Genomic DNA, 576,716 nt, shown 5'->3' on the forward strand with positions numbered 1-576,716 from the left:
AGTCTATCACCACTTTAAAATAGAAGGTATTCATCTCTTTAGAGATATTCTTCAGACAGGAGATTGGATGGTCAGGTTGGATATCAAAGATGCTTAACTCACCATTCCTATCTCCTTCCTCATCTGAGATTTCTCCAGTTTTTATGGAAGGATTAGGTGTACGAATTTCTAGCTCTCCCCTTCGGTGTATCCTCAGGACCATGGTGTCTTACCAAACTCCTAAGAGGTAGTGGAGTTTCTACGTACAAGGAAAGCCTCAATAATCATCTTTTTAGATGACATTCTTCTGATGGACCAATCCCCTCAACATCTCAAATGCAACTTGAACATGAGTATTGCTCTCCTCCAGGACCTAGGTTTTATCATCAACCAATAGAAATCAGAACTCATTCCAACTCAACAAATTACTTTCCTGGGATTCCTGATAGACTCTCTGAAAGCTTCCATGAGTCTTCTTCCATCAAAGGTCACAAAGATTCAGAAAGAACTCCAGACAGTCCTTCGGCAAGACGGAATATAATTATATCAACTGGTCAGGATAGTGGGCCTTCTCTCATCCTCCATTCTAGCCATCTTACCGGGAACCCTACACTATTGGGCTCTTTAAAGGCTAAAGGCCACTCCTTTACACAAGGGTCTAACTTACAACTGATCTTGTTGAACTGAGAAGCCAGGACGGAACTCCCCTGGTGGATAAACCATATGGAAGCCGTGAATACGAGAGCGATCTTTGGGACAACCCTGGATATAATCATAGAATCAGATGCCAGTCGCCTGGGCTGGGGTGCCAGATGTGGGAGCATTTTCATGGGAGGCAGATGGTCGACGGAGGAATTGCAACTTCATATAAATTGCCTAGAATTCTTAGCAGGGTCTTTTGCAATAAAATCTCTCACCAAGGACAAGGTGTCATGCTGTATCCTGTTGGGATGGACAACATATCGGCAGTCCAATACATCAATCGCCTGGGAGGAACTCAATCAAAAATATTAGCAGACCTAGCCAAGGATTTCTGGCATTATTGTCTTCAGAGACATATTCAGTGGAATATCTTCCATGAACCCAGAACACAATAGCAGACTGGAACTCCAGGAACTTCTTGGACGGTAGTGACTGGAAATTGAACAGCTCTGTTTTCCAAGCCATCATGGAGAGATGGGGTTCTTGCAATCTGGACCTCTTTGCCTCTTGCTTGAACCATCAACTCCCTCAATATGTGCGATGGGGGACCAGACCCGAATGCAGCAGCAGTGAATGCTTTCCTTTAGGATTGGTCGAAAAATCATCTATATGCCTTCTCACCCTTTCTAATGATTCCTAATGTGGCAGCACAGGTCAAACGTCAAGCTGGATCTCTAGTACTAATAATGCCGATCTAGAAATCGCAAGCTTGGTTCCCGGCACTGATGGAACTCTCCTGGGATCTCCCGATAAACCTGACCTTATTCACTTCCATTCTTCAGAATCGCCTGGGTTACTTACACCTGATGATACTTCAAGGTCTTCTTTGCCTCATGGTATGGAAGATTTCTTGAGTCGCTGAAAAAACAAACAACTTTCAACAGAAGCAGCTTACTTCATACAACAAGCTTGGGCTTCGGACACCTCCAAGAGATATCAATCGGCTTGGAGAAGATGGAAGATTTGGTGTGTGGAAAAACATCTGGATCCCTTGGGGGCCAAAGTTGCTCACCTTATTAATTTCTTAGCGGAATTAGCACAATCTAGATTAGCCTATGGTACTATAAACTTTCAGATCAGATATTTCTTCAGGACACATGCCGGTTGACAGAAGGCCTATTAATGAGAGGAATTCAACTCTCTAGACCTCCTGAAATAAGATTTTCCGATTTATGGGGTGTTAATATCATATTACACTTTTTATTAATTTGGCAAGATAATCAATATTTATCTCGAAAGGAACTATCGGCTAAATTAGCCATCTTAATTTGTATGATATCATGTAAAAGTGTCTCTCATATACAGGCATTAGACATTTCAGCCAGGATTTTCACTCCTGAAGAGGTCACATTCACTATATCCAGAAGGACTAAGACTAATATCATGTCAGTATCCTATCCATTTTTTCGTGATCAACCTAAACTATGTGTGGTAAGATGTATTAAAGCATATGAAGACATGACAATGAGGTAGACCTCCAGGAGAAAAACAATTACTGATTGCTTTTCAGAAACCATTTAAGGCAGTTTCTTCACCTTCGATTGCCAGGTGAGTATGACGGATTATAGCAGAAGCTGGCGTAGATATTCATAAGTTAGGTGCTCACTCCACTAGGGGATGCAGCAGATTGGTCATCAGAGTCAACATTTAAAAAAATGTATATTTTAAACCTATCTCAAAGGCTGCATCTCTAGTGGTGAGTAAGCTTTGAACATGCATAATCCTCACCTCCGGTCCTGACTTAGAATGAAAAATTTCCTAGCTAACGAGAAGGAAAGTTTCAATTCCATTAACGACGAGGAGGCGAGGATTATCCCATTCAAACATCAAACTTGATTCCCTGACTCTCCCTATAACTTCGTATTCAGCAAGTACAATTTTTTTAATTAATGTTTTTTATTTCTTGCAAGATATACTGCTTTATTAGTTTTCTATATTCATAAATATAGTAATGTGACATACTTTGCTTGGTTCCACAATAATTGTTATTCTACTATAACTTTATAACATGCATTATTTTATTTATTGTATAGGAAATGATCAAAGTTTTGATGGTCACTAAAGGCTGATCTTTCTCCAGTGAACAAGAGAATCAAAATCAGGAATTCTTGTATAATATTTCCATTGTTCATCTTAAACAAACCTGACTGCGATCTTCATTCCAGCGTGGGACATCACCTGCATCTTTCAGGAACATGACTCCAACTCCAGGGCTGCAGTGCTGACTTTCCTTCCTCACTCTCGACCAACTCCTGCATCTTCAGCTTGGTGGGTAGGGGCTCCTGCCCCCCGGACTCTGCTGTTTCTTCTGGACTTAGGGGGTTATTACAACTTTGGAGGAGGTGTTAATCCGTCCCAAAAGTGACGGTCAAGTGACGGATATACCACCAGCCGTATTACGAGTTCCATAGGATATAATGGACTCGTAATACAGCTGGTGGTATATCCGTCACTTTACCGTCACTTTTGGGACGGATTAACACTTCCTCCAAAGTTGTAATAACCCCCTTAGTCTCCTCTTTCCACGGGTCTTCCTCTTCAGGAATCCACTGTTGGTTTCTTGCACTCGCCTCTGGGTTTTGCAATTCTCTTCTTTTCTTCTTGGTGGGTGTTTTGGGGAAATTATAGTGATTTACTCCTGATTTTCTAGTTGCTGGGGGGTTGTTGTGGTACTTACCTTTGTGCTTCCTGATACCTCCAGCACCTCTCTACACACTTCACTTACCTAGATGGGGCTCCAACTTTAGCATTCTGATTTTTTAGTATATGGTTTGTGCTCCCCCTAGGGTCACTATTCTCTATTGTGTTTTACACTGTTTGCACTGTTTTCTAACTATCCTTATGCCTATTTATGACAACTAGTGTTAATATCTTGTGTATTACTTACCTCATAAGGGAGTATTGAGTCTATAGTATTTTTGATGGTAAGTTACCATAATAAAGAAACCTTTATTTTTGTTACACTGAATGTATTCTTTAATGTGTATAAGTGTTGTGTTACTACAGTGGTATTGTATGAGGTTTGCATGTCTCCTAGATAAGCCTTGGCTGCTCATCCACAGCTACCGCTAGAGAGCCTGGCTTCTAGACAATGCCTACACTACACTAATAGGGGATACCTAGAACTGGAATAAGGTGTAAGTACCTTAGGTACCCCCCACACACCAAGTTAGCTTCCTACATTGTGTGACTCTAGCATCTTTTGTGACTGGAGAGTTACATGATGATTTTTTTTGGGGGGGGTCTTTCCAACGCCTCTGGGTGTCCTTTGGCCCCGGTGGTCAGGCACCCTAAGGGATATTTACCTCCAACCTTTGGATATGCAATTTTGTTTTCCACAGTGCAAATCATTTGAGTCACAACTGACTCAAGAGTTTCAACATGGCCAAAAGATAAATAGGAGCCCTTATCTAGCCAATCACATTTCTTAAACAATAGAGAATGTAATTGATAGAAACAGGAGTTTGTTTTAAAAACAAAAACAATGGGCATCAAACCGAAGAGTTTTCTTTCAGGTTGTATCAGTGATTTTTATTTTTAAGTTTTTTTTTTAGGTTCATAAGGTTTTTCTGGCAATCCAGAACTGTAAAATGCCTCAGAATATGCACCCTAGGGGTGCTCTGCCGGCATAAAATATGGCGGTTTGCCCAACTCGAAATAAAGTGGGCAGACTGTGAGTTTGGCAGACTGGGTATTTCGCAACCTTAGTGGGAGAGTTGTTTGTCTACAAACTCTACAAATATCCTCCATTAACTTTTTTACGTACTATACCATGCACGTTGTGCATTCCTGATTACACAGTGTATGGATCTGGAGAAATGCATCTTAAAAATGAACAATTCATAGTTCCTGAAAAATTTAACTCTCATTCTACCATTGGTTTGTTTCAACTTCGTAATTAGTATTTGGGATTGAATTACATGTTAGCATACATCGTCCAAAGGGCAATCAAATGGAAACTCTTTTAACATTACCTACTACCATGGATGTAGAACAGTTTTACTCTTAAACTGCGAGTTCATCATGATTCATAAAAAGCTGTTGCTGAATCATGCTAACAAGCAAAGACATTTTACAAAGCAATGAGTCAAAAAAGTATGACATGTTTATATTATGGAACATTTGTTCTCTAGACTTTGGAGGAATAGGTCTCATGTGTGCAAATAATTGTTCCTATCACATATGGATAATATAATAAAACTTAGATTCCTAACTTTTCGATGCAAACCTCAGAACCATTTTTAATGCACTTTGGGACAGATGTATCAAGCTCCCGGTCTGCATTTCTTAAATAGCGAATTTTAAGAAATCACTATTTTAGAAATGCAAAATGGGATGTATCAAAATTGAGAGTTGGTATTTGTGATTTCTTAAAATTTCCAAACGCAATTTGCTATTAGCAAATACGGAATCGCAAATCATTTGCGATTCGGTATCTGAAAATTGCAAATTGCGAAAACGGCAACCCGGAACAACCTGATGTCATCACAACCAGGAAGTGAGTCAGCCCATGCTGTTTCCAGGAGCCACACCCACAGGTGCAGGCACGGAGACACAGCACAGCACCAGGGAGTCAGCCTTGTGATCCAACCAGGACCAAATGGCAACATGGCCACTGATGGGAAGTTAAAGGACAAGGGAGACAGGAAGCGCAAGCTCAAATTCAGTGAGCAAGAATTGGAGGTGCTCACTGAAGAGGTTTTCAGGAACCATGACAAACTCTTTGGGAAGAACTCACTACAGGTCCCTGAAAGTGAGAAAAGTAAACTGCGGTTGGAAATCCAGACAAAAATATGTGCATTGGGTGTTGCGCAGCACTCTGTGGAGGAAATACGCAAGAGATGGTATGGTTCCCGTGCCAAAGAAAGGGTAGCCAGCAGGCTAAAGTAGGCAAGGAGCACCGGAGGAGGACCACCCACCCAAACACCGTCCACACCAATGGAAGACATGGTAGAGTCCTAACTGCTTCCAGAAGCCGTCAGTGGTATCACCTCAGGGACACCCATCACCAGCAAACGTGAGGGGAGTAATGATGTGTATCCCCGTATGTGCATGTACAAATGTCCCCTAGAAATAGCCATTAGCTTGATGCAGCGTGATAAGAAGTCCATGCCACATCTTACATACAATGCAACAATGCCTTATGGGAGTGAAAGTCCACAATTCTAAGGTCAATAAACCACATTAAAAACAACTTGGTGTTCAGCCACATAGAGAAACAAAACACACAAGTCACAGTGATACGATGTCAGAGTACAAAATTTACTAATGTGCTACTTATTGTGACATATAAACAAATGACATGCCGCACATTGTTGTTGCAGATATCCTGGGCCCTGCTGCAGCAGAAGGTGGAAATGTGGGGGATGTTGAAACACAGCCACAGTCCAACTCCAACACAAGTGAGTCCCTCAGTATTGCACCAACCAGATGCAGGGCAAGGGTATTACCTCTCCCAGAGTACAACCTGGACTCAGATGAGATGCCAGATGAACTCCCCACACCACTTCCAGAGGATAGATCCACAGGAACACAGCAGTCCCTGCCTCAGCGTCAGTCAACTCCCCTCAGGAGGTGTCACAATGCAGGCAGACAGTGCACAGAGGAAGGAGAGGGCCCATCAATCTTTGTCAGCCTTGAAGCTTCCATGCTGAAAGTGCAGCGCCTGCAATGCAAACACATGAGTTCAATGCACAGGCAGTTGGTGTCATTCAATCAGGACATGGGCACAATGATCAAGCAGGTGGAGTCACTGAAAACAGCAGCCGAAAACACAAAGGACCTGACAAATGCATTAAGGGACCTCTGCACTGAGAGATTCAGCAGGAGTGTGTCAGCCACCATAGGCGCCATCACCAATTTATGAGAAGGTTTGATGGTTTCTGCAGATCGGTCAATCGGCTTGCTAGCTCAGCTGCAGGTGGAGATGGCACACTGCAGTCAGGACGTTGCACAGGGCTTGGTGCAAATAACCAATATCCTAGATGCAATGCAGACAGCACGCAGTGCTGCAAACAGTGAAGTGGGTGGTGGAGATAGTGACGAGTTCTCGAGCATCAGCAGTCTTACAGCCCCTCTGATGGATCCTAGGCATCGCAGTAACAGACACAGTACTGCAAGTGAACCCGCTATAAGAGGTGCCAGTGAGGCCACTGAGCACTCAAGTGGAGTGTGTGGACGTAAGAAGTAATTTTAAGGCCTACACAGGACTAACGTAACATGTAGCTGTACAGTTATACTATGATGCTAATAGTGTGACACTGTTATTTGCACATGGTAGCCTATGGTTCCTGGCTATGTCCTATTGACACATACGTTACCTGAAGTCAATGTAATAAAGTTGCCAGCTACAGAAAGACATTAAATTGCAGTGGTGTTGTCATTACTTACATCAGAAATGGTTGTGCGTGATGTCAGCATGTCTTTGCCTGCCCTCTGCTGCACTGGTCCTGCCTACTGGGTGATGGGGTGGTAAGAGATCACCATCTTCATCTGAGTCTGGCTCCATTGGTTCAACAGCTATGCCCCTTCTCATTGCACATGTAGCCACAATTTTGCAGTTCGTCTCTGGGCTGTACTGCAGTACCCCACCACTCTTATGGATGCACCTGAAGCGGCTCTTCGGGAGACCGAAAGTCCGCTCCACCACACTGCGGGTTGCCCTGTGTGCAGCATTGTACCTCCTCTCTGCAGGCGTTGAAGGGTTCAGGTAGGGCGTCTGTATATAGATGCACACTGTCTCCTGGAATGAACAGAGGGTAAAATGAGTAATGTTGGAATCTGCAGTCAATATAACTTCAATGTCACATAGTCATCTATTACTTTACCCAGTAGGTATCCTTCTCCAAACTCCCCAGCTAGCAGTCTTGTGTGAATCCCGCTGTGGCGAAAGATGTACGAGTCATGTGTGCTACATGGGTATCTGGCCACAAGATCGGTAATGATGTTAGAGGCATTGCTAATCACCTGTATGTTCATGGAATTATGTTTTTTACGGTTGCGATAAACATACTCGGTGGCCGATGGTGGACAGATACATGTGTCCCATCAATGGCACCTATGACATGTGGGAATTGTGCAATCTGATAAAAATTTATTTTCGTTTGTTGTAATTCCCGTGGGGTGTTGGGGAATCTTATGTGCTCTTGTATTTTGCTCAGCATGGCATTTAGAAATGCTTTGAAGAATCGTGAGAGCACTCTGTGAGACCCCTCCTGCTGCTGCTATGACCCCTTGATAGCTCCCTGAGGCTAATAGGTGCAGGGAGCATATACCTGCACATGGGTGGGTATGCTATTGGTCCTGTGTGTGGTGGGCTGCAGTAGGGGTTAAAGATCTGCTATCAGGTCAAGTATCGTGGCTGAGCATAACCTGTACTTCTCATAGATTTCCTCCTCTGTCTGGTCAAAAAGGGTTATGCGCACTCTGAAAATGGGCTTCTGTCTCCTCCTCCCTCTACTCAAACCTGCCAAGATCCTCATTCGCCATCACGTAGAGTGCAGCCATTGTGGGAGAGCGGATGAGTCATTCTGGGCCTCTTTATATAGTTTGCACCTGGTTACCACCTGATTTCAATTCATGGTAAATTGCATGTGCAAAAGGCCATTCTGCGTGTTTTCACAAATTGCAAATTATTGATGCATCCCATTGCGACATGGTTTTGCATGTCGCAATCTGCATATCGCAAATTGCGCCAGGATTTTGCTGATCGCTATCCGCGATTTGCTAAACTGTGTCGCAGTTTGCATCTCGCAAATATTGATTCAGTATTTCATGTCCCTGTTTGCGATACGCTGATTGAGACACGCAAAACCATGTCATTTTCGCTACAAATCGCAATTTCTGAGATTCCGTATTTTCACATGGCGAATGCCTTTCATACATCGCAGGGACCATTTTTTCATTCACAAATGGCCGATTTTTGCAATTTGCACCGTTTGCGAATGCAGAAAAGTTTGATACATCTAGCCCTTTAAGTAGAAGGCTGAATCACAAAGCATTTCTTCTGAGACTAATGCGAGTATTCTTAAAAAATGTGACCTCAGGTGTCCCAGCTACGTATGCCACAGTTTGCTAGAAAAATCTATTTGCACAAGAATATTACACTGACACCTTATCTGGTACAGACAATATCTAGTTGAGAATTCCTTACCTTAGAATTTCCCCCAGATATCAGTCTGGATCTGGAGATTTGGCACCATGTCCGTCAGCAGCGCCGGATATGACATCACGCGTCCTACATAGGCACCACCCCAGCGTGCTGATGTTTCTTTTTACAAATTTCCACACCAGAAGTGCAGAGCCATAAAGAAACTGACAACTGATGCTTCAAAACTTAGGCGTTGAAAGGATAGTCCTTGGGCCTGATTTATACATTTTGCTGCAAAACTGAGAAAACTCAGTTTTGCAGCAAAAAGTATAGTGCTGGCTTGCGCCATTCCAGAGCGCCAGCCGGGTGCCATATTAAAGGAATGGCGCAAGCCTGCGCTAAACTTGGGCTAGAGTCTTCAAAAAAGATGCTTGCCAGGTGGAGGCTGGGGGTAGGGAAGGAGGGGTTTGTGCGTCCAAAAATGAAGCTAGCCTGGTTAGAGGCAAAAAGAAATGCCTCTAACCAGACTAGCACCATTTCCTGGCACACAACCAGCAAAAACATGACTCCTGTCTTAGGAAAGACAGGAGTCATGCCCACCAACCCAATGTCTAGCTCAGGGGACAAGTGTCCCCTGGGCATGGTTGTGCACCCTGTGCCATGTAGGGGGACCCACGTTTGGGCCCCCAATGCCACTTTAGAAAAAAGTTAAAAAATACTTACCAATACTTACTCTACTTACCTGGGACGGGGTCCCCCATCCTCTGGTGTCCCTCTAGTGTAGGTGGGGGTGTTCCTGGCACTTGGGGAGAGCACCTGTGCACCAATCCCATGGTGTTTAACCATGGAAATGGGTCCACAGGTCTGACCCAGGGGTCAAATAATGGTGCAAAGCAAGCTTTGCACCATTACTTAACCCCTCCTCCCACCTGTGCATCATTTTAGCACGTTGGGATAAATATGGGGCTATCGGGATAGCACCATTTGTTAGATGGGAACACCTACCTTGCATCTTATTGACGCAAGGTAGGTGCACACATCCATAAAATGGTGCAAATGCCTACATTTTAACGTTAGACATGTCTAACGTCAAAATATGAATATGGAGTTAGGTTTGCGCCAAATGTGCATTAAAAAAAGATGCAAACAGAGTATAAATATGCCCCCTTGTCCCTAGAAATCAATTTGCTGAGTGCGGAGGATGGGTAGGTAAGGGATCTGCAACTAGATAACCTCTCTTCCAGATAAGGTGTTTCCGAAGCTAAGTAACTTGTCCACCTGATAGAGAAATCTAGTTACAGATTCCTTACCTTAGAATAGAAACCCAAGCAATACCATCCCTGGAGGTGGGTCTGCAATCTAAGATCCGACTAGGAAGTCCTGCAGGACCGAACGGGCAAAGTACCCGTCCCTACAGACCTGAATGTTCAGGCAGTAGTTTTTGGTAAATGTGTGCAGAGATGCCCACTTTTCCTCGAGATAGATATCAAGGACTGAAACTCTGCGTGCTAACGCAGTGGTTGTAGTTGTAGCTCTAGTACAATGGACATGCAAACCTTCAGGTGGTTGCCTCTTGGCCAGTGCATAGCAGATTTTAATGCAGAGAACGACCCTTCAGGAGATGGTCCGCTTCTGCACAGCTCGACATTTCTTCCCACCCACATAACCAACAAAGAGTTGATCACCCATCTTTTGTACGATCAAGGTAGAAGCCCAGTGCTCTTTTTGGGTCCAGACAGTGGAGTCTCTCCTCTTCCTAGAAGGATGTAGGTATGCTTGAAAAGTAGGCAAGGAGATGGGTTGGCCTATATGAAAGGGCGTAACCACTTTTGGCAAAAAGGAAGCCTTAGTGCTAAGCACCACATTGTCAGGCTAGATGGCAAGGCTTAGATGACAATGCTTGCAGCTCGCTCACCGTGCGGGCAGATGTAATGGCCACAAGGAAGGCTGTTTTCAAAGTGAGAAGCCTGAGAGGACAGTTGTGGACAGGCTCGAACGGAGGGCACATTAGGAATGTCAGAACCAAATTCAAATCCCATTGGGGTATAATGAATGGGGATTGCGGAAACATATAAGACCCTTAAGGAAACTAGTAAGAATAGGTGACTTAAACAAAGAAGCTTGATGAGGCACCTCAAAAATGCAGAAATAGCAGATAACCTTTGAGGGTGCCCATAGCAGAGCCCTGCTGGGCCAGAGAAAGGATAAACAATAGGACCTCAGAGAGAGGGGCCAACAGACTTGTCTGTGCATCATGCCACAAATTTATTCCAACGACAGGAGTAAACCAATTTACCATTACAGCATCAACTAACCGCTCAATCTCCATGCAAGAAGGTGGAGGCTGGACAAGTTTGAGTGGAGAAGCCTCCTCCGGTGCTGCGACAGAATATTCTCCTGAAGTGGCAGTCTGATTGGAGGATCGATTGCTATGCACAGTAGTCCGTTATACCAATATCTCAATATCTCAATGCCAAGTCCAGAGCCACAAGAAGGACTTGGGCATAGTCGTTCTTGATCTTCTTGAGAATTCTGGGCAGAAGTGGTATGGGCAGAAAGGGGCACAGGAGGCCTGAGTTCCACTCAAGACAAAAGTGTCGCTTCAGACGCATGGGCCGACACTCGGAACATGACTTCAGGTCATGGTCACGCTCCAAACACCAAAGGCACATGAGGTACGGATCCATCACAGTCATCATCCGATGTCAGGACCTACAATGTGTGCAAAATGCGGTTGGTGCAGCACTACAAAGGAGGGTCCCACGCCGCCGGAGATCAACTCAGAGAGTTGAGCATCGCAGGATAGAGTGCTGGGGAACTGGGCCAGGCTGAGCATGATGGAATTTTGTTAATAGTGCACAAAGGCCTCAGGAGGGTAAAAAGACACAGTGCACAGAGGTACTGTAGTTCTCGGGGAAGGCAAGGTCTTACCTCCTCCAAATTGGGACAGCAGGACCTCAGGTCCAAGTAACACGCTCGTCGCCAAGAGAAGAGTCCAAGAGAACCGGTCGTCAACTTAGAAGGTGCCTGCTTGAGCAGGGTAGTGACTCCGACACTCCATGAGAGATTTCTTTGGTCCTTCTGGTGCAGGGTGCAGAAAGGGAGTCCCCAGAGCATGCACACTGTGGAAACGGTTGCAGTGGCTGGCTGGAGCTGAAGTAGCAGAGGAAAAGTAGCCCTTCTGGATACTTTGTTGCTGTTACAGCGGTTGCTGGACCAGTCTGCGGTTGATCCGAGGATGAAGTAGTAGTTGCCTGCTGGAAACTTTCTATAAGAATCTGAAGAGAACCCACAGGAGAGACTCTAAATAGCCCTGAGAGCGTGGTTGGCTACCTTATCAATTATGGACCTATCGGGAGATCTCTGATGTCACTTGCTGGCACTGGCCACTCAGAGGCCTCCAGAGTGTCCTCACACCTTGGAAAACAAGATAGCTGAAGTCTGGGACACACTGGAGGAGCTCTGGGCACCACCTCTGGGGTGGTGATGGACAGGGGAGTGGTCACTCCCCTATCCTTTGTCCAGTTTGACACCAGAGCAGGGGAGAAGGGGTCCCTGAACCGGTGTAGACTGGTTTATGCAAGGAGGGCACCATCTGTGTGCCCTTAAAAGCATTTCCAGAGGCTGGGGAGGCTACCCTCCCCCTGTCTCTTACACCTATTTCCAAAGAGAGAGGGTGTAACACCATCCTCTAAGAGGAAATGCTTTGTTCTGCCTTCCTGGGACTGGGCTGCCCAGACCCCGGGAGGGCAGAACCCTGTCTGTGAGGTGGGAGCAGCTGTAGCTTCAGTGCAAGCCTCAGAGAGCTGGTTTGCCACTACTGGGGGTCCATGGTGGAGCCCCCAGGAAGCATGGAATTAGCTCCCCAATACCAGATTTGGAATGGGGGGGACAATTCCATGATCTTAGACATGTTACATGGCCATATTCAGAGTTACCATTGTGAAGCTACATATAGGTTTTGACCTATAAGTAGTGCACGCGTGTAATGGCGTCACTGCACTCACGAAGTCCCGGGAAATGGCCCTGAACTATGTGGGGGCACCTTTGCTAGTGCAAGGGTGCCCTCACACTTAGTAACTTTGCACCTAACCTTCAGCATGTGAAGGTTAGACATATAGGTGACTTATAAGTTACTTAAGTGCAGTGAAAATGGCTGTGAAATAGTGTGTGCGTTATTTCGATCATGCTGCAATGACAGGCCTGTGCAAGGGTTTGTCTGAGCTCCCTATGGGTGTAAAAAGAAATGCTGCAGCCCATATGGATCTCCTGGAGCCCCAATACCCTGGGTACCTAGGTACCCTATACTAGGAATTTATTAGGGGTGTCCAGTGTGCCAATTGAAATTGGTAAATTAAGTCACTAGCCTATAGTGGCAAATTTAAAAGCAGAAAGGGGACAAGCACTGAGGTTCTGTTTAGCAGAGCCTCAGTGACACAGTCAAGCACTATAGACACACACACATTAGGCCATAAACTATGAGCACTGGGGCACTGACCAGCAGGATCCCAGTGAGACAGGCAAAAACATACTGACATACAGGTAAAAATGGGGGTAACATTCCAAGGAAGATGGTACTTTCCTACAGTAGGGATCACACACAAGTAGGGCTTCCTTCACACCTAAAGGCCAGGTAACTAGGGTGAATCAAGTTAGGGAAAGATATGCCTCTGCCAATTCCAATATCACTTCTGTCTCAGAGGTGTCACACACATCTAACCTTGAGGACCAGTCCCTAGATAGGGAACTCAGAAAGCTGAGATTAGAGGAGGCCAGACTGAGGCTACAACAGCAACAGTTGGCCCTAAACAGTGAATCCTAGCTGTGGAAAGGGAAAGGCAGGAGTTGGTGTTAATTCCCCAAGGTGGCCGCAGCAGTAATTTCAGGAACTCCAGTGTTAGGGAACCTACATTTGATTCCAGACATCTGCACAAGGTTGTTCCCCCTTACAAGGATGGGGATGACATTTATAAGTGGTTTGCTGCACTTGAGAGGACCTGTACATTTCAGAGGGTTCCTCAAGCAAAGTGGGCTGCTATCCTGTGGTTGTCTTTCACTGGCAAGAGGAGAGACAGACTCCTTATTGTCAGGGAGGATGACTCAGACAACTACCACATTCTCAAAAGTGCACGGACATGTATTGTGTAGGCTTAACCACTGAGCAATATAGAATCAAGTTCAGAGAGACCAGAAAGGAGTCTTCACAGGATTGGATAGACTTTGTAGACTGTTCAGTGAAGGCCCTTGATGGTTGGTAAAATGGCAGCAAGGTGACTGACTATGAAAGCCTGCATAACTTAATTCTAAGAAAGCATATTTGGAACAAATCTGCGTCTGATTTGTTGCACCAATATCTTGTGGACTCAGATCTGACCTCTCCCAAGAATTGGGAAAGAAAGAAGACAAAGGAAGGCTCATACAGGGGGTAACAATGACAGCAAAAAGAAAGATGGTGAAAAATCTCAGGACAAGCATGTGGATAAAAGTAAGCACAAAGATCCTTCTTCAGGCCCAAAACACTCCTCTGGGGGTGGGGATAAAGCATCTTCTTCTCACTCTACACACACTAAAATGACTTGGTGCTGTGTGTGCAGATGTAAAGGCCATTGGCCAGGGGATAAGTCCTGCCCAGGTAAAGCCCCTGAGACTACCACCACTAATATATCCAAGTGTAGTGCCCCTAGCAGTAGTGGTAATAGTGGCAGAACTACTGGTAATGGTCAAACTAAGGGTGTAGTTGGGTTCACTTTTGGGTCCATCATAGAAACTGGGGTAGACAGTCCTAAGACAGTTTCTGTCACACCTGTGGTATCGGCTGCTTGTCCCAGTAACATGGATAAGTACAGGCAGTCAATTTTAATAAACGGTGTTGAGGCCCAGCCCTACAGTGACACATGTGCCAGTATCACTTTGGGGACCCAAAACTTGGTGTCATATGCACAACACCTCCTTGGACAGAAGTACCAAGTTAAGTTATGTCAATAAATCCACTCAGTCTCTCCCCTTAGCTGTAGTTCAACTTAGTCGGGGTGGAATTACTGGCCCAAAGCAGGTTTTGGTATCACCTAGCTTACCTGTAGATTGTCTCTTAGGGAATGGCCTAGAGGCCTAAGGTTGGGCTGAGGTAGAGTTTAGGACCCATGCACCCATGCTGGGTATCCCTGAGGAATGGTTTCCTCTAATTTTTGGTGAAATGAAAAAGCAAAGGGGAGAAAAAGGCCTGAAATCTCAGGATCCCTCTCCACCAACAGATAAAAGGGGTATCAAAGTATCCCTTCCCCACCCTGCCACTAAGGATACCATTCCTGTGGTGGGAGAAACCTCTCCTGGGGTGGAACCTGTACCAAGGAAGCCCTCAGCTACCACATCTGGACTCCCAGAGGTAAAAGTACCTCTCTGTGGAACTACTAATCCAGATATGCAAAATTCAACCATTTTAGGAAATATGGAGCAACCCTCTAGCCCTCCCAGAGAAACGTTAGTGCAGCAGCCCTGCACTACCTCTGAACACTTAGGACAGCAGCCCTGTCCTAGTGTGGAGCTTATAGGGCAACAGCCCTGCCCTGCTCCAACTCAAGAGAAACAGCAACCCTGTGCTCTCTTTCAGCCATATGGAAAAAGTTTTTGCCCAGCTATGGCTTTATTGAAACAACATCCTTGTCTAGCATTCTCATCATTTGACTTAGGCCCAGAGGACCAATATCACTGCCCAACTTTGAAAACATACTAAAAGGAAACTCTGGGAATTTACACTCACACTGTTGGTTAGGTAAAAATCTCGAAACAGAGTGGTTTACATCCCCACATAGAAGTGACCATACAATGGATGATAAAGGGAGTAACCACTCTATTGCAGATCTACTCACCACTTATCACCACTTAGACAACAAAGTCTCAACTGGCCAGTGTTAGCCTTATTGTCCTTCGTTGGGGTGGGTCATGTGAGAAAATAGCCTCTTTCTAGCATGGTTACCCCTACCTTTGGCCTGTTTGTGAGTGTGTGTCAGTGTGTTTTTACAGTCTCACTGTAGGAGGCTGACCTGGTTTGTAGTGGGTACCTTGGGTACTTACACCTTATACCAGGTCCAGTCATCCCTTATTAGTGAAGTAGTAGTGTTCTAGCAGCTTAGGCTGATAGAGGTAGCTATAGCAGAGCAGTTAGGCTGAACTAGGAGACACGCAAAGCTCATGCAATACCACATATAGTTACACAGTACTTATTCACAAGTAAAGACAATGCTCAGTGTTACCAAAAATAAAGGTATTTATTTGGGTGGCTCAGTACCAAAAATATCTTAGAGACAATACTCCTTCTGGAGTTAAGTATTATACACAATATATACATTAGACTCCAAAATTAGACAAGTAATTAGTCATAGGATAGTGCAAACAATAGGAAATGCTATAGAATGCAACAGGAGAAAATAGGTCTAGGGGCAACACAAACCATATACTAAAACAGTGGAATGCGAATCACAAATTACCCCCTAGACAAGTGTAGTGTGTGCAGAATCGCTGGGAGAGTAAGAATACAGTAAAGGTAAGTAAATTACCCCCTTCCCCCAGAGCCCAGAAAAGCAGGAGTAAAGTACTGCAAGTTTCCTTAGGACACACTACACCTCGTGATATGGATTATTGCAGTAACCAACTAAGGTGGTCATTCTGACCGCGGCGGTCGGCGGTCGCCGCCCGCCAAGCGGTTCCCGCCGAAAGACCGCTCCGCGGTCAAAAGACCGCGGCGGCCATTCCGGCTTTCCCGCTGGGCCAGCGGGTGACTGCCAGAAGACCGCCGGCCGGCCCAGCGGGAAAGCCCCTTCAACAATGAAGCCGGCTCCGAATGGAGCCGGCGGAGTTGCAGGGGTGCGACGGGTGCAGTGGCACCCGTCGCGATTTTCACTGTCTGCAAAGCAGACAGTGAAAATCTTTGTGAGGCCCTGTTAGGGGGCCCCTGCACTGCCCATGCCAGTGGCATGGGCAGTGCAGGGGCCCCCAGGGGCCCCACGGCACCCGTTCCCGCCATCCTGGTTCTGGCGGTGGACACCGCGAGAAACAGGCTGGCGGGAAGGGGGTCGGAATCCCCATGGCGGTGCTGCAAGCAGCGCCGCCATGGCGGATTCCCTGGGCCAGCGGGAAACCGGCGGGAAACTGCCGGCTCCCCTTTTCTGACCACGGCTTTACCGCCGCGGTCAGAATCGCCCAGGAAGCACCGCCAGCCTGTTGGCGGTGCTTCCGCTGCCCTCCGCCATGGCGGTCATGGACCGCCAGGGTCAGAATGACCCCCTAAGTCTGCAAACAACAACTGTTGGATTCCTGGACCTGAAGACATGCAAAAGAAGGGGACCAAGTCCAGAAGTTGAAATAAGTTCCAGGAAGGACAGGAGCCTCTGCCAACCCAGAAGAGGGTGCAAAAGAAGAGTCCCTGGTTGGACAAAGACTGCCGAAAAGCGCCCTAGGAAGATGCCAGCGGGTTCCTGCATGATGCAAAAGATGTCCCACAACATGAAGATGGAGGCAGACATGATTTTGTGTTGGAAGTCGCCAACAAGCCTTGGTTACGACAAATGTGCGTTTTGCATCAAAATGACGCTGGCTGGTCCCAGGAGGGACCTGGGGCCCTCAACTCTATGTGAGGAGGAAGAGGAGCCTCTTAGCACTTTAGAGAGCCCTCAGGATGCCAGGCAGCACCCATGGGAGTCCCAGGACATGGGGACAAAGGAGGTGCAAAACGCAGTTGGTGCAGCACCACAAGGAAGGGTCCCACGCCACCAGAGTCAACTCAGCGAGTTGAGCATAGCAGGATATAGTGCTGGGGACTGGGGCCAGGCTGTGCATGAAGGAATTTTACAACTCGTGCACAGAGGCCTCAGTAGGTAAAGAAGACAAAGTGCACAGGGGTACTGTCGCTCTCAGGGAAGGAGAGGTCTTACCTCCTCCAAATTGCGTCAGTAGGACCTCAGGACAGTCTATGTCGATGAAGTCCACCCAATGTGTTTCTAGGAGCATGCTTGTCACTGTGGGAGGAGTCCAGGAGTACCAGTCGTCAACTTGGAAGGTGCCTGTGTGAGCAGGGGAGTCACTCCGTCATCCCATGGGAGATTTCTTTGGTCCTTCTTGTGCAGGGTGAAGACAGGAAGTCCCCAGAGCATGCACACCGTGGAAACTGTTGCAGTTGCTGGCTGGAGCTGAAGTTGCAGAAGGAAAGTAGCCCTTGTGGATACTTTGTTGCTCTTACAGCGGTTCCTGGAGCAGGCTGCGGTTGATCTGAGGTCAGAGTATGAAGTAATAGTTCAGAGGAATCCTAAAGGAAACTTGCAAGCAGAATCTGAAGTGAACTCACAGGAGAGACCCTAAATAGGACTGAGAGGGGGATTGGCTACCTTATCAGGTATGGACCTATCAGGAGGGATCTCTGATGTCACCTGCTGGCACTGGCCACTCAGAGCCCTCCAGAGTGCACCCACACCTTGCAAAGTAAGATGAGTGAAGTCTGGGACACACTGGAGGAGCTCTGGGCACCACCTCTAGGGTGGTGATGGACAGGGGAGTGGTCACTCCCCTTTCCTTTGTCCAGTTTCCCGCCGGAGCAGGGGACAAGAGGTTCCTGAACCGGTGTAGACTGGCTTATGCAATGAGGGCACCATCTTTGCCCTTCAAAGAATTTCCGGAGGCTGGGGGAGGCTACCCCTCCCCAGCCTATAACACCTATTTCCAAAGGGAGAGGGTGCAACACCCTGCTCTCAGAGGAAATGCTTTGTTTTGCCTTACTGGGACTGAGCTGCTCAGACCCCAGGAGGGAAGAACCCTGTCTGTGAGGTGGCAGCAGGTGTAGCTGCAGTGCAAGCCTCAGAGTGCTGGTTTGGCAGTACTGGGGGTCCATGGTGGAGCCCCCAGGATGCATGGAATTGGCTCCCCAATACCAGATTTGGAATGGGGGGAAAATTCCATGATCTTAGACACCTTACATGGCCATATTCAGGGTCACCATTGTGAAGCTACATATAGGTATTGACCTTTATGTAGTGCACGTGTGTGATGGCGTCCCCGCACTCACAAAGTCCCGGGAAATGGCCCTGAACTATGTGGGGGCACCTTTGCTAGTGCAACGGTGCCCTCACACTTAGTAACTTTGCACCTAACCTTCAGAAAGTGAAAGTTAGGCATATCAGTGACTTATAAGTTACTTAAGTGCAGGTAAAATGGTTGTGAAATAGTGTGTGCACTATTTCACACAGGCTGCAATGGCAGGCCTGTGAAAGGGTTTGTCTGAGCTTCTTATGGGTGGCAAAAGAAATGCGGCAGCCCATAAGGACCTCCTGGAACCCCAATGCCCTGGGTACCTAGGTGCCATACACTAGGGACTTATAAGTGGGGTCCAGTGTGCCAACTGAAGTTGGTAAATGAAGCCACTAGCCTACAGTGACAAATTTTAAAGCAGAGAGAGCATAAGCACTGAGGTTCTGCTTAGCAGAGCCTCAGTGACACAGTCAAGCACTACTGACAATACACACATACGCCACAAACTATGAGCACTGGGGTCCTGGCTAGCAGAATCCCAGTGAGACAGGCAAAACACACTGACATATAGGCCCATATTTATACTTCTTTAGCGCCGCATTTATGTCATTTTTGTTACGCAAAAGTGGCAAAAACTTGCAAAATACAATTGTATTTTGTAAGTTTGCGCAGTTTTTTGCGTCAAAAAGTGGCGCAAATGCGGCGCTAATAAAGTATAAATATAGGCCACAGTTTTTTTTTATCTAAAAGCACTGTGGTCCTGGCTAGCAGGATCCCAGTGACACAGTAAAAACACACTGACACACACTCACAAACAGGCCAAAAGTGGGGTAACCATGCTAGAAAGAGGCTACTTTCTCACATAATCCCCCACCCCAAATGAAGGACAATAACGCTAACCTTGACCAGCTGAGGTTTTATTGTCTAAGTGGTGATAAGTGGAGTGTACATCTGCAATAGAGTGGTTACTCCCTTTATCATCCACTATATGGTTACTTCCCTGTGGGGATGTAATCCACCCTGTTTGTAGATTTTGACCTAGCCAACAGTGTGAGTGTGTATATTCTCAGAGTTCCTATGAGTATGTTTTAAAGTTGATTAGTCCACTGGGCCTATGTCAAATGCAGGAAATGCTAGGCAGGGATGGTGTCTCAGTAAAGCCATAGCTGGGCAAAACCTTTGTCCATATGGCTGTAAGAGAGAACAGGGTTGCTGTTTCTCTTGAGTTGGAGCAGTGCAGGGGTGTCCCATAAGTTCCACACAGGACAGGGCTGCTGTCCTAAGTGTTTAGAGGCAGTGCAGGGCTGGAAACTAAAGTTTCCTTGTGAGGGCTGGAGGGATGCTCCATATTTACACAAATTGTGCAGTAGTTCCCAAAGAGGTACTTTTACCTCTGGGAGTCCAGCTGTGGTAGCTGATGGCTCTTTCGGTACAGTTTCCACCACAGGAGAGGTTTCTCCCACCACAGGAATGGTATCCTTAGTGGCAGGTTGGGGAAGGGATACTTTGATACCTTTCTTACCTGTTGATGGAGAGGGATTCTGAGATTTCAGCCCTTTTTCTCTCCTTTGCTTTTTCATTTCACCAGAAATGAGAGGAAGCAATTCCTCAGGGAAACCTAGCATGGATGCATGAGTACTAAACTCTACCTCAGCCCAACCTGAGGCTTCTAGGTCATTCCCTAAGAGACAATCTATAGGTAAGCTTAGTGATACCACCACCTGCTTAGGGCCAGTAACTCCAGCCCAACTAAGTTGAACTACAGCTAAGGGGAGAGACTGAGTGGAATTATTGACATCAGTAACTTCGCACTTCTGTCCAAGAATCCAAGGAGGTGTTGTGCGGGTGATATTAGGTTTTCAGTCACCAAAGTGAAACTGGCACCTGTGTCCCTGTACTTATCTATGTTAAGGGGACAAGCAGCCAAGGTGGCAAGGCCACTGCCACCTGGTGTGACAGAAACTGTCTTGGGACTGTCTACCCCAGTTTCTAGTATGGTCCCAAAAGTGAACGCAACTACACCTTCAGTTTGACTAATGCCAGTAGCCCCACCACTAGTACCACTAGTGCTAGGGGCACTAGAGTAGTGGTGGTAGGCTCAGGGGCTTTACCTGAGCAGGACTTATCCCCTGGCCAATGGCCTTTACCTCTGCACACATAGCACCAAGGCTTTTTCTGATTGTGTGAAGAGTGAGAAGAAGATGAAGACATTTTAAACTGGACATGACTTCACAAGTCAGCACCGACAGTGCTTTCTGCTTCCACACTCTGAAGATGCTGATGAAGACCTTCAAATGGCTTCCTAACCACACCAGGAAAAATATCACTCACGCCCTCAGCAACCAGTTGGACTACTGGAACATGTTCTGCACTGGTGTTATGCCATTAATTGTGTTTGACCAATGACTTTGTGTTTCACCACTGTGCATATTAGTTGTTCAATGTTCATCAGTAGCACATTACATTCTATATTCAGTTTAGCTGCCTATTGGCTTTAACGTGGCATTAGACATTACATTTGGTATTTAGGATAGCTGCCTATTGGCTTTAACATGGCATTAGACATTACATTTTGTATTCAGTTTAGCTGCCTATTGGCTTTAACGTGGAGTTCAACATTGCAGTTGAGACATTTCAGATGAGATGTGTTTTTCCACATGGTAGACCAAGGTGTTTTTTTCATGATAAGAGAGAGTATATTTTGTGTTTACCTCTCTATCCAGCCTGGGAACGAGCGAGCTTGGAGACTTGGCCACTCTCCAGCTGGTTCTTTTACGGCTGTGATTGGAGGAAAGGGCCTGTTAGCAGGCTTTTTACGGTGTCCCTGGGCAGCAGCAAGGGGGAATTTCCCAGGACTTCAGTCAGGAGCGGACGTCAGCTGCCTGACCTCCCGTTTGGGTGGAAAATCTCTTTCTCGCAGTTGAACAGGAGTCATCAACTTGCAGGCATGAGAAGGATGATGAGCAGTGATAGGCCCTACGGTGATGAATTTTGACTTTTATTCTTTGCTTTGAAGTTATGCTATAATATAATCACATGTATTTGCTGTGTACATTGCAATTGAGAAGTACTTTGATATATTTAGCTTTCATTGCTGTGACTACTTTTAAACGTGTGCTTCCAACCTACTAATCTCATCTCTCAGGAACCTCATGGTGAAGTAATAACAAAATGTCTTCTTTAAACCAAGAAGTGCATTCCAGAGAAGTTTTGTCAGCTCGGTCATAAGATAAGGAAAGTAAAACATGTTGGCGTTAGTCGTCAGTCTGGGAGTCGAATTAGAGATTGGAGGTGCACGATGATTTAAAAGTGTAATTGTTTTTTGTTGTTTAGAGAATTAAAGAAGCACGGCAGACCATGTTTGAAAATGCATGTGAAGTTAAACTTCCTTATGGTGCTGTGAGAAACATGTTTTCTTGTTTATCAGGACTTTGTGAGTCTTGGGATGAGTGCTTGGATAAAGCAAAAGTGTTTTCATATTTAGAAAATGTGCTTTTTGAAAGAAATGATGTCCCTTTTGTTCTTGACAGAAGGGTTTGGATAATTTTGTCTGCTTACAGAAAAATGCATGCAAGATGTAGGCAGTTAGAACATGAGAATAAGAATTTACGTGAGCAAATTAGCCAGAACAAATTGTTGCAAGATAAAACTGAAATCTATAAAGCTGTTGCAGGAGAATCTGGCTTTTCTCATTCCAGTAATGAGGTTAAAAAAGGTGGGGGACAGTGTGAGCCTCTTGAGCAGAGCGTAGATCTCCGTGTGCAGAGCAGCCCATGGTTGTTGGCAGTTGCAGTACATTCCTTAAAAGATTACACTGAGCACGAAGTTGAGAATGTTATATTCAGACCGCTTTTGCAAAGTACAATGTGTAAAATTAATTCAGACAAGGCAGAGGTACTGTCCCAAAATGTGCAGTTTCTGGGAATTCAGTGGAATCCAGAAAATAGGCAGATGTTGTCACAGGTAAAACAAAAGATTTTAGAGTTTCTTACTATTTGCACTAAGCAAGACACAAGTTTCACAAGCTTGTTTGATTTTTGGAAACAGTATAGCCCTCATCTGAGTAAAATCTTAACACTTTGGTACAAAGTAACTATGAAAAAACATGAGTTTGAAGGGAGTGAGAAGCAGCTGCGGGCTTTTGATTTGACAAATGAAATAATTCAACAGACTTTAGATTTGTGCGCAGTGCAAGAGGGAAACACTGATTTACATGTAAATCAGGAACGGGGAGGACAAGGGTGCCCCTGGAACTTTGGAGTAGAAAACTATCTGACTTTGTGGAGCGCTGTAATGCTTTTGAAAAACAGCTTTTGACTTGTTATTGGGCTCTAGTGAATACTGAGCAAATGACATTAAATGATAATGTAATTCTGAAACCTGAACTATCAATCATGCAGTTGGTGATGAGTTCACCTAAATCTCACAGTATAAGACAGGCACAAGAGGCTAGTATCATACTTTGGATCTGGTACATACACAATGGGACTCGAGTCACTGCAGCCCTACATGAACAGGTGTCACAAGCCCCTTTACAGGATGAGGAGAGGGTGCAGGGAGTACCACAGGTAAAAGAGTCACCAGTGAAATTGAGTACACCATTTGAATTCTTGTCCCGTAGCATAGAAAGCATGTTTGTTTGACCAATGATTCATTGAAATGCATGAGTACTAAAAGACAATGGAAAGCAGTGTCATACAATCCAGTTACTGAAAAGTTGTTGCCTACTACAGGAGAATGAAAAAGTAACCAATATGCAGAGTTGTACAATGTGTGTCAGACTTTAAAGCAAGAGCTGCTTGAGATGTGTCATTTTTACACTGATTCTTGGTTCACTGCCAATGGATTAGCCGTTGGTTTTCCACATGGCTTGTACATAACTGGTTCAATTCCCTTGCAGATGTTAAAGCCAAAATTTCAGAGACAGAAGTGTCAACCCAGAATTATGACTTGGTGGGGATGACTAAGTGGGCGCACCAGAAATGTGGACATCTGGGAGAAAAAGCCACTTACGGGTGGGCAGAGATTAGAGAGATGCACATTCCCTTAGATTTGATAAAAACTGTGATTGTGCAATGTCCTATTTGTCAGGACACACAACAGAAATCTGTCCCACAAACAGTCAAAGATCAGTTGGGGAGGGGAAAGTTACCAGGACAGATATGGCAAATTGATCAGGTTTTAGGCAGAGTGATTGCTGCAGATTACCAAGTCGAAATCAAAGTTATTCTGATAACTAGAAGAGAATCTGATTCATTCATACAGATTGGAGACAGAATTGCCCAACTCGTTATAAGTGCAGTGAATGGAGGTTTGGTAAAGAAGGAGTCTGCCCCAGCCCTTCTAACAGTGCAAGGAAAGGGAAGCTGTGGTGTAGCAGATAAAAACCTCAGTGCTAAAGTGTGGGTTGAATCCCCAAATGACCCTCCAGAACCTGCATAAATTATAGCAAAGGGCCCCAATAACGTCCTGCTGATTATAAAACAAGGACAAAAGGAAGAAGAAGGGCATATTCCAGATGACAAATGTTATTTGCAAGAAAAGTCATACTTTTTTCTTTTGTAGATCCTACCACGACTCGCCACTGACCATGAGTGTGCTGTGTGGTCTCCCTTCGGGTGTTTGCATGTGGGGTCGGGGGAGGGACCGCACCCCAACCTGAACCTGATTGATTAAAGTACAAACCCCATGGATCCATTTTGCGCAACTGGCGCCTTCAGTTCAAGTTCTACCTGGAATCAATATAAAGTTTGTCAACTTGTTTGATTACATTCTTCCACTGGAACTAAGCAACATTGGCAGTTAACTGTCTGTGTTTTTTCGTGTGGAAACCTGACTTTCACTTACATTCCAGCAAACCTTTCAGGTGGACCGTGTACCTTTACATGAGTAGAACTCATGCTACATCAACTTGCTATTTTAGAGACACTATTCAATCAGTTATTATCCCAATCAGAGTATATAAGCTCCAGTCTTTTCATTGTAGATGTATCTGATTTGAAAGGTTATGAGATCAATATGTTAATCCACTTCCATTGCTTTACAGTGATTGCTTTTATCATTCAAATCTGATTTGCTTATAATGTTTTTGTTTTTTTGTTTTTGATTGAAATAAGAGCAGTGTAAACTAAAGTCGTTGGTCATAGGGTGGAGATGTTATGCTATTAATTGTGTTTGACCAATGACTTTGTGTTTCCATTTACCATTTATTTATTTAATTGTTATTAGCCTATCCGGCCTTAACAATAATCACACAATAGATATCAATCCCTCGAACTCAATAAAAATCACATTAAATAAAACATCTCAATAAAAGGAACTATGCTTGAATTTGATTTAACATGTGCCAAAATGTATCCAATTTACCATGCATTATCGTAAAACCTGATTTGACCATAATTTACATAAAAGCTTAACTTATTCTAGAAAAACATAATGAGTCTAATATTTAAAATGTCTTATTATGGGACGAGTCATTTGGGGCCTTGCGTTGCCTTCCAGCCATTTAATAAAAGCCCGAGGCCTAACCCAGTTTACACTACCCTGCACCGATTTCCCAAGCTAAATAGGTACGGGATAACATAGGCTATTGTGCCTGTGCCAACTGTAGGTGCATTGATAGACGTAATTTCCATGCTTCCAAGATATAGGTTGAGACCTTTGTCACAATGTATTTCTCATCTGAACGCATACATAGCGCTTCCGCCTCCTTGCACTTCCTAACTCCGGAAGTTCTGAAAAGTGGGCGAAGGTACAATTTACGGAGTCTGAGCGTAAAGTGGCATAGTAAAAGGAAGTGGGAAAGTGTTTCCGGACCACCATGAAGGCATGGACAACATTCTAAACTACTCGGAGGAGCGGATTGCCATCTGTTGACCACCGCTGTCACTGGTAGTGTGCCCATACGGAATTTAAAGTAGAGAGCCCTTTTTTCCTCCGGATAAATACTGTCTATGAATGATGCTGGTTTAAGCTCTTGGTTAAACAAAATATACCGCTTGAATAAAGGGCTAAATGACTCGCACATAATCTCTGTCTTTCGCTCCCAATATGCCTTTTTTATGACAGCTAGACTAGGCCTTCCGATTTTTTCTGGATGGAGCCAAAAGTCATCCTGGCCGATAGCAGCCAGGATAGTTGAGATATGTTTGAACCAGGGCAGTTTCCAATGGTTTTGCAGCTTCATGATATCCTTAAGTACATCTCTGAATGGTTTAAGAGCCTCTTTTGTCCAAATACGGATCCAGTATCTTACTGGAGCCAGAGCGATGTAGTCCTCAACCTTTCTCATCTGTAGCTCAATTCTTATTGCGTTCATTGGTGTAGCATTACCTAGACAAAGTAATTGGCGTAAAAATTTGTTCTCGGTTACTTGTATTGATGGAATCTTTCTGAATCCCCAGATCTCTGCGCTGTAAAGTGCTGCGGCTCTTGCTTTTGTTTTGTATGCAAGCAGTGCAGAGCTCACGGAGTGATTGCCTGTAGCCTTGGCAAATCTGAGTACTGCTCCGGCTTGTTGGGCCAAGGAAATTCTGCTTTTGTAGATTTGTGGTTTCCATGTCTGTTTTTCATCTAATCTGCAGCCCAGGTAATCATAGGTGGCCACTCGGGCCAGAGGCTTATTATTTACCCTAAAAGTCGATTGCAACGTCTGTTTTTGGTTGAGAATCATAAACTTTGTTTTCCCCTCATTGATTACCATGCTCCTTGAGGTACAGAAAGATTCAAAGCCCCTAAGTAGACCATGCATTGCTATCTCTGTTCTTGCCAGTAATACGGCGTCATCAGCAAAGAGCAAGATAGGTATACTTTCATTGGCTAGTTTTGGCACGTCCAGATTTAATTCCTTCAAAACTTGACTTACTTTATTTATATAACAATTGAATAAGGTTGGGGCCAAAACACAGCCTTGTTTTACACCTCGCTCAATTGGAATTTTGGCCGTATAATCATTTCTCGTAGAGTATCTGACCCTGGCAGTGTTTCCTGTATGCAATAGAATTAACAGCCTTAAGATTTTTCCCTGTATGCCCATGTCCGACAATAGCTGCCATAATGTTTGGCGATTTACGCTGTCGAAGGCTGTTTGGAGATCCACAAAGACCAGGTATAATGGACTGTTTTTAAGGGTGGTGTATTTAGCACAGATCATGTTTAGCTTAAAAAGTTGATCTGTTGTACTTTGGCCTCTCCTAAAACCAGCTTGGTGTGTTGATATTAAATCTCCGTCCTCTAGCCATTGGTCTAGACGCGACTGAATCAATTTGGCAAAGATCTTTCCAACACTATCAAGCAGTGAGATAGGTCTATAATTGCTCACCATGTCCCGAGGCCCTTTTTTGTGAATTGGAACGATTATTGATTCCTTCCAAGAAGGAGGGATTGCCTCATAATGCCAAACACTGTTGAATAGACGGGCTAGAGCAGGTAACCATAACGTTAGCTGGTTACGGTAAGCATCTGAAGGGATGCCATCTGGGCCTGCAGCCTTATGCGGCGTTTGAAGGAGGATGACTTGTTTAATCTCTTTTTCACTGAATTCCGGTATTAACTTCATTGCACGTGGAATGACGTGGGCTACTTGCGTGGAATTTGTGCTGGAAAATTCGTTAGAGACTAGTGCATTCTGGATTCCGTTTACCGATCTAAAAAGACAATTTGAAGATGCTGCGTGGGTCTTTTGAAGAGGAAATACTTTGCTTAATCTTTGATTTCTGCCTCCCAGCCCTTGAGTGAGGATGTTTGGGTTAGTGGCCATCCCTGGTTCTGTCTTGGCCACTTCCTGATACAAGGCAGTAAAGTGCTTTACCCAAAGTTGAGGGTTAATATTCAGTTCTAGGTTTTTCGGGGGGCCTTCGCATCCCCACCTGACTATCTCCCAAAACTTTTTGGGGTTCCCTGCCGTTATTGCTTGCAGTAAAGTTTTCCAAAGTTTATGTGGAAATATCTTCCTTTTTTATCTTAACAATTTTTTGTACTGTTGCCTACATCCATGAAAATGTTGCTCGTTGGAATCATTCAAGTGCCGGTTCTTCAGTGCTTGTGATAAGGTCTTTTTTAGCTTTAAACACTCTTCATCGAACCAGCCCTCCATCATTTTAGGATTGATTTGAGGATGCTTGATCTTTTCCTTTTTTGTTTGCAGTAGCAGATTATTAAAGTTATGCAGGAGGGGTATAGCGTCATTATCTGATGGGTTTAAGAACGTGCTAAGTAATGACAACCAGGTTTGGCTGGGAACACTCATATAAGGTTCATCCTCATTTGACCTTAATATGTTTTTCCTGTTTGGTCTCATAGTTATTGTTAGGCTATTTCCGTTGAATGGAGACTCCGCCTTCCCTGGGCTCGCGTCCGGATGGACTATCTCCATTAGCAGTGGGTCGTGATCACTCTCGATTCTGTCCCTTATTTCCATATCGATGACATAATGCCAGGCTTCGATGTTTATTGCCATATAGTCAATTATGCTTTGCCTTTTTCCAGTTCGAAAGGTAGATTTAAAGGTTTTATCTGACTTTGTTCTCCCATTTAATGTGCAAAGTCCTCCTTCTATTAATGCTTCAAAGATTAATTCTCCTTTCTTGGAGTCATTACAGCATTGGATAAGAGGCGTTGGGATATTCCAAGCATAATCTTCCTCTGCTACTTGTTCGTCCCAGAGGATAGAATGAGGTTTAGTGTTGAAGTCACCACATATCAATAAAAAGGTTTTACAAGGTTGGAGAGAGCGATTGTTCGTGTGGCCTGGTACTGGGTTCCTCCGATCCATGGTTCTTTTGTTTAGGATATGTTCTTTAAGGAGCCGCACCCCTGGCATAACTTGAGCCCGGCTGATAGGTGGGAAGTACACATTTACTATTTCGAGTGACCATTCCTCGTATTTGACTGCGAGCGTCTGGATTCCCTTGCTTTGTACGGTGTGAGTTACTACGGAGTTCCTCAGTAATGAAGTTCTAATCCAAATACTCAGACCTCCCGAGGGTCTTCCTTTTTTTTGCTTGATTGCAGGTGAGTGGAAGGTGACGAACCCGTCTAGGTCAATAGCATGAGTAGACCAAGTTTCTTGGAAGCAGCTGATGTCTTGTTTTTTAATAAATTCAACCCAGTCTTTATCTTCCATTTTGTTTTTTAAACCTGCTATGTTCCAGCTTAGAATTTTTAATATGGGACTGATTTTATTTTTTATGTTCGAGTTATCCATTTTTTGCTACGAGCTTTTAAATGATTGCTCTTTGCAATTCTGTAACTGTGGGGGATTACCCCTACTGTTTCTAGGGGAATTAGCTACCAGGCGGAACCTCATATTACTCAAGTTTGTTCGTTCAGGGAGTTGTTGTTTGGAGCTGATTGCTCCCTGAAGTATCGAGCCAGAATTGCCTTTTGCCTCTTGCCTACGCATCATGTTTCGGTCTGTAGCTTTTTCAAGAAGTATTGTTGGATATGGTTCTATTTGCGGAGTAGCAATGGATATTCCCCAGGTCTTCATCGTGTTTGAACATTTGTGTTTCACCACTGCACATATTAGTTGTTCAATGTTCATCAGTAGCACATTACGGCCCGTATTTATACTTTTTTTGCGCCGCATTTGCGTCGTTTTTTGACGCAAAAACGGCGCAAACTTGCAAAATACCATTGTATTTTGTAGGTTTGCGCCGTTTTGCGTCAAAAAGCGGCGCAAATGCGGCGCTAAAAAAAGTGTAAATACGGGCCTACATTCTGTATTCAGTTTAGCTGCCTATTGGCTTTAACGTGGCATTAGACACTACATTTGGTATTTAGGTTAGCTGCCTATTGGCTTTAACATGGCATTAGACATTACATTTTGTATTCAGTTTAGCTGCCTATTGGCTTTAACGTGGAGTTCGACATTGCAGTTGAGACATTGCAGATGAGCTGTGTTTTTCCACATGATAGACCAAGCTGTGTTTTTCGTGCTAAGAGAGCGTATATGTTGTGTTTACCTCTCTATCCAGCCTGGGAACGAGCGAGCTTGGAGACTTGGCCACTCTCCAGTTTGTTCTTTTCTGGCTGTGATTGGAGGAAAGGGCCTGTTAGCAAGCTTTTTACTGTGTCCCTGGGCAGCAGCAAGGGGGAATTTTCCAGGACTTCAGTCAGAAGCGGACATCAGCTGCCTGACCTCCCGTTTGGGTGGAAAATCTCTTTCTCGCTGTTGAACAGTAGTCACCAACTTGCAGGCATGAGAAGGATGACGAGCAGTGATAGGCGCTACGGTGATGAATTTTGACTTTTATTCTTTGCTTTGAAGTTATGCTATAACATAATCACATGTATTTGCTGTGTACATTGCAATTGAGAAGTACTTTGATATCATTTGCTTTCATTGCTGTGACTACTATTAAACGTGTGCTTCCAACCTACTAATCTCGTCTCTCAGGAACCTCATGGTGAAGTAATAATAAATGTCTTCTTTAAACTAAGAAGTGCATTCCAGAGAAGTTTTGTCAGCTCGGTCATAAGATAAGGAAAGCAACACAACTGGTATCACAAAGCAACTCACCAGAAGCCTAAAAAACATCAGGAACTCAGCAGTTAGACTTATTCTCAACCTCTCATGCAGAACCCATGTCATTCCACACCTAAGGAAGCCCCATTAGCTCCTAATACACAAACAAACTCATTTCCAACTCTCACCCATACGTTCAAGGCACTACACAACTAAGGTGGCACTTACTTTAACAATCGCAGTTCCTTTCACGAGCCACCCAGACACCTCCACTCCACAGGTCTACTACTTATTCACATTGCACATACGCAGAGAACCAGATCAGGAGGACAAGCTTTCATACATCACTCCTAAATTATGGAATGACTGCCCACTTTCCATAAGAGCCTCCTCCTCTCTTTAATTCTGCAAGAAGCTGGAGACCTGGATTTTCGATTAACCACCGGGCCCTAGGCTGGACCAAGTACACACACCTGCTCAGGACTAGGATATCCTCGAAGATATTAAAGAATTAAAGATTATCAAACAAGGCAACTGGGAGCAAAACTCAAAGATGAGCAGATTAGAAAAACAAGAAGAGGGAAGAGAGGAGGGAAAAAGCGAAGTATATGTGGGTATGAGAACCAGATCAAGGAATCAAAAGACTCAGAATCCTTAGAAGATATTGTCGATAATGTGGTTAACCTGTCAGATAAGATACTGTCTTCAGATATGATCAATCTTCTTAATAAAGGTTTGGGATTCTGTCCATCTTCGGTTGGAGACATTTGTAAGTCTAAAATTGACTTGTATAAATTTATTAGGAAACTTAAACTAAAAAAATATTTTGAAATGCGTACTAAAGATGTGGAGGTAGTCTCTCACAACAAACCATTACTTAGTGGTTTATCTATTCAGGATGTACATGATACAGTGGCGCTAATGACTATTACGGACTATGAAGAATACCCGACAACTATTTCTACTGTTTTGCAAGACTTAAATCTACCTTCAAATGTGCATACTACCAGCGGACTGAAACAGAGATCTACATGGATGCCGAATCTTACAACGGACAATAACATAGAAATGTTTTATAAAATGGTATGGGAAGACCTCAACAAATTAGAAACTAAGAAGACACAACTAAGAACATCAAATCTAAGTCATCAGGAGTACACAGCATTAGAATCCCTCAAAAAGGATGAAGATTTGATTATTAAAAGAGCTGATAAGGGTGGTAATATTGTGATTATGAACCGGAAAGACTATGAACAAGAAATATACACACAATTAAATGATGAGACCTGTTATGAGAAGCTTTCTTTTAATCCAATCAATATTTTGACCAGAAAGATTAATATTCTTTTAAAGAATTGGCGGGAAAGGGAGTTGTTGGATGAGAATGAATATTCATATCTTCAAGTATATCGCCCCAAATTTCCATGTATCTATACACTGCCTAAGATCCATAAGCAGTTAATATTTCCACCGGGGAGACCTATTGTATCTGGAATAGGCGGTCCTACAGAAAGATTGTCAGAATTTGTTGATACCTTTTTACAACCATTTGTTAGTAATTTGCCCTCCTATATTAGGGATACAAAACATATCCTTAGTATACTTTCAGATATCTATTGGGACACAGGAATGATTATGGTCACATTAGATGTGGTAGCATTATATACAAGCATCCAACATGATATAGGTTTGAAAGCCATAGAACATATTTTATTTAGGAGGTCAGTTAGTTTGATGGAACATACGCAGATGATCATTAATATGATCGATCTTATTCTGAATAACAACTACTTTCTTTTTAAAAAAGAATGGTATAAGCAAAAACAGGGCGTAGCAATGGGCTCTAAATTTTCGCCATCCTATGCGAATTTGTTCATGGGGTGGTTTGAGGAAACTTGGATTTGGGGCTCTGGTGCAGCAGATTGGCACACTCATATATTGTACTGGGGACGGTACATAGATGACTGTTTCATGATATGGACAGGAGATGTGTATGAACTGGAGAAATTTTGTAAATATTTAAATGGGAACACGGTGAACATTAAATTCACACATAAATATAGTGAAATTAAATTAGAATTTCTTGATGTGGAACTGTTTGTAGAAAATCATAAAATAGAAAGCAGACTATATCGCAAACCAACCTCATGTAATACTATATTGCACGCTACAAGTGCCCATCCACAACATCAGATAGAGGCAATACCACTTGGAGAAATGATCAGAGCTAGGAGGAATTGTAGTTTGAATAGAGAATTTTTAGAAGAGATTGAAAATATGGGACAGAGATTTCGAGCTAGAGGTTACTCAGACTCTCTGATTAATAAATCATTACGGAAAGCTAAAAATATCTCACGCAAACGTTTATTAGGTCTGGATATACATAAGAGGGATACTAATGCTATAGTTAAGGAACAAAGGATCAGAATTATATTGGACTACACAGAGAAGTCCAAAATACTTATTAGGAGTATGAAGAAACACTGGTCTTTACTAATTCAGGATCATGCACTCAACAAATTTATAGGAAACAAACCAGATGTAGTATTTAGAAGGGGAAACACCCTAAGCAATATACTTAGTCCCAGTTACCCATTGGAGAAGACAAAGCCAGACTGGTTGAATCAGCGGAACCAAGGTTTTTTTAAATGTGGTTCATGTGCGGTCTGTAAATGGGCTTGGCAGCCTCTGAAAGAGTATGATTATGATAGAGACAAAAGAATAATAATTAAATCACATATAGATTGTAACACTAGATATGTGGTCTATATGATTATATGTAAATGTAATAAAATCTATATAGGCAGTACAATACGCCCACTAAAGGTTAGAATTTCAGAACATTGGAGGGCAATAAATCAACAAGATGAGCGCTATCCTATAGCATGTCATATGAAATCATGCAGCGCACAGACAATTTATAAGACATTCAAATTTTTCGGTTTTGACTACTGCGAAGTTAATCCCCGTGGTGGTAATAGGGAATTAGCCCTTAGAAGAATGGAATCGCGATGGATTTTGAAATTAGGAGCCGTAGAAAGGGGTTTGAATACAGATTACGAACTAGAGTACTTTTTAGGTGATTAATAATTAATTTGTGGGGATAGTTTTAGGGAAGTCTCCAATACATGTTAAATTTTGAAATATAGATATAGGAACATTGAATACTTTTGTTAACAATATTATATATTTATTATATCTTTAGGAATAGTCTCCATATAGTAGAATGTAGAAATTCTTTCAATTTTAAGTGAAGGGTTAATTTAGAAACACTTAATCTAGCTTTAGTTTAGAATTACAAGAATCTCGTAGGTCTGTAGTGTTATCAATAGTGTCCGTTTTCTATATTTACCGCGTGTATGGACGAGGTTAGCATAGTCCTATTTCTATTTTGTTGAAGGTAGCTGCATAAAGCGTCTGCAGCTCCGCAGTGTCGGCTTTGACACACGCTATCGCGTACTCGCTAAGCGTCGCTATGGTTTATTGAAGAATCGGGTAAGTGACTACACGAGGTCTTTATATCTTTGAATCACTTTAATTTTTAAATATTCCTCACAAATTCCATTCATATTTATTGTAGGTAACAATACCAACGAAGTTCGACTATATATGTAATAAAAGGAGACACTATATAGGGTAAGATGCACAGATATATAACTAGTATTCACAGGTGGAGGCAGGTAGGGTATGTGGTATAGATATAACCTACACTGAGATGCTTTAGGCTATTATTTGGAATATTTGTTAGGGTATCACGCATATTGAGATTTGGAATATATATATATTGATCAATTTGAGTGAATATAATTCTTAATTCTTGTTTACATGATGATGTTATGACATTTTGTAGTAGGAATAACTAAGTTAAGATTTACAGAATATTTCAGTAATTGTAATTATATATGGTTTCCAATGCATACATTATGCATTTAATAATGATATAATTGTGGAATTGTATCTTAAATCTGTGGTAATTTATATAATGTTATTTTTTTGATAACATTATTGTAGGAGGTCCTGATGAAATCCAGGGGCACCCCCCGGATGAAACACGTGTTGACTGACTACAGGACGGACATATTGTGTGTGGATAATTTTGAATCGGATTGAACCATATTGATTATATTTTGGGATCTTGGAACTTTGGATACACATCTGGAATAGGGAAACAACATGGACTCATAGAATTGGATATGCACCTATGTCTAATGAATTTACTATTGAATTTACGATACACTGAAATAATATGGATTCAAATATTTGGATATGAATTTATGTTGAATGAATTTGTTATTGAATTTATGTTATACTGACTCTATATAATTTGTGCATAATTATAATACATAAAATTTACTAACTGGTTTGTTAGTCTTCTTGAAATTCTAAAATTCAATTTGAAGTTGCTATTGCTAAGTACAACTATTGTGATCGGTTTTAAATATATGTTAACCGTATGAGACATAGCACGTGAGCCATTACTTTGTTTATATATCCTCGAAGAAGAGCGTGCACTTTACAAATACACATAACCTATATTATTACACAAACCAGTACACAACCAAGGTAACTGCTAACACACAAATCAAATAAAAATAAAATTGCCATCTACACAAAACTACAGGCACAACGAACACACAAAGTGACCCAAACAACTATAATTTTATAAACGTTTCTAAACATAAACCTCTCAGAACTGTCAAAATGACCTCTAAACGGTGTCATAAATTTACAAATGTATGGAACAAATGAACGAGTTACTTACCTTCGGTAACGACTTTTCTGGTGGATACATTAGCTACCTGTGGATTCCTCACCTCATGAATACTCCCATGGCGCCAGCATTCTACGGAAATCTTCTTACTAGTCTCTGCACGTCGACGAGGACGTCACTGTCTCGCACGCGACGCCGTCTGACGTCATACAGGCAATAAGAGGTCCTCGACGACGTGCGGACGTCAGTACCAATCATTTTTTACGTGCATGAGAACAACCAGGCAATGCAATGAAAGAACAAAGCAACATCCATTATAATGTAAAAATACACCACATTGTATGAATAACTGTAAATCTTTTTATGTACATATATATATATATATATATATAAAACTCTCTCTTTTAAAATATATACACACACCAAGTATATACATAAAGATATATAGACATATACCTACATATATATAAATATATTATATATATACATCTATTGCACCCTCAAAGACCAAGAGGAGCACACTCAAGGATTACTTGGCAAGACCATAAAGGCAACGGGGAGGCGGGTGGGACCGTGAGGAATCCACAGGTAGCTAATGTATCCACCAGAAAAGTCGTTACCGAAGGTAAGTAACTCGTTCTTCTGATGGATACAACTACCTGTGGATTCCTCACCTCATGAATAGAGTCCCAAAGCAGTACCACGCCCGGCGGTGGGTGCCTAAATGGTCAAACCAAGAAATCCTGCAGCACTGACCGTGCAAAATGGCCGTCCCTTCTAACCTCAGAATCTAAACAGTAATGTTTTGCAAAAGTGTGAAGGGACGACCAAGTTGCGGCCTTGCAGATGTCGACCACAGGAACACCTCTGGCTAAGGCCGAAGTGGCCGACTTAGCTCTGGTGGAATGAGCTCTAATGCCCTCAGGAGGATCCTTCTTTGCCAAAGAGTAACATATTTTAATGCAAAGAACAACCCACCTGGATAGTGTTCTCTTGTGGACTGCCTTTCCTCTCCTCTTGCCCACGTATCCAATAAACAGCTGATCCTCCAGCCTGAAATCCTTTGTTCTATCGATAAAGAAGCTCAACGCTCTCTTTGGGTCCAGACGGTGCAGTCTTTCTTCCTCTTTGGAAGGATGAGGCGGAGGATAGAACGTGGACAAAGTAATTGCCTGAGCCAAATGGAAGGGTGAAACAACCTTCGGGAGGAAAGCAGCCTTGGTCCTCAACACCACCTTATCCCCATAAAAAGTTGTATAAGGGGGTTTTACTGATAAGGCCTGCAACTCACTCACTCTCCTTGCTGATGTTATAGCTATCAGGAAGACTGTTTTTAAAACCAAATACCTCAAGGGGCAAGAATGCATAGGTTCAAAAGGGGACCCCATAAGGAAAGTCAGGACTAAGGACAAATCCCATTGCGGCATAACGAATGGCTTTGGAGGATATTGATTTAGAAGACCTTTCAAGAATCTGATAACAATAGGGGATTTAAATAAAGATGGTTGGTCTGGAAGACATATGAAGGCTGACAAGGCCGATAAATAACCTTTAATGGTAGCCACTGCACAGCCTTTCTGCGCCAGAGATAGAGCAAAAGACAAAACGTCCGATAGATGAGCATGTAAAGGATCAATCTGCCTCTCTCCACACCACGCAACAAATTTAGACCACCTATTAGCGTAGATAGATTTAGTGGAGTGTCGCCTGGCCGCTAATATAACATCCACTACCTCAGGCGGGAGAGAGAAGGAACTCAGGTTGCCCCGTTCAATCTCCAGGCATGTAGGTGCAGACTCTGGAGGTTGGGGTGTAGAACCTGCCCCTGCGACTGTGAGAGGAGGTCTGCCCTGAAAGGGAGACGGAGCGGCGGGCACGTTGAGAGTTGGAGAAGGTCGGAGTACCACACCCTCCTTGGCCAATCCGGAGCTATTAAGATTACTAGAGCCCGGTCTTGGCGAATCTTCCTCAATACTCGAGGAATCAAGGGTATGGGAGGAAACGCGTAAAGCAACTGGCCGCACCAGGTCATTTGAAACGCGTCCCCCAACGCTTCCTGCATCGGATACTGAAGGCTGCAGAACAACGGACAATGCGCGTTCTCTCGAGTGGCGAACAGATCTACCCGAGGAAACCCCCACTTGTGGAAGATTAAACGGACTTGATCTGGATGGAGACGCCACTCGTGGTCTGCCGAGAAGTGGCGACTGAGACTGTCCGCACGCACGTTCAAGACTCCGGCCAGATGGTTTGCTATCAAGCAAATCCGATGGTCCTTTGCCCAGGACCATAGTCGAAGAGCTTCTCTGCAGAGAAGGTACGACCCCACTCCTCCCTGCTTGTTTATGTACCACATCGTGGTAGTATTGTCCGTTAGGACCTGTACCGACTGACCACGAAGGGAAGGGAGGAAGGCCTTGAGAGCCAGACGTACAGCCCGTAACTCTAACAGATTGATGTGAAAAATCTGTTCCTCTGGAGACCAAAGACCTTTGATCTCCAGATCCCCCAGATGAGCTCCCCACCCTAGAGTGGAAGCATCCGTTATGACTGTGGCCACTGGTGGCGACTGCTGGAACGGCTTTCCTTGTGAAAGATTGTTGCTTGCAATCCACCACTTCAAATCCACAGCAGCATCTCTGGAGATCTTGACAGTACCCTCTAGATCCCCTCTGTGTTGAGACCACTGCCTTCGGAGGCACCACTGAAGAGCCCTCATGTGCCAGCGAGCATGCATGACCAACAGAATGCAGGAGGCAAAAAGACCGAGCAGACGAAGGACCTTGAGGACTGGAACTACCGCTCCATTTCGAAACATTGGAACCAAATCCTGAATATCTTGAATCCGCTGAGGCGGAGGAAAGGCCCGACCCAATGTTGTATCCAGTACTGCCCCTATGAACAGGAGGCGCTGAGAGGGCTCCAGGTGAGATTTGGGCTCGTTCACCGAAAAGCCCAGGTCGAACAACAACTGGGTTGTTGACTGCAGATGACGCAACACAAGCTCCGGGGACTTGGCTTTGATCAACCAATCGTCCAAGTAAGGGAATACTGCTATCCCCTTCCTTCTGAGCTCTGCCGCAACCACCGACATCACCTTCGTGAAGACTCGAGGTGCTGAAGTAAGACCAAACGGAAGGACCGCAAACTGGTAGTGTTGCGATCCCACCACAAACCGGAGATACTTCCTGTGTGACTTGAGTATCGGGATATGAAAGTAAGCATCCTGCAAGTCGACAGACACCATCCAGTCTTCCATGTTCAACGCCAAAAGCACCTGTGCTAGGGTCAGCATCTTGAACTTTTCCTGCTTGAGGAACCAATTCAAGATCCTCAGGTCCAGAATTGGTCTCAAACGACCATCCTTCTTGGGAATCAGGAAATACCTTGAGTAAACTCCTTGACCCCTTTCCTGCTCCGGGACCAACTCCACCGCGCCCTTTAAAAGGAGGACTTCTACCTCCTGTTCTAGCAACAGGAGGTGTTCTTGTGAACAATACGAAGGGCGGGGCGGGATGAGGGGCGGAAACTCCCGAAAGGGAAGGGTGTAGCCTTTTCCCACAACACTGAGAACCCAAGTGTCCGACGTAACAGTCTCCCATTTGGTGAGAAAATGCTGTAATCTTCCCCCTACAGGAGAGGAGTGAGTGGGAAATGGTGGAAGCCTAAGGCTGCTTCCCCTGCTGCACCCCGCCAGAGGATGAGGAAGAGGCAGAGTGCTGCTGAGAGGCTCCCCTGGTGCGGCCCCCACCTTCCCCCTAAAAGATCTATAGGGGTGGGAAGAGGCAGGTTGCTGATATCTTCCCCGAAAGGAAGAGGAGGAAGAGCCACGCCCAAATCCACGAAACCTCCTGAAGAATCTGGAAGAGGCCGTGGAAGAAGGAGCTTGGAGTCCCAACGACTTAGCCGTGGCCCTGCTCTCCTTAAACCGTTCCAAGGCCGAATCAGCCTTAGCCCCAAACAGTTTGTCCCCATCAAACGGGAGATCCAACAATGTGGACTGTACATCTGGCGAAAAGCCCGAGTTACGGAGCCAGGCCTGTCTCCTTTCCACCACAGTTGTGCCCATTGCTCTGGCTACCGAGTCGGTGGTATCCAGTCCCGTCTGGATAATTTGGGTCGCAGCAGCCTGGGCATCAGAGACAAGATCCAAAAGACCCTGGGGAAGCTCTGTAAACGAAGAGGAGATGTCATCCATCAGAGCATGAATATACCTCCCCAGGATACAGGTCGCATTAGTGGCCTTTAACGCCAGACTGCAGGACGAAAAAATCTTCTTCGACTGCGCCTCTAGCTTTTTTGAGTCTCTGTCCCCAGGCACCGTCGGGAAAGAACCAGGCGCTGACTTGGACGAACAGGAGGCCTGCACTACCAAGCTCTCCGGCGTAGGGTGCCTAGATAGGAAACCAGGATCAGTTGGAGCCGTCCGATACCTCCTGGCCACGGCTCTGTGAACTGCTGGGGAAGATGCCGGCCTCTTCCACACCTCTAAAACCGGATCCAGCAGAGCGTCATTAAAAGGTAACAGAGGCTCCGCCGCGGCTGAGGCCGGATGCAACACCTCCGTCAAAAGGTTTTGTTTTGCCTCCACCACCGGCAAAGGCAGGTCCAAAAAACTAGCTGCCTTCCGTACCACTGTATGAAAGGAAGCAGCTTCCTCAGTATATTCCCCCGGGGACGAAAGGTCCCACTCAGGGGAAGTGTCCAGCCCACTGGCCGACTCCAGTCCACGCAGCCCATCACCCGAGTCCTCTAGCTCTCCTTCCTCTAGGGCTCGTTGGTACTCCTGCTCTTCTAGTACCCGGAGAGCACGTCTCCTCGAATGAAGTCGTTGTTCAATACGCGGAGTCGACAATGCCTCCGCCGAAGTCGAAGATCGGCGCCGATCTTCGGAAGCCACCGACGCCGCGTCCGGCGCCACATGTAACTTCGGCGCCGACGAAAGAGCAGCTGAAGCAGATGGACCCACCGGAGTCACAGGCCGAAATCCCGACGTCGACGGGATGGAAATCCCCGGGGCCAATCCTTCTGAAGCCACCGGAGCGGCCACCGGCGCCGACACTGGCGCCGAGCCCACGTTCCCAAACGGGAGAAAGGGCATAAAGGGTGCCGGCCGAAGAGGCGCAGGATCACCCAAAGAAAAGGCCAAAGGCCCAGCCGGAGCACCCCCTGGAGCCATCTGTTGGAAGATGGCATACATCGCATTCAAGAATGCGGAACTATCGGCTCCAGGGGTGGGAAAAGCCGGATACTGGGGTGCCTGTCTCGGAGGCGACCCCGACTCCGGCCTCGGCGTCTGCGCCGGAGAAAACACTTGAGGCTCCAATACCTCAATCACCGACGCCTGTCCAGGCGAAGTTGGTGACGCCGGAGAGGGCAACGGCGTCGAAGGATGCGGCGTCACCGTGGGGCTGACCTCCCATGTCTTTCGGCGCCGATCCGGAGACCTGGAACGAGCCTCCCTTGAATGACGCCGAGATTCTCTACGGCGCCGGGAGTCTCGATGACGCCGATGTTTTGGAGAAGACTTCTTGTGATGCTTCTCCTTTGACTTGGCCATAAACAGCTTCGCCTCACGTTCTTTAAGGGCCTTCGGATTCATGTGCTGACATGAATCACAAGTCGAGACGTCGTGGTCGGAGCTCAAACACCAAAGGCAATCGGAATGAGGATCCGTCACCGACATCTTGCCTCCACACTCACGACAAGGCTTAAATCCAGACTTTCTCTGCGACATTATTTCCACGGAGAAAGAGTACGCAGCAAGATATACACTGTAACCGCAAGAGTAACAGTTGCTCCCTCGAAGATAACCGTTTCGAATGCACGGAAAAAAGGGAACTGACGTCCGCACGTCGTCGAGGACCTCTTATTGCCTGTATGACGTCAGACGGCGTCGCGTGCGAGACAGTGACGTCCTCGTCGACGTGCAGAGACTAGTAAGAAGATTTCCGTAGAATGCTGGCGCCATGGGAGTATTCATGAGGTGAGGAATCCACAGGTAGTTGTATCCATCAGAAGTATTAAGTTTAACACAAGACAAACAGTTATGATGCCTTCATATATTTAATAAAGATTTCTCAAATTCATAGACATGGTTCCGTCCATTATGAAATGGAGCTTGAAAAAAAGAAACATGATAAAATCTTAAAATGCAAACAAGCGAAAGTACTGGAAGGATTTATGACTGTGTTGACAGAAAATGAGACATAAAAAGAAATCTGAATGCATCATTGAACAAATTTTAAAACAGCGCTGAACGTATTTTGGTGACCTATCATGATGCAACATTATAGAGTCAGAAGGCCATCCCTATAAAAATTACATTTGTACCAGCTGGCCTGCCACTATTTTTCAGATCAAAAATAGAATATAATCATGTACTGCATGCAATACTGTATAAGAACAAATAAGTAATTTAAGTAGCAAGTACTTGCCAAGAAACATACCTTTCAGTACATTTTTGTCTTCCTTTTTGCAAATCACAGTTGCCAAATCTGTCCCCAATTGTGTTTACAGCTTTAAAGCAATCCATTGAGCCAACCTTTGCATCTGTACAATAAAAACAGAGTATAAAATGACACTTATTTTTTTACGATGTTGACTGCTTGTGCTCCCAAACCAGCCTTCAAAACCAATCAAAATGAAACTGTAAACATTTCAGCCACAAGAACATCAGTGGGGAAAATTATACTGCTTATAACTTCCATATGGATATTTTGATGTACCAGACCTTGCAAACCATGCACCCATTTTGACAAATGCCAAACACCAGAAATAGATCAGTAGATTTTCAGATTTTTTTGAAGTAATTTTCAAGACTTGAGTGTAGTGAAAATGGTTTAAGATGTGCACCCTGGCGCTCCTGTCGATAGAAAACCCAAAACATGTATTTGCAATGCAATGGGTCCCGGGTTTGCTTGAGTTAAAGCTATTAGCATTGCGAGCTCGTAACCGGACTTTTCTTGCCACATTAACTGAAAAAGAAAAGTAAATCAGTTTCACATAAGCGAACGTATTGGCAAAAGAACAATTGTCTAAGTAATGGTCAAAAGAGCAACTATCCATGTAACCGGCAAAAGTGCAAATATCCATGCAACAGTGTCGATGTCATGCAAAGCACTCGACTACTGCCCAGTGAGATCGCGTTGCTTATGAAATAAAAAGAAAAAGTACTCCAGAAACCATAAAAAAACATGGAGCCTTGTATGTTTTCAGTAGTTGTCTGGTGCGCTCGAGGAGGGCTAAACACCGGAAAAGGCATGACGTATGCATGCCTTTCCCTAGTCAAATCAAGGGAATTTTTAAAGGCAAGCCCACGAGCCAACCAAACTGATGGGCGTGACATGGGCGCTGTTAAAATCCCACATAAAGATTACACCAGGAACAGAGTGCTTCGTGCACTCAACCCAAGAAAGAGATCCTGCTTTAAATCTCCCGCTCGGCCCCTGGATGGAATGGGGCCTGAGGTGGCACTGAGTGAAATAAGGAGCCTCAAAGTCGAACACAGCCACCAGACGCCACTGCAGCAAGCTGGAGATGAAACCAGGTGAGCCTAAAACGGCAGCCAGCGTGCCCTGAACTGGAAGCATCTTTCACGCACAGGCGGCCGGAGAGGTGCGTAGTGAGACTCAGAGGTAGGGGAGTTGGAACAAAGGAGATAGGAGCTGAGGGCCCTGCCCTGGGATGTTCTACACGGGAAGACAGAGTGAGGGAGGCAGACCCTCTTTTAGTGGCAAGGACATCAAGAAGGTCAGAGACGGCAGAGCAGACTGCTGGAAAACTCTGATGCTGGAGAACATCGATGCAACAACCAGCGGATGACTCCTGGGCTGGTGGGAAGACTCAAGTGTTGCTCTGCCTGTCCTCGCCCCCGTGAGGATAAAGTAAATCATGGGCAGAGACATTCTGAATGCCCTATGGCCCACGATAAGCAATAAGGCCAAGGAGCTGTGGGTTGAGACGACTAGCGACCCCTCTAGACTCCGGGAAAGAGTACCTGGGGTGGGTGACCAGGTCAGACCTAGTGCCCCTCTGCCTCTGCCCTCAAAATGGGCTAAAAGTGCATGGGCAGGAACAATTGTGCAGCTGTTCCCGCAACCTTAAGGGCGACTGTCTTCTCCAGCTGAGAGCCAGGGGTGACTGCTGCCGTACCCGGGAGACAGTTAGAGATACCCCTCGAATACCAGGAAGGGGACATACTGGTTCATACGGTGAAGGGGGCTGCTGTAGAGCCTGGGAAGTGAAGGACTGGGCCAGAGGCAGAGATAGTGGAGAAAATGGTGCAAGCAAAAGCCAATGGAGAAGCCCTGACTAGACAAGGTACAACCGCAAGATCCACCAGTAGTGGATGACTATGACGAATCTATGGCAGTGAACGGTTGAGGTACGTCACTGGAGGCCCACACGGCAACGATTATGGCAGGGATAAAGGATACCACAGTAATGCTAGAGGTCCAAATACTGGCTGCGGTCAATGAGGTGGGGATGCAGAGGGATGACCACAAGCAACTTGTTGTGCAAGTGAAGGATACCAAAATAAAACTCCAGGCTGTAAACTCAACAGTGAAGGACTTAACTCAGAAATGCACCACTATGGCCAAGGAGCTAAAGAGCCTAACAGACTGCTTGGAAGATGCAGAAGGGCGATCAAGAAGACATAATGTGAGGTTGGTTGGGGTCCTGGAAAAGGCTGAGGGCCCTAACACGAACTATTTGTGGAAGACTGGCTGGCAGAGACAGTGCTGTAGGGGAAGTCCTCAAGCTTTTTATCAGTGGAAAAAGCACACAGAATACTCTGGCTGGCACCTGCACTAGAGGCAGGCCCCTGACCAATCAGAGCTCAGCTAATGAACTTTAGGGATTGTGACAATATTCTGCAAATGGCATGAAAACATGGTGCAGAAGCAAAGATGGTCCTTCATGCCAGTAAAAAAAGTGCTAAGAAAATGGAATATGAACTGTGCGCTATTCTTCCCTGCCAAGCTGCAGAATATACCTAAAGATTAAGCTCACTTCTTCAGGTTGGCTCCAGAGGCATTGAACTGGTTTGAACAATAGAGACTATGTAGAACTGCAGACCAGATCATAGAAGTATGTGAAAAGGACCAAGACCTCACCCAGGAGGAAGAGAAACAAGCATGTCTCCTCACCAACCAAGGCACAAGTGCGGGCAGACAACACCACAAAGCCCTTTACAATAATAAATGGAAACCTCCAGCAACAGACAATGAGGGTAGTTGGTCTGAGCTCTTGGGAACAGGGCCCAATACCAAGGAGGAGCATTGCCAGGACGTCACCCCGATGATGGCGGTGAACATTATCGGACAGAATAGAAATCAGCTGTTAAACATAGACATAATGACCCACACACGTGGTGGGGGGGCGCAGCACGTCAGGGTGCAAGCTGCTCAACACAAACTTTGGGATGCTGGCTGGGAGGTGAGCAAGGAGGCTCACAGAGATGAGCCTTAGTAAGAACAGTACTGGAATCGACCCTCGCTGCATTAGGGGCTTTGCACTGTTAAATAATGTTGATGTTTTGGGAACACACATGCAATGAAATGGTTGGTCAGTTCAAGGATCACAGCACCATAAGGTTGGGAGGGGGTGGAGGGAGGGGTAGTTTCATACACATGCAGACTCTGGGATCCCACCACACCGAAAGGGAGAAGGTTCACCTACAAGGGAACAGGGTCAGAGTGGAAAGCAGACAGACCCGATGACACAGTGACAAGGTTTCACACTGCTGACATGAAATGTCAATGGTTTGGGAAACAAGATCAAAAGAGGGCTTGTCTCCAGGGCGCTTACCAGGCACAAAGAGGAAATAGTCTTCCTCTAGGAAACACACATGGTGGACAATCAACACAGCTGTCTAAGAAGGAGTAAATATAAAGTGGACAGCATCTCACAATACGCGTCAGCCTCCAGGGGTGTAATCCTGGTAAAAAAAGTACTACCATTACATGTCACCCCTACGTGGGCAGATGTGGCAGGCTGTTAAACAGTGACACAGGGAGCATGGAAGGGTGAACTTATGATTCTGATTATTATATATGCCTTACCAGGGCTTCAAACAGTGATGTGACAAAACATAAGCAGGTTGCTGACGAAAACACTGTAGGAGGCTGGCCTGATATGTGGTGGGTACCTATGGTACTTACAACTTATACCAGGTCCAAGTATCCCTTATTAATGTATTGTAATCAGTGTCTAGAAGCCAGGCTCTCTTGAGGTAGCTGTGGATGAGCAGCCAAGGCTTATCTAAGAGACATGCAAAGCTCATGCAATACTACTGTAGTCACACTTAGGGCCATATGTACGAAAGCTTTTTCCCATAGACATAGAATGGGTAAAATCCTTTCGTACATCTGGCCCTTAGTACTTACATACCTGAAAGAAAACACTTACCCCGATATTTATACTTGCTTTGCACCAAATTTGTGCCATTTTTCATATGCAAATCCTGCACAAACCGAACTCCAAATTTATACCTTGGCGATAGACCCGTCTAGCGCCAAAGTTTTGGAGTTAACAGCATTTTTTGCTTGCAGTAAACTACCTTGAGTCAACGAAATGCAAGGTAGGCGTTCCGGTGCAAAAAATTATTATATGGCCTTAGCGCCATATTTATCGCCCATGCTAAAATGATGCAGGGGGGAAGGGGGCCTTAAATAATGGTGCTAAGCTTGCTTAGCACCATTATTTAACACCTGGGTGAGGGCAGATGTTTGGGGACCTGTGGGCCTATTTCCAGGGTCAGAGACCATGGAATGAGCCCACAGGTCCCCTTCCCTAGCCCCAGAGTCACCCCCACCCACACCAGAGGGACGTCAGAGGATGGGGGACCCCATCCCAGGTAAGTAAGGTAAGTTCAGGTAAGTATTTTAATTTTTTTTCAAAGTGTCATGGGGGCCTAACTTGGGTGTCCCTACATGGCACTGGGCCCAATGGCCATGCCCAGGGGACAAATGTCCCCTGGGCATGGCCATTGGGGTGGTGGGCATGACTCCTGTCTTTATTTAGGCAGGAGTCATGTCCATGGGTGTTGTGCACTTTTATGCCTCTAACCAGACTAGCATCATCCTTCGACACACAAGCTCATGTGCCCCCTATGCCTCCCTCATCCGGCTATCGTCCGTTTTCATGAAGCTAGCCATGCCTTACCGCCGGCTACCATCATTCCATAAATATGACTCCCAGCCAGAGTCTTGGAATGGCGCTAGCTGGTGGTATACTTTTTCACGCAAAACTGCGTTAGTGCAGTTTTGCGTGAAAAGTATAAATATGCCGTCAGTATTACAAAAAATAAAGGTACTTTATTTTAAAGACACAAATACCAAAAATACCATATAGACTATCCTCCTTTAGGAGGTAAGTAATACACAACTTATATACACTAGTTTGCAGAAATAGGCATAAAAACTGTTAGAAAACAGTGCAATTCTGGAAAAGCACAATAGGAAGAAATTGGCTGAGTACCACAACCCACCCCAGCAACCGGGAAAACAGGAGTAAATCACAATAAGTTTCCCAGAACACACACAGAGAAGTAAAGAAGAATATTGCGAAACCCAGAAGACGCTGCAAGACACCAACAGTGGATTCCTGGATAAGAAGACCTGTGGAAGAAGGTGACCAAGTCCAAGGAGCACAGCAGAGTCCAGAAAGGGCAGGAGCCCCTATCCACCAGGAGGAAGGTGCAAAAGGTGAACCACCAGTGAAGCAGAAGAGTCAGCACTGCACCCAAGAAGATGAATTTTGGGTTCCTGGAGGATGCAGGTGATGTCCCATGCCAGAAGGAGGATTGTAGTTGGGTTTGCGTCTTCGGGTTCTGCCAACAAACCTTGGTACACGCAAAACTTGCAGTTAATGGAAAGTGTAGCTGCCGGGCACCAGGAGGGGGAGTGAGAGGGGGTCCTCATCAACACAGAGAGCCCACAGAAGCTCAGGAAGCACCAACAGGACGGGGACTGGAGAGTCACAGAAGAGGCCCACACAGCACTACGAGAAAGGCTCCCATACCGCCGGAGAATGACTCAGGGAGCTGTGCATCACAAGAACGGGTGCTGGGGGCTGGAGCTTCATGATGCCTGAAGATCTTGGAGGAAGAATGCCAACAAGCCTTGGCAGCTGCAAAGGGTGCAGTGCATGGGGGTACTGTCCTGGGTGGGCAGGCAGGGGCTTACCTTCACCCAAGTTGGACAGTTGGAAGAGAGGACCATCGGGACGACTTCAGTCCACCACCCGTGATGCAAGATCCACACAACTCAGCAAGGGAGGGGATCCACGCAGCCGGTCATTGTTGCAGTTGGTACCTGCAGAAGCAGGGAAGTGACTCCTTCAATCCAAGGGAGATTCCTTCTTTCTTCTGATGCAGGCTGAAGACAGGATGTCCTCAGAGGATGCATGACCGGGGAAATGTTGCAGTTTTTGGAAGGAGAAGGATATACAATGTTGCAGAAGGCGTCTTGCTTCTTTGTTGCAGCTTGTGGGGTCCTGAAGAGTCCAGACGCAGATTCTCTGGTCAGAAGTCGAAGTGGAGGGTGCAGAGGATTCCTACTGGAGTCTTGCAATGCAAATCTGAGGAACCACCCAAAGGAGAGACCCTAAATAGCCCTGAAAGGGGGGTTGGTCACCTAGCTGGGTGACCACCTATCAGTAGGGGGCTCAGATGTCACCTGCTCACACGGGCCCCTCAGATGCTCCCAGAGGTCCCTGCCAACCTTGAATCCAAGATGGCGCAACCCAGGGTCCCTCTGAAGGAGATCTGGGCACCACCGGTGGTGATGGACAGGGGAGTGGTCACTCCCATTTCCTTTGTCCAGTTTCGTGCCAGAGCAGGGACTGGGAGTCCCTGAACCGGTGTAGACTGATTTATGCAAGGAGGGCACCAAATGTGCCCTTCAAAGCATTTCCAGTGGTTTGGGGAGGCTACCCCTCCCAAGCCTGTAACACCTACTTCCAAAGGGAGAAGGTATAAACCTCTCTCCTAAAGGAAATTATTTGTTCTGCCTTCCTGGGCTCGAGCTTCTCAAGCAACAGGAGGGCAGAAACCTGTCTGGGAGGTGGCAGCAGCTTGGGCTGCCTGGAAACCCTCAGAAGGCTGTAATGGCAATACTGAGGGTCCTTGAAAGAGCCCTCAGAGTGCATGGAATCATACAACCAATGCTTGAGATATGATTCCAACATGTTTGATACCAAACATGCCTAAGTTCGGAGCTACCATTATGTAGCTGGACATAGGTATTGCGTAAAATGGCGTTCCTGTACTCATGAAGTCTGGAAAAATGGGCCTGAAGTTCATGGGGGCACCTCTGCTAGTGCAGGGGTTCCCTCACACAAAGGTACGTGACACCCTGCCCATAGGGGTGACTTATAAGTGACCTGGTGTAGTGAAAAGTGTCAGTGAAAGGGTGCTTGTACCTTTTCACGCAGGCTGCAATGGCAGTACTGCAGAACCCTTTGCTTAGGCTCCCTAGGGTGGCAAAATATGTGCTGCAGCCCATACCGATCCCCTGGAACGCCAATGCCCTGGGTACTTAGGTACCATATTCTAGGGACTTATAATGGGGCACCAGGGTGCCAATTGTGGGTGAAATACAGACTTTTGGGAGAGAGAGCAACATCACTGGGGTCCTGGTTAGCAGGATCCCAGTGCACACAGTCAGACACACTAACATCAGGCAGAAAAAGGGGGGTAACCATACCAAGAAAGAGGGTACTTTCATACAAATGCCCCCAGCTATAGCAGAACTGGGAGGCAATTTCAACCTCATGTTGAACTCCCAGCTGTAGGAGGCTGGCCTGGCTTGTAGTGGGTACCAAAGGTACTTACACCCTGTGCCTGGTCCAGTTATCCTTTATTAGTAGAATAGAGGTGTTTCTAGCAGCTTAGGCTGATAGAAGGTAGCTATGGCAAAGCAGCTTAGGCTGAACTAGGAGACATGCAAAGCACCTACTATACCACTTATATGATATGCACAATATCACAAGAAACCACAATACATGCTGTGATGAACCATGTTGCCAACATGTATGTGTGAAATAGGTGTGGTCCTCTGCTATTGCCCTTCAAAGGTGAAATGTACAGGATATATGTCATTTACAGTGTGTGTGTGTATGTGACTGTTGTATGATACGCATCACAATTGCTCAGGAAACTTCTGTGTCCTGATCGGTTTATCAGCAATGCTCCATGAGGCTACACTCTTACTCTGATAGTTAGAGATAAAGGTGAGCAAAAATGATGAGCCAGACCATGATATGGTGATTATTATCGGTGTTTATTTACATTAGTTAATACAGTGGTGATGGTGATTAGTTTTAAAAGAAATTGTTCACTATATGTTGGCGCCTATAAAATCCAGCAGCCGTGTTTTGTTGTTCCCCCTTATGTTGCAGGCCAGCATCCTCCTCTTCTTCCTCTTCAGGCATGTGTGGCTCTGGTTCTAAGAGGGGAATGTTCCTTCGTATGCAAATGTTGTGCAGGATGACTCATGTTAGAATGATATTACAGACCATTTCTGGGGAATATAGGAGGCTGCCACAAGTGATGTCGAGGCACCAGAATCTCAACTTGAGGATGCCGAAGGTCCTCTCGACTATGCTGCGTGTCCTCCTATGTGCGTCATTGTAGGCACACTCTGCTGCAGTGCAGGGGTTGCCAAATGGTGTCATTATCCATGGCTGGATCCCATACCCCTGAGCATCTGAAAAAGAAAATGAATGGGATCATGTTGATGTAGCTTGCTCCATTGAAATCACCTTGCATGACAGTAGTTGTCTTGTGTTGTCTGTGACTCTTTTGTATTATTGTGTTCCTTCCCAGGCTTGTAGGATGTACCATCTGCATTGGGTTGTTTCCTTGGCTGAACAAGTGTTTGCCTGCTGACCGGTTGTCAGCAGTATGTTTTGGGATTTGCAGTACATTGTGCACTCCCTAGCATTGTGACTTGTGATACAGGTGTTCCTGTGTCTTCACTGGGGGGGAGATGATATTTCCATAAACAGATTCATTTTGACAGTGGTGGTAACACGTTAGCATCAATGTACCCTGGACATCCCAATCCTTTAGACTTATGCAATATATTAATTTAAACATCAGTGAGACGCTTACATTTTGCAAGGTGACAAATAGGCAAACCTCTCCAAACGTTGTGATCATTGACGTCTTTACATTAGACTGTACACTAATTTCAGATGTGTGACATGTTCGATGCTGACCTATGACACATGGCTAGCAATGTCACGACCTCAGTGTGTTCCTGTCCACATGTTGCTGTTGTGGTGTATGTGTTGTGCGTCCTAGAGGGTTGCTGTGCAGTGTGTATATAAGTAGGTTTTTGTACTTACTAACAAGTTGTCCATTTCCATACCATCCATCCTGGAAGTGCTGATTGATGGTAGAATGACGGAAGATGAATGAGTCATGGACACTCCCAGGATATTTTGCCACGATGTTGGTGATCAGTCCTTGGTGATCGACAATGGCCTGCACATTGATGGAATGTGTGTGCTTCCTGTTGCGGTAGAGGTGTTCAGTTGCAACAGGTGGCACAAGGCGTACATGTGTGCAGTCGATGGCACCAAGGACGTGTGTGAAGCTACTAATGAGGTAAAACTCCTGTTTTGTCTCCTGCTGCTTCTGCAGTGTGTTTGGGAAGCAGATGTGGCGGGTGTGAGTCCAATGATGGCATCCAGTACTTTGGGCAAGAAGGCAGAGAATGATGGCTGTGATATTCCAGCAACCAGGGCACCAGTTGTTTGAAAAAAGCCACTTGCCAACATGTGAAGTACAGCTAGCAGCTTGGTTTCTGTTGGGATGGTGCAGGGTGTCAGCAAGGTGGGTGCCAACTGTGGCTCTATGTTTTGCAGCAGCTGCTGAATGGCCTGCCAGTTCAACCTATATTTCTGGATGATGTCAAGCTCCCTGAGGCCATGAAGGGTTGTTCTGGTGTAGAATATCCTCTCATGCCTTCTGTGCTGCCTTTGGGGTCCCTGCTGGTGTTGTGGTAGCTGCTGTTGTTGTTGCTGGGCTCTGCGTCTGCATGCACGCTGCATGAGAAGCACCTCCATGTCTCCCTTTTGCTGCTCTGCTGTTGCTTCTGTGTGTTCTGATTAAATACAAGTGTGTTTGCCCCATTTTAACTCCTGCCTTGTCCCAGGCGTTAATTTTTTACGCTAATCGGGCTGTGCGTCATTTTCCAACTCCGCCCCCCGGCCTTGCGGCATTTTTGGCCGGAAGCATAAATACGACACACGGCCATTTAAGTCATTTTTTTGGACGGGAACGCCTACCTTGCATATGATTAACACAAGGTGGGTTCCCGCATCCAAAAAATTATGCAGACAGTGGGATTTTGCCGTCCGTGGGCTAGGGAGTCAAAGTTTAAATATGGTGCAAGGTTTGCGCTGAATGTGCGTCAAATTTTTTGACACACATTCGGTGCAGACAGAGTATAAATATGCCCCTTTGTACTCCCACGTTTACACATTACAGAAGACACTGAAGCTGAATTTGCTAATTGTTTGACAAGTCAAAATAAACCTTTTTAGTGAAAAATGCAGCTTAACTATGACGTTGTCATATTTAAAATTATGTGTTCTACAATAAGTATGAGTTCTAAAAGACATTTTCCACCCTTTGGCGTCTTTCACTGATGTGTATGTTTGAATCATTCTCCCTCATTGAGGCAGAAGTCCCACAGAAAACTGGCAACTGAAGAATAGAATATAACAACCAAAATGGCTTTTACAGCCGTATGGTGAACAGAGTCACAATAGGTCTCACGTTCGAGAGGTATTGGCTTTGTCAATGTTTTTAGCCATGTTTGTCCCTGTTATACAGCTGCGAGCCTGAGGTGAGATAAGACTGAAAGTTAAAACAAGAATTTGCAATGCAATAAGTCCCACATTTGCTTGAGTTAGAGTTAGCTGCATTGTAAATTCATAACTGGACTTTTCTTGCCACATAGGTTGGTCAACTCTGCCTCATAATTTCGTCTTTTCTTGCCACATAATTCCAGTGGCCCTGCACATAACTAAAGTACTTCAGTTTACCTTCTGCCTCTATCTGCATAGCATCCTAATATAAATCTGCCATACAAATTCCAATAGAATACCACTTTCACCAGTCCACCATCAGAGTTGCTGACTGGCTAACTGGCCAGCGGCTGCACTTGTCACATAGTCCATCATTTTCTGAATAATTTGCAAACAAAACAAAGTTTATAAACATTTTTTATATCTCAAATTGATTACAAATTACTAAAAACGCTAACACACTTGTTTCAGCAGCACAGTGGCACACACTTTGCTAGCAGTTGCAGGTCAGCTTTTAACTACTGATTGCTGTATTCAAGTGTTACACTAATACTAATGGGGTAGAGTTAACCATGCATAAACATGACAAAGAAAGGTATAATATTGCTACAAGATGTGCTGTACTACACCAATAATTTGTCTTTTCTGGACACAAAATATATTGTCAACCATGCCACACAATTTGGTCCTCTCTTGGTACATAATTCTGGTAGCTCTGATTATAGGTAGAGCGAGGAAAATATCTACAAGGGGACAGTGGGAATACCTGGGATAAGGTTTAATAAGAGGAGGCCATCCAATGTGGGTTATTAAGAGGTAGAAAGAGGGTCAGTGAGGGGCAAGTGGCCTAATGGGAAGAATCAAAATGTTCTAAAACTAGAGGCAGTGGCAATGTGGGCGCGTTGAAGCGTGGGGCACTAGAAGTTGTTCTTCCACTACTTACCGTTTGTGAGTACTCTTGTGTAGGTGTAGTTTGTCAATGTATGTACACTGAACATTTAACTTGTATCACCAAACTTGACAAGCATGTAAATCAAACACAGTTAATAGAAGTTTACTAGTCAGCTTAACGACTGTTGGTAGTGTCAAGAATACGTGATCTGACCTTGAGATCTCAAGGTTAACATCTCAGAGTTGCATGGTCAGACACTAAAGCATGTGTGGAGGAGGTATTGAGGCGATGTGAAGTGTGCATATTCTTTCAAGTGCCCAAAATCAGTAATAACGGAAGGTGTGCAAATAATGCAGTTTAGTAACATGTTATTGGAGTAGCCAGGGCTCACACACTTTTTCCTGACATGTTTTATTCCTCTTCCGATAAATAAACATCTCTTTTATGGATGAGGCTGTGGTTGTTGCTTCTGAAATGCCAAAGTTTTTCCCAAAACTAACTCCAAAATGTTGGTGCAGGTTTATGCAAAGACATTTGCGAATTGACACTCAGTGTGAGCACAAACTGCATTGTTTTGAAGCCACATATGTATATTTCGCCCCCTGGTGTGTGTACAAAGGAACAATAAAGTCTCCTGGGCTGCATACACACTCAGGCTCTTGGAGCGTGCACAGGAGGGAGGGACCACATCTATTCACACTCCACCTCTGCCGGGCAGCACTTTCACAGAGCACAATCTGAATATGCATGGGAGTGGTTTCCATACCAGGGATGAGAATGGGCGATATCTGCATATTCACCGGACACTCAGAATATCTGCCTGGCTGGAAGTCAGGAAAAAAAATGAAAACAGAGATAAGGGGCCAGATGTAGCAAAGGTTTGCGAGTCGCATCCGCTGCGACCCCATTTTGCGACCCGCAAATACCAAGTCGCAATTTGCGAGTGGCAAACCTTATGCAATTGCAACTCGCAAATTGCGACTAGTCGCAAAAAGGCCATTTTGCATGTCCCATTTACCACTAACTCAGAGCAGGTGGTAACCATTACCAAAGTATAAAAGGAGACCCAGAAGGCATCTGGGTTACACAAGATTGCGGAGATATACCTGATAGCAGTGAGAAGGAGAGTCCACGCAGCCCAGCAGAGGAGGAGGAGGGGCCACAGACAGGAGAAGATATATAGAACAAGGCAGACTCTTTTTCAGCAAACTGAGGATGAGATCTATGACAAATACCTCCTTAGCAGCGCAGCCATCCTAGAATTAATAGATTTACTCAAACCACAGCTAGAGCACCAAACTCTGCGTGGCTGCGCCATCCCTACGCATGTGCAAGTGCTATGCTCACTGCACCTCTTGGCCTCAGGGAGCTATCAGGGGGTCATTGCTGTAGCAGGTGGGGTATCCCAAAGTGCAGTATCAAGGTTCCTCAGGGCCTTCCTAGATGCCTTAGTCACGCACATGTCCCACTTCATATGCTTACCAAGGAATGAGGCAGAAATGAACAGCACCAAGCTGGACTTTTACCGCATTGCCCACTTTCCCCATGTCATAGGGTGTGTAGATGGGACACACATTCAAATATGCCCCCCTGCTAATCTAGAACACATTTTCCGCAACAGAAAGTGTACCCACTCACTCAATATTCAGGTCGTTTGTGACGCCCATTATGTCATCACTGACATTGTAGCTAAGTTTCCAGGCAGTACCCATGACTCATACATTTTTAGGCATACTGGGATACATCAACGCCTGGAACGTGGGGAATTCGGAGACGGTTACCTCCTAGGTAGAGCCACAGACACTTGCAGACATACACACAGGTCACTGTGCACGACAATCTGGACTTCCTAACAGTGTACTCTTGTGCCCAACAGGTGACAGTGCATATGCTCTCAGGCCTTGGATCATGACTCAGTTTTTAACACCCAGCAATGATTCAGAGAGGCAATACAACAGTGCACATAAGAGGACCAGGAACCTCATTGAGCGCACCTTCGGACTCCTGAAGGCAAGATTCAGCTGCCTCCACCGCAGTGGAGGTGCCCTCCAATACACCCCCATTACCGCATTTAAAATTGTGGTCGCATGCGCCATCCTCCACAACATAGCCACCCGACGTGGGCTACCTCTCACCCCTGCAGACCCAGATCCTGATGATGAAGAGCAAGCACAACCACATCGCCATCATGGGGATAGGAGTTTGGCAAATCAAGGCAGACTGAGACGGGAACACATTGCAACACAATATTTTGGACGGTACTTGTCAACTCCAACCATACTCACCTATTAACCAAAAACTCCATTTGTTAAGTGGCAAAAAAATAACTGTTTTTTTAGTGTATTAAATAAACTATTCACAAGTGAAGATTGTCCATGGGCAGTAAAATGCCAACCAGGCATGTGGCACATTAACGTCATGTGCCACATTTAATGGTCCAGGGTGATCTCTAAGACCTTCTGCCCCTCCTGCCAGCCTGGCTGGTCCCTGCTGCTTCCGTGGTGCTCTGCCTGCCACTCCTGAGCACCCTGCTGTCAGTGACAGAGACACTGCTCACTGTTGAGCCCTCCTAACTGTCCTGGGGTGTTTCCCCTGTGGCCCTCGACATTTCCCGTGTCTCCATCAGTTCGATAATGTGGGTGAGACGTCCCAGGCCCCTTGCCACATCCCCAGCAAAATGGCCCATCTCCATTTGCAGCCCAACTGTCCTCCTCGACAGGCCTGTGGTATTCATGGCGAGCCTGCCGATGGATGTGGCCATCCTGTCTAGTCTGTGCATGATCTGCCGATCCCTGCGCCGCCCACCCTCTGCCTGGGCCAGTAGTCCTCCCGCCAGTTCCCTCATGGCATGGGGAAAGTTCCCCAGTGTTACTGCAGATCATGTCCATCCGTGTGTTGAGGTGCTGCATGCTGGCATGGTTGTGGCGCACAAAGCGGTGCAGCACACCACTAATTCTGCCCAAAATTCTGTTCTGCAGGCGCTGACCATGCAGCAGATGTGCCTCACTGGTGGTTGGAGGAAGTAGCCCGGATGCAGACTGCAGCCCAGATGGTATTGACCTGCGACGCCTGCGCAGCGGTGGCTGCCCTGTGCTTCCACCTGTCTCCTCCCTGCCTGTTGCTGGGGCAGCCTCTTGCGGAATTGTTGCAGCAGGTGTGGCTACTGCAGGGATGCTGCTGACCGTGCAGGTGGGGGTGCTGGGGGGTCCTGGGGTGTCCTCATGGGCCTGGGTGCTTGGAGTGTTGGTGGTGTCTTGCTGGAGACCTGTGGGACATGGGGAACAGACTGTCAGTGTCTACTATCTATTGCACACTTCCTAATAAACATTTGCCTATGAACTGCCTACTTGACTACATTTCCCATAATGCATAATTCTGGCATTTGCTACCCTGAAATGGAGCTATTTTGGTTGTGCATGCCCCCGAGTACATGGTGGGTGGGGGTATGGCATTGATAGGGGTACAGGCATATCACATGGTACTCACCGGTTGATGTGCTGGGCTCTGAGGTGTCCAGGTCCCCAAATCCAGATACTGCCTCCTGCTCCAAGGTTTCTTCCACCCTTTCTTCCAGGGGTGTGGGTGGTGGCACAGACGATGGTCCCCCTCCTGTGCCTCTCATCTCCCGGAGCCTTTCAGCCACCCTCTCCTTGGTCCGGGAGCGGAGGTCATACCACCTCTTCTTGATGTCGTCGATGGTCCTATGGCTCCGCCCCCAGGGAATTGATCTTGTCCTGGATGTCCTGCCACAGTTGTTTTTATGTGGCCTCAGGAACATAGAGGGCTGCTCTCCCAAACAAGTCATCATAGTGCTGACAGCATTCCTCTGTCAGCACCTCCAGGTCCCTCTCAGAAAATTTGAGCTTCCTCTTTCTTGGGGTTCCCTCCATGGCAGCTGCTGTTAGTCCTGTGTGAAATTCAGCAGTTATAAAAGGGTGTGGTCCTCCCTCCTCAAAGGTGTATTTGTAAACTTCCTGGCTGTGATGTCATCATCATGTGCCAGGAAGTGTTTCCAGAGTGTTCTGGTGTGGTTTCTGGAGTGTTCTGCTGCACCTGTAAGCAATTTTCAAGGTAATCGCAATTTGCGACACCTACTCGCTAATTGCGAGTTCGTTTTTTCCACACTCGCAAAAAGCGACCTCGCAATCTGCGGACTCGCACACTGCGTTGCGAGTCCGGGTGCGAGTCGCTATTTCGGGACGTTTTTTTTCCTTGCATTACAAATTGCGACTCGCATTTTGCGAGTCGCATAAACTCGCAAAATGCGAGTCGCAATTTTTTCTTTTGCTACATCTGGCCCCTAGTTCTGTAATCCAGCAGTGAAGAGTGTGTTCCATAGGACATGAGAGCGAAACAAACAGCCTGAGAAGATTTATGACCCTGATGATCAGTTATGGGCAGCATGTGCATGTTGTGAGGACTGGCAAGAAGGGGCCCCTGGTGAGAGAGACTCCAGATGAGAGGCTCTGCAAGTCTTAAGTGAATGTGATTGTCCCGCGCTGGCGCCTGTTTTTGGAAAAGTTTTACACTGTGCATTCAGGTTATAAGGGAGGGGAGAAAAGTAATATGCTGGCTGAGAAAAAATAATAGTAACAACATTCTAGAAAAAGCAAACATTCATAGAGAAAGTTAGCTGAGAGCAAGAATGCTCTGCAAATGAAAAAGGAAGCCTCCCTGAACGCAACCAGAAATGAAGAACAAAAAGTCCCCTAAAAACTAGAAAAACAGGACAAAACATAATTATACAGTAGTTGGGCCCTGCTCCCAAAGAGAACAAGGAGGAATTAACAGGCATGACTGACCACTAGCAAGAAAGGATTTTTCAATGACACTGAAACGAGCAAATGAAATTGCTTTAAGCCCACTGAAGTATACTTAAAATGTATACAGGAGGCTGTATGCTTACGCTTGATCTAAAGAAAGTGCTCTGACACAGCAGCACTCCATGCCTCCATACAACATGATTGAAATGCTTTTACGGACAGCTAGTGGCATTGTCAAAGTTTTTCAACAATGTTGTACAAGAGCCTGGCTGCTGGGCAACATGGCTAAAAGTTTTTTAAAAAGCGCTATGATGCTAGTGTTTTTTTTAAATGCTCATCCATGCTGCATAGGACCTGCATTGCTCTACAAAATGATTTTAAAAATGTGGCTTTGCCTATGCCGTTTTTTGGTAATACTTGAATACATTGAGAAGCATTAACTCGGTCTTCCATTATCCCGAGCTCAATAAAAAGGGTAGCCCTGGGGGGCATGATAACAACCTACGCCTCCTATTTACACTGCCATTAAATGTGATAAATTCGGTAACAAGACTTGTAAAACTACATGTTAAGTTTTCATCAGTGGCTTAAAGAAACTTGATGACCCCAATGCAAAAAACATGGAGGGCACACCCTACGCTCTGGACCCAGACAGGAGCTCTCATGCAGGGCCCAGCCGTCCATGCACAGTGCCGGAGGGGGTTCCTGGAGCTCGGAGACCCACCTGCACGGAGGGGAGGTCAGCAAGGGCAATCATTACACCTCTGATTTCCATGTAAAACAGCATGCAGAGTCACCACGTGATGGAGACAATCCAACAGCACCACTTACAACTCAAAGAACCACTTTAACATTCTTACTTTTACAGAAGTGCATGGCAGTTTATACGTTTGTGTTTATTGAATAAGGCAGAAAAAACTCAACAAAAGTTGACCACGTCATTCAGTGTAAGAAATAAATTGCAGTCTGTCTACTTTGATAGTGATCATACCTCTGTGAATTTAATATGGCTATATTGTCAACAAGATATACAATTATAGATGGATAACAGTGAATAATGGGGATGTTTCTCACCGAGGGGTTCTGAGTGACATCAAATTAAAGACAGCAAAGCTTGTGTTGTCACTCAGAACACAGTGGTGTAAAACATCCCCGTAATTCACTTTTACCCATCTGTAAATCACAGGGGCTCCAGGCCCTCCCAGACAGGTTTATCTCTAGATTGTGGTGTTGAGCTAGGGGTGTGTGGTTTGTCCAGTGTGACCCAATAAATATTAAAATTGTCCATGTCCAATTAAAGCAGCAGCTGCATGTACTACAATATCCTTGTCCCCACACTGCACCTTTTGTTTTATAAATATCTGGATTTTACAAGTGCTGGTCAAAACGTGGGACTCTGGTTCCGTGCTAAAGGTGGAAGGAGCTTGCTGTTGAAATTCTCCAAAAACGTGAATTCTTGAGCCAAACAAACTGAAGTTGAGACCCTCTTTGTGACCACACAAAGTAGCACAGAGCAGATCACCAGAGAAACCCTGAAGCTGTATGTTTCCATAAGTATACAAAATAATAAAGCACCCTGATTTGATCCATGTCCTCAATTCAAGATTGTAAACAACTGAAGCACTAATGCATTCAGGGGCGGCTCCTTCACAATGGCAAAAGAGTGTCGCCCCCCTAGTTAAGCCAGGAGCTAAAAGATAAAACAATATTTCATTATTGTTTTATCTTTCAGCTCCTGGCTCAGCCTGCAGCATGTTCAGGGAGGGGAGGGGGGAGGGGAGGGGCTGGGCCATGGGAGGGGAGAGAGTAGAGGAGGAGGAGGAGAGTGTGCGCACCTAAGTGCACATGTGTGTTTGGCTGGCTGTCTCAGGCCAGCCAAGCACACATGTGCATTTAGGTTTTTCAAACCTGGTTGTGTTGAGCAGCCAGGCAAGAGAAACTGCACAGACCCCAATGTTATGTCTGAGTGGCAGTCCAAGCTGCTCAGACCAATCCTGACGCTGCTTTCATGCTAGCTATAGCATGAAAGCAGTGCCAGGATTGCTGGGGAGCTTGGGCTGGTGTCCCAGTGAATGCTGGGACACCAGAAGAGGATCGAGGGTGCAGGAGTCGGTGGCGGCGACGGGAAAAGGTAAGTTCTTTTTTATTTAATTTTTTTTATTCCCCCCTGCCGTCCCCATCCCTCCCCCTGCAAACCCCTCCCCTTGAGATTTGCAGCCACCGCAGCTGAATGCTTTCACTTACAGTTTTCTTTCAGAATATACTTTATGAGGTCAGCAGGATGTCATCTATATACCTTGAAAACTTGTCAACAATTTTATACAAGTCCACAATCGATGGGTGATTCAGCCACCTTGCTCAGTTCACTTGGACACACTCTAAAATGTTTCCAAAATTATTGTTTTAATGTGTTTTAATGTGTTTTTATTTCTTTCATCATTACAGAGTGTAGTATCCTGCTAGACGGGTAATGATGCAGCCCCTTCCCAGGGGCTATGCTAACACCCACACCCCACCCATCCAACACAGGAGTCACCAGGGCTGGGTTCACGTGCCCTGGGATAGTTATGCACCCACTACACTAGTGCTTGTGTCATTATTTTAGTTAGTATATGGGACTCGGACCACTACTTTACAATGGCGACAAGGTAGGTGACCTCTGTGTCATCCCTGACTGAAGCTGCGGCCCTCCTTACATCGGGACACTAGGCTTTACTCCTGGTAAGGAGAGAGGGGAGGGCCAACAATGAAGATACAGCAAAGAGAGTAACCAGGCTCTGCAAGAAGAGGATAGTGCTGCATTCTGTGCAGCCTCACTGTCAAGGGGGGGCTGCTGCACAATCACTACTCCCCATCCATCCAATAGAGGTGTCACCAATTAGGTGACCCTGCTAATTAAAGGGGCCCGGCTCACATGCCCTGGGCCAGTTATGCATCCACCACACTGGTGTCATTATTTTACACTGGCAACAAGGTAGGCGACCTCTGTGTCATTCAGGCCATGGTCATCCCTGACTGCAGCTGTGGCCCTCCTTACATTGAGACACCTCACTTTTCTCCTCATGGGGAGGGAGAAGAGGGCCGACAGTATAGATACAGCACAGATAGTGACCGGGTTCTACAAGAAGAGGATAGCGCCACATGCTGTGCAGCCCTGCCATTAAGGTATAGCTGCTGCACCATCACTAACCACCCCTCCAACACAGGCGTCACCAGTCAGGTGACCCTGCTAATAAAAGGGGCTGGGCTCACATGCCCTGGACCAGTTATGCACCCACCACACTAGTGTTCATGATCAAACATCATTGCACATAAGAATAATGATTAAAACAAACTTGACATCAACATCATGGCCATATCATCCATAAGACGTTGATAATGATTCATTTACAGTGTCTGATTAACTTGCAGTCGCAGATGGCCGGCAGAAACCCCCCCAAGCAATTGTTGCTCCAATACGCCGAAAAACGCTGACAGGCAATGTTGAAATCATTCGCACTCTAAACAGACTTGGTCATGGGACTTCATACTCACAACTGGAAGAAAATGATAGTGCCTTGTGTCTTCAGAAACTTGCTGCTACCTTAAATGAGCAAATTGTTCTTCCAGCGGACATTCAGCCTCATGTCTTCACTAACTTAGCATGGGATAACATTGATAGGCTGGAAGAGACTCTTACTGGTATGTGGACAACTCATCAAGTCAGCGGTAGAGCTGTACAGCCCAAGTTGTTTGGCCCATAATCTCTTAAAGCTCCTATCCCAATCATTGAGAAACCAAAGCAAATAACATTGACCACCACAAATACTGAAGCATTATTCATGTTTGTTTCTGGTGAACAAGTTGGGCCTCAGCCACTGATGGCAAATACTGGTCATTCCAGAACGTGTTGCACAATTGAAGCTTTCACAAAATTAGAACATGATCTGGGTTGTTACAAGACAACAAGCAACCCTCAAACAGATACTACCAAGTTGGAGAGGATTTACCATCAGTACTAGAGACCTACATCACAGGATTCTGTTGGCTACTTGTGCACCATTAATGTCCCTGTAATTGAGTTGACAACTGTTTCTGAAATTATGAAACAGAGCTGATGAGGGAATCACTGCATTTGCCGAAGATTGCAGTGGTCATGGATCAAGCTCTCTATGTACAAGCAACTCAGATTGTGTGGAAGCATAAAGCAACGTAAAACAGAATAATTCTTTGAATGGGCACCTTTCACTCAATTTGCAATGTCATGTCCATTCTTTGAAAACACTATCAAGACGCTGGTCTTCGCAACCTGTGCATTGAAGCAGACATGATAGCAGAAGGATCAATATCATCAGTACTAGAAGGTCGTATGTACAGCCCTGCAGTTCAAATACACAAGTGCGTGCATGAAGCTATGTTGAGATTGGCTTTGTTGGAATTTATCACTTGGGTGGATAAGAATTATGAAGAGAACATTCAGATAGTCAACTCTTTCATTGAGGATTTTAATGACTTTTTTTTTACAAAAAAGGCCTACGCCTACAGCGATTAGAAGATCTCTTGCAGAATGCTGTCTTTGCTGCAGTAAAACATCTTTGGAATGTATTCCTGGAACATCTTTGCAATGACAGTGAACATCTCTCTGCATTTTGGATGTCATGTGGATATTGTTGAAAATATCTTGCTGGCCCTGCTGCAAGCTGCTTGAGAAGGAAATTGGCATTTACATCTTACTGCTATACATTCTATGAGCCCATGGAGATTTTTGGTATGACAGGGTGAACTACGCCAGATATCTTCATGTATACTACGCGGAAATTACATTATTTGCAATGAAACATCCAGAAATACACCACAACAGAGGTAACAGTTAACAAAGACACACAGACTCAGGGTGGTATGACAAGGTTCAACCTCAAGCCGAGTGCTGTGAAAAGATATTCTGTAATAGATGAACACAGAAGCACCTTTTTGGATCAGAAATGGTTTGTAACAACAGATCAGATCTTAATCATGCAAACCTACATAAGTCATGAATTGAAAAAGATGAAGATACTATTATAAGACCTGTTAGTCTGGTTCAAAGCTGGATAAGCCCATTTGTTGGGCCACATGATCTCATTAGTCTCTCCACAGCAAAAAAGGCATCTCAAGACATAGGTGGTCATTACGAGTTTGGCGGTAATTACCACAACTGCGGTTCAGTCTGTCGTGAAAAGACCAGCGTCAACGCAGGAATCTTACCGCCATAATACGACCCCAAAGGCAAAATCCTCCAGAAAAGAGCGAGGTATCTGACCCCGCCCGGCCAAACAACGGCAGGAAACAGACTGCAAAGAATCTGCAACCGCAATGGCAAAAACTAAACCGCCCTCCCAAATACGATTCAGAAATAAGCACAGCGGTCGTGCAATGGCAGAACGCCATTGAAGGTACGGACTGCGGCAGTCACAAAATGAACCCACCAACAACAACACTCCACATTGGACAATTTGAAAACTACACACCTGAGACAAATATATACACTTCACACACCCACACACCCCACTATAAAACACACACCCACAGTCCTGAGCTATTACTACCTGCTGCCACAGAACTACCGGCCAACTGGAAAGGGACACCACGAACTCAAGTCACATTTTTGCACATCTCACCCCACATAAAACTCATAAACACACAACCATGCATCCCACAACTGCACCTTCATTTTTCACCATACCTGCCACCAACTCACTCACACACTGCACAACCCCAAACAACACCGCCCTATCACAGCACACATCTCCCCACACAACCCACTATGGCACCCCCTAAGAACCTCTGTTTCACTGACAGGGAGTAGCAGACCATTGTGGAAGAAATAATCCGGGTGGAATCACACCTGTTCCGTGTACACGTCCAGCAGACATCCAAAGCCAGGAAGATGGAGCTATGGCAGAGGATTGTCAAAAGGGTGAATGCAGTGGGAAACCATCCACGCACAAGGGACGACATCAGAAAGAGGTGGAACAACATCCAGGGGAAGCTGCGGGCAATGGCATCACGACACCGGATTGCCAGGAAGAGGATTGGAGGTGGTCCCACACCACCTTCTCCCGAGTTGACCGAGTGGGAGGAGAAGATCATGGCTATCCTTCATCCTGAGTGCCTCACTGGAGGACTAGACTCTAGTAAGTCAATGACACACCCCTCTCACCACCTGTACCTGAAAGGCATGTCACCCTCTCCCTCTGTACTGAACCCAAGGCACCCTATCCCATATCCATCCCACCCCATCAACCACCCACAATCATCCCCTGCATGCCCACGCACCCCACTAACACCTACCCAACCATTGTGCACACAACTACCAGTCTCTGCATGTAATTCTTGAAACACAACAGGTCCCACAATGCATCACCCATCTGTAGGAGGCTGGTCTGGTTTGTAGTGGGTACCTTGGGTACTTACACCTTACAGCAGGTCCAGTTATCCCTTATTAGTGAAATGAAGTAGTGTTCTAGAAGCTTAGGCTGATAGAGGTTGCTGTAGCAGAGCAGCTTAGGCTGAAATGGGAGACATTCAAAGCTCCTGCAATACCACTTATAGTTACACAGTACTTATACACAAGTAAAGACAATACTCTGTGTTACCAAAAATAAAGGTAGTTTATTTGGGTTACACAAGGCCCAAAATATCTTGGAGGCAATACTCATTCTGGAGGTAAGTATTATACACTATATATACACTAGACACCAAAATAAGATAAGTAATTAGACATAGGATATTGCAAACAATAGGAAATGCTATGGAATGCAATGGGAGAAAATAGATCTAGGGGCAACACAAACAATATACTAAGAAAGTGGAATGCAAATCACGAATTCCCCCTAGACAAGTGTAGTGTGTAGGGAATCGCTGGAAGAGTAAGAATACAGTAAAGGTAAATAAATTACCCCAACCCAGAGACCAGAAAAGCAGGAGTAAAGTACTGCATCTTTCCTTAGGACACACTACAAGTCGTGATTAGAGTTATTGCAAGAACAAAGCAAGACTGCAAACAACAAATGGTGGATTCCTGGACCTGAAGACGTGCAAAGGAAGGAGACCAGGTCCAGAAGTCAAAACAAGTTCCAGGAAGGACAGGAGCCCCTGCCAACCCAGAACAGGGTGCAAAAGAAGAGTACCCAGTTGGACAAAGACTGCAGAAATGCACCCAAGGAAGATGTCAGCGGGTTCCTGCATGATGCACTGGATGTCCCACGAAGAGAAGTTGGAAGCAGGCGAGTTTTGGCACTGGATTCCTCCAACAAGCCTTGGTTATGGGAAAGTTGCGCTTTGTGCCAATTTGGCGCTATCTGGACACAGGAGGTACCTGGGGGCCTCAACTCTGTGTGAGGAGGAAGAGGGGGTTCTCAGCACTTTAGAGAGACCTCAGAACACCAGATAGCACTCACGGGAGCCTCAGGACACGGGGACAAAGGAGGTGCAAAATCCAGTTGGTACAGCACTACTAAGGAAGGTCCCACGCCGCCGGAGAACAACTCAGTGAGTTGAGCGTCACAGGATAGAGTGCTGGGGACCTGGGTCAGGCTGTGCACAAAGGAATTTTGCAAATAGTGCACAGAGGCCTCAGCAGGTGAAGAAGACGCAGTGCAAAGGGGTACTGTCGTTCTCGGGGAAGGCAAGCTCTTACCTCCTCCAAATTGGGACAGCAGGACCTCAGGACAATCTGTGTCAATGGGGTCCATGGAGCATGCTCGTCGCCAGGAGAGGAGTCCAAGAAAACCGGTCGTCAACTTAGAAGGTGCCTGATTGAGCAGGAAAGTGACTCCGTCACTCCACGGGAGATTTCTTCGGTCCCTCTGGTGCAGGATGAAGACAGGGAGTCCCCAGAGCATGCACACCATGGAAAATGTTGCAGTTGCTGACTTGGAGCTGAGGTTGCTGAAGAAAAGTGTCTCTTGTAGACACTTTGTTACAGTTACAGCGTTTCTTGGAGCAGGCTGCGGTTAATCTGAGGTCAGAAGAGTCTGAAGTTGTTGCAGAGGATTCCTGAAGGAAACTTGAAGTAGAATCTGAAGAGAACCCACAGGGGAGACCCTAAATAGCCCTGAGAGGGGGATTGGCTACCTTTTCCGGTATGGACCAAACAGGACGGGTCTCTGATGTCACCTGCTGGCACTGGCCACTCAGAGGCCTCCAGAGTGTCCCCATACCTTGCAAAGCAATATGGCTGAAGTCTGGGACATACTGGAGGAGCTCTGGGCATCACACCTAGGGTGGTGATGGACAAGGGAGTGGTCACTCCCCTTGCCTTTGTTCATTTTCACACCAGAGCAGGGAAAAGGGGTCCCTGAACCGGTGTAGACTGGCTTATGCAAGGAGGGCACCATCTGTGCCCTTCAAAGCATTTCCAGAGGCTGCGGGAGGGTACCCCTCCTCAGCCTGTAACACCTATTTCCAAAGGGAGAGGGTGTAACACCCTGCTCCCAAAGGAAATGCTTTGTTCTGCCTTCCTGTAACTGAGCTGCTCAGACCCCAGGAGGGCAGAACCCTGTCTGTGTGGTGGCAGCAGCTGTAGCTGCATTGCAAGCATCAGAGAGCTGGTTTTGGCAGTACTGGGGGTCCATGGTGGAGCCCCCAGGATGCATGGAATTGGCTCCCCAATACCGGATTTGGAATGGGGGGACAATTCCATGATCTTAGACACCTTACATGGCCATATTCGGGGTTACCATTGTGAAGCTACATATAGGTATTCACCTATATGTAGTGCACGTGTGTAATGGTGTCCCTGCACTCACAAAGTCCCGGGAATTGGCCCTGGACCATGTGGGGGAACCCTTGCTAGTGCAAGTGTGCCCTATCACTTAGTAACTTTGCACCTTACCTTCATTAAATGAAGGTTAGACATATAGGTGACTTATAAGTTACTTAAGTGCAGTGAAAATGGTTGTGAAATAATGTGTGCACTATTTCACGCAGGCTACACTGGCAGTCCTGTGAAAGGGTTTGTCTGAGCTCCTCATAGATGTCAAAAGAAATGCTGCAGCCCATAAGGATCTCCTGGAACCCCAATGCCCTGGGTACCTAGGTACCATATACCAGGGACTTATAACAGGGGTCCAGTGTGCCAATTGAAATTGGTAAAGGAAGTCAATAGCCTTTAGTGACAAATTGTAAAAGCAGAGAGAGCATAAGCACTGAGGTTCTGGTTAGCAGAGCCTCAGTGACACAGTTAAGCACTATACACACACACACACATTAGGAAATAAACTATGAGCACTGGGGTCTTGACCAGCAGGATCGCAGTGAGACGGGCACAAACATACTGACATACAGGCACAAATGAGGGTAACATGCTAGGAAAGATGGTACTTTCCTATACAACCACCCCTCCCAAACGAGGGACAATAAGAATAACCTTGCCCAGATGAATCTTCATAGTCTAAGTGGAAATATCTGGAGAGTCCATCTGCATTGGAGTGGATACTCCCAGGTCTATGTTCAACTGTAAAGTCCATACCCCGTAGAGAAATGGACCACCTCAACAACTTAGGGTTTTCACCTTTCATTTGTTTAAGCCATAATAGAGGTTTGTTGTCAGTTTCAACAATGAAGTGAGTCCCAAACAAGTAGGGTCTCAGCTTCTTCAAGGCCCAGACCACAGCAAAGGCCTCCCTCTCTATGGCAGACCAACGCTTTTCTCCAAGGGTTAACCTCCTGCTGATAAAAGCAGCAGGTTGATCCTGGCCCTCTGAGTTAAGTTGGGATAGTACATCCCCTACCCCTAATTCAGAAGCATCTGTTTGGACAATGAATTGTTTGGAGTAGTTTGGACTCTTCAAGACAGGTGCAGAGCACATTGCCTGCTTAAGCTCCTCAAAAGCTTTCTGACAGCTAGCTGTCCATAATACCTTTTTAGGCATTTTCTTACTTGTGAGGTCACTAAGAAGGGCAACAATGGAGCCATGGTTCTTAATGAACCTCCTATAATACCCAGTGAGACCTAAGAAGGCTCTGACCTGGGTCTGTGTAGTAGGGGGAGCCCAGTCCACAATGGTCTGAAACTTCCCCTGTAGTGTTTCAATCTGTTCTCCACCTACCAGGTGGCCCAGATAAACCACTTTCCCCTGCCCTATGTGGCACCTTGAAGCCTTGATAGTTAAGCCTGCCTTTTGCAGGGCCTCCAAAACTTTCCAGAGGAGGACCTGGTGGTCATCCCAGGTGGAGCTAAATACAGCAATATCATTTAAGTATGCTGCACCGAAAGCTTCCAAACATTGGAGGACTGTAGTCACCAGCCTCTGAAAAGTGGCAGGTGCATTTTTCAAACAAAAGGGCATAACAGTGAATTGATAATGACCTCCTATGGTAGAAAATGCAGTTTTTGCTTTAGCATCCTCTGACAATTTGATCAGCCAATACCCTGCAGTCAAATAAAAGTTGCTTAGATACTTAGCAAAAGCCAGTGTATCTGTTAGCCCATCTGCCCTGGGTATAGGGTGAGCATCAGTTTTGGTTACTGTATTAAGACCCCTATAGTCCACACAAAACAGCATTTCTTTCTCTCCGTCTTTGCTATGCAGTTTGGGGACAAGCACCACTGGTCCGGTCCAGGGGTTATCAGAAGCCTCAATAACTCCTAGGTCCAACATTTTCTGAACCTCTGTTTTAATGCAATCTCTGACATGGTCAGGCTGCATGTACATTTTACTTTTGACAGGTAAACTGTCTCCAGTGTCAATTGTATGTTCACACCAGGTAGTTGTACCAGGTATGAGAGAAGAGAGGTCAGAAAACTGTTCTAGGAGATTTTTGCAGTCCTCCTTCTGCTCAGCAGTGAGGCAGTCTGCAAGAACCACTCCTTCCAGTAAGCCATCAGCTTCAGTGTTGGAGAAGAGGTCAGGGAGAGGGTCACTCTCTTCCTCCTGCCCCTCATCTGTGGCCATGGGCAGGGTTAAGTCAGCCCTGTCATAGTAAGGTTTCAGGCGATTGTCATGAAGCACCCAAAGGGGGCTTCTGGCAGTGCCCAGGTCCACCAGATAGGTGACCTTACATTTCTTTTCCACAATGAGATGGGGTCTACTCCATTTGTCCTGAAGTGCTCTTGGGGCCACAGGCTCCAATACCCACACCTTCTGTCCTGTGTGGTACTCTGTCAAGACACCCTTCTGGTCATGCCATTGGTTTTGGAGCTCTTGACTGGCCTGAAGGTTTTTAGTGGCCTTTTTCATGTACTCGGCCATTCTAGATCTTAGGCCAAGTACACAGTCCACAATCTTTTACTTTGGAGGTTTTAAAGGTTGTTCCCAACCCTCCTTAACAAGAGCAAGGGGACCCCTAACAGGGTGACCAAATAGGAATTTAAAGGGGCTGTAGACCACTCCTTTTGGGGTACCTCCCTGTAGGCAAAAAGTAGGCATGGCAAGAGGACATCCCATCTCCTTCTGAGTTTCTCAGAGAGTCCCATGATTATGCCTTTGAGAGTATTATTAAACCTCTCAACCAATCCATTTGTTTGTGGATGAAAAGGGGTGGTGAACACCACACTCCTTCCACATTGCTTTGAGGTGTGCAGACATGAAGTTACTACCTCTGTCTGATGCAACTTCCTTAGGGAAACCCACCCTGGAAAAGATTCCCAGGAGGGCTTTTGCCACTGCAGGTGCTGTTGTGGTCCTTAAGGGGATAGCTTCTGGATACCTTGTGGCATGGTCCACTACCACAAGGATTAATCTATTGCCAGAAGCTATAGGGGGTCAAGGGGAGCAACAATATCGACCCCTACCCTTTTAAAGGGCATCCCAACCACTGGCAGTGGGATTAAGAGGGCCATTGAGGTGCCACCAGTCTTGCCACTTGCTTGCAACTCCTTTGTGTCTTCTGACATATAGGGCCAGTAAAAATGTGGAACAAGTCTGTCCCATGTTTTACTCTGGCCTAAATGCCCAGCCAAGGGAATGTCATGAGCTAGAGTTAGGAGGAATTCCTTGTACTGAACGGGGATGACCAGTCTCCTGGCGGCACCAGGTTTAGGGTCCCTTGCTGCAGTATAGAGATTATTCTCCCAGTAAACTCTGTGGCTGTCATTGACATCCCCATTCTGCTGTTTGACAGCTTGGTGTCTGAGACCCTCTAATGTGGGACAGGTCTGCTGTGCCACACTCAGGCCCTCATTATGACATTGGCAGTAAATCCCACTTACCGCCATGCTGACTGCCTTCAACATACCGCCGCTGCTGCGGATATCCGTTCAGCATATTGTGGCACACACACACCAATCCATCACTATACAGCCACACACACAAGTCTGCCAGACCAAAGGTCGGTGATAAACTGCCGGTATCAAAACCCACACCGTTACGCCAACAGAATAACGCCCACAACATTATGACCCACGAATCACCATGGCAGACATTCAATGGCTGTAAACCATTGGCGGTACATACTGCTGCGCCCAAAATACACACACTCAAACAAAACAATACCACATTGGACAATTCAAACTACACACACCTGACACCCATACACACACCACATCCACACCACTATAAAAACAAACACACACATTACCCACAACCCTTTACAACTACAAACCGTTGCCACCAGAGAGAGACAGCAAGAGCACTCACACAACCAGAGGCACATACCACCATCACCTATACACCTCTCACGCACCTTACATCACACAACCCAACACATCACCCTACATACCCTCACCCACACCACTCCCACTACACCCATGGCACCACAACAACACCCCAGATTCTCTGAGGAGAAGCTAAGGGTCATGGTGGAGGAAATCATCTGGGTAGAGCCACAGCTATTTGAAGCACAGTTGCAGCAAATATCCTTTGCTGGGAAGATGGAACAATGGCGAGGATCGTGGACAGGGTCAACGCCGTGGGACAGCACCCAAGAACAAGGGATGACATGAGGAAAAGCTTGAACGACCTATGGGGGAAGGTGCATTCCATTGCAGCAAGACACCAGATCGCAGTACAGAGGACTGGCGGTGGACCCCCACCTCCTCCCCCACAACTAACAACATGGGAGGAGCATGTCTTGGCAATCATGCATCCTGAGGGCTTGTCAGGAGTAGCAGGAGGACTGGACTTTGGTAAGTCAACTCTCTATTACTATCACCCTCCTAACTGCATGCCATCACATACTCCCACCCCACTCTCACTCCCATCACTCCACCACCTCCCACACACACCGCCATCACAACCCACTCATCCCAAAGCCAAGACCAGGATGAACCACCAATGCAAGCATGCACACTAGAGGATCACCTAGCCCACCACATAACAACTCACACAAGGAAAAGCTGCCAGGGCAATGACAACCATAGAGGATAACCCACCCATGCACAATATGTCACACACAGAAAAAATAACACTGCATATACATCCCCACGGGTATCCAAGCTAATGTCACCAGAGAAGAGGTGCCAGCAACATCCAGTCCCCCCACAGAAGAGGCCCACAGTGATGACAGCGACTCTGCTCGCCTGGAACTGGATGACCAACCTGGCCCATCAGGGACCTCTGGACAGAAGGTTACCCAGGCACAGTCCCACACCACCACAGAGCCTCCCCCCACAGGAAACACCACCACAGGACCCACCCAGCATACCCATGCCTCTGTCCCCATGACAGGTCAATCAGCAGTGTGTCCACCTCAACAGGGACCCCAGGGCACCCCCATACCCAAGACAATCATGGGCCTGGGGTCAGTGGCAGTGGGCACACCGTTCAGCGACAGAGGCACAGGACAACAGGGAAGCTGGGGGGACTGCTGTGTGCCGGGGGAGGACAGGCCCAGGGAGCCAACTCTCCAGGAGGCACTCACTGCGATCCTGGGGGCATACCAACATTCCCAGGATACGCTGCGCCAGATCATGGCCAAGTTGCAGGAGAACATGCGGCTGCAGGAGGGACAGTACCAGGGGATCAGGGAGGACTTGAAGTCCATTAACACCACCCTGGTCTCCATTGCAGAGGTGCTGGCAGACATGGCCAACATTATGAGGGAGGCAGTGTCACACCAGCGGGCCCCTGACACTAGCCAGACTACTGAACAGCCCTCCAACTCCACTGCCGCTAGTGGACAGGAGGCCCTGCCACAGGACCAACAGGTCACCAGCACCCCTCCCCCTGCAGAAGAACCACCCCGAAAATGTTCCCTGCGATCCAGGCAGAAGCCACAGACTATTGCTGAGACCCCTCCAGGAAATAAGACTCTCCTAAATGCCACCCTTGTGTCCCACTCTGTCACCCTGTCCACCTTGAACTGCCATTGCTCCCCTTCCTATGCCCCCTTGGACAATGCACCTCTGCTACCAATAGACTGGACTATACCCTGGACTTTTCTTCATCATCATACAGGTCCATTGCACTTCCCACTTTTCTTCAGAGCACTGCAATAAACACAAAAATGGAGTATGTCAAATGATTTAAGTATGTATTCATTTATCCAGGTTTAAACATTGCAATTCAACTGTACAGTAATGTATACATAGGAAAGACCTGCAGTTAGCTGCAGTGAGCACACCAGGAGCGATAGTGGGGCACCAACATCTGCAAAAAGAGTTGCCAAAGGGTACAGTGAGTGGGCATAAAAGTGGGAAATAACAGCCTGCCAGTGACAATGTCAAACACAAAACTGTCAATGATATGTGAAGTTACACTGTCTTATCTATGTGTCATTGGAAGTACTAACGTATCACTGCAGTTCTGTTGTCCTCATCCTCTGATTCCTCATCTTCACTGTCACAGGGTCCACAGCTGCCACACGGCCATCTCCAGCCTCCTCCTCCTGCAGAAACGCACATGGTGTCTCAAGGCAAGTTTGTGCAACATGCAGCATGCTTGATTATCTGGCAGACCTTCTTGGGTGAGTAGCACAGGGATCCACCTGTTAGATGGAGGCACCGAAACCTGCCCTTCAAGAAGCTGAAGGTACGTTCTATTATCCTTCTTGTTCACCCATGTGCCTTATTGTAACGTTCCTCTGACCTTGTCATGGGATTCCTCACAGGGGTCAGTAGCCATGAGAGGTTGGGGTAACCAGTCACCTGCAAATATCGAGGGACAACTGTTAGCCACACACTATGCCATATGGCCCACACCATACCCATACACCAACATCCACTGGGTGGGAACCAGGGCACACCTATTAGCCGCACCCTGTGCCTCTGTAGTTGTGCCATCACATTTGGGATGCTGCTATTCCTCAGGATAAAAGCATCATGCACAGAGCCTGGATACCTAGCATTAACATGGGAGATGTACTGGTCCGCCAAACACACCATCTGCATATTCATCGAGTGAAAACTTTTACGATTTCTGAAGACCTGCTCCTTCTGGCGGGGGGGACAAATGCAATATGTGTTCCATCAATCGCCCCAATGATGTTGGGGATATGTCCCATTGCATAGAAGTCAGTCACTGTGGCCAAATCCTCCAATTGGGGGAAAACAATGTAGCTGCACATGTGTTTAATCAGGGCAGGCAATACTCTGGTCAGCACTATTGAGAACATTGGCTGTGACATTCCTGCTGCCAAACCCACTGTCACTTGGAAAGAACCAGTTGCCAAGAAATGGAGCACTACTAGCACTTGCATAAGAGGTGGGATCCCAGTGGGGTGAGGTATAGCAGAAATCAGGTCAGGCTCCAATTGGGCACACAGCTCTGTGATTGTGGCCCTGTCAAGTCTGTAGGTGAGGATAATGTCCCTGTCCTCCATTGTTGCCAAGTCCACCAGGGGTCTGTACATGGGGGGATGTCTCCATCTCCTATTAACCCGCAGCGGTTGCAATCTATGGGGCAAAAGAGTGAGGAGCTGGTCATAATCTGTGCATTGTAGCCACTATAGTTCAATGCATGATGTGATTTTTTTCATGTATTAGTGGCATATGTCTTGAATGTACAATTGTGATCTGTGATGCAGTTAGGATCCATGGTCTATCCCCCCTTTGAAAAGGAGTCTGCCTGTCCTGTATGGAGGGATAGATGGAAGTAAGGTAATTCCGCTGATGTTGTGCGCCGTTGCGGGAGGTGGTTGGGAACCGCCGTTCAACTCCACAATGGTTATTATTGTGGACCTATGGGGTACGGTGGGCAATGGGGATACGTACGCCAGGGTGACGGTATGCACCGCCACGGACGTGACCGCCATTTTCCATCATATTCCTCACTTGTTTCCTGACCTTCCATAGGAGAGGATCTACACTGCATGTGCTGCTGTGACCTGTGTCTGGAACCTACCATGGCCAGTGTGACTGGGGAAAGGGCCCCTGCCTTCACCTCAGCAGAGTTGGAGCAACTGGTGGATGGGGTCCTACCCTAGTACGGACTGCTGCATGGGCCTCCAGACCAAAAGGTGAGTACACTGTGAGCACAATGTATGGGGCATGAATGCATGTAGTGGTGTGTGTGAAGGGCTTGTATGGGGGGGTTGGTGGATGGGCCCTGGGCAGCGTGCAGCATGTATGCTGGGCCATGTCTGTGCATAAGGGGATGGGAGGGCTATGGTGGGACATGAGTGTAACACGCAGGACGGTCTAAATAATAACTTTTCCTGTGTGTATTTCCTCTGCAGGTCAGTGCCCATCAAAAGAAGGGTATATGGTGTGCCATTGCCAAGTAGGTACGGATCCTGGGGGTCTACGGCAGGCGGAGCACCCACTGTCACAAATGGTGGGATGACCTGATTCGCTGGGCACAGAAGACAGCTGAGACCCAGCTGGGGATGGTCTCCCAACGAGGAAGGGGTGCCCGTTGAACCCTGACCCCCGTGATGGCCTGCATACTGGCAGTGGCCTATCCGGAGCTGGATGGGCTGTTGGGGCATCACAGCAGCAACAAGGGCGTGAGTACAATGGCCATCATTACTACTTACGCCTGGTGGGGTGGTATCCGGGTAGGGGAAGTGTGCCTGTGGGTGCCCCTAGGCCAGGGCTGACACTGCAGTGTAGGTCCCATGTTGGGCAGGTTTCTGATGTGATATTCTTCCAACCTAGCTAGTAGGCATCCACTACTGGGCAGGGGTGTGTGGGTCCTAGGTATGCTGCAGTGGGTGGTATGTGTCCCTTCCCATGCCCTTGTGACTAGCATTGTTACTGGTAGTGCCATGCATAGTGCGTAGGGCTCTTACCTGTGTGTGAGGGTGCTGTGTACGCCAACGGTGGTGTTGGTGCAGCCATTGACCAAATTTATCCTTTGTCTCTGTCCCCTGTTTCTTGTTTTGTCATCCTGTCCTTATGTGCATTAGCATCATCTGGCGGAGGAGCAGAGGCACCGGCAACGGAGGGAGCTGCATCCCACAGGGCCCAGGAGGCAGAGACCACCGAAGGTGAGGGCACCAGTGGGAAAGAGGGCGAGGGGAGCACCACAGCGGAGACTGGAGGGGATAGTTCGGACAAGGATGCCTCCTCCGATGGAAGCTACCTGGTGGTGGCGGACTCCTCTGTGCCCACCCCAGCTACAGGAACAGCCGCTTCCCCATACCAGCACCCCCCTCCCAGCAGCCCCTCAGCGTGCAGCCCATGCCCGCTCACCCAGGAGGGTGGACATCTTCGCCCCTGGCACCTCAGGCCCTGCCCCAGTTAGCCCTGCTGCCCTGAGTAAGGAGGCTATTGACCTCCTAAGATCCATCTCTGTTGGGCAGTCAACCATTGTGAATGCCATCCAGGGGTTGGCAGCCCAAATGCAACAGTCCAATGTATTTCTGGAGGGCATTCACACTGGCTTGACAGCCCAACAGAGATCAATCCAGGCTCTGGCCTCCTCTCTGATGGCAGCCGTTGTCCCTGTTTCCACCCTCCCCGATCAACTTCCTCTTCTCCTCAACCCCAACCTATCCCAAGCACCCAGGCAGATGAGCATGTACACAAGACAACACACAAGAGTGGCAGAGGCAAACACAGGCACCACACATCATCCCACAGGCACTCACACAACCACCATTCAGGTGCAGACATACCAACATCCACTGCCTCCACTGTGGTCCCCTCCTCCTCCCCCTCCCTCCCAGTTGCATCTACACTCACACCTGCATGCACTACATCCTCATCCACTACCTCCATCACCAGCAAACCTATCAGAACACACACCTCACTGGCAGTCACCACCCCAACAGCCTTGCACAAGTCCCCTGTGTCCTCTCCCACTATGTCTGTACCCCCTCCTCCCAAAGTACACAAACGCAAGCACTCAGACACCCAACAGCCATCCACCTCACAACAGCATCCTGCACCCAAACACAGCAGACAGACACCTCCTACAACCACTCCCTCTTCCTCCACTTTCAGACCTTCCCCCTCTTCCAGTCCCAATGTCCCTAAGAAGCTTTTCCTCTCCAGCATTGACCTCTTCCCTACCCCTACCCCTCGTCCTTCACGTCTGGCCAGGGTGTGTAAAACGCAGGCAAGCAGCTCAGCCACCCAGTCCACAGGCCCAGTAGTGTCAACAGAAACTTGTGGTGGGAATCGATCCCGGGCACCAAGCAGCCTCACGGAAAGAGTGCCTGCCCCAAGTGCTGCAAGGAAGGTCAAGGTGCCACCCCTAGCTGCTACAGTGAAGCTAAAAGTGCCCCCCTAGCTGCTGCTGGGAGTCGGAGCAAGGAGCTATCCCCAGCGCTGCCAAGAGGAGCAAGGAGCCATCCCCAGCTGCTGCCAAGAGGAGCAAGGAGCCATCCCCAGCTGCTGCCTAGAGGAGCAAGGAGCCATCCCCAGCGCTGCCAAGAGGAGCAAGGAGCCATTCCCAGCTACTGCCAAGAGGAGCAAGAAGCCATCACCAGATGCTGCCAGGAAGGGCAAGGGGCATGCACCCACAGGCAGAAAGGACAAGGGGCCTGGTGCTTTAACTCAGTCAGAGCCCCCGCCACCAACTATGGTGGTGCAGCCATCTGAGGCTGCAGGGGATGGGCTGGAGCCTCTCCCCACCACCACCAGCACCACCACCAGCAGTGGGCAGCTATCAGAGGCTGCAGGGGATGGGCAGGAGCTTCCCACACAACCACCACCAGCAGCAGCAGCACCAGCACAACCACCAGCAGTGGTCAGCCGTTCAAGGCTGCAGGGGATGGGCAGGAGCTTCCCCCCAAAACCACTACCACCAGCAGCAGCACCAGCATAACAACCAGCGTTGGGCAGCCGTCCGAGGCTGCAGGGTATGGGCAGGAACTTCCCCCCACAACCACCACCAGCAGCAGCAGCACCAGTGGGCAGCCGTCCGAGGCTGCAAATCACCCACCTGAGACACCCACCTGAGAGACTGTGACCTTGAACTCCCCAAGACCTGCATCACAGGACACAATGCCCCCTCCAGAACCAGTGGAGAAGCCATCCACTCACCCCATCCTCCCCAGGATGAAGATCACAGGGCATGATGCCCCCTCCAGAACCAGTGGAGAAGCCAACCACCCACCCCATCCTCCCCAGGATGAAGATCACAGGGCACAATGCCCCCTCCAGAACAAGTGGGTAAGTCACCCACTTGAGACACTGTGGCCTTGCACTTCCCAGAACAAGTCAGTGGGCAAGTCACCCTCTTGAAAGACTGTGGCCTTGTACTCCCCAGGACTAAGCACAGGGCATGTTGCCCCCTCCAGGACCAGTGGTGTTGTTCCATCTGCCGGCTGAGGTGCCCCCCGTTCCCCGTCCCCCTGTGGTGCTTTCTTATTTTCTGACTGATGCCCCTGCAGTGTTCTCCCCGCGTTGTTGCAGGAGTCAAGGGGGCCTTGGACTTTGTGATATGGCCCTGTGGCCCACAAACATTGAGGACTGGGCAGTGTCTCTTGATTTGTAATATGTATATACTTTTAGATTGGATGCAAGTATTACTACTTAATTTATCTGATTACACTCACTTTTATCTATTTGTGTTGTCCTTGCATTTTTCCACACGGGAATGGGGTGTATATGTTTTCTTACTGCATCTGGTTGTGACTATGGTGTGTGTGTGTGTGGGGTATGTGTTGTGCGTGTGTGTCACAATCTTTTTGTTCCCCCCCACCCATGTGTGCTCGGTGGCTGTACTCACCGTGGCCGTCTTTGCCGTCGTTGGTGTTAGTGGTGGAGCAGGACGTAGAACAGCATTGGGAATATTTGCAGTTGAGGCTCCATGGTGGCGTGGTTCGTCCCCGAGTCTCTACATGTGAGTTGTTTCCCTTCTGTGCAGTGTTTCTGCCAAACTTTTGATGTCATTGGCACCGCCCCGGAAAAGGTGGTGGATTGAAGGGTCTTAATATGGTGGGCACAACATTGACTTCTGCCTGGCTGTAGGTGGCTACCACCGTGGAGCCTGTTGTTTCTGCCCTGGCGGTCGGTTGTGTTAAAGTACCCATCTGTCTGAGCGCTTTCCGCCATGGTCATAATTTGGCGGTATTTCCCGCCAACCTGTTGGCAGTATTAACGCCACTTTATCACCGACCACCAAGGTTGTAATGAGGGCCTCAGTTCCACCCTGGCAGGCCCCCATGCACCCAAAAGCTCAGCTGTATCAGCTTCCAGCTCCTTTGGTGTAGGTTCTGCACAGGGAGAGGATTCCTCTTCCTCAAAAGGGGAATCATTTGGAGAGGGAGGGATAGTGGACAAAGGTTTTCCCTTCCTACCCCTAGTTTTTGCGAGCAATTGGTCCATTCTTCCAGGATTCAAGTTTCCATGTCCTCTTTGCTTCTTGGCCTGAGCCCTAGTAAGAACAAAGATAGGCCCAGAAATACCCAGCATTGCTGCATGAGCCTCCAACTCCACCTCAGCCCAAGCTGAAGTCACTAAATAATTGCCTAGCAGACATTTTACAGTTAAGTTAGTGGCTACCACAACTTTCTTTGGACCAGTAACCCCCCCAGTTGAGATTCACAACAGCCATGGGGTGGCTAACAGTGTTGCTATGGTAGTCTGTTACTTGGTACTGATGACCAAGTAGGTGCTGCTCAGGGGAAACCAGATTCTCCATCACCATTGTGACAATGGCACCTGTGTCCCTGTAGGCCTCAACCTGAACACCATTAATCAGGGGTAGTTACTGGTACTTATCCATATTAAGGGTACAAGCAACTGAGGTGGCGAAGTCAATACCACCATCAGAGACTAAAACAGCCTCAGTGATCTCCCTAACTAGACCAACCCACACTACATTACCAATGGTGAGCCCAGCTACACCCTTTGAATGGCTATTAGTAGTGCTGTTACTAGGGGCACTAATGGAAGCAGTAAGGGTTGTGGTGGTGGGACGTTTGGTGTTCCTTCTTGACAAGTAGGATCACTTGCCCAATGACCTTTGGCTTTACAGAGATAACAACATGGCTTTTTATTATTGTGAGAAGAGGATTTGTGCCCACCACCCCCAGAGGATTTTTGTGGACCTGATGAAGACTCAGAAGATTTTTATCTTTGGGCCAGATGTACGAAAGTTTTGCAAGTCGCAAATGGGTTGCAGCGCTATTTGCGACCTCGCAAAAAGCGAAATGGTATGTACCAATGCCATTTCGGAGTTCCAAATAGCGATGCGACCTATTACCGACTCGCAATTACAAAGTCGCAAATTGCGAGTCGCAAACCGATTGCACAAGGTAGTGGCAAATTGCGACTAGTCGCAAAAAGCCCGTTTTGCACACCCAGATTAGCACTGATTCTGAATAGGTGGTAACCAGAACCAAAGTATAAAAGTAGACCCAGAAGGCATCTGGCTTTCTCAAAATGGCTGCACTATATGTGATTGCATGGAGGAGGAGAGTCCAGGCTGCTCAGCAGGGGAGGAGGAGGTAGAGACAGGAGAGGATGTACTGAACCAGGCAGACACTATTTCAACAAACTGAGGATGAGATTTATGATAAATACAGACTGAGCAGTGCAGTTATCCTAGAGATCATTGAACTGCTGAAACCTCAGCTTGAACGTCAGACAATGCGTGGCTGCTCCATCCCCACACATGTGCAAGTGCTCTCCTCACTGCACCTCTTGGCCTCGGGTAGCTATCATGGGGTGATTGCTGTGGCAGGTGGGGTAGCCCAAAGAGCCCTCTCACAATTCTTCAGACGTTTCCTAGATGCCATACTCGCACACATGTCCAGATATATATTCCATCCCAGGAATGAGGCGGAAATTAACAGCACCAAGTTGGACTTCTACAGTTTTGTCAACTTCCCCCATGTAATAGGGTGTGTGAACGGGACACATATACCAATTTGCCCACCAGCAAATCTGGAATATGTGTTCCGCAATAGGAAATGTACCCACTCACTAAACATCCAGGTGGTATGTGATGCCCATAATGTCATTACTGACATTGTGGCTAAATATCCAGGGAGTACACATGATGCAAACATATTCAGGCACAGTGGGATACACCAATGCCTAGAACATGGGGAGTTTGGCGAAGGATATTTATTAGGTACTGTCGAGTACACTCTGATGCCTTAAATACATGTCACTGCGTAACCCTGTGATGCCCTGCTAATTTTGGCTCTTTTGTCACACAGGTGACAGTGCATATGCCCTGAGACCATGGATACTCACCCCATACCTAACACCTGCCAATCAGAATGAGAGGTGATACAACATAGGACATCGGCGGACCAGAGCTGTCATTGAGAGGACGTTTGGCTTGTTGAAGTCGCGTTTCCGATGCCTGCACAAAAGTGGAGTTCCCCAGAAACTGCATGCAAGATCGTTGCAACTTGTGCCATCCTCCACAACATTGCCACCAGACGTGGGTTATATCTCACCCTCGAAGACACAGATTCGGGAGATGAGGAGCAAGAGCTACCACACTGCAAGCCTGGGAATGGGAGCATCGCAATGGAGGGCAGACAGAGACGGAACCACATTGCAACTCACTACTTTGGCAGGTGCGTGGCAACCGTGACAACACTCACAAATGTAAGGCACACATAGCCCAGTCGTGTAGTACAACAAATTATCCATTTAATTTTAGGAATATAAAGCAGAAAATATTGTCAACTCAACTGCACAAAAAAAGCAAAACCTAATGTCTGACACATTAAGTTCATGTGCCTCAGTCAAAACACAGATTGGTAGTTCACAGCCTCCTGCAACTACGGCCACCATGGCCCAGTCCAGGTTGGTCCCCTGATCCTTGCCGGGCACTTCTACTCCGCAGGATACGTGCATCAGAGGCAGATACACTTCTGACGCTGGAGATCTCCTCGCTATCCTGAGGGGGGTATTGCCAATGCCCCTTGCTGCCTGGCTGGTCTCTATCAGGTACACTGCATGGCTGATGCGCCCTGGTCCTCTTGCCACATCACCAGCTAAATGGCCAAGTTACACCTGCAGCTTCACTGTGTGCCTTGACAGGCAGGTAGTTGTGGTTGCAAGGCGCCCAATTGATAGACTCAGTCGGTCCAAATGGGCAGCAGTGTTGCACGCTCTGCGCCTTGCATGTGCCCTATATGCCACCATTTCCCTGACTAAGTCGTTTATGGAGCTTGTAAGGTTTGCCATGTTTGTGTTCATGGCAGTGAATTGGTTGTCCACATTGGCAAAACCCTGGGAGAGTGTCTGCTGCAGTCTGTTCAGGTTACCAGTCATAACCCACATGTGTTTGTTTTGCAGCCGGTGACTTTGCAGTAAGGATGCCTCCAGTCCCAAAAGTTGTTTGGCGGTGACATCCTCCTCACCGGCTGACTGCATTGGGCGTTGCCGTCTCCGCACAGACACAGCTGACCTATGTGGGTGACTCTCACTCATCAGTGGCCCCGGTGTTAGGTTGCCTGCCTCAAGATCCAGATCAGTCTCATCGATGTTCTCTAGTGCATGTTGGACGGGTGGTGTAGTCATGCACTCCCCAGCAGTTACAGTGGCTGCCTCCTCTGTTGTGTTTGTGGCTGGTTCATCTCCCTGCACGGTAGGGTTGTTGGTGGGTCCTTGTGGAAGACCTGTGGGACACAGGGGATACACTGTCAATGTCTCACATTTGTTTGATGTCTCAGAATAAATATTTCTCAAAAGTTGGACTACTGTACTACATTGCCCATAATGCATTGTTCTATAGGTTGCAATATAGGCATGGAGCAAATCTGGAGAATGCATGCTCATGTGTACTGTGGTTGTGTGCATATGGTGCATTGAGTGGTGTCAATAAGTGAATTTTGGTACTTACTTTTGGATGTTCCCGGAGCAGAACTGTCAAGGTCTCCAATTCCGATTACAGCCTCTGGCTCCAGAGTGGTCTCCACCATGGACTCTATGATTGTAGATGGTCCTCCTCCAGTGCCATGCATCTCCCTCATCCGCTCGGCCACCCTTTCCTTGGTCCTGGACCGGAGGTCGTACCACCTTTTGCGGACCTCATTTATTGTGCGATGGCTGACTCCAATAGCATTTATCTTGGTAGGTGCGCCAAAGGTAAGCCCGTCTGCGCCCGTCCGCGCCTGGACCGCGCCCAGCGCCAGACCCCCTGGTCCTCGCCCTCGCCAGCACACCCTGCACAGCTACGATGCCAGAACCCTCCACGCACTCAACGCCGGCCGAAACACCGCCTGCTACCGAGCCACCCCGAGACGCACCCACGGACCCTTCACCTGCCTGACCTGCCGCTTCACCAGCCTACGACCCAACACTGCACCTACTAAACCGAGCCCCAGCAACAAACACCTGATGTGCATCCTGCTCAACACCCGCTCCGTTCACAGGCATGCCGTTGAACTCTGGAACCTCCTCGACTCGACAGCACCAGACATCGCCTTCCTGACAGAAACCTGGATGAACGCCTCCTCAGCACCCGACGTCGCCATCGCCGTCCCAGAAGGCTACAAAATCACCAGGAGGGACCGCGTCAACCAGACAGGAGGAGGCATCGCCATCATCCACAAGAACACCATCCGCATCACGACCAACTCTGATGACACCTTCACCTCCGCCGAACACCTCCACTTCCAGATACACACCAACCCCAAGACCACGCTCAGAGGCACCCTCATCTACAGACCACCGGGACCACGCACACAGTTCAGCGAAGACATCACAGACTTCGTCAGCCCCCACGCCATCAATTCCACCGACTACATCCTCCTGGGGGACCTCAACTTCCACCTGGAGGACGACAAGGACCGCAACACCACTGCTCTACTGGACAACCTGGCCAACCTCGGACTCAAGCAACTGGTAACCACCCCTACACACCACGCCGGCCACACGCTTGACCCAGTCTTCTCATCCAGCAAATATGTCACCTTCAGCCACTCCACCAATCTCCAGTGGACTGACCACAGCTGCGTCCACTTCAGCTTCAGTAAAACGACGACCCACCACCACCCCCAACAAACCCCCCGCAGGAGCTGGAACAAGATCACCGGCGACCAGCTCACCACCTTCCTCAGCCAGAACCCCCCCACCAGCTCAACGGACCCCAACGAAGCCGCCAACAACCTCACACAGTGGATCACCAACTGCGCAGACGCCCTCGCACCACTGAAGAAGAACCCCCCCAGCAGACGCAGCAGCAAGAAAGCCTCCTGGTTCACCGACGAGCTCATCACCTCCAAGAAGAACTGCCGCTCCCTGGAGAACACCTGGCGCACCAACCAGACCACAGACAACATGACGGCCCTCAAACACGCCACCCGCAAACACCACCAACTGATCCGCGCCACAAAGGAGACAGCCTTCAAGGAACGACTGGACAACAACACCCACAACAGCAAGGAACTCTTCAGCATCGTCAAAGAGCTCTCCAACCCCGACGCCGGAAACAATGACATCACTCCCTCGCAAGACCTCTGCGACTCCCTCGCAGCCTTCTTCCACGACAAGATCGCCAACATTCACAACAGCTTCGGCCCACCAACCACAAACCCCACCACCGAACCGATGCCCCCCACCGCCACCCTCCGCACCTGGACCCCAGTCAGCACCGAAGACACAACACGCACAATGAACACCATCCACTCCGGATCCCCTACGGACCCCTGCCCACACCACATCTTCAACACGGCTGACCACATCATCGCACCCCACCTCCGTGACATCGTCAACGCCTCCTTCCACACCGCCACCTTCCCGGAGTGCTGGAAACACGCCGAGATCAGTGCCCTGCTGAAGAAACCAACTGCAGACCCCTCCGACCTCAAGAACTACCGCCCCATCTCGCTCCTCCCGTTTCCTGCCAAAGTCATCGAGAAGACCGTCAACAGACAGCTAGCTGCCTTCCTCGAGACCAACGGATCCCTCGACCACTCGCAATCCGGCTTCCGAGCCAACCACAGCACGGAGACCGCCCTCATCGCAGCCACAGACGACATCAGATCCCTAATGGACAATGGGGAAACTGCGGCCCTCATCCTCCTGGACCTCTCCGCAGCGTTCGACACTGTCTGCCACCGCACCCTGGTACAGCGCCTGAACAACACCGGCATCCAGGGGAAGGCCCTGGAGTGGATCGCCTCATTCCTCGCCGGAAGAACCCAGAGAGTCCGCCTCCCCCCGTTCCGGTCAGCGGCCACCGAAGTCATCTGCGGAGTTCCACAAGGGTCATCGCTCAGCCCCACCCTCTTCAACGTCTATATGAGCCCCCTCGCAACCATCGCACGTCAACACAACCTCAAGATCATCACCTACGCCGACGACACCCAGCTGATCCTCTCCCTCACCAGCGACCCGGACGCCGCCAGAGCCAGCCTACACGAAGGGATGAAAGACGTCGCCGAATGGATGAAGAACAGCCGCCTGAAACTGAACTCAGACAAGACGGAGGTCCTCATCCTGGGATCATCACCATCCGCCTGGGACGACTCCTGGTGGCCCCCCGCCCTGGGAGCCACCCCAAGCCAACGGACCACGCTCGCAACCTAGGCTTCATCCTGGACTCCTCCCTCTCGATGACCAGACAAGTCAACGCCGTCTCATCTTCATGCTTCAACACCCTGCGCATGCTTCGAAAGATCTTCCGGTGGATCCCCACCGAGACCAGGAAGACGGTCACCCAGGCCCTCGTCACCAGTCGGCTGGACTACGGGAACGCCCTCTACGCCGGCACCGCCGCCAAACTCCAGAAGAAACTCCAACGGATCCAGAACGCCTCAGCACGACTCATCCTGGACATCCCCCGACACAGCCACATCTCCGAACACCTGAGAGACCTGCACTGGCTCCCCGTCAACAAAAGAATCACGTTCCGACTCCTCACCCACGCACACAAGGCCCTCCACGACCTGGGCCCCAAGTTCCTCAACAGCCGCCTGACCTTCCACAAGCCCACCCGCCAGCTCCGCTCCGCCAGCCTCGCTCTCGCCACCGTCCCCCGCATCCGCAGAGCCACCGCCGGAGGAAGATCCTTCTCCTACCTGGCAGCCAAGACATGGAACTCCCTCCCCATCCACCTCCGGACAACGCAAGACCATCTCGCCTTCAGGAAGCAACTCAAGACCTGGCTGTTCGAGCAGTAGCGTTTCCCCCCCCCCCCCCCAGCGCCTTGAGACCCTCCGGGTGAGCAGTGCGCTATACAAATGCCTTTGTTTGATTGATTGATTGGTAAGGATGTCCTGCCAGATTTTCTTCTTTTGGGTGTCAGGGACACTCATTGCTGCCTTACCAAACAAGACATCATGGTACAGGCAGCACTCCTCTGTTAGGACCTCCAGCTCTCTTTTCAGAAAACTTCAGTTTCCTTTTCCTCCCAGCACTGGGTGTCTCCATGTCCTGAGCTGACATGGTTGTAGTAGTTCCTCTCAGCTGGGTGTGACTCTGCTGTTTGTGTTGGGTAGGCTCCTCCCTGTTCCATGGGGGTACTTCCTGGTTCTGATGTCATCACTCAGAACCAGGAAGTGTGTTTTTAACTATTTTTTTTTGCACCTGCATGCAATTTGCGACTCCGGACCACACCCTTGTGCAATTTGCGACCTCGCAAATTGAGAACTCACAAATAGCGATTTCGCAAATTGCAAGTTCGCAAATTGCGGTGCGACTCACCGAATCGCAATTTGGTTTTGCGATATTTTCATGCATCTCGTCTTGCGAGTCGGAAAAAGCGATTCGCAAGGAGTCGCTATTTCCAACTTGCAATTATTTTTCTTCCTACATCTTGCCCTTTGTCCCCACCCTTGTCATGAGACTTACCATCCTTCTTCTTGCTATCCTTGTCACCCCCTGTATGAACCTTTCTGTTCACCCTTGTTCTGACCCATTTGGTTGTCTTCTTTCCCAATGCTTGGGGAGAGGTCAGATCTGAGTCCATAAGATACTGATGCAACAAGTCAGACACACAATTATTCAATATATGCTCTCAGAAATAACTTATTTAGGCTTTCATAGTCAGTACCTTACTGCCATTTAACCAACATTCAGGGCCTTCACTGAACAGGCTGTCCAATCCTGCGATGACTCCTTTCTGGTCTTTCTGAACTTTATCCTGTATTGTTCAGTTGTTAAGCCCAGACCATCTAAGAGTGCACATTTAGGAATGTGGTAGTTATCTGCATCCTCTCTGACAATAAGGAATCTGTCTCTCCCCTTGCCAGAGACGGATAGCCACAGAATAGCAGCCCACTGAACATGAGAGACCCTCTGAACTTTACAGACACTCTCAAGTGCAGCAAACCACTTGTATATATGTCATCTCCATCCTTGTAAGGAGGGGCAACTTTATGCAGATTCCTAGAGTGAGTCAAATGAGGGTCCCCTAACATTTGAATTTCTGAAACTGCTGCTGCCACCATGGGGGAACTAACCCCAAACCCTTCCTTTCCTTTTCCACAGCTAGGGATTCCCTGTCTAAGGCCAACTGTTGCTGCTGTAGCCTCAGTCTGGCCTCCCCTAACCTCAGCTTTCTGAGTTCCCTATCTAGGGACTGGTCCTTAGGGTTAGAATTGTGGGATACTTCTGAGACAGAAGTAACATGGGAATGTGCAGAGGCTGATCTTTCTCTAACTGGAGTCACTCTAGTGACCTGGCCTCTAGGGGTGAAGGGAGCCCTGCTAATGTGTGAACCCTTCCCACTCCCAGTTATACGAGGGGGGCTGTTAACAGAAAGAACAGTGGAAGGACCCTCCCCAGGATTATGAGTGTGCTCCTCTGAGCCTACCTGGTTGGAATCTTCTTCGACACCCCCCGTCTGATCTGGACCAGTGCTGAGTCCCTGGTAATTTTGGAGGAGAACATTTAAGAGGAACTCCTTATTAGGGTTCTTCCCAAACCCTAAACTTCTTTCAATACAGAGACCCCTCGAGCTTTTAAAGTTTAAATTATCACAGGTAGTTTTTACAACTCTAGGGGTAGCTTCTACAGAAGACAAATTGAAAGCGAAAAAGTCTAGGAAAGTGAGCAAAAAGTTAGTAGACTAACAGAGCTAACTTTTTAGAGAAAAGAAGAAAACCTTTCAGAAAATTTGTAAAATCTTTGCAAAGTTTAAATAACTTTTTAGAAAGCTAAAAAAATACTTCTAGATATATATTATGTATGCTCAAAGTATTGGAGCAAGCTTTTCTTGTGAAAAGCACTAATAACAAAGTGGTAAAGCAATTGCAAGTACTTATCCCACTGCTGCACCACCAATGTAGGAGGCTGGCCTGGTTTGTAGTGGGTACCATGGGTACTTACACCTTACACCAGGTCCAGTTATCCCTCTAAAGTGAAATGTAGTAGTGTTCTAGCACCTTCGGCTGATAGAGGTAGCTATAGAAGAGCAGCTTAGGCTGAACTAGGAGACATGCAAAGATCCTACTATACCAGTTATATCATACAGGTACTATATCATAAGAAACACAATACTCAGGGTTACTAAAAATAAAGGTACTTTATTTTAGTGTCAATGTGCCAAAGATATCTCAGAGGATATACTCCTTTAGGAGGTAAGTAAAATACACAAAATATACACTCAAACCAAAATCAGGTAAGTAAACAGTTAGAAAACAGTTAGAAAATAGTGTAGAATACAATAGGATACAATAGGCCTTATGGGTCTTAAGGATCTTATGCATGATCTTATGCATGAAGTCTGCTCTAGCAATTAGCCCTGCCACCAGAAACACTAGTGGCCAAGAACAGGGCCTGGGGACACCACGAACAGACAAGCATTGCATAATGCAAACCAGAGACACTGTCAAAAGGAGACAGTAACATGCTGGTGAAAGACAGCCAGGCCACAGTAATGAATCAGAGTGGGAAAGTCTGTGGCGCCATCCCAGCGAAGAGCCAGCGGCAGCGGGTGGCCTCAGAGACACGCAGGTTCTGTCTGACAAGCCTGAAGGAGAAGCTGCTACGTCTCCAGATAAGGAACTCAGAACACAAGGCATGATTTACCATTACCACCCATTCAAGAGAATGGGAATCCCAAAGACACCACACCATTGCCCAAGCCTGTCAGATGGACCCAGACAGTAGAAGGTCCAAAGAAAATGAGGCTGAACCAGAGGGTGGACAGAAGTACACAATACTGTGATGGTAGTCGACGCCAGGTTCACATCATCCTACACCCTCAAGGCACACTGAGCCACACCCTACCAATCATGCCTGGAGGCAGTGGCCCCTCAAGGAGCTTTATGAAGGTCCCTAAGGAGGGAATGTGTGAGATGCACTATGATGCCACATTGACCCAGAGAAGAAGAGGGTCAGGTAGCGAAGACCCTCAAGGCAGAGGGCCAGCCACACATATCTACCCACAGAGTAGGAGCTCCAAGAAAGTCCCTGAAGGGGAACACATGACACGTGGCCGGACGCCACACTGAACTCAAGAGGAAAAGGAGAATGAGAACAGTGACTGCCCTGATCATCACAATGCTGAAACCCAACACCAAAGCAGGATTACGAGACAGTCGACCACCGCAAGGCCCTGTTAGCTGACCCTGGAAAAGGTGCATACCGCTGCACCTGGAAGAAGAAACTCAAGCAACTAGAAGCAACCGCTTCATTGGAAAGAAGGTGCATGCTGAAGCACCAAGGAGAAATACGAGGAGGAAGTGTAAGTGGGACTTGCTGGGTCACAATGGGAACCCTGACGATCAGCCAAGCCCAGGAGGGAATCCAGAGAGGCCAAGACTGAAAGGCAAGCTCAAGAAGACTCAAACAGCTGTTGGAGTGCATCTAGGTACACAAGCAGCTAGCCACAGAGGTGAAACGAGGATGACCTGGTGACAGCACAACTGGAGAACCAAAAGTAAGCTGCAAGCATGCGCGAACCAAATCTCTCTTACACTTCCCAGCGTATCTGTCCAGACACAGTCACTGACAGTGCAGTACCCCAAAACATTCAGCTATTTGGATGCAGATGCCTCCACAAAAAAAGTATGGTAACACCTGGCCACCATTGCTCCCATTGGTCGATGACCCAAAAAAGAAGGCCTGTGACCATCAAGTGAAGTAATCGCCACCAATCATACAGGTTCACCCCACGAATGGCAACCCCATCATGCCAGCCCCTGTCCAGTGCATCATCACTACAACCCATGGAGCATCAAACACCCAGACTTGAGTCCTACACTGTTGCTATACCAACAGACAAGAAGCACCAGTGACACTCTGAGGAACCAATAACTACCTGCTCACCCTGCCTGCTTCCTGACCCCAGTGGCAAGAGTGTATCTTGACGAGGACCCAGGTACCGCTGTGGTAGCACGAGCGACTAGGCAGTAGCTCCTCGGGTCTTGGAATGGCCCAGACAGGGTAGCCCACAGTAGTCCTGTGACACCTCAACCAAAGGCCCTCCCCAAGAGTGAGAGATGGATTCGACATTGCCCACCAACAGATTCCAGGAGGTAGCAGGGCCTTGTAACGAAGACTTCAGCAGGTCACAGCACGCCAAGACTGTCTTCAGAGGATTAAACAACACCATTGTTAAACCTCGCAATGGGCTCCGACTACGCCCCTGATGCACCCTTTTTTTTAAAACTATTGACACCAACCATGATTCATTATAAGCATCAGCAGAGTGGACCAACTCCATACGAGTGGCATGGTTCCACCTAGTATGCTGTCAGAATGTCCCTGGCGTATCCGAGCCAGCAGTCATGACCCTAACCACTCATGGAAACTAGGAAGGCATGAGGAGATGCTCTGGGGCAGCCAGCATCATCAGTCCTTGTACTCACTGCTATCCTGCTGACTGTAGAAATTGATGGACTCTGGTATCCAGTTTGTTTTGTTTTTCACAGTTTGGGATTGTGGTATTCTCATTTGGATTGTGGGAGGGATGTGGTGTCCTGCTGGACACGTAATGATGAAGCCCCTTCCCAGGGACAGTGGTAACACTTGCCCCTATCCCATCCAACACAGGCGTCACTTGTCAATAAAAGGGACTGGGCTCACGTGCCTTGGGCAAGTTATGCACCCACCACATTAGTGTCCGTGTCATTATTTTAGTTAGTATGTGGGCAAAGGGCCAACTACTTTACACCAAGTTGGTTGGTCCTTGTACCAGCGCTGTCAAACATGAAAAATCCAACACCTTTGTGCTGCTAAATCTAGTGTGTAGTCTTAAAAATAACAGTGTTTGACACATGAATATTTAAACTTTGACAGGTTCCTGTAGATACTAACAAACGCAAGTCATCCAATATTCTACATGTAGGTCGGTGCTATACACAGAGTACATGTTCTGCCATCTTTCTTGTTCTGAAATGTTTTTCTTCTAATTAGCGCAGGTATCGTGTTAAACATCAGCCAAACTCATTGTTTACAAGTCATCAATAATTATAGCAGTACAAAACAGGCAGACATTCCAGTTAGTCCTATTTTCAGTCACTTTAATATGTCCCTTTGTTTACTTTCTCTTAACAGATAGCATAATACACTTTAATTCCAGAGTAACGTTTGAGTGCCCCAAATGTAAACAACATTTGTTTTTAGGCATCAGATGACATGAAAACACATAACAAGACAACGGATGTTAGCCAGCCCACGGCCATGTTAAATGGAAGCAGCGCAATCTTAAAACAAGCATTGACAAAGCCAATGGTTCGCGTCTGTATGAGAGCTACTGGCTTTGCCAATGCCTTTTAGCCATGTTGTATAGAACTGTGGCTGTGCAGCATGACTAAAAGTAAAATTGGTCTAAAAGAGCTATGGTGCAGGCACCGTTGGTGCAGCTTCACAGTACTTTTTTTGTGGGTGGGACAGGGAGGTCAGGACAGACAAGGAAGGACTGGGCAAAGGGATGAGGGTATGGGAAAGCAAAAATGGCTGGGGGAAGGGGACCACAACACAGAGAATTAGTAAGAGGGAGGGGAAAGCAGCAAAACAGAAAAATTGGTACCATAATCACCGCGCAAGAAATCAATCTGTGCTTGGTCCATGCATCAGAGAAGAAACCGGATGTAACGCCTGGCATGCACGGGACAATTAAGACACTGGAAAGAAGAGTCACACTAAAGCCCACAAATGGTAATCAACGGGTGAGCTCCAAGCCCTTAATTGTACACAACAGTGTCTCACAAGTGAGTGCGCAAATGCTAGCGCATGGCTCACACAGGTTCGACCCTAAAAAAGGCCTACAGTCCAGCCAAGAAATTAAAGTGTCCTGAACTCCACAGATTTCAGATGCTATCTTACTTTAGGTTCCTGGCACAAGCATGAAAACCGCAAATAACTGAATGTGAGCTTCCATTCAGGGACAAGGGAGGGCAGCATGTGAAACTATGAAACAGACATTGACGAAATAAAAGTTACTTACATTTGGGAAGGAGACTAAGGCCAGATTAATACTTTTTGTTGCAAAACTGCACTAACACAGTTTTGCATCAAAAATGTTAGTGCTGGCTAGCATCATTCTTAACGCCACCCGTGCATCAAATTTATACGTTGACCCTGGGTGGCGCTAAGAACAGGTTAGAGTCATTTTTCCTGATGCTAACCATTGCACCTTGTCGAAGGCAAAATGACGTTAACGTAGGAAAATTGACTCTAATCCCGTTTGCGACATGGAAAAATGTCGCAAAATGGATATGCGCTGTGTTTCAACGCAATAGCGTAAAAAAGAGACGCAAACGCAGCGAACAGTGCTAATGAGCCCCAAAATGGATCCCAGAAGCCAGGAGAGACCCCAGGGAGACCCCACACAACCAGGAACCAGCCAGGAGGACACAGACAAGACCCAGGGGAGAGACAAGAAGAAGAGGAAGTGTCACTTCAGTGCAGAGTAGCATGAAATTCTGGTCAGACAGGTGAAGGGGCACCAGCACCAACTCTTCATCAACTCTAAATTGCCAATTGGGAGGAGACAGGCAATTTGGGAACAGATTGTGGACAAGATTGACAGTGTGGCAGAGGTCAGGACAACTGTCACAGTGCAAGAAACACTGGCATGACTTCAAGCGCAGGACAAAGGAGAAAATGGCAAGGAACAGGAAGACAGCACTTCAGACCAGAGGTGGGAGTCCAGCACCGCAAGAGGAACTGGACGAGATGAAGGAGATGGTTGCAGCCCTCATCCCGGAGGAAATCGTCACTGGTATCGCAGGACACCACAGCTATCAGGACTATCAGGAAACAACACTTAGTTGAATGGGGAACAAAAATGCCTAAATGTCAAGTGCAAGAAGGGGGGGGCACATACCTACTACACAATGCATGTCAGCCCTGAAAATCAGGCAGTGGAAAGGGCAAAAGGGCACACCACAGGACTCCCTGCACTGCCCATGCCAAGTGCATGGGCTGTGCAGAGGCATCCAGGCACACAGCACAACACAACACCAACAAACATTGCAAGGGGGTACACCGCCATGTCAAGGCTGCTGGAAATGCTGAAGCAGACCAGGAGGGTAGGGTAGGGTGAAAAACTGGTCTGCTGCCACAGGACAGTTGGTATTGTCAGAATGTAAACTAGAGGACAATGCTCAGTCTCAGGCCATTGGTTCAAGCGGCATTTACCATTGACAACACTTGCCACTACTACCTGTGCTGTGTGTGCTGGTCAATTAGGAAAAGGCAGTTAGGTGCCCATGGAACAAACACACTCAAAATGAGGGTTCAGTATAACTACGTGATCAATCCCCATCAATCCCATACAAGTGAACTCCTGTCAACTGCTCATGTCCATAGACTCAATAACCATCAGGCACGTCACATGCATTTTGATGTACACAGCAGTCATCTCATACCTATGCTGCCCATTCCAGGATTTACCCCTGTGCCTGTGTCACAGTAGCTGCAATGCCACCATGCAACATTGCAGGTGTCATAGTGCTAAGACAACAAACAGCATTGAGGGGAGGACATATGTGTGTAGCTAGGCAAACACACCCGCACAGTCATAAGAGGAAATGGAACTCTGCCAGGCCCATCAGTGCAATGCAATGTAGCACACATGCAAACATCAACATGAGAAACTACCAATGGTGACCCCTGTATCGTTTAGTGGGAATGCAATACATGGTATGGTGCTAGGTCTCAGCACCACATAGGGTATGTGAAAAATGATAGACTGGGACAGGGCCATATTGTTATGTGTGGTGCATGTGGCATCAGCACAACAACAATCATTGCAAGGCCTAACTATGCTAATGGAAGCAGAGGGAGGGTTGATGAGGACAAGAAGGTGACAAGCCACAATTTGAACAGAACCCACACCTAGATGTTATGCAGACAATTCCCCAAACTGCCCACACTACATGTGACATGCAGGTGAGGCAGAGGGGTTGAGAGACTGCAAACATTAATGACAGGAACAATGCATGGGAACCAAGATAACAATGTACCACCAATAGGAAGTCAGTGACGTCACATTACAACTGGCACAACACAGATAAACTAAATGTACAATATCTCATTGCAGAGGATGGTGGCTCTCCTGTGGATCTGTTTGTCCTGGACTACCGTGATGACCTGGGTGACCAGCTGACAACCATCAGCCAGGAAACCCTCAAAGATGTCCTGGGAACCCTCCAGACACCACCTCCAGTCGCAAGGAGGAGCACACATGTACCCCCTAAACCCACTAAAACTGGATGAGGAATGAGGAGGGAGACAACTGAATTAGGGGGGAGGGGAGGCAGGAGTTCAAAGGTTTGCCTTCTTCAGTGTCTTTCTTATAGATTTGAGTCTCTGGGTATTTTTGACCACGCCCCAATGTAGAGTGTAAAGCTTTCTCAAAACTTTTCTCAAGTCATATTGGAGCTCGGAAATGCCATCCATGTCCAATGCATTCGATGTGGTGGTCTATGTTGCAGAGGTTGTTGCTCGTGCAGGTGTGGTGGTCGGTGGTGCTGACGTGGAAGGTGCAGCAGATGTGGGGGTTGGTGGTCCCGAGCAGTGCAGCAGGTGGGGCTAATGAGATGGTGGCCGCTGTGCTACTGGGCGCAGTTGTGGTGGTGGCTCCAACAGTTGTGGCCAATGCCGGTCCCCATTGGCTGAAAGCCTGCCATTCTCCTGTGGCTCTCCCTCTCTGATAGCGTCTTGTCATCCTCTGGTACCTAGACTCAACATCCAATAAGTGGCTGTACCTCACTGCCCGCTTCTGGAAATCCCTGATCTCCGCTAAATTCATGTTGGCAGCTGTAAAAATTAGACAGGCAACCATCAGTGTTATCGTTGTGTGATGCATGTACAGATGATAATCTAACACTCTCCCTCAATTTGCACATGCACTCCAAATCACAGTACAGATGATATAATGTCCCTGACAAATGAAATGGCAACGCTACCTACCCATCAAGTATTTAACAGCACACCAAAGCACAACAAGAGGTGTAACAAAGTGATCTGTGCATTGATGTAGTGCAATGTGTCACAATGCAGATGCAGCAAGTACTTCACATGGGCCAGGCCAACTAATCTTTATTATCTGAGTCAACGTCAAGGCACCCAAGACCAGTGATTTGTAGATGTAATTGGCAGGATGGTATGCATTTGCTAATCATAAGGGGTCAGTGTTGTTTGGGACACATGCATGCTTGAATGAGATGACTGTCATCTACACTGTGACCATCACATCTACCTACATATATGTTCTTCCACTACCCCTGTGCCGCAGGTGGGATGGGCATGTAATACATCATCACAACTGTCGAGGACAACCACGAAGCCATGTCCACTTGTAGATGGATTTAGTGAGTGGAACACGTGAGGAGGGCTGCCACCTAGGAATGAGGTATCCATAGTTCAATCACATCTACGTTCATGTGTCCAGTTGTGGACAACCATGAACACCTGATCAGCCAACACAATTACAAAATCACCCATATTGATGCCGGCACACGTCTGGCCTTGACCTGCATGCACACCTATTACATACCACATAATTGTGATGTAAATGGAGTACAATGTATGGGGCTAGATACTGGGGGACAGTTACCCTACAGTCCTACATGTACATTACAATGCAGGGATGTGCAATTTTGTGCGGAAAAAAACTGATACATCACTGTCTTGTGAAAACGAGGGTATGACTCGGTGACAATATTCTGACAGTGGAGCACTTCCAAGTCACAAGTGGGCCTACATGTGGCTACTAATCACCTTGTTCACATGTTGCTGCCTATTGCGCAGCACAAGACTCCCAAGATACGAATCTCTGCGTGTGAATGTTGACCCTTGCATGGAACACTATGCCAACATCCAGTTAAGTAATATATCAGATCACATGCCAGCTCATCATATCTTGAAAAGAGTGCAACACACAAGAGTCACTCACACAACAGCTGCAATCATTACAAAGGACCAACATTATCACACTTATTGGATACTTCTGGGTCCTGAAATCGAGCCACTTCCCCGATGGTATAGAGGGCCGGTCCACCTGTAAGACAGGGAAAGGAAATATATGCTCAATGTCAGATCACTGTACAAACGTGTGGACAACATATCACAGTGTGTAACATTTTATGAGTGAACTGCTGATCCTGCATGTAGACACTCCAACAGACATACCACTGCAAACTCACATTAACACTGACACTCTAGTGAGTGCTAGACACACATCTGCACAAATGCACTGGGCCTAACAATCATGTGGTGCTAAACCTGACTACAAACATTTGTGGCTAATCCATTTCAGATGGTACTCCATGTCATGATTTGTAATTGGGTGAAAATTTCAATGGCACTTCCCTGCTGCACTGCAATACAAGTGACTCAGGTATTGTGGTTTGTGCATCAAGGGAAACTGAGTTACTGTGTGATGGAAATGTGGCTCAATATTCAGTCAGCAATTATCATGCATTCAGTGGTCCATAACAGATGTGGCAAAGTTGTATGTAGGTCACAAATGCCCCATTGGCAGTGTCCCCTAGGCCATATATGCCCCCTTTGCCAACATAATGGCAGGGATCATGTTTGTGTAATGATGACAATGTAGCACCAAACAAGGATTGCCCCCTTTGGTGTCCCAAAACAGTGAAATGTGGCATGCTAACAATGTCTTACCTGATCATCATTGACAGAATGCAAGGGCAAAGGTGTTGTCATTGCACCTGAACTGTGTTACTAAGAGCCACATGTACCAAGATCAGGTTTTGTGAGTCACACATTGTGAGACTTAGCAACTCACAATTGGCAAGTAGGATGATCTGAGGTACAACACTGTCAATTACACTATTTGCAAATCACAAATGGGGTAGCAAATGACCTACCTCATGAATTTTGATGAGGTAGGTCTCATTTTGCAAACCCCTTGGGAATGGCGGCACTCACAGGGATGCTGGCCTACTGGGCTCAGCACACCTCCATGTCTGTGACTGCTTTCAAATAGAGATGTATATTTTCATTTAAATGAAGCCTTATTTCACCAGGGGTAAACAGAAAGTATTTTAAAAAACAATATTATGACTCTAATAATTGTTTGAAGCAGTCAGTGGTCCGTGGGACAACTTCCTGCTCAGAAACAATTGTTTGCCATGCATTCACAAAGGGAAAGGGATCCCATGGGGACCCCTTCCTTTTTGGAAATGGGTTAGCACCAACTTGAAACAGCTGGTAACTGCAATTGTTTAGTGCCAGCATTTGCGGTCACCAAATAATCAATCAACGGACTGCGACTCACTAATAGGAAAGGAACGCCCCTTCCTAAATGACACTAGCAAACCCTGTTTTGTGATTGGGCAATGTGATAGCAGAATGACAAAATTGGGGGGGTCCATTTGAATAAACATTTTTTCCTGATGTAAACACACAAAATCTGAAAACTAGGCAGATTGTGAGAATTAAAAATAGCTTGGTACATGTGGCCCTAAGTAATAGTCGGACATGACTCAAAAAAGCTCAGGACTGCATTGTTAACATGTATAGACATGTGGAATACAGCTCAGTCCTATGACACTAACAGTTTGTTCTACTTGCATTCAAAATGGCCAAAAACATTGCACTGCTACTGCCACTCAGGAACATTGTACTGTACACATTTGTCAATGTGATAATCACCAACAGAACCACTGATCACCACACCCAGGTGGTCCAGCAGGTCTTGTTCTCTTGGCACCAGGTCAGCCCAGTGATGCTTCAGCTGGTGCTCATTTCTTGTTGTGTTGAATACACGTTTGAGGTGGTAGAGCACCTTGCCCCACCGCAGCCGCCTTGCCTCTGTGTGATACCCCTATATCACACGCCCTCCCATCTCCAGCATCAACGGCAGAAAGTGGCACACAGCCACACAACGCCCCCAAGCTCCTCCTCCCCCATGAGGGTCAGCCTCACCCTTCCCGACATCTCCTTGCACAACAATGCAAAACAGAAACAGGGAAAAAGGAAGAAAAATAAATGTGAAAAAAGGAAGCTTACAGCCCAAACTAGGAACCCCAACTAACCCAACTAATATAACCCCAAAAAGACACCCGACAGTACAAATACAATCTGAAAAACACTAAACTACACAGAAGCACTTAAACAGGTACAATATAAAAATAGAATACACAAAAGAGACACCACAAGATACAAGAAATGCAATCCAGACACGAGCACCACCAAGACACAGCCACACAGTCAAGAAAAAGCACAGACTGTAAAGTGAAAGTGAAAGTGCACCCACAGTACATGTCGGTAAACAGGATTTCCTATTACATCACTTCTTGTCTCCTTTGATGCCCGTTTTCCGTCTTGCGTGTATTTTTTTGACGCCTACAATGTTTGCGTGCATATTTTCGATGCATAACCTACATGTGCGGCAAAATACCACACATTACTGGGAAACTTCTACTTTAATGGATATCCGAATGCGTGTGGTGTGCTGGTGGAATGAACGCTAAGGGCCCATGTTTGTTTAGTTAGCGTTTGTGTTGTTTTGCGACGTATTTGCATCATAAATTGTGACTCAAACTGTGTTTGCGTGATTTTATCATATTTAACATGCATGCACCCGGTATCAAGATGGAGATAGGATGGTATGGCCTGCAGTGTGTTGTATAGTGGTTGGCCCAGATTTATACTTTTTTTGCGCTGCATTACCTTCCTTTTCTGATTCAAAAGTGGCTCAAACATACAAAATACAATAGCATGTTGTACGTTTGCGCCGCTTTCGCGTCAATATATGACGGCAATGTGGCGCAACAAAAGTATGAATCATGGCCTGTGTGTCTTGGTGTGAATGAGCTATAACAACAATATGTGTGCTTCTGAAAGAACGGCATGCGATACATTTGACGTAATGCTCATGTATGAATTTGTTACAAATGGGTATCTAAATCAGATGGCAATCGGTGATGTACAACAGTCATGATATGTGTGTAATATGTGTTGAGTCATTTGATGTGAGTAGTTGTTTGACTTTAGGGACATTGCATTTCACACGACAAACAAAACTCAGGGTTGATTGAGGATGGCTGATGAGTGCTAGGTCGGATATGTTACCCCTCATATGTCATTAATTTTTGGCTATGACTTCATGGTGACTTGTGTGTACTACCCATATGTCGTTCATGTGTACATGTTTGGTACGTACGGTGTTTGAGACACTGTGCCTTAATTCCACCCATAAAAATGTTATGTACACGTCAGTTTGACTCATGAAAATTACCTGTGTTACTCATGTTGCTGTGGTGGACCTGCTGCCCTGGCTGTATGTATTCACATATTTTCAGTGTGTGGGCATGTGTACCCTGTGTCAGGACTTGGCTCCATGGTGTTACGGTTTCGTGCAGGTTTAGTCAGGAGTCTGTTAGGGGCAACACTCGAGTTCACAGAGTATCTTGCAAGGAAGAAGTGTACCAAAGCAGAAGAGCAGCTAAAGGCATACACGGGGATAGGGCAGCTATGGTAAGGCAGAAAAAAACAGAAAAGTGAAGATAGAGCAACCTTAGTGTTGACAAATATGGAACAGGTCAGTAATGGACAAACATGCAGGACTTATCGCTAAGATTGTACACAGGGTAGGGGTCAGAACTTCCCACAGCAACAGGGAACGTCAGTGCCTCTGTGCAGATTAATCTTACAGCTAGTCACCTCGCAAGCCCCATAGAAAGGTGACAGCAGAAGCCAAGAGGAAACAGAAAGTGAGGGAGTCAACTAGGAGGCAAAGCTAGGTACAGGGAACAGGCTCAGGTTGACGCAAAGGCTGGAACAGGTCTGGGTAACAGAAAGAAGGCTCTGGCAGAAACAAACATGAACAAGGCTGAGAAACAGGGAGAAGACTCTGACTGGAACAAGCAGGAACAGGACTGTGTAAATAGAGAGCAGGTTCATGCGTAATCAGGACTGTAACACAATCCACTAACGGGTCTGGAACACAAAGGAATAGTACTCCAACGCATGATGAGGAGCTTCAGGGAATGGCAGTGTATAAGCAGTTCCAGGCAGCAGCAAGGCCAGACAGAGTCACATGGCTGGGCTGCACAAGAGAGGTCATAGGCATGTGCAGCTGCAGTCTCTCACATGTCCTGGAGGAGAGAATCCAGTATAAAGGGACAACTGGACTTTTCCCATAGTAAGCAATGGACAGAAGATTACAGGTCTTACCGACTACTAGGTAGTGCATTATGGGACCTGAAGACCATGCAGGCTAATGTAGTTATTCTATAGCATGTCATATGGAAAAGGGAAGCAAACAGGAGTCAGAAAGGGGCTCTGGGTGAGTGTTAATGACGATTCCCAGGGTACAGATAGTCCATTAACTGCGCCCCCTAGAGATGGGAGGGCAAAGACTTAACACATGGCAGTGGCAGGACTTATTTCCGGGGCATGTGTTGTGAACATTGCATGTCATACATGGGACACTCATGCTATCCATTTTCAGAAATGATGACCCTCTTGTCACACAAGCTCCTTGCAGAGATTGCAAATGTCACACTTACTAATGTCATGGGTCTGTTCATACATTCCTGTTTCCACTGATATTTCACATCCACTGCCTCATGTATGGTGTGCTTATTTACCTTATGTTTGGAGATGTCATAGTTGTGTGTCATGTGCTACAGTAGGCCATGTTGGCAACGTGGATGTGTGTCATATGCTGTGGTCCATTGATTTTGTCCTTCATATGTGAAATTCAAAAGATGAGTATTTTTTATATGGTGTGATGTTTGCTGTACAATTATACGCATCACATGTGATGTTGCATCAGAAGTAGTCAGATTTGTCTTTCTGACATGCTCCCTGAGGTAATACTCACATTCCTAAAGAACATGTGATGGAGAAAAAAGTAACCAGAGCAGGATTGTGTGATCAAGTAAGGTGTTTAATTACATATCCTAACAAGGGGTGTAGAGTGACTATTGGTTAAAAAAGTTTTGAACAATCTGCTTTCTGGGGTGCATTCTTGCAGCTGTGTTTTGATGTTCCCCTTCATTTTCCCTGGCACCATCCTCCTCCTCTTACTACTCAGGCAGTTCTTATATATAGGGGGATGTTCCTCCTCACACAAATGTTGTGCAGGAGAGCACAAGTAAGTATGATTTTTCAAACAATGTGTGGGGCATATAGGAGGCTGCCTCCTGTGATGTCCAGGCACCTGAATCTGGATTCAGGATGCCAAAGGTCCTTTCTACAATGTCAATGTAGGCACGCTCTGCTGCTGTGCTTGGGTTGGGGAATGGGGTCATGATCCATAGCTGGATCCCGTAACCCTGATCAGCTGAAAAAGAAAATAGGAGTGAGTATTTTGTTATTGCTTGCAACAGGAATGTCATGTAGCATGGCAGTTGATATCTTGTGTTGTCTGTGATTCATGTTTGTTGTATTGTGTGATATCCTGGGCTTCCGTGTGTTTTTTTCTGCAGGACCTCAGGACAGTCTATATTGATGATTTCCAACCTCTGTGTCCTTAGGAGCACGCTCGTCATTATGAAATGAGTCCCAGGGTACCGTTTGTCGTCTTGGAAGGTGCCTGCTTGGAGCAGGGGAGTGACTACGTCACTCCACAGGAGATTTCTTCAGTTCTTCTGGCGCAGGATGAAGACAGGGAGTACCCAGAGCATGCACCCCATGGAAACTGTTGCAGTTGCTGAAGAAAAGTGTCTCTTGAAGACACTTTGTTGCAGTTACAGCATTTCTTGGAGCAGGCTGCGGTTGATCCGAGGTCAAAAGAGTCTGAAGTTGTTGCAGAGGATTCCTGAAGGAAAATTGCAAGCAGAATCTGAAGAGAACCCACAAGAGAGACCCTAAATAGTCCTGAGAGGGGGGTGGTCTACCTTATCAGGTATGGACCTATAAGGAGGGGTCTCTGACGTCAGCTTCTGGCACTGGCCACTAAGATGCCTCCAGAGTGCCCCCACACCTTGCAAAGCAAGATGGCTGAAGTCTGGGCCACACTGGAGGAGCTCTGAGCACCACCCCTGGGGTGGTAATAGACAGGGGAGTGGTCACTCCCCTTTCCTTTGTCCAGTTTCCCACGAGAGCAGGGGAGAAGGGGTCCCTGAACTGGTGTAGACTGGTTTATGCAAGGAGGGCACCATCTGTGCCCTTCAAAGCATTTCCAGAGGCTTGGGGAGGCTACCCCTCACCAGCCTGTAACACCTATTTCCAAAGGGAGAGGGTGTAACACCCTGATCTCAGAGGAAATGCTTTGTTCTGCCTTCCTGGGACTGGGCTGCCCAGACCCCAGGAGGGAAGAACCCTGTCTTTTGATGTGGCAGCAGATGTTTCTGCCGTGCAAGCCTCAGAGAGCTGTTTTGGCAGTACTGGAGGTCCATGGTGGAGCCCCCAGGATGCATGGAATTGGCTCCCCAATACCAGATTTGGAATGGGAGGACAATTCCATGATCTTAGACATGTTACATGGCCATATTCGGAGTTACCATTGTGATGCTACATATAGGTATTGACCTATATGTAGTGCACACATGTAATGGTGTCCCGCACTCACAGAGTGCTGGGGTATTGGCCCTGAACTATGTGGGGGCACCTTTGCTAGTGCAAGGGTGCCCTCACACTTAGTAACTTTGCACTTAACCTTCAGCAAGTGAAGGTTAGACATAAAGGTGACTTATGAGTTACTTAACTGCAGTGAAAATGGCTGTGAAATAGTGTGTGCACTATTTCACGCAGGCTGCAATTGCAGTCCTGTGGGGTTTGTCTGAGCTCCCTATGGGTGGCAAAAGAAATACTGCAGCCCATATGGATGTCTTGGGACGCTAATGCCCGGGGTACCTAGGTACCATATACTAGGGACTTATAAGCGGGGTCCAGTATGCCAATTAAAATTGGTAAATGAAGTCACTGGCATACAGTGACAAATCTAAAAGCAGAGAGAGCATAAGCACTGAGGTTCTGATGAGAAGAGGCTCAGTGACACAGTTAGGCACTACACAGGTATACACATTAGGCCACAAACTATGAGCATTGGGGTCCTGGCAAGCAGGAACCCAGTGAGACAGGCAAAACATACTGACATATAGGGGCATATTTATACTCTGTCTGCGCCGAACGTGCGTCAAAATGTTTGACGCACATTTGGCGCAAACCTTGCACCTTATTTATATTATGGCGCCCGACCCTGCGAACACCAAAATTCAACCATGTGCGTCATTTTCTGGATGTGGGAAACCGCCTTGCGTTAATGACATGCAAGGTATGCAATTACTTAAACACCTGTGCGTCATATTTATGCTACCGCGCAAAAATCCCGCACGGCTGGGAGGCGGAGTCGGAAAATGACGCACAGCCCGATTTGCATAAAAAAATAACGCCTGGATTAGGGCAGGCATTAAAAGGGGGCAAACCCATCACTACTTAAGGAAAACACAAAGAAGCAACAGCAGAGCTCCAAAAGGAGGACATGGAGGTGCTTTTCATCCAGCATGCACGAAGACGCAGAGCACAGGACCAACACCAGCAGCTTCCACAACACCAGCAGGGACCGCAAAGGCAACGCAGAAGGCAGGAGAGGATATTCCGGACCAGGACAACCCTTCTGGGACTCCGGCAACAAAACATCATCCAGAGGTACAGACTCAACTGGCAAGCCATTCAACAGCTGCTGCGCAACGTGGAGCCACAGTTGGCACCCAGCTTGCAGACACCCCACATCATTCCACCAGAGACCAAGCTGATAGCTGTCCTCCACATGTTGGCAAGTGGCTCGCTTCAAACCACTGGTGCCCTGGTTGCCAGGATCTCACAGCCCTCATTCTCTGCCTTCCTCCCCAGGGTATTAGATGCCATCAGCACCCTCACACCCTGCCACATCAGTTTCCCCAACACACAGCTGAAGCAGCAGGAGACAAAACAGGACTTCTACCAAATCAACAGCTTCCCACACATGCTTGGTGCCATTGACTGCACACATGTATGCATTGTGCCACCTGCTGCAACCGAACATCTATATCGCAATGGGAAGCAAACACACTCCATCAATGTGCAAGCCATTGTCGATCACCGGGGATTGATCACCAACACTGTGGCAAAGTATCCTGGGAGTGTACATGATTCATTCATCTTCTGCCACTGCACCATCAATCAACACTTCCAGGATGGGCGATATGGAAATGGCCTACTTGTTGGTAAGTACAGAAACCTACTTATATACACACAGCACAGCAACCCTGTAGGACACACAACACATACACCACTACATTGACACATGGCCAGGAAGACACTAAGGTTGTGACACTGCTAGTCATGTGTGATATCCTGACCCATTTGGATACACACCTATGGACAAATGACAGATCCAAATAACAACAGATGACACTCCAGAGACACAAGGGACCAATTTAAAACAACACAATGACAATGACATGGCCTTAACTTGCAGTACACCTTGGAAGATGAATCTTTCAACATCACATCAATAACACTCAATCAAACACCCTTCCAAGCAATAAGTACTGTGTAAGGGGTGTGTAATGTGTTTCGCTGCAGGTCAAACAATATGAGACACATAGAATGATGATGATGATTCTAATGAAGGTGACATGGAATTATTGAGGCAGTACCAATATCTCACATCACTACTGCTCTGACATTGCCCACTACCAATAAACAAGTGGACTGTGCTAAGAACACATATTGATGTGACAATATTGAAAGTGCACATATTCTCACATATGGTTTGAGACAATTACACATATACACAACAGATGTACAGGCATATGGACCTTCTGACACTCAAACCGTCAACCTCACAACCAAGTTAGCCAGCTGAAGTGTACCAGGTACAGTAGTATAGGTACACATTTGAGTCCATTCGGCAAGGGCAGAAAAATAGGTCTGCAGAGAACTTATCACACATGGGATATTTGTGCATTGTCAATTGTCAACACGTCAGTGCTGACAACTTATGGAGATGTGTTGTACATTGTCACCTAGCCAAATCAAAGGCCCTCACTGATGTTGAACAAATTCTATTGCATATGTTAAATTGGATGGGATGTCCAGGCCATATTGATACAACCGTGTTACCACCACTGTGGAATTGATTCTGTGTATGGAAGTATCATGTCACCCCCAGCTAAGACACATGGACACCTCTTTCACATGACATAATGCAAAGGAGTACACAATGTACTGCAAGTCTACAAAAATACCGCTGACATCCGGTCAATCGGCCAAACATCAGTTCAGATAATGAAACAGCCTAATGCTGATGATACATCCTAGAAGCCTAGGATTCCACACAATAAGACAAACACAGATTAGTCACAGACAACACAAGAGAACAACTGCCATTCAAAGTGATAATCATGGTGCAAGCAACATCAAAATGTTCTCACTCATTTTCTCTTTCAGCTGATCAGGGGTATGGGATCCAGCCATGGATCATGACCCCATTTGCAAACCCAAGGACAGCATCAGAGCATGCCTATAATGAGGCACATCGGAGGACACACACCATAGTCGAGAGTACTTTTGGCATCCTGAAGTCAAGATTCAGGTGCCTGGACATCACCGGAGGCAGCCTCCTATACTCACCAGAAATGGTCTGCAAGATCATTTTGACCTGTGCCATTCTGCACAAGATTTGTGTAAGGAGGAACATTCCCCTCTATGAACCGGACCCTCAAATGGCTGAAGAGGAGGCACAGGAGGACTCTGTCCATCAACATGAGGGGGACCATCTAAACACTGCAGCAGGATTGCGTCGGAGACAAAACATTGTCCAAAACTTTTTTAAACTATAGTCACCATCACCACTGTCTTACCATGTGTCATTAAACACCTATTCTGAACACTATATCATGGTCTGAGTAATAATTTATGCATCACATTATCCCTAAGATTCATAATCAGAGTGTAGCCTCATGGAGCATTGCAGAAATACAGATTAGGATCCTGAAAAATCCACATCACATTTGATGGGTATGAATGTACACCCAACTTCAGACACACTGTAAATGACATATATCCTGTCCATTTCACATTTGAAGGGCAATATCAGAGGACCACAGCTATTTCACACATACATGTTGGCAACATGGTTCATTGCAGCATATGGCATACAACAAAGACACCATCATTCAATAAGGAAAGAAAATGCCTCCTACATGAGGCAGTGGATGTGCTATTGCATTGGTAACAGGAATGTATGACCAGACCCTTGACAGCAGTAAGTGTGACATCAGCTATCTTTCCAAGGAGTATGTGTGACAAGAAATCCATGTAAACTGCAAATGGACAGCATGAGTGCCCCAGGTATGACTAGCATTGCTCACAAGACATCCCCTGCACATTCCATCTCAGGTCATAAGTCCTGCCACTGCCATGTTTTCTGTCTCTCCCCACCCTTCTTTAGGGGGGCCTGAAATGGACAACTGGTACCCAGATAATCCTTCATCTACACACACCCAGACTCACATTCTGACTCCAGTGTGCTTACCTCTTTAGTATGGTATGCCATAGTCATAGTTCATCTGTCTGCATGGACTTCTGGTCAGATAATGCACTGCCTCGTAGTCTGTAGGACCCGTAATCACCTGTCCATTGCTTCCCATGTGAAAGATACTGTTGGCCCTTTGAACTTGATTCTCACCTACATGACTTGTGAGAGACGTGAGCTGCACACACCTGTGAGAACTTCCATGCAGACCAGCCATTTGAACATGCACTGCCCTTGCCGATGCCTGGAACGGCATAGAAATTACCATTATATGTATATCCCTGTTATGCATTGCCGTATAAATCACTTGTGTAACACAGGCCTTGGGTTATTATGTAACATTGCAGCACACAGGTCTAATACAGTTTACATTTCCCACAGTGTTGTTCCAGCTTTGACCAGTCTCAGTCTGCTCACTGTGTATTTGCCTTGTTCATTTTTGTTCCTGACTGACCCTGCATCCTGTTAGCTTGACTGGTTCATGTCTTTGCATTACCATAATGGTTCCCTGTGGCTACATTTGTCTCATAGTTGCTTTCCATGCCCTCACTTTCCTCCTGGGGTATTGTGTCAGGTAGGTCTACAATGAATACTCAAATACATTGTATAGCGTAATCAGTTTACTTTTTGTATCATGTGGTGGGACATGTCTTCAAATAGCCTAATCACGGCCCATCCCTTGTCTGGGTTTTATGTATGCATGAGTGACAAATAGTGACCGTGTACCATGGCTGTGTGTATGGATTGGGTATGGTGCCTCCAGCACAACAAGCAACGTTTGATAATGTGCATGAAATGTCAACACATGCTTTTACACTGACGGTCCACACACTGATTCACATCGGCCCCAACATATTGATGGGGCTTGCGAGGTGAATAGCTGTGAGATTAATCTGCATAGAGGCACTGACGTTCCCGGCTACAGTGGGAATTTTAGAGGCCACCCTGTGTACAAATGTTGTGAGGAAACCTGCAGGTTTAAAATGACTGATCCATTAACTTTGTGAGAACACCAAGGTTGCCCTGTTGTCAGACTCATCAGACTCATGACTAGACCTGTACGTAACTGTGACAACAGGGACCCCAGTAATGACACAGGCTACACATGGGCCCACACACTTGAACTAGACACCTTTGTGCAATTAACCACTGGAAATATGTGAACACATGCTGCTTGGTCTGCTGGTTCTCCACTGCCACAAGAGAAACATAGGTCATTTATATGACTCAAATTATAGAGTGACATTACATTAGTGGATTGGTTTTGGGACTCGGTGTCACAAACACCGTATCCACATAGCATTTTTAAATGCCTGACTCGTGGGTAGTATTGAAACAAGTGACCAGGAAGTGGTATCCAACATTCCAAGACATGTGATGGCTTAGTCTTGGAACATTGCCATGATCAACCGTCCTCTATCTATCCTGTGCATGGTTTGTCATGGGAGATGCTTTTATCCCAAAAATCTGGGAAGTTCACACAGCATTTGTTGCTACGTGTATGACAAACAACTTTCCTTACTCATTTTCACACTGAATAGCATCTGCTGGTTGTCCACATTGACAACACATGCATACAAGCACATTTATGAAAACACGTCTTATGATGTTCACACAGTGGGACAACTAAAATTGTAATAGCCAATTCACACACATTGACACACAGGCAATGAGTTACTGTATTAAGTTGCGTAGCCTTGCTATCCTCTATTGATGCACAACCTGCTCAAACTGGATAATACCAATTTGTATTCCAAAAGTTTGGGGATCTATTGCATCAGTGAAGAGTGCAAATCCGGTACAACAACTAGAGGATCATGGTCCACAGTAGTGTGATCTGCCACATGTGCCCATACACTGGAATGCACAATGTAAGTGCAAACAGCCTATCTCTGTATAGTGACAGCTGTCATGTACTATAAAATTGTGAGAAATGAACCAAACCCAGTAAAAAAAATTTTTTTAGCCGCATACGCATCATAAAAGACGCACATGCGTCAAAAAAAGCTGCACATGAGTAGAAAAATGACGCTCACTGCCATGATGCATTCATTGGCCCTGAGCGGTAATTCCCACACTGTACCCCATGAAATTGGTTAGCAATGAAAAATATTTGAAAATATGCATGCATGGTAATTTCTAAGCATGTGCCTCAAAAAAAACATGACGCACAGACTGTAAGCGTTATAATATTTTGACGCATCATAATAAAAACGCACCGCATTTTAGGCAGGAAATGATGTAATAGGATATCCTGTTTACAGAATTGGTACAGTGGGTGTACTTTTACTTTCACTTTACAGTCTGTGATTTTTCTTGACTGTGTGGCTGGGTTTGGACTTGTCTCTCTGTGAATATTGTGAATTTGTCTCCTGTGTGCTCTTTATATTGTCTTTTGGTGTTTTCTAAGTGTCTGTGGTATCCTGTGTAAGTGTATTTTTGTCATTTCTGGTGCCTCATTTTGTCTTTGTACTGTTGGGAGTCTGTTGTGGGTAGTGTTAGTTTGGGGATAGTTGGACTGTTTTAGGGTTATTTACTTTTCATTTCCCTCCCTCTCCTCCTTTCCCTTCATTATCCTATGTACCCCTTAATTCCTTTATTATTTCAAGCATGTTGGGTAGGCTACATCTCAGTGGAATGGGTGAGGAGGAGCTGGGGGGATTCATTTGGCGGGTGTGCCACTTCCTCCCATTGATGATAGAAGCAGGTGGCAGGGTGATACAGGGGTATCACACAGAGGCAAGGAGGCTCCGGTGGTCAAAGGCCTGTACCATCTGCAACGCGTATACAACACACTGTGCAACGACCACCAATTAAAGCACTGCTGGGCTGACCTTGTTGCCAGGGAGCAAGACCTGCTGGACCATCTGGGGATTGGGATTGGTGGCCCTGTTGGTGAGTACAATTCAGAGTAATGTGCACATTTAAATGCTCTGTAGTGACAGTAGCAGATTTGTTCATATGCTGCAGGCAATGTATTTGGACATGTGGAATGCAAGTTAAACATACAGTATCCCTGAATTATACAATAATTGCTACACATTACCATCATTTGTTGATGCAACAGCTGCACTGAGTTAAAAAAAAAAACTGGAGCCTGAAAATTAGTGCTGCCTTCACTTCAATAGATGATGCAAATGTGGCTCTAACATATGTTTTAGGCATGCTATGTGAGTGTACCAGGAAGGACATGTTTTTCACCAGATATTCTCAAGATTGAATGTGTCCCCCAATTATTTCTGATACATGTCTGAACTGGATTCTGACCCATACGTACCAAGTTCTTTCTAACCTCAGGTAACATCTTAGGTTGATAGTTTGACTTGGTTGTGCCGCAATTAAATTAGGGATGGATGCCAAAAGTAATGCACACAGGTTCATTCTAAATGTTTGGTGCTACTTTCCATAGCTGTGGCACATAAAATGAAGCAAATGATACAAATTGAGGGATAACAACTATCCATGGCCCTCTGTTCATTGTTACATTGGTCTTGGGCATAATAGCTGGAACAGAGCTAATGCATTTGCCATCTGTTTTACTCTATAGCCATGAACTTCTCATAAGTTATGGGATCATCATGGAATACCTGACATTGGGGAATGCATGGCCACAATGTATTACGTGCATGATGTCGTGCAAGGGACCCCTGACCAATTCCATCATACATATAAAGTTCCCTAATACTTTGCTAGTTTTGTTTGGCACACCCCTGCTGATCTAGGGCAGCATATGTTTAATAACTAACTTCCAAGTATGGAGGCTATCACAGACATGGGTGTATGCTAAGATCAGAAGACCAGCATTCCTGTGACTGCTGCTATTCCGAAGGTACATACAAATTGAAACCACAGTGGTACATTTGCTAAACCATGTGTTAATAATATGACAGTTTCAGTTTTCTGTATAGCCGCTGATCAACCAACTTGGCAAATGTAAGATGATGAATGTGGCTCACTGTGATTTCCAAAACCCATAATGGGTACACAGGGCAATGAGTGACACGTTTCAGGTGCAATGACTACACCTGTGCGCATGCAGTCTGTCATGGATGACTACAATATACACTGTCAACATATATCTCCTTGTTGTATCCAAATATTAAAACTGGTCAATCCATGGCTAGCCTCAAACTGTCACCAAATAATGCACAGGATGCCTGCCATTCTGGTGTCATAGGGGGCATATGTGGCTCAGGGTACACTGTTAATGTAGCATATGTAACCTACACACAACACAGGCCCTACATGTAAGGGACCATAGAAAGCATTATAAATCATGACCTTAAATCAACCCACAGGTGCGTCACACAGGAAATGATTGTCCCTTGATGCACAAGTTACATTACCTGAGTGACTGGTATTGCAGTGCTCCAGGAAAGTGGCTTTGCATGTCTCTCATTACTACAAATGATGAGAGGAGTACACTCTATAAATGAGTCTGCAAACAATTGATGGAGCATGTTTGTCACCACATGATAGTTAGGACCACTGCATGTGTGCAGATATGTGTGTATCACTCACTGGAGTGACCGGGTCTGTACATGTTTGCAGTGGTATGTCTGTTGCAGTATCATCATGCCTGAGAGGCTGGACTTTCAGATTTAGGGGGTCATTCTGACCCTGGCGGTCATGGACCGCCAGGGCCAACGACCGCGGGAGCACCGCCAACAGGCTGGCGGTGCTCCCATGGGCATTCTGACCGCGGCGGTACAGCCGCGGTCAGAAACGGGAAACCGGCGGTGTCCCGCCGGTTTCCCGCTGCCCAAGGGAATCCTCCATGGCGGCGCTGCAAGCAGCGCCGCCATGGGGATTCCGACCCCCTTACCGCCAGCCTGGTTCTGGCGGTTTTGACCGCCAGAACCTGGCTGGCGGTAACAGGTGTCGTGGGGCCCCTGGGGGCCCCTGCAGTGCCCATGCCAATGGCATGGGCACTGCAGGGGCCCCCTAACAGGGCCCCACCAAGATTTTCAGTGTCTGCCAAGCAGACACTGAAAATCGCGACGGGTGCAACTGCATCCGTCGCACCCCTTCCACTCCGCCGGCTCCATTCGGAGCCGGCATCCTCATGGAAGGGGGTTTCCCGCTGGGCTGGCGGGCGGCCTTCTGGCGGTCGCCCGCCAGCCCAGTGGGTAACTCAGAAAAACCGCGGCGGTCTTTTGGCCGCGCAGCGGTATTCTGACGGTTCCCGCTTGGCGGGCGGCTCCCGCCGCCCGCCAAGCTCAGAATGACCCCCTTAATGTTACACACAGTAATTTTATTTGGAAGTGTTGTACAGTGCACAGACATTGAGCACATTTCTCCCTTCCATGCTTTACAGGTGGACCTGGCCCCTACACAATCGGAGAAGTGGCTCGATTTGCAGACCCAGACACATCCAGTAAGGATTATATGACGGAACACCGAATTAAAAACAGCTACTAACCTTAACAACGAGGTCGGAACACCGACCTCGTCCTTACTACTAATGATTTTACCACAAATGCCTTAACAACGATATTTTGTTGTAAAGACATTCCTGATAAAATCATTAGCAATAGGCACCATTCACCCTACATCCCTCACCCCACCCCCACAACCCCACCCCAAAACCTAAAACCCCCTGACCCCACCCACTCCCCAAAACCAAAAACGCACCACCCCCCCAACCCCACCCCAAAACCTAAAACCCCCTGACCCCCCACCCACTCCCCAAAACCAAAAACGCCCCACCCCCCAACCCCACTCTAAACCCCCCTGACCCCCACCCACTCCCCAAAACCAAAAACGCCCCACCCCCCCAACCCCACCCCAAAACCTAAAACCCCCTGACCCCCCACCCACTCCCCAAAACCAAAAACGTCCCACCCACCCAACCCCACCCCAAAACCTAAACCCACCACTTACCTTCGCCAACTCCCTTCATTGTACCTTAACCACGCATGTTCGTTGTTCAGAACATACGCAGTTAAGGCACAAAAATACGAAGTCGTGGTTAAAAAAAGCGTTGTTACGCTTTCGTTAACCACGACTTTCGTAATAAAAAAGTCGTAAAAAAGGATGTTTCCCTCCAGTAAGTGTTGATATTTCAGTTCTGTGTTGTGTTTGCAGCTGTTGTGTGATTGACTCCTGTGTGTTGGACACATAGCAAGGTATGATTTGCTGGTAAATGTTATGTGGATATGTTACTTGAGTGAAGTATCACTTTTTTCCATCTTTGAGTTGGACAATCAGTAGCATATAGTCATAATTTGGGATTGTAGTACAGCCCTGTAGGCATGGCCATGTGAAGTGGGTTACATTTGTTTTTGAAATCTTTATAAAGAAAAATTTGCAGAGGCCCATATTCATGATTTAGTCGGCAAGTCAGACCCTGAAACTCACAGAATAAGGATGCCAAAGTCTTACCCACAGACTTGAGCCTCCCTGTTCATTAATGAACATGGTCAACTGTATGTTTGACTTCCTAGCAGCATGTAGCTCCACATGTTGTGCTACATGTATGTGGCACTTGAGTACAATGTCATAGGTGTGCATGCAGCTCATGGCCAGATGTGTGCTTGCATCTATCTGCTTGTTGTAAGACAGGTATTAGTGGTATTAAATGATGTTGACAATTGTCTGCATTTACAAACATAAATGTGGATGGGATTGTTCAAGTTTTGGGTGTATCCTAGTTGGACATCCTCTTTACCTGTGGTGGACTGCCCAAACCCATGTACAGCTGTCCAAAGCTTCTTGGGTTTCCTTGATGTTTGAATGTATGTGTTGCTTGTTCATCCTCACTGACCCACAGACTTAGGGTTATGAAATGTGTACTTAGGTGTGATGATCCAAGTTTAGTACACAGACATGTAAATCTGTAAATCATTTGTTCAAACCTACGGTACCCACTCATGATTAGCAACTGCATTCCATCCTGGCAATTCCATTTACAAATCACAGATCTTGTGGCCCTTGATTGTCATCCAGAAGATAGTCATTAGTTGGCCTGTCACATGTGGAGGACTTGCAGCATTTTTTACGTGACTAATGGCTGAACAATGATGCATAGGTCATTTAAGTTGTTACACATCTTTTAGAGCATTGCTGTGCTGTTAAATAGGACATGTGTAGGCTGCGTTGGCATGTGCTTCCTCAGGGAGAATCTGTAATCTGTATGGTGATATGGCCTGTTTCAGCTACAATAGATGTTTTGTATGATTTTCATCAGTAGCTATATCACACAATGAATTACCTAATGTGTGGCTTTATCTTTTTTAACAGCAGCCAATATGAATGCAATCCAGATTTGTGAGTTTCAGCGCGGGGTGATGCGTTACCGCCACATTCTGGATGTGGAGTCTGGGTTCCGCCACATGGCACGGTGTTATGAAAGAGCCTCAGGAGTGTGGAAGGCATTTGCCCAATGGGGCCCTTCGGTCTCCACAACAGCCGCCACCACCAGCACCACCACTACCACCCAGGTGGCACCAAGCATATCAGGCACCACTGCAGGACCATCGACTTCCACTGCTCCTGGACCGCAGACAGCAGCACCTGCACCCCCCCCCTACAAGCATGGCACCACCAACCGGACACACATCTACAACTGGCACTCAGACCACCCATGCTGCAGTCATTGACCTTGCAGATTTCAGACAGATGCAACGTGACATTCAACGTATGTTGCGGAGAATGAATAGGCTGCAGCAGGAGGTGCCACAAATTAATAAGAGGGTGCGTGCAATCAAGCAGACCCTGCAGAGGGCGAACTTGTAACAATTATACCCTCTGCCATGATTCCCTCCCATCCCTCCTCTTTCCTGGTTCTTTTAATTAGTGGGTTAAGGGGGCTTAGTGTTAGGTTAGAATAGGCTGTTAGTTTAGTTAGTAGTAGTGGGTTGGGGGGTGGGGGTATGGTATTTTGCAGTGTTATTTTATTATGTGTGTTTGATGAGGTTGGGGTTTTGATGTTTAAAAATATATGTACATATATATATAAATATAAAAATACAAGCAAATATATATTTGTTTAGTATAAGATAGTATGTGTATAGGTTAGTATATGTTGTCCTCCATGTGTCCCATCATATAAGGGGGGTGGGGGGTTGATGTTTAGAGTGTTTAGTTAAATGTGATAAGTAAGTTTAGCTTCGGTTAGTTAGGGCCAATTGTGGGTAATGTGTACTTAGTATAGGTTAGGTTAGTTAATGTGTTTCCCCAGGTTGTATTATCCTTTTTTACTGTTAAATAAATATTTAGGCACTCCTTTACAGTATGTGTCATATGCTTGGGGATCAGGGCCTTGGCATGGGTGAACAGTGTCTCTTTAGTATTTGCATGTGTGTCCCATCCTGCAACCAAATCCCAATTGAGCTGTTACTTTGGCAGCTACACCAGAGCTACTTTGCTAAGAATCTGCCATCCATTGCACCCACCACTCAAGGTTACTATGGATCCCAATGTGTTGTTAATTTTTTATGTATGGTTTTAATCTCACATACTTTGGGGCCAGATTTGGTATTGAGGACACTGTGTTACGTCTGCCTGCAGCTTGATGTTCAAGTGAAGCCTTATAAGGTGAGTGGTGGTATAAGCTTATGTAGTATAGTATACATAACTCACACCTATCATTTGCTACATTGCTCCGCCAGGTTACTTGTCCTTCTCTATGGTATGGGTGAGGGAAAAGTTGGGTCAAATGTCACATACGTAAAGATTGTCTGGAAGAATAATTTGATGATAATAATTTTTGGCTTAGATATCCCTTGAAGAAGACTTATTCTGTCCAACACAGCACCATACTGTATAGTTTCTATTTACCTCAGAATTAACTCTCAGGAAGGACAGATGATGGTACAGTCCAGACCAAAGTGCATAGTTATCAGCCCACATTCTTTCAGGACAATTGTATTGACATTCTATGATCATTGACATGAGGCAAACATCACTGATCTCACTCAAGGTTGATGTGTCACATCACACAGAAACAAAGTGGTTGTGTAAGTGCTATTTATTATAAAGTGCTGTAGTGCTATATTTACATTGTCCATGATTGTGAGTCCATTAGTGTGACACCTTCCATTGTGATCCTACACAAGTGCAAAAGGACATGTCATTGGACATGCTGGGGTGAAGTGTCAAACTGTGCAGAGGGACATGATTTGCCAATGAGTTAGTGAGAGACAATCACAGGGCAGAGTGACAAGATAAACAGTGGGCTGGAGAACAGTACTTGGGAGCAGCTGTTGCAAGACTGGCATGTTACATCGCACAGGACCTTGGTTATAAGTGGCCAGGTGGCAGGGACTAGTGCTACCGGGTACTCTTAAGGGTGAAGGTGATCTGTTCCACATCTTCATTTTCTGATGTGTGTGTTGTCTCCTCTGCCCTTGGTGGTGGTGGGTGTGAAGGCTCAACACACACCTCAGTATTTGAAAACGTGGAGTTAGACATCCCGGTAGCTGCCAACTGTGGGGCTTTTAAGGGCAGTACTGCAGCAAGGAGGAGCTGCTGGTTCTTAAGAACTGCAGCCACATCACTGTGGTAGGCAGCCAGGTCGGCCCTGAGGGGGTCAATATTGCATTCGTGCACGCGTTGAAAGGTTTGTTGTTGGAGGTGTTGTGTCAACTCTCTTACAGCTGTGCTGATTTCCTTCACACTTTTTTAAGTTCTTGCATGCCTGCTGCCTGTTCTGCGTTTGACCTCATGCATGAACGCACCCCCTCTAGGCTGGCTGCCATATTGTGCATCCCCACCCGCACCTCCTTGGCCAGCTCCCACTGTACTCCAACTACAGCTCTCTGAAAGCTGGTGCCAGTGTCGTCAGAGTCCTCAGCTGGGTTGGGGCTGGCAGGTCATACAATTGGGGTGGGGGGTGGGTCCTCTGTGATGGGTACTGTCTTATCCAGGTGATTGGTTGACACCTGTTCGGTATAAGTCAATAAGGACGCTCAATGAAGGACCACACGCCAATTATGAATACAATTTAGCTTTACTGGAATTTCAGGGAAATGTATGAATTTAGCATTTCCACAATGGCAGAATAAAATTAGCAATAAAGAGCATCTATATATATATATATATATGAGTGCACTACAAAGAGCATCTAGGTATATATATGAGCAAAGAGTTCATTGACAGATATAAGCTTGGAATAACTGTATACCAAAATGTGTTACACTACGATGTTCAGTAAGTAAAATATAAACAAGTTGAATACTTCAGACAACCTTTGATTTGCTGCACACCAAAATGCATGTTTCAATTACTGCAGCAGGCTCACACTACGATGTTCAGAAAGCAAAATATAAACTAGCTGAATTCTTCAGATTAGCTTTGCTGGCTTAACTGCATACCAAAATATATGTTTCAATTACTGCAGCAGGCTCACACTACGATATTCAGAAAGCAAAATATAAACAACCTGAAGACTTCAGATTATAAACACAGTGCAAGCATAATAATCAATCATAATAATAGAGCAGAGAAACAAAAGCCTTTCAACCCTGGGTGGAACTTAACTTAGTCCACGAAATGCTGGGAAGCCCTCTACCGCCCGCTTGGACCTCTCTCCCCCTTGAGCGTCACGGTCTCTGAACAGCACAACAGGGAGGCAGCGCTGGGTCTGAAGATGACAGTTTTCACAACTCCATCTGCAAGCTTCAATTCCCTCACCCGCCTTTCAGTGCTTAAATAACCTGAAGCTCGGATTCTATCCCCTTCCAGCATTTTCTAGCTATGTTATCAGCACATGTCTCTTGGCTGCTCTGCCATTCCCTGGCCATTGTTTTCATTCCATCTTTTACTGTGGTCTCGTTCTCAAGGTTGAGACTGAATCTCCTTTACAACCTGTTTCTTACACATGCAGCTGTGAATAAGTTTATCTACGGAATGTCATTAAAAAAAACAAGCTTGAAAGCGAACATCGTGAACTTTTCCACGTTGCTCTGGCTTCAGCAGGCATCACGCTCATCTACACTGTTCAAGCTAATTAACCCTTTGCGTCACAATGTCTTCCGCACCTTTCCCTATACTGATCAGGTACTGTATCTGTGTTCCTCCTTGCGACTGAAGGTGGGGTCTAGAGGGTTCCAAGGACATCTTGGAGGGTCTGCTGGCTGATGTTTGTCAGCTCGTCATCCATGTCATCAGGGAAGTCCAGGACAGGCATATCCCCAGGAGAGCCATCGTACTCTGCAATGAGATATTGTACAATTAGTGTGTCTGTGTTGTGGCATTTGTAATGTGACGTGCCTGCCTTCCTATTTGTTGCACATTGTGATATAGGTTCCTGTTCATTGTTCCTGTCTATAGTATTAGCATTCTCCCAGGCCTATGCCCCACCTGCATGTCACATGTAGTGTGGTCAGTTTGGGGACTTGTCTGAATCACATTCTCTAGGTGTTGGTTCTGGCCAAATTGTATATTGCCCCCTTCTTGTCCTACTCAACCCTCCGTCTACTTCCATTCTCATGGTGAGGCCTTGCACTGGCTGTGGGTGTTCTGATGGTACTTGCACCACACTTAACAATCTGTAACTGAGCCAGTCTCAGATAGTTCACATCCAGCTATATGTTGCTGAGAACTAGCATAACTATGTATAGCACTGGCATGCAACACTACACATGTCAGCATTGGTAGTGTGTAATGTTGATGTTGCGGAATGTTTGCTACATTGAATTACACTGATGGTCCTAGCAGTGTTCCATTTCCTCTTCTGACTGTGAGGGTGAATTTCACTAGCCGGTGACATATGTCCTCCCCCTCAATGCTGTTGTCTGAGCAGTATGACATTTGGGATGTAGCATGGTGTTATTGGAGCTATTGTGACCCAGGCACAGGGTGGACCCTGACATATGCAGCATGTGTATGACATTAGTGCTGTGTACTTCATAATGTTTATGACAATGGCTGATTTTTGTAGCAACTATGGACATTCACATTTGACAGGATTAGAACATTTGTATTGATTTCAGGGGATTGATAACGTTGTCATCCTGAACCCTCTAATTTGGGTGTGTTTGATCCATGGGGACGTTACTGCCATTAGATACTTGACCTGCACACACAGCAGAGGTGGTAGTGGCAACTGTTGTCAGTATTACATTCCACTTGCAGGTATGGCATGAGACTGTTAATTGAGCCCTAGTTCATGTAAGAAGAATACCAGCTGTCGTGTGACAACAGGCCACTTTTACGTTGTACCCTACCCTCCTGGACTGGCTTTACCTTTCCAACATCCTTGGCATGGCAGCATACCCACATGCAAAAGTTGTTGGTGTAGTGTAGTACTAGGCCCCAGGTTTCCTCTAAACAGCCCATGCCCCGTGCCGTGCCCCTTTACCCATGCCACACCCTGAATATCATGACTTATATGCATTGTGTAGTAGGTATGTCCACCCCCCCTGCTTACAGTTAAAATTTGTGCATTTTAATTCCCCATGCGACTTACCTTGCATCTGTGTTGTCTCCTGGTAGTCTGTGCCGTCCTGTCCTTGAATCCCTGTGACGATCTCCTCAGGGATGACGGCTGCTACCATCTCCTTATGTGGGCCAGGGCCTCCTGCGGTGCTGGAGTCCCACCTCCAGTCCGCAGTGCTGCCTTCCTGTTACTGGCCATCTTTTCCTTGGTCCTGCGCTTGCAGTCATGCCAGTGTTTCTTGCACTCGATGACTGTTCTCCATACTTCTGCCACACTGTATATCTTGTCAACAATTTGTTGCCATATTGCCTCTCTCCTACTAATTGGCAATTTTGAAGTGACAAAATGTTGGTGCTTGTGTTCCGTCACCTCTTTCACTCCTCAGCACTGAAGCAACACTTTCTTTTCTTCACCCTCTCCTGGGTCTTGTGTGGGTCCTTCCGGCTGGATCCTGGTCTGTTGTCATCTTTATGGGGTCTGTCCAAGCATCTGGGATCCATTTTGGCTCTTCTTAGCACATTTTGCAGTGTTTGCACCGCTTTTCGACCCTATTGCATCAAAAAAGGCGCACATCCGGTTTGCAATGTCGTAAACCGGCTCACAGTCATTTTCGCCGCGTTACCGTTGTTTTTCTTTACGACGTGATGGATTGGTTTGAGTAAAAAAAAATTAATCACACCTGTGGTTTGGGCCGCCATGCGTCGAAGTATAAATTTGATGCCCGCATGGGACAAATAAATGGCGTTAGCCGGTGGTAAATTTTTTGAAGCAAAACTGCGTTGGCGCAGTTTTGCGTCAAAAAGTATAGATATGGCCCATAGGTTTTTATCTATGAGCCCTGGGGTCCTGGCTAGCAGGACCCAGTGACACAGTAAAAACACACTGACACACTCACAAACAGGCCAAAATTGGGGGTAACCATGCAAGAAAGAGGCTACTTTCCTACACAACCCCCCCCCCCCTTCCCCAAACGAAGGACCACAAGGCTAACCTGGCCAGTTGAGACTTTATTGTCTAAGTGGTGATAAGTGGAGAATAGATCTGCAATAGAGTGGTTACTCCCTTTATCATCCACTATATGGTTGCTTCCCTGTGGTGATGTAAACCACCCTGTTTGGAGATTTTTACCTAACCAACAGTGTGAGTGTAAGTTCTCAGAGTTCTTATTAGTATGTATTAAAGTTGGGCAGTGGGATTTGTCCACTGGGCCTATGTCAAATGTAGGAAATGCTAGACAGGGATGCTGTCTCAATAAAGCCATAGCTGGGCAAACTCTTTGTTCATACGGCTGTAAGAGAGAACAGGGTTGTTGTTTCTCTTGAGTGGGAGCAGGGCAGGGCTGCTGTCCTATAAGCTCCTCACCAGGACAGGGCTGCTGTCCTAAGTGTTTAGAGGCAGTGTAGGGCTGCTGCACTAAAGGTTCTCTGGGAGGGTTGGAGGGATGTTCCATATTTACTACAATGGTGCAGTTTTGCACATCTGGATTAGTAGTTCCACAAAGAGGTACTTTTACCTCCAGGAGTCCAGCTGTGGTAGCTGATGGCTTCTTTGGTACAGGTTCCACCCCAGGAGTGGTTTCTCCCACCACAGGAATGGTATCCTTAGTGGGAGGGTGGGGAAGGGATACTTTGATACCCTTTGTACCTGTTGGTGGAGAGGGATCCTGAGATTTCAGGCCTTTTTCTCTCCTTTGCTTTTTCATTTCACCAGAAATGAGAGGAAGCAATTCCTCAGGGATACCCAGCATGGATGCATGGGTACTAAACTCTACCTCAGCCCAACCTGAGGCCTCTAGGTCATTCCTCGAGAGACAATCTACAGGTAAGCTAGATGATACAACCACCTGCTTAGGGCCAGTAACTCCACCCCAACTAAGTTGTACTACAGCTAAGGGGAGAGACTGAGTGGAGTTATTGACATCAGTAACTTGGTACTTCTGTCCAAGGAGTTGTTGTGCAGGTGACACCAGGTTTTCAGACACCAAAGTGATACTGGCACCTGTGTCCCTGTAGGGCTGGGCATCAACACCATTTATTAAGATTGACTGCCTGTACTTATCCATGTTAAGGGGACAAGCAGCCAAGGTGGCAAGGCCAATGCCACCAGGTGTGACAGAAACTGTCTTGGGACTGTCTACCCCAGTTTCTAGTATGGTCCCAAAAGTGAACCCAACTACAACTTTAGTTTGACTATTGCCATTAGTCCCACCACTATTACCACTACTGCTAGGGGCACTATAGTCTGATGTCTTAGTGGTAGTAGGCTCAGGGGCTTTATCTGTGCAGGACTTATCCCCTGGCCAATGGCCTTTATTTCTACACACATAACACCAAGGCTTTTTCTGATTGTGTGAAGAGTTTGAATAAGATGAAGACGTTAATTCCCCACCCCAGAGGAGTGTTTTGGACCTGAAGAAGGATCCTTATATTTTATCCCCATGCTTGTCCTGAGATTTTTCACCATCTTTCTTCTTAGCATCCTTTTCACCCCCTGTATCAGCTTTTCAGCTTACCCTTGTTCTGACCCATTTGTCTGCATTCTTTTCCAATTCTTGGGGAGAGGTCAGATCTGAGTCCACAAGATATTGATGTAACAAGCCAGACACACAATTATTCAAGATATGCTCTCTTAGAATCAAGTTATAAATGCTTTCATAATCAGTCACCTTACTGCCATGTAACCAACCTTATAGGGCCTTCACAGAACAGTCCACAAAGTCTGTCCAGTCCTGTGATCACTCCTTTCTGGTCTCTCTGAATGTAAGTCTGTACTGTTCATTGGTTAAGCCCAGACGATCCAATAGTGCATTTTTAAGAACCTGGTGATTATCTGCATCATCTTCTCTGACAATAAGAAGTCTGTCTCTACCTTTGATAGAGAAGGATAACCAAAGGAAAGCAGCCCACTGTACATGAGGGACCCTCTGAACTTTACAGTCGCTCTCAAGTGCAGCAAACCACTTGTTGATGTCATCACCATCCTTGTAAGGAGGGATAACATTGTACAGATTCCTAGAATCAAATGAGAGTTCCCTAACATTTGTATTCCTAAAACTGCTGCTGCCACCATGGGGAACTAGCCCCAAACCCTGCATCTCTTTCTCCACAGCCAGGGATTCCCTGTCTAAGGCCAACTGCTGCTGCATTAGCTTCAGTCTGGCCTCCTCTAACCTCAGCTTTCTGAGTTCCCTATCTAGGGACTGGTCCTCAGGGTTAGAATTATGTGAAGCTTCTGAAACAGAGGTAAGATGAGAGTGTGCAGAGGCAGATCTATCTCTAACAGAGACCACTCTAGTGACCTGGCCTCTGGGGGTGAAGGGAGTCCTACTTGTGTGTGAACCCTTCCCACTACCAGTTATGCTAGGGGGCTTGTTGACAGATAGGTCTGTGGAAGGACCCTCCCCAGGGTTGTCATCTTGTTCCTCTGAGCTTTCCTGGTTGTAGTTATCCTCTACCTCTTCCCCTGTCTGATCTGGGCCAGTGCTGAGTCCCTGGTCATCTTGGAGGAGAAGATTTAAGAGGAACTCCTTATTGGGGCTCTTCCCAATCCCTAAACTTCTTTCACTACAGAGACCCCTAAAACGTTTAAAGTTAAGATTCATATAGGTAGTCTTGACAACTCTAGGGGTAGCTTCTACAGAAGACATATTGAAAGAAAAAAGTTTAGGAAAGTGAGTAAAACGTTAGTAGAATAACAGAGCTAACTTTTTAGAGAAAAGAAGAAAACTTTTCAGAACTTTGTAAAAAGTTTTGCAAAGTTTAAAGAACTTTTCAGAATGTTAGAAAATTATTTCTAGGTATATACTATATATGCTCTAAGTATTGGAGCAAGCTTTTCTTGTGAAAAGCACAGGTAACAAAGTGGTAAAGAAATTGCAAGTACTTATCCCACCGCTGCACCACCAATGTAGGAGGCTGGCCTGGTTTGTACTGGGTACCTTGGGTACTTACACCTTACACCAGCACCAGTTATCCCTTATTAGTGAAGTAGTAGTGTTCTATCAGCTTAGGCTGATAGAGGTAGCTATAGCAGAGCAGCTTAGGCTGAACTAGGAGACATGCAAAGCTCTTGCAATACCACTTATAGTTACACAGTACTTATACACAAGTGAAGACAATACTCAGTGTTACCAAAAATAAAGGTATTTATTTGGGTGACACAGTACAAAAACTATCTTAGAGACAATACTCCTTCTGGAGGTAAGTATTATACACAATATATACACTAGACACCAAAATTAGACAAGTAAATATTCATAGAACAATGCAAACAGTAGGAAATCCTATAGAATGGGATGGGAGAAAATAGGTCTAGGGGCAACACAAACCATATACTAAGAAAGTGGAATGTGAATCACGAATTCCACCCTAGACAAGTGTACTGTGTGCAGAATCGCTGGGAGAGTAAGAATACAGTAAAGGTAAGTAAATTATCCAACCCCAGAGCCCGGAAAAGCAGGAGTAAAGTACTGCAAGTTTCCTTAGGACACACAGCACCTCGTTTTTGGGAATTTTGCAGCAGCCAACCAAGTCTGCAAAGAACAACTGCTGGATTATTGGACCTGAAGAGCTGCAAAGGAAGGAGACCAAGTCCAGAAGTCGAAAGAAGTTCCAGGAAGGACAGGAGCCCCTGCCAACCCAGAAGAGGTTGCAAAAGAAGAGTCCACAGTTAGTTGAAAACTGCAGCATTGCACCCTAGGAAGATGCCAATGGGTTCTTGTGTGATGCAAAAGATGTCCCACTGGGTGAGGATCGCTGCAGATGAGATTTCGTGTGGGAAGTCGCCAACAAGCCTTGGCTACACCAAAAGTGCATTTTTCATCAAAATGGTGCTGGATGGACCCAAGAGGGACATGGGGGCCACAACTCTGTGTGAGGAGGTATAAGGGGCTCTTAGCACTTTAAAGAGCCCTCAGGATGCCAGCCAGCACCTCCATAAGCCACAGGATCCGGGTTCAAAGGAGGTGCACAATGCGGTTGATGCAGCACAACAAAAGAAGGTCCCACGCCGCCAGAGAACAACTCAGCGAGTTGAGCATCACAGGATGGAGTGCTGGGGACCTGGGTCAGGCTGTGCATGAAGGAATTTTGGAAAGAGTGCACAGAGGCCTCCGGAGTTGAAGAAGACACAGTACACAGGGGTACCATCGTTCTCTGGGAAGGCAAGGTCTTACCTCCTCCAAATTGCGTCATCAGGACTTCAGGACAGCCTATATCGATGGTGTCCACCCTCTGTGTTGTTAGAAGCATGCTCGTCATTATGAGAGGAGTCCTAGGGTACAGGTCGTCGTCTTGGAAGGTGCATGCTTAGAGCAGGGGAGTGACTCCGTCACTCCACAGGAGATTTCTTCGGTTCTTCTAGTGCAGGATGAAGACAGGGAGTACCCAGAGCATGCACACCATGGAAAATGTTGCAGTTGCTGACTTGGAGCTGAGGTTGCTGAAGAAAGGTGTCTCTTGTAGACACTTTGTTGCAGTTACAGCGTTTCTTGGAGCAGGCTGCGGTTGATCCAAGGTCAGAAGAGTCTGAAGGTTGCAGAGGATTCCTGAAGGAAATATGAAGTAGAATCTGAAGAGAACCCACAGGGAAGACCCTAAATAGCCCTGAGAGGGGGATTGGCTACCTTATCAGGTATGGGCCTATCAGGAGGGGTCTCTGATGTCCCCTGCTGGCACTGGCCACTCAGAGGCCTCCAGAGTGCCCCCACACCTTGAAAAGCAAGATGGCTGAAGTCTGGGACACACTGGAGGAGCTCTGGGCACCACCCCTGGGGTGGTGATGGACAGGGGAGTGGTCACTCCCCTTTCCTTTGTCCTGTTTCCCTTCCAGAGCAGGGGAGAAGGGGTCCCTGAACTGGTGTAGACTGGTTTATGCAAGGAGGGTGTAACACTCTGCTCTCAGAGGAAATGCCTTGTTCTGCCTTCCTGGGACTGGGCTGCCCAGACCCAGGGAGGGAAAAACCCTGTCTGTGAGGTGGGAGCAGATGTAGCTGCAGTACAATCCTCAGAGAGCTGGTTTGGCAGTTCTGGGGGTCCATGGTGGAGCCCCCAGGATGCATGGAATTGGCTCCCCAATACCAGATTCGGAATGGGGGACAATTCCATGATCTTAGGCATGTTACATGGCCATATTCAGAGTTACCATTGTGAAGCTACATATAGGTATTGACCTAAATGTAGTGGACGGGTGTAATGGTGTCCCCGCACTCACAAAGTCCTGGGAAAGGGGCCTGAACTATGTGGGGGCACCTTTGCTAGTGCAAGGGTGCCCTCACACTTAGTAACTTTGCACCTAACCTTCAGCAAGTGAAGTTTAGACATATAGGTGACTTATAAGTTACTTAAGTGCAGTGAAAATGGCTGTGAAATAGTGTGTGCACTATTTCACGCAGGCTGCAATGGCAGTCCTGTGTAAGGGTGTTTCTGAGCTCCCTAACGATGGCAAAAGAAATGCTGCAGCTCATATGGATCTCCTGGAACCCCAATGCCCTGGCTACCCAGGTACCATATACTAGGGACTTGTAAGGGGGGTCCAGTATGCCAATAAAAATTGGTAAATGAAGTCACTGGCCCACAGTGACAAATTGAAAAGCAGAGAGAGCATAAGCAGTGAGGCTCTGATTAGCAGAGCCTCAGTGACAAAGTTAGGCACTACAGATGCATACACATTAGGCCACAAACTATGAGCACGGGGGTCCTGGCTACCAGGATCCCAGTGAGACAGGCAAAACATACTGACATATAGGTTTTTATCTATGAGCACTGGGGTCCGGCTAGCAGGATCCCAGTGACACAGTAAAAACACATTGACACACACTCACAAACAGCCCAGAAGTGGGGGTAACCATGCTAGAAAGAGGCTACTTTCCTACACCATGCATATACTACTACCATGCACATCTTTATCAGGCATGTCTTTACCATGAACATACATAGACTTACATTATATCAACCATTGCCATGCACACCTTAACCACGCATACTTTTACAACGTAGTAATTAAATGCTGCCAGTGGACCTGCAGCGCTGCTTGTGCCACCCATTGAAGTAGCCTTTCAAAACAGTCTCAGCGTGCACAATTTTCTGCCACAGGGACCTGGGATCTAGATTTACTTTCCAGGCCCAGAACTCCCCTTTTACTACATGTAAGTCACCCCTAAGGTAGGCCCTAGCTAGCCCTATGGGCAGGGTGCTATATATGTAGAAGGAAGGACATGTGCCTAGTAGCGTGGTCTGTCCTGGTAGTGACAAACAGCCTATTTGGTTTCTCACTGCTGTGAGTGATGCCTTCTCCTGTCTTCTCACAGGACTGCATTGGAAATGGCCTGCCTTATGTATAGGGGGATTTGTCTGATTTATGAGGGGTAGTGCAGGCATGTTTGGTATGGTTGTAATGGTAGTGAGAAATGCTGCTTACTAGTTTTGAGTGGATTTTTTATTACTATTACAGGAATGCCACTTCTAGAAAGTGAGCATTTCTCTGTTCTTATGACTCTGGTGTTTTGCAGCTTGAGTCTAATCCATGCCTGGGCACATGGGCTTTGTGCATACGTTTCAGACAGCCTGTACACATGGAGGGTGGAGGTGTCACAGAAGTGCATCTGCATATTTAATAGTTTTCCTGGGCTGAGAGAAGGGAGAGGCAGGGCACACATGCATTTGTAAAGGCTGTGCCCTGGCCTCACACAAAAGGGTCATTTACCCCCAACTAATGTTTGGAACATGTCCTGGAGGAGAGAGGGGGTGCTCCCAGAACCAGTTGTTACTGGTTGGAACTTCCTCTCCCCTTCTTTATTAACATACTGTAAAACTGAATTGAAGTACAGGGGAGTTTTGCCTACAGTTTGGAGACACTTTGGAACTTACCTTGAACAGGACACAGAATGCTGGAAGGGACTCACCAGGAACCACCATGGACTGCTGCTGATGTGGTGCCCTGTGACCTGCTGGTTCACAAGGAAAGACTGCCATCTGTCTGCATCCACCTTGCACTGGCCTGCTGCTGGGCCCTGGCACCTGTGCTCCGTTTCTTTGACTGTTGTCCCTCAGGGGCAGGGTGCCGTGGCCCCTGACCCGTGCGACTGAATCAAGCATGAGGAGTGCTCTATCTCCTCTTATAGAACTGGGAGGGCGCTTTCCTGGGATTACCTAAGCGCCTTGAAAGTGCTTCTGTTTTGGTGCCCCTTGCGCTTGGTAAGCACATTCTTGCACCCCAACATCACTGCCGCAACCCGGGCATTGCGCCTGGCAAAGCGCATATTTTCAATGTCCCAGGAATCACTGCCACAGCCTGGGCAAGCTGCTGATGTGGAGCGCCAGTGACGTGCTTGCCCTGAGACCCCCGGGGCTTCATTGATTAGAGAAAAGGAGCAAAGGCACTCCTACCGTGATCCCGGGGCGAAGTGCGCACTGAGAAGCGCCCCGGGGGACAAGCAGGCACCTGCTTTGGGCCCATCACCGTCGTGGCCCCGGAGAGCCCTTTGTTTCCCCTGGAGAGGTCGGGCGGGGAAGGAAGCCGCATTGGAGGCTCCCTGACCGCCGGAGCCCCTGCTTGAATGGTGCACGGGCAGGGGGGAAGGAAGACTATTTGGAGGCTCCCCTGCCCCTGGGAGCCGTTGTTTGTGTTCAGGATGGGCAGGGGGAAGGAAGCCTCACCTGAGGGTCCCCCTGGCCCCAATGGAGCCCTCAGTCCTTGGCAGAGACTGCGGGCGGGGCGGAAACCTCGCCTGAGGCACCCCACACCAATGGTCTCTCTTGTGGCCCCAAGCGTTGTGTGCTAGGCCCTCCCATCTGGAGGGGCAGTTGAGGCCCAGGGAGTCCCCCTGAGATCGCGGGCCCCATGAGGTGCCCATCTTTAAAGCAGGAGTGGGTGTGTGCTGCCCCCCTCCCTCCAAAATTACCGCGAGGCCCAGTTTAGCGCAGTGGAGTACCAGTGGCCCCCTTTTTGTTCTCCTGGGCACTGGAAGTGCATTTTGTCATAAAAAACAGGTACTTTCTAAAAGACATACATATTTCTTATGTTCCTGGTATGGACATTATTGATTTATATGTTAACCTGCCTATTTTTATGATGTGTTACATATATGTTTGCTAATGTTTTTTTATGGGCATTCTATGCTGATGCATTCTTATGACTTGCCATATGTTTTTATAATGTTCCTTATATGTATATTTATGATATTGCTATGACAATTGCATCTCTTTAGTAATGTGATTCCTGACTACTGCTTTTGTTGCAGAATAATAAGTAACCTGTGTGGTATGTGTGACTTCTGCTGGGTCTGCAGATTAACTATGGTGTAACGTTCTGACAACTGCTTGAGTAGCAGGGTATTACTGACATGTTGTGTTTGGTCTAATGATTACGGTGTGTACAATACAGTTTATTTTTCTATAACTTGGTGTTGTGTTTCCTTTGTGGTGGGGATAGTGCGTCATGTGTGTTGTGTGTTGTGCAAATGCTTTACACATTGCCACTGGGATAGGCCTGACTGCTCATGCCAAGCTATCAAGAGGGTGGACAGGGGTTATCTTGGACATGTAACACCCTTACCCTCACTAGAGTGGGTGGGTTCTGCCTGGCTTAGTTGCATACCCTAGCCAACCAGAAACCCCATTTCTAACATCTACCTTTTTCCCTAAGAAATTAAAAACTAACTATAAAGTATCTAAAGGATAAACTATTAACTACCATCAAAAAAGATAGACTATAACATCAAGAAGCATCACTTATAGAAAATCACCAAGAGAAAAGTAAGACATAAAAAAACATAATAAACATCAAGAATTCAGGAAGGCATGAAAAGCAGAAAATATTTTAACATTTTTTTTCTAACCTTTGATGCCACAGTCTGACATTCCAACTCAAACTGGGCATGGTCCCCTTCTTTTTCAGGTCCGCTTCTGTCAGGATCCATTTGTCAAAAAAACAAGAGCAACAGTAGGCTGGAAAATCTCTTCCAATTCAACAAATACCATCTACACATATTTGCCAACAAGGAACCAGAAATAATTCTCCATGTAATATTTTATACATTTAAATAAACATTTACAATAATCTTAACCTTCTCTCCATAGAAAATAAAAGTAACAAATAATTACTTTCTTCTCTTTCGACAGGGTAACTAAACATTTTTTTCAAAAGGTTGCATCAATTAACAGTAACATTTGTTTTTCTTAACAGGACCAGTTTCAATGAGAAAGTAAACCTCCGCCTTATTACATTAAACACATACATTTTCATACTGTTTTTTTCACAGATCATTGAAAAATGGAAAACACAAAGCAAGCCAGCTACATCGAATCAAAAAGTGGCAACAGATTGTTGAAGTATGGTGACTACATTTATTGTGAGAGTTTAACTGAGCCCAGGAGTCAATGGAGGTGTGTTGAGTATGATTCGTCCCATTGCAAAGGCAGAGTCTATACTCTTAGTGACACCGACGAAAGAGCCACAGAGAATAACCACTCTGCCTCTGCAATGGAGACTGAAAATAGGGAAAGCATACAATAAATAAAAACACAAGAAGACACCTCCAATGAACCCTGTGCCTTAGTTTTAAGGGAAGTAGCCCAATCAACATTGTATGTTGGCAGTAATATGCTTACAGTTCAAAGTTTAAGGATGATGATTCAAAGACAAGTAATCCACAAAGAATAATTCCACAAACCTATTCTGACATTAACATTCCCCTTAACTTACTGTTTCGTTTCCAAACAAGCCCTTTTCTTCTCTAAGATAACAAGAACCCTTAGAAAAATATTAATCTTTAATACAGTACATAACACAGTAACCCTGGAGAATAATGAAATTTGGATGGTGGATGGAACTTTTAAATCAACTCCCCATGCATTCAACCAAGTTTATACTAGTCATGCTAACTTGAACAACACCATCATCCCATTAGTTTACAGCTTACTCCCTGACAAACAATCCTCAATTTTCACTGAATTTTATCTTTAATAATATCTAAAACACTAATTAAAAGTCCTTGGAAAATCATAACTCACTAAGAATTGCAAATGATTAATACAATTACTAAAATGTATCATAACACACATTCAAGATTGTTTTTTAACTTTTCGCAGGCATATTGGAGAAAACCTTTTTTAAATCCTTATCTGAGGATTGCACGTCAAATTGTAACTTGCAAAATGAATTTTTTTAAAAGTCTTTGTGTTTTGTACCTCCTGGGTGTGTGAATGAAATCTACACTTCAATTATGCAAACTGAAAACTTTTCACAAAACAAAGAAAAATTGGCTCCACTTCTAAATTACTTTGAAGATAGTTAGATTGACAATCTAATCGGGTCAGGTCACAAAAGGAAACCACAATTTCCTATTGAATGGTGGAACTGTTACTCAGCCTGCTTAGAAGGAGGGGCAAAAACAAATAATGCCATAGAGGGTTGGCATAATTCATTCAACAAATCCATATGAAAAAATCACCTCAACCTCTATCATTTCCTGGATATTTTCAATTAAGAACAGTTTCCCGGAAATGAGGATATGGCACAATCACTGTCAGGTAGCCTGAATCCTCATGCTTCTAAAAACAGTAGAGAGATGTCTGAAAGGCTATTCACAGAAATTGATCAATTTCCATTGATAGCAGCTTCAGACTACCATGACAATATTGCAAGCATTTTACACTATTAACATCAACTAATACTCTCTAAAAGTAATCTCTTGTTTTTACCAAATAAACAAATTAAATTGGCATTATTTTTTGAAAATTAAAAAACTATCCGTCGTACCTGTAGTTGTCTTCTTTCTTTGAGTCTTGGTGATATTTTATAAAACATCTCAACAAGGTTCCAATATAATTCAACAATCCAGAGATAAACACAAATCCAAATAAATACATGTTGAAATGTTTTTTGTGAAAAAATCAATTTGTCACACTGTATTCTTTGGCAATCCACCAATTAGGAAATCCACAAATAATTACTCAAAAAAAAGCAAGCATTTCCCAAAAAAATATTCCAAAAAAAGAAACGCTAAATTTAGAAATCCAGAGTTTTTTCTTTAATCAGTCTTCTTCTTCTGATATGGAATAACATTAAAAAAACACAAGACAAAAATTAAATGCTGTTTTTATTTCAAATAGGTTTTAAAAAGTTGTAGGCAGGACATTTTACCAACTTCTTTAAACCTAAGTTGAAAAGAAACCTGTATGGGGATGTAAAACTGGTTACAACATCAATAACATATATTTCTACAATATAAAACATCTATCTACCTCCCTTCACCTCTCATTACAATAGATTTAAACACCAATATGTGTAACAAAGTAATTTAAATTGTTTTTTCCTGACCACAGTTCGTCTTTGCATCCAATCTTGACTGCAAAGGTCCACCAACTGTAGAAATAGACACAGAACCGATTACATAAAGCCTGAAAGATAAAAATTAAAAAAGGACCATTTCTTCCATGAAAGTAAATGGCAAACCATGGGAAAATGTTTAAAATGTTAAAAGTACATACGTAACATAAAGTTATAATATGTTTTATATTTTTTATAAAATACATAACATTTTATTTTTTACAATTGTTATTAGAATTTTAAACATGTAAATTAATATATATTTTTTTAATAAACTTGGTGTGTTTTACAATATTTTTTAAAGTGGTTGTTCATGTTTAAAAATAAATATCTGTGTAGTACAATTTTCTAAAAATATATTACAGACTGTATGTGTCTTTTACTTTTAGATTAATTATATATAACTTTAAATATGGTATATTACATTTTTAAAATTAGTTTTTCAGGTACCACAGTTGATACCTGAGTATTTATTTATTTCCTTTCCCATAACCCCATATCCCTTGAATCCTGCTCCTAAAACTTTAATTTCCTGTTTTTAAATTCATTTCCAAAAATGATTAAATAGATTAAAAATTAAATGCTCAATTATTATAGTTCATACCTGAGTATTAATACACTTCCTCGTCCGTTATCCCTATATCCCTTGCACCCCACTCCTAAAACTTTAATTTGATATTTTTAAATTTCTAAAAATGATTTTAAAAATATTTATCCTATTATTAAGTGCACTTAAAATAAATACTTGGTTATAACAGTTAATATCCTAGTATTAACACACTTCCCTACCCATTATCCCTATATCCTTTGCATCCTGCTCCTAAAACTTTAATTTGATATTTTTAAATTAATTTCCAAAAGTTATTTCAAAAATACTTACCATATTATTAAATGGATAAAAAAATTAAGGGCCTCGTTATGAGTCTGGCGGTCAATAGACCGCCAGGGTCGCCGTTGCGGTCATGACCGCAGCCGGTTTTGAGGTCCGACTGCCAAGTTCAGAGTTTGGCAGTTGGACGGCCAAACAACCACATCTCTGCCGGAACCAATGTTCCCTACGGGCTGACGGCGATGCAGACAGTGTGCATTAATAGGGTGCTTGAGCCCCCTGCGGGTGACAGCATTGCTGCCGGCTCAATTATGAGCCGGCCACAATGCTGCTGACACTTTTCTGCTGGGCTGATGGGCAGAAACCTTGGATTCTGCCTGTCAACCCAGTGGGAAAGTCATAATGGAGCCGGCGGGGAGGTAGCCAGTAAGACAGCAACATCCCCATCCAAAGTTCGGCAGAAGGGTATTCCTGTCCGCCGCACTCGTAATAGGTCCCTAAATCCTAAAGGTATTACATTTGATACCTGAGTACTAATACGCTTCCCTACCCATTACCACTATATCCTTTGCATCCCACTCCTAAAACTCAATCAGAGGCAGCACAGACACAGCTCTCCAGTGAAAGGTCGGTGAACCCGTCCACAGATGAAAGGCATTGTGCTCCGCTGCTTGGATATCATGAACATACATGTGGAAGATTGTAATTTTACTACCTAAGGGAAAAACAGAGAACAGCACTAACAAAGTGACACAGCAGGATGTACGAACGCACACAGCATAGAACAACACAGAATTGAGGCAAGTGCGGAGTAACTGCCCCGTGTAATTGAGAAAAAATGAGTGGCCAAGCACCAGTCCAACATCAGTCCGACCTGCGCCTCGACCTTCCCCATCACTAGTGGAAGGCTCTCCTCGTCCGGTCTTTCGAGGTCCCCACCCCGGCCTTCTCTGACCCATATCACATCAGCAGCAAAACATTCTGGTTGTTAGGATCTGGGTCTACCTGTTCTCATAACACCTTCCCATCCCCCATGCCAGTATAGTGCCTAAACCGAGACCAATCCCGTTGCTCGCACAGAGTTTCGGTGCTCCATACCCAGCGAAACCTCACAGGGTGTCAGGGTCATAGAGTGATCTGCAGTGGCTGACTCCCTGAGGTCCCTGCGGTGCGCCCTGCAAACAGGGCAGACTTGTAGTGAGGTGTGTGTGGCTGCAGACATTGGGCAAGCTGACCTGAGGGTTGAGGTCTGCCAGTGTGGAGGCAGCCTGTTTAGGGTCCAGTGCAGCTTGTGCCCCACGTCGTGCTTGTGCCTACCCCAACAACCAGGAAATCTTGAAAGCTGGCGGCTGTGAAAGGGGGAGTCAGTTACTGTGAACCCAGGAGCCCGAATTGGAGAATCTGCTGACTCATTGGGTTGAGTTTACTTTACTTGCAGCCCCACCATTCCCTGTCAAAAAAACAAAAAGAGTGTTCGGTAGTCCAGCCCACCGTATCTCCAAACTGGGCTTCTCCTTTCAAATCACTATGAAAACAAGAGCGCAAGGGTTAATCAACAGTTCAAAGATGAATGTCTCTCCATCAATGCCCCAAGAGAAACATAACGGATCTCTGGTTAAGATCAAATCTGCAATTGACATAAAGGACCCAGCAAACAAACCAAGCAACAAACAATCACTGCCTGCTTTACGGGAGGAATTCAGTCATCTGGCAAATTCAGTACTACAATGAAGGGTGTAGCGAGAGAGGTATCTCTACCACTGAAATTAATAGAGATCGCCACCCAGAAAAATTGTGCCTGTGCAGAAGGCCTTTCTGATCTACCTGACGTAGAAACAGATTTGGATTCAATCTATGGCAAACTTGAGAACAAACTCTAGTTTCCAGCACCTTAGGAAGACATCACTCAGGCCTAGTAAGACAATGGATGACCTAGGCCTTCCTAATGAACTTAATCTTTCAACACAATGGGGGTCATTCCAACCTCGGCGGTAAAAGGCGCTTACTGCCGGTCAGAAGACCGCCATAACACCGCCGCGGTCGCGGGAACCCGCCACGGTCATTCTGACCCGCAACTGGCAAACCGCCAAAAACCCGACATCCACAAAAGTCCGCCACACCAACGGCCAGCGTAAAACTGGCGATGACCAAACCTCCACCGTCACGCCAACAGAAATACGCCCATGCCATTCCGACCCACGAATCCACGCAGCGGTCTTTCAACCGCGGTATTCCATTGGCGGTACACACCGCCGCGGTCAAAATACACACACCTTTACAAAACACAACCACATTGGACAATTTGAAATACACACACCTGAGACACATACACACAACACTCCCACACACCCAATACACTATAAAACACACACCCACATCACCCACAAACCCCTACGACCAGAAATCAGAGACGAAGCCCAGAGAGAGACAGCACAGAATAGAGAACACCATCACACAGAGGCACACTACACCATCACCCACACAATATCCACGCACAAAACACCACACACCACCACACTCACCACACTCGTCAACACATACACCACCCCACACCTCATTCACACCACCCCATGGCACCCCAAAGACACCCCAGGTTTTCAGACGCTGAACTCTGGGTCATGGTAGAGGAAATAGTTCGGGTAGAGCCCCAGCTCTTCGGGACACAGGTGCAGCACACCAGCATTGCCAGGAAGATGGAGCTATGGCAAAGAATAGTGGACAGGGTCAACGCTGTGGGACAGCATCCACGAAATCGGGACGACATCAGGAAGCGGTGGAACGACCTACGGGGGAAGGTGCGTTCCATGGTATCAAGGCACAACATCGCGGTGCAGAAGACTGGCGGCGGACCCCCACCTACTCCCCCAGAATTTACAGCATGGGAGGAGCAAGTCTTGAACATCCTGCATCCTGAGGGCCTCGCAGGAGTAGCTGGAGGAATGGACTCTGGTAAGTTCCATCTTCACTACTTCATGCCCCCCACCCCACCTGCATGCCAACTCATACCCCCACCCTCACCCCCACCCCCATCACACCTACTCCTTGCAAATGTCTCACCATCACAACCCACCCATCCCAACACCTAGCCCTGCATGCGTCCACAAAGCATGGACACCCATCACCAAAGCATGCCCACTGCACATACCCATCTCCCCCACAAGCCAACGTCACAACAGCCCCCACAAGGGAATGCCAGCACTGGGGTACACGGGCACCCACCCATTGCACGATATGGCACACACAGAAGCAATAATCATACTCTTATACCCCTGCAGGACCCGAACGCCACCACACCGCCCAGGAGGGTCCAGATATGTCCATCCCACCCCCAGAAGAGGCCCACAATGATGACAGCAGCTCTGTCGACCTGGACCCAGATGACCAGCCCAGCCCATCGGGGACCTCAGGACAGTTGGTTCCCCTCACACAGCCACAGGCCACAGCAGACCTACCCCCCTCTGGGAACACCAGCACAGCACCCACCCAGCGGGCCCATGCCTCTGTCTCCAGGACACGTCAATCAGCGGTGTGTCCACCACTACAGGGCACCCAGGTTAACCCACCACCCCAACAACAACAGGGACCTGGGGGCAGTGGTAGTGGGCACACGGTCCAGGGGACGGAGGCCCAGGAACACAGGGGAACTGGGAGGGCTGCTGTGCGACAGGGGGGGGACAGGCCCAGGGAACCCACTCTCCACGAGGCCCTCTCCTCCATCATGGGAGCATACCACCACTCCCAGGAGACGATGGCTACGGTACTGGCCAGGTTCCAGGAGATCCAGGTACTGCAGGAGGAACAGTATTTGGGGTTCAGGGAAGAACTCAGAAACATTAGTTCCGCAATGGGGACCATCGTCGTGGCTCTCAACCAGATTGTCACCACATTGCGGGACCATGTGGCACCACAAAGGGCCCCTGTCACTAGCATGGACCAAGAACAGGCTACCACCTCCACCGGCGCTAGTGGACAGGAGGCCCCCACACAAGAACAACAGGCCACCAGAACCCCACCCCCTGCAGAAGGAGAACCACCCCGCAAGCGGATCCTGAGATCTAGGAAGAAGACAGAGTAGGATGCCAAGACCCCCGCCAGGAAAGGACACCCCCTGATGTCATCCCACTGTCCCACATTGTCACCCTGTCCAACCTTAAATTGCCCCTGCTCCATCCTTCCACAGGCATATGGACAATGCACCTGTGAGACTGAAAATCGGGTCTCTGCCATGGACATTCCTCCACCATCACCCATCCCCGATTTTCAACCATGTCCCTAAATTGAGCACTTTAATAAAAACACTTATTGCACAAAAATTATCTGGAGTCTGCCTGTATTTTGAACAAATGTATTAGACATAAACGTGCGAAAATGTCTAGTTACATTGTGATGACAACATACCACTGTCACACAGCTGTAGTCCATGGGCAAAGAAAGCAGAGGTCACGGAGTGGGGCCCACATCTCTGAAATTGGAAGGGAAAGTCACAACTCAGTTAACATACACTGGGGGGAAACTCAGACAGTAGAGAGGCAGGAGACTGTAAGTAAATGTAAAATGCCGGTGTTGATTCTTACCTGTGTGTCATTGAAAATACTGCTGTATCACTGTGTCCCTGTTGTCTGTGTCGTCCTATTCGTCTTCCTCCTCTTCACTCTCCACAGGCTCCACAGCTGCCACAACACCACCATCTGGACCATCCTCCTGCAGGACAGGCACCTGGCGTCGCAAAGCCAGGTTGTGAAGCATACAGCAGGCCACGATGATCTGGCACACCTTCTTTGGTGAGTACATTAGGGACCCACCTGTCATATGCAGGCACCTAAACCTGGCCTTCAGGAGGCCGAACGTCCGCTCTATCACCCTCCTAGTCCGCCCATGGGCCTCATTGTACCGTTCCTCTGCCCTGGTCCTGGGATTCCTCACTGGGGTCAGCAGCCAGGACAGGTTGGGGTAACCACAGTCACCAATTAGCCACACACGGTGTCTCTGAAGTAGTCCCATCACGTAAGGGATGCTGCTATTTCGCATGATGTAGGCGTCATGCACTGACCCAGGGAACTTGGCATTTACATGGGAGATGTACTGGTCAGCCAAACAGACCACCTGGACATTCATCGAATGATAACTTTTTCTGTTCCTGTACACCTGTTCACTCCTGCTGGGGGGTACCAAAGCCACATGTGTCCCATCAATGGCACCAATGATGTTGGGAATATGTCCAAGGGCATAGAAATCAGCCTTCACTGTAGCCAAATCGCCCACCTCAGGGAAAACAATGTAGCTCCGCATGTATTTCATCAGGGCAGACAACACTCTGGACAACACCTTTGAAAACATAGGCTGAGACATCCCTGATGACATGGCCACTGTTGATTGAAATGACCCACTTGCCAAAAAATGGAGTACTGACAGAACCTGCACTAGAGGGGGAATCCCTGTGGGTTGGCGGATGGGTGACATCAGGTCTGCCTCCAGCTGGGCACACAGTTCCTGTACAGTGGCTCGGTCAAGCCTGTATGTCAATATGACATGTCTTTCTTCCATTGTCGACAGGTCCACCAGCGGTCTGTACACAGGAAGATTCCTCCATCTCCTCGCAAGTCCCAGCGGACGGTGCCTAGGAAGGACAACAGCGAGCACAGAGTCAATCAACCCACAGGTACGTTCCCACAGCTTGCACAGTACACGATTCTCTATGCAGTGAATGGCTTGTATGAGTGTCGATGCAAGGCCTAGGCATGTGTGACGCAGTAGAAATTAAGCCATGTGGGCCCTTGAAATGGCGGCTGCCTGACCTGTGAAGTGAGACAATGGGATGTGAGGTCAATGCGCTGGTGTGGCACACCGTGGCGGTAGGCGGTCGAAGACCGCGGTGCAAAGCTGCATTGGTTAACATTGAACCCTATGGGTTTCAAGAGCCAATGAGGATGTGCGCCGGCGGTCGCGGTACGCACCGCCGCGGTACGCACCGCCACGGGCGTGACCGCCATTTTCTATCTGCTTAATCACTCGAGACCTGATCATCCACAGGAGAGGACCAATACTGCAAGTGCTGCTGTGACCTCGGTCTGGAAGAGACAATGGCTGCTGCGACTGGGGAAAGGGCCCCTGCCTTCACTTCTGAAGAATTGGAGAAACTTGTGGATGGGGTCCTCCCCCAGTATGCGCTACTCTACGGTCCTCCAGACAAACAGGTAAGTACACTGGGACCATGCTTTGTGGCCAATGCCTGGGTTGAGTGGGGTGAATTAACGATGGTGGGGAGGGGAGCGAATGAGGCATGCATCAAACGACAGATGAGAGCATGTGCCACATGGCAAGGGTGGGGATGGGGGGGCCACTCACATCGAGCATGCAGAAAATGATGTTATTCTATTTTCTCCCCCTGTACATGTCACATAGATCAGCGCCCATCAGAAGATCGACATTTGGAGTGCCATCGCCAAGGACGTCCGGACCCTGGGGGTCCACAACAGACGGGGCACCCACTGCCGCAAGAGGTGGGAGGACATCCGCTGCGGGAGCAGGAAGACCGCAGAGGCTCTGCTGGGGATGGCCTCCCAACGTAGGAGGGGTGCCACTCGTCAATTGACCCCCCTGATGTCCCGGATCCTGGCGGTGGCCTACCCCGATTTGGATGGGCGCGTGAGGACAACACAGCAGACACAAGGGGGTGAGTACAAGCACATTCAGCTATCTGGGTGGGGGAGGAGGGCTGTGGGTATCCCTAGGCCAGGGCGATTTCTGTAGGCTAGTCCCCTCCATAAGGCATGGCCCTGTGCCCCCGCCCCCACCTCTGTAGGGTGCCAAGTACAGCTATTCATGGGCCTGTGTCACCTATGTGTGCAGTTGTCGTCCATAGGCTTGTAGGCCAAGTCCCACTGATTGAGTAGTGTACCCCAAGTGCGCGGCGTAGTGCAGGGGGCTTCTGTGTCTGTCCTCTCCGCCAACTGTGTCGCCAATGCATGCACTCAACATGTCTTTATTTTCCACCCCCCCCTTTTTTGTTGGTCTTCCTGTTCATGTGTGCATTAGCATCATCAGGCGGAGGAGAAGTGGCATTGGAGCACGAGGGAGCTGCATCTCACATGGCCCTGGAGGGCCATGCAACCGAGTCGGAGTTCACCAGTGAGACGGAGGGCGAGGGGAGCTCCACAACGGGGACACGTGGAGACACCAGCGACACAGACACGTCCTCAGAAGGGAGCTCCCTTGTGGTGGCGGCAACATCAGGTACAGCCGCCACCCAGCGCACCAGCTCCGCCCTCCCAGCAGCCCCTCAGTGTTCGCCCCGTGCCCGCTCACACAGGCAGGTGGGCGTCTCCTTCGCCCCAGGCACCTCAGGCCCTGCCCCAGTTACCCCTGCTGCCCTCAGTGAGGAGGTCATTGACCTCCTCAGGACACTCATTGTTGGGCAGTCTACCCTTTTGAATGCCATCCAGGGTGTAGAAAGGGAGGTGCACCGGAGCAATGCATACCTGGAGGGCATTCATTCGGGTCAGGCTGCCCATCAACAATCGTTCAACACTCCGGCCTCAGCACTGACGGTAGCCATTGTCCCTGTCTCCTGCCTCCCTCCTCCAACTTCCTCAACCCAGTACCACTCCCCTGTTTCTCTGCCTATCCCAGACACACCTACAGACCAGCCTGCACACACCTCAACACCCAAGGGAAGCTCATCCAGACATAAGCACCACACACCACACAAGCATTCACACAAGCAACAGCCACATGCAGACATGCCAACAGCCCCTGCCTCCTCTGTGTCCCCCTCCTCCTCGTCTCCCTCCTCCCTCCCTGTGACTTCTCCACACACACTTGCATGCACAACATCTTCAGCCACTACGTCCATCACCAGCACACCCACCAGAACACTTCGCACACGTGCAGTCACCACCCCCACTGCCATTTACACGTCCCCTGTGTCCTCTCCCAGTGTGTCTGTCACCCCCTCTTCCAAACCACACAAACGCAGGCAGCCACCCACCCAACAGCCATCCACCTCACGACAGCCTCCAGCACAAGCACCTGCACCCAAAGACACCAGACTTGACTCTACCACAACCACATCCTCTTCCTCTACTCCCATACCCACTACACCTACCCTTCCCACTGCTCCTAAAAAGTTTTTCCTGTCCAAAATTAACCTCTTTCCATCACCTGACCCACCCCCTCCATCTCGTAAGAGTCCAATCAGCACCTCAGCCACCACAACCCCTGGACCTACAAGGACCGTAGTCCAAGGATATTGGAGTCAACCACCTTCAAGGGCAGCTACTTCGGCAAGCAGTAAAGGGACAGCCAGCCCACCCCCTGGGAAAAAATCAAAAAAAGGCAAGGCCCGGCGTGAGAGGCCAGAGACGGCAACCTCCAAAGGCACTACCCTGGCACCGTCAGGAAGTGGGGTGCCACCTGGCACATCAACAAAGGGAGGCAAGGGCCACAGAGGAGCAGGGAAGGATGGCAAGGGCAGCACGCCCGAGAAGTCCGGCAGCAGGCGAGCTGCCCAGGAGGGCCCCACCAGCCCCATTCCAGGGGTGAAGGAGGACACCCACGGGCCCGGGACACCAGCACAGGAGGGCCCCAAGACAGATGTGCACGAAGGGCCCGGCAGCCACATGTCGGGTGGCAAGTGAACTCCATATAATGGCCGGATCTGGTGCCCTGGAGACACATGTCAAGCACCGCTGAACAGGGCACCGCCGTCTCAAGAACCGCTGAACAGGGCCCTTCAAGTCAAGCACCGCTGAACAGGGCACCGCCGTCTCAAGAACCGCTGAACAGGGCCCTTCAAGTCAAGCACCGCTGAACAGGGCACCGCCGTCTCAAGAACCGCTGAACAGGGCCCTTCAAGTCAAGCACCGCCGAACAGGGCCCTTCAAGTCAAGCACCGCTGAACAGGGCACCGCTGTCTCAAGAACCGCTGAATAGGGCCCTTCATCTCAAGCACCGCTGAACAGGGCACCGCCGTCTCAAGCACCGCTGAACAGGGCACCGCCGTCTCAAGAACCGCTGAACAGGGCCCTTCAAGTCAAGCACCGCTGAACAGGGCACCGCCGTCTCAAGAACCGCTGAACAGGGCCCTTCATCTCAAGCACCGCTGAACAGGGCACCGCCGTCTCAAGCACCGCTGAACAGGGCACCGCCGTCTCAAGAACCGCTGAACAGGGCCCTTCAAGTCAAGCACCGCTGAACAGGGCACCGCCGTCTCAAGAACCGCTGAACAGGGCCCTTCATCTCAAGCACTGCTGAACAGGGCACCGTCGTCTCAAGCACCGCTGAACAGGGCACCGCCGTCTCAAGAACCGCTGAACAGGGCCCTTCATCTCAAGCACTGCTCCGGTGGGCCCTTCATCTCAAGCACCGCTCCGCTGGGCACCGCCGTCTCTGCACCGCTCCGCTGGGCCCTTCATCTCAAGCACCGCTCCGCTGGGCCCTTCATCTCAAGCACCGCTCCGCTGGGCACCGCCATCTCTGCACCGCTCCACTGGGCCCTTCATCTCGAGCACCACTCCGCTGGGCACCGCTGTCTCTGCACCACTCCGCTGGGCCCTTCATCTCAAGCACCGCTCCGCTGGGCACCGCCGTCTCTGCACCGCTCCGCTGGGCCCTTCATCTCAAGCACCGCTCCGCTGGGCCCTTCATCTCAAGCACCACTCCGCTGGGCACCGCCGTCTCTGCACCGCTCCGCTGGGCCCTTCATCTCAAGCACCGCTCTGCTGGGAACCGCTGTCTCTGAACCGCTCCGCTGGGCCCTTCATCTCAAGCACCGCTCCGCTGGGCCCTTCATCTCAAGCACCGCTCCGCTGGGCACCGCCGTCTCTGCACCGCTCCGCTGGGCCCTTCATCTCAAGCACAACTGGCCCATTGGCAGAAGGGGCAGGCCCGGATCTGCGTCGGCCAGGGCTGCACGATGCACTCTGGGCACCATGCCTCCTCCAGTAACAGTGGAGACTGTAATCCACTTGAGAGACTGTGGCTTTGCACTCCCCAGGATATGGCAGTGGGCAAGCCACCCACTGTAAAGACTTGAGAGACTGTGGCTTTGCACTCCCCAGGATGGCACAGTGGGCAAGCCACCCACTGTAGAGACTTGAGAGACTGTGGCTTTGCACTCCCCAGGATATGGCAGTGGGCAACCCACCCACTGTAGAGACTTGAGAGACTGTGGCTTTGCACTCCCCAGGATATGGCAGTGGGCAAGCCACCCACTGTAAAGACTTGAGAGACTGTGGCTTTGCACTCCCCAGGATGGCACAGTGGGCAAGCCACCCACTGTAGAGACTTGAGAGACTGTGGCTTTGCACTCCCCAGGATGGCACAGTGGGCAACCCACCCACTGTAGAGACTTGAGAGACTGTGGCTTTGCACTCCCCAGGATGGCACAGTGGGCAACCCACCCACTGTAGAGACTTGAGAGACTGTGGCTTTGCACTCCCCAGGATGTGGCAGTGGGCAAGCCACCCACTGTAGAGACTTGAGAGACTGTGGCTTTGCACTCCCCAGGATGGGACAGTGGCCATGGAGGCCCCTCGTGGATCTGGCGTCGTGGACTCATGTGGCTGAGGTGCCCCCCTTTCCTTCCCCCTGAGGTGCCTGTAGTTTTGCTATCTGATGCCCCTGCAGTGTTCTCTACAATGGATTTGGGTCTCCTGTGTGGGCTTTGCCCATGTGTTTAGGCCCATTGGCCCACGTACAATGGCTGAAACCCAATTTGGACAGGACAATTTACATATGTATATATAGTTATAGATGTTCGAAATAATTGTTTACTTAGCCATACAATATATTTGAATTTCATAATCATTTTATCTTGTCTTTGCATTCTTCCGGGGGGTTTGGGGGTGTCACTCTGAGTTGTTGCTCTGCATTGATGTGTATGTAGTTGTGGGTGAGGGTGAGGGTGGGTGTGTCGCGTATGTGTGTCCCCGTAATTTTTTGCCTCCCCTGTGTCATAGGTGCAGTACTCACCGTTGTCTTCTGCGCCGGCGTTCGTGCTCCTGGTAGAGGAGCAGGAAGACAATAGCTGGTAGGATGTGTAGTTCTGGTTCCATGCTGTCCCGATTCCTCGTGGAAGGTGTAGAGGTGAGCGTTTTCCGTTCGTAATGTCTGTTTCCGCCGTGTTTTTATCGGCGGGGCTCCCGCCCCGGAAAAGGTGGCGGATTGGTGAGTTGTGATAGGGTGGGCGGTACGTTGTCTCCCGCCTGTCTGTTGGCGGTGACCGCCGCGCTGTTTGTATGTCCCGCCGTGGCGGTCGGAGTGTTAAAGTGGCGGTCTCTGTTGGCGGTTCCTGCCAGGGTCAGAATTCCATTTTTTTAACCGCCTGCCTGTTGGCGGTTTGGCCGCCGCTTTAACACCGACCGCCAGGGTTGGAATGACCCCCAATATCAGCATTCATCATATTAAAGAACGGAAGAGCTGATGGTGCAACATTCTGCTACCTTACCGCCAACAGATAAAAAGCAAAAAGTAAAGCAAAACCCACAATAGACTTATCCATTGAAACTGATTTGTACAGGACGAAAGATATTCCTCCTACCCCCAAGGGGGGCAGAAACAACTAGAACGCCAGGGATTTTTTTTTATTTGTTTATTTTTGTGGGGGGGGGCGTCCCCTTGGGCACGGGGCACCCCCCCAGGGAGGGCATTGACCTGTTGGCCATTTCTGCCCCCCCTGGGGGCAGGTGGGCCTATTTTTGTAGGCCCACCTGCCCCCAAGGGGGGCAGAAGCCACTTAGACACCAGGGATAGTGTGTGTGTGTGTGTTAGTGGATGGGGGGGGCCTTGGGCAAGGGTCACCCCCCACTTTGGGGGCACATGTACCCAGGCCATTTCTGCACCCCTTGGAGACAGATCAGCCTATTATTTTTAGGCTGGTCTATCCCCAAGGTGGGCAGAAACCACTAGAACGCCAGGGTTTTTTTTTTATTTGTTTTTTTTTGTGGGGGGGCGTCCCCTTGGTCACGGGGCGCCCCCCCAAGGGGGGCATTGACCTGTTGGCCATTTCTACACCCCCTGGGGGCAGATGGGCCTATTATGTTAGGCCCACCTGCCCCCAAGGGGGGCAGAAGCCACTTAGACACCAGGGATAGTGTGTGTGTGTGTGTGTGTTAGTGGATGGGGGGGGGGGCCTTGGGCAAGGGTCGCCCCCCACTTTGGGGGCACATGTACCCAGGCCATTTCTGCACCCCTTGGAGACAGATCAGCCTATTATATTTCGGCTGGTCTTCCCCCAAGGGGGGCAAAAACCACTTGAACACCAGGGATTTTTTTTAATTTGTTTATTTTGGTGGGGGGGGCGTCCCCTTGGTCACGGGGCGCCCCCCCAAGGGGGGCATTGACCTGTTGGCCATTTCTACACCCCCTGGGGGCAGATGGGCCTATTTTGTTAGGCCCACCTGCCCCCAAGGGGGGCAGAAGCCACTTAGACACCAGGGATAGTGTGTGTGTGTGTTAGTGGATTGGGGGGGCCTTGGGCAAGGGTCGCCCCCCACTTTGGGGGCACATGTACCCAGGCCATTTCTGCACCCCTTGGAGACAGATCAGCCTATTATTTTTAGGCTGGTCTGCCCCCAAGGGGGGCAGAAACCACTAGAACGCCAGGGATTTTTTTGTTTTTGTTTATTTTTGTGGAGGGGGCGTCCCCTTGGACACGGGGCGCCCCCCCAAGGGGGGCATTGACCTGTTGGCCATTTCTGCCCCCCCTGGGGGCAGATGGGCCTATTTTTGTAGGCCCACCTGCCCCCAAGGGGGGCAGAAGCCACTTAGACACCAGGGATAGTGTGTGTGTGTGTGTTAGTGGATGGGGGGGGGCCTTGGGCAAGGGTCGCCCCCCACTTTGGGGGCACATGTACCCAGGCCATTTCTGCACCCCTTGGAGACAGATCAGCCTATTATATTTCGGCTGGTCTTCCCCCAAGGGGGGCAGAAACCACTAGAACACCAGGGATTTTTTTTAATTTGTTTATTTTGGTGGGGGGGGCGTCCCCTTGGTCACGGGGCGCCCCCCCAAGGGGGGCATTGACCTGTTGGCCATTTCTACACCCCCTGGGGGCAGATGGGCCTATTTTGTTAGGCCCACCTGCCCCCAAGGGGGGCAGAAGCCACTTAGACACCAGGGATAGTGTGTGTGTGTGTTAGTGGATTGGGGGGGCCTTGGGCAAGGGTCGCCCCCCACTTTGGGGGCACATGTACCCAGGCCATTTCTGCACCCCTTGGAGACAGATCAGCCTATTATTTTTAGGCTGGTCTGCCCCCAAGGGGGGCAGAAACCACTAGAACGCCAGGGATTTTTTTGTTTTTGTTTATTTTTGTGGAGGGGGCGTCCCCTTGGACACGGGGCGCCCCCCCAAGGGGGGCATTGACCTGTTGGCCATTTCTGCCCCCCCTGGGGGCAGATGGGCCTATTTTTGTAGGCCCACCTGCCCCCAAGGGGGGCAGAAGCCACTTAGACACCAGGGATAGTGTGTGTGTGTGTGTTAGTGGATGGGGGGGGGCCTTGGGCAAGGGTCGCCCCCCACTTTGGGGGCACATGTACCCAGGCCATTTCTGCACCCCTTGGAGACAGATCAGCCTATTATTTTTAGGCTGGTCTGCCCCCAAGGTGAGCATAAACCACTAAAACGCCAGGGATTTTTTTTTATTTGTTTATTTTTGTGGGGGGGGCGTCCCCTTGGTTACGGGGCGCCCCCCCAAGGGGGGCATTGACCTGTTGGCCATTTCTACACCCCCTGGGGGAAGATGGGCCTATTTTGTTAGGCCCACCTGCCCCCAAGGGGGGCAGAAGCCACTTAGACACCAGGAATAGTGTGTGTGTGTGTTAGTGGATGGGGGGGGCCTTGGGCAAGGGTCGCCCCCCACTTTGGGGGCACATGTACCCAGGCCATTTCTGCACCCCTTGGAGACAGATCAGCCTATTATTTTTAGGCTGGTCTGCCCCCAAGGGGGGCAGAAACCACTAGAACGCCAGGGATTTTTTTTTATTTGTTTATTTTTGTGGGGGGGCGTCCCCTTGGGCACGGGGCGCCCCCCCAAGCGGGGCATTGACCTGTTGGCCATTTCTACACCCCCTGGGGGCAGATGGGCCTATTTTCTTAGGCCCACCTGCCCCCAAGGGGGGCAGAAGCCACTTAGGCACCAGGGATAGTGTTGTGTGTGTTTTTTTGTTTGTTTGAGGGCTGTCCCCTTTGGCAAGGGTCGCTCTCCATGGGGACACACTACTAAAGGTATTTTCTGGCTTCCTTGGGGCAGACAGGCCTATTCTTTTAGTAGGCCCATCTGCCCCTATGGCAGAATCCACTTAGGCACCAATTCCTAAATGTTTGATGGTGGGGTGTTTGTCAACTGAAGAAGTCTTTGCATTTGTGATAAAAAATGTTTTCCTCCTTTTTGTTCTAGTTCAAAGCTTTTGCTTTATTTGCTGTGGCTCCTTGCGGTTTTGGCGGTGGTTGACCTGCAGTTTGCGCAGTTGCATGTTTCAGGTAAGTAAAAACAATTTACTCCAAAGGAGTATTGTTGCAATGCATGAATGACATGTTTGTAGGGGGTGTACTAAATGCAGGATTGTGTGTGAAATTGTCCTTAGGTTTGTGCACAATGATATTTGTTTTGTCTTATTTCTAATTTGCCTTTCTTTCTTTATTTTTAGTGGGATATCATTGGTGATTGCTGTGTAGTTGCTGGTGAATCAAGCTTTTTCAGGCAAGTGAGCGGTATAGTTTGTGAGTTTATAACTCTTACTAACAAAGCTACACTTTGTTACTTGTCTTACACAGTGCTGGTTGTTGGTGGTGAATTTGTCCAGTTAATTTTAGCAGGAGAGATTATGGCTAGCTGCAGGATGACCGCTCAGCAGGTGGTTGGTATGCTTTTTGAGTCACAGTCTGATCATGACTATGAGACGGACTCTGCATCTGAGGCAGAGGAGGAAGTCAGAGATTCTGGCAGTGATGTTTCTGTTGGAGGGGAATCTTCTGATGATGAAACCACACTCAGTGCAGATGAAGGGCCTGTTTTAGAGGAGGACATTGATGTGCCAATAGTGCAGCAACCTGGGGCTGAAAGGTTTCCCATTATAAGACCTGATGTCTGGGTTGCCCCAAACATGGAGCAGCCAGAGTTACCTGCCTTTACTGGTCTCCCGGGGTGTAACGCCAATACAGAGAACTTTATGCCTATCAATTTCTTTGAGTTATTCATGGATGATATGTTTTTGGAAGAGATTGTTGAGCAGACTAATTTGTATGCGGAGCAGCATTTGAGGGACAACGCTGCTAGACTTAGGCCACACTCTAGAGCTGCCCAGTGGATTCCCACAAATTTGGAGGAGTTAAAAAAGTTTTTGGGTTTGACTTTTTTGATGGGGTTGATAAGGAAGCCGTCACTGGCTTCGTATTGGTCTACTAGTCCCTTGATGGCAACAGCTATATTTCCAGCGACCATGAGTCGTAATCGGTATTTGCTTCTTCTTAGGATGCTGCATTTTGTTGACAATGCATTAGCCTTGCCACGAGATCACCCAGATTCTGACTGTCTTTTTAAGATTAGGCCTGTACTTGATCATTTTGTAGATCGGTTTTCGGAGGTCTATGTTCCAGGCAAAGAGTTAAGTGTGGACGAGTCTTTGGTCCTCTTCAAGGGTTGTTTGGTTTTTAGGCAGTACATTCCTAGCAAAAAGGCACGATATGGAATTAAATTGTATATGCTGTCTGAAAGTAGGACAGGATATGTGTATAGTTTCTGTGTGTACACTGGTAGGGATTCCAATATTGACCCCCCTGGTTGTCCTCCCACTTTTGGAGTTACTGAGAAAATTGTGTGGGATCTTGGTAGAGGACTGTTCAACAAAGGTCACCATTTGTATGTAGATAACTTCTACACTGGTGTGTAATTGTTCAAGGAATTGTTTAGAGTGGACACAGTTGCTTGTGGCACAATCCGTTCTAACCGGAAAGGCTATCCAAGGGAGCTTGTCTGTAAAAAACTTGAGAGAGGACAGTGCTGTGCCTTGCGGAACGAGGAGCTGCTAGCTTTGAAATTTTCAGACAAGAGGGATGTCTACATGCTAAGTACCATCCATGATGAGAGTACTTCCCCTGTGACTGTTTGGGGCCAGGTTGCTGAAGTGCGCAAACATGTGTGCATTTTAGATTATGATAAGCACATGGGAGGTGTAGATAGAGTTGACCAGAGGTTGGAACCTTATACTGCTATTCGTAAGTCTTACGTTTGGTATAAGAAGTTAGCACTTTACCTCTTCCACTTAGCAACCTTCAATGCTTTTATTGTGTTTAGGGATAGGTCTCCAGAGTCAAAGATGACATTTGTGAAATTTTAGGAGTCAGTGATAGAGAGCCTTATTGTGGTGGAACAGGCCAGAGTTCCTAGAGAAGCAGTGGTGGAGGATGTGGCTAGATTGAAAGATCGCCACTTTGCTGAGCACATTCCTCCCACACCCAAAAAAGACTTTCCAGCTAAGAAATGTAGAGTGTGTTTTCGAAGAGGTATCCGGAGGGAGACTCGAATGTACTGCCCAGATTGTCCTTCAAAGCCTGGGCTGTGTGTCGGTGCTTGTTTTAAGAATTACCACACCCAGAAGAATTTCTGGGAACAACCATGAGTGTAAACTCATGTCTGTTTTGTATTTTCATGTGTTTAGTTTCTTGGTTAGCATTTCTGTCACGTTCTTAGTTAGAGCTTTTGTGTTTGTAGTTTTGTAATTCTTTATACTTAGTTAGGGGTGCCTCTGTTAAAAAAAAAAAAAAAAATGATGCCATTGTGTGTGGAGTGGGGCTTGGCTGAGAGTGTACATATTGACTTGCTGTTGGCTACTGCATCACACTGCCAGCCAAACACCAGTCCACACACTCCCATCAGCTGGTGTGATTGTTGTATCAGGCATATGGGCTTATGTAAGTGATGGGCCCTTGAGTGGCGCTGTCTGTCGATGTGAGTGTTGTAATGTGCTGGGCCCGTGGCTGGCGGTGTGAATGGCCTTGTGTGTGTCATGTATGAAAGTTGTGTGAATGGACTGTAAAGCGGTTGGTGCCTTGTCGCGGCTTTACAGCTCACGAGCTGTGAGTCATTGGTGCAGTTTTTTGCCTTTCAGTTACTAACCGTGCATTTCATTTTTGTGAAAGCTCTTCTGTTAGTAAAATTTGATCCACTGAACCATCACTCACCCTCGTGCCAAATCCAACCAGTATGTGTGGTAAAAATGACAAAACCTGCTCCGCTGTAATCAGGCGTCGCAGCACACCTGTGACACGCTAGGTGCCTCAGGTGGGACCCCAATGATGAAGCATGCCACCAACTTGGTTGGTGGGTGAGGGGTCTTTTTCACATAACCTAAGTGTGTTTCTTTTCAAAATTTTAGTGTTTGGCACATCACGGACGTATGTGGGCACATCAAAACGATATATTACAAAACTACCTGTGTTTGGGGGGGAGAGGGCACCTATGTTTTTGGTCCTGTGTGCGGCCTTCATCTAGGGAAACCTACCGAACCCAGACATTTTTTAAAACTAGACACCCCAAGGAGTCCAGGGAGGTGCGGCTTGCGTGGATCCCCCAACATTTTCTTACCCAGACTCCTCTGTAAACCTCAAAATGTGCTTAAAAAAGCATATTTTCCTTACTTTTCTTCGTAAGATCACCACTCCAGCACAAAATTCCTACTCCCCAGTGTTCCCCTCAGTCTCCCAAGTAAAATGACACCTCACTTATGTGGGTCCCCAAAGCAGAGTCAGTCTAAAGATGTATAAAAGAATATGGCCCTCATTCTGACCCTGGCGGTCGGCGGAGAGACGGCGGTCGGACCGCGAACAGACCGGCGGTATTAAAAATGGCATTCTGACCGCGGCGGTCCCCGCCGCGACCGACCGCTACTTCTCCACTCCGACCGCCACGGCGGTCATGACCGCGGGGCTGGAGTTTGCGCACTCCGGCCCGGCGGTCGTCCCAAGACCGCCAAGGGTATTATGACCCTGCCTACCGCCGCGGTTTCTTGCGAGCGGGAACCGCCGTGCGAACCATGGCGGTAAGCACTATCGGGGCCAGGGAATTCCTTCCCTGGCACTGATAGGGGTCTCCCCCACCCCCCACTACCCACCCGAGTCCTCCCCCCACACCCTCCACCCCCCTGCCACCCCCCCGAGGTGGTACGAACCCCCTCCCCACCCCCACCCCGACATGCACATACATGTACCCCGACATGCACACACCCCCAACATGCACATATACACCCCCCCTACACACACATACACAACGGGGACACATACCCGCACACATACATGCCGACATGCGCACCTGCCGAACAGCACACATTACCCATAGACACAGCAGCACCCCCCGCCCGCATACACGCACTCACACACCCCCTCTACACACTCACACGCACACCCCCATGCACGCCCACATCACACAACACCCCCCCACCCCCTCCCCTCACGGACGATCAACTTACCTTGTGCGTTGGTCCTCCGGGAGGCGACGGGAGCCATAGGGACGTGACCGCCAACAGAAGACCGCCAACAGAAGACCGCCACACAGAAATGTGGGTCGTAATTCTGGGGGCGGTGTTCTGCTGGCGTGGCGGTGGAGGTTGACCAGTCTCCACTTTCCCGCCGACCGCCAGTGTGGCTGCTGGCGGTTTTCCGGCGGAACGCTCCCAGCGGTCAGAATGCGCACAGCGGCACACCGCCGCGGTCGGCGGTCTTCACCGCGGCGGTAACTCAGCGGTCTTGCGAAAAGACCGCCAAGGTCAGAATGAGGGCCTATGTCCTTATAAACTTGCTGTGCTATCCCCTCTATCTCTACAAGTTTTGGGCCTTATTCTGTTGCAGGCACCTGGCCCACCCACACAAGTGAGGTACCATTTTTATCGGGAGACTTGGGGGAACGCTGGGTGGAAGGAAATTTGTGGCTCCACTCAGATTCCAGAACTTTCTGTCACCGAAATGTGTGGAAAATGTGTTTTTTTAGACAGAATTTGAGGTTTGCAAAGGATTCTGGGTAACAGAACCTGGTCAGAGCCCCGCAAGTCACCCCATCTTGGATTCCCCTAGGTCTCTAGGTTTCAAAAATGCACAGGTTTGGTAGGTTTCCCTAGGTGCCGGCTGAGCTAGAGGCCAAAATCTACAGGTAGGCACTGTTTTCAATGAAAAAATGTGATGTGTCCACGTTGCGTTTTGGGGTGTCTGCTGTCGCGGGCGCTAGGCCTTCCCACACAAGTGAGGTATCATTTTTATCGTGAGACGTGGGGGAACGCAGGGTGGAAGGAAATTCGTGGCTCCTCTCAGATTCCAGAACTTTCTGCCACAGAAATGTGAGGAACATGTGTTTTTTTTGCCAAATTTTGAGGTTTGCAAAGGATTCTGGGTAACAGAACCTGGTCCGAGCCACACAAGTCACCCCATCTTGGATTCCCCTTGGTCTCTAGTTTTCAGAAATGCACAGGTTTGGTAGGTTTCCCTAGGTGGCGGCTGAACTACAAGCCAAAATCTACAGGCAGGCACCTTGCAAAAAACACCTCTGTTTTCCTTCACAAATTTGGATGTGTCCACGTTGCGCTTTGGGGCGTTTCCTGTCGCAGGCGCTAGGCCTACCCACACAAGTGAGGTATCATTTTTATCGGGAGACGTGGGGGAACGCTGGGTGGAAGGAAATTCGTGGCTCCTCTCAGATTCCAGAACTTTCTGCCACAGAAATGTGAGGAACATGTGTTTTTTTAGCCAAGTTTTGAGGTTTGCAAAGGATTCTGGGTAACAGAACCTGGTCCGAGCCACACAAGTCACCCCATCTTGGATTCCCCTTGGTCTCTAGTTTTCAGAAATGCACAGGTTTGGTAGGTTTCCCTAGGTGGCGGCTGAGCTACAAGCCAAAATCTACAGGCAGGCACTTTGCAAAAAACACCTCTGTTTTCCTTCACAAATTTGGATGTGTCCACGTTGCGCTTTGGGGCGTTTCCTGTCGCTGGCGCTAGGCCAACCCACACAAGTGAGGTATCATTTTTATCGGGAGACGTGGGGGAACGCTGGGTGGAAGGACATTTGTGGCTCCTCTCAGATTCCAGAACTTTCTGCCACAGAAATGTGAGGAACATGTGTTTTTTTAGCCAAATTTTGAGATTTGCAAAGGATTCTGGGTAACAGAACCTGGTCCGAGCCACACAAGTCACCCCATCTTGGATTCCCCTAGGTCTCTAGTTTTCAGAAATGCACAGGTTTGGTAGGTTTCCCTAGGTGGCGGCTGAGCTACAGGCCAAAATCTACAGGTAGGCACTTTGCAAAAAACACCTCTGTTTTCCTTCAAAAATTTGGCTGTGTCCACGTTGCGCTTTGGGGCATTTCCTGTCACGGGCGCTAGGCCTACGCACACAAGTGAGGTATCATTTTTATCGGGAGATGTGGGGCAACGCTGGGTGGAAGGAAATTCATGGCTCCTCTCAGATTCCAGAACTTTCTGCCACAGAAATGTGAGGAACATGTGTTTTTTTAGCCAAATTTTGAGGTTTGCAAAGGATTCTGGGTAACAGAACCTGGTCTGAGCCACACAAGTCACCCCATCTTGGATTCCCCTAGGTCTCTTGTTTTCAGAAATGCACAGGTTTGGTAGGTTTCCCTAGGTGGCGGCTGAGCTACAAGCCAAAATCTACAGGTAGGCTCTTTGCAAAAAACACCTCTGTTTTCCTTCACAAATTTGGATGTGTCCACGTTGCGCTTTGGGGCGTTTCCTGTCGCGGGCGCTAGGCCTACCCACACAAGTGAGGTATCATTTTAACGGGAGACGTGGGGGAACGCTGGGTGGAAGGAAATTTGTGGCTCCTCTCAGATTCCAGAACTTTCTGCCACAGAAATGTGAGGAACATGTGTTTTTTTAGCCAAATTTTGAGATTTGCAAAGGATTCTGGGTAACAGAACCTGGTCCGAGCCACACAAGTCACCCCATCTTGGATTCCCCTAGGTCTCTAGTTTTCAGAAATGCACAGGTTTGGCAGGTTTCCCTAGGTGGCGGCTGAGCTACAGGCCAAAATCTACAGGTAGGCACTTTGCAAAAAACACCTCTGTTTTCCTTCACAAATTTGGATGTGTCCACGTTGCGCTTTGGGGCGTTTCCTGTCGCGGGCGCTAGGTCTACCCACACAAGTGAGGTATCATTTTTATCGGGAGACGTGGGGGAACGCTGGGTGGAAGGAAATTTGTGGCTCCTCTCAGATTCCAGAACTTTCTGCCACAGAAATGTTAAGAACATGTGTTTTTTTATCCAAATTTTGAGGTTTGCAAAGGATTCTGGGTAACAGAACCTGGTCCGAGCCACACAAGTCACCCCATCTTGGATTCCCCTTGGTCTCTAGTTTTCAGAAATGCACAGGTTTGGTAGGTTTCCCTAGGTGGCGGCTGAGCTACAGGCCAAAATCTACAGGTAGTCACTTTGCAAAAAACACCTCTGTTTTCCTTCACAAATTTGGATGTGTCCACGTTGCGCTTTGGGGCGTTTCCTGTCGCGGGCGCTAGGCCTACCCACACAAGTGAGGTATCATTTTTATCGGGAGACGTGGGGGAACGCTGGGTGGAAGGAAATTTGTGGCTCCTCTCAGATTCCAGAACTTTCTGCCACAGAAATGTTAGGAACATGTGTTTTTTTAGCCAAATTTTGAGGTTTACAAAGGATTCTGGGTAACAGAACCTGGTCCGAGCCACACAAGTCACCCCATCTTGGATTCCCCTAGGTCTCTAGTTTTCAGAAATGCACAGGTTTGGTAGGTTTCCCTAGGTGGCGGCTGAGCTACAGGCCAAAATCTACAGGTAGGCACTTTGCAAAAAACACCTCTGTTTTCCTTCAAAAATTTGGCTGTGTCCACGTTGCGCTTTGGGGCATTTCCTGTCACGGGCGCTAGGCCTACGCACACAAGTGAGGTATCATTTTTATCGGGAGATGTGGGGCAACGCTGGGTGGAAGGAAATTCGTGGCTCCTCTCAGATTCCAGAACTTTCTGCCACAGATATGTTAGGAACATGTGTTTTTTTAGCCACATTTTGAGGTTTGCAAAGGATTCTGGGTAACAGAACCTGGTCCGAGCCACACAAGTCACCCCATCTTGGATTCCCCTAGGTCTCTAGTTTTCAGAAATGCACAGGTTTGGTAGGTTTCCCTAGGTGGCGGCTGAGCTACAAGCCAAAATCTACAGGTAGGCACTTTGCAAAAAACACCTCTATTTTCTTTCACAAATTTGGATGTGTCCACGTTGCGCTTTGGGGCATTTCTTGTCACGGGCGCTAGGCCTACGCACACAAGTGAGGTATCATTTTTATCGGGAGACGTGGGGGAACGCTGGGTGGAAGGAAATTTGTGGCTCCTCTCAGATTCCAGAACTTTCTGCCACAGAAATGTGAGGAACATGTGTTTTTTAGCCAAATTTTGAGGTTTGCAAAGGATTCTGGGTAACAGAACCTGGTCCGAGCCACACAAGTCACCCCATCGTGGATTCCCCTAGGTCTCTAGTTTTCAGAAATGCACAGGTTTGGTAGGTTTCCCTAGGTGGCGGCTGAGCTACAAGCCAAAATCTACAGGTAGGCACTTTGCAAAAAACACCTCTGTTTTCCTTCACAAATTTGGATGTGTCCAAGTTGCGCTTTGGGGCGTTTCCTGTCGCGGGCGCTAGGCCTACCCACACAAGTGAGGTATCATTTTTATCGGGAGACGTGGGGGAACGCTGGGTGGAAGGAAATTTGTGGCTCCTCTCAGATTCCAGAACTTTCTGCCACAGAAATGTGAGGAACATGTGTTTTTTAGCCAAATTTTGAGGTTTGCAAAGGATTCTGGGTAACAGAACCTGGTCCGAGCCACACAAGTCACCCCATCTTGGATTCCCCTAGGTCTCTAGTTTTCAGAAATGCACAGGTTTGGTAGGTTTCCCTAGGTGGCGGCTGAACTACAAGCCAAAATCTACAGGTAGGCACTTTGCAAAAAACACCTCTGTTTTCCTTCACAAATTTGGATGTGTCCAAGTTGCGCTTTGGGGCGTTTCCTGTCGCGGGCGCTAGGCCTACCCACACAAGTGAGGTATCATTTTTATCGGGAGACGTGGGGGAACGCTGGGTGGAAGGAAATTTGTGGCTCCTCTCAGATTCCAGAACTTTCTGCCACAGAAATGTGAGGAACATGTGTTTTTTAGCCAAATTTTGAGGTTTGCAAAGGATTCTGGGTAACAGAACCTGGTCCGAGCCACACAAGTCACCCCATCTTGGATTCCCCTAGGTCTCTAGTTTTCAGAAATGCACAGGTTTGGTAGGTTTCCCTAGGTGGCGGCTGAGCTACAGGCCAAAATCTACAGGTAGGCACTTTGCAAAACACACCTCTGTTTTCCTTCACAAATTTGGATGTGTCCACGTTGCGCTTTGGGGCGTTTTCTGTCGCGGGTGCTAGGCCTACCCACACAAGTGAGGTATCATTTTTATCGGGAGACATGGGGGAACACTGGGTGGAAGGAAATTTGTGGCTCCTCTCAGATTCCAGAACTTTCTGCCACAGAAATATGAGGAACATGTGTTTTTTTAGCCAAATTTTGATGTTTGCAAAGGATTCTGGGTAACAGAACATGGTCCGAGCCACACAAGTCACCCCATCTTGGATTCCCCTAGGTCTCTAGTTTTCAGAAATGCACAGGTTTGGTAGGTTTCCCTAGGTGGCGGCTGAGCTACAGGCCAAAATCTACAGGTAGGCACTTTGCAAAAAACACCTCTGTTTTCCTTCAAAAATTTGGCTGTGTCCACGTTGCGCTTAGGGGCGTTTCCTGTCACGGGCGCTAGGCCTACGCACACAAGTGAGGTATCATTTTTATCGGGAGACGTGGGGGAACGCTGGGTGGAAGGAAATTCGTGGCTCCTCTGAGATTCCAGAACTTTCTGCCACAGAAATGTGAGGGACATGTGTTTTTTTAGCCAAATTTTGAGGTTTGTAAAGGATTCTGGGTAACAGAACCTGGTCCGAGCCACACAAGTCACCCCATCTTGGATTCCCCTAGGTCTCTAGTTTTCAGAAATGCACAGGTTTGGTAGGTTTCCCTAGGTGGCGGCTGAGCTACAAGCCAAAATCTACAGGTAGGCACTTTGCAAAAAACACCTCTATTTTCTTTCACAAATTTGGATGTGTCCACGTTGCGCTTTGGGGCATTTTCTGTCACGGGCGCTAGGTCTACCCACACAAGTGAGGTATCATTTTTATCGGGAGACGTGGGGGAACGCTGGGTGGAAGGAAATTTGTGGCTCCTCTCAGATTCCAGAACTTTCTGCCACAGAAATTTGAGGAACATGTGTTTTTTTAGCCAAATTTTGAGATTTGCAAAGGATTCTGGGTAACAGAACCTGGTCCGAGCCACACAAGTCACCCCATCTTGGATTCCCCTAGGTCTCTAGTTTTCAGAAATGCACAGGTTTGGTAGGTTTCCCTAGGTGGCGGCTGAGCTACAGGCCAAAATCTACAGGTAGGCACTTTGCAAAAAACACCTCTGTTTTCCTTCACAAATTTGGATGTGTCCACGTTGCGCTTTGGGGCGTTTCCTGTCACGGGCGCTAGACCTACCCACACAGGTGAGGTATCATTTTTATCGGGAGACGTGGGGGAACGCTGGGTGGAAGGAAATTTGTGGCTCCTCTCAGATTCCAGAACTTTCTGCCACAGAAATGTGAGGAACATGTGTTTTTTTAGCCAAATTTTTTGGTTTGCAAAGGATTCTGGGTAACAGAACCTGGTCCGAGCCACACAAGTCACCCCATCTTGGATTCCCCTAGGTCTCTAGTTTTCAGAAATGCACAGGTTTGGTAGGTTTCCCTAGGTGGCGGCTGAGCTACAGGCCAAAATCTACAGGTAGGCACTTTGCAAAAAACACCTCTGTTTTCCTTCAAAAATTTGGCTGTGTCCACGTTGCACTTTGGGGCATTTCTTGTCACGGGCGCTAGGCCTACGCACACAAGTGAGGTATAATTTTTATCGGGAGACGTGGGGGAACGCTGGGTGGAAGGAAATTCGTGGCTCCTCTCAGATTCCAGAACTTTCTGCCACAGAAATGTGAGGAACATGTGTTTTTTTAGCCAAATTTTGTGGTTTGCAAAGGATTCTGGGTAACAGAACCTGGTCCGAGCCACACAAGTCACCCCATCGTGGATTCCCCTAGGTCTCTAGTTTTCAGAAATGCACAGGTTTGGTAGGTTTCCCTAGGTGGCGGCTGAGCTACAAGCCAAAATCTACAGGTAGGCACTTTGCAAAAAACACCTCTGTTTTCCTTCACAAATTTGGATGTGTCCAAGTTGCGCTTTGGGGCGTTTCCTGTCGCGGGCGCTAGGCCTACCCACACAAGTGAGGTATCATTTTTATCGGGAGACGTGGGGGAACGCTGGGTGGAAGGAAATTTGTGGCTCCTCTCAGATTCCAGAACTTTCTGCCACAGAAATGTGAGGAACATGTGTTTTTTAGCCAAATTTTGAGGTTTGCAAAGGATTCTGGGTAACAGAACCTGGTCCGAGCCACACAAGTCACCCCATCTTGGATTCCCCTAGGTCTCTAGTTTTCAGAAATGCACAGGTTTGGTAGGTTTCCCTAGGTGGCGGCTGAGCTACAGGCCAAAATCTACAGGTAGGCACTTTGCAAAACACACCTCTGTTTTCCTTCACAAATTTGGATGTGTCCACGTTGCGCTTTGGGGCGTTTTCTGTCGCGGGTGCTAGGCCTACCCACACAAGTGAGGTATCATTTTTATCGGGAGACATGGGGGAACACTGGGTGGAAGGAAATTTGTGGCTCCTCTCAGATTCCAGAACTTTCTGCCACAGAAATATGAGGAACATGTGTTTTTTTAGCCAAATTTTGATGTTTGCAAAGGATTCTGGGTAACAGAACATGGTCCGAGCCACACAAGTCACCCCATCTTGGATTCCCCTAGGTCTCTAGTTTTCAGAAATGCACAGGTTTGGTAGGTTTCCCTAGGTGGCGGCTGAGCTAGAGGCCAAAATCTACAGGTAGGCACTTTGCTAAAAACAGCTCTGTTTTCTGTGATGTGTCCACGTTGTGTTTTGGGGCATATCCTGTCGCGGGCCCTAGGCCTACCCACACAAGTGAGGTATCATTTTTATCGGGAGACTTGGGGGAACATAGAATAGCAAAACAAGTGTTATTGCCCCTTGTCTTTCTCTACATTTTTTCCTTCCAAATGGAAGACAGTGTGTAAAAAAGACATCTATTTGAGAAATGCCCAGTAATTCACATGCTAGTATGGGCACCCCAGAATTCAGAGATGTGCAAATAACCACTGCTTCTCAACACCTTATCTTGTGCCCTTTTTGGAAATACAAAGGTTTTCTTGATAGCTATTTTTTACTCTTAATATTTCAGCAAATGAATTGCTGTATACCCGGCATAGATTGAAAACCCACTGCAGGGTGCAGGTCATTTATTGGCTCTGGGTACCTAGAGTTCTTGATGAACCTATAAGCCCTATATATCCCCACAACCAGAAGAGTCCAGCAGACGTAACGGTATATTGCTTTTGAAAATCTGACATTGCTGGAAAAAGTTACAGAGTAAAACGTAGAGAAAAATTGATGTTTTTTTCACCTCAATTTCAATATTTTTCTTTTTCAGTTGTTATTTTCTGTAAAAAAAACCTTGTAGGATCTACATAAATTACCCCTTGCTGAATTTGGATTTTTGTCTACTTTTCAAAAATGTTGCGGTTTCTGGGATCCAGCGTTGGTTTCATGCCCATTTCTGTCACTGACTGGAAGGAGGCTGAAAGCACAAAAAATCGTAAAAATGGGGTATGTCCCCGTAAAATGCCAAAATTGTCTTGAAAAATTGGGTTTTCTGATTCAAGTCTGCCTGTTCCTGAAAGCTGGGAAGCTGGTGATTTTATCACCGCAAACCCTTTGTTGATACCCTTTTCAGGGAAAAAACCACAAGCCTTCTTCTGCAGCCCATTTTTCCCATTTTTTTGAAAAAAACGAAATTTTCACTGTTTTTTGGCTAATTTCTTGGCCTCCTTCTGGGGAACCCACAAAGTCTGGGTACCTCTAGAATCCCTAGGATGTTGGAAAAAAAGGACGCAAATTTGGCGTGGGTAGCTTATGTGAACAAAAAGTTATGAGGGCCTAAGCGCGAACTGCTCCAAATAGCCAAAAAAAGGCTCGGCACAGGAGGGGGAAAAGGCCTGGCAGCGAAGGGGTTAAAGAACCGTATTCCCTCAATCTTTCTGAGGAAATAAGAGATTATGGAGGTGTAAAGTAACAAGACAACTAATTCCTATAGGAGAAGGGGGGCATCAACTGTCAGAGTCACCGGATCCTCGGGGTCTGCGCACGTTCCCAACACGTCCACCACTGAACAGCTCCAAGACTCTGATAGATAAATCACAGAGGCCAAGAGAGTTCAAGAGGGGAAGAGGGGATTAGGAAGGGAACAGCTGGGAAGGAGACCTGTAGTAAGAAAAAGGTTAGAACACACAATATGAAAATTATATCTCCTGAAATCAATACTAGACTATGATTCTAAGCCTAGTCATTCTGAAAACATGAACAATCTAAGAATTAAGCTTAAAATGACTACGTTTCAAGATGGTCGGATACCTGCAAGGGAATCAAGATGGATTAAATGAAAACTTTTTTATTCAAGTACTTCCCTTTACATGAGAATCAGAAAAACATTCTGACTACATTTTCAACCAATCATATAAATCCTTTTTTTGAGAATGCATACTAGGACCATACAATATTGCATCTAGAAACTCTGGCCTTCTGTATACTCTTAAAATGTTTCAACACAAATTGCGAATATTGCAGATTTATATATATATATATCGTAAACACCATATATGATTGTGCACCATGAATAACACAATATGGATTCAGGAAACAAATCATATACCTTGTCAACTTGAATATTACATAATAAATATCTTAGAATAGTGGCATACAATAAACAACATGAATTAAACTCGAGGAGAGAATCGTGCGTCTTGCCAATTCCAGTGTCACCATGTAAAATGTCAAGAAATTGTAGCACGCAATGAACATCAAAATCAAATCATCATTAAACGAATTGCACGTCTTGCCGATTCATAAACCACAATGTTAATGCCAAGAAATAACAGCTCACAATGAAAAACAAGATCAAAGTAAAATGAAACGAATCGCGCGTCTTTTGCCGATTCTTAAGCTACCATGTAAATGTCAAGAAATGGTAGCGCGCAATGAACAACAAAGTTAAATCCTCATGAAACGAATCGCGCGTCTTGCCGATTCGTAAGACATCATGTAAATACCAAGAAATACCAAGAAATGGTAGCGCGCAATGAATAACAAAGTTAAACCTTTATGAAACAAATCAAGCGTCTTGCCGATTTGTAAACCACCATATAAATGTCAAGAATGGTAGCGCGCAAGTAATTTGTTAATCATTACAGAATTGAACCAGGAATATGAAAATTCTCGATAACGGTGTCGGAACAGTCCAACCACCGTCTTACCGCCTGGAACAATGATCACCAATGAAGGATGAAGGGAAGAAGCCTGGAAGATCCAATTGGCCGCCGGGACAGGAGCTCAGGGAGAAGCTGCTGCTCTGCACCGGGACCTCTGAATAGTGAGCACTGGGAGTTGGGCTGGCTCTCTTTTATAGAGTCTTGGCCCAGCCTACAACCACGCCCAGGCATGTTGCAGGGAAAGTCTCTGGAAGGCCCAGGAAAGGGGCCACACCCTAACACACTCTGAAAACCTTCAGCAATACATTGCAAAGGAACAGTATTTGTAAGCATATTAAAAATAAGTTTTCAGGATTGAACTCTGCAATGCAAAAGGTTAAACCACAACATATCAGCACAATGCATAAATTACATTGTTTTGAGAGTGCTTGGTTTTTGCATTCTACTGCTCTGGTGTTGACATCAACGAAGTTTAATGATTTTCAACCACTGTACACATCGGAAGGCCCATTCGATGTTCTAAATTAACATAACATATTAAGAATATTGTATCATTGTAGGGGATATAATCTCAGGTGATCTCTTAAGTGTCCAGTTTAACTTGGATAGCAAAACGACAAGGAATATACCAGAACAAGTTGGGCAATGGAAGAGCTACACCAGGAAATTCTAAGTAAAGGCATAACAATTGAAGAATGGGGGATAATCATGAAGAGGGCAGCACCAACAAAATATCTGCATTTCCTTAAAAATGCTCCACATCTATGTCCTAAAACATATGGCAGCCTTCAAAGGACCGGAGACAACCTCCTCAGATGAAATCTGCAACTTGAAGGTTACTTTTGCATAGAACCTTCAAAGCACAAGGTAGGCTAGCCTCTCAGGCCACCCAATGCAGAAGAAGACAGTCAATCACAATATTCCCAATGTTGCAGGGAGCTACAAATCGGTCAGTTAAGTACCCCTGGCAATCTGCTCCTGGAACATTGCAGGATGGGATTGCCAGTGCAAAGAAAGCAATGAGAACCTGGTCTCTTTCTTTAATGATTATCAAACTATCTGCCTCTAGGAGACCTGGAAAACATCTGAAATTACCCTCCAATACTTCACCAATATAATCGCTCCAGCAACTAAAAGTGTGAAGGGGATGTCTAGTGGAGACCTCCCAATACTTTTAAAAACAGAAGAAGGATTACGTAGCTTTCAAGTCATCGTTAATGCAAGAAACAAACTGGTCGTCGGAGTAACATTTAACATGGGTATTCAGCTATGTGCAATCAATGTCTACATTCACCCATCTTTCAACAGTGAGAGGAACTAGTTAGCTTTGTTGTAACATTCATCCGTCTTTCAACAGTGAGAGGAACAAGTTAAATGCCTTGTTGTGTCAGGTGGAAACTGTGATCAATTTGAATAAAAACTTCACAATTGTATTAACGGGTGATTTCAACAATTCACTATTACATCATGAAGAGAATACAGCAGAAGAGCCTACCATGATCCCAACTTTAAAAGTCCAGGTGAAACCTTTGAGAGGAGAAAAAAGAAGTGGTCAGCAAAGCTAACCTGCTCTACCTTTATGGTTCTAGGGTTGCAACACTTGAGGGTGATTTGCAGAGGGCCAACAGATGCAGGTCACCTTTGGCAAAGCAGAGCTATAATCAACTACTGATTATACATTTCTAACTTTAGCTGACTTCCAGAAAATAAAAGACTTCTACATAATACAGAGACCTGAAATTGGCCATAACCCTCAGCACATATCATTAAGGAATCACATGGAAGGGTACCCTTGGGACAGACATGCAGCGACCGAGACAACAGCAGTAAAATCCAGAAAAAAGACTAGATGGTCCTGCTCCCTGGATAAATATCTACAAGAATTATGGAGTCAACCTATCTTTACTGATCACATGAAAGAAGCAGCAGAGATGATGGACAGTCAGGTATGGCATCTTCAAAACTGCACTAATTAAGTAAGAAACATATTTAACTTTCTATCACTGAAATTTCAAAATCCTTTCTCCCTAAAGAACCAGTTATGTCCATAGCTGATTAAGATCCACAAAGGAAAAAAGAGCAAGAAAACAACTAAGAACCCTATGTAAGAAAGCTTCATAGCCCGATAACTTACAAGCTATAAAGTAAAAATATGGTAGAAACAAGAAATCTATAATGTCAAGAGAAAACATCTAGCTCCTCTGTGAATTGAACTGCACACTGCAATCAGCACACAAAATCGAAAGAAATTTTGGGAAGTAGTCGGTTTGGGAACTAAGCCGTAACATCAGGAGGAGACTATCATATTCCATAAGCAGTATGGAAAGAACACCTGGAAGAACTTTACAGGGGTCCTAACCAAATCCTTTACCAGATAACAATACAAGAAGTCAAGATAGATATGTCACATCACCTTGGGAGGCTAAATGGCTTATTTCTACATCCAACAACTCAGAGCCTCACACCTAAACGGCCTCTCTTTGGCAATAATGAAGAAAGGCTTGGCTGCCTGGAGTGTGCTAGTAGCCACTATACTCAATTCTGTGATACACACAGGGAACATTTTGCCATCTTGGAAGGATTCCATCATTCATCCACTTTAAAAGAGTGTCCCTACACATTTGCCAGAGAGCAACAGGCAGATCACTCTGCTCGATGCGGAAGGGAAAGTTTTCACAAAACATGTATTAACTTTTGTCCAAAAACAGGCTATTACAGCAAGGATAATAACATTTAGCATTCTTGATTCCGAAGAGATTGCTCTACCATTGAGAACATCATGACGTTGGCCATTCTTGCCCAAACAGCAGTAAGAGACAAAAGTAAAAACTTTTTTGCATATTTTATAGACTTCTCAACTGCTTTTGACAGAGTAAATAGGGCCAAATTATGGGCAGAACTGGAGGCTTGGGGAATTAACAACAGTCTGCTAAAACTTATAATGGATTTACACAGTGATACATGGGTAACAGTGAAAATCTCCCACGGTAAAGGAATGTCCCCAAAAATCAACACCTACAGTGAGCTAAAAGAAGGTTGCATTTTAGACCGCTGTTGTTCAATTTATATATCTCTCATCTCATGCTGCTGCTGCAGGAAGTCAGGGTAGGTTCCCCAAACTAGGAAACACCAAAATAGAATATCTGGCTTACACTGGTGATATTGTTATGTTATCAGCTATGCAGATTGGGCTAAAAAAAACAGCTGACACGTTTACATGCATACAATTTGGCTAACAATTTACAGATTAATATAAGCAAAGCAAAAAATTATGCATTCTGCTGCAAAATCCCATGTTACACTTAGTTCATAGGGCTGGACAAAACTGAGCAGGTGTCCAACTACTCTTATTTGGGAATGAAATTTGATAACAAATTAAACTGAAAAGCCGCATGGAATACATACTTCAGAAATTGGTGGTTGGATCCGGTGCCATAAAAATCTTTTGTGCAAAATATGGTGGAAACACTATTAGATCCACTGTGACTGTAGTTCATGCCAACTGGCTCTGGTTTGTACTTATGGAGAAGTATCCTGGTCCCAGGATAACAGAAACAGCATTTATGGGTAGGATAAGGAGAATACTTAAATTATGGAAAGCAACTCCACAAAGTTTAATCAGGTTGGAACAGGGCCTGTTCTCAATCGCGGCCCAAATAAATCTCAACCGTATTAATTATTGCATAACCTGCAAGGGGGCGTCCAATATGTTATAAACAAAGAACTGGCCAGCTGAAAAATTATTCTCAAGTGGTAGCTTCTCATGTGAAGGATCTCCTGGTCGGTTATAATCTGCCACCTTTAAGCAAGTTATCCAAAATGACCACAGCTGCTCAGGAGCTGCTGGTAAAGCAAGAAATTAAAACGGCCAGCTGCCTACTCCTTGTAGAGAGGGCATGTCAACATAAAAGCAATATGTTTACTATGAAGTCCTACTGATTTCCAAGCCAATCGTACTTATGCTTCAAACTGAACTCCAAGGTTATCTTCACCTTTTAAATTTTAGACTTTTTTACCTGCCATTTCTCCAGTTTGATGGTCAATGGATACAACCGCTGCATACTAATGGCATGTGCTGCCTTTGTAGCACAGAGACTGAAACTCTGAAGCATATAATTTTCTGGCCTGAAATAACAGACATTAGAAAAAAGCTGTTGAAAAAGACCTTTCATACAGAAAGAATAAGAACAATATATGAGGCTATTCCTTTCTGCTTTAAGGTCTCCACACCAATCAAAAAATGGGATGGAAAATTACGAACAGCTTAATCTGTAGAACAAATTAAGGGTGCTCGACAATTCCTATTTCTTGCAAGATTTTAAGGATTTATATATTTTGTATGGTTTTATATAACTGGATCGAGAAACTATGGACCTGGATATGAGTTTGGCAGTCGGACCGCCAGACCACCAAGACGGCGGTCCTATAATGTACATAGGCAAAACCTCTGCCTGCCAAGTCAAAGTGCAGAATTCCAGTGGCACGGCGGTCTGCTATTATGGCGGGCCATACATTTTCAGTCATGTTGTGAGAAGCTTGTCTGGTTTGTAGTGGGTACCAGAGGTACTTACACCTTATAGCAGGTCCAGTGATCCACCTTAGTGAAATGTAGGCAGTGTCTAGCAGCGTAGACTGGCTAGAGGTAGCTGTAGCAGAGCAGCCAAGGCTGAACTAGGAGACGTGCAAAGCTCTTGCAATACCACTGTAGTCACACAATAGTTACACAGGTTTGTTTTTGCCTATGTGTCACTGGGATCCTGCCAGGCAGGACCCCAGTGCTCATACTGTATGCCCTGTATGTGTTCCCTATGTGGTGCCTAACTGTATCACTGAGGCTCTGCTAACCAGAACCTCGGTGTTTATGCTCTCCCTCTGCTTTAAAATTGTCACTGCAGGCCAGTGACTAATTTTACCAATTCTCATTGGCACACTGGAACACCCTTATAATTCTGTTGTATATGGTACCTAGGTACCCAGGGTATTGGGATTCCAGGAGATCCTATGGGCTGCAGCATTTCTTTTGCCACCCATAGGAGCCCAGACAATTCTTACAGAGGACTGCCACTGCAGCCTGAGTGAAATAACGTCCATATTATTTCACAGCCATTTTCACTGCACATAAGTAACGTATAAGTCACCTATAGGTCTAACTCTCACTTGGAGAAGGTTAGGTGCCAACTTACTTAGTGTATGGGCCCCCTGGCGCTAGCCAAGGTGCTTCCACATTGTTCAGGGCAAATTCCCCGGACTTTGTGAGTGCGGGGACACCATTACACATGTGCACTACATTTAGGTCACTACCTATATGTAGCATCACAATGGTTACTCCGGACATGGCCATGTAACATGTCTAGGATCATGGAATTGTCCACCCAATACCATTCTGGTATTGGGGGGACAATTCCATGCATCCCCGAGTCTAGCACAGAACCCGGGTACTGCCAAACTGCCTTTCCAGGGTTTCCACTGTGGTGGTGTGTTGGATGCGTGGAATTGTGGCGAGTGCAAGGTTGGTGGCTCTGAGATGGCGGGTGGGGGTGTGGAAGTTTATTCTATCGTGGAGGTAGGATGGACCGGTGTTGTGGAGGGATTTGTGTGCGTGGATGAGGATTTTGAATGTGATCCTTTTGTCTATGTGGAGCCAGTGGAGGGATTTGAGGTGGGGTGAGATGTGTTTGTGGCGGGGGAGGTTCATGATGAGGTGTGCAGCTGTGTTCTGGATTCTCTGGAGTTTGCACTTGAGTTTGAGTGTGGTTCCGGCGTATAAGCAGTTGCTGTAGTCTAGCCTGCTACTGATTAGTGCGTGAGTGATGGTTTTCCTGGTATCTCTGGGAATCCATTTGAAGGTTTTTTTCAGCATGCGCAGTGTGTTGAAGCAGGATTTGCTGGGTCATGGTGAGGGCGGGGTCGAGGATGATGCCAAGGTTGCATGCATGGGGTGCTGGGGTAGGTGCGGGCCTAGGGCGGTGGTCCACCAGGAGGTGTCCCATATGGATTTGTGGGGGCTGAAAATGGTGGCTGTCATTGAGGCGACGGTGTCGAGGAGTGCAGTGTGGAGGTTGCTTTTGGCGGTATTGGGGTTGCAGGAGAGGGAGAAGATGAGTTGGGTGTCGTCTGCGTAGGAGAGAATGGTGATGCCGTGTGGTTGGAGGATGTTGGCCAATGGGATCATGTAGATGTTGAAAAGTGTAGGGCTGAGGGATGATCCTTGGGGGACTCTGCAGATGATTTTGGTGGCAGTGGATTGGAAGGGTGGGAGGTGGACTTTTTGGGTCCTGTTGGTGAGGAATGAGAAGATCCAGTCTAGGGCTTTGTGTCAAATCCTATTGCTGTGGAGGCGTATTCGGAGTGTTTGGTGGCAGACAGTGTCAAAGGCTGCGGAGAGGTCCAGGAGAATGAGTGCGACAGTCTCGCCCCTGTCGACGTTGGTTCTGATGTCGCCCAGGTGTTGGGGCACAATGGACAGCTCTGAGTGGCCAGTGCCAGACGTCAGAGACCCCTCCTGATAGGTGCTTACCTCGTTCAGTAGCCAAGCCTCCTTTCTCAGTAGCCAAACCTCCTTTTTGGGCTATTTAGGGTCTCTCCTCTGGGCTATTCCTCAGATAACGAATGCAAGAGCTCACCAGAGTTCCTCTGCACTTCCCTCTTCGACTTCTGCCAAGGATCGACCGCTGACTGCTCCAGGATGCCTGCAAAACCGCAACAAAGTAGCAAGACGACTACCAGCAACATTGTAGTGCCTCATCCTGCCGGCTTTCTTGACTGTTTCCTGGTGGTGCATGCTCTGAGGGCTGTCTGCCTTCAACCTGCATTGGAAGCCAAGAAGAAATCTCCTGTGGGTCGACTGAATCTTCCCCCTGCCAACGCAGGCACCAAACTTCTGCATCACCGGTCCTCTGGGTCCCCTCTCATCCTGATGAGCGTGGTCCCTGGAACACAGGAGCTGGGTCCAAGTGTCTCCCACAGTCCAGTGGCCCTTCTGTCCAAATTTGGTGGAGGTAAGTCCTTGCCTCCCCAAGCCAGACAGCAAACCTGTGTACTGCGTGATTTGCAGCTGCTCCGGCTTCTGTGCACTTTTCCAGGACTTCCTTTGTGCACAGCCTAGCCTGTGTCCCCAGCAATCCGTTCTGCATTGCCCAACTCATTGAGTTGGACTCCAACGTCGTGGGACCCTCCTTTGTGACTCTGAGTCGACCGCTGTCCTCAGATCTTCTAAGTGCCTGTTCCGGTACTTCTGCTGGTGCTGCCTGCTTCTGTGGGGGCTCTCTGAGTTGCTGAGCGCCCCCTCTGTCTCCTCCTCCAAAGGGCGACATCCTGGTTCTTCCTGGTCCCCAGCAGCACCCAAAATCATCAGCCGCAATTCTTGCCGCTAGCAAGGCTTGTTTGCAGTATTTCTGCAAGGAAACACTTCTGCATCCTCCAGCACGCCTTGGGACATCTTCTGACCAAAGGAGAAGTTCCTGGCACCTTCCGTTGTTGCAGAATCTTTGGCTTCTTTCACCCAGAGGCAGCCCTTTTGCACCTTCATCCAGGGTTTAGTGGGCTCCTGCCCCCCCTGGACACTTGCGTGACTCTTGGACTTGGTCCCCTTCCTTCACAAGTCCTCAGGTCCAGGAATCCGTCTTCAGTGCTTTGGTAGCAGTTGTGGTTCTTGCAGAATCCCCTGTCACAACTATACTGTCTTTCTGGGGTAGTAGACGTAACTATACTCTTACTTTTCAGGGTCTTGGGGTGGGGTATTTTGGACACCCTTACTGTCTCTCACCGTCCCAGCGACCCTCTACAATCTCCCATAGGCCTGGGGTCCATTTGTGATTCACATTCTACTTTTGGAGTATATGGTTTGTGTTGCCCCTAGGCCTATGTCTACCTATTGCATCCTATTGTGATTCTACATTGTTTGCACTACTTTTCTAACTGTTACTTACCTGTTTTGGGTTTGTGTACATATAATTTGTGTATATTACTTACCTCCTAAGTGAGGGTATCCTCTGAGATACTTTTGGCATATTGTCACTAAAATAAAGTACCTTTATTTTTAGTAACTCTGAGTATTGTGTTTTCTTATGATATAGTGCTATATGATATAAGTGGTATAGTAGGAGCTTTTCATGTCTCCTAGTTCAGCCTAAGCTGCTTTGCCATAGCTACCTCTAACAGCCTAAGCTGCTAGAAACACCTCTGTTCTACTAATAAAGGATAACTGGACCTGGCACAAGGTGTAAGTACCACAAGGTACCCACTATAAGCCAGGCCAGCCTCCTCCATCATCCTCCTACAGTTTTTGACTGTGTCACTGTGATCCTGCTGGCCAGGACCCCGGTGCTTGTGGTGTATGGCCTGCCTGTCAGTGTATTTTACTGTTTTCTAAATTGTCACTGGAGTCCTGCTAATCAGGACCCCAGTACTCATGCTCTCTCTGTTTCCAAATTTGTCACTACATACTGGTAACTCAGTATTTCATTCCAAATTGGCATACTGGTCCCCCCTTATATGTCCCTAGTATATGGTACCTAGGTACCCAGGACTTTAGGTTCTAGGGGATCCCTATGGGGTGCAGCATTTCGTTTGCCACCCATAGGGAGCCCATGCAAAGGCTTCTACAGGACTGCCATAGCAGCTTGTTTGAAATAGTGCATGCACTATTTCACAGCCATTTTCAATGCACCAGGTCACTTATAAGTCCCCTATATATCATGTCTTCCAACCCTGAAGGCTGGGTGAAAAGTACCTGTGTGTGAGTGCACCCCTGCACTATCAGAGGTGCCCCCACATCGTCCAGGTCCATTTTCCCAAACTTTGTGAGTGCCTTTTTTCGCGTGCACTGGACAGAGGTCAATACCTCTGTCCAGCTTCACAATGGTATCCCTGAATATGGCCACGTAAGGTGTCTAACAACTGGTAATTGTACCCCAGTACTGATTCCATTATTGGTTGCACAATTCCATGCACTCTTGAGGCTCCACTATGGACACCCAGTACTGCCATACCAGTCTTCTGAGGTTTTCCATGCAGCCGCAGCTACTGCCACCTCACAGACAAGTTTCTGCCCTCCTGTTGTTTGAGCAGCTCAAGCCCAGGAAGGCAGAACAAAGGATTTTCTTTGGGAGAGGGGTGTTACACCCTCTCCCTTTGGAAATAGGTGTTACAGACATGAGAACGGTATCCTCCCAGAGCCTCTGGAAATGCTTTGAAGGGCACAAATGGTCTCCTCCTTGCATATTTCAGTCCACACCAGTTCAGGGACCCCCAGTCCTTGCCTTGGCGTGAAACTGGACAAAGGAAAGGGGAGTGACCACTCCCCTGTCCATCACCACCCCAGGAGTGGTGCTCAGAGCTCCTCTAAAGAGTCCCTGGGTTCTGCAATCTTGTTTTCAGGATGGTCAGGGAATTCTGGGAGCATCTGAGTGGCCAGTGCCAGCAGGTGATGTCAGAGACCCCTCCTGATAGGTGCTTACCTGGTTAGGTGATCAATTTCCTACTCAGGGCTATTTAGGGTCTCTCCTCAAGGTGTTTCTACAGATTCAGTTTTGCAAGACTCCAGCAGGAATCCTCTGCAACCTCTGCTTCACCTTCTACCGTCAGATCAACTGCAGAACTGCTCCAAGAGCTCCACAACTGCAACAAAGTATCCAAGAAGACTACTGCAACTCAGTAACTTCAGCTCCAGCCAGCAACTGCAACAGTTTCCAGATCGTTCATGCTCTGAGGACTGCCTGTCTTCATCCTGCACCAGAAGGACAAAAGGAATCTCCTGTGGAGTGACAGAGTCACTTCCCTGCTTCAGCAGGCACCTCTCTACAGCAATGACCGGTGCTCTGGGTCCCCTCTCCTGACGACGAGCATGGATCCGGGAACACAGGTGGTGGACCGAAGTGGCCCAGACTGTCTAAAGGTCGAACTGTCCAAGTTTGGTGGAGGTAAGAACTTGCCTCCCTGAACAAGACAATACCCCTGTGCACTGCGTGTTTTGCAGGTCCTTGGGCTTCTGTGCCCTTCTCCAAGGAATCCTTTGTGCACAGCGTAGCCCAAGTCTCCAGCACTCTATTCTGTAACGCTCAGCGCCCTAAGTTGTTCTCCGGGCAGCAGCCATGGGATCCCTTTGTGTAGTGCTGCGACAACTGCGATTTTCAACTCCTTTGTCACAATGTCCCTCAGTCCGAGTTGAGACCCCTAGGTCCCTCCTGGGACCAGGTAGCGCCTTCTCCCGAGAACCACGTCTTTTGTGTAAGCCTAGGCTTGTTGTCGGAATCTAATTATGAAAACCGCCTGAATTCTTCTACTTGACTTGGGACATCTCTTGCACCAAGCAGGAACCTGCAGCTGTCTTTTTGGTGCATCTCTGACTTTTTCTTCTAACCAGAGAATCCACTTTTTCACCTTCATCCGGGTTAGCAGGGGCTCCTGTTACTCCTGGACTCTTCAGCTGTTCTTGGACTTGGTCTCTTCTCTCCGCAGGTCTTCAGGTCCAGCAATCCATCATTGGTGTCTTGCAGTCTAGCTTGGTTTTTCCATTATTCTTTATCACGACTTCTAGTGTGTTCTGAGGAAACATGCTGTACTTTACTCCTGCTTTCCTGGGCTCTGAGGTGGGGTACTTTACTTACCTTTGGTGTTTTCTTACACTCCCAGCTCCCCTCTACACACTACTCTTGCCTAGGTGGGAAACCAACATTCGCATTCCACTATTTTATTATATGGTTTGTTTTCCCCCTAGGCCCATTGTAGCCTATGGCGATTTTCACTATTTGCACTATTTTATGACTGTTTACTTACCTGATTTTGGTTACTAGTGTATATTTTGTGTATAATACTTATTTCCTAAGGGAGTATAACCTCTAAGACATTTTTGTCCTTGTGCCACTAAAATAAAGTACCTTTATTTTTGGTAACACTGAGTATTGTCTTTCTTGTGTGAAAGTACTGTGTGACTACAGTGGTACTGCAAGAGCTTTGCATGTCTCCTAGTTCAACCTTGGCTACTCTGCCTACAACTACCTCTAGACAGCCTGGCTTCTAGACACTGCCTACATTTCACTAATAAGGGATAACTGGACCTGGTATAAGGTGTAAGTACCTTAGGTACTCAATACAAACCAGGCCAGCCTCCTACATCATCTCCTCCACCACTCATCCCCCCAAGAAACACAAACACCCACTCTCACAGATGCAACAGACACCATCCAAAACCAAGCATACCGTAGACACACAAACACTAGCAACAACAACACCCACAGGCAACACAAGCACTCCCTCAGCCTCCAAACCACTATTCCCTTCTCAAGAGCCTACCTGCATTCACAAGGAGTGTTTCCTTTTTTACCTTGTCCTTTCACCTGTGAAGCTAACCCCTCCCCCCAAAAAAAAAACCACCCACATGCTATCCCATCCGTCCCACATACAAGTCATCCCCATCACACCTGCCCCTGCCAAACCCGCAACCAGAAGAAGCCCAGCACTCCCAAAGTTAAGCCCACTCCTCCCTAAACAAACCTACCCATCATAAATCCAACACCATTGCATCCAAGAAGGATAACTGAGGTACCTGGCATGCTCAATTGATGCCCCCGATGGTAGAGGTTCCTATTGCAGTTATTAATGATTCACCACTATGTTTGGACTGGCCATTGACCTTTGTTCATATTTGTTGACGTACATTAAACCAACCTGTTCTTTTGGTTACACATTTGTCCTGCTAATGCTAATCCATTTGCTGTGATTGTCAAGATCTGACTTTGGAAGCAGTGCTAATGTCATGAATGACAAGGGGAGATGTTCAATGGCTGGATATGTGGGTGGTAATCCAATAGTGGTGTCAATGCATTGTGTGTTGTTTCATATGGTAAGTATTTAATCTTGGCTTGACCACTGTCAACATCTATTGGGTTGCATTTAATCCCCTGTTGTAGATTGGACATTGGTATCATGTGTGCAAACTAGAGTTGTGTTTGTCCACACATGGAGGGTGTACAATTGTGCTACCTTCCTATACATTTCACTGTCCATGTGTCCATTTTCATGTGTGTAGCTTCCAGCGACTTCATCTACATGTAACTCATGCTATTGCTGTTGTATTTGTTTTTTTTACTTGTACTTACACATTTGGCACATAGGCATGGCACTTGGTTATTCAATTAGTTGTCCCTGTTATTCATGAAGGCCCAGTTCCTGTGCAAATAGTGTTTGATAAGCATTTGCAACATGACATGTGTCCCAGGACTGCCTCCCTAATGCTGCCATCCCTATTCTAAAAGCTATTGTTTGCATTCTGAGCTTTGGATATTTCTCTCCCAAAATATTGTGCATCCCATTTACCTTACATCCTCTTGCAATCGGGGTGATATGTGTGGATCCATTACAGGGATGTTGCATGGAAGGTGTGTTTGGGTTAACAGACAATTGCATACATGTGTGTCTTCAGTATGACAACAATCCATGGCATGTGTGCAATATGAGGGTGTCAGTTAAAATAGTAGGATGTGATATTGATGTGGTTTTGCTGTTGTGTGATACAATGTAAAGTACACTTCACTGTCTCCAAAACAAGGATGTGCAGGCATGTATGGTTTTGTGGAGTGAGGGGGGCGTCAAGTTGCTGTGATTGGGTCATACGTTGTGTTCAACTCTGACTCAGTACACACAAAATCATACTTGGTCCACGGAGCACAGCCCTCATACCAGGATGATAGTGTGCTGATTTGCTATTGAGTTTGGAACACGGGTAGGTGTTCGGTCTTACAGTCAGTTGCGTCCACAGCGGCATTGATTTTGGGCTCCATCCATCACCAGCGGCAGAACATGAAGGATTGGCTACATGGCTGCACAGAGTGTGTAAAGCTGCCTACAGTTGAGTGACTTTCTTATATGCTTCCATTTCCAACATCTGAGACGTGGTGGTTTGACATCCACAGTGACGTCGGCAGAAAGCAAAATCATAATATGTCCGGCGGAGACACTAGAGGTCTGTCCTCCGACAGCCTCATTGGCCTACATCGCGTCTGTGGCAGTCTACGCTGCCTGGCGGTGCTGGCAGGACTGCAGCCGTCTTTAGTCTATGAAACCGTATGCATCGAAATACAGTGGTCCAACAGCCAACCCAACGGCAGTCGGACTGCTGCAGCCACCTTGGTGGTCCATGGACCCCCCAAACTCGTAATCAGGCTCTAAAAATGTATCTCCAATAATTAGAAATGGGGAAGGATAGTTGCGGATGACTACATTTGTTGAACAATATAAGTGTTTTTTAATGGTGGGTGATTTATATTTGTGACTTAATGTAAGCATTTAGGGCCAGATGTAGCAAGCCTTTTGCGCCTCGCAAACTGCGAAAAACGCAGTTTGCGAGGTGCAAAAGGCCAAACGCGATGCACAACCGCAAATTGCGAGTCGGTACCGACTCGCAATTTGAGGCTGCGACTCGCAAATAGGAAGGGGTGTTCCCTTCCTATTTGCGACCGCATCGCCATGCAGAGTTGCTTTGGGACCGCGAATGCGGTCGCAAACCAACTCGCAGTTACCATCCACTTGAAGTGGATGGTAACTCATTCGCAAAAGGGAAGGGGTCCACATGGGATCCCTTCCCCTTTGTGAATGCCAATAAAAATATTTTTTCAGAGCAGGAAGTGGTCCTATGGACCACTGCCTACTCTGAAAAAAAACGAAACCAAATGGTTTCGGAATTTTTTCTTTTTGCAACTCGTTTTCCTTTATGGAAAACGGGCTGCAAAAAGAAAAAAAAAACAGCTTTCTTCAAAAAGCAGTCACGGACATGGTGGTCTGCTGTCTCCAGCAGGCCACCATCCCTGTGAGTGCCTAGACTCACTATGGGGTCGCAAATAGCGACCCACCTCATTAATATTCATGAGGTGGGTCTTTGCAACCCCATAGCGAGTCACCATATTATTACACACACACACACCAATCGGTCACTATTTAGCCACAAACACAAATCACAATCCACCAGACCACAGGTCAGTGATAAACTGGTGGTATCGAAACCCACACCATTACGCCAACAGAACAACACCCACCACATTATGACCCACGAATCACCACGGCGGACATTCAACGGCAGAAAACCATTGGCGGTACATACCGCCGCGCAGAAAACACACACACACAAACAAAACAACACCGCATTGGACAATTTAAATAATGCACACCTGACATCCATACACACACCACACCACTATAAAACACACACCCACAGTACCCATAACCATTTACGAACATGAAAAAAGACAAGGGACAGACATCAAGACCACAGCCAAAACCAGAGCCACACACGACTTACACCTATACACCACCCACACACCCTACATCACACACCCCAACACATTACCCAACACAGAGTCACCAACACACCTCACACAACAACCATGGCACCACAAAGACATCCCCGATTCACAGAGGAGGAGGTAAGGGTCATGGTGGAGGAAATAATCAAGGTAGAGCCACAGCTATTTGGAGCACAGGTGCAGCAGATATAAATTGCAAGGAAGATGGAGCAAAGGCGGAGAATAGTGGACAGGGCCAACGCAGTGGGACAGCACCCCAGAACTAGGGATGACATCAGAAAAGAGGTGGAAAGACCTACGGGGGAAGGTACGTTCCATTGCAGCAAGACACCAACTCGCTGTACAGAGGACTGGCGGTGGACTGGCTCCTCCCCCATAACTAACTACATGGGAGGAGCAAGAGGAGGAGCAAGACTTGGCAACCATGCATTCTGAGAGCCTGGCCGGACTAGGAGGAGGACATGACTCTGGTAAGTCAACTCGCTACAACTATCACCCACCTACCGGCATGCCATCACATACCTCAACCCTCACTCCCATCACTCCGCCACCTCCCACACACCCCACCATCACATCCCACTCATCCCAATGCCAAGCCCTGCATGACATACCAATGCATGGACACCACTCACAGCACTGCATGGACACCTATCACTAAAGCATGCACACTAGAGAGAATCAGCTATCCCACCATATGCCACTTACAAAATTGAAAGCTGCCGGGGCAAATACAAACAAAGAGGGCAAGCCAGGGATGCACAATATGTCACACACAGAAACAATAACACATCATTTACATCCCCACAGGTACCCCAGCCAATGTCACCGGAGAGGAGGTACCAGCACTATCCAGTCCCCCAACAGAAGAGGCCCACAGTGATAACAGCAAATCTGGTGTTCTGGATCTGGATGACCAATCTGGTGTAGGAGGCTGGCCTGGCTTATATTGGGTACCTTGTGGTACTTACACATTGTGCCAGGTGCAGTTATCCCTTTATTTTAGTGACAATATGCCAAAAGTATCTCAGAGGATATACTCCCTGAGGAGGAAAGTAAAATACACAAAATATACACACAAACCAAAATGAGGTACTGTGTTCACCAACCTTTGAAAAGTGGCAGGTGCATTCTTCAGACCAAAGGGCATCACAGTGAATTGATAGTGCTCTCTAATGGTTGAAAATGCAGGCTTGGGTTTAGCATCTTCTGATAATTTAATCTGCCAATACCCTGCAGTTAAATCAAAAGTGCTTAGATAATTGGCAGAAGCCAGTGTATCCATCAGCTCATCTGCCTTGGGTATAGGGTGAGCATCTGTCTTGCTAACTTGGTTGAGCCCTCTATAGTCAACACAAAACCTCATCTCTCTTTTACCATCCTTACTGTGTGGTTTTGGGACAAGCACCACTGGGCTAACCCATGGGCTTTCTGAAGGCTCAATCACTCCTAACTCTAACATTTTCTGAACCTCTTGTTTAATGCAGTCCCTGACATGGTCAGGCTGCCTATAATTCTTACGTTTGACAGGTAAACTGTCTCTAGTATTGATTGTATGCTCACACCAAGTACTGGTACCTGGTATCAGTGAGAAGAGTTCAGAAAACTGACTTAAAAGATTTACACAGTTATCTTTCTGCTCAGCAGTAAGACAATCTGCCAGTACTACTCCCTCCACTAAGCCATCAGCTTCAGTGGTGGAGAAGAGATCAGGGAGAGGATCACTCTCTTCTTCCTGTCCCTCATCAGTTGCCATGAGCAGGGTGAGATCAGCCCTGTCATAGTAGGGTTTTAGCCGGTTGACATGGAGCACCCTAAGGGGACTCCTGGCAGTGCCCAGGTCTACCAAGCAGGAAACCTCATCCTTTTTCTCAACAATTAGATGGGGTCCACTCCATTTTTCCTGGAGTGCTCTTGGGGCCACAAGTTCCAATACCCACACCTTCTGTCCTGGGTGGTACTGGGTCAGGACAGCCTTCTGGTCATGCCATTGCTTTTGCAGCTCCTGGCTGGCCTGAAGGTTTTTACTGGCCTTTTTCATGTACTCAGCATTCTGGATCTTAGGCCAAGTACATAGTCCACTATGTCCTGTTTAGGAGCTTTTAAAGGTTGTTCCCAACCCTCCTTAAGAAGAGCAAGGGGACCTCTCACAGGGTGCCCAAAGAGGTGTTCAAAGGGGCTAAAGCCCACTCCTTTTTGGGGTACCTCCCAGTAAGCAAAAAGGAGGCAAGGTAACAGGACATCCCATCTCCTTCTGAGTTTTTCAGGGAATCCCATTATCATACTTTTGAGAGTTTTATTAAACCTCTCAACCAGACCATTTGTTTGTGGATGATAAGGAGTTGTGAACTTGTAAGTTACACCACACTCCTTCCACATTGCCTTGAGGTATGCAGACATGAAGTTACTACCTCTGTCTCACACCACTTCCTTAGGGAAACCCACTCTGGAAAAGATTCCCAGGTGGGCCTTTGCCACTGCAGGAGTTGTAGTGATCCTTAAGGGGATGGCTTCAGGGTACCTAGTGGCACGGTCCACTACTACCAGGATAAATCTATTCCCTGAAGCTATTGGAGGGTCATGGGTGCCAACTATGTCAATCCCTAGCTTTTCAAAGGGCACCCCAATCACTGGAAGTGGAATTAAGGGGGCTTTGGAGTGCCACCAGTCTTGTCACTGGCTTGGCAGGTCACACAAAAGCGACAAAACTCTTTAGTGTCCTCTGACACATGAGGCCAGTGAAACAGGGGAACAAGCCTGTCCCAAGTTTTCGTCTGGCCCAAATGCCCAGCCAAAGGAATATCATGTGCCAAGGTAAGAAGAAACTCTCTGTACTGCAAGGGAATGACCAATCTCCTGGCGGCTCCAGGTTTAGGGTCCCTTGACTCAGTGTACAAGAGGTTGTCTTCCCAATACACCTTATGGCTATCACTGACATCCCCATTCTGCTGTTTGACAGCTTGCTGTCTTAAACCCTCTAGTGTGGGACAGGCCTGCTGTGCCACACTCAGCTCTTCCCCAGCAAGCCCTCCTGCACCCAAAAGCTCAGCAGTGTCTGCTGCCAGCTCCTCTGGTGTAGTTTCTGCACAGGGAGAGGATTCCTCTTCCTCAAAAGGGGAATCTTCTGGAGAGGGAGGGATAGTGGGCAAGGATTTACCCTTTCTACCCCTAGCTTTTGGGAGCACTTGGTCCATTGTTCCAGGATCCAGGTTTCCCTGTCCTTTTTGCTTTTTGGCCTGAGCCCTTGTCAAAGCAAAAATATGCCCAGGAATGCCCAGCATTGCTGCATGAGCCTCCAACTCCACTTCAGCCCAAGCTGATGTCTCCAAATCATTGTCTAGTAAGCAATCTACATTTAATTCAGTGGCTACCACAACTTTCTTTGGACCAGTAACCCCCCCCAGTTGAGATTCACAACAGCCATGGGGTGGCTAAGAGTGTTGTTATGAGCATCAGTCACTTGGTACTGCTGACCAAGTAGGTGTTGATGAGGGTGGACCAGTTTCTCTATCACCATAGTTACACTGGCTCCTGTGTCTCTGTAGGCCTCAACCTCAACCCCGTTGATTAGGGGTAGTTGCTTGTACTTACCCATGTTAAGGGGGCAAGCAACCAGGGTGGCAAAGTCAATGCCACCATCAGAGACTAAAACAGCCTCTTTGGTCTCCCTAACAAGACCAACCCCATATACACTGCCAATATTGAGCCCAGATACACCCTTGGATTGGCTATTTGTAGTAGACTTCCCACCACCACTGCTATTAATAGGGCACTAGAGGTTGCAGTTGGGGTTGTGGTGGTGGGGGGTTTGGTGTTTTTCTTTAGACAAGTGGAATCACTTGCCCAATGGCCTTTTACTTTACATAAATAACACCAAGGCTTTTTCTGATTGTTAGAAGAGGATTTGGACCCACCATCCCCAGAGGAATTTTGTGTGCCTGATGAAGACTCAGAATGTTTTTTATCTTTGTCCCCACCCTTGTCAGAAGACTTACTATCCTTCTTCTTGCCATCCTTGTCACCCCCTGTATGAACTTTTCTGTTCACTCTTGTTCTGATCCATTTGTCTGTGTTCTTTCCCAATTCTTGGGGTGAGGTCAGATCTGAGTCTACCAAGTACTGGTCCAACAAATCAGACACACAATTGTTAAGAATATGCTCTCTCAGGATCAGATTATACAGGCTTTCATAGTCAGTCACCTTACTGCCATGTAACCAACCCTCCAAGGCCTTCACTGAACAGTCTACAAAGTCTGTCCAGTCTTGAGAGGACTCATTTCTGGTGTCTCTGAACTTAATCCTGTATTGTTCAGTGGTTAAGCCAAATCCATCTAAGAGTGCATCCTTCAAAACTTTGTAATTATTAGCATCACTTTCTCTGACAGTAAGGAGCCTATCCTTACCCTTACCAGTGAAAGATAGCCACACGATAGCAGCCCACTGCCTCTGAGGGACCAGCTGTACCATACAGGCCCTCTCAAGTGCAGCAAAACACTTGTTGATGTCATCCCCTCCTTGTAAGGGGAGACTATCTTATGCAGATTTCTGGAATCTTGCTCTCTAACAGGATTGCTATCAGAAATACAGCTGCTACCACCATGGGGAACTAACCCCAATATCTGTCTTTCCCTCTCTACATCCAGGGATTCCCTGTCTAAGGCCGCTGCTACTGTTTAAGCTTCAGCCTGGCCTCTTCAAACCTCAGCTTTCTGAGTTCCCTTTCCATTAAGTTATCCTCAGGGTGGGAGGCTTGGGAACGTTTAGATACAGAGGAAATGTGGGAATTGGCAGAGAGAGGCCTGTCCCTAACTGGCTGGACCCTAGTAACCTGGCCTTTAGGAGTGAAAGATGCCCTACTAATGTGTGACCCTCTTCCACTACCAGTGTCACTAGGAGGCCTGCTAGAGGGCAGGTCTTTGTAAGAACCCTCCCCAATCTCTTCAGGTAACTCCTCTGAGTCTGACTGGGTACCTTCCCCTCCTACCTCCTCTTCTTGAGATGGGCTAGACTGGTTCTGGTCTCTTTCTAGGAGAAGGTTAAAGAGAAAATATTTTGTAGGATTCTTGCCAATGCTTAACCCTCTTTCTATGCAGAGACCCCTCACGCTTTTAAAGTTTAAACTCTCATAGGTTGCTTGAACAATTTGGGGAATGAGCTCCACTGCAGACTTGATAGAAAAGGTTTAAGACAGAGAGAGAAAAAGTTTTAGAACTTTTGAAAGTACAGAGAAAAACCCTTTTTCAAACTTTTTGAAAACATTTAAAGGTTTTCAGAACTTTTCAGAAACTTTGTGGAAAGTTTTAGAGTAGAACAGTAAACTGTTTTGGTTCAATGTGCATATATTGAAATATTTGGTATATGTTTTTCTTATGAAAAGCACCAAATGACAAAGTGGTAAAGCAGTTACAAGTACTTGTCCCACCGCTGCACCACCAATGTAGGAGGCTAGCCTGGCTTATAGTGGGTACCTTGTGGTACTTACACCTTGTGCCAGGTCCAGTTATCTCTTATTAGTAGAATAGAGGTGTTCTAGCAGCTTAGGCTGATAGAGGTAGCTATAGCAGAGCAGCTTAGGCTGAACTAGGAGACATGCAAAGCTCCTACTATACCACTTACATCATATAGCACAATATTACAAGAAAACCCAATACTCAGAGTTACTAAAAATAAAGGTACTTTATTTTAGTGACAATATGCCAAAAGTATCTCAGAGGATACACTCCCTTAGGAGGTAAGTAATATACACAAATGATATGCACACAAACCAAAAATCAGATAAGTAACAGTTAGAAAATTAGTGCACACAATGTAGAATCACAATAGAATGCAATAGGGAGAAATAGGCCTAGGGGAAACACAAACCATATACTCCAAAAGTGGAATGCAAACCACGAATGGACCCCAAGCCTAGGCTAGTGTGTAGAGGGTCGCTGGGACTGTTAGAAAACACTAAGGGCCATATTTATACTTTTTGACGCAAAACTGCGCTAACGCAGTTTTGCGTCAAAAAAATTAGCGCCGGCTAACGCCATTCTGGAGCGCCATGCGGGCGCCGTATTTATTCAATGACGTTAGCCGGCGTTAGCCGCCGGCGCTGCCTGGCGTGCGTGAAAAAAAACGACATACACCAGGCAGCGCCGGCGTAGGGGGATATGGAGCTTGGGTGCCAAAAAATGGGGCAAGTCAGGCTGAGGCAAATTTTTCGCCTCAACCCGATTTGCGCCATTTTTTTCGACTCCCAACCCACATTGAAATGACTCCTGTCTTAGCAAAGACAGGAGTCATGCCCCCTTGCCCAATGGCCATGCCCAGGGGACTTCTGTCCCCTGGGCATGGTCATTGGGCATAGTGGCATGTAGGGGGCACGAATCAGGCCCCCCTATGCCACAAAAAAAAACAACAACAAAAATTACCTGAACTTACCTTAATGTCCCTGGGATGGGTCCCTCCAGCCTTGGGTGTCCTCCTGGGGTGGGCAAGGGTGGCAGGGGGTGTCCCTGGGGGCATGGGATGGCACCTCTGGGCTCCTTCCGAGCCCACAGGTCCCTTAACGCCTGCCCTGACCAGGCGCTAAAAAACGGCGCAAAAGCGGCCGGACGTAAAAAATTTTGACCCGCCCACTCCCGGGCGTGAATTTTGCCCGGGAGTGTAAATACGGCGTGTGAGAAGGTAGCCTCTTTCTAGCCTTGTTACCCCCACTTTTGGCCTGTTTGTGAGTGTATGTCAGGGTGTTTGTCACTGTTTTCACTGTCTCACTGGGATCCTGATAGCCAGGCCTCAGTGCTCATAGTGAAAACACTATGTTTTCAGTATGTTTGTTATGTGTCACTGGGATCCTGCTGATCAGGACCCCAGTGCTCATAGGTTTGTGGCCTATATGTATGTGTCACTGGGACCCTGTCACACAGGGCCCCAGTGCTCATAGGTGTGCATGTACAGTATATGTTCCCTGTGTGGGGCCTAACTGTCTCACTGAGGCTCTGCTAACCAGAACCTCAGTGGTTATGCTCTCTCATTACTTTCAAATTGTCACTGACAGGCTAGTGACCATTTTTACCAATTTACATTGGCTTACTGGAACACTCTTATAATTCCCTAGTATATGGTACTGAGGTACCCAGGGTATTGGGGTTCCAGGAGATCCCTATGGGCTGCAGCATTTCTTTTGCCACCCAGAGGGAGCTCTGACAATTCTTACACAGGCCTGCCACTGCAGCCTGAGTGAAATAACGTCCACGTTATTTCACAGCCATTTTACACTGCACTTAAGTAACTTATAACTCACCTATATGTCTAACCTTTACCTGGTAAAGGTTAGGTGCAAAGTTATTTAGTGTGAGGGCACCCTGGCACTAGCCAAGGTGCCCCCACATTGTTCAGAGCCAATTCACTGAACTTTGTGAGTGCGGGGACACCATTACACGCGTGCACTACATATAGGTCACTACCTATATGTAGCTTCACAATGGTAACTCCGAATATGGCCATGTAACATGTCTATGATCATGGAATTGCCCCCTCTATGCCATCCTGGCATTGTTGGTACAATTCCATGATCCCAGTGGTCTGTAGCACAGACCCTGGTACTGCCAGACTGCCCTTCCTGGGGTTTCACTGCAGCTGCTGCTGCTGCCAACCCCTCAGACAGGCAGCTGCCCTCCTGGGGTCCAGCCAGGCCTGGCCCAGGATGGCAGAACAAAGAACTTCCTCTGAGAGAGGGTGTGACACCCTCTCCCTTTGGAAAATGGTGTGAAGGCAGGGGAGGAGTAGCCTCCCCCAGCCTCTGGAAATGCTTTGTTGGGCACAGATGTGCCCAATTCTGCATAAGCCAGTCTACACCGGTTCAGGGACCCCTTAGCCCCTGCTCTGGCGCGAAACTGGACAAAGGAAAGGGGAGTGACCACTCCCCTGACCTGCACCTCCCCTGGGAGGTGTCCAGAGCTCCTCCAGTGTGCTCCAGACCTCTGCCATCTTGGAAACAGAGGTGCTGCTGGCACACTGGACTGCTCTGAGTGGCCAGTGCCACCAGGTGACGTCAGAGACTCCTGCTGATAGGCTCCTTCAGGTGTTAGTAGCCTTTCCTCTCTCCTAGGTAGCCAAACCCTCTTTTCTGGCTATTTAGGGTCTCTGTCTCTGGGGAAACTTTAGATAACGAATGCACGAGCTCAGCCGAGTTCCTCTGCATCTCCCTCTTCACCTTCTGATAAGGAAACGACTGCTGACCGCGCTGGAAGCCTGCAAACCTGCAACATAGTAGCAAAGACGACTACTGCAACTCTGTAACGCTGATCCTGCCGCCTTCTCAACTGTTTTCCTGCTTGTGCATGCTGTGGGGGTAGTCTGCCTCCTCTCTGCACCAGAAGCTCCGAAGAAATCTCCCGTGGGTCGACGGAATCTTCCCCCTGCAACCGCAGGCACCAAAAAGCTGCATTACCGGTCCCTTGGGTCTCCTCTCAGCACGACGAGCGAGGTCCCTCGAATCCAGCGATGCTGTCCAAGTGACCCCCACAGTCCAGTGACTCTTCAGCCCAAGTTTGGTGGAGGTAAGTCCTTGCCTCACCTCGCTGGGCTGCATTGCTGGGAACCGCGACTTTGCAAGCTACTCCGGCCCCTGTGCACTTCCGGCGGAAATCCTTCGTGCACAGCCAAGCCTGGGTCCACGGCACTCTAACCTGCATTGCACGACTTTCTAAGTTGGTCTCCGGCGACGTGGGACTCCTTTGTGCAACTTCGGCGAGCACCGTTTCACGCATCCTCGTAGTGCCTGTTTCTGGCACTTCTCCGGGTGCTACCTGCTTCAGTGAGGGCTCTTTGTCTTGCTCGCCGTCCCCTCTCTCTGCAGGTCCAATTTGCGACCTCCTGGTCCCTCCTGGGCCCCAGCAGCGTCCAAAAACGCCAAACGCACGATTTGCGTGTAGCAAGGCTTGTTGGCGTCCATCCGGCGGGAAAACACTTCTGCACGACTCTCCAAGGCGTGGGGGATCCATCCTCCAAAGGGGAAGTCTCTAGCCCTTGTCGTTCCTGCAGTATTCACAGTTCTTCAGCCTAGTAAGAGCTTCTTTGCACTAACCGCTGGCATTTCTTGGGCATCTGCCCATCTCCGAGCTGCTTGTGACTTTTGGACTTGGTCCCCTTGTTCCACAGGTACCTTCAGACAGGAATCCATCGTTGTTGCATTGCTGATTTGTGTTTTCCTTGCATTTTCCCTCTAACACGACTATTTTGTCCTTAGGGGAACTTTGGTGCACTTTGCACTCACTTTTCAGGGTCTTGGGGAGGGTTATTTTTCTAACTCTCACTATTTTCTAATAGTCCCAGCGACCCTCTACAAGGTCACATAGGTTTGGGGTCCATTCGTGGTTCACATTCCACTTCTGGAGTATATGGTTTGTGTTGCCCCTATCCCTATGTTTCCCCATTGCATCCTATTGTAACTATACATTGTTTGCACTGTTTTCTAAGACTATACTGCATATTTTTGCTATTGTGTATATATATCTTGTGTATATTTCCTATCCTCTCACTGAGGGTACACTCTAAGATACTTTGGCATATTGTCATAAAAATAAAGTACCTTTATTTTTAGTATAACTGTGTATTGTGTTTTCTTATGATATTGTGCATATGACACTAAGTGGTACTGTAGTAGCTTCACACGTCTCCTAGTTCAGCCTAAGCTGCTCTGCTAAGCTACCATTATCTATCAGCCTAAGCTGCTAGACACCCTATACACTAATAAGGGATAACTGGGCCTGGTGCAAGGTGCAAGTACCCCTTGGTACTCACTACAAGCCAGTCCAGCCTCCTACATTGGTTGTGCAGTGGTGGGATAAGTGCTTTGAGACTACTTACCACTCTTGTCATTGTACTTTTCATAAGAGAAAAATATACAAAACAAGGTCAGTGTATATACACATAGCCAAAAAGTTTTGCATTTCCTCTTTTCACTCTTTTCTAAGTGCTGAAAAGTACTTCTAAACTTTCAAAAAGTTCTTAAAAGTTTAAAAAGTTTTTTCTGTCTTTCCAAAAAGTTCTGAAAACTTTTTTCTCTTTTTCTATCACTTTAACTCTCTCTAAAAAATGTCTGGCACAGGAAAAAATGTTGAACTGTCCAAACTTGCATATGATCACCTTAGCTGGAAAGGAGCAAGGAGTCTCTGCATAGAGAGAGGTTTGAGTGTAGGGAAGAATCCTTCCTTAGAACTGTTAATTAATATGCTTAGAGTACAGGATAAGGCCATAAGTGCCCAATCTGTAGAAAAAGTAGCTAATGGTTCTCAATCTGATCCAGGGACCCCCCCAGGAAAAGGTTCAGGAAAGAAACTTCTCAGCCTGCCCATTACTAGACAGTCTAGCATAGTTGGTACAGAGGTTGAATCACACCATACTGATGGTGTGCTTTCACATTATGCTGGTAGCCAAGCTGTTAGGGTGCCCTCTGTAAGGGACAGGTCTCCTTCTGTTCATTCCCATCATACCTCTGTATCTAGAAATGTCCCTCCCACCCACCCTGATGACAGATTGTTAGAAAGGGAGCTCAATAGATTGAGAGTGGAACAAACCAGACTGAAGCTCAAGAAGCAACAGCTGGATTTGGATAGACAGTCTTTAGAAATAGAGAGGGAAAGACAGAAGTTGGGTTCAGATACCCATGGTGGCAGCAGCAGTATTCCCCATAGTCATCCTGCAAAAGAGCATGATTCCAGGAATCTGCACAAGATAGTTCCCCCTTATAAGGAGGGGGATGACATTAACAAGTGGTTTGCTGCACTTGAGAGGGCCTGTGCTGTACAGGATGTCCCTCAAAAGCAGTGGGCTGCTATCCTATGGCTATCATTTAGTGGAAAAGGTAGGGATAGGCTCCTTACAGTGAAAGAAAATGATGCCAATAATTTCCAAGTTCTTAAGAATGCACTCCTGGATGGTTATGGCTTAACCACTGAACAGTACAGGATAAAGTTCAGAGAGACCAAAAAGGAGTCTTCACAAGACTGGGTTGATTTCATTGACCATTCAGTGAAGGCCTTGGAGGGGTGGTTACATGGCAGTAAAGTTACTGATTATGAAAGCCTGTATAACACAATCCTGAGAGAGCATATACTTAATAATTGTGTGTCTGATTTGTTGCACCAGTACCTGGTAGACTCTGATCTGACCTCTCCCCAAGAATTGGGAAAGAAGGCAGACAAATGGGTCAGAACAAGGGTGAACAGAAAAGTTCATACAGGGGATGACAAAGATGGCAATAAGAAGAAAGATGGTGAAAAATCTCAAGATAAGCATGGGGATAAGGGTAAAACCAAAGATCCCACTTCAAATCTTAAACACTCTTCAGAGGGTGGGGATAAAACTAATTCTTCCTCTTCTTCTCAACCTGCACACATTAAAAAGCCTTGGTGCTTTGTGTGTAAAAACAGAGGCCATAGGCCAGGGGATAAGTCCTGTCCAGGTAAACCCCCTGAGCCTACCACCACTAATACATCAAGCTCTAGTGCCCCTAGCAGTAGTGGTACTAGTGGTGGGACTGCTGGCAACAGTCAAGCAAAGGGTGTAGTTGGGTTCACTTATGGGTCCATAGTGGAAACTGATGTAATCAGTCCCAAGACAGTTTCTGTCACACCTAGTGGCATTGGCCTTGCCACACTGGCAGCTTGTCCCCTTACAATGGATAAGTACAGGCAGACAGTTTCAATAAATGGTGTTGAGGCCTTGGCCTACAGGGACACAGGTGCCAGTTTCACTTTGGTGACTGAAAACCTAGTGCACCCTGATCAACACATCATTGGACAACAGTATAAGATTATTGATGTCCATAACTCCACTAAGTTTCTTCCCTTAGCTATAATTCAGTTTAGTTGGGGTGGAGTTACTGGCCCTAAGCAGGTGGTGGTATCACCTAGCTTACCTGTAGACTGTCTCTTAGGTAACGACCTAGAGGCCTCAGGTTGGGCTGATGTAGAGTTTTATGCCCATGCAGCCATGCTGGGCATCCCTGAGGAATTGTTCCCTCTCATTTCAAGTGAAATGAAAAAGCAAAGGAGAGAAGGCCTGAAAACTCAGGATCCCTCTCCATCAACAGGTAAAAAGGGTATCACAGTATCCCCTAACCACCCTACCATTCAGGATACCATTCCTGTGGTGGGAGAAACCTCTCCTGGGGTGGCACCTGTTCCAAGGGAATCATCAGCTAGCAAAGCTGGACTCCCTGAGGTGGAAGTACCTCTCTGTGGGATAACTAACATTGGTGAGAAAAAGAGCACCATTTTAGTTAACATGGAGCATCCCTCCAACCCTCCCAGAGAAACTTTAGTGCAGAAACTCTGCAGTGCCTCACAACACTTAGGACAGCATCCCTGCCCTAGTGTGGAGCTGATAGGACAGCATCCCTGCCCTGCTCCAACTCAAGAGAAACAGCATCCCTGTTCTCTCTTCCAGCCAGATGGACAAAGTTTTTGCCCAGCTATGGCTTTTCTGAGACAGCATCCCTGTCTGGCATTTCCATCACTACAAATAGGTTCAGTGGACAATTCCCACTGCTCTAAACTAAAACTTACTGATAGAAACTCTGAAAATACATCTTCACATTGTTGCTTAGCTAAAAAACTTCAAACAGGGTGGTTTACATCCCCACAGGGAAGTAACCATATAGTGGATGATAAAGGGAGTAACCAGTCTATTGCAGAGCTACTCTCTACTTATCACCACTTAGACAATAAAGTCTCAACTGGCCAAGGTTAGCCTTATTGTCCTTCGTTTGGGGGGGGTTGTGTGAGAAGGTAGCCTCTTTCTAGCCTTGTTACCCCCACTTTTGGCCTGTTTGTGAGTGTATGTCAGGGTGTTTGTCACTGTTTTCACTGTCTCACTGGGATCCTGATAGCCAGGCCTCAGTGCTCATAGTGAAAACACTATGTTTTCAGTATGTTTGTTATGTGTCACTGGGATCCTGCTGATCAGGACCCCAGTGCTCATAGGTTTGTGGCCTATATGTATGTGTCACTGGGACCCTGTCACACAGGGCCCCAGTGCTCATAGGTGTGCATGTATATGTTCCCTGTGTGGGGCCTAACTGTCTCACTGAGGCTCTGCTAACCAGAACCTCAGTGGTTATGCTCTCTCATTACTTTCAAATTGTCACTGACAGGCTAGTGACCATTTTTACCAATTTACATTGGCTTACTGGAACACTCTTATAATTCCCTAGTATATGGTACTGAGGTACCCAGGGTATTGGGGTTCCAGGAGATCCCTATGGGCTGCAGCATTTCTTTTGCCACCCAGAGGGAGCTCTGACAATTCTTACACAGGCCTGCCACTGCAGCCTGAGTGAAATAACGTCCACGTTATTTCACAGCCATTTTACACTGCACTTAAGTAACTTATAACTCACCTATATGTCTAACCTTTACCTGGTAAAGGTTAGGTGCAAAGTTATTTAGTGTGAGGGCACCCTGGCACTAGCCAAGGTGCCCCCACATTGTTCAGAGCCAATTCACTGAACTTTGTGAGTGCGGGGACACCATTACACGCGTGCACTACATATAGGTCCCTACCTATATGTAGCTTCACAATGGTAACTCCGAATATGGCCATGTAACATGTCTATGATCATGGAATTGCCCCCTCTATGCCATCCTGGCATTGTTGGTACAATTCCATGATCCCAGTGGTCTGTAGCACAGACCCTGGTACTGCCAGACTGCCCTTCCTGGGGTTTCACTGCAGCTGCTGCTGCTGCCAACCCCTCAGACAGGCAGCTGCCCTCCTGGGGTCCAGCCAGGCCTGGCCCAGGATGGCAGAACAAAGAACTTCCTCTGAGAGAGGGTGTGACACCCTCTCCCTTTGGAAAATGGTGTGAAGGCAGGGGAGGAGTAGCCTCCCCCAGCCTCTGGAAATGCTTTGTTGGGCACAGATGTGCCCAATTCTGCATAAGCCAGTCTACACCGGTTCAGGGACCCCTTAGCCCCTGCTCTGGCGCGAAACTGGACAAAGGAAAGGGGAGTGACCACTCCCCTGACCTGCACCTCCCCTGGGAGGTGTCCAGAGCTCCTCCAGTGTGCTCCAGACCTCTGCCATCTTGGAAACAGAGGTGCTGCTGGCACACTGGACTGCTCTGAGTGGCCAGTGCCACCAGGTGACGTCAGAGACTCCTGCTGATAGGCTCCTTCAGGTGTTAGTAGCCTTTCCTCTCTCCTAGGTAGCCAAACCCTCTTTTCTGGCTATTTAGGGTCTCTGTCTCTGGGGAAACTTTAGATAACGAATGCACGAGCTCAGCCGAGTTCCTCTACATCTCCCTCTTCACCTTCTGATAAGGAAACGACTGCTGACCGCGCTGGAAGCCTGCAAACCTGCAACATAGTAGCAAAGACGACTACTGCAACTCTGTAACGCTGATCCTGCCGCCTTCTCAACTGTTTTCCTGCTTGTGCATGCTGTGGGGGTAGTCTGCCTCCTCTCTGCACCAGAAGCTCCGAAGAAATCTCCCGTGGGTCGACGGAATCTTCCCCCTGCAACCGCAGGCACCAAAAAGCTGCATTACCGGTCCCTTGGGTCTCCTCTCAGCACGACGAGCGAGGTCCCTCGAATCCAGCGATGCTGTCCAAGTGACCCCCACAGTCCAGTGACTCTTCAGCCCAAGTTTGGTGGAGGTAAGTCCTTGCCTCACCTCGCTGGGCTGCATTGCTGGGAACCGCGACTTTGCAAGCTACTCCGGCCCCTGTGCACTTCCGGCGGAAATCCTTCGTGCACAGCCAAGCCTGGGTCCACGGCACTCTAACCTGCATTGCACGACTTTCTAAGTTGGTCTCCGGCGACGTGGGACTCCTTTGTGCAACTTCGGCGAGCACCGTTTCACGCATCCTCGTAGTGCCTGTTTCTGGCACTTCTCCGGGTGCTACCTGCTTCAGTGAGGGCTCTTTGTCTTGCTCGCCGTCCCCTCTCTCTGCAGGTCCAATTTGCGACCTCCTGGTCCCTCCTGGGCCCCAGCAGCGTCCAAAAACGCCAAACGCACGATTTGCGTGTAGCAAGGCTTGTTGGCGTCCATCCGGCGGGAAAACACTTCTGCACGACTCTCCAAGGCGTGGGGGATCCATCCTCCAAAGGGGAAGTCTCTAGCCCTTGTCGTTCCTGCAGTATTCACAGTTCTTCAGCCTAGTAAGAGCTTCTTTGCACTAACCGCTGGCATTTCTTGGGCATCTGCCCATCTCCGAGCTGCTTGTGACTTTTGGACTTGGTCCCCTTGTTCCACAGGTACCTTCAGACAGGAATCCATCGTTGTTGCATTGCTGATTTGTGTTTTCCTTGCATTTTCCCTCTAACACGACTATTTTGTCCTTAGGGGAACTTTGGTGCACTTTGCACTCACTTTTCAGGGTCTTGGGGAGGGTTATTTTTCTAACTCTCACTATTTTCTAATAGTCCCAGCGACCCTCTACAAGGTCACATAGGTTTGGGGTCCATTCGTGGTTCACATTCCACTTCTGGAGTATATGGTTTGTGTTGCCCCTATCCCTATGTTTCCCCATTGCATCCTATTGTAACTATACATTGTTTGCACTGTTTTCTAAGACTATACTGCATATTTTTGCTATTGTGTATATATATCTTGTGTATATTTCCTATCCTCTCACTGAGGGTACACTCTAAGATACTTTGGCATATTGTCATAAAAATAAAGTACCTTTATTTTTAGTATAACTGTGTATTGTGTTTTCTTATGATATTGTGCATATGACACTAAGTGGTACTGTAGTAGCTTCACACGTCTCCTAGTTCAGCCTAAGCTGCTCTGCTAAGCTACCATTATCTATCAGCCTAAGCTGCTAGACACCCTATACACTAATAAGGGATAACTGGGCCTGGTGCAAGGTGCAAGTACCCCTTGGTACTCACTACAAGCCAGTCCAGCCTCCTACATTGGTTGTGCAGTGGTGGGATAAGTGCTTTGAGACTACTTACCACTCTTGTCATTGTACTTTTCATAAGAGAAAAATATACAAAACAAGGTCAGTGTATATACACATAGCCAAAAAGTTTTGCATTTCCTCTTTTCACTCTTTTCTAAGTGCTGAAAAGTACTTCTAAACTTTCAAAAAGTTCTTAAAAGTTTAAAAAGTTTTTTCTGTCTTTCCAAAAAGTTCTGAAAACTTTTTTCTCTTTTTCTATCACTTTAACTCTCTCTAAAAAATGTCTGGCACAGGAAAAAATGTTGAACTGTCCAAACTTGCATATGATCACCTTAGCTGGAAAGGAGCAAGGAGTCTCTGCATAGAGAGAGGTTTGAGTGTAGGGAAGAATCCTTCCTTAGAACTGTTAATTAATATGCTTAGAGTACAGGATAAGGCCATAAGTGCCCAATCTGTAGAAAAAGTAGCTAATGGTTCTCAATCTGATCCAGGGACCCCCCCAGGAAAAGGTTCAGGAAAGAAACTTCTCAGCCTGCCCATTACTAGACAGTCTAGCATAGTTGGTACAGAGGTTGAATCACACCATACTGATGGTGTGCTTTCACATTATGCTGGTAGCCAAGCTGTTAGGGTGCCCTCTGTAAGGGACAGGTCTCCTTCTGTTCATTCCCATCATACCTCTGTATCTAGAAATGTCCCTCCCACCCACCCTGATGACAGATTGTTAGAAAGGGAGCTCAATAGATTGAGAGTGGAACAAACCAGACTGAAGCTCAAGAAGCAACAGCTGGATTTGGATAGACAGTCTTTAGAAATAGAGAGGGAAAGACAGAAGTTGGGTTCAGATACCCATGGTGGCAGCAGCAGTATTCCCCATAGTCATCCTGCAAAAGAGCATGATTCCAGGAATCTGCACAAGATAGTTCCCCCTTATAAGGAGGGGGATGACATTAACAAGTGGTTTGCTGCACTTGAGAGGGCCTGTGCTGTACAGGATGTCCCTCAAAAGCAGTGGGCTGCTATCCTATGGCTATCATTTAGTGGAAAAGGTAGGGATAGGCTCCTTACAGTGAAAGAAAATGATGCCAATAATTTCCAAGTTCTTAAGAATGCACTCCTGGATGGTTATGGCTTAACCACTGAACAGTACAGGATAAAGTTCAGAGAGACCAAAAAGGAGTCTTCACAAGACTGGGTTGATTTCATTGACCATTCAGTGAAGGCCTTGGAGGGGTGGTTACATGGCAGTAAAGTTACTGATTATGAAAGCCTGTATAACACAATCCTGAGAGAGCATATACTTAATAATTGTGTGTCTGATTTGTTGCACCAGTACCTGGTAGACTCTGATCTGACCTCTCCCCAAGAATTGGGAAAGAAGGCAGACAAATGGGTCAGAACAAGGGTGAACAGAAAAGTTCATACAGGGGATGACAAAGATGGCAATAAGAAGAAAGATGGTGAAAAATCTCAAGATAAGCATGGGGATAAGGGTAAAACCAAAGATCCCACTTCAAATCTTAAACACTCTTCAGAGGGTGGGGATAAAACTAATTCTTCCTCTTCTTCTCAACCTGCACACATTAAAAAGCCTTGGTGCTTTGTGTGTAAAAACAGAGGCCATAGGCCAGGGGATAAGTCCTGTCCAGGTAAACCCCCTGAGCCTACCACCACTAATACATCAAGCTCTAGTGCCCCTAGCAGTAGTGGTACTAGTGGTGGGACTGCTGGCAACAGTCAAGCAAAGGGTGTAGTTGGGTTCACTTATGGGTCCATAGTGGAAACTGATGTAATCAGTCCCAAGACAGTTTCTGTCACACCTAGTGGCATTGGCCTTGCCACACTGGCAGCTTGTCCCCTTACAATGGATAAGTACAGGCAGACAGTTTCAATAAATGGTGTTGAGGCCTTGGCCTACAGGGACACAGGTGCCAGTTTCACTTTGGTGACTGAAAACCTAGTGCACCCTGATCAACACATCATTGGACAACAGTATAAGATTATTGATGTCCATAACTCCACTAAGTTTCTTCCCTTAGCTATAATTCAGTTTAGTTGGGGTGGAGTTACTGGCCCTAAGCAGGTGGTGGTATCACCTAGCTTACCTGTAGACTGTCTCTTAGGTAACGACCTAGAGGCCTCAGGTTGGGCTGATGTAGAGTTTTATGCCCATGCAGCCATGCTGGGCATCCCTGAGGAATTGTTCCCTCTCATTTCAAGTGAAATGAAAAAGCAAAGGAGAGAAGGCCTGAAAACTCAGGATCCCTCTCCATCAACAGGTAAAAAGGGTATCACAGTATCCCCTAACCACCCTACCATTCAGGATACCATTCCTGTGGTGGGAGAAACCTCTCCTGGGGTGGCACCTGTTCCAAGGGAATCATCAGCTAGCAAAGCTGGACTCCCTGAGGTGGAAGTACCTCTCTGTGGGATAACTAACATTGGTGAGAAAAAGAGCACCATTTTAGTTAACATGGAGCATCCCTCCAACCCTCCCAGAGAAACTTTAGTGCAGAAACTCTGCAGTGCCTCACAACACTTAGGACAGCATCCCTGCCCTAGTGTGGAGCTGATAGGACAGCATCCCTGCCCTGCTCCAACTCAAGAGAAACAGCATCCCTGTTCTCTCTTCCAGCCAGATGGACAAAGTTTTTGCCCAGCTATGGCTTTTCTGAGACAGCATCCCTGTCTGGCATTTCCATCACTACAAATAGGTTCAGTGGACAATTCCCACTGCTCTAAACTAAAACTTACTGATAGAAACTCTGAAAATACATCTTCACATTGTTGCTTAGCTAAAAAACTTCAAACAGGGTGGTTTACATCCCCACAGGGAAGTAACCATATAGTGGATGATAAAGGGAGTAACCAGTCTATTGCAGAGCTACTCTCTACTTATCACCACTTAGACAATAAAGTCTCAACTGGCCAAGGTTAGCCTTATTGTCCTTCGTTTGGGGGGGGTTGTGTGAGAAGGTAGCCTCTTTCTAGCCTTGTTACCCCCACTTTTGGCCTGTTTGTGAGTGTATGTCAGGGTGTTTGTCACTGTTTTCACTGTCTCACTGGGATCCTGATAGCCAGGCCTCAGTGCTCATAGTGAAAACACTATGTTTTCAGTATGTTTGTTATGTGTCACTGGGATCCTGCTGATCAGGACCCCAGTGCTCATAGGTTTGTGGCCTATATGTATGTGTCACTGGGACCCTGTCACACAGGGCCCCAGTGCTCATAGGTGTGCATGTATATGTTCCCTGTGTGGGGCCTAACTGTCTCACTGAGGCTCTGCTAACCAGAACCTCAGTGGTTATGCTCTCTCATTACTTTCAAATTGTCACTGACAGGCTAGTGACCATTTTTACCAATTTACATTGGCTTACTGGAACACTCTTATAATTCCCTAGTATATGGTACTGAGGTACCCAGGGTATTGGGGTTCCAGGAGATCCCTATGGGCTGCAGCATTTCTTTTGCCACCCAGAGGGAGCTCTGACAATTCTTACACAGGCCTGCCACTGCAGCCTGAGTGAAATAACGTCCACGTTATTTCACAGCCATTTTACACTGCACTTAAGTAACTTATAACTCACCTATATGTCTAACCTTTACCTGGTAAAGGTTAGGTGCAAAGTTATTTAGTGTGAGGGCACCCTGGCACTAGCCAAGGTGCCCCCACATTGTTCAGAGCCAATTCACTGAACTTTGTGAGTGCGGGGACACCATTACACGCGTGCACTACATATAGGTCCCTACCTATATGTAGCTTCACAATGGTAACTCCGAATATGGCCATGTAACATGTCTATGATCATGGAATTGCCCCCTCTATGCCATCCTGGCATTGTTGGTACAATTCCATGATCCCAGTGGTCTGTAGCACAGACCCTGGTACTGCCAGACTGCCCTTCCTGGGGTTTCACTGCAGCTGCTGCTGCTGCCAACCCCTCAGACAGGCAGCTGCCCTCCTGGGGTCCAGCCAGGCCTGGCCCAGGATGGCAGAACAAAGAACTTCCTCTGAGAGAGGGTGTGACACCCTCTCCCTTTGGAAAATGGTGTGAAGGCAGGGGAGGAGTAGCCTCCCCCAGCCTCTGAAAATGCTTTGTTGGGCACAGATGTGCCCAATTCTGCATAAGCCAGTCTACACCGGTTCAGGGACCCCTTAGCCCCTGCTCTGGCGCGAAACTGGACAAAGGAAAGGGGAGTGACCACTCCCCTGACCTGCACCTCCCCTGGGAGGTGTCCAGAGCTCCTCCAGTGTGCTCCAGACCTCTGCCATCTTGGAAACAGAGGTGCTGCTGGCACACTGGACTGCTCTGAGTGGCCAGTGCCACCAGGTGACGTCAGAGACTCCTGCTGATAGGCTCCTTCAGGTGTTAGTAAAGAAAATTGAGAGCACATAGGAAGCAAGTCATAGTATATGGGCGCTCACAGTGAGTCAATATAATAGCATTAACATTCCAATTTTAACATGGTGCTCCTGGCAAGAGGATCTTCCTAACTCCTCTAATGTTTCCAGGGAAACTCACAATGACAAAACACAGCTGTCAGGGCACCCATGAATCTATAATTCCAAGTAAGTAATATATCAATATGTAATGTATAATGGCATTAATACCATGGAGAGTTTCAAGCTCAATTTATTGTTCAACAAAAAAGTTCATCATAGTAACCACAGAATTGTCCTTTGACATCCATGTTCATGTAGTAAACACAGTATTGAAGTCAGTATCCATGTAGCACATACAGCCACAGCCAACACGTGTTTCGTCCTATGAGAACAGTACTCTCACGGACTTCATCAGGGCTGAAATAAAATGAGAACAGTCACTAATTCATAACATGTGTACAGAACCGTCAAGAGCAGACCATAAAGTATATCTTATCGTGACAATTTGTGAGATCCTAAAACGAAAACATGTAATTTGTGACTTCTTGTGATCATTCATCTGGTGGGAACTAACATATAGTCCCATCACCACAATAAAATTATTAAAATTATCACAAAATATGATAACATTGCCTATAAAGTTAAAGCACAAAATGGGAATATATATATGAATAACCCATGTGTACAAAGTTTGATCACAATATGAGTGTGCATGTTTCCAAAGTCCAAAGAAAAGTCACCCCAGACACCCAGTCAACACCAAAGTGCGCAATGTAATAATAGCTTGCCCAGTGTAAGATAACAGAAACACCACCAGAGCCCTTCATAATAAACAGTGAAAAACCCATAAATCGAAACATACCTTAACTCAAATTATATCTACATGTATAACCAGTATCATTAAGAACCGTCCAGAGTCTGTGGAAAATAATCATAGATCCACTATATAATCCACTAAGTCTCCTACATGTCTAAATAGAAAAACGTCCCCAAATAAGGGTACAAGCAAATGTGACCAAAAGGTCCCAGACTGACCTGAGTAAAATATATATAATATCCAACATTAGGATGCAAATGAAGTATTCAAGAACCGTTTCCTAAGTATGCAGAGTGAAGAAAGAAATCGGAAAGAAAAATTATTATATGCTGCAATTGAGGCATGCTAAATATAAATCAACACGATTAGGAAATATCCCCAAAAGTAATAATGAGACATCAAGTCACCAGGTCCCCAATAACCAAATTCAGTATCTCACCTATCGTATACGTAAGTAGCCATCATCAAGAAAGGCAACGACCGCGGTCGAAATCCCCCCGCGGCGTCCTCTGTATCGGTACATTAATCTCGAACGTCGAACTAACGGAGGAGGATAGAAATTTAAAACCTCCGCGCGTTGGTAGTGAAGTAATAGAAAATGGACTAACCCATGAGTATGGGCGCCATCTTAGAAAAGGAGAGAAGGACCAGCCTTCAACAGGACACGAGAGGAAAAGAAGGACTATCTCCCGTAATGGGCGTCATTTTGGAACTGCATATACCCCGAGCTTGATGTATGTTAATAATCGATATATACAACAAAAACATAACGAATAAATAAGTATCCTCCCAAATTCTTATTAGCCTAAGTCATGCAATAAAGCAAAAATTGTAAGGAATTCCTTAAATTGCATACCGCCACCATCCGTGTCAAGATAATGGCCTATGGGGAGAACTCCTTCCCCCAAGATATCTGGTTGTAACCATAATTGTTTATTGCCGCATCTAACAAGATATATGTAGGTGAAGTAGTAGTATCCCTCGCACAGCACAACCGAATAGATTAATACGAAAAACCCAGTGGTCTATACGTAAGTGTTTGGTGTAAAAGGAGAAAGGGGAAGAGTACACGTGACCGTCTCATGCCCCACTCATATTATGTATAGACAACACACTGTCAAGTATACCTAAAACATATAAATTACACCATGGTTTGGATTACAAACAAGCAAACCTGAGACAGTTAATGATGATCTACCATTGCATTACTATGTATTCCTGTTCTAACACAATATATGTATCTGATCTCTCCAAATGAGTATTTATGCATGCCGCAAATACAGAGTATATGTCCCTCTGAGTTGGGTACCAGTCAGTATAATCAATTCACATAGCATTTGACCCAGTGACTTGTATGTAGATGAGACACAATATAATCAAAAGACTACACTTGCAGTAGATTCATGAATAACATATGCTTAATGAACTTAGTAAGTCAGAATGAGAGGAGAGTAGATTGTAAAGATGATGCATAAATATCAGTAATTATTCTTATGTTCCCAAATAGTATTCCATTTCAAAGTTGGTATTGAGACCCTCCTCCACCGCTCTGAGTTTCAAAATCCAATAACATTCTTTTCTCCTGAGGGCTAGTTCCCTATTGCCACCTCTGGGGTCTCTATTTACCTGATCAAATCCAAAGAATTCAAAACCAACAATGTTTTTTTGTTTTGGACAGTGTCGCATATGGTTTACTATAGGGTATCTCTCGTCACCTTGTCTCAAAGCTCTGAAATGTTCACCCGCCCTAACTCTGAGTGGTCTGATAGTACTGCCTACATAGTATAGGCCACAATTGCACATAATCATGTAGATGACAAAATTACTATCACATGTAATATTGTGATTAATGTTGTATGGCGTCCCAGTACAGCTGGTGAATGTGGAGATGCCTGACTTGGCCCATCTACACATTCCACAATGTCCACACTTAAAGAAACCCTTTCCACGGCTGGTAAGCCAGTTAGTCTGAGTTGGTTTACAGCGAAAATTAGAACATAGCAAATTTTTAAGGGTTCTGCCTCTTCTATACGTAAACAGTGGGGTAGCCGGGATCACTTTTTTCAGAGTAGGATCTGCTGTTAGAATAGACCAATGTCTGTTCATACATTTACGTAATAAAGTAGCCGTTTTTGTGAAATTCACAATACAGCGGATACCATTATCCTTAGTTCTCAATTTTTGACCCAGTGTGTCTGATCTGGACAGACGTAAAGCCCTAATCCGAGCTTTGTCTATCACCTTAGTGGAGTATCCCCGTGCTTTGAATCTCATGCTCATATCTTGTATACATAGGCCAAAATCTTCCTCAAGACTACAATTGCGCCTCGCCCTAACCATCTCACCATACGGTATCGCATTAATTTGATGAACTGGATGTGCGCTCTTTGCGTGTAGGATAGAGTTACAGGAAGTACTCTTTCTGTAAAGACGACTTTCTATTTTGTTGTTGCAAATCAGAAGTTCCACGTCAAGAAAGGCAATGTTAGTCACACTTCGTTCAGAAGTAAAGTGAATATTATACTCATTATTATTTAAATAGTTAATGAAGTTGTCAAGTTCTTGTGAGTCGCCAGTCCAGATCATCAAACAATCATCGATATATCTGCCCCAATAGAGTATATCAGAGATCCATTTACTACCCTCTTTACTCCAGATCATATTTTGCTCAAACATTCCCATAAAGAGATTCGCATAGGCCGGTGAGAATTTGGATCCCATAGCTACACCTTGCTTTTGGCGATACCAATCACTTTTAAATAAAAATACATTATTGTTTAAGATCAGATCTACCATTTTTATTAGCATTTGGGTATGGCCATATAGGTTCGCCGGTCTTTTATAGAGGAAGAGACGTAGTGCCTCCTTTCCTTGTTCATGGTTAATGCTGGTATAAAGGGAGGTGACATCTAGTGTAACTAAAATCATCCCTGGTTCCCATGTTATATCCATGAGTATGCTGAGAATATGTTTCGTATCCTTAATATAGGAAGGTAAGTTTCCTACATAAGGCTGTAAAAAAATATCAACATATTCCGACAGTCTCTCAGATGGACCATCGATGCCTGAAACAATAGGCCTGCCAGGAGGGGAAGTGAGACTCTTATGTACTTTAGGTAGTATATATATACAAGGGTTCCTGGGTCTGTGAATACGAAGGTACATATACTCATCTTCTTTTAAAAGTGATTGAGTAAAACAGTCATGTAGAAATTTATTGATTTTATTCGTAAGTGCGGGGATAGGGTCTGATATCATCTTTTCATAACAAGTCACATCCCCTAGTTGCCTATAAATCTCCTGATCATAATCTGAGGTGTTCATTACTACAATATTTCCCCCCTTGTCTGCCTCTCTTATGGTAATCTCCCCATTGGTACGCAATAGTCTTAAGTTTGTCATTTCCTTTTGGGTGAGGTTCTGATGCCAAATATAATGGCGACTGTCATTCTTTGATTCTAGTTTATTAAAATCACGCCAGACCACTCTGAAAAAGGTTTCTATACAGTTATCCCTATTCAGGGTTGGTGTCCACATTGATTTGCTTTTTAAACCACTAGGCAGTGAGTCAGATGGGATATCTAGATCCGATAAAATTCGAGTTATAGTGGTAGGATCCTGTTCGCAGTCCGCTATAGACAATAGAGTGGCCGTGTCTTGAATATCCTTAATGGACAACTGTTGGTCTTCATTGAGACCATCCAGGGAGATGATGTTGTCCCTGTTATCAGAATGATTCGCAAAATATTTTTTCAGTTTTAGACGTCTAATAAATTTGAAAAAATCAATTTTCGTATTCTGAAAGTCTCCAAATTCTCCTGGACAGAACCCTAGTCCCTTGCCAAGAAGTGTAAGGTCATGAGAAGTAAGCTCCAAGTTGGAGAGGTTAATTACATTGATAGAACCAATATCAGAATTGGCTATTTCCCCCTGTTCCATGATCTTGTCTGCATTCCTTGTCTTGTATTTGCGTGTTCCTCCTCTGCCACCCCGCCTGATTTTCCTGGGTCTATCTTGCGTCGGCCTAGTTCCCATTGTCCCTGCCTTATCCTCTGGACCTCTGCTAAAAAAGAGGGTTGTGCTGACCTGTCCTGTCTAGAAGTGTTGGAAATAGCACTTAAATCACTGTTGCTGGTAGAAGCACTATTTAGTGAGGATGAGGAGCCTAAATCAGAACCTAATGGGGACGCACTTCTTTTGGATAAATGATCATATTTATGGGAGAATGTAAAGATCCTACCATTTTTGTAATCCAACTCATCTCGCCTAAGTTTGCGTGCCTTCCTTTGTGTAATCTCATTTTGATGCAGTTCCATAATTTCATTAAGAATTTTATAGTTCTTAGCCGTTGGTTCCTCCATGTTCATTTTGTTAATATCTGTTTCTAATTCAGCAATTTCTGTTTGTAATTTAGTGATTTTCCTCTCCGAGTTTTCTATCAGAATATTCATTAGTCTAAAAGAACTTGACACTATTTCTTGTTCCCAATTGTCCAATAAGTCTGGATCAAGATCATCAAAGGTAGGAAAAATATGTGATCTTAGACCTCTAGGTATCCTGTGAAGTTTTACATATTGTTTTAAGGTTGCCCCATCCCACCATTTAGACATCTCCTGTTTCTTCAATTTTTCTAATTTGAAAAATTTGTCACGGAGCCCCATTTTGGTGTGCTGGGCACCCGCTGTATAAGGTTTAGGTATAGTCCCTGTCTGCTCTAAACTACCAAAGATGTCTGCTGCTAGTTTATCACGGTCCATATTTACAATATAAAGTACAAACGAAGCAAAGCACTCCAATCAAAGAATAATCAAAACATACAATACAAAAGGCTGGAGCAGCACCCCTATGTTTAACATCAAAGAAAATTGAGAGCACATAGGAAGCAAGTCATAGGATATGGGCGCTCACAGTGAGTCAATATAATAGCATTAACATTCCAATTTTAACATGGTGCTCCTGGCAAGAGGATCTTCCTAACTCCTCTAATGTTTGCCTCAATTGCAGCATATAATAATTTTTCTTTCCGATTTCTTTCTTCACTCTGCATACTTAGGAAACGGTTCTTGAATACTTCATTTGCATCCTAATGTTGGATATTATATATATTTTACTCAGGTCAGTCTGGGACCTTTTGGTCACATTTGCTTGTACCCTTATTTGGGGACGTTTTTCTATTTAGACATGTAGGAGACTTAGTGGATTATATAGTGGATCTATGATTATTTTCCACAGACTCTGGACGGTTCTTAATGATACTGGTTATACATGTAGATATAATTTGAGTTAAGGTATGTTTCGATTTATGGGTTTTTCACTGTTTATTATGAAGGGCTCTGGTGGTGTTTCTGTTATCTTACACTGGGCAAGCTATTATTACATTGCGCACTTTGGTGTTGACTGGGTGTCTGGGGTGACTTTTCTTTGGACTTTGGAAACATGCACACTCATATTGTGATCAAACTTTGTACACATGGGTTATTCATATATATATTCCCATTTTGTGCTTTAACTTTATAGGCAATGTTATCATATTTTGTGATAATTTTAATAATTTTATTGTGGTGATGGGACTATATGTTAGTTCCCACCAGATGAATGATCACAAGAAGTCACAAATTACATGTTTTCGTTTTAGGATCTCACAAATTGTCACGATAAGATATACTTTATGGTCTGCTCTTGACGGTTCTGTACACATGTTATGAATTAGTGACTGTTCTCATTTTATTTCAGCCCTGATGAAGTCCGTGAGAGTACTGTTCTCATAGGACGAAACACGTGTTGGCTGTGGCTGTATGTGCTACATGGATACTGACTTCAATACTGTGTTTACTACATGAACATGGATGTCAAAGGACAATTCTGTGGTTACTATGATGAACTTTTTTGTTGAACAATAAATTGAGCTTGAAACTCTCCATGGTATTAATGCCATTATACATTACATATTGATATATTACTTACTTGGAATTATAGATTCATGGGTGCCCTGACAGCTGTGTTTTGTCCTTCAGGTGTTAGTAGCCTTTCCTCTCTCCTAGGTAGCCAAACCCTCTTTTCTGGCTATTTAGGGTCTCTGTCTCTGGGGAAACTTTAGATAACGAATGCACGAGCTCAGCCGAGTTCCTCTGCATCTCCCTCTTCACCTTCTGATAAGGAAACGACTGCTGACCGCGCTGGAAGCCTGCAAACCTGCAACATAGTAGCAAAGACGACTACTGCAACTCTGTAACGCTGATCCTGCCGCCTTCTCAACTGTTTTCCTGCTTGTGCATGCTGTGGGGGTAGTCTGCCTCCTCTCTGCACCAGAAGCTCCGAAGAAATCTCCCGTGGGTCGACGGAATCTTCCCCCTGCAACCGCAGGCACCAAAAAGCTGCATTACCGGTCCCTTGGGTCTCCTCTCAGCACGACGAGCGAGGTCCCTCGAATCCAGCGATGCTGTCCAAGTGACCCCCACAGTCCAGTGACTCTTCAGCCCAAGTTTGGTGGAGGTAAGTCCTTGCCTCACCTCGCTGGGCTGCATTGCTGGGAACCGCGACTTTGCAAGCTACTCCGGCCCCTGTGCACTTCTGGCGGAAATCCTTCGTGCACAGCCAAGCCTGGGTCCACGGCACTCTAACCTGCATTGCACGACTTTCTAAGTTGGTCTCCGGCGACGTGGGACTCCTTTGTGCAACTTCGGCGAGCACCGTTTCACGCATCCTCGTAGTGCCTGTTTCTGGCACTTCTCCGGGTGCTACCTGCTTCAGTGAGGGCTCTTTGTCTTGCTCGACGTCCCCTCTCTCTGCAGGTCCAATTTGCGACCTCCTGGTCCCTCCTGGGCCCCAGCAGCGTCCAAAAACGCCAAACGCATGATTTGCGTGTAGCAAGGCTTGTTGGCGTCCATCCGGCGGGAAAACACTTCTGCACGACTCTCCAAGGCGTGGGGGATCCATCCTCCAAAGGGGAAGTCTCTAGCCCTTGTCGTTCCTGCAGTATTCACAGTTCTTCAGCCTAGTAAGAGCTTCTTTGCACTAACCGCTGGCATTTCTTGGGCATCTGCCCATCTCCGAGCTGCTTGTGACTTTTGGACTTGGTCCCCTTGTTCCACAGGTACCTTCAGACAGGAATCCATCGTTGTTGCATTGCTGATTTGTGTTTTCCTTGCATTTTCCCTCTAACACGACTATTTTGTCCTTAGGGGAACTTTGGTGCACTTTGCACTCACTTTTCAGGGTCTTGGGGAGGGTTATTTTTCTAACTCTCACTATTTTCTAATAGTCCCAGCGACCCTCTACAAGGTCACATAGGTTTGGGGTCCATTCGTGGTTCACATTCCACTTCTGGAGTATATGGTTTGTGTTGCCCCTATCCCTATGTTTCCCCATTGCATCCTATTGTAACTATACATTGTTTGCACTGTTTTCTAAGACTATACTGCATATTTTTGCTATTGTGTATATATATCTTGTGTATATTTCCTATCCTCTCACTGAGGGTACACTCTAAGATACTTTGGCATATTGTCATAAAAATAAAGTACCTTTATTTTTAGTATAACTGTGTATTGTGTTTTCTTATGATATTGTGCATATGACACTAAGTGGTACTGTAGTAGCTTCACACGTCTCCTAGTTCAGCCTAAGCTGCTCTGCTAAGCTACCATTATCTATCAGCCTAAGCTGCTAGACACCCTATACACTAATAAGGGATAACTGGGCCTGGTGCAAGGTGCAAGTACCCCTTGGTACTCACTACAAGCCAGTCCAGCCTCCTACACGGCGCACATGCCTCGGAGTCAATTTTTTAGACGGGAACGCCTACCTTGCATATCATTAACGCAAAGTAGGTGTCCACGCTAAGAAATGACGCACACTCCATGGACTTTGGCGCTAGACGCGTCTAACGCCAAAGTATAAATATGGAGTTAGTTTTGCGTCGGAATTGCGTAAAAAAAAACGACGCAATTCCGGCACAAACAGAGTATAAATATGCCCCTAAGGGTGTCCAAGATACCCCAACCCAAGACCCTGAAAAGTAGGAGAAATGTTACCCTACTACCCCAGAAAAACAGTAAAGTCAAGATAGGGGATTCTGCAAGGATAACAACTGACTGCAAAACAATGAAGACAGATTCCTGGACCTCAGGACCTGCAAAGGAAGGGGACCAAGTCCAAGAGTCACGCAAGTGTCCAGGGGGGCAGGAGCCCAGTAAACCCCGGATGAAGGTTCAAAAGGGATGCCTCTGGGTGGAAGAAGCCAAAGATTCTGCAACAACGGAAGGTGCAAGGAACTTTTCCTTTTGTCAGAAGATGTCCCACAGAGTGCTGGAGGATGCAGAGTTGTTTCCACGCAGAAAGACCGCAAACAAGCCTTGCTAGATGCAAGAGTCGCAGTTGAGGATTTTGGGTGCTGCTGGGGCCCAGGAAGGGCCAGGAGGTCGCCCCTTGGAAGAGGAGACAGAGGGGGCGCCCACAACTCAGAGAGCCCCCGCAGAAGCAGGCAGCACCAGCAGACGCACCTGAACAGGCACTTAGAAGATCTCAGGACAGCGGTTGACCCAGAGTCACAAAGGAGGGTCCCACGACATCAGAGTCCAACTCAGCGAGTTGGGCAATGCTGGACGGAGTGCTGGTGACCTGGGCTAGGTTGTGCATGAAAGAAGTCTTGCAAGAGTGCACAGAAGCCCGAACAGCTGCAGTTCACGCAGTACACAGGATTACAGTCTGGCGTGGGGAGGCAAGGACTTACCTCCACCAAATTTGGACAATTGGGCCACTAGACTGTGGGAGACACTTGGACCCAGCTCCTGTGTTCCAGGGACCACGCTCATCAGGATGAAAGGGGACACAGAGGACCGGTGATGCAGATGTTTCATGCCTGCATTGGCAGGGGGAAGATTCCGTCAACCCATGGGAGATTTCATCTTGGCTTCCAATGCAGGGTGAAGGCAGACAGCCCTCAGAGCATGCACCACCAGGAAACAGTCGAGAAATCCAGCAGGATGAGGCGCTACAATGTTGCTGGTAGTCTTCTTGCTACTTTGTTGCGGTTATGCAGGCGTCCTGGAGCAGTCAGCGGTCGATCCTTGGCAGAAGTTGAAGAGGGAAGTGCAGAGGAACTCTGGTGAGCTCTTGCATTCGTTATCTAGTGAGAAACCCACAGGAGAGACACTAAATAGCCCTCTGAGGAGGTTTGGCTACAGAGAAAAGTAAGCACCTATCAGGAGGGGTCTCTGACGTCACCCGCTGGCACTGGCCACACAGAGCTGTCCATTGTGCCCTCACACCTCTGCATCTAAGATGGCAGAGGTCTGGGACACACTGGAGAGGCTCTAGGCACCTCCCCTTGGGAGGTGCTGGTCAGGGGAGGGGTCACTACCCTTTCCTTTGTCCAGTTTCGCGCCAGAGCAGGGCTGGGTGGATCACTGAACCGGTGTAGAGTGGCTTATGCAAGGAGGGCACCATCTGTGCCCTTCAAAGCATTTCCAGAGGCCAGGAGAGGCCACTCCTCTCAAGGCCCTTAAAACCTATTTGCAAAGGGAGAGGGTGTAACACCCTCTCTCAGAGGAAATCCTTTGTTCTGCCTTCCTGGGACGGGCTGCCCAGGCCCCGGGGGGCAGAAACCTTTCTGAGGGTTGGCAGCAGCGGTAGCTGCAGAGAAATCCCCGGAGAGTTAGTTTGGCAGTACCCGGGTCATTGCTGGAGCCCCGGGAATGCGTGGAATTGTCCCCCCCAATGGTATTGGGGTGACAGTTCCATGATCCTAGACATGTTACATGGCCATGTTCGGAGTTACCATTGTGACGCTACATATAGATATTGACCTACATGTTGTTCACACGTGTAATGGTGTCCCGGCACTCACAAAGTCCGGGGAATTTGCCCTGAACAATGTTGGGGCACCTTGGCTAGTGCCAGGGTGCACTCACACTAAGTAACTTTGCACCTAACCTTCACTAAGTGAGAGTTAGACATATAGGTGACTTATAAGTTACTTAAGTGCAGTGTAAAATGGCTGTGAAATAACGTGGACGTTATTTCACTCAGGCTGCAGTGGCAGTCCTGTATAAGAATTGTCTGCCCAGTCCCAGGAAGGCAGAACAAAGAATTTCCTCTGAGAGAGGGTGTTACACCCTCTCCCTTTGGAAATAGGTGTTAAGGGCTGGTGAGGAGTAGCCTTTCCCAGCCTCTGGAAATGCTTTGAAGGGCACAGATGGTGCCCTCCTTGCATAAGCCAGTCTACACCGGTTCAGGGATCCCCAGCCCCTGTTCTGGCGTGAAACTGGACAAAGGACAGGGGAGTGACCACTCCCCTGTCCATCACCACCCCAGGTGTGGTGCCCAGAGCACCTCCAGTGTGTCCCAGACCTCGGCCATCTTGAATCCAGAGATGTGAGGGAACAATGGAGGCCTCTGAGTGGCCAGTTCCAGCAGGTGACGTCAAAGACCCCTCCTGATAGGTGCTTACCTGACTAGGTGGCCAATCCTTCTCTGAGGGCTATTTAGGTTATTTCCTGTGCGCTTCTCGTCAGATAACAAATGCAAGAGCTCACCAGCGTTCCTCTGCATCTCCCTCTTCGACTTCTGCCAAGGATCGACCGCTGACTGCTCCAGGCTGCATGCAAAACTGCAGCAAAGTAGCAAGAAGACTACCAGCGACATTGTAACGCCTAATCCTGCCGGCTTTCTCAACTGTTTCCTGGTGGTGCATGCTCTGGGGGCTGTCTGCCTTCACCCTGCACTGGAAGCCAAGAAGAAATCTCCCGTGGGTCGACGGAGTCTTCCCCCTGCTAACGCAGGCACCACATTTCTGCTTCACTGGTCCTCTGGGTCCCCTCTCATCATGACAAGCGTGGTCACTGGAACACAGGAGCTGGATCCAAATTACCCCGACAGTCCAGTGGTCCATCTGTCCAAATTTGGTGGAGGTAAGTCCTTGCCTCCCCACGTCAGACAGTAATCCTGTGTACTGTGTGAACTGCAGCTGCTAGGGCTTCTGTGCACTTTTGCAAGGAATCCTTAGTGCACAGCACAGCCCAGGTCCCCAGCACTCCGTCCTGCATTGCTCAACTCGCTGAGTTGACCACCGGCTTTGTGGGACCCTTCTTTGTAGTGTTGAGAAGACCACTGTGCTCAGTTTTCTTGAACCCATGTTCAAGTACTTCTGTGGGTGCTGCCTTCTTCTGCATGGGCTCTCTGTGTTGCTGAGCACCCCTTCTGTCTCCTCTTCTAACTGGCGACATCCTGGTCCTTCCTGGGCCCGGGCAGCACCCTTTTTCTTCAACTGCGACCTTTGCAGCTAGCAGGCTTGTTTGCAGTCTTTCTGCATTCAAACAACTCTGCATCCTCCAGTATGCCGTGGGACATCTTCTGTGCAAAGGAGAAGTTCCTGGCATCTTCCGTTGTTTCAGAATTTTCAGCTTCTTCCACGCAGAGGCAGCCATTTTGCACCTTCATCCAGGGTTTAGTGGGCTCCTGCCCCCCCTGGACACTTTCGTGACTCTTGGACTTGGTCCACTTCCTTTACAGGTCCTCAGGTCCAGGAATCCATCTTCAGTGCTTTTCAGTCAGTTGTGGTCTTTGCAGAATCTCCTATCACGACTTTCGTGTGTTTCTGGGGAAGTAGGGTAACTTTACTCCTACTTTTCAGGGTCTTGGGCTGGGGTATCTTGGACACCCTTAGTGTTTTCTTACACTCCCAGTGACCCTCTACACACTACACTAGGCCTGGGGTCCCTAAGTGGTTCGCATTCCACTTTCTTAGTATATGGTTTGTGTTGCCCCTAGGCCTATTGCATCCTATTGTATTATACAGTGTTTGCACTACTTTTCTAACTGTTAACTTACCTGATTTTTGTTTGTGTCTATATTTTGTGTATTTTACTTACCTCCTAAGGGAGTATATCCTCTGAGATATTTTTGGCACATTGTCACTAAAATAAAGTACCTTTATTTTTAGTAACTCTGAGTATTGTGTTTCTTATGATACAGTGCTATATGATATAAGTGGTGTAGTAGGAGCTTTGCATGTCTCCTAGTTCAGCCTAAGCTGCTCTGCTATAGCTACCTCTATCAGCCTAAGCTGCTAGAACACTACTAATCTGCTAATAAGGGATAACTGGACATGGCACAAGGTGTAAGTACCATCAGGTACCCACTTAAGCCAGGCCAGCCTCCCACATAGAGTCCTTCATTTTTTTACAACAAGCGCATTCCGAAATTCACTGGGCATGAAGCATGAGTAACCCAACCCTTCTTTACTCATGCTCCATACCTGCTGGATGCAACAAAAAAAATGTGCATTTTGTCAAAAAAGTAGTGCAAGTGATTAGATTCGGGGGCATTTCCGTGAGCACTCTCCTTACTAACATGGACCAGCACATATTTCGTATAATCTCACTGATAATATATAAAATTATGGTTAAACTGCCACAGTAAAATTCACAAATATGTTGAGGGGCATAGATTACTTGCATCTCCCACTGATCCGGAGGACGAACCTAGAGCAGGAATACTGGAATCTGAAAATGCAGGACATCAGCAGTGTCAATATCATCCTTGACACTGACCTCAGCTTCACCAGTTGCAGTGAAAGATGACAGGATTCTAGTAACGACTGAGCGATCCAGAGAAATGTCGCATACAATACATTACAGAAATGCATCAATCATTCGGAACATGGCTACTTCTTGTGTATGATCCTACCAACACACAGACATGAATGTTGAGTTACTCACCCAAAATCCTCCTGAATTGTACATAATTACTAAGAACAAAACAATGTTGCGCTGAAAATGTATTAACAAAATTAAATTAAACGTTGTTTCCCTAAAACACTTCGATATTGTAGTTCCATCCTTCACCAACCCAAACCACGAACAGACCCTAGTCCCTGGCTGCACATGCAATTGATTACGCAATTTATAAGGCGCATGGCTACCCATCGGGCACACCCCTGCCCCCATCCTAATCCAAATACACCCCACGCCCTGGCAGTTGCACCACGCCACCTGACTAGCGTTTGTTGGCTGGAGGTGCACCAAGTGCAGTAGGGCATTGTGCTAAGTGGGCCAATTGCCTGATCAATAGGGTATTCGGAAAGACAGAGGGAGATGAAGAAAGGACTGAGGATGGGTCATACTTTTCCTTTCACAGAAGGAAGATATGAGACAATGTCATATTCCTTACCCAATGTGGTAACTAGCTCTCAAATGCTGCCCCAAACCGATCATCTCCATGGCAGCTGGCTGTTAGACTGAACACTGCCCGGCGGCTGATTGTGTGATGCAGATCTCTTCTTTGATTAATGCAATCCGTCCGGTGGTACCGTGCGCAACTGACCTCTTTAGAAGAATGTTGCGATAGTCTGTTTATATCTCCACAGATACATTAGGAAATGACACTCTCCAGGGAATTCGCCACTAAGTACCGCTGCCCTTCCTCCATGGTGGTTATTTTCCCGATGAGTTCCTGGTCAGCATCATTGACAGGCGATGACCAAAGCCAGTCTGCTAGGACAGCAAATGCTGGAGCAGCTGTTTAGGCTTTACTTTACTCTGGATGCTGTCCCTCTTCCCTGTCCCTTTTCTCCAGGACAGTTTACATAACAACGAGCCGAAATTGCAATCTCTTCCTAGACGCTTGCTTGATATTTTCACATGTGCTAAATCTATTAAGTTTTTCCATGCAGTATTAGAAAACAGCATTAGCGCGTGCGCAAATACTGCAATTGGGTAACACAATCTATGTGTGTATTTGTGCGCTTTTACAGCGTGCCACACACTAGCAGTATTTTCGCTGGTGCATATTTATTATGTTTTTCGACAATACTTGGAATTAGGGCCCATTTTTATACTTTTTTAGCGCCGCATTTGAGCCGCTTTTTAACGCAAAAACGGCGCAAACTTACAAAATGCAATTGTTTTATTGCAAGTTTGCTCCGTGTTTGCGTCCAAAAATTACGCCAAAGCGGCGCTAAAAAAGTATAAATATGGGCCTAGGTCTTTAACATTTTTGTTCCTGATAAGCTACTTGTTATGGCCGAAATCTCTGGGAAATGCTAATACTCATATCTCGCTGTTTTTAAAACAGTATATTAATAACGAAAAAAGGTATACCAATATGGTTACAAGTTACAAATTAAAATTAATAATTAACAATATATATGGGAAAAATTTGAAGACGACTAATGGTAGTGAGCAATAAAACAAAAACCTGCTGAAAAAATAATCTGATTTGTCATGCAATGTACAGTGAAAACAGTATCAAAGAGGAAACTCAGGATCCAACAACAACAATCGAATTTCATCAGGTGCATGCACAGGACATACCTCTATCACATACACCCAAGAAGTTCTTACAAATGGAACAGAACAGAGACTATTTACTTCGATGTTGGCTTTAGTGCTTCAAATCGGGGTCTAAAATATCAACACACCCAAAGCTAACCAAATCCCAAGGTGGCACTGCACATAACTAACTTCGAGCAATCAGCTTAACGTACAGTCGTTATTAGGGAAATTCATATCTGATTTTTTAAAAAAAGTAGTGTAAAAGAATAACACGCACCTCGGCCAAAAATCTTTCTGCAATGTTCACTATAGTCATAGCAATTTTTTTTGTAGCATATAGACAGACCATTATTGCAGGGTGTTCCATCCTGAAAATAGAAATCAGCTCGGCATGTGCTTGATGTGCCATCACAGTACTCCGCAAGGTCACATTCTGATACAGGAACTCTGCAAGGTGTTCCTACAGTAGCAAACTGAAAATACAAATGAGAATAATTGAAGTTGCGTATGTATAATGTGGCAGGAATATTCATGTGTTTTCAGTGAGTCAGTCAAAATATATTTATTCGGTCTAAATTTAAACCATAAAAGTGCAAAGGAAACGACGTTACAGTCATCGATCATTCAAGACGAAGTGAGTCAATAATTATAAAATTTAAATCAACTATACAAAGCTAAAAACAGTGCAAGCAAAATGTGCAAAATAGCAAGTAATAAAAGACTGTTTCAGGCATACCATCAGTCTAGTTGTGCAAAATTGCAAAAGGCCCTCCAAATATGTTGCCTCTAAACCAATATTACAAAATCAGACATCCTTAAAAACACAATCTTTACAAAATCAGATCACAATATAATACATTCCAATTCCGTCCATGTAAAATGCATTATACGTATCAATAGATGACAAAAGGCTAAAAAGAGTACAAACAGAATGTGCAAAATAGCAAATAATAAAAACTGTTTCAGCCATGCCATCAATGTGGTTGTGCAAAACAGCAAAGGCCCTCCAAATATGCTGCCTCTAAACCAATATTACAAAATTAGACATCCTTAAAAACACAATCTTTACAAAATCAGATCACAATATAATACATTCCAATTCCGTCCACGTAAAATGCATTTTACGTATCAATAGATGACAAAAGGCTAAAAACAGTGCAAGCAAAATGTGCAAAATAGCAAGTAATAAAAGACTGTTTCAGCCATACCATCAGTCTAGTTGTGCAAAATTGCAAAAGGCCCTCCAAATATGTTGCCTTTAAACCAATATTACAAAATTAAACATCCTTAAAAACACAATCTTTACAAAATCAGATCACAATATAATACATTCCAATTCCGTCCACGTAAAATGCATTATACGTATCAATAGATGACAAAAGGCTAAAAAGAGTACAAACAGAATGTGCAAAATAGCAAATAATAAAAACTTTTTCAGCCATGCCATCAATGTGGTTGGGCAAAACAGCAAAGGCCCTCCAAATATGTTGCCTCTAAACCAATATTACAAAATTAGACATCCTTAAAAACACAATCTTTACAAAATCTGATCACAATATAATACATTCCAATTCCGTCCACGTAAAATGCATTGTACGTATCAATAGATGACAAAAGGCTAAAAACAGTGCAAGCAAAATGTGCAAAATAGCAAGTAATAAAAGACTGTTTCAGCCATACCATCAGTCTAGTTGTGCAAAATTGCAAAAGGCTCTCCAAATATGTTGCCTCTAAACCAATATTACAAAATTAGACATCCTTAAAAACACAATCTTTACAAAATCAGATCACAATATAATACATTCCAATTCCGTCCACGTAAAATGCATTATACGTATCAATAGATGACAAAAGGCTAAAAAGAGTACAAACAGAATATGCAAAATAGCAAATAATAAAAACTGTTTCAGCCATGCCATCAATGTGGTTGTGCAAAACAGCAAAGGCCCTCCAAATATGTTGCCTCTGAGCCAATATGTACAAGGCTAAACATCCTTAAAAAACTCAAACTTCATAATATCAAATCACAATATAATAGATTGCAATTCTATCCACATAAAAAACATTATACATTTAATTGGGTGATGAAGCGCATATAAAAATAAAACAATCTTAAAATTCACGTGCCAGTACTGTAAGACTTCTGTATCATTATTGCTGATCCTATAAAACTCACAACAGCATAGCAGATTTCCAGTGAGGCAGCAGATTGCAAATATCTCAGACCATTTTTTATGTGAAAAAAGTGCATATGTTTAAAAATGGGGCGAAGAAAACGAACCCGACATATGGATTATAATTTACAAAAGAACATGAAATGCAATGTAGATTGATTTGAGATATTATCAGATGGGCAGCGAGAACAAATAATTATTCTGGTCCCAACCACTGGGAAGGCTATCAATTGGTGAATTAGATTGAGTCTCAACCTTGTAATATAAAACCTGTGTTGTGGATTAGTTAGCCCTGAAATGTTATCGAGCTGCATAAAACTTGTCACAGAAGCCATGTTAAGAGCCCTTACGATGCACCATTTCTCCCTATGGGTTAAAACCGTTTTTTTACACAATCGTTGGTTTGGAGGTATAGAAAAGTACCATCTTGCCTGGCCTATTACCCCCATTTTTTACTTGTATGTATGTTTGTTTTTGCCTGTGTCACTGGGATCCTGCTAGCCAGGACCCCGGTGCTCATAAAGTATGCCCTGTATGCGTTCCCTGTGTGGTGCCTAACTGAATCAGTGAGGCTCTGCTAACCAGAATCAGTGTTTATGCTCTCTCTGCTTTTAAAATTGTCACTGAAGTCTAGTGACTTATTTTACCAATTCTGATTGGCACACTGGAACACCCTTATAATTCCCTAGTATATGGTACCTAGGTACCCACGGTATTGGGTTCCAGGAGATCCCTATGGGCTGCAGAATTTCTTCTGCCATCCATAGGGAGCTCAGACAATTCTTACACAGGACTGCCACTGCAGCCTGAGTGAAATAACGTCCATGTTATTTCACAGCCATTTTACACTGCACTTAAGTAACTTATAAGTCACCTATATGTCTAACCCTCACTTAGTGAAGGTTAGGTGCAAAGTTACTTAGTGTGAGGGCACCCTGGCACTAGCCAAGGTACCCCCACATTCTTCAAGGCAAATTCCCCGGACTTTGTGAGTGCGGGGACACTATTACACGCGTGAACTACATATAGGTCAATACCTATGTGTAGCTTCACAAAGGTAACTCCGAACATGGCCATGTAACATGTCTAGGATCATGGATTTGTCACCCCAATACCATTCTAGTATTGGGGGGACAATACCATGCATCCCTGGGGCTCCAGCATGGACCCCGGGTACTTCCAAACTAGCTCTCTGGGGTTTTCTCTGCAGCTACCGCTGCTTCCAACCCTCAGACAGGTTTCTGCCCCACTGGGGCCTGGGCAGCCCAGTCCCAGGAAGGCAGAACAAAGGATTTCCTCTGAGAGAGGGTGTTACACCCTCTCCCTTTGGAAATAGGTGTTAAGGGCCTGAGAGGAGTAGCCTCTCCTGGGCTCTGGAAATGCTTTGTAGGGCACAGATGGTGCCCTCCTTGCATAAACCAGTCTGCACCGGTTCAGGGATCCCCCAGCCCCTTCTCTGGTGTGAAACTGGACTACTTTTCCTGAGATGGGCCAGACTGGTTCTAGTCATCCTGCAAGAGCAGGTTAAAGAGAAACTCTTTTGTTGGATTCTTACCTATGCTTAAACCTCTATCCAGGCAGAGACCCCTCACACTCTTGTAGTTTAAACTTTCATAAGTTGCCTGACCAACTTTTGAAGTAGTGTCTACCAAGGACATGATAGAAAAAGGTTTAAGACAGAAAGAGAACAAGTTTTCAAACTTTTGAAAATACAGAGAAAAAACTTTTTCAAACTTTTGGAAAACTTTTTGAAAATGTCAAAACTTTTTGAAAATGTCAAAACTTTTCTGAAACTCAGTTACAAGTTTTAGAGTAGAAAAGTAAACTGTTTTGGTTCAATGTACATATACTGAACTATTTGGTATATGATTTTCTTATGAAGAGCACCAAATGACAAAGTGGTAAAGCAGTTACAAGTACTTATCCCACCGCTGCACCACCAATGTAGGAGGCGAGTCTGGCTTATAGTGGGTACCTTGTAGTACTTACACCCTGTGCCAGATCCAGTTATCCCTTATTAGTAGAATAGAGGTGTTTCTAGCAGCTTAGGCTGATAGAAGGTAGCTATGGCAAAGCAGCTTAGGCTGAACTAGGAGACATGCAAATCTTCTACTATACCACTTATATTGCACAATATCATAAGAAAACATAATACTCAAAGTTACTAAAAATAAAGGTACTTTATTTTAGTGACAATATGCCAAAAGTATCTCAGAGGACAACCTCACTTAAGACGTAAGTAATATACACAAATTATATGTACACAAACCCAAAACAGGTAAGTAACAGTAAGAAAAGTAGTGCAAATACTGTAGAATCACAATAGGATGAAATAGGTAAACATAGGTCTAGGGGAAACACAAACCATATACTCCAAAAGTGGAATGCGAATCACAAATGGACTCCAGACCTATGGTATCTTGTAGAGGGTCGCTGGGACTGTAGGAAAACAGTAAGGATGTCCAAGATACCCCACCCCAAGACCCTGAAAAGTAGGAGTAAAGTTACCCTACTACCCCAGAAAGACAGAATAGTCATGATAGGGGATTCTATAAGAACCAAAAGAGCCAGCAAAACACTGAAAACGGATTCCTGGACCTGAAGACCTGTAAAGGAAGGGGACCAAGTCCAAGAGTCAAGAAAGTGTCCGGGGGGGGGCAGGAGCCCACAAAAGCCAGGATGAAGGTTCAAAAGGGCTGCCTCCGGGTGGAAGAAGCCGAAGATTCTGCAACAACGACAAGGGCTAGGAACTTCTCCTTTGGCTGGAAGATGTCCCACGGTGCGCTGGAGGTTGCAGAAGTGTTTCCAGACAGAAATACCACAAACAAGCCTTGTGTCCCCGCACTCACAAAGTCTGCGGAATTTGCCCTGAACAATGTGGGGGCACCTTGGCTACTGCCAGGGTGCACACACACTAAGTAACTGGGCACCTAACCTTCACCAAGTGAGGGTTAGACATATAGGTGACTTATAAGTTACTTATGTGCAGTGAAAATGGCTGTGAAATAACGTGGACGTTATTTCACTCAGGCTGCAGTGGCAGTCCTGTGTAAGAATTTGCTGTGCTCCCTATGGGTGGCAAAAGAAATGCTGCAGCCCATAGGGATCTCCTGGAACCCCAATACCCTGGGTACCTAGGTACCATATACAAGGGAATTATAAGGGTGTTCCAGTGTGCCAATGAGAATTGGTGAAGATAGTCACTAGCCTGCAGTGACACTTGTGAAAGCAAAGAGAGCATAAACACTGAGGTTCTGGTTAGCAGAGCCTCAGAGATACAGTTAGGAAACACACAGGGAACACATATAGGCCACAAACTTATGAGCACTGGGGTCCTGGCTAGCAGGATCCCAGTGACACATATCAAACACACTGACAAGATAGGGTTTTCACTATGAGCACTGGGCCCTGGCTAGCAGGATCCCAGTGAGACAGTAAAAACACCCTGACATATACTCACAAACAGGCCAAAAGTGGGGGTAACAAGGATAGAAAGAGGCTACCTTCCTACATCTCACAATTCCCAAGCCTCCCACCCTGAGGATAACTTAATGGAAAGGGAACTCAGAAAGCTGAGGTTGGAAGAGGCCAGGCTGAAGCTTACACAGCAGCAGCTAGCCTTAGACAGGGAATCTCTGGATGTGGAAAGGGAAAGGCAGATGTTGGGGTTAATTCCCCATGGTGGCAGCATCAGTGTTTTTGAGAGCAAGATTCCAGAAACCTGCATGAGATAGTCCCCTCTTACAAGGAGGGGATGACATTAACAAGTGGTTTGCTGCACTTGAGAGGGCCTGTATGGTTCAGTTGGTCCCTCAAAGGCAGTGGGCTGCTATCTTGTGGCTATCTTTCACTGGTAAGGGTAGGGATAGGCTCCTTAATGTCAGAGAAAGTGATGCTAATAACTAAAAAGTTTTGAAGGATGCACTCTTGGATGGATTTGGATTAACCACTGAACAATACAGGATAAAGTTCAGAGACACCAGAAAAGAGTCCTCTCAAGACTGGACAGACTTTGTAGACTGTTCAGTGAAGGCCTTGGAGGGTTGGTTACATGGCAGTAAGGTAACTGACTATGAAAGCCTGTATAATCTAATCCGGAGAGAGCATATTTTGAACAACTGTGTGTCTGATTTGTTGCACCAGTACTTGGTAGACTCAGATCTGACCTCTCCCCAAGAATTGGGAAAGAAGGCAGACAAATGAGTCAGAACAAGAGTGAACAGAAAAGATCATGCATGGGGTGACAAGGATGGCAAGAAGAAGGATGGTAAGTCTTCTGACAAGGGTGGGGACAAAGATAAAAAACATTATGAGTCTTCATCAGGCCCACAAAAATCCTCTGGGGGTGGTGGGTCCAAATCCTCTTTTCACAATCAGAAAAAGCCATGGTGTTATTTATGTAAAGTAAAAGGCCATTGGGCAAGTGATGCCACTTGTCCAAAGAAAAACACCAAGGCTCCCACTACCACAACCCCAACTGCAACCTCTAGTGCCCCTAGTAATAGCAGTGGTAGTGGGAAGTCTACTACAAATAGCCAATCCAAGGTTGTAGCTGGGCTCACTATTGGCAGTGTAGTTGGGGTTGGTCTTGTTAGGGAGACCACAGAGGCTGTTTTAGTCTCTGATGGTGGTATTGCCTTTGCCACCTTGGTTGCTTGTCCCCTTAATATGGGTAAGTACAAGCAACTACCCATAATTAATGGTGTTGAGGTTGAGGCCTACAGGGACACAGGAGCCAGTGTAACTAAGGTTATAGAGAAACTGGTTCACCCTGATCAACACCTACTTGGTCAACAGTACCAAGTGACTGATGCTCACAATAAAACACTTAGCCACCCCACGGCTGTTGTGAATCTCAACTGGGGGGAGGGGGGGGGGTTAATGGTCCAAAGAAAGTTGTGGTAGCCACTGAATTACCTGTAGATTGCTTACTAGACAATGATTTGGAAACATCAGCTTGGGCTGAAGTGGAGTTGGAGGCTCATGCAGCAATACTGGGCATTCCTGGGCATATTGTTGCTTTAACAAGGGCTCAGGCCAAGAAGCAAAAAGGACAGGGAAACTTGGATCCTGGAACAATGGGCCGAGTGCTCCCAAAAGCTAGGGGTAGGAAGGGTAAATCCTTGCCCACTATCCCTCCCTCACCAGAAGATTCCCCTTTTGAGGAAGAGGAATCCTCTCCCTATGCAGAACCTATACCAGATGAGCTGGCAGCAGACACTGCTGAGCTTTTGGGCATAGGGGGGCCTGCTTGGGAAGAGCTGAGTGTGGCACAGCAAACCTGTACCACACTAGAGGGTTTGAGACAGCAAGCTGTCAAACAGCAGAATAGGGATGTCAGTGATAGCCATAAGGTGTATTGGGAAGACAACCTCTTGTATACTGAATCAAGGGACCCTAAACCTGGAGCTACCAGGAGATTGGTCATCTCTTTGCAATACAGAGAGTTTCTTCTTACCTTGGCACATGACATTCCTTTGGCTGGGCATTTGGGCCAAAGTAAAACTTGGGACAGACTTGTTCCCCTGTTTCACTGGCCTCATATGTCAGAGGACACCAAAGAGTTTTGTCGCTCTTGTGTGACCTGCCAAGCCAGTGGCAAGACTGGTGGCACTCCAAGGGCCCCCTTAATTCCACTTCCTGTGGTTGGGGTGCCCTTTGACAGGGTAGGGGTTGACATAGTTGGCCCCCTTGACCCTCCAACAGCATCAGGCAATAGGTTTATCCTTGTGGTAGTGGACCATGCCACTAGGTATCCTGAAGCTATCCCCTTAAGGACCACTACAGCTCCTGCAGCGGCAAAGCCCTCCTGGGAATCTTTTCCAGGGGGAGCTTCCCTAAGGAAGTGGTGTTAGACAGAGGTAGTAACTTCATGTCTACATACCTCAAAGTAATGTGGAAGGAGTGTGGTGTGACATACAAGTTCACTACTCCTTATCATCTACAAACAAATGGTCTGGTTGAGAGGTTTGATAAAACTCTCAAAGGTATGGTAATGGGACTCCCTGAAAAACTCAGAAAGAGATGGGATGTCCTGTTACCTTGCCTCCCTTTTTGCTTACAGGGAGGTACCCCAAAAAGGAGTGGGCTTTAGCCCCTTTGAACTCCTCTTTGGGCACCCTGTAAGAGGTCCCCTTGCACTCGTTAAAGAGGGATGGGAACAACCTTTAAAAGCTCCTAAACAGGACATTGTGGATAATGTACTTGGCCTAATATAAAAAATGGCTGAGTACATGAAAAAGGCCAGTAAAAACCTTCAGGCCAGCCTGGAGCTGCAAAAGCAATGGCATGACCAGAAGGCTGTCCTGACCCAGTACCACCCAGGACAAAAGATGTGGGTATTGGAGCCTGTGGCCCCCAGAGAACTCCAGGACAAATGGAGTGGACCCCATCTAACTGTTGAGAAAAGGGTGAGGTTACCTACTTGGTAGACCTGGGCACGGCCGGGAGTCCCCTTAGGGTGCTCCATGTCAACCTCCTAAAACCGTACAATGACAGGGCTGATCTCACCCTGCTCATGGCAACTGATGAGGGACAGGAAGAAGAGAGTGACCCTCCCCCTTACCTCTTCTCCACCACTGAAGCTGATGGCTTAGTGGAGGGAGTAGTACTGGCAGATTGTCTTACTGCTGAGCAGAAAGATAACTGTGTAAATCTTTTAAGTCAGTTTTCTGACCTCTCCTCCCTGATACCAGGTACCACTACTTGGTGTGAGCATACAATCAATACTGGAGACAGTTTGCCTGTCAAAAGTAAGATTTATAGGCAGGCTGACCATGTCAGGGACTGCATTAAACAAGAAGTTCAGAAAATGTTAGACTTAGGAGTGATTGAGCCTTCAGGAAGCCCTTGGGCTAGCCCAGTGGTGCTTGTCCCAAAACCTCACAGTAAGGATGGTAAAAGAGAGATGAGGTTTTGTGTTGACTATAGAGGGCTCAACCAAGTAACCAAGACAGATGCTCACCCTATACATGGGGCAGATGAGCTGATAGATACACTGGCTTCTGCCAAGTATCTAAGCACGTTTGATTTAACTGCAGGGTATTGGCAGATTCAATTATCAGAAGATGCTAATCCCAAGACTGCATTTTCAACCATTGGAGGGCACTATCAATTCACCGTGATGCCCTTTGATCTGAAGAATGCACCTGCCACTTTTCAAAGGTTGGTGAACACAGTCCTGCAAGGGTTGGAAGCTTTTAGTGCAGCATATCTGGATGATATAGCTGTCTTTAGCTCCAGGCCTCACTATCAAGGCCTCAAAGTGCCAGATAGGGTAGGGGAAAGTGGTTTACCTGGGCCATCAGGTAGGTGGGGAACAGATTGCACCACTACAGGGGAAGATCCAGACCATTGTGGAATGGGCTCCCCCTAAAACTCAAACCCAGGCGAGAGCCTTTTTAGTCCCCACAGGGTACTATAGGAGAATTATTAAGAATTATGGCTCCATTGCAGCTCCTCTTAATGACCTCACTAGTAAAAAGATGCCTAAAAAGGTATTGTGGACAGCTAGCTGTCAAAAAGCTTTTGATGAGCTCAAACAGGCCATGTGCTCCGCACCTGTCCTAAAAAGTCCTTGCTACTACAAAAAGTTCATAGTCCAGACTGATGCTTCTGAATTGGTGGTTGAGGCAGTGCTATCACAGCTTAATACAGAGGACCAGGATCACCTGTTGCTTTCATCAGCAGGAGGTTGACCCCTAGAGAAAAGCGTTGGTGTGGAAGGTCTTTGCTGTGGTCTGGACACTGAAAAGGTTGAGACCATACCTGTTTGGTACTTACTTTATTGTTTAAACAGACCACAAACCTCTACTTTGGCTAAAACAAATGAAAGGTGAAAACCCTAAATTGTTGAGGTGGTCCATATCCTAACAGGGAGTGGACTATACAGTGTAACATAGACCTAGGAGTACCCACTCCAATGCAGATGGACTCTCCAGATATTTCCACTTAGACAATGAAGACTCATCTGGGCAAGGTTAGCCTTAATGTCATTCGTTTGGGGGGAGGGGTTGTGTACGAAAGTACCATCTTGCCTGGCATGTTACCCCCATTTTTTACTTGTACGTATGTTTGTTTTTGCCTGTGTCACTGGGATCCTGCTAGCCAGGACCCCAGTGCTCATAAAGTGTGCCCTGTATGTGTTCCCTGTGTGCTGCCTAACTGTATCACTGAGGCTCTGCTAACCAGAACCTCAGTGTTTATACTCTCTCTGCTTTTGAAATTGTCATTGCAGGCTAGTGACTAATTTTACCAATTCTGATTGGCACACTGGAAAACCCTTATAATTCCCTAGTATATAGTACCTAGGTACCCAGGGTATTGGGTTTCCAGGAGATCCCTATGGGCTGCAGCATTTCTTTTTCCACCCATAGGGAGGTCAGACAATTCTTACACAGGACTCCCACTGCAGCCTGAGTGAAATAACGTCCACGTTATTTCACAGCCATTTTACACTGCACTTGAGTAACTTATAAGTCACCTATTTGTCTAACCCTCACTTAGTGAAGGTTAGGTGCGAAGTTACTTAGTGTGAGGGCACCCTGGCACTAGCCAAGGTACCCCCACATTGTTCAGGGCAAATTCCCAGGACTTTGTGAGTGCCGGGACACCATTACACGCGTGAACTACATATAGGTCAATACCTATGTGTAGCTTCACAATGGTAACTCCGAACATGGCCATGTAACATGTCTAGGATCATGGAATTGTCACCTCAATACCATTCTGGTATTGGGGGGACAATCCGATGCATCCCCGGGGCTCCAGCATGGACCCTGGGTACTTCCAAACTAGCTATCTGGGGTTTTCTCTGCAGCTACCTCTGCTGCCAACCCTCAGACAGGTTTCTGCCCCCCTGGGGCCTGGGCAGCCCAGTCCCAGGAAGGCAGAATTAAGGATTTCCTCTGAGAGGAGGTGTTACACCCTCTCCCTTAGGAAATAGGTGTTAAGGGCCTGAGAGGAGTAGCCTCTCCTGGCCTCTGGAAATGCTTTGAAGGGCACAGATGGTGCCCTCCTTGCATAAGCCAGTCTACACCGGTTCAGGGATCCCCCAGCCCCTGCTCTGGCGTGAAACTGGAAAAAGGAAAAGGGAGTGATCACTCCCCTGTCCATCACCACCCCAGGGGTGGTGCCCAGAGCTCCTCCAGTGAGTCCCAGACCTCTGCCATCTTGAATGCAGAGGTGTGAGGGCACAATGGAGACCTCTGAGTGGCCAGTGCCAGCAAGTGACGTCAGAGACCTCTCCTGATATGCTCATACCTGGTTAGGTAGCCAATCCTCCTCTGAGGGCTATTTAGGGTCTCTCCTGTGGGTTTCTCTTCAGATAACAAATGCAAGAGCTCACCAGAGTTCCTCTGCACTTCTCTCTTCAACTTCTGCCAAGGATCGACCACTGACTGCTCCAGGACGCCTGCAAAACTGCAACAAAGTAGTAAGATGACTACCAGCAACATTGTAGCGCCTGATCCTGCCGGCTTTCTCAACTGTTTCCTGGTGGTGCATGCTCTGAGGGTCGACGGAATCTTCCCCCTGCTAACGCAGACACCAAACTGCTGCATCACCGGTCCTCTGGGTCCGCTCTCATCTTGACGAGCGTGGTCCCTGGAACACAGGAGCTGGATACAAGTGACCCCGACTGTCCAGTGGTCCTTCTGTCCAAATTTGGTGGAGGTAAGTCCTTGTCTCCCCACACCAGACAGTAATCCTGTGTACTGCGTGATCTGCAGCTGCTAGGGCTTCTGTGTACTTTTGCAAGACTTCCTTCGTGCACACCACAGCCCAGGTCCCCAGCACTCTGTCCTGCATTGCCCAACTCGCTGAGTTGACCTCCGACTTCTTAGGACCCTCTTTTGTTGTGCTGAGACGACCACCATGCTCAGATTTCCTGAATGCCCGTTCAGGTGCTTCTGCGGATGCTGCCTGCTTCTGCATGGGCTCTCTTTGTTGCTTTGCGCTCCCTCTGTCTCCTCCTCCAAGGGGCGACCTCCTGGCCCTTCCTGGGCCTTGGCAGTAACCAAAACCTTCAACTGCGACTCTTGCAGCTAGCAAGGCTTGTTTGCAGTCTTTCTGCATGGAAAGAACTCTGCATCCTCCAGCACGCCATGGGGCATCTTCTGACCAAAGGAGAAGTTCCTGGCACCTTCCGTTGTTGCAGAATCTTTGGCTTCTTCCACCCAGAGGCAGCCCTTTTGCACCTTCATCCGGGGTTTAGTGGGCTCCTGCCCCCCCCGGACACTTGCATGACTGTTGGACTTGGTCCCCTTCCTTTGCAGGTCCTCAGGTCAAGCAATCCATCTTCAGTGCTTTGCAGTCAGTTGCTGTCTTTGAAGAATCCCCTATCTCGACTTTACTGACTTTTTGGGATAGTAGGGTAAATTTACTCCTACTTTTCAGGTCTTAGGATGGGGTATCTTGGACACCCTTAGTGTTTTCTTACACTCCCAGAGATCCTCTACACACTACACTAGGCATGGGGTCCATTCGTGGTTCGCATTCCACTTTTGGAGTATATGGTTTGTGTTGCCGCTAGGCGTATTGTCTCCTATTGCATTCTATTGTGTTCTACATTGTTTGCACCACTTTTCTAACTGTTTACTTACCTGATTTTGGTTTGTGTGTATATTTTGTGTATTTTACTTACCTCCTAGTGGGGGGTATCCTCTGAGATTCTTTTGGCATATTGTCACTAAAATAAAGTACCTTTATTTTTTAGTAACTATGAATATTGTGCTCCTAGTTCAGCCTAAGCTGCTCTGCTATAGCTACCTCTATCAGCCTAAGCTGCTAGAACACTACTAATCTACTAATAAGGGATAACTGGACCTGGCACAAGGTGTAAGTACCACTAGGTACCCACTATAAGCCAGGCCAGCCATTTACAGGAGGCAAATCTCATTAGGAAACTCAAAGAGAGTAATCAGGCCAAGATCATAAAAATTGGTCTTAACATATGCAAGCCATGGGATAGCTTTCCAACTGTCCAACTTTAGGCAAGCTACTGAGACTAAATGGTAAAAAGCAGTCTTTGATGTGCAAATTTTAATCCATATTTACAGGGGGCCATGCTCACGAGGTCCTTGATGTAATCTACTCCTAATTCTAAGTTGAGAATCGAACTAGCTATGCTTTGGGGTAAAGCCATCAAACAGCATAAAAATTTGTTCTCAGCAACTTGCAGTCCCCCTGAAAGAGAACAGCCCCACATGCCAGCCCCATAGACCCCAAGCGAGAGGCATTTGCTTCTATACAGCTGAATCAGTTCCCTAATGGGTTTGCAAACAAGCTGACTAGCAAATATAAATAGAGTATCAGAGACTGATCCCAATTTGATTGCTCTTTGGGCAATCAACCTCTCCCATGACCCATGTGCATCAGACAGAATGCCCAAATAGCTAAATAAAGGCACCTTTATTAGCTGGGTTCCCCCTATCTGAAAAAACCTTTGAATTTGTAGTTTTGGGACCACAGGCCAATATGAATTATTTTTTAAAGTTAACCTTGAGCTTTAATTTAGACATGAAATCACAACATCCGTTCAACAAATTTTGTAAGCCATTAGCAGTTAGTGCCAAAAGAACTGCATCATCTGCATAGAGGAGGACCGGGACTGCTTGTGTACCAAGACGTGGAATGTCCAAATTATATGGTTCTAGATACGTACCCAAGGAGTTGATGTACAATAAGAATAAAAAAGGCGCAAGAATGCAACTCTGTCTCACACCTCTGGGTTTGTACATTCCCCAGAGAGTGTGTAACACACCTTTGTAGTTGTAGCTGTATGTAGTCTTTACACCAAATCCACCAATGTGTGGACAATACCAGTCTGGTCCATAAGGTCCCATAAAATTGCCCGGTCCACTAAGTCAAAAGCACAGTAGAGGTCCATAAATGCCATACGGAGGGCACCTCTCCTGGTTTTGACGTACTTGTCCCATATAAGAGTTAGATTTAGAGCTTGCTCTGCTGTCCCTAGACTAGATCTAAAGCCATATTGTAATGGCGAGAAAAAAGCAGAGTCCTCTGCCCAGGTTTCTAGTTTATCTAGAATTATCCGACCAAGAATCTTTACTGTGGAATCTAATAGGGAGATTGGACGATAAAACGTGGGCGAACTCCGATCTCCTTTTTTAAAAATTGGGACAATGATGGCTTCTTTCCATGAGTCCCTCAAATTGCCTTTTACGGCTGCGCTTAGGACGTTGGTCAATGGGGGGCCCAGAAATCAATATTAAGTTTATACAAATCAATTGGGAGCCCATCTGGGCCTGGGGCCTTACCATTAGCTGCACACTGAATTGCATTAGTTACAGAGGCTAGATTAATAAGATCAGCTAGCCATTCCACCCAGCTAAAGTGGACGGGAAGACGTGTTTTCTTTTTGTATGCTGAATATAAAATACCATATTGTTGAAATTTGTTTTTGTACATTAGGTTATTTGAAGTAGCAGTAGGCAGAGCCGGCGTGTCCATAAGAGGAGGCATCAAAAGACATTCTATTGCAGCCTGAAGTCTGGATATTTCCTTTACTGTTACTGGAGGTATAAATGTCAGTATGGTCCTCTTGCAAAGAAAACTAAGCAATATATAGCCTCATTTATAAGTAAATGTCAGAGTGCGGAGCAGCGACAAATGTCTGACATTTAAAAAACGGAGTGATGCGTCATATTTACACCAATACAGCGCACCAATGTGTGTTCCCGAGTGCTGGCACTAAAATTAGCTGCCTAGCACCGATGCAGGCACCCTTGCACAATACTGCAAGGGTGCCTGCATTGCAGGGAATGATTGTTTATATGCAGGAAGGTGTCTCTTCCTGCACATAAACAATCAATAATGGCAATTTGTTACTTCTATGTGTGCTGCAAAATGCAACACACATACAAGTAGCAAATTGTCATTATTTAATGATTGTTTATGTGCAGGAAGGGACAACTTCCTGCACATAAACAATAATTAATCGCATTTTGCTCTTTCTATGCATGCTGCAGAATGCAGCACACATAGAAAAAGCAAAAACTGGCAGAAATAAAAGTATTTCTAATCATTGCGCCACTCTAACACCACTCCTGGGGTGGTGTTAGTTTTTGGCACAGCCTTAGGTTTACAATCTCTCCAGAATCCATATGGATCTGTACTTGTTGAAATAAAGGGAGGTGCTAGCTAGGACTCTGAACATTCATCGCTGAGGTTGAGTTGATTTTGCCAAGAAGGGGACCAGGTTGGGGGTAAGGGGTCAGAAAAAGTCAGTGAGCAAGGCTTTTTCTGTGTGGCAGTTGGCTGGAAAGCTTGCATGGGTTTACGTAAGCTTTATTGTTGTTGCTATTGGTGAACCATGCTGAAAGGGAAGTGGTGAACAACCACACACCTGGACAAGGCAGGAAGTTAACAGTTGCGTTATAGGAAGTTAAGTGTGTTAGATGTTAATAGATGCAGTCATAGGCTGTAGGAGAAATTAAAGGTGACAAATGGCACAACTAAAGACAGTTCTGAAGATAGTTGCAGGGCTGGACTATGTGGGAGAGACATGTAGGGGTGGAGGTAGGACAATAGGTAGTTGATGTTTTGTATAGTGAGGGTTTAGTTTTGCAAGACTGTATGCCTAACTAAATGTAGCGTGATGTTCATCTGTTTCAATTAAGCAGCCTTTTACACATATAATTATGTTGTCAGTGGTCTGTGCTGCATCGCTCTACTGCAATGGGGGCTTGAGGGGCTGCCGATAAAAGGGAGGTATTCCATCTGGGGATATTGGGATGGTGGTGCAGTCCGGACGATTGACATTTTAGTTTGGGACTATTATTCATTACAGTGGATATCCTGCGGGTTTTGGATGTGCTCCTCTGCTCCCATTTTGCATTTGGTGACCTGGTGGCTGAAGGACAGGCAGAGTAGGGCAGAGAATTTTGTCTCACCCACCCACTCCTTGTTGCAGCTAGTTGAAGGGTTTCCAGTCACAAGCATTTTGTGGAGGGTGCTTTTGTTGGGACAGGTGCATAGGGGGTCAGTCGTAATTTTGTTTTTGTCACTTGAGACAGGTGTTTAGTGGTTGGCTGGAAAGTTTGCATGGGTTTACACAAGTTTTATTCTTGTTTCCATTGGTGAACCAAGCTGAAACGAAGGGGGTGAACAACCTCACACCTGGCAGAAAGTTAAAGGTTACGAAGTTAAATGGGTTAGATGTTAATAGATGCAGTCATAGGCTGTAAAAGAAATCAACGGTTACAAATTGCAGAACTGCTGTACAGCAGGTAGTTGATAGTTGCTGGGCTAGGCTATGTGTGGGGATATGTAGGGGTGGGGGTAGGACAATACATAGTTGATGTTTTGTATAGTGAGGCTTTAGTAAGGCTGCATGCTTAGGGAAAGCATTGAGATGTGCACTTGTTTCAATAAAGCAAACCTTTTCGCAGAGAATTATGTTGTCAGTGGTCTGTGCTGCACCCCGTTCTCCCAAGACTATCTGATGAGCATGTGTGAGAAAGTAGCTTCTTTCTAGCATGGTTACCCCCACTTTTTGCCTGTTTGTGGGTGTGTGTCAGTATGTTTTTACTGTGTCACTGGGATCCTGCAAGCCAGGACCCCATTGCTCATAGATACAAACCTATATGTCAGTGTGTTTTACCTGTCTCACTGGGATCCTGCTAGCCAAGACCCCAGTGCTCATAGTTTGAGGCCTAATGTGTGTGTTTTCAGTAGTGCTTAGCTGTGTCACTGAGGCTCTCTTAACCAGAACTTCAGTGCTTATGCTCTCTCTGCTTTTACATCTGTCACTACAGGCTAGTGACTTAATTTACCAATTTCAATTGGCACACTGGACCCCCCCTTATAAGTCCCTAGTATATGGTACCTAGGTATCCAGGACAATGGGACTCCAGGCAATCCTTATGGGCTGCAGCATTTCTTTTGCCACCCATAAGGAGCTTAGACAAACCCTTCCACAGGCCTGCCATTGCAGCCTGCATGAAATAGCGCACACACAATTTCACAGCAATTTTCACTGCACTTAAGTAACTTATAAGTTACCTATATGTCTAACCTTCATTTACTGAAGGTTAGGTGCAAAGTTACTAAGTGTGATGGCACCCTTGCAGTAGCAAAGGTGCCCCCACATAGTTCAGGGCCAATTCCCGGAACTTTGTGAGTGTGGGGATGCCATTACACGTGTGCACTACATATAGGTCAATACCTATATAGCTTCACAATAGTAACTCTGAATATAGCTTCACAATGCTAACTCAGAATATGGCCATGTAAGGTGTCTAAAATCATGGAATTCTCCCCCCATGCCAAATTCGGTATTGGGGAGACAATTCCATGCATCCTGGGGTCTCCACCACGGACCCCCAGCACTGCCAAACCAGCTCTCTGAGGTTTGCAATGCAGCTACAGCTGCTGCCACCTCACAGACAGGGTTCTATCCTCCTGGGGTCTGAGCAGCTCAGTCCCAGGAAGGTACAACAAATCATTTCCTTTGGGAGGAGGGTTTACACCCTCTCCCTTTGGAAATAGGTGTAACAGGCTCAGGAGGGGTAGCATCCCCCAGCCTCTGGAAATGCTTTGAAGGGCACAGATGGTGCCCTCCTTGCATAAGCCAGTCTACACCGGTTCAGGGACCACCAGTCCCTGCTCTGGCGCTAAACTGGACTTAGGAAAGGAGAGTGACAACTCCCCTGTCCCTCACCACCCCAGGGGTGGTGCCCAGAGCTCCTCCAGTGTGTCCCAGACTTCAGCCATCATGTTTTCCAAGGTGTGGGGACACTCTGGAGGCCTCTGAGTGCCTCTGAGTGGCCCGTACCAGCAGGTGACATCAGAGACCCCTCCTGATAGGTCCATACCTGATAAGGTAGCCAATCCCCCTCTCAGAGCTATTTAGGGTCTCTCCTGTGGGTTTCTGTTCAGATTTTACTTGCAAGTTTCCAGCAGGAATCCTCACCAACTACTACTTCATCCTCTGACCTCGGATCGACCACAGAATTCTCCAGGAACTGCTGTAACAGCAACAAAGTATCCACAAGGGATACTTTTCCTCTGCAACTTCAGCTCTAGCCAGCAACCTCAACAGTCTCCACGGTGTGCACGCTCTGGGGACTCCCTGTTTTCATCCTGCACCAGAAGGACCAAAGAAGCCTCCCCTGGAGTGACGGAGTCACTTCCCTGCTCACGCAGGCCCCTTCTAAGTGGACTCCTCTCCTGGCAATGAGCATGCTCCTTAGAACACAGGTGATGGACCCCTTTGACACAGACTGTCCTGAGGTCCTGCTGTCTCAATTTGGGGGAGGTAAGAGCATGCCTTCCCCGAGTACGACAGTAACCCTGTGCACCGCATCTTCTTCACCTCCTGAGGCCTCTGTGCACTGTTTTCAAAATGTCTTTGTGCACAGCCTGGCCCAGGTCTCCATCACTCTATACTGCCATGCTCAATTCGCTGAGTTGTTCTTTGGGGGCGTGGGACCTTCCTTTGTAGTGCTGCACCAACCACATTTTGCACCTTCTTTGTCCCCATGTCCTGGGACTTCCGTGGGTGCTGTCTGGTCAACTGAGGGCTCTCTGAAGTGCTGAGTGCCCCCTCTTCCTCCTCACGTGGAGTTGAGGCCCCCAGGTCCCTCCTGGGTCCAGACAGCGCCATTCTGATGCAAAACACAACTTTCCCAGAACCAAGGCTTGTTGGACAAATCCAATGCCAAAACTCACCAGCATCCAACATCTCTTCGTGGGACGTCCATTGCATCATGCAGGAACCCGCTGACATCTTCCTCTGGTGCATTTCTGCAGTCTTCGTCCAACCAGGGACTCTTCTTTTGCACCCTCTCCTGGGTTGGCGAGGGCTCCTGTCCTTCCTGGAACTTCTTTTGACTTCTGGACTTGGTCTCCTTCATTTGCAGGTCTTCAGGTCCAGGAATCCACCATTTGTTGTTTGCAGTCTTGCTTGGTTCTTGCAATAACTCTAATCACGACTTGTAGTGTGTCCTAAGGAAACTTGCAGTACTTTACTCCTGATTTTCTGGGCTCTGGGGTGGGGTAATTTACTTACCTTTACTGTATTCTTACTCTCCCAGCGATTCTCTACACACTACACTTATCTAAGGGGGAATTCGTGATTCGCATTTGCTTTCTTAGTATACGGTTTGTGTTGCCCCAAAACCTATTTTCTCCCATTGCAGTCTATAGCATTTCCTATTGTTTGCACTATTCTATGTCTAATTACTTACCTTATTTTGGTGTCTAGTGTATATATTGTGTATAATATGTACCTCAGAAGGAGTATTGCCTCTAAGATATTTTTAGCCTTGTGTCACCCAAATAAACTACCTTTATTTTTGGTAACACTGAGTATTGTCTTTACTTGTGTATAAGTACTGAGTAACTATAAGTGGTATTGCAGGAACTTTGCACGTCTCCTAGTTCAGCCTAAGCTGCTCTGCTATAGCTACCTCTATCAGCCTAAGCTGCTAGAACACTACTCCATTTAACTAATAAGGGATAACAGGACCTGGTATAAGGTGTAAGTACCCAAGGTACCCAATACAAACCAGGCCAGCCTCCTACCGCAAATATAGAGGGACGCTATGTACTGGTTCAGGGTATGTTAGATGGCAGAGAGGTTATACTGCTTAACACCTACGCACCCAATGTGGATGATAAATTATTCTTTATGCGTATGCAGGAGTTATTGTAGGGAAGCCTCGAAACTCCGATGATAAGAATTACAATTTCATCCTAGATGGACAGTTGGACCAGCACCCACCCAGACAGGGTACTAAACAACTGATGTCGTCCTCACTTATGGTAGGTACACATAATCTGGGGTTTAGGGATAGCTAGAGGGATCTGTAACCGGAGGGTCACGAATACACATGCCGTTCACTGGCACATAACACTTATTTCGATTGGATCGCATATTAGTGAGTGGCATTGATCTGCAGTCCTTAGTGGAGGTTACACATCTGGGTCGGTTCCTCTCTGATCAATCGTCGGTGTTGTTGGGGTTACAATGGGGTCCGCCTATGCAACGTGTACGCAGCTGGAGCATGCCCCCGGATCTTTTAACTGACCCAGCGTGTGGCAACGTTCTGGCGAGTGCCCTTACGAATTAACCGGAGGACAACTGGAGCTCTGCTGCCCCCAAGTCACTAGGTTGGGAGGCCCTTAAGGCTGTCATGCTTGGGCCTTGTATGAGTGCAACATATGGAGTGCAGTGCCAACTGGAGGCCACTTTGGGGGCAAAGGAATGCCGATTGGCTGTTCTACATGTCTCTGGGGAGACATCACAGGAGGTGCGACAGGAGTTTCTTCAGGTTCAGAGGGAAGTGCAGACGACTTGGGACTCACTAGATAGGTGCACACTTAGAGCATATCTCCAGTGACTTCATAAGGAGGGGGACAAATCAGGGAAACTCCTGGCATGGATACTTTGACAGGAGCAGGAATTCCTCCCATATTGCAGGTCAGTACATCCAACGGGGATCTTGTGACTAATCATCAAGATGCCCTTGGGATATCTGTGGAACATCTCCTTGGAGTATATAGAGCTGGAACATTGGGCCCACCGGGATGAATAGAGGAGTATCTGGAGGGGGTAGGCTTGCCCAGATTGCACCTGGGGCTTATGCAGGAACATGAGAGTGAGATAGACATGGATGAGTTGGGAGTAGCTATCCAGGCCCTCAGTAGATCTAAATCTCCGGGCAGGAATGGTTTTCCTGCAGAGTTTTATCAAGCCTATTGTGTCAATCTGAGAGGGAAATTATTAGAGATCCTTTGTGAGGCCCAAGACAGCGGGCTACTACCACACATGTTGAGGGAGGGTATTTTTTGCCTGTTGCCAAAACCTGGGAGATGCTACTGACCCTTTGTCATACAGGCCTCTCACGATGCTTAATACAGATATTAAAATAATATGCAAATTATTGGCATCACAGTTGTCAAGAGTGGTCCACACACTGCTACATGAAGTCCAGTGTGGCTTTATGCCGACACACAACACCACTCTTAATCTTCGGAGACTCACACATGTATTGCATGAAACAATGGACAGTGCCTTCGAATTGGCTTTAGTCTCACTCAACCTGGAAAAGGCGTTTGATATGGTGGAGTGGCCCGTACCTCATGGCTGTGCTGCGGGGAATGGGATTTGGCCCTGTCTTTTGTGGCTGGGTGCGACTCTTGTATACCAGCCCTTCGGTTGGTGTTCGGATTGGGAGAGACCTCTCGGGGGAATAGGAAGTGGGAAGGGTACCAGGCAGGGCTGCCCCCTCTCGCCACTACTATTTGCCCTTGCCATTGAGCCCTTGGTGATCGTCCTACGTAGGGAGATGGGGCAGTCGGGGTTTAGGATTGGTGACTCCACATATGTTCTTTCTCTGTATGCGGATGATGCAGTGGTATATGTCCATACACCTGTCCGGGCAGTACTGGTCTTGATGGGGCTCCTTGAGACCTTTGGCACGGTTTCTGGCCACTGGGTCAATGCTGGGAAGTCGCTCCTGTTTCCATTGGGTAGCCTGGTGGGGGTTCCCATCGATCGATTGCCTAAGCTCACCCTCCGCTGGGAAACGGAAGGCTTTAGATATCTGAGTATATGGGTGGCCCATACTGAGGACACATATAAACGCTTAAATGAAGAAAGAGTTATGACAAACCTTGAAGGCTCTGTGGCATTTTGGAGTAGAATCCCCTTGCCTTTGATAGGCAGGGCAGCTGTGGAGAAGATGGTTTTTCTCCCACGTTGCTTTTATCTGGTTCGGAATGTCATGTTTCTACTCCGTTCCCCCTTTTTACGGAAGTTAGACAGTTTGTTTATCTCCCTGGTCTGGACTGGACGCCAAAGTAGACTGGCCTTATCGGTTCTGAAACGCGGTTTGGAGGATGATGGTCTTGCCATACCCGACGTGCAATACTACTATTATGCGGCCAATTTACAACATGCTTCGCGATGGCTGACAGAGTCAGACAACTGGGATAAGAGGCTGTGCCTAGGTATGTTGGGTGGTGATACATTGGTACAACTATTGATGCAGGGTGGGCCATCTAAATAGAAGATTCCCTATTTGGTGAAGCAGAATATGGCAATCTGGGAGGCATTTGTGGGTAGAGTGCCATGTAGGGCACCATTCGACAGAGAGCTGCGTATTTGGGACCTCGCCCCATTCAGGGCAACTGATGCCGACATATCTATGGACCAATGGAAAGCCGGGGGTTGCCAGACCGGTGGGGACCCGTACCCAGGGGAGATGTTTATCACGTTCCCGGAGGCTCAGGAAACGTTTGAGGTGGGACTGGGACAATTCCTGGAATATGCCAAACTGGAAAGTGTAGCGCGGAAGAACTGGGTTGGGTTTCCGGCTGCCCCGCAGCCATCCCGAGTGCTGGGCAGCCTGCTCCGATGGGGAGAGGGGGAGCACCTCATTTCATTATTCTATAAGGCCATCAGAGGTGATAAGGTTGGTGAAGAAAGTGTCCTGTAATCATAGATTTCAATTGTTCCATTTTAATTTTTTACATCGTACCTATGTGCCCTTCTCTTCTTTTCGTTTGTGAATATGCTGCAATGAACATAACTGTGAAATCGTCCCTTCATTGACTTATCAATATGCATTGATTGTAATGCTTCTTATGTTGTTGTAGTGTTTAAAACAAAACAGAAAACAAAAGAGAAAAATACCAATAACCAGATTTATTAAAAAAAAGAAATGACAAAAAAGATGGGGCAATCTCTCACAGAGCAAAAAACCATGAAGGGGCAGGTGGAAACTCTATGGCTTCAAAGGGACACACAGCCTCCTAGCCTAAACTTTCTCAAGTATGGCCTACTACAATCCCTACAATGTCTAAAAAGACCTAACCACTGCTTCTCCAAGCTTGTTTCCTAATTATGGGAGTGGCTAGAAAACATACATTTTTTTAAACTGTGTGGAAGGATATAGCACATGTGCAGAGACATTCTACACTTAGAATAATAGAGAGAATCCCATGGGGAAGAACCTGCTTTCCAAATGTTTTACTCTCAGTAACATCTTAGGTTTTAGTCTTTAGAAACGGACATAGCCTAGGAGGATGTAGCTACAGTTATTAAATACACAATATATTGTTTTACCTGACAGTGTACACAGCAGTCCCCTGATGCACATTTAGCACCATAAGTGAATTTACATGTTGCTGGGTCACAACATACATTTGTGCATTCCTGCAAGATGAAAAAAAAATATTGTTCGTATGCTGTTGAATCAATTAAAAAAGACTAATTTTGAGCGTCATAAAATCATGAAGAGATAAAAGCGTGGACAGATAAGCAATACAAGTGATAATACACGTGTTCAAAATGTAGTATTTTTAATACGTTTATTGTTTTGATACATTCAGGATACAAATAGACAAAAAATCAAGGCCACATACAAAGTACCTGCTTAAAAATATCAGTATACGTCGCAACAATCAATCCCAACCATTAACATACTCTTTTGAAACACAGTTAAGGTACATTAATCACTGTTGTGTAATGACACTGAAATTCACAGGCCCCAAATCATTTGATGCTGTTGGAGCATCCCCACCGTTTCCTTTTCTGCCCTGCAACAAAAGTCCATTCCACAGCTTCAGGTAGATATGGGAGGTAGGCTCGTGGGCTCTCCAACTTCTGGCAATATCTTGTTTGGCCACTAGGTAGGTTATAACTGCTAGCAGTGTCTAGGGTATGGTGCTGGGCCAGCACTCTAGTATCCCTAAGAGGGCAGCAGGGGTCTGTATGAGGCATGTAATTCAGTTATATATAGAGGTTCAATAGGCAAAGGTTATTGGACTGTTTCATATGATACAGAAGTAGGACCCATCCAAATCCCCACACTGCAGACAGCTCGCTGATGCAGACTGTCCCATTTTCCACAACTTCTCCAGGATGTAGAACACATTGGTGAAGATGTTAAACTGTATGAGCCTGAGATTGGAAGGGTAAGTGGGCATTCACTAGGGCATTTAAGGCTTGCATTAGTCATCATCATCTAGTCCCCCTACGTTGTCCTCCCAGTTCGGACGAAGCTTTGGAAGGGGGTCAGGAACGTTGAGTAAGAGGGACATTTGGAGACTGAAAATACCTTATTGTCCCAAGCTACCAACTGTAAGCTTGGCCTCTAAGAGTTGTAGTTTGGAATTCCCTTGAAGGCATACACATGTGCCTCAAGGGCACGGTGCACTTGTCAATATTTGAAAAACTGAGATGTATTGGTCCAAACTCCACCCTGAGGTGATCAAACAACTATGTGGTCACCATACCACAGGTTGCCCAGCACCCACCCACAGAAGCCTGCCAGCTGGGTCACTTATTTTAACCATGTCCCTCCCCACAGGGAGAGGTCTTTGTTGTAGGCTTTCCAAACTATTTAATATCGGATAGAGGACAGAGCCACCTGCCAGCTTAACAGTGGGATCCTGGAGACCTGGGTGAGAGTGGTCAGAGGTCTCCTCCGTAGAGCAAGTTGTGTATGCCCCATTGGTTGAGGATGGAAAATTCCAGGTGCCAGGAGGAGACTTGGCATTCACTAAATAGCCAGTTCCCCAGTGGCATCATCTGTGCCGCTCCGTAGTCCGGTGCACTAAAGCCACCTTCATATAGTGGAGCCATACATTTGGCATGAGACTCTAGGGCTCTTACCTGCCCAAAAGAACCTTGTGGATACAGACTGGAGCTCCGGAAAAAATGAGGGAGGGAGTATATGGATGATTTTGTGGCATGGAGAGAGCAGGGGAGAACTAACATCTTGTACAGTGCCGCCCAGCCAAGGAGATTAAGGGGGAGAGGGGTACATGTGTCTAGTTCACTGTGAATGTGTTTAAAAATAGGCACTATATTCAAATCCCAAGCTGACTGTGGGTCTTGGCAAAAAGTGATACCCAGGTATCAGAACAATCCCTGTGTGACTTGAAGCCTTTTGTCCGGAATGGGTGATGCGGTTGTTCCCATCTGATGTCTCTAGCAAGATTTGCCCCAGTTGACCTGCAGCCCGATTTATCCCCATATACGTCAAGCCTTTAAATTAAGAGGGATTAAGAAGGTCATCTTGGGGGACTTTAGACATAGTAACATATTTTGAGCATAAAATGGCACTCTTTCCTTCTGATCGTCTGACCAATGAAAGTCCAGCAGCTTAGTGTCCACCCTAATTCACAAAGCCAGTGGATTTATCACTAAGTCAAAGAGGAGGATTGAAAGAGGGCAACCCTGCTGCATGCTCTGCTGAATGGGGAGAGGGGATGAACCTGTACCATTATTATGCATCCTCGCACACGGGACTGTAGAGGGCCTTGACCAAGATTAGGAATTTGGGATTGTAATTCATACAGCAAAATATCGGAAAGAGGAAAGGCCAACGGACAGTGTTGAAGGCCTTTTTATAGATGAATAGGAGCAAGGCCACCAGATCCTGCAGGCGACTGAGCTGTGAAAGTGCCACCTGGAGTCTGGGCAGCCAGTGCTGTGTCCCTCTGCTGGGCATTACACCATTTTGGTTTTCATGGACCAATGATTTGTTGAATCTGGCAAGTCTGATGACCATCATTTTGGCCAGGTTCAATTCTTTCCACATTTTAAAGTTAAATAGGTCTATAAGAAGAGCAGAGTTCTAGGGGTTTTCCTGGATTACGTATAGTGGTAACTGTGGCGTTGCTGACATTGGGTGGAAGAAAACCTGTGTGGCCCACTTCCTTGAAAGGGAGCAGCAAGTGAGGTGCATGAAGGGAAAAGAAACACTTATAGAACTCAGCTGGGGAAACCATTTCGTCCTGGGGTTCTAATGGAGGGGGAGACTGTAATAGCCACCTGAACTTCCCCCAGAGTCAAGGGCCCAACTAGTTCATGACATTGAGCACCTGTAAGTGAGGGTATGGGCATGCCTACTGCTATCGGGTGGGATACTTCCTGTAAAGGAGGAGATCTACTACTACAGAGAGTGAAGTAGTAATTTCCAAACATCTCTGAGATGTCGATGGATACATAGGTCAGCAACCCTTCTGCTGTCTGTTTCAGGGATTACTTGTGGCCTTTCTTGCCTCCTGGGCAGCCGATAAATCAATTTCCCTGCCTTGTTACTCTGCTCCAATAATCAGTATTGAGCTAGAGACCTGGTGACACTGGCCTTATCATGGAATTTACCTCTCAGTCTCCTGAAGGCCTTCTAGGTGCTGTGTATGTTTGATATCTTTATTACTGTATTACCCATATGAAACTCTCTGTTACTGCAATGACAACATATGTTTTGTTGCAAATGCGTATTGCCCATGTGTGAGAAAGTAGCCTCTTTCTAGCATGGTTACCCCCACATTAGGCCTGTTTGTGAGTGTGTGCCAGTGTGTTTTTACTGTGTCACTGCATTTCTTTTGCCACCCATAAGGAGCTCAGACAAACCATTTCACATTACTGACATTGCAGACAGCGTGGAATCGGGCACACACTATTTCACAGCCATTTTCACTGTACTTAAGTAACTTATAAGTCACCTATATGTCTAACCTTCATTTACTGAATCCTAGGTGCAAAGTTACTAAGTGTGAGGGCACCCTTGCATTAGCAAAGGTACCCCCACGCAGTCCAGATCCAATTTCCCAGACTTTGTGAGTGCAGGGACGCCATTAAACGTGTGTACTACATATAGGTCAATATTTATATGTAGCTTCACAATGGTAACCCCGAATATGGCCATGTAAAGTGTCTAAGATCATGGAATTGTCCCCCCATTCCAAATCTGGTATTGGGGAGCCAATTCCATGCATCCTGGGGGCTCCACCATGGACCCAGACTTCAGCCATCTTGTTTTCCAAGGTGTGGGGACACTGTGGAGGCCTCTGAGTGGCCAGTGCCAGCAGGTGACGTCAGAGACCCCTCCTGATAGGTCCATACCTGATAAGGTAGCCAATACCCCTCTCAGGGCTATTTAGGGTCTCTCCTGTGGGTTTCTCTTCAGATTCTACTTGCAAGTTTCCAGCAGGAAACCTCTGCAACTATTGTTTCATCCTCTGACCTCGGATCGACCGCAGACTGCTCCAGGAACCACTGTAACAGCAACAAAGTATCCAGAAGGGCTACTTTTCCTATGCAACTTCAGCTCCAACCAGCAACTGCAACAGTTTCCATGGTGTGCACGCTCTGGGGACTCTCTGTCTTCACCCTGCACCAGAAGGACCGAAGAAATCTCCTGTGGAGCGACGGAGTCACTTCCCTGCTCTTGCAGGCACCTTTTAAGTCGACGACCGGTTCTCTTGTACTCCTCTCCTAGTGACGAGCATGCTCCTTGGAACACAGGTGGTGGAAACCTTTGACACAGACTGCCCTAAGGTCCTGCTGTCCAAATTTGGAGGAGGTAAGAGCTTGCCTTCTCCGTTAGCGACAGTACCTCTGTGCACTACGTCATCTTCACCTCCTGAGGCCTCTGTGCACTATTTGCAAGAATCCTTCATGCACAGCCTGGCCCAGGTTCCCAGCACTCTATCCTGCAACGCTCAACTCGCTGAGTTGTCCTCCGGTGGCATGGGACCTTCTTTAGTAGTGCTGCAACAACTGCAATTTGCACCTTCTTTGTCCCCGTGTCCTGGGACCTCCGTGGGTGCTGCCTGGTCATTTGTGGGTTCCCTCCAGTGTTGGGAGCCCCCTCTGCCTCCTCAGTCTGAGTTGAGGCCCCCAAGTCCCTCCTGGGTCCAGGCAGCACCACTTTGACACCAAACGTGACTTTGCTTGAGGCAAGGGTTGTTTGATAAATCTAGCGCCGAAACTGACCTGCATCCAACATCTTTCCGTGGGACATCCATTGCATAACGCAGGAACCCGCAGCCATCTTCCTTTGATGCATTTCTGCAGTCTTCGTCCAACCGGGGACTCTTCTTTTAGACCCTCTTCTAGGTTGGCAGGGGCTCCTGTCCTTCCTGGAACTTCTTCCAACTTCTGGATTTGGTATCCTCTCTTTGCAGGTCTTCAGGTCCAGGAATCCACCAATTGTTGTTTGCAGTTTTGTTTGAATATTGCATTAACTCTAATCACGACTTGTAGTGTGTCCTAAGGAAACTTGCAGTACTTTACTCCTACTTTTCTGGGCTCTGGAGTGGGGTATTTTACTCACCTTTGTGGTTTTCCTACTCTCCCAGCAATGCTCTACACACTACACTTGTCTAGGGGGCAATTTGTGATTTGCATTCCACTTTCTTAGTATATGGTTTGTGTTGCCCCAGACCTATTTTCTCCTATTGCATTCTATAGCATTTCATATTGTTTGCACTATCTTATGTCTAATGGCTTACCTTATTTTGGTGTCTAGTGTATATATTGTGTATAATACTTACCTCCAGAAGGAGTATTGCCTCTAAGATATTTTTGGCCTTGTGTCACCCAAATAAACTACCTTTATTTTTGATAACACTGAGTATTGTCTTTACTTGTGTATAAGTACTGTGTAACTATAAGTGGTATTGCAGGAGCTTTGCATGTCTCCTAGTTCAGCCTAAGCTGCTCTTCTATAGCTACCTCTGTCAATCTAAACTGCTAGAACACTACTGCATTTCACTAATAAGGGATAACTGGACCTGGTATAAGATGTAAGTAACCAAGGTACCCAATACAAACCAGGCCAGCCTACTACACCATGACTTCGTAAGGGCTAGAACATATAAAGGAAACATCTCTATTTAACTAAACTCTCCATATTGAAACTTTGCCTCCAATATCCCACACCACATGTGTTGAAGTGGCCCTTTTGGCAAGGTTATACCCAAACATTTTTCCTCCTACCCCCTGTTTTTGACTGTTTGCTGTATTCCGTTTTTGCTGGCTTTAGGACTCTGGGCACTTTACCACTGCTAAAGTGAAAGTGATCCCTGTCTAAATTGTATATGATGATTGGTTTATCCATGATTGGCATATTTGATTTACTAGTAAGTCCCTAGTAAAGTGCACTATGTGTGCCAAGGGCCTGTAAATCATATGCTACTATTGGGCCTGCAGCACTGATTGTGTCACCCACATGAATAGCCTGTAAACATGTCTCAGACCTGCCACCTCAGTGTCTGTTTGGGCAGTTTTAAACTGCCCTTTTTACCTGGCAAGTGCACCCACACGCCATGCCCAAACCTTCACATTTACTACATGTAGGTCACCCCTAAAGTAGGCCCAAGGCAGCCCCATGGGCCAGGAGCAGTGTATATCAAAGACAGGGCATGTACTAGTATGTATTACATGTCCTTATAGTGAAATACTGCCAAATTCGTTTTTCACTACTGCAGGGCATATCACTTCCATAGGGTAACATTTGGATTGTCTTGAAATATCTTTTATGTGTAATTTCCCATTGGAAGCAGATAAAGTATGGGGTCTCTGAACTCACAGTTTAAAACTACATCTTTTGGTGAAGTTGTCTTTAACTGTGGGTTTGAAAATGCCACTTTCAGAAAGTGGCCATTTTTTTGCTTAACCATTCTGTGCCTCTGCCTGTCTGCTGAATACACGTCTGGTTCAGGATGACAGTTGGGCTCTTTGTGCATGCACTGTAGACAGTCACAAAAAGGGAGCTGAGGTGTGCTGAGCATATCCTGATGGCCCATCACCATCCTGATGTTTATTCCTGAGCTAGAGTGGTGGGAGGAGCTGACACTTGCACCTGAATAGGGCTGTGTGTGTCCTCACTCAAAGCGGCCCACAACACCCTGGAGTGTGTCTGGCACCAGGGAAAGGCAGGGGCTTGTGCATTACAAAGACTTTCCTTTGAAGTTTGCCTACTTCAAAGACAAAAATAAGTACTGGATCTCTGATACCACATAGTTAGAATCCTTCTTGTAGGAAAGTACCATCTTGCCTGGCATGTTACCCCCAATTTTACTTGTATATATGTTTATTTTTGCCTGTGTCACTGGGGTCCTGTTAGCCAGGACCCCAGTGCTCATAAAGTGTGCCCTGTATGTGTTCCCTGTGTGGTGCCTAACTGTATCACTGAGGCTCTGCTAATCAGAACCTCAGGGGGTTATTCTAACTTTGGAGGAGGTGTTAATCCGTCCCAAAAGTGAAGTCCATTATATCCTATGGAACTCGTAATACGGCTGGTGGTATATCCGTCACTTTACCGTCACTTTTGGGACGGATTAACACTCCTCCAAAGTTAGAATAACCCCCTCAGTGTTTATGCTCTCTCTGCTTTTAAAATTGTCACTGCAGGCTAGTGACTAATTTTACCAATTCTTATTGGCACACTTGAACACCCTTATAATTCCGTAGTATATGGTACCTAGGTACCCAGGGTATTGGGGTTCCAGGAGATCCCTATGGGCTGCAGCATTTCTTTTGCCATCCATAGGGAGCTCAGACAATTCTTACACAGGACTGCCACTGCAGCCTGAGTGAAATAGCGTCCACATTGTTTCACAGCCATTTTACACTGCACATAAGTAACTTATAAGTCATCTATATATCTAACCCTCACTCAGTGAAGGTTAGGTGCAAAGTTACTTAGTGTGAGGGCACCCTGGCACTAGCCAAGGTGCCCCCACATTGTTCAGGGCAAATTCACTGGACTTTGTGAGTGCGGGGACACCATTACACGCGTGCACTACATATAGGTCAATACCTATGTGTAGCTTCACCATGGTAACTCCGAACATGGCCATATAACATGGCTAGGATCATGGAATTGCCACCCCAATACCATTCTGGTATTGGGGGGACAATTCCATGCATCCCTGGGGCTCCAGCATATAGCCCGGGTACTGCCAAACTAACTCTCTGGGGTTTTCTCTGCAGCTATCTCTGCTGCCAACCCTCAGACAGGTTTCTGCCCCCCTGGGCCCTGGGCAGCCCAGTTCCAGGAAGGCTGAACAAAGGATTTCCTCTGAGAGAGGGTGTTACACCCTCTCTCTTTGGAAATAGGTGTTAAGGGCGTTAGAGGAGTAGCCTCGACTGGCCTCTGGAAATGCTTTGAAGGGAACAGATGGTGCCCTTCTTGCATAAGCCAGTCTACACCGGTTCAGGGATCCCCCCAGCCCTACTCTGGTGCGAAACTGGACAAAGGAAGGGGGAGTGACCACTCCCCTGACCAGCACCTCCCAAGGGGAGGTGCCCAGAGCTCCTCCAGTGTGTCCCAGGCCTCTGCCATCTTGGATGCAGAGGTGTGAGGGCACAGTAGACACCTCTGAGTGGCCAGTGCCAGCAGGTGATGTCAGAGACCCCTCCTGATAGGTGCTTACCTCTCTCTGTAGCCAATCCTCCTCTGAGGGCTATTTAGGGTCTCTCCAGTGGGTTTCTCACCAGATAACGAATGCAAGAGCTCACCACAGTTCCTCTGCACTTCCCTCTTTGACTTCTGCCAAGGATCGACCGCTGACTGCTCCAGGACGCCTGCAAAACCGCAACAAAGTAGCAAGAAGACTACCAGCAACATTGTAGCGCCTCATCCTGACAGCTTTCTCGACTGTTTCCTGGTGGTGCATGCTCTGAGGGCTGTCTGCCTTAACCCTGCACTGGAAGTCAAGAAGAAATCTCCCGTGGGTCGACGGAACCTTCCCCCTGCCTACGCAGACCCCACACTTCGGCATCACTGGTCCTCTGGGTCCCCTTTCATCTTGACAAGCGTGGTCCCTGGAACACAGGAGCTGGATCTAAGTGTCCCCGACAGTCCAGTGGCCCTTCTGTCCGAATTTGGTAGAGGTAAGTCCTTGCCTCCCCACGCCAGACAGTAACCCTGTGTACTGCGTGAACTGCAGCTGCTAGGGCTTCTGTGCACTTTTGCAAGACTTCCTTTGTGCACAGCCTAGCCCAGGTCCCCAGCACTCCATCCTGCATTGCCCAACTCGCTGAGTTGGACTCCGACTTCGTGGAACTCTCTTTTGTTGTGCTGACTCCACCGTCGTGTTCAGATCTTCTGAACGCCTGTTCAGGTGATTCTGAGGATGCTGCCTGCTTCTGCGTGGGCTCTCTGTGTTGCTGAGTGCTCCCTCTGTCTCCTCCTCCAAGGGGCAACCTCCTGGTCCTTCCTCGGCCCTGGCAGGACCCAAAATCCTCAACCGCAACTTTCTGCATGAAAACAACTCTGCATCCTCCAACACGCCGTGGGACATCTTCTGACCAAAGGAGAATTTCCTGGCACCTTCGTTTGTTGCAGAATCTTCAGCTTCTTCCACCCGGAGGCAGCCCCTTTGCACCTTCATCCAGGGTTTAGTGGGCTCCTGCCCCCCCCGGACACTTGCGTGACTCTTGGACTTGGTCTCCTTCCTTTACAGGTCCTCAGGTACAGTAATCCGTCTTCTGTGCTTTGCATTCAGTTGTTGTCTTTGCAGAATCCCCTATCTCGACTTTACTGTCTTTCTGGGGGAGTAGGGTAACTTTACTCCTACTTTTCAGGGTCTTGGGGTGGGGTATCTTGGACACCCTTAGTGTTTTCTTACACTCCCAGTGACCCTCTACACGCTACACTAGGCCTGGGGTCCATTCGTGGTTCGCATTCCACTTTTGGAGTATATGGTTTGTATTGCCCCTAGGCCTATTGGCTCCTATTGCATTCTATTGTGTTCTACAGTGTTTGCACTACTTTTCTAACTGTTTACTTACCTGATTTTGGTCTGTGTGTATATTTTGTGAGTATTACTTACCTCCCAAGAGAGTATATCCTCTGAGATACGTTTGGCAAATTGTCACTAAAATATAGTACCTTTATTTTTAGTAACTCTGAGTATTGTGTTTTCTTCTAATATAGTGCTAAGCGATATAAGTGGTATAGTAAGAGCTTTGCATGTCTCCTAGCTCAGCCTAAGCTGCTATGCTATAGCTACCTCTATCAGCCTAAGCTGCTAGAGCACCTCCAATCTACTAATAAGGGATAACTGGACCTGGCACAAGGTGTGAGTACCACAAGGTACCCACTATAAGCCAGGCCAGCCTCCTACATTGGTGGCAGCGGTGGGATAAGTACTTGTACCTGCTTTACCACTTTGTCATTGGTGCTTTTCATAAGAAAAATATATACCAAATACTTCAAAATATACACAGTAACCTAAACAGTTTAACTTTCCTTCTCTAAAACTTTCTAAAAGGTTTCAGAAAAGTTTCTGAAAACTTTCAAAAGTTTTCAAAAGTTTGAAAATGTTTTTCTTTGTTCTTTTAAAAGTTCCAAAAACTTTTCCTCTCTCTGTCCTAAACCTTTTCTGTCATGTCTAAAATTTAAAAGTTTGAGGGGTCTCTGCATTGAAAGAGGTTTAGCAATTGGAACGAATCTTACTAAAGATCTTCTCCTCAGCCTTCTCCTAGAAAGTGACCATAACCAGTCTGGCCCATCCCAGGATCAGGAGGTAGAGGAGGGGGGTACCCAGTCAGACTCAGAGAAGTCCCCTGAGGTTGCTGGGAGGGTTCTTCCAAGGACCTGTCAGCTAACAGGTCATCTAGTGACACTGGTAGTGGGAGGGGGTCACACATTAGTAGGGCACCTTTCACTCCTAAAGGCCAGGTTACTAGAGTCCAGTCAGTTAGGGACAGGTCCAACTGCCAATTCCCACATAACTTCTGTGTCTCACAATTCCCAAGCGTCCCACCCTGAAGATAACTTAATGGAAAGGCAACTCAGAAAGCTGAGGTTGGAGGAAGTCAGGCTGAAGCTTAAACAGCAGCAGCTGGCCTTAGACAGGGAATCTCTGGATGTGGAAAGAGAAAGGCAGAGGTTGGGGTTAGTTCCCCATGGTGGCAGCAGCAGTGTTTTTGATAGCAATCCTGTTAGAGAGCAAGATTCCAGAAACCTGCATAAGATAGTCCCCCCCTTACAATTCACTGTGATGGCCTTTGGTCTGAAGAATGCACCTGCCACTTTTCAAAGGGTGGTGAACACAGTCCTGCAAGGGTTGGAAGCTTTTAGTGCAGCATATCTAGATGATATAGCTGTCTTTAGCTCCACCTGGGATGATCACCTGGTCCACCTGTGGAAGGTTTTAGAGGCCCTGCAAAAGGCAGGCCTCACTATCAAGGCCTCAAAGTGCCAGATAGGGCAGGGGAAAGTGGTTTATCTGGGCCACCGGGTAGGTGGGGAACAGATTGCACCACTGCAGGCGAAGATCAAAACCATTATGGAATGGGCTCCCCGTATAACTCAAACCCAGGTGAGGGCCTTTTTAGGCCTCACAGGGTACTATAGGAGGTTTATTAAGAACTATGGCTCCATTGCAGCTCCTCTTAATTACCTCACTAGTAAAAAGATGCCTAAAAAGGTATTGTGGACAGCTAGCTGTCAAAAAGCTTTTGATGATCTCAAACAGGCCATGTGCTCTGCACCTGTCCTAAACAGCCCTTGCTACTTCAAAAAGTTAATCGTCCAGACTGATGCTTCTGAATTGTGGGTTGGGGCAGTGCTATCACAGCTTAATACTGAGGGCCAGGATCAACCGGTTGCTTTTATCAGCAGGAGGTTGACCCCTAGAGAAAAGCGTTGGTCTGCCATAGAGAGGGAGGCCTTTGCTGTGGTCTGGGCACTGAAAAAGTTGAGACCTGTCAGAGTCACCAGATCCTCCGGGTCTGTGCACGTTCCCAACACATCCACCACAAGACAGCTCCAATACTCTGATGAGAATGTCACAGAGTCTAAGAGAGTCCAAGTTGGGAAAAGGGGATTAGGAAGGGAACAGCTGGGAAGGAGACCTGTGGGAAGCAAAAAGGTTAAAACACACAATATCAAGATTATATCATATTAATCATTACTATGCTATGACTCTAAGCATTATACTGGAAACATGGATAACTTAAGCATGGACTGAAATAACTAGGCCTCAAGATGATTGGATACCTGTGAGAGAATCAAGAAAGATTAACACAACTTTCCAATGAACCATTCAATGAAATGTTACACATGAATTAGAAACTTCAGAACCTTCTATAATTACGCTTTCAAATTCAAGTATAGTCTTTTGCATGAGGATCAGGAAATAATCTGAATGATTTCTATAACACCATATGAATTGTACTTGAGGGAATTATTATGCACATACAATATAACATCTAGAATTCTAACACTTTAGCTTTTCTTAAAATGCAGGAACATGAATCGCTCACATTGCAGATTTTCACAAAGGTTTGTAAATGCCAATGAAATTACTGTGCACAATGAATTACATGAGTTAGACTCGAGAAATGAATTGCGCGTCTCGCCGATTCGAAGGCCACCAATTAAATGCCATGAAGTGGTTGCGCACAATGAACATCGTGATTTAAACACAAGAAATTAATTGCACGTATTGCCGATTCGCGTACCACCAAATGAATGCCATGAAATGGTAGCGCAAGATGAGTAGCATGGGTTAAACACAAGAAATGAATTGCGCTTTCTGTCGATTCGAATGTCACCACGTAAATGCCATGAAATGGTAACACACAATACATATCATGAATTAGACACAAGAAATTAATCGGGTGTCTTGCCGATTCGAAGGCCACCAAGTAAGTGCCAAGGAATGGTAGCGCACACTGAATATCATGAACTAAGCACAAGAAAGGAATCACGCGTTTTGCCGATTCGAAGGCAACCATATGAATGTCAAGAAATGGTAGCGTACAATGAATAACATGAATTAAGCACAGGAAATGAATCGCCCGTCTTGCTGATTCGAATGCTACCTAGTAAATGCCATAAAATGGTAGAGCACAATGAATAACATGAATTGAGCACAGGAAATGAATTGCGCGTCTTGCCGATTCGAATGCTGCCTAGTAAATGCCATAAAATGGTAGCGCACAATGAATAACATGAATTGTGCACGAGTAAAGAATCGCGCGTTTTGCCGATTCAAGTGTCAGCATGAAAATGCCATAAAACTTCGAGCGCACATTCACACACATAGGAGCAAAAACGTTTTATCTTGCAAATTAGGTCCAAGAACTCGAAAGCCTTCGAGAAAGGGATCGGGGGCCCAGCCCGACATCCGTCTTACCGCCCTGATCAAGAATCACCGACAAAGTGAAAGGGCAAGGCCTGGAAGATCAAAGTAGGCCTCCGGAACAGGAGCTCAGGAAGTTGCTGCTGCTCTGCACGGGGACCTCTGAATAGTGAGCACGTGGAGCTGGGCTGGCTCCCTTTTATAGAGTCTTGGCCCAGCCCACAAACCACACCCAGGTATGCTGCAGGGAAAGCTTCTAGAAGGCCCTGGAAAGGGACCACACCCTGACACACTCTGAAAGCCTGCAGCAATACATTGCAAATGAACAGTATTTATAAGCACCTTAAAAATATGTCTTCAGGATTGAACTCTGCAATGTAAAAGGTTAAACAACAGCATATCAGCACAATGCATAAATTACATTATCTTGAAAGTGTTGGGTTTTTGCATTCTAGTCGCCTGCAGAGCGCGCACTGCCCTGGTGTTGGCAAGACCATACCTGTTTGGTACTCACTTTATTGTTCAGGCAGACCACAAACCTCTACTTTGGCTAAAACAAATGAAGGTGAAAATCCTAAATTGTTGAGGTGGTCCATATCCCTACAGGGAATGGACTTTACAGTGGAACATAGACTTGGGAGTACCCACTTCAATGCAGATGGACTCTCCAGATATTTCCACTTAGACAATGAAGATTCATCTGGGCAACGTTAGCCTTATTGTCCCTCGTTTTGAGGGGGGGTTCGTGTAGGAAAGTACCATCTTGCCTGGCATGTTACCCCCAATTTTACTTGTATGTATGTTTGTTTTTGCCTGTGTCACTGGGATCCGGCTAGCAAGGACCCCAGTGCTCATAAAGTGTACCCTGTATGTGTTCCCTCCGTGGTGCCTAACTGTATCACTGAGACTCTGCTCATCAGAACCTCAGCGTTTATGCTTGCTCTGCTTTTTAAATTGTGACTGCAGACTAGTGACTAATTTTACCAATTCGTATTGGCACACTGGAACACCCTTATAATTCCCTAGTATGTGGTACCAAGGTACCCAGAGTATTGGGGTTCCAGGAGATCCCTATGGGCTGCAGCATTTCTTTTGCCACCCATAGGGAGCTCAGACAATTCTTACACAGGACTGCCACTGCAGCCAGAGTGAAATAACGTCCACGTTGTTTCACAGCCATTTTACACTGCACTTAAATAACTTATAAGTCACCTATATGTCTAACCCTCACTTAGTGAAGGTTAGGTGTAAAGTTACTTAGTGTGAGGGCACCCTGGCACTAGCTAACGTGCCCCCACATTCTTCAGGGCAAATTCCCTGGACTTTGTGAGTGCGGGGACGCCATTACACGCGTGCCCTACATATAGGTCAATACCTATATGTAGCGTCACCATGGTAACTCCGAACATGGCCATGTAACATGTCTAGGATCATGGAATTGTCCCCCCAGTACCAGACATTCTAGTATTGGGGGGACAATTCCATGCGTCCCCGGGGCTCCAGCATAGAGCCCGGGTACTGCCAAACTAACTTTCCGGGGTCTCCTCTGCAGCTACCGCTGCTGCCAACCCCTCAGACAGGTTTCTGCCCCCCTGGGGCCTGGACAGCCCAGTCCCAGGAAGGCAGAACAAAGGATTTCCTCTGAGAGAGGGTGTTACACCCTCTCCCTTTGGAAATAGGTGTTAAGGGCCTGAGAGGAATAGCCTCTCCTGGCCTCTGGAAATGCTTTGAAGGGCACAGATGGTTCCCTCCTTGCATACGCCAGTCTACACCAGTTCAGGGATCGCCCCAGCCCTGCCCTGGTGCGAAACTGGACAAAAGAAAGGGGAGTGACCACTCCCCTGACCAGCACCTCCCAAGGGGAGGTGCCCAGAGCTCCTCCAGTGTGTCCCGGACCTCTGCCATCTTGGATGCAGAGTTGTGAGGGCACAATGGACACCTCTGAGTGGCCAGCGCCAGCAGGTGACGTCAGAGACCCCTCCTGATAGATGCTTCCCTCTCTCTGTAGCCAGTCCTCCTCTGAGGGCTATTTAGGGTCTCTCCTGTTGGTTTCTCATCAGATAACGAATGCAAGAGCTCACCAGAGTTCCTCTGCACTTCCCTCTTCGACTTCTGCCAAGGATGCACCGCTGACTGCTCCAGGATGCCTGCAAAACCGCAACAAAGTAGCAAGAAGACTACCTGCAACATTGTAGCACCTCATCTTGCCGGCTTTCTCGACTGTTTCCTGGTGGTGCATGCTCTGAGGGCTGTCTGCCTTCACCCTGCACTGGAAGCCAAGAAGAAATCTCCCGTGGGTTGACGGAATCTTCCCCCTGCCAAAGCAGGCACCAAACTTCGGCATCTCCGCTCCTCTGGGTCCCCTCTCATCTTGACGGGCGTGGTCCCTGGAACACAGGAGCTGGATCTCAGTATCCTCAACAGTCCAGTGGCCGTTTTGTCCAAATTTGGTGGAGGTAATTCCTTGCCTCCCCACGCCAGACAGTAATCCTGTGTGCTGCATGAATTGCAGCTGCTAGGGCTTCTGTGCACTTTTGCAAGACTTCCTTTGTGCGCAGCACAGCCCAGGTCCCCAGCATTCTGTCCTGCATTGCCCAACTCCCTGAGTTGGCCTCTGACTTCGTGGGGCCCTCTTTTGTTGTGCTGAGTCGACCTGTGTGCTCAGATCATCTGAATGCCTGTTCAGGTGTTTCTGTGGGTGCTGCCTGCTTCTGCGTGGGGTCTCCGTGTTGCTGAGCGCCCCCTCTGTCTCCTCCTCCAAGGGGCGACCTCCTGGTCATCCTGGGCCCTGGCAGCACCCAAAACCTTCAACCGCGACTCTTGCAGCTAGCAAGGCTTGTTTGCGGTCAGAGACTATGAACCGTGATTTATTAGATAGAAGGTAAATGTTGCTAAGTTATTGTTTGAATTTTTAGGATTGAGTTGTGAAATTGCCTTTCCAAGATGGCGGCCTTGGACTCGGTGCTGACTGTATTGGCATTGTATCCAATAAGATTTAAAAATGCATTTAGAGGATGCGGTTTTACGAGATCACATTGGTTTTAAATTGACCTTGGACATGGGTGATTCATTTGGATATTAGGCTTTCGGATAGTTATTGGGACTGTATTGGGGGAATACTATTCCAAAATGGCGGGCAAATTGCATCTATATACATTTGAAGTTTCAATTTTATTTGAATTGTGGTTAAGTGGAGCTTTTGAATTGACTAAGTTGAGTAATGGGGGATTTTAACTTTATTAGATGAAACCTCAAGATTGTGAAGATCTTATTGGAACATCTTGGATCGAGTTGAGAGATTACTTCTAAAAGATGGAGGCCACCGGGTTTGGGGCCAACTGATATTACATTCAATAAATCAAATAAATGTGTTGGTATGCTTACTAAGTTTGGGAAGCCGTCATAATTTCATTCGATTAATTTGGTATGTGAACAGGAGACTGTTAGTATGGATTGTGAGTGAGGAGAAACAGGTGGTTCTAAGCTCACGGTTGAATATGCATATCTGACCGATTAACTCAGATATATTTTCACAGATAAACATTTTATTTTATTTTATTTTAAAGTTAGGAGTCTGATTCCCATAATTGACATTATTTTACACTTCTTTTAGAAGAAGTTTAATTGGAATCCCTTAATATTACACAATCCTAAAATTACAGCCGCATTGGGAAGTTTAAATAATTTACTTTTTTGGAAGGTTGACATCATTTAAAGCGGGCAAGATGGCGCCCATTCACAGGTGGCGTACTCTCCAGCTGTCTCCGTTTCTGACAAACGTATTGGATGTATTGAACAGGGAGGAATATTAAGGTATTCTAGTTGACTATGTAGTACCGTTAGTGCTGTTTTCCCAGTGTATGGGAATTTATGTGATTTTAACATCACTTTTTATCATTTGGATGTTTGAATGCTACTGATGTAGAATAGATTTTTGCCATTAGGTAAGTGGATTTTGAGTTACCCTTTATAGTGTTTTCTTGTGTACACGGTACACTCCAGTTGATTGTTATTTCATACACTTCTTCCAATTTATTTTAGCTTACGCTTTGGATTACTGGCATTGGGGTATGAGTCTTTTTGGTTAGGTTGACTTAACGGAGATATGGTATTCAATTCAATTCAAAGGAGCTTTATTCCGGCTACAGGAGCCAAAAAAGCGCAAGCAGTAATAAATACAAATAAATACATATAATGATAATTACAAGTAAATATAATGATAAAAGGGAGTAAAAGATAAGAGAAAATGGGAAAAATTGAATAAAAATGGAATAAAATGCACTCGCACAGGACAATGGGACAGTCTTAGTTGGATTCTTTATCCATAAGGGTTTTCCCTCTAACATGCCAAATAGCTCCGAGGAATTTGGCGACGGCGATCACTAGCGTTGGCCTAGTGTCTGATCTGAGGATTCGCAGGGCTACAACAGAGCTGCGGACTCCCAGTAGTCTGCATGCCGGGGCCAGCCATTTCCTACGGGGGCAGTGTACGCGGGGCAGGCAAAAAGGACGTGAGGGAGATTCTCGACAGGGGCTTTGCAAGCTGGGCATACGGTTGATTCATTGTGTGACCAGCTACTGGTGAGAAGTCTTAATGGGAGTGTTCCAATGCGGACCTGGAAGTACAGTTTCCTTTCCCTTGGGGCCGTGATTAGGTCCCAAAAAGCTTCGTACTTGCATGACTCTTTTACGTTGGCAAAGTCACAAGATAGTGTAGTGTGGAGTGCAGCCCTTGTGTCTTCGTAATTTGCCATTTGCCAATATAGTTTCTTTAGTTCGCTTTTCGAGGGGAAGACGGACGCGGTTGGTGAGTTCCAGAGATCATCGAGCCCAAGTGAGTACAGTGAACCCTTGATGCATCGTAGCCAGGGGATTCTGTGAAGATGGTCGGCTTTTAGGATGACCTGTAGAGCTTCAGTGAAGATGTCGAGCTCCGGGGTGGTCCAGAGACGCCGCCAGTACAGCAGAGGTCGCAGGCGGGCTTTGTGTCCAATGCGTTTGATACCGAGATCCTTGAAAAGGGGGAACAGTGGGGTGCTTAGCGGAAGGGACACAAGGTTTCTTAGGAAGTTGTTTTCAGCGGTGGTTAAGTCTTGGGTTTTGGTATAGCCCCATAGTTCAGCCCCGTAAAGCGCTGAGGAGACGGCCTGGGCTTCAAATAACTATTAATATTAAGGTATTCTAGTTGACAATGTAGTACCGTTAGTGCTGTTTTCCCAGTGTATGGGAATTTATGTGATTTTAACATCACTTTTTATCATTTGGATGTTTGAATGCTACTTATGTAGAATAGATTTTTGCCATTAGGTAAGTGGATTTTGAGTTACCCTTTATAGTGTTTTCTTGTGTACACGGTACACTCCAGTTGATTGTTATTTCATACACTTCTTCCAATTTATTTTAGCTTACGCTTTGGATTACTGGCATTGGGGTATGAGTCTTTTTGGTTAGGTTGAGTTAACGGAGATATGGTATTCATTTTGCTCATGGTGATGGAGAGGCAAAAAGCATGTATCACAATGGGGAGCATGTATTCAGTAAATTTTAAAGATGGATTGTATTTCATATGATGGTATATTTACACTTTTAACTTTATTGAGGGTTTTCCACTTAGGACATGGAATTGCATTTTGGATTTTGTACACTTTTTTACTTGTATTTGTAACATGGTGTGGGATATTAGAGGAAAGGTTTTAATATGGACAGTTTATGTAAATAGAGATTTTTGCTTTATATTTTCTAACCCAGATAAAGTTGTGGGCAATACGTCTTCGCGACAAAACACCTGCTGGCCTTGCAGTAATAAAGAGTTTCAAGTCGGTCATACAGTAATAAAGACTTTCAAGTACGGTGGACTCTGTTGGCATGTGCCCAAGGACCTTTTAATTTAAAGTGCCTTATAAATAAGAGAACATACAAAAACAAGAGAAAGCAACCCCGCATAACTTCTCCACACCCTACCCTTCCCAGCCAAAAGCTTCTGTTGCTGCAACATTGAACATTCACGGAAAACATACACAATAGCCTTGGGGGTGCTTAAGAAGCCAGTGCTTGTTGCACAGATCGCTCCTGAGGGGAAACAAATGCAAGCTCTCCAGGGTTTAGCTGGGACGTGGAATTTTCCTGGCCCTCATAAATGTCTGACGAGGTTCGGACACAGGAAGTGTCTCAAGTCCCCAATATGTGACCAGATCTCATCCATTGGCTACTCCATTCCAACTCCACTGTGACCAACTGTGATGTTCCAGCTGTTCTTCGCAGGGGGTTATCCTCAAGCCACCCCCACACTCTGTCAGGGTTGTCAAAATGAAGAGTCTTTCACCAGGAAAATGAGCTTTAGCTTGACAGGAAAGAGGAGCATGTATTTGAGGTTCATGGCCCGCAGGTTCTGTGTAACCTGTGTGAATGACTTTCTCTGGGCCTGAACTAGTCTGGTATAGTCAGGAAAGATAAGGATCTTAGATGACTTGTACAGAGTATCACCCAATGACATCGTGATGCACAGGATCAAATCTCTGTCCAGATATTGGAGAAAATGAGCAAGCCAAGGACAAGGCATCAGCCACTGAGATGACAGAGAGTACCCCCTCCTGCAGAAGTGGCTTGGAATACTTGTCCAGCTTACTCTGCTTAGGATGGATGTTCTCCTGAGATATCAGGTCCTTCCGGACCTCATCAAGCTGAGCCCCCCTGACCATCTCCGGGGAAGTGATCTGAGTAGCCCAGAGTCTGACCTAGAAGGCACCTCATTCACAGTGGCTCTTCTAGCTCACGACTGTCCCTTCATCTGAACAGGATCTTCTGGGGTGGGAATGACTCCACGGGGACACTCTGGAAGGCATCGACACTGGGCTCCACCTGCCACACAATCCTCTTAAGGAGCACATAGGGCCAGAGGAGGTGAGGGGGAATTCCACAGGAGAAGAATGATGCAGTCAAAGTCCCTACAACTACTGGGAGGTGACGTTGCTCACCATGCAAATTGCACAGGCACAGGGATCCTCCCTGGCCATGCTCAGCGCAGGACCTTCCCAACTCTCCGCTGTTGGTAAGGCCACAGCAGGATGGTACATCACAGGTCTTCAGGGGCTTCCCCATTTGTCCCCACTGCTTAGAGATTAAGCGGGGCTGCCACAGCTCCCAGTCCAGGCCCACCCACTGTGCATGGGTGATCCCCAGGGGGTAGGGCCCCAAATCATGGGGAAAAGAGGCCCACATCCCCAGATCCCAAAGGGGGTGCCTCCCACAATCCTAAGTGCAACACTGTGATGGCAGTTGGGTGCTTGTTGACTATTTTCTCATGGGGACCCCTGGCTCTCCTGCGAGCTACGGACTCAGGCAGAGGGCAGAAATAAGGCAGTACCATTCTATGACCGCAGGGGTGTCACCAGCAATTCCTGCCACCAAGTCCTCCAGAAAGTTTGAAAGCGGAGGGGTTCTGCCGCAGTGATGGCTGCAGAATTTTCTTCCCCTGTGCACGGCCCCAGCACCTGGGCTCTGCTGCCAAAGCCGAGCTGTCCTTCTGACATGCCAGTAGTCTTAGTGGACCTCCGTTGGAATGGCCATGGGCAGCAGCGGCTGCAAAGGCAGTGGAGGCCCCGTAGGCCAGTGGAGCCTGTTCCAGTCCCCAGAACAGCCGTTTCGTGTATATTGCAGAGGATTGTGCAGGATTTCAGATGCGGAACGGGAGCCCTAGCAAAACATGTCTGCCATGTTGCTCCCCTGGACATGCCAAAAGGAAGTATCTTTATGGAGCAGACTGACAACTGACAAGTTCAATTTAACCAAAAGTCTCAATCTATTTAAATTTCATTACAAAAATGCCATTACAAAAGTATGAATGTATATAAGTAATTTTTTCTAAAAAGGAACTTTAATCTGCACATACCTGTCTATTTTTAAAAGTAATTTAAACAACCATTCACAAAGCCATTGGGTCTAGCTATTTGGTTTTGCCTATACAGACCTACTGACTTTGCCAATGCATTTTGCTGATCCTCTACTCTCTCATAAAGGAACAAGCTATTTACCTTTGGTTGGAACTTATCTGGTAGAGGCTCTATCTATTCTCTGATTCTTCATCTTAGAATATTCCCCAGGTATCATAGTGGATCCTGAAAATCTTGAGTAGTACCTCTGTGAGGCGGTAGGTGGCGTTGATTGGCTCTGTGTTAGCACCCTCAACATATTCATAAAGGAAGTGACGTGCAGTGCCTATATCGGTGCAAGCCTAGCATACTCATACCAGGTTGTTTTTGTGACATTTCCATGCCAGAAGCACATAGCCATATCAGTAGACTGATGGACCGGTGGGCAGATACTAAGGGCCGTATTTATACTTTTTGGCGCACAACTGCGCCAACGCAGTTGTGCGTCAAAAAATTTAACGCCGGCTAACGCCATTCCAAAGCGCCATGCGGGCGCCGTATTTATGGAATGACGTTAGCCGGCGGAGCTGCCTGGTGTGCGTAAAAAAAAATGACTTACACCAGGCAGCGCCGGCGTAGGGGAAAATGGAGCTTGGGCGCCAAAAAATGGGGCAAGTCAGGCTGAGGCAAAAATTTTGCCTCAACCCGATTAGCGCCATTTTTTTTTACTCCCAACCCCCATTGAAATGACTCCTGTCTTAGCAAAGACAGGAGTCATGCCCCCTTGCCCAATGGCCATGCCCAGGGGACTTCTGTCCCCTGGGCATGGTCATTGGGCATAGTGGCATGTAGGGGGGCACAAATCAGGCCCCCCTATGCCACAAAAAAAAAAAAAAAAAAAAAAAATACTTACCTGAACTTACCTTAAGTTCCCTGGGATGGGTCCCTCCATCCTTGGGTGTCCTCCTGGGGTGGGCAAGGGTGGCAGGGGGTGTCCCTGGGGGCATGGGAGGGCACCTCTGGGCTCCTTCCGAGCCCACAGGTCCCTTAACGCCTGCCCTGACCAGGCGTTAAAAAATGACGCTAAAACGGCTGGACGTCATTTTTTTTGACCCACCCACTCCCGGGCGTCATTTTTGCCCGGGAGTGTAAATACGGCGCACATGCCTCAGAGTCATTTTTTAGACGGGAACGCCTACCTTGCATATCATTAACGCAAGGTAGGTGTCCACGCTAAAAAATGACGCAAACTCCAAGATCTTTGGCGCTAGACGGGTCTAACGCCAAAGTATAAATATGGAGTTAGTTTTGCGTCGGATTTGAGTAAAAAAAAACGATGCAATTCCGGCGCAAACAGAGCATAAATATGCCCCTAAGGACCTGCAGAGACCTACTGGCTAGGAGAAATCCGTTTGCAGAAGCTCAGGGGTTGGGAGAGTCGGTAAGGAATCCACGGCTAGATAGAGTCTCTACCACATAAGGCATTCCAGAAGGTAAATAACTTGTTCATCTGAAAGAGACTTCTAGTCGCTGATTTCTTACCTTTGAATACATACCAAAGCCATACCTCTCCAGAGGTTGGTCTGCAAACTGGTTTAGACCATAAAGTCCTGGAGGTCAGAATGGGCAAAGTGGCCATCACAACGAACCTGACTGCCAAGTCAATAATGGCAAGTAAATGTGTGGAGAGATGTCCAGTTTGCAGCTTGAGAGACATCTAGGACAGGGACTCTGCAAGCTAATGCAGTAGTTGCAGCCTTGGCTCTTGTGGAATAACCCCAAAAGCTCCAAGGATGTTGCTTCTTGGCCAGTGTGTAGCAGATTTTAATGTAGAGCACAATCATCTGGGGATGACCCATTTCTACAGAGTCTTCCAGTTCTTTTCTGTAGTGAGCCCACGAATAGTTGATCATCCACGTGGTGTTCTTTGGTACAATCAAAGTACAATGATAATTCTCTTTTTGGGTCCAGGTGATAGGAGTCTCTCCTCTTCTTTGGAAGGGTGAGGCAGAGCAAAGAAGGTCGGAAGTGTGATACCTTGACCAATATGGAGAGATGTCATATCTTTTGGTAGGAAAGAGACAAGGGTGTGGAGAGCCAATTTTTCTGGAAAGAAATTGGTGTATAAAAGGTGCACAGAAAGTGCCTAGAGCTCGCGGACCCTCCGGGCCAATGTGATGGCCACTAGTAAGACTGCTTTTATTGTCAAGAAAGCTACAGAGCAAGAATATAGGGGCTCAAACGATGAGTACTTCAAAAATGTTAAAACCAGATTAAGGTCTCACTGGGGGATAACCAAGGGTTTTGGAGGGCAAAACTACTGCACTCCTTTCAGGAAACAAGTCCCAACAGGTGGCTTGAACAGGGAGGGCTGATTTTACAACTGTAAGAAGCTGAATGGTTGAAAGATACCATTTAACTTTTGTAGGAAGGTAGCCTCTTTCTAGCCTTGTTACCCCCACTTTTGGCCTGTTTGTGAGTATATGTCAGGGTGTTTTTACTGTCTCACTGGGATCCTGCTAGCCAGGGCCTCCATGCTCATAGTAGAAACCCTACGTTGTCAGTGTGTTTGACATTTGTCACTGGGATCCTGCTAGCCAGGACTCCAGTGCTCATAAGTTTGTGGCCTATATGTGTTCCTGTGTGGTGCCTAACTGTATCACTGAGGCTCTGCTATCCAGAACCTCAGTGTTTATGCTCTCTCTGCTTTTAACATTGTCACTGCAGGCTTGTGACTAATTTTACCAATTCTGATTGGCACACTGGAACGCCCTTATAATTCCCTAGTTTATGGTACCTAGGTACCCAGGGTATTGGGGTTCCAGGAGATCCCTATGGGCTGCAGAATTTATTTTGCCACCCATTGGGAGCTCAGACAATTCTTACACAGGACTGCCACTGCAGCCTGAGTGAAATAACATCCACATTATTTCACCCCCATTTTACACTGTACTTAAATAACTTATAAGTCACCTATATGTCTAACCCTCACTTAGTGAAGGTTAGGTGCAAAGTTACTTAGTGTGAGGGCACCCTGGCACTAGCTAAGGTGCCCCCACATTGTTCAGGGCAAATTCCCCAGACTTTGTGAGTGCGGGACACCATTACATGTGTGAACTACATATAGGTCAATACCTATGTGTGGCTTCACAGTGGTAACTCCGAACATGGCCCTGTAACATGTCTAGGATCATGGAATTGTAACCCCAATACTATTCTGGTATTGGGGGGGACAATTCCATGCATCCCCGGGGCTCCAGCATGGATCCCGGGTACTACCAAACTAGCTCTCTGGGGTTTTTTCTGTAGCTACCGCTGCTGCCAACCTTCAGACAGGTTTCTGCCCTCCTGGGGTCCAGGCAGCCCAGTCCCAGGAAGGCAGAACAAAGGATTTCCTCTGAGAGAGGGTGTTATACCCTCTCCCTTTGGAAATAGGTGTTAAGGGCTGGGGAGGAGTAGCCTCCCCAGACACTGGAAATGCTTTGAATGGCACAAATGGTGCCCCCCTTCCATAAACCAGTCTACACTGGTTCAGGGAGCCCCCAGCCCCTGCTCTGGTGTGAAACTGGACAAAGGAAAGGGGAGTGACCACTCCCCTGTCCATCACCACCCCAGGGGTGGTGCCCAGAGCTCCTCCAGTGTGTCCCAGACCTCTGCCATCTTGAATGCAGAGGTGTGAGGGCACAATGGAGACATTTGAGTGGCCAGTGCCAGCAGGTGATGTCAGAGACCCCTTCTGATAGGCTCTTACCTGGTTAGGTAGCCAATCCTCCTATGAGGGCTATTTAGGGTCTCTCCTGTGGGTTTCTCACCAGATAACGAATGCAAGAGTTCACCAGAGTTCCTCTGCACTTCTCTCTTTGACTTCTGCCAAGGATCGACCGCTGACTGCTCCAGGACGCCTGACGGCTTTCTCAACAGTTTCCTGGTGGTGCATGCTCTGAGGGCTGTCTGCCTTCACCTTGCACTGGAAGCCAAGAAGAAATCTCCTGTGGGTTGACAGAATCTTCCCCCTGCCAACGCAGGCACCAAATATCTGCATCACCGGTCCTCTGGGTCCCCTCTCATTTTGACAAGCCGGGTCCCAGGAACACGGGAGCTAGGTCCAAGTGTCCCAGACAGTCCAGTGGCCGTTTTGTCCAAATTTGGTGGAGGTAAGTCCTTGCCTCCCCACGCCAGACAGTAATCTTTTGTACTGCGTGAACTGCAGCTGCTAGGGCTTCTGTGCACTTTTGCAAGACCTCCTTTGTGCACAGCACAGCCCAGGTCCCCAGCATTCTGTCCTGCATTGCCCAACTCGCTGAGTTGGCCTACGACTTCGTGGGACCCTCTTTTGTTGTGCTGAGACAACCGCAGTGCTCAGATCTTCTGAATGCCTGTTCGGGTGCTTCTGCGGGTGCTGCCTGCTTCTGCGTGGCTCTCTCTGTTGCTGAGCGCCCCCTTTGTCTCCTCCTCCAAGGGGCGACCTCCTGGTCCTTCCTGGGCCCTGGCAGCACCCAAAAACTTCAACAGCGACTCTTGCAGCTAGCAAGGCTTGTTTGCGGTCTTTATGCATGGAAACAACTCTGCATCTTCCAGCACGCCGTGGGACATCTTCTGGCCAAAGGAGAAGTTCCTGGCACCTTCCGTTGTTGCAGAATCTTTGGCTTCTTCCACCCGGAGGCAGCCCTTTTGCACCTTCATCCGGGGTTTAGTGGGTTCCTGCCCCCCCCCCCTAAAACTTGTGTGACTCTTGGACTTGGTTCCCTTCCTTTACCGGTCCTCAGGTCCAGGAATCCGTCTTCAGTGCTTTGCACTCAGTTTTTGTCTTTACAGAATCCCCTATCTCGACTTTACTGTCTTTCTGGGGACGTAGGGTAACTTTACTCCAACTTTTAGGGTCTTGGGGTGGGGTATCTTGGACACCCTTAGTGTTTTCTTACACTCCCAGCGACTTCTACACACTACACTAGGCTTGGGGTCCCTTCGTGGTTCGCATTCCACTTTTGGAGTATATGGTTTGTGTTGCCCCTAGGCCTATTTTGTCCTATTGCATTCTATTGTGTTCTCCAGTTTTTGCACTACTTTTCTAAGTGTTTTACTTACCTGATTTTGGTCTGTGTGTATATTTTGTGTATTTTACTTACCTACTAAGGGAGTATATCCTCTGAGATATTTTTGGCACATTGTCACTAAAATAAAGTACCTTTATTTTTAGTAACTCCGAGTATTGTGATTCTCATGATATAGTGCTTTATGATATAAGTGGTATAGTAGGAGCTTTGCACGTCTCCTAGTTCAGCCTAAGATGCTCGGCGATAGCTACCTTTATCAGCCTAAGCTGCTAGAACACTTCTAATCTACTAATAAGGGATAACTGGACCTGGCACAAGGTGTAAGTACCACTAGGTACCCACTATAAGCCAGGCCAGCCTCCTACAACTGTTCCAAAAACAAAGGTTTGGTGGGCTAACGATAAAAGAAACAGCAATACCTTGAACAAAGGTGCAGAGAGGAGATTAACATGCTTGTTAGAGTACCAAGCTACAAACTTGTCCCAACAGATGGAGTATACAGTCTTCGTTGATAGACTTTGCAAACTTCCAAAGGGAGATTGAAAACTGTAATATGCCATCGCTCAATCTCCATGCATAAAGGCGGACCGTGCATAGGTTCGGGTGAAGAACCCTGCCCTGTTGCCGTGACAGAATATCCTCCCTCTTTGTTTATGGACTTTGGATATTTCCAAAAGGAGGTCATAAACCGTCATCTGCCACCGTTAAATCTCAAAGCATGAAAGTGGAGCATGTGCAGGTTCGGGTGGAGAACCCTGCTCTGTTGATGTGACAGAAGATCTTCCCAAAGAGGCAACATGATCGACGGACTGATGCCCATGCTCAGAAGATCAGTATATCAGACTCTTCATGCCCAATCCAGAGCCACAACGATGATTTGAGCTTGGTGGCTCCTTATTTTCTTGAGACCTCTGGGCAGAAGTGGTATGGGTGAGAAGGCATACACAAAATCTGAATTCCACTCAAGAAGAAGTCCACCTCCATGTGGGAGCCGCCTTGGAAACTCCAGCGTGTAGAAATGCTGGGTTGCGCATTCTCAGGGGTGTCAAATGAATCTCATAAAGGTCCTCCCCAATCGTGGAAGTGGCCATGAACCACCTACAGATCGAGGTGCAATTTGTGATCCGCAAGGCATCAATGGCTGAGTTTTTCCACCCCGGTGTTCAGAGAGCCCACCAGGTGTTGTATGACCAGGAAGATGTCCTCACATTCCAGCCATTTCAAGAGCTGCAGGATTCACAACCCCACTCTGAACTGTTTGTTGCACTACCACATGGCAGTGGTGCTGTCCATGAACACCTGAACTAGCCTTCTCTTGATAGAAGGAAGAAAGGCTTTCAAAGTCCAGTAGGCTTATGTTGAGCTGAGACTCCACCAGAGACCGGAGTCCTCTGTTTTCTACCTCTCCCAAATGGCTGACCCAATCCAAGAGTGACGCATCAGTCACCACTGTGAGTGCTGGGTGGGGAAGGTAGAGAGGTCTGTCGCTGACCCAATCTCAGTTCGTCAGCCACCACTGCAGATCTTTTGCAGTTCCCTCCAATATCTGGACCAGATCAGAGAGGTTTCTGTGATGCTGCACCCACTGGAACTTCCAGTCCCACTGCAGAGCCTGAATATGCCAGCGGGCATGTGATACCAGCAGGATTCAGGAGGCTATGAGTTCCAGCAGTCTCAGAGTCAGTCTCACCAAAATCCAGGATAGAAGCTGAAACATTGGAAACAGGCTGTATATCTTGGACTTGCCACTCCCAATGTAGCCCTGAAACTGCACTGTGTACAGAATGTCTCTGATGAAAGAGAGCATCTGAGAGGGAGTCAGGTTTGACTTTGGCATGTTGATAGTCAACCACAGTGAATGCAGGAGGTCCACTGTAGACTGGAGGTGGGTGACAATTGTCCGGGCAAGCCTGCCTTCAAAAGCCAGTCGTTGAAGTATGGAAATGCAAGAACTCCTGAACTCTGTAGATGCACTGCAACCACCACCAAACCATTGTGAACACCCGAGGGGGACTGGTAAGGCAAAGGGAAACACAGCAAACTGAAAGCGTGCGTGGCCCAAAGTATACCACATGTAACTTATGTAAGCCAGCAGGATGGGTATGTGAAAATAGGTGTTCTGCAGGTTCACTGCTACCAACCAGCCTCCTCTCCCGCCAAGTAGTTGAGAGAGCACATGTGAAGTTCACGCAGAAGCCACCATACTTTTTTGGCACTAGAATGTAGCAGGAATAGCAACCATGACCTACTTCTAATGTTGGCATCCTTTAGATGGCCCCTTTGACCAAAAGAGCCTGCACTTCCTGACGAAACAAGGAGAGATGGTCTTTCGTCAGCCTGAATGGCAGGGCGAAACCACACCGAGCAATTTGGAGCATCATTTGTCTGAGCTTATGGACTACAATCCAGGGAAGTGGTGCTTGATCCTGCCACCAACTGGTTGCCTGTGATGGTGGGAGGACATATTAAAGGGATTTGGGGCCTGCAGCTGCTGGGCAGTGGCGGACAGGGGAGACCTGTGGCTTTGACTCCCATGGGGTTTGTAGGAACCATGTCTGCTGTTATGAAAGAACAAGGAAGCCTGTTGGTTGTGGTGACTGGGCAGGAATGGATGTGGTTGGTATCCCCTACTGTAGTCAGGAAAGGGGCGGAAGGCAGAGTGGGGCTAGCACGGGTTTGGGGGAGTCCCGGTTATAGGGTGGTGGCCCTCCTGTCCTTAAAGAGCTTCAGCACCAAATCTGCCTTATCACCTAACAGGCGAGTGCCATCAAAGGGCATGCATGGACATCTCCTGAAAAGCCTGTAGACCTCAACCAGGCATGGGAATAGAATGCCACTGATGAAGCAATTGCTCTGCCTAGAGAGTCCATTGTATCCAGTCTGCAGAATATAGTGAACTTTGTTGCATCCCTGCCATCTGCAATAGCCTGGGACAGGATGGCTTAGGCCTCCTCAGAGACCGCACATACATAACTGAATCCTAAAGCATGTGGGAACAGCAGCCCAAGAGACATGCAGTGTTCAATGACCACAGTGCAAAGTTGGTGGAAGAGTAAATCCTCTTATCGAAGGTGTCCAGCCTCTAGGATTCCCTATCTGGTGGTGCTGTTGGGAATGTGCCAGGGTTGACTCTGGACATGGAGGCCTGGACAACCATACTCTCTGGGGTGGGATGTTGGGTTAGGAAAATTGAGTCCCCAGGTGGTAGCAGCAGTCAACCAATCTGTACAAAGGAGCCCTTCAGCAAGGCTTGGACCATGCCATGAGCAGGACATCACTGAGGGATTAATTAAAGGCAAGAATTGTTGACTGCCACTGAGGGCAGTGTAAGGGCCAGGACTTCAGCAACGTTCCTCACCACCATGGCAAATAAAGCTCTTTCCTTCGAGCTACACCAGAAGGAGAGACTAGGCCAGTGTCTGGAGAGGTGTCTAGACCACTGGCATCCACCTGTTCCTCATACCAGTTATCTTCAGGTTCTTCCATGGGGTCGTAGTAACCATAAAGATTTTCAGATCAGTCTCAACCGTATTACCAACAGAGCCTATCAGTACAAGGGGGCCTTGTCTCTGATGAGGAGGGCATTGTCCTGATTGGTGCCAGAGCTGACGTTGGGTCATACCGGTTCAGCTCTGAATCATAGTTGAGTATGACAACGGTGTTGGTGCAGCTAAGGGCCATTGGCATCTCTGGGAACGGTGCCATTCTAACAGTCTCAGGGGAAGGTCACAGCCTCACAAGTGGAGCCAGTCAGGGTTCAGGAATAGCTCCAAAGGGCCCAACTTATGTCAAGGGTTAACCCGCAGGTGGGACTCAAGTGAGAGCACCTGCCAAACACAGGGGGCCCAAAGGTGTTACTGAGGTTTTGGACCACCCAAATATGAGGTGCATGGCTTCATAAAAGTCTTTTAGCTGGGCAGTGGTTATTCCAACTCAAGGAAATTCTAGCAGGTGTGGAGCAGACCCAGACTCAACAGCTGATGTGGGGAAGTGTGTCCTAGATTTGCTGCATCATTCCCGTGCCTCGTCTGAAGACCTGGACGGGCATGTTGAAGTCAAAGAATGCTTTGACTTCTTGGACTTTTTGTGGAACTTACCCGACCATGACTTGGAGATTGACAGTGGCTGGCAGGAATGACTAAAAGAGCGGGCCTGGGACCTTCCTGGTGACTGGGACCTTGAGGAGTACGGAGTCATCTGGTGTCAGGCAACCAGAAGCTTCAGAGTGCACTCCCAGATCTCCTTAGGGTTCATTGCCCAAAACCTGGGTAGGCCTTGGAGTCGTGGCCCACTTCTAACCACCAGAGGCAAACCAGGTGGGTGTCTGTCACAGATATCTACCTGCAACAGGAACTACAGGGTTTAAACCCCACAGGTGTATTTAGAAGTCCCTATTCTCACTCTTGGCACAAAAGGAATTGAGAATAGGGTATGTGGAGGGTAAAATAAGGACACCCCCTTGTTATTAGGGTGCACTACTCAAGGTAACCAGCACGCTACACTGGATAGGGCCATAATACTTGATTGTCGAGCATGTGACCATGGTCTTGCGATACCTTGGCTTCCCTATATCACAAATGGACTTAACCGATTGAGCAAATCCAATGGAAGTCCAGAATAAAAATAAGGCCTGATTAAAACATACATTTTTTAAGGTGCAGAAAAGGGCGAGACTAGCGGCTCAGTTGAAAAATTAATCTATTAGAGCATATGATACGATCCAACCTGAACCCATTAATTAACTCCTGGGACTGCTCTTTGCTCATCAGCTTCGGATGTGGCTCCATTTGATGGCTGTTAAGCTTTCCCTTGAACAAAACTGATTCTGGATTAATCTGCCTTTGCTCATATGATAAATGTTCACTTCAGAGTCTATTGTATTTCACTTTTTTGGCACCTTTTATCTTCCTTTCTTTAAAAGGTTTTTAATTCCAATTTTAGATTTATTGGTCATTAGGAAATGTAAATCTGCCTTAATTTACCTTCATAGTACAAGTTACCTATCTTTGGTAACGCCTTATGTTATCGCCTTAGACTCTTTCTAGCTGCAGATTTCTTACCTTAGAACATTCCCCAGGAGTTAGGCTAGATTCAGAAAATCTTGAGCAGTACCTCTGCATTCCTGTATGTGGTGTTGTTCTATTCCATAACGTCATCAGCGTCAGAAGTGACATGCACAGTGCCTATATAGTCACCACCCCATCACACTATCACTTTCATTTCATTATATTTTCCAGCCAGAAGCACGGAGCCATGACAGAATGCTGATGGGCTAGTATGCAGACACTAAGGACCTACAAGGTCACAAAGGGCCTGACTAACAAGGTGAAGGACCTGCATACCACAGCCCTGGCACTTACGGAGAAGACATAGTACCTGGACTATTGCCTGGAAGAAGCAGAGGATAAATCTCAGAGGTCCAACCTCCGCAGTGTAGGCTTTGCGGAATGGGTAAGGGCACTGCCCTGGAGATGTTACTGCAAAAATGGCTCACAGATAGCATGGGCCCTGGTCTTCTGTCACTGGTATTTGTAATCTAAAGGGCACATCGGGTGCTGGCTCCTCGCCCTCCTCTTGGTGCACCACTGAGAGCTCTCATTTTTAACTTCCTCAACTGTAGGTATAGGGATAATATACTCTAATGGGCCTGCAAAAACAGACACTCGACTTAAGAGACACACCATTCACATTTTTCCAAACTATACACGCATATTGTAGCTACAAAGACGCTCCTTCTGGGCTGTAAAGCAGAGGCTGCACACCTTGAATATAAAATACATGCTCCTGTTCCCTGCCAAGCTGATGGTGCTCTACTAGAGTCAGACACACTTCTTCATTCGCCTGAGGAAGTATGGGGCTGGCTCACAAGAGGAAGGAGAACTCTCAACCCACGATCCCCTAAAGACAAGGACTTGGAATGTGTAGGAAGGTAGCCTCTTTCTAGCTTGTTACCCCCACTTTTGGCCTGTTTGTGAGTATATGTCAGGGTGTTTTTACTGTCCCACTGGGATCCTGCTAGCCAGGGCCCAGTGCTCATAGTGAAAACCCGATATTGTCAGTGTGTTTGATATGTGTCAGTGGGATCCTGCTAGCCAGGACCCCAGTGCTCATAAGTTTATGGCCTGTATGTGTTCCCTGTGTGGTGCCTAACTGTATCACTGAGGCTCTACTAACCAGAACCTCAGTGTTTATGCTCCATCTGCTTTTAACATTGTCACTGCAGGCTAGTGACTAATTTTACCAATTCTCATTGGCACACTGGAACACCCTTATAATTCCCTTGTATATGGTACCTAGGTACTGTAGGAGGCTGGCCTGATTATAGTGGGTACCTTGTGGTACTTACACCCGGTGCCAGGTCCAGTTATCCCGTATTAGTAGAATAGAGGTGTTTCTAGCAGCTTAGGCTGATAGAAGTTAGCTATGGCAAAGCAGCTTAGACTGAACTAGGAGAAATGCAAAGCTCCTACTATACCACTTATATAACACAATATCATAAGAAAACACAATACTCAGAGTTACTAAAAATAAAGGTACTTTATTTTAGTGACAATATGCCAAAAGTATCTCAGAGAATACCCTCACTTAGGAGGTAAGGAATATACACAAGTTATATGTACACAAACCCAAAACAGGTAAGTAACAGTAAGAAAAGTAGTGCAAACAATGTAGAATCACAATATGATGCAATAGGTAAACATAGGTCTAGGGGCAACACAAACCATATACTCCAAAAGTGGAATGCGAATCACAAATGGACCCCAGACCTATGGTAGATTGTAGAGGGTCGCTGGGACTGTAAGAAAACAGTAAGGGTGTCCAAAATGCCCCACCCCAAGACCCTAGAAAGTAGGAGTAAAGTTACCCTACTACCCCAGAAAGACACAATAGTTGTGATAGGGGAATTCTGCAAGAACCACAAGCACCAGCAAAACACTGAAGACGGATTCCTGGACCTGAGGACCTGAAAAGGAAGGGGACCAAGTCCAAGAGTCGCGATAGTGTCCTGGGGGGGCAGGAGCCCAGAAAACCCCAGATGAAGGTGCAAAAGGGCTGCCTCCAGGTGGAAGAAGCCGAAGATTCTGCAACAACGAAAAGGGCTAGGAACTTCTCCTTTGGATGGAAGATGTCCCACGGCGTGCTGGATTTTGCAGATATGTTTCCATGCAGAAATAGCACAAACAAGCCTTGCTAGCTGCAAGGGTCGCAGTAGAGGTTTTTGGGTGCTGCTGGGGACCAGGAAGGACCAGGATGTCGCCCCTTGGAGGAGGAGACAGAGGGGGTACTTAGCAACTCAGAGAGCCCCCGCAGAAGCAGGCAGCACCTGCAGAAGTACCAGAGCAGGTACTTGGAAGTTCTGTGAACTCAGAGTCACAAAAGGAGGGTCCCACTACGTCAAAGTCCAACTCAGTGGGTTGAGCACTGCAGGACGGAGTGCTGGGGACCCAGGCTAGGCTGCGCACAAAGGAATCCTTGGAGAAGTGCACAGAAGTCGGAGCAGTTGCAAATCACGCAGTACACAGGTTTGATGTCTAGCGTGGGGAGCCAAGGACTTACCTCCACCAAATTTAGACAGGAGGGCCACTGGACTGTGGAAGATAGTTGGACCCAGCTCTTGTGTTCCAGGACCACGCTCATCAGGATGAGAGGGGACCCAGAGGACCGGTGATGTAGTCTTTTGGTGCCTGCTTTAGCAGGGGGAAGATTCCGTCGACCCACGGGAGATTTCTTCTTGGCTTCCAGTGCAGGGTGAAGGCAGACAGCCCTCAGAGCATTTACCACCAGGAAACAGTTGAGAAAGCCGGCAGGATGAGGTGCTACAATGTTGCTGGTAGTTGTCTTGCTACTTTTTTGCGGTTTTGCAGGCGTCCTGGAGCAGTCAGCGGTCGATCCTTGGCAGAAATCGAAGAGGGAAGTGCAGAGGAACTCTGGTGAGCTCTTGCATTCATTATCTGAGGAATAGCCCAGAGGAGAGACCCTAAATAGCCAGAAAAGGAGGTTTGGCTACCAAGAAAGGAGGTTTGGCTACCAAGAGAGGTAAGAATCTATCAGGAGGGCTCTCTGACGTCACCTGCTGGCACTGGCCACTCAGAGCAGTCCAGTGTGCCCCCAACACCTCTGAATCCAAGATGGCAGAGGTCTGGGACACACTGGAGGAGCTCTGGGCACCTCCCCTTGGAGGTACTGGTCAGGGGAGTGATCACTCCCCTTTCCTTTGTCCAGTTTCGCGCCAGAGCAGGGCTGGGGGATCCCTGAACCGGTGTAGACTGGCTTATGCAGAGATGGGCACCATCTGTACCCAACAAAGCATTTCCAGAGGCTGGGGGAGGCTACTCCTCCCCAGCCCTTCACACCTATTTCCAAAGGGAGAGGGTGTAACTCAGAGGAAATCCTTTGTTCTGCCTTCCTGGGCCGGGGCCATTTCCATTTCCATTTTTATTTGTTGTCAGCCTATCCGGCCATAACAATTACACACAATGAATACCAATCCATAGTAACACTATAAAAATCGCATTTGATAAAACATCTCAATAAAAAACTACACTTGGCATCTTTGGTTTGACATGTGCCAAAGTGCACCCAATTTACCCTGCGTTATCATGAACATGATTTATAACAATGATTTACATAGCACACTTAACATATTCTAAAAAGAAATTATAAATCTAAAAATTAGATAACTTATTCTGGAACTAATCATTTGGGGCCTTGCGGTGCCAGCCACCAGTTTGATGGTGACCCAAGACCTATCCCCATTTTACATCAACCTGCGCCAGCTTCCCAAGCTGGTAGCAGCTATGGGACAACACGAGCAATTATATTTGTGGCAGGTGCATTGATAAACGTAACTTCCAAGCCTCCAGTATGTAAGTTGAGACCTTCGTCACAATATGTTTTTCATCTGATCGCATACATAACACTTCCGCTTCCTTGCACTTCCTGGCTCCGTATGATGTAAAGAGTGGACGTAAATACAATTTGCGGAGTTTGAGCGTAAAGTGACATAATAAAAGGAAGTGGGATAATGTTTCTTGGCCACTATGAAGACATGGACAGCAATCTAATCTACCCGGGGGGACGGGTTGCCATCTATTGGTCACCGCTATCACCGGTAGTGTGCCCATACGGAATTTAAAATAGAGAGCCCTTTTTTCTTCCGGATAAATACTATCTATACAAACAGCTGGTTTGAGCTCTTGATTCAACAAAATGTAACGCTTAAATAAAGGACTAAGGGGGTCATTCCAACCTTGGCGGGCGGCTCCCGCCGGCCGCCATTGCGGCCGCACTCACGCGGCCCCCATTCCGACATTCCCGCTGGGCCGGCGGGAATGAGGCTGCAACACATTAGCCGGCTCCGAATGGAGCCGGCGGTGTTGCGGCCGTGCGACGGGTGCAGTTGCACCCGTCGCGCTTTTCACTGTCTGCCATGCAGACAGTGAAAAGCTGGCCGGGGCCCTGTTAGGGGGCCCCTGCACTGCCCATGCCAATGGCATGGGCAGTGCAGGGGCCCCCAGGGGCCCCAGGACACCCCTTACCGCCAGCCTCTTCCTGGCGGTGAAAACCGCCAGAAACAGGCTGGCTGTAAGGGGGTCATAATCCCCAGGGCAGCGCTGCTTGCAGCGCTGCCCTGGCGGATTATCACCGCCGGGGCAGAAACGGCGGAAAACCACCGGCCCCGGCGGTGCGACCGCGGCTTTACCGCCGCGGTCAGAATAGGGAAGAAAGCACCGCCAGCCTGTTGGCGGTGCTTTCAGTCATTATAGCCCTGGCGGTCTCGGACCGCCAGGGTCAGAATGACCCCCTAAGTGTCTTACATAAGCTCTGTGTCTTTTGGTCCCAGTATGCCTTTTTTATAACAAATAGACTAGGCCTTCTGATTTTTTCTGGATGGAGCCAGAGATCTTCCTGGCCTATAGCTGCCAGGATGGTTGAGATGTGTTTGAACCAGGGCAATTTCCGATGACTTTGCAGCTTCATAATGTCCATCAATGCGTCTCTATATGGTTTAAGTTCCTCTTTTGCCCAAATACGGATCCAGTATCCTATTGGAGCCAATGCAATGTAATCCTCAATCTTCCTCCTTTGTAGATCTATTCTTATTGCATTCATCGGTGTGGCATTGAATAAACAAAGTAATCGGCGTAAAAATTTATTCTCGGTTACTTGTATTGATGGGGTCTTTCTCAATCCCCAGATCTCTGCACCATATAGTGCTGCAGCCCTTGATTTTGTTTTATATGCAAGCAGTGCAGAACTTCCAGAGTGATTGCCTGTGGCTTTTGCGAATCTGAGTACAGCTCCAGCTAGTTGGGCCAAGGAGATGTTGCTTTTATAAATTTGCGGTTTCCATGTCAGTTTTTCATCCAGCCTACAGCCCAGGTAGTCATAAGTAGCCACTTGGGCCAAAGGCTTTTTATTTACCCTAAAGGTCGATTGCATCTTCTGTTTTTGGTTAAGAATCATAAACTTGGTTTTCCCCTCATTAATTACCATACTCCTCGAGGTACAAAATGATTTTTAAAAAACCAGTAATCGATGCATTGCTATCTCTGTTCTTGCCAATAATACAGCGTCATCTGCAAAAAGCAGGATAGGTATACTTTCATTGGCTAGTTTTGGCACATCCAGATTTAATTTCCTCAGATCTTGACTTACTTTGTTTATGTAGCAATTAAATAAGGTTGGAGCCAAAACACAGCCTGTTTTACGCCTCGCTGGATTGGGATCTCTGCCGTGTAATCATTTCTCGTACTGTATCTGACCCTAGCGGTATTTCCTGTATGCAGTAAGATTAACAGCCTTAGATCTTTCCCTGTATTCCCATTTCTGACAGTAACTGCCCTAATGTTTGGCGATTCACGCTGTCAAAAGCTGTTTGAAGATCCACAAAGACCAGGTATAATGGACAATCTTTTAGGGCGACGTATTTAGCGCAAATCATGTTCAAATTAAAAAGTTGATCTGTTGTGCTTTGGCCTCTCCGAAAACCGGCTTGATGTATCGATAATAAATCTCCATCCTCTAGCCATTGATCTAAGCGCGACTGAATCAATTTGGCGACATTTTTTCCAACACTATCAAGCAATGAGATTGGCTTGTAATTACACACCATTTCCTGTGGCCCTTTTTTGTGTATTGGAACAATTATTGATTTCTTCCAAGAAGTGGGGATTACCTTGAGGTGCCAAACACTATTGAATAGACGAGCTTAAGCAGGTAGACATAAAGCTAGTTGGTTACGATAAACGTCTGAAGGAATGCCATCTGGGCCTGCAGCCTTGTGCGGCTTTTGGAGGAGGATAGCATGTTTAATCTCTTTCTCACTAAATTCCAGTGTTAGCTCTGTTGCACATGGAACGGCATGGATTGCTTGCATAGAATTTGTGCTAGGGAGTTTATTAGGGACTAATTCATCCTGTATTTCATATTTCGAGACAACGGGCCATTTTAATGATCCCACATAAGTCTCTTGGAGTGGAAATGCCTTACTTGATCTTTGGTTACTGCCTTCCAACCCTTGACTGAGACTATTTGAGCTGTTGGTACTCCCGGGTACCATCTTGACCTCTTCCTGATACAGGGAGGTGAAGTGCTTTACCCAGAGTTGTGGGTTGATGTTCAGCTCTAGATTTTTCGGAGGGCCTTCGCATCCCCACCTAATTACCTCCCAAAACTGTTTACAGTTTTCTGCCGAAATTGCATGCAACTTTCCAAAGCTTGTGTGGGAAAGTCTTCCTCTTGTATCTCAGTAGTGTCTTGTACTGTTGCCTGCACTCGTAAAAGTGTTGCTCATTAAGGTCATTCAGATGCCGGTTCTTTAATGCTTGTGATAACGCCCTTTTTAATTTTAAACACTCACCATCAAACCAGCCCTCCATCATTTTTGGATTAGTTTGGAGATGCTTGGTTCTTTCCTTTGTTGTTTGTAATAGCAGATTGTTGAAATTGTGCAGGAGGGGTAAGGCCTCATTAACTGATAGATTAAGGAACGTGCTGAGTGATAACAACCAGGTCTGACTAGGTACACTCATGAAGGATTCGTCCACATTTGACAATAATATGTTTTTCCTATTTGGTCTCATAGTTATTGTTAGGCTATTCCTGTTATATGGAGACTCAGCTTTCCCTGAACTCATGTCCGGATGGGCCATTTCCATTAGCAATGGGTCATGGTCACTCTCAATCCTGTCCCTTATTTCCATGTCGATGACATAGTGCCAGGCTTCGATGTTTATTGCTGTAGGAGGCTGGACTGGCTTGTAGTGAGTACCAAGGGGTACTTACACCTTGCACCAGGCCCAGGTATCCCTTATTAGTGTAGAGGGGTGTCTAGCAGCTTAGGCTGATAGAAAAGGTAGCTTAGCAGAGCAGCTTAGGCTGAACTAGGAGACGAGTGAAGCTCCTACAGTACCACTAGTGTCATATGCACAATATCATAAGAAAACACAATACACAGATATACTAAAAATAAAGGTACTTTATTTTTATGACAATATGCCAAAAGTATCTCAGTGAGTACCCTCAGTATGAGGATAGCAAATATACACAAGATATATGTACACAATACCAAAATATGCAGTAATAGCAATAGAAAACAGTGCAAACAATGTATAGTCACAATAGAATGCAATGGGGGCACATAGGGATAGGGGCAAAACAAACCATATACTCTAGAAGTGGAATGCAAACCACGAATGGACCCCAAACCTATGTGACCTTGTAGAGGGTCGCTGGGACTGTAAGGAAACAGTGAGGGTTAGAAAAATAGCCCACCCCAAGACCCTGAAAAGTGGGTGCAAAGTGCACCTAAGTTCCCCAAAGAGCACAGAAGTCGTGATAGGGGAATTCTGCAGGAAAGACCAACACCAGCAATGCAACAAAGATGGATTTCCAGATGAGAGTACCTGTGGAACAAGGGGACCAAGTCCAAAAGTCACGATCAAGTCGGGAGTGGGCAGGTGCCCAGGAAATGCCAGCTGTGGGTGCAAAGAAGCTGCCACCGGATGGTAGAAGCTATGGATTCTGCAAGAACGACAAGGGCTAGAAACTTCCCCTTTGGAGGATGGATGTCCCACGTCGTGAAGAGTCGTGCAGAAGTGTTTTCGTGCAGAAAGACCGCAAACAAGCCTTACTACCTGCAAGGGTCGCGGTTAGGGTTTTTGGATGCTGCTGTGGCCCAGGAGGGACCAGGATGTCGCCAATTGCGTGAGGAGACAGAGGGGGGTCCAGCAAGACAAAGAGCCCACTCAGAAGCAAGCAGCACCCGCAGAAGTGCCAGAACAGGCACTACGAAGTGGAGTGAACCGGAGCTCACCCGAAGTTGCACAAGAGGGTCCCACGAAGCCGGAGGACAACTCAGGAGGTCGTGCTATGCAGGTTAGAGTGCCGGGGACCCAGGCTTGGCTGTGCACAAAGGAAATCCTGGAAGAGTGCACAGGAGCCGGAGTAGCTGCAAAACACGCGGTTCCCAGCAATGCAGTCTTGCGTGGGGAGGCAAGGACTTACCTCCACCAAACTTGGACTGAAGAGTCACTGGACTGTGGGAGTCACTTGGACAGAGTTGCTGTGTTCAAGGGACCTCGCTCGTCATGCTGAGAGGAGACCCAGAGGACCGGTGATGCAGTTCTTTGGTGCCTGCGGTTGCAGGGGGAAGATTCCGTCGACCCACAGGAGATTTCTTCGGAGCTTCTAGTGCAGAGAGGAGGCAGACTACCCCCACAGCAGGCACCACCAGGAAAACAGTCGAGAAGGCAGCAGGATCAGCGTTACAAGGTCGCAGTAGTCGTCTTTGCTATTTTGGTGCAGTTTTGCAGGCTTCCAGCGCGGTCAGCAGTCGATTCCTTGGCAGAAGGTGAAGAGAGAGATGCAGAGGAACTCTGATGAGCTCTTGCATTCGTTATCTAAGGAATTCCCCAAAGCAGAGACCCTAAATAGCCAGAAAAGGAGGTTTGGCTACCTAGGAAGGAGGATAGGCTAGCAACACAGGTAAGAGCCTATCAGAAGGAGTCTCTGACGTCACCTGCTGGCACTGGCCACTCAGAGCAGTCCAGTGTGCCAGCAGCACCTCTGTTTCCAAGATGGCAGAGGTCTGGAGCACACTGGAGGAGCTCTGGGCACCTCCCAGGGGAGGTGCAGGTCTGGGGAGTGGTCACTCCCCTTTCCTTTGTCCAGTTTCCCGCCAAAGCAGGGCTGAGGTATCCCTGAACCGGTGCAGACTGGCTTATGCAGAGATGGGCACCATCTGTGCCCATCAAAGCATTTCCAGAGGCTGGGGGAGGCTACTCCTCCCCAGCCCTGACACCTTTTTCCAAAGGGAGAGGGTGTAACACCCTCTCTCTGAGGAAGTCCGTTATTCTGCCTGGCTGGACCCCAGGAGGGCAGAAACCTGTCTGAGGAGTTGGCAGCAGCAGCAGCTGCAGTGAAACCCCGGGAAAGGTAGTTTGGCAGTACCCGGGTCTGAGCTAGAGACTCGGGGGATCATGGAATTGTCTCCCCATGCCAGAATGGCATTGGGGTGACAATTCCATGATCTTAGACATGTTACATGGCCATGTTCGGAGTTACCATTGTGGCGCTATACATATGTCGTGACATATGTATAGTGCACGCGTGTAATGGTGTCCCCGCACTCACAAAGTCCGGGGAATTTGCCCTGAACAATGTGGGAGCACCTTGGCTAGTGCCAGGGTGCCCACACACTAAGTAACTTAGCACCCAACCTTTACCAGGTAAAGGTTAGACATATAGGTGAATTATAAGTTACTTAAGTGCAGTGGTAAATGGCTGTGAAATAACGTGGACGTTATTTCACTCAGGCTGCAAGGGCAGGCCTGTGTAAGAATTGTCAGAGCTCCCTATGGGTGGCAAAAGAAATGCTGCAGCCCATAGGGATCTCCTGGAACCCCAATACCCTGGGTACCTCAGTACCATATACTAGGGAATTATAAGGGTGTTCCAGTATGCCAATGTAAATTGGTGAAATTGGTCACTAGCCTGTTAGTGACAATTTGAAAAGAAATGAGAGAGCATAACCACTGAGGTTCTGAATAGCAGAGCCTCAGTGAGACAGTTAGTTATAACACAGGTAACACATACAGGGCACACTTATGAGCACTGGGGCCCTGGTGGCAGGGTCCCAGTGACACATACAACTAAAACAACATATATACAGTGAAATATGGGGGTAACATGCCAGGCAAGATTGTACTTTCCTACAATTGCCATGTAATTGATTATGCTTTGCCTTTTTCCAGTTCGAAAGGTGTGTTTGAAAGCTCTGTCTGAATTTGTTCTTCCATTTAATGTACGGATTCCTCCTTCTATTAGAGCTTCAAAAATTAATTCTCCTTTCTTGGAGTCTTGACAACGTTGGATGAGGGGTGTCGGAATATTCCAGGCATGGTCTTCCTCTACTACTTGTTCATCCCCGAGAATAGAATGGGGTTTAATGTTAAAATCACTGCATATTAGTAAGAAGGTTTTACAAAGCTGAGGGGGGCGGTCGTTCATGTGACCAAATGCTGGATTCCTCCAACCTTTGGATCTTTTGTTTGAGATATGTTCCTTGAGGAGCAGCACACCTGGCTTGACTTGAACCCAGCTAATAGGAGGGAAATACACATTTACTATTTCGAGTGACCACTCCTCGTATTTCACTACAAGCGTATGGATTTCCTTGCTTAATGCAACATGAGTTACTGCGGAGTTTCCCAGCAGTGAAGTTCTGATCCAAATGATCAAACCTCCTGATGGTCTTCCTTTGTTTTGTTTGGTGGCAGGTAGATGGAAAGTAGAAAACCCATCTAGATCAATGGCATTGATAGACCATGTTTCCTGGAAGCAGCTGATATCTTGTTGTTTAATGAATTCTACCCAATCCTTGTCCTCCATTTTGCCTTTTAAGCCTGCAATGTTCCAGCTTAAGATTTTTAATGTTGGACTGGTTCTGTCTTTTATATTCAAGCAGTCCATTTTTTGCTACAGGCTTCTAGATGGCTGATCTCCATATATCTTCCACTGTGGGGGGGTTACCCATGCTGTTTCTTGGGGAATTAACCAACAGGCAGAACCTCATGTTGCTCAGATTTGTTCGTTCAGGTAGTTGTTGTTTGGAGCTAATTGCTCCCTGCAGTATCGAGCCAGAATTGACTTTTACCTCATGCCCACCTGACACATTTTGCTTTGGAGCTTTTTCAAGAAATATTGTTGGATACGGTTCCTTTTGCGGAATAGCGGTAGATATTCCCCTGATCTTCAACGAATTAGAACATTTTAGGATCTGTTTTACTATCCAAGGTGAAACCCTGTTTCTGTTGATTCCCCGCTCTCTAACCCTTTTCTTTGTATGAATCTTACTGAGAGCAGATCTTTGGTTGTTACGTTCTGCAGGGCTGGCAGGGAGTTAACCAGATGTAAAATATTGGACCTATTCAGGATGTCTTGGCTTCCTCTTGAGGAGTACTCGGGGATAAACAGAATCGTGTCTTCAAGCTCTTCGCTTATTTCAGTGCGGATCTCGGTATGCCCGCCACCTCCCTGCGACAATCTTCCATGAAGTTGATTATCTTCCTTTTCTTTACTGTAGGTGGTAACTGCCCATTCGGTCAAAGATAGTTCTTCCTGGCCTTTTATCCTTCCATATTGCGACTCTATATTCCTATATCCTTCATGTGGTTGCCTTTTTGGAGGCCAATTTTCAGTTTTTTCTATGGTTTTAACTAACTGGTCCACCCTAAACAACACCTACTTGGTCAGCAGTACCAAGTGACAGACGCTCATAACAACACTCTTAGCCACCCCATGGCTGTTATGAATCTCAACTGGGGGGGGGGGGGTTACTGGTCCAAAGAAAGTTGTGGTTGCCTCAGATTTACCCGTAGACTGCCTACTAGGGAATGATTTAGAGACATCAGCTTGGGCAGAAGTGGAGTTGGAGGCCCATGCTGCAATGCTGGGCGTTCCTGGGCATATTTTTGCTTTAACCAGGGCTCAGGCCAAAAATCAAAAAGGACAGGGTGACTTGGATCCTGGAACAATGGACCAAGTGCTCCCTAAAGCTAGGGGTAAAAAGGGTAAATCTCTACCCATTATGCCTCCCTCTACAGATGATTCCTCTTCTGAGGGAGAGGAATTTCCTCCATGTGCAGAACCTACACCAAAGGAGCTGGCAGCAGACACTGCTGAGCTTTTGGGTGGAGGGGGGCCTGGCAGGGAAGAGCTGAGTGTGGCACAGCAAACCTGTCCCACATTAGAGGGTCTCAGACAGCAAGCTGTCAAACAGCAAAATGGGGATGTCAGTGACAGCCATAGAGTATACTGGGAAGAGAACCTCTTGTACACAGAGTCAAGGGACCCAAAACCTGGACAAGTCAGGAGATTGGTCATTCCCCTGCAGTACAGAGAGTTTCTTCGAACTCTAGCACATGACATTCCTTTCGCTGGACATTTGGGCCAGACGAAAACTTGGGAAAGACTTGTCCCCTTGTTTCACTGGCCTCACATGTCAGAGGACACCAAATACTTTTGTAAGTCTTGTGTGACCTGCCAAGCCAATGGCAAGACTGGTGGCACTCCAAAGGCCCCTCTTATTCCACTTCCAGTGGTTGGGGTGACCTTTGAAAGGGTAGGGGTTGACATTGAGAAAAAGGGTGAAGTTACCTATTTGGTAGACCTGGACACTGCCAGGAGTCCCCTTAGGGTGATTCATGTCAACCGCCTGAAACCCTACTATGACAGGGCTGATCTCACCCTGCTCATGGCAGCAGATGAGGGACAGGAAGAAGAGAGTGACCCTCTCCCTGATCTCTTCTCCACCACTGAAGCAGATGCCTTAGTGGAGGGAGTAGTTTTAGCAGATTGTCTGACTGCAGAACAGAAAGACAACTGCATCAATCTCCTAAACCAATTTTTAGACCTCTTTTCACTTGTACCAGGTACAACATCCTGGTGTGAACACACAATTGATAATGGAGACAGCCTGCCTGTCAAAAGTAAAATGTATAGGCAGCCTGACCATGTCAGAGACTGCATTAAACAAGAGGTGCAGAAAAAGTTGGATTTAGGGGTGATTGAACCTTCTGAAAGCCCATAAGCTAGCCCAGTGGTGCTTGTACCAAAACCTCACACCAAAGATAGAAAGAGAGAGATGAGTTTTTGTGTAGATTACAGACGGCTCAATAGGGTAACAAAAACTGATACTCACCCTATACCCAGGGCAGATGAGCTCATTGATACACTGGCTTCTGCCAAGTATCTTAGCACTTTTGATCTCACTGCAGGGTATTGGCAGATCAGATTGGCAGAAGATGCTAAACCAAAGACTGCATTTAGGAGGGCACTACCAATTCACAGTAATGCCCTTTGGTTTGAAAAATGTGCCTGCCACTTTTGAGAGGTTGGTGAACACAGTCCTGCAAGGGTTGGAAGCTTTCAGTGCAGCATATCTTGATGATATTGCTGTCTTTAGCTCAACCTGAGATGAGCATCTGGTCCACCTTTGGAAAGTTTTGGAGGCCCTACAAAAGGCAGGCCTCACTATCAAGGCCTCAAAGTGCCAGATAGGGCAGGGGAAAGTGGTTTATCTGGGCCACCTGGTTGGTGGAGAACAGATTGCACCACTACAGGTGAAAATCCAGACAACCATGGATTGGGTTCCCCCTACAACTCAGACCCAGATGAGAGCCTTTTTAGGCCTCACAGGGTATTACAGGAGATTCATCAAGAATTATGGCTCCATAGCAGCCCCTCTTAATGATCTCACAAGCAAGAAAATGCCTAAGAAGGTGTTATGGACAGCTAGCTGTCAGAAAGCTTTTGAGGAGCTCAAACAGGCCATGTGCTCTGCACCTGTCCTAAAAAGCCCATGTTATACCAAGAAATTCATTGTTCAAACTGATGCATCTGAATTAGGGGTAGGGGCCGTCTTATCCCAACTAAACTCTGAGGGCCAGGATCAACCAGTTGCTTTTATCAGCAGAAGGTTGACCCCTGGAGAAAAGCCTTGGTCTGCCATAGAGAGGGAGTCCTTTACCGTGGTCTGGGCACTGAAAAAGTTGAGGCCATACCAGTTTGGCACTCACTTTATTGTTCAGACAGACCACAAGCCTCTACTTTGGCTAAAACAAATGAAAGGTGAAAACCCTAAATTGTTGAGGTGTTCCATATCTCTACAGGAAATGGACTATACAGTGGAACATAGACCTGGGAGTACCCACTCCAATGCAGATGGATTCCCCAGATATTTCCACTTATTGTCCTTCGTTTGGGGGGTTGTGTAGGAAAGTACCATCTTGCCTGGCATGTTACCCCCATATTTCACTGTATGGATGTTGTTTTAGCCCTTGTGTCACTGGGATCCTGCCAGGCAGGACCCCAGTGCTCATAGTATGTGCCCTGTATGTGTTCCATGTGTGGTGCCTAACTGTATCACTGAGGCCCTGCTAACCAGAAACTCAGTGTTTATGCTCTCTCTGCTTTCTAAAATTTGTCACTGCAGGCTAGTGACTAAATTTACCAATTCTCATTGGCACACTGGTACACCCGTATCCCTTGAATATGGTACTGAGGTACCCAGGGTATTGGGGTTCCAGGAGATCCCTATGGGCTGCAGCATTTCTTTTGCCACCCATAGGGAGCTCAGACAATTCTTACACAGGCCTGCCACTGCAGCCTGAGTGAAATAACATCCACGTTATTTCACAGCCATTTTTCACTGCACATAAGTAACTTATAAGTCACCTATATGTCTAACCTTTACTTAGTGAAGGTTGGGTGCCAAGTTACTTAGGGCCAGATGTAGCATTATCCGAATTTGCGATTCTGAAATTGCGAGTCGGTGCGACTCGCAATTTCCGAATCGCAAATTCGGATGCAGAACGGTGTCTCAGACACCCTCTGCGAGTCGCTATGTGGTCGCAAAGACCCACCTCATTAATATTATTGAGGTGGGTCGCATTTTGCGATTTCTATTTCCTATTTGTGAGTCGCATTCACAATTTGCGAGTCAGTACCAACTCGCAAATTGTGAATGAGCATCGCATTCGGCATTTTTCATGGCGCAAACTGCGATTTTCGCAGTTTGCACCCTGCAAAATACTTTCTACATCTGGCCCTTAGTGTGTGGGCACCCTGGCACTAGCCAAGGTGCCCCCACATCGTTCAGGGCAAATTCCCCAGACTTTGTTAGTGCGGGGACACCATTACACATGTGCACTATACATAGGTCACTAACTATGTATAGCATCACAATGGTAACTCCGAACATGGCCATGTAACATGTCTAAGACCATGGAATTGTCACGCCAATACCATTCTGGTATTGGGGGGACAATTCCATGATCCCCTGGGTCTCTAGCCCAGAACCCGGGTACTGCCAAACTGCCTTTCCGTGGTTTCCACTGCAGCTGCTGCTGCTGCCAACCCCTCAGACAGGTTTCTGCCCTCCTGGGGTCCAGGCACCCCTGGCCCAGGAAGGCAGAACAAAGGATTTCCTCTGTGAGAGGGTCTCCCTTTGGAACTAGGTGTGAAGGGCTGGGGAGGAGTAGCCTCCCCCAGCCTCTGGAAATGCTTTGATGGGCACAGATGGTGCCTATCTCTGCATAAGCCAGTCTACACCGGTTCAGGGATCCCCCAGCCCTGCTCTGGCACGAAACTGGACAAAGGAAAGGGGAGTGACCACTCCCCTGACCAGTGCCTCCCAGGGGAGGTGCCCAGAGCTCCTCCAGTGTGTCTCAGACCTCTGCCATCTTGGAAACAGAGGTGTTGGGGGCACACTGGACTGCTCTGAGTAGTCAGTGACAGCAGGTGACGTCAGAGACCCCCTCTGATAGGCTCTGAACTTTCTTGGTAGCCAATCCTCCTTTCTTGGTAGCCAAACCTCCTTTTCTGGCTATTTAGGGTCTCTCCTCTGGGGAATCCTTTAGATAACGAATGCAAGAGCTCACCAGAATTCCTCTGCATCTTCCTCTTCGACTTCTACCAAGGATCGACCGCTGACTGCTCCAGGACGCCTGCAAATCTGCAACAAAGTTGCAAAAAGACTACCAGCAAAATTGTAGCGCCTCATCCTGCCGGCTTTCTCGACTGTTTCTTGGTGGTGCAAGCTCTGGGGGTCACCTGCCTTCACCCTGCACTGGAAGCCAAGAAGAAATCTCCTGTGGGTCGACGGAATCTTCCCCCTGCTAACGCAGGCACCAAAATTCTGCATCACCGGTCCTCTGGGTCCCCTCTCATCCTGACGAGCGTGGTCCCTGGAACACAGGAGCTGGGTCCAAATGTCTCCCACAGTCCCGTGGCCCTTCTGTCCAAATTTGGTGGAGGTAAGTCCTTGCCTCGCCCACGCCAGACAGCAAACCTATGTGCCAGCTCCGATACTTCTGCAGGTGCTGCCTGCTTCGGCGGGGGCTCTCTGAGTTGCTGAGTGCCCCCTCTGTCTTTTCCTCCAAGGGGCAACATTCTGGTCCTTCCTGGTCCCCAGCAGCACCCAAAATCCTCAACCGCGACTCTTGCCGCTAGCAAGGCTTGTTTGCGGTATTTCTGCCTGGAAACACTTCTGCAACCTCCAGCACTCCGTAGGACATCTTCCATCCAAGGAGAAGTTCCTAGCCCTTTTTGTTGTGGAGAATCTTCAGCTTCTTCCACCCGGAGGCAGCCCTTTTGCACCTTCACCCGGGGTTTAGTGGGCTCCTGCCCCCCCCCGAAACACATGCGTAACTCTTGGACTTGGTCTGCTTCCTTTACAGATCCTGAGGTCCAGGAATCTGTCTTCAGTGTTTTGCTGGTGCTTGTGGTTCTTGTAGAATCGCTTATCACGACTATTCTGTCTTTCTGGTGTAGTAGAGTAACTTTACTCCTACTTTTCAGGGTCTTGGGGTGGGGTATCTTGGACACCCTTACTGTTTTCTTACAGTCCCAGCGACGCTCTACAACCTCCCATAGGTCTGGGGTCCATTCGTGATTCGCATTCCACTTTTGGAGTATATGGTTTGTGTTGCCCCAGACCTATGTCTACCTATTGCATCCTATTGTTATTCTACATTGTTTGCACTACTTTTCTTACTGTTACTTACCTGTTTTGGGTGTGTGTACATATAATTTGTGTATATTACTTACCTCCTAAGTGAGGGTATCCTCTGAGATACTTTTGGCATATTGTCACTAAAATAAAGTACCTTTATTTTTAGTAACTTTGAGTATTGTGTTTTCTTATGATATTGTGCTATATGATATAGGTGGTATAGTAGGACGCTTTGCATGTCTCCTAGTTCAGCCTAGGCTGCTTTTCCATAGCTACCTTCTATCAGCCTAAGCTGCTAGAAACACCTCTATTATACTAATAAGGGATAACTGGACCTGGCACAGGGTTTAAGTACCACAAGGTACCCACTATAAGCCAGGCCAGCCTCCTACAGAATGCCCAAGAGATCTACAGGTGCAGTCGGCGAAGTAAATCAACAGAACAATGGAGATGGGGTTTAGCGGCTGAACCCATCAGTGCTCGCATTCATCTTCTATTGGATGGGGCTTTGGATATTGTCATGCTGCGTATCAGTTACAACTGGATGAACAGACATCTGGGATGGGTAATACCTAAACCACTTGTTCAACATTCATTAGCCTGGACGCTAGGCTGGTTGCTGAACTTCCTGCACCTGTCTGCTGGGGGGACTGTAGAGACAGAAGTTGATGTTATGCTCCCCTCTGGCATGGGTGCCCGTGTACCGGTATTATGAAAGCTAGCATGACGGCCCATTCCCTGGATGCCACGAGAACCTAGAGCGCACTTCACTGGGCTTCCTGTTGTGGGCTAAGGGAGAGCCTTCACCCACTCACTTGTTATGCCCATGTGCCCCATAGCAAGCAGTACTAGGGACTCTTCTGGGATGCCCACACCTCACACCTGGGGTTGAGCTCAACTGGCAGTGAGACAATGGGGATCGGTATCACTCCTGCATATTCATGGGAGTTGACAAATAGAATAAAAGTCAATGTTACACATATTATTCATCTGGTTGACTTGTTTTACTACTTCCACGAAAGGGGAGGCTATTCTACATGGAGTGGTAGGGTGACGGGGTGACATTAAGTAGCAGAATACATGGGGAAACATCACACACAAGACATTGGGGTGTTTAACCACTGGGACGGGGAAAGGGTTAGTTCAGTCTCTGGTTCACGTTCTATGTTTGCGCACTCATGTAACACAGCTGCATGCGGGACGAGCGGATACTACATGATTTAAGATGGGAGGAAAAAGGGTGGAATTCATAGGATGAAGTGCGAAACAGAGTCCACAAGGTTCTGTCACATGACAAGACACTGGGGGGCATAAGTGCATTGTGAAGTATTTTTAAAAAACGGTAGCCTGTAAGCATAAATTTTGAAACATTCATAAAACCAACCCCCACCCCGCTGAAATCCTGACAACAGTGCCAATAGTGAACTAAGAGGCGAGGCAGTTGTTATGTGCAGTCTTTGGGTGGCCTGGGTTCCTATTATTCATGGACAACAGTATAGTTTATTAAATCAAACACAGAAGATTTTGCCTCACTCAAATTCAATTTGGGTGGTGCCAGGGGTTCCTTTATGCTTCTGCTAAGCGCATGCGCATCTAGAGGAACACTTCTTACTGATCTCCTTTATACTCGATGGTAGCAAGATTAGTCTTTTGGGCCTCACATTTTTAAAATGACCATGGAAGAAGGGGGCTGGGACTTACAGATATGGAATTCCATTACTTGGAGGCATAGCTTTTGCATGCAGCCAACTGGTGTACTAAAGGCAACAACTGATAAAATCGGCTGTTGGCAGGAGTTCCAGTAGTGCAGCATTTGACCAGGTGCCTAATGGCGGGATTGCAGCTTGATGAGTTTGGCCCCCTCTGTGGTTCAACAGGTGGAACGGGCATGGGAACGGGCGATACAGCTAGTGATTCGCATACCCCCATTTTTCAGGCAGCCTCCAACTGAGACAACAAAATGTTCTTCAGGGAAGTACTGGATGTATTGATATCACAAGCAGAGAACCCGTTGATTTGGGAAGGGGATTTTAATTGTGTACTGCAGTGGTTCCCAACCTTTTGACTTCTGAGGACCCCCACTTTATCATTACTGGAACCCGGGGACCCCCACTGAATCATATTTGGAATCTGGGGACCCCCCACTGAGTCATTACTGAAAGATGGGGACCTAATCTGATGACATTATTTAATTTTCCAAGCAGTTGCGGACCCCTGAGGAGGTTTCGCGGACCCCCAGGGGTCCGCGGACCACAGGTTGGGAACCACTGGTGTACTGGATAGAGACCACCCAGGTCAAACAGGATTACTTTAGAAGCCATCCCAGAGTCATTAGATGATCATCTAACTACTTTAGAAGTCATATTCTTGTCATTCTACATCATCAAGCTCTTGAAGTCATCAGCTAGGTTTGGAAACTTGCCCTGACAATTTGAGGATGACTTGAAAATGAGTTGTTGATGACTTCACAAGATGTGACTGTTCCTGATGATTTCAGGATGACTTGAAAATTAGTTTTCGATTACTTCACAAGATGAGTTTGTTCGTGATGTTTTGATGATGATTTGAAAATGAATACTGATTACTTCCCAAACTGTACTTGCATTCAACAAGAGGGCAGGGTTTATGGCGATCTGGGGAAGATTTGTAGGTTACGTGTAGAGCAAATCTACAATTTTGGTTTACTTTTTGTGAGGAAAGTTTTAACCCATTATGCTATTGGTGATTTCAGAATTCCCTGACGATTACTGCACAATGTACACCATTTTAAACAATACAGGTATCTTTAATTATATGCACATAAGCATCCTGAGTATGACACTACTGTGTTTTAGGTAAATCACAGTTAATCATTGTTTTAAAAAAAAATACCTTTAAACATTTTTAATAATTAACATTTATAAAATAAAGATCCAAGCATCAGAAAGACTTTTACCTAATATTAATGATGCAAATGAAGCATTGAAGGCAGGACAACTGGGATCAAGTTGAAATGTAGTATGCAATAGTGCAGCAGTGTAGACTAAATTAAGCAGCAGGGTGAGGCAAGGTATGCTGCATATATTACAATCAAATACAGCAAAAATATAAAGAATATGCTGTTATCTAACAAATGCATATGCAGTAGTATTTAACCATGCTACACCCTAATAATGGTATATCATATACTTCCCAAAAACAAACCCAAATTACCTATTTTGCATTCCACCCACCATACCTTAAAGGGGTTTCCAAAAATGTGGCTTCTTCGCAGCCTTCAGATCCTCACCCCAGCTTGCAGTGATAAGATTTTCAAGACTAAAAAGTGGTTGATGCCACAGACAAAAACAATATTAACTGTTGGCACTGACCCTGGACGTCAACATGTAAGGCTACATACACCACATATACTATAGTGATGCTTGAAATTAAGATCTAGAAATGCAGGGACTCCCCATCAAATTATCCGTTCCCTCCAAGAACTGTTAATTAAATGTATGTGTCACAGAACTGTAGGGCAAACTAGACATAAGAAATTCACGAAGGCCTAGCGCTAATCTGCATTTCAGTTACAGAAGGTGCAAAAAAATTGCATTGCTTTGTGACAGGAATTGTTTGCATTAATCCTATACAAGGAAACAAAGTATTCAGGTCCCCTTTTCAAACCTAGCGCAGCATTAAAATTGTCTGATGCAGAAAACTTATGGACAAAAACAGGGTGAAGTTTTGTTTTCCATAAATAACTTTTCTCCTTTCCACAATGTTGTTTGATTAAGAGGAATGCAGTTGCTCCGTGTTTCTGTCTTTAACTCTCCAGTGTCCCCAGGTTTTTCACACCTCTTTAATGCCTGCTGTGCTGCATGAATAAGGAAGGCAGATTTGCAGGCGATGCCTTAAAACAATTACGTTCTTTTCATGGTGTACTGTTATACGAGGAAAATCTGAGCATGTAATCTCTTTACCAATTTGAGTTTAGAACATGTGTTCACATTTAGGAAAAGGTTAGAGACAAACCTGAAAAAACTACACTTTGCCAGCAAAATGTTTGTTAGCTGGCTTAGCTACAGCAGCTGAAACCACGACAGAAGATTACATTTAGTTAGAGAATCGCAAATGCTTCGACACCTGGCTTACACACATCCTGTGGCGTGGGAAATTATATCACTGCCTGCACCAGCCTGGTCTCCTGGGACAATGCAGCTTGAAGAGATCTTCATCGAGGCCTCCTAACGCAGGTGCTACGGCGATTCCTTGCTCTCTTTTATTTCCTCCACCTTCAGGAGTTTCACAGTGTATGGGAAGATTTACTCAGCAAACATACATCGGGTTTCTGGCAGCAGGTAACGGGGGCATGCTTTCCTTCCTTATGGAGATTGTTATCACCGTTTAAAAGACATCTGGCAAATAAAATCATTATGTTTCTATTGTAAAGCTAACTCGGATCTGAAATGTACCTTTTGGAGTTAATCCATTTTATGTGATTTCCGTGGCATAGGAGTTTGGATCTGCAGAGGATTACTTGGCAAATCTCTTATTTTAAACTTCAGAAAAATATAAAATATTTATAAGTAATTGTATTTTTTCGCTCCAGTATGTTTCTTTCCTTATGTTGCACAGCTTGCTACTGATTTATCCGAACAATAGCAATTATGAGGGTTGTCACCTTTCACAAAAAAAATACCGGCCATCTCGTCATGTTTTAAAAGTCTGCTATAATTTTTAAGTACAACTTTATATGCCTGTATTGATTGTTAACAAAGACTTTCTACCTCTTTTTTTCTTCGACTGTCGATTTGGGGTCATTAATGATGTTGCAGAACACATTTAACATTGTTTTCTTCTTTCATGATTTAATGTGTAATGTGTGTAATGATAAGGGAAACTACGGTCATTAGGGATTTTTTCTAACTTTTATACCACCAGAGATATTTTAATACTGGCCATGTGGTACAAAACTGGCCAGGTGGCAACCCTAGCAATATTCGCAAAACTTACCTAGAGACATTCCTCTACCAAAATTGTACCTAGCTATTATTTTCAGAAATGTATCCTTATACTTTCTTTAAGTTCTTTACTGCACCAACCACCACAAGCATTGTCACATAAATGACTACCAATATTGTGTGAATAAAAGTCTGTGGTATGCATACAGGGATCAAAACCCTTAACTGCATTTTGCATGAGGTTATTTGCAGCAGGCACATTAAACCATTGAGTTCTGACCACACCCTTTCTAATAGTATGTGAAATGAAACATGTACAATGAGCGATAACTCAGTGCGTTAAGCGCCACAACTTTAGGAGCAGTCTGCAACCTTGTGTGGAGAACTCAGCCTTTCATCTTTCCAATATTCTTTTACACTACTACTCCACCACTCTCTGTGCCACTCCACTCTACTCTTCACCATTCCACTCTACACCACTCAATGCTACTCTACTCCACCCCTCTCTACTTTACTGTATGACACCCCATTCAATGCCGCTCTACAGCACTCTGTGGCACTCTACTCTACCCACTCAACTCTACTCAATGCCACTCTGCGCCACTCCACACAATGTCCCTCTATGCCACCCTGCGCCACACAATGCTACTCTACACCTCTCTGCGCCACTCTGTGCCATGCCACTCAACTCTAGGCCTCTACTCCATACCACTCTACGCCACTTCACACATTGCCATTCTACACCATTCTGTGGCTGTCTACTCTGCCACTCTACTCCACTTTACGCCACTCTACTCTGCACCACTCCACTCTTCTCTACTGTATGCCACTCTACTCCACCCCACTCTATACCACTCACTCCACACAATGCTATTTTATAGCACTCTGTGCCACTCCACTCTGTCCCACTCCACTCTGCAGCAATCTATGCCAGTCCACTCTACACCACTCCACCCCATTCTACACCACTCAACTATATGTCACTATGCCACTCCACATCGCACTGAGCCACTCTATGCCACTCCACTCCATGTCATTCTGTGGCACCCTCCACTCTATGCCACTCCTCTCTACTCTATGCCACTCTACACCACAACACTGTACTCTGTGCCACTCCACACCATTCAGTGGTGCTCTACACCACTCCACACATTGTCACTCTATGGCACTCTACTCTACACCACTCTACTTAACTCCCCTCCCTGACGCGCTACTCCATGCCACTCCACGCCTCTCTATCCCACCCCATTCAGTGCCACTCTACTCTCCACCACTTTACAGTACTCTACCCTATGCCACTTTACTCCACCCCACTCCACTTTGCTCTACATAACACCTCTAAGTTTTAGCCATGCTGAACAGCATCCTTGCTGCTGTACAACAAGGCTAAAGGACATTGGCAAAGACAATAGTTCTCACATAAGCATTGGCAAAGTCAACAGGTTGTGTCTGTTTTATTGTGCCTGCATACCGATTTAGTACATGTTGTAAGCATTCCTTCCAAATATCGAATTGGTTTGTGATGTATCAATGTTATGCAACTGTAATCTGTTCGCAAAACATAACAAAAATCCCAGCTTTTGAATTAGGGAGGTAACTCGTTCACAAGGGGAAGGGGTCCAAAGTACACCTAGCTCTTTGTTAATGTAAAATAAAAAAAACTTTGGTAGAGAGTAGGCAGAAGTCCAGGAGACCACTGAGAAGTCTCAGACTTCGCCCAAAAAACTTTTTTATTTCCCTAAATGTCAACCCTGTCATTTACAAAAAGGAGTTGCTGCATTACGAAAAACAAAATACTTTAAAGAAAGGTCATCACAGACATCATGGTGTGCCAACCCTCGTATAGTTAAGATCCCTGTGATGGCCACCAATCTGAGTCCAGTGTGCAACCTGCTTCATTAACTTTTATGTAGGTAGGATTATGACCCACTTGGAATCAGCATTTTACAAACTGACATATTTGTTAGCATTTTACCTACCAACCTAGGTTGGTTTGTGACATGTTTTAGTGGTCACAAAAGTACTTGTCGTAAATTGCGTCCACTTCTTCATACATCTGTCCCTTAATCTGCAACTTTGTCTTTGTTCCTGGTACTTCAGGTGGGGTGAAGGGGAGAGATTATTTTGCTTCTGCAATGCTCTCCATTGTCACCAGCTTTGCCTTTGATCTTGACCTGATTTCATAATGAACAAATATGGTCGAATTCAGTCAGATGAGAACAGGCAGGCCTATCCAGTTTGCCCATTGAACTGCTGACTGCTGCCTCATAGACTCTACTCTCTGTTTCAATCTGCCTAGTGCTTTAAAGATGTGTACATGTGCTAGATGGAGTTAAAGAAGCCATCACTAAATTACATGATGAATAGGGGAGCAACGCCTCAGTAGAGGCACTGTAGACATACTGGGGAGGAGTTTAAACTGTTTTCTGCTCCTTGCCCTTTGCCTGTAAAGTTGATATTGTGTTGCATTCAGCAACACACAAACCTCTGTTCTCACATCTCAAAGTGAAAACATGGGACCATTCTCTTCCATCCCAGAACATTTCCCTGCAGCCATTTTGCATGGGTTACCTGCAGCCTGATTACTCTAACTGAACTCCCTTTCTACAGACCCTCCTCATTTCATAAGTGCCCCTTGTAACCCATACTGTCCTTTTGTGAGACCGTCTGCAGTGGTTGTGATTCTCCCACATCCTTTTTCCATTGTTAAGGAACAAGAGCTCTATTTTATCTCCCACTGGAAGCATCCACTCCTTCCCTTTTCTCTTCATACAAGGCGCCCATGGCGCTTGTGTACACCTTGCAGTGCTTCTTTAGCTTTGAGAGCACTGTCTGAATCTTGATTTTGCATGCAAGTGCTTGCCAGCTGAGGATTCTCTGAAGTCTCCTCTTGTATTGGTTTGGTCACCTCAATATCGCTATCAGTAGCAAATACTATCTGTATGGCTCCTAACAGCAGAGCCGGTTTCTCTTAAGCCTCTACCTGCACAAAGCCCTCGGCAGCTTCTTCTCAGTAGTGATTCAGGGTGTCAGAGTTCAAGATTCTCAAATCCATGTGAGAGTATAGCATCCTTTGTAGTTTTTTTTTTTCGTTGCATTTAACTACTTGTAATACGATGAACAGGGCTACACATGTAGAATGGAAAGCAGAATCTTAGACTAGATGAACTACTCTCACCTGGAGCTGGTAAGGAGGGTCAGCACAGACAGAGGCCTGGTGGGGCTTTTGGCAGCAGGAGTGGGATAGCACATGGGGATTGGCTGTACAGGAATACTGCAATCTAAGACACAGCACACACCAGTAATCCATATACTATGCAGCACCAGAGGAGCATCAAGGCAGGAAAGAAGAAGATTGGAGTCTGCGGCCAGATCTGCAGTAAACTGGATTGGTCCTGAGAGCACAAGAACCATGTAGTAATACAAGAAAAAGTAAGACCTTTACAGGTTGAAAATGACTACTTAAAAGGTAAGTGAAACTGATAATTTAAAACCAGGTCACATAACCCTCTGTGCCTAATTCTCTGACACTTTCTTTTCCACCTCTCACTTGCATAGCTTAAAAGTATGTCTGCGTTTACCAAATGTACTGGCCTTAAAAACCTTACTGCATGGTAGCAGTTATGAGACACACATGGAAATTATTTGGCAGTTCAACATTTGTAGGGAGCACTGTTTTTTACATATTCAAGGACACTAAGAAATGCAGCATTCTCTAAAATATGCAGTGGTTAGTGTATAGTGCATAAGGTGACTTGCTTTATTTTCCACTCTCTTACCATATTTGTTCCCTTAGACTCAGATACTATTCCTGTAGTACTAATAGTTTGTGTTTGAGACACAAAGATTTCCTGCAAAAGGAATCTGGTTAATGGATAGATTATGGATAGTATGTATTTTTGGTGCTAACCATCTGATTTCATTCATTGTTACACACACTCCATATAGATTTCAAAACACCATCCCCAACCTCTGCTTTTTAAAACCAGGTCACATAACCCTCTGTGCCTAATTCTCTGACACTTTCTTTTCCACCTCTCACTTTGGCCATCCATTTGGTATTTATCCAGATGTATTTAGTTTTTTGAGAATAGATGGAGTTGTAAAATGGTAGAAGTCCGCATTTATCTAACTGATAAACATGCACTCAAACTTTGATGCCGTTCGCATTTGAGTAAATTAAGAAGCCACATATAAGAAAACACTATACCCACAGATAGGTATTAGCATTATATACAAATATATGTAAACATATACCTGTATGTAAGGAACTTTCATCCTGTTTTTCAACTCCTCATGCTATCTATCTGTTCAGAGGTTTGCCTGGAAATCATAATGGACAGTATGAAGAGTCTCGGTTAAATGGACACTTTTCTGTATTTTTCTGCTTTTAAAAATAACTACAGATCGTAAACAGACTGTTTTCTGTCTGTATTTATCTGTACTGTAAAAATCAGTAAAAACAGAAAACTGGGAGTCTTAATTATATGCCAAAGAAAGCGCATTGGTTGGTCCGATAACTGGTTATTTCTGAAATGGCTGTATTGTACAAAGGAGGAAAGTTTTTTTACACCCAAACGCAATTGCCTTTTTTAAAAGGAGGGGGTTCTTCTCCAAGTTCCTACTTACAAATTCGTTTTTCTAAGTTCTTCCTGATGGACCCTAGATGGGCAAAGTGTAATCAGAGAATATATGCCAGTCACAGAACCCTTACAGTGATCCAACTCTAAAATAATATTTAATCGATTGAGAAAAATCTGCAGTCATCTAAACCATCATTGGGAATCATAACATAGTTGTCATTAAAGCATTCAAAAGTATTCCATAATATTTTGCAGGATGAAAGAAAATAATAATGGAGTTAATCAATGTGCATTTTAAAGTTCTCATAAAATCATCATAGAGTGGTTCACACTCATTCTTAAATTATCGTAATATAATCCTCAAGTAATATACAGCCATCCTGAAGTCATCCTGGTGTATTTAAGACTCATCCTGAAGTTGTCCAGGAATCATCCTGATGTAATTAAGACTCATCCTGAAGCCGTCCAGAAATCATCCTGATCTAATTAAGACTCACACTGAAGTTGTCCTGAAATCATCCAGAAGTAATTCACACTCATCCTGAAGCTGTCCTGGAATCATCCAGGAGTAATTCACATTCATCCTGAAGTTGTCACTTAGTATTCCTGGAGTAGTAGGAGATTATCACACGCTCTAAAATGAAGTCATCAGAAACCCATCCTGGGATAGTTTTAGTGATGACTTTTGAGTCATCTCATTTATATATTTCGCCCTATACACATACTTCAGGATGGCTTGGGATGACTTCCCCTGATAATTACAGGAATAGCTCAGCTGAAGTCATCAGATGACTTCAGAATGACTCCAGGAAGATCTTCCTTTTTGACTTGGGCATGAAAGGTCCCCACCAAAACTTAAATCTAAGATGGGTATGACAAGTGCCCTTGCTGAAATAATGACACAATTAGACTGTATGGATATGGGAGAGCACTTTATCAGGCGGACCGAGAGTATATCTTTCATTTGGTCACCCATAACATGGACAGTAGATTGGACAGGATTCTTATGTCACGCTCGGTGAGCTGATATATGCAAGAGCTAGTTCTTGTTGGATCATTCGCCAGTTTTGCTAGAATACCCCTGGGCTCTACAGCTACACCAGGCCCCATATGGCACCTCATGCCCGAGGCCATGAAGAACCCAGGTTTCTGAATGGAACTACATGCTGCATTAAAGCAGTATCTGGACACTCATTGGGGGACCACAGATATGAGAACCAATGAGTGGGAAGCTCTAAAAGTGGTTCAGTGAGGATAGTGTATGACAAAAACATAGGACAAACGCAACAGCTACAGAGCTCCACAATCAGGAAGATAGACTGGCTATACTCCAATGTGAGAGCCAAGTAGATCATAATACCCGTAGGGAGCAGATAGAAACACAATGCACCATAGGAGTGATCTGGGATCGACTAGATACGTTCACCTTAAGGGAGTTTCGGTAGTGGCTGCATGAAGAAGGAGCCAGGCCGGCAAATTGTTGTCCTGGCTGCTGTATCTGGAAAGACTAACGTCTCCAATTATGATGCTCAACACTGAATAGTGTGAGCAAGGTTGTAACCCAAGCAGCAATAATTTTCACACCCCATAAAATTGTTACCAAACCCCAAAGGCGGTGGAGCATGGTATGTTAGGAGACTTTCTGAGCATCCTAAAGCTCCCAAAGGTCACTGATGAGCACTTAGCGGAGCTAAAAAGAGACTTGTCTAGAGAGGAGTTACTTACTGTGGTCAAGAATCTGCCTAGGAACATAACACTGAGTAGCGACGGCCTTCCCTCCAAATTTTATCACACATATGCAGAGATGTGGGCTGACAAGCTAATTGAGGTGTTCACAAAGGCCATGACCCTGGGACAGCTCTTGCAATCTATGAGGGAGGCTACTACAGTGATGCTTCTTAAGCAGGATAGAGACTCCGGGACGCTGAGATCATATCGCTCGCTCTCAATGATTAATAGACGTGTGAAGGATTCCGACATGGATGTGGCTCTGTTTGCCTTGGACATTAAAAAGGCAGTTGTTACAGTGGATTAGGCATAAATACGGGTGGTTCTTCACAGCATAGGGTTCAACTCAAATTTCTTAAGCTGGGTATCACTGCTATATGTGGAACCAGTGGCCCTGGTGAGATTGGGAAGGGAGGGAGCATATATCTCAAGGCACTGGACATCAGAAGGGGGCCAGGCAAGGATGACCCTCTCTCACCTCTTCTATGCACCCTAGCCATAGAGCCACTTGTAGTACAGATTCGCACCCTTTGGCTTGGATGAGGGACTGAGTGGGAGCCACAATGATACGTTCTCGCTGTACGCCAATGATGCGGTCATATACTTGCAGGGTCTAGAGGAGCCAGTGCTGTTACATGAACTGGCGACACGTGGGCGAATCTCCAGTCGGAAAGTGAATCCCCAACATATATTTGACATTCCCACCGGCTGTGTTGGCTGAACAGGTGCAGGGGTTGCTGCCTGGAATAGGAATTCATTGAGTACTAGATAGGTTCTGATACCTGGGGATGCAGGTTGCCAGCATGGAAGAGACACAATATGCCCATAATATGGGTTAGGTGTTGACTGGCCTGCGGGCCCCAGTATCTTTCGGGTATAAGATGACATTGTCTGTGGTTCGCTGGATTTGGGTTACAAAAATGTTGATGTTTCCTAGATGGCTCCATGTTTTACAGAACACGCTATGCGAGATATCATTGAGCACATTTGTTAATCTCTCTAATCTGGGCAGGAAAAAGGAGTAGGGTGGGCCTCATTATTTTGAAAAGGACCATGGAAGAAGGGGGGCTAGGACTTCCAGACATGGAATTGCATTACTTGGTGGCATACATTTAGCATGCAACCAACTGGTGTACCAAAGCAACAACTGATAAAATCGGCTGTTGGCAGGGGTTCCAGTAGTGGAGGATTTGACCAGGTACCTAATGGAGATATTGCAGCTCGATGGGTGTAGAAAAAATGGCTCCCTGTTGCAGTTACTCCCCACTTTTTGCCTGATATTGATGCTGACTTGACTAAGAAGTGTGCTGGGACCCTGCTAACCAGGCCTCAGCACCAGTGTTCTTTCACTAAAAATGTATTATTGTTTCCACAATTGGCACACCCCCTGGCACACAGATAAGTCCTTTGTAGAAGGTACCAGTGGTACGAAGGTTGCTGTGACCAGGGAAGGTCCCTAAGGGTTGCAGCATGTGTTGTGCCACCCTAAGAGACCCCTCACCTAACACAGGCACACTGCCATTGCAGATTGTGTGTGTTGGTGGGGAGAAAAAGGCAAAGTCGACATGGCATTCCCCTCAGGATGCCATGCACACAAAATACGCTCTGTGGCATAGGTAAGTTACCCCTCTAGCAGGCCTCAAAGCCCTGAGGCAGGGTGCACTACACCACAGGTGAGGGCATAGCTGCATGAGCAATATGCCCCTACAGTGTCTAAGTCTATTCTTAGAACTTGTAAGTACAGTGTGGCCATATTAAGTATATGGTATGGGAGTTTGTCAAAACGAACTCCACAGTTCTATAATGGCTACACTGAACACTGGGATGTTTGGTATCATACTTCTCAGAATAATAAACCCACACTGATGCCAGTGCCGGATTTATAAAAATAAATCACACAGAGGGCATGTTAGAGATGCCCCCTGTATTTTATCCAATCCTTCAGTGCAGGACTGACTGGTCTGTGCCAACCTGCCACTGAGACGAGTATCTGACCCCCTGGTGTGAGAGCCTTTGTGCTCTCTGGGGCCAGAAACCAAGCCTGCACTGTGTGGAGGTGCTTCACACCTCCCCCTGCAGGAACTGTAACACCTAGCAGTGAGCCTCAAAGGCTCAGTCTTTGTGTTACAATGCCCCAGGGTACTCCAGCTAGTGGAGATGCCTGCCACCCAGACACAGCCCCCACTTTTGGCGGCACGTCTGGGGAGATAATGAGAAAAACAAGGAGGAGTCACCCCCTCAGCCAGGTCCAACCCTAAGGTGACCAGAGCTGAAGTGACCTCCTCCTTGGAAAATCCTCCATCTGGTTTTGGACGATTCCCCTCAATAGGATTAGGGATGTGCCCCCCTCCCCACAGTGAGGGGGCACAAAGAGGGTGTAGCCACCCTCAAGGACAGTAGCCATTGGCTACTGCCCCCCAGATCCAAACACCTCCCTAAATTGAGTATTTAGGGGCAACCCTGAACCCAGGTTAGCAGATTCCTGCAACCTGAAGAAAGAAGAAGGACTGCTGACCTGAAAGCCCCGCAGAGACGATGGAGACAACTGCTGACTTGGCCCCAGCCCTACTGGCCTGTCTCCAGACTCAAAGAACCTGCACAGCGACGCATCCAGTGACCTCTGAAGACTCAGAGGACTGGCCTGCACCTAAAGAAGAAATGGTTTCTTACCTGTAACTCCAGTTCTCTCGTAGGGGTATTTCCATGATAGTCATAAGCACTGAATAGTTCCGCGCGCCTGCGGGGACCCCGGAGCACTGTTGTGTAGTATATTCTTAAGTGCAATCATCAGCTCCTTGACAAAAAGGTCTGTGAAAAACACTTAAGAATAACAATGTGCAGCCTATGTGAACAGCTACACAGGCCAAATTGTTAGAAGAAAAAAACAGTTGTAGTGTAAATTTCACGTTTAAACCTCTATTTATTCTATAAATACATAAATAAATACATTCTCATATTTTATTTACACCTCTCATGAGAATAAAACAATGTAGGGCAGTGTAGCCCATAGGCTGCCATTATACAGAATGAAAATAGAGCTGTGCCTTTAAGAAAGTAAAGTCTTCCTGTTTCCCATCATGCACAGCAAAAGGCAGTTGCCTCAGTTCTTTTTTGGAGGCTATTAACCTGACATGAAGAAAAAACAAAACATTTGTTGGAGTACCAACCTCCATAATATTCATGTTCTATGTCAACTCCACCGGGGAGGAGGGAGGGTTGCTTATGACTATCATGGAAATACCCCTACGAGAGAACTGGAGTTACAGGTAAGAAACCATTTCTTCTCTCGTAGGGGATTTCCATGTATAGTCATAAGCACTGAATAGAGTAGCAAGCCCATCCCCATAACCGCGGTGGAGTAGATATAAGAATACTGAGAAAAACATGAATCATGCAAACAAATTCTTGAGCAAAGCCTGCCCAACCTGAGCATCTGCCCTAGCGTCTGTATCAAGGCAGTAATGCTTAGTAAAGGTATGGACCGACCTCCAAGTGGCAGCCTTGCATATTTCTGCCAAAGGGACATTTCTCATCAAGGCTACAGTAGCTGCTTTCCCTCTGGTAGAGTGGGCTTTTGGCCTACCACCAAGGGATTTGTTTGCTAACTGATAACATAACATTATACATGAAACAATCCACCTGGATAAAGATTGTTTAGATGTACCCAAACCTGTTCTGATTGGGCCATAGTTAATAAAAAGCTGTTGTGATTTTCGTAAGCTTTTTGTCCTGTCCAAGTAAAATTTCAATACTCTCTTTACATCCAGAGAGTGCAGAGTTCTCTCAGCAGGAGTAGCTGGATTCTGAAAGAAAGTCGGTAATGAAATTGTTTGGTTCACATGGAAGTCGGAGACTACCTTAGGTAAAAATTTTGGATGAGTTCTCATTACCACTTTTGCAGAATGAAAAACCGTGTAGGGTTCCTGAGCGCAAAGGGCCTGGATTTCGCTGACCCTACGCGCTGAAGTGATTGCCACCAGAAAAGCAGCTTTCCATGTGAGATGTTGCAGCGATGCCTTATGTATTGGCTCGAATGGCGGCAGCATCAGACGTGATAAGACAACATTCAGTTCCCATGGAGGAGAAGGCTTTCTAATGGGGGGAAAAACCTTCTTTAAACCTTCTAGGAAATCCTTAATAATCGGAATCCGAAAAAAGGAAGTTTGTGAAGGACTCTTTCTGTATGCTGTGACAGCCGCCAAGTGAACTTTTATTGACGACAGTTGTAAGCCCGATTTTGCCAAACTTAACAAGTATGGCAGGATAGATTGTTCTCCACAGGAAACCGGGTCAATGTTGTTGTGTAAACACCAAATGCAGAATCTCTTCCACTTGCTTGCATAGGCTGATCGTGTGGAAGGGCGCTTTGCTTCCTTCAGAATTTCCATACAATCCTGAGGTAGGTTCAAGTGTCCATATTGCACTAGCTCAGGAGCCATGCTGCCAAACTCAACGATGAGGGGTTGGGATGAGATATCTGCCCTCTGAACTTCGTGAGAAGGTCCGGACGATATGGTAGCCTGATGTGTGGTTTGAGTGACCGGTGAAGAAGGTCTGGGAACCACCACTGGCGTGGCCACTCCGGAGCAATTAGGATCATTTTGGTCTGAACATTGGACAGCTTCTGGAGGACCGCCGGAATCAGGGGAAGCGGTGGAAAGGCGTAAAGAAATGCTCCTGACCAGCTTATCCACAGGGCATTCCCCAGTGTCCCTGGATGGTAATATCTGGAGGCGAAGTTTTGGCATTTTTTGTTTTCTGGGGTTGCGAATAGGTCTGTAGAGGGGGTACCCCAGAGTGCGAAAATGGAATGAACGACGTCGTCGTGTAGTACCCATTCGTGGTTCTCGTCCATTACCCGACTGAGGGCATCCGCTTGAACATTCTGGATGCCGGGCAGGTGAGTTGCCACTAGTGACAGGTTCCTGGCTAGAAGCCAATGCCAGATTGTCTGAGCCTCTCTGGATAAAATTCTGGACCTGGTGCCTCCTTGTTTGTTCACGTAGTACATAGTGGCCACGTTGTCTGTCTGGAGAAGGAGAGTTTCCGTTCTCAGAGAGGGAAGGAAGGCTTTGAGCGCAAGGTGGACTGCGCGAAGTTCCAGCAGGTTGATGTGATAGAGACTCTCTCTCTGTGACCACTCGCCTTGGACTCGAAGATGTTCCATGTGCGCCCCCCATCCGATCAGTGACGCATCTGTTACGATGGTTTGAGATGGGGGCCGTTGTTGGAACGGAATCCCCACCAAGAGATTGCTGGGTAAACACCACCACTTGAGGGATTGTAGGGTGTGAGGAGAAAGAAGGACTTTGTTCTCCCAATCGTCCCTCAGTTGACACCACTGATCCTCCAGGTTTTCCTGCAATGGTCTCATATGGAGGCGAGCATTGGGAACCAGATGGATACAAGACGCCATCGAGCCCAGTAGAGAAGCTATTATTCTTGCAGTGGCTTGAGGTCTTTCCTGCAGTTGTTTGCACTTCTGGAGAATCGATAACCGTCGTTCCTCCGAAGGAAACACCTTTCCTAGCCTGGTATCTACAATGGCCCCTAAGTAATGCAACCTCTGAACAGGTGTTGCTGTAGATTTCAGGAGATTGACTTGAAGACCAAGTTTTTGCAGCAGTTGTAGAGTCCATTCGAAATGTTGCTGTGTCTCGAGACAACTGGAGGCCTTTATGAGCCAATCGTCTAGATAGGGGTAGACGAATATTCGCTGTTTCCTCAAGTGGGCGGCTACTACCGCCATGCATTTGGAAAAAGTTCTTGGCGCTGATTTTAGGCCGAAAGGTAGAACTGCAAATTGGTAATGGCGTTTTCCGACAGTGAACCTTAGGAATTTTCGATGTTTCTTGGTTACTGGGATGTGAAAGTAAGCGTCGCAAAGATCTATCGCACATAGCCAGTCGCCCTGACGTAGATGTGGATAAATTTGGTGTAAGGCTAACATCCTGAATTTTTCTTTGCGAATCCATTTGTTTGCTGTCCTCAGATCTAAGATGGGACGAAACTCTTGTTTGTCTTTTTTCGGTACAAGGAAATATCTCGAATAAATCCCCTTCCCTTGCTGGCTGATGGGAACGGGTTCTATGGCTCTTTTTTGCAATAGGATATTGACCTCTAACTGTAGAGCTTCGAGATGGCGGTTGGCTGTTTTGGGTGGAACAGATGGTGGAGGACTGGTGAATCTGAGAGCGTAACCATGTCTCACAATATTCAATACCCAGGCGTCTGTTGTGATGCGTAGCCACTCGTCCAGATGATTTGAGATACTTCCCCCTACCGGAGTGGATAACGGAGGAGGGGGAAGCAAAGATTCAGGGCTTAGACGTGGGAGCCTGTCGAGTTGCCTGAGTTTGAGGTGTTGAACGACCCCTTGTCGACCTTCGCTGAGTAGAGAAACCCCTTTGATACTGCTGTTGTTGCTGTTGCTGGGGGCGCGAAGACATCCAGTGTGGCGACTGATACCGGTGGGTGAAAAGTCGTCGTTGATATGGCCGGAAAACCTTTCTTTGTTCTTTCGGTCTTTCCATCCCTACCGCTTTCAAGGTATCTAGTTCAGCTTTCATTCTAGCCATCTCGTCATCGGCATGAGAACCGAACAAGGTGGAGCCCGAGAAAGGCAGGTTTTGTATTCTCTGCTGCGCTTCAGGTTTGAGTGATGTAAGTCTCAACCATGCATGCCTTCTGAGCGCTATCCCGTGTGCATAATTGTGTGCGGATAGCACCGAAGAGTCAGCTGCAGCACTTATAATTTGGTTAGACACCATGGATCCCTCACCCACGACCTCCAGGAAATCTTCCCTTTTATCCTTAGGAAGATGTTCCGCAAACTGTATTAAAGAGTCCCAGAGGGCACGATCGTACCGCCCTAATAACGCAGTAGCGCTGGCTGCCTTCATCGTGACAGCTGCAGTAGAGCATACTTTTCGTCCTGCAGCATCTATCTTTCTGCTCTCTTTATCTGGAGGTGAAGAAGAAGATGGTGAGGTTGAATGCAGTTTCTTTGCCGCTACTATGACCACCGAATCAGGAACTGGGTCCGACCTCAAGAATAGAGGATCTTGTTCTGGTGGACGATATTTTTTAATAAGTCTGGAAGGAGCAGACTTTGTTGCGGCCGGTGCAAGGAAAATATCCATTGCTGGTTCAAGGAGACCTGGAACCAGTGGAAGCAAAGGTCTGGAAGATGTCCTGTGATGCAAGGTCTCGAAGATCACTGACGTCGATGGGGCAGGTACCGCCAGCGGGATGTTCAGCTTGGTTGCCCCTCGTACTAAGACCTCCTGGAACGTATTCACATCATCTATGGGGGACACTCTCGGGGACGGTGAGTCCGATAGGGTTGGAGAGTAGTCCCGTGTAGACGAAGAAGAACGCCTGTGATGTGAATGCTGAGATCTCTGTGGGTCATGACGGTGTCGAGAGGAAGAAGAGCGTCTAGAGGAATGTCCCGAACGTCTTACAGACCGCGTTGGAGTCCTCAAAACAGACTCTACAGGCGGAGCCGGAAGAGGCGCCGTAGGTGTTACCGGCGTCTGTGGCAATGGTGATTGTCGAGGAGAGAGTTGTGGAGACGCTGGAAGGAGGATGATTGAAGCCGAGGATTCTGAGGTTGTATAAACCCTCCTAGGTCTTTTTGATTGTCTCGACGTCGACACACTCCTCGACGTCGAAGTACGGTGACGGCGAGTGTCCTTCGCCGTCGATTCTTCTCGCCGTTGAGAATCTCTCGACGACGACCCTCGACGTCGCCGTGATGACGGTGAACGTCTACGACGTCGAGCACCCCTCGACGTTGATCGATCTCGCCGTTTCGACGGCGAACCGGATTCAGATCTCCTCGACGTGGAACGTCCTCGCCGTGTCGACGGTGACCCAGATCTCGACGGCGAAAGTCCACGCCGTCTCGACGGCGAAATCGTCGTCGACGGCGAGCGATGTCTCTTTCTCGCCGGCGAACCACTCCTCGACGGCGAGCATGTTGGCGCCGTTCCTTGCCTCGACGTCGACGCCCTCGACGTCGTCGGAGACCTGTGCCGTTTTTGAGCCGGTCTGGTCGGAGTTATAGAGGAACCAGTGTGAGCCCTGGTAGAAGACTGACCTTCTCCTCGCTCTGTGGTAGAATGACCACTTTTCCTCCTGTCCTCTTTCGCCTGGAGTCGGATCTTCTCCCTGTCACGAAGGGTCCTTCTGGAGAAGGTTTTGCAGATGTCACACGACTCCGGTTTGTGGCTGGATGGAAGGCAAATTATGCAGACCCGATGTGGATCTGTTTTGGCCTTTTTTCTGCCACAAGAAGGACATTTGTCAAACAGTGAAGGCATTTCTGAAGTAGAAAAACCTCAAAATTCTGTCAGAATCTAACAGAAAAAAGCAGAAAATTATCACTCAATGTTAAAAACGTCGAGTGAAAATGAAATTCAAAAGATTTTAAATGAATTTCTGTCACAAAAGGATTTTGTGAGGTAGAGCTCAATGCTTCAGGGTCCTGTCAGAAAGGAGCCGGAAAAAAGAACTGCGGCAACTGCCTTTTGCTGTGCATGATGGGAAACAGGAAGACTTTACTTTCTTAAAGGCACAGCTCTATTTTCATTCTGTATAATGGCAGCCTATGGGCTACACTGCCCTACATTGTTTTATTCTCATGAGAGGTGTAAATAAAATATGAGAATGTATTTATTTATGTATTTATAGAATAAATAGAGGTTTAAACGTGAAATTTACACTACAACTGTTTTTTTCTTCTAACAATTTGGCCTGTGTAGCTGTTCACATAGGCTGCACATTGTTATTCTTAAGTGTTTTTCACAGACCTTTTTGTCAAGGAGCTGATGATTGCACTTAAGAATATACTACACAACAGTGCTCCGGGGTCCCCGCAGGCGCGCGGAACTATTCAGTGCTTATGACTATACATGGAAATCCCCTACGAGAGAAGCAAGAACCTCCTGAGGACAGCGGCTCTGTCCAGAAACAACACCAAAGAAAGCAACTTTAAAGAGACTCTAACTTCCCGCCAGAAGCGTGAGTCTTCACACTCTGCACCTGACGCCCCGGGCTCGAGTTCAGGACAACCAACACTGCAAAGAGGACTCCCAGGCGACTCCAATGGCGTGAATACCCTGAGTTGGCCTCCCTGCACCCCCACAGCAATGCCTGCAGAGAGGATCCAGAGGCTCCCCCTGACTGCGAAAGCCTGGTAACAAAGGAACCCGACGCATGGACCAAGCACTGCACCCGCAGCCCCCAGGACCGAGAGTAATCACCTACCAGTGCAGGAGTGACCAGTAGACGGCCCTCATCCTAACCCAGTCGGTGGTTGGCCCGAGAAGCCCCCCTGCGCCCTGCCTGCATCACCAGAGTGACCCCGGGTCCTTCCATGGTTTTCTATGACAAACCCAACACCTACTATGTACACTGCACCCAGCCGCCCCTGTGCGGCTGAGGGTGTGTTTTGTGTGCTTGTGTGTGTCCCCGCCAGTGCTCTACAAAACCCCACTAGTCTGCTCCCCAAGGACACAGGTACTTACCTGCTAGCAGACTGGAACAGGAGCACCCCTGTTCTCCATAGGCGCCCATTTTATTTGGGCCCTCCTTTGACCTCTGCACCTGACCTGCCCTGTGATGCTGGTGCTGTGGCTTTGGGATTGCCTTGAACCCTCAACGGTGGGCTGCCTATGCCCAGGAGACTGAACTTATAAGTGCTTTACTTACCTGAGAAACTAACCAATACTTACCTCCCCTAGGAACTGTTGATTTTAGCAGTGCCCACTTTGGAAATAGCTTATTGCCATTTTTGCCAAAACTGTGTATACTACTGTTTTAAATCAAAGTTGTATAGTTACCTGTGTGAAGTACCTTATAATGTATGTACTTACCTAAAATGTGAATATTGTGGTTCAAAAATAAATTAAGAAAATAATATCTTTCTATATAAAAACATTTTGGCCTGGAGTTAAGTCTTTTGGTGTGTGTCCTCATTTATTGCCTCTGGGTGTACAACAAGTGCTGAATACTACCCTCTGATAAGCCTACTACCCGGCCACACTACCACAAAATAGAGCATTAGTATTATCTACTTTTGCCACTATCAACCTCTAAGGGGAACCCTTGGACTCTGTGCACACTATCTCTCACTTTGAGATAGTATATACAGTGCCAACTTCCTACAATGGGTTTGGCCCCCTATGTGGAACAGCAGGTGGAACGGGCATGGGAGTGGGCTATATAGCTAGTGATTCGCATACCCCCATTTTTCAGGCAGCTACCACTGTGGTGGCTACAAACCTTCATTTTTATACATCAAAATATGTCAATGCTGGCATGGAGAGAGCGGATGCAACATGCTTGGAGACTTGTATCAGGGTAACCAATGTATCACGTTCCAGGCCCACGAGAGTTTTGGAGTAAGCAGTTTGCTAAACTTACAAGGACAGCCAGAGAAATACAGATAGGTATTCACGGCAGTATGGACACCACACATACATTAGACGTACACTTGAACGTGGGTTCTCCCAGCCATTTTGTGTCCCGATTATATACAGCCCTCATGCAAGATAGGCAGCAGAGGCAGATCCCAGCGAGACAGAAGATGAATAGAGACCTGTCAGGGCTTGATGGCTAAGGTATGGGGCACAGCGCGTTCTCTGGTGCATAGGGTGTCTAGTAATGCCCATTTCAAATCAGTGCATTTCTACGTATTGCACTGTTTATTCCTTTTAACTGGCTATAGTGAAGAGCATCTACCCAGGTAGATCAGATACATGCACCAGATGTGGTACAGAGGTGGATGATCTCTTTCACATGCTTTGGAGGAGTGTGCACATAGAAACACATCGGAGGGAGCTGTTATACGGAGGATCATACACATTCAGTTGGGGGTTAGCGTTATGCGGCCTCTCTTAAACCTATTTAAATGCCTCAAAAACGTCAAGAAGCAATACAGACTAGCAGTACATGGGTTAGTATTGGCAAAGCGAAGAGTGGCTATTCGATGGTGGTCCCCTTTGAGCCTAAACTTGGACATGTGTGTTAGAGATATTGCTGAATGGGACTGGGCGGATGAAAGGCATATGAGAGAGCTCAGAACTGATAAAAAATTGAGGAAAATTGTCAGATGTGGCTTGAAGTGATACATAACCTGGCCACACCAGCGGACAATGGAGCTCTGCTGGTCGTGCTCACACTTGCACCCGCAGATAACAGTAGGGGGACCCTATACAGATTGGGGAGACTACTGGGGTCGCATGGTAATGGGGGACCCAAGAAGGTTCTGTAGGGGGTTTATGCCCTCTGCCCGTCCCTTCTTCTGACAATTAGGTATGTGAACTCCACGCTCCCGCACTGTATGAGTTAGAAATGTCTGTCTGCCCTATTTGTATCCGTACAATAACTGTTGTATATCAAAACTGAAAATAAACATGTTAAAAAAATTACTACTCCTGTCTTGATTCTAAATTACAGGAGTAAGACAGGGGCAATCAAGGAATTAAGTAGTAAACCAGAACTCTCTAAAAAGTAAGTTTCTCCAATGTATAGAAAGATATTTGACAATTGGGCCCATAAAGTTGAACCATAATGATAGTTGAATGCAATGAAAAATATTTCAAACTTAACGGCAACTGCTATAACTATTTTATTTGGTGTAGAGTGTAGAATCTATGAAATTACAGCAATTTTTCTAAAAGTAACACAATCAATAGTTTTCTGTAAGTATGCCAAGCAGAAAACCAGTCCCAACAACAAAATGGAAGCTATCAAGGCATTGGGCAAGATATGATACAATCCAATAATATATCACTGAATACAAGAAAGGAAACCCCATATCTGTCTGTGAAAGAGGTCTCCTTAGAATCCAATAAAAGTACATGCACATTTATTCTGAGAAGAATCTATGGTGGTCATTACAACCCTGGCGGACGGTGTTAAAGCGGCGGTAATAACGCAAACAGGCCGGCGGAAAAAAAAGGGAATTATGACCCTGGCGGAAACCGCCAACGAAGACAGCCACTTTAACACACGGCCCGCCACGGCGGTACAGACAAGAAGCGCGGCGGTCACCGCCAACAGACAGGCGGAAGACAATGTACCGCCCATAGTATCACAACCCGCCAATCCGCCACCTTTTCCGGGGCGGATTCACCGTGGATAAAAACACGGCGGAAACAGTTGCTGCAATGGGAAAACGCTCACCTGAACACATCCCACGAGGAAGGAGGACTCCATGGAGCCGGAACTCCAAATACTCCCTGCGCTTGTCTTTCTGCTCCTCTACGACCACCATCTACGTAGGCGCCGAAGACAACAGTGAGTACTGCACCTACGACATGGGGGAGGGTGGAGGCAAAAGTTAGAGGGACACCCACAAAACACCGCCAACCCCACCCGCACCCCCACCCTCGCATATTACAACATACACACCAATGCATTTCCAAACATCACAGTAACAACCCACAATCCCCCCGGAAGAATGCAAAGACAAAGCGAAATCCGTTCAAACATTGTAATGTTGCAATAAACAAGTCTTGCAAAAATATACAGATATATACGAAAATCTGGTAGAAATATATACATTACGAGAAGTAGTGCAGATATGTACATATCAATGTCCGTGCACCACTAGTCCAAAAATGCATGGGCGAGGCCCACAAAAGATACCTGACCACAATCGGAGAGAACACTGCCAGGGCATCAGATAGAAATACTACAGGCACCTCAGGGGGAAGGGAAGGGGGGGCACCTCAGCCGGATGACTGCAAAGCCAGATCCACGATGGGGCACCATGCCCACTGTGCCATCCTGGGGAGTGCAAAGCCACAGTCTCTCAAGTCTCTACAGTGGGTGGCTTGCCCACTGTGCCATCCTGGGGAATGCAAAGCCACAGTCTCTCAAGTCTCTACAGTGGGTGGCTTGCCCACTGTTCAATCCTGGGGAGTGCAAAGCCACAGTCTCTCAAGTCTCTACAGTGGGTGGCTTGACCACTGTTCAATCCTGGGGAGTGCAAAGCCACAGTCTCTCATGTCTCTACAGTGGGTGGCTTGCCCACTGTTCAATCCTGTGGAGTGCAAAGCCACAGTCTCTCAAGTCTCTACAGTGGGTGGCTTGCCCACTGTGGCATCCTGAGGAGTGCAAAGCCTCAATTTCGCAAGTAGATAACATCCGCCAGTGGCTCGTGAGGGGGACTGGTGCCCAGACTGGATTAGTCTCCCCGTGAAAGTTCCTGTCCCGTCACTGTCCCAGCTGCACATGGGATAAGGATGCTTGATGTGGCGGTCTATTCATTCTTACCCGGTGCATGCCCTGTTCAGCGGTGCTTTGCCATGGCGGTCATTGCCCTGTTCAGAGGTGCTTTGCCATGGCGGTGCTTGCCCTGTTCAGCGGTCTTCACCATGGCGGTCATTGCCCTGTTCAGCGGTCTTCACCATGGCGGTCCTTGCCCTGTTCAGCGGTGCTTTGCCATGGCGGTCTTTGCCCTGTTCAGCGGTGCTTTGCCATGGCGGTCTTTGCCCTGTTGAGTGGTGCTTTGCCATGGCGGTTCTGGACTGTTCAGCGGTACTTTGCCATGGCGGTTCGGGACTGTTCAGCGGTGCTTTGCCATGGCTGTTCTGGTACGGACATTGGTGTGTGGCATGACGTTCCCTAGACTGGCCATTGGTGTGTGGCATGACGTTCTCTAAACTGGGCATTGGTGTGTGGCATGACGTTTCCTCATAGCCCACCTGGGCTGTGGCAGCCGGGGCCATCCTGGGCGATGACTCCGGCGGTGGTCCCCTGACCAGTGACGATACTTGGTCCCTCCTGGGCACTGACTCCGGCGGTGGTCTCCTGACCAGTGACGATACTTGGGCCCTCCTGTGCAATGACTCTGGCGGTGGTCTCCTGACCAGTGACGATACTTGGGCCCTCCTGGGCACTGACTCCGGCGGTGGCGGTGGTCTCCTGACCAGTGACGATACTCGGGCCCTCCTGGGCAATGACTCTGGCGGTGGTCTCCTGACCAGTGACGATACTTGGGCCCTCCTGGGCAATGACTCTGGCGGTGGTCTCCTGACCAGTGACGATACTTGGGCCCTCCTGGGCACTGACTCCGGCGGTGGTCTCCTGACAAGTGATGATACTTGGGCCCTCCTGGGCGATGACTCCGGCGGTGGTCTCCTGACCAGTGACGATACTTGGGCCCTCCTGGGCACTGACTCCGGCGGTGGTCTCCTGACCAGTGACGATACTTGTGCCCTCCTGTGCAATGACTCTGGCGGTGGTCTCCTGACCAGTGACGATACTTGGGCCCTCCTGGGCACTGACTCCGGCGGTGGCGGTGGTCTCCTGACCAGTGACGATACTCGGGCCCTCCTGGGCGCTGACTCCGGCGGTGATCTCCTGACAAGTGACGATACTTGGGCCCTCCTGGGCAATGACTCTGGCGGTGGTCTCCTGACCAGTGACGATACTTGGGCCCTCCTGGGCGCTGACTCCAGCGGTGGCGGTGGTCTCCTGACCAGTGACAATACTCGGGCCCTCCTGGGCACTGACTCCGGTGGTGGTCTCCTGACCAGTGACGATACTTGGGCCCTCCTGGGCAATGACTCTGGCGGTGGTCTCCTGACCAGTGACAATACTTGGGCCCTCCTGGGCGATGACTCCGGCGGTGGTCTCCTGACCAGTGATGACGGTGCTGGCAGTTGGGTCTCGACCGCCGGGAATGATGCCGCCCTTCTCCGCCGTGATACTCACAACAGGCTGGGCAGACTTCCTCTGGCCCTTCCCCATCTTTGGTGTAGTCACAGCTGACTCTCCAATCCCCTTGGAACCCATGTGAGTTGTTTTCCCACCAGGAGTCTTCACACGGTCCCGTCGTCAACTCTCCAATTTCAGAGCCTTTACAGGGGGTGGGCTGCCAGTGCCTTGGCTCCAGGTCACACTGCCTGCCCTGGTGGCCGGTGCACTCCACATACCTTGAACAGGCACCACTGGTATTGGAGGCTTTTTGGCTGAGCCGCTATGACGGGACTGATGAATTGGAGGGGGGGTGGGGGCAAAAAGGTCAACTTTACAGAGGGACAGTTTCTGACAAACACTGGGATGGGTAGTTGGAGGGGGCCTGGGAGTGGAGGAAGAGGAGGTGGTTGTAGGAGGTGTCACTTTAGGTGTTTTGGGTGCAGGTGCAGGTACTGGAGGCTGTCGTGAGGTGGATGGATGTTGGGTGTTTGATTGCTGGCGTTTGGGTACTTTGGGAGGGGGCGTCACAGACACACTGGGAGAGGACACAGGGGATGTGTAAATGGCAGTGGAGGTGGTGAGTGGAGGTGAGCGGCTTGGGGTGCTGGGTGTTCTTGTGCGATTCATGGTGCCTGTAGATGTGGTGCATGCAGGTGTGTGTGTAGACGAGACTGGGAGGGAGGAGGGAGAAGAGGAGGAGGGGGACACAGTGGAGGCAGTGGATGTTGCTGTGTCTGTATGTGGGTAAGGCTTGCGTGAGTGCCTGTGGGATGTGTGGTGCCTATGTTTGCTTGAGCTACCTGTGTGTGCTGACTTGTGTGCATGGTGGTCTGTAGGTGTGCTTGGGATGGGCTGGGGTACAGGGGATTTGGTCTGGGTGGAGGAGGTTGGAGGGGGGAGGCTAGACACAGGGACAATGGCTGCCATCAGTGCTGAGGCCAGAGATTGCAGGGTTCGCTGAAGGAGAGCCTGACCAGAATGAATGCCCTTCAGGAATGCATTACCGTGTTGCAACTCTCTTTCTACACCCTGGATGGCATTCACAATGGTAGACTGCCCAACAGTGAGTGACCTGAGGAGGTCAATGGCCTCCTCACTGAGGGCAGCAGGGGTGACTGGGGCAGGGCCTGAGGTGCCTGGGGCAAAGGTGATGCCCACCCTCCGGGGTGAACGCTGAGGGGCTGCTGGGAGGGCGGTGCTGGTAGGGGAGATGGCGGCTGTACCTGTAGAAGTGGGGCGTACAGATGGTGCCGCCACCACAAGGGAGCCCCCATCGGCGGACGAGTCTGTGTCGCTGCTTGGTGATCGGGTGGCCGACGTGAAGCTCCCCTCGCCCTCCGTCCCACTGGTGCATTCTGATTCCGTGGTGTGGCCCTCCATGGCCATGTGGGATGCAGCTCCCTCGTGCTCCGGTGGCACTGTACCTCCGCCTGATGATGCTGATGTACAAAAGAACAGGGAGAGCAGAAAAAGGGGGGGGGAACAGAAGAAAGACAGGTTGAGTGCATGGCATACCGCTACCGTTGGCGGACAAGACAGACACAGCAGCCCCCTGTATTACACCGTGCTCCTGCCCTCTGCATATGCAATTTCTGGGATATGGCCTACATGGCAATGGTGGACATCTGCACACATGGATGCCACAGGGGCAACTATACCTCGACTTTGCACTCTACTGAGGTGGTGTTGAGTGCCACATGGGCTGCATTACAGAGGGGCCCAGTCTTCGTGTTTCTGGCTGGCCTAGGTACACCCACAGGCCTCCTCCCCCACCCAGACCCCTCTACTGCACGCAAACTCCGCAGAATGAGGTTGTACTCACCCCCTTATGTCTGCTGTGATGCCCTCAAGCGCCCATCCAACTCCGGGTAGGCCACCGGCAGGATCAGGAACATCAGGGGGGTCATGGGGCGACGGGCACCCCTCCCACATTGGGAGGCCATCCCCAGGTGAGCCTCCGCCGTCTTCTTGCTGCAGCGGGATCTCCTTGGCGATGGCACGCCAAATGTCCCTCTTCTGGTGGGCGCTGACCTACATGACATGCACAAATGGAAGAGGAACAGTCATTACCAACTGCACCGTCGATGTGAGTGGCCCCCTCCCTACTTTGGCCATGTGGCCCATTCATTCACATGCATTAATGTTCTATGAACTCTGCCCCCTTCCCTCTTCCAATCAGCCCTCTCCACCCAGGCCTAGCCCATAAAACGTGCTCCCTGTGTACTAACCTGTTGGTCTGGAGGACCGTAGAGTAGCGTGTACTGGGGTAGGACCCCGTCTACCGTCTACCAGTCTCTCCAACTCCTGAGCAGTGAAGGCAGGGGCCCTTTCCCCAGACGCAGCAGCCATCGTCGCTTCCAGACCCAGCAGCACTTGCAGTGTAGGTCCTCTCCTGTCGAAGGTCAGGTATCTAGTGATTGAACAGATAGAAAATGGCGGTGACGTCCGCATCATCACCGCCGGCGCACCTGTTCATTGGCTCCTGGGACCCATAGGGTCCAATGTTAACCAATGCTGGATTGCACTGCGGTCTACGACCGCCTACCGCGACGGTGTGCAACGCCAGGGCTGTTACCCCACAATCCCATTGTCCCAGTTTAGAGGTCAGGCAGCCGCCATTTCAGGGGCCCACATGGCTTCATTTACCTCTGCGTCACACACAGCTAGGCCTACACTCAACACACATACAGGAAGGGTTTTGTGATTGGTGTAGTCTTGTGTGTAACTGTGGGTACATACCTGGATGAAAAATGACGGATTTGTCGCTGTTGTCCTTCGTAGGCACCGTCAGCAGGGACATGTGAGAAGATGGCGGAATCCTCTGGTGTACCGACCGCTGGTGGACCTGTTGACAATGGAAGAGCGACATGTAATCGTCACCTACAGGTTTGACCGTGGCACAATCCAGGAACTATGTACCCAGTTAGAGCCAGACCTGATGTCACCAATCCGCCATCCGACTGGAATCCCCCCTGACGTGCAGGTGCTGTCAGTGCTCCATTTCCTTGCAAGTGGGTCATTCCAGACAACAGTGGCCATGGCTTCAGGGATGTCCCAGCCTATGTTTTCCAACGTTTTGTCCAGAGTGTTGTCTGCCCTGCTGAAACACGTAAGGAGATACATCATTTTCCCTGAGGTGGAAGATTTGCCTACAGTTAAAGGTGACTTCTATGTCCTTGGACATATCCCCAACGTCATAGGTGCCATTGATGGGACCCATGTAGCTCTGGTCCCCCCCCACAGGAGTGAACAGGTGTACAGAAACAGGAAGAGTTATCATTCCATGAATGTTCAGATGGTCTGTTTAGCAGACCAGTACATCTCGCAGGTAAATGCTATGTTCCCTGGCTCAGTGCATGACGCCTACATCCTGCGGAATAGCAGCATCCCTGATATGATGGCTCAACTTCAGAGGCACCGTGTATGGCTATTGGGGGACTCTGGTTACCCCAACCTGTCATGGCTACTGACCCCAGTGAGGAATCCCAGGACCAGGGCAGAGGAACGGTACAATGAGGCCCATGGGCGGACTAGAAGGGTGATCGAACGCACCTTCGGCCTCCTGAAGGCCAGGTTCAGGTGCCTCCATATGACAGGGGGTTCCCTATTCTACTCACCGAAGAAGGTGTGCGAGATCATCATCGCCTGCTCGATGCTTCATAATTTGGCTTTGCGACGCCGGGTGCCTTTTCTGCAGGAGGATGGTCCAGACGACAGTGTTGTGGCAGCTGTGGAGCCTGTGGACAGTGATGAGGAGGAAGCTGAGGAAGAAGACAACGACAACAGGAGGTCAGTCATACAGCAATATCTCCAGTGAGACACAGGTGAGAACATTTTCATTTTTACCATAACATTAACTTTCACACGTCTACCTCTATCCTGTTTCTCGATTTAAATCACTATTTGGTAACTGAGTTGTACCCTTCCATTACGGTTTCACAGGTGTGGTTAACTACGTGTCAGCTGCTTGCATCCTTCAAGGGCTTGTGATGTGTGACATAGGTATGTTAGCCTTACAATGGTAAACCCATTATGACACTGTCATTGATAATACATATTTACTAAATCACAGACTGACTCCAGATTGTTTTGTGTTTCAAGGGTGTTTATTGAAGTGCTCTGAAATGTGAGGGGTTTGTAAAATGAGGATGGGTGATGGCGGAGGAATGTCCATGGCAGAGTCCAGTCTATTAGTCTCACAGGTGCACTGCCCATCTGGGCATAGGGAGTGGAGCTGGTGCAGTTTAAGTATGGACAGGGTAACAAAGTGGGACAGTGGGGTGACAATCAGGGTGGTCTCATTTCCTGGCGGGGGTCTTGCCATCTTGCTCTGTCCTGTTCCTGGCTCTCAGGGACCGCTTGCATGGTGGTTCTCCTTCTGCAGGGGGTGGAGTGCTGGTGTGGTGGTCCTGTGGTGGGGCGTCCTGTCAACTAGCGCCGGCAGACGTGGTGGGCAGTTCATCGTCCTGGCTAGTGTCAGGGGCCCCTTGGAGTGCCACGGTGTCCCTCATGGTGTTCTGTATGTCCTTCAGCACCCCTACGATGGTGCCCAGGGCGGAGCTGATGGTCCTGAGCTCCTCCCTGAACCCCAAATACTGTTCCTCCTGCAGGTGCTGGGTCTCCTGAAACTTGGCCAGGACTGTGGCCATCGTCTCCTGGGAGTGGTGGTATGCTCCCATGATGGAGGATAGGGCCTCGTGGAGAGTGGGTTCCCTTGTCCTGTCCGCCCCCTGTCGCACAGCAGCCCTCCCAGTTCCCCTGTGTTCCTGTGCCTCCGTCCCCTGGACCGTGTGCCCACTACCACTGCCCCCAGGTCCCTGTTGTTGTTGGGGTGGTGGGTTATCCTGGGTTCCCTGTAGTGGTGGACACACCGCTGATTGACCTGTCCTGGGTACGGAGGTATGGGCCCGCTGGGTGGGTGCTGTGCTGGTGTTACCAGAGGGTGGAAGGTCAGTGTTGGGGTGTGCCTGTGCAAGGGGAACCGACTGTCCCGAGGCCCACAATGGTCCGGGCTGGTCATCAGGTGCAGGGCAGAGCTGCTATCGTCACTGTGGGCCTCTTCTGGGGGTGGAGTGGTGTTGTCTGGACCCTCTGGTGTGGTGACGGTCCTTCGGGTTCCTGCAGGGGCATAAGAGCATGATTAATGCATTTGTGTGTGTGATGGTGTGCAATGGGTGGGTGTCTGTGTACCCCAGTGAAGGCATTCCTGTGTGGGGGCTTGTGTGATGATGGTTAGGGGGTGTTATGGGTATGTGCAGTGGGCATGCTTTAGTGAGGGGTGACCATGCTTAGTTGTGTCATGCAGGGCTTGGTGTTGGGATGTGCGGTTTGTGTTATTAGTACATTAGTGAGGAGTTGGAGTGATAGGGGAGGGTGTGAGGGTGGGGGTGTGTGATAGCATGCAGGTAGGGTGGGGGATATGATAGTTAAGATTTGACTTACCAGTGTCCCATCCTCCACCGACTCCTCCGAGGCCCTCTGGATGCATGATGGTCAAGACTTGCTCCTCCCATGTGTTAGTTGTGGGGGAGGAGGTGGGGGTCCGCCGCCAGTCCGCTGAACCGCGATGTTGTGCCTGGAGACCGTTGAACGCACCTTCCCCCATAGGTCGTTCCACCTCTTCCTGATGTCCTCCCGATTTCTTGGGTGCTGTCCCACAGCGTTGACCCTGTCCACGATTCTGCACCATAGCTCCATCTTCCTGGCTATGGAGGTGTGCTGTACCTGTGAGCCAAATAGCTGTGGCTCTACCCGGAGGATTTCCTCCACCATGACCCTGAGCTCCTCCTCGGAAAAGTGGGGGTGTCTTTGGCGTGACATGGGGTGGTGTGTGTGATTTGTGGGGCGGTGTGAGTGTTGATGAGTGTGGTGATGTATAGTGGTGTGTGGTGTTTTGTGCGTGGATGTGGTGTGGGTGATGATGTTGTGTGCCTCTGTATGGTGGTGTTGTCTTGGCTGTGCTGTCTCTCTGGCCTTCGTCCGTGAATTTTGGTCGTAGGGGTTTGTGGGTGATGTGGGTGTGTGTTTTATATTGTATTGGGTGTGTGGGAGTGGTGTTTGTATGTGTATCAAGTGTGTGTATTTCGATTTGTCCAATGTGGCGGTGTTTTGGAGATATGTGTGTATTTTGAGCGCAGCGGTTTATACCGCCAATGGAATACCGCGGTTGAAAGACCGCCGCGTGGATTCGTGGGTTGTAATAGCATGGGCGTGTTTCTGTTTGGCGTGGAGGTGGAGGTGGAGGTTTTGTTTTCGCCAGTTTAACACTGACCTTTGGTGTGGCGGAGTTGTGTGGGTGTCTGTATTTCGGCGGATTCCGAGATATGTGTCATAATAGCTGTGGCGGACTACCGCCGCCGCGGCGGTGTATTGGCGGTCTTCTGCACGGCGGTAATCGCCTTTTACCGCCAATGTTGTAATGACCCCCTATGTGTTTTCACGTCCATAAAGAACATTTCACACAATGACAGAAGAATGAGAAGTTGCTTTGCTACATACCTATTAGTACTGGTAAATATAACACAAGATCATTGATTGCCCAACAATATAAAACTAAAGTTAAACGTAAAGTTAACATCAGTGTTAGCATCAGTGTTCAACGCAGCTTGGAAAGCCAAGTGGTGCTGACCTCGTGGAAACCTGCAATTATAGTTCTCTTCCACAAAAGAGTGCACAAAAGATCCCGCTAACCACCGCCCTATTTCGTTATTTGATGGGGTTGGGAAGATCTATGAAAAATTCTTATTTACCAGACTGGGAACCGAGGTTCTGGAAAAGAGGATATTCTCACAGTTTCAGGAAGGATGTAGAAAAACTCATAGCATGATTGATCAAGCAATGAGGCCACATAAAATATGCCTAAAATACTCTAATGTTAAGAGTACAACCCTCTACATGACTGTTATCGATCTCAAAACTGCCTTTGGTTCAGGTAAAATATTCATTCTGTGGCAAATCCTTCATGAAGTGAACTTACCAGATAAATGTGTAACTTCTGTGCAACAATTAAATCACAACAACGCAGCATTTGGTAGATACAAGGGGAACTGACGGCTAGCTTTGACATAAAAAGTGGTGTAAGACAAGGTTGTGTCCTTGTGCCTCTTCTATTTTATCTTTTAATAAATTATGTAGGTAACAGTCACCTGAACCTGATGTTGGACTTCCTTCTCTTTGCCTACAACGCAGTCCTGTTGTCCTGCGCTGAGATGTTGATGCATAACCTGCTCAATGGATTTGAGAAAATAATGAACAAATAAGAAAGAACATTGTGATAAATACAACAAGGCCGTAGACTTGTTGCACCGGTGCTCCCCCCCTGCCAAATGACAGCTGAGACAAGTGCCAACGGTACAGAAATCTGGGAGTTCACAGATCCGATGACTCTTGGCACGACTGAAAACAGATTTCTGCGCAGCTTTCCCTGATTGAGCCCAGTGACCCTAATGGCAGCACTTAGGCAGAATTTGAGCATGAAGACAATTAATATTAAATCTCTTCTACCACTCAAAAGTGTGCTACTTTGGGTACGAATATGGACAAAACCCGATATGGCCATCTATCAAAAAGTCATGCACGAAACCTGGTCAAGTGACAGAGTGAGAAGTCTCCTATGGTTTGACCGTAACTCAAGTACTTTCTGGCACTAGGCTGTGACGCCTTCTGGATTAACCAGAAGATAATGACTTCCTCAACCCCTCAACTATTAAAGGATAAGTTGTGGCCGTCCATGAGAGTCGAGGATGGGGGCCCATTGATGCACGATTCCTGACGATCAAGCCAAATTCATCCTTTGAAGCCTATATAGCAGCATCTTCCAGCAGTGAAAAGGGCGTTGTTTATGAAATTCAGACTGGGCATTCTGCCAGCTAAAACATTTACTAAGAATTGACAAAGAAATAGTGAGGCATCCGCCACCTGGGACTGCAAACAAGGAAGGGACAAATCCGTTCTCCCCTTTATGCTACTCTGCACAAAGTCCCTATCAGATAGAAAAGAGTACCTAAGACTTTTATTCTTCAGTCATGATATAAGGCACTGCAATGACTTCGCACTGACTCTGGGCTACTTTATGGACCAGTACCCTCATACATTTATACTGCATGGAAAATAACAAGCCACACTGTCTAGAAGGACTTCTTACTTACTTGAGCCAGAGGCAGTTAGCTGTGCATTTGTGACTTTGCACACATATCATATGTTAAGAAATTAATATCCTTTGTCCACACTTTGAAATGTTACTGACTTTGGTAAGACCCAAATATTTATACTGTCTCTAGCATGATCAACCTATTTATGGTCCTTTGAAAAAACATGAAGTATCATTCAGAGTGGAGTAGAGTAGAGTGCCAGGGAGAGGGTTAAAATGTTTTACAGTGGAGTAACGTGAGGTAGAGTGCAGAGCAGAGTGGTAGAGTGGAGTAGGATAAACTATCGTACAGCTGAGTGGCATAGAGCAGTGTATAGTGGAGTGCGCAGAGTGCAGTAGTGGAGTACACCGGAGAAGTTTCTCATAGAATAGAATTAATTAACTGGGGTGGAGCGGTATAAAAGGAGTTGCGTGGAGTGTCGAAGAGTGGAGTAGAGTGTCATAATGTGCTATAGAGTAAAATAGAGTGCTGTACAGTGGTACTGAGAGGAGTACCTTGCAATGGCGACTAGCAACACCAAGAGTTGTGAGGCAGGCAAATGGGTACGTGTGCCGCGCTACATAATGAAATAAAGACACTTAACCCAGATGCAGCAGACAACATGTCCTCATTGCTCCTATCCTTCTCTCTCCTTAAGGCCTCAGCAAGGGCCCCAGCCAACTCCCTTAACCAATCCTGGCGCTGCTCTCATGCTGTTAACCAACATGAGAGAAGTTCCAGGATTGAAAGGAGCGGCCTCTCTCGGTGCACCCGAGGGCACTGGAGGCCTGTGCTTACTCTCAACTCAGCTGTCTAAGACAGCTGGGTTGAGCGGTTTAAAGTGTGCATGTCTGGCCGGCCATCGCAAGACAGCCGACCAAAGAGACATATGCACTTTAAACTAGTGCACAGGCAGCCCACCACTCCTCCATGCTGCTGCTACTCAGGCCCCATCCCGTCCTGACACTCAGTTAATTTTATTACCAATTTATTTTTCATTTCTGGAGGTATTTTAATTTTCTGGGGTGACGCCCTTCCCCTCTAATGGTGGAGCTGCCACTGGTACATTGTTGTACAGTATAGTGCTATACGGAGATGTAAAGTGTGGTACTGTTGAGGGGCGTAGACCGTTGTTGAGTGGAGTATAGTGTTGTTGAGTGAAGCACAGCAGAAAAGCATGGACTGGAGTTGTATATAGCAGGGTGGTGCAGAATGGAGTAGCGTACAGTGTAGTGGCATAGACTGGAGTGGCATACAGTGCAATAGCATACAGTGGAGTAGCGTAAAGTGGAGTGGCACAGAGTGGAATAGCATAGACTATGGTGGGATAGAGTGAAGTAACGTACAGTCGAAAACTGCAGAATGCAGTGTCGTACTGTGTAGTGGCGTGTAGTGGAGTTGTGTTAACTGCAGTGGCATAAACTGGAGTGCATTACAGGTGAATAGCATACAGTGGAGTATTGTGTAGGGTGGGCTGGGGTACAGTGGATTGACATGCAGAAGAACAGTGTAAAGTGGAGTGAAGTACAGGATAGTGGCATACAGTGGAGAGGCTCAGAGTGGAGTTGGGTACACTGGAGTAGCCAACTGTGGAGTGGGGTAGAGTGAAGTGGCATAGAGTCAAATATCGTAGAGTTGAGTGGCATAGAGTGTAGTTGCATACAGAGGATTTGTGTATAGTGGGGTGGCATACAGTGGAATAGCGTACAGTATAGTGTTGTAGAGTGGACAGGAGCAAAGTGAAGTAAAAAAAGCGTAGAGTGGAGTGGCAAATAGTGGAATAACATACAGTGGAATAGCACAGAATGGAGCGGAGTGGACTGGCATACAGTGGTGTGAGGTACAGTGTAGTGACATACAATAAAATAGCATAGAGTGGAGTAGCTTGGAGCAGAAGAGCCTATAGTGGAGTGGCGTACAGTGAAGTGGCATTCATTGTAGTGGTATAGAGTGCAATAACGTGTAATGCGTGGAGTACAGTGGAGTGGTGTCGAGAGGTGTGAGTAGAGTGCAATAGCATAGATTGGAGTGCTGAGAGTGTAGTTGCATACACTGGAATAGATTAGAGTGGATTGGCATAAAGTGCAGTGGTGTACAGTGGAGTGGCATAAACTGGACTGTCATACAGTTTGGCAGCATACAGTGGAACAACATACAGTGGATCGAGCAGTTGAATAGAGTTAAGCGTGTTACAGCGGAGTGGCATAACGTAGAATAGCATAGAGTGGAGTGGCATGCAGCAGAATGGCATAGAGTGGAGTGGCGTACAGTGCAGTGTTGGAGAGTGGACTGGCGTAGAGTGGAGCAAGGTAAAGTGGAATGGTCTACAGTGGAATAGCATAGAGTGGAAAGGCATGAATTGGAGGGTCAGACACTGGAGTGGCATACAGTGGAATAGTATACACTCGAGTGGGGTAAAGTGGGCTGGTGAAGAGTGGAATAGCATACAGTAGAGTGGTGTGCAGTGGAGTAGCATACAGTAGTGGAGTAGCATATGGAGGTACCGTTAGTGGTGTACAGTGGAATAACATAGACTGGAGTGGCATATAGTGTAGTGCCGTAAAGTGGAGTGTTGTAGAGTGGGAAACCGTAGAGTGAAGTGTTGTAGAGTAGAGCAGGGTCGAGTGTAGCATAGAGTGGAGTATAAATCAGTGGGGAACTGTACAGTGGATTAATGTAGAGTTAAATAACGTTGAGTGTTACTGGCGTACAGTGTAGAGATGCAGAGTGGCACATCGTAGAAGAGAGTAGAGTAGAGTGGCATAGAGTTGAGTGTCATGTAGTGGAATAGTGTAAAGTGTACTAGGACAGAGTGGACTGGCGTGGAGTGGAGTAGAATGGAGTGATGTACAGTGTATTAGCATACACTGGATTGTAAAATGGCATATACTGGAGTGGCATACAGTAGAGTGGTGTAGAGAGGAGTGGCTTACAGGAGAATAGTGTGAAGTGTAGTGTTGTTGAGTGGAGTTGCATACAGTTGCCCAGGGTAGAGTGAAGTATGGTAATTGAAATAGATGTAGGGTGAAATTGTGTGAACAGCTGTAGATATAAAGTGGCAGGAAAATACATTATTATGGTTAAATGGTAATTTTTGGTAGTATGTGTGAACAGAGTAAATAGTGTTAAAGTTAACGTTTTAAAATACGTAGGGCGTGATTTAGATCTTGGTGGTAACTATCCTGTTGTCGATTTTCCATCGGATTCCCTGTCTGTCCACTTGGTGGTCCGCCCACCCTATTTAGATTTTAGTGATCCCAGAGACAAAAGACCTCTGACAAACCGCAGTCACTGCCAAGAATCAACACCCACATAGACGGCACCATAGGCAAATGTGGCTGGTGGCAGGATTCCAGCCTCTTTTTTATCTGGCGAGCCAATCATGATGTGCACTCCCGCCAACTGAACTGTGGTGGCCAAGGCATCACATCTGACTTGTCAATGTGGGAGGGATATAAGCACCACACCTACCTTTTTTCTACTTTTCCCATTTCCTGCCACCATGAATCAAATAGTACCAGTATTACCTCTGCTGCTGCTAATGGACCAAGACAAAAATCAACCCTGTTGTTGCCGGAACAGAAGATAAGTCACTGTTTAACCTGTCATCCTTGGAAGTGTCACTGTACATTAGCACTGGACTCAAGCATATTTAACAAATACTTGCAAGCAATAGTACAATGATGTGCAAAACATGAGTGTGCGATGTAGTTAAAAAAATGTTTAAAAGTACACCACTAAATATTAGAAACACCAACCATTCTGGTACTAACTGCCTTCATGGCAATGGACAACGACACAAAAAGTCACAGCAGTCCCAAATCAAATTTGTCCATACAGGTGTGTGCAATAATTTTGCCTGAACTACCATCTCTTATACATAAGCAGTATACCCAATAGGAAGTACTGAAATCCATGGTAATGTAGCAATTGCACTACAAAATGCTACAAGTGGGTGTACATAGAATGTACAACCAATCTTACCTCTAAACTGCAAACATGTGAGAGATGTATGAAAGGCACATGTCCCCTTGGTTGGTGCAATTTATGACAAACTTTAGATGTAATTCAACTGTAAATTGTCAGGTTCCCTGTGTAATGCATATGCGCATATTATTGACACGCCATGCTAAAATAAACCCACGCATTCTCAAGTCACAATAACAGAAACACCTATAATTCTGGTTTAAGGATCCAGTAACATTATGAATGCTTGCACCAAAATTGACATGTCCATCACAAATGTGCAACACTCACGTATGCATAATAAAAATATATAAAAAAGAAAACCTGTGCTTTTCACTGTCAGAAATGAAGGTAAGTGCATGGCATACACATTAGCAGGAATAACCCACCGGCAAATAATTGTTAACAATGAAAAATACGGCTAGGACAAGAGTATTCTCAAAATACAATTTTTCAGACAAATGAGATGACTCTCTCATGACTTTTTTTTGTAGAAAGCAAAAAACAGCAAAGGCTCAAGGCCACAAAGTACCAAGTCTGGGTTACATGCCCATACCTTACCTCCTATTCATACTGCCAAAATAAACCTCCTCTGGAAGAGGCATCTATGGGGCAGAGAACAGGCACCTCAATGATGTTACTTGAGGGGAGGGTCCTTGGGCTTGAGAAAGGGTGGTTTTGGGAGGGGTGGGTATGGATTTGGGAGGGGTGGGTTTGGATTTGGGTGGGGCTGGTTTGGCTTGGGAAGGTGGGGTTGGGATGTGGAACAGGTTCCAAGATGTGCAGGTGGGGTGGTCTTTCGTTTGGAAGTGGTGGTCTAGAATGAGGAAGGGGTCAGGGCCAGGGAAAACATCAGGACCTCCTTAGTGTAGGAGGCTGGCCTTGCTTATAGTGGGTACCCTATGGTACTTACACCCTGTGCCAGGTCCAGTTATCCCTTATCAGTAGAATAGAGGTGTTTCTAGCAGCTTAGGCTGATAGAAGGTAGCTATGGCAAAGCAGCTTATGATGAACTAGGAGACATGCAAAGCTCCGACTATACCAGTTATATCATATGCACAATATCATAAGAAAACCCAATATTCAGAGTTATTAAAAATAAAGGTACTTTATTTTTATGACAACAGTGAGTACCCTCAGTAAGAAGGTAAGTAATATACACAAGTTATATGTACACAAACCCAAAACAGGTAAGTAAGAGTAAGAAAAGTAATGCAAACAGTATAGAATTACAATAGGTTGCAATAGGTCAACATAGGTCTAGGGGCAAAACAAACCATATACTCCGAAAGTGGAATGCGAATCACGAATTGACACCAGACCTATGGGAGCTTGTAGAGGGTCGCTGGGACTGTAAGAAAAAAGTCAGGGTGTCCAAGATACCCCACCCCAAGATCCTGAAAAGTAGGAGTAAAGTAACCCTACTACCCCAAAAGAACACAATAGTCGTGATAAGGAGATTCTGCAAGAACCACAAACACCAGCAAAGCACTGAAGACGTATTCCTGGACCTGAGGACCTGCAAGGCAAGGGGACCAAGTCCAAGAGTCGCGATAGTGTCCAGGGGGGGCAGGAGCCCAGAAAACCCCGGATGAAGGTGCAAGGAAGCTGCCTCCAGATGGAAGAATCTTGGAGTTCTGCAACAACGAAGAGGACTAGGAACTTCTCCTTTGGATGGAAGATGTCCCACGTTGCGATGAAGGTTGCAAAAGTGTTCTCACGCAGAAAAACCGCAAACAGGCCTTGCTAGCTGCAAGGCTCGCAGTAGAGGTTTTCGGGTGCTGCTGGGGACCAGGAAGGACCAGGATGTCGCCCCTTGGAGGAGGAGACAGAGGGGGCGCTCAGCAACTCAGAGAGCCCCCACAAAAGCAGGCAGTACCCGCACAAGTACCCAAACAGGCACTTAGAAGATTTGTGAACCAGAGCTGGCTCAGAGTCACAAAGGAGGGTCCCACGATGCCGGAGGCCAACTTAGAGGGTTGAGCACTGCAGGACGGAGTGCTGGGGACCCAGGCTAGGCTGTGCACAAAGGAAATCCTGGAAGAGTGCACAGGAGCCGAAGCAGCTGCAAATCACGCAGTACACAGGTTTGAAGTCTAGCGTGGGGAGGCAAGGACTTACCTCCACCAAACCTGGACTGAAGGATCACTGGACTGTGGGAGTCACTTGGATAGAGTTCCTGTGTTCCAGGGACCATGCTCGTCAAGATGAGAGGGGACCCACAGGACCGGTGATTCAGTCTTTTGGTGCCTGCATTAGCAGGGGGGCGATTCCGTCGACCCACGGGAGATTTCTTCTTGGCTTCCAGTGCAGGGTGAAGGCAGGTGACCCCCAGAGCATGCACCACCAGGAAACAGTCAAGAAAGCCAGCAGGATTAGGCTCTACATTGTTGCTGGTAGTCGTCTTGCTACATTGTTGCGGTTTTGCAGGCGTCCTGGAGCAGTCAGCGGTCGATCCTTGGCAGAAGTCGAAGAGGGAAGTGCAGAGGAACTCTGGTGAGCTCTTGCATTCATTATCTGAAGAATTCCCCAGAGGAGAGACCCTAAATAACCAGAAAAGGAGGTTTGGCTACCAAGTAAGGAGGATTGGCTACCAAGAGAGGTAAGAGCCTATCAGAGGGGGTCTCTGACGTCACCTGCTGGCACTGGCCACTCAGAGCAGTCCAGTGTGCCCCCAACACCTCTGTTTCCAAGATGGCAGAGGTCTGGGACACACCGGAGGAGCTCTGGGCACCTCCTCTGGGAGGTACTGGTCAGGGGAGTGGTCACTCCCCTTTCCTTTGTCCAGTTTCGCACCAGAGCAGGGCTGGGGGATCCCTGAACCGGTATAGACTGGCTTATGCAGAGATGGGCACCATCTGTGCCCATCAAAGCATTTCCAGAGGCTGGGGGAGGCTACTCCTCCCTACCCCTTCACACCTATTTCCAAAGGGAGAGGGTGTAACACCATCTCTTAGAGGAAATCCTTTGTTCTGCCTTCCTGGGCCAGGGCTGCCTGGACCCCAGGAGGGCAGAATACTGTCTGATGGGATGGCAGCAGCAGCAGTGGAAAACCCAGAAAGGCAGTTTGGCAGCACCCGGGTTCTGTGCTAGAGACCCGGGGGATCATGGAATTGTCCCCCCAATACCAGAATGGTATTGAGGTGACAATTCCATGATCTTAGACATGTTACATGGCCATGTTCGGAGTTACCATTGTGACGCTATACATAGGTAGTGACCTATGTATAGTGCACGGGTGTAATGGTATCCCCGCACTCACAAAGTCTGGGGAATTTGCCCTGAATGATGTGGGGCACCTTGGCTAGTGCCAGGGTGCCCACACACTCAGTAACTTGGCACCCAACCTTCACCAAGTGAGGGTTAGACATATAGGTGACTTATAAGTTACTTATGTGCAGTGAAAAATGGCTGTGAAATAACGTGGATGTTATTTCACTCAGGCTGCAGTGGCAGGCCTGTGTAAGAATTGTCTGAGCTCCCTATCGGTGGCAAAAGAAATGCTGCAGCCCATAGGGATCTCCTGGAACACCCTATACCCTGGGCACCTAAGTACCATATACAAGGGAATTTTATGGGTGTACCAGTGTGCCAATGAGAATTGGTAAATTTAGTCACTAGCCTGCAGTGACCAATTTAGAAAGCAGAGAGAGCATAAACACTGAGGTTCTGGTTAGCAGAGCCTCAGTGATACAGTTAGGCACCACACAGGGAACACATATAGGCCACAAACTTATGAGCACTGGGGTCCTGGCTAGCAGGATCCCAGTGACACATAACAAACATACTGACAACATAGGGTTTTCACTATGAGCACTGGGCCCTGGCTAGCAGGATCCCAGTGAGACAGTGAAAACACCCTGACATATACTCACAAACAGGCCAAAAGTGGGGGTAACAAGGCGAGAAAGAGGCTACCTTCCTACACTTAAGGAAAAGACTAGGGTGTTCAGGAGAGATTTGGGGTTTTCGAGGTAGAGGAAGTGGCAGTGTCTGATGTGCATGTGTCTGTTGATGGTAGGGGTGCCTGTGGGTCTAGTGTATGTGGTGTGTGTTCTGATTTGTGTTTTTTTACTGGGTAGCTGTTGTGTAGGCAAGTGTGGGTGTTTTGTGTAAAGTATGTGTTTGTGTAAATGGGTCTGCTGTGAAGGTGCTATGTGTGGTTGTGGTGCCTGTGGATGTGCTGGTGCATATGTATGTAGTGGTGGTTGTGGTGGCTGCGGGTGTAGTGGTGGTGGATGTAGATGTTTGTGTTGTGGTAGGTGTGGTGTCGGCGGATGTGCTGGTGGTTGTTGTGGATGTGTGTGTTGTGGAGAGTGTACTGTCCGGGGGGGCTTGTGATGAGTGTGGGTTTTTGCCTTGTGGTTGGTGTGGTGTCTGTGGGTATGCTTGTGGTGGTTGTGGTGTCTGTATGTGTGTGTGTCTGTGTTTCTTGCTGTGTTTGTTTGTGGATGTGCAGTTTGTATGTGTTTGAGTGGGAGCGTGAACATGTGTGTGTGTGTATTGGCTAGGCAAGAGGTATTTGGAATGGGGAAGGGGTGGGAGTTGGGGACAGGAGGTTGGGATGGTTGGAAGGCTGTGGTCAATAAGGAGACTAGACCCTGGAATTACCTCTGTAGGCTAGACATGGCATCATGAATGCCATCCAGGTAAGCTAACATCTGTGTCATCTGCCCACTAAGCCACTGGATGGCATTCAGTAGTACAGTCTGGCCTAGAGGTCAATAGCCTCCTCAATGAGTGCAGACTGGGAAACAGGGGGAGGTGATGGTGCCTGCATCAAAGGTGACACCACCCCTTTTAGATTGTGTGGTTATGGCCAACTGGGGGGAGCAAGAGGGAGGGTGGAGATGGAAAAGTGGGTGACAGACAACGATGCAGGTGGAACTGTTGTACTAGGACTGGTCCAATGCGGAGGCCTCTGAAGATGATGTTGAGTCGCTGGTGGCCTCAGTGCGAGTCCATTCACTGTCTGTGGCACTTGGTCCCTTGGTGTTGGTATTGTGTGCACCGGTATGACAATGCCTAGCTTCTTCCCCTGCTGACTTGGCCACTGTCACCATTCACCTTGCCCTGATGATGCTGAAAACACAGAGTTTGAGTATATCTGTGTAAATAGAATGGAACATGAACTTTGCGCATAAACATTTGCCAAGTCTACATGTTAAATCAGCTTCAAGATTCTCAAACGTTTCTGTATCATCAGTATCTCAGGCATGTACAAAAGTATTCCACAAACTATTTTCTCACAGTCTGGAAATTCCCCATTTTAGCTCCCACATCATGTATGCCTTTTGTATCTCATTCACTTTCATTTCTCAGCGTGACAAATGTCTTTGACAGAGTGAGTAAATACATAGGCCTGCATACATTCCTAGCTCACTCCAGTATGGAGAAAAAACATATCCACATTTCTAAAACAGTCATGTTTTGGGTCCTATATTGATTCATCAAGATGAGACACTGCAATCTCTATGTGATATAACCTTCCATCTGCAAATGTCCTTTTAAGTATCACTTTTCTCGCCATCATTGATTTCTCATCTGGACATAACTGAGGACACTTAAATGTCAATTGGGCTACGTGTAACTCTGTCACCAATGTGGACATATTCCTGTCTGTTTCAATCAATGCAGTTTGGCATAAGAATTCATGTTGGTTGACACAGACTGGCTTACATACACATTTGTGAAGGACTAAGGCTTCATAAAAGTTTGCTACTGTCTACAAGAACTGACTTGAATCTTGCTGTGAAAACATATTTCCAACGTATTTCAGATAAGCACTGATGCCACTGTACACGTTTACAGTCCTTTTGGAGCGGATACACATGATCATTGTGTCATTGTACCAACATACTAAGGTACAGTCTGAAACATCAACTGTATCATAAGTGCACTCTATGCGGTGTCAGCAGTAATAGGGCGTACATTACCTACTCAAATTTATGATGGAGCATCACACCTAACCCAATCCTCAAAAGGGGCATGTTTGGTACAAATGTCCCTCATTACATGGATAAAATGCAGGTACCCTTTTTTCCCATGCAGACGTGTCTGCCCAAAACAGTACTTGGCTTCTGATGAGGAAGCTAGTGAAAACCTTTAGCACAAAACAAACACAGCATCAGACACTGAATAACTTACACCTCCCAAAATCCTTGTCTGTATTGCATGTGTATCAACCGTCATGTTGATGCCAAACAACATTGATGTAAATCAAAAAAGGTTAAACAACAAGAATAGCTACATACAATAACTCACCGACTTGATGCTGCTGTTGGGCCCTCTATTGCCCATCAAGCTCCGGGTAGGCCATCGAAAGGATATGGGCCATTAGGGGGGGGGGGGGGTCAGGGTATGGTGCACGTGTTTGCCTCGTTGGAAGGCCTGGTCGAGCTGGACTTGGACTGACTGACTGGTCCGGAGTCAGAGGTCCCACCACCTATTCGTGCAATGCAGGATGCTCCGCTTATGGACCACCAGGGTCTGCACCTTCTTTGTGATGGCCTTACATATCTCCTGCTTTTGATGGTCATTGACCTGTATGGATGAGAAAAGGAAAACTAAAGAGGTTTTGAGTGATTTTGTTTGTAGTTGTGTGAAACAATTTTGTTGAATCTCTCACATGCATTCCCAAAACAGTCAGTACAAATGTATTTGAAATTTCCTAGGAAATACTAATTGGCAGTGATGTGTTGAGTACCCTCAACACTTTCCATCTCTCCATGCTACCAATCCATGTCACAAACATCATCTAGGCCAGGGCTAGTAAACCTTTCCTTTAGTAAGCCAATCCTGATTAGGCCTACTCATTACGAGACAATAAAGACCAAACAACTTGTACATTATTTCCACATAACCCCAAGCACAGCTACACTGGCCTCATGCCTAATCTTCAAAGAGCCATATACTATGGCTTGCACCTCATACAGTGACTAAGGGCAGCATGGAAGGGCTGCCATGTGTCAGTGAAGGCATGGTGTTGGTTGATGTATGAAAATGTGTGTATTGTAAGGGGACATACTTGTATAGATGATTGAGAGCCTGGGTCATTCAGACTTACAGGACAGGAAATATATTTCCCCCATTGGTGGCACCTTGACATGTTTGAAACATACAAATGCTCTTATTTCTAATTATGGGATGTACTTCACTTCACAGAACAGCAGCACAGAACTCCACAACTTTGAAGATCCTTCTTGCACTTTACATTTCACTCATTTCGATGTGGGATGTATGTTTTCACTTATACTAGTTGTACAGTGTCTACTGGCCACTGGAAGTAAGGGGCCTGCAGTTTGTCTAATGAAATCTGGAATTGAGAGTAACATGAAATGGAAATTCAGCTTATTCTCTCAGGTAACTTTTCATTTCAATGTACAGATATTTCTTTTTTTAAACTTTTTGTAATTAAATAACACACACAAATGCAGGTGTACAAAAGCAGTCGGGGAGCTGAAAGCCACATATGCATAAGCTGGGCAACACAGATTACATCACAGGGTAGTTCTCCACATCAGAAAGGAGCATCACTGTAAACAGTTATTATGTCACTGTAATTGCTTGACATTGGAATGATAGGGAATTATAGGGGTAGTAGTGGCTCCACAAAAAGCATAATGATGTGCAACTATCTAGTACATTCCTCTACATAATCTACCATCTGTGTCCTCCTCATCATCACTAGATATAGTGTCAGGAGCTAGGAATCAATTACATAGTCTGCCCACACTTCTATATCTTCCTGTAACTTCTCATTGGTCCTACTGGACTTCATATTAATTTCCTCAACTAGTGTACATTCGGTGTTATCCCTTAGCCAGTGAGTTAGCAGTGGCACCCTCTGTCCCATCCAAATAATTGCCACCAGCCATTTAGCCAGAACTAACAACCCCAATTACATGTACTTATAGGACATTTTTTTCCCTTTGGGTCTCGCCATAGGATCCAGCAGGCAAAACTGGAGCGTTAGGGTTCCTGGCAGTGTCATGGTGTGTGTGAGCTTTGTGACAACCTGTATGACGCTGGCTCTTTTTTCAGTGGACCAAAATGAGTTCAACTTTGCAAAGAGTCCAAGTGATCACCAGAAGTATCACAGAGGCACAAATTACATCCCAAATGCTCACTTTTTTGGGTAGAGTAGTCGAGCAGTTAGGTATATCAGAGAGAAGTGCTAAGCATCGCTCCAGTTCCAAAGTTGCTGCCGGGATGGACTGGAAGAACAGTCCAGATGAACTCACACTGTGGCTCGACCAGTAAGGTCCTCGGGACATGTGGGGAAACTGTCAGTCCACTCCTTAACGGACTGTAGGGCAAAGGTACAGGGGTGTCGCCTGGCATTGGGTCCAGCACTTGAGTTCCTTGTGGTCCAAGAGGGGCCTGCAGAAACACTCCGCAGGTGTGAACTAGGGATCCAGTCAGACCAAGCCAACAAGTGGCTCAGGTCTCATGAGGACGGGAGACATGGGGACTCCCTTGGTTCTGTTCTCCTGGGTCTGGGGCAAACGGGTGCAGAGGTGCCCTAGGGCATTGGGTCTTTGTCTCCTGGTCACTCGAGGTTGCAGGGGGGTCTTCAGAAACAGGCTGTACACACCACTGTGAAGTCCTCAGTGGGCGAGCACAGGGAGTTTTTTTTTGGAGGGCATGGGGATCGCGCTGATACCGTTGGCCCACTTCAACATGAGCTGGGTGGCTCAGGTGCAGGAGTGATGTTAAGCATGGAGTTACTGGCAGTCCTGGTCCTCTCAGGTCTTTCTTGGGTGCCTGCAGAACCAGGGGAGAAGCTCTTCTACTCCAAGGAAGTTCCTCCTGGCGATTAGTGAAGCACCAATAGCTCTCCCTGTTTCTTGAAGTCTGCAGCGGCAGGATAGGTCAGTTATTCCTCAAGGGTCGGGCGCAGCAGGTAGGCCAGCAGAGTTGGCACCAAGTCAATCGTGCTCCTAGGTTCTCGGGTTCAGCAGGCTTCTGGTCCACTCCTTCTTTGGTGTCCAGCAAATATCTGAGGTCCTGGTATAAGGGGTCCCCAAAATACTCAACTTATGGGGATTTTAAGGGGAGTGAAGGGTAGCAGCCAATGGGCTACTTACCCTTGGGGTCACAACACTCCCTAAATGACAACTTCCTGTTGGGAGCGGGTATCACCCTGTCCAGTGTTCCTAAATTCCACCAAATGCAAAATGGAGGAATTTCATAACTTGTGTCCACCTCAGGCTGGTCACCTTAAGGGGTGTTCTCAGTCTGGAGGTGTGACATGCCTCCTGCATAGCTAATTTTCCTGCCTGTCCAGGTGCCAGATGGGCCCTGGGGCAGGAGGGTTGGCATCTTTCTCTGAGGGAGGCTATATCTGCATACCAAAGGCGGTGCGTTTCTTTGAAGCTCCTGCATTGGAATGCAGGTCATCCTCTGGGGAGGGGTGTGTAAACGGCCCTCACAAGCAGTTGGTAAGTTTTTCGGGGGGCACATCTAAGGTGCCCTCTGGGTGCATGTATTAATAAATATATCACCTGAATCAGTGAGGGTCTATTAATATGAGATGTTTGATACCAAATCAGAAAAGCCATCATGTAACTGGGGAATTCGTATTAACCAGTGTCCAGCACATGTATTTATAATGGCTCCCTTGCACACTTACTATGGGCCTGATTATGAGTGTGGCTGTTGGGCCGCTGCAGTTGTGGTGGTCCAAGCGACATTTTACACGTTTGGCAGGCTTTGGTTTGGTTTGGTAGGTGTCAACCTACTGCTGTTCCACCGGGATCTTTGATCCTGACGGGATGACAGTGGCAGAGGTTGGAATCAGCTAGGGAGGCGTTAAGTCAGCCGCGCCCTGCTGATTACGACCTGGTTTTGCTGACATGAAAAGGCTGGGCGGAGAACAAGTGCAGGGGTTCACAGGGGGGCCCCTGCACTTGGCATAGGTAGTGCAGGGGTTCCCCTTCTCAGCACCCTCGCAATGCTCACTTCTTGCTGTGCAGACAGTGAGCATTGCAAGGGTGCTGGTGCACCCTGCAGGCAGCACTGCCACCTGCTCCATTATGAGCCAGCAACAATGCTTCCACCACTTTCCCACTGGGCTGACGGCGGAAACCTTAGTTTCCGCATGTCAGCCCAGTGAGAAAATCGTAATGGGCCCGGCAGGGAGGTAGCCAGTATGGCGGCAGCCTCCTCATTGGAAGTTCAGCGGACGGGTCTTCCCGTCCGCCAAACTCATAATCAGACTCTAAGTCCAAAAATCGACAAAGACATAACAGAGCCATATTTCCTCTTGCACATATGCCCTCACCTGTAATATAATGCACCGTGCCTTAGGGCTGTAAGGCCTGCTGTAAGAGTGACCCACATATATTGCATGCAGTGTTAGGGAACATGTGTTTTCACTTTTGTCCAAATCGAGACACACATCCTGCAGTGGCAGTCTGTCATGTGGTTGGTGAGGGGTCCCTTTGAGTGGCACCAGTTGTGCTGCAGCTCTGAGGAGCCATTTTCAGTACCCATACCCTAGGTACCAGGGGTACCATTTACTAGGGCCTTATAGAAGTGCTGAAGGGCCTGGTCACTTGGGGATCAAGAGACCAGGTGTCTTGTTTTGGGGAAGGCACAATGGCAGTGGGGATCTGGTTAGCAGGAACCCAGTACACTTCAGTCAAGTTTGCATCTAAAAAACAGACAAAACGTGTGTGGAGGGGGATAACTGCAACCAGCTCCCAGCTCTCTACACAAGCCCCACCCCAGCCAATAGGCCAGGTGATTCAGCCAAACATGGGAGAGTCTTCCTAGTCTGTCAGGTGAGGAAGAGTAAAGGAGCAGGCTGTATGATTTCAAGGCCTACTCTACCTCACACCCTAATGTCCTGGTCATTTTCTTTGGGAAGCTGACCTACCTCGACAGTGTTAGAACCCAGTTTAGAATGCTCTTTGTCTGTTTTGACCAATGTCACAACACCCTCTATATGATGACTTGCTGTAGGGAGTGGGCATCACCCCATCCAGAGTTCCTAAATTCCACACATGCAAGATGGTGGAATTTTATAAGTCGAGTCCACTTCAGGCAAAATTATTCAGTTCACTGCACTCCAATAACAATACTTCATCCATGAATAAAAGAGGACAAATTAGCCTGTGCACAAAGGACGAACAAATTAATTCATAAAATATTTTCCACTCAAACATGTACCTGTTCCTCTGGGTTCCCATACAGCTGGCTGTACAGTGGCAGGGTCTCCCTGGCAAAGGTCTCCAACCCCTCAGGGGAGAAGGCAGGGGCCTTCACCTGCTCTGCCTGGCATATTGGCTCCCAGAGGTCATTAAGAGCAGCAAATGTCAAGGAGGTGTTGTTGGCTGCAGTGTTAGGAGGCAAGTGAGCTATTTTCCAGATGCCATACACAAGGACACAGCGTACATGCTCGGCGGCGGAGACGGGCACAGTCACTGGCTTTCAGGTGTAGCCGTCACACACTATGGCAGTGCCCATTGTGGAATATTCCGCCTACTATGTGGTCAACTTCTGCCGACGGCCATCAAAGAGCCAGTATCCTGATGGCAAGGTCAGGCACCCACCGTTTTAGGATGTGTAGCTGTCTATTTTTAAATTGTGTGTGCGTCGTCAGCACCCAAAATGGTGGCTACTTTGTATAAAAATTTCAGATATGTACAACACTGTTTTTGACAAGCTATGACACATAAAAAAGTGAACCATTACTGTGTTTGGCATCAATAGTGCTGCAGTGTATGTTATAGTTCCCTTAATGGTAATTGTAAAAAAAAAAAAATGAATGTGCAAATAACACATTTCAAATGTATTATTCACACATTATTTGTAAAAATGTTAGGCTTGTAAAAAATGTCGATTTGAGGAAGCAAAGATGTTTGAAAATTATGGTAACATATGACACAATAGGATCACTAATCTGACCAAGATATAAGATGTGTGTTGATTGTGAAAGTCTTGTGACAATTTTAATTGACAGTTTATTTTCCTTACATGCAGACATATGAACCCAGGGATGGATCGAACAAGGCATCCTCAAGTCTTCAGACCATTTCCAGACCTTGCCACCATGGAGGAAAGTGACATAATTAAAAAATTCAGATTAAATAGGCAAACTATCCAGGATTTGTGTCAGCAGGAGCCTGATCTCATGCCTCACAATAGGAATACAGCAGCAATAACACCAATAGTTAAACTCGTGGCAGTACTCCATTCTGTGGCCACTGGCTCTTTTCAATTCACTGTGGTATTATCTGGAGGCATGTCACAGCCAACTTTCAGTATTGTGCACAAGAAGTCCTTGCTTCAATGATGAGACACTTCAAAAGCTTCATCCAGTTTCCAACAGCTCAGGATTTGGCCAATGTGAAGGGAGACTTTTATGATTTAGGTGGCCTACCAAATGTGGTTGGAGCAACTGATGGCACACATATTTCCTTGGTGCCACCACATGTCAGGGAATTGATTTACCGCAATCGGAAGAACTTCCATTCAATCAATGTGCAAGTTGCCTGCTTACCAGATTTTTACATCTCCAGGGTGTGTGCCCGTTTTCCTGGGCCAACACATGGGGCCAGATGTAGCAAACTTTTGCGAGTCGCAAATGGCCCGATTCGCAATTTGCGACCCCGCAAAATCGGAAATGGGATGCAAAAGTCCCATTTCCGACTCTCAAAAAGCGACGCGAGCCATTACCGACTCGCAAAATTTGCGACCTGCAAATAGGAAGTCGCAATTTGCGGGTCGCAAACCATATGCAATAGCAACTCGCAAATTGCGACTAGTCGCAAAAAGCCCATTTTGCACTTCCAATTTACCACTAACTCAGAGCAGGTGGTAACCATTAGCAAAGTATAAAAGGAGACCCAGAAGGCATCTGGGTTACTCAAGATGGCGGAGATATACCTGATAGCAGTGAGGAGGAGAGCCCACGCCGCCCAGCAGAGGAGGAGCCAGAGACAGGAGAAGATATACAGAACAAGGCAGACACTCTTCCAGCAAACTGAGGAGGAAATATATGATAAATATAGACTTAGCAGCGCAGCTATACTAGATTTAAAAGAATTACTCAAACCACAGCTAGAACGCCAGACTGTGCGCGGCTGCGCCATCCCTACGCATGTGCAAGTGCTATGCTCACTGCACCTCTTGGCCTCGAGTAGCTATCAGGGGGTCATTGCTGTGGCAGGTGGGGTATCCCAAAGTGCACACTCACGGTTCTTTAGGGCATTCCTAGACGCCTTACTCACACACATGTCGATATACATATACCTACCCAGGAATGAGGCAGAAATCAACAGCACCAAGTTGGATTTCTACAGGATTGCCAACTTCCCCCATGTCATAGGGTGTGTAGACGGGACACATATACAAATATGCCCTCCTGCAAACCTGGAATATCTGTTCCGCAATAGGAAGTGTACACACTCACTCAATATTCAGGTGGTATGTGACGCCCATTATGTCATCACTGACATGGTTGCTAAATTTCCAGGCAGTACTCATGACTCCTACATTTTTAGGCACAGTAGGATATACCAACGCCTGGAAGGTGGGGAGTTTGGAGACAGATACCTCCTAGGTAGTACTGATAACACCTTGCAGACATACACACAGGTCAATGTGCAAACCACCCATGCCTTGCTAACATTGTACTTTTTGTGCCAAACAGGTGACAGTGCATATGCACTACGACCATGGATACTAACTCCGTACCTAACACCCAGCAATGATTCAGAGAGGCGATACAACGGTGCACATAAGAGGACCAGGAACATAATCGAACGTACCTTTGGACTGCTGAAAGCAAGGTTCAGATGCCTCCACCGAAGTGGAGGTGCCCTCCAGTATACCCCAATAACAGCTTTCAAAATAGTTGTTGCATGTGCGATACTGCACAACATTGCCACCAGACGTGGGCTACCTCTCACCCCTGAAGACCCAGATTCTGAGGATGAAGAGCAAGAGCTACCACATCGCCATCATGGGGATAGGAGCATCGCAAATCAAGGCAGACTGAGACGGGAACACATTGCAAACCAATACTTTGGAAGGTACGTGCTAACTTTTACCATACTCACCAATGTAACTCACAATGAGTCCCTGTGTTAAGTGGAAAGAACAAGTGATTTAATAAGTGCAAACAAAAAAACTATGTACAATAGGAACAGTTCAGGGGCTTCAATAGTCCACCTGGCATGGGACACATTAACGTCATGTGCCCCAACCCCAGGACTGTGTGGAGCTCAGACCCTACGGCGGGCACGGCCAGCATGGCTGGTACTAGGGGGGTCAGCAGTGCCCTGCCTTGTGCTTCCACTGCAAAGCACCCTGGTGTCACCGGCAGAGGCACTGCTGACAGTGGAGCCCTCCTCACTGTCCTGTGGCGTGTCGCCTGTGCCCCTGGCCACCTGCCGTGCCTCCATGAGGTCTATAGCATGGCTGAGACGGCCCAGTCCCCGTGCCACGTCACTAGCAAAGTGGCCCATGTCCACCTGGAGGCTGACTGTGTGCCTAGACAGCCCTGTTGTGTTCACAGCCAGCCTTACTATTGAGGAGGACATCCTGTCCAGGCGGTTCAGCAGCTGGCGGTCCCTGCGCCGTGCACTCAGTCTGCGTTAGAAGTCCTGCCACTAGTTGGCGCATGGAGAGTGCAAGGTCACCCTTGTTGGAACTGATCACCTGCAACTCTGACTGTACCAGCGGCATACTGTTGCCATGGTTGCGCTCCATTCGCCGCAATGCCCCAGTAATCCTCCTTAATTCCTGTGTTTGCAGGCGCTGACCCCGTAGGAGTGAGGCCTCCGTTTGTGATGTGGAGGCATCCCCTGACTCTGCCTGCCGCTCTGAGGATGGAGTTCCACGTCGCCTGCGACGCGGTGGAGGCCCTGTGATGTCTCCCATGGCACTCTGGCTCGTACCTGGTGCAGGCTCACACACCACTACAGCAACAGGTGTTTCCTGAGGGGACATGGTGTCGGTGGTGCAGGTTGCAGTGGTGGCTGGTCCTGTTCTCTCATGTGTCTGCTGGCTGACCAGTGGCCCCTGGCTGCTTGGGCTGGTGGGGGTGTCTTGTGGGAGACCTGTGGGACATGGGCACACACTGTCAGTCTCTACTATCTGTTATCAACTTCCTAATAAACTATTGCCTATGAACTGCCTACTTGACTACATTGCCCATAATGCATCATTCTGGTATTTGCTACTCTGAAATGGAGCTATTTTGGTTGTGCATGCTCCTGTGTACAAGGTGGGTGGGGGTATGGCATTAATGAGGATACATGCATGTCACATGGTACTCACCGGTTGATGGTCCTGCCTCAGAGGTGTCCAGATCTCCCATCCCGCTTACAGCCTCAGGCTCTAGGGTCTCTTCTACCCTTTCCTCCAGGGGTGTGGGTGGTGGTACTGTCGATGGTCCCCCCCCTGTGCCTCTCATCTCCCGGAGCCTCTCTGCCACCTTCTCCTTGGTCCGGGAGCGCAGGTCGTACCACCTTTTTTTCAATTCTTCCACACTCCGGTGGCTGACCCCCAGGGAGTTGACTTTGTCCTGGATCTCCTGCCAGAGTCTTCTCTTCTCTGACTCTGGCACGGTGAGGGCTGCCCTGCCAAACAGCTGGTCATGGTGCTGACAGCACTCCTCTGTCAACACCTCCAACTCTTTTTCAGCAAACTTTAGTTTCCTCTTCCTTGGGTTTTCAGCCATGGTTGCAGGAGCTCTGTTTGTTTGCTGTGCTGAAGTTGAAATGGGTGTGGCCCTCCCTCCTCCCAGGTGTATTTGTAAACTTTCTGGCTGTGATGTGATCATCATGTGCCAGGAAGTGTTTTCCAGAGTGTTCTGCAGCACCTGCATTCAATTTTCAACACAGTCCCAATTTGCGACACCGACTCGCAAATTGTGTGTCCGTTTTTTGCGCGGTCGCAAAAAGCGACCTCGCAAACAGCGGACTCGCTATCTGCAGTGCGACTCCGTGTGCGAGTCGCAAACTGTCCTCGCATTTTCTACCTACATTGCAGTTAGCGAGTCGGAAATTGCGAGTCTCAAAGAATCGCAATTTGCGAGTCGCTAATTTTTAGCTACCTACATCTGGCCCATGATTCCTTTGTACTACGGAACAGCACCATACCCCCGCAAATGTCACAACTTGGACCTGAAAGGGCCTGGCTTGTTGGTAAGTACAATATGATTTAAGGATCTTTTGGTCAAATCCAGTCTAGAAATGTACAATGGCTTGGTATGATTTTAATCTATCAATTTTTTTGCTTCCATGTAGGAGACTCAGCATATCCTAACCAACCATGGTTGTTGGCACTGCTGAGGAATCCAACAATGCCAGGGGAAGTCCACTTCAATGAGGCCTATGGAAGAACACGGAGGCCAGTGGAGCAGGCTTTTGGTCTCCTGAAGGCCAGATTTAGGTGTCTGGACAAGACTGGTGGAGCCCTCCTCGACTCACCCGATAAGGTGTGACAAATCACAGTTGCCTGCTGTATGCAATACAACATCGATATGTGATGGAACATCCGAATTATCGCAGAGGAGGGAGACCGTGAGGAACCACTGGGTGAGGATGTCAAAATGCCCAATGATGATGACAGTGGTGAAGAGAAAGGAAAAAACCTAGGTCAAGATGTCATTGACCACTTCTTCATCTGAGTGTAAGTGAACCCATCCATATTGTGACATACAATGTCAGAACAAATTCTGACATACTGATCGGTTTAGGTAAGTCCAAGGCAAAGATGTTTGTGGATCAGAGCTTACCTACATTGACTACTGTGTTTTTCTTTTTTTTTCTTTCAAGTGCTCATTTATCATCACAATCTAATTCAAAAGGTGGGGGAGCCCTTAGAAAACAGGGAGACCACCTTCCACTCTATACCACTCTCCGGCAAGATGGTCCTGTCTCAGGTCAGAGCTGAGTTTATGACCGTGAGCTGCTTTGAGACCACAAAGAGAGCCTTAAGAGTTAGTAAGCAGTATAATCATAGGACAAAACCGTACCTGCTAACAAATACCAGTTACCTCTTAATCGGTTATATCCAGCCAACCTCTCAAAGGGGCCCAGAATTTCTGTGCTCTCGTTCCCCTCTTAATATCCATATTTAAATTATCGAGAAGTGCCTCCCTCCATTGCTGAATTGTTGGGGGCAAGGGCTCACCCATTTCTTACAGGTTTCACGTCTGGCCAACAGACTCATACAAAAGAGTAATTTCACAGAGTTCCTCTTAGTTGTCAGCTGGTTCTGATTTTGCAACAATCCAAAAATCACTAGGAAAGGGCTTACTGACAAGCCATAGAGAAAACTTCCACTATTACCTCCTCCACCTCCTTCCAGAAACAGGTAATCTGGGGGCACCTCAAAAACATATGCAGGTCATCTGCCATGGGCAGCCTGCACTTCTTACACACTGTTGTAGTCCCATGGCCGATTTTAGGATAACTTAGCCGGAGTCCAACAGGCCCTATGGATGGAAAACAGATGATTCCTTCTTAAGGACTCAGGCCAAACTGTGTCGTATAGAAGAGTGTTAGATACTTGCCATTGGTCTCTTATGCACTGTCATGGCAAGTCATCTCCCTAAGTCTCCTCTGGAAGGGTAAACTCTCCGTCCACAACCTCTACCAACAGCCAGTACAATTTTGTAACCTACTTTCTTTTGGTGGGCTTAGCTGTAAAAATTCCTCCAGGTCATTCAAGACCCCTACCCTTTCTTTAACATGTTCCAGCCACTTAGTTATTTGAAGGTATTCAAACCTTAAAAGATTGTCCCCTATTTCCCCACTGAGGGACTCAAAAGTGACCAGACCCCCATCCTTAAGTAAGCACCCCCAATCCAAAAAAGCTGCCTCCCTAACTTATCTCTTGTCCATTCAGGGGAGCCTGGAGAATTCCATATTGGCGCATACTTGCTGTAGTATGGTAACTTAGAGGCTTTCCTCACACTCCACCAGATTTTTACAAAGTCCGAGAGCATCTTAAATTAGATTTTTTTGAAAAACGTAGGATTACCAAACCTATATAAAAAACCTTCCTGGGATACATTGCTTATTTTCATTATCGCTTTAAAGATTTGTTCTTTCTCAGACTCCCCATGGCTCCTTCATTAACTCCCTTGAATTCTTCAGAATGAAGTTCCATGCATAAAACTGCATATTTGGTAAGGCCAGTCCGCCCTGCTCTCATCCTCATCTCAACTTTGTCCATGAAATGCGGACCCCCTTTGAGGTCCAAATGAAGGTGCTAATTTCTCCTTGAAGTTTACCCAACCATTCGCATTGAAAATAAATAGAAACTTAGGCAGAATCACCATCTTCACTAAGTTAATCCGTCCTATCATAGTAAGAGGGAGACTAACCCATTTCTTCATTAACTGGGTGGACTCTTTCAAAACCTTCTTGAAATTAGTTTAAGCAATTATGCGTATATCTTGTGTTACAGTGATCCCTAAATATTTCACCTCTTTCTTAACAGACATCCCATCCACCTGCATATTGCATACCATAACGTCAGAATTCTTGCTATTAACTGCAAACCCACTAATTCTCCCAAACTCCTTTCTGAGTTCTTCCAGTGCTGTCGATGCTTGACCCAAGTCTGCTGTGTAGACTAACAAGTCATCCGCATATAGGAAAATCTTTTTACTACAGGTCCCACACTCAAATGGAAGTATCCTTTGGTTTTTCCTAAGCTTACACGCCAGGGGCTCTATATAGATATTAAAAAGTAACGGGGACAACGGACATCCTTGTCTTGTTTCTGTTTGAATTTTAAAAGGTTGAGTTAACACACCTTTAACCCAGACTCTTGCAACAGGATCTTCGTAAGTCTTCTGCAGCACCCAAATACAATTTCTACCCAACTTAAGAAACTCACAGACCGCTTTTAAGTAAACTCAATTAACCCAATCAAATGCTTCAGCTGCATCCACCATCATTACCGCCATCGGATCCTGACACGTAGTGGCCAAACTTATAGAGCCAATCAAAGTGTGTGTCAGCTCCTGCATCACTCTGCTCTTCATAAAGCCATTTTGATTTATATGAATAAGCTCACCTAGAACCCCGCTTAATCTGTCTGCCATGATAATTGCAAACATTTTGTAGTCACTATTTAATAAGGAGATTGGTCTTTATGAGTAAAAAGGATCTTGGATCTTTCCCTGGCTTCAAAATCACTGTAATACTTGCTTCCTTCCGGGATGGAGACATCATACTTCTACCTTCCAAGATATAATTGCAGAGCCCCACAAAAAAGTTTTTTACAGTACTTCCCGGGGCCCTATATAATTCCAATGCGAGACAGACTGGGCTTGGAGCCTTACCAGCCTTCCCTGATTTTAAAACCTGATCCCATTCCTTCAACCCAACTTGCTTGTTAAGGCCTCTACATTCTTCCTCACTCAAGGAGTCCAGGCCTAACTCTTCTAACCAAGTCTTTACCACTTCTAGGGGTACCTCTAGATCTTCCACATATCATTTTGAAAAAAATACTCAGAATACTTCTCCTACGTCCTCGTCCCCTCTCTTCACACTTACTGAGACCAGATCTTGTAGCTCTACCACCCTGTTCCTTTCTCTGTAAGCTTTTAATTTCCATGCCAACAATCTACCACAATTCCCACCATACTCGGGATGGGTTAGCCTGTTTGCCTCACATCTATTCTTAATCCTATTCTCAATCACTTTTTCTGAATTACCAATCTCTTCAATATACAATTGCCTCTTAAATGAAGCCATTCTTAAAAGTCTCCCACGTAAAAACACCTTAAAGGCATCCCATACCATCGCTGGGGAAGTAGAGCCAACATTCAGAGTGAAGAAGTCCTTTACCTCAGCTTGTAATTCTGCTACCACCACCTCATCTAGCAGCAAGGTCCTATCGAGTATCCACCTACCCCGATCGCCATACCCTGTTAGACCAATATTCAGCCAGATGGCGGAATGATCGGATAAATGAACTCCCATATGAGTTATCTCTTTCACACTTCGTGCGAAGTTCCTGTCTATTAGAATATAATCGATCCTGGACTGATGCCTATATTTTTTGTTTTTAAATGTGTAGCCCCAAATTAATCCCATCCTTTCTCTCCATATATCACATAATCCCAACTGGGACACAATAAACAGCACCTGGCGTTGCATCTTCCCATTAATTCTAGATCTGCTCCTGATGACCTATCTAGATCATAATTTAATACCACATTAAAATCTTCCATCCAAACAATAGGATCTGACGTGAGCAATAAGTGCTGAAATAATTCCACTAATGGCGCAATATCATCCCTGTTGGGACCATCGTAACTCACCACTGTAAATGCCTTATTGAATGCAACCAGTCTCCCTATGACCCACCTTCCAGCCCTATCTACCGGTCCCTCATTAGGATGAGTTTTGATAAGAACCACAACCCCCTTGATACCTCCCATCTGACCTGAGCATATTATCTGTTAGTCCCATCTACATGACCTAAAGAGCTCAAAACTCTCCTGTCTAGAGAGGTGGGTGTCTTGCAACACTACTACATCTGCTCTAATATCTCCCAAGTATTGCAGCAACTTCCTTTGTCTATTTACCACCGGCAAACCATTCAGATTCCAAGTTAGCACCTTCAATTCCTTTTGCCCCATCATCATCTATTAATGATAAGCGATGTGACCATGGAAAGGCGGGAGAACATGGTGGCCGTTAGCTAGCGGTCAAGGAGGAGCTCTGTGGGACCACGCAAGCTAAGGAGGGGAAAGAAGGGAGAACCGAAGCAAAGCAAAAGTGAAGCAGATCGCAGATTGTGACGTGACTTTGGAAGGGTGCCTTACCTTTAGGAGGTGCCGCTGTAGGAGCCGCAGTGGAGGGGGCCTGGGGCCACAGAGTTCCAGGGTGAGCAGCGCTCTGGGTAGAGCAGACACAGACGTTAGGAGAGGAAGGGAGGCAGCTGCAAGGATTCCCCTCCAGGGGAAAAGTGGCAAAGTCAGCACCAGCCACTCTAGCGTGTGGAGGAGATTGAGGAAGGTTGGAGAAGCTGGTAGAGCTGTTAGCTCACTGCTGGATGGTCAAGGTACTTTGCAACCTCCTAAGGGTTTAGGGGAGCAGTGTTTGGGGTACACTGAATCCATTGGGGGACAGAGTACAGCAAGGTCCACAGGGAGACTGGCACCTATCAAATTAAAAGGGGAGGTAGTGGCAAGGAGGATGTTTAGAAGGAGCCTTGTGTCTTCTATGAGGAATGGTAAGAAAGCGTATGGGGCTAAGGAGAGACTGAATGTAAAAGAGACGTTGAGTGAATCTTCTGAGGCTCCAAAAGGTGCTGGTGATAAGGAAAGTGATAAGGGCAAACTCCCTTCAGATAAGAAAGGTGTGAGAGCAAGTCCTAATAGCTCAAATAGGCTAAAAGTCACTCCCTCATTAAGAGCATATTTTAGGGTGCTACCTAGGAGTCAAATAGACAAGCAGGTTCTCTTAGACCAAGCTGGGCAACGTATTTCTGGCATAGAAATGGCTTCCCCTGGAGACGGTGAGAGTGCTGGGGAGCTTTGTACAACCCTCATGGGAGGTACTTCAAATAGATTTTTACCTCTGGCTGATAAGGAATGTCCCTCACTGCTAGCGGGGAGCTGGGCTCCGGTCTACCAACTCCCTGGAATTTATGGAGAAGGAACAAGCAGAGCTGGGGGGAACTCAAGAGCAAGCATCCCTGCCAGCCGAGCCCCCGGTCTCAGATGGTACCAAGGAAAACCGGCGTCAGAGAGAGGCAGCTAGCCCTCTGAGTCAATCTATCTAAAAAATGTTGGAAAACTTGGCGCTGGAAATTAAGGAGGGGTTTGAAACATCAAGCTCCAACCAACGGGAGATTAGAGGGCTATGCGAGACTCTGGGGGGAAAAAACTGATGATTTGTCAGGCAGGGTGGCTGTACTTGAAGAGGAAGTAGGCAGCTTAAAGGTGGCTATGAAGAAAAATAAGGTGGCCATCCAAAGTTTGAGAGCTGGAGAGGAAAGTGTTAGGAGCAAGTTAGAGATGTTGAAAAATCACCAGAGAAGGAACAATTTGAGGTTTCTAAAAGTTCCAGAAGGGACAGAGGGCAGTGACTTGAAAGGTCTGGTAGTTTGTCTGATTAAACAATGGTTACAGTTACAGGAGGCAGAGGTTGACATCATGAAGGATATACAAAGAGTACACCGAGACCCCTTTAAAAAATCATCAAATAGAGAGACTCTGAGGAAAGTTCTGGTCTGTTTTCACACTTATGCAATTAAAGAAAAATATTGATAGCAGCATTGAAAAAGAAAGTATTAACGGCAGAAGGAGTTTCCTTTGAAATCAGGTCAGATCTTTCAAGTACAACTTTAAGTAGGCATTGGGAGCTTGGCAAGAGAATAGATGCCCTCCGGACAGTAGGTGCTACGGCCCAGTTAAAATGTCCAGCCTTATTGAGAGTTATGGTGAACAATAAAATGTATAACTTTAAAGAGGCAAGAGAAGTCGATGACCTGATAAAAACATTAGAAGAAGTCAGTTAAATTGGGGGTTATCATCGCCTGTTATATTTGGTCTTCCCCTCCATATTTGCTCAATTAAAGTTTTTTTGTTGTTGTTTGTATGTGGATAGTTTTAAAGTCCCAGCAGCCCCCCCCCCCAGGAGTTATGCCTAGAAGAGGAAGTTTGGGGGGATCTCCTGGGGGGTTGGGGGCGAGGGAGAGATAGGGAGGGACAGGGAGGGGAATGGGGCACAGGGTTGGGAGCATGAGGGAAAAAAGGGAAAATAAATTTCCTCATAGTGATGATCGTTAGGGGAAGCTTAAGGGGATAACAGCTCTTCCACTAATAGGGACTAATGTGTTTATTGACATAGTTTAACTTTGCTTGTGCTAAGTATATATGTCCTTCTATCATCATTTTAGTCAAATTGTATATGTGAAATCCTTAATTTTCCCTTTTTTATTTTGTTTCAAGGTCATCTTCATTTGGACATTTCAAAGATGTGACATTTGCAGTAATACATTGCTGTTGGAAAGTACAAAGTGAACATGGGTTGATCCTGGGACAGGGCAGCGCTGCCCTGGGGATTACGACTCCATTCTCTGCCAGCGGTTTCATGGCGGTAGCACTGCCAGGAAATGGCTGGCAGAGACGGGGTGCAGGGTGCCCCAGGGGGGCCCCTGCACTGCCCATGCACTTGGCATGAGCAGTGCAGGAGCCCCCCTTGGCCAGCCATGTCGCAAAGTTCACTGTCTGGTCTGCTTTGCAGACAGTGAAATTTGCGACGGGTACAATATGCACTACAGCATTGCTGCCGGCTCTGTTACAAGCATTCCCGCTAGGCCAGCGGGCAGAAACTGTTTCTGCCTGCTGACCCAGCGGGAAGCTCGTAATGGGGCTGGCGGGGAGGGAGCAGCACTGTCAGAAACCTCCCCATCGGGACTTTTGTGGACTGGCTTTTCCATCCACCAAAGTCACAATGACCCCCTATATGTCCCATTGACATATTGGATGTAGGTAGACATCCAAAGCCTAGGCGTTGCCTTTGTCATTCAGGGATTTGTGCAGTTCCAGATGTTTGCAACCATTTCTCTTGTGCAAACTGTAACATATGTTCCAGTTGCCTATTCTATCTAAGAAGGATGTGTGAATGAAACCACCAGGGCATGGGCCTTACCAAAAAAGGTGTGTTTTTTGTTCCAATGTTCATGATCATTTACATGATTCAAAGTAAAAGAGAGTTCGCTGTATTGACATATTGTATGTACATGCGTGGGACGTGTGATTCAAAAGGATATTTTTTTTTAAAGAAACGTTAAAAGAGCAGTTGCTTCTGTTAATTTGATGCTGCTTCCTTGCAACCAGTGTGTGAGTATCGGATGTTCCTGCTACCCCATCCTGCACTGTGACTGTATGTGAATGCCTCTGCCCTCTGTGATAATATGCACTGCGGAGCACGTCCCGATTTCCCAGTGACGCCCTGACCTGTGAATAATTCTTGGGCCATGTGCAGTTCGCTGACAGCAATGGCTGTCCAGGGACATTCTGCGCTAAAAGGAGTGGATGTTCATTGTGATGCTTGATCTCCGAAGCCTTGGCTGGACCAGCAAACATTGATGTGCCACATTGGACTGGCCATCTAAGATGAAACAACGGTTTTCAGCACACCTTTTAAAATGATTGAATATTTCACCTATACAGTACAAAAAGACAAATGTTTATTGGTACAGTCAAGTACCTCAAAGTTAAAGCACCTTAAAATGGAGTGCATCGAACAGTAAGCAGATTATTCAAACTGCAAAACAAGATTTATAGTTTTATCATTTTTCAGAAACAATCAAACGGATTAGCAACCACGTTACCTACGGAAATGGACAATCTTCTCAGGCAGATTAACAGCAAAATGTCCAACTTCATTGATAACTATATTAAACTTGGGGCGCTAACACAGATAAATAATTCATTTCAAAATCCTTGCGCCTGGATAAAAGGAATTTAATAGAGAATTAAGATGGCTAAAAACCAGCAACGCTGCCAACAGTGCAAGATCTGTAGCAGAAGTATAAAAGAGCAGTTCAGGAAGCTAAAGAAACCAGCTGAGCCCAAATGTGGATATCCTTGGTGTAAATTGTGAAAGTAATAGCTCAAAAGCCCTTTGGGAATTCATAAGCAAATTAACACAGGGCTCTCCGGAGCCAATAATGCAAACGTCAGCAAACAAGGATCAGCCAAATTTATAAGCTATATTGTGTCGGTATTTCGACTGACGAATCAACACATTATGGGGGTCATTACAACACTGGCAGTAAAAGCCGCTTACCGCCATGCAGAAGACCGCCAATACACTGCTGTGGCCGCAGAATTCCGCCACGGTCATTATGACACACAGCTCGAAATCCCCCAAAATCCAGACAACCACACAAGTCCGCCACGCCAACAGGAATACGCCCACACTATCACGATCCACGAATCCACATGGCGGTCTTTCAACTGCAGTATATCATTGGCGGTACACACCGCCGCACTCAAAATACACACACATTTACAAAACACATCCACATTGGACAATTCGAAATACACACACCTGATACACATACACACACCACTCCCACACATCCAATACAATATAAAACACACACCCACATCACCCACAAACCCTTACGTCAACAATTGCGACAGAAGGCCAGAGAGAGACACCACCAGAAAGAACAATAGCATCCACAGGCACCCTACACCATCACTCACACAACATCCAAGCACCTCACACAAGACACCTCTAAATATCACCCCACACATCACAACACACACCACCCCACACATCACCCACACCACCCCATGGCCCCGCAAAGACACCCCAGGTTCTCTGAGGAGGAGCTCAGGGTCATGGTGGAGGAAATCATCCGGGTAGAGCCACAGCTATTCGGATCACAGGTGCAGCACACCACCATAGCTAGGAAGATGGAGCTATGGCGAAGAATCGTGGACAGGGTCAACGCAGCACCCAAGAACACGGGATGACCTTAGGAAGAGGTGGAACGACCTATGGGGGAAGGTGCGTTCTGTGGTCTCAGGACACCACCTTGCGGTTCAGAGGACTGGCGGCGGACCCCCACCTCCTCCCCCAGAACTCACTACATGGGAGGAGCAGGTCTTGGCTATACTGCATCCTGAGGGCCTCGCAGTAGTAGCTGGAGGAATGGACTCTGGTAAGGCAAATCTTTCACTACTTCATCCCCCACCCACCTGCATGCTATCATATACCCAAACCCTCGCCCTCACCCCCATCACTCCAAATCCTCACATATGTCCCAATATCACAAACCACACATCCCAAACCCAAGCCCTGCATGTAACACCAAAGCATGGACACCCATCATCAAAGCATGTCCACTGCACATACCCATACACCCCCCTAAACCATTATCACACAAGGTCCTACACAGGAATGCAAGCACTGGGGTACAGGGAAACCCACCCATTGCACACCATGGCACACACAGATGCAATAATCATGCCTTTACACCCCTGCAGGACCCCTACCCAACGTCACCGGACAGGAGGGTCCAGACATGTCCATCCACCCACAGAAGAGGCCCACAGTGATGACAGCAGCTCTGTCCAACTGGATCAAGATGACCAGCCTGGCCCATCTGGGACCTCGAGACAGTCGGTTCCCCTCACACTGACACAGGCCACTACAGAGCTACCCCCCTCTGGAAACACCAGCACAGCACCCACCCAGCAGGCCCATCCCTCTGTCCCTAGGACACGTCAATCAGCAGTGTGTCCACCACTACAGGGAACCCAGGCTAACCCACCACCCCAACAACACCAGGGACCTGGGGGCAGTGGCAGTGGGCACACAGTTCAGGGGACAGTGGCCCAAGAACACAGGGGAACTGGGAGGGCTGCTGTGCGACAGGGGGAGGACAGGCCCAGGGAACCCACTCTCCACGAGGCCCTCTCCAACATCATGGGAGCCTACCATCATTCCCAGGAGATGATGGCAACGGTACTGGCCAAGTTTCAGAAGACCCAGCAGCTGCAGGAGGAACAGTATCTGGGCTTCAGGGAGGAACTAAAATCCATCAATTTCACCCTGGCACCATTGTAGGGGTGCTGAAGGAACTCGTCAACACTAGCCTGGACAATGAACTGCCCACCACCTCCGCCGGTGCTAGTGGACAGGAGACACCGCCACAGGGCCACAACACCAGCATCCCACCCCCTGCAGATGGAGAACCACCCCACAAGCGGTCCCTGAGATCCAGGACAAAGACAGAGAACGATGCCAAGACCCCCGCCAAGAAATGAGACCACCCTGAATGTCATCCTTCTGTCCCACTTTGTCACCCTGTCCATACTTAAACTGCCCCAGCTCCACTTCCTATGCCCCTTTGGACAATGCACCTGTGAGACTAATAGACTGGACTCTGCCATGGACATTCCTCCACCATCATCCCTGACCATTTTACAACCCCCTCCACTATTTAGCACTTAAATAAACACCCTTAAATCACAAAACAATCTGGAGTCCGTCTGTGCTCTCACAATTGTGTATTTGCAATAACTGAGGGAAATAGCAATGTCCATTGTATTGTCAACATACCTATGTCACACAGCTCTAGTCCATGCAGAAACAAAGCAGATGTCACACAGTGGGACCCACATCTGTGAAATCGTAAGGGAAAGTGGCAACTCAGTGACCATACACTGGGTGAAAATGACAGACAGATGAGAGGTAGTAGAATTAAATCAGATGTAGCAGGCAGTCTTGTCTTCTTACCTGTGTCTCAATGGAAGTATTGGTGGATCACCGTGTTCCTGTTGTGTATGTCCTCTTCTTCTGCTTCCTCGTCTTCACTGTCCACAGGCTCCACAGCTGCCACAACACCTCCATCTGCACAATCCTCCTGCAGAAAAGGCACCCATCGTCGCACAGCCAAGTTGTGAAGCATACGGCAGGCCACGATGATCTGGCATACCTTCTTTGGTGAGTAGAATAGGGAACCACCTGTCATATGGAGGCACTGGAACCTGGCCTTCAGGAGGCTGAAGGTCCTCTCTATAATCCTCCTAGTTCGCCCATGGGCTTCATTGTAGCTTTTCCTCTGCCGTTGTCCTGGGATTCGTCACAGGGGTCAGTAGCCATGACAGGTTGGGGTAACCAGTGTCACCTGCAAATGGCGATGGACAACTGCTAGACATACACTAACTCATAGGGACATCCCCAGACCCAGACACCTATTCACACTGTAGAGAGTCCATGTCCTCACCTAATAGCCACACATGGTGCCTCTGGAGTTGCCCCATCACATAAGGGATGCTGCTATTCCTCAGAATGTAAGCGTCATGCACTGAGCCAGGAAATTTGCATTCACATGGGAGATGTACTGGTCGGCCAAACACACCATCAGCACATTCATCGAATGGTAACTCTTCCGGTTTCTGTACACCTGTTCACTCCTGCGTGGGGGGACCAAGGCCACATGTGTCCCATCAATGGCACCTATGATGTTGGGGATATGTCCCAGGGCATAGAAGTCACCTTTCACTGTAGGCAAATCCTCCACCTGAGGGAAAACGATGTAGCTCCGCATGTTTCAGCAGGGCAGACAACACTGTGGACAACAAGTTGGAAAACATAGGCTGGGACATCCTTGATGCTATGGCCACTGTTGTTTGAAAATACCCACTTGCTAGGAATTGGAGTACCGACAGCACCTGCACTAGAGGGGGGATTCCTGTGGGATGGTGGATATCTGACATCAGGTCTGGCTCCAACTGGGCACACAGTTCCAGGATTGTGGTACGATCAAGTCTGTAGGTGATGATCACATGTCGCTCCTCCATTGTCGATAGGTCCACCAGCGGTCTGTACACCGGAGGATGCTGCCATCTCCTCACCTGCCCCAGCGGACGTTGCCTATGTAGGAGAAAAGCGGGCAGAGAGTCAACCAACTCTGAAGTACGTAAACACAACTTAATCGGAAAATGTTTGAAAATCGACATATGGCTGTATTAGTGTTTAAGCAAGGCCTAGATATGTGTGACGCAGTCCAAAATAATGCCATGTGAGCCCCTGAAATGGCGGCTGCCTGACCTGTAAAGTGGGAGAAGGGGATATGAGGTAACTGCGCTGGCGGTGTACACCGTCGTGGTAGGCAGTCGAAGACCGTGGCGCAATCCTGCATTGGTTAACATCGGACCCTATGGGTCCCAGGAGCCAATGACGATGTATGCCGGCGGTGACAGTACGCACCGCTGCGGACGTGACCGCCATTTTCTCTCTGTTCAATCACTTGATACCTGATCTTCGACAGGAGAGGACCTATACTGCAAGTGCTGCTGTGACCTCAGTCTGGAAGAGACAATGGCTCGTGTGTCTGGGGAAAGGGCCCCTGCCTTCAGCACGGAGGAGTTGGCGAAACCAGTGGATGGGGTCCTCCCCAAGTACATGCTGCTCTACGGTCCTCCAGACAAACAGGTGAGTGCACTGTGAGCATGCTGTATGGGCAATGGCTGTTTGGAGTGGTGTGGATGAAAGATAGGGGGGGAGAATGAGGCGTGCATGAAACAACGGTGAGTGCATGTGCGTCATGGCAAGGGTAGGGATGCGGGCCAATGACTGTGATGGTGCGGACGGTTATATCTTCTCCATTTCCCCTGTACTATTCCTGTAGGTCAGCACCCACCAGAAGAAGGATATTTGGCGTGCCATCGCCAAGGAAGTCCGGACCCTGGGGGTCTACCACAGACGGAGCACCCACTGCTGGAAAAGATGGGAGGACATTCGCCGCTGGAGCAAGAAGACGGCGGAGGCCCAGCTGGGGATGGCCTCCCAACGTTGGAGGGGTGCCCGTCGCACCATGACCCCTCTGATGTTCCGGATCCTGGCGGTGGCGTACCCGGAGTTGGATGGGCGCTTGAGGACATCACAGCAGCCACAAGGGGGTGAGTACACTCTCATTCAGCTGATTCAGCGCACATTGTAGGTGTCTGGGTGGGGGAGGTGGGCTGTGGGTTCCCCTAGGCCAGGGCGAGTTTAGTAGGCAAGGTCCCTTCTGAAGGCAGGCTCTGTGGCACCCCACCCCATCTGTGTACAGAGCCAACTGCACCTAGTCAGGCTCTTGTGAAATCCATGTGTGCAGCAATTGGGCATAGCCTTGTAACCCATGTCCCTGTGATTGATTAGGGAACTCCAAGTGCACGGCGTAGTGCAGAGGGCTTCTGTGTCTGTAGTGTCCGCCAACGGTAGCGGTACTGCATGCACTCAACATGTCTTTCTTCTTTCTCTCCCCCCTTTTTGTGGTCTCCCTGTTCTTGTGTGCATTAGCATCATCAGGTGGAGGAGCAGTGGCACCGGAGCAGGAGGGAGCTGCATCCCACATGGCCCTGTAGGGCGACACAACGGAGTCTGAATTCACCAGTGGGACGGAGGGCGAGGGGAGCTCCACGGCGGGGATAGGAGCTGAGACCAGCGATACTGACTCCTCCTCTGATGGGTGCTCCCTTGCGGTGGCGGGCCCATCTGTGCCCCCGCATCTACAGGTACAGCTGCCACCCCCCCTACCAGCACCGCTCTCCCAGCAGCGCCTCAGTGTTTGCCCTGTGGCCGCTCACCCAGGAGGGTGGGCATCACCCCAGGCACCTCAGCCCCTGCCCCTGTCACCCCTGCTGCCCTCAGTGAGGAGGCCATTGACCTCCTCAGGTCCCTCACTGTTGGGCAGTCTACCATTTTGAATGCCATCCAGGGTGTAGAGAGGCAGTTGCAACAAACCAATGCATACCTGGAGGGCATTCATTCTGGTCAGGCAGCCCAACAGCGAGCTTTTCAGACTCTGGCCTCAGCACTGATGGCAGCCATTGTCCCTGTCACTAGCCTCCCCCCTCCAACTTCCTCCACCCAGACCCAAACCCCTGTACTTCAGCCTATCCCAAGCACACCATGAGACCAGCATGCACACACGTCAACACACAAGGGAAGCTCAGGCAAACATAAGCACCACACATCCCACAGGCACTCACGCAAGCATCATACACATGCAGGTATACCAACATCCACTGCCTCCACTGTGTCCCCCTCCTCCTCGTCTCCCTCCTCCCTCCCTGTCTCGTCTCCACTCACACCTGCATGCACTACATCGGCAGCCACTACCTCCATCACCAGGACACCCACCACCACACCCCGCTCACGTGCACTCACCACCATTACCATTCACACATCCCCTGTGTCCTCTCCCAGTGTGTCTGTGAGCCCACCTCCCAAGGTACACAAACGCAGCCACACACCCACCCAACAGCCATCCACCTCACGACAGCCACCAGCCCATGCACCTTCACCCAAAGTCAGCAAACGTACACCTCCTACAACCACTACCTCTTCCTCCACTCCCAAACCCCCTCCATCTACCCGTCCCAGTGTGCCCAAAAAACTTTTACTGTCCAACCTTGACCTCTTTCCCTCCCCTCCCACACCCCTTCAGTCTCCTAGGGCCCGCCTCTCCAGGTCCCAACCCAGCGCCTCAGCCACAACATCTGCGGGAACAGTGGTGCCAGTAGTAACCGGCTTCTGGAGTGCGCCAGGCAGCAGGGCAGCCAGTGTGACAAGGAGCCAAAACACAGACAGTCCCCCACCTCAAAAGCATACAAAAGTTGGCCAGTGCCCGGCGGGAGAGAGGAAAAAAATCTGCCACCAAAGCTGCTCCCAGGGGTAGAGTTGGAATTGTGGAGACAGCTGCGCCACCATCCAAGGTGGGGAAGGGGCACAGTAAAACTGGCAAGTCTGGGAAAACCTGCATGGCAGACAAGACTGCAACAAGCACCGCTGGCAAGGACACCGCCGCCACCAGCACCGCTGCCAAGGACACCGCTGCCACCAGCACCGCTGAACAGGACACTGCCGCCACCAGCCCCGCTGCCAAGGACACCGCCGCCACCAGCACCGCTGCCAAGGACACCGCCACCACCAACACCGCTGAATAGGACACCGCCGCCACCAGCAGCGCTGAACAGGACACCGCCGCCACCAGCAGCGCTGAACAGGACACCGCCTCCACCAGCACCGCTGAACAGGACACCGCCGCCACCAGCACCGCTGAACAGGACACAACCACCAGCACCGCCTCCACGGCACCGCTGAACAGGACACCGCCGCCACCAGCACGCTGCCAAGGACACCGCCGCCACCAGCACCACTGAACAGGACACAGCCGCCACCAGCACCGCAGGCCAGTGAGCGCCAAAGATTCCGACGCTGCTGAGGCCGCCACGAGCAGGATGAAGCACTCTGGGCACAAAGCCCCCTCCAGAACCAGTGGAGAAAGGCATCCACTACCTCAGTCCTTGGCAGGATGAAGCACTCTGGGCACAAAGCCCCCTCCAGAACCAGTGGAGAGATCCATCCACAACCTCAGTCCTTGGCAGGATGAAGCACTCTGGGCACAAAGCCCCCTCCAGAACCAGTGGAGAAAGGCATCCACTACCTCAGTCCTTGGCAGGATGAAGCACTCTGGGCACAAAACCCCCTCCAGAACCAGTGGAGAATGACATCCACTACCTCAGTCCTTGACAGGATGAAGCACTCTGGGCACAAAGCCCCCTCCAGAACCAGTGGAGAAAGGCATCTACTACCTCAGTCCTTGGCAGGATGAAGCACTCTGGGCACAAAGCCCCCTCCAGAACCAGTGGAGAATGACATCCACTACTGAGACTGTGGCTTTGCACTCCCCAGGATAAAGCAGTGGGCAAACCACCCACTGGAGAGACTTGAGACTGTGGCTTTGCACTCCCCTGGATAAAGCAGTGGGCAAACCACCCACTGTAGAGACTTGAGAGACTGTGGCTTTGCACTCCCCAGGATAAAGCAGTGGGCATCCCACCCACTGTAGAGACTTGAGAGACTGTGGCTTTGCACTCCCCAGGATAAAGCAGTGGGCAAACCACCCACTGGATAGACTTGAGAGACTGTGGCTTTGCACTCCCCAGGATGCAGCAGTGGGCAAACCACCCACTGGAGAGAATTGAGAGACTGTGACTTTGCACTCCCCAGGATATATGGATCCTCCTCCTGGATCTGGCTTTGTGCACTCATCTGGCTGAGGTGCCCCCCCTTCCCTTCCCCCTGAGGTGCCTGTTTTATTTCTATTTGATGCCCCAGCAGTGTTCTCTCCATCTTGTTCGGCTATTGAGTGTGGGCCTCGCCCATGCATTTTGGGCCCAGTGGTCCACGGACTATGATGGTGGAATCCCTTAGACTTGTATTCTTGGTGTATATATTTGATTATAGTGTGAATATCTTTATATATGTATATATTTTTGATTCATGTATTTGAATATGTTACAATCATTCGACTCATTTCCTTTTGTCCTTGCATTCTTCCAGGGAGGGTTGAGGGGTGTAACTGTAATGTATCATGATGTATTTGTGTGTGTGTTGTCGTGGGTGAGGGTGGGGGTGGGGGTGTTGCGTGTGTGTGTCACTCTTTTTTCCCTCCCCCCTCCCCTGTGTCGTAGGTGCAGTACTCACCGTGGTCTTCGAACCGTCTTTGTTGTTCCTGGTAGGGAAGCAGGAATATAAAGGCTGGCAGTATCTGGAGCTCGGGTTCCATGGCGTCCTGATTCCTCATGGGGTGTGTAGAGGTGAGCGTTTTCCCTTCCAAGTCCTGTTTCCGCTGGGTTTTTGTTCACGGTCAATCCGCCCCGGAAAAGGTGGCGGATTGGACTGTTGTAATTCTGTGGGCGGTACATTGTCCTCCGCCTGTCTGTTGGCGGTTACCACCGCGGTGTTTGTTTGTACCGCCTTGGCGGTCAGAGTGTTAAAGTGGCTGTCTATGTTGGCGGATTCCGCCATGGTCGCGATTCCAATTTTGTTTCCACCGGCCTGTTGGCGGTTTTACCGCTGCTTTAACACCAACCGCCAGGGTTGTAATGAGCGCCTATATGTATCTGCCAGATTATTTAAATTAACTAACCCTTGTCACCAAACAATTATGTCATGTAATAAATACCACAAAACACGATGGCATCTGAGGCCCGAAGGGCCTGCCATCCAAACATTTTAAATCTGATTCTACCTTCTGGACCCAGGTCTTGCTTCATTTGTACAATGAGCATATTATTGAATTAGACTAGCGTCCTGGAGAGGAAGCATTTTGCATCTCATCTATAAAAACGGTAGACCCTAAAAATCATAGGTTCATCGCCGGAGGATGCAAATTTCTTTGCAAGTCTACTCCTGCAAAACCTGGAAGAATGGGAAGATCAAACAGGCCTGGTTTGATTCAATCCAAATGGGCTTTTGAAACAGTATCCTTTTCTGCATCCTGTCTGTCATAACTAAGGGGCGTTAACGCCCAAAAAACGCCGTTCTACGCTTGCTTTGTAGATTTAAAATCCGATTTTCATAAAATATCTATGATGGAGCAGTGGGCAAACTTAAATCAGTGAGGCACCCTTAACACTCCTGCATGTGATTGGATCACTTCCGTCTCACACCTGAGTGACAATCTCACTGGAAGAAAGCATAGCATTAACACGGAGAATACCAACAAAAGATGGGCTGAAACAAGGTTGGGTTATTTAACCTTTACATAGCTGACCTACCAAAATGCTTCACTCTGCAAACTCCCTTCCATCCGGCTAGTAAGCCAACCAATACCTAACTTGCAATATGCTAATGATATCAGGCTAGTTAGTAAAACCCAGATTGGCCTCTAAAGGTTAATAACAGGCCTTAACACTTACATCAGGGCAAACAGATTGGAATAAAATCTAAAAAAAGATCGAAGTGCTGTCCTTCTTCTCACACCTTAACTTAAGAAAACCTGGCAGGTGGTTCTTGGACGAAAATATTCGTTACAATGATGACATACCTATATTGCCATCATTTGCGATTGTAGATTTAATTTCAAAGCCCAACTTCAATCGCAAAGGTCAAAACATGCTTCCTGTTATTTGCATTTGGATCCCTGCATAGTAAATTACAAAATCCATCACTGGAACTAATACTCAAATTTAAGAACAGCAAATGTTCACCTATCTCAACCTACGGATCCGACTTACTTTGAGGGAGAGATGTTACAATGATCGGCATGGCAGAAGCAAACTTATATAACCGATTATTGATGCTTCAGAAAAACACTTCAAAAGCCCAATATATTTAGAATTAAGGCAAGATCTCACCGGGCAGGGAACTTTCATTAAAACCTGTAGAAACTTGTATGATGCCCCTAAATATAAATTGAGCAACAATGATCGGACAGAGAATTGTAATACCAAAGCGCATAACCTGTACCAGCCAAAACATCCTACTCCTGGTCAGTGATGACATCTTACAATCAAATAATGTTCCCAACACTACTTGAAAATTAATTTCTGTTTGCACTTTAGATTTTGGAGTTACAAGAATGAGACTTGTTTACACATATTGTATGCATGTCCAGCATTCATAGAACTCTGAAGGAAGCACCTTTGCTAAAGCTTTAATCATCTGCGTATTTGAACTTGAAGGTAAATCCTAATCTAGAATATGAATGGCCTGGATACACAGTGGAACTATACATTTGTGAGATTAATGGACCATGTCTCATGTATGTTAGCTTAAAATCTTTATACCTTTATCATCGTTTTCCCGTGTTCACAAATGACTAAATAATCATCGACCATCGATTTTTTATCACCATCCTTAAAAAATATTTTAGACCTTACTATTGACGTGTCATTTTAAATCTGTTTGGTAAGGTTTTTTTATTAACCATGCAATAAAGAGTTTGACTTGATTAGGGCATCAGCTCGAAGGGTGAACACTTGAGGAATATCAAGACCAGGTTAAGTTAGACTGTGTCATCACAAATGGTGTGGGAAGAAAGGTGTCAAGCCTTTAATAAATCTCAAGAAAATAGCTGATCTGAACAACCGGGGTTGGTCCAGCAAACATAATAAGGTCGAAAGGGCTAACAACTAACCTTTTATGGGGTCCACTGCAAGGCCTTGCTGCACTAAAGACAAAGCAAACAAAAGGAAGTCCAACAGCTTCGCCTGCAAGGGGTCAGTGTTGAGAACACCACATCATGTTATAAATTTGTCACAGTCCCTGGCATCAATACATTTTGTGAAAATAATCCTCTCCCCCCATCCGCAGTGATAACATTCACAATTTTAGGGAATAATTCTGTTTAATGGATTTATATAACAAATCACATACACCTGCCTACATTCAAAGTCCAGCAGGGCAAATTGTGTTTGTAGGAGGCTGGCCTGGCTTATAGTGGGTACCTTGTGGTACTTACACCTTGTGCCAGGTCCAGTTATCCCTTATTAGTAGATTAGAGGTGTTCTAGCAGTTTAGGCTGATAGAGGTAGCTATAGCAGAGCAGCTTAGGATGAACTAGGAGACATGCAAAGCTCCTACTATGCCACTTATATCACATAGCACTATATCACAAGAAAACACAATACTCAGAGTTACTAAAAAATAAAGGTACTTTATTTTAGTGACAATATGCCAAAAGTATCTCAGAAGATATACTCCCTTAGGAGGTAAGTAATATACACAAAATATATGCACACAACCCAAAATCAGGTACGTAACAGTTAGAAAAGTAGTGCAAACAATGTAGAATCACAATAGAATGCAATAGGGAGAAATAGGCCTAGGGGGCAACACAAACCATATACTCCAAAAGTGGAATGAGAACCACGAATGGAACCCAGGCTTAGTGTAGTGTGTAGAGGGTTGCTGGGAGTGTAAGAAAACACTAAGAGTGTCCAAGATACGCCACCCCAAGACCCTGAAAAGTAGGAGTAAAGTTACCCTACTACCCCAGAAAGACAGTAAAGTCAAGATAGGGAATTCTGCAAGGACAACAACTGACTGCAAAACACTGAAGACGGATTCCTGGACCTGAGGACCTGCAAAGGAAGGGGGCCAAGTCCAAGAGTCACGCAAGAGTCCAGGGGGGGCAGGAGCTCACTAAACCCAGGATGAAGGTGCAAAAGGGCTGCCTCGGGATGGAAGAAGCCAAAGATTCTGCAACAACGGAAGATGCCAGGAACTTCTCCTTTGGTCAGAAGATGTCCCATGGTGTGCTGGAGGATGCAGAGTTGTTTCCATGCAGAAAGACCACAAACAAGCCTTGCTAGCTGCAAGAGTTGCGGTTAAGGATTTTGGGTGCTGCTAGGGTCCAGGAAGGACCAGGAGGTCGCCCCTTGGAGGAGGAGACGGAGGGGGCACTCAGCAACACGGAGAGCCCATGCAGAAGCAGGCAGCACCCGCAGAAGCACCTGAACAGGCACTTAGAAGATCTGAGGACAGCAGTTGCCTCAGAGTCACAAAGGAGGGTCCCACGACGTCGGAGTCCAACTCAGCGAGTTGGGCAATGCAGGACGGAGTGCTGGGGACCTGGGCTAGGCTGTGCACAAAAGAAGTCTTGCAAAAGTGCACAGAAGCCCGAGCAGCTGCAGTTCACGCAGTACACAGGATTACTGTCTGTCGTGGGGAGGCAAGGACTTACCAAATTTGGACAGAAGGGCCACTGGACTGTCGAAGACACTTGGACCCACCTCCTGTGTTCCAGGGACCACGCTCGTCAGGATGAGAGGGGACCCAGAGGACCGGTGATGCAGAAGTTTGGTGCCTGCGTTGGCAGGGGAAAGATTCCGTCGACCCACAGGAGATTTCTTCTTGGCTTCCAGCCCTCAGAGCATGCACCACCAGGAAACAGTTGAGAAAGCCAGCAGGATGAGGCACTACAATGTTGCTGGTAGTCTTCTTGCTACTTTGTTGCAGTTATGCAGGCGTCCTGGAGCAGTCAGCAGTCGATCCTTGGCAGAAGTCGAAGCGGGAAGTGCAGAGTAACTCTGGTGAGCTCTTGCATTCGTTATCTGGTGAGATACCCACAGGAGAGACCCTAAATAGCCCACAGAGGAGAATTGGCTACAGAGAAAGGTAAGCACCTATCAGGAGGGGTTTCTGACGTCACCTGCTGGCACTGACCACTCAGAGCTGTCCATTGTGCCCTCACACCTCTGCATCCAAGATGGCAGAGGTCTGGGACACACTGGAGGAGCTCTGGGCACATCCCCTGGGAGGTGCTGGTCAGGGGAGTGGTCACTCCCCTTTCCTTTGTCCAGTTTCGCACCAGAGCAGGGATGGGGGGATCCCTGAGCCAGTGTAGACTGGCTTATGCAGAGAGGGCACCATCTGTGCCCTTCAAAGCATTTCCAGAGGCCAGGAGAGGCTACTCCTCCCAGGCCCTTCACACCTATTTCCAAAGGGAGAGGGTGTAACACCCTCTCTCAGAGGAAATCCTTTGTTCTGCCTTCCTGGGACCAGGCTGCCCAGGCCCCAGAGGGGCAGAAACCTGTCTGAGTGTTGGCAGCAGCAGTAGCTGCAGTGGAGACCCCGGAAAGTTAGTTTGGCAGTACCTGGGCTCTATGCTGGAGACCCGGGGATGCATGCAATTGACCCACAATTCCATGATCCTAGACATGTTACATGGCCATGTTCGGAGTTACCATTGTAACGCTACATATAGGTAGTGACCTATGTGTAGTGCACACGTGTAATGGTGTCCCCGCACTCACAGAGTCCGGGGAAGTTGGCCTGAACAATGTGGGGGCACCTTGGCTAGTGCCAGGGTGCCCACACACTAAGTAACTTTGCACCTAACCTTCACCAAGTGAGGGTTAGACACATAGGTGACTTATAAGTTACTTAATTGCAGTGTAAAATGGCTGTGAAATAACGTGGGCGTTATTTCACGCAGGCTGCAGTGCAGTCCTGTGTAAGATTTGTCTGAGCTCCCTATGGGTGACAAAATAAATGCTGCAGCCCATAGGGATCTCCTGGAACCGTAATACCCTGGGTACCTAGGTACCATATCCAAGGGAACTATAAGGGTGTTCCAGTGTGCCAATGAGATTTGGTAAAATTAGTTACTAGCCTGCAGTGACAATTTTAAAAGCAGAGAGAGCATAAACACTGAGGTTCTGGTTAGCAGGGAACACATACAGGGCATACTTTATGAGCCCTGGGGTCCTGACTAGCATAGGCTGAAACAAACATACATACAGTAAAAATGGGGGTAACATGCCAAGCAAGATGGTACTTTCCTACAGTGTTAATCAGCAATCGAAACAGAGAAATAACAAAGAACACCACCCCAATAAACCCCTCCAGCCAATCAAGTTCACATAGTGAGTAAACAATCTGAACTCTGATTTTTCAGGATAAGGGAATTCCTTCAGCTTTCCTGTTTCTCACTCCTGAGGACTTTGCCGATACTGTGCCCTCCTAATGTTTTTAGGCACCTCAAAACCTTCAGATAGTCAGGACCTGTAATTTATTAAAATTCAGTTGCCAACAGCTCTAAGCAAGAACCCCCATGCTTCTCAAAATCCATCCCTCTCTGCTCCAAGGTCCTGGCTATCTTTTCTATATCTATAATGTCCCAAATCCTATTGAGCCATTGTTTGTGTTCAGGAGCTCTACTTGTTCCCAAGGATGCCAAAATCACCTGTTTGGCTGTGCACACAAGACTTGTGAGACGATCTAAGTAGATATATGTCTATCATCTAGTCCAAGGAGTATGTAAGCTGCAAGACTAAGGAATGGGCAGTCAAGCATTGTGTCCACATCATTCAACACTTCTGTCCAATAGCAGGTATGTTTGGGACAATGCCACATCAAGTGTAGGGGCAAACTAGTCCCTCCCCATCCTAGGTAGTTAAAGGTTGCATGCACCTTTTCACGCAGGCTGCAATGGCAGTCCTGCAGAAGCCTTTGCATGGGCTCCCTATGGGTGGCAAAAGATATGCTGCAGCCCATAGGGATCCCCTTGAACCCCAATGCCCTGGGTACCTAAGTACCATATACTAGGGCCTTATAGGTGGGCACCAGTATGCCATTAGCGGTTGAAATACTGGGTTGCCAGTATGCAACCACCATAATTTAACGGAGAGAGCATAGCTACTGGGGTCCTGATTAGCAGGATCCCAGTAGACACAGTCAAACACACTGACAAACAGGCCAAAGGTGGGGGTGACCAAGCTAGGAAGAGGCTATTTTCCTACAATTTTAAGTTTATGTGCCAAGAAAAGTCTGGTTAGGAGTTTACAACGCTAATAGCTCTAACTCGAGCAAATGCAAGACACATCGCATTGCAAATGCTTGTTTTTTAATTACATGCATGAGCCACAAATTAAAAAGAAAACTTACCAATGCCTAACCGTGGTGGTAAATGCTTGAAACTAAAAATGTTAATTTTGGAAAAAATATTACCTAATACAGACAAATTTATTGAAACAGCATGGATGCGTCGTAGCAGGTACTATAGAAACCCTTTTTATTTTTAGGCACGAACAAAGGCTAGTGTTGGCTTTGAGTTGCTATAACGTGAAAACATAGTTTAGGCAAGATTGACTGAAAATAATAAAAAATGGATGAAGAATGGAAAGAAAAAAGGATCAGCAAAGTGAAGCATTGACCATCATCCCTGCACTTATTTTTAGGCAGATGTGCAGATTAGAGGAAGCAGAATGCTGTTGCTCACTGTAGAAGGCTGGCCTGGCTGGTAGTGGGTACCTAAGGTACTTACACCTTATACCAGGTCCAGGTATCCCTTATTAGGGAAATGTAGTCAGTGTCTAGGAACCAGGCTGTCTAGAGGTAGCTGTAGGCAGAGCAACCAAGGCTGAGCTAGGAGACATGCAAAGCTCTTGCAATACCACTGTAGTTTTTAGGAGGCTGGCCTGGTTTGTAGTGGGTACCTAAGGTACTTACACATTATACCAGGTCCAGTTATCTCTTATTAGTGAAATGTAGGCAGTGTCTAGAAGCCAGGCTCTCTAGAGGTAGCTGCAGGCAGAGCAAGCAAGGCTGAACAAGGAGACATGCAAAGCTCTTGCAATACCACTGTAGTCACACAGTACTTACACACTTGAAAGACAATACTCAGTGTTACAAAAATAAAGGTACTTTATTTTAGTCACACAATGCCAAAAATACATTGTAGGCTATACTCCCTTAGGAGGTAAGTACATAACACAATATATACACTAGTAATCAGAAACAGATAAGTACACAGTAGGAAAACAGTGCAAATAGTGAAAAACACAATAAGTTGCAATGGGCCTAGGGGGAACAGAAACCATATACTAAAATAGTGGAATGCAAAAGTTGGTTTCCCACCTAGGCAAGTGTAGTGTGTAGAAGTGCGCTGGGAGTGTAAGAAAACACCAAAGGTAAGTAATGCACCCCACCCCAGAGCCCAGGGAAGCAGGAGTAAAACACAGCAAGTTTCCTAAAACACACTATAAATCGTGATAGAAGATAATACAAGAATCAGAAGAGACTGCAAGATACCAAAAATGGATTCCTGGACCTAAAAACCTGTGGGAAAAGGGGACCATGTCCAAGAAGCACTGCAGAGTCCAGGGAGAACAGGAGCCCCTGGTAACCTGGGTGAAGGTGCAAAACAAGAACCACCGGTGAGAAGACAAAGGCAGTATTGCACCAAAGAACACAGATGAGGGTTCTTGGATGGTGCAGATGATCCACACCAGATGGATGAAGGCAGTCTGGTTTGTGTCGCTGGATTCCACCAACAAGCCTTGGCACAAGCAAAGCTTGGGGTTAGCAGAAAATGGCACTGCCCGGGACCAGTAGGGACCTGGTGGCCTCTACCCAGGAGGTGGAGGCAGAGGTGGTTCTAGGCAACTCAGGGAGCCCTAAGAAGACCAGGCAGTGTGCACAGGAGTCCCACAGCACAGGGACAAAGAAGGTGCAAATGAAGGCCCACGCAGCACGACACAAAGGATTCCCATGTCGCCAGAGAACCACTTAGGAAGCTGTGCGTCGCAGGATGGGGTGCTGGGGGCCTAAGCTGTGGTGTGCATGAAGAACCTCTTGGAAGATCGCACACAAGCCTTGGCAACTGCAAGTCATACTGTGCATGGAGGTACTGTCTTGCGTGGGGGGCAAGCCCTTACCTCCACCAAAGTTGGACAGCTGGACAGTGGGACTGCCGGAGTCACTTTAGTTGACCACGCGTGTTGCTCGTTCCATGCCTGTCATCTGGAGAGGGGCTCCAAGCCACCAGGCGTCACTGAGTCATCCAAGTAAAAAATGCAGATGATTCCTGCTGGAGTCTTGCTATCGGAATTTGAAGAAACACCCAGAGGAGAGACCCTAAATAGCCCTGAGAGGGGGAATGGTCACCTAACCAGGTAAGCACCTATCAAGAGGAGTCTCTGACATCACCTGCTGGCACTGGCCACTCAGATGCTCCCAGAGTGCCCCACCAACTTGGAATACAAGATGGCAAAACCCAGGAACACTCTGGAGGAGATCTGGGCACCACCCCTAGGGTGGTGATGAACAGGGGAGTGGTTACTCCTCTTTCCTTTGTCCAGTTTTGTGTCAGAGGAAGGACTGGGGGTCCCTGAACAGGTGTAGACTGGATTATGCAGGGAGGGCACCATCTGTGCACTTCAAAGCATTTCCAGAGGCTCTGGGAGGATACCTCTCCCATGCCTGTAACATCTATTTTCAAAGGGAGAGGGTTTAACAACCCTCTCTTAAAGGAAATGCATTGTTCTGCCTTCCTGGGATTGAGCTGCTCAAGCCCCAAGAAAGTAGAAGCCTGTCTGTGAGGTGGCAGCAGCTGGGGCTGCAGTGAAAACCTCAGTAGACTGGTAGGGGAATATATGACTGAACAACTACCACCTAAACAACGACATGCTAAACCTCTGCTGCTGAACCACGAAGAAGCCTAAACCACGACTTTTTTAACAACAACGTCTAAACCACGAAAAAATACTATTTAAGAGCAATATACCTAAACAACGACATCAAAAACAACGTATACCGAAACCACTACAATACTGTGCTAAAAAAACGGCAAAAATGAAAAGAACAGTATTTTGGGTTAAAAAAAAACGTTTAAAAAATCACCACAAATTCTAAACAAGTAAAGTAAACACAATTTGTAAAAAAAGAGCATTTTTAAACAAACAAATAAAACGGAATAGAATAATGAAAATGACACTCCATAAAAACGTAGTCCTACAACACTGTTTATAGCACCCAGGAAGTATTTAGGCCCATATTTATACTTTTTGACGCAAAACTGCGCCAGCGCAGTTTTGCGTCAAAAATATTACCGCTGGCTAACGCCATTTTGGTGCGCCGTGCAGGCGTCAGATTTATACTTTGACGCACGGCGGCGCAAACAACAGGTTGGAGTCATTATTTTTGACGCACACCGCGGCGTCAAGTCGTAAAGGAAAACGACGTTAACGCGGCGGAAATGACTGTGGGTTGATTTACAACACCGCAAACCGGATATGCGCCATTTATTTTTACGCAATAGCGTCAAAAAACACAGCGAACACAGCTGTTTCACCAGAGGAGAGCCAAAATGGATCCCAGATGCCACTACAGACCCCAGGAAGATGACAGCAGACCAGGAACCAGCCAGGAGGACCCACACAAGAACCAGGACACTTTTAAGAAGAAAAGAAAGTGTTGCTTTAGTGCAGAAGAGCAGGAAATCCTGGTTAAAGAGGTGACGGAACACCAGCACCAACTGTTTGTCACATCAAAGTTGCCAATCAGTAGGAGAGAGGCTATATGGCAACAAATTGTCGACAAGATTAACAATGTGGCTGAAGTACGCAGAACAGTCATCGAGTGCAAGAAACGCTGGCATGACTGCAAACGCAGGACCAAGGAAAAGATGGCCAGGAACAGGAAGGCAGCACTGCAGACTGGAGGGGGGAGTCCAGCACACCAGGAGGCCCTGGACCACATGGAGGAGATGGTCGCAGCCGTCATCCCTGAGGAGATCGTCACAGGGATTCAAGGACAGGACAGCGCAGACTACCAGGAGACAACGCACATGCAGGGTAAGTCGCATGGGGAATTATAATGCAATAATGTCAACTGTGAGCATGGGGGTGGATACCGACCACTAAATGCATGGAAGTCATCTAATACATGGAGTGGCATGGGTAAAGGGGCACGGCATGGGAGTATGGCCCGTTCTGAGAAGACTTGGGGCACACCATTACACAACATCAACAACAGTCCCATGGGGTCATGCTGTCATGCCAACGATGGAGCAAAGGGAAAGCCACGACAGGAGGGAAGGCCACTACGTCAAACTTACATCCTGGCACTCGTCAGCCAACATACCTCCTACATTAACTAGGGCCCTATTAGCAATCCTCTAGCCAAACCGACAACTGCAATGTAACTGCGACAACAGTTGCCACTACCACCTCTGATCTGTGTGCAGCTCAAGTAGCCAATGGCAGTAACCTCCCCATGGAACATACACACCTAAATTAGGGGGTGAGGGTGACATCTGCAACAATCCCCTGAAACAAGACAAAGGCCCCAGTACACTCAAATGTCAATGCCCATAGTTGTCACAAACATCAGCCAAAGTAAACAACAATAGGAGCGACACAGCACTAAGGACACACCCATGCTGCATATGTCAGGGTCCATCCTGTGCCTGGGTAACAAGGCAACATCCCAAATGTCATACTGCTCAGACAACAGCATTGAGGTGGGGACACATGTAACTGGTCACTGAAATACACCTGCACAGTCAGAGGACGAAATAGGACACTGATACGACTATCAGGGCAATCCAATGTAACACACATTACCCAACATCAGCAGGACCCATTAACAATGTCAACATCCATATCAGATCATGACATTGCCATGTATAGGATATGCAACATGTCAATTACATTTAAGTCGATGTGAACGATCAGGGATTGGGGCAGGTCCAGATTGTTAAGTGTGCTGCCAGGGCCATCAGAACACCCACAGCCAGTGAAAGGTCTCACCATGAGAATGGATATACACGGAGGGTCGAGTATGACAAGAAGGTGGCAATTCTCTATTTGGCATAAACCAACACCTAGAGGCGATGAGACTGACAAGTCTGATAACTCAATAACATACATGTGACACACAGGTGGGCCATAGGCCTGAAACAATGCCCATCTGAAGGACTGCAGATATTAATACAAAACAAGATCAAAAAGTGAATACATTAAAAGGCAGGCACGTCACGTCAAAATTGTCACAACACAGACACACTAATTGTACCCTGTTTCATTGCAGAGGAAGATGGATCTCCTGCCGATATGCCTGTCCAAGATTTCCCTGATGACATGGATGACGAGCCGATAAACATTCCCCAGGAGACTATCCAAAAGGTCCTTGAAACCCTCCAGACCCCACCTTCAGTCACAAGGATGAGCACAGAACAAGCAGCCATCGCAGAGGAACCACCCACCACCCCAATTGTAAGACCTGCCAGCTCCAATACAGCTGAGGACTCAGACGACACTGGCACCAGCTTTGAGAGAACTGTAGTTGGAGTACAGCGGGAGCTGGCCAAGGAGGTGCGGGTGGGGATGCAAAATATGGCAGCCAGCCTTGAGGGGATGCGTTCGTGCATGATGTCATCTGCAGATCAGGCAGCAGCTATGCAAGCCCTAACATCTATCTTGCAGGAACTGCAGAAAACCCAGAAGGAAATCAGCACAGCTGTAATACAGTTGACCCAACACCTACAACAGCAATCCTGTCAATGCGTGCACGAATGCAACATTGAACCCCTCAGGGCCGACCTGGCTGCCTACCATCGTGATGTGGCTGCTATTCTCAAGAACCAGCAGGCCCTCCTTGCAGCAGTACTTCACAGGGAGCAGCGACTGGGATGTCTGACTCCACGTCTTCTAACACTGAGGTGTGTGTTGCCCCTTCACAACCAACAAGGACAAAGCAGGCAACACACACATCAGAAGAAGAAGACATGGAACAGATCACATTCACAAGGAAAATGACCCGGAAGCACTAGTCCCTGCCACTTGGCCAACTATTACTAAAGTCCTGCGTTTTGAAACATGACAGTCTTACAACAACTGCATCAAGCACTGTTCTGCTAACCACTGTATATCTTGTCACCCAGCCCAGTGATTGTCTCTCTCCTACTCATTGGCTAAGTCTGTCCCTCTGCACTGTCTGAAACAGCAACCCCAGCATGACAAAAGCATTTTGGTAAACCCTTGTGTTGGATCACACTGGAAGATATCACTATAATGGACTCACAATCATGTACAATGTACATATAGCACCACAGCACTTTCAAATAAATAGCACTTACACAACAAATCTGTCTCTGGGTAATGTGACATATCAACTGCGCAGTAGATAATTGAAATGTCCCTACTGTCAAATAACGTAGCTTGTCAATACAACTGTCCAGATATTATGTAGTTAGAGAAATCTGAACAGTGACCATGATTGCATCATACTCTGCCCATCCTGAGTGAATAATCTGATGAAGTGAGAAACCATACACCACCATGCTGTGTTGGACAGAAGAATGCTTCCTCAGGGGATAACTAAGTCATCAAATAGTGCCCGCTAAATGTTGTCAACATGCAAAAATAACAAAATAAACATGCCACACTAATCTAAGTAAATACAAAACAAAAACTGCACAAATGAAGGTGTCTGAGTTAACATACAAATAGGTAATCATGCCGAACTGTGCCACAAATGATGTATGAGGGTCATGAAGACAAGAATACAAGATTGCCAATGAGAACTCATCTTATAAGGGTGTGCATGATCATCACACTGCAGTCAGACCTAAATCTGTTTCCCCAATATCAAGTCTGGAAGCACTGTTAGTGACTTTGAAAACACACTTATCAACAGAAACACATTGGGAACCATATTAACTGTGATTGGTGGTTGCAACAAAGGATAGACACTTTGCAAGGTAGCTCTGGGTTAGCTGCCAATCATACAGCTCAGTTGGGATTTGTTTGTAGCATTGGACACAGATGTTATAGTACAAAAGAGATGTACACGGAATCCAAACCCACGATCAAGTACCATTCAACACATACTATTAAGGGGTAACCAAATATTTATTAAAAGCTAACCATAGATGAGGAAACTGAAGGAAAAATCTTACCTACCCTAATCTACCCTGACTACTCATTACCCACAACTGTCCCTAACTAACCTAAGCTACACTTACTTCTCACATGTAACGAAACGTTCTAAACATCTACCCCCCACCCCCCTTATGAGACGGGACACATTGAGGACAACACATACTAACCTAAACACATACTATACTATCCTAAACAAATATATATATTTTTGGTAATTTTTTTAAAAAACAATTGTGCTATTTTTGCTTTTATTTTTTTTTACACACAAGAACCCCAACATAGCCCCCCACCCACCCACCCACACATGTAATAAGTCAAAAAAGAAACAAGCAGGACCCCCTACCCCCACCCACTAACACTGACTAAACTAACAGCCTATACTAACCTAACACTAAGCCCACTAACTATAAGAACAAGGAAAGAGGAGGGAGGGGAGGGTATCATGTCCATCTATTCAACTGTCTACAGGTTGGCCCTCCGGAGGGTCCTCTTTATATCCTTGACCCGCCGTTTAATGTGCCGCACGTCCCGGCTCAGGTGGCTCACCTTGCGCAGCACTTTGTCCATCTTGTGTTCAAGTCTATTGAAGGCTGCAGGGTCAACAGCTGGAGCAGTGGCAGTCTGGGTACCGGTGGAGGAGGTCTGTGTGGGCTGTCCTGCACCGGTGGCAATGCTGAGGCCAAGAAGTCCAGCAGATGTAGAATCTGTAGGAAGCTGGCCTGGCTTGTAGTGGGTACCAAGGGGTACTTACACTCTGTACCAGGTCCAGTTATCCCTTATTAGTGTAGAAGAGGTGTTTCTAGCAGCTTAGGCTGATAGAAGGTAGCTATAGCAGAGCAGCTTAGGCTGAACTAGGAGACATGCAAAGCTCCTACTATACCACTGGTGTCATATGCACAATATCATAAGAAAACACAATACACAGATATACTAAAAATAAAGGTACTTTATTTTTATGACAATATGCCAAAAGTATCTCAGTGAGTACCCTCAGTATGAGGATGCCAAATATACATAAGATATATGTACACAATACCAAAGATATGCAGTAATAGCAAAAGGAAGTAATGCAAGCAAAGTAAAGTTACAGTAGATTGCAATAGGAGCACATAGGTATAGGGGTAACACAAACCATATACTCCAAAAGTGGAATGCGAACCACGAATGGACCCCAAACCTATGTGAGCTTGTAGAGGGTCCCTTGGACTGTAAGAAAACAGTGAGGGTTAGAAAAATAGCCAACCTCAAGACCCTGAAAAGTAGATGTAAAGTGCACCTATATTCCCCAGAGAGCACAGAAGTCGTGATAGGGGAATTCTGCAAGGAAGACCAACACCAGCAATGCAACCAAAGTGGATTTCCGGATGAGAGTACCTGTGGAACAAGGGGACCAAGTCCAAGAGTCGCGACAAAGTCGAGAGTGGGCAGATGCCCAGGAAATGCCAGCTGAGGGTGCAAAGAAGCTGCCACTGGATGGTAGAAGCTGTGGATTCTGCAAGAACGAAGAGGACTAGGAACTTCCCCTTTGGAGGATGGATGTCCCACGTCGTGAAGAAGCTTGCAGAGGTGTTCCCACGCAGAAAGACCGCAAACAAGCCTTGCTAGCTGCAAGGGTCGCGGTTAGGGTTTGTGGATGCTGCTGTGGCCCAGGAGGAACCAGGATGTCACCACTTGGATGAGGAGACAGAGGGGGCACCCAGCAAATCAGGGAGCCCTCACAGAAGCAGGCAGCACCCGCAGAAGTAACGGAACAGGCACTTAGAAGAGGAGTGAACCGGAGCTCACCCGAAGACACAAAAGGGAGTCCCATGACGCCGGAGGACAACTCAGAAGGTTGTGCACTGCAGGTTAGAGTGTCGGGGACCCAGGCTTGGCTGTGCACAAAGGAAATCCTGGAAGAGTGCACAGGAGCCGGAGCAGCTGCAAATCATGCGGTACCCAGCAATGCAGTCTAGCGTGCGGAGGCAAGGACTTACCTCCACCAAACTTGGACTGAAGAGTCACTGGACTGTGGGAGTCACTTGGACAGAGTTGCTGAGTTCCAGGGACCACGCTCGTCATGCTGAGAGGGGACCCAGAGGACCGGTGATGCAGTCTTTTGTTGCCTGCGGTTGCAGGGAGAGGATTCCGTCGTCCCACAGGAGATTTCTTCAGAGCTCCTGGTGCAAGAAGGAGGCAGGCTACCCCCAGAGCATGCACCACCAGGAAAACAGTAGAGAATGCGGCAGGATCAGCGATACAAGGTTGCAGTAGTCGTCTTTGCTACTTTGTTGCGGTTTTGCAGGCGTCCTGAGCAGTCAGCGTTCGATCCTTTGGCAGAAGGTGAAGAAAGAGATGCAGAGGAACTCTGATGAGCACTTGCATTCGTTATCTGAAGAATTCCCCAAAGCAGAGACCCTAAATAGCCAGAAAAAGAGGTTTGGCTACCTAGGAAGGAGGATAGGCTAGTAACACAGATAAGAGCCTATCAGACGTCACCTGATGGCACTGGCCACTCAGAGCAGTCCAGTGTGTCAGCCAAGATGGCAGAGGTCTGGAGCACACTAGAGGAGCTCTGGGCACCTCCCCTTGGAGGTGCAGGTCAGGGGAGAGGTCACTCCCCTTTCCTTGGTCCAGTTTCACGCCAGAGCAGGGCTGGGGGATCCCTGAACCGGTGTAGACTGGCTTATGCAGAGATGGGCAACATCTGTGCCCATCAAAGCATTTCTAGAGGCTGGGGGAGGCTACTCCTCCCCAGCCCTGACACCTTTTTCCAAAGGGAGAGGGTGTAACCCCCTCTCTCTGAGTAAGTCCTTTGTTCTGCCTTCCTGGGCCAAGCCTGGCTAGACCCCAGGAGGGCAGAAACCTGTCTGAGGGGTTGGCAGCAGCAGCAGCTGCAGTGAAACCCTGGGAAAGGCAGTTTGGCAGTACCCGGGTCTGTGCTAGAGACTCGGGGATCATGGAATTGTCTCCCCAATGCCAGAATGGCATTGGGGTGACAAATCCATGATCTTAGACATGTTAAATGGCCATGTTCGGAGTTACCTTTGTGACGCTATACCTAGGTAGTGACCTATGTATAGTGCACGCGTGAAATGGTGTCCCCGCACTCACAAAGTCCGGGGAATTTGCCCTGAACGATGTGGGGGCACCTTGGCTAGTGCCAAGGTGCCCACACACTAAGTAACTTAGCACCCAACCTTCACCAGGTGAAGGTTAGACATATAGGTGACTTATAAGTTACTTAAGTGCAGTGGTAAATGTCTGGGAAATAACGTGGACGTTATTTCACTCAGGCTGCAGTGGCAGGCCTGTGTAAGAATTGTCAGAGCTCCCTATGGGTGGCAAAAGAAATGCTGCAGCCCATAGGGATCTCCTGGAACCCCAATACCTTGGGTACCTCAGTACCATATACTAGGGAATTATAGGGGTGTTCCAGTATGCCAATGTGAATTGGTGAAATTGGTCACTAGCCTGTTAGTGACAATTTGTAAAGAGAGAGCATAATCACTGAGGTTCTGGTTAGCAGAGCCTCAGTGAGACAGTTAGGCATCACACAGGGAATACAAACATATAGGCCACAAACCTATGAGCACTGGGGTCCTGGCTAGCAGGGTCCCAGTGACACATAACAAACATACTAAATACATAGGGTTTTCACTATGAGCACTGGGCCCTGGCTAGCAGGATCCCAGTGAGACAGTGAAAATACCCTGACATATACTCACAAACAGGCCAAAAGTGGGGGTAACAGGGCTAGAAAGAGGCTACTTTCTCACAGAATCAACAGAGGCAGCTGTGGGTGGGGCCACCTGGCTCTGATTGGTGGTTGTTTCTGTGGTGGCTGTGGTGGGCACAGTAGGCCCACCCTGTGGGAAGGCTCGCCATGCCCCGGAAGCACGTTCATGGCGATATCGCCGGGCCATCCTCCGGAACCCCGACTCCACCAGCAGGATGTGCTGGTATTGCATGGCCCGACGCTGAAATTCACGGACCTGGTCTGGAGTCATGTTAGCTGCTGTGAAGACAAATGCAGATATGCCACATTAGTAACTGCATTGTGTTAAACGGCACAGCAAGTTAATCAGACATTACATCTACTGTACTTCTAACAGCTCATATCACGATGCAGAGCATCGAATGTCCCTGAGGAAGTACATGGCAGGCCAGACAACAAAGGTCACATCACACAAAGCACATCCATAACCCACAAGATGGTTAACAACTGGCCTTGACTTGCAATCTGAGTTCTGACAGTTAACATCTAAGAATCATGCTGCATATCCTCCACCAAGAGCTGGGCTACAAATGTCAGTGTACGGAAAGCAAAACTAAAGCCACATGGTCTGTAAGTTGTAACTGGACTGTCCAGTATGGTACCAAGTGCCAGACCTGAGTGTGTATACTACTATGCAACCAAACCGTCACTTATTCACAGGTATGTGTAACATACTGGTAGCATCAATACTAGGTACTCCATTCACAAACCCATGGCCGTGTTTGAGGGGGGGCGGTGGATACACAACTATAATTTGCCAACAACATGTACACCGAGGAGTGTATAGGCTAATCCACACATGTTTGTCTCTACAGACACACCACAGGTAAGGTCTATCTACAATTTGGAATCAGCAAACCCTAGAGCACTCATAGGGTCAGACATGTCAGGAAAATCAGAACTTAGTACACAACATATACTTCCAGTAAGGCCTGACTTACATCAGACATAGAGTTGCTAGAACACCCATGATCATGAATTGCATGCACACCTAGGCCATTACACTCAGGTTCCACAGACTTGATGCACTACATGTGGAAGTACATGCTGCTAGGAGGTTCTACCTACAGTTCCAAACTTACGTAGGTAAATAGTGAAGCAGATGTCTATTGGGAAGCTATTAGCTCCACCAATCTTAGAGAATGTGGGTCTGACAGGCTGACTAAATAGGGGCTGACTTCCATTGCGACTCTTGGTGATACAAGTGTCAGAGACATGACTATCCCCTGTACTCACAGTGGGGCCTACAGGGATGTCCTACAATCCCTACATGATACCATTGGATACGCATTGGCTAACTCAAAACATGTGAGAACTGCATTCCCACTCATGGAACAAGTGAAAAACTTGCCCACCGCATCACACCTTGCTATGCGTCCAACTCACACGAGTCCATAACCAGCAAACACAACACATAACAGACATATCAACACTTACTGTAGTGGTCGGGGTCCTCAAATGTCGCCACCTCTCCCACAGTGTAGGGCGCCGGTCCACCTGTAAGGTATTGAAGGAAGAAAAGTGCTCAAAATCTGTGCACAGTGCAACATTTTCAGTATCATTTACAATGTGTAGGCTGAATAAGGACATGGCAGCCATTCAGACATGATGGTACTGCATCTGATATTTCACAGCCAACTTGTACATAGCATGGGTCTCCTGTGACAGTTACACACATATCTGCACACATACATTGGCCCTAACTATCATGTGGTTGCAAACTTGCCCCATAATTGGTGAGCACTAAAAGATATGGAGTGTAATCGTCTCATCATGTGCATCCAAGAGAAACATCCAACGCCTGGTTACTTGAGGACTGCATTACCAGTCAAACATGCCTTGTGGCCATGACACATTTAGTGCGCATAGGCCCAATGTACAGAGGGAGGGGCAGGGACTCCTGTAAGCCATCCTGTTGTTACAGTATAGTCAATTGATGTGGCCCAGCTATGGTGATTTGCACCAACCATGGAGATGTAAAGCCATGTGCATACCCTTGGACTGCCATCCATATTTGGATTGTGGCTCAACCGATTCCAACAAACATCTTAAGATGTTAGCTGAGGGCACCTTACACCTTTTCACGATGTTTTCAAATCATTAACTGGCATGTATCCAAAAAGATCAAGAAACACAATAATCCCACACATTCATAGTACTTCTGTGAACGCTTTCCTTCCACACTCACCAGACTAACATGAGACCAATGTTTGAGCCACTTTGCTATTATCAATTGACGTGAAGGCAGCACTCATTTCCAGCATCATGTAGTGATTCTAAAGTCAGTCTAGCAATTGCGTCAACATAGTTGGCCTAAATGTTGGTACATCTGTACTTCTCTGTCAATAATACCCTATATAGACATGATTGGCTCCTATTTTGTTAGCTGTGCTGACAAAAAGGCTGCACCAATTTCCTTCATGGTAAAGTTACCTGTAAGTTTGCTGAGCACGTGCTACCTGACAGCTAGCAATTGTGATCCTTGCCATAGTGCATCAATGATCCCCTTATATTTCCCCCAAATTACACACAGTCATCAAGTTAGCTGGCAGACATTGCACTAATCCACTGATGTCACTACAGAGCATTTAATCGTGCACAATAACAATAGTCGTACTCACCAACAGTGCCACCAATCATGATTCCCAGGTGGTCCAAGAGATCCTGCTCCCTGGTGATGAGGTCAGCCCACCGGTGCTTCAGCTGGTGGTCACTCCTCTGGCTGGCATACACACGCTGCAGGTGATGCAGCACCTTTCCCCACCGGATTCTGAGCGCCTCTGTCGGGTACCCCTGTATGACCCTGCCCCCTGCCTGGATCATGAGTGGCAAGAAATGTGTCACCAGCCAGATGAAGCCCCCCAACTCCTCTTCCCCCATCCTGCCAAGACGTGGCCTACCAGACATACTTATAATTGAAGAGAAGGAATAGGGGTAAAAGAAATAGAAAGGGGAAATGGGTGAAAGTAGGGGTAAAAAGACAGAAAAAAAGCAAACCTAAACACTAAAAGAGCCCAACTATCCCCAAACTAACACTACCCACAACAGACTCCCACAAACAAGAAATACACAAGATAAATGGACAAATGTAGACAAAACACAGTACTACAGTATACACAAACAATATTTATTTCACAAAAGGACTTTACAGATAGCACACAGGACAAATACAGCACAACATCTCTGGACAACACTCTCTACACAGCCACACAGTCTAGAAGGATCATAGACTGCAAAGTGAAAGTGAAAGTACACCCACTGTACATGATCTGTAAACAGGATATCCTATTACATCACTTCCTGTATGAAAAGTCCTGCCTTTTTTGCGTTATGCGTCATTTTGTGTTTACCAAAACTGTATTTGCATCATTTTTTTTGACGCACAGATGTGAATATTAACCCGCATCCACATAATTGATGCAGGCTAAATTTCACTCCTGTGCGTAAAAAAAAATGACGCAAATACAGTTTTGGTAAACAAAAAATGACGCACACCGCTAGGGACATCAAAATTACAGTGCATTAACTGGTTTGGGGCATTTTTACTGCTTTTTTGGTTATTTTACATTTGGAACACATCAGAGATTGGCTAATTGAAGACAGTATGGTGTTGATGGTGTATGTTCACATGTGTGACATCATACTGCAGCGGAACATCATCCACTACACCCTTCACAGTATGTTCACAGTTGGCTGACGTCATAGATGGTCATAAGTGTGCCCTATATATATGTGTGGCACAAATTATGCATGTTTGCCATAAGGAGAGGATAGCAATGTGACGCACATATGTACAATACCTAATTGCCTTTGGCTCAAAGTGTGTGCTTTGACAACTAATTTGTTGGTTGACCAAGTGTGTGTGTACATCACATGAAGCATTATTGTACATTTGGTTGTATGAATGTGACGTCCATGTGTCCAACCCTAAGATGCAAGTAAAAATTGGAATGAGCAAGGGCATGTGTTAGTCATACATGTAACAGCACCCGCAAAGTATACTTCCAGGTTTTAGGGTCACGTAGACACCACATGTGACATAGCATGCACCAGATGGATGGCAGACGCATGTTCATGTCAAAGGTCCACAATTTCTACATCCTATGTCCTAGAGTATTGGTAAGAGCTTCCTAGGCACTAGTTGATGAATCCCACAGTGAGTCATACACATGCATTGAGGAAGTGGGTACCATGCTGTTTGCACAGACAGACAAGGGTCAATCTCATATGTATGATGACACCACAGTTGAGGCCATAGAAGTAAGCCCGAACTATCAAGTGGCTGTGGTGGACCAGCATACAAGACAGCACGTGTCCACATATTTCCAGTGATCAATTGCACATAGGTGTCTTGTTCATGTATGTGGTCCAATGATGATCCTGTAGATTGTTTGGGGTGTAATTTGTCACAGTTCGGACCAGGACTCATCATGAGTCAGTGGCAGCTATTCCTGTAACTACTGAGTATCCTTTGTTGATCAATGTGAGTAAAGTAGATGTGGACATGTGAACCAACATGTGGATGGTCCCACCCTGTCACTAAAGACGTGTAATGAGACAGTCAACAGGGCAACCTTGGTGTGCTGAGTGAGCTAATGTCTCAATTGTCATGTTCCGGCAGGTGTCATTACAACATTTGTACACAGTTTGGCCTCTGCACTTCCCACTGCATCTGGGAACATCATAGCCTCTGTGCTGCTTTTTCTCGCAGCTATTCACCACACACGGCCCATCACTATGTTCTGCGCCCTGTGATGCTGGGTGTGAACTGTCATGGTTCAGACATTTGTATATTAGTCATGTACATTATCAGAGGTTGCTGGTTGTGCTGAAAGCCCCGTACCCAATCCCTGCCTATGACCCTGGGACACTGTCACACTTTGTCATTCATGCATAAATGCAACCCAGACAAGGGATGGGCCATGAATTTTGCATTTCCAAGAGGATTTAACTCAAATGGTACAGTTAAAAGGCAGATGATGCTATACAATGTATTTGTGTATGCATGGAAGAAGGCCATGCCCAATGCTCCTGATGAATGGCAGGTTTGCTAACGCAAGTGTGGTACATATGCAGACACAGGGATACTTTAGTGTGACGCACAGACAGTTGCCAGTCAGGCTGACAGAATGCAAGACGATTCAGGAGCCAGCTACTGGACAAGTTACATGATCAGTGGTCTGACTGAGACTGTTTGGAGGACAAACTAGACAGTTGACATGTCAATCTGTGTACGTCCTGTGTTTTTGAAGGTGACAAATGAACCCAAGGGCTGTGTTACACGGCTTAATTACTATCAATGGTTGACGGTGTATTTGACATAATGGCGACTCCTATGCTGTTCCAGGCATCATCAGGGGCAGTGCTTTTTGTAATGGGTGGTGAGCATGGAGGTGATCACAGGTGTGGGCTGCATCTGTTTCTCACCAGTCCTGTAGGTGAGACTTGCATTTTAAGGGCCAACAGACATTTTCACAAGGGGAAGCAATCTACATGTGCTAACAGGGCTTTGAAACTAGAAGTCAGTGTATAAATTGACGTGACATCCATGCAGTCAGATGTTCTATGACAAAGGCATACCTTAGGAAAGGGTATAGCACACTGGTTTGCTAATGTTGGTCTGTGTGTATAGAGGAGGTATTATCAGGGTACACATCTTAGTATTCCAGGGACCTCTTCCGACAGGTGGGTTGTGACCAGGTGCAAGGGTGTGTCAGGAGTTAGGAAATGGGCTGACATGTGCATGGAATGTCATGTGCGCAATGCATGTCATATGTGTGCCACTTGTGCTGTCTATGTTCTGCTTCTCTGGAACTCTAGTCACAGATATTCCTTGCAAATATTGGATGCAGTTGGACTAACTGCTGTCAAGGATCTTGTCAGACATTCCTGTTAGTGATGCCAAAGCACATTGACTGCCTCATGTATGAGGCTTGTTTTCCCCTTATTGAGTGATGGTGTCATAGTTGTGTGCCATATGCAGCGTTGGACCTTGCTTTCAACATGTATGTGTGAAATAGTTGTGGTCCTCTGCTATAGGCCTTCAAAGGAGATATGTACATGATATATGTCATTAAGAGTGTGCGTGTATGTGACCATTGTATGTTAGGCATCACATAAGCTCTGGGATGTTCCGTGTCCTACTCAGTATCTCAGCAATGCTCCATGAAGCAACTCTGTTAATCTGATAAGTAGAGATGAAGGTGTGTAATGATATGGTGATTATAATAGGTGTTTATTTAAATTAGTTAACTAAAGTGGTGAAGGTGATCATATTCAGAAGAAATTATTTACAATCTGTTGCCGCCTGCGTGTACCAGCAGCTGTGTTCTGTAGTCCCCCCCCCCTGTTGCAGGCTAGCATCCTCCTTTTCCTCCTCTTCAGGCATGTGTGGCTCTGGTTCCAGGAGGGCAATGTTTCTTCTGATGCAAATGTTGTGCAATATTGCACATGTGAGGATGATCCTACAGACCATCTCGGGGGAATATAGGAGGCTACCACCAGTGATGTCGAGGCAGCGGAACTTTGACTTGAGGATGCCGAAGGTCGGCTCGACAATGCTGCGTGTCCTCCTATGGGCCTCGTTGTATGCACGCTCTGCAGCTGTACTCGGGTTGCCAAATGGTATCATAATCCATGGCTGGATGCCAAACCCCTGATCAGCTGCACGAGAAAATGAATGGGATCATGTTGATGTAGATGGCACTATTGAAAGAACCTTTAATGGCAGTAGTTGTCTTGTGTTGTCTGTGACTCTTTTGTGTACTAATGTGACATCCTATGCTTGTAGGCTATACCATCTGCATTGTGTTGTTTCCTTGGCTGAACAAGTGTTTGTCTGCTAACCGTTTGTCAGCAGTATGTTTTGGCATTTGCAGTACAGTGTGCCCTCCCTAGCATTGTGACTTGTGATACAGGTGTCCGTGTGTCTTCACTGGGGGTGAGATGATAGTTCCATGCACAGTTAAGATTCAAAGTGTTGTTAACACGTTCATATCAAAGTACCCTGGACATCCCATACCTTTAGACTTAGGCAATGTATTAATGTAAAGGTCATTGGGACACTTACAAATTGCAAGGTGACATTTCGGCAACCACACTCATTGACGTCTTCACATTAGGCTGTATAGTAAATTCCGATGTGTGACAGGTTCAATGGTGACTTAAGAAACAAGGCTAGTGATGTCACGACCTCAGTGTGTTCCTGTCGACATGTTGCCGTTGTGGTGTATGTGTTGTGTGTCCTAGAGGGTTGCTGTGCAGTGTATATATATGTAGGTTTTTGTACTTACCAACAAGTAGTCCATTGCCATACCGTCCATCCTGGAAGTGTTCATTGATGGTGCAGTGACGTAAGATGTATGAGTCATGTACACTCCCAGGATATTTTGCCACGATGTTGGTGATCAATCCCCGGTGATCGACTATGGCCTGCACGTTGATGGAATGTGTGTGCTTCCTGTTGCGGTAGAGGTGTTCAGTTGCAGCAGATGGCACAAGGCGTACATGTGTGCAGTCGATTGCACCAAGGACGTGTGGGAAGCCACTGATTGCGTAGAACCCCTGTTTAGTTTCCTGCTGCTTCTGCAGTGTGTTAGGGAAGCAGATGTGACGGGGTGTCAGTCAAATGATGGCGTCCATCATTGGGCAAAAAGGCGGAGAATGATGGTTGTGATATTCCACCAACCAGGGCACCAGTTGTTTGAAAAGAGCCACTTGCCAGCATATGAAGTACGGCAAGCAGCTTTGTTTCTGTTGGGATGGTGCGGGGTGTCACCAAAGTGGGGGCCAACTGCTGTTCAATGTTTCGCAGCAGCTGCTGAGTGGCCTGCCAGTTCAACCGGTACCTCTGTATGATGTCGTGTTCCCTGAGGCCCTGAAGGGTTGTTCTTGGGCGGAATATCCTCTCATGCCTTCTGCGCTGCCTTTGGGGTCCCTGCTGGTGTTGTTGTAGCTGCTGTTGTTGCTGCTGGGCTCTGCATCTGCGTGCACACTGGATTAGAATCACCTCCATGTCTCCCTGTTGCTGCTCTGCTGCTCTGCTGTTTGTTCTGTGTGTTCTGATTAAATACAGGTGTGTTTGCCCCATTTTAACGCCTGCTCTGAGCCAGGTGTTAATTTTTGACGCAAATCGGGCTGTGCGTCATTTTCTGGCTCCGCCTCCCGGCCGTGCGTCATTTTTGCCCGAAAGCATAAATACGACGCACGGCCGTTTAAGCCATTTTTGGACAGGAATGCCTAGCTTGCATATAATCAACGCAAGGCGGGTTGCCGCATCCAAAAAATGACGCACACAGCGGAATTTTGACGTCCGCGGGCTCGGGCGTCAAAGTTTAAATACGGGGCAACATTTGAGCTGATTGTGCGTCAAAATTTTTGATGCACAATCGGCGCAGACGGAGTATAAATATGCCCCTTAGTCTCATAAACGCCGACAAGAACAGAAAACATATCAAAATTGCACAAATAGTAAACTCAAAAATAAATATAACTTCAGTCAGAAATATATTTACAAAAAAATAACATGTCGAAAACACATTTTATCCTAATTTATGAAATTACACTTGAAACATATATAAATAAATATATATATATATATATATATATATATATATATATATATATATATATATACAGTTGTCCACCATTTTGTGTTCTGTATTACAGAGAAGACGTGTGGAGCACTACGGAAACAGAGCGATTGAAATCTAGTATAACAGCACCATCTACTGACATTAAGAGGTAAAATATATATCAAAAATATATAAAAATATTTAAATTACAAAAGAACAGTAAAAAAACGAAGAAATAAATTACAGTTTAACTCTTTAAATTTACAGAGATGTATTTGAAAGCAATTAACAAGAAAAAATAGGACATCTTTACCATAAAATGTAAATTATTTCTGTTTTTTGAAAAAGTTTGAATAGAACGTTAAAAAATGTGTTAAAAAGTGGTTATATGTACTTTAGTATAAAAATAACTATTCAATTAAATTCAGCTGTAGAGAAATGAAAATAAAACTGACTTAACCTACCAGGTAAAATAAAAGGGTTACATACTACTTACCTCAAAATTAACTGCTAGAGAGAAAACGTACGAAAACAATTGTTTTAATATTATGCTGGGTACATACCTGAAAAACTATAGTATATAAAATTACTACACTGTTTTCTGTTTATTTATATAGATTCCAAATGCAAAAACACTGAGAAGGGCATTAAGAGTTTGAAAAACGTCTTGCAAAAATCAATTAAAGACCATCCACCCAAAAGAGAGAAAAGTAAGTATATTCTTCAAAAAGAAAAAAAAGTAATGCAGTTTCTAATGAACAAATAGCTAAAGACAAGGGGCCAGATGTAGCAAACTTGGAAATTGCGACTTGCAATTTGCGAGTCGGAGCGACTCGCAAATTGCAAGTCGCAATTTCCAATGCAGAACGGTGTCTCAGACACCGTCTGCGAGTCGGTATGGGGCCGCAAAGACCCACCTCATTAATATTAATGAGGTGGGTCGCAAATTGCAGCCCCATACCGACTATGCGCACTCGCAAACATGGAGGCCTGCTGTAGTCAGCAGACCTCCATGTTCGTGATTGCTTTTAAATAAAGCATTATTTTTTTTTTTAAGTGTAGCCCGTTTTCCTTAAAGGAAAACGAGCTGCACTTAAAAAAAAAAACGAAACCTTTAGTATCGGTATTTTTTCAGGGCAGGTAGTGGTCCCTTGGACCACTACCTACCCTGAAAAAATAATTTGTGGTCCATTCACAAAAGGGAAGGGGTCCCATTGGGACCACTTCCAATTTGCGAGTGGGTTACCATCCACTTGAAGTGGATGGTAACTGCGACACCATTTGCGACCGCAAATGGTATTGCATACCACTCCGAATCGCAAATAGGAAGGGAACACCCCTTCCTATTTGCGATTCGGAAATGCATTTTGCGAGTCGGTCCCGACTCGCAAAATGCATTTCTGCATTGGAAACTGGAATTTGCGACTCGCAAACGGCATTTTTTGCCGTTTGCGACTCGCAAATAGTTTCCTGCATCTGGCCAAGAACAGCACAGTGATAGTCTGATAAACTTATTTTTCTAACAAACAGAACAGGAACCCCAAGAAAAAAAGAATGAATTCTAACTCTACTAGGAACATAGATGAGGGCAAGTGCTGGACAGTAGTACGATGGCAGGATAAATAATGTAACTCCATTAGGTAGTTATGAAAGAGCAGGTGCTGGAGAAGTAGCATTGAATTTTTTTTATTATTCTAAGATCAGTGACTACTTTTGACCGAACAGGTGCTGCACAATAACCAGAGGAAAAATTATAATTCTACCTCTTCTGCATACTTACCTCAGAGCAGCTGCAAGATAGCAAGTAGGAAGCAAAATGAATATTTCTACTTCGCTGAGTAGTTAACTCAGGTTAAGTGCAGAATAACAACCATGAGACAGATAAAAAAATATAACTCAGCTAAATACTTGCTTAAGAACAGGTGCAAAACAGTGACAGTGGGACAGTAGTCTATCTCCACTGGGTACTTACCTGATCAGAAGTGTTGGAAAGTAACCAAACTATTAATATATGCATCCCATACATCCCGCCCCTTACACCGATACATATTAATACACTTCCCCACCCATAACCCCTGTATCCCATATATCTCGCCCCTTATTCCGCTACATTGCAGAAAAATATTATAGATTTTAAAACATAAGAAAAAAAAATGTTGACACATCCATCCCCCCAAAAAAACACTAGTATTAATATTGCTCCCACCAAAAAAAATTACAAAAAAATATATATATATATTCTTCACAAATAAAATGCATATATTTTTATCAAAAAATACAAAAATTACTCACCCATTAAAATTAATACCTGACTAATAATACACTTCCCCACCCATAACCCATCATCCCATATCCCATAGCTTATTGCGCTGCATGTTTGTAAAAAAAAAAAAAAAAAAACTATCCAGCTTTTAAAATAATACTTGAGTATTAATAGAGATCCCCACACATAACCCCTACATCCCAAACACCCCACTATTTATTCAGATCTATTTTAAAATAATCATAAACTTAAAAGAATAAGAAAAATATATACACTCCCTAAAAATAATACCCCTAGTAATAATACTGCTGCCACAAACAAAAAAAATATTACTCCTCTATCCCTAACATCCATACAAGAAAGTGCAAATTAATGAATAAGCACATATGTATGTATATATATATATATATATATTTGCATATATAAATATATATATATATTTATATATATATATATATATATTTTTTTTTTAAATATATATACATAAAAATAATATTTAAATATATAAATACATAAATATATATATATATATATATATAATTCTTAAAAATTCATATAAAAACTTAACTAAAATAAAAGTAAAACAACGAATAAACCATAACAAAAAATTCATTGTTCCAGCAATCGTTGTTGGGGCAAATTCATTCTTTAGACAGTAGTTGTTCTGACCTTCGTGGTACAGACTTATTAGTTGTTTAGGAGTCGTTGTTCAGGCAGATCGCTATTCACACCTCATTGTTCAGGGTGTTTCCCCTGGTATGGCAGCACTGGGGATCCAAGGTGGATCCTCCAGAGTACATGGGATTGTGCAACCAATACTGAAATCAGTATTGGGGTACAATTCCCAGTTGTTAGACACCTTACATGGTCATATTCGGAGTTACCACTATAAAGCTATATATAGGTATCAACCTATAGTGCCCACTTATAATGGCATCCCGCACTCACGAAGTCTGGGAAAATGGGCCCGGACCACGTGGGGGCACCTCTGCTAGTGCAGGGGTGTCCTCACACACAGGTACTATGCACCTAGCCTTCAGGGTCTGAAGGTTAGACGTATAGGTGACTTATAAGTTACTTAAGTGCAGTAAAAAATGGCTGTAAAATAGTGTGTGCACTATTTCACTCAGGCTGCAATGGCAGTTCTGAAGAAGTGTTTATATGAGTTCCTTATGGGTGACCAAAGAAATGCTGCAGCCCATAAGGATCTCCTGGAACCCCAATGGCCTGGGTACTTAGGTACCATATACTAGGGACTTATCAGGGGGGGTCAAGTACACCAATTGGGAGTGAACTACTGGGTTAACAGCATATAAGTACAAATTTGGAACCAGAGAGAGAATAAGCACTGGAGTTCTTATTAGCAGGACTCCAGTGACAGTCAAGCATACTGACGAAAACTGTGAAACAGACTGACATGTAGGGCACAAACCATAAGAACTGGGGTCCTGGCTAGCAGGATCCCAGTGATACAGTCAAACACACTGACAAACAGGCCAAAAGAAGGGGTAACCATGCTAGAAAGAGGCTACTTTCTCGCACTCACAGAAAGGAGAGCCAACGGCTGAAGGGGACTGACAGATTGGTATATGCCATTTTTTGAATGAAAGCAGAATGTAAATGACGGTGATACAGTGAGTGTGTTAGGGGTCAGTTTGATTATGTTAGTGTGATAATGCAAGTTTTATAGTGTAAAGGCTGTGTCGTGAGGGTGATGCAGCGAGTGCAAAACCAGTCTGTGATGGTATGTGTCTATGATCGTGTAATTGCAAGTGTAATGTGGTGAGTGAGCTGCAAGATCGGTGATGCAGCAAGTGCAACACCAGTCAATGTGATAGTGTGAATGTGGCACGTCTGATGTGGGCTACGGGGCGAGTGTCAGGCAGTCGTTGTGCTGGTGTCATATGAATGTGAAGGTGCGGTTAGTATGATAGCAGTGAGTGTGACTGTGTGATCTTATAGTGTACCTTAAGGGTGATGGGTGATGTGCTAAGCAAGTGGCTGAAAACACTGTACCCCAATGAACACTTTCCACAGTTGAAATCCCCAAAGAGATCTAATACCGTATTTAGACACAATTATTTTTCAATTAATGTGGTTTGAACAATGAGAAACAGTAGCATCTTGTAACTAAAGTGTAAGGAAATGTGCTACACTTTAAAGGCAACACATTCCCTTTCCAAGTGTAAAGGAACTACAATCTCACTCTTTCTGCTTGCTAGGGAGCAGTTTACACCCAGGTACAACCTTACACCTCAGGTCAGTGTACAGATTAAACACTGAACAAAATATGGCTTCCGTGGAAAGACCCAGTTATGCACAACTAATGTTAGTGATACCCTTTATTGCAATAATCTCAGATAAGGGCAAACAAAAGACTTGAATTGTCATCTATACTGTTATACTTAGCCGAATTATACTGATTTTGGGCAAACGACAATGGCAGTGTGCATCAAAGCCCTTACCAAATAATGTTTGCTGTGGGTAGGAAACATCGGTTGCTACAATTAAAAAAAAAACTTTGAGTTGTCTTTTTTGTTAATAAGTAAGTAACTGGCCTGTTGGCAGTGTAGCATAAGGTAGAAATACGAACTATGGGCCAGATGTAGAAGTCCGTTTGCATGGTGCAAACTGCAAAAATCGCAGTTTGCGCCATGCAAAAAGCCTTTTGCGATGCACATTCACAATTTGCGAGTCGGTACCGACTCGTAAATTGTGAATGCGACTCGCAAATAGGAAGGGGTGTTCCCTTCCTATTTGCGACTCGCATCGCAATGCAGAATTGCTTTGTGACCGTGAATTCGTTATTTTTTTTGTTTTGCAGCTCGTTTTCCTTTAAGGAAAACGGGCTGCAACATACATTTTAAAAAACTGCTTTATTTTAAAAGCAGTCACAGACATGGAGGTCTGCTGACTTCAGCAGGCCACCATCCCTGTGAGTGCAGGGACTCGCTATGGGGTCGCAAAATGCGACCCACCTTATTAATATTAATAAGGTGGGTCTTTGCGACCCCATAGCGAGTCGCAAACGGTGTCTGAGACACCGTTCTGCATCCGATATTGCGACTCGCACCGACTCGCAATTTCCGAATCGCAATATCGGAAATTCGTACATCTGGCCCTATGACACTAATAACTAAGCTAAAAGGCTAGCTGTCCCATTCCCCTGCTACAGAATGCATACATTTAAGGCTATTCAAATAAAACTTGTGAAATTATAATGTAAAGGGCGTGCTTGTTGAATAAAATAAGCAAACAGAAGTAGATTGGAAGTCATTGCTAAAAATCGGAAGAGCACAACACTCTGCACCTTAGCGGAGTCTCTTTTCCACATTTAGGTCTGATGCATTAATGTTTTCCACTTTATTTTGTGTACAGTTCTAATTCATGACTTAAAGGTGCAATATTTATAATTAGAATGGTAAGAGCTCATTGAAGACAATGGAGTGGCTCTGGGTTTTTAACAGCTGGTATAAGCCCGTAGATCCAAAATTCCAATCTTTGCCTTTCTGTTTCTCTCTTTTTAACTTAGAACATTCTACCCTTAGTGGAGGGAATTCTGCCTCAGGCTATACTGGTTGTTAAAGGCCCTGAACCCACGTTATAGGTCCGAGCCGCAGGCGAGGGCCTATAACGAGGGTGAGCCCCTTGGCAGCTGGCTACAATCAATTCCAGAGTCTGTCATTGAGGGAACAAGAACGTCTGCTTGGCTGAGTGGGAGAGCTCGAGTTGTTTTTCTGCCTTGGTGAGAGGGGAGGGAGAGAACTGAAAAAGTAGAGTTTAAAACATCTTTCCTCCAAAATAGCTCAGCGTGTCTGCAGATTTTCTATCTGAAAATCCGAGCTATGGGCCAGGAGGCCCTCCTCCTCTGCAAGTCTGTTTACCAAGGGTGCCAGTTGTGGGACATGGCAAAATGTGAAGCTGCAGTGGCGCTTTTGCACTCAATGGTGCTGGAACAAATTTCAGAGTGGGGGTGCTGCTATTAATGTTATTTCACTGAAGTGATAGGAATTGCAAAAAATGCAAGAGCCGCTCAAAAAGCAAATGTAGCAAATGTATCATGCCCATTTAGCAAGAGAATCATAAGATTGAGGTATGTAGCCAGTGGTGCATTTTGCAGCACTGGGGTGGTAGGCACTGTAATGTACAGACAACATAAATTCAGGCGAGATAAATACTACATCTCATAGACATAGAGTTTCACTGGTCAAACTATATAGCGCACAAACAATAATGTCAACTGATAATGGAAATTGGGTTTCAGCGAATATTTATAATTTGCGCATCACCAACTAAAGTGTCTTGATTTGTTCTGATCCTGTTAAAGTCTTTCTTTCCATCACACTTCAATTACAAACAAATGTGCTTCATTTGTGCTTTCCCAATTGCTGATACAGTTTGAAATATGTGTAAAGTTCATTTACTGATATTTAAATGGTGTGCTTTAGAAAAAAATGGCATACTACAGCCTTTCTTTTCACTTACTGTACCCTAGCAAGATCATCACCTAGGTCACTTTTCCAAAATCCTCTCACTTTTCAGTCAGAGAAATAAAAGTAAACATCAGCTCCTAAATTAGCAGCAATTTGACAGACAACAGCTTAACTTTTGACCTTTGCATCTGAACATACATCAAATATGACAAGATAAATACAATTTAAAGGCATCTTTATTGCTCATCCACCTTCTGAACTACAGCATGGTTATTTTGGGGGGTGCTGCAGCACTCCCCACACCCCTACTTCCAAAAATAAGTAGGCAAAATGCAGTCACTCACATTGAAGAGAACCCAAAGAGGGAGTGGGATGACCCATTGCCCCATGCTGTATGATGCAGTAGGAGGAGCACAATGTGAATGACACCTGAACAGGTCAATGGATGAAGAGAGCTGACGGTATTCCCCTGTACATATATATTTTATACATGTATTTTTATTATGATTGTTTGGAAACATGAAGTTGGCAAGACATCTCAAGCTGTCTCTAGCCCAAAACTAAAAAAAGGAGATGCTCTATGCAACTTGAATATGCTCTGCTAGACTCCAGGAGAAGGTTCACAGTACAGCAGGGACCTCTGTGCCTGTTATATCAGTGGTGCAGGTGCTGATCTTGGCACTGCACAGCACAGTCCCTGAGTCAGAGACGAAGGAGAAGGTAGCGGCTGGCGGTGTAGAAGGAAGGCTTCCAAGGACAAGGACAGGGAGGACCGGCCTCCCATAATTGGCAACGGAGCTGTGGGTTGGAAATGCTCTTCTGGCAGGCACCAGTCTTTCCAGTCACCAGTCTTTCCATGATATCTCAGAAGCAGGCGCCTTTGTTTGTTTGTTAAACACCAAAATGTGAACCTGTGCAAGACTCCTTTTCAAAGAAGCAGTGGCTGAGGCGAGCTGCTCAAGAGGAGTGACCTAAAACCGCTTTTTATTTCATGTGCATACATCACCATTGCCACAAAAATGTCAACCCTTCTTTAGCAACTAGACAGTGACCTTTCCAAGGGTATTGTAATTAAGAGCCTCTTTGAATATAGTCATCAGTGACATGAACCAATGCTATTTGCCAAAGGCCCTATTTCCATAATCCATTCATTGTACTCCACTAAAAACTCCAACAAGAAAAAGAAAATTACATCTCATTTGATCTCGAGATTGCCACCACATTTGCATTTTTTCTACAGACAAACACATTTTGCATGAATAAGCTAGACAAGTAAACAAAAGATCATGTTAATCTTCTTGATAGTAGGGGACTGCCAGGCATTCAACACTCTAGCATATTTCCATGCTTAAAACCAAAAGCAAGTCAGAAAGCAATGATTTGTGACATCCTATTTTAGGTAAGGTTCTAGTAGGTTTAACGCTGTGAAAAAGATTTAAGCACTTAATACAATTAAAACATATTTCTAAGGACAAACACTTTTCGGCATTTACTAACCTGAACAGGGCCGCAATCACATTCCTCCCCTGTTTCCACATGCTTGTTGCCACAGAAAGAGGTCTTGGAAAAGGTTGTTTCAAGTGATGGGGGATTCCATAAACAAAATGACGCGTCCGAGTTAAGGAATGACTCAAGGTCTTTTACACTGCATCCGCTAATGCCAATTGATATTCTGAATTTAAAAACACCACAGATTACTTTTTTTTAAAGTGCAACATAAAATTCAAGTATATGACAGATTATCTCATCAAACTCAGAATTAGTGGCTCACAAAATACTTCACTGTTAACTGCACTGAAAAACGCCTTTCCTTTCTAGGTTTTGCCTGCATGCGTGCTTGCGCTGCTTGTAAAATCTTTTGTGAATAAAACCCACCCCTTACTTACCTGAACTTACTATTGGCTTAGTCTGTGGCTCTTATTTCCGTCCTTTTAATGGGCCAGTTTATCGTCTGCTTTCACTTCCTGTTCTCTGCTGCTTGCTGTTTTGCCGTCCTGTCATTGTGTGGAGTTGGGACCAAGTACTCCTTCCAGTCTCTGCCATTGGCTAATGGTCAGTGTCCTTCCACTGACCATATGCTTCAAAAGGTATTTTTTCCTTTATTTTCACAGAGCACGTGCCTGGAGCTGGATGAAGCATGCTGGCCAACTCCATGTGATTCGTGCTGCTGTACTTCTTACGTCTGCTGATTTCTTTTAGGGAGTGACTGTACCTCTCCAGATACATCTGAAATTGGGCACTGACGTTGTGGTTTATTAACCAGGCCTACCCCGAAAGCTAACACTGCCCTTGCGATAAGAGTATGCCCTAAAAGACTGTAGCTGTTTACCGGTCCTTTCTCCGCCCCTCTCCCTCCAACAGAGCAGGCTCAGCTGCCTCTGCAGCAGTCATGGCTGCCGACTGGGTGGGCGAGTGCTCGCCATTGCTGTCCGCAGCCAGCTTGGGCAAAGTGACTCCCACCGCCCCACCGTACATTGACAACACGAGGTAAGGCTACTCCCCCTTCTTATCTGGCCGGTGTCCAGAAAGGGGGAGCCTCCCCTGCTACACAGCCTGCCTCCCGCACTCCCAACATTGTGCGTGTCCCACCATGAAGAATACATTTACCCAGAATATCACAGAAGTATTTTACATAAGCACCACTTAACCTTACACATGGACACTTTCATTTTAAAAATCAGCTACCTTCTGTACAACATGGCTTACAGCTTAAATAAGAAAGAGCTATGACGTGGCCAGGATTGGCCGTGTCATAGGGCTTTTTTTTTACTTTAATTCACAGTAGCTCACACTGCTGTGTAAAATGTTTTTAAAAATGAGTGTCCCTCTGTAATATAAAAAGTGCTCATGTAAATGACTACAATACCTTTCGGGTCGAGCTTGCAATATATGAAAGCACCCACCAAATTCAGTTAAATAAAAAACATGCTACAGCGCTATATAACATGTTTTTTATTTAATTATTATTATTATTTATTTAAATACAGCACAAATACGACCCAAAGTTATTTGATTGCTTTACAGGAACACCACTTACATTACGCAGGAACACTCATTTTTAAAAATATGTGACACATCAGCACGAGATGCTGTGGCTTAAAGTTTAAAAAAGTCCTATGAAGCTATCAACACTGGCCGCTCATAGCGCTTTTTAATGTCCACTCTAAGCCATGTTGTACAGCAGCTTCTGCTACTGTGTAACATGTATAACACTGACAAAACCAAAAGAATTTGCAAAGGTGGAACCAATTGGCTTTGCCAATGCTTGTTTATATAGACCGAATGCTGGTTCTTCTCTTATAGTTAGATGTCTTTGGTACTTTATACATTTTCTTGCTTGTCCTTGTTCATATCTCTTCATTGTTTTAAGGGTTTTTGTCATACATTAAAATGTCACCTTAAGCCTTAATGGTGGCTCGAGGGTTTTGCTCTGCAAAGATTTGAACACTGTAGGTAGTTTCTGTTGAGTTATAGTGAGTTATGTGTATACCATATAGTAAGCGTTACTTTCAGTAGGCTAAGTTCTGAGACAGTTCTTTGATTTTCTGTAATAGTTGAACTTAGATGAGGAATGCCCTGCTTTGGGTAATAATGGAATTTGTGGTGCACATGGTAGGTGCTGGGTAAGTTTGAACGTACTTTAAGAGGCACAAGCAAGTGGAGTCAATATGTCCATCATTACTTGGCCCCTTCATCTTGCAGGTACATTTATTATTCATGCTCCAGGGGTCCCTAAAGAGCAGCTAGGACACTAATGCTCTTATAAATGAGATGATCTTCAAGAACCTAGAGGGCTCTACTTCCATGGATTGACCCCGGTGTCTTTTGCATTTGATCTTTATGTTAGCTGATAGGAGACTTTGCACTCAGTATGCTTCTGAAAACAAATAGGCCTATTTTTCAGAACTCTGTATTACTAGACACAACGTTTAAGATGCAATTCGGTATTGTACTGGTGGAAGGGTGCTTTAATGCAGGTTTGTAAGATATTGTTGCTGCAACTTGAAAGCTTTTCAAATGGTTCTGCACTAGTGAAATCTCTAAATAATCATTTGGGTTATGAATTGTGCATACTATATTATTGTAATCCAGTCATGACTTCTTAGTACTTCCATTCTATGATTTGTTTGGAGAAAAAATAAGGCTTTTAGGAGCGGGCATAGACTAACTAGAGTCTGTTTGGCGACATCGTTAACCGGAGGGCATAGACTGAGTGTAGTCTCTTTGGCCACAACATTAACCTGAGTGATGAAGGGTAGGACACACAGAGATTGCGCTTTGGGTCTGGGGCTGTCCTAAGGGACAAAAGGCTATTGGAATAGTAATGCTTCTTACATTATACCATTCTGGACCAGAACCTCCATTGGTGAGTCACATAGACTAAGATTTTATTCCTCACCTAGTGATAGTTATTTAACATAGTTTTTGATGTTGGTTTGACTCCTCGTTATGTCACCTAGATGAAGGTCTATTTTGCAGTGGCGACTGGTGGCCTTGGCTTGAATTGCAGCGTGCGAGCTAGCCTGACGTTTTCTCACAGGATTCAAATGTTGAAACAAATGGGTCAATTAGTTCGTTTTAAACCACATTTATTACATGAATTAGCACAAAAACCATAGGCTTTGAGAGAGACATCATTCAATATTCAAGTCCTTTCATAATGTGCAAAAACAATAAAACCTAATGCTGACAGGGAGTGGGCCCTAATCATTTTTCAAACTTGAAACACATTAAAGATTGGGTACATGAGATATATGTTTGGCACTAAGGCCCTCATTCTAACCCTGGCAGTGGGTGTTAAAATGGCGGTAATACCGCCAACAGGCCTGTGGTAAAAAAAATGGGATCCCGACCACGGCGGAAACTGCCAACACATTCAGCCACTTTAACACTCCAACCACCACAGTAACTGCCAACAGCCAGGCAGAAGTCAATGTATCGCACAACCCATCACAACCCGCCCATCCACCAGCTTTTCTGGGGCGGTACCAATGCCATCAAAAGCACGGTGGAAACAGTACCCAGAAGGGGAACCACTCACCTTTCGACACTCAACGAAGAACCTGGACGCCCTGGAGCCTGAACTACAAGTGTTACCCATGCTGGTCAACCTCCTCATCTACCAGGAGTACGAACGGCAGCGGCGTTGACCATGGTGAGTACTGCACCTAGACACAGAAGAGGGGTGAGGAAAAAGACAGTGACACACACACGCAACACCCCCACCCACAACATCATACACACAAACACATGCAACAACATTACATTTACACCCCTAACCCACTGGAAGAACGCAAGGACAAAAAGAATAGAGTCAAATCAGGGATATTTTAGAAATAGTCAGATATAAGTAATAATTTTAAAAACAGTACTTGCAAAAATATACAATACGTACATAAGGCGGTACATTGTCCACTCAAAATGACCGTGGGCCACTGGGCCAAAACTCATAGGCCAAGCACACACTTGACTCCTGCCTTAATACAGAGAGAACACTACAGGGGCATCAGGTCGAAAACACACAGGGGAGGGGGGGGGCACCTCAGCCAGAAGATGAAATAACGCCACTGCTCCTGGAGGGGGCTCCATGCCCGCAGCGATGTCCTGGGGAGTGCAAAGCCACAGTCTCTCAAATGGTTAGTTTTCCCACTGCTTGGTCCTGGGGAGTGCAAAGCCACAGTCTCTCTAGTGGGTGGTTTGCCCACTGCTTGGTCCTGGGGAGTGCAAGGCCACAGTATCTCAAGTGGGTGGTTTGCCCACTGCCTGGTCCTGGGGAGTGGAAATACACAGTCTCTAAATTGAGTGGTTTGCCCACTGCTTGGTCCTGCGGAGTGCAAAGCCGCAGTATCTCAAGTGGGTGGTTTGCCCACTGCTTGGTCCTGGGGAGTGCAAAGCCACAGTCTCTCTAGTGGGTAGTTTGCCCACTGCTTGGTCCTGGGGAGTGCAAGGACCCAGTCTCTAAAGTGGGTGGTGTGCCCCTGCTTGGTCCGGGGGAGTGCAAAGCCACAGTCTCTCAAGTGGGTGGTTTGCCCACTGCTTGGTCCTGGGGAGTGCAAGGCTCCAGTCTCTCTAGTGGTTGGTTTGCCCACTGCTTGGTCCTGGGGAGTGCAAAGCCACAGTCTCTCAAGTGGGTGGCTTCTTCCACTAGTTCTGGGGGGGGCTTTGTGCCCAGTCTGCTTCATTCTGCCAAGGGTAGGGTGAGTGGATGCATTTCTCCACTGGGTCTGGAGGGGCTTTGTGCTCAGGGTGCTTCATCCTGCCAAAGATAAGGTGAGTGGATGCCATTCTCCATTGGTTCTGGAGGGTGCTTTGTGCCCTGTCTGCTTTATCCTGCCAAGGATAGGGTGAGTGGATGCCATTCTCCACTGGTTCTGGCGGAGGCTTTGTGCCCAGTGATGTAACACTTGGGGCGTGGCAGTTCACAGTACCTCACCTGGGTGTCTGAGGCACAAGATTTGCAGGGACCAGGTTGCATGATAGTCCATGGAGGCAGGGCTAGACTCCATCCGGTGGCGGCTATGGCTGTAAACTGGTGGTAGTGCCGGTGCTGGTGGGGGTGCTGCCAGTGGTGGAGGGAGGCTTCAGCCCTTGTCCTGGAGCCTTGGACGGCTGCCCACTGGGACTGCTGCTGCTGACAGTAGTGTTGCTTGCGGCGGTGCAGGTGGCGGTGCTAGCGATGTGGCTGCAGGCGGTGCAGGCCGCCGTGCCGCTGGCGGTGCTGGCGGTTGTGTTGGTAGCCACCAGGCCTTCACCTACAGCCTCGGGCGGCTTAAGTGCCTTGCCTGGGTTTTCTGCCCCTTCCTCACCTTGGCAGATGGTGGTGTGACCTTGGGTCTGGAGTCTTTAAGGTGGCCTTGCTGGGTGGTTGTGGCTCCTTCCCCTTGCTGGGTGCTGTCCCCCTCTTCACCTTGCCAGGTGGCGGTATGGCTTTGGCCTTGGCAGGGGTTGGTGGCACACTGGCTGGGCTGACGGGTGCCCCCTTTGAGCCTCCTATAGTTGCAGGAACTGCAGCAGACGTCAACTTGGTGGCTGAGGTGCTGGGCTGGGTTCTGGCTACCCTGGCCCGAGGGGAAGGACAGGGGAGTGGTAGGGAAGAGGTAAATGTTTGCCAGGAAAAGATTCTTACAGACTCTGGGGCGGGAAGAGGGAGAGGGTTTGGGAGTGGAGGAAGAGGGAGTGGTTGTAGGAGGTGTCTGCTGAGTTTAGGTGCAGGGGCATGGGCTCGATGCTGTTCAGAGGTGGTTGGCTATCGGGTGGGTGGGTGCTTGCGTTTGTGTACTTTCGGAGGAGGGGACACACACACATTGGAAGACAACACAGGTGATGTGTGCACGGATGTGGTGACTGCCAATGAGGGGTGTGTTGTGATGGGCGTGCTGGTGATGGAGGTAGTGGATGAGTATGTAGTGCATGCAGGTGTGAGTGGAGACGCTACTGGGAGGGAGGTGGATGACGAGGAGGAGGGGGACACATTGGAGGCAGTGGATGTTGGTGTGCCAGCACGGGGATGGTGCTTGTGTGAGTGCCTGAGAGATGAAGTGTGGTGCTTGTGTTTTGTCTGAGACACTTTTGTGTGTTGATTTGGGGGAATGCTGATCTGAAGGTGTGCGTGGGATAGGATGGGGCTGAGGGGATTGGGACTGGGTAGAGGAAGTAATGGGGGGAGGCTGGAGACAGGGACAATGGCTGCCATCAGTGCGGAGGCCAGAGCCTGAAAAGCTCTCTGTTCGGCCACCAAGCCAGAGTGAATGCCCTCCAGGTATGCATTTGTTTGTTGCAAATGCCTCTCAACACCCTGGATGGCATTCAGAATGGTTGACTGCCCAACAGTGAGGGATCTCAGGAGGTCAATAGCCTCCCCACTGAGGGCAGCAGGTCTGACTGGGCAGGGCCTGAGGTGCCTGGGGTGAAGGAGATGCCCTCCCACCTGGGTGAGCCGGCACATGAAATATGCTGAGGGGCTGCTGGGAGGGCGGTGCTGGTAGGGGGGGTGGCGGCTGTACCTGTTGTTGGGGTGGGCACAGAGGTTTCCGCCACCGCCAGGGAGCTTCCATCGGAGGAGGAATCGCTGTCTCTGGTGTATCCTCCTGTCCCTGTCGTGGTGCTCCCCTCGCCCTCCGTCCCACTGGTGCCCTCACCGTCGGTGGATTCAGCCTCATGGGCCATGTGGGATGCAGCTCCCTCCATCGCCGTTGCCTCTGCTCCTCCACCAGATGATGCTAATGCACACAAGGACAGGGTGACAAAACAAAAAGGGGGGGAGAGACAGAAGATACACTTCATCAATGCCAGCAACACCACTACCGTTGGCGTACACAACACACAGGGAGCAGCCCTATGCACTAGGCCATGCACTATCAGTTACTCAGATAGTCACCAGCCCATGGGATACAGTGCCTAACGCCATTAGCTGCACACCTGAAACCCACAGGACCCTGCCCAGTAGTAAATGCCCACTAACACTATTGGGGTTGGAGTGCTTCAGAGCCTGCCCAACAAGGGACCTACCCTGCCCTGTTCGCCCTGGCCTAGGGGCACCCACAGCCCACATCTCCCACCCAGGTAAACCTTAAAGCGCGCACAGTCATGATTCTGAATCTGTACTCACCCCCTTGTGGCTGCCGTGATACCTTCAAGCGCCCATCCAACTCCGGATAGGACACCGCTAGGATGCGGAACATCAGGGGGTCAGGATATGACGGGCACCACTTCTTCATTGGGAGGCCAGCCCCAGCTGGGCCTCCGCCGTCTTCCTTGCCCAGCGGCACAGGTCCTCCCACTGTTTGCGGCAGTGGGTGCTCCACCTGTCAAAGGCCCCCAGGGTCTGCACCTCCTTGGCGATGGCACGCCAAATACCCTTTTTCTGATGGGTGCTGACCTGCATGGAAAAGACAGCAGAAAAGGGAATTAGTTAACCATCCAGACCGTCACACTCATGGCCCACAAGATCCCTCCAATCCCCTGACGCACATGCATTGACGACCATACATGCAGCACTCTGGCCACGACGCCTCAGCCCTCCTACATGTGGCTTACACACACAGTAATCCATAAACTCATGGGCCACGCATCAAGCTCACAGTGTACTCACCTGTTTGTCTGGAGGACCGTAGAGCAACGTGTACTGGGGTAGGACCCCATCCACCAGTTTCTCCAACTCCTCCACAGTGAAGGCAGGGGCGCTTTCCCGAGAGACATGAGCCATTGTCGCTTCCAGACACAGGTCACAGCAGCACTTGTAGGTCCTCTCCCGTTGAAGATCAGGTAGCAAGTGACTGAATAGCTAGAAAATGGCGGTCACGTCCACAGCAGTGCGTACCGTCACTGTCAGCGAACATCGCCATTCGCTCCTGGAACCCATAGGGCCCAGTGATAACCAATGTTAGGTTGCGCGGCGGCCATCAACCGCCTACTGCAACGGCACACAACCCCATCGGAATTACCTCATTGCCACTTGTCCCTCCTCACAGGTCAGGCAGCTGCCATTTCAAGGGGGCACAGGCCCTGGCACCTAACTGAGTCACAGCAGACATTGGCACAGCAACTGACTCTCGGATTCACATACAGGTTCTGTAAAGGAAAAGATGCAGCATTATTTCAATTGATGTGTGAAAATGACCCTCTGCTCACCGTTTTCCTCCATAGGCTTTAACTGCTGAGGATGAAAATGAGATGGCGACATCCTCCGGTGTACAGACCCCTGGTGGACCTTGCGACAATGGAGGACAGACACATTATACTAACATACAGACTTGATCAGGCCACAATCCAAGAACTGGGTGTCCAAATGGAGCCAGACCGGATTTCAGCTATCCGCCAGCCCACAGGTATCCCCCCTCTAGTGCAGGTCCTGTCAGTGCTCCATTTCCTGGCAAGTGGTTCCTTCCAAACAACAGTGGCCATGGCATCAGGGATGTCTCATCCAATGTTTTCTAACGTGTTGACCAGAGTGTTGTCTGCCCTGCTGAAACACATGCGCAGCTACATCGTATTCCCCCAGGTGGAGGATTTAGCCACAGTGAAGGCTGACTTTTATACCCTGTGAGAAAGTAGCCTCTTTCTAGCCTTGTTACCCCTACTTTTGGCCTGTTTGTGAGTATATGTCAGGGTGTTTTCGCTGTCTCACTGGGATCCTGCTAGCCAGGGCCCAGTGCTCCTAGTGAAAACCCTATGTTGTCAGTATGTTTGTTATGTGTCACTGGGACCCTGCTAGCCAGGACCCCAGTGCTCATAAGTTTGTGGCCTATATGTATGTGTTCCCTGTGTGATGCCTAACTATCTCACTGAGGCTCTGCTAACCAGAACCTCAGTGGTTATGCTCTCTCTGCTTTCCAAAGTGTCACTAACAGGCTAGTGACCAATTTCACCAATTCACATTGGCATACGGGTACACCCATATAAATCCCTAGTATATGGTACTGACGTACCCAGGGTATTGGGGTTCAAGGAGATCTCTATGGGCTGCAGCATTTCTTTTGCCACCCATAGGGAGATCTGACAATTCTTACACAGGCCTGCCAGTGCAGCCTGAGTGAAATAACGTCCACGTTATTTCACAGCCATTTACCACTGCACATAAGTAACTTATAAGTCACCTATATGTCTAACCTTCACCTGGTGAAGGTGGGGTGCAAAGTTACTTAGTGTGTGGGCACCCTGGCACTAACCAAGGTGCCCCCACATTGTTCAGGGCAAATTCCCCGGACTTTGTGAGTGCGGGGACACCATTTCACTCGTGCACTATACATTGGTCACTACCTATGTATAGCGTCACAATGGTAACTCCGAATATGGCCATGTAACATGTCTAAGATCATGGAATTGTCACCCCAATACCATTCTGGCATTGGGGAGACAATTCCATGATCCCCCGGGTCTCTAGCACAGAACCCGGGTTCTGCCAAACTGCCTTTCCCGGGGTTTCACTGCAGCTGCTGCCAACCCCTCAGACAGGTTTCTGCCCTCCTGGGGTCCAGCCAGGCTATGCCCAGGAAGGCAGAACAAAGGACTTCCTCAGAGAGAGGGTGTTACACCCTCTCCCTTTGGAACAAGGTGTCAGGGCTGGGGAGGAGTAGCCTCCCCCAGCCTCTGGAAATGCTTTGATGGGCACAGATGGTGCCATCTCTGCATAAGCCAGTCTACACCGGTTCAGGGATCCCCCAGCCCTGCTCTGGCGCGAAACTGGGCAAAGGAAAGGGGAGTGACCACTCCCCTGACCTGCACCTCTCAGGGGAGGTGCCCAGAGCACCTCCAGCGTGCCCCAGACCTCTGCCATCTTGGATTCAGAGGTGTGCTGGCACACTGGACTGCTCTGAGTGGCCAGGGCCAGAAAGTGACGTCAGAGACTCCTTCTGATAGGCTCTTACCTTTCTTACTAGCCTATCCTCCTTCCTAGGTAGCCAAACCTCCTTTTCTGGCGATTTAGGATCTCTGCCTTGGGGAATTCTTCAGATAACGAATGCAAGTGCTCATCAGAGTTCCTCTGCATCTCTCTCTTCACCTTCTGCCAAAGGATCGACCGCTGACTGCTCAGGACGCCTGCAAAACCGCAACAAAGTAGCAAAGACGACTACTGCAACCTTGTATCACTTCATCCTGTCGGCTTTCTCGCCTGTTTCCTGGTGGTGCATGTTCTGGGGGTAGCCTGCCTCCTTCTTGCACCAGGAGCTCTGAAGAAATCTCCTGTGGGTCGACGGAATCTTCCCCCTGCAACCGCAGGCAACAAAAGACTGCATCACGGTCCCCTGGGTCCCCTCTCAGCACGATGAGTGTGGGCCCTGGAACTCAGCAACTCTGTCCAAGTGACTCCCACAGTCCAGTGACTCTTCAGTCCAAGTTTGGTGGAGGTAAGTCCTTGCCTCCCCACGCTAGACTGCATTGCTGGGTACCGCGTGATTTGCAGCTGCTCCGGCTCCTGTGCACTTTTCCAGGATTTCCTTCCTGCACAGCCAAGCCGGGGTCCCCGACACTCTAACCTGCAGTGCATAACCTTCTGAGTTGTCCCCCGGCGTCGTGGGACTCCCTTTTGTTACTTCGGGTGGACTCTGGTTCACTCCTCTTCTAAGTGCCTGTTCCGGTACTTCTGCGGGTGCTGCCTGCTTCTGTGAGGGCTCCCTGACTTGCTGGGTGCCCCCTCTGTCTCCTCATCCAAGTGGCGACATCCTGGTCCCTCCTGGGCCACAGCAGCATCCAAAAACCATAATCGCGACCCTTGCAGCTAGCAAGGCTTGTTTGCGGTCTCTCTGCGTGGGAACACCTCTGCAAGCTTCTTCACGACGTGGGACATCCATCCTCCAAAGGGGAAGTTCCTAGTCCTCTTCGTTCTTGCAGAACACAAAGCTTCTTCCATCCGGTGGCAGCTTCCTTGCACCCTCACCTGGCATTTCCTGGGCATCTGCCCACTCTCAACACTGTCGCAACTCTTGGACTTGGTCCCCTTGTCTTACACGTACTCAGGTCCGGAAATCCACTGTTGTTGCTTTGCTGGTGTTGGTTTTCCTTGCAGAATCCCCCTATCACGACTTCTGTGCTCTCTGGGGGTTATAGGTGCACTTTACACCTACTTTTCAGGGTCTTGGGGTGGGCTATTTTTCTAACCCTCACTGTTTTCTTACAGTCCCAGTGACCCTCTACAAGCTCACATAGGTTTGGGGTCCATTCGTGGTTCGCATTCCACTTTTGGAGTATTTGGTTTGTGTTGCCCCTGTACCTATGTGCTCCTATTGCAATCTACTGTAACTTTACATTGCTTGCATTATTTTCCTTTTGCTATTACTGCATATTTTGGTATTGTGTACATATATCTTGTGTATATTTGGCATCCTCATACTGAGGGTACTCACTGAGATACTTTTGGCATATTGTCATAAAAATAAAGTACCTTCATTTTTAGTATATCTGTGTATGGTGTTTTCTTATGATATTGTGCATGTGACACCAGTGGTATATTAGGAGCTTTGCATGTCTCCTAGTTCAGCCTAAGCTGCTTTGCTATAGCTACCTTCTATCAGCCTAAGCTGTTAGAAACACCTCTTCTACACTAATAAGGCATAACTGGACCTGGTACAGAGTGTAAGTAACCCTTGGTACCCACTACAAGCCAGGCAAGGCTCCTACATACCCCGGGACATATCCCCAACATCATTGGTGCCATTGATGGTATACATGTGGCATTTGTCCCCCACTGGAGAAATGAACAAGTGTTCAGGAATAGAAAAAGCTATCACTCTATGAATGTGCACATGGTGTGTTTGGCGGACAAGTACATCTCCCATGTGAATGCCAAGTATCCTGGCTCTCTGCATGATGCCTTCATCTTGAGGAATAGCAGCATCCCATATGTGATGGGCCAACTCCTGAGGCACCGGGTGTGGCTAATAGGTGAGCCCAAGATCCCCACCCTGTATAAGTTGGTGTCTGGGTATGGGGTTGTCCTTAAGGGTAAGTGTGTGTCTAACAGGTATCCCTCGATATTTGCAGGTGACTCTGGTTACCCCAACCTCTCATGGCTACTAAACCCAGTGAGGAATGCCAGGACAAGGGCAGAGGAACGTTACAATGAGGCACATGGACAGACAAGGAGGACAACTGAAAGAACCTTCGGCCTCCTGAAGGCCAGGTTCCGGTGCCTCCATCTGACAGGTGGATTCCTGTACTACCCACCCAAGAAGGTATGCCAGATCATCGTTGCATGTTGCACAACCTGGCCTTGAGACGCCAGGTGCCTTTTCTGCAGGAGGATGAGCCTGAAGATGGTCTTGTGGCAGTGGTGGAGCCTGTACACAGTGAGGAAGAGGAGGCAGAGGAAGGAGATGTGGACAACAAAAGTAGTATAAAACAGCAGTAATTCCAGTGAGACAGAGGTAAGACACTGTAACTTCACTTTACATTTCAGTTTTCTGTTGGACATTGTACATGGCAGCCTGATTTCCCTATGTCTATGGCCACTTACTGTACCCGTTGGCATCTCTATTTTCAGATCTCTGTGGCCCACCCACTCTGGCTCCTGGTATGTTTACTGCTGCCCACTAAAGGTCATACCAATGTATATATTACTGAACATATGACTTGAAATGTTTTCAGACTGTTGTACTAGTACATATTTCAATCATTTGACAGCCTCAAGATTTGTATTTGTTCCAATGGTGTTTATTTAAGTGCTCATGTGTAGAGGGGAGTGTGCAATGGGCTGGGGTGATGGTGGAGGAATGTCCAGTTAGAGTCCAGTCTCTTGGTATCACAGGTGCATTGTCCAATGGGGCATAGGAAGGGGAGTAATGGCAGTTCAAGGTGGACAGGGTGACAGAGTGAGACAGAAGGGTGACAATCAGGAGAGTCCTATTTCCTGGTGGGGGTCTTGGCAATGTTCTCTGGCTTCTGCCTGGATCGCAGGGACCGTTTGCGGGGTGGTTCTCCTTCTGCAGGGGATGGGGTGCTGGTGGTCTGTTGGTCCTGTGGCGGGGCCTCCTGTCCACTAGCGCCGGCAGAAGTGGAGGGCTGTTCTTCGGTGTGGCAAGTGTCAGGGGCCCATTGTTGTGCCACTGCCTCCCTCATGATCTTGCCCATGTCAGTCAGCACCCCTGCAATGGTGACCAGGATGGTGTAGATGTTTTTGAGGTCGTCCCTGATCTGCAGGTACTGTCCCTCCTGCAGCCGCTCGGTCTCCTGAAACTTGTACAGTATCTGACCCATGGTTTCCTGGGAATGGTGGTATGCTCCCAGGATGTTGGTGAGTGCCTCGTGGAGAGTCAGTTCCCTAGGCCTGTCCTCCCCCTGTCGCACAGCAGTCCTCCCAGTATCCCTGTTGTCCTGGGCCTCTGTCCCCTGAACTGTGTGCCCACTGACCCCAGGTCCCTGATCGTCTTGTGTTTGTGGGGTTGCCTGGGGTCAGTGTAGTGATAGACACACTGCTGATTGACGTGTCCTGGGGACAGTGGCATGGGCCCGCTGGGTGGGTGCTGTGCTGGTGTTTTCTGAGGGGGGGAGGCTCTGTGGTGGGTTGGTACTGTGGCAGGGTTACCAACTGTCCAGAGGTCCCTGATGGGCCAGGTTGGTCATCGTGATCCAGCGTGCAGAGCTGCTGTCATCACTGTGGGCTCTGGGGGGGGGGGGACTGGATGTTGTTAGCAACTCCTCTCTTGTGAAGCTGAGTAGAAAATGCAGTGTTATTGTATCTGCGTGTGCCATTTTGTGTATGGGTGTGCTTCCCTGTATGGTTGGGATTTCCCTGTCAGCTTTGCCTTGTGTGCATGGTGATTTTGTGGGCTAGGTGATTCTCTCTAATGGGCATGCTGTGGTGATGGGTGTCCATGCAGGTCTGTGATGGGGGTTCATGGATTGGTGTTACATGCAGGGCTTGGTTTTGGGATGGGTGGGTTGTGATTGTGGGGTATATGTGAGGTGGTGAGGGTAGGGTAGGAGTTTATGATGGCATACAGGTGGGGGATATAGTAGTAAAGATTTGACTTACCAGAGTCCAGTCCTCCTGCTACTCCTGTGAGGCCCTCAGGATGCATTATTGCCAAGACTTGCTCCTCCCATATTGTTAGTTGTGGGGAAGGAGGTGGGGGTCCACTGCCAGTCCTCTGTACAGCTACCTGGTGTCTTGCAACCACTGAACACACCTTCCCCGGTAGGTCGTTTCACCTCTTCCTGATGTCATCCCTTGTTCTGGGGTGCTGTCCCATGGCGTTGACCCTGTCCACGATTCTCCGCCATAGCTCCATCTTCCTAGCAATGGACGTCTGCTGCACCTGCAATCCAAATAGCTGTGGCTCTACCTGGATGATTTCCTCCACCATGACCCTTAGCTCCTCCTCTGAAAACCTTGGGTGTCTTTGGGGTGCCATGGATGTGGTGTGAGTGATATGTGAGAGGATGTGTGGGGTGATGTGTAGGGTAATGTGTTGTGGTGTGTGCTGTGAGGTGTGTGGATGGTGTATTGGTGATGGTGTTCTGTGTCTCAGATTGAGTGAGTTCTCCTGGCTTGTGTCTCTCTGTGTTGGCAATATTTTTTTTCAGTGAAAGGGTTGTGGATAATGTGGGAGTGTGTTTTATGTTGGTGTGAGTTTGTGGTGTGTGTATGTGGGTCAGGTGTGTGCTTTGAATTGGCCATTATGGTGGTGTTTTCTAAGTCTGTGTATTTTGAGCGCAGCGGTGTGTACCGCCAATGGTTTACCGCGGTTGAAGACCACTACGATGATTTGTGGGTCCTGGTACTGTGGGCTTATTCCTGTTGGTGTAACGGTGTGGGTTTTGGTATTGCCAATTTAGCACTGACCTTTGGTATGGTGGACTTGTGTGGGTGTCTGTATAGTGGTGGATTTCTCGGTGTGGGTCATAATACCCGTAGCGGAATACCGTGTGGTCACGGTATGTTGGCGGCCATCAGCACGGCGGTAGGCAGCATTTACCTCCAGGGTTGTAATGAGGGCCTAAGTTTCTTTCAATACCATTGACTCTCTGGTGTATTTGAATGTCCCAAATATTTGTTGCAAAAATTGGAAGCAGATCAGTTTCTCAAGACAGATAGTCCACTCACATGGATCAATCATGTTTTTAGGTAGTCTTCATTCGAATATCGTCCATTTTTGTGGCTTTCCCCAATAAATAATTGAGCAATCCATTAAAAAGTCTTTAGGAATCTAAGGACGTGTTCGGCCAGAATGAGACTAATAGGGGATTCTTACACCATGGAAGAATTGAGGTTGAATATGGAATACTTTATTTTGTTTACTTTGCTTTACATATACTTGCGCTGTTTCATATAGTACGTGGATAAATCTAAGCCACGAAAAAGTGGGTTTCCACCCTTCGGCTGTAGCTGTGAATATGGCAATTTTACATTTCGAAATGACTGTTGACGTTTTATGTCAAGATGTAAATGGGTGAATGTACTTAAAAATGGACAATAAAGAATAAAGAGGAACTAAGAACGTGGTCTGCCCAATTTTTTTCAAAACATACTATGGGTATAAACGTCTCAAAAATAACCTACATTGACAGTGGCAACCTTTTGCCCATGAGTGCCTCATATACCAAGAACTGACTCCATTATGACAGTGGCAGCATTTTTCCATGGCAGCCCCATATGTCAAGAATGTTATCTAGTTTGCTAGAGTCACTATTTACAAAATGTCACTCAATGAGACTGCACATTTAACAGAATATAGAGTGTCTACTCATGCATACACTAATTAAGAAGGGATAGTTACTTACCGGTAATCCCAGTTCTCTCTTAGTGAAACTCCACTGAAGTCATGAGCACTAGATAGTTCCGCCCACGTGTGGGGATCCCTGAGTACTTTTCCAAAGTACCCCTTCTTAAGTGTATATGTTTACCTTTCTTCAGGAAGGCCTGTAGAAACCCTTAAGAGCCTATAAGAGCAGGACAGTGTAGCTCTATAGGCTGCCAGTATGTGAGTTTAAAAACAGCATCTGTACCTTTAAGGACCCAGAGACCACCAGTATCCCATAATGTCCAGCAGGTGGCAGATGCTTCAGTTCTTTTTTTTTTACGGGATGTGTCAGTTATAGATAGGTCCAATAATCGCCTCTGTCACCTCCACAAGGGAGGAGGGAGGGTTGCATATGACTTCAATAGAGATTCCCCTAAGAGAGAATTGGGATTTCAGGTAAGAAACCATTGCTTTTCTCTTAGGGGATCTCCATTGATAGACATAACCACTAAATAGAGTAGGAAGCCCTTCCCAACCAAGAGAGGCGGAAAAGACAGAGGAAAGGCTAACCAACCAATTTCAGCAAATACATTTCTGAGGGAGGCCTGTCCTACTTGAGCATCTGTTCTAGCATGTGAGTCCAAGCAATGGTGTTTAGTGTATGTGTGAACAGTTACCCATGTAGCTGCTTTGCAAACTTCAGCTCTAGGGAAATTTCTCATCAAAGCGGCAGTAGCCACTTTGCCCCTAGTAGAAAGCGCTTTAGGTCTAGCTGATAAAGCCTTGTTGACTTTTTGGTAGCATAAAAGGATGCAAGACAATAACCATTGGGTGATAGATTGCTTGGAAGTAGCTAGACCTGTAAAGAATGGACCATAATGTACAAACAATTGGTCCGATCTGCGCAAGTCTTGTGCAAGACTCACCTCACATCAAGGGAATAGGGACTTCTTTTAGCCGATATGGAAGGATGCTGAAAGAAGGTTGGTAAGGAAATTGGCTGATTGATGTGAAAATACAAAATTACTTTTGGAAAGAATTTCAGGTGAGTCCTCATCACTACCTTATTGGAATGAAAAACAGTGTAAGGTTCATGAGAACACAATGCCTGGATTTCACTAACCCTATGTGCTGATGTGATTTCTACGAGAAAAGCCACTTTCCATGAGAGATTTTGCAAGGATGACTTGTGAATGGGTTCAAAAGTGTCCTGCATGAGGCGTGAGAAAACTATGTTGAGCTCCCAGGAAGGAGAAGGAAGGCCTAATAGAATGTAACATCTTTTTTAACCCTTCTAAAAGGTATTTGATAACGGGGATTTTGAAAAATGAGGTTTGTGAAGGACATTTTTTGTAGGCAGTAAGTGCTGCCGAATGAACCTTTATAGAAACAATTGAACGCCAGATTTTGCCAAATAGAGTAATTATGGAAAAATTACATCTTTCTGCAGGTTGTTGGTGTCGGGACGGGGCCACTCACCTGAAAAGCAGGATGGTATGCCCCCAACCTCCTGGAACACCTCTCAGCACTTCCTGGTGGACACAGAAACCCCAGCAGGTGTCCCAAAAGGAGAGGGGGAGTGGAAGAGAAAGAGACAAAATGCTGCCACGTCTTGCCGGTCCAGCCAGGCACTCTGTATCTTCGGGGGGGCAGGTTGTTGTTGACAGAATGATAGTAGAGTTAGTGCACTCAACTTCTTTGAAACTGAGTCTCTCTTTCTGATATGGGCACCGGAGCGGTAGAAGAACACCAGGATGCTCCAGCACTTTTCTTGGATAATAATAACTGTTGGCACAATTACTAACACTGCATTACCAAAAACCCAATCTGAGTACCATAACAATAAGTACTGCGACACTAGGGCTGGCTTCACAGAGATTCACTGTTGCACACTACAATTAGAACCGTGGTTGCACTTATCATACACAAGAAAGACAAACAAGGGCATTAATGATATCACGTATAACTTTCCTGCATGCATAGGGTTAAACTAAAAGGAACAAAAACAATCCAAGAAATACAAATGTCCACTCTGGGTTTAAACAGTTAGGGTGGCACAGTTTGGTTTGGTTTCACTGTGTGTGTGAAAAACCCTTCAAAAGCAAATTCCTCAAACCTGAAACACAGGCATGAATGACACAATTTAAATCCAAGAGCTATGCTATTAGAAAAAAGTCACGTTAATGCTCTTTTAAAATTGCACTGTCACTTTTTGTAGTACTTGAGCTCAAGCAGATTTCCTGAAGCACATTTTGGCAAGTAACTACAATAATAATGTAGAATGTTCAGAAATGCATTTGTCTCTTCAAGATAAGCACTCTGCCAAAATACGAGGTGTGAATTACACCAGCTGTTCTAGGAAAGCGCAGTGCTCAAAGAACAAACTCCCTGGAGAATACTAGTCACTTAGCTGCAGTCTTTTCTGGAGTGCTGGAGGAATGCCTGATGTCAGCTGGTACAGGAACGAGGAAAAGAATTGCCTCAAAAGTCCTAAATATGAGGATGACAGCAGGGGCTGGACTGCCAAATCAGATGCTGAGATCAGGAAGCAAAACAAAGCCAAGCAGGGAGGAATGCTTCACTCTCCTATATATAGCCAATCAGGAAAGCAGTTGAGTTTCCACATGTGGATGAGTCACCACACCCAATTAGAAGCACATGTCTACACCCAATTAGCAGCACATGTCTACACCTGATCACATTAGCAAACTACCATTGGTAAAACAAGCATTGATAAAACCAGTTGTGTAACACAGCACATTATGTTTACTAATAAACATGAAAGTTTAACCAAGAAAAGAGATATGATTTAGCCCTAATCCCTTGGGATGCTGACAGATAACGGGGATTACTGACAATTGGGTCCACGTTCTTGTTAGAACACCAAATGTAAAACCTCTTCCATTTGAAGGAATAGGCTGAACAAACTGGCAGCCATTTAGCCTCCTTGAAAAAGTTCATATAGTCTTGCGGAAGTTTCAAGTGTCCATATTGAACTAGCTCAGAACCAATGCTCCCAAATTTAAGGAGGAGAAATTGGGGTGAACCATCTGGCCTCCGAATTTCATTAGAAGATCAGTCTGTACCACAGCTTGAGATGTGGTCACTCTGACCGGTGAGGAAGGTCCGTGAATCACCACTGACATGGCCACTCCAGAGCAATCAAGATCATTCTGGGTCTCGAGTAGGACAGCCTGATGAGGATCAACAGGATCAGGGGGGTCGGTGGAAAGGCATAGAGAAAGTTGCTGGACCGGTCAATCCATAGGACATTCCCCAGTGTCCCTGATTGGAAGTACCTCGAGGCAAAATCTGACTATTTTTTGTTTTCTGTGGGGGTGAATAAGTTGCTTTGCAGAGCGCCCCACAACCTGAAGTTGTTTTGCGCAACTTCATTGTGAAGGGCCCATTTGTGGTTTTCTTGCAGGACTCTGCTTAGGGAATCTGCTTGAACATTTTGCACACCTGGGAGATAAGTCACCGTGATCCATAGGTTTCTGGCTATCAGCCATTAACAAATTGTCTGGGGGTGGTGGGATAAAGATCTGGACCTTGTCCCCCCCTGCTTGTTGAGGTAGTCATCTCTCTTAGAAACCATGTTCCTTGGATTTCGGGATTGCTGGAAATGGGGACTCTAGTTGGCAGTGGTTTGCACCCTGACCCAGTAGGGACATTCACTCTTGTCATGGTAAAGGGGTCACACAGCTAAGATCACCCCTTGGTAGCTTGCACAATCAGTCTGGCTTATATCAGAGGCAATGTGTGAAGTTTTTGTAAACACACACACACACAGTAACACAGTAAAAACACTACAAAAGGGCTCCACACCAGTTTAGAACAATAGCCAATATTTATCTGAGTAAAACAAGACCAAAACGACAAAAATCCAACTTTCCCAAGTAAAGATACACATTTTCAAAGATTAAATCTTAGTAAAGCACTTAGAAACACAATAGCTCCAACTGGGGCTATCACAACATCTTGACAGAGTCGTTTCCAACAGTCCGATGCCACTCGTGAGGGAGTGCGAGTGGATCAGGGAGTCACACTGACTCAAGGTACAGTACCTTGGAAAATGAGGAAACAAAGATGATGCAAAGAGTCAGGGAGGTCAGGCATCGCTGGAGCCGGTGAAGAGTCGGTTCCTTACTGGTACCGGGAGGTGAGGCTCAGTTTCCTACTGCTAGGCAGGTGACGTGGAGCGTTGGTTCCTCACTGCCAGCAGTCTGAACTTTTGTCATTGAAACCACTTGTTGGCCAATTTCAAGTCAAGAATGGGTCTGAGCTTGTTACTGGGGCCTTTCTTCTTTATCAAAGGTGTGAGGAGTAAATGCCTGTTCCTCGTTGTGTGGGAGGAACGGTCTCCATTGCAGGCTTCTGTAGAAGGATGCTGACTTCCGATCGTATCATCTGCAGATGTTGATTGAATGATTTTGGTGGTATGGTCAGTGGTGGATTAGTGAACCTGAGACAATACCCATTCCAAACAATATTTAGTACCCTGGCGTCTCTTGTGATGTGCTGCCACTCTGCCAGAAAATGCAAGATTCTTCCCCCTCACAGAGTGGGTAATGCAAGAAGGGGAAGAAAAGACTCCCGGCTTGGAGCCTACTGTAGGCTTTCCTCCTTGAGCGGTCTGTTGGGTAGTTCTCCCTCCAGGCTTCCTTTGCTATTTTTGCTGGTAAGGCCTCTGCTGTTGGGATTGCTGACGACCTTGGTACCAGTGAGGGGTTTAAACACTCTGGGGGTAAAAATGCCATTGCTAGGGCTTATAGGGCCTTCTTTGGGTTTTTTTTCCTTCCCAGGCCAGTGTGACTGCACAAGAGTGTGGATACTGAGAATGGCAAGGGAGCTTTGTTGTGACACATGCTTGAGGGCTGTGAGACAGAGCAGCCAAGAGTGTCTGCGTAAAGGGATTCAGTGACAGTACTCGTTTACCAGTAGCAAGGAGGAATCAGCTGCAGCACTGATGATCTGGTTGGAGACCATAATCCTCTCATTGACAACCGCAAGGAAGTCCTCACGTTTTTTCTCTGGGAAGGTAATCAGCAGCCTTCTATATGGAGTCCCATAAGGCCTTATGGTACCTGGCCAGAAGAGCAGATGCACCTACCGCCTTCATCGTGGTCTCAGCTGTACTGAATACCTTGCTGCCCACTGAGTCCAACTTATTGCTTTCTTTATTAGGTGGTACAGAAGATGAAGGAATAGTAGCATGATGTTTTTTGATCACAGAGTCTGGAGGTGGGTCGGAGCGGAGAAAAAAGGATCCTGCTTGGAAGGTCTATATTTGTTTTTCAGCCTAAATGGGGCAGATATACCTGAGAATGGAGTTTAGAATAATTCAGTAGCTGCTTGTAGTAGGCTGGGCACCAAGAGAAGAAGCAGTCTTGATGCAGACCTGTGTTGAAGCGTCTCAAATATAACCGACATGGAAGGTGTTGGAAAGGACATCAGTACACTGAGCTTTGCAGCCCCTCTCACCAGGGCCTTCTGGAAAATAGTGACATCATCTACCGGAGAGATCCATGGTAGTGGTGAGTCTGATAGCGTTGGTGAATATCTTCCTGTGGAAGTGGTATAATGGTAATGATGTCTAGATCTTGTGTGTGATCTTGAAGTAGATGTACGATGATCATGGTGCAAGCACCTTGATGATGGACAGGATAAAGAACACTGGGATCTGTGGTGTCTGAAATGGCACAAATGATGACGAGTTCAAGATGCCGTACCTTGTCTCAACATCAATCCCCTCCATGTTGACCTGGAAGGATGCCGGTTTTGGGTTGAAACCCTCTTTTTGGACCTTCCACACCTGGGGTCAACAGAGCCCTGGTAGAAGACCAAGCCTCTCCTTGCTCTGACATCCCACCTTCAGACAGTCCCACGTGCCTGCGTCATTTTTCAGTGGCTTGGAGGCGAATCTTCTCCTTTTCCCTCAGGGTACGCCTTGAAAACTTCTTGCACTGCTGGCTATTGTCAGGAACATGGCTTTCTGGAGGGCAAATGATGCAGACATCATGAGGGACTGACTTGGCCTTCTTTCTCCCACAGGCGGGACAGTTGTCAAATAAAGATGACATTTTAGTTGACAAAATACCACAATTTTCTGACGGAAAAAGACATAAAATGTAAGGGAAAGATAAAAAACATTGAACAAAGTTGTTGTCACAAAAATTCACTGGTGATTTTTGAAGAGAGGAAAACCCAAAAAAGCAGCTGAAATGTCTGTCCGTTTCCTTCTTTCCTCATGCCTTGATGAATTGGCGCCGGTGAAAGAGGTGCCGGAAGTGAAAGAGGCGGGGTGCTCCAAGATCCTGTCACCAGGAAGCAACTGCCACCTGCTGGGCATGATGAGATTATGGTGGTCTCTGGGTCCTTAAAAGTACAGATCCTGTTTTTAAACTCACATAATGGCAGCCTGTAGGGCTACACTGTCCTGCTGTCCTTCATCTCTTTACTTTTACAAAAGGGTTGTGAAAGAGATTTAAGTTGTTTTTTTAACAAATATTGGCTTTATACATTCTATATATTTTTGGGGATTTCTTGACTGTTTTTATGTACAATCTGAAGAATTTGGCCATTGTAGCCTGCTCTTTTAGGCTGCAAAATATTTGTCTCTTGTGTGTTTCTACATGCCTTCCTGAAGAAAGGTGAACATCAATACTTAAGAAGATATACTATGGAAAAGAGCTCTGGGATCCCCGCATGTGGGTGAAACTATTCATTGCTTACAACTATCAATGGAGATCTCCTAAGAGAGAAGCTAAGAACATTTGTGCCTTGATATGTGAAACTAAATTAACAGGAACCCCAGGCACAATACATCAAAACTTAGGACAACATGAATATCTCATGAGAAGGTACGTGAATCAGTGATTACATGCTACTACATTGGTATGATATCAGAAGGTGAAAATGATTCCGTGTGGTTTAAAAATACCTATGAAACCCACATAATGTAGGAATAATGAGCAATTTAGTACTGGCACTCAATTTTGAACAAATGTTCTCTGTATCTTATACTGTTAATAATAGATGAGCTTGTGAAACAACTTACTGAGCTTGAGGAAGATATATACAATATGAAGACAAACATAGCCCTACAGATGGAAGATACATGGAAAAAAAACAGAAGAGATCAAGATTAAACTTGCTACCTATATGAAAGAAATTCATGATAGGCTGATAAGAATGTTCTAATGTGTCACTACAGACTATGGCCCTCATTCCAAGTTTGGCGGGCAGCGGTTGCCGCCCGCCAAGCGGGAACCGCAAATTGGCCGCTCCGCGGTCAAAAGACCGCTGGGGCCATTCTGACTTTCCCGCTGGGCTGGCGGGCGCCTGCCAAGGGAGCGCCCGCCGGCCCAGCGGGAAAGGGCCTGCAACACAGAAGCCGGCTCCGAATGTAGCCGGCGGTGTTGCAGGTGTGCGACGGGTGCAGTTGCACCCGTCGCGCTTTTCACTGTCTGCTAAGCAGACAGTGAAAAGCATACTGGGGCCCTGTTAGGGGGCCCCCTGCACTGCCCATGCCAGTGGCATGGGCAGTGCTGGGGCCCCCAGGGGCCCCAGGCCACCCGTTCCCGCCATCCTGTTTCTGGCGGTGAAAACCGTCAGAAACAGGCTGGCGGGAAGGGGGTCGGAATCCCCATGGCGGCGCTGCTTGCAGCGCCGCCATATAGGATTCGCCCAGCCGGGGCTAATCCGGCGGGAAACCGCCGGACCCGGTTTTCCGACCGCGACTGTCGGAATGGGCACTGAAGCACCGCCAGCCTGTTGGCGGTGCTTCCGTTTCCGCGGCCCTGAGGGCCTATAAACTGAAGAGCTCTGTAAATGGACAGAAGAATCTGCTAAAAGGTGAGTCAATAGGAAATCAACCACAACTATTCAGAGACAAGCAGTGTTTTGGAGTGAGATGGTACCACCACAAGCATTAAGCGATGAGGATGCAACTCAACCAAACAAAAATATGGGGCAACCATGTCAACATCATCTAGTCCGTTTTAGTATACAGCCCTGTAGCATGCAACAACCCTCAGAACATTGCAGAAAAAAAACAAAAGAGGGAAAAGAAAAAAACATGTAAATAACTTGACAAAATGTGAGGAGCCAGATGAAAGCCTTGTCACAAATCTGTCATCGTGCTCTACAAAAAAAGCATTGCATGACAATTTTATCTAAGGGTTCATCATTTGTCTCTACATACCACATGAATCAATTGGAATGTGAAATTGCTTTTTTTCATACGTATGAGATTTGTATGCTAGAAAGTATTTTTCCACTTACATTCCAGCACTGATCATGAATAAAGCTTCCAAAGAGCACCCAGAGAGCACAACGAATTTAAAGCAAGACGTTCTCAGTTAGAACCTATTTCCCACAAAAAGTTAGATAATTTTGAAACTCTGATACATGCTGACTTAAAACTTGCAATTTTCAAAGAGGAAGAATTCTAATCTTACTAACAAAGACAGAAATACCATTCAACTGCTAGTCAGCAAGTCAAATATCATAATTCAGAAAGCTGATAAAAGTGGAGCAATGGTGCTTATGGATATGACCTACTACAAATATAAAGTAGATGAACATGGAAGAGATCGTTTTTCCTATTTGGAATTGGATCAAGAACCTGCAATAGAATTCCAAAAAACATTAAAGACCATTCTGATCAATGGAAAGAAAATGGAATGGATGGGCAACAACAACAAACATTTTTTGACCACTTCATTTCCTCACATACTACGTCTTTAAATTCTATCAAAAGAACACATAGACCAACATGGCCCAGCTTTCTGGCCCATTGTGTCCGGATGTGGTTCAACTCATTCAAAAAATTCCATCTTATATTAGGGACACCACTGAATTTTTAAACAAACAGAAATGGTGGGTTAACAACTGAACAAGCCTTGTCTTTATGTACTATGGATGTAATTTCACTATACTCATCCATCCGGGTTATGGGAAGAAAAACTGTTGAAGGGCTGTTAATGCAGGCCAATAAAATTTTTCTTCCTCAAATTCTTCATTTTTCACTACATCATAATTATTTCAATGGAAAGATAAGTTTTTCCTGCAAATCAGTGGGGCCACTATTGTTTTTTTCTGAGACACCTACATATACTAATACTTTTATTGATATATTTGGAGAAAAACATTATATATAGACCCATAATGGAAGGATTATTAATGTATATCAGGCACATTGATGATAAGTGTAGTATTTAGCACCGGAATAACAGAGAAATTGGAATCTAACTTTCAATCTTCAAATCAAAAGAGCACATATATCTCTTTGAGCGATAATCTCAGCAGAGATCAAATACTGTATCTTGATGTATTGGTAAGCTTAGTTAATAATCAAATTGAGACCAACAAATACAGAAAAAACATGGACAAATATAATATTATACTACAACAGTTTCCATCCCGATAGTCTCAAACAACACCTTTAATTTTCTCAATTCACTTGGCTGAAAAGCAGTATTTAAACTCCAGATGAGTTTCTAAAGAAATGCAAGATCAGTTGCAAGGATTTGAAAGAAGAGGATATCAGGACACAGAAATTAAGCAATTAAGGGAGGAAAGTATGTTTGAGTGGAAAAGTAAGCTAAAAGGGTACATATGAGGTTGACATTTGTGTGCACTTTTTCTACTAGCAGCCAGAATTTAAAAAGGATCATATGTTGAAGATGGTAGATGCTAAAAACGGAAACAGGTTTCAGTACCTTATTTAAGGACCCCCACACTGTTCACACATAAGAGGTCCAGAAATCTGTAACAGCTCATATTAAAACCAGGCAACTCAACACATAAATAAGACAATCCAGGGGCATTTCCCTGTTTTAATTGCATCCACTGCAACAATGTTACTACAGCACCTACAATTTCTCACCCACAGAAATTAACCCTAAGTGGTCTGAAAGTTCACAGTGATTGCAATACTCAGAACTGCACTTACTCCTTGAAGTGTCCCTGCGGTCTACTGTATATCGGTAAGACAGAAAGGGAAATGAAATTTCGCATGAAACGACAAAGTGCAACATACATCAGCAGTCCATAAAATCCATAGTGGTTACTCACTTCAACACAGACAAACAAAACATCTCCCAACTTCAGATTTCAGATCTTGGAAAAAGTGATGTGCAACCCAGAAACAAAGTTGCAAAAAAGACTTACCATAGAGAACTTTACTAGATTTGAATATTGGATACAGTGCAACCGAAGAGTCTCAATGATAGAATTGAAATGAATTGTTTTCTGGATGACTAATTGCCTTGACTGTTATGATGGTTTTTGTAGTAGAACCATATATTTAATGAGCTTGCAGTTTTCTACAATTGTCTATTTGTAGTACTTTACGTACTCCTACATAGCAAGTTGTGGCAGTTCATGAAGCTTGTTATGTTTAGTCATGTTGGAGAAGTCCAGGGTTGGCTAGTTTCCTTGGGTGCTGCACTCATCGAAATTTCCATGCAAGATTAACATGTTAATTTTCTGATTACTAATATAATTATTATAATAGTAATTAGAATATTTGTATTACTTTTCACAGGCACATACTCTAGTGCATGTTATGTTATGTTGCTTTGTATAGTTCACTAATCACCCAAGAGGACATCCAGGAATTTGGGAAGATGTGTAGGTGTGTGGTCTCCAAGGTGCCTATATGAAGAGCCAGGTCTTCAGCTTCTTGTGGAAGTCAGGAAGTGAGGAGGAGGAGGCTCTGATGTGAAGGTTGTTTCATGTAGTGGGTGTGATGTAGGTGAATGAATGACCTGCGATTTTGCTTATGCGGATGCAGGGATTGTGTGTGAGTCAGTGTGAGGCAGAGAGCAGGTGTCTGGTGGTTTGGTGAAATTATATGAGGCTGTTCCGGTATTCTGATCCTGTGTTGTGTAAGGCTTTGTATGTGTGTGTGTGAAGTTTGAAATGATTGTGCTTGTGAATGGGGAGTCAGTGAAGCACCCTGAGGCGCAGTGTGTTGTGGGTGTGGCCTGGGAGGTCGAGTATGAGTCTTGCTGCGGTGTTCTGGATGGTCTGGAGTCTGCATGAAGTTGTTTGGAGATTTCGGCAGAGAGAGTGTTACCGTAGTCTAGGCTGTTGGTGATAAGTGCTTGCATGATAGCCCGTCTGATTTTCTGAGGCAACCATTTGAAGATGAGCTGTCATGTTGAGCTTGTCCTTTAGGATGATCCCTAGATTTCCCTAGATTTCTTGTGTGGTCTGTGGATGTGGGTGCTGGTCCATGTTCCAATGGACACCAGGTGGAGTTCCATGTCAAGGTCTTGTTGCAGAAGAACAGTACTTCCGTCTTGTCATAGTTAAGCTCCAGGCAGTTGGTTCACATCAATCTGCTGCAGTTGGTTGTGCTGGTCGTCATCTTGCCCATCAGGGAGAGGATGCGTTGGGTATCATCGGTGTAGGAGATGACGGTGATGTCTTGTGAACAGATGATGTTGGTGAGCGGTGTCACATATATGCTACAAAAGGATGGGGCTGAGGGACGATACCTGTGGGGCTCAGCATATTTCCTGGTCTCTGATGTGAAGGGTGGCAGCCTGACCCTTTGGGTTTTTCTTGTGAGGAAGGAACAGATCCATTTGAGAGTGGATCTTTGTATGCCAATCTCATGGAGGATGTTGAAGGTCACGAAAAGGTCAAGCAGGATGAGGTCTGCTGTTTTACCTTTTCCAGGATGATTGGAATTACATATGTGACCCAAATGAGTGCTGTTTTGTTGCTGTGTTTCTTTCTGAATCCTGATTAAGTGTTATTTGGAAGATGTTGAAGTTTGAGGTGTGTTGTGAGTTGCTTGTTGATGGCCTTCTCAATCACTTTGGCTGGATGGGGATCACTGAGATGTGTTGGAAATTGCTCAGTTGATTTAAGTTGGCTGTGGTCTTCTTGAGGACACCGTTGATTTCTGCAAGTTTCCATTTGTCTGGGAGAGTAGCCAATGTGATGGAAGTGTTGATGATGTAGGCACGATGGAGCTGATTGGTGATGCTCCCAGTTTATAGATGTGGTGGGGTCATGAGTCTATTGGGATCCCTGTGTGGATGGTCTGCATGACTGCTGCTGTGTCACTTCTAGTGAGGGTTGTCCATTCGGTCAGGTAGCCAATTTGGTTGGTGGTGGGTAAGTTAATGATGAGATCTCTGGAGTTGGGTTGATTTGTGAAGTTGCGGTAGATGTTTGCGATTTTGCTGTGGAAGAAGTTGTATAGGTTGTCACAGAGTTGTTGGGAAGCGGTGATGTTGACAGTGGCTGAGGGTGAGGTGAAATCCTTGATGATCGAGAAGATCTCCTTGCAGCTGTTGGCGCTTTCTTTGTTGCAGTCCACCAGTGCTTTTTTTTTGGTGTCTGTTGTTTGTTGGGAATAGCATTTTAGTGGAGCTTTGAAGGTAGTTCTGTCAGTGGTTCGTGGCTAGCTCTCCATTTCGTTCCTAGCTGTTTGAGGTATTCTGTGTATCACCAAGCCTGCTTGTTTTATCTACTATGCTTGTTGCGTTTGACGGGTGTGTGGTAGTCTGCACAGTTCTCGATCCAGTTGTTGAAGTTGTTGATGTCCTTGTTGAGGTTGTCTGTGGGGTTGATCTGTGTTGAGGATGCTGAGTCAGTATGCTTTTGTGATTTTGCCCCAGATGTGGCTTAGAATGCTGACTCTAGTAATCTTGAAGGAAGAGCACATAACATTGTAATGAATATAAAAGCCTTTAAGATAATCCATGTGAAAAATGCAGTCCCCGAGTAACTGTTTGCCTTTCACCTCTTTTACTTCATCTTGGATTCACTGAGAGAATTTGTTTTTTTCTAGATATTATTTCTGTGTTTTATTTCCATGCAATGTTTCTGACTCACTTCAAGTGTGAGTGAAATAAGAATGAATGAATGTAAGTGAGTGTGTGTGAATGAGTGTATTATGCTTATTAGTCTGCCGCTGGCCCTGGCACACTGAATGTAATTCTTGATTTGTGGAGACACCCATGACATAATGCTGACATATGGGAGGTAATTATTGATTTAAACAGCACCTATGGCAAAATACTGGTGCTGGCACACTAGAGGTAATTCTTGGTATATAGGACACCTGCGGCAATATGCTCGCTATAACATACTGACCAGTCAATGAATCATCAGTCACCCTCAGTGAAATGAAGCAAAGGGAAGGAGCCAGAGGCTATGTGGAGGTACGGTGCTGTGAATTAATTGAAGTGACCGAAGAGGTGAGCCAGGGTGCAGATCCTACACTGAAGAACACCCTTTGGTGCTTCCCATCTGCACCCGGTGGCACCCTGCCCGGCCTACCTCCTGTGTACGAAGCACATACTGTACCGAGGGGGGGGGCAGGAGTATTTACTTAGTGAATGCCGCTTCCCCCTCTCACCGCCTTCCACCACCCTCTTCTTCAGCGCCAGGAGGAGGCTTTGGGTTGGGATGGTCCTGAACTCAATCCAATCAAAATTAAAAATAAGAGCAAGAAGTGCTGGCTTCCGTCTCCTGACACAGAGCAGATACACTGACTGAACTGAAATGAACCGGCACAAAGCTAACAACAGGCTGCTCAACCCAACCAAAACCCAATAATAACTTTATGCAAAGTTCACAATTAAACTGGGAAGCAAGGCAACAAGTGGCAAAGAAAAAGCGCACCGCGGGCAGCATGGTCTAGGCTCTACAGTAGAGTTGAGTCCTGAGGTTTGCGGAAGTGGCCTGCTTAGGGCGAGTGCGGCTTGGAGCCCTGGTGTGCTCCTCCTATGTGCTGCACCTGCCTCCTGCAAGCACGGCAGTCACAAGAGTACAACGACCCTGAGAGGGGGCCCAGCAAGGCCCTGCTGCATGCTTGTGACCCTCCTCAGCAATCAGCTCTAAGGAGGAGTGGGGGTGCTGTCAAGCAGGCAGTTCCACCCCCCCCAGGGGCCTCAGCTATTTCTGCTTAGAGAAGCCAAGACAATCTAATTCAGGTGTCTCCAACGAGTAGCTCGTGAGCTACTGGTAGCTCTTTAGCTTCCTATAAGCAGCTCTTCTGTGTGCAGCCCAGCTTACTTTATTAGAAGCTTTTGCTTGGTTGAATTAACATATATACCAAAACGAGACTGTATTCAAGACAACAAATGTGTGTATTTTTAGAACTTTTGAGCTGATGTTAGAAGATTTTCCAAAATATGTTTAAAGATAAGTCATGTGGCATTGATGGGACTTACTGCTAATATTATTGCCTTATCACAAGGGGCATTGAATGGGTGGGCCTGTGCAGCTTTTATATATAACCCATGTAGAGGCATTCCAAATTGACAAAGCATTATTATTTACCTTACTGCTGGCAGCCCTTCCCTGATGAATATCACAAAGAGTACACAGTTCTTACGTATTAAATATGAAGGCACAGGTTCAGCACCGACAGTACTAGTACTCAAAAGAACAAGCCCTCACACATCCGTGGGAAGTCATGCTTCATCTTAGGGTCTGCTCCACATCAGACGGGCGCTGTAATGTCTGACGGGCCCCCAGAGGGGGCACTCTGCCAGAACACTTTAACAACAGTGTGTGCCAAAGGTAAGGGTTAGGAATGTTTATAGACCTACCCTAAAAGAAAAGCAGAAGAAACCAAAAACAGAATAAAATTGGCTAAAGGACCTCCTAATTGCTCGTTTTAATCGTAGTGGAAGGCCTTGGTCAAGATTAAAAACACACAAATGAGGAGTGGGAATGGAATAAGGTTCCCCCACTCGCAAAAAAGAGACAGTGTGGAAGAAACTATTCCCAACAACTAGTAACTCAGGTCAACATGTTTTGCGCCCTCTTTGTCCCTATGGATCATACGGCGCTTCTTCAGGACCAAAAATAACATTAATTCTTCTGCTGCACTACATACCTCAATGGGTTATCGAAGTTACTTACATGAACACTACATCTTAAATGACCTAAATAAGTAAACCTGTGCAACAAAAAGAACATTGTGTTGCATATAAATGTCATTTGAACAGTCTGGTCACCATCTATTGTGAACAACCAGTGACACTGTGGCCAACAGAGTGACAGTTGTGAGCAAACAGAACCATGCACCAATATGTACATTAATATACTCCTTACCCTCCCCTCCTAGGGAACGAGCTCGATGGGATCAAGCGGACCTTGGAAATCACAACTCTAATGAAAAGACGAGAGAGCATATGCGAAACTCCTGATACTCTGCGTTATGATATCAAAAGCAACAGCAAGTCAATGTCATAATAATATCCAATACTCCTCAACCAATCTAGCAGAGACCTATCTTTGTTGAAAGCGTCCGTATGTATGGCCACAGATCTCAACATGGAGAGGGAGCATGACCATAATAATGGTTATGCTAAATGCGACTAAAAAAGATCGCGTATGGGTAAATGTAAACGAAATTCATGTAATCCTGAGGTCACCCCATCATACTGAAAAGAGCCAAGCATTAAATTTTAAAAAAAGGGAGACAGACAAACAGTCAGTACGCCAGTTCAATTCAAAGTGCCGGTTACCTGCTCGGCATACATTATCCTCAGACAAAGGAAACCGGGAAGCCAAATTGTAACATTTAAAGGGGTCCACGAAGGTGCGGGGTCCAATAGGATGAGGGGGAAAGCCCTCAAAAACACAGACCAGCGAAAGTGGTGGCAGAAGGGGTGTCTGAAAAATAATCAAACAAATGCCGGATATAATACGGTAAACTGAGAAAATTAGGGGAACAGCCAAAAATCGATAAACTACTCACTTTTAGGGTATTTCCCAAAGCCGGAGACCTACCCGGCGTGCGCTGTCCCGTAAATTGTAACCGGGACAAAAGCGCTGTCAATTAAGGGGTATCCGGCGGTTCGTAAACCAATAAGAAGAGGGCAAAACCCTCTGGGACGGGGATGGCCGAGTAAACGAGTCAAGGACGGATTGCCAATAACAGGTCCATGCTGTATTTTAACCGTTCATGCCATACTCAAAAGGAAGTTGCTTATTACAAAAAAACAGTCACCAACTAATCTAAATAATTGACGAGTGGCACAAAAAATGTTTGTCAGTTGCAAAAATGCTACCAGTCATAAAAGAAGAAAAAGGTTATTTTTAGAAAAAAAAACGCAATAATCATTTGGAGTGTATGAGGTCACAATATGTCTCTCTCTGAAAACTAGATTATTATAAAAAAATGGAAAGCAGGCTTAACTGAAGTAAATACTGCCAATTGTGCAGGCAGGGCCACGAGAACCAAGATGTCTAAAAAATAGAAAAAAAGTATTGTGTAATGTCGAAAAATAATTAAGAAGGAATAACTATGTATCAGTCAGAGTGTTTGACACAAAAAGCGCATAGCCAAAAAAAGGAAAAAGTAGTTTCTAAAAGAAAGAAGTCCAAGGGACTACCTGATGCACTTAGATGATCACAGTTAGCAATCTTTCATATTGCGGCTACTAATGTAATCTAGTATAATGTGATCACTATTACAACTCCAATAATAATAGTAGCTTGGGGTGATTTTCATTGAAAATAAGTAGATCCTATCATTTAAAAGGTTGGAGACCCCTGATCTAATCCCAGTCGTCCAAATGCTGAGACGTGGAAAGGCCAGTAATGCCCATGCCCATGCCACTGCTAGCAGCACCTGGCAAGAACAAGGCAGAAGTGTGGGACCAAGGCAATCAAAGTCAATCCAAGACAACTCTGCTGGCAGAAATCCAGGGTAGACATCCAGGGCAGGAACCACCAGAAATCCCATCAAAAATTATATAAGGCTTAAACCACAGAGAATACGGAAATGGAAACAGCTAACTTGTAAAATGGACCCGGTAGAAGGCCCGTCTCCTCAGTCCTTGATTTCTGTACCCTTCACATCTCCTGGCTCTCAGTCCGCGGACCAGGCGGCCTCAAGTTGGAGGTCCAACAGCCCCCCCCCCCATTATCAGGGACACTCTTCAAGGGGCATGATTAGGCGATTTGCCCACAAAGCTACAGACATTGACCCAGATGTAACCCCCAGACGGAGTAGCACCATGTAATGGATTAAATGGCTCAGGGCTTCCCTTCAGCCTAGCCAGCAGCTTTCATAACATCACTCAAACCTTAAATAATGAAGTCCTAAAGTTGTTGAGTCAAAAATCTGCAGGTCGCAACCATGCCCCAGGCTAAGAGCAGGCGATTACCATCAGAGACATTATCACTAATACACATCCCAAAGGTATCTCCTGCCAACAGGAATGGCTGCACCAACCTGGAGCAGAGAGGCACTAGTCCTATGCCTATACTCATACAACCTACTAATGGGGACCCACCTATAGTAGAACCGAAGCAATATACGATCATGGTACCTGCCCAAATCCATTGAATTGAAGAGTTGATGAGCCCATCGGCTACATTACAGCATATCGGAGAAGCTCCACAAACCATAAATAACACACTAAGAATGTTTCAGAGGGACAACCTTACTGACCAGGAACTGAGCAACCTGTCAGATTGATTCCGGTCTAACATCGATGCACAAATAAATGAGACACTCAGCAATTCCTGTTTGTGGGACAGAGATTGCCAGAAAAGGACTTCGGTCTAGCCCTGGACACATTTAGCCTGATTACGACCTTGGCAGATGGGATACTCCGTCACAAACGTGACAGATATCCCGCCCGCTATTTTACAAGTTCCATAGGATATAATTGTAATACGGCGAACGGGATATCCGTGACATTTGTGACGGAGCATCCCATTCGCCAAGGTCGTAATCAGGCCCATTCTCTGCATCCAGCACCCAATCGCTGGTTGCAAAAAGAGCCTCACAGGATACAATCATCAGTGCCCTTCTCTGGCAATCAAACAAGATGGAATTGCAGCTTGACTTGATAAGTCACCGGCACCTCATCTTATATAACTAGCGAATAAATTAAGCCACCTGGAGTCCCAAATAGGAGCACATGAGAAGGACAAACCCTGTCCATGCCCTCCTCTCATCGATAAGCTTATCTCTCTACCCGAGTTATTAGGAGTATTAGTGGGTACAGTCATGGCCAATGCAGCAAGAATCAATCCACAGTGTGAGGAAATAATCTCCAACATGGGTGAGTTCCTTAGCCTACCAAACACTGGTACCGGCACACCAGGTGGAACTGCAGCTTCCACCCCGGAAGCCGTGACAGAGCCACTTGATGCCCTAGGTCATTCAAACTGTAGGCAGGCAGTTTCCACCACAATTGAACACCAGGTGGAGCCCAATCAGAGAAGGATTCAGTCAGCCAAAGAGCCAGCAGACCTAAAAGGGCATCACGAGGGCTCCAGCAATTAGATAGCCCGACTGCCCCACTAACATCTAGCTTATCGAGGAGGGAAAAAAGACTAAAGAAACAATCAAAGAAATGTCTACTAAAAAGAACCTTGATGATGCATAAGCCACTTGCACCAATGCACAGGTGATAACTAAGCCATTAAATCTCTTCCCCATTTTTGCTCATCCGACCAAGTCTTCACCCCAGCCTCCAGCGTTCAGGAGGAAAATAAGGCTGGGTCTTGAACGAAGCTGAGGGATCCTGTGCCCTAACAAAAAGTATGTACACACGATCTGAGAGAGGTGCGTTCTGACATGTCAAGTGATACCCAGAGGAAGCAGGGGATGCAGGAAATCCGAGAGACCAGGATATTGTGCCTAGTCCTGAGAAACGCTCTAGCCATTTGCCTCCGAGATTAAACACTCCTCTCTCAGTAGTTTAAGGGAAAATGGCTGGCCTCAAAAGTGTCAGTATGAACAGGGAAGCAATGTCCTACCTGAAGACAAATGACATTCTCTGCCTCCGGGAGACCTGGGTTCGTATCCCTACTACTGTGCCATGTTTCTATGAGAACTTCACACTAGCACTATGAAAAGGCTTGTTTTTGGCACCCGTCGGGGGGGTTATCTACCTACATCAAGCACTCAAGCAACTTGGAAGGCACCACACTAGATCTTGGCTGCACAGAGGCCCAAGCAGAGACCTGAAACTTAACCAGAAAGCTACCAGCCTGATACTGCTCAACAGTTATCTTAATGCCTCAAAAAGAAACAAGCTGATGATTGTCAGAGAGCTGCTCAACAGCCTTGAGTCGCTCACTTTAGATCATCCTTCTTATGAGATTATAATTGCGGGAGACTTCCACATTCGTGGCCTAGGGCGCCACCTGACAGCTCCCCTCAAACGAGAGTGTTGTGTACCATACAGGAGTTCCTGTCACCCACAAACTGACGTCAGCACAACTAGAGACGGAAGCAAAAGAGAAGAAACAGACTTTACCCCGACATGCAAAGGCTAATCGACCATTGATTATGTCTTTCTCTCCAAGCGCCTAGCCAACCAGCTTGGAAATTTTTAAATTGCAGAAAGATCAGAAAGAGATCATAGCCCACTAAAGTGCACACTGAATCTATAATCAAAACCTTTGGCTAAGAATAATCATGTGGGCACGTCCGCAGGGGAAGAGAATGTGAACTTAGTAAGAATAATAAAGTGGAGGCCAGAATATACAGTAGCAGTCACTGCCTAGTTAAGCAAACAGGAGACAGCATTAACACTGACTCATCCAGAATTAGCCCTTCAGAGGTGGGCAACTTGCATGGAAGACCTCCGAACTCTCCTTTAGGGAAACAGGAGTAGCCCTTACTCTCAACAACCTGGTTGGGAAAGGGGAACATCACCTCAGTATGATAAAGCCATCATCGCCATAAGAAGAGCTCTCTGCAAAGCCCAACTGGCCTAGAGACAAAAGCCTTCAATTATTACAGTGGTGGTGGTAAAACGTATGAGATCAACTCATAAAAAAAACAATCTGCGAACACAAAGCGGAAAGGAACCAAAAACATGGGCTATCATTTCTCAGTTGCTTAAAGTTCCCCAAACCAAGCGTGTTTCTGGGACTATGTGAGAAAACTAAAAAACAACATCAGAATCAAGGGAAAATGGCATTTCAGAAGCCACATGGGTTAGTCACATAATGGAGTTATACGTGGACAATCCAGTGTAAGCAAAACTCTATCTCAATCCCAACTACCAGAGAGTCAGCTATCAGGGCATGAACCGGACATTCATGTTGATGAGGTCCAAAGTGCTGTGGCTGACCTAACAAACATCAAGAGCGTTGAGAGTATAATCAGGCATCTGAGAAACGATGGGGGCCCTATCCCCAATGGTCTACCTGTAAACCTATTCAAATGTGCCCCGTAAATTGGGCAAGGTTGCTAACTCCACTTTTCAACCTAGCTCTTCAAACAACAACCATCCCTGAAGCCTGAAGAGGGTCTATCCTTTGCCCCATATACAAAAAGGGAGATAGGACAATGGCCTCAAATTATAATGTGATTGCATTTCAGGATGCAGAAACTAAAGCTACGCTCAGGTACTGTTGGAGCAGCTAGAGGCCTGGGTTCGAGAGCAAGACATCTGTTGTTTTTTTAATCCAGCTTCCGGGCCGATGTGTCAACCGTGTATAACACTCTCACATAATCCTTTGTGAGGCAAAAAATGCACAACCCTCTTCTGCTGTTTCATCAATTACAGTGTGGCATTTGATAAGGTTGACTGGGCAACACAATGGAGGAAGCTAGATGCATGGGGTATATCCAATGTTGCTAACAGCTGTAATCGCATTATACGCTAGGACATGTGTCCAAGTGAAATCCGTGCTCAGCATGGTTACTAGTAAAATCAATACTAATTGTGGCCTTAAGTGTCTTGGCTTCCCAGCTGTTTTATTGGTACACAGCTGATTTAGGGAAAGCTTCGGAGTCTGGCTGCCTGGTTCCTCCCAAGTTAGGAAATACCAAATTGCAAATAATTCAATATGCAGACAATATTGTGATCATTGATCCCACCAAAAACGACCTTCAATGAGCATTGAACGCTTTGAATACATCCAACCTGGCTAAGAATTGTAAGAGGCTGGCCTGGCTTATAGTGGGTACCTTATGGTATTTACAGTTTGTGCCAGGTCCAGTTATCCCTTATTAGTAGATTAGAGGTGTTCTAGCAGCTTAGGCTGATAGACGTAGCTATAGCAGAGCAGCTTAGGCTGAACTAGGAGACACGCAAAGCTCCTACTGTACCACTTATATCATATAGCACTATATCATAACAAAATACAATTCTCAGAGTTACTAAAAATGAAGGTAATTTATTTTAGTGACAATATGCCAAAAGTATCTCAAGGATATACTCCCTTAGGAGGTAAGTAATATACACAAAATATATGCACACAAACCAAAATCAGGTAAGTAACAGTTAGAAAAGTAGTGCAAACAATGTAGAATCACAAGAGTATGCAATAGGGAGAAATAGGCCTAGGGGCAACACAAACCATATACTCCAAAAGTGGAATGCGAGCCACGAATGGACCCCAGGCCTAGTGTAGTGTGTAGAGAGTTGCTGGGAGTGTAAGAAAACACGAAGGGTGTCCAAGATACCCCACCCCAAGACCCTGAAAAGTAGGAGTAAAGTTACCCTACTAACCCAGAAAGACAGTAAAGTCGGGATAGGAGATTCTGCAAGGACAACAACTGACTGCAAAACACTGAAGACGGATTCCTGGACCTGAGGACCTGTAAAGGAAGGGGACCAAGTCCAAGAGTCACGCAATTGTCCAGGGGGGGGGCAGGAGCTCACTAAACCCTGGATGAAGGTGCAAAAGGGTTGCCTCTGGGTGGAAGAAGCCAAAGATTCTGCAACAACAGAAGAGGCCAGGAACTTCTCCTTTGGTCAGAAGATGTCCCATGGCGTGCTGGAGGATGCAGAGTTGTTTTCACGCAGCAAGACTGCAAAAAAGCCTTGCTAGCTGCAAGAGTCGCGGTTGAGGATTTTGGGTGCTGCTAGGGCCCAGGAAGGACCAGGACGTCGCCCCTTGGAGGAGGAGACAGAGGGGACGCTCAGCAACACAGAGAGCCCATGCAGAAGCAGGCAGCACCCACAGAAGCACCTGAACAGGCACTTAGAAGATCTGGGAACGACGGTCGACTCAGATTCACAAAGGAGGGTCCCACGACGTCGGAGTCCAACTCAGCGAGTTGGGCAATGCAGGACAGAGTGCTGGGGACCTGGGCTAGGCTGTGCACAAAGGAAGTCCTCCAAATGTGCACAGACGCCCGAGCAGCTACAGTTCACGCAGTACACAGGATTACTGTCTGGCGTGGAGAGGCAAGGACTTACCTCCACCAAATTTGGACAGAAGGGCCACTGGACTGTCGAAGACACTTGGACCCAGCTCCTGTGTTCCAGGGACCACGCTCATCAGGATGAGAGGGGACCCAGAGGATTGGTGATGCAGACGTTTGGTGCCTGCGTTGGCAGGGGGAAGATTCCATCGACCCACAGGAGATTTCTTCTTGGCTTACAGTGCAGGGTGAAGGCAGACAGCCCTCAGAGCATGCACCACCAGGAAACAGTCGAGAAAGCCGGCAGGATGTGGCACTACAATGTTGCTGGTACTCTTCTTGCTACTTTGTTGCAGTTATGCAGGCGTCCTGGAGCAGTCAGCGGTCGATCCTTGGCGGAAGTCGAAGAGGGAAGTGCAGAGGAAACTCTGGTGAGCTCTTGTATTCGTTATCCGGTGAGATACCCACAGGAGAGACCCTAAATAGCCCACAGAGGAGGATTGGCTACAGAGAAAGGTAAGCACCTATCAGGAAGGGTCTCTGACGTCACCTGCTGGCACTGGCCACTCAAAGCTGTCCATTGTGGCCTCACACCTCTGCATCCAAGACGGCAGAGGTCTGGGACACACTGGAGGAGCTCTGGGCACCTCCCCTGGGAGGTGCTGGACAGGGGAGTGGTCACTCCCCTTTCCTTTGTCCAGTTTCATGCCAGAGCAGGGATGGAGGGATCCCTGAACCGGTGTAGACTGGCATATGCAAGAAGGGTACCATCTGTGCCCTTCAAAGCAGGCCAGGAGAGGCTACCCCAGGCCCTTCACACCTATTTCCAAATGGAGAGGGTGTAACACCCTCTTTCAGAGGAAATCCTTTGTTCTGCCTTCCTGGGACCAGGCTGCCCAGGCCCCAGGGAGGCAGAAACCTGTCTGAGGGGTTGGCAGCAGTGGTAGCTGCAGTGGAGACCCCGGAAAGTTAGTTTGGCAGTACCCGGGCTCTATGCTGGAGACCCGGGGACGCATGGAATTATCCCCCAATACCAGAATAGTATTGGGGTGACACAATTCCATGATCCTAGACATGTTACATGGCCACGCTCGGAGTTACCATTATGACGCTACCTATAGGTAGTGACCTATATGTAGTGCACGCGTGCAGTGGTGTCCCCGCACTCACAAAGTCCGGGGAATTTGCCCTGAACAATGTGGGGGTACCTTGGCTAGTGCCAGGGTGCCCACACACTAAGTAACTTTGCACCTAACCTTCACCAAGTGAGGGTTAGACATATAGGTGACTTATAATGTACTTAAGTGCAGTGTAAAATGGCTGTGAAATAACGTGGACGTTATTTCACTCAGGCTGCAGTGGCAGTCCTGTGTAAGAATTGTCTGAACTCCCTATGGGTGGCAAAAGAAATGCTGCAGCCCATAGGGATCTCCTGGAACCCCAATACCCTGGTACCATATACAAAGGAATTATAAGGGTGTTCCAGTGTGCCAGTCAGAATTGGTAACATTAGTCACTAGCCTGCAGTGACAATTTTAAAAGCAGAGAGAGCATAAGCACTGAGGTTCTGGTTAGCAGAGCCTTAATGATACAGTTAGGCACCACACAAGGACCACATACAGGGCATTCTTTATGAGCACTGGGCTCCTCACTAGCAAGATCCCAGTGACACATAGGCAAAAACAAACATACATACAGTAAAAATGGGGGTAACATGCCAGGCAAAATGATACATTCCTACAACTATCTCCAGGTAAATCAGAACAAAACAAAAGTCCTAATAATTGGGAGATACCAGAACAAAAAGAACACATTTTTGCGCCTGAGTAGCAAGACAGTCAGTAAAACAAGGAAGTACAACTACTTGGGTGTGTGGTTTAGCTAAAGCAACTCACCAGCTGTGCAAGTGAAAGCTAATAAAAAGAAAGGTGCTGTCATCACATATGGGATTGGTCAACTGAATCGACTACAAAGCAGCGCATCAGCAGCCCCAATCCTAAGGGTAATGAAGGCGACACTTCTCCTAGCCTTCTAGTATGGCCAACACGCTTACCCTGATGCCATAGATATAGCTTTGGAACAAATCCATTGTAGTTCGTATAGAAAAATCTTCCAACAACCATAATATGCTTGTCGATCCAGGTTAAAGCTAGAACTAGGCCTCGTGATTCAATCATTAGATTGTCAAGCTTTCATTCTGAAAATTAACTTTAGGTCCAGGAAGGCACCGACAAATTCATTAAAGGGCCACCTAAAATTAATCTTCGAATCTCCAGGAAATCCTTGGTCCAGTCAAGTAAGGAATGCTGTGGCGTCCCTCCAGATCAAAGAAGTAGCCCTTCAAGCTTGGAATATTCTATATACTGCATATAAAAAAGCAATTAACCAACAATTAAAGGAGACCTCAAGGGAGCAAGTCCTACTACCAAGCAGGTAACTTGGAGATAGTTCAGTCCATGAATGACACTTACCTCGCTAGGAAGCCGCGACTATATCTCCTGGAAGCCATAAATGCAGAAACACGCAGACAGATATTTTACCTGTGACTGCTAGTGGTGCAAATTGCGAGTCGCAAAACTGGATGAACAACAGTGTCAATGACACTGTTTGCGATTCCCAAAGGGGTCGCAAATGACCTAACTCATAAATATTCATAGGGTAGTTCGCAATTTGCGACCCCGTTGGGAATGGCCGCCCTCACGGGTATGGTGGCCTGCTGGAGACAGCAGACCACCATGTCTGTGACTTTTTAAAAATAAAGCCGTTTTTTTTTTAATGCAGCCCGTTTTCCTTAAAGGAAAACAAGATAGATTTCAAAATCAAAAATCAAAATCAAAAAAGTTTTCTTGTAATTTTTTCTGAGCAGGCAGTGGTCCGTTGGACCACTGCCTGTTCTGAAAAAAGATTTTTGCTACCATTCACAAAGGGGAAGGGGTCCCATGGGGACCCCTTCCTGTTTCCGAATGGGTTAGCACCAGTTTGAAACTGGTGCTAACTGCGATTGTTTTGCGACCGCATTCGCGGTCAAAAAACAATCCTACATACCATCTGGATTCGGTATTAGGAAGGGACGCCCTTGACACGCCCCTACCTAATACTGAATCGCAAAACCCAAACTGCGATTCGGTAACAAGTTACCAAATCGCAGTTTGGGCTTTGTACATCGCAAATAGCATTTTTCAAGTTGAAACGGGCCGATTCGCCGTTTGCGAGTTGAATACTGCTTTGTACATCTGGCCCATTATTCCTTGGGCACTGGCGAGATGTGCTAAATTCATCAAAATACTCAGGCAGCAGCTCTCTAGTTGCAATGGTTTTTACTAACTAAACAATCAAGCTTATTTACTTACTTACTGGCAACACTGCCTTTCATTCGGAAGGACAACCATTTTGGCAGGGTGTGGAGAGACGGGCAACCATCACAAAATTCTGATCTTGACATACTAGTGGTAATATTTAGCATTTGGATCATCAAAGGTATAGATACAGTCAATGGCAAGTTTCTGTCCTGGCATATTGTATGTAATAATAAGCTTAAAAGGATACATGGGGGGTGGGGTTTCCATGACAAAATACTGACACTTATAGAATTGAGGTAATTATGAACATACACGGCATCCATTGCACATTATGAAACAAAATAGTATCGACCCATGTGAAGAGTTCAGATTGTATGACTTGTCACACCATGAAAGGCTTCAATATTTATTGAATGCCCGTTCACAGCTTATGGTTTGTTTGTGACCAATGTAAGAACTGTGCTTTAAAATACACTACTGAGACACATTCTTTTCAAAATGTTCTCAGTGGAGAACCCACTGCAAACATGCCCCAACCCCGAGTCCTTCTAGAAGAAGAATTTGGGCTAGCCCACTTCAGTTCAGTGCAGGTATTGCGCCCTACCATTTTCAAAGATCACCAATCGCCACTGGAGAAGACAACTGTATATTTATTAATTATATGGGATTATATGGGATTTGTAGATTTTCTTCATGCACACTATTTACAGGACATGAGTAATTTGCAGCCAATAGCACGTCCCCCGTTTTTGGCAAAGATTCTAGAAAAAATTTTGAACTCTGAATTGATCGAGTTTTTAACAAAAGTGGATGCTCTTGATATCTCCCAATACGGGTTCAGGAAAGGGCATGGTACTGAAACTGCCCTAATCTCATCCTCTGATACTATTCGAAGGATGGTTGATGAAGGCAAGGGGGCCGTTTTGATTATTTTAGATTTACCCGCTGCCTTCAACAATATCTCTCCCACACTATTAATATCCCGTTTGCATCATGTGGGTTTGAGGGACAAGGCGCTTAAACTTTTGAAGTCTTTTCTTACAAATAGATGGACCACAGTTAGCTGTGGTGATTTCAAATCTAGACCTTATCTTCTGCCATGTGGGATTCCGCAGGGATCTTCCCTCAGCCCCACATTGTTTAATGTGTATGTAGCGCCTTTGGCTAGTCTAATTCGTACTTTTGGTTTCATTCCATCTTCCTATGCTGATGACTCCCAGCTTATTATTCCTATTAATCAGCCATGGGAGGAGGTTGCAGATCGGTTTAGTAATTGTATGGTGGAAGTGAGTAAATGGATGAAGACCAATTGGCTAAAAATGAATGCCACCAAAACTGAAGTTTTATGTTTTGGACCTGGAAAGAATTTATGGAACTCACGGTGGTGGCCCTCTGAATGTGGTAACTGCCCTGTGCCCACTACTGTTACTAGAAACCTAGGCACCTTGTTCGACGAACATCTGTCTTATAAAAAACAGATTAATCATGTGGTAAACATCAGTTTATGGTCAATTAAAATGCTCAGAAAAATCTTCCCCTATCTGTTACATGAATGGAGAGTATCTGCTATCCTGGCATTGGTAATGTCCAAGATAGACTACTGTAATGCACTGTTCCTTAATCTGGATAAAGGGCTGATAAAAAGACTCCAATTAGTTCAGAATTCCGCTGTCAGAGCGGTTCTTAATCTCCCACGATGTATATCAGTTAGAGAGAGTTTTAGGAAATTACATTGGTTACCAGTGGCGCAGCGTATCCAGTTTAAGTCGCTCTGTCTTACTTTTAAGGCAGTTCATGGAATAGGACCACAGTACCTGACTTCCAGACTCCTCCTGCATGTACCTAAAAGAAGCTTGAGGTCTTCCCAAGCTCACTTGATTCAGGTCCCTCGCACACATAAAGCCAAATGGGGAGACAAAGCTTTTACAGTAGCTGCAGCCAGAGGATGGAACTCTCTCCCACAGAATATTAGGCAAGAATCAGGTTATATAAAATTTAGGAAAATGGTGAAAACTTGGCTCTTTCCTCGTTAATTTTTTTGGTACATCAAGATCAGGGTCTTTGATTTAGTTTGTTTCAGTTTCTTCTATTGGATGTTTTTCTATCTTCATTATTTCTGTTATTTTTCTTATCCTCTGTCTGTTTTACTACTACGTGCTTTCTTCCCAGCGCTTCAATGCTCTTTGAGTAGGAACGCGCTTTATAAATCTCAAATTACATTACATTACATTTACTTCAGCAGTCACTGTATGTTTAGAATCTCTGACCCTTGCTCGGCGTGAGTATCAAGCAAAGTCAGGCACTTTGGAAAGTGCCTGATTTTCCCTGGCCGTCACAGATTTTACAGTTCTTAATAGATGTCAGCCCTGGTCCTCTGTTCCCTGCAACAAGGTATGGCCACTGCCCTCTACGCCGCAGTGCAGCTTCACTGATGGAATAGCCTAGGGGCTTTAAGCTTAAACCCTCGGTTTTCTGAGGTTGTTTGTCAGTCACCGTCGGTGCCCATTGTCCAGCCCTCCACTTCATCCATTTCGTAAACCTTCATAGGAGTGGGATGAGATCAGCAACCTTCTATGGTCCCATCCCATCCAGGGAGGAATGAGGAAATTTTTGAGAAAAACACGAAGTTGGTAGGCTGCCCACTGTGAGATCTGTTTCACTCATTCCTCAAGATGAAAATAAACAATACATCTGAGCAGATCATTGACCTGCTGCCAATTAGTGATAAGTGAGACTAAAGGCTACATTAAGAGAGGGATTTAGAGGATTTTTAAAGGTTGGGTTATTCCGGTGCTCAGCATAAGTAGTTTTTTGCAGCGCTAAATATCACAAACTGAGCGCATGGGCAATAAAGTGCTATACAGGAGCACCAGATTACATTACACATTCAGTTTTTTAGGTTTCACCTTGTGAAATCTATTGTTAATATATATTAAAAGGGCTTACATTCCGCCCCTTGCTTTTCATTGGTTCCTGTGCTTGCCATGTGCTTTTCTTCAGTTTCTATTGGCTGTAGCAGGCTATTTGCTGTTCTCCCTCCTATGTTTGCTCTTATCAGTGTCCCAAGGCCCAAGTAATATTTTCATCCGCTTTTGAAGCGGACGTTTTTTTGGATGTTTTGCCTGCACAACCCTTGCTGCATGGCTGGCAGCTCTAAATGCGGCCCCCCTTTCACACGGACCTGAAGTGCCTCGTCGTTTCATGCCGGATCTTCTCATTATTATTATTATTATCTTTGTCGCGTTCACACAATCTGACTTTAATATGGCCACCTCTCAGACATTGCCTTGCACGAGGTGCGTTCATTCTGATGCATCAGTTTCATGTTGGCTCTTCTGTTTTTTTGCACCTATTTCTTGGTCTTGCAGAATGGATTCGCTGTAATGTGATCCCCGGGCCACTCAGGCATCAACCTCCATGTAAGTAGCAGGGATGGCTGCCTCTCCTCGAACACTCGCCATGCTGTGGTCGCCTGCTCACTGTGTTTCTGAAACAGCGTCATCATTCGCAGATGTTTGAAAAAGTCTTTCGAGGTACTCATAGAAGCAGATTTATGGCCTCGGAAATCGAATAGCATTTTTAGAAAATGTCTTGCACGTTACTTATAGCTATTTCCCTGAGTGATGTGCTTACATACTCTGTTCTTAAATTCACAAAGGATTCTGTTTGTTCCATTCAGTTGCAATTGCTGCTAAATACATGGAGACAAACTAAATAAGGGCAATACTTTCGATTTGTGTGAGGCGCTGCACAGACCGGCCAGGATAAAGCCTCTTAAAGGACCATGCCCCCATTTACACTTGCTCCGTTTTTCTATTACTTGGTGTCACTTCATGTAAGAACAAGCTTTTGCAATACAGTGGGTCTCGCAATATGCTCGAGTTAGAGCTATTAACGTTGTAAACTCCTAACCGGACTTTTCTTGCCACATAACTTGAAAATCAAAAGTTAAACAGTTTCACATATGCGAGCCGATTTAGAGCGCCAAGGCCACCATGAGCATCAGCCATAAGGAGAGACACAAAAGGAAAAAGAACTTCGCTCGGAGTCAAACTTATTGGCAAAAGTGCTATTAGCCATGTAGCAGAGGAGATGGCTAAGGCGATAACAAAATCTCCCCAAGGAGGGACAAACCTAAACTGTGTACCAATGTCATCAAAGGATTTTTGAAGGCCAAGCCCACGAAACCGAGTGATAGTGATGGGCGTGATGTGGGCGTGGTTAAAATCCTAGATACATACCAACATGTCGAAAAAGCAGCGCATGCACCCTGCTGTGCTCGACCTAAAAAGGATAGATGTCCCTGGTGGCAACAGCAGTTAACTAACTACAGATCTGTCCCTAGAGGTTTCATTTGCTGACTGATGTCTTTTTGGCTACCTACTGTGGCATGATGCCAAAAATGCTAGGTTATTTGTTATTGGTGGCTACTGTGGAGAGTTTTCAATTTTATTTTAACCTATGTTTATATGCTAACTTTACGTAGTCCAGTGCCCAAAACATTTTGCTCAGAAAACGGACCCATTTTAAAAACTAATTTTTGTTTTGACCAGTGCACTGCAATACTTGCCAGAGTAATGGTTTTGGATGAGAAATATGGTGTTTGAAAGTGTTGATTGCTGAAGTTAAGATAGGAGTTCAGATGGAAGTTAAAATATGACTTCGTATGGATTTAAATGTGTCAGTAAAGTTTACACTTGAATAATAATGTTTTAGATGTATACGTTTACTTTTCTCTTCCCCATTTTCCTATTTCCGTGGCTCAGCTGTCTGAGAACTCCATCACCCCATGCAGTGACAACTAGGCCTGACATCACCTAAAGCAACAATGGAAATAGCCAGCACATCAGGGTCGATAAAAGAAAGTGATGACACAAGTAAATAATAAAACACAAAACATGCATAATGAGCAGCGCTGGCTCAGGAGGCCCCTAGTCTGGCCTGCCTACCCTCAGCTGAAATATTCTGTTAATGAGAAAAAAACAGGCACAAATTACTGTAAACCCAGTCTGATCCTAGCTTCTCTGGCTCTCTCAATCCAGCTGCTTTCAGTGGATTTTCCTCTGCTCTGTGTCTCTCAATCTGGGGTTTAGGGTCTGTGTGGCACCTTTGTACTCTTTATTGTCTGGTGATAAATAACATTCTACCTTGTTAAGCTGCGTTGTAAGTAGAAATGCAGCTGTCAGCTCAGGTGGGCTTAACGATGTGCCATATAAAATAGGGGAAAAACAAACACTGACACAACAGAATGGCAGGCCCACGAGAGAGAGCGAAATTGAGAAATAAAATCAAGCAGTCAGGCAGAAAGAAAGCGATGTAGGTGCCCTACCAACACACAGAGACGCTACACTACTGTATCACACCCATTTCTCATAGCACTTACGAATAATTTAACGTACACATACAGTAACCTACATTTCACAGACACATTCAAATCACACACAGTCACACTGCACTAACCGCACACTATATATATATATATATATATATATATATATATATATATATATATATGTATATACACACACAAACACGTGCACACACAAACATATAAATATGTATACATTCACAAATCCACAGGAAGCACGCATACTCACCTACAAACGGTAAACAAGTGCTTACGCACACAACTACATTCACAAATGGAAACATGCATATACAATCGCCACAGTGCTCTCACACAACACATATATTACTGTCAGGCTCTCATAGCGTTCAGAAACTACAACACCCATACACACAAATATAAACACAAAACCCTACAGTACATAAACTCTCAAACATATTCTTGAGCAAACACATATGTATCACTCACATACATACTTTCCCGACACTCGCCACGCAATTGCAGAGACAAGCATGTGAGCCATAATTTGTGGGCTTACACGTGCACAAGCACACGCGTCTGGCAGCATGCAACGTTTGACAATAAAAAAAGCATTTCTCTAACTTTCCCGACTCGCCACACAATTGCAGAGAACAACAATCAAGCATTTGAGCCATAATTTGTGGGTTTACACGCACACAAGCACACGCACCTGGCAGCTTGCAACGTTTGACATAAATGCAGACTTATATATAAGCTGAAAGAAAAAAACAGCGCGATCGCGCTGCTACAGTTTACTCGTAATGAAACCTATCGGCAAAAGTGCAATTATGTACGTAACTGGAAAAAGTGCAATTAACTGTGTAACAGGGTCGCTATTATGCAAAGCGCTTGACTTCTGCCAAGCAAGATCGCGCTGCGAAAATAGAGAAAAAGTAGTCCACGAACCGGACGGAAAACAGCAAGCCTCGTATGTTTTCTGTACTTGGTCGATGTGCTCAAGAAGGGCTAACCACTTGAAAAAGCATGATGTATGCGTGCTTTCCACTAAAGAAATGAAGCAGCTTCTAACAGGCAAGCCCACGAACCAATGAAAGACACTGATGTGACGTGGACAGGGCTCTGAGCCCTTTTTAATTCCTAAAGCGCCAAGCGCAAGTGCATGCGACGCAGGCTCGACCCTAAAAATTGAATTAGTTGAACACTAGTCCCTTGGTACCTGTGCAATGGGCCATGCATCCTGTGTGAGCATGGGCTGTCACTATTTACAGCAGCCCGGGTATGTGCAACTTGTTTGCGAAAGAGTCATGTTTTCGGCTCTGCCAGATGGCTGCTGTTCACATGCCACATGTGGTACAACAGAAAAGCCCTGCCTCACCAGGAGCCAAGTGAGGTGAGTGGTGCCCAGGCAGCTCTCTGCAGCATTTTAGGACACAGCAAAGCTTTTCCTCATTTTGTAACTTTGCACAACACTTACATACCTTTCACCACTCACCCTGCGCACTCACTCACCATTTACTCTGCACAGTTACCCTGACATTGCACTGGCAGTCAGATACTGCTCACCCACCACTCACATAGTGCTGACTCTGCACTCACATACCATTGACATACCTCTCACCCAGCACTCACATTCCTCTCACACCTCTCACTCTGAACTTAATCAGCCCATCCTGCACTTATACTACTGACATTCCTCTCACTCTATACTCGCACACCTCTTACCTTTTACAGGGTAACATTTCCCACACTGTACAGTCACACAATTCTCCTTCTGCACTGAACACACACCAATCACCCCGCAGTGAAGCACTTTCACCCTGCACTTAGACACGTCTTATCCTGCTTTCATGTGCCACTCACCCTGCACAGAGAGCACTCACACCATTATCCCTGCACCCATACACTGCTCCAACACCTCTTAACTTAATATTAATCCCATAGGTGAAACCTAATGCATTTACCAATGCTTGTTATTTTTGCCATGGGAGATTAAGTGACGTGCCTGGAATCACACAGGGTGTTGAGGCAATGCCAAGACACAGTCTTGGTTCCATAGATCCAAAGACAGCATCTATGGCAATGAGGCCAAATCTTCTTCCCTTTTCTTCGTCAAAGAGTCCCTTCTAGGAACTCATTGCTTGTCCTTCGCTCATGCAGAAAAAAGTGTGATAGAAGAGGTTGATTACGTGGCTAACCTCTGACAATACAGCACTGATTACGCATTTGAATTTGAATTATGAAGGGAAAAACTCTGGATCTCTTTTAAACCCATCCATGCTTATCATTTGTTTCTTTGTTTGTTGCTGTGAACGTCCAGTTTAGTACCCAGGAAGGCCCTTGTATGGGGAATCAGCTGCAGGACAGTCACTTCCCACAGAGCGGTGAAAGACTTATGTAATTCAGAAGTTGGAAGCTGGCAGGCATGATTCCTGAACATATTCACTCATCACAAAATTAAAAAGTTTAAAAGATATTGCATAGAAATGATTACGCTGGACAAATGAGCCGCTGTTTCAGCAGAAGTCCTGATAACACGTCCCGACCTAAGTGCTTTACTTACACAGGGTCTCGTTTTAGCCAATGAACCTTTTGACCCTGATTGGAGACACCTTAAGACGAGATAACTGTTCCGCATTTTAATCACTAGATCAGTAACCTCATCAATATTCACAATAAAATCAATCAAATTAGTTAATTGCATTAACAAGAATTTAAACACAACATGACCTTTCGACCATGAATAACCACACAAGTTTAGGAAGTATTATTATATTTATTCCCTATTGGTTACACTCTACTAGCAGGTTTATTAGTCTCAATACCAGAAAACACATCAACAATGTCACAATTTGGCAACTTGAATAAGACTTCACTAAAGCAAAGATCATGAACATTAGAACAAAGCACGACGTCAACATGAATCAATTTTAGCAGAGCATCATTTGGAGGTTATTCAATAAAGCAAAGATTCCGTCATTTGTCTATTTGCGTCCGTTTAGTGATCTCCTTAACTAACCTCAAATTAGCATCAGCATGTTGGGTTTCATGCAAAACAATTTAGTAACACAAATTTAGAAAACATCTAACTATGGCCTCTATCAAAAGAGCAGTTGGTACCTAGAAAGGAAAGGCAAACAGACAATTACAATTTCATCATCATATAGTTACCCTCCGTAATGGGTCAGCATACAGAATCAGACAGCAGTTGATTCGCCATCAGTCAGGACAGGACAGCAAAATCTCGGCAAGACAGGGCAGTAAGGAACACTTCCCTCATAAGGAGAGGAAGTACGCTATAGGGCAAAGGGAAGAATGAGGATGGTTTAGGATATCAGGCAACAAAGTCCGAAGGCAGAGTGGCGGGATAAAAGGCACGCAATGGCTCGCAGAAAATTGGCTGATTTCTCCTTGTGACACGTTGTTAAATTGAATTCGCCAGACAAGTCTCTAGTTTCCAATTGGTCAGTATTTGGTGCACCATTATCTCTATCCAATAGTCCGTTGATCACCTTACTAGAATTTTTCATTTAAAACAGTTCTCATGCAGTTTATTGGCTCCTGTGATTTACGTCTTCAACGGGTAGAATGTCAGGTAGGAAAAGTGACACTCCTCGTTTCAGTCAGTAGCTCCATTGTCTTTACCAGTTTGGGCGACCTTGTACCTGTTGCGAATTACACTGTTGCATTCAGCAAGAATGTCTCCTTGAGCAAGTTGGGTCTCATGAGAAAGAATTTACTAAGGTTACACACATCTCTAGCTTCTGGAAAATACAGTTTCATGTCCTTCAGGAAGACAGCACATTGCACGTTAGAAAAACACATTTAATATGAGACCAGGCAGCTAGGCCCAGACCTTTGCTAACTAAGGCCTATTGATTAATTAGCAAAAACCCTTAACATATAACTATTAATGCTAAAACAGAATCAAACATTAGTACACTATTAATTCATTATTAATCAATTTCATTAATCATCGTATACATTGGTGGCCATTCCCCGTGGGCACATTTCAAACGCGGACATTAGTAGTGCATTAATTCTATTTCTCTGCAATTTTGTTATACATTATTTTGCAAGCAGATCACGTTAATATTGAATATAAATGCTACACTCCAACAATCCCTCCTCTGATGACTCTTGTCATCACACAAATCCTTTCTTCACAATTCGTTCATTTCCTTATCTCCTTCATTTCTATTTCTTCCCTTGGTTTTGCCTTTTCATATTTTGCTCTGAACATTTTCTCCCTTTTCTTTTCTTCCCTCCTCGCATTACGTTTTGCCAATTTTGCTTTAATCCTTTTGCTAATTTTGCATGATAACCATAGCCCAAATAAACAAGCCAGAATAATCACTATTCCCTGTATTAATTTTCCCAATATCCCATGCCAAATACTTCTTACCCAGCTTCCCACATGAGCAAGTCCCTCTCCAACCTTTTCCCAAACTCCTGGTTCCTTCAATTCCTTCAAATCTGCACTATCTCTTGTTAGGTTAGTAAGCATACTTCTAATCTCATTACTATTGTCAGGTATGTAGGCACAGCAGTGACACTCATTAAGCATCTTACAGACTCCGCCACTTTTCGCTAAAAGAATGTCTAAAGCAAGCCTGTTTTGAAGAGTCATAGCCCTCTCCGCAGCAAGTTCAGTATCCATCAGGAGTATAGCTCCCGTGAAATTAGTCAACATGTTATCCACAATAGTAGACAACTTCTGAATCTTTATGGAGTTTAAAACAACCCCTACTGAAGGAATTATCGCTCCAAATATGTCCCCTACTACACCAGCGGCAGTTTCTCTCATTTTTTGTCTAGCACGAAGTAATTCAGTCACTTTCGGAAATTTCTTTAAATCCTCTAGCTGGTAAATCTTTGGGAAAAGTATTCCCAAATAACATGTCCCATACCATCCCTTTGGAAGTCGGTAATAAGCATTAAGTCCACAAATATAATAGACCCCTCGGATCGCTTGATCCATTCCATTTAACATGAATGTCCATTTATTCTGAAACAAAAACACATGCTTACATTTACTCGTTCCCACAAACACATTATCATAATATGACTTTGGCCGTGTTATGCAAAGCTTACCTACATGTCGAGCATCTAAAGCTAGTTTCCCTTGTCACCTAATTCCATTGTAACTACCACTACTAAGAAAGGATCGTTGGTGCAAGCCTTTTTCGAATTTCCCCTTTAACACCCTTCTTCTATCTTCAGTGTGATCTAAAAACCTTTTCTCTACAGGTGTAAGCAAGCATGTCAAATTATTGCGGTGTGCATTTGACGTACTAATTGTTACTCTAGGTTTAAAGAACCCTTTAATCAGCTTTATGGCATAATATTTAGCTACACTATTCAAGTCTTCCATAATAGGCACATAAGAGAACACAAGATCATACAGAGAAAAAATATTGCACTTCTTCTTGGTTATAGAAACAAGTTAGTAGCAAACTACTACTTATCCCATAAGTTAGTGGCAAACTGTGATATGTAACCCCGTCTTGCACCGAAACCAGAATTTGTGTACACACATAACACGCTTTCGCATCCATAGTGTCAACATACTCACTCAGCAAGCAATAGAAAACATTAGTAGACGGTTCCCCCTTTGTGTTAGTTTCCTCATGCAGATACTTCGTATCTTGCTCAAACCTCTCCCAATCTGTCAGTGTAGCAGTTTCAGAAACTGTGGCATTGTTAGCCTCATTGTCATCTACCAATCACATTTCCACAAACAAAGCTTTAATAAATATCACACACACAACACCTAAAGCAACACCCAAGTATTTACAACTCCTACTCCCCTCACTGTCATCTCCCGTACTAGGCATGATCTGTAAAGAATCAGAAAGTAAAGTGCTACAAACGTAAGCAACCAACTGAGGAGGGCTAAAAGCTCTTTTTTTTTTTCCAAGCAAGGCTAAGCAAAGTCTCTCTTCAGCAAGTATTTACAGCTTTCTCATTCGCTCTCAGGATCCTTATCAATTCGGTTAGTAGGTTGTCACAATCAGTTTTCGAAAGTCAAATCAGGTTAACAGTGACACATCCGGTAACTTATCATTCTCTTTGCTCGGTTTTCTCAACTCAATTTCAAATTAACACAGTCTCTTCTCCTTGTAACCAAACTCAGGTACCATATTATTGACCTGGAACTTCTCGACCAAAGCAAAATGCCAAGAACTCTTGTTGCCTCTCAGCTGACGTTGCATAATCCCATTCAGGACCTGCGTATCTTCTGTTTACTATTCTCTTTATTTTCAATTTGCGGTCACCTTGCAACTCTGCTTCGCTCAGATCTTCTTTTCTTGTTGTATCTATCCCCTCCTCAATTGTCTCATTGACAACCACCTTTCCTTTTGTCACTTGCTGTTCTGGCCACTTATCTCCTTTCAGTGTCCCTTCATAGTTTGGCTTTCCTGGATTCGGTTCAACGCCCTCCTCTTGTGCTATGGTGTTCTCTCTTGCTGGACCTGCAAGCGGCTCAGGAGGAGTATGGGCACTCTGACTTCCTTCCGCCTCAACTCTTTCGCCTTCTGGGTCTGTCAGGGGTTCAAATTCAAATCCGTATCCGTCTGCTTCTGGGAGAACCTCTCTTTGGGTCGGTCCTCCTGGTGCCTCAGTTGAGATAGGCTCACCGTCTCCCCACTGGATATCTGTTGCTGTTTGAGTGACCAAGCCGTCCTCATCGGGCTCTCCTCTAGTCTCAGTTCCCCTTTGATTGCTCTCCGGCCCTGAGACTTCCTTTTCTGTAGCTGTTATTTTCGACAACTCAATTTCCTCATCAGTTGGCACGTCACCTTCTTTGTGTGACTGGCATGGATCCAGTTTGGAATTCCCGCACACTTCACAGCAGTAGTAGTTGTCAGTATCACTTGATATGGCCCCTTCCACCGTGGTTCCAAACACAACTTCCTCACGTGTTTCTTGACAACAACCCAGTCACCAGCTTTCAGGTTGTGACCTGGATCATTTATCGGTGGCAATGTGGTTGCTTCCACCTGGTGAGAGAAAGAGCGGGCCACGTTAGCCAGGCCCTTGCAGTAGTCCAACACCATATCATCCGTGATATTCACAAGAGCATTCGTAGGTACTGCGGGCAATCTCATAGCTCGGCCCATGAGATTTCATGAGGAGACAGTCCTGTTTTCTTATTGGGTGTATTTCTCATTGACGTTGACACTAAGGGCAATGCATCAGGCCATTTCAAATTTGTAGCTGTGCACATTTTTGCCATCCTCGACTTTAGAGTACCATTCATCTGCTCAACTAGTCCTGATGCTTCAGGGCGGTAACTGCAATGCAACTTCTGTTCAATGTTCAGGGCTGCACACAAAAGCTTAACTACCTCATTGTTGAAGTGACTTCCTCCATCTGATTCTAAAGAGATCGGAAGCCCGAAACGTGGTATCAGTTCCCTAAGCAGCAACTTCGCTACTGTAAGGCTGTCATTCCTACGTGTGGGGTAAGCTTCAATCCAGTGACTAAAGATACACACAATCACCAACACGTATCTCAGACCTCCACACACAGGCATCTCAATAAAATCCAATTGCCCTCTACTAAATGGACCTCCTGCTCTCCCAATGTGGCTCAAATTCACCACTGTCCCTTTCCCCACATTCATCTGCTGACAGATGATGCACCAGTGACAAATCACTTCTGCAGCTTGTCTGAATTTCGGATTGAACCAATCAATTTTGAACAACCTGATCATGGCTTCTATCCCAATATGTGCTTGCCCATGGTAAAACCTTGCAAATTGTGACAGAAGACTGTTCGGTAAAACCATTTTCCCCTCATCTGAAATCCACAAATCATCTGGTCTTTGTACACACTGCATTTTTTGCCAAGAGCGTTTCTCCTCTCTGCTGGCACGTCCCTGCAACAATTTTAATTCTTCCATCGTGTCCACCACTCTTAAGGCGTAACCTGTACATGTCTCATTTTCTGTTTCAGGTAACAATTCCCACTGATCCTTGAATGATATACAGTTCAATGCGCGAAACCTTGCGACTTGATCCACATATCCGTTTCCCATTGACACAAAATCTTGTGATTTCACATGAGCACTGCATTTCACCACGGCAACTTCAAGAGGTAACTGAATCGTGTGCAACAACTCCTTAATTCTTTCGCCTTTTTCACTGGAGAACCAGAAGAGGTCATGAAACCCCTATGGGACCATAGCTGGCCAAAATCATGGACAATTCCAAATCCATATCTGCTATCGGTATAGATAGTCACTTTCAGCTTGTCAGCGGCATGGCATGCCCTAGTAAGAGCAACCAATTCAGCCACTTGAGCAGAGTATACTCTTTCAAGCCAAGATACTTCTAGGATACCAGTGATTGTACACACAGCGTATCCGGCTCTCAGTACCCCTACTGAGTCTCTCAAGCACGAGCCATCACCAAACATAATGTAATCATTCTCTTTCAATTGGGTATCATTAATGTCAGGTCTCGGTTTGGTGCACAGTTCTGTTACCTCAAGACAATCATGTTCTACCTCCTCAGCCTCATCAACCTCTGTATTCTCATTCGGAAGCAAAGTTGGCGGGTTTAATACAGTACACCGTTTCAGTGACACATTTGGTGACCCCAATATAATGGTTTCATACTTTGTTAATCAGGCATTTGCCATGTGCTGAGTTTTGGTCCTGTTCAACAAAACTTCGACTGAATGTGGGACCATAACTGTTAAAGGGTGTCCCATCCCTAAGCCTTCACACTGTGTGAGGCTTTGACCAACTGCTGCAACTGCACGCAACCTGGCAAGGCTGCTGTGACTGGGTCCAAAGTAGCTGAAACATATGCTACCGGTCGGTTTGCACCTCCATGGACCTGGGTCAAGACAGACAAAGAACAAGCATCACGTTCATGACAAAACAGGACAAAAGGCTTTGTGTAATCAGGCATACCTAAAGCTGGAGCCCTGCACATGCACTGCCTCAGCTCAATGAATGCCCTCATCTCTTTCTCGGACATAATTAGAGTATCTAGGCCATCCTTAACCTCCTTAACTGTCAGTCTCACCAAGGGTTTGGAGATAACCGAGAAATTTGGGATCCACTGACGACAGTAACCCACCATTCCCAGAAACATCCTAACATCTCTGCGAGACGTCAGGGGATTCATCTGCAATATGGCAGTCACTCTTTCCTTGGATATTTTCCTCAACCCCTTCTCAATCAAATGGGCTAGATATTTCACCTCTTTCTGACAGTACTGCAGCTTCTTTGGGGACACCTTATGCCCATTCTTTCCCAAGTGGTTTAATAAGGCAATAGTATCCTACTTGCAGTCATCTCTTGTTTTGGAAGAAATCAACAAATCGTCAATGTACTGCACTAGAGTCGATTAGAAAGGTAGCTCCAATGACTCCAAATCCTTCTTCAAAATTTGATTGAAGATAGATGGTGACTCAGAAAAACCCCTGTGGGATTCGACACCAACTGTAAACCTTGTCGAGGAATTTAAAACAGAAAATAAATTGGCTGTCCTCATGAAGAGGCATGGAAAAGAATGCCTGGGACAAATCAACAACTGAGAACCATTCTGCATTGCATGGAACTTGAAACATAATCACGGCTGGATTTGGCACTATTGGGCAACACTTCACCACTATGTCATTAATCTTTTGTAAGTCTTGAACAATTCGGACCTCCCCACAGGGCTTTCTCAGACCCATTATAGGTGATTTACATGGGCTGCTCATCACTTCCTTCAGAACTCCCTGCTTCACAAAGTCTGCAATTATCTGCGTCACCTGTATGAGGACATCCTGTGCCATGTGGTACTGCGGTACCTGGGGTAACACGGCATTTGGCTTCACATCAACTTTGACTGGTTCAACCCCTTTTATCAATCCCACTTCCTTTCCTGTCAAGTCCCACACCTTCTCTGTGACTGTCCCCTACTGGTCTGCGGGCAAGTCAGTCATTGTAAACATTGGGAAGAAGCTTATCAAGGGGTACTCTTCATCTGTGGTTTCTGTTTCTGGCTCTGAGATTTGACCCTCATCCCCCTCATCATCACTGTTTGTCCTGCACCTCAATTCCCTCATTCGAACAAGTGATAGAACACCTGGTCTTACACAGTAAGTCTCTTCCCAGTAGGGACACGGGACTTGAATCACAGACCACAAACCTGTGCAATCCCTGAAAGGTACCAATTTCGACTTGAACCGGATCCGTGATCGGATTGGTCAGGAGCTGGTTTGCCACTCCCACTACCTTTATTGTATGTCCTGAAAGGGGCAACTTCGGAACCTCTGCACTTCTGACTGTAGAGCGTGTAGCTCCTGTGTCAACCAAAAATGAGACCTTGTGACCCATCACCTTTCCCTGCACATGGGGGCCCCTCTGATCTACTTCTAGGGATGCTGCAAGCCTGCACTCCTCACTATCTGAACTGTCATCCGACCATTCATTGTTTATTCCATTCTCACCACGCAATGGGAACTGTTGTACTGTGTTATTTTGACCCATTCCTTGACTTGTGACCTGTTGAGGAAGCATAATCTGTTGCTGTCCCATTGGCGCTAAGGGCAACTGCATTTGCTGTCTAGGTACCACTGGAATCTGCTGTTGCACTTGTTGCATCGGCACTGTTTGCATACGTGGCATCTGCACTTGTTGCATGGGTTGGAGACGCTGCATCTGAACCATGTTATTCTGAAAATTTGGATTAGGACCCCTCATTCTTGGTCCTTTAACATTTTGGAATGCATTAACATCATTGCTTTGCTGAACAACACCCTCCTGCACCATCATCGGACATTCCCGCTTCCAGTGTCCCACGCACCCGCACGCGTGGCATGGCAACACCTTCTTCATCCCTTGTACATCATTCTGAACCACTTCTGTATTCAAATCTGGACCACGGTGAACAAAACCTCCTCGCCCTCTGCCTCTCGTTTGCGTCTGAAACATCCCATTTCCCTGCAGCTGTTGTACCATCTGTTGTACTCAGTTTCCCTGCATCCCTGCTTGCGCTGCCTTAATTTGCATTACCATCACCTTCTCTTTCAGCTTCCTCTGCTTCAACTCAATCTCGTCACTACAGTATTTTGCATACTGTAACACCACATCAATGGGCTTCGCTTGCCAGCAGATCAAATTATTCTTAATCATCTGGCTAATCTCTGGTCTTAGCCCTTCAACGAAACTGAACACAAGGTGATTCATATCTTTCGGCTCTATGACCTCTGTACCGCTGTAGTGCTTGAATGCCTTCAACAAACTCTCATAGTAAGCATGTATCAACTCTTTGCCTTCCTGTGCCGTTCGATCAATCTTTTGCCAATCAATATTTTGCGGCGACACTTTCTGCTTCAAAAACTCAATCACCTTAAAGTAGTACTGATATAAAGACACTTCAATCAAATTCCTTTTACTTCAGTCTTTATTCTTTCATCTCTACTGCCTCAGCAACAGTTCTCCACACAGCTGCTCTTCTAGCTCCTCAACGTTCTACTGTCAACTCCAGCCCAATAACTGCCGGACTCTTCCATTCTAAGGGGAAGGGGAGGTGGAACATACTACTACTATCGGTGTAAATATTAAATTCCTATTAGGATAAGCTTATTTATATAGAACAATATATATATAGCTTATTTAATTAAAACTGCGATACAACACATCTTCCCTTCTAACAAAACTAGAAATAGTACAGTCATCTGCTATCATTAATTACAGTTCATTATACTCAAGTAGTAATCTCGTAATCTTTATGCCAAACAGGAGGTTTAATTCGTCGGCTATATGTTCTTTTCTCATAACCTCCTTCATTGCGATTCTGTGGAACTTCCTGACTTCCTCCCGCTTCCTCAGGATTGCTTCCAGTCTTTTCTACACCCGGTGGCTGTTTGACGATCCTATCCATGCTCCAACACTGTCCATTCTCCAATACAACTACATTTCTTTTTACTTTGGCAATATTGAATGGGCCCATAAACTTGGTGTCTCTCACATTTGACCTCATTCCCTTCAATGGATTTTTAACATACCCTCTGTCCCCTACGACCCACTGTTGTTGTTTCGTACCATGTTTCTTATCATACATTCTTCTGTATTTATCTTGGTGCAGAGATAATTTAAGTTTGATATGAGGGGTTGCAGGTTCACTCTTCTCTCCTCCACCTAACCATGAGGGAAAGAATTTTGTGCTTGGTTTTCTGCCTTTTAGCGCAGAAAACGGGGAAACTTTAGTGATTAAATTTGGAGTTGTATGGTATGCCCATAACATGTCTCTGATAGCATTTTCCACACTCAAATGATTAACACTAGCTAACTGTATGCATTCCTTGATCATACGATTGGTTCTCTCAATCAGACCATTTGCCCTTGGGCAATACAAAGCTGTAGTGAGGTGATTTATACTGAGAGATGCAAGGAAGTCTTTCATTGCTAAAGAAGTCAACTGAACCCCATTATCAGTAATAAGGGTAGCTGGTATGCCCTCAACAGCAAACACATCCTTGAGGAAATTTATCACCGATTCAGTTGTGATTTGGTTAACTAATTTTGCATTTATCCAATGCGAGTGGTAGTCAATTAATACTAAGGCAAAACGTTTGACTACTCCTGTCATGTTGATTGGCCCAATGATATCTAATGCCAGTTTGGACCAAGGCTTGTCAGGTATGGACACAGGAGAAATTGGGGTTTTGCGAATCAATTTCGTTTTATCACTGCGTGCACATATGGTGCAATCTTTGACTTCTGTTTCAGTCATGGAGTCCATATTAGGGAACCAGTACCATTCCCTAATACGTGATTTTGTTAGGCTTCTGCCCAGATGGCCTTCATGAGCCAGCCTAATGATTTTGTGTCTTAAACTTGCAGGAGGTATTATTTTATCATTCCTAAATACACAATTTCCTATTTCATTTATTTTGTATCTCACCTCCCAGTAGCTTTTAATAACTTCATCCAGATCCTTCCTGGATTCAGGCCATCCTTCCTTGGCTCTCAGTTTTAGCAAGGATAGAGATTCATCTTTTTGACATGCTGAATTCCATTCATCTTCATTGATAGAAGATGTAGAAACTACCAATATAGGATATTCTGGAGTATCAAAAGCTTCTACTACATCCAACGGAACTCTAGACAGAAAATCCGCAGCCAAATTTCTATTGCCAGGGAGGTACTCAACCTTGAAACAGAAGCTTTCAAGGCCCAAGGTCCACCTCGCAATCCTTGGAGTGCTGTTGTAAAATCCCTTAGTGGAGAATACATAAACTAAAGGTTTGTGGTCTGTGCGTATGGTAAATTGTGTACCCCAAAGAAAAAATTTAAAATGTTTAACAGCCCAGAAACATGCCAGAGCCTCTCTTTCAATGACTGAGTAATTGGATTCAGATTTGCTTAGAGCCCTTGATGCAAAGACCAAAATCCTCTCTTTGCCATCAATGACTTGTGATAGTGTAGCCCCCAAACCCAATTTACTGGCATCTGTGGTGAGAATAGTTTTCCTTTCATGATTAAAATTACAAAGATATGGTGCTGTTAAAATGGCCTGTTTAATCTTTTCAAATGCATAATCATGACATTCCCTCCATTTATAAGGTATGTGACTCTTAAGTAACTCTCTGAGATCATATGATGTCTCTGAGAAGTTTTTGACATATTTGGCCATATATTCAGTGAGACCCAGAAATGACTTAAGTTCATCCTTATTTTTGGGTGCCTTTGCTTTTTTAACTGCCTCTACCAGGGAAGTTTTAGGTTTAAAACCATCTCTCGATATTGTATACCCTAGATAATCTACAGAACTCACACCAATCTGGCATTTTTCCTTCTTTAACATTAAGCCTGCTGTTTTCAGTATATTCAGAACCCTCCTCAGGTTTGTGTTGTGTTCCTCAACTGTCGCCCCATAAATTAAAATGTCGTCCTGGAAACACAAAGTTTTAGGAGTGTCTCCTAAAATATGCTGCATGATTTTCTGAAACACTGCAGCAGCCGACGCCAGCCCGAATGGCATCCTATTGAACATAAAGGAACCCATAGTGGTGGTAAATGCCGTAAGCCACTTAGAATCTGGGTGAAGTTCTACTTGATGATATGCACTGGAAAGATCCAGCACCGAGAAACATACTGCATCTCCCATGGTACTTAAAATCTCATGGATTATGGGAAGAGGGTGTCTTTCTACCCAAATATTCCTATTCAGGTCTCTTAAATCAATACATACCCTGATGTCTTTTGAATTACTTTTCCTAGCAATCACAATGGGGGATAACCATTCAGAGCTGTCAATAGGTTGAATTATGCCTTGAGATTGCATTCTGTCAAGTTCCTCCTTGAGCGCCTGTTTCAGTAAATGGGGTATCGGTCTGGTTTTGTGTACGGTAGGCTTTGATTGGGGTTTCAACTTGATTTTGTGCTGAAATCCTGCTAGTAAACCAAATTTTCCACTAAAAACTTCTGGGAATTCCTGAATTTTTTTTTCTTTTGAGTTGGGTTTGTCAATGATCAAAATTTGTTCTGGATTGTTTGGATCCAACTTAATCCCCAACTCCTTCTGATGCTGCCAGCCCAAAAGACTCGATCCCTCCTTTACAACATAAACCTTCCCCACAGTGGATCGACCCTTGAATTAAATAAGTGCTCTGAACATTCCTTTAAGAGGAATAGGGTCCTGGTTGTAACCTTTGGGGTTAATATCTGGTTCCGTTAAGCTGGTTACAATTCCATCATCAATTTTGTCAAGGTTCACAGCATTAATAATCGTAAAAGGAGAACATGAGTCAGCAAAGACCTTAACCGGGTTGCCATCAATGAAAATTTCACATTCTGGATACTGAAAAGGAATTATTTCTTTATCATTCACCTGTAATATAATTTTTTTAACTTCTTGATGATTTCCTTCTACATTCTTGCCATCATATAGTCTTTCTGGTCTTGACATATCCCTACACACTCTAGCAAAATGCCCTTTTTTGTTACATTTCCTACAAATGGCTGTTCTTGCTTGGCAACCAGTTGAATTCGCTAAATGGTTGCTGCTTCCGCAACGAAAACATTTTAGATTAGGATTTACAATCTTGTTTTTTTTAGGTATTTTATCTACGCCTCTAATTTTGAGAATGTTGTCTTCTTCTATGTTACCTTTGATTTCTGTGACCTGATCTGGAGCAGATGGACATCTAATTTCCTGTAAGCATATAGCAGTATGCTCAATGGATTTAGCAATTTCAATTGCTTCATGTAAGTCAGGTTGCTTTTGTAATAGCTTCTCTTGAATTTTTATATTACTGGTGCAACAAACTAATTGATCTCGAATGAGTGATTCATTAAGCTCCCCAAAATTGCATAAAGTACTTAGGGGGTCATTCTGACCCTGGCGGTCGGCGGTGAAGCGGCGGTAAGACCGCCAGCAGGCTGGCGGTCTTTTTTCATGTATTCTGACCATGGCGGTTACCGCCATGGTCAGCCGCCGCTTCACCGTTCCGACCGCCACGGCGGTAACGACCGCTGGGCTGGAGACCTGGGTCTCCAGCCCGGCGGACGTCACATACCGCCGGCGGTATTCCAACCCGCCTGACCCCGGCTTACCGCCATGGATTTCATGCAGTTGGGGACCGCCATGCAACCCATGGCGGTAAGCACTATCAGGGCCAGGGAATCCCTTCCCTGGCACTGATAGGGGTCTCCCTCACCCCCAACCCCCACGCTGACTCCCTCCCCTACCCCCCCACCACCCCTGCCACCCCCAAAAGGTTGCAGGACCCCCGTCCCCCACCCCGATCCCCAACATATACACACACATACACACATACAGGCACGCATTCATGCACATACACACACACCCCCGCATTCATGCACGCATTCATGCACATACACACACACCCCCGCATTCATGCACGCATTCACACGCCCCCTCAATACACACACACGCACACCCCCATGCACGCACACAACTCACAACACCCCCCCACCCCCCTTCCCTAGCGGACGATCACCTTACCTGTTCCAGGTGATCCTCCGGGAGGGAACGGGCAGCTCCGCCAACACCGACACACCAACAGAACACCGCCACAGCGAATCACAGGTCGTGATTCGCTGGGCGGTGTTCTGTTGGCGTGGCGGTGGAGGTGGAGCTACCTCCACTTCCCCGCCTGCCGCCAGTATGGCTGTTGGCGGCTCTTCGTCCGGAAACGGGCGGAGCGCTGCCAACAGTCAGAATGGCCCATGCGGAAGACCGCCAGCACTGGCAGTCTTCAGTACGGCGGTCCCTCGGCGGTCTATTGAAAAGACCGCCGAGGTCGGAATGACCCCCTTAATCCTCTCAAAGCAACAATATAGTTGGTTATACTTTCTTGCTTACTTTGATTGCGAGAAAACATTTTATGACGTTCTAAAACAACATTTATTCTGTCTCAAAATTGTTTTTCTAATTTCATGTATGTGGTGACATATTCATCCCGCACCTGATCTTCTGGAATATTAGGTTCAGGCAAGGATTCGTAAATTTTCCTACCATGTGTTCCTAAATTGTGTAATAAAATATGCTGTTTTCTAACTGGATTAAATCTGTCACCCCCAATGGCAATTAAATATGATTCAAATATTTTGAACCATTCTTTCCATGGAGAACTAGGTTCTCCAACCTCATTTAAAAATGGAACAGGTTGGGACATACCTGCAGCAGCCATCATGAGTACAGATTCCCAGGTAAATAGGGTAAGTCAAATGCAATTCACCTTAACACTAACTAAATACACTATAAAATATTATTGAAGTAACAGTTATGCAGTTATCATCAGTACAGATTCACAGATAAATAGGGTAATTCCAAGGTAAATCCCCTTATCAATAATTAAATACACATAGAAATTATTGAAATAACAGTAGAGAACAACCAAAATGTAAAGAGTAGGTTTTGTAGCAAAATTAGAGGAAAGAGCTCAAGCAACACACTTCCCACCATGCACCTCAAAAATGAAGAGAGTTGTGCCTGTCAGCGTTTCATTACAGGTTTCCAGAATGTAACCCGAAAGTGATTGTGAGCGCTTGAAAACGAAGTTCCAGTCAGATTTTCTTTGAATGCACTTCAGATTTCTGGGTTTCAGGTAACCGAGATTTATTTAAAATGTTTTGGTGCACTGCCAGCAACAGAAATGTGAGGATACTCGTTCCGCAGTTTACCGCGCCTTCCACATTACCTTATTGGTCTGTATTCGTTTTCCTTTCTGGTCCGAAATGCAGCTATGTGAAGCGCTAAGTATAGAAATGGCACGCTTAGAGTATTCAGCATAGAGTATTCTTTAAAGTAATAACAGTACCTTAAGATAATTAAAGTTGCTGAAGGGTTATCCAAAAGGGGTAGAGATGAGAGTGCCCCATTCCGCACGTAACTCGTCGCCAGTGATATAAAGACACTTCAATCAAATTCCTTTTACTTCAGTCTTTATTCTTTCATCTCTACTGCCTCAGCAACAGTTCTCCACACAGCTGCTCTTCTAGCTCCTCAACGTTCTACTGTCAACTCCAGCCCAATAACTGTCGGACTCTTCCATTCTAAGGGGAAGGGGAGGTGGAACATACTACTACTATCGGTGTAAATATTAAACTCCTATTAGGATAAACTTATTTATATAGAACAATATATATATAGCTTATTTAATTAAAACTGCGATACAACAAGTACCTCATCACCTCAGGAGACGGAGCTCCTGTTACTCTGTCTCTTGCCGGCTCTTCCGTCGGCCAATCCACACTTCTCTTGCACTCAAGCCACAAATCAGCTGGAACTATGATCTCAAACAATGTATTCAAGTCTTCCCTAAAGACACTTCGCAAGCTTCACAAATCTGTCTGTCTGCTGGTACCATTCTATTGGCTTCTCTCTCAGCCTGGGGAAGTCATTTGTGAAGGACAAAATGTCACCTCTAGACCACGGTACATGGACAAGAACCCCTCCAGCCGTCTCTCTCATGGGTAGCATTTGTATTGTACCGGTATCCGGCGCCAGTTTTGGCTGCTGCTTCTCCAAGTAGTCACTTTTCCTTTTATCTCTCTTCTTTGCCCATCTGCCTTCCCACTTCTCTAAAGCTCCCAAAACCTGCGCACTCTGTAGTATCTCCTTAAGGTGTGTCTTCATTCCAGTAGACCTCATGTTATCAAAATCTTTAGGCTCAAAGTCTAATCTGTAACTCCTTTTCAAGTGCTTCGTATTGTCTAAGTCTACGCCATATTTATCTGCCAGGTTTCCCAACCTTTGGTGCACCTTGCTCACTTTAGTTATTTTCGGGCACAGATATCTCAATTCTGCTTCAGTGTATGACTCTAGCCTGTCCACTCCCATTCTCCCTTCAACTAACTCGGCTGCTTCCATACCCAATCTCACAAAATTGAGGTACTCTTACCTTTCTGGCCACTCTGCTGTCGCGGGGGTAGTTTGTGGTGAATTCAGCTTGTCTAACTATTCATTCAATTGTTGCGCAGTTAAACCTTGCAACAAGATATTTCCAGCCTGTATCGTTGGTTGTTGCCACGCATTCACACCTGAGATCTGAGGAGTCAGTAATCCCAAACCTGTGTGTCTCATGGCATCTGGAGGAACCCCCATCGGACTGAAGTCTAACAGAGTCCTCAATCTTTCTACCATCTGTTCCACTGGGCTCATCCCTTGAGAGTTCCCTACGAACCCTCCTCTTGTCATGTCCTGGGTCATTACCCCCTGATCACACACGCTAGGCTTATCCTGCGCGTACAGTGGTACTGGTGGACCAGCCGTAATAGGTAAGGATATGGCGGCTGGTGTTGGCTTGTTCTCCACCACCTGTGAAACACTGGCCCCCATGTTCTGATTCATTTTCCGTGCCGTAGCTATCTGCGGTCCTGTGACCGAAATGTAACCCGGAGCCACTTGTGGCTGTGGTTGGGGCAGCAAAGGTGGAGTTGGCTCAATCTGCACTAATTTTGATCTTGCATATGCCTGGTCAGGCGGCACCATCAGGCTCGTAGTGGTTTCTAATATTGGGACGTCAGGGTAGAGCCTCTGAACCAGTGGTGGCTGTAACTGCGTCTGCATCTCTGAAGCAGTGGACACACTGACACTATTCTGTACTGGGGCTGGTTTTGCGGCTGCATTTACCTGTGCTGTATTTGCTGTCCCCTGGTTCTGTGTTGAATTTACAGTACCTGCACTAGTACTTGGTCTATTGTCATCCATGGCATATGGCGGTGGACGATTATGTAACAACAGGTTAAGGAACTCATCATCATCTGAGTCATCTGCATCTGTTCAAGACTTGTTATTCTCCTTTCCTTTATTAAAGCCCTTGTCTGTTTTGCAAGTGGCCTTTCTTCCCTGCATGTCAGCTTCTTGGGTTATCGCCGGAAACATCCTAACACTGTCTATTATTTCTCTTCTCCACATTCTGTTTTCACTATCCCATCTAGCCTCCGCTAGTGTCTTTTCTGCCTTTCTCATCCTCCTCTCAAACTTCTGTTGCCATTGTCGTATGGCCATCAATTCCCAAATTGCTAACGCCTCAAACTGTGCTGGCCTCGGAGGCGGCTTTTGCTCATTTAACGCCTTCCGTAAATTCTCTAGAACCCCTATTTTGTACGTCCCATTCTCTGGAAACGACAAACACCCATCTTTCTCTGTTAATTTGCACCATTGGCCAAAGACATGGCACAACTCCCTTCTCCTCCATTACGGTATAAGCCGGAGTATCCTCTGGCGGTGTAGGCTCCCCCACACTCGCGGTAAAGTACACATCTCCCCTCAAAGCGCTCTTTAAAGCCTTTAAGAACTTCATTTTTGCGTCTTTTATTTCGTCTATGACTGAATCAGGAAGTGACTTTAATTCCCAGGACACCCTTCGCCTACCTTCTCAACCAATTGCCTCTCACGGAAGGCTGCCAATCCGTGCTCGACCCTTCTCACTAACCGACCTATCCCAGCGCAGCTCCAATGACGTCACACCTACACACACTGCAGCTGACAAAGTCTTGCGGCTTGTCTCCCTCACTCTCGATTCACACAAACTAATGCAATTTATTGCGAGCACTAACAAAACTCGAATTTGCCGGTTTACTAAAGGAAGGGTAACACAATCGCTTCAGAACTTTACAGAGATTTCACTTTAAGCCTCGGCCGCTACTCTCTCTTTCTCAGATCCCGCACTCGCAAGCAGAATTCGGCCTGCAAATTCTATTCTCGACTTGTCATTGGTTCGTCCTAGTGCACTTTAGAACCTACCAAATCTCCATTGAAGTTTTCATTCACTCACTTGACTCAAACTCGACTCGTCAACCACGCCCGATTGACCTATTAAACCGCGCAAATTACAACATAAACCCAAGTGTCTCATACACTTATCAATATACTCCGGAGTCTTAGACCACGCAGGGTCCGTACATCACCAACAACCACGTGGACAATTTGTGAGCATAAAGCGCCACACTCATATGAAGTTCGCCGACTTCCCTACTCTCATACCGCGGAGTACGCACACTCCTACTGAAACATCACCTGGCCTAAAATTCTCCCAAACCTCACAATTCACTCTCGGTATGCATAAGCTGTGCAAGTGCAAACCCTACTTCACTCATACCATCACTAGAACGCCGAGAACATACCCAACTCACTTTGGCAAGCTCCGGGGTCCCGGGAAAGTCATTTGGGACTTAGGGGAACATCATTCTTCCAATTTGCATTATTTCAAAACCAATTCTAAAACAGTAGTCCCTCGTCTTAGGGCCCCAAAGCGCTGAAACCGTCCTCTGCTACCAGAACTGATAACGTGTCCCGACCTAAGTGCTTTACTTACACGGGGACTCGTTTTAGGCCAATGAACCTTTTGATCCTGATTGGAGACACCTTAAGACAAGATAACTGTTCAGCATTTTAATCACTAGCTCAGTAACCTTATCAATATTCACAGTATCAAATCAATCAAATTAGTTAATTGCATTAACAAGAATTTAAACACAACATCACCATTCGACCATGAATAACCACACAAGTTTAGTAAGATTTATGATATTTATTCCCTATTGGTTACACTCTACTAGCAGGTTTATTAGGGCCAGATGTAGCAAAATTTGATTTTGCGACTCGGAAATTGCAACTCGGTGCGACTCGCAATTTCTGGTGTCTCAGACACCTTCTGCGAGTCGCTATGGGGTCGCAAAGACCCACCTCATTAATATTAATGAGGGGGGTCGCATTTTGCGACCCCATAGTGAGTCCCTGCACTCACAGGGATGGTGGCCTGCTGAAGCCAGCAGACCTCCATGTCTGTGACTGCTTTTTAAATAAAGCATTTTTTTAAATTTATTTTGCAGCCCGTTTTCCTTAAAAAGGAAAACGAGTTGCAAAATAAAAAAATAACGAAACCATTTGGTTTCAGTTTTTCAGAGCAGGCAGTGGTCCATTGGACCACTGCCTGCTCTGAAAAACCCTTTTTGGCAACATTCACAAAGGGGAAGGGGTCCCATGGGGACCCCTTCCCTTTTGCGAATGGGTTACCACCAGTGTGACACTGGTGGTAACTGCAAATTGCTTTGCGACCGCATTCGCAGTGTGGTTCTAAAAATTCTGGACCCATGTAATTTACTTTGCCACAGCAGTACGATTTTAGTATCAAAAGACCGATAATGACTAGTACACTAAGCATGAGCATTTTCGCTCAATTCCAGCAGCGTTTTCACCTCGAAATCGCCATTTTCGTCCTGCACTCGTGGCTCCCATTTTATACACGGCAGCCATTTTAAAAGTTGCCCTCACATAGGCTTATAATACAGTCAGATTTGATTCCAAGGACACGTACAACTTGATTGACTTTTCTCTGACCTGGGCAAGCTGGAACCATTGCCTCAGGCCAAACCTGTTTGGTCAGTCCCTCTCCCAGTGGCCGAATCAGATAGCATCAAGGCACACCAGGCCATAAAACCCTTATTATCGCTCACACACCCTGCCTAACTTGCTCACACCTGCACCTGCTCTTTTCTTCTTCTTACTTTACGAGGGGGAGGTGCCCGTTTTTATTAGGGGTCCACACTTATCTGATGTAAAATACTAGGCCTTGCCGGGTAATTTATTATGGGTTGGATGACATGAAATATGAGGTTTCATCATGACACTGTTTTTTCCTTTGTAGTGAAAAACATGTGAATGACCAACCAAAATGTCAAGAATGTTTGCCTGAAGCTTAAAAAACTGTATATAAGGAAACCTGACTTTGCATTGAAACACAGTCTCCTGAGAACATACAAATCGTGCTGTTGTACTTCTAGGACACTTGTCAATTGGTTGCAGCCAATAAATTCGATCTTTGACTTCACCTAGAAGACTCTGAGTTTCTGTAGTCTGAATCAGGAAAGTACCCGAGGTCTTTGGGTGTACACTGGCACCGCTGGGTTACCGGATCAGTACCGGTTCTGAAAAACCCAGTACCTCAGTTGGCGCCCAAACGTGGGGCGATATCAGCGGTACCGGTCCAAGCCTGAGGTCGGTGGGGAGCTTCGTGTGAAAATTCTGGAGGAAGGCCGCCACTTCATCGACCCCTGCATGTCGACGTGGTCCGAAAGTCTTTGTTGCGAGGTTCCCCGCTTCCCGACGGCTATGAAGGACTGCTGCCCTGGCTATCGCCCTGATTTAGACCCTTGATTTTTGGTAGAGCGAAACGATAAGACGAGTCTTCTGGTGACGTCATTGATATTTTCAGTTAAGTATAAGTGGAGCGTCTCCCAGTCCTTAGTTGGACACTTGGTTTGGTCCTTAGTTGGACACTTGGTTTGGTCCTTAGTTGGACATTTGGTTTGGTATCCCTTTGGGATCACTTTGATTTGGAACTTGCAAGTACCAAAGCCGAAGGACTCGTGTATTCACGAGACTATCGTAAACGATAATCCTTTGAAGTTTGAAGCTAGACTAGTGAGCGAAGATGCCTGGTCTTAGCAGACTTGGAAATTTGTTTTGTCTTGGTTGTAAAAGGGACTCCCGGTTGGAGGACTCATGTCCGGTTCCTCCGATTGGAACTCCAACCTATGAACTATATGTGAAGCACGGAGTGGGCCCCATCACGTTTAATAAAGTATGGGTCCGCTATTCTTGGAAATAATTGAGAAAAGTTTTCATTTTTTTTTCTTGTAAATATGACTTACAACTAGGATCTGCAAACGGTTCTGTAAGTAAATTGCGACGGCGCTATTTATGAAAAATGGCTAAAGCGCGCGGTATTATGTGTACTGAATGTTTTCTGTTTATATCTGAAATGAGCTCAATGTGTGTTTGTGGGTCTTCTTGATGTTTACAGTTTGTTAAGTAAAATGTTGGTTAATTAATATTAAGTAGAAACTTAGAAAAAATCCAGAAATGAACCATGTGATGTGCTAACATAGCTATATGTTGCTCTTTAATTTATAGAATGAGCAATTGTGCACATATACAAAACTGCCGTTAAATGCTTAATAAATTAGAAAACACATTCAATAGATATAAATAGGGCCCCCCCCCCAAAAAAAAAAGAAATTATCTATTTTCAATTCAGCCAGCACTTTCCCAGTTAAACATGGGTGGAATTTTGCATAACCTTCCTTTTAAATGAAAGTGGCGCAAAAATGTGACGCATTTCAAGTTAGGCTTATGCGCTTAGGCTTGTGAGTTAATGTATCCCAAACAATAGGCAAGGGATGCAGCTTGCTTTTATATGTGGAATTATCACAAAAAAAAAAATAATTGGGTTTTTATTTTTTTTAAAAGAAAATTATTAATTATGGAAAAATTATTTAAAAAAATAAGTGCCTTTCAAAATTGTGTTTTAATATTTATAAAGCTTAATACCTATACTATGACCTCCTAACATTAAAATTTAATTCAAGTTATGTTGCACCACTAAAATGACATTTGTATGTGCAATTTTCCCTTGGCGCAGGAGCAAACAAGCTCATTTCTATAAAGTATAAGTTAATATTTTCAATGGCTGACTCATGGATTGTGTAATAGACATTTGGTAATGCATTTTATGCAAGAAAATTGTAGGATATTGATTTTTTAATGCCTAAAATATCAAAGTCGATTTTGGGCAAAAGCACTGTTTAAACTGCATTTTCTTTCATTCAGAGTACTTTTTAAAGTGTCTCAGGCTTCAGTAAATGCATACATTTAGGTTTGATATATATTTGCAGGTTGTGCCTTCTTATGATTCAATGAGTCAATGTGCCAGTACAAAGGCTTGTTTTAATATCAAGGTTGAAGGTTCTAACTTCAGCTGGGCCTACTGAGACGTTCATTCATTCGAGGTTGATGAAATATGTACCATTGCATGGGATTGCAACAAGCATTTATTCTAACAACTGGTATGTGTGTTATTAAGGTTTGTGAATTATTCACAGTAAATGTAGTTTAATAATCTGGAAATAGAGATAGTTTTTTTTAGCGCCTAAAAAGGAAAAAATATATTTTTTAAATAGAGTGAATTATTGCAGGTTAGAAGGAAAATAGAAAGGCCTACTGTCTTTGACAGATTCAGAGTGACAGAAGCTAGGAGAGCTACAGAGGCTGGCTCAAGTCATGCTGCTGAGATGCTATCTATAGTTTTCCCATAAACAATGGAGGAGGCTGTGTGTTGACACTTGTGACCTTTTAAATTAGGGCCTTGTCTCTGTAAAATGCAGAATGACCCTACGGGCCTCTAAAAGTGGGATTTCTGGTTTCTCCAGAAGAACATCAATACAATTAAAGAACTTAATTCCAAAGGGAAAATATAAAAAAAAGGGGTTTCTTCGAAAGTCCCAACATCATGTTAAATGCTCTGCAGAACTGATACATTTGTGTCTCCGCTCTAAAAAAATAAAACGATGCCTGCTAGTTGCTTTTATTTGACAGAAAACGAAGTGTTGCATTAAGTCTTAGACAGAAAATAAGATGCAGCCCTTTTCTCAAATTTTGAAGGCTACATGCCTTAATGAGAACGATTTGCTAATTAAGACTTATTTTTCTCAGTGGAAATTGTAGGTGCCAAATTAATATGGAGTGTCAGTGTAACAATTTTTACTTTTAGAAAGGTAAAACTAAGGTGGCTTGATGTTGCGAAGTAACTGACAAGAGGGTAACAGTTAAGTAATGGAAATTTATTTTCATGTATTTGGTCCTATCATGAATGGTTCTTGCTGGTCCTGTATGTTAGACGAGAAACAGTAAAGTTATATTTGACAGCAGATTTCCATTGCCTGGTGATCTACTGTCAAAAGGAGGGTAAGGATTTTAAACCTGACAAATTAAACAGGCCCAAATATTGGGTTTTGGGCTGCAGGTTTACAGTGCATAAAGTACATGACATGGTATTGTGTGCCACCGCTTATTCACACATGCTATTGTTTTGTCTATGCTTTTTGTGCTTGATACACAGCAAGTATATCTGATGGCTTGACGTTTTGTGCGTTTTTATTATTTTTTATTTGTTTTTTGCATGTTTGTTGCTGCTTTTGATACTATTACAAGCTCCCCTGTGTTGTGAGGGGATGGTCATGACGATGCCCATCGCTACGCAACAGTTGGTTGAACTTGTTCTGGTTACTAAATTCCACAGATAATGATATTTCATGCTGTGAACATAAAAGACAACACTTCACCAGTGAATGTCTATTTGGCTATAATGGTATTGAAGGAAAATAAAAAGAGATATACAGGATCAAAGTGTGTCACCTGCAGTTAGTCACGTTACTGCCCCTTCCCTTAAAGGAACAGGCAGCCCTACATTTATGTATCCTTGATTGGACCTAAGGATGAAATTATAGATCTGTGACTCAAGGTGGCCTAATTTCTATATTACATTAGTTAACGATGTTGTGTTTCCTAAGTAGCATATGGCTTTCGTTCCTTAAAAGAAAACCAGGTTTTCATTTTTTCCTGAAGAAGGAACTGAAACATTAGCTAGGAGTACCGTATATGTTGTAGTCGCCAACGGTAGAGTTAAAATTTGTGTAACTTTGGCCTTTGTGTATCACCCGTACTCTCGGTGTTGTGTCACATGCCTGACTATCACCCAAATAATTTTTTTTTTGTTCTTCCTATAGATTTTTTCTTTTGTTACTTCCCCTGACCAATGTCGCATCATGCTTAGTTATTGACATTTTAGCTATGTCCTAGTCCCATTTCTCTTTTTCGAATTCCTTTCACCAGTCAGCCCTTTTATTATTATTGATGTATTGTTCAGGTTCACATTTCCAGACTGCAGTGATATACCAGGGACCCCCATGTTATGTATAATTCCCTTTGGTATGACCAGACTGGTTTTCAAGAATTTGCCTTAGGCCTGCTTCAATGTTTTCCAGCCTGACTGTCAGGGTAGCGATAGACTGGTTAACTGACTCAATATTATAGTAAGACAAGTTTTCCATCTCAATAGGAGATATCTTATGTTTACCTTTTTGAACATGACGAATTTTCAATGTCTATTTTAATTTGGTTTTCGGTTCCCTTCTGTTCCTGCTACTTTAATTTTTTGTGGGATCAGATGTGTCCTAATCATGCAAATATCAGGACCCTCTAGTTCTTGTCTTTTTGTTTGCACATTTGACTATTAGCCTGTGTATTGCATAGTGCACCTGATGCACAGTTTTTAAAGGAAGGTTTCTACATGTCCCTGATAATCGGTATCATGTGATTTCTCTATTGAGATGTTCTAAGGTAAGGAGGAACACCTAGACTTAATCATTGAGGCAAATATGTGTTTACCCCATTAGACAATGCCACTGTGTGAGGAAATCCATTCAGATAGAATTCTCATGTAGCTATAGATGGCAGAGAATAATGGAGAGAACTGAATTAAAGATGCTACAGACCCTGTTTTGCCCTTCTGCCTTTGTCTTTGTATTTTATGCCCATGGTGTATGGCTACTCCTTTGAAGATTGCAGACCACCTGCTTGCAGTCCCCTTGTTAAAAACCATGAACTGTTTTTGTACTAAATTGAAGGAAACTAACAGCTGTGGCACACTTCCTACGTCACTAGATTCGGCAGGTATCAAGTCATAATAACTTGCAGGACATTGATTTAAGCCTAATTCCCATCAGTGACAGCTACAGATGAAAGACGGACGTCTTGGCCCTACAGTCTCAGCACCCAGGAAGTAGCAAAGCTGGACAGCGATCGCCAGGGCATGGTATCGTACTTGCTCCATCAGACGGCGTTGGACATCACAAAACCAAAGTTTCAGTGTAAAAGAGCTAAAGAGAAGGATTCCTGTTGTTGATGGCAGAGCTGTTTTGAGGTTTCATTTCTCTACCTGTCATGTGCTGGTAACCTCTGACAGTGTGCAATCCCTTGAGCCCCTTGGCCTGAGTTTTGGCCACACACCCCCTTTTCTTTGCTCCAACGGAAGAAGGGCAGTGCACCGGAGATTTCAAGTTTGGAAAAAGGCACTATATTTTGGTGCCCATGAAAGAGCAGCTTGAGCGTCCTCTGACACTAAATAATGAGTGTTGGAGTCTGAAAGTGTTGCTGAGCTTGAGCTATTTCCCAATTAATGGTGCTTGGGTCTGCACGAGATGATTTGTGCCCTTGATCAATGAAGAGCACATTGTTTGTAGTATCTGCCACAGAGGAGAGACACTGGTGCATTGCTTTAAGACATTGAGACTTTCGAGTGAGCTGTGGGTGTTTGCCAGGAGGGCACTCCAACTAAGCAGTACTTTTCTCACGAAGAGGCCTGAATTGAGAGGCCCATGCGAAAGAAAACAACAAAAGAGAATTTGATGGACAATAGAAGCCTGCCAGAGAGGCTTTTTGAACGGACTCTGGGCATAGTTGCTTTCACAAGAGGTTTCCGTGTGATTGTATAGACTAGGTGTTAGGAGACTGATTGTTTTGCTGGCATTGTTTTAAAGTACTATTCTGTTTAGTAAAAGCAGAATAAAGTCCATTTTCTGTGGAAAGAGTACCCCCTTTTCACCTTAGAGCATTGATGAGAGTCACCACTGTTCCACCTGAACATACAAAAATTACTGAAATGCAGAGGAGCCCTAAAAATGTTACTAGATAATTTTAGGATTTGCTTTTTGGTTAGGGTTGTGAAAAATTATTATTTCATAGTGGTCACTACTTTCTCCCGTTGTCTATATGTTCTTAATAACGTGTTTTCTAGTGTCTTTTAAACATGACGTTGTCATTTATGGGTAGGATTGTTTTTCTCTACTCAATTGACTTCTGCACCCACTTCCCAACCTATGTCTTTTCCTACTATTGTTTCTTTGCACTCTTTTCACCCTTTTCCTGAACATGAGCAGGTTAGAAGATCAGAATTTGTAAGCAATTCTTTTGTACAGCTTCTGCATCAACACTAGTTAGTAGTGAACATCACTAAATTGTTGGGTGTGTGATCTTATGCCACCTACTGCAGATAGAGGTATTCCTTATTTTGTCCTGCCATATGTGGCCTTTTGTGCTACTTCATGTTCGAGGAGACCTGTCCAGAGAGAGTTACCAAGTACTAGAATTTTGCTCCAGCAACATCTCCATGGCCTTATAAACATAGACCTGGACTCAGATTAGCATGAGAATAGGTTTATTGCCTATGTAAGGGCAAAAGGAGGGTTTGTGGTTCTAAAAATTCTGGACCCATGTAATTTACTTTGCCACAGCAGTACGATTTTAGTATCAAAAGACCGATAATGACTAGTACACTAAGCATGAGCATTTTCGCTCAATTCCAGCAGCGTTTTCACCTCGAAATCACCATTTTCGTCCTGCACTCGTGGCTCCCATTTTATACACGGCAGCCATTTTAAAAGTTGCCCTCACATAGGCTTATAATACAGTCAGATTTGATTCCAAGGACACGTACAACTTGATTGACTTTTCTCTGACCTGGGCAAGCTGGAACCATTGCCTCAGGCCAAACCTGTTTGGTCAGTCCCTCTCCCAGTGGCCGAATCAGATAGCATCAAGGCACACCAGGCCATAAAACCCTTATTATCGCTCACACACCCTGCCTAACTTGCTCACACCTGCACCTGCTCTTTTCTTCTTCTTACTTTACGAGGGGGAGGTGCCCGTTTTTATTAGGGGTCCACACTTATCTGATGTAAAATACTAGGCCTTGCCGGGTAATTTATTATGGGTTGGATGACATGAAATATGAGGTTTCATCATGACACTGTTTTTTCCTTTGTAGTGAAAAACATGTGAATGACCAACCAAAATGTCAAGAATGTTTGCCTGAAGCTTAAAAAACTGTATATAAGGAAACCTGACTTTGCATTGAAACACAGTCTCCTGAGAACATACAAATCGTGCTGTTGTACTTCTAGGACACTTGTCAATTGGTTGCAGCCAATAAATTCGATCTTTGACTTCACCTAGAAGACTCTGAGTTTCTGTAGTCTGAATCAGGAAAGTACCCGAGGTCTTTGGGTGTACCCTGGCACCGCTGGGTTACCGGATCAGTACCGGTTCTGAAAAACCCAGTACCTCAGCAGTCACAAAGCAATTTAGCATAGCGATGTGAGTCGCAAATAGGAAGGGGACACCCCTTCCTATTTGCGAGTCGCATTCACAATTTGCGAGTCGGTACCGACTCGCAAATTGTGAATGAGCATCGCAAATGGCATTTTGCATGGCGCAAACTGCGATTTTCGCAGTTTGCACCATGCAAAATGTTTGCTACATCTGGCCCCTAGTCTCAATACCAGAAAACACATCAACAATGCCACAATTTGGCAACTTGAATAAGACTTCACTAAAGCAAAGATCATGAACATTAGAACAAAGCACGACGTCAACATGAATCAATTTTATCAGAGTATCATTTGCACGTTATTCAATAAAGCAAAGATTCCGTCATTTGTCTATTTGCATCCGTTTAGTGATCTCCTTAACTAACCTCAAATTAGCATCAGCATGTTGGGTTTCATGCAAAACAATTTAGTAACACAAATTTAGAAAACATCTACCTATGGCCTCTATCAAAAGAGCAGTTGGTACCTAGAAAGGAAAGGCAAACAGACAATTACAATTTCATCATCATATAGTTACCCTCCGTAATGGGTCAGCATACAGAATCAGACTTCGTCCTCAGGACAGCAGTCGATTCGCCATCAGTCAGGACAGGACAGCAAAATCTCTGCAAGACAGGGCAGTAAGGAACACTTCCCTCATAAGGAGAGGAAGTACGCTATAGGGAAAAGGGAAGAATGAGGATGGTTTAGGATATCCGGCAACAAGGTCCCAAGGCAGAGTGCGGGATAAAAGGCACGCAATGGCTTGCAGAAAATTGGCTGATTTCTCCTTATGACACGTCGTTAAATTGAATTAGCCAGACAAGTCTCTAATTTCCAATTGGTCAGTATTTGGTGCACCATTATCTCTATCCAATAGTCCGTTGATCACCTTACTAGAATTCTTCATTTAAAACAGTTCTCATGCAGTTTATTGGCTCCTGTGATTTACGTCTTCAATGGTTTGAATGTCAGGTAGGAAAAGTTACACTCCTCGTTTCAGTCAGTAGCTCCATTGTCTTTACCAGTTTGGGCGACCTTGTACCTGTTGCGAATTACACTGTTGCATTCAGCAAGAATGTCTCCTTGAGCAAGTCGGGTCTCATGAGAAAGAATTTACTACGGTTACGCACATCTCTAGCTTCTGGAAAAGTACAGTTTTATGTCCTTCAGGAAGACAGCACATTGCACGTTAGAAAAACACATTTAATATGAGACCAGGCAGCTAGGCCCAGACCTTTGCTAACTAAGGCCTATTGATTAATTAGCAAAACCCTTAACATATAACTCTTAATGCTAAAACAGAATCATACATTAGTACACTATTAATTCATTATTAATCAATTTAATTAATCATCATATATATTGGTGGCCACTCCCCGAGGGCACATTTCAAACGCGGACATTAGTAGTGCATCAATTCAATTTCTCTGCAATTTCGTTATACATTATTTTGCAAGCATATCACGTTAATATTGAATATAAATGCTACACTCCAACAGCCCGACAGACCCTTGTCTGGTCTGATCATTGTTCATTTATGTGAAAGAGAGCAGTTGTGCCTTTCCTCACATGCCCTTGCAGTCTCTAATTTGTAGATCAACTGAATGGGTAGCAAAGGTTGACAGTGCACCCCCTGCCTTGCTCTGTCCCGAAGCAGTTAAGGGGTATGCACAAAGCACCTTCCAAGGGCTCTGTCTCACAAAAGTGCCATGTTTCACCTCCCTGAGAGTGGTGTAAGACGGCAGCAAGGTTTAGGAAGGGACACTGCACTGTGGATGAGAAAAGATGCTGCAATGCCAGGCAAGAGCATGGCTTCACAGTCCTATAATTCTGCATGTGGTAAACCGTCCTTGATTACATCTACAAGCAGGCCATGAGGAAGTGACCGAAGGTAGAGTTCCCAAGTTTTTAAGGGACATGCCTGAGTAGCTAATCCAGTGCAGGTGTCTTGTCTGCATTATTGATCTTGTAGTCCTATAATTTAGCCTGTTATAACATTGGGACTACAAGTCCCAGAATACAAAGGAAAACCTGGTCTGGATGAGCATGGATTTGGGCTAGATTAGAATGTTGTGTGTGTGAGCTGAGCTGAGCTTGCTGATTGACATAGGTCCAATGCTTTATGTTAACAAAATACTCACAGACTGCTACACATGAGATAATGGGATATGTGTGAAGCTTCCTGAAGTGTTTCTGAGCAGAGTGCAGTTTCATGAATGTGAAAAGTACTGCAAGCAGTACTAGTCTGTACATCCAGAGGTGACTGCACTATAACATTCTAATGGCAAGGCAGGTGCCAGGGATAACAGGTACATAATGTAAAGCAGGAGTACAACGTATTGCTTTGCCGTTTTGGTCGTTATTGTAAAGCGTATAGTTTTCCATTGGTACGGCTTTGCAAGTTCCATGTTCTTATCCGTTGCTACAGATTCCCATTAGGCTACTTAGCATATTTTGTGAGAATACTGCTTCCTGAAATTGGTAGCACGTTGTCAGAATACTTTGGACAATCTCTTGCTGGAATAGATACACTTGCTGTTGTACAAAACAGCAACAGAGCTTGGAAAATATTTATTGATTGTGATATACAAATATTTTATTCGTTCTGATTTCATTCAGTCGTTGTCGAATAAGACTCTTTACAGATTTGTAGAGCACAGTATTCTCCGTCCTATGTCTTTTGGCAAGCCCTTCGTTCTAAAAGCCACACTTCTTGTAAAAGCCTTCTAGTTGCGCTGTTTGGAGCTTTCAAATTTCCAGACTCATTGAGGCCTCGTTTTCTCCTCTTTGCATTCTTACAGAAGTAGCCCTAGATCTTGATTTTATAAATCTTTCAGCAGGATTACAAATCGAGAAAACAAAAGAGAAACCAGGACTGGAGGAGCTGCTCACAAAAGGACCTGGGATTTTTGAGAGAGTTGCCTACCTCAAAATCAGCCAGCCTCAGTCACTAGGTCCTTACATGTGTTCTTACAAAGTCTGCCATGTCAATTAAATCTGGATTAATCAGGAGTTCATCTTTTTTGTTCTCCCCTGACGTGGCCTGACATATAAACCTTAAAGACTTTTATGGAAGCAGATATGTTTTTGCATGTTACTGAAGTGTTCATTCCGCGGGTCTTCTCAGCACATACTCTGTATATCTCAGCCTTGCAGAGAGCCTCTCTTGGTGTCTTAGTCCTCGTGGTGTGTTGGACAAATTCACTGAGTGATTTCGGAAAACTTTATGAGTATTCTAAGCACAGACATATGGAGGGCAGTGCCTGGAAGTGGGATATCCAGAAGATAACTCACTCCAACCTGGACACTCACTCCAAGCCTGTCTCACTATCAGGCACTGAAGTCTGAATGTCTTGAACACAGTTTCTGTCCTATTCTGAGTACCTGGGTGGGTCCTAGACAAAGTAAACAGGTTTTCTTGGATTAGTACTTGGAATCTCAGGCATAGTCATCAGTTGGATGTTTCGATTCTGGGCAAAGTTCTCTGGATGTCTCTCTAAGACACGGCCCTCGGAGTGTCTCAGACTCCGAGACAGTTTTTATGGGTCTCAGTTTGAGATGCTGGGAAGCCTCAGGCACAATCACCATCGTTTCTTGGGAACAGTTCTTGATATCTCCTCCAGATGTCTCTATCCCAGGGACAGATCTGCATGTATCTCATGGTTTAGTCGGAGTCCTCAGGACATCTCAGGCACTACCCTGGTGTCACAGCTGCAGTCTTTATGATTGCCACATCTGAGTTCTAAGGGTGTCTCAAACCTAGGCACTAGTATATTTTGGAAGCAGCCCTTGGTGTTCCAGACACATTTGTCTTCTGGATGTCTCACTCCCAGGCACAGTACTAAGGAAGTCTGCTTTAACCTCAGGCACAGTACACTGTCTACCTTGCACTTATTCTCGGTGGGTGTCTATACAAAATTTTTGGGTGTCTCAGTTGTAATTGTCAGGATGACGCAGAAACGGTCACGGATTTCTCAAGTACAGTCAACTCCTGGGTCTCTCTCTCTCTCAGGAACTATACCTTGGGTAACTGTTATGCTTTCCTTTGTTTGTATTGGCAAGGGAGAGAGCCTTGTGGTTCTATATGAGATTTGCTCAGTATCTCTTGTAACCTCTTTCATCCCTTCCAAACCCCCTTAAGCCAACTGTGCTCAGTCGTTCAGGCAAATTTAGGAGTTGGTCTTCTACAACCAACTTCAAAGTTCAGCAACTGTCACTGCCAGGCCGGAGGCTTGGTTTAGACTTCACCAAACCCGGACAAACTCTCTGATGGCTGGTGTACATGGTTTCTAGTGTCTACACCTCCCATCAAACATTGTTACTGGCTGCCTCAGACTGCTGCTGAACTGAAGGTCAACAATTTGTTTATGCCAACAGTGGTCAATAGGTTATTTATTTGCTGATAATTTAATAAAACCAAGCCAGGAAACAAAGAGGGCAAAGCCCTGAAGTCCATAACCGCACGCAGCAACTGGTATTTGGGTATCCTTTGCGCTGTTCCATTACCTGAGTCTCTCAGGGGAAACTCCATTGGAGTCATAAGCACTGAAAAGTCCTGCCCACGTCCAGGAATCCCGGAGCACTAGTTACAATATGTGTCCTTAAGTGTAAATGTTCACTTTTCTTCAGGAAGGGCTGGAGAAAGGCTTAAGACATGAATAGTTCGCAGCCTATAAGAAAATGCGACAATGGGCAATTTTTCCAGCATTGCATTTAAAAAGGGAAATTAATATACATATGTGTGTGTGTATCTATGTATGTGTGTGTATCTATGTATATATATAAATATATGTATATATATGTACATATATATACATATATATATATATATATATATATTTATATATATGTAAGAAAAATTGGATGGAAAAGAGTAATTTGACTGGTTAAATCTCTTTCAAATACCCTTTTTTACGAAGAGAAAGATAAAGGACAGTGTAGACCTATTGGCTGCCCTTATATACCTGTGAAAAGAGCATCTGCACCTTTAAAGGCTCAGAGACCACCAGTATTCCATCATGTACAGCAGTGGCAGTATTAAGTAGGAAAACTGTCCTGCAATTGTCTGAGTCCAAGCAATACTGTTTGGTAAACGTGTGAACTTATCTCCATTTTGCCACTTTACATATCTCAACAATTAGCATACTTCTCATTAAAACAGCTGTACCCACTTTTCCTCTAGTGGAATGAGCTTTGGGTATACCGGACACAACCTTATTTGCCATCTAATAGCATAACAGAATGCAAGGGTTTATCCATCTAGAGATAGACTGTTTGGATGTGGCTAAACCGTACGGACTAGTCCGTAATTTACAAACAATTGGTCCGATTTGTGGATATCTCTTGTTTTGTCGGGATAAAACTTTAAGACTTGCCTGTCATCTAGAGTATGGAGATTCCTTTCAGTTGGAGTGGGATGAGGCTGAAAGAAAGTGGGCAAAAAAATGGTCTGATTAATGTGAAAATCAGAAATAACTTTCAGTAGAAATGGAATACGGTGTATGGTTTGTGAGAACACAAAGCTTGAATTTCACTAATCTTATGTGCTGGAGTGATAGCTAGGAGGAAAGAGAGGTGTTGCAAGGAGGTTTTATAAATGGGCTCAAAAGGGGTCTGTATGAGGCGTGAAAGGACAATATTCAACTCCCAGGGAGGGTATGGACGCCATATGGAAGGGAAAACCTTTTTTTAAACCCTCTAAGAAATCCTTGATAACAGGAATTTAAAAAAATTGATTTGTGAAGGACATTTTCTGTAGGCAGAAACTGCTGCCAAATGAACTTTTATAGAAGAGAACTGTAGGCTTAATTTGGCCAGGTAAGGCAAGTATGGAAGAATCACTTCTTCTAGGCACTTGGGGCTAGATGTAGGTAGAAATGGGTTTGCGAGTCGCAAACCCATATGCAGGATGGTGTCCCTGACACCATCTGCGTATAGCAAGGGGGTCGCAAAGACCCACCTCATTAATATCAATGAGGTGGGTCGCAATTTGTGATTCCCTGCACTCACAGGGATGGTGGCCTGCTGGAGACAGCAGACCACCATGTCTGTGACTGCTTTGTTAATAAAGCAGTTTTTGTTGTTGTATTGCAGCCTGTTTTCCTTAAAGGAAAACAAGTTGCAATGCACTCGAGAAAATGAAACCATTTGGTTTCATTTTTTCAGAGCCATTCACAAAGGGGAAGGTGTCCCGTGGGGTCCCCTTCCCTTTTGCGAATTGGTTAGCACCCACTTCACATGGGTGCTAACTGCGAATTGCTTTGCGACCACGTTTGCGGTCACAAAGCAATTCTGCATTGCGATACGAATCGCAAATAGGAAGGGGAACACCCCTTCCTATTTGCGTGTCGCATTCCCATTTTGCGAATGTGCATTGCAATGCTCGTATTGCATTGCGCAAACAGCGAATTTCGCTGTTTGCGCCATACAAACTGTTTTGTACATCTGGCCCCTTGGTCAGATAAAAGTTGTTGTCAGAACACCAGATACATATTTTCTTCCATTTAAATGCATAAGAACATGATGATGGATGTTTTGCCTCTTTGAGAACGTTCTCATAGTTTTGTGGCAGATTCAAGTGCCCATATTGTATTAGCTGAGGAGCCAAGCTGCCAAACTCAAAGAGGAGAGATTGGGGTAAACCATATGGCATCCAAATTTTGTGAGAAGTTCTGTTCTGCATGGCCGCCTTATATGCGGACCCTTTGACATGTGTGGAAGGTCTGTGAACCACCATTGCCGAGGACACTCTGCAGCTATCAAGATCATTCTGGCCCTTGGGTGAGGTAGTTTGATGAGAACTGCTGGAATGAAGGGGATCAGAGAAAAAGTGTAGAGAAATCGGAGCAGTCGATCCTTATAGCATTCCCCACTGTCCCTGTTTGGAAGTACCTCACAGAAAAGTTTGGGTACTTTTTGTTTTTGCAGTCACAAATAAATCTATGTGGGGCGTGCCCTAAATGCTGAAAATGCTTTGCAAGCCTTCGCTGTGAAGGAACCCTCGTGATTTGATCCCTAAATAGGGAGTCTGCCTGAAAATTTTGAGCACCTGGAAGTTGATTGGCAGGTCTCTGGCTACCAATACATTTTAAATTGTCCGGCTTCGTGAGATAATGGTCTGGACTGTGTTCCCCCTTGTCTGTTCACATAGTACATGGTGGTCTTGTTGTCTGTCCGACAAAGGTATAACAACATCTCTCTCTTATATAATAACATGCACGAGAAGCAAGAAAAACCATAAATAATAATAATCTCAAACATAGATCATATTTATTTATAATAAACCCAATGATATTGTCTTTCTTATCAAAAATAACAAACAGTACTATGTACAATCACCTCCTCTAAACCAACAATACATCAACATAACATACAATCCTGAAGGAGAACACACCATGCAAAAAAGACAACATATACTACACAAATGGACACGGACAAAGTAAATAAGTCACAAGACAAGACATAAAAATCCAAAAAACAGATAAATCACTCTACCCCAGTACATCATTTATAAAAAAAACTCAATATTTACAAATACTAACAAATTAAACACACAGAAATTATATAGTAAATATTTACAAATAATGATAAAGCACACAAAATTATATACATTTATAACAATATTGCTACAAATGATTAATAACTCGTGTATGAGAGAACAAGCCATTCTCTTTCTCCGATGTAAAGCAATATGTTCCAAAATATAATTCCTTTTGTCAAGTATCCAGTTGAGATGATCAGGGAAAGGAATTTCAAAAAGTCATTACATATCCTTTCTGATCCAGAATTCTTTCCTCCACTTAGGCGTGTTGTCTGTATGAACAAGCAGGGACTTTGTCCTGAAGGATGGGAGAAATGCATTCAATGCCAGGTGAACCACTTGTAGCTCGAGGAGATTGATGTGATAGTCATTTCTCTCAGTGACAAGGTTCCCTGGATTTGAAGATGATCCATATGCACCCCCCAACCTAACTGTGAGGCATCTGTGAATACTGCCTGCGAGGGAACATCCTGATGAAACGGCATCCCTTGAAGTAGGTTTGTCAGAGAGTACCACTGTTCTAGGGACTGTTTTGTTTTTGGAGATAGTGTGATCATGTGCTCCTAACTGCCTGAATAGTGATCCCACTGATCCTCTAGACATCCTTAAAGTGGTCTCATGTGGAGATGGAAACTCGGAGCCAGAAAAATGCACAAAGCCATCAAGCCAAGAAGAGATGACATTGTTCTCACTATAGGATGAAAGACTTTCAGGAGAATGACATTTAGACAGATTGCTAACAGTCTCCCCTCAGAAGGATACACTCTTGCTTGTATGGTGTCAATGGTGGCACCTGGGTAATGCAGAGACTGGACTGAAGTAGAGGTTTATTTGTTGTTATTGACATGTGGTCCTAATCAGTGGAGAAGATTGTTGGTCAATTGATAATGAAGTTGGGCTGCTTGTGGTGTTGACACTTTGTTCAGCCAGTCTTCTAGGAATGGATAGGCAAATATCTATAGTTTTCTGAGTTGAGCAGCGACCACTGTCATACACTTCAAAAAAATTGTGGGGGCTGATCGCAGGTAGAATGGAAGTACATTATACTGGTAGTGATTGTGACCTATGACACACCTCAAGAATTTGTGGTGTTTTCTAGCTATTGAACATGAACGTACAAATCTTGTAAGTCTGTGGAACAGAGGCAGTCACCTTGATGTATTTGGTGATAAATCTGATGCAGTGCAAACATTCTGAGCATTTCTCTTAGAACCCATTTGCTGGCTAAATTCAAATATAGAATGGGTCTGAATTCATTTTTGCAGCCTTTCTTTCTCACTAAACAATAACAAGAGTAAATCCCCATCCCTCGTTGTTTTGAAAGAAAAATCCCCACTGCCTGATTTTGCAGTAGGATGTTGACTTCTGATCTCAGCATCTGCAGATGTTGATTGGATCGTTTTAGTGGTGTATTTGGTGGAGGGCTGGTAAACCTGAGACAATATCAAGTCTGCACAATATTCAGAACCCAGGCGTCTTTCATGATGGATTGCCACTCTGTCAGGAAATAAGATATACTTCCCCCTACTGGAGTGGCTAACGTAACGGAAGAGGGGGAAGCAGAAATTAATTGCTTGAAGCCTGCTGGAGGCTTTCCGCTTGAGCAGCCTGATAGCTTGCTCTTTCACTGGGCTGACAACATTGATGTTACTGAAAAGTTAATTGATGTTGCTGTTGGTGGTGACCTTGATACCATCGGTCATCGGTATGGCTGCCAAATAAGGTGGATCCCAAGAAGGGAAGATTAAGAGTAAGCTGTAGGGATTCTTGTTTCAGGGCTGTAAGAAGAAACCAAGAGTGCCTCTTAGGGCCAAACCATGAGAGTACCAGTTGATTGACAGTAAAGAAGAGTCAACAGCAGCACTAATAACTTGGTTGGAAACCACCATGCCCTAATTTACCACCTGAAGAAGGTCCCCTCGTCAATCTCTCAGGATGTTTTCTGCAAACTTTTATAAGGAGTCCCACAAGGCTCTGTGGTAGCTGCCCAGCTGTTCTGACACACTTGCTGCTTTCATGGCGGTGACAGCTGTACCACAAACCTTGCACCCTATTGAGTCTAACTTTTTACTCTCCTTGCCTGGTGGGACTGCAGACGAAGGAGTAGTGAAATGCAGCTTCTTTGCAGCAAGGATGACAAGAGATTCAGGATGAGGGTCTGAACAAAGAAACAGCGGGTACTGCTCTAGAGGGCTATACTTTTTTAGTAGCCTCAAAGGAGCTGATTTGGTTGAAGCCAGTGTAAGAAACAGCTCCATGGCTGCTTCCAATAGACCTGGAACCAGTGGTAGAAGGGGGCTGGACACTGTACGGTACTGAAGCATCTAAAAAATCACTGATGCAGATGGAGTGGGAGACGGAAATGCCCTCACACATAAGCACCTCTAAAAAGGTGTTGATGGCATCCCTTGGAGAAACCCTTGGTTCAGAAGAATCAGACAGTGTTGGGGAATATCTGACAGTGCTTGATGAGGAAGAAGAAGAATAGGTAGAACGGCATCTTGAACTTGTTCTAGACCTGGACCTTGACAAGTGATTGAGATGTGTGCATCAAGAAGATGATTGTGAAGAGGAGCGTTGGGACCCATGGTGATGTCTAGAATGTCTTGAATGATGATGAGACCTAGAATGTGATCTTTGAGGAGAATGTAAAGGCCTCGGAAGAGGGGCTTCCTCAGGTTGTGGTTGTGGAAGCGGCACTGACGAAGAAGGTGTAAGAGGTGCCAAAGGAGATGGTAGACGTTTTGGTCTTCATTTACTGACTTTCTCCACAGGCCTGGATTGCCTCAACATCAATAGATTTCTCAATGTCGATTTTGTCCTATGTCTCAACATCGATAGACTCCTCGACATCAACTTTCTCCCACACTTAAACGTTGTAGTATCCTTGGATGTCAAACTCCTATGCCTTGACGCTGATTGTCTTCTCCTCATCAACGTTGACCCAGCCCTCAATGGCGAACATGTAGGGACTATAGTCTGTCTTGACATTGATGCCCTCAACATTGACCTTGAAAAACATTGTTTTTGGTAAGGACTTCTATTGCTGGAACTCCCACTCTTGGAGTCCTCAGAGTAAGGTGGAACAGCCTAGTGGAGGAGTGACCCTCTCCTCGGTCCCTTGATGTCCAAATTTCTGTTTATGCCTGTGCCGCTCCACTGTACCATGGAGGTGAATCTTTTCCCTTTCCCTCAGGGTTCACCTGAAAGACTTCCTGTAACGTGGACACCTGTCAGGGACATGACTCTCTGGAAGGCAGATGATGCAGACTTCATGAGAGTTTAAAGTTTTGAGGAAAAATAGCCAAAAAGTACAAGCTCATGCTCCAAGATCCTGTCACCAAGCGCTGAAAAAAAGATCTAAAACAACTGCCACCGGCCGGGCTTGATGGGATACTGGTGGTCTCTGAGCCCTTAAAAGCGCAGACGCTCTTTTCACAGTTACATGAGGGCAGCCTCCATTTCTTTAGATATATATATATATATATATATATATATATATATATATATATATATATATATAAAAATCAGGGGTCTCCAACCTTTTCTGTGACAAGAGCTACTTATGTTCAATGAATATAGCCTGAGTTACTAATGTTAATGATGTAATAGTAACCATCCCATTCAAGATTTTAAGCAGTGATCATATCAGTGCATCTGGCAGGGTTGCCAGCAGTAAAGTCCAAAAAGCATTATGAATTTGGAATACCTTTACACGGGTAATACATAACAGCCATAGCTCGGAACCCACTGGCACCCCAAGGTAATAGTATATGACTAATAAGTCTCTCCAACGCCACATGATTGATCACCAAAATATTAGCTGTAAATACTTTTTGGAAATGTAGCCATTTTTCTCCAAACATCTGTTTATAGGTTCTGAAAATACACAAATTTTCATCTCAAATTATATATTATATTATATATATATGAGTGTGTGTATATATATATATATATATGTATATATATATATATATATATATATATATATACACTTATTTCCCTTTTTTAAATTCAATCTGAAGAAACTGGCTACTGTAGCCTCTTCCTATAGGCTGCAAACAATTAGGGGGTTATTCCAACTTTGGAGGAGGTGGTAATCCGTCCTAAAAGTGACGGTTATACCACCAGCCGTATTACAAGTTCCATAGGATATAATGGACTCGTAATACGGCTGGTGGTAAATCCGTCACTTTACCATCACTTTTGGGACAGATTACCACCTCCTCCAAAGTTGGAATAACCCCCTTAATGTCTAAACTGCTTCTCCAGGCTTCTTGGAGATAGAGGGCCTAATTATGACCTTGGCAGAGATGCCCTGTTGATGCCTGACAGATGTCCAGGACAGGAACTCCGTGAGCTAATGTAGTGGGCACAGCCTTGGCTCTAGTAGATGGAGTACGCAAGGGGATTGCTTCTTGGTCAGTGGCTAGCACATCTTCACGCTTTAGTTATGCCCAAAAAAGAGCCTTGCTGGGGTGCAGAAAGAGGACCGATGTTCTTGCATGAACACCATGCCACAAATGTTTCCCTCTGGCAGGCTTGTACTGTCTTGGTAGAGGGACACCTGGCTGAAGGCTGTCAACTGCTGCCACTCAAGTCCATGCATGAAGGCAGAGAATATGCAGGTTCAGGTAAAGAACCCTCCCCTGTTGCTTCTCTATAAGATCCTCCCGAAGAGGCAGCCTGACCAGAGGATCAATGCTCACGCTCAATGGCTCAGAATACCAGGCTCTCCATGCCAAATCTTGAACCACAAGAATGACTTGGGCCTGTTGTTCCTGATCTTCTTGAGAACTCCGGGCAGAAGTTGTATCGGTGGAAAGGCTTACAGGAGGCTGGAGCTCCACACAAGGCGAAATGTGTCTCTGAGTGAGAGCCTTCTTGAAAACTACGGCATACAGAACTATTGACATTGCGCTTTCTTGGTGGTGGCAAACTGATCTAACCAAGGTTCTCGCCACTTTTGAAAGAGGCCTTGCACCGTCTCCGAATGGAGATGCCATTCCTGATCCGTGAGGCATTGATGGCTGAGTTCATGCCCCCTGGTGTTAGCGAGCCTGCCAGGTGTTGAACCACCAGGGAAATGTGCTAACATTACAGCCATGTTAAGGGACACAGGACCTCTAGAGAAAGGGGAAGTTGTCTGTGAACACCTGCACCAGTCTTCCCCTTAAGTAGAGAAAAAAGACCATCAATGTCAATCAAATCGTTCAAAGCTCCAACTGGTTGATGTGGAGCCCAGACTACACCGGAGCACAGTGTCCTTTGAGCTCCACCTCCTCCAGAGTGCCACCCCAGATCAGGAGTGATGCATCCATCACTACAGTCAGCTCTGGTTGGGGAAGGGAGAAAAGTCTTCCACTGATACAATCGCAGTTCAACAACCACCACTGCAGGTCTTTTGCAGTTCCGTTCGAGATCTGGATCATGTTGGAGATTTCCCTGATCTTATGCTCATTGGAACTTCAGGTCCCAAAGCAGAGCCCACATATGCCAACGGGCATGTGTCACTAGCAGAATGCAGGAGGCCATGAGACACAACAGCCTAAGGGTCAGTCTCACTGAAATCCAGGATAGAGGTTGAAATGGGAAACATCCTGAACAACGACACCGGAACCACAACAATGTTGTTAATGCAAGTGGAACCACGCTTGTGTTAACAACTCTCTTTTGTTCTTACTTAATGTCATATGTGCTGAGCAACACACATGCGTGGTTAAGGCAGAGAAAAAGGGAGTCAGCATCAGGAGAGGACGCGATCAGGTAAGTTGGGATGGGGTAGTTTTATTTTTAGGTCAGGGGTGGGGGGTCGGGGTAATTTTGTTTCTAGGGCCGGGGTTGGGGGTAGGGGTAATTTTGTATTTAGGGTGGGTAGGGGTGGGTTTTTAGGGGCAGGGTGGGGTGTTCGGGGTTATTTTGTTTTTAGGGGTGGAGTGGGGGGTTGGGATAATTTTGGATTTAGGGCAGGTGGGGGACGGGTTTTTATGGGCGGGGTGGGGGGTTGGGATAATTGTGTATTTAGGGCGGGTGGGCAGATCAGGTTTTTAAGGGGTGGGGGTCAGTGTAATTTTGTATTAGGGCAGGTGGGAGGATCGGGGTTTAAGGGGCGGGGTGGGGGGTCAGGGTAATTATGTATTTAGGGTGGGTAGAGGTGGATTTTAAGGGGCAGGGTGGGGGGTCAGGGTAATTTTGTTTTTTGGGGCAGGGGTGAAGGGCCGGTGTAATTTTGTATTTAGGGCAGGTGGGGGTGGATTTTTAGGGGCAGGGGTGGGGGTTGGGGTAATTTTCTATTTAGGGCGGTTGGGGGAACAGGTTTTTAGGGGCAGGGGTGGGTGTCATTTAGTTTTTAGGGATGGGATAGTTTTATTTTTGGGGGTGGGGTTGGGGTAGATGCAGTCATAAGTGGGGTTGGTGTCGTTTTTAGGGGTGGGGTGGTTGGGTTATTTTTTTTTTAAGGGGAGGTGGGGGTCGGGGTAGTTTTGTTTTTAGGGCAGGGTGGGGGGTTGGGGTACTATGATTTTTAGAGTGGGGTGATGAGTCGGAGTAATTTTGTTTTTAGGAGTGGGGTGGGGGTTTGGTTAATTTTGTATTTAGGTAGGGTGGGGGCGGTGGGTCAGGGTAATTTTATTTTTAGGGTGGGTGGGGGGGTCGGTTTTTAGTGGCAGGGGGTCTGGATAATTTTGTTTTTAGGGGTAGGGTAGTTTTATTTTTGGGACACGTAGGGGGTCGGGGTAGGTTTTAGGGCTCATGGTAGGTAGGGGGAATCGGGGTAGTTTTTAGGGGCAGATGAGGGGAGTGATTGGGGTAGTTTTATTTTTAGGGCGGGTTTGGGGGGTCGTGGTAGTTTTATTTTTAGAGCGGGTGGGGGATGGCATGTGAAAACCACGCATGCTGTTCGTTGTAAAGGCATGCGTGGTCCGACCGTGTTGTTCAGGCATGCGAGGTTGGCGCATGCATTGTTCCATCATACATCTGTTGAAATATCAGTATTCTAGCCTTAATATTCTGGTATAGCCATTCAGGAAGAGAGGCCCAAACTGCACAGTGTCCAGGAAGGCTCCTATGAAAGAGTAAACACAAGGCTCGCTTCAGGAAGCCAAGAAACAAATAGAAGCTATTAATCAAGAACTTGAGTCCTTCAACTTATATCTTATCAAGAGAAAGACAGATAAGCTAAGAAAGGATATTAGGTGGTTCTCTAAAGAACGAGCCTATCCTTACTTATCGGAACGATACTATCAAAGCCAACAACAGAATGTGCCAGAACAGGATTGCCAGTTCTGGACTAATAAAAAGATTGTTACATTTTCCGATACCTCTGAGTCTGAAGGAGAAGGTAATTCTAACGAGTTTGATCAATACGGTAACAGGTCAGGCCAAAATGAAGGCCCCAGTTGATCTAATCATTTTTTATCCAGGGGAGGAAGACCCAGAGTGAGATTCAAAAACTATCAGAGAGGGAGATTTCAGAATGTGGACAATCCACCACATGTCCTACAAACCCGGAGACAACAATATGGGAGGGACTAGAAGCGGTACCAGTTTTCAATCTTAGGTCTACCCCAATGGACATAGACACTGAGGGGGTGATTCTAACCCTGGCGGTCGGTGTTAAAGCGGCGGCCAACCCGCCAACAGGCTGGCGGTCAAAACAATGGAATTCTGACCCTGGCGGGAACCGCCAACACAGACAGCCACTTTAACACTCCGACTGCCACGGCGGTACAAACAAACAGCGCGGCGGTCACCGCCAACAGCCAGGCGGCAGACAATGTACCGCCCACACTATCACAACTCACCAATCCGCCACCTTTTCCGGGGCGGGAACACCGCCGATAAAAACACGGCGGAAACAGACTACGAATGGGAAAACGCACACCACTACGCACTCCAGGAGGAAGGAGGACAGCATGGAACCCGAATTAAACATCCTACCTGCTCTCGTCTACCTTCTCATCTACCACGAGTACGAAGTCCGGCGCAGACGACAACGGTGAGTACTGCACCTACGACACACGGGAGGGGGGAGGACGAAAGGTTACGGGCACACACATATGCGACCCCCCCCCAACTATGTACACACCAATGCAGAGCAACAAGTCACAGTGACACCACCCAAACACCCCTGAAAAATTCTATGACATAATCAAATTTGGAATGAATATTTATGTACCAAAAAGCTCCTGAAAATTATCGTACAACCATGAAAGATATTTACAAGAAAACAAATGATATATTCACATCAGTGTATAACTGAAGTAACAAGTCCTGCACATCCTACGAATTCATCATGTCCGTGGGCCAAAGTTTTGAGAAACAAGGGCAAAGCCCACACAGGAGACCTGAGTCCTTTGGAGAGAACACTGCAGGGGCATCAGATGTAAAAACTACAGGCACCTCAGGGGGAAAGGAAGGGGGGGCACCACAGCCACATGAGTCCACGACGCCAGATCCACAAGGAGCCACCATGCCCACTGTACCATCCTGGGGAGTGCAAAGCCACAGTCTCTCAATGTCTCTACAGTGGGTGGTCTGCCCACTGTACCATCCTGGGGAGTGCAAAGCCACAGTCTCTCAATGTCTCTACAGTGGGTGGGCTGCCCACTGTACCATCCTGGGGAGTGCAAAGCCACAGTCTCTAAATGTCTCTACAGTGGGTGGGCTGCCCACTGTACCATCCTGGGGAGTGCAAAGCCACAGTCTCTCAATGTCTCTACAGTGGGTGGGCTGCCCACTGTACCATCCTGGGGAGTGCAAAGCCAGAGTCTCTCAATGTCTCTACAGTGGGTGGGCTGCCCACTGTACCATCCTGGGGAGTGCAAAGCCACAGTCCATCAGGTGGATGACAGTCTCCACTGGTCAAGGAGGAGGCATGGTGGGCACAGTGAACCATAAACAGTGCTTGAGACGGCGGTGCCCAGCGGAGCGGTGCTTGAGAAGAAGGGCCCAGCGGAGCGGTGCTTGAGAAGAAGGGCCCAGCGGAGCGGTGCTTGAGACGGCGGTGCCCAGCGGAGCGGTGCTTGAGATGAAGGGCCCAGCGGAGCGGTGCTTGAGATGAAGGGCCCAGCGGAGCGGTGCTTGAGATGAAGGGCCCAGCGGAGCGGTGCTTGAGACGGCGGTGCCCAGCGGAGCGGTGCTTGAGATGAAGGGCCCAGTGGAGCAGTGCTTGAGACGGCGGTGCCCAGCGGAGCGGTGCTTGAGATGAAGGGCCCAGCGGAGCGGTGCTTGAGAAGAAGGGCCCAGCGGAGCGGTGCTTGAGATGAAGGGCCCAGCGGAGCGGTGCTTGAGAAGAAGGGCCCAGCGGAGCGGTGCTTGAGACGGCGGTGCCCAGCGGAGCGGTGCTTGAGACGGCGGTGCCCAGCGGAGCGGTGCTTGAGATGGCGGGGCCCTCTTCAGCGGTGCCTATCTTCACGGCGGGGCCCTGTTCAGCGGTGCCTATCTTCACGGCGGGCCCTGTTCAGCGGTGCTCTTCTCCACGGCGGGCCCTGTTCAGCGGTGCTCTTCTGCACCGCGGGCCCTGTTCAGCGGTGCTCTTCTCCACGGCGGGCCCTGTTCAGCGGTGCCTATCTTCACGGCGGGGCCCTGTTTAGCGGTGCTCTTCTGCACCGCAGGCCCTGTTCAGCGGTGCTCTTCTCCACGGCGGGCCCTGTTCAGCGGTGCTCTTCTCCACGGCGGGCCCTGTTCAGCGGTGCCTATCTTCACGGCGGGGCCCTGTTCAGCGGTGCTCTTCTCCACTGCGGGCCCTGTTCAGCGGTGCCTATCTTCACGGCGGGGCCCTGTTCAGCGGTGCTCTTTTGCACCGCGGGCCCTGTTCAGCGGTGCTCTTCTCCACGGCGGGCCCTGTTCAGCGGTGCTCTTCTCCACGGCGGGACCTGTTCAGCGGTGCCTATCTTCACGGCGGGGCCCTGTTCAGCGGTGCTCTTCTGCACCGCGGGCCCTGTTCAGCGGTGCTCTTCTCCACGGCGGGCCCTGTTCAGCGGTGCTCATCCAGCAGGTCAAGGGAGCCAGACCTGGCCTGGACTCCCTGCTCAGTCGCCCTCGGACCGTGACGTTTCTGGACCCTTCGGGGACGGACTCCTGGCCTCTTTAGTGTCCTCCTTCCCAGCTGGGATGTGACATGTGGGGTCCACCTTCTCCGCGCTCCTGCTTCCCTTCCGCTCCTTTGATGGGGCTCTCGGGCCCTTGCCTCCCCTAGATGGTGTGGCTGGTGAAGTGGCCGCACATTGCTCCTTGGGGGCAGCCCTGTCAGTCCTCGCACGGCGGCCCTTGTTTTTGCGGGTCCTCTTGCCGGGGGGGGGGCTGGACGTGTCCTTGCTGCTGATCGATGTGTCACTGCTGGCAAAGGGTGGACTCCAGAACCCATGCACAACAGTGACACTCGAAGCTGGGCTGGTGGTGGCTGCGGTGCTCTTGGGACTCTTTGCAGATGGAGGGGGGAGCTCATCGGAGGGAAAGAGGTCAAGATTAGCCAGGAAAAGCTTTTTAGGTCCAAGGTAAAGGGTAGGAGAAGTGGTGATGGGAGTGGAGGAAGAGGATGTGGTTGTAGGAGAGTCAGGTGTGCTGTCATTGGGTGAAGGTGCTGGTGCTGTAGGCTGACGTGAGGTGGATGGCTGTTGGGTGGGTGTCTGTCTGCGTTTGTGTGTCTTGGAAGAGGGGGTGACAGACACAGTGGGAGAGGACACAGGGGACGTGTAAATGGCAGTGGGGGTGGTGACTGCACGAGTGTGGACTGTACTGGAGGGTGAGGTGGTGATGGAAGCACTGGCTGATGTTGGGGTGCATGCAGGTGTGAGTGTAGACGTCACTGGGAGGGAGGAGGGAGACGAGGAGGAGGGGGACACAGAGGTGGTTGTGACTGCTGGAATGTCTGCATCTGGGTGTTGCTTGGGTGAGTGTTTGTGGGATCTGTGGTGCTTGTGTCTGGATGAGCTGCTCTTGGGTGTTGAGGTGTGTGCAGGCTGGTCTGATGGTGTGGATGGGATAGGCTGAGGAACAGGAGACAGAGACAGGCTGGAGGCAGAAAGAAGAGGGAGGCTGGAAACAGGGACAATGGCTGCCGTCAGTGCTGAGGCCAGAGCAGTGAACGCTCGTTGATGGGCAGCCTGACCCGAATGAATGCCCTCCAGGTACGCATTGCTCTGTTGCACCTCCCTTTGCACACCCTGGATGGCATTCAAAAGGGTCGTCTACCCAACAATGAGCGTCCTCACCAGGTCAATGAGCTCCGCACTGAGGGCAGCAGGGGCAACAGGGGCAGGTGCTGAGGTGCCTGGGGCGAAGGAGACGCGCGCCTTCCTGGGCGAGCGGGCACGGAGCGTAGGCTGAGGGGCTGCTGGGAGGGCGGTGCTGGTGCGCTGGGTGGCGGCTGTACCTGTAGAGGCGGGGGGCCCGGATGTTGCCGCCACCGCTAGGGAGCTCCCATCCGAGGATGTGTCGCTGTCGCTGCTCTCACCAGCGGTCCCCGTCGTGGTGCTCCCCTCGCCCTCCGGATCACTGGTGCCCTCGGTGTCTGTTCCTGGGCCCACCGGGGCCTTGTGTCCTGCAGCTCCCTCGTGCTCCGATGCCAAATCTCCTCCGCCTGATGATGCTAATGCACACATGCACAAGAAGATGAAGAGAAAGGGTGGGGGGAGAAAAAAGAAGACCAGGTTGAGTGCATGCAATGTCAACACCGTTGGCGGAGAGGACAGACACAGGAGCCTCATGCACTAAGCCGCGCATTCGGGGTACACTACTCAGTACTACTGACTAGGACAACAGGCCAAGAGACGTCAAACGCGCACATGGGTAATGCTGGACCATCAATGGCTGTACTTGTCACCCTACAGAGGTGGGGGCCGGGGGCACAGGGCCATGCCTAAGGGAGAGGACTACACTACAGAAAGCGCCCTGGCCTAATGTCACCCACAGCCCTCCTCCCCCACCCAGACGCCTCCACTGCGCAGAAAGATAGGAGAATGTGCTGATACTCACCCCCTTGTGTCTGCTGTGATGTCTTAAAGCGCCCATCCAATTCAGGGTAGGCCACCGCCAGGATCCGGGACATCAGGGGGGTCATGGTGCGACTGGCACCCCTCCTAGGTTGGGAGGCCATCCCCAGCAGTGTTTCTGCGGTCTTCCTTGTTCCGCGGCGGATGTCCTCCCACCTCTTGCGGCAGTGGGTGCCCCGTCTGTTGTGGACCCCCAAGTTCCGGACTTCCTTGGCGATGGCATGCCAAATTTCGATCTTCTGATGGGCGCTGACCTATTTGACATGTACAGGGTGGAAAGGAGGAAATCATCAATGACCTGCATGTTAGATGTGATTGCCCCCCCCCCACCAACTTTGCCATATGGCACATGCTCTCATCTGTCGTGCGTTGCACTCCTCATTCGCCCCCCACCCCACCAACTTACATCCACCCCAATCCACACAGGCATAGCCCATTCCATGTGCACCCGGTGTACTCACTTGTTGGTCTGGAGGACCGTAGAGTAGCGCATACTGGGGGAGGACCCCATCCACGAGCTTCTCCAACTCTTCAGACGTGAAGGCAGGGGCCCTTTCCCCAGTCGCAGCAGCCATTGTCACTTCCAGACCGAGGTCACAGCAGCAATTGCAGTATAGGTCCTCTCCTGTGGATGATCAGGTCTCGAGTGATCAATCAGCTAGGAAATGGCGGTCACGCCCGCGGCGGTGCGTACCGCGGCGGTGCGTACCGCGACCGCCGGCGCACATCGTCATTGGCTCCTGAAACCCATAGGGTTCAATGTTAACCAATGCGCGTTTGCGCCGCGGTCTTCGACCGCCTACCGCCACGGTGTGCCCCGCCAGCGCATTGACCTCACATCCCATTGTCCCACTTCACAGGTCAGGCAGCCGCCATTTCAAGGGCCTACATGGCTTAATTTTGACTGCGACACACAGGCCTAGGCCTTGCATTGCCACACATACACGCCTTTCAACCCATTGCCATTCTTTAACTGTGCAAGCTGTCTGTACGTACCTGTGGTTTGCCTGACTCTGTGCTCCATGTTGTCCTTCCTAGGCACCGTCCGCTGGGACTTGCGAGGAGAAGGACGAATCCTCGCGTGTACCGACCACTGGTGGACCTGTCGACAATGGAAGAACGCCATATAATACTTTGATACAGACTTGACCGTGCCACTATCCATGAACTGTGTGCCCAGCTGGAGCCAGCCCTGATGTCCCCCATCCGCCAACCCACAGGGATTCCCCCTCTGGTGCAGGTTTTGTCAGTCCTACATTTTTTGGCAAGTGGGTCATTCCAGACAACAGTGGCCATGTCATCTGGAATGTCTCAGCCTATGTTTTCTAAGATTTTGAGCAGAGTGTTGTCTGCCCTGATGAAACTCATGCGGAGCTACATCATTTTCCCAGAGGAGGGTGACTTGCCTACAGTGAAGGGTGATTTCTATGCCCTTGGACATATCCCCAACATCATTGGTGCCATTGATGGGACCCATGTGGCTTTGGTACCCCCAAAAGACGATGAGCAGGTGTACAGAAACAGAAAAAGTTATCATTCGATGAATGTCCAGGTGGTCTGTTTGGCTGACCAGTACATCTCCCATGTAAATGCCAAGTTCCCAGGGTCAGTGCATGACGCGTATGTTATGCGAAATAGCAGCATCCCCTATGTGATGGAGCAGCTACAGAGACAACGTGTGTGGCTAATAGGTGACTCTGGTTACCCCAACCTGCCTTGGCTACTGACCCCAGTGAGGAATCCCCGGACCAGGGCAGAGGAACGGTACAATGAGGCCCATGGGCGAACTAGGAGGATCATCGAAAGGACCTTTGGCCTCCTGAAGGCCAGGTTTAGGTGCCTGCATATGACAGGGGGATCCCTGATGTACTCACCAAAGAAGGTGTGCCACATCATCGTGGCCTGCTGTATGCTTCACAATCTGGCATTGCGACGTCAGGTTCCTTTCCTGCAGGAGGATGGTGCAGATGGTGGTGTTGAAGCAGCTGTGGAGCCTGCGGAGAGTGAAGAGGAGGAAGACTCAGAGGACTACACAGACAACAGGGACAGAGTAATAGAACAGTATTTCCAGTAGCACACAGGTAATAATCACCCATGCCATTTTACATTTCCTGAAAGCCTCCTGCATCTCAACTTTGTCGATTTCCCCCCAGAACTATAAACATGATGTTTGATTTTCCCTTCCCTTTTCTGTGCTGTATGAGCCACTGCGTGACCTCGGCTTAGTTGGACCATGGACTAATGCTAAGTTACCTCGGTATGTGTAATTCACAATGTTAAAAATACGTAATTGATATGTAATGTGTCATACATTTGTAAATAAGACAGGCTGAGTCCTGATTGATTTCAGTGCAATGTGTGATTTATTATTAGTGCATAGATATTGGTACATGATAGTGAAACAGTGATGGGTGGGGGTGGAGTAATGTCCATGGCAGAGTCCAGTTCTCAGTCTCACAGGTGCATTGTCCATATGCCTGTGGCAGGATGGAGCAGGGGCAGTTCAAGGTTTGACAGGGTGGCAATGTGGAACAGTGGGAGGACTTCAGGGGGTATGTGATGCTGGCGGGGGTCTTGACATCCTACTCTGTCGGTTTTTTTGATCTCAGGCTCCTTTTGCGGGGTGGTTGTTGTTCAGCAGGAGGTGGGGTTCTGGTGGGCTGTCGTTGTGGTGGGGCCTCCTGTCCACTAGCGCCGGCGGAGGTGGTTGGCTGTTCCTGTTCCTGGCTAGTGACAGGGGCCCTGTGTGATGCCACATGGTCCCGAAACGTGTCCTCTATACGGTTCAGGGCCTGGACTATGCTCCCCATAGCGGTTGAGATGTTGGTGAGTTGGTCGCTGAACCCCATGTAGCATTGCTCCTGCTGTGCCTGGATCTCCTGGAACCTGGCCAGTACCGTCGCCATCGTCTCTTGTGAGTGGTGGTAGGCTGCCATGATGGTGGTGAGGGCCTCTTGGAGAGTGGGTTCCCTGGGCCTCTCCTCCCCCCCCTGTCGCACAGCAGCCCTCCGAGTTGCCCTGTTTCCGTGGGCCTCTGTCCCCTGGACGGTGTGCCCACTCCCACTGCCCCCAGGTCCCTGTTGTTGTTGGGTTGGTGGGTTACCCTGGGGGCCCTGTAGTGGTAGACACACCGCTGCTTGACCTGTCCTAGAGACAGAGGCATGGGCCCGCTGGGTGGGAGCTGTGCTGTTGTTCCCAGAGGGGGTTGGGTCTGCAGTGGCCTGTGTCTGGGTGAGGGGAACCGACTGCCCAGAGGTCCCCGATGGTCCGGGCTGGTCATCAGGTTCCAGGTCGACAGAGCTGCTATCATCACTAGGGGCCTGTTCCGGGGGTGGGATGGACATTTCTGGTCCCTCCTGACCGGTGTGTTGTCGTTCGGGTCCTGCATGGGGTAAGAGGGTATGGTTATTGTTTCTGTGTGTGCATTAGCTTGCGTTTTATGGGTGCCCTTGTCCCCCAGTGCTGGCATTCCCTTGGGGGAGGTGTTGTGAGGGTGTTTTGTGGGGGGGGGGGGTGGGTATGTGCAGTGGTCATGCTTAGGTGATGGGTGTCCATAGTTTGGGGATGGCATGCAGGGGTTGGTGTTGGGTGGGTTGTGCTGGAGAGACATTCTCAGGGAGGATGTGTGCTGGGGGGTTGGGGGTGAGGGCGGGGGTTAGCATGCTGGGGGGGGGGTGAAGTGGTTGGCCTTGTACTTACTAGAGTCCATTCCTCCGTGTACTCCAGCGAGGCCATCAGGATGCAGGATGTTTAGTACCTCTTGCTCCCATGTTGTGAATTCGGGTGGAGTGGGTGGGGGTCCCCCGCCAGTCTTCTGCACTGCGATGTTGTGTCGCGAGACCATTGAGCGCACCTTACCCCGTAGGTCGTTCCATCGTTTGCGGATGTCCTCTCGATTTCTGGGATGCTGTCCCACCGCGTTGACCCTGTCCACGATCCGCTGCCAGAGCTCCGCCTTCCTTGCTATGGTGGTGTGCTGAACCTGTGAGCCGAAGAGCTGGGGTTCCACTCTTATGATTTCCTCCACCATGACCCGGAGTTCTTGGTCCGAAAAGCGTGGGTGCCTTTGTGGTGCCATGGGGTGGTGTGTATGAGGTGTGGGGTGGTGTATGTGATGATGTGTGTTTTGGTGTGTGGTGCTTTGTGCTTCTATGTGGTGTGTGTGATGTTGTGGTGTGCCTCTGTGTGTCTGGCTATCTATTCTCTGATGTGTCTCTCTCTCCTTCGTCTCTGGTTTTTGTTGGTAGGGGTTTGTGGGTGATGTGGGTGTGTGTTTTATATGGTATTGGATGTGTGGGAGTGGTGTGTGTATGTGTTTCATGTGTGTGCCTTTCAAATTGTCCAATGTGGTAGGGGTTTGTAAAGGTGTGTGTATTTTGACCGCAGCGGTGTGTACCGCCAATGGAATACCGCGGTTGAATGACCGCCGCGTGGATTTGCGGGTCATAATGGGATGGGCGTATTTCTGTTGGCGTGGCGGTGGAGGTTTGGTCTTCTCCAGTTTACCGCTGGCCGCTGATGTGGCGGACTGCAGTGGAGGGCGGATTTTTGGAGGTTTTGCAGTTGTGGGTCAGAATGTCCGTGGTGGCTGACCACGGCCGCGGCGGTATTGTGGCGGCCTTCTGACCGGCGGTAAGCGGCTTTTACCGCCGAGGTCAGAATGACCCCCTGAATCTTTACTCAAGAAAGGGCTGTCATTTATTCCAAGTACCTCCATGAACCGATTTGGACTTTTGTCAGACCTTCACGCTTTCTTCCGGCGGATTAGATTTAAGAGATTCTTTGAAGACAGAACTGACAGTAGAGAGATGAACTTATCGGGTCTAAAACCAGTCTCCGCTTTTACACCACATCTAGATATGGTAGGACCTGAAGTTAAGATCTTTGAAAGCATCGTTTTAGGGAAGATTAAAACTATGTTGAAATGTATTCCTAAACCTCACTATAATTTGAGCATATGTGAACAACAGGCTCTTCAAAAGCTACAAAAAGATAAACACACTACGGTCAAACCTTGTGATAAAGGAGGCGGCATAGTGTTGTTAGATACTGAAACATATCAATTCAAAATGCAGACAATGCTAAATGAACCCGAATATTACCAAAAAGCCAAGAACAGCTGGCAGGAACGAGTGAAACAAGAGATATTAAAAATAAGTAATGAGGCACTCAGTGAAGGATTAATCTGCCAACAAGAATTTCAATATCTGAATCCCCAGAAGACCAGGACCCCAGTTTTCTATGGAGTACCTAAATTCCATAAAAACAAAGAAGATCCCCCATTGCGACCTATTGTTTCCACTGTAGGGTCATTGACAGAACCTTTGTCGAAATATGTAGAGAAATGTTTGAACCCTAGAGTGGCTAATCTCCCTGCATATATTCACGATACTGGACATATTATCTCCAAATTGGAAGGTACCCCTTTCAACCCAGTTACTCAGATCTTAGTTACCATGGACATTGAAGCACTATATACGAATATTCCACAGAGAGAAGCGTGGCATGCTGTTGCCCGACTATTCGAAAAAGAAGGCATGACAGAACATTCTCTTTTTGTTTTACAATGTTTGGATATTGTTTTACGAGATAATTTTGTCGAATTTGATGGTCAATTATATCAACAAAAGAAAGGAGTTAGCATGGGTTCCGCCTGTGCTCCCAGTGTAGCCAACATCTATGTGGGCTCCTTTGAGGAAATTCATATCTATAATGATATGGCGCCTTTTTTTGAAAACATTCATTTTTGGTCACAATACATAGATGACATTTTTTTCTTAAAGAATTTAGTGAGTGGATTAATGTATGTAATCCTAATCTAAGATTTACTATCCATACTAATCGAGAAAAGGTAGAGTTCCTTGATATTTGGATTGGTCATAACAACCTCCAACTAGAGATGTCCTTGTATATCAAACCGACTGCCAAAAATACCATACTTCATTTTGACAGTTTTCACCCTACCAGTCAGAAACAGGGGATACCCTTTAGTCAGTTCCTACGTATCCATAGGAACTGTACCAGTTTGCGTGATTTTGAATATCATGCTGATATTCTGCAGCAGAAATTTCTTCTGCGAGGATACCCCAAAAGGCTTATTAAGGATTCCTACAAAAAAGCCAAATATTACAATAGGGCCAGCATGTTTGAAAGACAGAACAAAAACCCCAAATCCCAGATGGTATGTGTTGTCCAACACTCCAATCTGAATGAAAAAATCAGAAAAATAATTCTCTCTAATTGGAGTATTCTCAATAGCAACCCCAACCAGGTATCATTGGAATGTCCGCTCCTAGCCTTTAGGAAAAATCAAAACATTTCTAACAAACTGATTAGAGCCTGTTTGCCTAAAAATGAAAAAAACATTTTTGGCAGAAATCTTTCTGTGGAAACCAACCGATCAAAGGCAACCATAAATGTGGTAGCTGTAAGGCTTGCCCCGGAGCGATAGTGGGAGATTCCCTCCAATGGAAACAAAGAAACTATAAACTCACAGATATGACCAACTGTAGAACAGCCAATTGTGTTTATTTGATCTGTCGTCCTTATCCATTGCTATATGTTGGTGAAACAGGGAGAGAAGTCAGGGTAAGAATACTTGAACATATGTCTAACATACGCAATGGTAAGGAGGGTGCTCCTTTAGTCCAACACTGGAAACATCATGGACATAAAGTTGAAGATCCAACATGGACTATATTAGAAAAGGGTAAGAAGTCAGGCCTTACTGAGGATAATACTATCAGGAAGAAACGTGAGGTCTATTGGATCTTTGTTTTAGATACCTGTGATAAAGGTTTGAATTAATATATTCCTTGGGAAAATGCTATTCTATAATTAGATCTACATTTTACATTGTATTTTATCTGGAGTCATGCCCATGTTTGTAGAATTTTCTTTACTTTTGTCTTTTTTCATTGAGATTACTTTCACCCTACAGACTCTCTTCTATATTGTCTTTCTCCCTCTAATTCTTTTAAGGCGTCGTTGTGTGAAGTTGGCCTTTTCTAAGATGGCCCAATATGCCTCCCAGTATTTTTGTTTCCATAAAACGAGCGAAAGAAATCAGAGAGGCTCCTCCATTAGACCCTGGGATATTCCCCCCACATTGGAAGTTGATGGGAGCGATATGTAATTGTCCTTTTCAGTTCATATTAGGGACGTAAAACGAATTAAATACATTTTACTAGAACATTTTGTGTACAAGATAATCATGTTTTGCCTGCAACACATGGTATTTAATATTATTATTAAATATTTATGCCGGTCTGTATGGAGGGTATAAGAATAACAGCATAAATGTAATTAAAATTACCTATATTTAGATTACCTTACCATAACTTAAAGACCGACTTCGCTAACATTGATCTTTAAAATATAAGGCTACTGTAATTATAACGCTCGTCATTATAATTCAAAAACCTAAAAATGCAGTATATAAACACTGATTATTCTAATATGGCGATCGCCATTGTAGCGCGTGATTATTTCTCTGCGCCCAGCCTAGTGCTTCCCGTAGTTCTGCATCTTGAACTACCAGTATAAAATGGAACCGGTCTATATGTAGAGCACAGAACTCAAGAATAACATCTTAACTTAAATTTAAATCACCTATACTTAGTCTTCGGTATTGTAATCTAAATACCGACTTTATTATTATTGGCCTTTGTTATACGAAGATTGCAATTATAGCGTTCGCTATTATAATCCACAAACAAAGCATCTAAACTCTGGACATTCCAATATGGCGGCCACCATTGTAGCGCATGAATTTATCCCCGCGCCCAGTCTAGTGTTCCTCAGAGCCCAGATAATTGAACTACAAGCATAAAATGGAGCCCTTGAGTCGGGCGGCGGCATTAGGAATGGCACGCCAACCTGACTAGTATTCAGGTAAGATCTTTAGATAGATTTTCTGCTTCCAGACTCTAACATGACGATGCCTTTCCAAAATAGGCCCATTTGAGCTCAGTTAGTCTGATTCAGATCTATATTTATTTTATTTAGTTTCTCCATCTGTTCTTGTGTTTTTGCCCCCCCTACAAAGATCATCATGAATATGGGGCTAGCTTGAAGACTCCGAAATAGAACCTTCTCTTCAGCATTTTCCATTTGGATCTCAGGTGATTCTTAGTTTCTTGTAGATATGAAATTCTATCTATGCCAGTTAACTTAAGATCTATAACTGGCTCCAGTGTAATATAGTCTCTTCATTACCCAGGTTTTGGATTCTCTAGTATTGATTAAAGTCTCTCTTTTTATTAGAATTACCAACCCTTATAGACAGCAAAGGACATCCTTTCTTGTATTCTTGAATATGGAACATCTTATTAGCTATTACACCAGACTGGTGTAACAGGTACCATAAAAAATAAAAACACTATTTTATTACTACTAATTTCACAGAATGCATGGGTGTATTTTCCATAAGCTTGGAATCAGGAAAAGAAACCAACTTGGGTTTGGTATCTTTATACAGTAATGATTTACTTTATTCACCATCTATTAACTAGCCCAATGTTTCCACTTTTTCAATTTTCTAGATATTCTAGTAGTTGCATGCTAGTAATCATTCCCACTGTATCACCCTCCTTGGAGATTGAGACCATCCACGCATGGTTTGTCTACAATTGGTGTATTTTATCACTTTGAGTGTCAGTACACAATTAGTAGAGACTGACCATCGGTCTATATATATACAAACAAGAAGATCAAAAGCTAAAAAAAGTTATAACTAGAAGTTCCCGGACTACAAGTTTTATTTATATATAATTTTTTTTCATTAGATATCACGTATATATTTTTGATATACATCCAGAGTTTGGCACAAGAAATTACCAGAATGTTCGGCTGTTGGGCTTGCACCAGCAATGGACTATAACATTGGGAACTGCCCTGATGAAGGTGGCCTCAATAATAAAGGAACACCGAAACACGTGTAGGCTACAGGTTCCTACTGTGTCTCATTTGAGATTATAGTATTATGATAATTTTTTCTCTGTCCTAGATCCTCTTTGTATTGGAATGTAGATTGTTAAATTAACTTTATTAGATCTGTATCAATTTAAAACCTTTTATACTGTGCAATAGAATGTATCTTTTTGGACTTATTTTTGTAACTGTTTAAATTGTATGATATTAGGACTATTAGAGTCCTTGAGTTGTAGTTTTTGTATCTCTTATCATGGATGTTTTAGGTTGTTATGAATGTGGGATGACTGAGTTAGGTAATTGTTATTGTTTTTCTTGTATTAGGCTTTATGTCTTTAAAATTTTGTAAAATCATTTAATAAATTTATTCTGTTGTTAGAACTCTTATCCTGTTATTTAGTTTGATGTTTAGTTCAAATTGTGCATCCAGGAGTCCTTGCTTTCTATGACATACAAAAGAACGAGTTACTTACCTTCGGTAACGACTTTTCTGGTGGATAAATTAGCTACCTGTGGATTCCTCACCTAATGAATACTCCCATTGCGCCAGCACTCGACGGAAATCTTCTTCCTAGCTTCTGCAAGTCGACGAGGACGTCACAGTTGCCCACGCAATGCCATCTGACGTCATACAGGCAATAAGAGGTCCTCGCCGACGTCAGTACCAACATTTTTTAAGTGCCTGAGAATAATAGGCCATTGAGATGACAGAACAATAGTAATATTTAATGACATTTCAAACAAACACATCATTCTGAGAATTCAACCTACCATTTTTTTTTTTTTTTTAACAAGTAAATAAATATATGAACTATATATATATATACATATAAATATATATCCATAATATATACCAATCCTCAAAACCAAGAGGAGCACACTCAAGAATTACTTGGTTAGACCAAACAGGCAACAGGGAGGCAGGTGGGTCCGTGAGGAATCCACAGGTAGCTAATGTATCCACCAGAAAAGTGGTTACAGAAGGTAAGTAACTCGTTCTTCTGATGGATACAACTACCTGTGGAATCCTCACCTAATGAATAGAGTCCCAAAGCAGTACCGCACTCGGTGGTGGGTGCCTGAATGGTCAAACCAAGAAATCCTGCAGCACTGACCGTGCAAAATGACCGTCCCTTCTGACCTCAGAGTCCAAGCAGTAATGCTTCGCAAAAGTGTGAAGGGACGACCAAGTTGCGGCCTTGTAGATGTCGACCACAGGAACACCCCTAGCCAAGGCCGAGGAGGCCGACTTAGCTCTGGTGGAATGAGCTCTTATACCATCAGGGGGATCCTTCTTTGCTAAAGAGTAACACATTTTAATGCAAAGAACAACCCACCTGGAGAGTGTTCTCTTGTGGACTGCCTTTCCTCTCCTCTTTCCCACGTATCCGATGAAAAGCTGATCCTCCAGCCTGAAATCCTTTGTCCTGTCTATATAAAAGCTTAACGCCCTCTTTGGGTCCAAGCGGTGTAGTCTCTCTTCTTCCTTTGACGGATGAGGCGGAGGATAAAACGTGGATAGAGTAATTGTCTGGGCCAAATGAAAGGGTGAAACAACCTTCGGAAGGAAAGCAGCCTTGGTCCTCAACACCACCTTATCCCCATAAAAAGATGTATAAGGGGGTTTTACCGATAGAGCCTGCAACTCACTCACTCTCCTTGCAGATGTAATAGCAACCAGGAAAACTGTTTTAAGAACTAACAATCTTATGGGGCAAGAATGCATAGGCTCAAAAGGGGACCCCATAAGGAAAGTTAGAACCAAGGACAAATCCCATTGAGGCATAACGAAAGGATTTGGAGGAAATTTATTCATAAGGCCCTTCAAGAATCTAAGTACTATTGGAGATTTAAATAAAGAAGGCTGGTCTGGAAGACAAAGAAAGGCTGACAAGGCAGACAAGTAACCCTTAACAGTAGCCACTGCACAACCCCTCTGTGCTAAAGACAAAGCAAAAGATAAAACATCCGACAAATGAGCACGTAAGGGATCAATCTGCCTCTCTCCACACCATACCACAAATTTAGACCACCTATTAGCGTAGATAGATTTAGTGGAGTGTCGCCTGGCCGATAAGATAACATCCACTACCTCAGGCGGGAGAGAAAAGTAACTCAGGTTGCCCCGTTCAATCTCCAGGCATGAAGGTGCAGGCTCTGGAGGTTGGAGTGTAAAACCTGCCCCTGCGACTGCGAGAGGAGGTCTGCCCTGAGAGGGAGACGGAGCGGAGGGCACAGTGAGAGTTGGAGAAGGTCGGAATACCACACCCTTCTTGGCCAATCCGGAGCAATTAAGATTACTTGGGCCCGGTCTTGGCGTATTTTCCTCAATAATCGAGGAATCAAGGGTATGGGGGGAAACGCGTAAAGCAACTGGTCGCACCAGGTCATCTGAAACGCGTCCCCCAACGCTCCTTGTACCGGATACTGGAGGCTGCAGAATAACGGGCAGTGCGAGTTCTCCCGGGTGGCAAACAGATCTATCCGAGGAAACCCCCACATCTGGAAGATTAGAAGGACTTGATCTCGATGGAGACGCCACTCGTGGTCGGCCGAGAAATGGCGACTGAGACTGTCCAGACGTACGTTCAAGACTCCGGCCAGATGATTTGCTACCAAGCAAATCTGATGGTCCTTTGCCCAGGACCATAGCCGAAGAGCTTCCCTGCAGAGAAGGTACGACCCTACCCCTCCCTTTTTGTTTATATACCACATCGCGGTAGTATTGTCCGTCAGGACCTGAACCGACTGACCGCGAAGGGATGGGAGGAAGGCCTTGAGAGCCAGAAGTGCAGCCTGTAACTCCAACAGATTGATATGAAACATCTGTTCCACTGGAGACCAAAGCCCTTTGATCTCCAGGTCCCCCAGATGAGCTCCCCACCCTAGAGTGGAAGCATCCGTTATTACCGTGGTCACTGGTGGAGGTTGCGTGAACGGCCTTCCTCGGGAAAATTGTCAGCCGCAATCCACCACTTCAAATCCGTAGCAGCATCTCTGGAGATCTTTACAGAACCTTCGAGATCCCCTTTGTGTTGAGACCACTGCCTCCGGAGACACCACTGAAGAGCCCTCATGTGCCAGCGAGCATGCATGACCAACAGTATGCAGGAGGCAAACAGACCGAGCAGACGCAGGACCTTGAGGACTGGAATGACCGCTCCACTTTGAAACATTGGAACCAACGCCTGAATGTCTTGAATCCGCTGAGGCGGAGGAAAGGCTTGATTCAATGTTGTATCCAGTACTGCCCCTATGAACAGGAGGCGCTGAGAGGGCTCTAGGTGAGATTTGGGCACGTTCACCAAAAAGCCCAGGTCGAACAACAACTGGGTTGTCGACTGCAGATGATGCAACACGAGCTCCGGGGACTTGGCTTTGATCAACCAGTCGTCCAGGTAAGGGAATACTGCTATCCCCTTCCTTCTGAGCTCTGCCGCAACCACCGACATCACCTTTGTGAAGACTCGAGGTGCTGAATTAAGACCAAACGGGAGGACCGCAAACTGATAGTGCTGCGACCCCACCACAAACCGGAGATACTTCCTGTGCTACTTGAGTATCGGGATATGAAAGTAAGCATCCTGCAAGTCGACAGACACCATCCAATCTCCATTGTTTAACGCCAAAAGCACCTGAGCTACGGTCAGCATCTTGAACTTTTCCTGTTTGAGGAACCAATTCAAGATCCTCAGGTCCAGGATTGGTCTCAACCGACCATCCTTCTTGGGAATCAGGAAGTACCTCGAGTAACAACCTTGACCCCTTTCCTGCTCTGGAACCAACTCCAATGCGCCCTTTGAAAGGAGGACTTGAACCTCCTGTTCTAACAACAGGAGGTGTTCTTCTGAACAATAAGATGGGCGGGGCGGGATGGGGGGCGGAAACTCCCGAAAGGGAAGGGTGTAGCCTTTTCTCACAATGCTGGTAATCCAGGAGTCTGATGTGATGACCTCCCACTTGTGGAGAAAATACAGTAACCTCCCCCCTACAGGAGAGGAGTGAGTGGGAATTGGTGGAAGCCTAAGGCTGCTTCCCCTGCTGCACCCCTCCAGAGGAAGAGGAAGAGGCAGAGTGCTGCTGAGAGGCTCCCCTGGTACGGACCCTACCCCTCCCTCTAAAAGATCTGTAGGAGAGAGCAGAGGTAGGCTGCTGGAATTTCCCTCGAAAGGAGGAGGAGGAGGAGCCACGACCAAATCCTCGAAACCTCCTAAAAAATCTGGAGGAGGCAGAAGAAGTGGCTTGCAAGCCCAGCGACTTGGCCGTGGCCCTGCTCTCCTTGAACCTCTCTAGGGCCGAATCCGCCTTGGCACCAAAGAGCTTGTCCTCATCAAAAGGAAGGTCCAGTAGGGTCGACTGTACATCCGAGGAAAATCCTGAGTTACGAAGCCAAGCCTGCCTCCTCGTAACTACAGCAGTGCCCATTGCTCTAGCCACAGAGTCAGTTGTATCCAACCCAGATTGGATAACCTGAGTTGCAGCTGCTTGAGCGTCCGATACCAGATTCAATAGCCCCTGAGGGACCTCCGTATGCGGAGATGCAATTTCGTCCATCAGAGCATAAATGTACCTTCCTAAAATACATGACGGGAACACCTTTTTGGATGCCATGTCCATCTTCTTGGAGTCTCTATCCGAGGGCACAGTTGGAAAAGAACCAGGAGCAGACCTTGCAGAGCAGGAAGCCTGGACCACCAAGCTTTAAGGTGTTGGATGTCTGGTAAGAAAACCAGGGTCAGCCGGTGCAGCCCGATACCTCCTAGCCACAGATCTATTGACAGCTGAAGAAGACACCGGCTTCTTCCAGACTTCCAAAACAGGTTCCAGCAGCGCCTCATTGAACGGCAAAATTGGTTCTGCCGATGTAGAGGCCGGGTGCAACACCTCTGTTAACAAATTCTGCTTGGCTTCAGTCACCGGCAAAGGAAGATCCAAGAAGTTAGCTGCCTTCCTGATAACAGCATGAAAAGTGGCCGCCTCTTCTGTATACTCCCCAGGAGATGACAAGTCCCACTCGGGGGAAGTATCTAGGCCACTAGCAGTGTCCAGCCCTTGGAGACCCTCATGAGAGTCCTCAATCTCTCCTTCCTCCAGGTTCTGTCTCTGGTACTCCTGTTCCTCAAGGAGGCGGAGAGCAAGCCTCTTCGAGTGCAGCCTCTCCTCAATCCTCTGCGTCGACATGGCGTCAGCAGATGTCGAAGAACGACGCCGATCTCCGGATCCGTCCGACGCCGGGTCTACAGGCACCACAGGTACCTTCGGTGCCGAACCAGGAGTCGGATGGAGAGAAGACTGCTTCGGAGTCGTAGGAGGTCTAGACAGCGCCTCTGGTTGAAACATTGAAGCAGCCGGAGCCGAAGATGTCGAAGCCTCAGGAGCCACCGGAGCCGATTACGACGCCGAGCCCACGTTCCCCAGGGGGAGAAAGGGCATAAAGGGTGCCGGTCGAAGGGGAGCCGGAGCACCCATGTTGAAAGCCAAAGGGCCCAAAGGCCCAGCCGGTCCACCACCTGGAGCCATCTGCTGGAAGATGGAGAACATCGCATTTAAAAATGCGGTATTATCAGCTCCAGGGGCCGGGAAAGCCGGGTACTGGGGTGCCTGGTTCGAAGGCGACACCGACGCCGGCCTTGACGTCTGCAACGTCGGAGAAAACATTTGAGGCTGCGGAACCTCAAACACCGAAGGTGGTTGGCCCGATGACCCGGGTGAAGTCAGTGAGGCTGGAGAAGGCAACGGCGTAGACGGATGAGGAGTGACAGTGGGACTGACCTCCCAAGTCTTCCGTCGCCGAGTCGATGGTGACCTCGACCGAGACCTCTCTTTACTCGATCGGCGCAGTGATTCTCGACGATGACGGGAGTCCCGATGACGCCGATGAGACTTCGGTGACGAGGATTTTCGATGGTGTCTCTTTTCCCTCTTTTTTGACTTCGCCACAAAAAGCTTGGCCTCGCGCTCTTTCAGGGCCTTCGGATTCATATGCTGACAAGAATCACACTTGTCAACATCATGATCAGAACTAAGACACCACAAACAGTCAGAATGTGGGTCCGTCACCGACATTTTGCCCCCACACTCACGACAGGGCTTGAATCCTGACTTTCTCTGCGACATTGTAATCTCAGAGAAAAAATAGATCCAAAAACACACTGTAACTGTCGAACAGCAACAGTAGCTCCCTCGAAGATAACCGTTTCGAATGGCACAGAAAAAAAGGAACTGACGTCGGCACGTCGGCGAGGACCTCTTATTGCCTGTATGACGTCAGACGGCGTCGCGTGGGCAACTGTGACGTCCTCGTCGACGTGCAGAAGCTAGGAAGAAGATTTCCGTCGAGTGCTGCCGCAATGGGAGTATTCATTAGGTGAGGAATCCACAGGTAGTTGTATCCATCAGAATTATGGTTATTGATATCTATAGTCATATGGTACTTGAGGAATATCCATCCTACAGGTAATTTGTTGTAGCTCTTTATTTTTATTCTTTCTACAGTTCCTATGAAAGGGTGCATCTGAGAAGGAGTAGGGTGGTATTTTAGCACGTTGTTAGTGAACCCAGTGAAAGCAGGAGGGCCACCATAGTCCGGAGGTGGTCTACAGCCCCCTGGGGCAAGCCTGCCTTTCGCAGCCAATTGTCAAGGTAGTATATGTCAGGAATCCCCAAGGTGCCTCCTGCGTTATCTGTCACCATCCCCAGGGATTAGGGTAAATCATATCTCTGTTTTTGGTTAAACCTTTATGTTTCTAAGTAAACATAATGTGCTGTGTTACACAATTGGTTTTATCAATGCTTGTTTTACCAATGCTTGTTTGCTAATGTGAGCAGGTGTAGACATGTGCTTCTAATTGGGAGTGGTATAGACATGTGCTTCTAATTGGGTGTGGTGACTCATCCACATGTAGAAACTCAATTGCTTTCCTGATTGGCTAGCAGAGTGAAGCATGCCTCCTTGCTTGGCTTTGTTTTGCTTCCTGATCTCAGCATCTGATTTGGCAGTCCAGCCCCTGCTGTCATCCTCGTATTCAGGACTTTTGAGGCAATTATTTTCTTCGTTCCTGTACCAGCTGACACCATGCATTCCTCCAGCACTCTGGAAAAGACTGCAGCTACGTGACTAGTATTCTCCAGGGAGTTTGTTCTTTGAGCGCCGCGCTTTCCTAGAACATCTGGTGTATTTCAGACCTTGTATTTTTGGCAGAGTGCTTATCTTGAAAAGACAAATGCATTTCTGAATATTCTACATTATTATTGTAGTTACTTGCCTAAATGTGCTTCAGGAAATCTGCTTGAGCTCAAGTACTACAAAAAGTGACCGTACAATTTTAAAAGACCATTTACGTGACTTTTCTTTCTCTAATAGCATAACTCTTGGATTTAAATTGTGTCATTCATGCCTGTGTTTCAGGTTTGAGGAATTTGCTTTTGAAGGGTTTTTCACACACACAGTAAAATCAAACCAAACTGTGCCACCCTAACTGTTTAAACCCAGAGTGGGCAATTGTATTTCTTGGATTGTTTTTGTTACTTTTAGTTTAACCCTATGCATGCAGGAAAGTTATATGTGATATAATGAATGCCCTTGTTTGTCTTTCTTGTGCATGATAAGTGCAACCACAGTTCTAATTGTAGTGTGCAACAGTGAATCTCTGTGAGGCCAGCCCTAGTGTCACAGTACTTATTATTATGGTACTCAGTTTGGGTTTTTGGTAATGCAGTGTTAGTAATTGGGCCAACAGTTATTATTATCCAAGGAAAGTGCTGGAGCATCCTGGTGTTCTTCTGCCGCTCCCGTGCCCATATCAGGAAGAGAGATTCAGTTTCAAGGAAGTTGAATGCTCTAACTCTACTATCACTCTGTCAATAAGGACCTGCCCGCCCCCGAAGATACAGGGTGCCTGGCTGGACCGGCAAGTCGTAGAAGTGTTTTGTCTCTTTCTTTTCCACTTCTCCTTTCCTTTTCGGACACCTGCCAGGGTTTTTATGTCCACCAGGAAGTGCCGAGAGGTGTTCCAGGAGGTCAGGGGGCATACCATCGCCCCTGCAGACATCCTGCTTTTCAGGTGAATAGCCCCATCCCGACAGTGTAAAACTGGAACCCCCCAACCTCTGCAGATGTGCTGTAACTACTGCCATCACCTTCAGGAACACCTGAGGGATGCAAGTAAGCCCAAAGAGAAGCACAACACGCTAAAAGTGCACCTAGCTCACTGTGAACCAGAGGTAAAGTCTGTAGGCAGGCAGGAAGGGGATGTGGAACTGTGCATGCTGCAAGTCCAAAGCCACCATTCTGTTTCCAGGGCAGACAGGACCTGAGCTAGGGTGAGCATCTTGAACTTCTCTTTTTTGAAGTATTAGTTTAGAAGGTGCTAGGCTAGGACAGATGCTTCCATCCTTTTAGGCACCTTTTGACTATCTGTGAAACCCACTTGTTGGATATTATCGACGGGCAGTGTGCAGGTGATTGCCTATCCTGCCCACCACTGCATACCTATGTTAGTATGAGGGCCCAATGAAGGAATTTAAGGGCTGTGGCTGCCAGAGGAGGGGTGAGCTCAGAATAGTGACCCCACATTGTCTGAAGACCAAGCAGTTGGAGCAGAGAACTCCACCACTAAAAAGACAGGCAAGTTCTATATTTTTATGTACAGAGTTGTCTACCCCCTTCGTGAATCAGGCCCTCAATGCATACCAAGTGACTGAAACACACCAAGTCTCATATTTATACTTTTTTTGTGCCACATTTGCTTCATTTTGTTGACACAAAATCGGCACAAACTGACAAAATATAATTGTATTTTGTATGTTTGTGCCCATTTTGCGTAAAAAATGACGCAAATGTGGCACAAAAAATGTATGGGCCCAAATAACTGAAGCATTGGAGAGTGTCTTACAAAAAACAAACATCTGTGCACAAAAGTATAAATAGTGGACAATAGGTTTTTGTCAAAAAGAACAAATATTTAACTTACTTTCCATTTGGTTCCATAAGACACAATGCCCTTCGATCACAAATGCATCTTAACAATGTATCATGACGCATTCCTAGAAGATGACCAATCTCGTGACTCATTTGCAATGCAGAATTAAGTTGAGTTGCAGCTGAAAACTGAAAAAAATTCATATAAATCAAGTAAAATAATTAACAGTGATTTATGTTCATACTTTATGTTTATGAGGCATTAAAACATGGCATGAAACTCTGCAGAGGCAGTAAACACAATTACTGGATGCTATGTTTAATAAGAAGTTATGCTGGCATTCTAAATTTGCCAAATACACATTGATTGAGTAGCTTTACCAAAAAATCTAAATAAGCTAAAGGTTTACTATTTTTTTATGCTATTTTATTTTGTACTTATTGCCACATTTAGCACTAAACTCTGAATGACAATATTAAAAGCACATGCTTTGCCAAAATAGTATTTGGGCAAAAGAGTTTTGCCTGTGAAGAACTTGGATGAGCTATTTGCACACAGCTCTAAATGAAGCATGTCCCATTGCTGCCTGGGAGAAGACAGAAGGTTCATACAACATTGTCATACTGAAACTACTACTTTGAGTCCATTAACACTGTCAGCAAGTTTGAAGTATTTTATGCAAACTGTATTATAAACTGTTTAATTGTTATTAATGCATGCTGTTGGTACTTTTACAGCTATCTTCTAGCTACAAATCTTAACAGGGAATTAAAATATCCTTCAAGGTAATCCTGGTACTCCATGGGGCATATTTATTAGATAGTGGCATGGTGAAGTGCAGCAAATCACCTTGCCATGCTGAACTGCATCACTGGGAGGGACAGAAATGTGCCATATTTAAGGCATATGACACATTTATGACTTTGGCCCTTGTGTGGGTGCCCTTTTGGCAGCTTAGTGCCAAATCAGGCACCCTTGCACCATGGTGCAAGGATGCCTGTGTTGCATGCATGAATGCTTTTGTGCGGGAAGGAACACCTCCTTGCACAAAAGCAATCTTGAGAGGCATATTCCTCTATCTATATGTGCTGCAGAAAGAGGAAGTAATGAGGGGAAATAAAGATATTTCTCCTCTCCAGAGGAGTCATATCTTTTTGGCACATTCCCAGGTTTACAATTTCTTTTAAATATGAAATTCCACCAAGGGGGTTGCGTGGGAGCACTCATGCAACAGCCATGGAATGCCTTTCCAGGGAAAAGTAAGGCAACGTGGTGATCTGAGCTGCGTTACCTTACTCTACACTTCTGTAGCCACTCAAAGCCATGCACAGTGAATTTGCATGGCTTAAAAAATCTGACTTAGAGGTTTGCATCACACATGTACCACATTGTGTGGTGCAAACTGTAGGAAGCTGGCCTGGTGTGTGGTGGGTACTTAAGGTAAGTACACCTTATAATAGGTCCAGGTATCCCCTATCAGTGAAGTGTAGGCAGTGTCTAGAAGCCAGGCTCTCTAGAGGTAGCTGTGGATGGGCAGCCAAGGCTTATCTAGGAGACATGCAAAGCTCATGCAATACCATTGTAGTCATACAGCACGTACACACATGGAAGAAATACACTCAGTGTTACAAAAATAAAGGTACTCTATTATGATAACAGAACACCAAAATTACTATAGGGGCAATACTCCCTTACACAAGTTATATACACTAGTTGTCAGAAATAAGCATAAGAATAGTTAGAAAATAGTGAAAATAGTGTAAAACACAATAGAGAACAGTGGACCTAGGGGAGGCACAAACCATATACTAAAATAAATGGAATGCGAGAGTGTCACCCCCACCCCAGTAAGCAGAGTGTGAAGAGGGTCACTGGGGAGGTACCAGGGAAGCACAAAGGTAAGCACCACAACACCCCCCCCCAGCAACCAGGAAAGCAGAAGTAAATTACTAGAATTTCTCCAGAACACCCACTTAGATGAAAAGAAGAGAATTGCAAAACCCACAGATGACTGCAAGAAACCAAAAGTGGATTCCTGAAGAGGATGACTTATGTAAAGAGGGGACCAAGTCCAGAAGACACAGCAGGCTCCAGTCGAGCCCCTACCCACCAAGCTGAGGATAGCAAAAGTTGGTTGATGGTGATGAAGAAGAGTCAGCACTGCAGTTGGAGTTGAGTTCCTGGAGAATGCAGGTGATGTCCCACACCTGAAGGAAGATTGTAGTTGGGTTTGCATGTTCAGATTCCACCAACAAGCCTTGGCACCGGCAAAACTCACTGTTGGCGGAAAGTGATGCTGCCGATGACCAGCAAGGCCCAGGAGGGGGAGCCAAAGGGGGCCCTCAGCATTGCAGGGACCCCACAGAAGCACAGGCAGCATGCACAGGAGTCCCACAGGATGGGGACACAGAAGGTGCAAATGGAACCCACGCAGCTCTACGAAACGAGTCCCACGCCGCAGGAGAGCCACTCAGGGAGCTGTGCATTGCAGGCAGGAGTGCTGGGGGCTGGAGCTACACGAAGACTGAAGACCCCTTGGAAGAATTGCCATTAAGCCTTGGCAGCTGCAAAAGACGCGGTGCACAGGGGAACTGTCCTGCTTGGGAAGACAAGGGCTTACCTCTACCCAACTTGGACAGCTGGTAGGAAGGAGCATCTGGACCACATCTGACCACCACCCCTGTTGCAGGATCCACACAACTCAGCAGGAGAGGGAATCAACGCAGCCGGTCATTGTTGCTGTTGGTGCCTGCAGATGCAGGGGAGTGACTCCTTCACTCCAAGGGAGATTCCTTCTTCTTTCCTGTGTAAACTGAAGACGGGCTGTCCTCAGAGGATGCATGACTGGGGAAATGCTGAAGAAGCTGGAAGGAGCCGTAGAAACAATGTTGCATGTGAAGTCTTCATCTTTGTTGCAGATTGTCGGGTCCAGGAGAGTCCAGATGCAATTTCTTTGGTCAGCAGTCGAAGTAAGGGATGCAGAGTAATCCTGCTGGAATCTTTCAAGCTGAATCTGAGGAACCACCCAAAAGTGAGACCCTAAATAGCCCTGAAAAGGGGATTGGTCACCTAGCTGGGTCACCACCTGTGGTTCTAAAAATTCTGGACCCATGTAATTTACTTTGCCACAGCAGTACGATTTTAGTATCAAAAGACCGATAATGACTAGTACACTAAGCATGAGCATTTTCGCTCAATTCCAGCAGCGATTTCACCTCGAAATCGCCATTTTCGTCCTGGACTCGTGGCTCCCATTTTATACATGGCAGCCATTTTTAAAAGTTGCCCTTACATAGGCTTATAATACAGTCAGATTTGATTCCAAGGACACGTACACCTTGATTGACTTTTCTCTGACCTGGGCAAGCTGGAACCATTGCCTCAGGCCAAACCTGTTTGGTCAGTCCCTCTCCCAGTGGCCGAATCAGATAGCATCAAGGCACACCATGCCATAAAACCCTTATTATCACTCACACACCCTGCCTAATCTTGCTCACACCTGCACCTGCTCTTTTCTTCTTCTTACTTTACGAGGGGGAGGTGCCCGTTTTCATTGGGGGTCCACACTTATCTGATGTAAAATACTAGGCCTTGCTGGGTAATTTATTATGGGTTGGATGACATGAAATATGAGGTTTCATCATGACACTGTTTTTTCCTTTGTAGTGAAAACATGTGAATGACCAACCAAAATGTCAAGAATGTTTGCCTGAAGCTTAAAAAACTGTATATAAGGAAACCTGACTTTGCATTGAAACACAGTCTCCTGAGAACATACAAACCGTGCTGTTGTACTTCTAGGACGCTTGTCACTTGGTTGCAGCCAATAAATTCGATCTTTGACTTCACCTAGAAGACTCTGAGTTTCTGTGGTCTGAATCAGGAAAGTACCCGAGGTCTTTGGGTGTACCCTGGCACCACTGGGTTATCGGATAAGTACCGGTTCTGAAAAACCCAGTACCTCAGTTGGCGCCCAACGTGGGGCGATACCAGCAGTACCGGTCCAAGCCTGAGGTCCGTGAGGAGCTTCGTGTGAAAATTCTGGAGGAAGGCCGCCACTTCATCGACCCCTGCATGTCGACGTGGTCCGAAAGCCTTTGCTGCGAGGTTCCCCGCTTCCCGACAGCTACGAAGGACTGCTGCCCTGGCTATCGCCCTGATTTGGACCCTTGATGTTTGGTAGAGCGAAACGATAAGACGAGTCTTCTGGTGACGTCATCGATATTTTTAGTTAAGTATAAGTGGAGCGTCTCCCAGTCCTTAGTTGGACACTTGGTTTGGTCCTTAGTTGGACATTTGGTTTGGTATCCCTTCGGAATCACTTTGATTTGGAACTTGCAAGTACCAAAGCCGAAGGACTCGTGTATTCACGAGACTATTGTAAACGATAATCCTTTGAAGTTTGAAGCTAGACTAGTGAGCGAAGATGCCTGGTCTTAGCAGACTTGGAAATTTGTTTTGTCTTGGTTGTAAAAGGGACTCCCGGTTGGAGGACTCATGTCCGGTTCCTCCGATTGGAACTCCAACCTATGAACTATATGTGAAGCACGGAGTGGGCCCCATCACGTTTAATAAAGTATGGGTCCGCTATTCTTGAAAATAAATGTCTGTGAGGCTGTTTTTGCAGTTTTTTGGAACACTATTGAGAAAAGTTTTCTTTTCTCTTGTAAATATGACTTACAACTAGGATCTGCAAACGGTTCTGTAAGTAAATTGCGACGGCGCTATTTATGAAAAATGGCTAAAGCGCGCTGTATTGTGTGTCCTGAGTGTTTTCTGTTTATATCTGAAATGAGCTCAATGTGTGTTTGTGGGTCTTCTTGATGTTTTCAGTTTGTTAAGTAAAATGTTGGTTAATTAATATTAAGTAGAAACTTAAAAAAAATCCAGAAATGAACCATGTGATGTGCTAACATAGCTATATGTTGCTCTTTAATTTGTAGAATGAGCAATTGTGCACATATACAAAACTGCTGTTAAATGCTTAATAAATTAGAAAACACATTCAATAGATATAAATAGGGCCCCAAAAAAACAAAAAATTATCTATTTTTGCAAAAAAATAAATAAACTGACAGCATTTTTCTTAGATGCATTGTATTAGATGTTCACAGGCAAACTTTTCAGCTGCAGTATATTTGATAGGAATGTTCAATTCAGCCAGCACTTTCCCAGTTAAACACGGGTGGAATTTTGCATAACCTTCCTTTTAAATGAAAGTGGCGCAAAAATGTGACGCATTTCAAGTTAGGCTTATGCGCTTAGGCTTGTGAGTTAATGTATCCCAAATAATAGGCAAGGGATGCAGCTTGCTTTTATATGTGGAATTATCACAAAAAAAAGAATAATTGGGTTTAAAAAAAAATTTTTTTTTTTATTAATTATGGAAAAATTATTAAAAAAATAAGTGCCTTTCAAAATCGTTTTTTAATATTTATAAAGCTTAATACCTATACTATGACCTCCTAGCATTAACATTTAATTTAAGTTATGTTGCACCGCTAAAATGACATTTGTATGTGCAATTTTCACTTGGCGCAGGAGCAAACAAGCTCATTTATATAAAGTATAAAGTTAATATTTTCAATGGCTGACTCATGGATTGTGTAATAGACATTCTGGTAATGCATATTATGCAAGAAAATTGTAGGATATTGATTTTTAATGCCTAAAATATCAATGTCGATTTTGGGCAAAAGCACTGTTTAAACTGCATTTTCTTTCATTCAGAGTACTTTTTAAAGTGTCTCAGGCTTCAGTAAATGCATACATTTAGGTTTGATATATATTTGCAGGTTGTGCCTTCTTATGATTCAATGAGTCAATGTGCCAGTACAAAGGCTTGTTTTAATATCGAGGTTGAAGGTTCTAACTTCAGCTGGGCCTACTGAGACGTTCATTCATTCGAGGTTGATGAAATATGTACCATTGCATGGGATTGCAACAAGCATTTATTCTAACAACTGGTATGTGTGTTATTAAGGTTTGTGAATTATTCACAGTAAATGTAGTTTAATAATCTGGAAATAGAGATAATTTTTTTTAGCGCCTAAAAAGGATTTTTTTTTTTTTTTTAAATAGAGTGAATTATTGCAGGTTAGAAGGAAAACAGGAAGGCCTACTGTCTTTGACAGATTCAGAGTGGCAGAAGCTAGGAGAGCTACAGAGGCTGGCTCAAGTCAGGCTGCTGAGATGCTATCTTTAGTTTTCCCATAAACAATGGAGGAGGCTGTCATGTTGACACTTGTGACCTTTTAAATTAGGGACTTGTCTCTGTGAAATGCAGAATGACCCTATGGGCCTCTAAAAGTGGGATTTCTGGTTTCTCCAGAAGAACATCAATACAATTAGAGAACTTGATTCCAAAGGGAAAATATAAAAAAAAGGGGTTTCTTCGAAAGTCCCAACATCATGTTAAATGCTCTGCAGAACTGATACATTTGTGTCTCCGCTCTAAAAAAATAAAATGATGCCTGCTAGTTGCTTTTATTTGACAGAAAACGAAGTGTTGCATTAAGTCTTAGACAGAAAATAAAATGCAGCCCTTTTCTAAAATTTTGAAGGCAACATGCCTTAATGAGAACGATTTACCAATTAAGACTTATTTTTTCACAGTGGAAATTGTAGGTGCCAAATTAATATGGAGTGTCAGTGTAACAATTTTTACTTTTAGAAAGGTAAAACTAAGGTGGCTTGATGTTGCGAAGTAACTGACAAGAGGGTAACAGTTAAGTAATGGAAATTTATTTTCGTGTATTTGGTCCTATCATGAATTGTTCTTGCTGGTCCTGTATGTTAGAAGAGAAACAGTAAAGTTATATTTGACAGCAGATTTCCATTGCCTGGTGATCTACTGCCAAAAGGAGGGTAAGGATTTTAAACCTGACAAATTAAACAGGCCCAAATATTGGGTTTTGGGCTGCATGTTTACAGTGCATAAAGTACATGACATGGTGTTGTGTGTCACCGCTTATTCACACATGCTATTGTTTTGTCTACGCTTTTTGTGCTTGATACACAGGAAGTATATCTGATAGCTTGACGTTTTGTGCGTTTTTATTATTTTTTATTTGTTTTTTTTGCATGTTTGTTGCTGCTTTTGATACTATTACAAGCTCCCCTGTGTTGTGAGGGGATGGTCATGACGATGCCCATCGCTACGCAACAGTTGGTTGAACTTGTTCTGGTTACTAAATTCCACAGATAATGATATTTCATGCTGTGAACATAAGAGACAACACTTCACCAGTGCATGTCTATTTGGCTATAATGGTATTGAAGGAAAATAAAAAGAGATATACAGGATCAAAGTGTGTCACCTGCAGTTAGTCACGTTACTGCCCCTTCCCTTAAAGGAACAGGCAGCCCTACATTTATGTAGCCTTGATTGGACCTAAGGATGAAATTATAGATCTGTGACTCAAGGTGGCCTAATTTCTATATTACATTAGTTAATGATGTTCTGTTTCCTAAGTAGCATATGGGTTTTGTTCCTTAAAAGAAAACCAGGTTTTCATTTTTTCCTGAAGAAGGAACTGAAACATTAGCTAGGAGTACCGTATATGGTGTAGTCACCAACGGTAGAGTTAAAATTTGTGTAACTTTGGCCTTTGTGTATCACCCGTACTCTCGGTGTTGTGTCACATGCCTGACTATCACCCAAATAATTTTTTTTGTTCTTCCTATAGATTTTTTCTTTTGTTACTTCCCCTGACCAATGTCGCATCATGCTTAGTTATTGAGATTTTAGCTATGTCCTAGTCCCATTTCTCTTTTTCAAATTCCTTTCACCAGTCAGACCTTTTATTATTATTGATGTATTGTTCAGGTTCACATTTCCAGACTGCAGTGATGTACCAGGGACCCCCATGTTATGTATAATTCCCTTTGGTATGACCAGACTGGTTTTCAAGAATTTGCCTTAGGCCTGCTTCAATGTTTTCCAGCCTGACTGTCAGAGTAGCGATAGACTGGTTAACTGACTCAATATTATAGTAAGACAAGTTTTCCATCTCAATAGGAGATATCTTATGTTTACCTTTTTGAACATGACGAATTTTCAATGTCTATTTTAATTTGATTTTCGGTTCCCTTCTGTTCCTGCTACTTTAATTTTTGGTGGGATCAGATGTGTCCTAATCATGAAAATATCAGGACCCTCTAGTTCTTGTCTTTTTGTTTGCACATTTGACTATTAGCCTGTGTATTGCATAGTGCACCTGATGCACAGTTTTTAAAGGAAGGTTTCTACATGTCCCTGATAATCGGTATCATGTGATTTCTCTATTGAGATGTTCTAAGATAAGGAGGAACACCTAGACTTAATCATTGAGGAAAATATGTGTTTACCCCATTAGACAATGCCACTGTGTGAGGAAATCCATTCAGATAGAATTCTCATGTAGCTATAGATGGCAGAGGATAATGGAGAGAACCCAATTAAAGATGCTAGAGACCCTGTTTTGCCCTTCTGCCTTTGTCTTTGTATTTTATGCCCATGGTGTATGGCTACTCCTTTGAAGATTGCAGACCACCTGCTTGCAGTCCCCTTGTTAAAAACCATGAACTGTTTTTGTACTAAATTGAAGGGAACTAACAACTGTGACACATTTCCTACGTCACTAGATTCTGCGGGTATCAAGTCATAATAACCTGCAGGACATTGATTTAAGCCTAATTCCCATCAGTGACAGCTACAGATGAAAGACGGACGTTTTGGCCCTACAGTCTCAGCACCCAGAAAGTAGCAAAGCTGGACAGCGATCGCCAGCGCATGGTATCGTACTTGCTCCATCAGACGGCGTTGGACATCACAAAACCAAAGTTTCAGTGTAAAAGAGCTAAAGAGAAGGATTCCTGTTGTTGATGGCAGAGCTGTTTTTGAGGTTTCATTTCTCTACCTGTCATGTGCTGGTAACCTCTGACAGTGTGCAATCCCTTGAGCCCTTGGCCTGAGTTTTGGCCACACACCCCCTTTTCTTTGCTCCAACGGAAGAAGGGCAGTGCACCGGAGATTTCAAGTTTGGAAAAAGGCACTATATTGTGGTGCCCATGAAAGAGCAGCTTGAGCGTCCTCTGACACTAAATAATGAGTGTTGGAGTCTGAAAGTGCTGCTGAGCTTGAGCTATTTCCCAATTAATGGTGCTTGGGTCTGCACGAGATGATTTGTGCCCTTGATCAATGAAGAGCACATTGTATGTAGTGTCTGCCACAGAGGAGAGACACTGGTGCATTGCTTTAAGACATTGAGACTTTCGAGTGAGCTGTGGGTGTTTGCCAGGAGGGCACTCCAACTAAGCAGTACTTTTCTCACGAAGAGGCCTGAATTGAGAGGCCCATGCGAAAGAAAACAACAAAAGAAAATTTGATGGACAATAGAAGCCTGCCAGAGAGGCTTTTTGAACGGACTCTGGGCATAGTTGGTTTCACAAGAGGTTTCCGTGTGATTGTATAGACTAGGTGTTAGGAGACTGATTGTTTTGCTGGCATTGTTTTAAAGTACTATTCTGTTTAGTAAAAGCAGAATAAAGTCCATTTTCTGTGGAAAGAGTACCCCCTTTTCACCTTAGAGCATTGATGAGAGTCACCACTGTTCCACCTGAACATACCAAAATTACTGAAATGCAGAGGAGCCCTAAAAATGTTACTAGATAATTTTAGGATTTGCTTTTTGGTTAGGGTTGTGAAAAATTATTATTTCATTTGTAATAGTGGTCACTACTTTCTCCCGTTGTCTATATGTTCTTAATAACGTGTTTTCTAGTGTCTTTTAAACATGATGTTGTCATTTATGGGTGGGATTGTTTTTCTCTACTCAATTGACTTCTGCACCCACTTCCCAACCTATGTCTTTTCCTACTATTGTTTCTTTGCACTCTTTTCACCCTTTTCCTGAACATGAGCAGGTTAGAAGATCAGAATTTGTAAGCAATTATTTTGTACAGCTTCTGCATCAACACTAGTTAGTAGTGAACATCACTAATTGTTGGGTGTGTGATCTTATGCCACCTACTGCAGATAGAGGTATTCCTTACTTTGTCCTGCCATATGTGGCCTCTGCGTTACATCATGCATAAGGAAACCTGCACCAAGAGACGAGCTAAATACTAGGATGATGTTACAGCAACATCTCAACGACTTTAGAAACATAGACCTGGACTCAGATTAGCATGAGAATAGGTTTATTGCCTATGTAAGGGCAAAAGGAGGGTTTGTGGTTCTAAAAATTCTGGACCCATGTAATTTACTTTGCCACAGCAGTACGATTTTAGTATCAAAAGACCGATAATGACTAGTACACTAAGCATGAGCATTTTCGCTCAATTCCAGCAGCGTTTTCACCTCGAAATCGCCATTTTCGTCCTGCACTCGTGGCTCCCATTTTATACACGGCAGCCATTTTTAAAAGTTGCCCTCACATAGGCTTATAATACAGTCAGATTTGATTCCAAGGACACGTACACCTTGATTGACTTTTCTCTGACCTGGGCAAGCTGGAACCATTGCCTCAGGCCAATCAATCAATCAATCAATTTGTATAGCGCGCTACTCACCCAGAGGGTCTCAAGGCGCTGGGGGGAGGGGGGACCGCTACTGCTCAAACAGCCAGGTCTTGAGTTGCTTCCTGAAGGAGAGGTGGTCGTGGGTCAGACGGAGGTGGATGGGGAGGGAGTTCCAAGTCTTATCTGCCAGGTAGGAGAAGGATCTTCCTCCCATGGTGGCTTTTCTAATGCGTGGCACGGCGGCGAGGGCGTGGCTGGTCGATCGTAGCTGGCGGGTGGGAGTGTAGAAGGTCAGGCGGTTGTTGAGGTACCTGGGGCCCAGGTCGTGGAGGGCCTTGTGTGCGTGGGTGAGGAGGCGGAACGTGATTCTCTTGCTGACGGGGAGCCAGTGCAAGTCTCTCAGGTGTCCGGAGATGTGGCTGTGTCGGGAGATGTCAAGGATGAGGCGTGCGGAGGCGTTCTGGATGCGTTGGAGTCTTTTCTGTAGTTTGACCGTGGTTCCGGTGTAGAGGGTGTTACCATAGTCCAGTCGGCTGGTGACGAGTGTCTGGGTGACAGTCTTCCTGGTTTTGGTGGGGATCCATCGGAAGATCTTTCGGAGCATGCGTAGGATGTTGAAGCACGATGAAGAGACGGCGTTGACTTGTCTGGTCATCGAGAGGGAGGAGTCCAGGATGAAGCCCAGGTTGCGTGCGTGGTCCGTAGGTTTGGGTGCGCTGCCCAGGGCAGGGGGCCACCAGGAGTCGTCCCAGGCAGAGGGTGATGATCCAAGGATGAGGACTTATGTCTTGTCTGAGTTCAGTTTCAGGCGGCTGTTCATCATCCACTCGGCTACGTCTTTCATCCCTTCGTGCAGGTTGGTTCTGGCGGTGGCTGGGTCGTTGGTGAGGGAGAGGATCAGCTGGGTGTCGTCGGCGTAGGAGATGATGTTGAGGTTGTGATGGCGTGCGATGGCTGCGAGGGGGCTCATGTAGACGTTGAAGAGGGTGGGGCTGAGTGATGATCCTTGTGGTACGCCGCAGATGACTTCGGTGGCCTCGGATCTGAACGGGGGGAGGCGGACTCTCTGGGTTCTTCCGGTGAGGAACGAGATGATCCACTCTAGAGCCTTCTCATGAATTCCGATGTTGCTGAGGCGCTGCACTAGGGTGCGGTGGCAGACCGTGTCAAACGCTGCGGAGAGGTCCAGGAGGATGAGGGCCGCTGTTTCCCCGTTGTCGAGCAGGGCTCGGATGTCATCAGTGGCTGCGATGAGGGCGGTCTCGGTGCTGTGGTTGGCTCGGAAGCCGGACTGTGAGTGGTCGAGGGATCCATTAGTCTCGAGGAAGGCGGCCAGCTGTCTGTTGACGGTCTTCTCGATGACTTTGGCAGGAAACGGGAGGAGCGAGATGGGGCGGTAGTTCTTGAGGTCAGTGGGGTCTACTGATGGTTTCTTCAGGAGGGCGCTGAGTTCGGCATGCTTCCAGCTCTCCGGGTAGGTGGCGGTGTTGAAGGAGCAAATGATGATGTCCCGGAGATGGGGTGCGATGACGGAGTCGGCCTTGTTGAAGACGTGGTGGGGGCATGGGTCGGTTGGTGATCCGGAATGGATAGTGTTCATCGTATGGATGGTGTATTCGGTGCTGACCGGGGTCCAGGCGTGGAGGGTGGTGTTAGGGGGCGTCGGTTTGGTGGTTGGGTGCGTGGTCTGTGCGCCGAAGCTGTTGTGTATGTCGGCGATCTTGCGGTGAAAGAACGAGGCGAGTGAGTTGCAGAGGTCTTGTGAGGGGGTGATGTTGTTGTTTCCGGCGCTGGGGTTGGAGAGCTCTTTGACGATGCTGAAGAGTTCCTTGCTGTTGTATGCGTTGTTGTCTAGTCGTTCTTTCAATGCTGTCTTCTTGGTGGTGTGGACCTGTTTGGTCAGTCCCTCTCCCAGTGGCCGAATCAGATAGCATCAAGGCACACCATGCCATAAAACCCTTATTAGCACTCACACACCCTGCCTAATCTTGCTCACACCTGCACCTGCTCTTTTCTTCTACTTACTTTACGAGGGGGAGGTGCCCGTTTTTATTGGGGGTCCACACTATCTGATGTAAAATACTAGGCCTTGCCGGGTAATTTATTATGGGTTGGATGACATGAAATATGAGGTTTCATCATGACACTGTTTTTTCCTTTGTAGTGAAAACATGTGAATGACCAACCAAAATGTCAAGAATGTTTGCCTGAAGCTTAAAAAACTGTATATAAGGAAACCTGACTTTGCATTGAAACACAGTCTCCTGAGAACATACAAACCGTGCTGTTGTACTTCTAGGACGCTTGTCACTTGGTTGCAGCCAATAAATTCGATCTTTGACTTCACCTAGAAGACTCTGAGTTTCTGTGGTCTGAATCAGGAAAGTACCCGAGGTCTTTGGGTGTACCCTGGCACCACTGGGTTACCGGATCAGTACCGGTTCTGAAAAACCAAGTACCTCACACCTATCAGGAGGGGGCTCTGACGTCACCTGAGCACAAAGCAAGACCCAGGGTGAAAAAGTAGAGCTGGAGTCTGGTGTAATTGTCCAACCTACCAAGAGGAAAAGCAAAAAGTCTGGGAAGGCAGCTTCCAATCAGACACCAGAACAGGTCCCTTTCCCTCAGGGAGAAGACCTGACAGCCCCAGAGGGAACTGAGCCTCAGGAGCTTGGGCCTTACACAGCCGAGCTCCTAGGACCAGGGCAACCCCCTAAGGAGGTTCTGTGCCATGGACAGAGGACCTGCCCCACTCTTGAAGGCCTGAGACAGCAAGCTGCTGATCAGGAAAAGTGGATCCCACTGGACCTATTGGGAGACGGGACTCCTATTTGCTGAGGCCAGAGATCCCAAACCTGGCACTGTTGGCCATCCAAAGCCCCCCTTAATTCTACTTACAGTGGTTCACTTTGAAAGGGTAGGGATTGACATTGCTGGTCCCCTTGACCCTCCCACAGCTTTATACTGGTTGTAATGGATCATGCAGCCAGGTACCCTGGAGCAAATCCTCTGAGAACTACTACTGCTCTTGCAGTAGCTAGGGTCCTCATTGGTATATTCACCAGAGTGGGCTTTCCAAAAGAGGTGGCGTCAGACAGAGGTACTAACTTCATGTCTTGCTACCTAAAACACATGTGGGCTGAGTGTGGTGTGACCTATAAATTAACTGCCCCTTATCAACATAAACCAATGGGCATGTTGACAGATTGAACAAGACATTGAAAGGTATGATTGGTGGACTCCATAAAAAAAACAAAAGGAGATGGGATGTCTTACTTCCATGCTTGCTTTTTGCTTATAAGGAAGTGCCACAGAACAGAAAAGCTCCAGATTATACCAAGCCACAGAAGAGAGTAGGGTATTCCCCCTTTGAGCTTCTGTTTGGGCATCCTGTAAGAGGACCCCTTTTTCTTGTGAAAGAGGGATGGGAGAGACCTCTCAGAAAGCCCAAGCAAGACATTGAGGATTTTGTGCTTGGTTTGTTGTTCATGGAAAAATCTTCCAAAAATCTTGAGGCCAGCTAAGTGTTCCAGACCTCTGGTATGGCCAAAAAGCTGCACTAGTGGTGTTCCTACCAGGGCAGAAGGTTTGGGTTTTGGAGCCTGTGGCTCCTAGGGCCCTCCAAGAGAAGTTGAGTGGACCCTACCCCATACTAGGAAAAAAAGGGGAAGTCACCTATCTGGTCAACTTTGGCTCTTTCAGGAGCCCCAAAAGGGATATTCATGTAAACCACCTGAAACTCGATCATGACAGAGGTGAAATTACCGTGTTCATGCTCACTGATGAGGGGCAGGAAGCAGATAGTGAACCTCTTCCTGATCTCCTCTCCAGCAATCCAAAAAATGGCTCAGTAGAGGGAGGGAGTTTTTCAAACACCCTCACTGACTAGCAGCAGGCTGACCGTAAGCAAGTCTCGCCACAGTATGCTGAGCTCTTCACCTTGATCCCCAGTCAGACTACCTGGTGCACACATGATGTAGACACAGGGGACAGCTTACCTATCAAAAACAAAATGTACAGACAGTCTGACCACGTCAAAGAGAGCTTTAAAGCTGAGGTCAGTAAGATGCTGGGATTGGGAGTCACTGAGCACTCTGGAAGTCCCTGGGCCAGCCCAGTGATTTTAGTCCCCAAGCCTCATTCCCAGAGTATAAAGAAAGAAATGAGGTTTTGTATGGACTAAAGGGGTCTCAATGCTATGACAGAAACTGATGCTCACCCCATTCATAGGGTTTATGAGCTAATTGACAAGTTAGGAGCAACCATATTTCTCGGTACTTTTGATCAGGGTGCTGGGAGATAGGTATGACCCCCTGGTTTTAAAACAAAATCTGCATTCTCCACTCCTGATGGGTATTATCGGTTCACTGTTATGTCCTTTGGACTAAGGAATGCCCCTGCCATCTTCCAAAGGTTGGTGAACAAAGTACAAACTGCGTTAGAAGAATTTAGTGAAGCATATCTAGGTGATATTGCTGCCTTTAGCTCTACTTGGCAGGATCTCTATGAGAAAGGCAGGCCTCACCATCAAGGCAAGTAGGTGCCAGATTGGGCAGGGCCAGGTTGTATACTTGGGTCACCTTGTAGGTGGAGGTCAGGTTCAACCACTGCAAGCCAAGATCCAGATAATTCTGGACTGGGTAGCTCCAACCACCCAGACTCAAGTCAGGGTATCAATTGGCTTGACAAGGTATTACAGGAGGTTTGTTAAGGGGTATGGCTCCATTGTGGACCCCTTACAGAACTGACCTCCAAGAAAATATCAAAAGGTACACTTGACAGTGAGCTATCAAAAGGACTTTGACACCCTGAAAGAAGCAATGTGCTCAGCACCTGTTCTCAAAGCTCCAGATTATACCAAGCAATTCATAGTGCAGACAGATGCCTCTGAACATGGGATAGGAACAGTTCTGTCCCAAATCAATGATGATGGGCATGACCAATATGTTGCTTTTATTAGCAGGAGGTTACTCCTCAGAGAGCAGCATTGGAGTGCCATTGAGAGGGAAGCCTTCACTGTGGTTTGGTCCTTGAAGAAGGTGAGGGCGTACTCATTGGCTCTCACTTCCTTGTTCAAACTGATCATAGGCTTCTCACGTGGCTTATGCAGATGAAAGTTGAAAAACCTGAACACTAAGGTGGTCCATTTCCCTACAGGGAATGACTTCACAGTGGAACATAGACCTGGGACTGACCATGTCAAAGCAGATGGCCTTTCCAGGTTCTTCCGCTTAGAAGATTCTCTAGGGGAAGCTTAGTTTCATCCTCTTTCGTCTGGGAGGGGTGCATGTAGAAAAGCACCCTTTTTTACATGATTAGCACCCACTTTTTGTCTGGTTTCTAAGCTTTGACTCTTCTGCTAACTAGGTCCCCAGAGTCAGATCTCTTTCCCCCAAAAAGTACAGTTGTTTTGCACAGTTGGCAAACTCTTTAGCTACTACTGTAAGTCCCTAGTAAATGGTACCCTTGGTACCTTGAGCATGTGGTACTAAGAAAGGTCTCTAAGGGCTGCAGCATCAATTGTGTGACATTCAGGGACCCCTCACCTTACCCACATGCCATTGCAGACTGCGTGTGTTGGTGCAGGCTAAGTTAAAAACATGACCTGTCACACCCCCCTGTGTGCCAGGCCCCCTATCACTGAATGTGCCAGGTGAAAATCATCCCTAAGGTAGGAGACATCCAGGCCGATGTGAGGGCAAATATGCATGAGCAGATGTGTCCCTGCAATGTCTCTGTTGATTCTGAGACATAGTAAGTGTGCAGGCAAGCCATTTTAAATTCATGTGCTGGACACTGGTCATTACGGGTTCCCCAGCTACATGATGGCTTCTCTGAATCCTGGGATGTTTAGTATTAAACATCTCAGAATAATAAACCCTCACTGACCCCAGTGATGGATTTATTAATAAATGCACACAGAGGGGCCTTTAGAGGTGCCCCCTGAAAACCAACCAGCTACTAGTCTGTCAACTGACTGGTCCTGACTGGTTCAGCCACCACAGATGTGTTTCTGTCCCCTAAGCCAGCACACTCAAGGGCCCTGAGACAAAACCCTGGACTGGGCAGAGGTGGGAGCTCCTCTCCCAGGCAGGATGGAAATTCCAGGGCAGGGAGCTTAAAGGCCTTGCCGCCTTTGTAATGTTACCCAGGTCTCTCCAGATGGTGGAGATTGCCAACCCACTTGGCCTAACCCCACGTTTGGCTGCAGCACAGGCAGGAAAATTAGTTAAATTAGGAATTAGAAGGAGTGCCCAGTTCATTCCAATTCCACCCCTAAGTTAGATTAGCTGAAGTGGATTCTACTATTCAAATTCTTCCATTTTGTTGGATCGAATTAGGCCACTAGGGCTAGGGTTATGCCAATTTCCCAGCAGAATTGGTCATAAGAAGGGTGCAGTCACCCTCAAGGTGGTCAGCCCATTTGCTACCGCCTGGCACTCCCTATAACACCTCTAAATTGAGTATTTAGGTGATACCCCTGAACCCAAAAACTCAGATTTCGACAACCTAAGAAGACCCTGACAAAGAAGAATTGCACCCATAAAAGAGAAGATGCAGCTGACCTGGAACCAGCCCCTCCTGCCTGCCTGTCTGCCTACCTCAAAGCAGCCTTCCAAAAAAAGATTCATGACCTCCCGTGGACACTTGACTTGCCCAGCAACAGGAAACTACAAGGGAAAGGCTCTGCAGCTGCTGGACCCCGGAAACACGAAACCAGACGTTACCACTGCAGCTAGCGTCCACAACCCGAGGTGAAGCCAACCGACGGTGCCAACGCGGGTCCCCAGCTGCCCAGAGACTGCGTCCAGTGTGGTCTTACCCATCTTGGACTCTCCTGAGATGCCTGCAGCCTCTACATGGAGGCCCCCTCTTCCACAGGCTTCTGGAGAGAGAAAATCCGACAGCTACAGCAACCACTGCACCTGTGACTGCTGCTGAGGTGTGTCACTGGTGCCAATTATGTCCCCCAGCTCCTAAGAGCTCGAGTCCAATCTGGGTCCACCCCTGCTGGACTCCCCCACGACGCCTGCAGCCTAAACACTCAGGACCCCCTAACTGCGAATGCTCCCGGATGAGAAAACCCAATGCCTAAAGACACCCCTGCATCCATTGCCCATGGGCACAGGAGAACCAAAAGTGCACCTACGTTCTCGAGCACCCCAAGTCTACTACCTATCTCTTTGTTGTCCCCAACTGACTTACCAGCCAGAGCCTGCAGCCTATTTGTCCCCGGGTCAAACTTCCATAGGAAACCATTGGGAACCTAACACCATACTGCACCCCTTCACCCAGCCACCCCAGTGCCGCCCTGTAGGAGGCTGGACTGGCTTGTAGTGAGTACCTAGGGGTACTTGCTCCTTGCACCAGGCCCAGTTATCCCTTATTAGTGTATAGGGTGTCTAGCAGCATAGGCTGATAGATAATGGTAGCTTAGCAGAGCAGCTTAGGCTGAACTAGGAGACGTGTGAAGCTACTACAGTACCACTTAGTGTCATATGCACAATATCATAAGAAAACACAATACACAGTTATACTAAAAATAAAGGTACTTTATTTTTATGACAATATGCCAAAGTATCTCAGAGTGTACCCTCAGTGAGAGGATAGGAAATATACACAAGATATATATACACAATGCCAGAAATATGCAGTATAGTCTTAGAAAACAGTGCAAACAATGTATAGTTACAATAGGATGCAATGGGGACACATAGGGATAGGGGCAACACAAACCATATCCTCCAAAAGTGGAATGTGAACCACGAATGGACCCCAAACCTATGTGACCTTGTAGAGGGTCGCTGGGACTATTAGAAAATAGTGAGGGTTAGAAAAATAGCCCACCCCAAGACCCTGAAAAGTGAGTGCAAAGTGCACTAAAGTTCCCCAAAGGACAAAGAAGTCGTGATAGGGGAATAAGGCAGGAAAGACACAAACCAACAATGCAACAACGCTGGATTTTCAATCTGGGGTACCTGTGGAACAAGGGGACCAAGTCCAAAAGTCACAAGCAAGTCGGAGGTGGGCAGATGCCCAGGAAATGCCAGCTGCGGGTGCAAAGAAGCTTCTACTGGACAGAAGAAGCTGCGGTTTCTGCAGGAACACAAATGGCTAGAGACTTCCCCTTTGGAGGACGGATCCCTCTCGCATTGTAGAGTCGTGCAAAAGTATTTTCCCGCCGAAAGAATGCCAACAAGCCTTGCTAGCTGCAAATCGTGCGGTAAACGTTTTTGGATGCTGCTGTGGCCCAGGAGGGACCAAGAGGTCGCAAATTGGACCAGGAGGTAGAGGAGACATCGAGCAAGACAAGGAGCCCTCTTAGCAGCAGGTAGCACCCGGAGAAGTGCCAGAAACAGGCACTACGAGGATGCATGAAATGGTGCTCACCCGAAGTCGCACAAAGGAGTCCCACGTCGCCGGAGACCAACTTAGAAAGTCGTGCAATGCAGGTTAGAGTGCCGTGGACCCAGGCTTGGCTGTGCACGAAGGATTTCCGCCGGAAGTGCACAGGGGCCGGAGTAGCTGCAAAAGTCGCAGTTCCCAGCAATGCAGTCTAGCGAGGTGAGGCAAGGACTTACCTCCACCAAACTTGGACTGAAGAGTCACTGGACTGTGGGGGCCACTTGGACAGAGTTGCTGGATTCGAGGGACCTCGCTCGTCGTGCTGAGAGGAGACCCAAGGGACCGGTAATGCAGCTTTTTGGTGCCTGCGGTTGCAGGGGGAAGATTCCGTCGACCCACGGGAGATTTCTTCGGAGCTTCTAGTGCAGAGAGGAGGCAGACTACCCCCACAGCATGCACCACCAGGAAAACAGTCGAGAAGGCGGCAGGATCAGCGTTACAGAGTTGCAGTAGTCGTCTTTGCTACTATGTTGCAGGTTTGCAGGCTTCCAGCGCGGTCAGCAGTCGATTCCTTGGCAGAAGGTGAAGAGAGAGATGCAGAGGAACTCGGATGAGCTCTTGCATTCGTTATCTAAGGAATCCCAAGAGACAGAGACCCTATATAGCCAGAAAAGAGGGTTTGGCTACCTAGGAGAGAGGATAGGCTAGCAACACCTGAAGGAGCCTATCACAAGGAGTCTCTGACGTCACCTGGTGGCACTGCCCAGTCAGAGCAGTCCAGTGTGCCAGCGGCACCTCTGTTTCCAAGATGGCAGAGGTCTGGGGCACACTGGAGGAGCTCTGGGCACCTCCCAGGGGAGGTACAGGTCAGGGGAGTGATCACTCCCCTTTCCTTTGTCCAGTTTCGCGCCAGAGCAGGGTTAAGGGGTCCCCTGAACCGGTGTAGACTGGCTTATGCAGAATTGGGCACATCTGTGCCCAAGAAAGCATTTCCAGAGGCTGGGGGAGGCTACTCCTCCCCTGCCTTCACACCATTTTCCAAAGGGAGAGGGTGTAACACCCTCTCTCAGAGGAAGTCCTTTGTTCTGCCATCCTGGGCCAGGCCTGGCTGGACCCCAGGAGGGCAGATGCCTCTCTGAGGGGTTGGCAACGCAGCAGCTGCAGTGAAACCCCAGGAAGGGCAGTTTGGCAGTACCAGGGTCTGTGCTACAGACCACTGGGATCATGGGATTGTGCCAACTATGCCAGGATGGCATAGAGGGGGCAATTCCATGATCATAGACAGGTTACATGGCCATATTCGGAGTTACCATTGTGAAGCTACATATAGGTAGTGACCTATATGTAGTGCACGCGTGTAATGGTGTCCCCGCACTCACAAAGTCCGGGGAATTGGCCCTGAACAATGTGGGGGCACCTTGGCTAGTGCCAGGGTGCCCTCACACTAAGTAACTTTGCACCTAACCTTTACCAGGTAAAGGTTAGACATATAGGTGACTTATAAGTTACTTAAGTGCAGTGTAAAATGGCTGTGAAATAACGTGGACGTTATTTCACTCAGGCTGCAGTGGCAGGCCTGTGTAAGAATTGTCAGAGCTCCCTATGGGTGGCAAAAGAAATGCTGCAGCCCATAGGGATCTCCTGGAACCCCAATACCCTGGGTACCTCAGTACCATATACTAGGGAATTATAAGGGTGTTGCAGTAAGCCAATGTAAATTGGTAAAATTGGTCACTAGCCTGTTAGTGACAATTTGTACAGAGAGAGCATAACCACTGAGGTTCTGGTTAGCAGAGCCTCAGTGAGACAGTTAGGCACCACACAGGGAACACATACATATAGGCCACAAACTTATGAGCACTGGGGTCCTGACTAGCAGGGTCCCAGTGACACATAACAAACATACTGAAAACATAGGGTTTTCACTATGAGCACTGGTCCCTGGCTAGCAGGATCCCAGTGAGACAGTGAAAACACCCTGACATACACTCACAAACAGGCCAAAAGTGGGGGTAACAAGGCTAGAAAGAGGCTACTTTCTCACACAACCCCCCCCCCCAAACGAAGGACAATAAGGCTAACCTTGGCCAGTTGAGACTTTATTGTCTAAGTGGTGATAAGTAGAGAGTAGCTCTGCAATAGACTGGTTACTCCCTTTATCATCCACTATATGGTTACTTCCCTGTGGGGATATAAACCACCCTGTTTGAAGTTTTTTAGCTAAGCAACAATGTGAAGATGTATTTTCAGAGTTTCTATCAGTAAGTTTTAGTTTCGAGCAGTGGGAATTGTCCACTGAACCTATTTGTAGTGATGGAAATGCCAGACAGGGATGCTGTCTCAGTAAAGCCATACCTGGGCAAAAACTTTGTCCATATGGCTGGAAGGGAGGACAGGGATGCTGTTTCTCTTCAGTTGGAGCAGGGCAGGGATGCTGTCCTATGAGCTCCACACTAGGGCAGGGATGCTGTCCTAAGTGTTGTGAGGCAGTGCAGGGTTTCTGCACTAAAGTGTCCCTGGGAGGGTTGGAGGGATGCTCCATGTTAACTAAAATGGTGCTCTTTTTCTCACCAATGTTAGTTATCACACAGAGAGGTACTTCTACCTCAGGGAGTACAGCTTTGCCAGCTGATGCTTCCCTTGGAACAGGTGCCACCCCAGGAGAGGTTTCTCCCACCACAGGAATGGTATCCTGAATGGTAGGGTGGTTAGGGGATACTGTGATACCCTTTTTACCTGTTGATGGAGAGGGATCCTGAGTTTTCAGGCCTTCTCTCCTTTGCTTTTTCATTTCAGTAGAAATGAGAGGGAACAATTCCTCTGGGATGCCCAGCATGGCTGCATGGGCATAAAACTCTACATCAGCCCAACCTGAGGTCTCTAGGTCATTACCTAAGAGACAGTCTACAGGTAAGCTAGGTGATACCACCACCTGCTTAGGGCCAGTAACTCCACCCCAACTAAACTGAATTATAGCTAAGGGAAGAAACTTAGTGGAGTTATGGACATCAATAATCTTATACTGTTGTCCAATGATGTGTTGATCAGGATGCACTAGGTTTTCAGTCACCAAAGTGATACTGGCACCTGTGTCCCTGTAGGCCAAGGCCTCAACACCATTTATTGAAACTGTCTGCCTGTACTTATCCATTGTAAGGGGACAAGCAGCCAGTGTGGCAAGGCCAATGCCACTAGGTGTGACAGAAACTGTCTTGGGACTGACTACCCCAGTTTCTATTATGGACCCATAAGTGAACCCAACTACACCCTTTGCTTGACTGTTGCCAGCAGTCCCACCACTAGTACCACTACTGCTAGGGGCACTAGAGCTTGATGTATTAGTGGTGGTAGGCTCAGGGGGTTTACCTGGACAGGACTTATCCCCTGGCCTATGGCCTCTGTTTTTACACACAAAGCACCAAGGCTTTTTAAATTGTGTAGGTTGAGAAGAAGAAGAATTTGTTTTATCCCCACCCCCTGAAGAGTGTTTAAGATTTGAAGTGGGATCTTTGGTTTTACCCTTATCCCCATGCTTATCTTGAGATTTTTCACCATCTTTCTTCTTATTGTTCTCTTTGTCACCCCCTGTATGAACTTTTCTGTTCACCCTTGTTCTGACCCATTTGTCTGCCTTCTTTCCCAATTCTTGGGGAGAGGTCAGATCAGAGTCCACCAAGTACTGGTGCAACAAATCAGACACACAATTATTAAGAATATGCTCTCTCAGGATCAAGTTATACAGGCTGTCATAATCAGTAACTTTACTGCCATGTAACCACCCCTCCAAGGCCTTCACTGAATGGTCAATGAAATCAACCCAGTCCTGTGAAGACTCCTTTTTGGTCTCTCTGAACTTTATCCTGTATTGTTCAGTGGTTAAGCCATAACCATCCAGGAGTGCATTCTTAAGAACTTTGTAATCATTAGCTTCATTTTCTTTTACAGTAAGGAGCCTATCCCTACCTTTTCCACTAAATGATAGCCATAGGATAGCAGCCCACTGCCTTTGAGGGACATCCTGTACAGCACAGGCCCTCTCAAGTGCAGCAAACCACTTGTTAATGTCATCCCCCTCCTTATAAGGGGGAACTATCTTATGCAGATTCCTGGAATCATGCTCTTTTGCAGGATGACTATGGGGAATACTACTGCTGCCACCATGGGTTTCTAAACCCAGTTTCTGTCTCTCCTTCTCTACTTCTAAAGTCTGTCTATCCAAATCCAGCTGTTGCTTCTTGAGCTTCAGTCTGGTTTGTTCCACTCTCAATCTATTGAGCTCCCTTTCTAACAGTCTGTCATCAGGGTGGGTGGGAGGGACATTCCTTGAAACAGAAGTATGGTGAGAATGGACAGAAGGAGACCTGTCCCTTACAGAGGGCACCCTAACAGCTTGGCTAACAGTATAATGTGAGAGCACACCATCAGTATGGTGTGATTCAACCTCTGTACCAACTATGCTAGACTGTCTAGTAATGGGCAGGCTGAGAAGTTTCTTTCCTGAATCTTTTCCTGGGGGAGTCCCTGGATCAGATTGGGAACCATTAGCTACTTTTTCTACAGATGGGGCACTTCTAGCCTTATCCTGTTCTCTAAGCATGTTAAGTAACAGTTCCAAGGAAGGATTCTTCCCTACACTCAAACCTCTCTCTATGCAGAGACTCCTTGCTCCTTTCCAGCTAAGGTGATCATATGCAAGTTTGGACAGATCAACATTTTGGCCTGTGCCAGACATTTTTAGAGAGAGTTAAAGTGATAGAAAAAGAAAAAAAGTTTGTCAGAGCTTTTAGAAAGACAGAGAAAAAAACTTTTTAAACTTTTTAGAACTTTTTAGAAAGTTAGAAGTACTTTTCAGCACTTAGAAAAGAGTGAAAAGAGGAAATGCAAAACTTTTTGGCAATGTGTATATACACTGAACTTGTTTTGTGTATTTTTCTCTTATGAAAAGTACAATGACAAGAGTGGTAAGTAGTCTCAAAGCACTTATCCCACCGCTGCACAACCAATGTGGGAGGCTGGACTGGCTTGTAGTGAGTACCTAGGGGTACTTGCACCTTGCACCAGGCCCAGTTATCCCTTATTAGTGTATAGGGTGTCTAGCAGCATAGGCTGATAGATAATGGTAGCTTAGCAGAGCAGCTTAGGCTGAACTAGGAGACGTGTGAAGCTACTACAGTACCACTTAGTGTCATATGCACAATATCATAAGAAAACACAATACACAGTTATACTAAAAATAAAGGTACTTTATTTTTATGACAATATGCCAAAGTATCTCAGAGTGTACCCTCAGTGAGAGGATAGGAAATATACACAAGATATATATACACAATACCAGAAATATGCAGTATAGTCTTAGAAAACAGTGCAAACAATGTATAGTTACAATAGGATGCAATGGGGACACATAGGGATAGGGGCAACACAAACCATATACTCCAAAAGTGGAATGTGAACCACGAATGGACCCCAAACCTATGTGACCTTGTAGAGGGTCGCTGGGACTATTAGAAAATAGTGAGGGTTAGAAAAATAGCCCACCCCAAGACCCTGAAAAGTGAGTGCAAAGTGCACTAAAGTTCCCCAAAGGACAAAGAAGTCGTGATAGGGGAATAAGGCAGGAAAGACACAAACCAACAATGCAACAACGCTGGATTTTCAATCTGGGGTACCTGTGGAACAAGGGGACCAAGTCCAAAAGTCACAAGCAAGTCAGAGATGGGCAGATGCCCAGGAAATGCCAGCTGCGGGTGCAAAGAAGCTTCTACTGGACAGAAGAAGCTGCGGTTTCTGCAGGAACGCAAAGGGCTAGAGACTTCCCCTTTGGAGGACGGATCCCTCTCGCCTTGTAGAGTTGTGCAGAAGTGTTTTCCCGCCAAAAGAACGCCAACAAGCCTTGCTAGCTGCAAATCGTGCGGTAAACGTTTTTGGATGCTGCTGTGGCCCAGGAGGGACCAGGAGGTCGCAAATTGGACCAGGAGGTAGAGGAGACATCGAGCAAGACAAGGAGCCCTCTTAGCAGCAGGTAGCACCCGGAGAAGTGCCAGAAACAGGCACTACGAGGATGCATGAAATGGTGCTCACCCGAAGTCGCACAAAGGAGTCCCACGTCGCCGGAGACCAACTTAGAAAGTCGTGCAATGCAGGTTAGAGTGCCGTGGACCCAGGCTTGGCTGTGCACGAAGGATTTCTGCCGGAAGTGCACAGGGGCCGGAGTAGCTGCAAAAGTCGCGGTTCCCAGCAATGCAGTCTAGCGAGGTGAGGCAAGGACTTACCTCCACCAAACTTGGACTGAAGAGTCACTGGACTGTGGGGGCCACTTGGACAGAGTTGCTGGATTCAAGGGACCTCGCTCGTCATGCTGAGAGGAGACCCAAGGGACCGGTAATGCAGCTTTTTGGTGCCTGCGGTTGCAGGGGGAAGATTCCGTCGACCCACGGGAGATTTCTTCGGAGCTTCTAGTGCAGAGAGGAGGCAGACTACCCCCACAGCATGCACCACCAGGAAAACAGTCGAGAAGGCGGCAGGATCAGCGTTACAGAGTTGCAGTAGTCGTCTTTGCTACTATGTTGCAGGTTTGCAGGCTTCCAGCGCGGTCAGCAGTCGATTCCTTGGCAGAAGGTGAAGAGAGAGATGCAGAGGAACTCGGATGAGCTCTTGCATTCATTATCTAAGGAATCCCAAGAGACAGAGACCCTAAATAGCCAGAAAAGAGGGTTTGGCTACCTAGGAGAGAGGATAGGCTAGCAACACCTGAAGGAGCCTATCACAAGGAGTCCCTGACGTCACCTGGTGGCACTGGCCAGTCAGAGCAGTCCAGTGTGCCAGCGGCACCTCTGTTTCCAAGATGGCAGAGGTCTGGAGCACACTGGAGGAGCTCTGGGCACCTCCCAGGGGAGGTACAGGTCAGGGGAGTGGTCACTCCCCTTTCCTTTGTCCAGTTTCGCGCCAGAGCAGGGTTAAGGGGTCCCCTGAACCGGTGTAGACTGGCTTATGCAGAATTGGGCACATCTGTGCCCAAGAAAGCATTTCCAGAGGCTGGGGGAGGCTACTCCTCCCCTGCCTTCACACCATTTTCCAAAGGGAGAGGGTGTAACACCCTCTCTCAGAGGAAGTCCTTTGTTCTGCCATCCTGGGCCAGGCCTGGCTGGACCCCAGGAGGGCAGATGCCTGTCTGAGGGGTTGTCAGCAGCAGCAGCTGCAGTGAAACCCCAGGAAGAGCAGTTTGGCAGTACCAGGTTCTGTGCTACAGACCACTGGGATCATGGGATTGTGCCAACTATGCCAGGATGGCATAGAGGGGGCAATTCCATGATCATAGACAGGTTACATGGCCATATTCGGAGTTACCATTGTGAAGCTACATATAGGTAGTGACCTATATGTAGTGCACGCGTGTAATGGTGTCCCCGCACTCACAAAGTCCGGGGAATTGGCCCTGAACAATGTGGGGGCACCTTGGCTAGTGCCAGGGTGCCCTCACACTAAGTAACTTTGCACCTAATCTTTACCAGGTAAAGGTTAGACATACAGGTGACTTATAAGTTACTTGAGTGCAGTGTAAAATGGCTGTGAAATAACGTGGACGTTATTTCACTCAGGCTGCAGTGGCAGGCCTGTGTAAGAATTGTCAGAGCTCCCTATGGGTGGCAAAAGAAATGCTGCAGCCCATAGGGATCTCCTGGAACCCCAATACCCTGGGTACCTCAGTACCATATACTAGGGAATTATAAGGGTGTTGCAGTAAGCCAATGTAAATTGGTAAAATTGGTCACTAGCCTGTTAGTGACAATTTGTACAGAGAGAGCATAACCACTGAGGTTCTGGTTAGCAGAGCCTCAGTGAGACAGTTAGGCACCACACAGGGAACACATACATATAGGCCACAAACTTATGAGCACTGGGGTCCTGACTAGCAGGGTCCCAGTGACACATAACAAACATACTGAAAACATAGGGTTTTCACTATGAGCACTGGTCCCTGGCTAGCAGGATCCCAGTGAGACAGTGAAAACACCCTGACATACACTCACAAACAGGCCAAAAGTGGGGGTAACAAGGCTAGAAAGAGGCTACTTTCTCACACGCCCGGTGTGACCTGCTGATGTGGTTCTGATCAGTGCCCAGTACCCACCTTAACTCCCTGAGATTGGCTTTGTAAGTCATTGTTAACTCCGTGTTTCCCGGAGATTGTTTTACCTCCATAGGATAACATTGGAACTCCATAGGAAAACTATTTTTGAAACTGCAAAGTATTTATGCTTAAAAGTCTACCTACCTGATTATGAAGTTCTTGGGTTTGAAACATATATAAAAAGAATTGTTTTTTTTTCTAAACTAATCTCAGATTCATTCTTTGAGTGTGTGTCTTATTTATTGCCTCTGTGAGTACAAGAGATATTTAGCACTACCCACACTGCCACAAAATAGCACACATTAGTCCTGTTGCATGGGCTCTCATTATCCTAAATGAGACTACTGGATTTCTAGGCAGCAGGATCGATAACGGTGTGGGGGACTGAGTCTGACCCACGTGTAAGGAACTGTGTCACTCTCAATCCGTTTTTTGCTCCGGCTAACTAGCAGTGCCTCATTTCTCCCACGGGAAAGAAATGATTAGGCAGCCGAGCGCATGACATCTTTGGAACTTCTCAGGGAAATCGTGGTCACTCAGATCCAAACCAACTCTCTCATTTACAATATGGTCTCATATACAAATGACAAAGACAGTATAGGTTTTATATAATGTTTTAATAAAACGACTGTATTTTAGATAATAAGGCGTGAGCCGCAATAACCAGAACAATACAACATAGTAGGATTGAAATAGTCACCAGGAGAGTAAAACATAAGAACAAAGCTATCATATTTCCTAACAGTTTCTACTCTCCCTCTGCTTGTTCTATTTAGAGCACAGCATGTTAAGCTTCTAGCTTGCCTTTCCGAATCACCGGGGAGACATAAGCCCTCACACCTGAGCAAAGGCCTGTGATCTGGTTCAGCATCTGCAACGAGGCAGTCAGCATCTAGCTGTGGGTCTCTGGTCGGAATCTCCCTCTTGCATGTATTGGGACAAGGAAGTGATTTTATAACTAACATGTCACAAAATGTCCCTACGCAGGAATGCCAAATCTAAACTCCTACCACGTCTATCGGCAATGTACCAGACTGTATCCTTGACTGAAGAACAGAGTGAATATGTTATGAAGAACTCCAGTGCTGAAGTAGGCAAAACAGTGTGATATGAATAAAAAACAACACCGTAGAACTGGCTATTTGAAAAATAACAGTACGAAGCCTAATAAAAAGCATGTAGAGCAAAGTGCACAGAGGCTCTAAGCTGTCAGCAAATGAATAAAATACATTCAGGGCAAAGTGCACAAAGGCCTGAAGCTAATGCGCAAAGTATACATAAAACTAACCACACTACAGTCCTATTTACTTTCGCCTCTGAAATACCAATTGGGGATCCACTGGACTCTACACAGGGTACTTCATTTTAGTGCACTATTGTAGGAGGCTGGCCTGGTTTGCAGTGGGTACCTTGGGTACTTACACCTTACACCAGTTCCAGTTATCCCTTATTAGTGAAATGTAGTAGTGTTCTAGGAGCTTAGGCTGACAGGGGTAGCTATAGCAGAGCAGCTTCGGCTGAACTAGGCGACATGCAAAGCTCCTGCAATACCACTTATAGTTTCACAGTACTTATACATAAGTAAAGACAATACTCAGTGTTACCAAAAATAAAGGTAGTTTATTTGGGTGACACAAGGCCAAAAAATCTCTTGGAGGCGATACTCCTTCCGGAGGTAAGTATTATGCACAATATATACACTAGACACCAAAATAAGATAAGTAATTAGACATAGGATAGTGCAAACAATAGGAAATGCTATAGAATGCAATGGGAGAAAATAGGTCTAGAGGCAGCACAAACCATATACTAAGAAAGTGGAATGCGAACCACAACCATAGAAAAGTGTAGTGTGTAGAGAATCGCTGGGAGAGTAAGAATACAGTAAAGGTAAGTAAATTACCCCACTCCGAGCCCAGAAAAGCAGGAGTAAAGTACTGCAAGTTTCCTTAGGACACACTACAAGTCGTGATTAGAGTTATTGCAAAAACCAAGCAAGACTGCAAACAACAAATTGTGGATTCCTGGACCTGATGACCTGCAAAGGAAGGAGCCCATGTCCAGAAGTCGAAACCAGGAAGGACAGGAGCCCCTGTTAACCTAGAAGAGGGTGCAAAAGAAGAGTCCCCGGTTGGACAAAGACTGCAGAAATGCACCCAAGGAAGGTGTCAGCTGGTTCCTGCATGATGCACTGGATATCCCACGAAGAGAAGTTGGATGCAGACAAGTTTTGGCACTGGATTCCTCCAACAAGCCTTGGTTCTGGCAAAGTCGCGTTTTGCATCAGAATGTGCTGTCTGGACCCAGGAGGGACCTAGGGGACTCAACTCTGTGTGAGGAGGACCAGGGGGCTTTCAGCACTTTAGGGAGCCTTCAGAACACCAGACAGCCCCCACGGGAGTCCCAGGACACGGGTACAAAGGAGGTGCAAATTGCAGTTGGTGCAGCACTACAAAGGAAGGTCCCACGCCACCAGAGAACAACTCAGCGAGTTGAGTGTCGCAGGATACAGTGCTGGGGACCTGGGCCAGGCTGTGCACAAAGTAATTTAGCAAATAGTGCACAGAGGCCACAGGAGGTGAAGAAGACCAAGTGCACAGGGGTACTGTTGTTCTCAGGGAAGGCAAGGTCTTACCCCCTCCAAGTTGAGACAGCAAGACCTCAGGACAGTCTGTGACGATGGGGTACACCCTCTGTGTTCCAAAGAGCACTCTCGCCACCAGGAGAGAAGTCGACTTAGAAGGTGCCTGCTTGAGCAGGGAAGTGACTCCGTCACTCCACAGGAGATTTCACTGGTTCTTCTGGTGCAGGGTAAAGACAGGGAGTCCCCAGAGCGTCCACACCATGGAAACTGTTGCAATTGCTGGCTGGAGCTGAGGTTGAAGAGGAAAAGTAGCCCTTCTGGATACTTTGTTGCTGTTACAGCAGTTCCTGGAGCAGTCTGCGGTCAATCTGAGGTCAGAGGATGAAGTAGTAGTTGCAGAGGATTCCTGATGGAAACTTGCAAGCAGAATCTGAAGAGAAACCCACAGGAGAGACCCTAAATAGCCCTTGGAGGGGATTGGCTACCTTATCAGGTATGGACCTATCAGGAGGGGTCTCTGACGTCACCTGCTGGCACTGGCCACTCAGGGGCCTCCAGAGTGTCCCCACTGTAGGAGGCTGGCCTGGCTTATAGTGGGTACCTTGTGGTACTTACACCTTGTGCCAGGTCTAGTTATCCCTTATTAGTGGAATAGAGGTGTTCTAGCAGCTTAGGCTGATAGAGGTAACTATAGCAGAGCAGCTTAGGCTGAACTAGGAGACATGCAAAGCTCCTACTATACCACTTATATCATATATCACTATATCATAAGAAAACACAATACTCAGTGTTACTAAAAATAAAGGTACTTTATTTTAGTGACAATATGCCAAAAGTATCTCAGAGGATATACTCCCTTAGGAGGTAAGTAATATACACAAATTATATGCACACAAACCAAAATCAGGTAAGTAACAGTTAGAAAAGTAGTGCAAACAATGTAGAATCACAATAGAATGCAATAGGGAGAAATAGGCCTAGGGGCAACACAAACCATATACTCCAAAAGTGGAATGCGAGCCACGAATGGACCCCAGGCCTAGAGTAGTGTGTAGAGGTTCGCTGGGAGTGTAAGAAAACACTAAGGGTGTCCAAGATACCCCACCCCAAGACCCTGAAAAGTAGGAGTAAAGTTACCCTACTACCCCAGAAAGACAGTAAAGTTGAGATAGGGGATTCTGCAAGGACAACAACTGACTGCAAAACACTGAAGATGGATTCCTGGACCTGAGGACCTGTAAAGGAAAGGGACCAAGTCCAAGAGTCACGCAAGTGTCCAGGGGGGGCAGGAGCCCACTAAACCCCGGATGAAGGTGCAAAAGGGCTGCCTCCGGGTGGAAGAAGCCAAAGATTCTGCAACAACGGAAGGTGCCAGGAACTTCTCCTTTGGTCAGAAGATGTCCCACTGCGTGTTGGGGGATGCAGAGTTGTTTCCACGCAGAAAGACCACAAACAAGCCTTGCTAGCTGCAAGAGTCGCAGTTGAGGATTTCGGGTGCTGCTAGGGCCCAGGAAGGACCAGGAGGTCGCCCCTTGGAGGAGGAGAAGGAGGGGGCGCTCAGCAACAAAGAGAGCCCACACAGAAGCCGGCAGCACCCGCAGAAGTACCTGGCGCTCAGACTCTGTTCAGCATTTTTTGAGAAAATTGAATTTAAAGTGGAGCTTGGGTGGGCATGAAGGTGTTGAAAAGTTAGGTATGCCTGGACGATTGGTCCCATGGGAGTCCAGCTATACTGTAGTTTTAAAAAACGGGGCTTTCTGATTCATCCAGGGAGCTTTCTTCTCTCAAGCCTTTTCAGTACTGCATACAAATACATTGACTGGGATGCCGCTGAGTAATTACCAGTGGCCAAGGGTAATTGAAGGGTTTGATCCTTCACTTTTAAATATACTTCATTGCAACACCATGTGTGCGAAGGGTGTGCCCAGAGGTGGGTCCCATGCACACTTTGCCACTAGACCCAAGCTGCACCTGACTGACGAGCCCTAATGAAGGCGAAACCGGTCTTGGGTTGCTTGTGTTCTGATTCAAGGAAGACCTCACCTGGCAGTTCGGACTGGACTTTTCCTTTTACAGCAAGATCACAACTGATTTGCGTTTTGAATATAGCTATCCAATCTGAGGTGGCATAGTGTGCAAATTTACAATGGAAGGGGATGAAGCTCAAGTAATTGACAGAGGCTGAGATTAATTAAAGCATTCCATTAATAACTTTATTGTACTCTTCAGACAATGGAGGGCTGGTGGGAAGGGCTGTTAAAGACCACTGAAAACAGAGGTTAGATGGGAGGGTTTAAGATAGAAAGCTGACAAAGGAGGGCTAGCGGAAACGGTTGGGGCAGCAAACTGACATTGGAGGGTAGATGGGGGAAAGGCTGTGGAAGCATGCAGTCAACGAGGGCAGGCAGAAGAGCAACGTAGTATTAGTCTTAAAATATGTGTATTTAAGATTGCAGTCTCTTAAACACAAAGAACTTAACAAGAACACAAATTCACATACATTACATATTTAAAAATCAATGTAAAGTTTTCAGATCTTGTACAACCATTAAAAATCATCTGAACACACAATTTACATCCAAAAATTGCCGAGCCAATTAGCGTCTTACTGCACCCATACAGGTCATTATTCTATATTCAAATTTTAAAAATGTCTCTGAGAAAAAAACGTAAACAATCTAGCAGTATATTTACACCTGTACCCAGTTCCCACAAACCACAGCTCCAAATGTCATCACCTTCTAGAAAACATGTTAAACTCTCCATGCGGGGATATACTTAATTTAGGACACTTTCGAAGTTTAATATTTCATTCCGCAATTCTAGGTTCAGTAGATCTGTTAGATACGAATAAACCAATAACTCCAGCAATCCGGCACGCAAGCACATTGTTGGTCACTTCAAGGCTAACTAGCTAAGATCTCTTGCCCTAGATCCCACTTTACCCTAACGGCGCAAATCTTTTTTCTATAAAAGGCAAAGGGGTTTCTAAAGGGGTTTAAAATATCTAGCAATCACAAGCAACTGTTCTCTTAGCTCCTCTAACCCACCTTAATTTGCTATTGATTATTTCATCATTACAATACCTTGCCCCTTTGAATGGTGGGAAGTGCTTATTTAAAAAACGTAAAGTTTGGAGCACAGCTATACGACTCCAGAACTTCAAATTAGCTTCCGCCCTTACAGCTTGTAGCATAGCACATTTAGGCAAACACAGCAGAGTTTTCAGGCAGTGATCTTCCACATTTCCCCCCTCCAATTTCCCACTCAAACATAAAATCCCTGCCCCATATAACATCTGGTGTGATACCTTTGCATTATAAGCTATAGGAACTGATTTTAAAAAGGGAACGCCAAATTCTCTTCTAAATTTCTTTAACCTCTCAATTGTTGTTTCTGCATGAGATAAAGTGTCTGTGTGCATTTTCCAATTTAATTTAGAGTTAAACATTAATTCCTAGATATGTAAATGATTAAACTTCCTCCACTCCTGTCTCTCCAATTGACCATGCAAATGATTCACGTTTAGGAACAAATTCCAAAATATTAGTTTTATGCACAACAGTAATCAATTTCATTACTTCACAATAAATATTGAATCAAAATTAACTGCATTTGAAGCCCAAATATTGCAATGTCCATTATTTCCAAATCATTAGCTTTGACTAGGCAAGGGACATACATGATGGCCCACATCTGTGATAAAAATGAGTGTGTTTTTAAAAGGGGCACTGGAAGGCCAGCAAGAGAAAGTGCAAGTAGAGTGGGGTCTAAAACACACTCCTGATTTATAATGTACTCCATTGATTTTTTTTTTAAAGAACCACATTTATCTAAGTTTGCCCATGTCCATTTGCACCTATGTACAGTAGTTCTTTTAACACTGATAGTAATCCTCTAGGAAATTTCATATAATCTAACTTTTACAATAAGATCTCATGATTAATTAAATCAAAAGTGGAAGCAGAACACATTACCACTTGTTGTGATAGCCTTCTGGCTCATCGTCCATACACTAAAACTATGATCCATGGTTGAATGGCCCTCTTTAAATCCTCCTTGCTCAATCAGAATAAGGTCATTAAGGTTAATCCAATCATTCATATATTGTAATACATCTTTCGCAAATAATATTGTGCCAACATCTACTGAGCTAATAAACTGATAATTTACTGGATCCGCTGGATCATTCTTTGTAAAAATATTGGCCTTTTCCACTTTCACTTTCACGAAACTGTCCATATTTAGTGACAAACTGGAACACCAAAGCAAATATTCTGGTCCACTACTCTACATTTGATTAAACAATTATTCCAGACAAATCGTATGGACCAGCCACTCTTCACAGATTAAGAGTGGATATTATTTTCTTCAAAGAATTTACAGTAAGACAAGAAAGTAGTTCTTCACTGCATACGTATGGTTTGCCATGAGAATCTGGTCGTACATCGGCACAGAGTTCTTTCTGATAGTATACCCAGCTTTTGTCTTCAAACATACACTTAAATGTACTTGTCTCTTCTCTAGACCTATAGTGAACTAAAATCCAGATTTAGTCATATCCTTTGACAAAATTACTGCCTCTTTTGTGCTTCTACCTCCTTATTTTCTTTTTTAAATTTTGGCACTGAGCTACAAATCATACTGCATTCTTTTTTTTAAATTCCTTGATCTATTCTTCAAATTACGGATCATTTTATCCAGTTTGACTTTCAGACAACTGACAATTCTCTTAATTGTTTTATTATACCAATCAATTATAACATTTTCATTCAGTTCTCCACATGAAAAGTACTGTCAACCTGGATAAATAATGCTATATGTTAACCATCAATACCTGGTGTTAATCACATGCGTATTCAACCTGCAAGGGTATGACTTTTTCCTGATTGCTCATCTTCAAATTTAGTGAGGGTCTCAAAGAGAGATCATGACTACCTTCTAGATTGCGAACCTGGAATTCAGTAATCAGCACAAACTTCCAAGCTAGAAAATCAACATAATCTAACAGGACACATTTGTTAGCCCTAGATAGAAGTTTGGGTTGCATGGATATCTGATTCAAAACAACCATTCAAACATATTAAGCCCCAGTTAGCTAGACCCACTTGCATATCACAAGCGGCCTAAGATATGAAACAGTTTGGAGATGCCACTGTAGTTATATTGTCAATTTACAAAAGGTCAACCCGGCATTGGTCCTCCAGCTTTGGGCTTAAGGACAGATTCAAGTCATCCATTATCACAATCAATTCAAGTCATCCATTATCACAATCAAGGTATTTGGAAACATGGTGTGTGTGTGTGTGTATGTATGTATATATATATATATATATATATATATATATATATATATTACTTAAGGCATCATAAAAAGGTTTGAGTGGGTTCTTAATGAATGACTTTTCAGCAAATATTACATATACATTCAGCAAACTCAAGCTCTCTATTAATGCAGAATTGTTATATAAATTACTGTTGCATGCCTGTAGCCACATTTTGTTCCTGACTTGCCTCATACTTCTTGCTATCTTTATGGCTATTAGGGTTATTGAGCCACCCGAAGGGCACCTGCCACTTATTGTTCTCGGTTGGGACTATATTTGAACAAATCCATCAAATATAGACTTACTTCCAGAGAATCAAGTCTCCCGGAAACAAGTAATATAATTACATTATAGTTCTCTATCTACAGACTGAGTTGTTCATTGTACCTAATCCATGAACGTTCCACAAGAAAAACAAAAGCTCGTAAGGAGAAATCGGTATTGCTATCTTTTTCCTACACAGAACCTAAACACGGATAAACACGATCCGTCTGTCAATATATACCTTGCATGTCACCTCTATTTGGCGTCAAGGATATTTTTAAGTTTCCTATATTAAACCCAACAGATCTCCTTTGCAGCTTTCAAGATTCATCATTAAAAAATAAATTAACTTGATTGCTGCTTATACAGCGTGGTATTTAAGAATAAATTAGCATGTGAATGTTCCATTTCTTTTCTTGGAGCTATTCTAATTCCTTGAAGGTTTAACTCATGCTCAGCATTCTATTTACGTTTTTTGTTTTTAATCAAAAGTGAGAAAAGCCGCATCTTTTATATTTTCTCCCTTCTTTGTCCTGTACATGGATACCTGTTTATGTAGTTTGATTATAACGCTTTTAGTGATTGACAATTTGGAAATATCTGTTGTAGATTTGATCTATTTAAAAGCCACTACGTTTTACATTTCTTTCCTGATCTTAACAATTCGAGGCATAAAAAGAGGCAATCATCACATTCTTTATTATCTAAATTAGATCGTTCCATCTTTCTAATTGATATTTTTTAACGTAGATTCCCTATAGGGTACATGCTGAGACTTTCTTCCAATGGTTTCTGTTTTCCTCTCAGTAGTTCACCCTTTAATGAACTATTCCTTTAAAAAGTACTAAACCTCTCAACGGACTATAATCTAGCTCCTTCGTGGACCCACTCACATTTTGATTTTTGACCACCTTATGTTGAACTATATTTCCCGAACCTACCTTGGCCTCGGCAATAGGTATCATTCTGGTTGCTTTTTTTTTTACCCACAGCTGTCTTTAAAGATCCTCTAAGATCAGTTACAACTTTTTTTCAAGTATTTTGCTGAGACTTTCCACCTTTTCCTTGGTCTCTTTGAGGAAATGTCTCATATACAATATAGAATCATCTCTCCTTTTGATCAGCATTGGTATTCAATCTGAAGTATTCTCACCCGTTCATGTTCCCTCAACTAACCGGGAATTCTCCTCCTCTCCTGGGGATTTGACCTCTGTTGCCCTAACCAACAAAGGGGTACAATCAGTAATATGTTTTAATTACACTTCCATACTCTTCGGTAAACCTGTTTGAGTCTTGATTGTATCACTACTTAAAAATTCAGTTTAGAAAATGCTGTGCAAAGTTTTCAGCATGAGGAGAAGAACAACATCCAATACTGAGAATGACATCGAAGCTGATGTATCCAAATTTAACAATGTCAGCTCATCTTATTGTCTGCATTCTCCGATCCCAATCATGTTTCACTACCTTTCAAGACTGATTGACTCATTCTGTTTTAGTACTGGGTGATTTCTGCAGCTATAGCCTCAAAGTTCTATGTCCTTTATTACAGGGTTTGGAGATAGAGGGGTTATATATCCTGAAAAGATAAATGTGTCTGTAGGCATTACTCTGTTTTTATTTGTTAGTGTTTTTTCTCTCTGGTTGGTTTACATTTTGCTGGCTCCGCTATGCTTCATCATTTTTTTTAATGACTGACCTCTCGACATACTCTAAAAATCAAGCTCAAAACTATTTTGAAAAAACAAATGAAAGAAAAAGTTACTTACCTTTGGTATTGCCTTATCTGATAGAACTTTATCTACCCAAAGACTCCTTACCACAAGCAGCGCTTATGTCAGTTCATTTTTGCAAATTACCATGCCAAGAGTGCATAGCCATGAAGAACACTGACCACTGATTTGGAAAACTAGGGCCCTGTAAGGGAAACAGCCTTGACCCTAGAAGTCTGGTCACAAAGTGGGAAGAATGGGTAGGTCGGTAAGGAATCTGCAGCTAGAAAGAGTTTCTACCAGATAAGGCAATACAGAAGGTTAGTAACTTGTTTCTCTGACAAAGACTTCTAGCTGCAGATTCCTTACCTTAAAATTGATACCCAATCAATACCTCCCCGGAGGTGGTTGAGCGAAACAGATTCAAACTAAAAAAGCCCTGCAGGACCGAATGGGCAAAGTGCCCATCCTGATGGACCTGACTGCCCAGGCAGTAGTGCTTGGTGAACGTGTGCAGTGAAGTTCTTACCCGACGAGGTTGGTGTTGGAGAAAGTATGGAAGCCGCGAAGCAGAGCTGTGAGCTATGTGCTGGGAGCCTAATCGCCAGTTGTTCGCCAGCCGTTGCCCTTCAACTGTCTGAGCAGAGTTGCACACCAGGAGCCAGGAGGCCGGGAGGATGATCGCTGGTCACTTTCCGTTGGCTGCACTGTGCAGAGCTGTGGGAACCGTGGAGCCGCGAGACGGGAGCAGGGAGACCGGCCGCCGTCCACAGGCTGTAGTGAGCGGGGGAGCGGAGGTCGGAGGCAGGAGTGGGCGATGTGCAAGTGATCTCCTTCCATCCCTCTGCACCCAAACCCCCAAAAAGTGTAGTAAGACGAGAGCTGGGAGGCAGGAGCTGGGAGGCAGGGAGGCAGCTCCCCGGCCGGATCCCATCGGCTGCATTGAGTGGGGAGCGGAGGTCAGAGGCAGGAGTGGGTGCTGTAAGGGTGTTCCTCTGCCCCTCAGCACCCCCACCCCAACCCTCCTCCTGGAGAGACCCACGCAGAGGAGACCGCATGGCCACATCGCAGCTGCACGAAGTGGCAGAGTCAGAGGCCGGGCGGCCTAGTTGACTTTCCGTCAACAGGTCGACTGCAGGTCGCCACCCCCTGGCTCTCCCCCAGCATCTAAGCCCCCGCCTTTGAGGGGGACCGTGCAGGACACAGACCGCGCCACTGACCGTGCAACAGACCGCACAGCACATAGCAAGGTAGCCTCCCCAGAAGGACATTGAGACCCAGAGACGTAGGCCTGGAGGCCAGGACACGCAGGCAGTAGGGCGTCGCCACGGTTGGAGGCTGAGCAGCGTGCCTCAATCCAACACGGGCCTCTACTGAGGGGGCTGAGCAGGCTACACTGGCCATGCAGCAGGCTTATTGCCGGCGTGGCCCGCAATCCATAGAAGCAGCAACTTGTGTCATGGACTGGGAGCCCCGGCCCACAAGCTTCAGGCCACAAACTCCGAGCAGCGGTAAGCCAGAGAATCGAGGGGGCTGCTGCACCTGGGACAGCGAATCTGGCGGCTCTGACCTATCACACAGCCTCCCTCTGAAGTGATCGAGTGGACTGCGATCACAGTGCCCTTCCCAGTGTGACCCGTCATCAGAGAAGATGCGTGCAGCACTTTCAACACTTCTGGCCTCCAGCACCAGGAGCCCTGCATCTGGAAAAGAGGTTAAAGACTACTGGGAGCCTCGGATGGCCCAAGGGGCTCCCTAGAGCAACACAGGGGAGGTAAAATACAGGAGATTACTACAGTGATCCACCCACACCTGCTTTGCCCAACACTTTGTCTGACCAAACTTAGGAAAGGGTAATCGCTGCCTTGACTGTAAATATATATCTGATCGGAACCTCCCAAAGCAGTGCATCTTATTTCTGTCTGGACTGACGCTCACGTCCTAAGCTTCTTTAGCAGAAATATCTGAGCAACTGAATAACACACTGGTATCTAGTGAAAGTGGGAAGCATAATCTCAGACTGACTACTATAGGCAATGGAAAAGGCGCAGTGACTGCCAAAAACTTGAGATCGGGTCGTTTACTCCTGGGGAGGTCTTGTACAAAAACCAAATCTAACTCTTTTCGCAACAAGGGTGCAGTAGCCTTGTGGGTGAAATGTAGAAACCACATTTTTTCCTTTTAGGAAAAGGAGGAGGCTCCACCTGAACCTCCGGACATTAGTCCCTCTGGCCGCAGTGTTATACCTAACATTTTGACATTGGGAGAACATCACTATCCCAGCTTCAATGAGTCAGCATGCATTGACGCCTCTGAAGACGCCATCCAGGATTCCATCTCTTCTCTAGTAGCCCTCTCCCATACTGAGGCCCATGGTTTCTGCAGAGCAGCTTCGCCACCCCATAGTACCATCCTCCCTTCAGCTTGTAACTCTGACAGTTTTGCCCTTAAAAGCAAGAGCCTGCTCACAGGAGCCGTGAATGAGGCTCCCCCCAAAGTATTGACTTGGACATCGATTGGATGACTTCACTCTCCCAGATCTGGACTTAGAATTATACAAAAGATATGGGTGGTCATTACAACCCTGGCGGACGGTGTCAAAGCGGCGGTAAAAAATTTGGAATTCCGACCGTGGCGGAAACCGCCAACAAAGACAGCCACTTTAACACTCCGACCGCCACAGCGCTACAAACAAACAGCTTGGCGGTCACCGCCAACAGACAGGCGGAGGACAAAGTACCGCCCACAGTATCACAACCTACCAATCCGCCACCTTTTCCGGGGTGGATTCACCGTGGACAAAAACACAGAGGAAACAGGACCTCGAAGGGAAAACGCTTACCTCTACACACCCCACGAGGAACCAGGACGCCATGGAACCAGAACTGCAGATCCTGCCAGCCCTTATCTTCTTGCTCCTCTACCAGGAGCACGAACGCCGGAGGCCAAGACCACGGTGAGTACTGCACCTACGACACAGGGGAGGGAGGAGGGAAAAAACAGGGACACACACATGCAACACGCAACACCCCCACCCTCACCCACGACAACACACACACTAATATATCATGATACATTATAGTTACACCCCCCAACCCCCCCGGAAGAATGCAAAGACCAAAGAAAATGAGTGTAACCATTGTAATATATTAAAATGCAGTACGCAAAAATATACATATATACACTACTAACAAAATATACACCAAGAATAGTAGTCCAGGTAGTGCTCCATTGAAGTCTGTGGAACACTGGGCCCACACGGTATGAGCGAGGCCCACACAAGATCCCCGACCATGACGGAGAGAACACTGCAGGGGCATCAGATAGCAATAAAACAGGCACCTCAGGGGGGGAAAAGGGGGGCACCTCAGCTAGTTGAGTGCACGACGCCAAATCCACGAGGGGGCCACATGCCCACTGTTCAATCCTGGGGAGTGCAAAGCCACAGTCTCTCAAGTCTCTGCAGTGGGTGGTTTGCCCACTGCTTTATCCTGGGGAGTGCAAAGCCACAGTCTCTCAAGTCTCTACAGTGGGTGGTTTGCCCACTGTTCAATCCTGGGGAGTGCAAAGCCACAGTCTCTCAAGTCTCTACAGTGGGTGGTTTGCCCACTGTTCAATCCTGGGGAGTGCAAAGCCACAGACTCTCAAGTCTCTCAAGTGGATGGTTTGCCTGTAGTGTGGTCAGTTTTACGTATCCTTTGCGCATTAGCTTCAGGCTTTAGGCCTTTGTGCATTTTGCCCTGGATGTATTTTATTCCTTTGCTCGCAGCTTAGAGCCACTGTGCACTTTGCTCTAAATGCTTTTATTCGGCTTTGTACTGTTATTTTTCAAATAGCAAGTTCTACGGTCTTGTTTTATTTTTTATATCACACTGTTTAGCCTACTTCAGCACTGGAGTTCTCCATAACACATTCCTGTTCACTCTGTACTTCAGTCAAAGATACAGTCTGGTACATTGCCGATAGACATGGTAGGAGTTTAGTCTTTGGCATTCCTGCGTAGGGACATTTGTGATCATGCTGACATGTTAGTTATAAAAACACTTCCTTGTCCCAATACACGCAAGAGGGAGATTCCGACCAGGGAACCACATCTAGACGCTGACTGCCTCGTTGCAGATGCTGAACCAGATCACAGGCCTTTGCTCAGGTATGAGGGCTGATGTCTCCCAAGGGATTCAGAAAGGCAAGTTAGAAGCTTAACATGCTGTGCTCGAAATAGAACTAGCTAAGGGAGAGTAGAAATTGTTAAACACCATGATAGCGTTGTTCTTATGTTTCACTCTCCTCGTGACTATTTCAATCCTACTGTGTTGTATGGTTCTGGTTATTGTGGCTCACGCCTTAATATCTAAAATGCAGTCGTTTTATTAAAACATTATATAAAACTTACACTGCCTTTGTCATTTGTATATGAGATCATATTGTAAATGAGAGAGTTGGTTTGGATCTGAGTGACCACGACTTCCCTGAGAAGTTCCAAAGATGTCATGCGCTCGGCTGCCCAATCATCTCTTCCCTTTTGGAGAAATGAGGCACTGCTAGTTAGCCAGAGCAAAACCGGGTTTAGGGTAACAGAGGTCCTTCCAAGTGGGTCCGACTCAGTCCCCCACACCGTGAACGATCCTGCTGCCTAGAAATCCAGTAGTCTCATTTAGGATAATGAGAGCCCACGCGACATGGCGCCGCCAACGATTGGTCTGGCTCTAATTTATGGGTCTGGCTGACTCTCTCGTCTCATATATATATATTGACTCCTCGGTTCCATAAGCGGAGACGTCCGTGGGGCTGAGGATTTCCGCCGCCACGGGTTAGGTGCATCCTATTACTTTGTGGTCGGTTGTTCAAGCTTGAACTTTGAAGGGAAAACCCCATTATCGGTGTGCCTTCTCTGCCCTGGTGCTGTTTTTCTTAATGGCGAATCCTCAAGTAGTGAACATAGCGCTTAATATGCGCCAACCGCTCACAGGACATCTGATAGCACATGGACTGACGGTCCAGGGGGGTCCGGTCACTTTTGTGGTGGACGCCCATGCAGCCTATAGAACAGAACTTTTTTATTCTTGGGTCGTATTTCCAGCAGTTGATGGGGGTACAAACACTTTTCACGACTACACTGTTGCGAATGTCCCTGGACAGTACAGGGCTTATGCATACTTAGAGATACCTTTATCTTATCAAGAACACCATAATTGGCTTGATGGCGCCCTCCCACACACAGTAGCACAAGTTAGGTTAGGTCCACTGAGTAATGATGGTCCGACCTGCCCTTTATTGGCTACATATACACCATATCCTGCGGTTGCTAACTTGTCAGTGGCTGACGTTCGTCGTTTATATATAGACTTAGCAACTACATACAGAAGACTGGTTCAATTTGTAATGCAGACCTTAAATACTAATGCAGCGCGTGCTGCTCCGGCGCACCCACAGGCGGTGGTTCCGGGTATCAATCCGGCCACTGTACACTCAGTTATGGGTAAGGTACCGGCTAAACATGAGGAAACTCGGTTTTGGCTGGTGCAAAAAATTAATACGCTGGAAGCAGTATTTCCCCATATGGGACCTCAGGATAAACATAGAATATTGACGATGTGTTTGCCGTATGGAATGGTTCCCACTGTGGACCATTGTAATACATGGGGCACGGTGTTTGCCGCGCTCTACACTACAGCACACGGTACACCAACATTAGCTAATCTACCGGAAGTGCTTAAACAAATTCAAGATGAATATGGGGCTGCCCCCGCCTTAGATTTAGGCATGCAGCTGATGGGCAATTTTGCCGCAGTTTCTTCTATTATTTTGAGTAATCTCAAGGGAGAGGCGGTGGCGCTAGCCGTGCGTATGGGTCTTCGAGATGTTCTGCAACTTAATCAGGAGCGGGAACTCCCGAGAATAATAGCAGAAACATATTCCAGTATTGGTCGTGATAGCCTAGGGGCTAGACCACAAAAACCCCAATTACAGGGTAAAAATAGTAAAGATAATACTAAACAACAGCAGCCTAAGGGTACTAAGAAGCGCTGGGAGAAAAAACAACAAACACCTAAGAAAGATGGGGAACAGTCTCCGCAGCCGGAGACCCCGCAGAATAGGTATAATCTCAGGAATAGGGATAATTTGAAAACGCCTGATAGATATCAATATACTGATACACGCCAATCTCGTTCCTTTCAGGACTCCTCGGATAAGAGAAGTGAGAGAAGTGGGCGGTCAGAGCGGAGAACTGAGTACGTGAAACCAAGGCAGGAATCACAACGCTCAACTGAAGTTTCTGTTAAACAGGAAGAGAAACCGCTCCAACAAAAGCAACAATTTAAAAAGAAGGTGGCAGCAGTCTCAGTTAGACATGCCGCTCAAGAAGAGAGTTCTCTTGACGAACAAGACATGGGTGTTAGCACTGTTAGACAGCGCGGCAGAGGTCACAATAGTTCGCCGGAGTCTTCTAGAGCATCTGGAGGTGAAAGCAACTGATGACTTCATACAGGTCGAAACGGCTGATATGCGTGTCTCTGCTCCTGATAGAGTATGTAAAGTAACTTTGCAATTAGAAGGGGACATTGACCGCATTGTACATGCCATCTTTTGGGACCATGTGGTAAAATCATATGACGTTCTGCTGGCCGAACAAGATTGGCCACCTGACTTTGTTCGTGTTTTCCCGTTGGGGAGGAGGTTATTACACCTTCATTCTCAACACTTGTTCCGAGAGAACTAGCGGAGTTCTATAGTAAATCATGGGCTCTGACACAGGCCCCCGCCCTATATAGAAATCATGTGGGGTGGGATAGAGAATCACCTTATCATGTAATTCCGATAAAGGGCGAACCTTAGCCACAGCCGCAGTATCCTATAAAATTTGAGGCAAGGGCATCGGTTAGGAAAATTCTTACACAATTGGAGTACCAGGGAGTAATTGAACCCTGTGTCTCGCCGATGAATAATCCCTTATTTCCAGTTGCTAAACCGGACCATTCATATAGGATAGTGGTGGATTACAGACACTTAAATGGACATACACGCACATATGCAATACAGAATTCACACAGCGCAGCGCTTATGAATAATATTGTGCGTAAAAAATACAAAACAACATTAGATATCTCGAATGGATTCTTCTGCCAAAATATAGCGCCCGAAAGTCAGGACTATACCAGCTTCAGTGCGTTTGGCTCTCAAAAAAAGTTTTGTCGTCTGCCTCAGAGGTATAAGAATAGCCCAGGACTATTTTCTGCTCGTGTAACTGAAATTCTGCACGTGTTGGACCCTGAAGCATTATCATATGTTGATGATATATATTTGACGGACGATGAGATTCTGCAACATCTAAGGCGTGTAGCCCGCATTGTTGTGGGGTTTGCTGAAATTGGCTACAAGTTTAATTTAAAAAAATCGAAGATTGCCTTCCTCAGCGTCATTTTCCTGGGATATGAGTTGTCGAATGAGGGCAAGAGCTTGGCGCCACATTTTTTGGAGAAATGTGCTCAGTTGCAGCCTCCTAATACGGTTCGGAAGCTCCAGTCATTATTGGGGTTTCTGAATTTTGGCAGAACTTACATTCCTGATTATGCTACACGTATAAAACCATTATACGGGTTGATTCGCCCAAATTTTTCGAGTAGATTTTGGACAATTGATCATACACATATTCTTCGAGATCTACAAACTGATCTCTTAGCAGTTAAACATTTACACACTCGGACAATAAAACGCATCTGGTCATCAGGGTAATACCTGGTGCCGTTGGGTTTACATATGTCACCTTTAATGAGGGTGAGACAGTCCCGATAGCATACAAGTCGCACTTGTATTCTGCTGCAGAACAACGATTTGCACAAACTGAGAAAATACTCACTGCTGTACAGATGGCTGTGATTAAAGAAAGACCTCTTGCCCAGGGCCAACGCATCATTGTCGTTTCCCCGATTCCAGCCTTAGAGGCTGTTACTAAAGCGAGTGTTCCTAGTTCGAAAGCTTTACACCCGCGATGGATACAATGGGCTACGTCTTTGACAGCCACTGATGTAGATTACATATTTGACCCTAAACTGCAGACTCAAGAATTTCTTCAATATGAAATGGAATACCCAGTTCCCGCTGGCACGTTGCCTATTGACCAATATCAAGTGGTCATGTATACAGATGGCTCTGCGCAGCCAGTGGTTGGGACTAAACAGCAGTATTCTGCTGCATGTGCGGTGGTGAGCGGCACTATGGAGGGGGAGGTGTTCTGCCCCCGACATACTTATACACAGACCTTGGGAGATTGTACGGCACAGTTGGCTGAGCTCAAGGCTCTATTGTTAGCCTTAGAACACGCGGATCCGGCGATGCTTACCTTGCTGGTCTGTGACTCATACTACTGTGTTCAGTCTTTCAATGAATATTTGCACTACTGGAGGTTGAATGGGTTCAGAGATTCCAAAGGCAACACCATTAAACACAAATTGCTGTGGGGGAAGGTTGCGAATCTGAAAGAAACGCTTCCTAAGGTCCATGTTGTACATACACTTGGACACCAGCACGTTGGAATACACGTTGCTGGTAATACTTTGGCTGATGAAGCCGCAAAATCGGCAGAGGCGGTAGCCACTGTGGCCGCAGTGACTCGTTCGAGTTCCAAACCAGACACAGAGATTTCGGCTGCCATAAAAGCTACGGCTAATGGCATGCCATTTCCTAAAGGATTCCCTTCTAAATATAGTTACTGCATGGGTAGTATGCTAAACGCTGTAGTTAAAATTCCAGGCGTTGGTGTACGTGAAATGCCCAATAAAGTTGAGAGACCTCGATTAATATCTGCAGCACATGAGGGGACGGCATCTGCACATGCTGGTGTTGCTGCCACGATTTCACTTTTACAGGCTCATTACTGGTGGCCTGGTCTCTATAAAGAGACAAAGCAGTATGTCTTTTGTTGTGACGTCTGTCAACAAATTAAAGCTTCGACGGCTAAACGCCCGCAGCAGACGCCCCTTCTGATTTCTAATAAACCTTTACAGTGTGTGTACTTGGATCATTGTGGTCCGCTGACACCGGATAGTGCATACAAATATATATTGGTTGCTGTAGATTCGTGCTCCAGATTTGTGTGGGTCTGGCCACAGCGCTCGGCTGACGCTCGGACTGTTATTAAAGATTTGCGCATCTTTGTCGATACATTTGCAGTTGCGGCTTTTCATTCGGACCAGGGCCCTGCTTTTGCCTCTAAGGCATTCAGGGACACCATGGCTTCGTTGGGGGTCCAACTCCAGTTCTCATCTCCATTTCATCCCGAGGGAAATTCTGTCGTGGAGCGTTTCAATCGTGATTTAAAGCAATCCTTAACGGCCAGAGTTATAGGTACGGGTCGTAGTTGGCTAGCCCACCTGTATGGAGTACAGAGAGCACTTAATAACTTGCCTAGAAGGTCCCTGGGGAGTCGTACTTCATATGAGTGCCTGTTTGGAACACAAATGTATGTTCCTGATCTAGATGGTCCTGGTGTGGAGACGGCAGATATGCCCTTTTACATAAATGATCGTGTCACTGTTTTGCAGGATTTACAACAATTCTGTGAAGATAACTCTTCTGCAAGTGCTGCCTCCACAGGAATTAAGGATGAGCCAGTAAAACCTACTGGTTGGATACCCAGGATTGGGGATCTTGTGCGTTAAAAGGTCGCAGTAAAGAAAGAATTTGGTCCTTCTTATCGGGTGCCTGTCCCTGTGTTAGGGATCAGCGGCACGAGAACTGTAATTTTACCGCCCCTGCAGGGGGCCAAAGGAAATTGTTTTGTTTCCATTGATAATGTCAATTTACAACATGTGGCCGATTCTGCATAGCAGACCAAGAGGGACACCCAGTAGTTCCGGAATCCCTCTCACTACTGGGGAAGAAATCCTGCTGCAGGTGATTTGCACCGATGCTGTTTCCTCTCCGAGCTTGGGGAGGGTGGAAGCTGATCTTGCGATTGTTCCACAGTCGACGATTGATTTGGAATCTTTTGATCAAGTTGCTGTACATTCTACTGATATTTCTGAAAATGTGGTTTATAGCGTGCCAATGCGGAGCCACCATCTGCTTCTTTGTTCACGGTTGCACCTTTTGCAAGAACTGCCTCTGGCTGCTTCAACGACACTGATGATGCCATGTCAGACTCCATGTCCTCTCTATCATCAGCCCGGGGTCCACGTAAGCTGCTGTGTTGGATTAAACACACATATTTTGTTTTTCCTTGGAACTATCTGTGGCTTTTTATGACTGTACTGACTCTTTTCTTGTGGTTGGGATTTGTGGTTACTTTTTTTTGGTAATACATGGTCATTTTCTTCCTGAACGATCTGACACTGAACACGTGGAGGCGGTGTTGAAACCACATTTTTCGTCTCATATGGTTCGAAGAGACTTGTCCTATGTAAACATTTCTGCAGTACCGATTCCGGATGGGATTGTGTGGGATAAAGTGATATTTGATATATATGGTCCCACTGAATTGATTCAAATACTGTATGTTTTCAAGTTATCAATGAATGATATCGCTATACCAGGCATTGTTTCTGATGATTGGGATGTGAAGACTGTAGATTCTATGCTGACAGAATTGCAATATTATACTGTCTATGACGATGAAGATGCTTACCTATTTAGAGATAATCATGGTGACATGTTTTGCTACAATTATTATGGACACCACTTTATTCATAAAGCTAGTAGCCCTAAGTCGATATTTGAATATATGCAATGGGAACATTGCCCGACTCCTCCACAGGGGAGTTCTAAGACGTATTATGATAAATTTGCATATTTTTCTGGGCATAATCAACAGAATGCTAAGTCTTATTATTTTAAAGTTACTCTGCATGCTAATAAGCAAATGTTATTGACCGATACTAAATTACTGTATTCAAATTTGTTTGTATCTAAACTTTCGGTTGGGGGTATGAATATTGGTCAAAGACTGTTGACTTGAAAAGTGTCTGGGGTACGAAAAATTGGCAAATGCGAGGCATGGACACTTTATTTAGGGCGTGTATTATTCCTGTCCAAATGATTTTCCTTAATGACACTGTGCAACAGACTAGCTGTTTGGGCTTAGCAACGATTGGAAATTTGAATTTGCCTAGTATACCTGTCCCTTCCAAATTGAACAATTGGCAGCGATATGTTAATGCCACGTTTAGTGAGGTTACACACTGGGTCCAGAATGGTACACTTAACAATTCATTGATACATCCGGGCGGGTGGTTATTATGGCCCATTGACACTAATGGGTGTCATCCGCGTTTTGTCACCTCTTCAGGGGGGTTCAGGACTAGTAGGGCAGACCCTCGCTACATATCACCAGAACATGCTGATATAATTACTACATACAGCGTGGGGAAGCTTTGTCAGCAATGGTTGAAGTCATCCACGCTGGATGCAGTTAAGTCACATCTCACGTTACTGTCTAATGATACTGATTTACAAGATTTTTTGTCAGGGCCAAAAATGCCGCGGAAGAAACGTTTTCTATATGAAGTATATAATGAGATTTGGAAGCTTTCACAACAGGAGGCAGCGGCTCGGATGAGGCAAATTGATCAAGAAAATTTGATACAGGCTTTGTCTGATGTGGATAATGGAATGCATACCCTTTCAGACCGTGTTTACACAATTGACAACATCGTTTCCTCTGCTATAGACATTATTAAATCGGATATGTCTTCTTTATATCATGGGCAGAGTCAGACGCGGTCCATCATGCAGCTGGGTTGGACTCTACAGACCTTGAAGGCAGGTCGCATTCCGTGGCAGCACATTCGTGCCAGGGAGATATTTATTTCCTTTAATTTAGCTCGTCAACAACAGCTGATGGCTAAAAAGGAAGCGACATATGTTATGTTACATATTGAAAAATTGGAGAAACTGCCTTTTACTGTTGCTGAGATTCCGTCAGCTGAGTGGTTGATTCATGGGGTTATTAATCTGCCTACCTCCACTCTGCAATTTACTTCATGTTTAGGGCACATTCCGGTGGGTAGATATGAACAGTTGGGAGACAGTTACATACACGAGGTGTGGGAGCTTCCCTTTCTATACAAATGTATTAATGGTTTGAGGGAGGTTTTTCTTAGCGGTAGCGAATGCGAAACTTCTGTCAGCCATTCCATGGTTTGTAAACAGCTGTCCTTGCACGGGGCGTGTAATACCTTGATTGCTAACTTAGCTTGTTATCTGAAGGGAGTTCCAGTCCCACTAATTAAAAACACTTTCCAGGTGCTTTCAAACGGCAGTTACGTCCTTCTTAACAGTGAACCCTGTTGTGGCATGAGTGCCGGAATAGTTTACGTAGTCGTTGTCACCAAGGCCGTTACGTGCTGGGGAATGTGTTGTTTCCCCCCACTCAAATTAGGGAGGTAGCGGACATCTGGCCTCATATTGCTACTTCCAAGGTAAATTTCGACAAGTTGAGTCGACTAAAGGCTCTATTGTTTCAAAAGCATGTGGCTCTTACATCTGCTAGCGAGACCTACGCACTTCAGGTGGCAAGGTCATCGGCGGAAATACAGTCCTTATTGAATACTAACTTTCCACGTCACTTTGGTGAACTCGTGGGACGTATATTTAATGCGTCCAGCACTGCTGGAATTGCACATTTTTTTAAAGCCGTTGGTGTTGGTTTTGCTCACACCTTCTCTTCTATATTCGGTTTAATACCTTCGGCTATTCACTCTATTTTCGGAAGCATTTTTTGGGGTTTCCCAATTACTTTGGCTTTATTGGCTGGAGTTTTGCTGTTGCTGCTGTTCTTCCGCAATGGCTGTCCCGCCGCGACGAGATCCCATATTAGCGCTCCCGTCAGCGCAGCTGTGTCGTGAACGCATGTTGCAGCATTTTGGAGCAACACTCCTGGGACAATTGGACTGTGACTGGTCTCTAACATTCCAGACGGTTTTGGATTGTGTGCAACCTGTGTTTCGGTGCCTTTGGTGCTCGTTTGAACATGCACTGGCTCTCTGTCTCTCACTGCAGCGCCCCTCAGTGGTCGATGCTGATCTGTTGATGTTCCCGATTAGGGCTCATTCCCAGACTTGTGCACTGCGGTTGCGTTTGCTTCGTGAGGCAGTTTATGAGATTCCCTTCCTGGAGGAAGATGTTATTGTCTCATTCATAGGCCCTGCACGGGGTGCCGCCCTGGATGGTTTTGGGGCTTTGGAACACACCTGCTCCACGATACTTTTTGGCGTGGATATTCCGCTTTTAACATATATCGAAGTGGAGGAACTCCTGCTTTCTATTGTTTCTGTCTGATAATTGGATTTTTTGAATGAAATAAAAAATTGACATTAAGTTGAATTTGGCTTTATCATCACATGCTTCCCAAATTTATGACTTTGTTGTCCTCTGACCTTGTCGAAATATATTTTTTGATGTATTGTTTAAATCTGGGGCATACTTTTATATTATTGGAACCACTTGCTACCGACAAGGGGAGGGTGTAGTGAGGTCAGTTTTACGTATCCTTTGCGCATTAGCTTCAGGCTTTAGGCCTTTGTGCATTTTGCCCTGGATGTATTTTATTCCTTGGCTTGCAGCGCAGAGCCTCTGTGCTCTTTGCTCTAAATGCTTTTATTCGGCTTCGTACTGTTATTTTTCAAATAGCCAGTTCTACGGTCTTGTTTTATTTTTTATATCACACTGTTTAGCCTACTTCATCACTGGAGTTCTCCATAACACATTCCTGTTCACTCTGTGATGCAGTCAAGGATACAGTCTGGTACATTGCCGATAGACGTAGTAGGAGTTTAGTCTTTGGCATTCCTGCGTAGGGACATTTGTGATCACGCTGACATGTTAGTTATAAAAACACTTCCTTGTCGCAAGAAGGAGATTCCGACCAGGGAACCACAACTAGATGCTGACTGCCTCGTTGCAGATGCTGAACCAGATCACAGGCCTGTGCTCAGGTATGAGGGCTGATGTCTCCCAAGGGATTCAGAAAGGCAAGTTAGAAGCTTAACATGCTGTGCTCGAAATAGAACTAGCTAAGGGAGAGTAGAAATTGTTAAACACCATGATAGCGTTGTTCTTATGTTTCACTCTCCTCGTGACTATTTCAATCCTACTGTGTTGTATGGTTCTGGTTATTGTGGTTCACGCCTTAATATCTAAAATACAGTCGTTTTATTAAAACATTATATAAAACTTACACTGCCTTTGTCATTTGTATATGAGATCATATTGTAAATGAGAGAGTTGGTTTGGATCTGAGTGACCACGACTTCCCTGAGAAGTTCCAAAGATGTCATGCGCTCGGCTGCCCAATCATCTCTTCCCTTTTGGAGAAATGAGGCACTGCTAGTTAGCCGGAGCAAAACCGGGTTTAGGGTAACAGAGGTCCTTCCAAGTGGGTCCGACTCAGTCCCCCACACCATGAACTATCCTGCTGCCTAGAAATCCAGTAGTCTCATTTAGGATAATGAGAGCCCACGCGACATGCCCACTGCTTTATCCTGGGGAGTGCAAAGCCACAGTCTCTCAAGTGGATAACAGTCCCCACTGGTTCTGGAGGGGGCTTTGTGCCCAGAGTGCTTCATCCTGCCAAGGACTGAGGTAGTGGATGTATCTCTCCACTGTTTCTGGAGGGGGCTTGGTGCTTCATCTTGCCAAGGACTGAGGTAGTGGATGGATCTCTCCGCTGGTTCTGGAGGGGGCCTTGTGCCCAGAGTGCTTCATCCCGCACATGACGGACTCAGTAGCGTCAGTGCCTTTGGCGCTCATGGGCCAGCGGTGCATTTGGCGGCGGTGCCCTGTTCAGCGGTGCTTGTGGCGGCGGTGCCCTGTTCAGCGGTGCTTGTGGCGATGATGCCCTGTTCAGCGGTGCTTGTTGTGGCCGGGTCCTTTGCAGTGACTCAGCTGCTGGCGGTCCTTCATGGCCCAGCGGGGCTGGTGCTGGCGGTTCTGTCTGGGCCAGCGGGGCTGGTGCTGGCGGTCCTGTCTGGCCCAGCGGGGCTGGTGCTGGCGGTCCTCTCTGGCCCAGCGGGGCCGGTGCTGGTGGTCCTCTCTGGCCCAGCGGGGATGGTATTGGCGGTCCTGTCTGGCCCAGCGGGGCTGGTGCTGGCGGTCCTGTCCTGGGCAGCAGGGCTGGTGGCGGTGGCCTCTTGGGCAGCAGGGCAGGTGCTGGCGGTGGCCTCCTGGGCAGCGGGGATGATGGCGGTGGCCTCCTGCTGGGAAGCGGGGATGATGGCGGTGGCCTCCTGGGCAGCGGGGCTGGTGGCGGTGGCCTCTTGGGCAGCAGGGCAGGTGCTGGGGGTGGCCTCCTGGGCAGCGGGGATGATGGCCTCTTGGGATGCGGGGATGATGGCGGTGGCCTTCTGGGCAGCGGGGCTGGTGGCGTTGGCCTCTTGGGCAGCAGGGCAGGTGCTGGCGGTGGCCTCCTGGGCAGCGAGGATGATGGCGGTGGCCTCCTGGGCAGCGGGGCTGGTTGCGGTGGCCTCTTGGGCAGCAGGGCAGGTGCTGGCGGTGGCCTCCTGGGCAGCGGGGATGATGGCGGTGGCCTCCTGCTGGGAAGCGGGGATGATGGCGGTGGCCTCCTGGGCAGCGGGGCTGGTGGCGGTGGCCTCTTGGGCAGAAGGGCAGGTGCTGGCGGTGGCCTCCTGGGCAGCGGGGATGATGGCGGTGGCCTCCTGGGCAGCAGGGATGATGGCGGTGACCTCCTGGGCAACGGGGATGATGGCGGTGGCCTCCTGGGCAGCGGGGATGATGGCGGTCTTCTCCGCCGTGCTGCTCTTCCCAGACCTGCTGACTTTATTGTGGCCCTTCCCCACCTTGGAAGGTGTCGCAGCTGACTCCACACTCCCACCTGTATCCCAGGGAGCGGATTTGGTGGCTGGAGTCTACCCCCTCTCCCGCCGGGCACTTGCCAACTTTTGATGCTTCTCAGGTGGGGGACTGTCCGTGCTGTGGCTCTGTGCCACACTGGCTGCCCTGGTGGCCGGTGCACTCCAGATTCGGGTGACTACAGGCACCACTGGTCCTGGAGATGTTGTGGCTGAGGTGCTAGGTTGGGACCTGGAGAGTCGGGCCCTAGGAGACGGACGGGGTGGGGGAGGTGTGGGAAAGAGGTCAAGGTTGGACAGGAAAAGTTTTTCGGAAACACTGGGATGGGTAGCTGGAGGGGGTTTGGGAGTGGAGGAAGAGGTAGTGGTTGTAGGAGGTGTTCGTTTGGTGACTTTGGGTGAAGGTGCATGCGCTGGAGGCTGTCGTGAGGTGGATGTCTGTTAGGTGGGTGTGTGCCTGCGTTTGTGTATCTTGGGAGGTGGCGTCACAGACACACTGGGAAAGGACACAGGGAACGTGTGAATGGCAGTGGGGGTGGTGACTGCACATGAGCTGGGTGTGTTGGTAGGTGTGCTGTTGATGACAGTAGTGGCTGTAGATGTAGTGCATGCAGGTGTGAGTGTAGACGAGACTGGGAGGGAGGAGGGAGACGAGGAGGAGGGGGACACAGTGGAGGTAGTGGATGTTGGTGTGTCTGCATGTGTGTGATGCTTGCGTGAGTGCCTGTGGGATGTGTGGTGCTTATGTTTGCCTGAGCTTCCCTTGTGTGTTGACGTGAGTGCATGCTGGTCTGAAGGTGTGCTTGGGATAGGCTGAGGTAGAGGGGATTGGGTGTGGGTGGAGGAAGTTGGAGGGGGGAGGTTAGACACAGGGACAATGGCTGCCATCAGTGCTGAGGACAGAGTCTGAAAAGCTCGCTGAAGGGCCGCCTGACCAGAATGAATGCCCTCCAGGAATGCATTTGTTTGTTGCAACTGCCTTTCTACACCCTGGATGGCATTCAAAATGGTAGACTGCCCAACAGTGAGGGACCTGAGGAGGTCAATGGCCTCCTCACTGAGGGCAGCAGGGGTGACTGGGGCAGGGGCTGAGGTGCCTGGGGCGAAGGTGATGCCCACCCTCCTGGGTGAGCGGGCATGGGGCAAAGGCTGAGGGGCTGCTGGGAGGGCGGTACTGGTGGGGGGGTGGCGGCTGTACCTGTAGATGCAGGGGGCACAGATGTTGCCGCCACCACAAGGGAGCTCCCATCAGAGGACGAGTCTGTGTCACTGGTGTCAGCTCCTGTCCCCGCCGTGGAGCTCCCCTCCCCCTTCGTCCCACTGGTGAACTCCGAGTCCGTTGTCTCGCCCTCCAGGGCCATGTGGGATGCAGCTCCCTCCTGCTCCGGTTCCACTGCTCCTCCGCTTGATGATGCTAATGCACACAGGGAGACCACAAAAAGGGGGGGGACGACAGAAGAAAGACATGTTGAGTACATCCATTACCGCTACCGTTGGCGGACACGACAGACACAGAAGCCCCCTGCACTACGCCGCGCACTTGGGCTCCACTGTTCAATCCCTGGGACATGGCCTACAAGGCTATGGACGACATCTGCACACATGGATGACACAGGAGCCTGACTAGGTGTACTTGGCACTGTACACAGGAGGGGTGGGGTGCCACAGGGTCTGCCAGAACAAGGGGACCTTGCCTACTAAACTCGCCCTGGCCTAGGGAAACCCACAGCCCACCTCCCCCATCCAGACACCTCCACTGCGTGCAAAATCAGCAGAATGAGAGTGTACTCACCCCCTTGTGGCTGCTGTGATGCCCCCAAGCGCCCATCCAACTCTGGGTACGCCACCACCAGGATCCTGAACATCAGGGGGGTCATGGTGCGACGGGCACCCCTCCCACGTTGGGAGGCCACCCCCAGCTGGGCCTCCGCCGTCTTCTTGCTCCAGCAGCGAATGTCCTCCCATCTCTTACGCCAGTTGTTGCTCCGTCTGTGGTAGAACCCCAGGGTCCAGACGTCCTTGGCGATGGCACGCCAAATATTTTTTTTCTGGTGGGCGCTGACCTACATGAATTGTACAGGGGGAAAAGAAAGGTTATTACCAAATGCACCGTCACAGTCATTGGCCCCCATCCCTATCCTTGCCATGATGCACATGCAATCACCGTCGTTTCATGCACGCCTCAATCCCCCCCCCCATCTTTCATCCACCCCACTCCACACAGGCATAGCCCATACAGCAGGTTCCCAGTGTATTTACCTGTTTGTCTGGAGGACCGCAGAGTAGCGTGCACTGGGGGAGGACCCCATCCACGAGTTTCTCCAACTCCTTCGATGTGAAGGCAGGGGCCCTTTCCCCAGACGCACGAGCCATTGTCTCTTCCAGACCGAGGTCACAGCAGCACTTGCAGTGTAGGTCCTCTCCTGTCGAAGATCAGGTATCGAGTGATTGAACAGATAGAAAATGGCGGTCACGTCCGCGGCGGTGCGTACCGTCACTGCTGGCGTACATCGTCATTGGCTCCTGGGACCCATAGGGTCCAATGTTAACCAATGCAGCACTGCGCCGCGTCCTTCGACCGCCTACCGCGACGGTGTACAACGCCAGCACACTTACCTCACATCCCATTGTCCCGCTTTACAGGTCAGGCAGCCGCCATTTCAGGGGCCCACATGGCTTAAGCTTTAACTGCGTCACACATACCTAGGCCTAGCCTCAACACACATACAGGCCAATTTTCGGATTATGATTCGTGTTCTTTGTAACTGTGGGTACGTACCTCTGAGTTGTTTGACTCTGTGCTCGCTGTTGTCCTTCATAGGCACCGTCCGCTGGGACATGTGAGGAGATGGCGGCATCCTCCGGTGTACAGACCGCTGGTGGACCTGTCGACAATGGAGGAAAGACATGTGATCATCACCTACAGGCTTGACCGTGCCACAATCCAGGAACTGTGTGCCCAGCTGGAGCCAGACCTGATGTCAAGTATCCGCCATCCCACAGGAATCCCCCCTCAAGTGCAGGTGCTGTCAGTACTCCTTTTCCTTGCAAGTGGGTCATTTCAAACAACAGTGGCCATAGCATCAGGGATGTCCCAGCCTATGTTTTCCAACGTGTTGTCCAGCGTGTTGTCTGCCCTTCTGAAACACATGCGGAGCTACATCATTTTCCATCAGGTGGAGGATTTGCCTACAGTGAAAGGAGACTTCTATGCCCTGGGACATATCCCCAACATCATAGGTGCCATTGATGGGACCCATGTGGCTTTGGTACCCCCCGCAGGAGTGAACAGGTGTACAGAAACCGGAAGAGTTATCATTCCATGAATGTGCAGATGATGTGTTTGGCAGACCAGTACATCTCCTATGTGAATGCCAAGTTCCCTGGCTCAGTGCATGACACCTACATCCCACGGAATAGCAGCATCCCTTGTGTGATGGGTCAACTCCAGAGGCACCATGTGTGGCTATTAGGTGAGCACCTGGAAGCAAGTCAGAGGGAATGGTTGTCTGGGGATATCACTACAGGTTAGTGTGTGTCTAACAGTTGTCCCTCGCCATTTGCAGGCGACTCTGGTTACCACAACCTGTCATGGCTACTGACCCCAGTGAGGAATCCCAGAACAAGGGCAGAGGAACACTACAATGAGGCCCATGTCCGAACTCGGCGGATAATAGAGCGGACCTTCGGCCTCCTGAAGGCCAGGTTCAGGTGCCTCCATATGACAGGTGGATCCCTATTCTACTCACCAAAGAAGGTGTGCCAGATCATCGTGGCCTGCTGTATGCTTCACAACTTAGCTTTGCGATGACAGGTGCCTTTTCTGCAGGAGGATTGTCCAGATGGCGGTGTTGTGGCAGCTATGGAGCCTGTGGACAGTGACGACGAGGAAGCAGAAGAAGAGGACATGGACAACAGGAACTCGGTGATCCTGCAATATTTCCTGTGAGACACAGGTAAGAATACAAACCTGCCTACCACATGTACTTTAACACTACTACCGCTCTACTGTCTGTCGTTTTCACCCAGTGTATGGTCACGTAGTTGTAACTTTCCCTTACGATTTCACAGATGTGTGTCCCACAGTGTGACGTCTGCTTTGTTTCCTCATGGACTAGAGCTGTGTGACATAGGTATGTTGACATTACAATTGAAAGAGCATTTTGCCACTGTAATTGCTAATACACTATTTTGAAATCACAGACTGACTCCAGATTGTTTTGTGCTTCAAAGGTGTTTATTTAAGTGCTCAATATTGGAGGGGGTTGTAAAATGGTGAGGGGTGATGGTGGAGGAATGTCCATGGCAGAGTCCAGTCTATTAGTCTCACAGGTGCATTGCCCAAGTGGGCATAGAAACTGGAGCTGGGGCAGTTTGAGGATGGACAGGGTGACAAGCTGGGACAGAAGGATGACAATCAGGGTGGTCTCATTTCTTGGCGGGGGTCTTGGCATCGTTCTCTGTCTTTGTCCTGGATCTCAGGGACCGTTTGCGGGGTGGGTCTCCATCTGCAGGAGGTGGGGTGCTGGTGTGGTGGTCCTGTGGCGGTGCCTCCTGTCCACTAGCGCCGGCAGAGGTGGTGGGCAGTTCATCGTCCATGCTAGTGTCAGGGGCCCCTTGTTGTGCCACAGTGTCCCTCCTGGTGTTGAGTACTTCCTTCAGCACCCCTACGATGGTGCCCAGGGTGGAATTGATGGCTCTGAGTTCCTCCCTGAAGCCCAAATACTGTTCCTCCTGCAGACGCTGGGTCTCCTGAAACTTGGCCAGTACCGTTGCCATCGTCTCCTGGGAGTGGTGGTAGGCTCCCATGATGGAGGAGAGGGCCTCGTGGAGAGTGGGTTCCCTTGGCCTGTCCTCCCCCTGTCGCACAGTAGCCCTCCCAGTTCCCCTGTGTTCCTGGGCCTCCGTCCCCTGGACTGTGTGCCCACTACCACTGCCCCCAGATCCCTGTTGTTGTTGGGGTGGTGGGTTAGCCTTGGTTCCCTGTAGTGGTGGACACACTGCTGCTTGACGTGTCCTGGGGACAGAGGTATGGGCCCGCTGGGTGGGTACTGTGCTGGTGTTTCCAGAGGGGGGAAGGTCTGTAGTGGCCTGTGACTGTGTGAGGGGAACCGACTGTCCAGAGGTCCCCGATGGGCTGGGCTGGTCATCTGTATCCAGTTGGACAGAGCTGCTGTCATCACTATGGGCCTCTCCTGTTGGGGGTGTGGACATGTGTGGACCCTCCTGTCCGGTGACGTTGGGTAGGGGTCCTGAAGGGGTATAAAAGGATGTTTATTACATCTGTGTGTGGCATGGTGTGCAATAGGTGGGTGTCTGTGTACCCCAGTGCTTGCATTCCTGTGTGGGACCTTGTGTGATGGTGGTTTAGGGGGGTGTATGGGTATGTGCAGTGGCCATACTTTGGTGATGGGTGTCCATGCTTTGTTGTTGCACGCAGAGCTTGGTGTTGGGATGGGTGGGTTGTGATAGTGGGACATTTGTGAGGAGTAGGAGTGATGGGGGTGAGGGTGAGGGTGGGGGTATGTGATGGCATGCAGGTAGGGTGGGGGATGTAATAGTTGAGATTTGACTTACCAGAGTCCATTCCTCCATCTACTCCTGCGAGGCCCTCAGGATGCAGAATCGCCAAAACCTGCTCCTCCCATGTTGTTAGTTGTGGGCGATCAGGTGGGGGTCCGCCGCCAGTCCGCTGAACCGCAAGGTGGTGTCTTGAGACCACGGAACGCATCTTCCCCCGTAGGTCGTTCCACCTCTTCCTGATGTCATCTCTATTTCTTGGGTGCTGTCCCACTGCGTTGACCCTGTCCACTATTCTTCGCCATAGCTCCATCTTCCTAGCAATGGAGGTGTGCTGCACCTGTGATCCGAATAGCTGTGGCTCTACCCAGACGATTTCCTCCACCATGACCCTGAGCTCCTCCTCAGGGAACCTGGGGTGTCCTTGCCGTGCCATGGGGTGGTGTGGGTGATGTGTGGGGTGGTGTGTGTAGTGATAAGTGGGGTGCTAATTAGTGGTGTGTTGTGTGAGGTTGCTGGAAGTAATGTGGGTGATGGTATTGTGTGCCTGTGGATGCTTGGTAGTTGTTTGTAGTGTCTCTCTCTGGCCTTCTCTCAGTACTTGGGGTCGTAGGGGTTTGTGGGTGATGTGGGTGTGTGTTTTATATTGTGTTGGGTGTGTGAGAGTGGTGTGTGTATGTGTATCAGGTGTGTGTATTTTGAATTGTCCAATGTGGTTATGTTTTGTAAATGTGTGTGTATTTTGAGCGCGACGGTGTGTACCGCCAATGGAATACCGAGGTTGAAAGACCGTTGCGTGGATTCGTGTGTTGTGATAGTGTGGGCATATTTCTGTTGGCGTGACGGTGGCGGTTTTGTTTTTGCCAGTTTATCACTGACCTTTGGTGTGGTGGACTTGTGTGGGTGTCTGAATTTTGGAGGATTCCGTGCTGTGGGTCATAATAGCTGTGGTGGAATTCCGCGGCCGTGGCGGTGTGTTGGCGGTCTTCTGCACGGCAGTGAGCGGCATTTACCGCCAATGTTGTAATGAGGGCCATGGTCTTCAACAGTCTACAGTCTTTTCCCATGCTGTTATCCACGGGCCTGCAGCTCTTTAGCAGTACCCCCCTAACCATCCTTCATTGTGCTCACATCTCTCAGTGACTCCTGATTTGAGCATAAATGTTAATAATCCAAACAGTCCCCTGGATCAAAATACACAGGTTTCTTCCTCTCTCCTTAGCTTAGAGAGACTTCTATCATCTATTTTAAATCTATTAGAAAACTTTGTTGGGGGATCTGACTGTATCTTTGACACTATCACTGCTATACTAAATGAGCTAATTGCTATTAAAGGAGGTAATCACAAACCAATCACATTACACCAAGATGGAGCTTCAACACTGCCTTGTGTTGCAGAGAACAAGGTTACCCATCCTGGGTTTGACTTTTGCTCCCAGGACGGTAAGCCTCAGGTTATGGTACTACCCACGAACTCTGCTTCAATTGAGAGCCCGGTAGACTCTATCAGATTTGTATTGAGTGACTTTTCTCCAGAAAAAAAGCCTGAATTATGAACCCCAAAGCATAGAACAGGAAGCATTTTCAATTTTTAAAACTTGCCCAATGATAAGTACAGTGACCGGAGAAACCCGCTCATTGTTGCAAAAGCCTATGTGTAAAAAGTAAAATCATAAGAGGACTAAGAAACTGAATGGAAGAATTTCTAAAAAAAAAAAGGTGCGTTTCATAGAGGCCCCCCTTTGCCACAAGACCCTGTCCAACATCACCAAATTGCAAATCTCAGAATCTCAAGTAATGGATGCTCCTCTACGTACCCCCTGCGGGCCAGGCAGCGCAACCATTTGGGGCTCCAATGTGGCCCAAGCCCTGGCTGGACCGGTCACCACTCACAAGAAGGAAGGAGAGACTGAATTATGTGGACACTTTGGCTTTAGATTTTATGCTTCTGTTTGATACAGACTTAGGTGGTCATTCTGACCCTGGCGGTCTTTGACCGCCAGGGCGGAGGACCGTGGGAGCACCGCCGACAGGCCGGCGGTGCTCCAATGGGGATTCCGACCGAGGCGGTAAAGCCGCGGTCGGACCGGCACCACTGGCGGGCTCCCGCCAGTGTACCGCCGCCCCATTGAATCCTCCACGGCGGCGCAGCTTGCTGCACCGCCGCGGGGATTCCGACCCCCCCTACCGCCATCCAGATCCCGGCGGTCCGACCGCCGGGATCCGGATGGCGGTAGGGGGGGTCGCGGGGCCCCTGGGGGCCCCTGCAGTGCCCATGCCACTGGCATGGGCATTGCAGGGGCCCCCGTAAGAGGGCCCCTACATGTATTTCACTGTCTGCTGTGCAGACAGTGAAATACGCGACGGGTGCAACTGCACCCGTCGCACAGCTTCCACTCCGCCGGCTCGATTCCGAGCCGGCTTCATCGTGGAAGCCTCTTTCCCGCTGGGCTGGCGGGCGGTCTGAAGGCGACCGCCCGCCAGCCCAGCGGGAAAGTCAGAATTACCGCGGCGGTCTTTCAACCGCGGAACGGTAATCTGACGGCGGGACTTTGGCGGGCGGCATCCGCCGCCCGCCAAGGTCAGAATGAGGGCCTTAGTTTTAAATAGATCTCTACTTTTAAAATGTTAGTCGCTTAGACTGTCGCGTGGGCTCTCATTATCCTAAATGAGACTACTGGATTTCTAGGCAGCAGGATCCATAACGGTGTGGGGGACTGAGTCTGACCCACGTGTAAGGAACTCTGTCACCCTAAATCCGGTTTTTGCTCCGGCTAACTAGCAGTGCCTCATTTCTCCCACGGGGAAGAGATGATTGGGCAGCCGAGCGCATGACATCTTTGGAACTTCTCAGGGAAGTCGTGGTCACTCAGATCCAAACCAACTCTCTCATTTACAGTATGATCTCATATACAAATGACAAAGGCAGTATAAGTTTTATATAATGTTTTAATAAAACAACTGCATTTTAGATAATAAGGCGTGAGCCGCAATAACCAGAACCATACAACACAGTAGGATTGAAATAGTAACCAGGAGAGTAAAACATAAGAACAAAGCTATCATCGTGTCTAATAGTTTCTACTCTCCCTCTGCTTGTTCTATTTCGAGCACAGCATGTTAAGCTTCCAACTTGCCTTTCTGAATCACTGGGGAGACATCAGCCCTCATACCTGAGCAAAGGCCTGTGATCTTGGTTCAGCATCTGCAACGAGGCAGTCAGCATCTAGTTGTGGTTCCCTGGTCGGAATCTCCCTCTTGCGTGTGTTGGGACAAGGACGTGTTTTTATAACTAACATGTCAGCGTGATCACAAAATGTCCCTACGCAGGAATGCCAAAGACTAAACTCCTACCACGTCTATCGGCAATGTACCAGACTGTATCCTTGACTGAAGCATAGAGTGAACAAGAATGTGTTATGGAGAACTCCAGTGCTGAAGTAGGCTAAACAGTGTGATATGAATATAAAGCAAGACCGTAAAACTGGCTATTTGAATAATAACAGTACGAAGCCCAATAAAAAGCATTTAGAGCAAAGTGCACAGAGGCTCTAAGCTGCAAGCAAATGAATAAAATACATCCAGGGCAAAGTGCACAAAGGTCTAAAGCCTGAAGCTAATGCGCAAAGGATACGTAAAACTAACCACACTACAAGACTAATTGAAAGTAATGACATACAAGTGGTATGTACGGAGGACCCCAGTTTTGGCCCTAAAACAAGAGTGTTTTTTTACTTGAAACTGATTGTTAAGAAAAAAAATTATAATTCTGAATGGCTGTAATGTAAAGGTATTGATGTTGTTCCTATTTCAAGGGATGCGGGGAGCATGCCTGGTGGTAAGGACTCACAGTATCCCCACGAAGGTGCTGGGAAGCACAGGTCTATTCCCACTCCCCTAAGCAAGTGTGACAACTTCCCTCTCAGTCAACAGGGCTTAAAAATGTCTCTAGGGAAACACTTTAGGCAGGTGTCATTTAATGACCCCCCGAAGAGTTCACCACAAGATTCAAGTGCCAACACCTACTCTTGGAAATGGTTACCCGATGCTTTAAGCAGGTCTTCCACAACGTTTCATCCAATAGTACCATCACATTAGAAATGAGCTTATTATTGTGTCCTTCAACATTGCTGGCATAAAAATAATTGGAGAAAAAAATGAATTTTTTAACTCTTTAAATGCAGACTTTATCTGCCTACAAGAGATTTGGTCTGTTGGGGAGCTCTTGTGTGACAAATATTAACGCTACCCCCTCAAAGAGAGGTCGCGCTAAGGGTGGGGTAGCCTGCTTGCTGTCCAATAGGCTTAACTGGTGTTACGAATGTCTTAGAGATCCCAGCAATTTGTTCTTAGCTATAGTCTTACAAGGTGTTGGAGAGGGGTCTGATGGAGCCCCTTGGCAGTGGTAAACACTTATATCCCCCCTGGTGCCTCTCATGATAGCCTCTTAGATAAGATATTTCTTTTCATTAACAAGTTTTGTGATAAGGTGCCTGCAGCTTGAATTATCATGGTTGGGGCCTAAAATGGCAAAATGTCTAATCCCGCCCTTTTACAATTCTGGGACGAGGAAAAAGAGGAAACAAATGGAATCCCCACTTGTGTCTTTCCCCACAAAATAAAAACTGATAAGCGTGGGAAGCTTCTCCTTGAACACTTGAAGATGAGTGACTCCATCAAAGCAAATGGTAGACTCCCCTCCGGTTCGCCAGATCATTATACACACAAATCTCAGGGGGGGGGGACAGCTATTCTTGATTATGTGGTAACCAGCTATTAGACATTCTCCTTGGTACACAACATAAAAGTGATAGAGATAGCACTCAGTGATCATAATACCCTGGTAACATCTATTAACCTGAAAGTTCTCCCTGCTGATACTTGGGCCCGTATTTATACTTTTTGACGCTAAACTGCGCTAACGTAGTTTAGCGTCAAAACGTTTAGCGCCGGCTAACGCCATTCTGAAGCGCCATGCGGGCGCCGTATTTATTGAATGGCGTTAGCCGGCGCTAGCAGACCGGCGCTGCCTGGTGTGCGTGGAAAAAACCACGTACACCAGGCAGCGCCGGCGTAGGGAAAAATGGCGTTAGGGCGTCTTAAAAATGGGGCAAGTCAGGTTGAGGCAAAAAAATCGCCTCCACCCGATTTGCGCCATTTTTAACGACGCCCAGACGCCATTTACATGACTCCTGTCTTAGTAAAGACAGGAGTCATGCCCCCTTGCCCAATGGCCATGCCCAGGGGACTTCTGTCCCCTGGGCATGGTCATTGGGCATTGTGGCAGGTAGGGGGGCACTAATCAGGCCCCCCTATGCCAAAAAAAAATATATATATATTTTTTTTTTATACTTACCTGAACTTACCTGAATGTCCCTGGGATGGGTCCCTCCATCCTTGGGTGTCCTCCTGGGGTGGGCAAGGGTGGCAGGGTGGGTCCCTGGGGGCATGGGAGGGCAGCTGTGGGCTCATTTTGAGCCCACAGGTCCCTTAACACCTGCCCTGACCCAGGCGTTAAAAAGAGGCGCAAATGCAGGTTTTTTTGCCCCGCCCACTCCCGGGCGTGATTTTTGCCCGGGAGTATAAATACGACGCATTTGCGTTGCAGTCATTTTTTTAGACGGGAACGCCTACCTTGCATCTCATTAACGCAAGGAAGGCGTTCACGCAAAAAAATTACGCTCTTTCCTCATACTTTGGCGCTAGACGCGTCTAACGCCAAAGTATAAATATGGCGTTAGTTTTGCGCCGAATTTGCGTCAAAAAAACGACGCAAATTTGGCGCAAACGGAGTATAAATATGCCCCTTGGAGCCTTGATGGGTCGAAATCAAAGTTTAATGTGAAAACTGGTAGAACATATTGGTCCTATGACAGGATTAAGGTACTGTAAGGTTTCCTAAAGATCATCTCAGGCAACCTCGATAATTGGGCAGGAAATGTTTTGGAGAAGTTCTGAGAGTTTATGCAGCAGCTACCTATGATAACCCGCCAGAAGGCCCAGAGTAAGCACGCAGTAAAACCTTGCCCCCTACTCTTATTAAAAAGAGAAATCAATACCCTTACTTGCAAGCAATTCGGGGAATACACCTTAGAAAGGCAAATTCAGCTGGGTCTGTTAAAAAGAAGAGGGAGGAATTTAAGAGCACATCTTAAAAGAGATGCAATTGACAGTATTTGGATTAATGTAAGAGAAGCAGCTTTTAATGGCCAATCAAACGTTTCTGGTCATTGGTAGCAGATGGGTGTGGCTCGAGATCTAAATCTCTTCCAATGGCCATCAATGAAAAAGGCTGGTCCACTTTCATATCTGGTCTCCATGCATCCAACAGGATTACTGTGGAGCTTCCACAAGCTGATGACGACCTATGATATACTTACCCCTCTATGAAAAAAATTGAAGATATTAATAGAGGCATGCATAGTTCGTCAGCAATGGGTCCAGATGAAATCCCTGTATCAGTTATAAAACATGATATCCTTCCCTGGAGTAAAGTCCTGTGCCAAGACGTTCAGTGCTGCTATGAAACTAGAAATATCCCTCTGCCCTGGAAGGGCAGTATTATAGTTCCTCTATATATAAGAAAGGGGACCGCAACTGTCCCGGGAACTACCGCCAGATCGATCTGCTCGATGCGGTTGGCAAAATATTTGCTAAATGTTTGCTCGCTCAGATTAGTGACTGTAGGAAAGTACCATCTTTCTTGGCATGTTACGCCCACTTGTAACTGTATGTCAGTATGTTTTTGCCTGTCTCAATGGAATCCTGCTGGTCAGGACCCCAGTGCTCATAGTTTATGGCCTAATGTGTGTGTGTCTATAGTGCTTAACTGTGCCACTGAGGCTCTGCTAATCAGAACCTCAGTGCTTATGCTCTCTCTGCTTTTAAATTTTGTCACTATAGGCTAGTGACTTCAGTAACCAATTTCAATTGGCACACTGGACCCCCCGTATAAGACCCTAGTATATGGCACTAGGTACCCAGGGCATTGGGGTTCCAGGGGATCCTTATGGGCTGCAGCATTTATTTTCCCACCCATAAGGAGCTCAGACAATCCCTTTCACAGGACTGCCACTGCAGCCTGCGTGAAATAACGCACACGTTATTTCACAGCCATTTACACTGCACTTAAATAACTTAAAAGTCACCTATGTGTCTAACCTTCACTTGCTGAAGGCTAGGTGCAAAGTTACTAAGTGTGAGGGCACCCTTGCCCTAGCAAAAGTGCACCCACACAGTTCAGGGCCATTTCCCGGGACTTTGTGAGTGCGGGGACGCCATTACATGCGTGCACTACATATGGGTCAATATCTATATGTAGCTTCACAATGGTAACTCCGAATATGGCCATGTTAGGTGTCTAAGATCATGGAATTGTCCCCTCATTCCAAATCTGGTATTTGGGAGCCAATTCCATGCATCCTGAGGGCTCCACTATGGACCCCCAGTACTGCCAAACCAGCTCTCTGAGGCCTGCACTGCAGCTACAGCTGCTGTCACCTCACAGACAGGGTTCTGCCCTCCTGGGGTCTGAGCCGCTCAGTCCCAGGAAGGCAGAACAAAGCATTTCATTTGGGAGCAGGGTGTTACATCCTCTACCTTTTGGAAATAGGTGTTACAGGCTGGGGAGGGGTAGCCTCCCCTAGCCTCTGGAAATGCTTTGAAGAGCACAGATGGTGCCCTCCTTGCATAAGCCAGTCTACAGCAGTTCAGGGACCCCTTGTCCCCTGCTCTGGCACGAAACTGGACAAAGGAAAGTGGGGTGACCACTCCCCTGTTCATCACCACCCTAGGGTTGGTGGCCAGAGCGCCTCCAGTGTGTCTCAGACATCAGCCATCTTTCTTTGCAAGGTCTAGGGGCACTCTGGAGGACTCTGAGTGGCCAGTGTCAGCAGGTGACGTCAGAGACTCTTTGTGATACGTCCATACCAGATAAGGTAGCCAACACCCCACTCTGGGCTATTTAGGGTCTCTCCTGTGGGTTCTCTTCAGATTCTACTTGCAAGTTTCCAGCAGGAATCCTCTGCAACTACTACTTCATCCTCTGACCTCGGATCAACCGCAGACTGCTCCAGGAACCGCTGTAAGAGCAACAAAGTATCCACAAGGGATATTTTTCTTCTGAAACTTCAGCTCCAGCCAGCAGCTGCAACAGTTTCCACAGTGTGCATGCTCTGTGGACTCCCTGTCTTCACCCTGCACCAGAAGGACCGAAGAAATCTTCCGTGGGGTGACGGAGGCACCTTCTTGGACTCCTCTCACAGCGACGAGCATGCTCCTTGGAACACAGAGGGTGGACCCCACAGACACAGACTGTCCTGAGGGCCTGCTGTCGCAATTTGGATGAGGTAAGACCTTGCCTTCCCGCAAACCGACAGTACCCCTGTGCACTGCGTCTACTTTACCTCCTGAGGCGTCTGTGCACTATTTTTGAAATTCCTTCCTGCACATCCTGGCCCAGGTCCCCAGTACCCTATCCTGCGATGCTCAACTCAATGAGTTGATCTCTGGCGGCATGGGACCTTCCTTTGTAGTGCTACAGCAACCTCATTTTGCACCTCCTTTGTCCCCGTGTCCTGGGACACCCGTGGGTGCTCTCAGGGCTCTCTGAAGTGCTGGAAGTCCCCTCTTCCTCCTCACACAGAGTTGAGGCCTCCAGGTCCCTCCTGAGCCTAGTTGACGCAAAATGTGACTTTGCCAGAACCAAGGCTTGTTGGAATCCAGTGCCAAAACTCGTCTGCATCCAACTTCACGATGTGGGACATCCTTTGCATCATGTAGGAACCCACTGGCATCTTCCTAGAGTGCATTTCTGCAGTCTTGGTCCAACCAGGGACTCTTCTTTTGCACCCTCTTCTGGGTTGGCAGGGGCTCCTGTCCTTCCTGGAACTTCTTTCGACTTCTGGCCTTAGTCTCCTTCTTTTGCTGGTCTTCAGGTCCAGGAATCCACTGTTTGTTGTTTGAAGACTTGGTTGGTTCTTGCCATAATTCCAATCATGAGATGTAGTGTGTCCTAAGGAAACTTGCAGTACTTTACTCCTGCTTTTCTGGGCTCTGGGGTGGGGTAATTTACTTACTTTTACTGTATTCTTACTCTCCTAGCGATTCTGCATACACTACACTTGTCGAGGGGGGAATTCGTGATTCACACTCCACTTTCTTAGTATATGGTTTGTGTTGCCCCTAGACCTATTTTCTCCCATTGCATTCTATAGCGTTTCCTATTGTTTTCATTGTTCTATGACTATTTACTTGTCTAATAGTGGTGTCTAGTGTATATATTGTGTATAATACTTACCTCCAGAAGGAGTATTGTCTCTAAGATATTTTTGGTACTGTGTCACCCAAATAAATACCTTTATTTTTGATAACACTGAGTATTGTCTTTACTTGTGTATAAGTACAGTGTAACTATAAATGGTTTTGCATGAGCTTTGCATGTCTCCTAGTTCAGCCTAAGCTTCTCTGCAATAGCTACCTCTATCAGCCTAAGCTGCTAGAACACTACTACTTCACTAATAAGGGATAACTGGACCTGCTATAAGGTGTAAGTACCCAAGGTACCCACTACACCCTCTCCCTTTGGAAATAGGTGTTAAAGGCTGGGGAGGGGTAGCCTCTTGCAGCCTCTGGAGATGCTTTGAAAGGCACAGATGGTGCCCTCCGTGCATAAAACAGTCTACACCGGTTCAGGGAACCCTCAGTCGTTGTTCTGGTTGTGAAACTGGACAAAGGAGAGGGGAGTGACCACTCCCCTGTCCTTCACCACCCCAGGGATGGTGCCCAGAGCTCCTCCAGTGTGTCTCAGACCTCTGCCATCTTGAATCCAGAGGTGTGGGGTCACACTGGAGTCCTCTGAGTGGCCAGTGCCAGCAGGTGACGTCAGAGACACCTCCTGATAGGTGCTTACCTGACTAGGTGGCCAGTCCTCCTCTGAGGGCTATTTAGGGTCTCTCCAGTGGGCTTTTCCTCAGATAACGACTTGCAAGAATTCACCAGAGTTCCTCTGCATCTCCTGCTTCGACTTCTGCCAAGGATCGACCACTGACTGCTCCGGGACGCCTGCAAATCTGCAACAAAGTAGCAAGAAGACTACCAGTGACATTGTAGTGCCTAATCCTGCCAGCTTTCTCGAATGGTTCCTGGTGGTATATGCTTTGGGGGCTGCCTGCCTTCATCTTGCACTGGAAGCCATGAACAAATCTGCCGTGGGTTGACGGAATCTTCCCCCTGCTCCAGCAGGCACCAAACTTCAGCGTCACCGGTCCTCTGGGACCCCTCTCATCCTGACGAGCATGGCCCCTGGAACACAGGTGGGGGACCCAAGTGACCCAGACTGTCCAGTGGTCCAACTGTTCAAATTTGGAGGAGGTAAGTCCTTGCCTCCCCTCGCCAGACAGTAATAATGTGCACCCTGTGAACTGCAGCTGCTTGGGCTTCTGTGCGCTTTTGCAAGGAATCCTTCATGCACAGCCAAACCCAGGTCCCCAGCACTCTGCTCAACTCCCTGAGTTGACCTCAGGCTTCATGGGAATCTCTTTTGAAGTCTTGAGACGACCGCCGTGTTCAGTCTTCTTGAACCTGTGTTCAAGGACTTCTGCTGGGTGCTACCTTATTGTGCATAGGCCCTCTGTGTTGCTGAGGGCCCTCCATCTCCTCTCCCAAGTGGCGACATCCTGGTCCTTCCTGGGCCCAGGCAGCACCCTTTTTCCTCTACCGTGACTCTTGTAGCTAGCAAGGCTTGTTTGCGGTCTTTCTCCTAAGAAACAACTCTGCATCGTCCAGTACTCCGGGGGACATCTTCTGCACGAAGGAGCAGTTCCTACCACCTTTCGTTGTTGCAGAATCTTCAGCTTCTTCCATTCGGAGGCAGCCATTTTGCACCTTCATCCGGAGTTTAGTGGGCACCTGCCCCCCTGGACACTTTCAGGACTCTTGGGCTTGGTCCCCTTCCTTTGCAGGTCCTCAGGGTCAGGAATTCGTCTTCAGTGCTTTGCAGTCTGTTGTGGTCTTTGCAGAATCCTCTATCACGAGTTTAGTGTGTTTCTGGGAAAATAGTAGTACTTTAATACTACGTTCCAGGGTCTTGGAGTGGGGTATCTTGGACACCCTTAGTGTTTTCTTACACTCTCAGCGACCCTCTACACACTACACTAGTCTAGGGGTCCATTTGTGGTTCGCATACCACTTTCTTAGTATATGGTTTGTGTTGCCCCTAGGCCTATTGCATCCTGTTGTATTCTACAGTGTTTGCACTACTTTCTGACTGTTTTACTTACCTGATTTTGGTTTGTGTGTATATTTTGTGTATTTTACTTACCTCCTAAGGTAGTATATCCTCTGAGATGTTTTTGGCACATTGTCACTAAAATAAAGTACCTTTATTTTTAGTAACTCTGAGTATTGTGTTTCTTATGATGTAGTACCTATATGATATAACCGGTATAGTAGGAGCTTTGCATGTCTCCTAGTGCATCCTAAGCTGCTCTGCTATAGCTACCTCTATCAGCCTAAGCTGCTAGAACACTACTAATCTACTAATAAGGGATAACTGGACCTGGCACAAGGTGAAAGTATCATCAGGTGCCCACTATAAGCCAGGCCAGCCTCCTACATGGCCTCATAAATTTGCAGAGTTGGGCTCTGGGTTGCTCTGGCTCCCAGAAACTCAGGGAGGTGTGGAGCAGGTCCAGACACAGGCTCAACCGCAGACCTAGGCATGACTTCGATGGACTGGGTGAAGTCTAAGACCTCTTTGACTTCTTACTTTTCTTTTTTTTGTTGGATTTACCTGCACGCCCGGACGACTTTGACTGCCATAAAGATTGATGGCACTGTGACCGATCCCAAGACCTTCCTCTCAACCGGGATTGAGACAGTCATGCTGGCAAGGAGCTTGAAGGTACTTGGTACTGCAGTCAGTGCAGGTCTTTTCATTATAGTGGCACTCCAGGCACCAGAGGCAAACAAGATGCGGTTCGGTCACTGACATCTGACCGGTGACAGGTGCTGCAGGGCTTGAAGCTAGCCTTCATAGCTGACTCCCTGTCACACAAAAAATCTTCGCCAAAATGTAGAAAAAATGTCAGTCAAAAAATAATTGGGTGTAGCTCTCTCCGGATCCATCCTGACTGGCGCAGAAAGAAAAGATCTGACGTCAGCAAGCTGAGGTGGTGCCTATATAAGCACCACGCAAGTCACTTCTGGGGTGAGCGATGCCAATGACCCCACGCAGAACTGAACAACACCACCTACTGGCACACAGGGGTACTGGTAACTAAAAGTTTCCGGATCCAGCTCGATGCTTGGGGATAATTTTAAGGAAAAGAATCTGCAGCTAGGAGACTCTATTAGATAAATTAATTAGGTATTGTTCCATTTTTAAATCAGTAACTAAAAAAGGCTCAACTCTCTGCTGCTGAAAACCTGCTCTGGTCACTGGCACCTTCCTCTCTGGACAACTGGCCTCATCACTGTTCCAGTTCAAGCACTAGTTTGCTGCTCACATTAATTAGAAACAGTTATGTACAAGGAATCATATTTCAGGTGTCTGCCGTTCTCTTGCGGGACTCCCTCGCTCCCAATTTTCTGCACATTGATATCCATATCCCTTGGAGCGGTGCTACTGGTAATTCAATAAATACTGCTGAAGTACCAGAATCTTAATAAAGAATGTGGACAAAGACACAGAATCCCATGCTCACATACATTGAGCCATGCACTGTGAGCCTTTGTGGATATGTCTGAGCTGGACACTCAAGGTACATTGGTGGTCCCTCTCCTCTGTCACAAAGAAGATACAGTCATAAAACATCTTCCTCCAACAGACCAAAAGCTCCAAACCAACAAAATAACCTCAGAGATCCAACATCAGAGACCACAGAGCTTCAAGAATGAGACCAGTACCAGCAGAAGCCATAGGAGTTAACTAGTGGAAGCCAGAAAGAGGCACAATCAAGCATGAGCAAAGCAGGGGGAGAAACCTGTATAGCTGAAATGGTTTCCACTAATGTCCAGTAATGTTGGGACAGCAAGCTGACAACAGAGAGGTATTGAGAGGGTATGGGGAAGCACACAGACAACCGGAGGCTTGTGGGAGCGGCTGGGGGTGCAAACTGACAATCAAGGTGCTGGGGCACAAGGAGACCGAGCAGGGCAGGCAGGAGGGGCAGAGGCATCATAAAAAGACAACACATGGCAAGCAGAAGGGACAGGGACAGCACTCGGACAAAAGAGGGCAGTAAGAGGTCGGTTCAGCACAGAGACAATGGCAGCAAGATGAGAATTAAGTGTGGAGGTGGGAGAGGCTGCAGCAGCAGGATGACAACGGAAGGCAGGAGGTACTGGAGAAGCAAAGGACACAGATGATGGAGAGCATGCAGGAGGGTCTGGGGCAGCAAGCTGACAAAGGAAGGTAGACAGGAGGTGCAGGGGCATCAGGGTGGACATTTGGGGGGAGGTAGGAGGGGCAGCAGCAGCATAAGAACAAAAAGCGCAGGCAAGAGGGGTTGGTGAAGCAAGCTCACCACAGAGGGCAGGTGGAAGGGGAAGAACATGGACAACAGAGCACAGGGGCAGCAAGCTGACCACAGAGTGAAGGTGGGAGAGACAGAGGCCGCACATTGGACAATAGAGGGAAGGCAGGAAGGGTGGTATGCATTACACAAACAATGAGAAATGATTGAAGGGGCCGGTAAAGCAAGATAACCATGAAGGGCGTGAAAGACGGGTAATGGCAGCACAACAGACAGTGGAGGACAGGCAGGAGGGGAAGTACATGGAGAGGCAGGGGCAGCAAAATGGCGAAAGAAGGCAGGTAGGAGGGCATCAGCAGCACAACAGACAACAGCGGGCAGGTGAGGACAGAAGTAGCAAACAATGTCTAGGGCAGCAAGGTGACAATGGATGCCTTGGGCAACAAACTGGCAAAGGAGGGTGGAGAGGAGGGGCTGGGGAAGCAAGCTGCAGATGGAGGGCCGATAGAGTAGAAACACAACACCCGGCTGGCAGAAGGGGCTGGTGAGCAACACAGACAACGGATGGCTGGCAGTAGGGTTTGGGGAAAGAAACTGACAACGGAGGACAGGCAGGAGGGGCTGGGGAAGCACACAGATAACAGAGTGTCAATGGTAGGAACTGGGGAACCAAGCTGACAACAGAGGGCTACCAGGAGGAGCTTGAGAATAAAATGGATAATGGACGGCAGGTTCGAGGGGCTAGAGCAGCAAGCTGACAATGAATGGCCAGCAGGAGGTGCTGGGGAACACACAGGTAATGGAAGGCATGCAGGAGGTGGTGGACATCAAGCTGACAATGAAGAGGGGCAAGAGGGGTTGAGGCAGCAAACTGACAAAGGAGGGAAGGGGTATATGAATGGAGATTGAGAAAGGTGGGTGGGGCAGCACAAGGACACTGAAGCACAAATAGAAAGGGGAAGGGCAACAAGCTGACCAAGGAAGGCAGGTGGGAGGAGCAGTACAATAGAGAACAGATAGTGAGTGGGGGCAGGGGTAGTACACAGACAATGCAGGAAGGCAAGAGGGGCAGTACATTGATAACAGAGGGTAAGTGGGAGGGGCAGCAAGACGGTGAAGGAAGGCAGGCAGGAGGGGCAGCACAACTGAAAAGAGAGGGCAGGCAGAGGGCAGGAGCAGCCAACAGACAATGTCTGGGGCAGCAAGGTGACAAAGGATGGCTGGGGCAGCAAAGCTGACAATGGGGTGTGGACAGGATGGGCTGGGAAAGCAAGCTTCAAACGGAGGGCTGACAGAGTAGAACTATAGCAGACGGCTGGCAGAAGGGGCTTGGGAGCACAGGGACAACTGAGTGCTAGGGGCAGGGGCTGGGGAAGCAGGCAGACAACAGAGGGCCAGCAGGAGGGGCTGGGGAAGAACATGGAAAATGAATGGTGGGTAGGAGGGGCTGAAGCAGCAAGCTTGCAATGAACGGCCAGCAGGAGGGGAAAAGGCAGCACATGGACAACAGAGGGCAAGTGGGAAGGGCAAAGGCAGCAAGTCGACCACAGAGGGAAGGTGGAAGGAGCAGGGAAATCACAAAGGATAACGGAGTGCAGGCAGGAGGGGCAGGGGTAGTACACAGACAATGGAGGGAAAGCAGGAATGGCAGGGGCTGCAAGCTGACCACAGAGGGCAACCAAAAGGGGTAAAGGCAGCACAACAGAAAAAGAAAGGTCAGGCATGAGAGACAGTGGCACCACATGGACAACTTAGGGTATCGGGAGTGATACATTCGCTAGATAATTATAGAAACACAGAAGTCAGTTTTCTGGATCAACTGACACCAAGTCAAGTTTAGTCAAACTTAGTCAATGTGCAAAACCACATCAGAAAACCATTTGCACTGCAACCATTCCACAACTCACAGCTATATTTGAGCAAGCTAAGATGTCTCACCTCTAATCCATGAGACATTAAAAGTATAGTTAGCGGAATCCCAAACCCTCTTTCATTAAAGAATTACACACTAAGTGACATTAGATCACAAGGGATATGTTTTAAATACTTAATTAAAATTAGAATCCTAGTTCAGTGCACACGATATGAATTGTAACTATAATAAAGAGAAATAAAATGGTAGCAGCAACATTCACCAAACGCATTGTGAGAAATTGGGTTGTTGGTTGACTGGGGTTTGAGCCCTGGTCAAACAACAGCCATGATCCCTTGCAGGGTGAACCACAAAAATTCACTAAATTACCCTGTGCTTAACCCTGGTAGCTTGGCAAAACCAGCAGTCAGGCTTAACGTAGAGGCAATATGTAAAGTATTGATGCAGTACACATACAGTAATAAAGTAAAAACACAACACAATAAAAATCCCAAACCAATTTAGAAAAATAGATAGAATGTTATTAAATTAGTTGACACCAAAATGACAAAAATCCAATTAGTAGAACAAGAGTTATAATTTTTTATATTTTAAGGTTCAAAATAGTGCTTAAAAGCAAATAGCGCCAACTGAGAACATCTAGTCACGTGAGAGCGGGTCATAGCCGAAAGTTAAGGCCAACCGTGATGGAGTGCATTTTGGATACAACAAGTGAATTTGGCCTGGTGAGCGCTTACCTTCAGACTTGGAAAAATTCTTGAAGAAAAAGTTCTGAGAAGGTAAAGTTCAGTATGGCAAGGCTGTAGGAGGTGTCCGGGGAGGGAATAACCTTAGGTTGAAGCCGTGGTGAAGATTTCTACATTCGGACTTAGCCGCTGAAACGGAAGTCGAAAATCTCCACGAGACAAGGCACAGGGATATAGCTCAAGACAGTTCCATTAGGTTGGATACCCCTTTGGTGAAGGACTGCTGAAACAGATTTGCTGCACCAGAGAAAACCGTAGCGGGAGAAGCCACAAAATCGAAGTCAATCCAACCAGCGATGCACCTTGGGCGGATAGACAAGCTGGTTGTTCCAGGTCTCCTCCTGAATCTCAGAGCCAAATTTTGGCCCAGATTTAGGAAAAGTAGTGCTTCATTTTATGAATCGCCACTTTTCTTGTGTCATCCATGCCACCATGTGTGTGCAGTATTTAACATATGGAGAACCATGGCGCAGGTTAGGGACAGTAGTGTCATCATTTTTGGTGCTATTATTGTACTTTTCAGGATTAGTGCCAAATATGTTGGTGCTAATCCTGCAAAGTATATGAAGGCCCATTAAAAATAATGGTGTGCCTCCGCTTAATGCCTGGCCAGTCCAGGCGTTAAAAATACCACTAAAAATCATGCAGTGGAATGTCATAGATTCCACTGCACCATTTTTGCGGGTCCCCTGACAGGGGAATGACCCCCTTGCATAAATTATGCCTGGCAAAGGCATAATGTGGTGTAAGTGTTTACAAAGTGGCGCAATGCAACCAGTGCACCACTTTGTAAATATGGCGCTGCATTTTTGCCATGCTATTTTCACATTAGCATAAAAGAAATGATGCTAAGTTGGCCCTAGGCCCTTTTTAAATTTGGCCATTGTCTTCTATCTCCTCAGTTTTGGAAATTGGCCATTTGGCCATCTTTAGCACCACAACTAAGGGACCATGACTGGTGGGACCTCTTAAGGGTTCAGGACTCACTCAGGCTAAGTCGAGGGGCGGGTTCAAGATGGCAGGGGCTATGAACAGGAGGCTGTCGAATTAGCCCTTGGAGTCACTTCTGGGAGTCCTTGGTGCAGGTGCAGATGCAGGGCTTAACAGCAGAGCTGACCTCTGAGTGTTCAAGGCAGGCTTCAGGCAGTAAAGCAGTCCTTCCAGGTACAGCAGCAGTCTGGCAGAGTGCACAGCAGGTCACGGCAACAAGCAGTCCTTAGAGAGTCCTTCCACAGCTCCAGTGAATTGAAGGATAGGTCCGAAATCCTATTTTTGTACCCTGGTGTCCTTCTTCTGCAAGTTGGGAAAAGCTTCTGAAAAGGTTCCTTGAAGTGCATGGGGTTTTTATGACTCCCTGCCCTGGCTCCAAGTCAGCTGCAATGACAAGACAGGGTCATTAGGCCCTTTGTGTAAAGGCAGAGCACAGGCTATTCAGGCGTAAGTGGGGCTGTGCTCAGCTCAGCCTCCCTTTCCTGCCAGCAGATGGCTCATTGAGGCACACCTAATTAATCCCTGTTAGACTTGGCATCATTGGCATGGTCTCCCCTAACTTTTTGCCTCTACTTTCCAGGTTGTTTCTGTGTGCTGTACTCTGTTTTTGCTGTTTTTGTTACTCTGGGCACTTTACCACTGCTGACCAGTGCTAAAGTGCAACTGCTGAATTACTAATAAGTCCCTAGTAAAGTGCACTAGAAGTGCCCAGGGGCAGTAAATCAAATGCTACTAGTGGGGGTGCCACCCACACGAGTAGCCTTGTAAGCATGGCTCAGACCTGCCACTGCAGTGTCCGTGTGTGCAGTTTTAAGCTGCCAGTTCGACATGGCTAAACCTTCCCCTTTTTATACATGTAAGGCATCCCTAAGGTAGTGTAGGAAAGTACCATCTTGCCTGGCATGTTACCCCCATATTTCACTGTATATATGTTGTTTTAGTGTATGTGTCACTGGGACCCTGCCAGCCAGGGCCCCAGTGCTCATAAGTGTGCCCTGTATGTGTTCCCTGTGTGATGACTAACTGTCTCACTGAGGCTCTGCTAACTAGAACCTCAGTGGTTATGCTCTCTCTGCTTTCCAAATTGTCACTAACAGGCTAGTGACCAATTTTACCAATTCACATTGGCATACTGGAACACCCTTATAATTCCCTAGTATATGGTACTGAGGTATCCAGGGTATTGGGGTTCCAGGAGATCCCTATGGACTGCAGCATTTCTTTTGCCACCCATAGGGAGCTCTGACAATTCTTAAACAGGCCTGCCACTGCAGCCTGAGTGAAATAACGTCCACGTTATTTTACAGCCATTTACCACTGCACCTAAGTAACTTATAAGTCACCTATATGTCTAACCTTTACCTGGTAAAGGTTTGGTGCTAAGTTACTTAGTGTGTGGGCGCCCTGGCACTAGCCAAGGTGCCCCCACATCGTTCAGGGCAAATTCCCCGGACATTGTGAGTGCGGGGACACCATTACACGCGTGCACTGGACATAGGTCACTACCTATGTACAGCGTCACAATGGTAACTCCGAACATGGCCATGTAACATGTCTAAGATCATGGAATTGTCACCCCAATGCCATCCTGGCATTGGGGAGACAATTCCATGATCCCCCGAGTCTCTAGCACAGACCTGTGTACTGCCAAACTACCTTTCCCGGGGATTCACTGCAGCTGCTGCTGCTGCCAACCCCTCAGACAGGTTTCTGCCCTCCTGGGGTCCAGCCAGGCTTGGCCCAGGAAGGCAGAACAAAGGACTTCCTCAGAGAGAGGGTGTTACACCCTCTCCCTTTGGAAAAAGGTGTCAGGGCTGGGGAGGAGTAGCCTCCCCCAGCCTCTGGAAATGCTTTGATGGGCACAGATGGTGCCCATCTCTGCATAAGCCAGTCTACACCGGTTCAGGGATCCCCCAGCCCTGCTCTGGCGCGAAACTGGACAAAGGAAAGGGGAGTGACCACTCCCCTGACCTGCACCTCCCAGGGGAGGTGCCCAGAGCTCCTCCAGTGTGCTCCAGACCTCTGCCATCTTGGAAACAGAGGTGCTGCTGGCACACTGGACTGCTCTGAGTGGCCAGGGCAAGCAGGTGACGTCAGAGACTCCTCCTGATAGGCTCTTACCTGTGTTGCTAGCCTATCCTCCTTCCTAGGTAGCCAAACCTCCTTTTCTGGCTATTTAGGGTCTCTGTTTGGGGAATTATTTAGATAACGAATGCAAGAGCTCATCAGAGTTCCTCTGCATCTCTCTCTTCACCTTCTGCCAAAGGATAGACCGCTGACTGCTCAGGATGCCTGCAAAACCGCAACAAAGTAGCAAAGACGACTACTGCAACCTTGTATCGCTGATCCTGCCGCCTTCTCGACTGTTTCCTGGTGGTGCATGCTCTGGGGGTAGCCTGCCTCCTTTCTGCACCAGGAGCTCTGAAGAAATCTCCCGTGGGTCAACGGAATCTTCCCCCTGCAACCGCAGGCAACAAAAGACTGCATTACTGGTCCTCTTGGTCCCCTCTCAGCACGACGAGCGTGGTCCCTGGAACTCAGCAACTCTGTCCAAGTGACTCCCAGAGTCCAGTGACTCTTCAGTCCAAGTTTGGTGGAGGTAAGTCCTTGCCTCCCCACGCTAGACTGCATTGCTGGGTACTGCGTGATTTGCAGCTGCTCCGGCTCCTGTGCACTCTTCCAGGATTTCCTTCGTGCACAGCCAAGCCTGGGTCCCGACACTCTAACCTGCAGTGCACAACCTTCTGAGTTGTCCTCTGGCTTAGTGGGACTCCCTTTTGTGTCTTCGGGTGAGCTCTGGTTCACTCCTCTTCGTAGTGCCTGTTCTGGCACTTCTGTGGGTGCTGCCTGCTTCTGTGAGGGCTCCCTGACTTGCTGGGCGCTCCCTCTGTCTCCTCATCCAAGTGGCGACATCCTGGTCCCTCCTTGGCCACAG

Source organism: Pleurodeles waltl, chromosome 11 (assembly GCF_031143425.1).
Source record: "Pleurodeles waltl isolate 20211129_DDA chromosome 11, aPleWal1.hap1.20221129, whole genome shotgun sequence".
NCBI classification, from domain to species: domain Eukaryota; kingdom Metazoa; phylum Chordata; class Amphibia; order Caudata; family Salamandridae; genus Pleurodeles; species Pleurodeles waltl.